The sequence below is a fragment of the Pogoniulus pusillus genome, chromosome 17 (genome assembly GCF_015220805.1).
Source record: "Pogoniulus pusillus isolate bPogPus1 chromosome 17, bPogPus1.pri, whole genome shotgun sequence".
In the NCBI taxonomy this organism is placed as follows: domain Eukaryota; kingdom Metazoa; phylum Chordata; class Aves; order Piciformes; family Lybiidae; genus Pogoniulus; species Pogoniulus pusillus.
In genome coordinates, this window is record NC_087280.1 from 16,982,186 (window position 1) to 17,507,147 (window position 524,962).

Below are 524,962 nucleotides of genomic sequence, written 5' to 3' on the forward strand. Positions count from 1 at the left end.
TGAAAAATCAGTTACACTGAACGTTTGGGTTTTTTTGTTGTTGTTGCACCTCAGCTGTTTTAATTCCTGGTTATATTAATTAGGAGCCCTTGTAAATGATAAGTTTAATATGAATATGCAAGCATTAAAGCAGTATTCAAACTATTTTTGAGCTTTGAGCTAGTTTAATGAGGCTGATTTTCACACTGATGCATTTAAATTGACACAGGCAAGACCCAGGGCACTTAAGTTTATTATTTAATAGATAGGAGTCTTTTTGCCTCCATGAAACTAAATAAATAAATGAATTTATCTCACACCAATCCTAGCACAGATGCTTTTACTTTAGTTTTTCAACAGTAACAGAAAAGGATGGTTTTGGAATGGCTCCTCTGCCCATACTGAAGCATTTTATGTAATGCTATAAAGGAAAAAGAGCACTGGGTAACCTTTACTGCCATTTCTAAAACACTGATAGCATTGCAATCCTGTGTTGACCTGGAAAATGCAAATAGTGGGCACAGTGGTTCCTTGAGTAATTCTTCTAAGAGCAATAATCTGTTGTATTACAACATTAAGGCACAAATAGTGTCATAGAATGGTTTGAGTTGTAAGTGACCTTAAAGGTCGGGGGCAGAGACACCGTCCTCTAGACCAGGTTGTTCAAAGCCCCATCCAACCTGCTTTCAAACATGTTGAGGCTTGAAGCCTCCACAGATTCCCTGGGTGTTTCAATGTCTCACCACCCTCACAGTAAAGGATTTATTTGTTACATCTAACCTAAATCTACCCTCTTCCAACTTAAAACAATCACCCCTTGACGTAACACTACATGCCCTTGTGAAATGTCCCTCTCCTTCTTTCCTGTGGGCCCCTTTTAGCTACTGGGACACTGCAATAAAGTCTCCCTGCAGCCTTCTCAAATCTGCACAACCCAAATTCTCTCAGGCTATCCTCGCAGCAGAGGTGCTCCAGCCCTCAGATCAGATTTGGGGCCTCCTTTGGACACACACCAACGAGACTATGTCCTTCTTATGTTGAGGGCCTCAGAGCTAAACACAGTAGTCCACATGAGATCTCACAAGAGCAGAGTGCAGGAGGAGAATCTCTTTACTCCTATGAAACCACTGTACGTACAGATGTGTAACTGCAAACCTAGTTACACAAACTACAATATGATATTTTCCCTGAAAGAAATTCATCATTTTGAGATGCTTAGTTCCAGGGATGTAGGTCTGGATATTCTTTTGAGAAAATCAGCCTCTACTTGAAAGCTGTGGACCTAAAATCCAGTCACCTTCCTTTCCCCAAAGGCAAGCAGCAACAAGGAAATGCATGAAAAAAAAAAGAGAACAATTGTTGAAAATGAAGATGTGGAAGACTTTATGCAAAGGGCAGATTTGCAGGCAAAAGATGTATCTAATGGATGCAGTGATGGAAATTACCTGAAGCATTGAGGAAAACACCACAAGAAGTAAAAAGATGGATGAGGAAAAGGCGGGGGGGGGGGGGGGTGGGGAAAAAGGAGCCAGGGATTAAACTTGTATGAGTCGGGAATATGGAGGAGGTGAGCACAGTTCTTTAGGTGAGTTCTTGAAATGGGTGCAGTAAATATATTAGAAAACAACCCAATGGTGCTACAACTGGGTAAGGGATTTTTCAGCTGAAATATTTAAAAATAGAGGCCAGAATTTAGAGTTAGACTGTAAGGGGTAGCACAGTAGGAAGCAGGACAGATGAAATGGTTTAACAGGGCTTCATTGTAGCCAAATTAATTCAGTTTAAATAATTTATTCTCTTTTAAATTGACTCTACTCTGCACTCTTGACATTTTGGAAAAGCTGCCTTTGCCTGGCCTTCTGGTAAATGCTTTTACATCTGTTTTCCATTGTTTCCTTCTGGAAAAAAAATTCCTTGTCACTAACAGGAACCATCAGCAGCATGGAACAAATTGACTTGCCAAGGACATTTCCTCCAATCTCAGTATTTATACTGGAAGTATTCTTTTGTGTATTAAGAGTCAGACTATGATATTTATTTATTTTTAATGCTGTATATTAAGATAGTTTTCTACTGCCATTTTCAGTCAAATTTCAACTTGGCAATGCAAATTACTTCCATTGCACCAACATTTAGCCATGCTTTTTTCCAGGAGGTGATCAAGCAGTTTAATTAGTCCACAGTTCTCCCTGCCTACCTCATTATACAGAGAGCTCTTTGCTGTTGCTGCCAAGGGTCTCCCACAGGTATGAATCAGATCAGGCATGCCACTCTCCTTCTTTTGCTTTTAGCACATTGATTTTGAGATTTAAGTGGCTGAGATTTAATGGATCTGTATTATTTGGGTCAGCTTGGGTTAAACAAGTAGGTTTTGTATTTTACTCATAAGTTGCTCACACCCAAACTCACAAGTTTGCACTCACTCTCATCTCCTTTGTCAGTTCCAGGTTGTGGACCAGTCGTTAATAAAGTGTTTACCTCCTCTAAACTTCCCTGTTGAAGTGGCAGTGCTACTGTGGCAAAGGAATACAAACATAAGTTTGAGTTCTGACTGCACAAAGGGTCTCTTGATGCTTGGGACTCCTTCAGGTAAACTGGACCAAATCCTCAGAGAGCTCAGAAAAGGGCAGAAGCTAGATCTGACCTATATTCCCTGGTGACTCACCGGTGAGATTTACTGTTGTTACTTTGTTTTGCCTCTGTTTCTCAGCAGTTAACTCACATTTTGAATGAGTTTGCTCTTACCTAACTGAATCGATAGATGAGTATAATTAGGACTCAATAGAAGAGAGCCAGTATTTGTAATAATAGAAGGGAACATTCCAAAGCAGTCAGAAGAAAAGAATTTCAGATAATTAGGAGAGGAGTTGGCCAGTGATACAGATTTTCAGAGTACCCAAGATAAAATAACAGATACTAAAAATATCTATGTTGAGATGAAATCAGTGCTTGAGCCAACCTCCTTTCTCCAGGAATTAGTGAGGAAATCATCCAAACAGGGCAGACTGTGGTGTAATGCCTTACGCTGGGGCACATACACTTATACTTCAAAGTGTCTTTCACTGAAAAAGGAGAAACACAGGACTGGCATCACAGGGCAGCTGTGTATTTTTTGAGTATATTCTGTAGCTTTTGCTTTTTAAAAACTGGTGGGTTTATTTCTACCTAGAAAACATTCTGATGATGACCACTCCAGATCTAGAATGGCAAAAACCCTGTCTGCAGGGCCTGAGATGAATTCTTTTAGTCCACCAGGACATGTTTCTAAATACACACAACTCTCGATCTAATAGTTGAGGAGTGAAGAATCTGAAAGTACTGGAAGTACTGGAAGTGTTTTGGAAGAAAGAAGTATTCTGAAATGCTGCAGAGCTTCAGAAAAGCAGAGAAGCTGTTATGAGAACATCAGATGTAATCTGGGTCAGATTTGCAGTGCAGATGTGTCAGATGCATTTTCTTGGAAACCCTCCATGGCAGTTAGTGAGAAGAGTGACCCAATGTTTTCTCACTGTACAAAATAACTGTTCTGTTGGGTGATGTCATGTGGATGAGGCACTGCTTATACTTCTAAAGCTGTTTAAGCTTTGTCCTGTTTAAGCTTGTTCACGAGCAGAGATTTTTCTCTCAGAACACTTTCAAGCAGAGAGTGTAAGAAAACCCTTTTGGTACATCTTAGCTGATCTCACTCTGGCTAGTCAGGTTTCTGAATTTAAATTATCTGGGTTTGTTTCCAGATATCTACTATTTATGTAAGTGAGATGCCTTAGAAATAAATACAGAAAATATTCCATAATACTAATTATTATTGTTCAAAAACTTAATATGTTGAAGGCAAATGGTAACATGAATTGCCTTTGAGTTTATCAATTTAGTCATTTTGGTGGTTTGATTTATTTTAACCTGACTTAGATAGGTTGAACATTGTTTCCTGAGCTAAAACATGCTGTGTTATGTGCCTGCATATATATAGAAGGACAAGAAAAATCAAAATGCATCACATAGTGGTAGTAGTAGTAAATGGAAATTCAGAATGTTTTTAATCTAAGAATCATCTAAATTAGTTTTACTTACAGCTTAAGTGTTGTTAGCCATTTACTCAAAAATGAGATAGTTTAAAATTAATTATAATCCTGTGCACTCCTATAGCTGCTTCTCTCGAGCATCTCAATAGTGTTCTACAAACATTAATTAAGCCTAATAGTACTCTTGAGAAGTGGTTAACTGATAGATCTACTTCATTTAACCCATCGTGACATAAGTGATCTCTAGAACAAAATGCAAAAACTTCAAACAGCAGGACTACAGCAGAGTTTAGAGCCTGGGATAAGTGTTGCAGCCAGACATCTCTGGAGAACGTTCAGACACATGGAATGCAATTACTTGGCCTAGGAATGAGTTGAAGGTAAATAAAAGTGCAAGTAATAAGGAACCAATATCTCTAGTGAAAGGAAGTGTTTTACATCTGATGCAAGAGAAGATACCCACCGCAGCACTCTGTCGCGTGGTGTCACTCTGGATGATGAATCGGGCTGATTCAGAGATGACTGCTATTTGCAGGAGTCACCTCCAGATGGGCCAAAGAGCAGGAGTCCATAAGGCTGGTGCACGAAGAACAAACACAGCAGCTGAGTCCTCACTCTCACTCCCAAAGGTGCAGGGACTGCTGAAAATAGCAACAAAAGAGCAGCATCAGTGTGTACATTTACAGACCAAGACTGTTATTTTTGCCAGCAAATCTGCATGCATAATTTCCTTCCTGACATTAGTCCACAAAGAAAAGCTTTTGTTACCTTGCTTTCCTGATGAGAGCAACACTTAGAACAAATCAGTGCTGGAACAGACAACAGGTTGGGTTTGGTACATGCATTAGGACTTGGACCATCCTCAACCCTTGTGCTGTCCTGTTCTCAAAAGACCTGCTGGAAATATTTGCTTCAGAGCTTCCAGTATCTACAGGAAGAGCCATTCCAGAAATATGCTCCAGCTGCACTTACTTAGCTGCCTACTAACAACAGGAGAAGAGGCACGGCATCAGTTGCCTGATAGCCCCACTCACAGCAACACAGCAAAGCACAATGCCAATGTTTTCTCACTGATTAATACCAATGGCCATCCTCTGGCCTCTTAGATTTCACTATTTGATAGCTGCTGCAAAGCCTTGTGGATAGGTTTAGCATTTGCTGAGTTTAAACTCTCAGAAACATGTTCTGAAATCCTGAGGAAGCAAAACAGCACTGCAAAGCAAAATGATGAGTTTGCATCAGATTTATATATGAGTGTATATATATATATATATATATATATATAAATGAATGGGAAACATTTGGGCCTCCTCTTTGAATATATTTTCTTTCTTTTTTGTTTCCCAGCATTTCTGTGCTTCTGGGACTACAAACTCTCCTATAAACATTGGCAATAAACCCTTGCTGAGAAAGTCTACCTGCTGGAGAAAAATCTGCTCATTTTATCCAAGCAGAATGCCTAGACACTGCAGTTGGCTTCTATCCTTCCTCAGGCACAACAGCATTCTTTATTTTCCTTTTGTGAATTGTAATTCATGACATACATGACTCTGACACCTAATGAACCCCCCTGCAGTGCTTCTGCTGGGTTCGGTGGCCTTTGGATCAGGCCGTGTTCGCTTCATTTCCCCATATTTTTAGCTCCTTCAGTAAGTTCTTTATTGAGAGAAGAGTCTGAAACTTCCTTTTTTTTTCTTTTCTTTTTTTTTTTTTTGCATACATGCATGATATTCTATTGCCTCTTTCATAATTTATAATCAGTAGTTTCCCTGGAGTGCAAAAGGCTTTTCAGAAATACTAAAAGCAGTTAGAGGAAGGGTGACTGCACTGTCATACTGCTACATCACAGTATTTAAATACTTTATTACTTCATAATCTGCCCTAGAATTAAATCATTCCAAGCAGGGATGGTGGCTTTATGTCAAAAGGGATGAGTTCCAGATTTTCAGATATGTCTATATAAAAAAACATCATTTTCAGTGTGATTCCAGTTTGCCAAAGGCTCCATTTGATTGCATAACCCTCCGGATATAGATCCATTACCGCACCATAAAGTGGGTTACTGGACAGAGTAAGGCAATTCATCCTCTGAAATGCAGAGTGTTGTTTTGCCTGTTACATGGTTTATAACTATCCATTATCATTATCTGTAGAGTTATTTTTACCTGGGTTACAGATATGCCACGTCTCTTTGAAAGATGTGCTATTGAGTTCTTTTGGAGTCTCATCCTTTCCCCCCTGTAGACGTAAATGAGCAGCACACACAGCACAGCCAAGAGAGTTCAAAAGGAATAAAAATGGTAAGAAAGTGAACAGATCAAGCTCCAAATTGCATAGTTAAGAAACTGAAATTGTTTTGCCTGTGGAAGCCAATCTCTGCCAGGAACTACTATGAATAGTAATAGCTGGGATTTTTTTTTCTTTTCAAGCACTGGTGAAGCCTTAGAAATTATGAGTAGCCAAATCTCACAATCTTGGGACAATGTCTGTTGAAACCATGCCCTGGGCCAGAGAAGTTCTCCTTTCCATTCCTGGCTCTGTCACTGACCATCTGCCACTTGTCCTCCTCCTTGCTTGAGTTTACCCATGTGTAAAATGCACTTAAAATAAGCTAAACTGTACTTTGAAAATTGTTTCAGAGCCACAAGCTAGAAATTTGGGGTTGAGATATGGGAAAAAAAGGGTTCTGTGGTTGCCAGACCATAGAAACCCTGTGTGTCTCCCTGCCTGCACTCTTGGGGAGGCTAAATCTGTCTGACAGTGCTCCACCCTGCACTTGAGAAGCAGCAGAATACCACATTAAGCATGCTTGATCCCTGCCCACCTGCAGCACACACAGTTGTTACCTTGTTTAATTAACTAACTATGCGCAACAAGAATCTGATCCAACACTAACTGGAATTAAAAGAAAGACTTCTGTTGAATTAATGACCTTGGGGTCAGACTCTATATGCATGCAGAGACCACTGCATGGAGATACCTAAAGTCCCCACGAAGGAAGGGGCTTTGTTTGACTGACACACAGGCACATTTCTGTGCAATGAGCCTGCAGGAGGTGGGTACACAGTAAATCTGTCTCTGCCTGTACAGTACCACCATTCACTGATGCTGCTCTTTATTCAGAAATAAATACAGTGCTGTAGTCACTAATTTTCCCTAACACACATGGCTTCAGATAAGCTTTAATGTGGAAAATTGATGACAAGCTATGCTATAAAGCTCTGTGGCTAAATGTAAGCTAGGAAAGGTGACTCGCTAAAGGTGGTGACGAGCTAATAATGAAATGGAGCATTGTAATTAAATGTGCTGGTGGGTAAGAAAATGTGCCACAGCCCTGAGAGCAAGAGAACGAGCAGCAGGTAGGTCATGGAAGGAAAGCAGAGGAGGCTAGATAGAACAGGGTGGGAAGGAGGGGGAGATGTAAGAACAAGAAGGACAGGATGAAGATAAGCACTGTGCAGAAACTATTTTGTCTGGTGTTTGCATCAGGCTTTGCATGGTGAGATCTGCATCCCTGACTGCAATTTGTTGACATGATGCAATGTGTAATTAAATGCAGAGAAGTCCTAGAAGGACAGAGATAGTAGAGGGAAATACATAGGTTGTGCTATAAATAAGCAGCAAATCAAAGATGCCTGCACAAAGTTTTACCTATGACATGAGCTGAAAAGTATGAAAGCTGACACAGAATGTTTAAGAGCTGTGTTTCTGTAAAATTAAAGTTTCCATTAGAAATAGCCAAGAATATTTTTATGGTTATGAACCTGAGTTCATGCATCAGTACAGTGATTTTGCCTTGGTACACACGCAGCTGAAACAATACTCTTAGAAGCAGGAACAGGCCCATTAATCTTGGATGTTAACACTGAAGCCTAAAAAATTATGCTTACATGAAAAATGAGCACAGGCAGAGAGCACAGAGCAGTCTGAATATCAAAATTACTACCAGAAGCCAGAAGATGAACCTCATTATTGCTATTTATTTGAAGAAAAAGCCACATTTCCAGGATTAAAACATACCAGAAACTGTCAAAGGATCTAGAAAAATTTCAAGCAGCACACTAAATAATTTAAGGGCTCACTACAGGATGCAGACCAGCTTGCTGCAATAAATGCTGAGGTTCTGAGCTCTTGCTCTCTCAACTCACTGCATAATGCTGGGAGAGAAAATGCCTTTATGGGTGTGGCTAGAAATGCATTCCATATAGAAATGCAAAGAATGGCCAATGTTGTTCTCATAGTCCCTGTCTGGGACAGAAGTTTGACACATTCCTTATTTTGCTCTCTGTTGAGAAACAAAACAAAAAAAGACTCAGCTCACAGATATCAAAGCTGGCAACACAAAGCTGTGTCTGCATGTTGAGGCTTGCACATGGGTGCTTCTGCCTGGGTAGACTGGCTGGTGTTGGCTGCTCTCTTTCCTACACTGGGGCTAGGAGAAGCATTTCTCCTGCAAACAATGTATGAAACAAAAGCATGCGGAGGAAAAAAAATCAGACCAAAATCAGTTGTATTTTATATTCTACTTGCTCAGATTTTTCAGGAGAAGGTAAACCAGTACAGTAGGTTTGAATATATGTACACATACACATATACAGCCCATGCTCAGAATTTTACATGAATTTAGTTCAACAGAGGGCTGCAAAGATGCTTAGGGGGCTGGAGCATCTCTCTGATAAGGAAAGGCTGAGACACCTGGGGCTGTTTAGCCTGGAAGAAGACTGAGGGGATACAGAGAGAGTGATTTGCCATTGGAATGGGCCTCCTAGGGAGATGGTGAAGTCACCGTCCCTGGAGGTGTTCAGGACTGGATGAGGCACTTAGTGCCATGGTCTAGTTGACTGGCTAGGGCTGGGTGATAGGTTGGACTGGATGATCTTGGAGGCCTCTTCCAACCTGGTTGATTCTATGATTTTAGCAGTGCTTATCAAGGTCAAGAGGATGGGGCTGAGCTCTTTTCAGTGGTGCCCAGTTATATGACAAGGAGCAATGGGTACAAGCTAGAACGCAGAAGTTTCCACCTGAACAGGAGGCAAAAATTTAGTTTGACAGCACCAGAGTACTAAAACAGGCTGTCCACAGAGGTTGTGGAGTCTCCTTCTTCGGAGAGATTCCAAACCCACCTGGACACTGAAGTCTTGGGCAACCTGCTCTAGGAGAATCGGCTTCAGCAGGCAAGTTGGACTAGATGCTGTCCAGAGGTCCCTTCAAACCCTCACCGTGATGGGATCCTGTGTCATTTTCCGTCTCTGTAATGAGCCACATCTAACCCTTCAAGCCAAACATCCAGAACTGAGGCAAGCTCGAATTCAAAGCCAAAATTGTATGGCTAGAGTCTATCCCTAAACATGACTTCAAAAACAGCACTTTGGCACAGAATCCTGCAACCCAGTGCACAAGGTGCCAGGGAAGCAGTGTTTCTGCTCGTGGGTTCAAGCAGGAGGCCTCGGCTTGTTGCACTCAGCAACATCTTGACACGCTGCACTAAGCCGCACAGCTCTTAAAAGATTATTTTTGTCTCGGGTTCTTTTCTAGCCTTTGATGCAACAACCTGGTGCGGGTTACATCAAGCCTGCAGAAAATCCCCAGTTCTCGCTTCCCTTGTTTTCCAGACAGCCGGCACCTCCTCCGGGTCCTGCCGACGGGCGCCGCAGGTGAGCGAAAATCCGGCATATTTGGGCCGGAGATTAATTTCTCTCTCAATTAAAGGTGCTGCCGGCGGGCCGGAGACGCAGTAAAGTGGAGTGAGGGGGAGGCGGAGTCGAGCCCACGGTCGTATTTCAGTCTGTGTTTGAGGGGATTTCATTGAGGGCGTCCCGATCTCCCCCTCACGGTTCAGAGCCGCCGGCGCCTCAGCGCTCCTAACGCGGGAAGGAGGGAGGTGGAGGACGCCGGGCCGAGGTCGCCCGCCGCCGGGCCCGCACTGTCAAGGGGAGCCTTCCGAAGCGGGCTGGGCAGCCGGGCGCGGCAGGGCGGTGGCGGCGGGCCGGCCCGCCTCAGGCGCGGCGGAGCACAAGCGCCCCTGGCCGCGGAGCACCAGGACCCGGCGGGCGCCTTCCCGCGCCCTCCCCGCCGCGATCACGAGTCGGCTCCCGCCTTCCCCCCACCCACCCCCCGTGACAGCCAAGATGGCGGCGAGAGGAGGCGGTGCGGAGGGGAGGGGGGATCCCGCCTGAGACGCCCACACGGCGGGGAGGTGGCGAAGGCGAGTCTGGGCTCCGCTAGGATGAGATAAGGGCGCGGGGACCAAGCGCGCTTTCCCCCCTCCCCTACCCCCCCTTAACCCTCCCGCTCCTCGGCGCCGGGGGCAGAAGGCGCCGGCGGCCGTAGCCCCTGCCCGGGGGAGCGCGGCCCCCGCCTGAGGTGAGGGCTCTGAGGCGGCGAGGGAGCGCACCGGGCTGTCACTGTGGTGGGGCGAAAGACCGGGGGGGTGCTCTCCTAGGAGATATCGCGGGGCGGGCACTATCGCGATAGCCGGCGGGGAAGGGGCGCCCGGCAGCCTGCGGCGCGCTGGGCTGTCAGTGCCGGGCGGGAGGCCGGGAGAGGGGCTGAGCGAGGGGGCGGCGGTAACTTTCCGCTGGGCCGCGGCGGGAAGCAGGAGAACTTTCTGCTTCGCCCCATCGGGCGGACGCTTCCCGCCGGTCCCCCGCCGCGGCCATGGCCCCACCGGAGAAGCGGACCCCCAGCCCGGTTTGTGGGGCCGCGGGTGTAGGCGATGCTCAGGGCGGAGACCTGCCCGAGCCTCGGCCGAGCTGTCCCTGCTGACCTGCCATGTTACAAAGGCACGGCAGGAGCATGCTGGCGGGCTGGGGGAGAAACCGGCCGAGGTGTGTGCGTGCGTTCCCCTGAATAAATGTGCAGTTTTTCCATGCAGCGTGTGCTGCGTCAGCTGGAATTGCCCAGGTAATGTTCAGCCTTGTGCGTATTTAGATTGCGACTTTCCCCTTGGCTCCCACAGCCCGCGGTTACTGTGTACCTGGATTAGTGCAACGCTCAGGACACGCTGGTAAAAATTAGCTCTGACATTTTTATCGTGGTTCCGTCATGGTGTCTGCCTGTAGCATAAGTTGCTGGCCGAGGATGGCAACATTTAATAACTTCCTAGCGATGGTTTGTTATGGTGGAGGGATTCCAAACGGACTGTATTTAAAAATGCCCTGCCTCTGAGAACGTTTATTTGCTAAAAACGGGGTCGTAACTTGGCATTTGGTTCTGAAGTGTAGGGATTTTTTTTTTTTGTTTGAATTAACAGAGTAGAAGTGTGGTGCTCTGGACAGATTTTTTTACTTCATTTCACAATTTTCTCTGGAACTGTTGCTCAACTAGATATTTCCGTCAAGACTGTTACATTGCAGTACGTAATCTTTCACTTTCTGAATGATTAAACACAAGTATTCAATCTTGGCAAGTATATGTGGTGGTTTAGGGAAACTAATTGAGTTAGTCTAGCCAAGGAAGGTCGAGGGGGAGTAAATGGATTGTTTCTGGTTTGTGTGTCTAACAGACAAGCCTTACTTTGTAAGGGTCTCCCATTTCTCTCTGCATTTAAAAAGAAACCCATGTATTTAGAGTATTGGTGGAACTTTACCTCGCCTTTAGAGCCTTGAGGCGTCTGTAAGCTCATTTAAAGTGAATATTGAGATGGAGCTGTGTTTCTAATAAGGGTTATCATGACTTGGCTTTGAAATTGTTCCTTTATCCAAAAAATAGAGTGTTAGAGTCTTTGTGGTTAGCTTTTGGGAAGGGGGTAAATTGCATGGAGCCTTAAAGAACAAAAAAGGAAGCTTCTCTATGACTGTGTGAAGTACTTGTTTTACTTTTTCTGGAAACATTTGAGTCCAGCTTTCCTCAAGTTTGAGGAGTTTCTTCTTCTTTCTGCTTCTCAGCAGTGAATTCACTAGGATGTAGCTCAAAAGAGAAGTTCTTTTTCTGCAGGCAGTAAGCCAAAAGGCACTAGGGCCATCTATTGAAATAAAGAATTACCTTGAAATATTTTTTGTTTGTTTTGTTTTCTTTTGGTATTAAGAATGCTCCTACATGTGAGTTTGTGTATGTTTTGTGGTAGTGTGTTTGCTGGTCTACTCTTTCAGGGAGCACCTCATTCTATACATTATACTTGGCTATAACACTGATGTGGTGCTTAATGGAATTTCTATATGCATTAATGGCTATATTAGCAATTTAGTATTTATGTAGCCAGAGTTAATTATTAGTTAGTAAAATGTAAATATTGACATAGTTGGCACACAGTATAAGGCTCAGGTGAGAGTAGCTGATTCAGGTCAAGCCTTAGGAATGAAGTAAAGAACCTGTTTTTATTTGAGGTAGTGCTTGGAAGGGAGAGTATCAGGGGAGAGAGTAGAGCCAGAATGGTGGTCTAAAGATCAGGAGGTTGTCTCTGGAAGGTGTCTTAACTAATACTTTTGTTCTGTGTCACTCTGACAAAGGAATTGTGGTACCACTGTTCAGAAGCTAGTCTGGCAATTTGTAATCTACAGAATTTTGCACTGAAGTGTTTACAACTTTCTAGGTGAATTCCTGCTGTAGTGTGCGATAGCTGGAGGAAACAGTCTTATGACTCTTCAAAGAGGAAGACAGCATTTAGGCCAGGCAGAATAGTGATAATGGGCTTTGTTAATTGTGAGGTTTTAGAACTGGATAAAGAAATTTGCAGCGTCACTTCAATATTCAACATCCCATTTCGATTTCCATCATGCTTCCCAGCAACTGGAGTTAGTTTTGCAAGTCATAGTAGGCTGAAACGATTTTTTAGGAGTGGCTGTAGAAACAGATGCACTTGTGGTCAAACACCAGCAGGTTGTGGGAAGGGAATAGTGCAATAGGTACTTGATTAAAATTGAGAAAAGTCTTGATGTATCTCCTGAAATGGGGACATGCAGAAGTCTCCTTTCCATGCACTGTTCTTTACTCAACTTGTACCTCAGGTTTTAAATACGGTGTTGGCATGACCAAAACGTTGGAGGCTACATGTTGCATAAGTTATGTTGGACTAAGAAAAACCAAAGTTGATGTAACTTTGTAACCTTGTTCAAACATAATGTTTGAGGTTGTGGTGATTTCCAAGTATCATTATGTCTGACACAGGGTTCCAGTAGCTCAGGTTTTGACATATGAGTAGCTGTAGATTTAAGGTATGTGTTCTGAAGTTTCCTGGAAAGACCTGTAGTTATACTTCTTAAAAGGAGAGGGAAAGGACAAAAAAAACCCCACCAAAATAATTTCTGTCTAAGCTGCCTTAGCAAAACATGATGCAATTTATGTGAATCGGTGTGTTCCCAGTACATGTCTCCTGTTTGTTAAAGTATTTAAATCAGGCTTCTCTGTGATGTATTGAAATGTCAGGGGATTTTATGTTGACTCAACCCCATCCAAACCCCCCAGCATAGGCTTCCTTTCACACCCCTCACCCTCCCAACCAAACCCTTTGAAAATTTAGCACATTTGAAGAAAGTTTAGGTCAAGTTTGCGCAAAAGGCAAGGGTACAGGTGTGGTTTGGAGGGCTGAGTTCTACTTGCCTTACTTGCTCTTTCTGCTGTCACCTTGCTGGGTGGTCTTGGGCAGCAGCACAGAAAAGGCCCTGCATCTATCCCCTTATAGATCAATGCTGTATATAAATAGTATTTGCTTCTGGGAGCACAAATCGTGATAGAAATTTGATGCCATACTAAAAGCAGCAAATCCTTGCAAATCCTCTGCAAGCTAAAGTGATTTATGCCTTGCTTTAATTGAGGATAGCTGACAGATAGGAGATGAGTATGTACACAGAGTGAATGCATCACTGCTGTTCAATTGTTTGTATTGCTCACTGACCAAGTAATTACCTAAAGTGATTCTTTGCTGTGTTGCACAGTAAACCTTAGATTTTTAATTTTTTTTTCATCCTTCAGTCTATGCCTGGTGTATGTTATCCTTAGCTTATGCCTGGTCTGGAAACTTGGGTCGTGACTGATCTGGAAGTACTCTGCTGATGTATATATGCTGACAAAGTGCCTCTCAAACTATGGAGTCATTAAAATGTACAGCAAAGGCTGTGAAGCAGTGATGCTGAGAAGTCTGGTCTATAGCAGTCATTTTAGTAGCAGTCTGTGATGCAGAAGTAGTTACTGGTAGTTCCCCAAAGAGCTCAGAAACAGTGCTAGGAGGAAATTGTGGAGAAGTGGAAGTTGAATACTTCAGAAAGTGTTTAATCTTTGAAATTATATGTTTTTACCTTTCAAAGTGTACTTTTGTGTATGAGATAGAGTTACTGCAGAGGCTGAAATAAAGTGAAATTGAAGTAAGCAGTAATGAGGGGGGAGGGGTTGGGGTGTGAAAAGAGGAACAACTATGGTATAAAAATAGGATGTGAAGAGGAAAGAAGTGTTAGAAGCGAGTTAGCCAATTATATCCTTGCCATTTCATTTTAACTTCAGCTCTTAATTTGGGTCAGAAAGAAATTTTTAATATTAATTAATCAGATTATTTCAGTTTACCCATCTGAAATAAAAGCAGATAAGCAGTAAGTGTGTTGTGTAGGTTGTGTGTACATATATGTGAACGAAAAAGTCCCAAGAGGAAACCCCCAAATTTTTTAGTGTGCAAATGTTACATTATGCAAAGAAAATTGTGGGCTGGATTCTTTGTGGTTTTGCCTTTTCTTGAGTTTCAGAAGAAACTTATGGACTTAAGGAATTATTTTGAGTTGTACAGCCAAGATCAGGATCTGATTCAGCTCCAGTAACTTTCCTGTGTCAGTGTCTCTGATATTTTGACTATAAAATAACAGTGAAAAAGACAATGTTGTCTAGGTCCTGCAAGAGCCAAGACTTTCAGGCTCAGCATAGTACTCTCGTTTAGATCCCAATGCAGGAGCAGTGTTCCAATGAATTGTCCAACTTCATAGTTACCTTGTGTACTGAACAATGAGACTTCATGTAGTGCAATGGGCAAACCCTTCTGGGAGTACTTTTCTTATAATATTTATTACATAAGGTGACTCTCCCTGACCCAGTACACTCCGACCTTTCTTTTAAGGGCATGGTTATTTAATAATTGTGATCCAAAGGATGGAAAAGTTTTAAGATAGGTCTGTTCTGTTACAGAGGTTTTTGAGCTGACTTTAACTCCTGAAGCAGTAGTTGCCTTGGTGTATCAGTGAGCTTCAGCTGATTTTCTCTGATTATCTGGCTGGTACCCTAATGTTGTTTTATCCTGCTTTCATGGCTAACCCATCTAGGAAACTCAAAGCAATCCATGGTAGTGGGTGTATATACTTGTAGGTAGATGATGAAGATTTTGCTAACTGGCTCTAGAGATTTGCTAGACAAGGGAGGTATTAGTCAGTGTTATCTCTCCATTAAACCTCTCCAGTGTGGTGTGGATCATCTGCAAACAGCAGTCTCAGCCCTGCAGTTGCAGTCTGTGCATGTCATCCACTCAGTGTCTATGATTTGCAGTGTGGTTGGGTCCAGTTTTCTTATTTTACAGAACATTTTTGCTGGCCAGAAGGGGAAAAAAGGAATGTCAGATGCTCTAAGTCACCATTAAAATGTATCTTAAAATGTAGCAAAAAAAGTTAGAAACCATTCCCAGCTGTCTTCCCTCTACCATGCTATGAATTGAGAGTTTTGAGTGGAGAGTGGCTTCAAAACTAAATTGAGGTTGCCGTGTGTGTCCAGATGTGACTAGGTGGAAGCAGGTCAATTCTGTCACTCCTGGATGGTGCTCTTGGATATTTTCAGTCACAGATTTTTGGATTTGAAGGTCAATATTGAAAGATTTACTGTTTTCATTTGCCTTTATCTGCTGTGCCAAGGAAAGCAGAACATTCTGTTTGGGGGACTTCTTTTAAAATGTTGCTGTATAATAAGTAGTTGTGCAAAACCCCATGAACTAGCTGCCCTCCTGAACTGTGTTTTGGGTGAAGTAATATTTACATTTTTCAGTGCTTACCTTGAATGCCCTCCCCTTCATGTGCTACAAATTGTATTCTGCATCCCTCATTGCAAACATAGTTGTATTTCAGAAATTATTTCCAGTCTTTGGTTTTGCTTCTTTTGGCCATAAATTCCGCAATCTAGGAAGAACAACAGAAGTTTTAAAACCAGCTGAGATAAGATTTGTCTCTGTCATTAAGATGATAAGATAATTGAAGATTACTTTCTTGAATTATTGCAGTCAGAGTTGAATAATTACAGGATTTTGCTGTGGCGCAACTGTAATGAACACTTAAGTAGCCTGTGCCTCGTTAGAGCCCCCTTAGTAAATGTTTTGTTTTTACTGAGCCTAAAAGCAGCAATGAATAACAAACAAATGGAAGGCTTGGGGAGTGATGGTGAAAAAGTGTAGAAGCTGTGGAAAAGGCCTGTTCTCTCCCTCAGGGTGAAGTCTGTTCCTTCCTGCCTTCTCTCTGCCAGTTATTCTGCTTCCTCCTCTTAAGCTTTGATACTCTAGATGGCTGCAGCAATCCTACTGAATCTAGATTAGCCTCTGAATTTAAGCCTATTTTTTTTTCTATCTTCCTAGACATCGCTGAACAATTCTCCTTGTCCCTCAGTTCTTGGCCCTCGTTCCTATTTTCTGCTCCCAAACTCATAGTCTTGTATTCTGCCCTTGCAGCACTTTTCTGTTTCCCAGGCACAGAGATCCTTAGTTGCCAAGTTTTCTGAGCTCTCTTGATTATCTCCTTAACAGTTTGGATGAGAGCATGCTAACCGTGAGTTGGTGTGGGTGACTGTGAATGGGCCAGCAAAGCACTTGATAGCTGTTCTTGCCCAGGGATGTAGAGACAGAACAACTTTGGGTTGGTGTTTTTTTTCCCTCCTTTTGCTTTGGCTTTCTTTATATGCCAGTATGTTTCTTAGCGTTAATGTTACTATCGATGCAACACCAAAGGAACTTAGTGGAAGGTAGCGGCTTTTTGTTAATACTGCATTGTCTAACATTAATGAGTGCAGATCTATAGGCTAAAAAGTAATGCAATTGATCACTTCAATAGTGTTTGTGTAGCAGCTCTCTCTGGTGCTGTTATTTGTTTAACTGTAAGAGTAGGAAATGCAAAGGAAAAGTATAGGCAATGTCCTACTACAAAGAGAACATGCTATGAGAAGTCTCATTTGTATTACAGGATGGTAGTATGGTGGGACCTCTGGAGATAATCTAGTCCAACGCCCCAGCTAGAGCAGGGTCACCCAGAGCAGATTGCCCAAAATCTAAATGTGCAGGTGGCTTTGGAATCTCTCCATAGCCTCTCTGGGCAACCTGCTGTAAGGCTCCAACACCCTCACAGCAAAGAAGTTTCTCTTCACCTTCAGATGCAACCTTCTGGGTTCCAGATTTTGTCTGTTGCCCATTGTCCTATTGCTGCACACCAGTGAAAGGCTTGCTGCCTTTTAGCTCTTGCTGAGCATTGAGAAGATCCCTTCTCTGCTCTTCTCCAGGCTAAACAGCCTCAGGTCTCAGCATTTTCTCCTCACAGAGATGCTCCAGTCCCCTCAGCATCTTTATACCCCAAGCTTGTGGTTGGGTACTGTAGGTCTTTTGCACCATGTTTCTTGGATAAGTAGAGCTTTTACTTGATAGGTGAAAGAGAACAAACTAATTTTAAGTATGTTCTGAAAGTTGCAAGTCCAATGAAACAGAGCTGCAAGTACACTGGTAGTGGTTCTTGATGCATTCCTTGCAATGCTTTAAAGTCTATTTTTCTTTGCTTTCACTCTCCTCCTTGCCTTTCCAGATAGTTAGGTGGAGGTTTTTTGTTTGGTTGGTTTGGTTTTTTTTGAAGTGTCCATGGAAAAAAATCTTTGTTATAATGCTGCTTAGGCTTTTCTTCAGCTGTGCTTGCAACCTGTGGGTGATCCCTGCTATTGTAATTTCTGGCAGTCCTGGAAACTTTGTATTATGGATCAGATGGTTGGACAAAAATATGCAGTGCTACTACTGCATGCTTTCTTTGTAGCCTGGTGTGAAACTGTTTCAAGTGAGTTACTGGAGAGTAACTGGCTTTAACTGGCACTAGTTTGTAGTGCTGTATGGGTTAGAAAGACTTGCTCCAGGGGCTGATCCCACTCTGGGTTGTCACCTCCTCACTCCTTGCTGTAGGAGTAGTGAATAAAGGTGATGATTGCTTCTGCAGGATCTGAAATAAGTTCTCTTGTAGTTTGGAGTTTTAAACAGAACCTTGATCTTTGCATTCCCAGAGATACAGTTCTGATGAGCTAGTATAGTTGTTTGTTTTTCCACTTCAGGAATTGGAAGCATATCTTTCATGGTTTGCATAGACCCCTCCTGAGCTGTTTCTTCTCAACCTTGCTTATGTTATGCTTTGTCTTCTGAAGTCTTCTCAGACTAATCTTCTAAGAGTGTTCTCCAAGTCTTGGCCTCCTTTAGACACAAGTTTATTTTTGACTACAGCCTTGCTGATGCTAATGAGTCATTCTGGGAGACTGAAGTCTCAGAATGTCTCCAGTGAGGTGTTCTCCTCAGTCCCATGGTGGAAAGCTGTTGCTTCATAATGCTTAAATATAGCACAGGCTTCTTGGCTTGCATATACCTCAGTGTAAAACACCAGCTCAAGATCTCTATGGTCGTACCAATGTTTAAAGTGATCATACTGATATTTGCAAGCTAAATGTACCATATCTGAAGAAAAACAGTGATTTGTGGTGCAAGGAGACTTGACTGCAAGACTGTTGCACTGGAGTAAAGTGGCTGAATGGAAGAGCACGCATATATTGCTGATTGTGTTAATCTGCTTAAGGATCAGAATCTTGCAAAGGGGAATGATGTGTTAGAGTGACTTTGAAAGATTCTGGAGCTGAAGCAGCACTTTCATACCTGGCTAGCACATTCTAAGAACTAGGGAAGGTATTTATTATCAGAAATTCGTGGAAGAGTTGAAGGAGTTGGAAGTGGCTGGCTCAACCATTTCTTTTTTCCTCTTTAGAGCTTTAAATGTATTATGTTGTTTACATTCTTAAAATATCAACACAGCATAAGACAATATTCTTAATTTCTTAAGTTTTAAACTTGGTTTCGTAGACTTTTTCAACAGTTGTGACACGTAACCTTGTTTTAGGGAGTCTTACAACAATTCACCAAGTTCATTTAATGCCTCTAGAGCAGTGGAGTGTGCAGTAGGTTTCAACAAATCTGTACATTGTTTAATTTTTCATTTTATTGTTTCTATAGGGAATGAACCTTTAACAAGAAGTGTATGTTAAAGCCTGGCTAACAACAAGAGAGACAAAGTGTAGAAACAATGCCCTGATGAAAAGGTAGGGAACACATTTGAAGAGTTTTCAAAAGGTTTGTGTTCTGACTTGAATCATAGAATCATAGAATCATAGAATCAACCAGGTTGGAAGAGACCTCAAAGATCATCCAGTCCAACCTATCACCCAGCCCTAGCCAGTCAACTAGACCATGGCACTAAGTGCCTCATCCAGTCTTTTCTTGAAGACCCCCAGGGACGGTGCCTCCACCACCTCCCTGGGCAGCCCATTCCAATGGGAAATCACTCTCTCTGTGAAAAACTTCTTCCTAATATCCAGCCTATACCTACCCTGGCACAACTTGAGACTGTGTCCCCTTGTTCTATTGCTGGTTACCTGGGAGAAGAGGCCAACCCCCACCTGGCTACAATGTCCCTTCAGGTAGTTGTAGACAGTAATAAGATCACCCCTGAGCCTCCTCTTCTCCAGGCTAAACAGGCCCAGTTCTCTCAACCTCTCCTCATAGGATTTGTGTTCCAGGCCCCTCACCAGCTTTGTGAGAAAATTCATGTGATATTTGAGGTGCTTCTGCTTCATTCCCAGGATTGATTGCCTGCTGTGGAGAAAATACTGGGGAGAGGAAAGGCTTGTATGTCACTTTTGTTAGGCAACTTTGGAAGTACAAGGATGGGGTGAAGATTTCTCTTGAGTAACTGCATTGTTTTACGTGTTCTCAGACTGTTGAGCTCTCATGTGATTTGTGCCATGTCATGGCTGAGAAGTGGTTCTGAGTGGCTTTAGCAGGGCTGACGGATCCAGTTAACTTCATTTTGCTCTTGCATGACTAGCTGCTGTGTTTCTGTGTTTTGGCAGCATCTACAGGACGCTGCAGTAGTACAGATAGAAGGCTGGGAACTCTTAGAACTTTACTGGCAATCTTTAAAATTTGGTCACTGTTTTGTCTGTTTGTCTACTCTTTGTATACCTTCAAGAGAATTCTTAGGATTCATATGATTGAGACAGATGCTTTAAGGAAAACAAAACCAAAACCCAACTTTGAACTGTTTTAGGAAAGGTGTGTTGCAGAGCCCTGCACTGCTTTCCAGCCTACACACCAGGAGACATTTGTTCCTTGTTTACAAACAGAACTTCTCTTTGGAATCAAGCTAACCAAGTAAAATGTCACTTGATTTAGTCAGCAAATGCACCTAATAAGGAACTCAAATTAACAAGAGATTTAATATCCTCGAAGGAAAATGCAGGAAGGAATGGGAATGAAGACAATGAGGATTAAAAGATTACAGGGCAGTTGTTTGTGTCTGCCAGAGGTGGAATGGTGAAACCATTCTCATGGAGTTGGATGTTTTCACAGGTCATGCATCTCTTGTACACGAAAACATACAGGTGAACCTTTTTTGCTTTCAGGGAAGGCTGGTTCCTGGAAAAGTAGCTGGTGCTGCTGGAGCAGTTCTGCTCTGCAGACCACTTAGAGGTAACCTCTGCAAAAGTCTGTGGGTAGGAGCAGGTTGTATGAATTACCAAGTCGGTAATTTCCATTCTTGGAAGTGGTTTAGTGCATTTCTAGTAACTCTGTACGTTATGAAACATCATGCCAGTTGCTGCTGCACAGATGGTATAATGGCACATCCACATTAGGTCTGCTCATGTGGTGAGGAAAAAGCTGGTGTGTACTTCCCTCTTGGAGTATTTGAATGAAAAATGGGCTATGTTGAAAAAGCTTGGGCACTTAGATGTTTGATCTGAAAATATGGGAGCTGGTATGAAATCATACCTTTTAGTTTTGCCTTTGTGTATGTGTTACAGCAAACAAGAAAACAAACCCAAAACAAAACAGAAGAACTACCAACCAAACCAAAACTCCAAACCTTTTTTTGTAGCAAAATGCCCTCTGTGCTGCTCTTTCTGAATTCAGTGGTGAGATCAAAGTCCTACCAGTATTCTGTTCAGCACAAAAGGGTCAGCCACATGGAACTCCTGTAAATGTCCTGATCACCTTTTGTGCAAGGGCAGATTGTTTTGCACTTTGCAGCAAACTGGTTCTCTTTAACAGTGGTAGTAGCTCTTAGTGTTAGATCACAAAGTGATTTTTCATATTAATCTCTTTAGCACAGGTTCTAAAATGCCAACAACTGTGAATTACAACAGGAATGACAATGAAAATTATTAGTATTTCCTAAAAGCTTATGACAAAATGGGACAATATTAAGAATTGAATAAACAATTAAACTGAGTTGACTCTTTGTCTTTCAGGACAGTAACTAAGCTAACTGTGGATTTGTGGCAGGATTACCAGAATGTTTTCCCTCTTCTCATATTTTTTGAATGACAAAACCCCCATTTTCTTCCATGTTTCTGCAGTTATGCAAAATTTGTACATGGTTTTAGTATGTTCTTCCAAGTCAGTTTGCTTTTGCAAGGATATTTTATTTCTTGCTTATGTTTATGGCGTTTAATTTAAAGTGGTGCTAATTATATGCAGTACATTAAAAATTGATTGTCATGAGATGGCTCAAAGGCCATATATTGCACTTATTTTCAGGAACTTCTGTAAGGAGTAATGCTTATGATCCCGTGACATTGTCTTCTAAACACAGTCTTTAGTCCCCAGGTGACTGAAGTGTGGAGAAGCAATAGCAGCTGCTTCTGTGGCACTGTTGATGTTGCTTTTCAGCAACTGCTTCAAGCAACACTTTTGTGCAGTGTGACTTCATTTCTGTTATGTTTGGGGTTATTTTCCTGGAGGTTGACTTGCAGCTCTGTTTCATGTATATAATTATAATGTGCTTTGGAATACTTTCACAGTTGAAGTTTCTACTGAAATTACTAAAATTTATCAGTTTATGTGCAATTCTTTTCAGAGAAGAGTTATGTGTCACTGAACTAGCTCACATTTTATGCCTTCTTTCTGAGGTCTGTTAACATAAAGTTGAATAAATCTTCTCTCACAATAAGCAGATGTTGGAAATTTGAGTAGTGCTAGTAAAGTCTAAGTTCACTTGAATAAAATAACACTGAATTGTTTTGATGTCTTTGTATTTTATCCCATTTTTAGCTGCAAGCCTTTGTATCAGAAGCAGAGATCTGAAGGGGGGTTATGCATCATCAGCTAGGCCTTTTTTTTCTCTTTTCCCTTCTGTAAAATCTGCATTAAATTAGGAAAATCTTGCTGACTTGTGTATTACTTGCTATAACCTTAGGAAGCAAATTTGTCTGATCACAGGTGCTTGTATATAGGGGATTCTAATTTTAACTGCCTTGAAATAAGGAGAGCTTGTCCCAGTTTTTCTTGAAAGTGCTTCTGGGAATAAATGTTTGGATTTAAGAGTTTTGGTCTAAACTTTAAATGAAATAATTAATAGTGAGGCTTAAATTGTAGGATAGGTATGATTCCTCAGTATATATAGCTTTATTTGTAATGCTGTCTTGGCTAATTAAACTGGAATAATGTGCTGCTTAGACACTAGAGTTAAAAGACTTAACTTGGTTCAGTTTTGACAGTTTGCATGGTTTTTGATTACTAAAATATTGTTTCTTTTCAACTTAAAAGCCATTGTGAAGCACTTCAGAAATTGGTATGGCTTTGTGAAATAATGCTAATGAGCAGAGGAACCAACCCAAAATATAGTATTTTTCTGTCTCAGAATCTTGAAGCAAAGTTCAGGTTTGTTGTATTTTTGCTGCTTTGTACTAAGCCCATCATTACAGGGCATTTTTTCATGCACAGTAGTGCAAGACTCAACCAGCTTTCAGTCTACCTTCTCTCTTCTCAGGGCTTTCAGTAGGAAAACGTTTTCACTAGAGCTCATGAGGCAGTCACTGTTGAGTTTCAGTTCCTTGGTAGCTCTTACTTAGCCAGCCCTTTACTTCAGCAATTTTCTTCCCTTCTGAGTAGTCTTTGTCTCTGACATTGTGAAGGATTCTTTTTCTTCTTTCTACATTTCTTGATGCATTTTCGAGTTGTATTCTTTAAAAGCAACTGCTTATGCTCTGAGAAATGGAGACTGAGGTGAGACCACCTGGCTCCCTACAACTTTTCCTAAAACGAGCTTGAGAGGAGTTGGTCTTTTCTCTCAAGTAACAACAGAACAAGAGGACATGGTCTCAAGTTGCACTATGGACATGAGAAGAAAGTTCCTCACTGAAAGGGTTCTCAAACACTGGAACAGGCTTCCTAGAGAGGTGGTTGAGTCTCTAGATACATTTAAAGGAGGCAGATGTGTGGTGCTGAGTGACATGTTTTAGCACTGGCCTTGATAGGGAATGGTTGGACTTGATGATTTTAAAGGTCTTTTCCAACTAAAACAGTTCTATGGTTTTTATACGTTTGTCCTGGGTGGACACAGCCTGCTTTTGTAAGATCCCAGCACAGGAGAAAAGGTAACACAAAAATGCCTCCGGATTGAGATGAGGAATTGAGATAAGGAATTTAATGAGATAAGATGCACAATTACCTTAGCCTATTTGCAGAAAAAACATAGCAAAAACCAAAAGCAGCAGCAGAAGTTGGCGACCTCCCCCACCCCCTGCCCACAGCCTGCCCAGCAGGAAAACGCAACATCCCAGAAACCAGAACAGGAAGCCTCTCGTGTTACAATCTGAACTTCAAGCCCCACGATACTTTGCTCCAGCCAGCGCTTTCATTTTGAAGCTGGCATGACAGCAGTGTGGTATTGAATATCATCAAGCAGATTTAACTGAACCCATGACAATACTTCATTTGAACTTAAACACAAATGGCTGCCCAGTGCACTTTAGCTTTAAGCCAGCTTTTATGCCTTCTCCATTGTTTTAGTGTGAGTTGCTGGTCGATAAGAAGTTTTCAAGACAGTTTAAAATGTAGCATGCCATGATTAAGTTTTACAGAGAATTGCTCATGTTTGAAAATGGTAAGAAATTCATATGTTAGCTAAAAGCTGTTTGGTGTCTTTGGTCTTCTGTCAGAGTTTAAAGGTGCTTTATGAAACTTCCTTATCTCACCATGCATTCATTGCTAGTCTGCTCTGGATTTGTTGAAGCCAGATGTACAGTAATGTAATGGGCAGCATATGCAGTGATTGAATTTGTGTCTCTTTGCATATATCACTCAAGGAAAAGTTTGAGTTCATAGTTATTTCTCTCATATACTGCTAATTGAGTAACATGCTCCAGATGTTTTTGAAATAACTGAATTTAGGTTAAGGTTAATTTTGTAATGGCATTTTCTCAGAGAACAAGCTGAACACATTTTACAAACTGCTAATTACTGGGGAACAATCAAAATGTAGCAATTGTGTGTTCCAAAGTGTCCCATATTGCTTATTAACCACATAGAAAGAAATAAAGGTTAGTTTGAGGGTTTTTCTTGGTGTTTTCTTGAATAATTCAAATAATCTTCAAATAAAACCTGTTAGTCCTTTCCTTGCAAGTTCAGCAGCTGGTCAAGTTACTGGCAAAACTCAGTTACCAAGTCAGGAACTATTCAGTTACTCCAGTAAAACAGGAGCAGAAAACTGGAATTATCTTTCTTGCACTGGTGAGTGAGATTTATAGTGGTGATCAGGCACAGGCTGACTTCCTTCTTGAGCAGAGACTGGAACTGGAAATCTGAGGTCAGCTTGGAACAGTTTGACTAAATGCACAGTACTAATGACAGATGTTGACATTTATTTTGCTTGGTTTAATGAAGATTTGTAGGTAAACACCAAGGATCATGATGGTGTGAAGTTTGATATGGCTTAGGACTTTCTACTTAGAGCAAAAATAGAGAGAAAGCAACTGAAATAAAGGTGACATGAAAACTGAACTCTTGTAGCAACTATTCAAACTTCTGAATTCTGAATTTCTGAATGTCACCAAGCTCTTGAAGCTCCTGTGTTGTAACAGTTTCTCTTGAAATAGAATTCTACAGCCAAACAAAATTAATCCAACAAAAGGAAGTCTCGAGTAGCTTGTCTGGTTTAAAAAGTATGGAACTTGATGACAGTAAACTTCCTGAAGCTACTTTAGTGAGGTTCCAGCACATATGTGTGACCTAGATAAACATTTTCAGCCCATTTCTGAATAGTCCAAAAAAGAGTAGAAAGTATTTCCTTTTCTGCACCATCACGCTATTAAATAAGGCATGAGGTTTGAGTGACTTGCAAAGGTCTTAACCCTTGTCAAGAGTCTTTGGTATCAAGAGACCTGAGGTTCCTCCATCTCACAGAATTGTAGAGTTGTTTAGGTCAGAAGAGACCATAAAGACCATCTTGTTCTACCCCTCCTACCATGGCCAGGGATACCCTCTATGGGCTGGGATGCTCATAGTCACATCCATGCTAGCTTTGAATGCTGCTGGGCTTGGAGCCTTCACAACTGCTCTGGGCAATCTTGTCCAGTGCTTCCACCCTCACAGGGAAGAATTTCCTCCTAATATGTGGTTTAAATCAAGGCTTTTCCATTCTGAAGCCATTGTCCCTCATCCTGGCACTCCACACCTTTGTAAAAGTCCTTCTCCAGCTCTTCTGTAGCCCCTGTTTAGATACTCAGACTGCTGTAAGATCTTCAGGTGTTATTTTCAAGGCCATCTTTTCATCTTATAGGTATTTTTCCTGTGCTGAAGTTAATTTGTAGCTTTCGTAACAAACACTGAAATAAAATAATACACAGAAAGAGTTCATAGGTAAAGAATTTTTCTATCAATATGTTCCAGGAAGAAACGATGCAATTTCCCAGCACAGTTTGGCTGGAACAGCAAGAGTGTATTCCTTTTTGTTACAAAAAACTTCATGTTGTCTTGAGTGTTTATGTTTCACAGTGCTCTAGAGACCATTGAAATTGACTTGGTTTTAATGTCTCTTATAAAAGCTGGTATATTGCTGGCTACAGATGAGTTGCATATCAAATCTCTGAGCCCCAAAACACTATAAAATAAAATGATATCAGCTTTTAGCCTGCAAAAGTACTGGCCTTGGTATCTGATGTAAAACCTTGCAGAATGTGATGGCTGCAGATATTATAGTTGTATCTTTAGAATAATCAAGACAGCCTTTGCATTTGTGTTTAATATTCAGGAAGCAAATTAATTGCAGATAATCTCTTAGAAGATCCATTGTCATGGTGAACAGCATGTAGTGATAAACTATATATAAAATCCATAAAACTTCCTTCTGGCTCAGCCACCAAGCTTCAAATAGTAAACTATTTCTTAACTCTACACAGTGCTTTGCTGTTACTATTCCTGTTGGTTCAGCTACTCTAGTGTGTAAGTTAATAAGAAGAAGCCACTTGGGTTTTCCATTCCAAGACTTAACAGCTCACATGATTGTTGCTCAGAATTCTAAATTGGAAAGATTGTGATTGCAAGTGAAAAATGTTATGTGATCTGATTGCAGAATCCTGGCACGGTAGGGTTTGAGATCATCTACTCCAGCCTCCGAGATCAGGTTGCACAGGAACACATCCAGGTGGGCTTGGAATCTTTCCAGAGGAGGAGGCTCCATAACATCTCTGGGCAGCCTGCTCCAGAGCTCCACCACCCTCACAGGAAAGAAGTTTCTCTTTACACTTAGGTGGAACCTCCTTGGTTCCAGTTTGTGCCTGTTGCCTCTTGTCCTGGCTTTTGGCACTGCTGAGAAGAGTCTGGCCTCATCCTCCTGCCCCCTGCTGTTTTAGCTCTTTTTGAGCATTGAGATGATCCTCCCTCAGGCTGCTCTTCTCTAGGCTCAACAGGCCCAGGTCCCTCAGCCACTTCTTGTCAGAGAGATGCTGCAAGCACCCTTCATAGCCTTCTCTGGGTCCTCTGCAGTACTTTCTTGTGTCTCTTGAATTGGGTAGCCTGGAACTGGATGCAGTACTTCAGATGTATCTCTGATGACGGATCTCTGTATTTCTTTTGTATTCCTCTATGGTGTTTCATTTATATTACTGCAATATATAGGTCTTTCTTTAATTTAAAAATACTGATTTTTAATTTTTTTTTTACCAGTTATATTGTGATGGAAGATGGAAGACAAAGGGGCTCGTGTTGCTGACTACTTTGTCGTGGCAGGATTAACAGATATTTCAAAGCCACTGGAGGAAGAAATCCACTTCAACGATGCTTGCCATAAAATCGCCAAACCAAAAGAACCTATTACTGATGTAACAGTACTCAATAAATCTCTGGGGGAGGAAGTTCCTCAAGGGTATAAATGCATAGATGTTACTCCCTCAGGACTGTCTGCAGATCTCAATAATGGAAGTCTTGTAGGACCGCAAATATACCTTTGTTATCGCCGAGGAAGGGATAAGCCCCCTCTTACTGACTTGGGGTAAGTGATTTTCCTGTTTCAGTAGGTGATTTTGGAAGTTTAGTTGGCTAATGAGCAAATAAAGCAGGTTTATTGAAGTGCTGTGCTTGTTAAATACAAGGCAAAACTAAACAGGAAGGTATTGGTTGACTTGAGCATCCTGTAACCCAGCATGGAAGGAAGGATGCGTGCTGAGTAGATTTAATGACAGCTATAGTCCTTTGCATTTTGGACTTTTCAAAGCCATTTATAATTTTCAATGCATATATTTGGGTTGAGATAAGACACTTGACCTATTTAATGCAGATTGAAAAGGGGTGAGTTGTGTGACCTTCTTAGGATCAGGCAATGAATCTTTAATAGAATTGAAAACAACACTATTTTGCAGTAAACAAACCACTTAAAAGCAATTATCTAGAGAATTAATAGAGTTTCATCACAAAGCTTTTCTGTTAGAATTCAGTTTGATATAATGTGACCCGAACTTGTCAGTAAATGTTTTGATCAGAGATGAGACAAGAGCTGCTGTTAAATTAGTGTTATTCAGTTATTTTTGGTATGGTATTAGTATGCAAATGGTTTTTAAAAATTAAATATATGCCTTCTGACTTCTGTTCATCCTGTTTTAACCAGGGTTTTGTATGATGGGAAAGAAAGAGTGAAGCAAGGCTGTGAAATAATCCAAACTACTCCATATGGTCGGCCTGCTAATATCAGTGGCAGTGCCTCGTCGCAGAGGGTGTACATCACTTACCGAAGGGCATCTGAAAACATGACCCAAAACACATTGGCAGTGACAGATATTTGTATAATCATCCCAAGTAAAGGGGAAACCCCACCACATACGTTCTGCAAGGTGGACAAGAATCTTAATAATAGTATGGTAAGATTCCAAATCTGGATTTTGAAGTCGTGGAACTCAGTGATGTTTGTGAAGTGTTTGTGACAGTTCTCACAGTACAAGGTGGAAGATTTGGAGAAGCACTCTCTAAAGATAAATTGAATATTAGAAGAGTTGGAGTGTGATGGTTTGGGGGTTACCCCGCCCCCCCACACTTTTGTCTTTGCCCCAGCTAACTCAGACGGACCCTGGGAATATAGATGAAGCAATTTATTTACAGCTAGCAGAATTTACAAGCAGCTATTTACAATATATACAGTTATATACAATTATATACAGAAATATACAAAGGATAAACAATACAAAAGCACAGCTCCCCTCCCAGAAACCTGAGTCCCCAGGAGGGGCTCTCAAACCACCCCAACACCTCCCCCCGGCCCTCTCAACCTTACCCCAGTTCTCAGGAAGAAAAGAGGTGCAGCCAAGAGGTTAGGGAGCAAGGTTAGTAGGAGCAGGGTTAATGAGATGTGACCAGGTCCAAGGCAAAAGCAAAAGTGAGAAACAAAATGGAGAATGTTTTCTTCTTCTTCCCAGAGTTCTCAGCGTAACTGTGAGAGAAGTAGACACAATTGTTTTCATTTCATTGCCCCTTATCTAGTTCTTCTACCAAAACATTCCAGCTTGCTTCAAACTAGCACAATCCACCCCTGTCTACTTCGCTCAGAGTATCGCTGAGAATTACCCAATCTAATCTAAACCAATATTTACACTAAAACAATATATACAAGTTCAGTTCACACTTCAATCAGATGTAGGTGATTCAAAAGCTCAGAACAAGGACTCCCAGGTGATGTTGGGTTCGTGCTCACGTACTGTAGATTCTATCGTAGATTCTCTCAGTGTTGGGCGCCGATGTTACCTAGAACAGAAAACTCCTAACAGCTTGAATTTAAACTCTCTCAGCTAAGGTCAAATTTCTCTGTGGAATACACTGAATTTCACCATTCTCCTGCATTACCCAGTATGTATGACCAGGACCTTCAGCAGATACCACCCCTCGGACAGGTTTCCCTTCGCCCGAAGGAGAAAATACCCAAACAGTTTTCCCTAACAGATTCTTCTCACGTACAACAGGAACTTTATCACCGTCTACTGTTTGGACCAAATCTGATTGTGCAGGTCCTGCTCTGTTTACTGAACCTCTACTATTTACCAACCAGGTAGCTTGTGCTAAATGTTTGTCCCAGTTTTTCAGAGTTCCACCCCCCATGGCTTTTAGGGTGGTTTTCAGCAAACCATTGTAGCGCTCAATCTTCCCTGAAGCTGGTGCATAGTAGGGTATGTGATAGATCCATTCAATACCATGCTCTTTGGCCCAGTTTTTCACAAGATTGTTCTTGAAATGAGTACCATTGTCTGACTCAATTCTCTCTGGAGTTCCATGTCTCCACAAGATCTGTCTCTCCAAACCAACAATGGTGTTACGTGCAGTAGCATGTGGAACTGGATAGGTTTCCAACCATCCAGTGCTGGCTTCTACCATCGTTAGCACATACTGCTTGCCAGAACGTGATCGAGGTAAAGTGATGTAGTCAATCTGCCAGGCTTCACCATACTTGTACTTTGACCATCTCTCCCCATACCATAAGGGCTTGATTCGCTTAGCCTGCTTAATAGCAGCACAAATGTCACAGTCATGGATGACTTGGGTGATAGCGTCCATGGACAAGTCAATTGACCTATCACGAGCCCATCGGTATGTTCCATCTCTGCCTTGATGTCCAGATGAGTCATGGGCCCACCGAGCTAAGAACAGCTCACCTCGGTGTTTCCAATCAAGGTCAATGTCAAGATCAGAGTTGGTATCAACTTGAGCAATCTTAGCAGCTTGGTCTGCCTGCTGGTTGTGTTGGTGTTCCTCAGTAGCTCTGCTCTTAGGCATGTGTGCATCTACGTGCCGCACCTTCACTGGAGTTTTCTCCAGCCGTGCATCAATGTCCTGCCATAGATCAGCACACCAAATAGGCTTTCCTTTCCTCTGCCAACCATTCTTCTTCCAGTCCTTTAGCCAACCCCATAGAGCATTGGCTACCATCCACGAGTCGGTGTAGAGGTAAAGGATAGGCCAATTTTCACGTTCAGCCACATCAAGAGCAAGTTGAACAGCTTTTACCTCAGCAAACTGACTGGATTCTCCTTCGCCATCTTTCGTTTCGGTAACTCTCCTGGTAGGACTCCAAACCGCCGACTTCCATATTCGCTTGTTCCCAACAAGACGACAGGAACCATCTGTGAACAAAGCATAGTTCTTTTCCTGATCAGAGAGATCACCATAGGGAGGAGCTTCCTCAGCACGAGTTATTTTCTCCTCTGGAGGTTTGGAACAGTCTGTGCCTTCCGGCCAGTTGGTGATCACCTCCACTAAACCAGGTCGGTCAAGATTACCCATTCGTGCTCGTTGGGTTATCAAAGCCATCCATTTAGACCAGGTTGCATCTGTGGCATGATGTGGTGATGAACCTTTGCCCTTGAACATCCAGTTAAGAACTGGCAGTCTAGGAGCTAGAAGCAATTGTGACTCAGTTCCAATCACTTCAGAAGCTGCTTTCACTCCCTCATAGGCTGCTAGAATCTCTTTCTCAGTTGCAGTGTAATTTGTCTCTGAACCTCTGTAACAACGTCCCCAGAAACCAAGTGGACGACCACGTGTCTCATTCGGAGCTCTCTGCCAAAGACTCCAAGTTGGACCATTGTCACTGGCAGCCGTGTACAGAATGTTTTTAATGTCCGGACCAGATCTCACAGGACCCAAGCCCACTGCATGGACTATTTCTCGCTTAATTTGATCAAAGGCTGCTTGTTGTTCAGGTCCCCACTCGAAATTGTTTCTCTTTCGAGTCACATCATGCAGAGGTTTGACAATCTGACTGAAACCAGGAATGTGTAGTCTCCAAAATCCCACCACACCAAGGAAAGAAAGTGTGTCCTTCTTACTGGTGGGAACAGCCATGGTAGAGACTTTGTTAATCACATCCTGAGGAATGTAACGGCGACCATCCTGCCACCGCACTCCCAGAAACTGAATTTCTCTGGCAGGTCCTTTGACCTTGTCTCTCTTAATGGCAAAACCTGCTTGCAACAGAATGTCAATGATTTTGTTACCTTTCTCGAAGACTTCCTCAGCAGTTTGGCCCCACACAATGATGTCGTCAATGTACTGGATGTGCTCTGGAGCTTTACCTTTCTCCAGTGCATTGTGGATGACTGAGTGACAGATGGTTGAGCTGTGTTTCCACCCCTGAGGCAAACGATTGAACTGGTACTGGATTCCTCTCCAGGTGAATGCAAACTGAGGCCTGCACTCCTTTGCTATGGGAATAGAGAAGAAAGCATAAGCAATGTCATGGTAGCTCTGGGGTAGAGTGCTTGCCTGATGTGCAAAAGGTCCCAAGTTCGATTCCTGTCTAGACTCTGTGGCGTTGTTTTGGTTATCCTTATCATTGTTTACGTTAGCGGCGGGAACACTGGCTGCGTTCCCAGCACTTGGAGAAGGAGGGGCAGAGGCTGGCAAGGGGGAAGCCGATGACTGTGTGCCCTTGTTTTGCTGTGAAAGAGACTGCTTCTGAGACACAGAATTTTTCCTAGTCCTTACAGAAACTGGTTTTGAATTTTTCACCAATAATGCCAAAATTAATATGAATATTAAAATCATGAGGCAAATATTAAAAACTGTGAGAAGAAAAACAGTTTTACACGAGCATGTGCCTATGCAAACAGTTGAAATTCCTGTCTTAGGCTGAATAACTCTCATTAGAGCCATATTTAAAGCAGAATTTCCATTGATTGTCACATTATTGACCAGAGCTCCTGTAATGTCCTTGGTAATATTCTCAGAGATATTAAAACCAGCATAACCAAGAATAAAATCACCCCAGCTCCAGAACATATCTGAAACCTTAGCTTTAGCCTTATTATAAGCCAGATCAATAAAATAAGCAACAATTTGAGCTTTTAACCAACTAAATGCCAAGAAAACAAAACCAGACCAGAGCAATGCACCAACCAAATACAATAGCTGCTTGATTAGCTTCATCTTAATTCCCAGAGCTAATTTCCACTCACTGAAATATCTAGCCCCACGTTGGGCGCCAATTAAAATGTGATGGTTTGGGGGTTACCCCGCCCCCCCCACACTTTTGTCTTTGCCCCAGCTAACTCAGACGGACCCTGGGAATATAGATGAAGCAATTTATTTACAGCTAGCAGAATTTACAAGCAGCTATTTACAATATATACAGTTATATACAATTATATACAGAAATATACAAAGGATAAACAATACAAAAGCACAGCTCCCCTCCCAGAAACCTGAGTCCCCAGGAGGGGCTCTCAAACCACCCCAACACCTCCCCCCGGCCCTCTCAACCTTACCCCAGTTCTCAGGAAGAAAAGAGGTGCAGCCAAGAGGTTAGGGAGCAAGGTTAGTAGGAGCAGGGTTAATGAGATGTGACCAGGTCCAAGGCAAAAGCAAAAGTGAGAAACAAAATGGAGAATGTTTTCTTCTTCTTCCCAGAGTTCTCAGCGTAACTGTGAGAGAAGTAGACACAATTGTTTTCATTTCATTGCCCCTTATCTAGTTCTTCTACCAAAACATTCCAGCTTGCTTCAAACTAGCACATGGAGGAATACATTTCTTTGTCATGCTTTGGGTGTCTTGGAGCAAATGATCTGTTTAGTGCTGACCTGGAAATGCTGACTTCAGTAGCTTTGAATTACTCCTTAGGAACCTGTTGTGCCACTATGTCTGTAACTGGAGGTTTTACAGGCATGACTCTTTCTGGTTTTACTGTTGTGATGGGAATTCTTCATCTAACAACTTGCTTCTGTTTTGTTTTAAACCCTCCCATTACCTATGATGCCATTTTATGAATGTCATTCTCCTCAGTAGTTTCACATTCTTCTCTGAAGCAAGTTCCATGCACATGATGGTGGATTCTTTTGACTCTAAGCCTGTTTAAATGCTTAATATGGTTACAAAGCCAGAGCTCTTGAAATATCCAGGTGTTGCAGCACTTTGCTTTGCAGAACTTCAATATTTAGATGCCTCCTGATTGAATGTGCAGCTGTGTGTGTTGGCTTCTGCAAGGTCCTCAAATAATTAGCCTGCCGATGAGGATGCTGACCACGTATGCAGATCGTGTCATGCAGAAAGATCATGGAAATTATCTGCACTGGGTTTTAAATAAATGCCTGCAGCCATTAAGAAATGGATTTTTCAGTTCTACCAGTCCCTGCATTGACTGGGATATGGGAGTGCTGTCTTACTGAAGTTGTGATGCCCTTCTCCCATCTATGAAAGCTTTGCATGCCTTCAAAAGGTGCTAGGCTTTTCCATTCTGTGGCTTTCCATGTTCTTTTTTCTCATGTCCAGAAACTGAGAACTTCAAAAGCACTTAAAACCAGTAACGACATCAGAAAGGAAATTGGCTGTTTAGAAGCTGCAAAAACTATGGCATGCTGTAGTGTTTCAGAGTCTGTGAAACTGCAGATGGACTAAGAAGTTGAGCTTAAAGATTAGTTTAAAGATTAAAATAAAAATCCAGGCATGAAATAAAATTAAGTGTTCAAGTAATATAGAACTTTCCTGACAGACCCATTGCACTGTGTCTGTGTGTATACACAGAAATCTGTGCATGTATATCTGTCTATATACACGTTTGAACCAGAAGTTTAACAAAATGCAGAAAGGTTTAAATATTTATATGGATGGCAGTTGTACTTAAAGTTCTGTAGTTGTGTTAACAAATATCCTAGGGAAGAGTTTATAGATGCCATGCCAGTTCTGTTTTAGAGAGCAGGCTCATGGCTGCCGTGGGTTGGGTAGCTCAGTGCTAACACAGTAGTTTTATTTCAGTTAGATATTTGTCTGAAAGGACAATACAGCAGGCCCCAAACTCCTATATCTTAATGCTCTGGTTTTGTGTGTGGTTTATGGTTCTCTGTAAACAAGGAAGAGGAGCTTTTCCTCCACCCTTACTGTTATATTCTTTTGCTATACTTCATCATGTAATACTGTAATTTCTTTTGGTTTACAGTGGGGTTCAGCAGTATATTTATGCTATAAAAAGTCTGTGGCAAAAACCAACACCATATCATATAAAGCTGGTATGTAACTGCTGTTTAGCTTTTATACCTTCCATTTGGCATGTGCAGGCTTATGTGTAGCATAATCCAGTTCTTTATTGAAGACTTATGTGACAAAGGCACTATCTTGACATTACCCAAGAATGAATCTTTCCCTGAATAGTTTGTTCAAAATAACATCCTTGAATATGCCTTAGAATTATATATTATGACTATTTTGTTTTAAAACTTGCTTTTAATTGTAAGCTCAGTTGTATTCCGATCGCTTTCTACAAACCTTTGTCTCCCACCTCTGATTTAGTTGCTAATAGATGTCTTTTAAGAATTTGAATATATATACAGAAGAAACTACTGCAAAATTTGATGCATTTTTACGATCATTTAAGAAACATTTTGAAGGATATTTCAGACTTCCACACTGCCCTGATGAACGTCAGTGGCATTGAGTTATTTAAGTATTTTTGGGTTGTGTGTCATCTTTATTTCATTGTTTTATTTATAAGACAGAATTAGATTTGCTATTGCTTTGATGAAATGTGTTGGGCTTCCTTTATTTTAAACCCCTAATTTTGTTTGAGTGCGAGTCATGAGCATGATTCAGACTTAAGCTTTAATTCACTTGTACCCATTGGAGATGCTGCTTTCTGTAAACAACAGTCATTTGGGACTAAAATGTGGACAATAAATCTGTAGATAAATAAAAATTTTAAAAGGTGGCACACCTGCTAGTAGCTTGCATGAAATTTTGCTGCTTGGAGGATAACCTCATTGCCTTTCTTGATTACCAGTTTTCATTGCTTATTAATATTTCACTATTGGAAAAGAATTTGCAGTGATGGTGTTCTCCAGTGCAGAGAAGTCTTAAATCCTTTCACACAATATTCAGTCTGTTTGGAGTCTCCTGGGCTAGCAGTAAGAAAGGATGGATTGCTGCAGCCCTATGATGTAACTAAAGACACCTCAAGTTAAGAGAATGCTAAGAGCTTCTACTTCAGAACTTTGTTTTACAGCTATGTGTAAAATGAAGTCTAAACTCTTCAGCACCTTAGTTGAATCCTCAGCTGAGGTGGATCAGCATAATTAGTTGGTTAGAGTCTACTGATATTAAAAAGTTTATCTAATATCTAACATACTATCAGATTTTTCAGGAAACCTTGGGCAAGAATTAATCACTTCCATAACTGAAATGAATCTTAGTACTCAATTATTCAGGTTATTTGTTTAATTATATTTTACGCCTTTACTCATACTTGTGATGAATGAGAGCTGCTATCATAACACCTGAGTTGCGCACAACCTGCAAAAAATTTAGTTATTCATAACTCCTAGAGTAGTAAGACTTCAGTCCAGTGTTTTAGCTCCCTAATTTTCCCTTGGGCCTTGGAAGCATACTGCCCTGTTCCAGCCATTTACCGTGTCAGATTATTTGCAACTTGAGCAATCTTCTGAAGTTAATGTATGTTCATCTACAATTTTTTGGGGTAACTTACGTAATGAATTATTAGAGTTACATTTCTACTATTCCTTAGATAACCTCCTCTTTACAAATTGCCTTTACAGGTTTAATATGCAGGTATCCTGAAGAAGATTATGAATCATTCCCATTACCAGAATCTGTGCCTCTCTTTTGTCTACCTATGGGTGCAACCATTGAATGTTGGCCCTCTAACAGTAAATACCCTCTCCCAGTTTTTTCTACGTTTGTACTAACTGGAGCTTCTGCAGAAAAGGTATTTTGAAAGCTTAACTTAAGTTAAAAAGAATTGGTTGTTTTATCTGTTCAGGGTGATGATACTGAATATTTTTCCAGACAAACTTGATTCTATTCATTTGGGGCTTAGTTCAAAGACTACTTTAAAGAGCCACATACGTTCATTTCACTGCTGGACTGTTGATCATGTAAACCTGCAGTCCTTTTCTTGCCAGTCACGTTAGCCTTTGAAACTAGAGAGCTATAAAAATTCCTGCTGCATATACATGCAAGTATACTGCTTTTATTGCAAGCATGGAAACAACCTTGCATGTATATACTTGTTCTAAAAAGCAAATTGGATGTCAGAATGCTGCTTTGAGGTGCTTATACAGGATTCCTAAAACAGCTTTAAAGGCAGCTGTCAGAGCAGTTGAATGTAGTTGTACTCTGTGTGATCATTTTTTTCTGTCTCTTGAATTGTTTCATAAATTCTCATGTGACGTCAAGGGTTTTAAATAAATGATAGACAGTCTGGATTGCCACAGCCATAAGAATAACCTGGAGTAGATTGGTCCAAAAGGTGATGCTTTAATGTAGCTTTTTGGGAAGTGACAGAGACTTGATTTTTCTTTGTGTGTTTGTGGTTTGATACATTGTTTTGAAGATCAAGGCAGATTTATTGACTTCAAATCCACTGTGTTGTCTGCAGGTATATGGTGCTGCTATTCAGTTTTATGAAGTGTATCCTGAAGAGACTCTCACAGAGAAACAGAAATCTCAACTGGGATTAGCAGCTGCTGCTGAGGGAAAGTCAGACTCATGCAGAACAGTTCAAACAAATAAATGCATCTGTCTGCTCTCTCACTGGCCTTTCTTTGATGCTTTCAAGAAATTTCTTACCTTTCTTTACCGTTACTCCATTTCTGGTCCACATGTCCTACCCATTGAGAAGTAAGTAATCTCAAGAATTCATCAGTCATTTCAGTTGACAAGAGTGTTTTTGGTTGGTTTTTTTGGTACTTCTGAGTTTGCTATAACCTCCCTTTAACTTCAGTCATCAAACATTGAAAGGAGGTTGTAGCCAGGTGGGGATAAGTCTTTTCTCCCAGGCAACCAGTGACAGAATAAGAGGACACAGCCTCAAGCTGCGCCAGGGCAGGTTTAGGCTGGATGTTAAAGAAGTTATTCACAGAGAGAGTGATTGGCATTGGGATGGGCTGCCCAGGGAGGTGGAGTCACCGGCCCTGGAGGTGTTTAAAAGGAGACTGAATGAGACACTTGGTGCTGTGGTTTAGTTAATTAGAAGTATTGGATGACAGGCTGGACTCGAAGATCTTGAAGATCTTTTCCAACCTGTTTAATACTGTGGCTCTGTAATGGTCATGCTAGATTAATCACTTTTCCCCATTGATTAAATGTATCTTCCTGAAAAAAGCCTAGGTTTTATTTGTGATTTAAGTGTCTGCAAAGGTATCTCTGAAAGCCTTTTTTAATTAGCTTTGCAGCCTTTAGCATAGTGATTAGGAAGAACAAGATTATAAATCCTTTCTTAATGTTGTGTACATTGTTAGAAGAATGAAATATGCAGCTTTGCATTTTTTTCAAAAGCCCATTTGTTGTATGATGGGAGGTACTATAGCAGGTTGCATTTTGTTGCTCTAGTAATCCTCCTCTGTGATAAATAAAATTTCCTTCTTACATAAAGGATTTCCTATTTTAAAATGCAGAGGAAATCCTTACATCCAAGAAGTGGTTGATATCTGTAATCAGTATGTAATACTCTTTAACATTTCTAGCCTAACATAACCTTTCAATGCATCACATTTCAAATGCTTTATCTGCTTTTTTGTTTTATTACCATCAGTCTTTTTTTTGTTAAACTTCAATATTGACTTGTAGAAGATTAGCTTTGTGGATTAAGCATTTGTGGTGATCATCCACTTCATTATTCCACCTTCTATCTTCTATACTTGTTATAAAATTCTGATAATGTAAAATTTCCATTAATGAAAAGATTAGATTTTTTAAGATGAGAACTGTTTATTTCTGGATCTGAGTTTCAGGAGCATATAAAATAAGAAAGAAATATAAATACCTTATTAACTTTGCTTTTATATGTTTACTTGCTTGTTATGTTTTCTCAGATTTGTAAATGGGTGAATTTACTGTGGATTACTTAAGTATAGCTGCAGTCTTGCTTGAGTTAATATAGTATCTAGCCCAACTTCTTTGTCTGTTTTAATCGTGATGAAAGTTTTCTGTGCCATACATGGGTATTGGAATGCTTTAATTCAGCCCTGCTTCAAACACCTTTCCCTTAATCATAGAATCACAGAATTGTCTAGCTTGGAAAAGACCTTTTAATATCAGAGTCTGAACATGATGTTTGCTGTATGTTCCATATTTCTGCCCCATCTGCATACACTGGTATTAAAGACAATGCCCCAGATCCATGATCAGCTTAATTCCTTTCCTGTTCTTACTGCCACATGGCTGCCTAGACACTATTGCTGGCACAAGGAAGCACAACTGAGAAGTGGTTAGGAGGAGACACAAGACTGATTCTGGTTAACGCCAGTTATGTGATCATAGAACTGCAAGAGAGTTAAGCTTGACCCAAGTACTCAGAATTAAAACAGTAAAAATGGAGAGTTGGCAGACATCTAATGTCACAGTATACAGTTACATAGAAACCTATGTATGAAATCCATAGCTTGGAATCAAAAACATGTAAAATGAGTCTTCTGTATAAATCAAAGCTTCCTTGTGGGTTTGTCTAAACTTCATTACCATAATAATGGTAAGAATTGCAGAAATCATAGTAAATCATGTGCTGCAGCATGCAGTTTATGATGGAATAACTGTTTCTTCCTGACTGCATGTAGCCTCTTTTAATGTAAAAGCATTATGAAGAATCATAGAATTGTTTTGTTTAGAAGAGCCCTTTAAAGATGATCAAGTCCAACTGTTGCAGAACTCCTACACTTTGAAAACTTTTTGAAGTTTAATAAATTCATAAAACTGGGGAACTTTGACATTTTTTAAAGCATTTTTCTGTGATTTGTATTTTATAAAAAGCTTTTCACACTTTTTTCATCAGAAACTTTACATAACATTTTGTATTTGGAAGTGAAAATGGATGTGAAGAAAATGGATGAACCTAACGACTCTCCTTGATACTCAGCTGTGAATGTTTTTCTGCAAATCAGCAGTTCCGCTCTCTGAGGTGTGGTGCTATTTCAAGCCAGTCTCAGAAGCATGATATGAAAATGCTATAGGGATGGTCAAACGTCAATATTTCTGCTTCACAAATATTACTGTTTTTTTTAATTCTCCTTGTGTGATTTTTATCAGTCTCACAAACCAAACTTGTAGTCTGAAAGTGGCAGGTCAGACCTGCCATTTTGAGTATCACTGGTAGAGAAATAGTTTTTGAAGCTCAGAATATCCCTGTAGGGTGATGATGCTGTTTTTTCTCTCCATCTTCATAAGTGTATGTCACTTTTACCTAATAATTTCTCTTACTGAAAATAATTTTATCTTGAGGTAAAGCAATTCATGTATAATTCTTACTAAATCAGTGTTTTTCTTCTCCTCTAGACACATTTCCCATTTCATGCATAAAGTTCCTTTTCCATCCCCTCAGAGGCCAAGAATCCTAGTTCAGGTAAGTGTACATTTCTTCATAGTAGCTATATCTGAAATGAAGACAAAGCAGATGATGAACAGATTGGTAAATGGAAAATGTCATTCTTATGTTCAAAGGGGGATTTGTTCAGGACTCTTTTCCTAAAATCACACAGATTTCTCACTGTTCTCTTTCCAGTTCTTCTAAGGACTTTAATGAGATATTAGAAGAAACTGTTAAGTGAGCTTACAACTTAATTTTGTTTTTTCAGAGTATATGGAAATTAATGAAAAACTACTGAAAGTCAGCATCTGGTTTGACTTCTACAATAGCTTTTTAACATTTTTCTTCTTGCTACTGTACAAAGGCTGAGTGAAAAGTAATAAATGAATAAAATGAAAGCCAGATGTGAAGCATATATTCACAATTACTGCATTTCCCAATGGGCTTCGTGCTGTCCTCTGCATGGTGGATAGCTCTCACTGAAGGTTCCAAGAGCCATTGACGTGCCACAGAGGCACACTTTACCAAATATGACCCTTATTCTGTCCTGCCTGCAAGACCTAGCACATTTTAGTGAGTGTGAGAAATGGTATAATTGCCAGAATTATGCTACATGCAATTTGAAATTTCACCCACGTCACCGCATTAGTAGGGGAGAGGAAATCCCTGTCTCAGTGACTGTAGAGAAGTGTTATTAAATCTTAATTTTCTTTTCCCTCTTGAGAGCAAAACAGGTAGAGACATGTTAAATTTTTATTGCTAAGAAAAGACAACTCCATTCCAGTTGTAGCTATCCCATCAATCCTGTATTGAACAAATGGTTGCAAAAAGGGCTGTTACTCTCTAGTGCTATTTGTATGAAATAAAACATTGGGGCCCCCATGCAGTTTTCAGTTTTAATACAGCAGCCCTTATAGTAGTAAATACAATCTTGTGTTGTGTCTTCGTAGAATATATTGAATATTAAAGAGCATCCTTAGTGCAGTTGGATGTTCTAAAGAAGTGATATTTATTACTAGCATTGAGAAGAGGTTGAGAGCAGTTGTACTGAAACTGCAACTGATGCTTTTGTCACTTCTGTGATTTCAAAGTTCAAGTCAAGAGGCAGTGTTTTTACACCTTGGGGGTTGTTGTTTTTATATTCACATTCAGTGAAGTATTTGTGCCAGGGCACACTATGTACACACTTTCACGAACAACTCTAAGTGAGTTTAGAGAAAAATGAAATTTTTAGTTGGAATTTTTAGGGAGCTCTGTCAAAGCACACATAAGTGGGTATCCCAGAACAAAGTCTGAGGCCCTAGATGTAGGTGATGTGAAATCGTTTGTGATACTTTGTTTTTCAAAATGCTGTCTGATAAGTTAGTTCAATATTAGTAGCTCCATAGTACAGATGGAGAACACACTGCTTTTAAAGTAGACAGTGGTAGTTGAGGTCTACAAATATGTACTTCCAGCTGCTTTTAGGAAACTTTTAGTTGTGTTGGATACTGTATCTAAGAGGTTTTTCCAAAAATAGTGTGAGGAAATGGTTGTATTCTTGAAAATGACAAGCTTTTAGGATTCCATTTCCAACAAAGAAATAGTAATTTCTCTCTGCAGCTGTTAATTTGGAACATGGTAGTCTTTTGCTGAATAACTAGTATAGCAAACCCTTCTGACTAGGTGTAGAATGTCTCACAAGTGCCTGTATGCTTTCTGAAAATGAGACCTGGGACATTTTAGTAACCCTTTCTTAGAGCCTTGTTAGCCTCTTTTTTCATAAGTGAAGGAGAACATGGCCTGTATCTGACTTTTCAGTATCAAAGAAATTGCAGCCATTGGTAAAGCATTTAGAAGCATTCCTGATGGCCAGTTTCCAGCTCCTACTGTTGATAGGTTGTTTCTGAACTGAGCTCTGCTAGATTCTGTTCCCCATGTCCTACATCCCCTTACTAAACAGATGTTCCTCTTGTAACGAGGAGCACATGGAGTAATAGGCTTCTCCCTCTGAAGAATGGGGACAGTAAGTGCCCCTTGTGCCTAAGGGAGACATTCACTTTGAATAGATGGTTGATTTGGTTTATCTGCTTTTGCTGAAGCACAGAAGTCATAGGACATTAGGCTGATGCTTTCTTTCAGAGGGTAGTTTATGAAGGCTATCTGAAGTTTTAAAAATGAGTCCTGTGATTTTTTTTTTTCACTGAACAAGCCTAATGGTGGTGGTCGTCACAGGGTGACTTTTAAGGCAAATCTAGCATGTAGTGATGTGGCTATCCTCATTTGTCATTGCAGTTGAGTGTAGCATCAGCCTTCACAAGCTGAGTTAAGTTAAATAGCAGGGAAGCTGTACTGCACGGTCACCTCTTAATGTCATACTTTCTGTGTGTCTGCCCAGGCAGAGGGTTAGGTGAAATAGAGCTTCAGCATTTATATCACTAGCTCATCTGATCTGTGGTCCGTGGTCTGGTCATCTGCACTGGGGTCTAAGGTGAAACATGCTCAAAAATGAGATGCTAGTAAAAGTTGCAACTTAGTTGTGCCAGTTACTATGACTCCATGAATTACTACGGCTTCTTGCATGTGTGCTTTTGTACGATAGATAGTGCATGACCACTTAGTAGTTAGCTTAATCCTCTCTGATATCTTGTTACCTTGGGTTTACTGTGTCTGAAGATGTCAGCTGAGCTTTGGTAAATTGTGTGTCTCTCTTCTTATCCTCATTTCTATCTCCTGTTCACACTGAGTGTATGAATGATTTTTCTTGATCTCACATCACTGTAAGAAAGAAAGGTAAATTGTCTTGGATCTTCAACTAATGCAAATTTTAAAGATGCTATCAACCAAGCCATTTCTACCAGCTGATAGCTTAATTCTCATGCCTTCCAAAGAAAATATTAATTTAATTCCAATATGCCATCTTTCCTTAGTGCTGTTTAGCCACCTTTTTCTCCCTATATCCAAAAAGAATAACTACTCTGGCCCCTGAAAGCTGTGCATGAACTAAGTGTCCTCACTTCTCTTAAAATACAGGAGGCTTCATTCTTCAGCAGTTAATATATTCAGGTTTTTGCAGTATTAGCTACTTTAAATTTCTCTTTATGAATATGCAATATATTCTATTCTAAGAAAGAAAGAGTGTACTTGCCTGGTTTTTACCAGAAGACAGGGACATGTAAGGTTCAGCTTAGTTATAATGTTATTTTCAGATGTTCTTTGCTATATCAATATAATTTCTAATAAATATTCCTAGAGTTAGGAATAAAAAAATGTGTTTTTAAATATTTTTCCAGCTATCTCCACACGATAACCTGATTCTTAGCCAGCCTGTGTCATCACCCCTTCCACTGAGGCAAGTAGCAGTATCTTCTGTTTAATCATAACATGGTTTCTGACTTGCATTGTGGAGATGATTTGCTACTTTGAGCTGTGATTGTATAAGTGACCTGACCTTGTCCAGTGCCTTTTGTAGCCAGTGTGTCTGAAGTTTATGTGATTAGACCTGCACCCTGACAAGGACACATACTTAATGAACAATATCTGTGTTGCTTCAAATATTATATTCTGCCTTAAGAAACAATCAATTGTTACATCTAATTTCTAGGAGTTGGTACCTGGGATCCCACAATAGCACAGCTTTTCTGTTGCATTGTAGTTAAGGAGTTGTCTTAATCTTTGTGTTTCCTGTGCAGGAGAATGATTAAACAAATATGTTGTCTCCTTGTAAATTGCTTCTTAAGAAGAAAAATAATCACCCATGTGTCCTAAAATATAGATTGATTAACTGAGGAGTCTCAAGGAATCATGGTTACTCTTGGGAAGTAACCGTTCTTCACAGCGCAGTGAAGTGTGCCCAACAGTCTGCTTCACAGTCTTCTTCATAACAAAGATTTGTAGACTGAAGTCTGTAAAATCCTACCCCAGTGCCTTGCTTCCCAGTTTGTTACTGAACATTTATTTCTTTTTTTATGATCTTTTGTAACTCACCAGTGTGTTTCTATTCTGTAACAGTGGAGGCAAGTTTTCCACACTACTTCAGAATTTAGGACCTGAAAATGCAGTAACTCTACTTGTATTTGCGGTGACAGAACATAAAATTCTCATCCATTCATTGCGGCCTTCTGTCCTTACTAGTGTGACAGAGGCACTAGTCTCTGTAAGTAACATCCTTTTAATCATACACCTCTACATGGAAGAAAGAATGGGGTTTTGATAAAATGTAGTTAGTGCTGTTAGGTTTAAAGGTTGCTTAAAATAGGAATAGCAAATAAAGTATTAGAGAGAAAAATTCATGTCACTAATGGTATCCCATGAAGAGAGAAGGAAAAAAGTTACTGTGATTGATTCTTTGTGTATAAATACTGTAACTGTTTTCCCAGCTAGCACTGTATTCTTCTCATGCAGAAGAATTTTAAAGGTATATTATTTTCCTGCCTGTCGTCAGTAAGCATTGTTTTACTACCTCCACTATTCAGTCATCTATACTGAAGAGCCTTTTTCCCCCTACAAATTAAGCGCATTGAGCTGTAGAGAAATGAGTGCATATCTCATTTAATAATCTGCACCTTGATTTCCACTAACCTTTATCTGCCATGGTAAATGGTCTTGAAGTGGCAGTTAGTGAGGTGTGGTCTATACTTGCACAGACAATGTTACTGTACATGTTTAACCTATGTTTTTGTCTCTGCATATTTTCAAAGATGATATTTCCCTTCCACTGGCCTTGCCCCTATATTCCTCTTTGTCCCTTGGCACTGGCAGATGTGTTGAGTGCTCCATGCCCATTCATAGTGGGAATTGATTCAAGATACTTTGACCTGTATGACCCTCCACCAGATGTTAGCTGTGTTGATCTAGATACCAACACAATATCTCAGTAAGTATTTATTAACTCATCTTTTTTGGTTTTGGGGTTTTTTTTTGCTTTGCTTCCTGTTTTCAAACACAAAAACTAGCTTTATGGCAAAACTTGGAGGGGATTTTGCTTGTTTTAAACCTCTGCAGAGTGGAAATACAATCTGCATGGAATGTTAATGCCTTTTATTGCATTAAAATCATATTGCACACATTAGCACGTTTCCTGGATTAACCATTTTGTGCTTCATTTCATTGTCCATGGAGGAAAATAGTCACTGATGCTTTACATGATCAGCTTTCTTAGTGTTGAAAAATTTCTGGTATCTTCATATGGGCATCTGCTTGAAAATTAAATCATACTCCATACCAATATGAAGTACAAGAACTTCATCTTGAGAATTAGAGATGCAAACTTCTGTGGGTGAAAGAGTCTTAATTAAGACTTAAAATCATGCCATTGTTAACAGAATGAACAGTATTACAATATTTCTCCTTTAAAACTGTGCAGAGTACTACGTTTTCCTGTACTATGAGTTATCTACTGTCTAAAGTAGTGGTAAGAGACACTGGTAAAACAACTGGAAAAGACTCCATATTCTGATATTCAAACCAAAGAGTCATTTCCTGTGATGACATGACACAAAACTAAAAAAAGCTAAGGCTTCTAATTCAGTGTTCTAAACCACACAAAATTAATTGAACTTGTATTTCAGAATTAAGCTTTTGTTTCAGTATAATTAATATGCTGAATAGAAACTTAGTGTAAGTCCTGGTCAGCATTTTTTTTGTATCACCCTCCCATTGGCAGCAGTCTTTCAGCATTGCTATGCCTGACTAAAAAACTTCCTTCCTCCCAAGTTTTCTTTATTTGTGTCTTTATTTTTGCTTCAGCAGTTGTGTGTGTGTGTGCTTAGAGAACATTACCCACATTAATTGTACATAGAAATTTCTGTTAAGGATTTTTTTGCTGATACCAGGTTTGTGTAGTGATTCTGCTCTGAAGTTTCTAGGAGCTAGTTCAAACTGAGCTGAGATAACTTTTTAGGTTTGGTTTAGTTACTTTTCTTGAGGACAGATGTTTGTGCATTTCTTCTGTTATTTGTCTCGTTAGCTACATATTAATGGGAAAAGAACTTATTTCCAGTGTATGTGCTTTCATTCTACTTTTAGCTGATTTTCTGTGCATTTTCATAGAAGAGATTCATTCTTTTTCATTGTATGGAAAGAAAAGTGCACAACAAATGCTTAGTTTTTGCAACTTAGTGACCGGTGAGGCTTGCTGGTGCCCTCTGTTGACAAAGAACGTTGTAACTTTTTTTTCATCGTGATAATCATATGTTTAAGCTCAAATCTATATACCCTAAACACAAAGCAGTTATCATATCAAATTGACTTTGAGTTACTGTGAGCACTCCAGTCGTTATCTCCATCCTGGTTTAAATAATTACAGCTCAGAAGGTGGCATGTGTGGTGGTTGCTTGTTCAGTGGCAGGTGCTTAATGCTATTAATCCATCTTTCATCAGTTCTAAGTGGATTGAATTCAGTGATAAAGTGCAGCTGCATAATCATCCTGAAATATTGGTTGGATGGCTTTGATCAAATCTCCATATAGTAAATCAAATTTTTGGAATGAAGTAGTGAATTGAGATTTTGTTGGTCGGTTTACAATCCTTCTCAGTCCTGTTTTAATGTAGCACATCTTGTGGATGCTACATGAGGATCCCACTCATTTATGTGGGATAGAAAAATACTCTAAAATCCTTTATATACACAAATGCTCCACTGGATACTCATACCTTTTTAATTTTTTTTCCTTCCAGAACTGGAGATAAGAAAGTTATTGCATGGAAGATCCTACCAAAGAAACCTTGTAAAAACCTGATGAACACTTTAAATAATTTATATCAGCAACTGGCAGAATGTGAGTGGGAAAGTACACAGTAAGATTTACATTGGATACAGTGTGCCACGTTAACAGATATAGATAATTAAATATCTTCTTAAACCACTTGATACACTAAATGTAATATTTTCATGCAGAGCAGGAAATTCTGTGTTTTTAAATCCAGAGACTAGAACTCATGCAGGGGCTTTTGGGATGGAGGAGACTTAATGGTGTGTGTATATATATATATGGTAGTGTTATATATATATGTGGTTTGTACATATAGTAGCATATATATATATGGTAGTGTTCAATAGATAGACCTTTGTATTGCTGTTATCCTCATACCACAAAAAATCCCTTCTCATAAAAGCTCTGTTTTGGGAAGTAGGCCAGGACCTAATAAAGACCTGGGGAACACTTGGAAATGAAAGGCACTGTTTAAAAAAAAAAAGTAATAGACATCCTATCTATGTGTTTGTCCCTAAAATATGCTGCTTTAATTTTCACATATTTCAGAAACAGCTTTCTCTGAAATCTTTTCTAAGTTGTGTCCATACTAGTTGTCTCTGTTGCTGTAGTAACTGATGTGCTGAAAAGGTAAATGCGTCCTGCTTTGGGCGTTATCCAGAGACGCAGGAGCTGGGGTTAAGGTCCAGCTGAATCGGTTGTCATCTGTTGTGACTGAATTTAATTGCATACGTTTGGAAGGGATTAAAGTAGAATGGAGCTCAATAATTAGTGAATCTGGTGGGATGATGAGATTTTTTTTTTAACTAATATCATAAAAAAAATGAAACATTTTATTTGAAACTTCATAATGTTGGTTTTGTTCGCAGTGCAACAGAGACCAAGAGAAGATGCATTAATGGAATTAGCAATGAATGACTATGATTTTACTTCTGGGAAGAAACTGCATCTGCTAGATTTGGAGATCCAGGAAGCATTCCTGTGTTTCATGGCCTCAATACTAAAAGGTTACAGGTCTTATCTCAGGCCAATAACAGAGGCACCGTCTGAAACAGCCACAGATGCAAGTTCTCTCTTTGAGCTACAAGGTGAAGAGTCAAACTTGTTTTACGTTTATTATTGTTTAGCCTGGAGAAGAGGAGGCTCAGGGGTGACCTCATTGCTGTCTTACAACTACCTGAGGGGAGGTTGTAGCCAGGTGGGGGGTGGCCTCTTCTCCCAGGCAACCAGCAATAGAACAAGGGGACACAGTCTCAAGTTGTGCCAGGGAAAGTGTAGGCTGGATGTTAGGAGGAAGTTGTTCACAGAGAGAGTGATTTCCCATTGGAATGGGCTGCCCAGGGAGGTGGTGGAGGCACCGTCCCTGGAGGTGTTCAGGAAAAGACTGGATGAGGCACTTAGTGCCATGATCTAGTTGACTGGATAGGGCTGGGTACTAGGTTGGACTGGATGATCTTCAAGGTCTCTTCTAACCTGGTTGATTCTATGATTCTATTCATAGAATTGTCAAATTATTTAGGCAGGAAAATACCTTAAGGGTACTATTTTAGATTCTCTCATCTTTAAAGAATAAAAACATTTGCAGTGCTAGTGTTGTAGAAGAAAATAACATAGCAGTGGCAGAAACTACAGAAAGATTATTGCCTGGTTCTAGAAGGTATACTGCTGTCTAGTGAGGGCTGTTTGGTTTTGGGCATTCTTACATGCTTCTGATTTCACTCTGTAGGTTTCCTCAAAAGTCGAGATCGTTCACATCAGAAGTTCTACACACTGATGACCAAAACTCAGATGTTTATTCGTTTCATTGAGGAGTGTTCTTTTGTCAGTGATAAGGATGCAAGCCTTGCATTCTTTGATGACTGCGTAGATAAAGTAAGAATATCTTTATTTCCATGCTGGTTATTAACTTCTGCTGTTGCTTACATTGCCTGATATAGTATAAGCAGAATATATCTGAAGTGCAAGTTTATCCCTGTTTTTATCTCTTACTTCCTTTTTTTCCAGTCATGGGAGCCTTCCCTTTTTCTTCCTTGTTGGCCTTTGTTTCATTTTCTGCTTCAGCTTCTTGAAAGTGTAAACATAATATTGTGAGAACAAACCCATAGTGCTGATTTTCACATGTATGTAAGCTTTTGAAATACCAAGCCATAGTAAGTGTAGTATTCTGATTGAACTAGCAATTTTGAGCTTCTTAAAACCATAAGAATTTTTGTAGACTGTGTAATACTTCATGCATCCAGAATGGGGTTGATGAGCAGCACACTGAAAGATATAAAGCAACCTCACTATTTTTAAGTCATTATAAATAGAAGGTTCCTTTCATTCATACTGCTGTCAGTTGCTTCCCCTAACTCGAAACTAGTTTGCTGATGCAGATACTTTAAATACAGTGTTGGTGTTGAAACTCCACTTGGATAAGAATATTTTCTAATTACCTTGTTCTCAGATATTGATGGATAGAAATTGTGTGATTTTCTTAAAGCAAGATTTATTGTGGTGTGGCAAATATAGGCATTGCGTAAGCTGACAGCTTTTGTGGGTTCTGTGTCTCTGCTGTCACGTTTGTGTTGCAGTAAAGGAGTACCTTCCTCTCTATGCTATTCTCTTGTTTGCAATAAGGGGGAAAGACAATTCTTAAGGGTTATATGACAAGGTGTGTGAGAGTGCAACATGGTCACGGTTGGTGTTTTTCCTGACAAGAAAGCACAGAACTACTGGGCTGGAGGTCACAGAATGTCTCAGCTCAAAGTGGATTTCTTTTCTCAGTCTTCTGTGGAAGTATCACTCAGATTTGTTAAAGTTTATTTTTTTTAATACAAAGATATTTATAATAAAGGTCCACGTTAGTGTAGTGTTGAGCATTGTGAAGTAGTTTTCTAAAAGTACAGATATATTAGCTTTTGAAAATGCATTTTATTTCCCAGGAGGTTTTACAAAAGTGTTAAGAGGCAACTTGAATTTTTTTTTATATTAGTTTTTGTTTTGAAAACTGAACTAAATCCCACAATCTCTTCTCCCTGTTTGCTTCTACTGCAACATGAAAGCAATCTTTATGCATGTTGAAACAAATTCCACACCTACTTGCCATCTTACTGGCTACCTGTAACACTGTATTTGAGACATTGATGTTTAAGTAATGCAGAGTTGTCTAGGATCTCCTGTAAAGTAGGTCACCTGCTGTTAGTTCCACAGGAATTAATACTGAAGACTATGAAAACTGCTATTTACAGTGACTATTTCTGCTATAAAAATGCAGAAGAGCTAAAATGAGTTGTTTTGAAAACAAGTCTGAAAGCAGTTGAGAGAAATGTGAAAGCATGATCTAACAATATTTAATGCTCTTTATGGCTTCTATTGGTCTCAATATTTTAGTAGCAGTAGTTCTTATAAGTGTGCTTCACAGTTGTACAGCATGAGTTGCCAGTTATTTGTTGCTTGTAAACTGGTTTAATTGCAAACATTACAGAAATGTTCCCTCTATTATCTTATAGTTCAGCTGAAGGACCTTCGACACAGTGCTGGCTTTGTGTGTCAGTGTTCAAAAATGAGGTCTCATGTACATGACTAAGCACTTGTTGAGCAGTAGTTAGGTTCTATTTGACTAATGTTATGTAGCATTTCTATTTAGAATACAGTGACTGTAAGTGTCAAATTCTATCTGTTGTATTGAATTTTGTAGCATGGTCTGTGAGGGTACTGAAGTTGATGCCCTGGCTAAAATTATCTTGCCTGGACTAAACCAGTTCTGAAACAATCATACATAGGTTGGTGGTGCCACCATGAGATGGAGCATGAGCTGTTGGAGCTCTCACCTTGTCTAAGCAGTTAGGTAGCCACTTGTACAGTTGAAGCAGAAATTCATCTCTTCTACTGCTAGTTATTTTACTAGTTGATGCTGTGGGTAGCTTCTTTCCACTATAAAAATTCTCATGAGAGTGCCATGAGAATACACTTGACAGAAAAGGCATCCTCCAGCTTCTCTTTCTATCAGTGAGGATTTAATTCCATTTAATTAATGAGACAACTACTTCAAGGCCAGTGATAATTGTGGGGAAACTGAAGCACTGAAATAACTGTTCAAGATTTGTTATGGCTTTGGAGTTATTTCTGAAACTAGGTTTACATTGTCATGAGGGAGTGGGCTCCCACGTAGGAAGTCTTTGAACAGCGATATATTTGCCTCTGCTTCCCTTTCTTGGCTTCCCTTATTACTGATGCTGTGCTTAACAGCGACATATAAAGTCTAAATATTGAAGTATACCAAAGACTGCTGTCTGAACTAGAACTTGAGCCAACATGATCTCCTTGGACCAGGTAGCAGATTTTGATGATTCCAGCAAAGTGAATAGTAAGATGCTAAGCCAATACCTGAAAGGATGTGCATTGAAAGAGTGATGTCATGGGTTGAAAGATGATACAACACTTTCTTAGAGATAGTTCTAAGCCACTAAGACACATTTTATTTACTGTGAAACTAGTTATCTATGAGATATAATCTGCCTCAAAGAATTTATAAGAACAGTTTAAGGTGATTATGTTATTTTATCCTAGAGTACAGCAACAGAGATTGTGATTGATTACCCATTTTGCCTACTGAAAGATAGGTTGTAGTCGTCCCACAGTATTGGAATTGAATTCATTTTTTTCAGGAATTCAAAAATTATCTCAATTCAATACCTATTTAAGCTGCTGCCTTTATTGTATTTCCCTGGTAAAACTTAGAACTGTGGAAGGTTTTATATCCTTTGAAGTATTTAAATTGCCAAGTGAAATTTCATTTATTTCTACTTTTCAGGAGCCATATGTTCTTGCTACTTGGCTGGTTCATTTTCCTAATACTTTCCATCTGTCTCACACAGTAAAATATGTAATTAAGAGCACCTCTTTGTATGTTTATCAAATTTTAAATATTCAAGAATTCTACTGGTGCTTTAGATGTATTTCCACCTCAATGGAGGGAGAGAACTGTGGATATGCTGGTTTTTTATACATTAATTTTCTGTTGCTAAACTAGAGGCATGAAGAACACGCATCCTTGCCTTCCACAGGTTGCTCATTAGTTTCTTTGAATTAATGTACTGGTTGGCTGTAATTTGGTTTCCATTTGAACCATTTAAATAATTACTATAAATGTAAGCTGTGACAGTGTTTGAGTTGAGCAGTGGAGCTATCAGGATGTGAATGAGATGCATGTTCTGTGCACTTGAGAAGTGAATAGGTTTTGGCAGTATGAACTCATCCTGCAAGCAGAAGCAACACTTAAGAGGTACTGGAAAAGTCACAACTGGTGACAGATGATTAGAGACAAATACAAATACCAAGGATTCACCACAATACAAGAGAGATGTGGAGGTGCTGGAGCAGGTCCAGAGGAGGACAACAAAGCCAGTGAAGGGCCTAGAGAATAAATCTTATGAGGAGAGACTGAGGGAGCTGGGAATGGTTAGTTTGAGGAAAGAAGAGGCTGAGAGGAGACCTCATTGCTGTCTACAACTACCTGAAGAGATGTTGTGGAGAGGCTGCTGCTGGTCTCTTCTCACAGGTAGAGATAGAACAAGGGGAAATGGCCTCAAGCTGAGACTGGGTAGTTTTAGATTGGATGTTAGGAAAAGGTTTCTCATTGAGAGAGTGGTCAGGTGCTGGAATGAGCTGTCTAGGGAGGTGGTGGAGTCACCAATCCCAAATGTGTTCAAGGGTCATTTGGATGTGGTGCTTAAGGATATCGTTTAAGGTGAATCTTGCAGAGTAGGGTTATAGGTTGGACTTGGTAATCCTGAGGGTCTTTTCCAACCTGGATGTCTCTGTGATTCTGTGAAAGGCTTTCATGTTGAACGTAATTCAGGTTACATTCCTGGTGGTTTCTGTAGTGCAAACTGTAGTATTGAGAAGCTTGTAGTCGAGCTAAAGGTCTTGTCTTTTCTTTTTCTCAAAGGGTAAGAGTTCATAGTTTGGCCAAAATCTTGTTTGGGGTGACTGAATTTTGCTTTGGTTCTTCATTTTTGGCTCGAGCAGTGGAGTGAAATTCTCTCAGTAAAAAAAGTTTCAGTAAAATTCTCTCAGTAAAAAAAAAAAGTTTATTAAAACTTGGAAAGTTTCTTTTTTCTCACTTGATCCTGTAGCTTGGTGCTTTGGCATTTGCTTGCAGACTTAGAGTATGTCTCTGTTCCTGGCTTTAAAGCAGGGGCATTAATATGGGAGGTGTAAATTTCTCTTCCTCTCTGCAGCAGCCAAGCTAGTAAAGCCAAGATTTATGGTCAAATTGCCAGTTAGAAAACTGAAAACAAAACAATTGCAGTAGTAGTTTATACATAAATGATAGCACTGTTACAAGTTGCCTTTGTTATCCATGAACTGAATTTCTGTCTTAGCTGTGAGAGGACAGGGCCACACAACATTTGCTATATTTTCACACATACAACTATTGAGTTGTGTGAAAGACAAAAAATCATGAAGCTACACTTCCTCTTTCAGATTACTGGCTTTTAGAAAAACAAAATTACTTCTGTCCCCCTTTAATTGTACTAAGGTCACAGGATTTTGTTCCATTTTCTCTTTGAATGTATGACCTTAATGATTAGCAACTGAAATTGCCAGAGTGCATTATTTGTATAATCTGTATACATCAGAGGGGTGCATAAAACTTGCTACTGGTTAGAGAGGAAAGAATAGCTTTTATTTTCATAATCAGAAATAGATGTCAGGTTCCAGTTGCAAACAATTCCAGAAATGCTTGTATTCAGAAAGATTCACCTCTTTACATGACTGCTGAGAGTGTTTAACTGAAAACAGTCAATTCAGAGCTGCACTGGGGCCAAGTTTACAAAAACAATACAACACTTACTGTTCTCATAACTCTGCAAGGAATCTTTACTTTTAAGATGCAGTTCATAATATTTAATCTGATACAGACTTATTCCTGCTTGACCACATAGCTTTAACAGCAGAAAATTCAATAAAAGTAGTAACTGCTTTTTTTCTTCTACCTAAATTCTCCAGGTAGATATGGACAAAAGTGGGGAAACACGACTTATAGAGCTGGATGAGTCCTACAAGAGTGAGCATACAGTTTTCATAACACCCCCTGAGATCCCACATCTGCCAAATGGAGAAGAGCACCCTCTACAATACAGGTAACCTGAGGACACAGTAGGATGCTAACCAAAAATCCTAACTGCCTAGTTTCTAGACTCTTGTGATAGCAAAAACCTACAGATTATTTTTCTTCTTGTCCCTTTATGTTGTTCAAGTCAAAATGAGTATGTAAAATGCCTCCTGTGCAAGCTCTTCTGAAGTGTTAATGATTTTGTGTGCATGCAGGAGCAATAAAGCTGCCTGTGGGTGCCCATTACGTTGTGCTGGCTGCTGACACCTTTTAAGGGTAAAATTGCAATTAATGGGCCCACTCTGTTGGCCTTCTGCTACTACTGGTGGCAGCACAAGCTGCAGATACTCTTTGGACAGAGAGAGTACATTTCAAAGGATCACTGGAAACTGGTGTTACTTATTTAGTAATTATGGCTAATGAGTTTTTAATTCTGATAAACATTTTTAAATCTAATCCAGTTTAATCTTTTACATAGCATGATATTGTTCATATTGATTTCTATAAACCTCTGTCATGTGATGCTCACGGGGGACTAAGCCACATGGATTACTTATTATTTTTTATTAACTAGAATCAATATTAATGCATTTGACATGTTAATTAAAGAAAATGTTATGAAAGCAAATGTATTCAGCAATTTAAGTTGCTTATACTCAAATAACAGGTTAAGAGACTGTGCAGGCTTATAAAATCATGCAGATGGATTAATAAACCACTTTGTCAGCCATGTCTTTAAAGCTTTACTTTTGTGTTTTGTATTTCCTGTGTAGCTTCTAGTGCAACTGTGTAACTGATGTCGTTTGTAATGTGTTTACTTTGAAGCTGCCTTGCAGCAGTTAAATGATTTTTTTTCTTTTACAGCTATAATGGATTTCCAGTATTAAAACTAGATTTGTTTGAGCGGCCTGAAGGATTTCTTAAAGCACCAAATAACAAACTGTCCTCAAAAGCCAGTAGTCCCAACAGCCCATCACCAATGTTCAGGAGAACTAAACAGGTACATGGAGGTACTTGTGTAGCATGAGGTGCTGCTCAAAGTGTCAGCCCGCTGTCTTCAGCTTCAGTTTGGCCACTGAGACTGATCAGCAGAGGCTGCAGCCTCACAAGTGGTTCTTTGCTGGTACAGTGACTGTGGGGTAGCCATGGTAGTTACTCTTTGGGGCTTCATTTGTGCTTCTTGCCTAGACTGTCACACAAGGCCCTTGTACCCACGTTTGTCATTTATTTCACTGTTTGTGTCTTCCATATTCTTCTTGCTTTTCTTCATGAGCATAAACTGTTGGGCTTCCACATCCACATTTTGATTTCTTTTCACTATTCTGGGCTTTAAGAGGAACTCTACCATTTAAATATTTCTTACAGACCTTGCACATCAAAAACTATAGAAATAAATTTAAAGAAATGGAAGTTTTTAAGAGGGGGGGATATTTCACAGCAACTGTTTCTGGTATCATTAGTGCTGCTTTAATTTTCTTTCCTACTTGGAGTAGGTTGCAGTTTCAGTAGGTATAATGATAGCTGCTTGGTCTTTTGACACACAGTTCTGTAATGTATATGTAAATATACACAAATAATCTTTATGATTTTTTACAGGAAATTAAATCTGCCCATAAAATTGCCAAGAAGTACTCCTCCATCCCACAGATGTGGTCCAGATGTTTGTTACGTCACTGCTACGGCCTTTGGTTTATCTGCCTCCCTGCGTACGTGAAAGTGTGCCACTCAAAAGTCAGGGCTCTGAGAACTGCCTATGATGTGCTACAAAAAATGCACACAAAAAAAATAGATCCACCTGATGAGGTAAAAAGAAGTCAATTCCAAAATTCCAGAAGCAGCCTCTGGGTTTTACTGAATGGAGAATGCGTTTGACTAGAGAAAAGCAAAACTAACCTGCGTGTGTTTTCAGGTGTGCTACCGAGTTCTGATGCAGCTGTGTGGACAGTATGGTCAGCCTGTGCTAGCTGTCAGAGTGCTGTTTGAAATGCAGAAAGCTGGCATTGACCCTAATGCCATAACATATGGTTACTACAATAAGGTAAGTGTTTTAGGAAGAGGAGATGCAAAAAAATAGACTTTTTTTTATGCAGACAAATAGAAGCAAAGAAAATAAGAGAGCAGGTCAGGTGTGATTCTGTCATTTCTAGTAACTGGAAGAAGCAGAAAACAGAATTACTGTGTTGCTTTATTTGGAAGTCTACTTTATTGCTGTAACCTAATTTGAAATATAAGTTAATGATTTCACACCTGACTGTTCCTCAAGATGACTTTATTTGGCTTTTGTATTTCCTAAACAGGCTGTTTTGGAAAGTACCTGGCCTTCCAGCAATCGAGGTGGCTATTTCCTCTGGATGAAGCTACGGAATGTTGTTTTAGGAATAGCACAGTTTAAAAAAGCATTGAAAAAGCCACCAGCAAGCACCTCGCATACAGCCACCCCTGGTAAAGTTCACATCCTTTTCTTCTTTATTTGCAAGCTGATAAAATCATTTCAAAAAGCTTCTCTTGATCTTGGACAGATGCTTACCAAAACGGTATCTAAACTGCACAAGTGTAAACCTCCTACAGGTGCTGTGGGACCAGCAGAGACTTCAGGTTAATTTGGTCAAAGGACAGGGAATATGTGTGACTTCAAGTGCTCACTTAGCACTTATAGTGACCTGCAACTTTACCTGCTTTAATAATTGACTTTATTTTGGTGCTAATGCTTTATAACAACCTGGAAGAAGAATGAGCATGTTAGTACTGAGTAAATTTGGCTGTTGAAATCAATTATTCAGACTTTATACTGTGGGCTGTGTTTTATCTTAGAAATAGAATAGGATCATAGAATCAACCAGGTTGGAAGAGACCTCCAAGATCATCCAGTCCAACCTAGCACCCAGCTCTGTCCAGTCAACTAGACTATGGCACTAAGTGCCTCATCCAGTCTTTTTTTTGAACACTTCCAGGGATGGCAGCTCCACCACCTCCTTGGGCAGCCTATTCCAATGGCAAATTTGCAGCCCTTTTGTAACCTATCTTATGATACATTTTTTCATAGCAGAGAAAAATAATTTTTGCTTAAATAATTTTATTTCACAGTATCACAAATGACCAAACGTGGCTTAAATGTTTGCAAAGTTTATTTGGGTGGTGATTGTTTTTATTTTTGTATATTTCATTTTATTTTTCAAACAAACTTATGGTTACTGCTGCATTTTTTCTTTTTTTTTTCACTCTCTAGAATAAAATCATAAGAATTCCATGCATTAATTCTGAGAAATGTACTACCCTAAAATGAAATCATGTTTAAATGCCTCTTGGAGTTCTTGGAAAGATGATTTTGTTATTTTGGTCAAATAAACCAGGCAACAGAATCAAAGAGAAGCAGTGCTTTAGTATAATATTTGAAAAGAAATGTTGGAAATTACCCCTTTAATTTTGTCCTGTAAAGCATCACTCTAATGTTTATGCTTGTAAAAGTAAGCCAGTTATTTTTGTCACTTTTTTCATGGTGGAATATTCACTGTTAATTGGAATGTATTTGATAAGAGGCCTTTGAATTACCGTGGCCATTCAATTTATTCTGTTTAACAATGTCACGCTCTTCAATACCATAATTGTCTTCATTCTGTCATCACCCTGTTATGATAGGAGGACTTTCAGACTCTGGCAATAACACATCACTCAAAGAAGAAGCCAAGCAAGGGAAAACTTGTCTTCAAGATATACAAGAACAAAAAGAAGACAAGAGAGAGAGTGACTCCAGTTCTTGTATGTATCATGTGAATGCAGATATCTAGTTCATTGAGGATAAATAGGGATTTCAGCAACAGCTAAGTGGGGCAGCTCATTTTGGTTTTCTTACACTGAGTGTATGTGATAATACCATTTTATGCCCATGCCTCAAATTCTTTTCTCTAAATGCAATTTTCTGGGTGTCTAATGGTTTGACTTTTAATATTGCAGTACTCTTTCCCCTCCTCTATTTCAAACAAGTGATAATGGTTATATAATGGCTTAATGATAATTACAGCTTAGTGGTTTTGTCTTTTTTTCAAAAAGTGCTTTATAGACATAATCTACAGCAAAGCCTTTTCTACCAGTCTGTTTTCTTTGTAAATCCCATAAAAAAAGAGCAGCTGAACTTTTGCAGGTCTGTGACAGAAGTCTAAATTATTCAGCTCCCTGGAATTCTCCAAATTTCAGAGATGCATCAAAAATGGGTTGCTGGATTTGCTGTGAACCTCTTTTTTTTTCTCCCTTCCATCTCCTGCTTATGATCCTGCAGTTGTGCAGCATAGATTTTATGCAAGCAAATGTATAGCAGATCGAATTGTGTAGTAGAAGTGTATAAATACTATAAATTCCCATATAAATTAATGGAAAACACTCACAGTATCACCAAGGTTGGAAGAGACTTCATAGGTCAAGTCCAACCCTTTACCACAGAGCTCAAGGCTAGACCATGGCACCAAGTGCCACTCCTCCTAATAAATGTTCTCCTAATAATATTATTATTTGATTTTTTTTCCAGTGTGCTTTCTCCTACTATTTGAGTTTAATATCCCCTTGTAAAGTAGAAGTGGTGTAGGACTGTGAGAAAATACAGAAACAGAGAAGTTACTTCATTACAGTGTTTTCATTACAGCCTTCTAGCATTGGTATTATTTTCCTTCAGTTAGCTTGAAAATTTGTCTGTTACTTACAGTCACAGAATCAGTCAGGGTTGGAAGGGACCACAAGGGTCCTCTAGTTCAAACCACCCTGCCATGGGCAGGGACACCCTACCCAGAGCCTCATCCAGCCTGACCTTAAACACCTCCAGGGATGGGGTCTCAACCACCTCCCTGAGCAACCCATTCCAGGCTCTCACCACTCTCATGCTGAAGAACTTCCTCCTCATGTCCAGTCTCAATCTCCTCACCTTCAGCTTTGCTCCATTCCCTTTAGTCCTGTCACTCCTTGATATCTTAAAAGTCCCTCCCCTGCTTTTTTGTAGGTCCCCTTCAGATACTGGAAGGTCACAATAAGGTCACCTGGGGGCCTCCTCTTCTCCAGACTCAGCAGCCCCAACTCTTTCAGTCAGTCCTCATAGGAAAGGTGCTCCAACCTTCTGATCATCCTCCTAGCCCTTTTCTGGACACACTCCAGCACATCCACATCCCTCTTGTAATAGGGGCTCCAGAACTGGAGTCTCACCAGAGCGGAGTAGAGGGGGAGAATCACCTCCCTCAATCTGCTGGCCACACTTCTCCTGATACAGCCAAGGGTCTGGTTGGCCTTCGGGGCTGCAAGTACACACTGCTGGCTCATGTTGAGCTTCTCGTCCATCAGCACCCCCAGGTCCCTCTCCTCAGAGTTGCTCTCATAGGAACATATCTGTAAGATGCTGGGCAGGCTATTTAGGTTTAACAAAACTTCTGAGGTCTCAGAAAATGTGAAATTTATTGAAATCTTGTATTCATTTTAGCCTTAGTTAAGAGAGTTTTTTTACTTTGTAGTAGTAATACATGTTTTGCACTTCTGAGTACAGGCTTTAAAATATGAAGTTGCTCAAATTCTTTTAGAGAAGTAATTGTCTCATTTGGATAGCCACCTGACAACAGAATTTGTCTTCCCTATCTAGAAGAGATTAATATAAATGCTGCAACCTCTGCTTCATTTTTCTGGTATAGTCATGGGGTAATGGGATTCACAAAGATAGGCTCAATTGCCTCTGAGCTCTTGTAAAGGCAGGAGAGAATGGTCTTATGCCTGTGCTTTGCAAGTGACAAGGGTGGTCTTTGTTTCTACATGACCACCAATTCCTGTATTCAAGTGCTGATTACTAGGACTCACTGTACAGAAGGTTATGGAACTTGGCATTATGAAAGTAATTAAGAGATAATTTTTGAAAACTAAGTCAAAAGGGAACTAAATGCCTGTGTTTCAGTTGCTACAGCTTGAAAAGCTCTGCCCAAGTAAGTACCAGGCTGTGCATCATGAGTTTTGTACAATGTGCTCTCACTTAATCCAGCATAATGTGTCTAATGGGTAATGGAAACTTGAGATTTAAGTTGAGTTGCTTTGATTCTTAAGATCTGTCTATGCTTTTCTGCATAGTGTCTGAAGTGGAGAGTGCAAAAGGGAGTGGTGACTGCCTGCCAAAGCTGAATTATCAGAACTCAAGTGATGCCAAATCCACTTCTAGCATAGTGCGGCTCAATGGTACCGTTGACAGCACCGTAACAGAACCTAGCACAGGTGAGTTGAAGGGAACATACATCTTGATTCTTGTGCACTTTTGTCACTGTATATTCCAGTTCTAATGAGCTATGAGTAGTGTGCCTGGGTTCTTACCTCTACAAAACATAACAGTGTCATGCCATTTATCAGTGTCAATGGCAGCAACTAATGAACTGTGGGAACAGCTTTGGGGGCGAGTTTAGATTAGACTCTGTATATGCTGTGTCAGGGAGATGCATCTGAATATTCTCTATTTTCAGATCGATTTTTCCTTTTTGCTGCTTCTTTTTTCTGTAATTAACATCTGCATATAGAATCCCAGGTCTTGGGTTTTTTCTTTATATCCTCCAGCAACTAATAAATTCCTCCTGAACCTGAAGAGGTTTTGATGTAGTACAACTAAAAGAAACTTTCAGGTGTTTTCACAGTCTTCAGTAATGTTAAATGTGGTTATTAGAATACTGTCATCTGGGCTTCAAGCAATGTAATATCATACTCCAAAATCTCCATTCTTTATGCTCTGGCAAAACAATGGAGATTTCTCTGTCAATAACTCCTTTTATTGGCTCTCTATCCAGTTCATCAGGTTAGATAGTGTTGCTTTTTGTTTGCCATTTCCTGGAAAAGCTTGTTGTCTCCAGATTTCAAGCCTCTCAATAGTGGAATATGTCTTCAAAAGAGGAAACTAACTATGTCTGAAGTTTTTCTTAATGGTGCCTCTTAAAGTTTTCTTGAGCTGTAGAATTTGACTCCATTGCAAATGTTTTATTGTCTGACCCTTCCTAAAAGTTATGAACATAGTTAAACTCTTCTTCAGCCACGGGCACAGTACATAGTGAATTTCAACTCTGTTTGAAAGGGGGAACAAATTTGTATTTTTTTGCATTGTAAAGGACCTTGTTTCATTTGCTTTTCAGAGAGTTCTGTAGGATTGCTGTTTACCTCATCTTTTGAGGATACCAGTGAAGCAGAAGTTACAAAAAATAAATCCTTAAGGAAGAGACATAAAAGTGCAGTAGAACCTGACTTAAGGGAGATACCATGGGAAAGCAGAAACCGTAACCTGAGTGGAGATGGCTTAGTGGGGCTCATGATGAATAGAATAAATCAGGAAGCAAACCCTGGAGAAATTGTTGAAAAACTAGGAGCTGATGCCAAAATCCTATCTAGTGCATTACAGAAAAGCATAAGGCCAAAAACTCTTAACATCAGAGCCTCCTCTTTAGGATCGAAGAGAGAAAGCCTGGAGAAAGAATCTAGTGATGAAGATGCAGCTTTTGATTGCAGTTTTACAGATAAAACAGAGTCTCCTGTTATCTTTGATCTGGAAGACTTGGATGCAGAACCTGAAACACCTACAGCAGTGAAATCTTCCAGTGAAAAATCTAGAAGGCTGCAAAGAAAGAGCAGCTTTCCAGTAAAGCCAGTTGAAAAGACAGATGTTGAAACCGGATTTGATCCACTGTCTCTGCTGGTTGCTGAGACAGAACAACAGAAAGAGGATGAGGAGGAGGATGATGACAGAAGTATTTCTACTCCATCTGCAAGGCGAGACTTAGCAGAAGAAATAGTTATGTACATGAACAATATGAGCAGCCCTTTGTCAAGTCGTGCTCCAAGCATTGAGTTGCAAAAGCCCTATGATGACAGAAATACTACTAAAAAGAGCCCAACAATAATTCAGCCTTGTAGGAGGTCCAGCCTTCCCCCAAACTCCCCAAGGCCAACCAGTCTCACTAAATCCAAGAGTTACCAGGCTAAGCATGAAGAAAGGCCAAGAGACAGGCTTTGGTCCTCGCCAGCTTATTCCCCAAACAGTCCAGCAAAAGAGCAGCCACAGGATACAACTAGTGCATTAACACTTGTGTCTTCACCATCATTCAACCTGGACACACTGTTAACACCTAAACTTGATGTTCTGAAAAGCAGCATGTTTTCTGCTGGAAAAGGGGTTGCAGAGAAAGCTAGCAAGTGGTACTCAAAATTTACAATGTATGCAGCGTCTTCAAAGGTAAACTTCTGTAATTCTTTTTCCCCACAAAACCTAGGTTGCTATAAATTAAGGGAAAAAAGCTTTGTAAAAGTCTAATCACTGACTCCTCTGTGATGAATTCCCCATTTGAATGGCATGCATCATGGTAGACTGTGGGCATTACATTGTTTTAATCATGCTTGAACTGGTAGGACCATGATTTTATTGTCCTAAATCAATCTTGGTCTAGCATAGAATGATAGAATTATTTAGATTGGAAAAGAGTTATAAGATCATGGAATCCAACCATTATCCCAGCACTACCATGTTACCACTAACCGTGCCACTCAGCACCTCATCTACACTACTTTGAAACCCCTTCAGGAATGGGAACTCTACCACTGCCCCGAGCAGCCTTTTAGAGGGTTTGACTGTCCTTTTGGGGAAGAAATTGTTCCTCATGTGCTTAGAACCAATCTGAGACTAATTAACTAAAGTACTAATAATGCCTTACCTATCCTAGTGCTGCTAACTTTTGTAGCAATGAAAATGTTTACATTTAGATGGTTTTCATGGAAGAATTCTTACTGTAGCTGTTTAATTCTGAGTGGAACTTGCCCTGTTTCCCATCAATTCTGAGTACAGCTCTGAGCCAGATGATTTTGCCAAGGACAGAAGTTAATGCCTTCAATGTACTGAAGCAAATAAAGCTTCCTATTTCTTTAAGAAGTATTTTTACTTTCCTTTACTCAGTGCAATTTGTTCTCTTCTCTCAGGATCAAAATTCAGATCGTGCAAGTGTTTCATCACTGGGAGCTCTGGACTCAGAATCTACTTCTCTAACTGATGAAGATGTCTGCAATGATTTTGAAAGTGCTTCTCCTCAGGAGAATACCACATCAGAAATTAAGGGAATTGGCCTCAGCAGGGCAAGCCTAGAAAGCTCAACTTCCCATGATGGCTCATCTAAACAATTTGACCAGTCTGGTAAGAGACAGCTTTTGCATTGTATTCATCAATCTGAACACAAATGTTGCTCTTTTTCTTTCATTACTTTCTATTTGGGATCATCCTGGTCATTAGTCCTTTTTGTGAAGGGAGTAAACCTGTTTTTTTTTCCTGTCTTCAAACTGTAACTCGTCCAGATATGCGTCTACTTATGGGTATTTTAATTTCATTTATTTTGAGTTTTTTATTTCTTTTCAGTATTCTTTCTTGTTGTATAACTTACTTTAACATCCTGTCCCTGGATAAGTTTATGGATCCTACAGCTGTGCAAATGAGACCGTTTTGGTTCTTAATTCATGTAATCATCTTATTTCTGTAAGCTGCAGAGCTCCAGAAAATATCTATAAAAATTCACAAGTAGTAACTTTATTAGTCTGATTTTTTTTTTCCCCTAAAAAATTATTATGGAATCAGAATGGTTTTGGTTAGAAGGGACTTTTAAAGGTCATCTAGTCCAAAATCTCTGCAGTGAACAGGGCTCTGAGCAATCTGCTGTCCCTGTCTTGGGCAACCTAGGTCAGGGTCTCACCACACTCATTGCAAAAACATTCTGTCTTCTCTCTAGTCTGAATCTCCCCCTTATTCTCTCACAACAGGCCCTGCTAAAAAGTCTGTCCCAAACTTTTTCATAGCCCCCTTGAAGTACTGAAAGGCTACAAGCCTTCTCTTCTCTAGCCTGAACAATCCAAACTCTCACAGCTTTTCTTCCTAGAAGAGATGTTGCAGCCCTCTGATCATTTTTGTAGCCTGCTCTGGACCCATTCAATCAGTTTCATGTCTGTCTTGTCTAAGGGCTCCAAAGCTGAGCACAGTAGAAAACATTTTGAAAATTGTTGTCATTTTCTGTAAGCCACTGTTGAAGCTGATTATCAGACTCAGTGTGGGAGTACTTTTTTCCCCCCAGTCTGTGCTGGATAGTTGGTAGTGACTGTTGTATCAATCTCTGTACTGCTGTCATTATGGAGTATGTCATGTTAATCAGAATCAGGATGAAAGGGAAATCTGCCTACTTAAATCCCTCCACTTAACACCTAGAAGAGCAAACAGCAAACCCAATTTGTGAGATGTGGAGTCCGAGGACACTGAGATGAGCCTGACTTGTTTGACATGGCAAAGAGAAGAAGAGTCAAGGATGTCTGCAGTCACAAGAAGCAGTTCTTATCCTTCCTTACGTTTTGTCCAGACAGAAAGTGTTAGTATGATTTACTTAATCTGTAAAACTTGTTTCCAAGCTACCAACTGTTGTAAAAGAAGAGAAGTGAACATATGGAAATTCTATGTTAGTAGATATATTTTGGTCGTTGTTGGTGCTGGGCAGATGGCAGCTTCACACTCCAGCTTCACGTTTCTGTCCAAGTGTGTCTGATCTGTTGCATTTTCCATCACACGTTTTGTAACTGCAGTATTGTCTGACCAGAAAAACAGTTTGCTAAAAATGCATACTCTGAATAACTCATATTTTGGCTTTCTTCTGCTAACAGGTTCTCTTTCAAAGTTCCCTCTACCTGACAAGTCAGAGTTGATATCCTCTTGCAGTACAAGTAGTACCAGTGTGTTTCAGAACTACGCCATGGAGGTACAGGATGATTTATTGATTTTAAGTGATGATGTCTTTAAATATAAATGTTATCTGAACCTCTCTTAAAGATCAAAGCTCAAAACTAATCCTCTGAAAGACAGATAAATACTCGAGACAGCAGGCATCTTTTCAAATCCTCCACTAGAATTATCATTGTTAAAGTTATGGGGTTTGGTCCTTAAAGTTGCAGTTCTCAAGAGTTAGAGAACTGGACGCCATTAAATTCTGGCACCTAAATCCTTTGCACACCTAAATTTGTTTGAAGTGAAAATACCAAGTCTTCAAATAGCACTAGACATTTAAAAATATAGACCAGATAACTAGCTGTTCTTCATGTGCCTTCTAGTAAGATGACTTTCTTTTTCACTATTACACTGGATTTGGCTCACTGGTGTTTTTTCTTCTTCCTTCCAACGCATTTGGATTAATAACTGACCATTCTCACTTTTTATTTCCTCTCATTTGTATTTTGCAGGCAGTCACTACAGAAAAGTATTTAAGTTCTGAGGGTAATTCATGTAGCCACACCAGTATTCCTCTAATGTACAGATTACAAATGATGTGTTATTGTTAATAAACATATTATTGAGTAACTGGCTCGTTTTACTCTGAGAAGCCATAGAAAGATCACCAAACCCACTTAGCTAAAGTGCATTTATCTCATAAGCATAATTGCAGATCTTGCTGGATCAAATGCCTGCATGTAATAAATTTTCTAGACAATGCTCATTTACATACAGTCATTTACTATATCAGCTGTCTGCTAATGCTGTTTGGATTGAAGAGTTAATAGCTGTCCTGAAATATAGAAGTTTAAACCTAAATGTTCCAAGCTAAAGCCTGAGAAAGGGTATGTGGATGACCTTGTATGCCAGTAGTGAGTACTACTCACCCAAGGGCAAAGAATTTTGGCTGGAAGTTCAACTGCTTTGTGAAAAAAAGGTGAGTTTTGAGAGCGTGTTCTAGTGGAGTTCTGTTATCTGCCTTGTGCAGGTCCTCATCTCAAGCTGCTCACGGTGCCGAACGTGCGACTGTTTGGTTCATGATGAAGAAATCATGGCAGGCTGGACAGCAGATGACTCCAATCTCAATACCACTTGTCCTTTCTGTGGCAATTTATTTCTGCCCTTTTTAAGCATAGAAATCAGAGACCTTCGGCGGCCTGGACGGTAACAGCAGTCTTTGAATTTTCCTCCCTTTTGAATGCTAACTATCATAGAACCACAGAATCACGGTTGTGGAGTGGGCTTTATTTGGGGCTTCATTGGATAACATTAAGCTTTTGTTATCCCTACAGTTATTTTCTGAAGTCCAGCCCTTCCACAGAAAACATGCAGATCCCATCGCTTATTTCAAATAAGAGCGGCAAGTCCTGTAATGCTTCAGCTACTGTTGGCCTTACTACATCCCTGATGTCTGTTCAGGAGGATATAAATTCAAACAGGTACATTTCTGCTAAGAAATTACTCACATTCTCTGTGGATATGCATGAATTCCTCACCAACAGAAATCAATTTAATAAGATATTCTTTGAAGAGGAGAAATTGATTTGAGAGAGGATCTCACTTACATCCAAGTCAGCCAAATTGTGTTTTTCAGCACAATGTTTACCATTTCATCCCTAATGTAAAAATCCATGTAGGCATCTGTAATTCTGCAGGTTCCTTGAACTCTTTTCAGGATGCCTCTGTTAATTTCAGTGCATGAGGGCTTAAAACTTGTACTGTAGCATGAAGGAACATAGTGGCTGACAAGGTCGAATTTGAGGTATCAGGTTGATGAATTCCAGTTTATTTCTGTCTGTGTATACCTTTGAGCACTCCAAGTAAGCTGGGGGCAGATGTGACTGGGTTGGAGGGCAGAAGGGCTCTGCAGCAGGATCTTGACCGCCTGGACAGATGGGCAGAGTCCAATGGGATGGGGTTCAATAGCTCCAAGTGCAGGGTGCTGCTCTTTGGCCACAACAACCCCATGCAGTGATACAGGCTGGGGTCGGAGTGGCTGGAGAGCAGCCAAACAGAGAGGGATCTGGGGGTGCTGATAGATACCCACCTGAACATGAGCCAGCAGTGTGCCCAGGTGGCCAGGAGAGCTAATGGCATCCTGGCCTGCATCAGGAATGGTGTGGTCAGCAGGAGCAGGGAGGTCATTCTGCCCCTGTACTCTGCACTGGTTAGACCACACCTTGAGTACTGTGTTCAGTTCTGGGCCCCCCAGTTTAGGAGGGACATTGAGATGCTTGAGCGTGTCCAGAGAAGGGCAACGAGGCTGGTGAGAGGCCTTGAGCACAGCCCTACGAGGAGAGGCTGAGGGAGCTGGGATTGTTTAGCCTGGAGAAGAGGAGGCTCAGGGGAGACCTTATTGCTGTCTACAACTACCTGAGGGGTGGTTGTGGCCAGGAGGAGGTTGCTCTCTTCTCTCAGATGGCCAGCGCCAGAACAAGAGGACACAGCCTCAGGCTGCGCCAGGGGAAATTTAGGCTCGAGGTGAGGAGAAAGTTCTTCACTGAGAGAGTCATTGGACACTGGAATGGGCTGCCTGGGGAGGTGGTGGAGTCGCCATCCCTGGGACTGTTCAAGGCAAGATTGGACGTGGCACTTGGTGCCATGGTCTAGCCTTGAGCTCTGTGGTAAAGGGTTGGACTTGATGATCTATGAGGTCTCTTCCAACCTTGGTGATACTGTGATAAAACAAAAAGATGGATTGAATTATTGTTTTTTTTTTTCCCCTCTTACCTAGTAAATCTAAGCAGCAGGATAATATTTGTGCCAGAAGTATCCAAATCCCCTCGGGAAGAAGACAGAATATCTCTGGGCCAGAATGTACAAGTCACCCTGTAGCAAGGAGTATCAGCACTTTTGGTCCATTGGAAGAAGATGAGAAAGAAAGCCAGAAGATCAGCCGTATCATTCCTACTGGTAGCCTGCCTGCCACATTGCAAGGACCAACAGTGGGTGGTTTTTCTACTATATATGTAATTTGAAGTGTGTCATGGATTAATGTGAAACAACATTAGTGAGGAGAACAGAATTAACCATCCCAAATTATGAGGAATACTGTTTGATTATTGTAATATTAGTTGGAGCTTTTAGATGTTACTGAGTCTCTGAGGGAATCAAGAGATTCAGAAGACTTTGTAAAGATAACATTCCAACTTTGTAAAGTAACATTCCAACTAGTGGCACTTTCTTCTCTTTTTTTACCATAGGATTCCTTGGGTCTAGAATGGCGCTTACCTAGTCCTGATCCTATAACAGTTCCATATCTCAGTCCTCTAGTGGTATGGAAAGAGCTTGAGACCTTACTTGAAAACGAAGGGGATCATGCAATAACAGTGGCAGACTTTGTAGATCATCATCCCATTGTGTTCTGGAATTTGGTGTGGTATTTCAGGCGCTTGGACCTGCCCAGCAACTTACCGGGATTAATACTGTCTTCTGAGCACTGTAATAAAAACTCCAAGGTATGGAATCAGATGGGAAACACATGAGAAATGCTTGTTCTCCCATATAGGAAATCATCAGGGAATTCAGGAGCTCTTAGGCATGTGTCTTAACAATATGCTGGGTTTAGTCCTGAATTGATAAAGAATGCGTGAATTGAAGGAAAGTAGTCGTAACTTCAGAACTGAAGCACTGCTGTGCCCGAGTTGGGTGTTCAGCTCTTACAAGTCACACTGCAATTTGTGATAGCAACACGTTGTTAATGCATGTTACTACTTTGTAACTCTGTTACAAAGAAGGTAAGTTTCCAATTGATTTTATTCTGGTTCCATGACTAGTGTAAGCAGTAGAAAGAGGGGAAATTCATGATGTTAGGGCTGTAGGAAGATACACAAAATACTCATTTGCTGTGTCACTAGCACACTGTTCAGATTCAGTTTTCTCTGTGTTTACAGCAGTTTTAATATTAAAGCTTATAGATCTGGAGAGATATTTGAAATACAGAAGTCTTCTGTCATGACTTGGTAATAAAATCCCTTTATGTATTCATTCTCCTGTTCAGATTCCACGGAATTGTATGTCAGAGGACAGTAAATATGTTCTTATTCAGATGCTGTGGGATAATATGAAACTGCATCAAGATCCAAGGCAGCCTCTGTATATTTTGTGGAACGCTCAGAGTAAGCCTCATTTCTTCTATTTGTCGTTTGGTTGGTTGTTTTTTTTAAAGAAGAATTTTAACTTTGAACAATGAGGAATGTGTTTTGCAAAAAAGGTGTCTCTCTGGCTAGATCACACAAGATACACAACTGACTTTTGATCATGCTGCTTTTTGTCTTGCAGGTCAAAACCGCACTCTTTTGTTTGAGAGTGAGTGTCCAGTTCGGTGTTGCTATTCTGTGCCACTTCTTTTGGAAGGGAGAGAGGGAGGGTGCTTGTATGTTTAGCAGTGAACTGCTTGAACAAGTTTCATTTTCCAGCATATGTCTTTCAAACCACTGATCAGTATCCCCAGTGGCTTTTCCTCCATTGGGAAATGAGGAATAAGAGGGCATGTTTCACTGAACTTACATGGACAGTTCATCCACTTTGTTGCTTTTCTTATTTTTAAAGTTTGCTTCCTGTGAATTTTGTTGCCAGTGTTGGATCACCTGCCTGAAAATTGCTCATGACCCACTGCAGCTGTTGAGTTTTTTTGATGCTCTTCTTTTGTGTTTCCTTGTGTTGATAATTTATTTTGACTTGCTGTTATTGTTCCTTATTCACTACATGTGTCAACATTTTTCAGCTTGTGTACCCTCTCATCTTTTGTTAGCAACTTTCCCCACATTACACAATTAATGTATTTATTCTTACAGCATTTTCAAATGTTTTTCAGCCCAGAAGTACCCAATGGTCCATTTATTACAAAAAGATGATGACTCTTTCAACCAGGAGCTCTTGAGAAGTATGGTAAAAAGCATTAAGATGAATGATGTGTATGGACCAATGAGTCAGATATTGGAGAGGTTGAACAAATGGCCACATATTAAAAGACAGAGGTAAGAATATGAATGAGCCTAGCCTGGAGCAAAGTTGGACAATAAAAAGGCTGTTGTAATATGAATTATATTTTCATAGTATGCTTATTAGAGGAAAAAAAATCACTTCTTCTGGCAATGTTCTCAAGTTTAGCCCTCAATCTAGTAAATATTTTTTCTTTCAGAAACTTAGTTTCTTCTTTTTTTCTTCCTAAAACAATTTTCACTCTTTACCTTTCTCCTTTACAGCCACCTCCTGTGTTTTTTTCCCTTACTTATAAATGATGGAAAATCACATAGGGAGTGTGTATGTGTATTTCATTGTTTAGTATTTTATTTTAAATGTTTTTTAATTTAAAAAAAAATTATTCCCACTCTGCATGAGTGTATTTTTTTTGTCCATTTTTAAGTTTCCAGTAGGGAAAAGAAAGGAAGCTAAGATGAGAGGTTAAATCTCATATTTAGCAGGGCTTTTTTGCCTGAACAGTGGAATTAGTGAAAATTTATTTCCTCTTGAATTTAAACTTCATAATTTTCATAATAAGATACCTAGCAGCCTTTTCAACAGCTAGAGCCTTGGCAAGGTGTTTATTTGCTGCCTACCTGCTTTGTTAAGATGATGTAGAAGTGCAGAAAATCAAGCTCCTTCCCTGCTGTCTGGTGGAATTTTGTTGAGAGCCTTAAGTGCTTGCTTCACTCTGTATGCACTTAAGGCATCCACCGGTGTGCTGGAAGTTGCATCAAGGATCTACCATGAGTGATTTCCATAGGCAGAAATCTCAGGGCATTCTCCAGAGGTCATAAATAACAACATTCTAGAGGTGGCAATCTGGAATTAGGTTCAAAATGCCACTTTACAAAAAATCCTCTTTAAATGCTTCCAATCTATTTTTAGTGTAGATTCTTTTGTGGTAAATTATTGCAGTATATAAACTGACTTTTCTTTTTAAATTTCAGGAGCCTTTACAGAGAAATACTGTTTCTTTCACTTGTTGCCCTTGGGAGAGATAACATTGATATAGGTAAGTTATATAAATTGCTCAAGTAACATAGGTCAGAGAATGGCTTAAGTTGGAAGGGACCTAGCGATCATCTACTCCAACCTCTCCTCCTTGGGCGGAAATGCCTCTCAACTAGTCTCAGCTGCTCGGGGCCTCATCTAGCCTGGCCTTGAATGTGCCCAGGGAGTAGGCATTCACAGCCTATTCCAGAGTCTCACCACCCTTGTACTGAAGAACTTCTTCCTAAAATCCTGTCTAAACCTACTCTCCCTCACCTTCAAACCATTCCCCGTTGTTCTCTTGCTAGACACCCATATGAGAAGTCCCTCTCCAGCCTTCCTGTAGGTTCTCTTCAGGTATTGGAAGGCAACTGTAAGGTCCCCATGGAGTCTTCTCTAAGCCAAACAACCCCAACTCCCTTGGTCTATCCTCATTACAGAGGTTTTCCAGCCCTTGGATCAACCTTGTGGCCCTATTCTGGACTTACTCCAGCAGCTTTGTGTCCTTCTTGTGATGGGGACACCAAAACTGAATGCATGCCAACTAGTTTTACAGGTTCCAAAAAAATGAAGAAATCTGTAGATTAGATGTGTGCCATTGTGTGCTCAGTGCTGAATAAAAAGGGCTTTAGGGTTGTTACCTGCTGCTGAGTGTGCCAGCTGTCACTGCATTTGGGCTGTGGTTTGGACATGGTGTGTAGAAGTTGTTTTTCTCTTCCTGCAGATGCTTTTGACCGAGAGTACAAAATGGCCTATGATCGTCTCACAGCTAATCAAGTGAAGAACACTCACAATTGTGACAGACCACCAAGTACTGGAGTGATGGAGTGCAGAAAGATTTTTGGAGAACCATATCTTTAAATATCCTTAGATAACAAGGTGATATCTCTGATGTGTACCTGTGTAAAATAACCACTTCAGCCACAAGGAACATCTCAAGTCTTCAGTGTGCAACAACGAATGTATTATGGCAGAAGGCCTTGGAAAAATTAGGCCTACCTACAGCTGTGGAAATGGACCGAGTGAAAAATGGGCTAATTACTGTTTCCATTTCCCTTCTCCTTTCTACAAAACAATGTGTAGAAAGGAAGATTCTAAACAAAATCACTGCTTTCACTTGGGGCAACACATTACAGTTCCCTCCTTAAAAAAGTAAATGAAGTACCAGGTGGACAGAAACAATGCACTGAAACTAATGTGAGCGAAGTAAATTCTTCAGAATCTATTGTTTACATAGAATACTCATGATGTTATGAAGAGCATACAAAGTTGTATTATACATATTTTAAATTGTTTATAGTAAGTTGATATTTTTTTAAGTTTTTTAAATTACTGGAGTGAATTTTAAATGGACTTGCTGCATAAGCAATACAATGCTTATTTTTTTTGCAGTACACTGCTATTTATAGTAACTTGTCCAGTTACTTTTTGGAGAGTAATTTGTTTTTAAAGCAGAATAGAAAATGTTAACCTTTACCTAGACAGTTCTCTAGACACAGGATTTCTCTCACAGACACATGGGAAAACTTGTTACCACAGCAATCAGAAGGAAGGTCTGGTAAACTTCTGTCAAATTCTAGTTACAAACATGCTGCTGTCTCTGTACAACATTTGGGTAGAAATCTCCTCCTCTTTCTCTCCTTTTCATTCCCTACTCCCCAGCAAAGTCAAAGCATACTGAAGAGTACTCCAGGACCTGTTCAGAAATCAGTCCATCTCAGCTGTTGACGTTTATTACTGTGATCTCATTACATCTGTAATACAAAGCAAATGGCAGACTGCAGGAAGTTCTTCATAACTGTGCAGTGTTCAGAGTCTTGGTGGATGTGTTTGAAGCACACTCAGTATGACACATAGGTAATGCTAATCTGAAACTTTTAACATACAGCAAACTTGCTACAGGGAATGTTTAGGGAATGTAACTTATTGGGACACAGAGTTAAATTAGCACTTGGAATGTTTGGTCTCTATTTCACAGGCAAAGCAACTTCTTTTTTTTCTGCAAAGAAAAAATGTTGTATCTGTCCTTGTGGTGGAGTCAGGGCTTTTGACTCATGTTTTCCTGTTCTAGAGATCTAAAATAATGTTCTGTGCTCTCAGTCATATAGCAGCTCCTCACCAGAAGGTAGGCTACAGAGAAGTCTTGTATGGGGGTGGGAAAACAGACTTTGAATTGTATAAAACACCCTAAACAAGTAAAACCATGCTTTAACAAATAGCTTTATTTTAAGTAATCTTAATGGTATTCTAATTTCTTTTAGTTGTTGCTGTTATAATGCTTATAAATATTCAGCTGTTGCATTAGACTTTATATTTTGGTCTGACCTACCAACAGGTCTTTTAAAAAATCTATTTCACAAGTGTAATAACACAGCAATATTTAGTTAGGCAGAAAGGAGATAAACCTTAAAGCTCATATTTACTTTATTAAATGAAATAGTGAGCCTTTTAGAGGTTGAAATGAGAAGTACTGCTGCTATGAAGCAAGATGTAACCTCCTCCCAGACCTCTGTAGTGAGAAGATGCTGCCCTAAGGAGAAAGGATTTAACATTTGTAGAGCTGCAGGTATATGCTGGTGGTAATTGCAAGTCACAACCTTGCTGGGTCCAGCTTTCATTGGATAATACCTCTTCTCTAATCTGCTGCTAATTATGTAGCTGCCCTTTTGCAACATATCCCCCCACCCTGAGGTGGAGCTACCATTGCTATACTTAGCAAGGCTCTTCACATTTAATTTATTTTAACAGTTTGTGATGTTTTCCTTTGTACTGCCACGCTTCTGAAGTACTCCTCATGCATGAAATCAGCTGCTTTTGTCACCCAGGTTCATAGTATCAGCACAGGGTGGATACAGACCCCCTTCATTCTTCTGAACTGTGGTGAGAAACACCAGGTGATGTTTTTTCCCCTGAACTTACTGTAAGTACCAGTTAGTTGCATGTGTGCTCTGCTCTGTACAGTAGGAACACTGTATTCACAGAGTCAAAGTTGCAAACAGTAGTTGCTGTGTGTATGAACTCATACCTGTCGGTGCTGTGCAGAAGGTGGTGTTCTCACCTCTTTGCAGTTCTGTTTACCACTTGGGACAGCCACTGTTTTACAAGACCTTTAAGCCATGAAGGAGGGCAAGTGCTTTTTCCAGAGCTGCTGTGGTGTGTTAGAGGTCCTGAGCTATGAAGTGAGCTTCACAATTCCTGTTTCAGTCTGGCAGAAGCCACTGAGCCTGGTCTCTAACCACCTCTTACTAGGACATAACACTGCAAGGGTGTGTGCTAGCACAGGAGTAGACACAATGCTTGTAAATCACAGCCCGCTTTCTCCACTCTAGTCCCAGCCTCGTTGTAAAGTACTCCCAACAGTCTCCAGACTTGGAAAGCCAGCAAGTTTGCCACTTCATTCAGATCTCAACAATCCTGCCAGTATTGCCAGCAGAGTATATACTGCACGAAGAAAAGGATTGTATAGCTATCCTTCAGACAAACAATCCCACTGTGCCCTTGCATCCTCAGTGGCACCCCTAAAGCATTGTCAGTGCTTATGTGGGTGTGCTTTTAAATTTCTGGATCATGCAGTAGTACATCAAGTGAAATCATTATACTTAATGACTTGTCTTCTAAAGTCTGTGACAAGTCAGTCCACTCCAGAAGTACTATAATAGTTGGAGTAGTGATATACCTTAAATGGGAAATTTTCCTCATTCAAGTCATAAGGTTCAAAGTGTAGCTCCTGAGGTGGATTATTTTTAAGCATCCTACAGTTAGTGTTGAAACAGTTTTCAGATCTCACTGTCCTTTATTAGCAAAGCAATTTGAGTATATTTTCCAGAACCACAAAGATGGATAAAGAAAATATTTGAGACTTATTTTCAATTTAAAATTTTGTATGAACCGAATTTTCTCCTTTTGTGTACTAAATAATGCTCATGTCAAAAACCTTAAACTCAAAGGTTTTACATTTGCAGTGCAATATATATTTTGCTTTACTTATGGTTCCACTGGAATAATTATTGGAGATGAAATACTGAAATGTGAATAGAAATTGTGCTGTTTCTCTGACACTGCTGGTTCCCGTCTTGAGAAGATTTACTCATGGTACAGTCACAGCCTGATGAGTTTGACGTCCATTGGTGAATTAAATGATTTGTACCCCAAGAGAGAGAAAATTCTCGCATGTGAAATCTCAGTATAACAAAGGGGAGATGCAAATAGTAATATCAGAGAGGGGTATTTCTGGCTATAAGCTCACTGGGTTTTAAAAATGGTACTTTGTTAGACTGCAAGCAGCACTTTTTAAATGAATGGTTGTAGATTTGTAAATATGTAATGTTTAAATTTTATTTACCAAAAAAAAAACCCAAAAACAAAACAGTGTTGGATGTTTGCTTTGGTTTGTAGTTACTTTTAAAATATGCAAAGTCAGTGTTCACAATGTTAAGTTGTTTTTTTTTTCTGTCTCATCCAAAAAAAAGTTTTACAGTGAGTCAATAAAAAGCTTAAAATCTTTCTGCTTATTTTCATTAACATTTTATTAGATGAAAATGACAGAATGTTTGCAACTCCTGACTACATTGATTGCTTACATGAGGCTTTGTTAATAATAAACCTTCTAGGTTTGGTGATAGGTGATGTCAGTAGCATATCTTTCATGGTGGTTGTGTACTAGCCAGTAGTAGAAGACAGGTTGTGAAGTACCTGGAATTAGTGCTGTAAATTTCAGATTAGTGTCAGAATGAAAACCCACCTCAGGCAGTTCAATTTCTTGTTGTACTGTTTCTGATTCCTGAGCTTTGTTTATTAGTGGTAATGTGGAGTTCTAAACATAGATCTGTGTAGCCTTGTTACAGTTAAGATATAAATCCATACACTGGTTGCTTTTTTTCAGCAGAATAATTGCTACCTCGAACCTCTTGTGATGTTGATGCATGCTTATATACATCCTGAAGTGTCCAAATGTCATACAGATACTGGGCAGGATATTACCTTGTCTTCTAACATCACACTGATGATCAAAAACACGAAGTAGAGGGCAAACATAGTGAGCCCCAGCAGCTTGTTCATTTTCCATCTGCATACAGCAATTGAGATAATCACAAAGAGGAGCATGAGGAAAAGGAGAACAATTGCACAAAACAAACCATTGCTACTGACTGCAACTGAACTGAGTCCATTGAAGACTGAATAAAGGAACCAAGGAACTGGCAAACTGCAAGGAGAGGAAAAGTAATTGAAATAAATGTTTTAAAGCAGTTAATGTTCTGCATCATAACTAACCCATTTTTCCAAACTCTTACAGAAAGGAAATGCATGGTTGCATTTAGAGTTAACTCAGCATAAATCCAAGATTGATGTTGTTCACATATAAAAAATTGCATTTGGATGATATTTGGACTATCATGATGCAATCCAAGGACCTAAAAGGGCTTTTAGAATAACACCTATGAATTAAGGGTCTCAGCATGCTTTTATAGAGGTGAGTCCTCATGCTTTACTGATGGGAGATACAGCACAGATACTGAGCCTTGATGGCAGATGATCTGACCCTCTCTGAGGGCCTAGACACAAGTATCTTGTCTGTAAGTCTTTTACTTAGCCACAGATTTGTTGCATTTTAGTCTTAAAAAAGCAGTAATTTTCTATTGACTCAGCATTAAGTGAATATGGAGAAGACTAGGTTATACAAATACATCTTTCATAGCTAGATTGGATTTTTAAAGCAAAAAACAGTAAGTAACTAGTTGTCCAGCCTCCTTTCATTCAATTATAGCTAAAATGCAATTAATTAAAAGCCTGTTTGGAATAAAACCAGCTTGCTTCATATTTCAGCAGAAATTAATCTCTTAGCATAGAACTAATACTTACCCAACAGTGATGTCAAAGATATTACTGCCTACAGAACTGGAGACAGCCATGTCACCCAGGCCTTTCCGTGCAACAATGACACTGGTGATGAGGTCAGGGATGGATGTTCCTGCTGCCAGTATGGTTAACCCCATAATCTCCTCTGATATCCCAATTGTTTCGCCAACCTAATAAACACAAAGTTGGGAAGGGCTGTTACTTTTGGAATGTGGACTTTGATTGCTCCCTGCAGCTTTAGGTTATGTGCTGTATTTAAGATTATAGAATTAATTGAGTTGGAAGGGACCTTTAGAGGTCACCTAGTCCAACATTCTGATTTCCCTTAAACATGGTAGCAGTTGTCATCTACACAGGATAAAAAGTTAAATTACATAGTGTACATTGACCTCTGATTTGCTCTAGAGCATAAGAGTATCTGAGCAGTGTTAAGAAGACAAAGCAAGGTCATGCCAGTTATAGTGCAACCCTTCTGTCTTATCTACCTCTTCTGGATATCTTCCACCTTTCCCTCTCCAAATTTACCATCTCCTCTGAAAGCTTTGGGAAATGACAGCTTTCAGATTTATGGCTTGATCAGCTGTACTGTGAATGTACAATACATCACTAAACACAAATTGTGGGTCTGGTTTTGCAAGATGCAAGTGCTATTTCCCAGAATACCAGGTGAACATTAAGGCAATGGGAGTTGAGATCATTTAGTAGCTTCCAAAATCAGAACCTGTGTTTTCTGAGAATTTTAATTAGGGAAGGGATAATTATGTTCTGCATGGAAGCATTCATCAATGAAAAGGCGGAATTAAGATAAATCTTGACGGCACTTTGCCTTTCACTGGTGCGCAAATTCCCTTTGAAGCTCTCAAAAAAAGAATGAGTCTTTGTCAAATCAAAAAGAATGAAATTGAAAATTCCCTTTTGGGTCCTAACAAAACAACATTTCTACTGTTTTGATGGATGACTGCAGCTGTAATTCATCAGATAAAAATACCACCATGACACTGTTCTCTCTCTTTCCATCTACTTGTTCTGAAATGGTCTCATCTGCAGAGAAAACAAACCCCTCACCTGGTGAGCCCACCACACCATGAGGTAAGAGAACGCAGCAATCCAGATGATGGAGCCAAAAAACGTGATGACAAAGAACTTTTTGGAGTCCTGTTAGGATCAAGTTTGGAAACAAAAACATGGAGAAGTTTCAGGAAAGGTAACAATCCCCCAAGGAAGATTATTCACCTGGAACACTTCACTGCAATCAATTGCTTTTACATGCACTCTGCTCTCTTTAATTGTACCTATATTTTGTCAGCTTGATTAGATGACCAGTAGTTAGTTTATTAAAGTAAGTCTCTGGAACTGAGTTAAGCTGCAGCTGGGGCTCCCATCCCACTCCCTGCAGCACTTTAAGTGCGCAAGGACTCTAGATGTGGAAAAATGGAACTGGGGACTCTTGCCGAGAGGAAATCTATATTTTAGTTAATGAATGCAGTAGCAGAAGGAAGATGGATTCTTACTGGGTTTCTAACATCAGGCAGAGTGCTCCAGAGAGGGAAGACAATGGGAAAGAGGAAAAGGTAAATTGCTTTTTTTTTCCTGGTTTCTGGCCATTCAAGAGATAAGGGCTCATCGTTTCCATCTTCTGTGCTGTCACTGTCTTCCTCGCTCTCAGAGCTGCTGTCTTCTGAGCTATTGCTGTCTGAAGAGGGCTGCAGGTCAGAGAAAAGACAAAAGACCAATTTGTTTTCTCACTAACAAGGAACTCCACAGCATTTATTTGCTGTGGCCTTGCTCTGGCAGAGGTCACATTTATGACAACGCTGAGGGCAGCCACGGCCCACATCTTGCTGTTGCAGGACAAAGCCCAGGTGTGATCTGTCACAGTGCATGTGTTAACAAATTTCTGTTGCTTAGTTTAGAACTAAGTTTTAGATGAGGTTTTGGCACAAATGAAGCATTTGTTGTCTCTTTGAAAAACCTCACATCAGAACAGCCAAATTACATCACCTGACAGGAAGGATTTGGGAAACAAACAGAAACATGTACTGATAATCACAGGACAGGCAGCTGCTCATATTTTCCCTTGGGTTGGAGTAGTCCTCTGACCTCAGAAGAGTCATCTGAGGAGAAAATGCTACAGGGTATCATCTGCCATAGTTTGCACCTGATTTGTGTTTGTAAGCTGATGTGTCTCAGCTAGCATCTTAATGCATCTCATCAATATCTAAGCAGTTTCTTTATAGTTGTTAGTGATGGGGTGATGAGTTGGGTCCTCTTCCAAAAGCTCCAGAAAGGGAAGAGGGAACATATTCATGAAGTTTGGTCTGGACTGAGTGTTGACTGCCATGATGCTTGTTTCAATACCTGGCCATCCTGTGGTGCATCTGCCTTCTGTCTGCTGGGTTCAGAGCCACTGACAGGAGTTACTTGAACAGGGCTTGGTGCTGCCTTTTCCTCTTCTGCTGAAAGTGAGGAGGAGGAATATGAGTTTCAGTCACATTAGCGTCGGGTGATTGCCTTCCCCTTGATCAGGGAGGTTTGAGTTTCCTACAGAAATGTGTGGCATCTCATGCTAAACCCAGCCTGATTGCTTGGGTTTTGTGTTTGTCCTCTGTGGTTTGTGATTACTAAAACTAGGCAGAATCTGGCCCACCTAATGTGGAATGGTACCTCTAATGCTGCTATAACCCTCCATCTGAAACTGCCGTGAGAGGCACATGGTAACAACAGGGAAATGCTCATTACCTGATCTACAACTGCTGAGTGTTTCTCGCTTTCAGTCTGGATTCTGAACATCTTATTAAAGCTGCCCTTAAAAGACAGAGACGATGTAAAGCTTTGTTTCCCCTTTGTTTTGAGTAGAGCATGGCATTCTCCAGGGAACTGATATTCCTCCATGCTTCTGAGAAATACCTGTTAGGTGCTGCCAGACTGTAATCATCTGGTGGGTATTCAAATGCAAATGGGAAAATGCTGACACACACAAGGAAATAACTGCAGTGTCCTCTGTGCTGTTCCTGTGTTCGCCTGGGTAGCTAAAAGGAATACAGAAATCTCTGTGCAGAGCAGGGTAAGAAGTAAGGATAAGACAGAGCAGAGGTGAGAGGGAGTGCCTGGCTCTCTGCTCACCCTCAGCAGGGGTGATTTTTAGACTGCTTCTGTTTAGAGTGAGGGATCCCCTTCACATGGTCAAGCCTGTCAAATCAGTAGGATCTTGTTATCCCATGAGTTGCACTGGGTAGAAATGTCACGGGTATCTTACTCTCAAGTAGGTGAGTCGATGCTGTGCTGTACCTCTCAGTTGCACTAGGGAGCAAGGCTAGAGGGCAGATTTTCAGAAATGCATGTTTTTAGTGAGTGCCATTTGGGATTTCTGAAACCAGGCTTCAGACTTCACTGCAACACTTTCAGCCCAAAGTGGGAAACTGTGACAGTGCCCATAGAGCGTGCACAGCTGGGTCTGTGCACCAACAAAGCCTGTGGAACCTCTCATGAGGTGAAAATTCCTAATTCAGTGGAAAACACTGAAAATTTACTTGTTTCTTAGTATTTTCAAGTTTTGTTTCATCCACACAGGTAAGGCAGTGTTGGAAGGCCCTTGGGTGCCTGCCATATTGCAGCAGGGTGCTTGTGGAAGTGGGGCCCTCCTTGCAGAATGTTTGCTTGTTTTGCTGTGTCCCCAGCTTCACCCACGGCACAGACCTGTGTTGCAGCTTAGGCTGGCTGCTGCCTCTCAATCAGCTCAACAGCCTGTGTGTTTCTCAGGAGAGATGTGGGGAAAAGCAAAAGCTTCTAAAAGAGAAGATGCACAGATCCTTAGAATTGATGTAGACGAAGTCACTGCGGCTTTTTTCTCTGGAGGAGTCTTTCCAGCCCTCTGCAAGCATGCCAAATTTCCAGGCTAAAATGAAGATACTTTGTTTTAACAAATACCTCATTTGCAGGGTCTACCAAAGAGCGGCAGCAGAGCAGCACCCAGCTGCTGTCTGTAATGGCCTAATTTCTCCTCTCCCACCCTTCTGGTGGCAATTTGCACTACATCCTTGTAGCACTTTCTGTTTGGATGCTGCCTGACTAACCGCTCCCGGGCTCCTGTGGGGATGGCTTTTATTGTCCACTGTTAGCAGACATCGATTGATTTCTGCTGCATTATTATAGCAGCCATCTGTGACCAGTAATAACAGAAAATTTGTGTCAGACCATAGTGTTTCTTTGCCAGCCCTTGGGTATTGAGTGCTGGGAAGGTGAGGGATTGCAGTGCAGAATGAGGCAAACAGCACTGACTCTTGCACTCACCTTCTGGTTTTGACTCTCCTCCAGCCGGCATCTCTGCTTTGGCCTTGGCCATGTTGCTCAGCATGTCAACCCTGTCTTTAAATTTTGCTGTGGAGGAGAAGGGATGCACTCAGCAGCAGCTGTCAGCTATGCAAAGCCCCCCATTCCCTGCCTCCCCTCAACACACCTACACTCCTTTACCCCCTTCTTGCCTGGCTCGCAGTCAGCACTGACTTATGAATGCTCTCTCTGGCTATGGCCCTAGGTTTTGCCAGCTCCTAGCTGATTTGTAGCTCTTATATTTAAATGCTTACTCTTGTGGTAGTTATGGCAGCAATTTGACATGTAACCAATCCTTTCCTATTTAAAAGAGAATCTAGTTGGAAAAGAAATATAGGAGATATCAGTACTTTGTAGTCAGCAAATATAGAAAGGACAGAGAAGGAGTTTTAATGTGGTATCAACTTGTTCCCAAAGGAATGTTGATTTTGTGTAAGCTTAAAAAATGTTACCTCCCTTCTGCAATGTGGCTACAGAAGAGGCTTTCCTGTGTTGCTTGCAGCCTTGTGACCTGATTGTAAGGAGCAATGAAACCCTCCTGTGCTCCAGTGATCCTGATAATGATTGATTTCTCTAAGTATGCATGGATGTTTCCTCTGTTGGAGTTGATCTAAATTCCTGGTATCCAGATTCAACGTGGCCCACAGCTAGGAGATCATTTCCACCAGTGTGGTGTCTGGTATTGCATTTCTGGGACTGCTGAGGACTTCTTCCAATGTAAACCATGCTCAGCTGAGCTGCTTTATTGCTGGTCTACAGTGAAGTATGAAACTCTGTGTATCTCCACAGTTTTAAGTGTTGTGCTCAAATATCTTAACTTCTACTGTCACGGAAAGTGAGCAAGTCGCTGGCTCAAAGAAAAGCCTCATTTTGCTCTGATCTATATCATCTGTCAAGCTGCCTACCCAACAGCTAAGCTGAGGGACACAGGGTTTGCACATGGACAGTAGCCACAAGAAATTGGCCATGCTATGCTTGTGCAGGGCTATAAATTAATTTCCTCTGAAAGTTTTATCACACTGATTTAATCTACTGTACCGTTGACTATGCAACCAGAACATGCTGTTGTCATTTGCCTCAAGGGCAGGGCCTTGCCACTTCCTTCATCACCATGAGACTGAGTTAATAGAAATAGCAGGCCCAAGGCCCTGAGCCGTGTAGGCAAATCTGCTCTGAAGTGAACCTTGTGAAAATCAGTAGACTGATGTATGTCCAGCAACTGAGACTGTCTCAGACGCCAAGGGAACCAGTTCTGGTGAGATTCCTATCACTGACTGAAACATTTTTCACTGGAATGACTGGCCAGAGATGAAATTAAGAGCTCTTCTCCCTTGAGAGGCTGGCTGGGACTGAAAAGCCTGACTCTTCCAAACTCCTTGTCAATACTGAAATCCACCAAAGGGCATGTGAAGCACTTTGTTTTGTTCTCCCTTTGCTGACACTAAGCACCAGCATAGCCACCAGTGCGGGGTGATGAAGAAATGACCTTTTGCTCCTAGTTTCCTCTAACCACTGGGCAATGCATCTCTCTGTTCAGCTCTTCCCAGAAGCTATTGCAAAAGCTGCTGTCAGCAGGGTCAGGGCAGTCAGGCTCAGCCTGAGGAGATTATATAAATTCAAGCTCCTGGCTCTCTGCCCTCATGTAGGCTGCAGGCCATGAGCACTGACCCGAGCACAGCTTGTGAGCATCTCTCTGGCAGGATAAACAGATTTAGGTCCAGGCCACTCTCCAGTTCTCATGAGATCAGCCTCCTTTAAAAAGGTGTTAATTCCCCTGACACACATTTCATGCAAGATGGACTGAGATTGGAGGAGGAGCTGGCTGTAAGCTGGCCAGATCTGCAGGTTAGCATGGGGAGGAAGGATATCATAGAATCAACCAAATTGGAAGAGACCTCCAAAATCATCCAGTCCAACCTAGCACCCAGCCCTAGCCAATCAACCAGACCACGGCACTAAGTGCCCTATCAGTCTGTTCTTGAACACCTCCAGGGACGGCGACTCCACCACCTCCCTGGGCAGCCCATTCCAATGCCAATCACTCTCTCTGTGAAGAATTTCTTCCTCACATCCAGCCTATACCTCCCCCTGCACAGCTTGAGACTGTGTCCCCTTCTTCTGTTGCTGGTTGCCTGGGAGAAGAGACCAATCCCCGCTTGGCTACAACCTCCTAGTTGTAGACAGCAATGAGGTCATTGCTAAGCCTCCTCTTCTGCAGGCTGCACACCTCCAGCTCCTTCAGCCTCTCCTCACAGGGCTGTGCTCCAGGCCCCTCACCAGCTTCATTGCCCTTCTCTGGACATGTTCCAGCATCTCAACATCTCTCTTGAATTGAGGAGCCCAGAACTGGCCAGCAGTTAGCTGAGCAGGGCAGTGTGCTGGCAGCCACTCACTGCTGGTGACTCACACAAGACATATCTGTGACTGATGCTTTTCAGGAAGATTCATGTCCTACAGATTGACAGCATCCAGGCTGGACTTAAGGTGGCAGCTGAGCTTCACCTTGAGTCTGGGCCTTGAGGCCGTTATGTTTAATTAATTCTTTGACTGTAATGTTTAATCTAACAGGAATAACTTCACCATGAACAGCAGGAAAGATTTGTTTCTTTAAAATCTGGCAAGAATCTGGAGAATTTGGAGATTGTGCTGTTTGAAGACAAAGTTAAACCCCCTTATGATTCCTTTTGTCCCTTAGTGTCACGATTCTCTTAAAACAAGTGATTGGATGCTAATGGAGCAAGGAGAAACTGTAGCTGCCTTCAGTCTTCTAGGCTGCAACACTGCCTGCTGCTCTATTCTGGTCTAATTTCCAAAATCAATAGCTTGTTAACTGGGCCATACTGAGGGCAGACAGCTCTGATAACCATGCTACTGGAGCCTTTTCTCTTTGTTCAAAAGTAGAAGCAGGCTTCTGTTGTCATCTTTATGTGATTAGTGTTTAAAGAATAACCTGATGATAAGACTGGAGATTAAGAAATGAGAGGGTTCCCTAGGCTGTTCAAAATTCTTGCTCCTTTTAATCCCCCAACAGTTCCCCCTGCTGTCTAACTGCAAGATCCTGGAAAGATCTCATGTTCTGCTTCTACACTCTTTCAGAGAAAGTGAGGAAAAGACCAAAGCTGCTTGAAATGTCTCATTATAGAAAAAAAAGGTCCTTTGAAAAGAAAAGTTTCTATCAGAAATGTAATTCTAGATGGCCTCTAAATGTTAGAACTTCTAAAGTAAAACACCTGGTCTCCTGCAGACAGATTTAAGCAATGATCCCTTCCTAATGCAAAACAAAGAAACAATATTCTGAACCTAATCCACTGTTCAGATGAGAAATTTTGTTTCACACAAGAGGTGTTGCATTAGGAGCAGTGACACAAAGTTTGTATTTCAGACTTCTGTTGTATTTCTAAGATCTCTGCCTCTGGAAGTTGCTTTTGAAGGGTCTGTGCTAGGAGCCTTTTCCATATTTTGGACCATTGGTGTCCTCAAAGAGTTTCTGTGTTACCCAAGTGCAATGCAACTGCAGCAGAAAGGAAACCCCACAGAGATCTTAATTCCAGTAGGCTAAGTTAGGAACTGCTGAGCAATACTTGGCAACCCTTTCCTTTTGTAGAGTGTTCTTATTGCAGCCTCTAAGTGCTGATGCTACAGGCATTGGCAAGAAGGAACAAGGACCCTAGAGGAAAAATAAATTGCTTTGAGATCATCTTCTATGTTGCAGCCTAATTACAGAAGTGTGTCCTGTACAGGCAGTACTGCACACGCTGCAGAAAGGACTTTTGGGGTGATTGGTGGTAAATAGGCATTCAGCTGTCCTAAGGGTACCAAAGGGCTCTAGTGCTATTAACACAAAGGCTGACCTTGTTGTCTTGATATGCCTTTTGGGTTGAAATCCTTTTTCAGAGTCACCTTTTTGGCCAAGATCCACAAGACATTTGCCTTTCTCAGCCTGTCTTAGTCCATTCAGAATTTTTTCTTTTTATCCATAATCTCATTTGTTCAGTTATGAACTTAGGGTAAGAAGAGTCCACAGGACTTGGGACTCTGGGTCCTTGCTCCTGAGTGCTGTGCTGTTGTAATACGAGTAACTTGCTTTATCAGCATCTTTTCTAAGGAGCTGTTTCTGTCCTAGCAGTGTTGAGTGCAACAGGCACGTACCTGGGGCAGAGGTTTTGCCCTCATCTTAGTGCCATTCTTGCAGTAAAGAGTGTAGGAAATAAAACGTTTTGGAGAGGGTTGCAGCAGATCCTCTCACCCTCTCTGTTGGATTACAGCTGCCTAAGTAGATATGGTCACACTCCCATCTAGTGGCTGCCACATACAGAAACCCGAACTCGTCTGCCCGGCTGAAATCAGAGGGAACATTGTCTTTCAGAGAAGATCCAAGGTGTCCCTCCAGTCCGCTTTATTTAATATTCACAAGTCGTGGTTAATAAGAGCCTCTTTAGCAACTGCTTATAACTGCATCGAAACCCTCCAGCAGCGTACTCTGCGCTGAGCTGGCTGGTGCAGCACTGCAGTACTCTCCTTAGCCTGAGCTGACAACCTCAGGCTCTCACAACTTCTGTGCTCTCAGGATTCCACTGGAGACCAGAAAGCCAAGTGTGTGCTAGTCTGGTGTGGCAGATGCTGCACAAAGACTTTAAGAGGCGCAGGAAGGGTGAGAAGGTGCTGGAAGGCCTCTGAGGGGCAGCAGTCCCTCAGGTCTGGCACTTTCCGATGCTAAAGGCAATGGCAGGTCTCCTTGTAATTTTATTTTTCTGGTTTATCCTTGTGCTGTTGATGTCACCTTATGAGGGGACAGGAGGCAAGGGCTGTAGAGCAAACCCTCCTGAGTTTGGCTCTTAAGCTACCATTAGAAGATGATGGGTGCGTTCACTAAAATCTGTCAAAGGGGAGACTTATCTGTCTTGCTGTCCTTATCAAGACCCTTTCGTTCCTTCAAGCAGTTTGTGCAGCTGGGGTTTTCATCTGAAGAGTCCTTTTTGTAACCTCTGTGATAGACACAAGAGGCGTTGATCTGCTTAGCTTCAATCTGTTTTTGAATGGACAACAGATAATCTCTTTAGAACAAGTAGGGCACAGGAGGGGTGGGGCATGTGCTGGGCTCGGAAAGAAAGCCTACACTTAACGGGTTTTAAACATGCTTGACCATGTCTTGGAAATTAACCTTCACGGTGTGTTTGAAGTAAGGCTGATAGGAAGCAGCACATTCAAAGTTTCTGTACAGAGACTCTGGGTCTCTCTGGAGATGTGGTATCTCTCCACTCTGGGCAGTTTAAAAGAAAATGTCTTAGTCTTGAGCCACGGGGAGCTGCTCCACTGCTTGCAAAGTGCTCTAGTTACAGTTTATCCCAGAAGTGGTGCTACCACAGTGTTGCAGGTGGACTTTTCCAGGTGCTCAGTGCTGGTCTAAATCAAGCACAGATTGGCTTAATCATTATAACTGGAACATGCTGAGTGTTTGAGATCTCAGATGGGATTTTAACCACTGCCAAAATGATTATTCTTCAAGAATTTTAACTTCTTTCTCTTCCTCAGGTTTGAGCCTTGTGAAGGCCTGTGTGCACAGCCAGGGAGGTGCATAGGTAAGAAGCTCTCCCTGTGTTCATTTGTCATTGTAAATGAGGTTGATTGATAGGTTGAGCAGCTTTCTTGAAAATGTCAGCATTGAATGCTGCAGTTTCAAGTTTGGGGTGAGATCTGAGCTAAGAGGCAGGAGGATTTGACATGCTACGAGATGAAAGAAGCTTGTAACTCACATTTGTTGACCCTGCTGTTAGAGAAATAGAACAAGATGAAAGACTGCAGTGACCACCACTGCTTGCAAGGACCTCCTCAACAGCAACCACTCCACATGACCCCACTTCAAGCAGCAGCTGCCACCAGTAACCAGTTTGGCACAAACAAAGTGGGTATAGCAAGGCTGCAATGTAAGATGTGGTCCTTGATAACTATGCCACAGAAGGGGTACAGATCCCACTGTTGCAGAGCTCCCCCCAACTTCTTATCTGTGTTTCAAGAGTGAGCTGCTGATTTGCCAACACCCTGACATGCAGAGGCTGTGCTCTCAGTTAAACTGCTTTGCTTTCAGGGATGCAAACCCAAGTCTCTCAGGTGTGGAGCATTCACTCACCTTCTGTCAGGGGGTCCAGAGTGTGGATTATGAGCTGGAAGATGGTGCTGCGCATTTGAGAGTTGTGCAGGGAGGCTGAATTGCTGACTCTTTGTAGGGCTGGTGCAGGCTATGGAAAGGTACAGTGCAGCAGTCAATAGCAGTCTCCTTCTCAAAACACTTCCGCTGTTGTTTCACCTCTGCCCTGGGGATGCATTTCTGTGGAAGCTGATATCCCCAACCCTAGAAGCAGCCTCAGCATGGATTTTAAACAGCCTCTGCATTCAGGTTCACAGGATGGCTGTCAGGACTGACTGTTCACAGCCAGAGACATGCTCTGGAGATGGCAAGCCAACCTGTACTCAGATTAAAGCAATGGGCTCCCATGGGCTCAGCATCAATACACTGCTGTTATAAATGATAATGATCAGAGCATGGAGTGCTTGCAGACATAAAGTTGTTACTAATTGTGTAGATTAATATGCTGCTACAAGGTAATGCTGTAGTCATGTCAGGTGTCCTGATTTAAACTGGAAAGCTCTGGTGCTCTGTTTTATAGTCAGCACCAGAGTCCTAATGAGCTTCTGACTGAACATTTATTAGTACAGGTAGGTTAAGTGCACAGAGGAACAAGCAGTACCCATATGAGGAAGCCAGCACCCTCTATTTGTGTACATGGCCACTGCATCAGGCAGGCTCTCTAAGCAAAGGCTGGCAAGCCACAGGAAAGAGAAAGGGTCAGCAGTTTAACCAGCAGCAGCTCTTCAGTGTCTACTTTGAGGCAGGACAGATTCTACCAACCTCTATTGGGAAGCCCAGGACGAAAACTGGCCATGAAACCAGATAAGGTAAGTCATGCTCTGAATTTCTCTGTGCCCATTTTAAGTGCAAAGTGAAGAGCACTTTGATAGCCAAATCCAGTTGGGAAGCCTGAGCTGTCCCTTAATGTTCATAAAAATCCCTTTGAGGACACAACTCAGCCACGTGTCTTCTTCAGTAACTGTGGATATTGTACTAAGCACAGCTCATTCTTAGCACAGAGTAGCCTTTCATCCAGATTTCTTGACATAGAACTGAGACCTTTATTCACAACCTGATGTGAGAAGGGGCTTGAAATACAATGACTTTGGATCCCTGTAAAGTTGCTCAGACCTACCTCCAGCTTCTTCTCATCTGCTGGCTGCTTCATTCCATCATCTGCCACTGCCCCAATGCTTTTCTGCACACAAGCAAGAACAAAGACAGTTGAGCACCACTACCACTTCACCTGCTTTTTCAGGGTCTGATGACAGCTCTTCAGGCTGCTGCCTGTGAGAGAGTGGGATAGATAAAGCAAACAGCTGTGCAAAGATGCTACTGAAGGACACAAAGACTTGAGACCTTCAAGAGAGGCAGGATTCTACCTGCAGCTCCTCAGTGAGGATGCAGGTACCTAGAGACTACCTCAAATAGACTCTACCGTCTGACTCCTGTAGATACAGAAGCCCCAGGTTTCACCTCCAAACATCTGCATCCTTAGTAATCTCCTAATAGAGGGAGAGCAAAGGTGCAAAGGGCCATTTTTTAATCTGATCTGCATTAGTTTCCATATAGGCAATTTATTTTTCCCAAGGGTTAGCTCCAGCAGCTCTCTGTCAGGGTACTACATGCTAGTGAAGAATCTGTAAACTTGGAGAATATTTTTTCCTTCAGCCTGAAGGACTGGATTCAGCTTGTGTTAATTGGCAATGTCCAGAGTGCTGTATGTGTGTAGCTGCAGTATCCTGCTTGTGTGTCCCACTGGAATGTAACACATGAGCTTTCAGGACTGCCAGCTGTGAGCACTAGCTGAAAGGCACACCAGGAGGAGAAGGAAAGAAGAGCACTAGGCCATTTCAACTGTCCTCATCCCTCTTCCTTTCTTTTAATTGCTTGGAGTGCCAAGAAGGAGGCAAAGCATGTCTGAGTGGCAGTGACACACATCTGACTAGTAAAGCATGCCAAAGTCAGAGGACAATTTGGAATCTAGTGGTCTCTGCTTTATGGTTGGCAGTAGCACAGGTCAAGTGGAGAAAGAGGTACTAGAACAGTTGGGGAGGGACACTCAAGAAGACAGAGCTCAAAGTTTACTGGATACAACGTCCTTGCTAGATCTGCCCAATATGAAAGTGTGATTGGCGCTTGGAACACCTTCAGTTACTGTCTTTGTATAAGCACTCAACTCTTCCCTCAGAAGACAGTGAGTGAAGGGCCCTGGTCTCGGATCTGGAGCGCATGGTAACAGCCACAAATGTCCCTGTCTGCACACCAGCAGTGTGCAGAATCTTCTCTGGGCACACCCTGCTGTGCTCAGTGCATGGAAATGGGATTTCCTTCTTGTTGCCAAGTGCTGATGGGCAGAGGTGGCAATGGGTGGTTGCCAAAAAGGCTGCCAGATCGTTTTTGAGGCTGTAGATTTATAATGTGGTACCACCAGTGTCCCAGTAACACATCTAGCTGCAAAAGGCGTTAGAGAAAGTTCTTTTCCCTTTTTATCTGTAAGAGGCTTGGTCAGTGCCTTTTACCAGAAGCCTTTTCCCCCCTGTTTAGCACAGAATTGCCCCAGCTTTTCCCAACATTACAACTGTGTTCCTGCAACCGTTTTGGTTTTCAACTCCTTTACAATAACAGAACTAACAAAATCCCACCTGTGTCTTTGAAAGACAAGCAACCACAACTGGTACCTTTGGTACTTGCAAGGGCAGAACTGCCTTTAGCTGTGTTCTCTAATTTCTTAGCATCTCTGCTCTCTAGATTGCATTTCCCTCATTTAATAGCTGTGATTATTGACCAGACCCTGTATCCTGAGCTCTTCTTTGACTGTGCGCTTTGTGAAGGAGTTTCTCTGTGTGGTTTATGCTAGAATAAATTATTTCCAACTTGTCCTCTGAACAGTAAGGACACCAACCTTCTGCACATGCTCTGCTGATGCTGCCTGCACAGCATTTAGCTTCTTGTTCAGCTGCTGCTTCACCCATTGTTCTAGGTACGCATTCTGTTTCATGGCGAGTACGTATGTGGCATAGGCAGTCAGTAAAAGGAGGCTTTCCCACCAATCAATGACACTGTCTAGGAAAAACAGGATGAGCATCAGTAAGCCTACAATGTAGAATGAGATGTCTCTAAATAAGGGCCACCATGTCAGGTGGAGTATTTCCCTTGAGAAGAGGGCACAGGTGCCAATGACAAAGAGGATATTAAACACTGCTGAGCCCACAATGGTACCGATGCCCACATTGCTGTGTGAGATGAAGACACCTATGAGGGAGGTGAAGAGTTCTGGTGCTGATCCACCTGCTGCCATGAAGGTGGCTCCAGCCACATCTTCAGAGATCTGCAACTTCTCTGTGATAACTCCCAAAGCAGGGACAAAATACTCATCACACACTATGGCCAAGGCCACAAAGACATACATCATGCCGAAGATGTGAAGCACAACCCACCCTTGCCTGCGTTCTTCTACACTGAACAGGTCCTGGGGGTATTCTTCTTTGGACTCATGTGGTGGATTTTCATCCGGGTCACTTTCACTGGCATTTTCTGGTTGTGGTGTTTTACCTACTGATGTAATGATGGGCACAGTTGGCTCAGGATCCACATAGATACAGTGCTTTACTGTGGGTGCTGCTGTGACATTGGCAGTCTTATTGCTGGAGAGATCTCTGTGGGTCCCTTTGACAAGGTCCATGGGTTGGGGTGCTGTGTGTGGTGCTGCAAGGACAGAGGGGCTGATCTGGAGCATATAGAGAGAGATGACCAACAGTGTGGCAAGCAACAAAAAGATTCGGTTCCATTGTAGCCGCCTTCTCTGTGGTAAATGCATTTCCTAGAGCATCAAATGTCAGAGCCGTGTCTAGAAGCCACTGAAGACTTCTCTCGGTCAGCAGCTTGCACTTCTCCCCACCACTGAGTTTCTAGCTGATCCTAACCATCAGGAGTGAAACCGTATGACACAAGCTGCAGAATCCTGCAAAAGAAAATCTGGTGTGAAAAAAAAAAAGTGCTGCAAACTTCCACCACCTGGGTAACATTATGTCACTGGGTGCTTTTCTACCTTCCAGTAAGAAGAAATGGACTTAAATAAGTAAAGGCAGAACTAGATTTAGGTTTCAGGCTTTACTTTGTATGACTATAGGCTTTGCTGTTTAGAAATCATAGAGAAGAGTTGGCCAAGACCGTCCAGTGTGAGCTGAATTTCAATTCCACCTAATGCCCACATGCAGGAGCTATTGAAGATTGTGTTTTCACTTTAGTTGTTACCCTGTAATATTAACCATTGGGTCAGGTTAATATCTGCAGGAGGAGAGGATATTGCTAGAAATGATGATGGTGCTCAGAAGACAAGACTGTGCTGTTAAAACCTCCCTCCTAACAGAACAATTACTCACTGAAGTAACCTCAATAGGAGGATGAAAACTGCTCAGCAGCTCCCAGCTACACTGCTCTGTAGATCCCCAGCCTTGCACTCACAGAATCCAAACCAAGGAAGAGTGAGCTTTTACACTGTCAGTCTGAGAAGAGCATGGGAAAGACTTGGTTCTGGTAAAACTGAGGGTGCTGAGCAGCCATTTGTTCCTAGGACTACATCTCTTCAAGCCTTTCTGTAGACATCAAAACTGGCAAAGCGGAGTTGTAATCATATATTCTATTAGGGGATAATTAGCATAGCTTGCATAATTATTTGAATAGCATTTAGAAAGGCAGGGAAATTGTAAGAGCCAGAGTGGTAGAGCCTGCAGCTGTGACTGCATGGAGACAGTGACTTGGGGCTGGACAAAATTTACTCTTCAGCACTACTTGAATGTCTAACGTTGGAATATCACTCTTCATGGATTATCTTTTCCCCCAGAGTGGGGACGTTACACTATTCTTGATCTGGATGCAAATCACAGTTTTGTAAGCCATTTTCTGCTAAGCTCTTTGCAAGTTAGCACACACCTACCCTCTTGCATAACACCCTGTGAAGTAATCAGCCTAAATTTCATGCAAGACAGGCATTATTATCTTCTTTTAAACAGTTGGGAGGATCACTAAGGCAACAGTAATGGGGGAGTGGGAGTACCTAGATAAATAGATGATAGAAGCTTTGCTTTTCCTATGTAAAAAAGAGTATAAACATGCATATGGCAGAATTCCATAATATGTATCATAAATTGTACATTATTAGATAATAACCCTTCCTGACAAAGCTAGCGGGGTAAAAGGAACGACAGAGAGAACAGAAGAGGTGTGCACACACTCCTATTTAAATACTGTTTTCACTCCTTTCCAAACTGAGCTTCTTTAAAGACCTTTTGCAAGCAGAAACATATCCAAAGCCAGGATCAATTTTAAGAGCTCTCCAGCCCATCCATCAGCCTCTCTGTTTCTCTAGTTTGTAAGTTTAGCAACTCTCTTACAGGTCAAATCTTGATCAATTCCTTTTTCACCTATTGGACTATCCCTGTCATAAGAGATGTGAAGCAATCAAGTGAACCTCCACAGCTTACCGTCCAAAGATGCTGTTGAAGAAGGAGTGCCAAAGGTTGAATGTAGTGCTGGAAGCTTCTATGATGCTTAACAGCCAGATGAGAGACGCTATCGCAGAGACAGACAGATGAAAATGATCCCATTTTCCCAATGTCTTTGCTGGCAGAGTTCTAATACAAGAAAGGGTCAAATATGAAGGACATATTACTGGAAGAATAACCAATCCACTTTAATACTTGCAGTCCCTAAGAAGATTAAGTAGTATTGTATAGATTTGGGTCTATCTCTGAAGCAAATGTCTTTGTCTGCTACCACAGGTTATTTTCAGTGTGAAGGCAGGCAATTATCTCCATGACAAACTAGCAGATGAAAGCACCAACTGAGAGATGTGTCCTTCTCACGGCACCTAGAGAGGAGAGCAGTGCAGGTAAATCACAGCACCCCTTTGCATGGAGCAGCGGTCACCTAAATGGGAAGTGGTGGAGTGGCTGTCCCTGGAGGCATTCAAAAAGAGGCTGGATGAGGCACTTAGTGCCATGGTCTAGTTGATTGGACAGGGCAGGGTGAGAGGTTGGACTGGATGAGCTTGGAGGTCTCTTCCAACCTGGTTGATTCTATGATTCTCTGAAATGAGGCAACTGTAGCTTCATTTTGAGGCGGCTCCTATAGCTGTCAGACCACATAAGTAGCTCTGCTGGCCCTTGACACCATTCCCAGTGCAAGAGGGAGGTTTAAACCTTGCTGTCTCCTGGGAAAACCTCTCAGCTCCTGTGCCACAACCACAGAGGCAAAGCGGCACTGTGGGGCCCATGCATAGTCCCTCAATGGCAGTTGGGGATGGTGTCAGCAACTCTTCTGTACCAAGTGGCACTGATACAGAGCAGCTCTACAACAGAAGACACGAAAACATTCCTGAACAAAGATTTCATGGTTATGAAAATTAAGTTAGTGGATTCATGCCTGGGCGTGGGTGGCCATTTGAGCAACCTGGTTTTAATGGAAGGTTTCCTTAGAATCATAGAATCAACCAGGTTGGAAGAGACCTCCAAGATCATCCAGTCCAACCTATCACCCAGCCCCATCCAGTCAACTAGACCATGGCACCAAGTGCCTCATCCAGTCTTTAAGGTGTCCCTGACTATGGCAGAGGAGTTGGAACTAGATGATCTTTAAGGCCCTTCCCAAACCAAACCATTCTATGAATCTATGAAAATAATGGTATGATCATTTTAAAGCAAACTGTTTTCCAAAAGGATGATTTTGCAGGGGTACATCCAAGCTTTGCAATGGAGGTTATTGAACCCTCATCCTTACTCCCACACTTAACAACACTGCGAGGAAAAGGAGGTTGTCTAGCCGGTTGGGATGCTTACGTTTAAGCATTGAAGTCTTAAATAGAAGGGAATCAGAGACTGGTTTGGGTTGGAAGAGACCTTTAAAGCTTATCTAGTCCAATCCCGCTGCAGTCAGCAGGGACATCTGCAACTAGAGCAGGTTGCTCAGAGCCTCCAAGCAACCTGACCTGAATGGCTCTTCCAGGGACGGGCATCTCCCACCTCTCTGGGCACAGCGTCTGGCCGCCCTCGGTGTAAAAGCAGTCTCCCTTCTCTCCAAATCTCCTTTTGCTTTAAACCCATTGCCCCTTGCCCTGCCACAACAAGGCACCGCTAAAAAGTCTGTCCCTAGCTCTCTGCTTTTGCCCCTTTAGGAACTGAAACTTTTTCACCATTCTGGCACCTAGCTGTGCCGCTGCCCCAAACGTGTGCAGTGTTACGGTCTTCTCCTGCTGTCACTGCCGCGGATGTTGCTGTCCCCGCTGCTTGGTGCGGGCCAGGCCGGGGCTGTGTGCGCCCGGCCCCTCCCCACCCCGGCCGCGGCGTGCCGGGGGAGCGCTTTCAGCGGCGGACGTATGGCGGCTCGGCGGGCGGGGAGTGCGTAACAGCATTTCCCTTCCTTCTCTCAGCCCGAAACGCACCGAGCAGCCCCCGGGAGAGGCCCCGCCGAGGAGGCAGGCTTGGAGGGACCGCCGGCTCCCTGCTGGGGGCTCTCCTGGGCCCTCGGAGTGCCAGTGCTGCTTCTGTGCCAGCCTCGGGGCCTAGCCCTGGCTGCGCTCGCGTTTGCGGGCCTTTGCGGGCAGCTGGGTGATGCTGCGTGGAGCTGCGGAGCAGATCCGTGGCCTTGATCCGTGCTAGAGTCCACATTTCCCCAGGGTAACTGTTGCTGTGCCTGCTGCACGGGGGGGCCGGTGTCAGAGGGTGAGATGTGCTGCTCTCTGACTGCTGCTTCGGTAACGATGTGTGGCTTTTTTCTACGCCTCCGTACAGGGGATCACCGTTCTGCGAGAGGGTAGCAGAGGAGCAGCTCATCATGCCGACGGTGGTGGTGATGGACGTGTCTCTCTCCATGACACGGCCGGTGTCAGTGGAGGGCTCCGAGGAGTACCAGAGGAAACACCTGGCAGTGCACGGCCTGACCATGCTGTTCGAGCACATGGCGACCAACTACAAGCTGGAGTTCACGGCCTTGGTGGTGTTCTCCTCGCTCTGGGAGCTGATGGTGCCCTTCACGAGAGATTACAACACGCTCCAGGTAGGAGGGAAGCACAAACACAGGAAGCTGCCAACGCTAAACAAGCAAACAAACAAACCTTGCCTGTTTCTAAATCACAGTGAAGCTGTGTGGTTTCATGCTGAGCACTCTTCAGCTGAGTGGTTTATTCATAGGTTAAGGACACGTGAAATCAATGCTTCTGAAATGTTTTTCTGCTTGACAAATAGTACCTTTGCAAGTAACCACTGGAGTGTGGCTAATTAGGTTAAAAGTGGAGACTGAGGAAAGGGCTGCCTGATGAAGCTCTTTAAGTGGCTCTCTGATGGTCATGGTTTTATCTCTAGTTGCCAGTTTGAAGGATTTTGAGTCAGGGTTGTGGAGTCTCTCTATCTCTGAAGGCATTCAAAACCTGCGTGGACATGATTTGCCATTGGAATGGGCTGCCCAGGGAGGTGGTGGAGGCACTGTCCCTGGAGGTGTTCAAGAAAAGCCTGGATGAGGCACTTAGTGCCATGGTCTGGTTGACTGGATAGGGCTGGGGGATAGGTTGGACTGGATGATCTTGGAGGTCTCTTCCAACCTGGTTGATTCTATGATTTGCTTCTAGGTGATCCTGCTTTAGCAAGGAGCTTTCACTGGATTTTCAGGGGCCCTTTCCAACCCTTACCATTCTGTAATTCTGTAATTTAGCAGAGAGAAGGTGATTTTAAGAGCATGTACCAGTTGAAATGGAGCGAAAATGAGAATGAGTGACTTTCTGCCTCATGAATGTGATGGGAGTTTGGGAGAGAATGGAAAGAAGGAAGTCCAAGAAGTTAATTTCACATGAATGCAATAAGACATTGAAAGTCTGTGAGTTCAGTAAAAATTGTGCCTCTGCACCTAGTTATTATATATAAAAGGGTTGTTACTTGAAAGGGTGAAGAGCTTGTCAAGTCCTGGAACAGGCTGCCCAGGTTTGTGTGTTGTGGGACACACAGATTTAAAAAAATACTTTGTGTTAACTTTGCATTTTAGCAGATGGATGCCAGTGCATTCTCTTTCAATTTTGCTCCTCAAATTCCATTTGAGAAACTTGTGAGAGCCAAGAACTCAGCCAAGCACTTCTCCCATATTAGTTTTGTTCGCGCCCTTGCAATTGATGATATGTTAAGTGCAGAGTTTTCATCATAAAGGCAAAAGCTGGTTTATGGGTGCAGAGGGATGTGGACATGAGTTTTTGATTTTGTCACTCTCTCTAGCAAAGACTTATTGTGAGGCAAGCTCCTTGTTTACTTTTTTGAATTTCTAAGCAGTTAAAACTGCTCTGACACGTGGGAGAATATTTTATAGACTAAAGCTTTCACATCAGACATTGCTTCAGTTTTTGACTTTACTGTTTCTTTGAGGCATGCAAAGGGTTTTTTTTAATCTGTAAGAGCTGTGTTTATAATTCCTTCAAAGTCAGCTGTGGTTGTCATCTCATGATATTGTTCATTATTTCTTTTATGTTACTTTTGATTTTATTTTTTTTAACTTTGCAGGTCATAGAAGACAACACATTACAAAGTAAACAAACTCATCTGCAACAGAACCACAGTGGATTACTTTTCTGTGTTTCCACACAGTGATATTTCACCCAGCAATGACAGTGGTGTTTGTTTTCACAGGAAGCCCTGAGTAACATGGATGATTATGACAAAACCTGTTTAGAGTCAGCACTCCTAGGAGTTTGCAATATTGTCCAGCAGGAATGGGGTGCAGCAATTCCATGTCAGGTATGACTGATTTCACTATTCTTAGCATCCAGTACGTTCTCAGTAATCCCTGGAGATGGAAATGTGGAAATGTAATTTGAAAACATTAAATACTCTCACATGTATTGGTGCTACAGGAAGACAAATAATTAATATTTGGACTGTATCTGGAATCTGAACAGAATACCTTTATTAAAATATTTAGCAGCAAAAATCCAGGCAGCTTCCTGTCCAGTGTGTATTACAATGGATTATGAAATCTGGCTCAAGAGTGCTGTTTTGCAGGTTTGGCTTTTGTTCTGGAAGCAGTCATCTGTTCCAAGAGCCTCAGTTGGTTTGGAAAGGGTATAGTCACACAGAGTAACCTTTCTCCACCAGCACCTGGTCTCTTCCAGGGCTTGTAACAGTTCCAGATCTCAAGCAAAAGCATGGGACTACTGCTGAGTGTGTTTTGACTTGTCTTCTTTCCCTCATGAGTCATGTGTGCATCTGCTCACACAACTCCATTCAGCCCTTGCAGCTCTTACCCTTCTGAATTTGCTTTGCCTCTTACACCAAAGTCTGCTCCTAGCCTTCATTTTTCTGATACTTCAGAGCCTGCTGGATTTTGGGTTAGGCTTGAAGTTCAGTAATTTTGCAGCTCAGTGAGCTGGGAAGATGTCTGCAACAGTATTCCTCCAGGAGAAAAGATAGAGGCTTACTGGTTAGGCAATGCTTCACAATCTAACGAGGATAAATGGTGCCTTGGGAAAGCAGACATCAAAGCAAAGAACTGAAGAGAAGTAAAAACCAAGCATAGATAGATCTCAACAATCTGGTCTTTCATTTGTGCCATGGCTTGTTTTACTGGAGTTTCAGGTGCTGGGCTGGTGAAAGGCAGTGGGGAATGGACTGTGTAGAATCTTGTAATAGTGAAAAATGTTACTGGGGAGCGACAGTTCAGGTGGCAACTGAGGAGACTGCCAAAGAGAGAGATTTGGGATGAAGAGAGAATACAAATCTGGCTTCAGCAGATATGTGCTGGATTTCAACCAGATTTGACAGTCCTTACCTCAGCCAAAAATAATGCCTGCTGTGTTGAAAGAAGAGCTGCTTTACTACTCTGGAAATGACTGGGTCTCAGCTGGCTGTGAAGTGTTTCATTATTCAGCATAACCTATCAGTGCAGCTTTCCACAAGCTTTCAGTTGCATGCTTGGACATGCAGCTGAATGGAAAAAAATGTGGACTTCTGCTGCAAAATGTGAACATGCTGCAGCTGTATTTGCTTGCAAAGAATTCTGGTGATTTATACTACATTTTATATGGCTCCTGTGGCTTGCAGGGGAAGTTGACTCACCCTCCAGACTCTGCAGAAGAAATGAGCTATGTCTTCTGTTTGAAAATCAACCCAAAGTCCTTGAGTCCAGCAGCAGCAGCAGGCTGCCTTTTTAGGTTGTATAATCACCGTTTTTCTGGCGTACACTTCAAAACGGCCAGGTTTATGCACACCATCATGTGTTTCTGTTTATGAAATACAAATTTTAGTGCAATTGCTTAATTGCAACAAAATGTACATACACCACAGACACGGTCTACATTGCAGTGGTTAAATCCTCAGCTTCTCATGTGTGTTGCTTTGTCTGGAGGTTTTACTCACACTCTTTCCCGAGCTCAGTGGAGGAAATCCCCATATGAGCTGGGATTATCTGTACAGAAGTGTATACCAGTAGGGAGGCTACTGAGATGTGTTGGTTTCTAGTTGCCCCCTACAGATAGAAGCTTGCCTTGTCTTGTAAATGCTGATCTGTCCTCTTTCACTCAAGGTTGTCCTTGTCACTGATGGCTGCTTGGGGATCGGCAGAGGCTCCCTACGGCACTCGCTGGCTACTCACAACCAGCGGAGCGAAAGCAACCGGTTTCCACTGCCCTTCCCGTTCCCATCCAAGCTCTATGTCATGTGCATGGCAAATCTCGAAGAGGTGATGTCTTTAACATGTACCTTCTCCTTTCTTGTCTTGGATAGTTGTTTTTCTCCCCTGAACTAATGATCAGGTCAGCACAAAACGTATTTTGAGGTTTTTGTGCTTAGTTTTAAGGTTTCGTTGATGTTCTGGTGGCTTAGTGTTACTTATTTAGGAAAATGTAACTGTAATACCCTTTTAAAAGTTTCTTATTGCACTATTATTGTCTATTACTATTAGTAGATAATAATAATTAGCAGTATCATAATCCTTATTACTCATGTTGGTTTCCCCCTGAGGGATATGGTATAATTTTGATTGTTTGTATTACTAACTTCATTTAATTGCACTGAAGGCTTTGGGGGGCTTTACCTAATCTACAATTAAATTCTTGAACAAATGAGTTCTGTTGCAAAGATGCTCAACACTTGAAACAACAACTGCTTTACATAGGAACGTGAATGAGCAAAACTCTAAAGTCTCCAAACCAACTTTGCTCAGCTTGGAAGGAAAGGTGACTTTTTTCTTTTCCTCGAGGCACCTTTGAAAATCTCTGTAGCTTTAAAAATCTCTGTATGTTTTTAAATCCCCACAGCAGTTTGAATGCTCTTGAACAAAAAACCATTTTAAAAGAAGCCTATATAGACTAAAGATTAGGTTTTATTAATAGCATTGCTTTTGACTCAACACCTATGTCCTTCTGTCCCTCACAGGAGGATTTTCTACTTAGGCATGCAATAGATATTTCAGCTTCAAGGTCTCTATCAAGGGTGATCCTCTTGATTAAGCTGAAGCATTGTTTACACATCAGAATAACTAGAAAAAAAATACAATAAATCTTCATTTACTGATAGATTTGGTTGCTTTCATAAGCATTCTCTAAGTATTTGAAAGAATTATATCTGCATTCCCTCCTAAAAATTACATTATCCTGAAGGAGCTGGAAACTTAACATTGCCAAGAACACGTTAGAGAAGTTAAGGCATTCCTGTGCTCTTGAAGAGTGAGAGCTGCTGGGATTTCAGGTTGCTTGAATGTGGTTTCAAAGCAGAGCCTAACATGATAAAGCAGTGTACAGGGAGTTAGACTGGATGGGTCCTTCCAACTTGAGATGTTCTATGAGGACTTGTCACTAAGCCAGGTGTGGCATCTGGTCTCGTAAATGCAACACAAGGAGCACATTTCCTGGGAGACCAAGAATATTCATTTATTCAGAGAGGAGTGGGATAACAAAAGCCATGATAGCATCCAGTCAGATGATTTTTATTGTGGTCTTTATTTTCTATTAATAAAAGAAGAGTGTAAAATGAAAACAGAAATATTCCACTCCAATTTTTATTCAGCTTCAAAGTACAGACTCCTTGGACTGTCTGGAGCGGCTGATAGATTTAAACAATGGGGAAGGACAAATTTTCACCATTGATGGACCCCTTTGCCTGAAGAATGTGCAGTCAATGTTTGGGTAAGTAGCCTTGTAGATAATACACCTTTGTGTGAGTGTTTCCACTTTGTGTCTGTAAAGGCAGACAAACACAGTAAGAAATCTGATGATGTGAAATGTTGTCGTTAGCCTTTCTTTTCCTTTTTGTTCATGATGATGTATTTTCCTCATGACCTTCACTGGTCAAGATCAATATTAATTTTAATGATTATGTAACCAAATCATAGCATGATTGGCAGAGAGAAGACACCAGTTTGCATAGGAATTGCTCATTTGCCATCACTGTGAAAATGTGTTGTTTTGTAATTTAAGCAATTTTTAAACTATTGAATTAATTGTAATTGTATAAACTAAAGTTTTGGGAGCTGTTAGTGTGTTTTAGACAATCCCTTCTCGTTTCTTATGTCTTATATTTTCTTTAATAATAACTGATTGTGTCCTAGAAAGCTAATAGACCTGGCTTATACACCATTCCATGCTGTTCTCAAGTGTGGACACTTAACATCTGATGTGCAAGTGTTTCCCAGACCAGAACCTTTCGTTATAGATGAAGAAATTGACCCCATTCCTAAAGTAATTAATACAGGTAACAAATCTTCAATGGCTTTTTTACTTCAATCCATTTGAATTCCAGCTTTTCATTACCACTTGTTACACTGTATAGTTACTGTTTCATCCACTTTTTCTCTGTGTCATTTTTGGCATAGATTGCAGCAGGGGATGAGAACGTGGTCCTGTTTCAGCCATGTGTACTTGGTAAAGGGCTGGAGGAGGATAGAGGCACTTTGAAACCTCAGGGTGTAAATTTGTAGGGGGAAAGACTGGATAGCAGGTACAGGATGCTTTCCATGAATACTCCCATAAGATTCATATGGGATTGGAGAAAGGGCTGTATTTGGTGTTAGAATTGCCTTTATCAGATAGACTCTGTCAGGTTAGAGAAACTGGCATCTTTCTGGAGGTTTCTTTAAGGAACCCTCTAGTAGCAGAGTTGAGAAGAATTGATGAGGCAGCACTAGAAAAGACTGAGATTTATGAAATCAATTTTAATTCTGCCATATGCATATGGACCTGTGTCCATAGCTGGAGCACAACATGTGTCACTGTGCTTCATGCAGAATAGAGTTTACAGAGAAGATACTTTCTACATCTCTGCCAGCACACAGCTGGCCAAAGGCTCATCTTAAACCCCACACCAAAACGTTCACATGGAAACATGAACCCACCTCTTGCAGCCAAGAGGTGGGGAGAAAATTGGACAAGGCTGAGCTTGGAGGACATGGCTGACTCAGTCATTTACCACCAAATGCCAAAGCTCTTGTGAGATGGGTAGCTTCAGGGGTGACTGTAAGCAAACTAGATTCAGGTTAGATGTAAGGAGGAAATTCTTCACCATGAGAATCGTGAAATTGTGGAACAAGTTGCCCAGAGATGTGGTGGAGGCCCCATCCCTGGAGACATGCAAGGTCAAACCTGATGGGGCCCTGAGCAACCTGATCTGGTTGATGTCCCTGCTTACTGCAGGGGGTGTTGGACAAGGTGACCTTTGAGTGTCCCTTCCAACCCAGTGCAATCTGTGGGTTTGTGGTGGAGCTGCATTTAAACTTCCAGTAAGTATACACAACTCAAGAACCACAACTCAGTCTTTCTAGCCTTGGGAACATGCCCCACTGGGACTCAACCTCCTAGAGAGCTGATAGGAGTTCTGTGATGTCAGTTCAGTTCAAAACTAGTAAATTTGGTTTACTCTTTTGTTTTTTCTCTTTCTGAATCTGTAAAATGGAAATGGTTTGGATGCAGTGTAAAAAACTATGTGCACAATTCTGTGTTTGTGTAGCAGCACAGATCATGTGCAGCATGTGTGTCATGAAAGTTACATTCTCATCTTAAAAGTGCTGTGGTTATTACATATGAATATCTCTATCTTAATAGAACTTAAGACACCTTGGTCAAGGTTGGGGCTCTTGTGCTCCTTCTAGTCACTGCTGCATGAAACACCGTGGTGTAAGAAGTTACATTGACCATGTTTAAGCTGTTTCAGAATCTGACTTAAACCTGTGGTCTCCCCACAGATCTAGAAATTGTTGGGTTTGTGGATATAGCTGACATTTCTAGCCCTCCTGTCCTGTCCAGACACTTGGTACTGCCCATTGCACTTAACAGAGGTGAGCAAGTTTTGTCTCTTCTAGCAAAAACTGCTTTAAGCTTCACTTGGAATGTCTGTAGTAGTTTAGAATGTGTGTGGTGGTTTAGACTAGAAGGCAGGCTTTGTTTTATCAAAATGCCAGGTGTTTCTAAGGACATATTTGTGTGGTTATGTTAAAATTAAGACCTTGAACATATGCCCTTTCTTTTTTGAATACTGTATTCTTCAGAAAGTTAATAGGTTAGAAGTTAGTAACAGTCTTTATAGCATCATTACTAGTAGAACATGCTGAAAATAGTTATGGACTGTGGAATATGTGATGCAACAGTGCATCAGCCTATGGTAAGAAGAACTTCCCCTTTCCTTTGCCTTGGAGTAAAGAGAAAGTCAGATTTCTCCTGGTGAAGAATGAAAGCTCGAGGCAGGCTTTCACCTCTGTATTAAACACTCTTGTCTTGCTAGGCCTTTCATCATAGAAAATACCATCTGCTCAAACAGCTGTATTCCAGCTGCTGAAATATAGTAAGTTTCTCATAATGACCACAGATTGCATAGGAGAGGAGATCTTGGTCTAGTATGAGGTATCCCTGTCCATGGCAGGGGGGTTGGAACTGGGTGATCTTTGAGGTCACTTTCAACCCTGACATTTCTGTGATCTTTAAATTCAGGCTGCTTTTGGTTCAGAAGCAGACATGTATTTCTTTCAAGACTCTTGGTGTTGTTTCCTTTCACTTGCAGTTTTATTTCAAAGCGGTTTTATTTGCAGTTTTTGGTAACTCTGTTTTGTGAGTAGGATGAGGCAGAGTATTTATATAACATGATAGTGCCACAGGGCCCAGACAGTTCATCTAGCAGCTGTTCTTGTACAGAAGTATTCATTAACTCTTCCATGGCAGAAAATACTTGTCATGGAACCAGGGTGTTTGAATTTATCCTTATGTTGTCTCTTTGTTTGCTTTTATTCTTCCCCAGAAGGTGATGAGGTGGGACCTGGGATCACAGATGACACTGAAGATGAGAATTCAGCTAACCAGATTGCTGGGAAAATCCCCAACTTCTGTGTTTTGTTACATGGCAGCCTGAAAGTGGAAGGCATGGTGGCTGTCGTCCAGTTGGGGTATGGAGCTGGATGTCTGCCTGAAAATTCTTACTCTGCTCTTCTGTGCTTTATTTATAAATGATGCTTATTTAGATCTGTATTCTATACCAGAACTCTACACTGCTAGACAAAGCTGTGGGTTTGTAATGGTGGATCTGCCTCTGCCGCTGTAAATTGCACTGAGCCTCTATACAGTGGGAGGGAGGCAAATTCTAGGTGAAGAGTGGTGGAAAATTTTCATCTGTGGGAATTTGCTCTTTTCAATAGGCCAGAGTGGTATGGAATGCTCTATTCACAAGCTGACAGCAAGAAGAAGTCAAACCTCATGATGTCACTCTTTGAGCCTGGTCCTGAGCCCCTTCCATGGCTAGGGAAGATGGCACAGCTTGGACCCATTTCAGGTACTGGCCACACTCACTTAATTCCTCCACATTGTGTTGTGTGGGTGACCTTGGCCAAATCTCAGCTGTTAAACTCTGTTCATTTTCTTTTTTTCTCTCAGATGCCAAAGAAAATCCATATGGAGAGGATGACAACAAAAGTCCTTTCCCCTTGCAACCCAAGAACAAACGCAGTTACGCACAGAACGTTACCGTGTGGATTAAACCAAGTGGCCTCCAGGTAATGATACAGGGTTTGGACCTGATGCTTTGATGATCAGCAGCCACCTTAGCAGCAAAGTGGAGCCTGTGCACGTCTTAGACGTCTGTTTAATGCAATTGCTTTATTGCTTTTCTTTCATTTATATAAATGCTGCCTCTTTACAGTGCCATGATGAAAATGCAATCAGAAAGCACAGCATGTTTAACGAAAGCTGAATCTTCGGTGTAGCATCTGGCCTACTTTATTGGATTGAGTATAATTACCATTTATGCTGCAGCCTTTGTGAGCTGCAGTCTTGTCAATGATCAGAATAATTTATCAAGTGAATGAGGATTTTTTTTCCTGCAGCTTCCCCAGCAATTGGGGGAAGATTTTATTTGCAGTTGCCAAGATTTTATTTGTTTTTCTTCTCGGCAGACAGATGTACAGAAGATCTTGAGGAATGCAAGGAAGCTTCCTGAAAAAACTCAAACCTTCTATAAAGTGAGTAACATTCCATTTCAGGATGGCCTGTGTGTGATCCATAGTGGTCCTAGGGCATTTGAGAGGGGAACACACACTGTTTGTGTCAGTGGTGTGGTCTGTGCAGGCTTGGAGGGCTTCTCAAACCCCTAAGTGGTTCTGTAATGAAAGGGACATCCAGGGTCTGTTTTACTGACTAGTTATGGTGAGACAAGGGAGTCTGGTTTCTCTGCCACCATGTTCTCTTAGGAGAGTGGCAAATAAGATGCAGAGTTGTGGTGCTGAGGAAGATGATTTAGCACCAGCTTTGGTAGAGTTAGATAATGGCTAGACTTGATCTTAAAGGTCTTTTCCAACATCTAGTTCCAATGCCCCTGCCATGGGCAGGGACACCTTCCACCTGCAGCAGCTGTACCGATCACTCAGCTTCCTGTCCTTGAAGTGGATGAGCTTGCCTTTAAAAAACAAAGAAACAGAGCTGTTGCCTGAAGGCTTATGTTGACTTTAAAAGGTATTTTTTTCCCCTCTTCCCAGGAACTTAATCGGTTACGGAAGGCAGCTCTGGCCTTGGGCTTCTTGGACCTCCTGAAAGGCGTAGCAGACATGCTGGAGAGGGAGTGCACCCTGCTTCCTGACACGGCTCATCCTGACGCAGCCTTCCAGCTCACACACGCTGCTCAGCAGCTCAAAGTGGCAAGTACTGGAGCATCAGAATATGCTGCCTATGATCAGAACATTGCTCCACTGCAGACAGACTTTTCCAGTAGCAGCACTGAAAGAATGTGAAGTCTCCATTTTCAGAGCTGCTGTAGATGAAGACTCCACTGGTTTCAATTTTTGTGTCCTGTTTACTTTCTGAGGCCTGTTTAATTACTACTGGGAGAACTTCCTCTCGAAATGGGGTCCCTTACCTGCCTCAGAGCCCTCCAAATAAATGTGGCTGGTTTTTGGTGGCTTTAGTTAGGCCTGGAAACTGGGAAGTCACTTACTGTGTTGGATGGTGGATGGAAGTTACTTGGTGCATATGAGGAGACAGAAAAAGCCATCACGGGCACCACGCTGCTCCTGGCTTTTGGCCTTCTCAAAATGCAGTCACTACATACCTGATCTCACTGGTAAAAGGATCTTAAAAGGCAGCTATTATCCTTCATAGCCTGACTTGACTAGTCCAAAGAACACCTGCAAGTCACTGTGCAAGATCAGACACACAGCTCACTCCACTGTGTTGTCACTGATTTTCTGCCCAGCAAAAACCAGTCTGTACTGTCCCAATGAGTTATCACTTGCATTGCAGTGCTTATGCTTGTGAAAGTAGACTACTCTGGTCAGACATGGGTTTTATTTGTGTAATATTAATAAAGAGTAATTCTTCATTTTAAGTTGGATTTGTTCCATTTTCATAGCAACTGGGCGAGGTGGCCTAGAACTGACCTGGTGACAGCTTAGCTCCCAGCTGCTTATCACAAGAGTTAAATTACAGAACTTGTTAGAGAAAAAACCAAGTCACTGAACTAAAGCCAAAATTGGATGTAAATCTTTATTAATAGAAACACATTCTTTCTGAAGGACTAAAATTCAGTAGTATTAAGATCCATGACAGCTTGCACTAGGTACCACAATTTCACTGAGAAATACAATGTATGAATACATATGGATTTCATAACAGAAGTTCAAATACCCAGTGAAGAAATTAAAGTATGAAAGTGATCCTTGCTGTTCCATTCCAACATAGGTACAGTGTGTGCTAAGTGAAGTATCATGTGTGTAAATAATGCTCAGCTCTCCTGAGTAAAGCTGCACTCTCCTTTGAGTGGGAGTCCCAGGTATCACTACCGAGAGGTTGCATCATACCTCTCGTTGGCAGAAGAGAGTTTGTGAAATGCAACTTGGAGCTTGTACTAGTTCCTTGTAACATTCTTTCCTTTACAGTACAATCACAGGGTCCATGTCACAGTAAGCTGTTTGGTTTTTTATAAGTAGAAAACAACTTGCTGAGGATTCATATTGTTTTACAGTAGAAAAAGATAAATAGTAGCATGGCACTAAGCTAATCTCAACTTCAGTGCCTGTTGCAGATTACTGGCATTGCAGTGCCCTGGGGGCAGTAGCAGTTGTGAAGCAAGTCCTTCAAAACCACAATACAGTTTGGAGCAAACCTTTAGTATGTTTTCTAAAGTGCTGTAAGTAGGCCACAGGGATCACAAATTAACTATAGGAGGCTAGGTGTAGAGAAGGGCATGTGGAAATTTAGGCATCTGAAACAGGTGACTGAAACATCTCTGCAGGTGAGAGAGTAGATGGCCTGGAATGTGGGGCAAGCTTCTTTTTTGTTGTTGTTATTTAAAGCAAGCACAGAGGAAAAATCTCTCTTCAAAAACCGTGAGGAATCTCACTTACTGAGATTTGATAAAGGAGACCTGAATTGCCTCACTGCTCCATTCCACAAAGTATATACACCAGCTTCCCAGCTGCAGCCCTAAGCCTCAGGAGAAAAGCAATCTTCACTGCCTTTCTGAAGCTACAGCCCAGCTAGGAATGATCAGAGCAGCCCTGTTCACCCCTGACAGTTCCACCTTTTCCCTCTGCGTGGGTGGGACGGAGTTCTACTGGGTTTGTTCGTGTGCTAGGAGAAAGCTGGTACCTGTCCTTGTTCTGTTTCAGTGCTTGCATCACCCATCAGGAAAGTGTTTCTGACCCAGAGTGGCAGCTTCCCTTCCCTAATGCCTGGCTCAGGATGTGTTGCTACAGGAATGCTAGGATCCACACAGCACTCCTATGCTCTTAAGGCTAAACTAGAAACAGACTAAATTGGTAGCATTGAAGTCAGCATTAGCTACTTCCAGCTCTAATTCTGCAGCAGCAGTATGCTGCAAAAAAGGGCTTACTCCAACCATCAATAAGCACCCAAACACTGCTTGCAGTGCTCTCAGACTGTGCTCCTCCTGCCATCAAGATGCACCCTAGGAACAGCTAATAATATATCCCGACATCAGAAGCCCTATCTGCATGCAATATTGAAAGAGCAAATACCCAATTAAAAGATAAACACTATTTCTAGGTAGTGCTGCTCCACTGCTCAGAAGCATATTATATGCAGATAATAGGATTTCTAATTTGGTAGCTGACAGGATACAAGTCTAAATGTCCAGTGGTAAATGCCATGCATAGGTGATTGGAAGGGAAGGAAACACAGGCTGTGGGAATGTTAACTGAACTCACTAGGAAATCATGAAATCAAGTGTGATCAACTGATTTTACAAAATTCTTTACATTGCAATAAGAATTAGAGGCTTATCTTGTCATTGGGAGAAGTTGGATAAGAAAGCATTGCAGTCCTCCTTTACTTCATCTTTCTCTTCTTTGGTCCAAGGTGCTGTTTCCTTTGCTTGTAAAGATGACGGAAGTTTACAAATACCCCTGAAAAAGAAGAGTTTAGATAGGACATCACTGCATCCAAGCACAGGTACAGGCTGGGCAGGGAGTGGCTTGAGTGCAGTGCTGAGAAGGACTTGGGGGTGTGAGGTGACAAAAAACATGAGCCAGTGGTGTGCTGTTGCATCCCAATAGGCAACCATGTGCTGGGCTGCATCAAAAGATGTGTGGCCTGCAGGAGGAGGGAGGTGATTCTGCCCCTCTGCTCTCATGAGACCCCACCTGGAGCACTGTGTCCAGTTCTGGTGCCCCCACCACATGAAGAACACTGAACTGCTGGAGCAGACCCAGAGGAGGCCAAAAGGTTGATCAAAGGGCTGAAGCCTAGCTCCTGAGAGAGCTGAGGCTGTTCAGCCCAGAAAAGGCTCCAGGGAGATCGTACAGTGGCCTTCCAGTACCTGCAGGGGGCCTATGAGAAAGCTGGGAAAGGACTTTTTACAAGGGCTTGCAGTTATAGGACAAGGGGCAATGGCTGCAAGATTTATTCTGGAGATTAGAAATTCTTGGCAGTGAAGGTGGTGAGACACTGGAACAGGTTGCCATAGGAGGTTGTGGATGTCCCCTTCCTGGAGGGGGGGCCCTGTCTGGACAAGACCTTGAGCGATCTGGTCTAGCAGAAGGTGTCCTTGACCATGGTGGAGGGCCTGGAACCCCTCCAACCCAAACTATTTTGTGATTCTATGGTCTTTTTAATACTAGATGGCTATACTGAATTTAAACCCCCAAAAAACCACCACACAATGATTTAATGGGGAGTGTAGCACTGAAAGGTAACACAAATGTTTTCTTGCTGAGTGATGCAAGAGCTGCTGCAGGCTGTTTGGTTGTTTGTCACTTTAAGAAGCTGCAACACTGACTGTGCAAAGCTAGGAAAGGACCCAACAGGTATTTCAAGAGTGAAACTGGATCAGAGGTGTCCTTTAAGGAATGTCTGTGAAAAGAAGAAATCTGCTCCAAGGCCAGTTTAACGTCCTAGTTGTTCAACTCTGTGTTGTGGAGACCCAAACAAACTGGTGTGCACAGTACAAAGTCAACTTAGGCTTAAAAATGTAACACCAGAAATCAAATGCATATCAAGCACCACTCCTCTTTAAATACACTGCTATTTAAAAAGCCTTAATAATGCCCATTAATGTGGCATTAATGACAACAGATTATTTAGTCCGGAGGAGATTGAGGGGAAATCTCAGTGCTCCCCACAACTACCTGAAATGAGGTTGGAGAGAGGTGGGACCTGGTCTCTTCTCCCTAATATCACATGATAGAATGAGATAAAAATGGCCTGAAATTGTGCCAAGGGAGGTTTAGGTTGAGTCTAAGGAAAAATTGGAGTGGTCAGGCATTGGAACAAGCTGCCCAGGGAGGTGGTAGACACCCTGGAGGTATACAGGGACATGCACATTGGGACATGGTTTAATGGCCATGGTGGTGTTAGGTCAATGGTTGGACTCAATGATCTTAGAGATTCTTTCCAAGAGAAGCAACTCTGTGATCCTACAAAGCAGTTTAGTTAAGCATTGCTTTAATTTGAAATGAGATGCAGACTTCCACTAACTCATTTCAAAGCTCACACACCAGGTGAAACTCAGTATTCTGAAGTTACATGCTAAAATCATTCTTTTAACCCAAGTGATCAGCAAACAATGCTAACTTGTTACCAAAACCTCCTCCTTGAGGGGGTTAACCAGTGCTAATTGTAGGTGTGTGCCCTTCCCACTAGTTTACATCAAAAGGAACAAGGATAATGCTTACTCTCAATCAATTTCATATTGCTATGATCCCCAAGATTGTAGGAATTTAATTTTCCTTTGAAAATAGACTTGTTCAGAGGAAATTTGCCTTTTTACATCAACAGTGAAAAATACAATTCAGTATCTTACCTAAAAACAAGGCTATAAGGTATAGTTGAAGCAAAAATGAAAACTGGATTGTGACATTCAGTGGATTTGGCAATCCCAGGCTAAATTTCCCTGTTTCACTGAAGATTGGAATGGACTGAACGATAGCGACGGCTGAAAGCAGAAGACCACCATCATTAGCAAACAGAAAACATACAATTGCCCACTCCACACCAACTTTTTCAGGATATTCCTTTCTCATTTGCTAACTGTCATTAGTTCTATCAGTTTTGAAGCTGTTTTTTGAAACGTGCAGCAGGATGGGGAGCAGCTGGATGAGGCAGCTCTGCTATGAAAACTCTAATCACAGTCAACTCACCTGGTGAGACACTTTTCTCCCACACAACTGAAGCCTGCAGACCTCATGCCAGCAGCATTTACTGTGCAGAAATATCCACAGGCATAATCCTCTATGTGCTTGGTGTTGGGCATTGCCCAGGTGTACTCCTGGCTCACAGAAACACGTTCTGACAGGTACAATTACACCACATTGCTTACAGATAGAAGCTGAGTGGTGATATGCTTCTTAAATAAATGCCTATTAAAAATAATCCAGACCTGCTGACAGAAGAATGCAGTGTAAACCCTCCCAGATGGGTACAGCAAGACTAAGGAGCCTGTTGCTTCCACACAGCACTCCCTGTCCAAGCAGAAGAGGAGCAGAGCCCTGTGTGGCAAGCATCATGCCCATCTCAGAACAGGCTATACTGCTTTCAGAGGAAGAATGAGCCCCTGCCTGTCTTGTGCCATAAGACACCATCAGGATTTCTAAGCTGATGTGAACCCAAGCTCATCTGACCAAGCCACATCCAGCAGATGAAAACAAATACTCTGCTTTGGATCAGCAGGAGGTGAGCATGTTCTTGTGCAATTTGTTCATGTAACCTTTTGCCTTCACTTCCCTCTCCATTGCCCAAAAGAAAGCCTTCTTCTCACATCACAGTGAAAAAAATACTTGATTTCATAAGACAAAAAATTCTTACATTTGGTTCAACTCAAAGCAAAGGTGTACTTAGCTTACTCTATTTGAGTTATTTGCCAAGCCTTAAATTATTTATTAAACTTCTTTGGACATACCTTCTGATAAGCCTCCTAAGGGGTAGAGAGGGATCCAGGCAGTGTAACGGAGCCAGGTTAGTGGCTTCCATTCAATACCAATGCATGACAGCATGTAATATGGATACCTAAAGTGGGAGAAGAAGCAGGCACTGTTTAAAATGGAAGCTACTACTAGAATTAGTCTTTATAGTCAACATAATTCCCAAATGACACAAGAGTATTCAAAAGCTTGTTCCTGCAGATCATGATGGGACACAAATGGATGACTATAACTGCTTGGCTTGCCTAATGAGCCTTTTAAAATACTTCTGAAAGATAAATGGAGCATTTCCACTCAAGAATGGAAATTCAAAGCAACACAGCCCTCAAGGGAAAAAGGAACAGGTTTCCCTAAGATCAGGGCAGGATTGATTCCACATTGTAGCCCTGTCCCAGCTTTTAGCAGATGGAGCAAGCTAGGAAGGCTGTGACAGTCTGTGACTAAAGCAGTATTACCCTCTGGAGCCAACACAGTAGTGTCACTCTTCCAAAAGATACAAAGATCAAAATCTTCTTTCAAGAGTTCTTAGGGAACAACCTCATTGTTCTGTACACACCTGCTAGAAGAAAAATCCCACAAACCTGAACAGCTCGATGATACTCCAGAAATAAAATATGAAGAACACCACAGGTTTGCTCTGCATTTCTTCTAAGGTTCCAAGGATAACAAACAAAACAAAGTTTCTTCCAAATAACTGTTTTAAGAAAAACAAATTGAGGAACAGTCACACAAAAAGAAAGAGCAAGTCCTTGCTGTCAGAAACACATAGGGTTACCTACTCTTCACATAGTCTGAGCACATCATGAGCTCTGCAGCTGAGCTGTGACATGCTTCTTACGAGCTCACATTTTGTGCTGGTTTTAGGTGCAAACCAAGAGAATTCATCTTAAATCACCTATCCGCATTTTCATGCACAACCACTATAACTAGGATGAAAAAGGGCACTGGATCCAAATGAAAAAAAACCACTTACCTTTTGGCAGCTGCATCTTGGTTTTGCTGTCCTGACCTATCTCACCTAGGAGATCAGAGAAGACAGCCTGGCACAGCTAAGACTGGGAAGCACAGATTCCTGCCTCTTGAATAATACATTTTCTAGTGAAAGTACCAGTGAGGTTGCATCACTATTTTAGGAGTGTCAATGCTTGCATAAACCAGATTTGCTTTAAACATGGGGAAGCAAGGAGAAAAATCTTAAAACATTACCTGCAGTACAGCAGGTACCAGCGGTGATTTGACTAGTCCTATTAGTGAATTCATGACCTCCATTAATGCCAGGGTCTGACAGAAGTACATCATGTCAGCAATAGTGTGAAATGTGTCATAGAAGGAATCTGTAAGACACAGGAAACCATTTTAGGGAACAAATTAATTTCCCTAGTGCAGCAGCATAGCTTTTGAGAACAGGATTCTAGTTGCTTTTGGGAAGAAAAATCGGCAATTACGCACAATTATGTAACCTTGTTACAGGCCTTATCTTGAAGTCACAGCAGTTAGGCCAGAAGCACTGCTCAAGTGCTCCATTTCACACACACAAGGATCAAGAGCTATTTCTGTAATTACTTCACACAAAAAGGATTGTGCTCTACCTCAACAGAATGAATCACTCTTGCTCTAAGACCAGAATATTCTGCCCAGCTCACACCACCACCACAGCAAGGTATTCTGCTCCATCTAATTGACTGAGAAATCGTTTTGGTAGAGTGCAAGTAGCACTCATCAGAATACAGTCTAGTGGAGGGTGTCCTTGCCAATGCCAAGGAGGCTGCAACTAGATGATCTTCAAGGTCCCTTCTAACCCAAACTGCTCTATGAATCTATAAATATACAGTTGTGATTTACAAGAGGACAGTATTTTCCTGTCTTTGACACTGGGACAGCTTTTGAGAGGGTTCTGTTGTGCACTTCAGTGATGCATTTAACTTTCTTTCCTAAATAACTCTTCTTTTAGAAGTCGCTGTTTAGGAAGCATTAAAAATAGCACTAAAAAGCCCCCAAAACACCACTCCACCCCACCATGTAAACAACATAGTGCTTATTACTTGCCTTTTCCTAAGATGAAGAGTCGTACTGTCATGTTCACAAAAATCCAAGAGAATCCCAAAAACTGTACAAGGTTATACATGACCAAGTATCCCTTTTTCAGGTGTTTGAAAGCTAGAATCAGGAACAAACACAGCAGGTGAGCAGAGCGCAGTGGTAACCCTGCTGCAAAAAGCAGAGCTGCAAACCAGGCTTTCTGTGAGAATAAATCTCACATGGACAAGGGACACTATTGATTGACAGGCTTGCTGTGTGCACTGGGGATGCAGTCAGATTTAAACTGCTTGGAAGCTGCAGTTCATTTTTATTACATTTCTCAGTAGCTCCCAATACAAAGATCCCCCCCTCCAAGATGTGCTAAGCCAGTCAAAAATTGGCTTGAGGTTGACACACAGAGCAAGTGACAGCAAGTTTCTAAAGGCCACCTTACACAGCACAGAGGTACAGTTACTTACGGTCTTTTGGGACTCTGGATTCTATTTTCATTTTGTTAATCTTTTCTTCTTCCTTAAGATGAAGGATAAGGTTTTAAAGACTGTTACTGTAATTAGCAAGTGATTTGTTAACTATACTACTGCAAAGCTAGCGGGTTTAAAACTCAGCTAAGCAGCCAGTTGCTAGAGGGTTTACATTTTTCACCTGCATAAAACAGTACATTCATCATCCAGTAATTATGGTACAGTAAAAGCTAGAGGGTGTTAACTAGTTATCTTGTCTGCTCTATGCATTTTATCCTAATCATTAGATGCTTTTGCTGAAAAAGCCTGCTGTTTTCTGTGTTATTTCTCAGTTATTACTGTTTCTAAGAGCTGTTGTTCCTTTAAAACATTTTATGACCCACCAATGACCTCAAGGGAACTGAGAATATGCAGCACAGGCTCTCTGCCTGCCCTTCACCGCTGCTTTCGGGCAGGCTTCTGGCATAACACTGGCCCTTTCTCCTCCTGCTCAGCTCAGTGGCTCTGGGGGGAAATAGGGCAGCACTTGTTGTAAAGCAGATTTTCAGAAATGTGCTCTGTTAAGCCTTTTCCAAGACTTGCTTTCACCTCCCTGCTGCAGTATAGGCACTGCAGCTTACCAGATGGTGAAAATGCACCATCAGGGCCAGCCCAGGGACTCAGGGAAGATCCTTGGAAATCCCTCCTTCCCAGACAACAGTGCATGGGACTGACATCTCTGGCCTTTGTACAGCACATTGATATGGTCCTCATATGGATGAGACACAGGGCTGTGAAGCTGCCAGAAGTGTGCCTATGTCTGAACTCCTGCTCACACTCTGAACAGTTTAACCACTTCTCCATGTACATTTCATTTTGTGCAAACCAGCAACAATCATCAGCACACCAGACAACTCCAGGCGAATGAAGAACTCAAGTGCAAGCACAGGAGAGCAGCTACCTCTGCCTCGTAGCTATCAGCACAAGCCACACGTGCCCACTGGACTGACCTTCTCCCTCAGTTCCATTTCGGCATCCGATTCATCTAACCAGCGGTCGAAGTCAGGAGCAAGGAAGAGCGGACGCTTCTCTTGCTTGGTGAGTCTCTCCCACCAGCTGCTCTCTTTTTTCTGCACAGTGATGTTCAGCTGCCTTTGAGTCACTCTGCATACAGGCTGAGGGTAGGCACAGGAGCACACATCAGCAGTAAGTCCAAAGAAACAAACTCTTGAAACTGAATCAAAAGCCAAGCTCTCCTTACCAAGGAGCCAAAGATGGATGGCTGCAGCACAAGTATGTGAGCAAAGGGCAGCCCAGTTCAGATAGCAGCCCTAATGACTGTACAGCTGGATAAGCAGCTTGAAATCCTGCCCATACTAGACAGCACCACTGCATCCCACCACAGACATCTATAGCACAAACCTCCGTGCTGGCCTTCCGAAGCTGAATCCATGATTTTGGATTTTGACCTTCTTGTGTTTAGTACTGTGAGCCACCAACTTCCTCTAGCCAGTGGTAAGAATCACACTGCCATCAGCCACAAGTACATGTCTAAAACAAAGCACCCTGTGTGACATCTGCTACAGCAAGGTAAAGACCTAACAGCCTTAGGAAACACTAGAGACAACAGCGAGCTAGTGAGACCTGATGGTGTGATCACTGTCACCCTACGAGGTCTCTCTACTACAGCCACACTTCATAATGGCAGCCCAGAAGCCCTCGATCCTTACAGCTCACAGGATTGTGACACTGGATGCCCACTCTTACTACCACCTTCGCACCCTAAGCCTAGTCCAGGGTGCCCTGCATGGAATTGTCTCTCAAACCAGCTGAAACTGATGCAGAAGAGCCACGGGCTATGTTCTTAACTAAGCACATCACACTAGCACTGCTCTGTCAAGGCTGTCTGGATCCTCCTAGAACATTTAAAGGCTGTAGCTGTAATTTACAGCTACCAACACCTGGTCCTTGCCTGTCAGAGGCTCCATCTCCCACTGGTGGCTAGCCTGGCACCAGCAATAAGCACTCATGGTACACATCAAAGCTGAAGGAGAAAATCCACAACTACAATACTTTCTGGTCTCAACCATCTGCAATTACAGATTTCAAAGCCTGCTCCCCTCCAGTCCTTCCACAGTGATTCCATCACTAGACTTTTAGAAGGAGGCTGCTCTGCAGAGGCAAGGATTTGCTTTCCCAGCCCTGGCTCCCAGCACAGCCTGTGTCTGCCAGCACTGAGGACAAGCACAGGTGGTGGTGGGCACCTCTCCCCACATCATGGACCAGACAACCACTGCCTTACAGACCAGATGACAAGCTGGTGACCACATGCAGGAATTAAGAGATGTTCACTGTTTGTCAGCACCTGGTAGAAACCACCTAAGAAACCTGCCTGCTGAGAGACCCTAAAAATTCACCCTTTGGTGAGGACAATCCCTGCTGAAGCAGCAGAGGTGAACAGCAGCTCCCAGTCTAACTGCAGCCATCCCTCCAACAGGCAGCCAGGAGTAAGCAGCACAAATCCTGCACTTGGAGCAGAGCCTAGAGTTCTCCTTTGTCCGTAACAACTTTGAGAAGTACAGACAGACTTTACAGCCACCTATGAGTGACGCAAAGAGGCTGCTCTTCCAGCCAAACTCTATCTTATCAGACTGCAACAACAATTACAAGATACTTACAACAGGAGCCACAGCATATCAGTACTGAGAGCCCAGGAAATCTAAACAAGCATGATTCTCATGACTTTATTTTATCAGCCTGCAAAAGAAGCCAGGAAACCTTACACTGAAACTTCACAGCACAGTGTTCCCCTGCTCCCCAATCAAGACTGCACCAGACAATGCACTGCCAGATTCTCTCATAATTTTGCTGCCTTAATCCTTAAAAAAATATACAAGTACTGTTTAACAACTGACACATGCAAGGCCTTGTTTCTATTAAGGCTGACCCACAGAAGCACTAGCTCCAGTGAGGTGATTTGCATTGAGGCAGGATGGTGGCTGAGCACTCGTAGTGAGGACTGAGACAGCTTTTAGTTTGCATCAATTCCAGAGTCACCAGGAAAATCCAAACACCATATTGTGAGCTTTAGGTGTAGCCATTCTCCTTTCAAGGTTTTCCCAAACTACTTACTCTTTACAAGAATTAGAAAAGTAAAAATGCTTACTTTAGGCTCTACTGGTTCTAGGAACTCGATCTCAAATTCGTAGATGTTGTCCCCTTTGGCACCATGACCCTGAGCTGAAAGACAAGAACGATCAGTCAGTGTGAAGGTCCCAGCCAGTTCCACACATCCCACCTGCCAAGGCCATGTTACACGCGGAAAAATCCAGTGGTTATTTACAGTCCTTCCTGCTGCCCTGCTGGGAGGCAAGAGGAAACCAGACCACAGCAGGGAAGACACACACAGCCCAAAGTGCTGCTCACAGGTGCAGTCACTGGAGTCAGGAGCTGAAGTGCTGCAACCTCACACAATACTGGAAAAGGCTCCTTGCTTCAGGGATGACACTGTAGGAGAATCTCTAAAGAGGTGCCCCAGAGTCTGCTCACAGATAACTCGAATCCAGCTGATAATTCCTAGCTTTTGGAGGATCCAGCCCGTGCATCAATAAGCAAACAACCGAAGAGTCTGGTCTCTGGTGGATCTGTAGGAGCACTATATGGAGAGTCCCCTCCCAGCAGCCAGAGGGCTGCTCATCAATCATTTCCACAATCTCTCATTTCCACATACAGTTGGATGAAGCCTTGAGTGACCTGTTCTAGTGGGAGGTGTCCCTGCCTATGGCAGGGGGTTGAAACTGAATGATCTTTGAGGTCACTTCCAACCTAAACCATTCTATGGTCTTGTCCCCAGAAGAGCTCCAGAAAACCTGCATGCTGAGTATAATTTCCACCTTTCCAAGCTGTAAAGTGATCCAGCAGTGAACATGATGCACAACACCACCCTATCAAATGGCCCTAGCTGTGGCTCACCAGGGTGGTGGCATTTCCTAGACAATGCTTACAGAAAAGCACCAAATAAACGAGAAAACCCAACTAAAACCAGCTACAGCATATCCCAAACACTATCCCTGGGCCAGCTAAGCAGTGTGAGTTCCATGTGCTGCAAGGTGCAGCTGCCTGGCTGAGACAAACCCAGCTTCTAGGGAGAGACCTGTTTTACCTTTCAAATCACTCAGCGGCAGAGGTGTGATAATGGAGTCTTTGTGAAAGGGAAGAGTGCTTCAAGTTATCTCCAGGGTTGAGGTGAACACCAACGACACAGGGAAATGTCACTGATATTTAAATGTAGTTTCTATCTTACTTAGATAAGAAACCACCTGCTCTTGCGACCAGCACTGGCACACAACGTTTTGTATGTGGGTGTGTGTCAGGACACATCCCTGCATGCCCAGCACCAAGGGCAGCGATAGGGACCAACACCTCAGGCTCTCCTCTGAGGACCCCGCACGCCGGGGCAGGCCAGGCTCCACTAGCAGCCCCCTGGAGCTGCCGTGTCTTAGCAGGAGCCTCCTCTGCAGGCCGGAGGCCACTACCCTTACCTCTGAAGTGCAGCACGTTGTCGGTGATGGAGATGTCCGGGTGCTGCAGAGGGAGAAGAAGCGTCAGGCGGCGGCGGCGCCTTACGCCCCCACACCGGGGAAACGCGGGGCCTCGACGACCCCAGGTTCCCCCGCGCACAACGCCTCCCCTCCCCGGTGCAATCCCTCCACACGGCGCTGACGTTAACCCTCCCAGCCCAGCGCGCAAGCCCGGCGGGGTCCGCGGATGGGTGGTCCGGTGCAGGGGGTGCCGGGGCCGCCCGCTCCCGCGGTGCCGGTGTCCGCGCCCCGGTGCCGGTGTCTGTGCCCCCGCCCCGGTACCTGCACGTCGCTCAGCTCCACGCGCAGGTACAGCTCGCGGTGCCGCTGCGCCCAGTGCACGTGCGGCCGCAGGCTCGGGCCCGCCATGGCGCGCGCCCCGCCGCGTCCCGGGCGGCAGGGGGCTCCCGCGCGCCTGCGCACTGCGGGGGGGGGGGGGGTGCGCGGATCCCTCCGCGCCTGCGCACTGCGGGGGGGTGCGCGGAGCCCTTCGCGCCTGCGCACTGCAGGGGGGGTGCGCCGAGCCCTTCGCGCCTGCGCGCCGCTCCCTCAGCCCTCACGGGTGGGCCGTTGGTACTGCTCCACGGCCCTCAAGGGGTGAGCTCTGGGTACTGCGCTTGCGTACGGCCCACAGAGGCGCCCCGGGCGGTTCGATGTGGTTTGCTGCTGGCGCTTCAGTTTCCCCTTCGGCCCCTGGGGTTGTTGTGTGTTCCCTCCAGGCCGTGCACAGCCGCTTCTGCGCCCTCCTGTCACTGTATAAGGCAGCTGTACACCCCAGAGATGCCTCCTGTGTTGGTCGCGATGGCAGTGACGCCGGTACTTCGTGAGGACTGTGACACCTTCCAGGCGTCGTTGAGTTTCAGGCTACTTTTGAGTTTTCTCTCAAGTGGGACATGAGAACTGAAGTGTGCTCTAGCCATGTAGCCCACAGGGTGATGGTCCCGGTGCTGATGCCTTCCTCCAGCCTCCCGAGTCACAGATCTTCACTGAGCAGTGGCCTTCTGGAAGGGCACAGCTTTTCAAGCCACATCAGCCATAGCTAAGGAGGGGCTAGTAATCTAGAAGACATCACATCTCTTGTAGCCCTCTGGCCACGTACCCCAAGCTTTTTAAACTCTTGTGCTGTAATTACGTGCCCCAGCACCTCGCCGCTAAGATCTTTTTTAAGGTGTTGGTTTTGGTGACACTTAGAAAAAGGCCACTCTCAAACAAGGGCATCTCACCCATGGCCTTCCACAATGCGCTGTCAGAGCTCATCCTCGCCTCCATCCCAGCCTCAAGATGCTTTCTCCTTCTCCCACTGAGCGTCTTCTGTGCAAACCTCTGTGTTGTGTCAGACAAGTCCCCAGCAACGTGCCTCAGCCTGCCTCTGTGCAGAGGATTCCAAATCTCTGTGTGCCCTTGGGGCTGTGAAGCCACTGCGGAGACGGGTGAGTTGCGGCAATAGTTGTGGGGCTACTTCATGTTGGAACCCAAATCCCACATACCTTTTATGGCTACGAGCCCTGGGGCAGTGCACAGGAGGTGACATCAAGCAGCAGTGCAGGAAAAACAGCCGTCAGGGCTGTGTGTGACCTGGGGCTTGTGATTTTACTCTGCAAAGGGATGATCAAACATACAGAGTTTTAGGGGAATGACTGTCCCTTTGCACTAGGCATTGGTGAGACTGCACCTAAAGTACTGGGTTCAGTTTGAAGCCCTCACTACAAGAAGGATATTGAGTTATCCATGGGACAGCAATGTGCCCTGGTGGACAAGAGGGCCAATGGAATCCTGGGTTGTATTAAGAAGAGTGTATCCAGCAGATCAAAGGAGGTTCTCCTCCCCCTCTACTCTGCCCTGGTGAGACCCCGTCTTGAGTCCTGCATTCAGTTTTGGGTTGAGTGTAGGAGGGACAGGGATCTGATGGAGAGGGTCCAGCAGAGGGTCACAAGGATGATTAGGGGACTGGAGCACTGCCTGATGAGGAGAGGCTGAGGAACCTGGGACTCTTTAGTCTGGAGAAGAGAAGACTGAGAGGAAATTTAATAAATATCTATAAATATCTGAGGGCTGGGGGTCAGGAGCGGGGGGGAACAGGCTCTGGTCACTTGCTCCCTGGGATAGGACAAGGAGCAATGGATGTAAGCTGCAGCACAGAAGGTTCCACCTCAACACAAGGGGGAACTTCTTTACTGTAAGGGTCACAGAGCACTGGAAAAGGTCCCCAGAGAGGCTGTGGAGTCTCCTTCTCTGTAGACTTTCAGGGCCTGTCTGGATGTGTTCCTGTGTGCCTTGAGCTAGATTGTATGGTCCTGCTCTGGCAGGGCGATTGGACTCGATGATCTCTTTGGGTCCCTTCCAGCCCCTGACATCCTGTGATCCTGTGCTGGAGCATGTCCAAAGATGAGCAACAATACTAGAGCACAAATCTCATGAGGACCAGCCGAGCACCACCGTTCTAGTGGGAGGTGTCCCTGCCTATGGCAGGGGGTTGGAACCGGATGATCTTTGAGGTCACTTCCAACCTAAACCATTCTGTGATTCTATGAAACTGGAGTTGTTTTGTCTGGAGAAAATGAGGATGAGAGGAGACCTTCTGGCTCTCCACAACTCCCTTAAAGAAGATTTGAGCTTGGTGGAGGTTGGGCTCTTCTCCCTAGTTACAAGCGAAAGCACAAGAGAGTATGGTCTCAGGTTGCACCAGTGGAGGTTTAGGTTGGACAAAAGGAACAACTTAGTCTCCAAAGAGTTTGTGAAGCACTAAACCAGGCTGCCCGGTGCGGTAGTGGAGTTCCCATCCCTGGAGAGATGTAAAAGCCATGTAAATGTGGTGCTAAGGGACATGATGGTTTGATGGCGTCCTGGCAGTGGTGGGGTAACACCCTAAAAGACTCTGTGATTCTGTGAAAGGTCTGGCTTGGGGGGTACTGTGCTGGAGCTTGTGTGAACAGCAGGCTGAATGTGTGTGCAGAAATGTCGGTGTGGAAATAGTAGCTTTTTTATTGGGAAAAACAAGCAGATTTCTGAAACCGAAGTATCCTGGCGCAGGGGTTTGCATGACCTCACCCACCCACCCTCCCTCGCATTGGGTAGCTGCGTGTGGGTGCCGGAGGTGCCCGTGCAGGGTTGGCAGTGTACATCCCCCTTCTCAGCTCGCCGCGGCCTGGTCCTCCTGGCCGGCAGGCGGCACCTTCGCCTGTCCCTCTCGGCGTTCGGCCATGCTGACGCCGCCTCCTCCTCCCCTCCTGCAGGGGGCGCCGCCCCGGCTGGCGCGGCCCGGCGACCCCTCCTGGCGGAAGCGGAAGCGGCCCGGCGGGGCGGCTCGGCAGCATCGCCGCCGCAGAGCGCCGTGAGTACCGGCGGGGAGGGTGAGCGCCTCCCTGGGGCCCGCGTTTCTCGGGGGAGGTGGCCTTCCAAGAGCAAGGCCGCCGCCACGTCCGTCCTGGAGGGAGCTGCTGGTACCCCGTGGGGTGGGAGGAGGAGAGGGCTTGCCCCGGGGCGGCCTGTCTTTCCGCCCCCGGCCAGGCCTGCCCTCTGTCCCTGGGAGGGGAGGGTCCCTCCTGGGGTCTGCTCGCCTCTTGCGACCTCGGCTGGCAGGGCAGCCACTGTGGCTGTTCACCCCACTCAGGTTCGACCTGCCCATCAGGCGTACCCTGCCGATACGAGACGTCCTGTGGTATTGTGCTGGTGGGTCCCCATAGAGGGTGTGTAGGATGCGGCTATCTCTCTTTGTTGGCTGAAGGGAGGTGCAAATAAAACGCTTAATGTGGCAGAAAGTGGCTGCGGTAGAGGTCCCGCAGTGGTCTCCTGGGAGGCAGATCCTCACGTCACTTGGACTGACATCACTTTGCCATGTGGCAGTTCTCTAGTTTGCTCCTTAAAGTCTACTGCAATTGGTGTTTTATTTCTTTTATTGGGAGGAGAGTGAGAAGTAGGTCGGGTTAAGACATTCCATCAGCATCTGGATGTAGGTGGAGAAAAAGAGATTTGTTTTTCTTTGTTGGAATTCTGCAAATTAGATGAGATTAGATTGATTCAGGTTTGATGTCTCATTCTTAGTTTCTCATGCAGAGCAGAGCACTGTTCTGTGTATGGGTTTGGACTCCCAGTTTTATGGGACTGCTTAACATATGCCATGTTTTTGTATAGCTTGAACAAAAGGAAGACCTGTGTATGTTAATGTTTGTGGTGTCAAAGCTGGAACCATACTTTTAATCCAGAGTTGCCCTGCTTCACTTTTAGCAGTTTGTGCTTAAATGGGTTTGGTCCAAAGTGTAGATTGTCTCTTTTCCACTCATCTGCGACACGATATCTAAGCTGCTGTGGAGAGCAGCAGGAGAGCCAGTCCATCAGGGAACTTCGGCTCAGGCAGCTGTGCTGCCCAAACCCATTCTGTGAGATCTGGTGGCCCTGTAGTGTGTTAGCTCAATAGAATGCTTTATTTAGTCTGGATCACTGGTTTTGGCAGGCTCATGCCACCCAGATCTGCTCTAGCAGTGTGCAGAACAGTTGTGCAGTCTTTCCATTCTATATATAGAAAAACCCCTTCTTTTGAGGGTTGCCAATTCTCACACCTTGGTCTCTTCAGTAACAAACTATGTGGTGGGAGTTTATAGCTCGGATCCTTTTGCAGCTGCCCTCTGATCTGGGATTTAGAGTGGAAGAACTTGTTTTCCTGTTACTATATATCTAGGCTTTTAATTCCAACTCAAGGTATACTTTGTGAAGCACAGCTGAGTGCAGGAGAGATATCTGCTGAATTAGCAGACTCTTCCAGCAGATGAGACCTATACTGTAGATAAATCTATTTGAAAAATGCTTCCCTCATCTTTCTTCTGCTATCACCTGGCTTTTGTGGAAAGGTTTAATCCATACAGTAACTATATCCTTGAGATCATATAACAGTGGTCACAGTCCTTTCTGAGCTTTGTCTGAAAGGAGACATAAGCAAATCCATGAACTTGTAGGAAAATAATAGGATTAAGGCAGTTGCCTAGGCCCCTTGTGTATGGCCTGGTGGTCCCAAATCAACTGCTAGCATTGTTTCTTGTAAGAAACATCTGATGTCCCAGATCTTGCTGCAGTCCTAATTGTCCCTCATTCTGCTATCAGAGTATTGAGATGATACTTGAGCAGTCACGAGGAGGAAGAAGCAGATAGCAGAGAAAAATTTATCCACTTCATGAACTGAAAAAAGTGCTTGGTATGTGTGGGTGTGGGAAAGGCAAACAATAATACATCTGTGTGGCTCTGTGAAGTTCTCAGTCCTTCTCTGAAAGGCTGAGTGATGGCAGCCTGTTTTCCAAAGCAGAAATCTCTTTCCTGTTCCTCTTCATTTTGCTGGTTCCCCATGAACTGGTGATTTTCTTGTAGTGCCCTTGCTGTGATGTGTTTTGCAAGCATGAAGTGGGCTGCTGAGAGGCAGTGCTGAACCTCTGCTATTCTGTTCCTCCAGAAACATGCAACATGGCAGCAGCCATGGAAACTGAACAGCCGGGCCTTGAAATCTTTGAAACAGCAGGCCGTGAGGAGCAGGTCCAGAGAGAGGAGCAGCCAAAACTGGAACCTTTCTACGTAGAAAGGCATTCCTGGAGCCAGCTTCGGAAACTGCTCACAGATACACGGAAGTACCATGGGTACATGATGGCAAAAGCCCCTCATGACTTCACCTTTGTGAAGAAAAATGATCCTGAAGGACCTCATTCTGACAGGATTTACTATCTGGGTAAGCTTACTGTGACAGCCTGCATCTTGACTGAATGATCCCTGCCAAGGCTGTTTGGGTTTGCCTGGTCTTGAGAGCTGGGTGTTTCTGGCAGCTAAATCAGAATGGATTTCAGGCCAGACTGACTGATCAGATGTCATGACTGTGATCTTAATGCCTTATTAAAACTTGTGGTGTAATCTCCCACAGAAATGATGTAGTTGGAGATGACCTATTGGACCTGTTGAAGTTGGAAAACAACTGGGAAGTGACCTTTAGGGCATGTTCCCTAGCTGGAAGGAGGGGTTAAGTGTCTTGAGCCTGTTTTCTCTCACCCCAAGTACAATATCTCCTGTCAAAAGCTGTGTCAGTTTGTTCTCCTTTCTCTTATTTATAGTGTGTAGAAGTTTTTTCTCTTTCAGAATTTCCTTCCAAAACAGAGATTATAAATGTGATTAAGAGAGTCCTTTGTGTCGTGGCTACTGAGGTTTTTCCAGAGATTCTGAAGGGAATAAATGTCAGTGTAGGGCAGAGACAGCTTAAAGACTAAATGTTTTTCTCAACGTTTTTGATCTTGATAATGAGAAACTTAATGTAGTTTATTGTTCTTGGCCTCAGTGCCTCACTCCTGTGTTGTTTCACTAACTAGTGCTTTCTTGATAGATCCACACTTCTGAGTTGCAGCTGTGCTTGAAGTGATTTTGCCTTATAAGTCAGACTGTGAGCAATCTTCTGGGTGACTTTTTGGAGCAGGCCTTGTGATAGAGCAACACTTCTGCCAAAAGCTGCAGCAGCTGAACATAAACCTGTGAAGAGCAGTGTTAGTGGGAGAAATAATGTCCAGAGCAAAGGCCTGGGAGACAGAACTGTGTTCCTGCCCCATTGCTTGTTGCTTAGGCTGGTTGCTTAAGATGTGATTTGTGATTCAGAGTCTTTGCATGTGCTATGCAGTGACATTGTCAGAAAGCTGCTGATCTGTCTCTTTTTTCCCTTGTCAGAAGATGGGGGTCATAATCCTTAAATGATCCTGAGTTCAAGTGTGTTGGGGATGGGTTAAGGCTAACCTCATCTGAGATGAGCTCTGGTTTCCAATATGCCACTTTCTGAGCCGTGATTCAGACTTGACCTATCCCAAGGCACATTTGCCTCCTTCTGGACTGGTCCTGGTTTGTGTTGGCAGGAGCTTTCAGACCTCTGAATAGCACTGAGGGAGAGGAGCAGAAAAGGGATGTTCAAACCTTCCCCAGGATGCATTGTCTTTGAAACATGAGCTGTATCGTGCTGTATTCCAGCCAGGGGAATTAGCATTGATTTTAAAAGCTTGCTAAATGAAGGGGCCCCCAGACTTAAAGAAGACACAGATCTGCTCTGGGTTGTGTGGGGTAAACCTGCCTGTGGTTCCTTCTTCTCTGCCTTCTCCATAACTTGCATTTCTGTGAGGCAGAGAATTCCCAGTGTGAGGCTGCAGTGCAGAGACTCTCAGTACTTTCTCTGGTAGGAAGCAAAACTTCGTGGGTATCTTTTGAGACATTTGGAAAGCTAATATACTTTTTCTTTTTCCTTCTCACTTCCACAACAGCAATGTCTGGGGAGAACAGGGAGAACACGCTCTTCTACTCTGAAATTCCCAAAACCATAAACAAAGCTGCCGTCCTGTTGCTTTCCTGGAAGCCTCTTTTGGATCTTTTTCCGGTGGGTCCTGGTTTCTTGGTGGTGCAGGTACACAAGCTTTGGGGTTGTACCAACAAACCATTGTTAGAATGTCGAGGTTAAGGTTCTCTTTGTACCCAGCTCACTCTGCAGTCATCTCAAAAACAAGTACAGCTTTCTCATCAGTGTTTGGAGTTACAGCCTTTATGCATCATAAAAACTGTGTGCTAGATGATTCCTCCTTTGCCGGCAGAGACTGCAAGTACTAATTAGCATCAAGTTCTCTGCTGTGAGCTCGTGAAGCTTGCTGAAGGAGCCTGTGGGCTCCAGCAATCACTTCTCCCTGTCTTGCAGGGAGAAGTGATGAGTCCCTCGAGGATCAGTCAATGACTCCATGACTCATGCTGGAGCAGAGAATCCCTTTCCCACTCATTGGGATGCATGTCCTGTTTTGACCTCTGCATAGCAAGCGTGCACCAGTTGCACCTCATGCACCACAGCAGCTTGGAGGAGGTGGGACAAACTCCCTGAAACTAGGTGTGTTTGTTCCCATGTTATTTCCTCAGGCTGTCATCCAGACATAAAATCCCTGCTGTGCTCTCCTCCCACCAGACCAGTCACTGTGTATCTTTGCAAAAGTCATCAAAGACTCTCTTGCTTATTGTATAAAGAACAGACCTTCAGTGTGGTCCTTCTTCACCGGTGAATACTGGACTAATACTGGTCATGCTATAGGAGAAGTGGCAGAAGTGGCTCTCAGGTTTACAGTTGTGTAGGATCTGGTCATGACCTGCACCTACAAGTGCTGATGGCAGAGGCAGAAGCAGTAGCAAGCTTCTGGCTGCCAGTGGGATTCTGGAGGAGGAGGATGTCTGCATAGCCATCTGCTCCTGGAAGTTTGGATGCAGAGATGTGCTGCCAGCATAGTAAGACATGGCAGGGATGTTGACTGTGCTTCTCTGCCTCTCTTCAGGCCATCCTGGACTATGGGATGTACTCCCGTGAAGAGGAGCTGCTGCGGGAGAGGAAGCGAATTGGCACCATTGGAATCGCCTCTTACGATTACCACCGAGAAAGTGGCACCTTTCTCTTTCAGGCTGGAAGTGGAATTTACCACGTCAAAGATGGAGGCCCTCATGGATTCACTGTGAGTTTACTCATCTCTCCTGTTCGCTTCCTCTGGCGAGAAACTTGCAGTGAAAGTGTGATCATCAGTTAGTGCTGCATTAGCACTGCAAGTAGCCTTGATAACCCTCGAAACATGGAGAAGTCCTCCAGAGGGTTGCATTTTTGTGGCCACAGAAACTAATGTGGAGATAGAGAATTACAAGAAGTGATAGGAGCCATGGCAGCAAGGCAGGAGATCAGATTTTGTTGATTTTTTTCATGAGTAGCAGTGCCAATAAAAGCAGCACAAAGGCTGGGGAGCTCTCTACTCTTTCATGTAGTCAGAAGTCACATCAGAAACAGCTTTTCACTTGAACTTGAGGAGTAACTTCTTTACTTTGAGGCTGACAGACCATGAAACAGGCTGCTCAAAGAGGTTTTGGAGTCTTTTCTCTGGAGTGATTCCAAACCTGCCTGGACATTGTGGTCCTGGCCAACCTGCTGTGGGTGATCATGCTTTAGCAGTGGGGTTGGACTAAAAGATCTCCAGAGGTCACTTCCAATCCCCATCATTCCATGGTTTTGTTGCCCAGCTGTGGTTTAGAGGTCACCATTCAGCAGTCACTGCTGTATGCATTGCAAGATTTGGCTGTATAACTTGCAGAACAAGCAAACTTTATTCTGCTGGAACTGAAGCTGGACATCAAAGCTGAAAGAATTTTTGTTATTATAACAACGAAAGCATAATGTCTGCCCAACCCTGTTGTCAGAGGGAATTTACTGTACCCTGAGTTGTTTTTGGAGGACAGGATTGTGTGTTCTGCCAGCCTCTTTTTAGGGTGTTTTTTGTAAGAGTGTGCCAGGCTTCTCTAGGCAAGCTGCCTTCTGATCTATGGCTAATCCTCAGCACAGAAAGAGGTCCTGGTGAGAGCTGTGCAACCATGTGAGAAGCACAACTTGCTGTGTAAAATACCTGTACAGTATCTTTCTGTGTTTAAAATGAGGAGATCCCTCTGTTGTAAACCAGTGTATTTGAGTCAGTGTCCTTACTATTGTGCTCTTGGAGACCTTCTGATGATAATCCAGGTTAGTTTCTACAAGTGTCTGTGTTTTTTACTGTACCTTTTTTTCCTTTCAAACAGCAACAGCCTTTAAGACCCATTTTGGTAGAGACCAGTTGCCCAAATATCCGGATGGATCCCAAGCTTTGTCCAGCTGATCCAAATTGGATTGCATTTATCCATAGCAATGACATCTGGATATCTAATATAGAAACTAGAGAAGAAAGGAGGCTGACATTTGTGCACAATGGTAACACATCCTGAGTTAAATCACTTCACCTCCTCTGTACTTATTCTTGCTAGACTGAATTAAGCAGTGGCACCTGGGGTTCTTCTGAAATCTGGGGAAATGGCCACTTCATTCCACCCCCTTTGTCACATTCTGCATGGTTCCTCCAGTGCAGAGATTGTGGGATGGTTCTTTTCCCTGCCCTGTGACTCTGGCAGAATGAGTTATTTGTTGAATACATATGAAAGGACTCTTCTGAAGCACAGCACATTCCTCTTTACTGGAGCAGCCTTTTTTCTGTGGAGGTGCTGTGGGTGGAATAGAGCTGGAGGAAAGTTTCTGTCAGTGAAAGCAGGCTGCAGGGCCTTTCAGAAACAATATAGGCAGTTTCTGAATAGCACTGTGGCTACTGCTGGCCCCTCATAGTAATTTAGGTGCTCACTTCTCTCAGCTCCATCTTTGATATGTAACCTGAAGGAAGGAAAATGGGACATTTTGGCCAAAACACTTAAAAAAAATCAATTATGGTTTGTATTTAAATGACATAATTGAAATGTTGGTTAAATCAAAATTTTTGACACTTTGTAATAATGCTTTAGCTTATTTAAATGTGAAATATTAAAATATTATGTAAGTACTTTAAAAATAAGCTGTAGCAATGACTCCTTCTCAAATGATAATTATTTATGGAGCGCTGCTAAGTTACCTCCAGGGTAACAGGAAAAATACTGAAACCCTATGGATATGTCATTGTGCTGAGGTGTTATGTAAGTCTTTCACTTTGGGGTTTTACAGTGAAGGAAATGCTGATGCTTCATTTTATTTTTTTTTCCAATACTTTCAGTTGTTCAGAAAGATTTGTTGGGTTTTGTTTGGGTTTGTTTTTCTTTGATTTCATAAAAGTTCTGGTTGCAATTCAGTGAGCTCAGGCAGAGCTTCACTAGTACATAGAGACTTGAGAGACTAGTTGGGTAGGAGTAAGGAGGGAGGATGGCTTTCCTTTCCTAAAAGGAGCTGCAGTGTCATGAGAGGGTTAGATCCTCCCTAAATAAATCAACAGCAGAGTGGAAGCAGAAGGCAAACCTGCTGAGAAATCAGATTTATTATCACGTAATTGTTCCTGGAGGGGTGAAGTTGGGTCATGCTTGGGGTAATGCAGAACCACTCTGATTCTGCAGTGCATTACTAACTGTTTTCTTTTGTGTCTTTTTTTAGAACTGGCCAATGTTGAGGAGGATCCAAAATGTGCTGGCGTGGCTACTTTTGTGCTGCAGGAGGAGTTTGACAGATACACAGGCTACTGGTGGAGCCCAACGGCACAGCCAAGTAAGTGTGTGGATCCATCAGTGTGTATGCCTTGCTGTGCTGCCCAGTGCAAAGGTGTTCTTTTCTGTTGCTTGTCTTTATACTCATAGCAACTCTGGAGTTCTTGGCAGCTGTAGGCATGTTAACTGTGGCCATGTGAGCACGTGTTAATGGGGGAAGAGACTTCCCTTCTCTCAACAGTGGTAGGAGTTGTAAGACTCTCAGAGTGTTTTGCTTAATGGAACGTGAATCATTTTGTTAGATTTTTCATCATCTTTCCAACCTGCTTGTGCTCCTGGGAGGATATCAATGCCTGGTAATGAGATCTGTTCTGACCAGGAAATGTTCATTCATTTGCAGCACTGAATGGGGGTAAAGTTCTTCGAATTCTTTATGAAGAAAATGATGAATCAGAGGTGGAAATTATCCATGTCACATCACCCATGCTGGAGACAAGGAGGACAGATTCCTTCCGATACCCCAAAACTGGTAAGACCCTGATACCATTTCTCTCTGTTTCTGGGAAAGACATCTTGTATTCCACATGCCCTGACAGCAGTGACTCTCCTAGCCTGGAGCAGGGGCTTGTTGGAGAGTTGTTGAGTAATTTTGAACTGGTGTCCAGGTGATGGGAATGTTTGGGGAAAGTGCTGTTGTGGAAATCAGATGAGTCACTGGTGGCTGTGCTGATATTCCAGTTATGTGGTTACTAAGAGCTCTGGAGTCTGGGTGTCTCAGGAGCTGGCAGAAACTCTATCTGATTGTCGCTATTTTGGAGTTGCTGTCTCAGATACTGGCATATCTGAGCTGCTGAGGAGCTGATTTTCGTTGCAGCCCTCTGTCTCTAAGGGAATAGCTGCAGATTTATGGCCTTTTGATTTTTCAGGAGGGTTTCTGTTTAGCTGCTGGCAGTGCCTTGGTAGTTCAAGTTCTGAAGGACTCTGTTCTTCACAATTCCTCTTGGACTTTGAACAGCAAACTCAGCATGCTTACAGCCGACCAGGAAAACCTCCTGTTGTCATGTTTTCAAGCAGTAAATGATCTGGAGGCTTCAGGATTAAAGGGGCGAGGGCAGGCGTGACACATACTAACTGCAGTACCATCAGAAGGAGGGAAGTGGGGCTCCAACTGGGGGCTCATTCACTGTCAGGTGTATGAAGCAAGTTTGAACAGTTTGACCCTTGTTCTTCTGGGATTTCTCTGCTGTTAAAACAGAACATGTTGCTCATAGATAACACTGTTTCACTCTCTTTCCTCACTCCTGAAATACACTTTTTTTTGAGAAATGTATTCTTTTTGGCTGACCTTCCCAAGCTACAGAATTTGTTCAGATCTTGCAAATTCTCCAATCCACTGGAGAAAGTTTTCTGCTTATGATCCTGATTTTTGTCTTGTTTCAAGGAGGATGAAAGGAGTCCTTGTAGGTTTTTGGTAGTTTTGGACACCCAGATTTCTGTGGGTATTTTTTCATATCTCTGTTCACTGCTACATTTCAGCAGTTTAGGAAAATGATGCAACCAAATCCCTTTTAAAAATAATCTAGGTTTTTATCTCTGACCTTCCATTTTCATTCTGAGCTGAAGGACAATGTCTCTTTCCTGTGAGTTGTTACAAGGGCAAAGCTTGAGGTAATGGAGAAAATTCTTCACAGGGAGAAGGTGAGAACTTAAACAGGCCAGCACTGTAGCCCAAGGCAAGTTGTTTCATCTCAGTCCATCAGTTTTTGTGTATAGGACAGGTTGATGAAACAGGAATCTTTCACAGCAGCACTGAGAGTGTTCAGAGTATGTGGGATTTGCCACCTTTGACTTGTTGTGGATCAGCTAGCTTTGTAGTCTTTACAGTCCCCTTTTGCTATGGAGCAGGCTGCTGGCACTGCAGGCACAGCAGGATGAGCTGCTGCTTTGCGTGAACAGTTAATTTCAGAATTTCAATGTTCAACACAAATATGTAGCTTTGTTATCTTGACCACATTACTCATGGCAATAGGCTTTTAAGCATGAGTTGCTCTCACTTTTAATGATACTTCTTAGCATTGGATCACTTTTTATACGTGACCTCAAGAATAACAGCCAAACAGTAAAGCAAAGCTTGCTTTCTTTTCCTCATCGCTCCTGAGCATTTACTTCCTACTAGTACCTGCATCCTTTCTCTCCCACAGTCAAGTGATGATAGCATGGCTTTTGATCAGATCTGGTTTGCAGGACTGCGTACACTGAGTCCACCTCTTAATTGTAGTCTCTTTTTTTTCCCTGCCTGGTTCTTTGCTGTCTCTCACCCATAGAAGCAGGCTATCTGATCAAAGAGCAATTTGCTGTCTGCTTTTGCCAGTTCTGTATTAACACCACCACAATAACCCACGGTTCAGGCCTGCCCTCTTGGAAGTGAACACTTGGTGCCTGACCACTCACATCTGTTTTTATAGGTACAGCAAATCCAAAGGTCACTTTCAAGATCTCTGAAGTGACAATCAATGCAGAAGGCAGAGTAAGTTCTATGTTCTGCTTGTTTTCCTGATTCTATCTTTGGTAAAATGCATTTTCCAGTTAAGTACAAATAGACTTTCTTGGTTGTGATAGCTTAATGGCTTCTCTGGAGGCAGTACACTTGCTCATTTCTATGCAGATACATGGTGTCTGTGTGTGCAGCAGCATTTCTCAAGGCTGTGCTTTCCTTCCTTACCACTGGTTTATGAACTCAGCTGCAAAACAGAGTATTTTAGGTATCGATGGTTAGAGCCTCTTGATTGGCTGCAGATATTGGTAAAATTGAATTCCAAAGACAATGCATCACCCTAGAGCAGCAAGAACATATGGGAAGACTTGAACTTTGCTCTTGCCCTGAGATTTTGTAACAGATGCAGAAATTTCCATAATGCAGTCCAAGATCTTTAGACAGTTGGGAAATTATCCTTGCCAAACAGATACACTAACAGCCATACTCGAGTGGGATGCTCTCTATTCTTAAGCTGCTTCAGCCATCAACAGTCATCTGCTGGGATAGTGATACTGATGTCAGTCAGCAACGGCAGGGAAAGCTGTCACAACCTTTTGGGTACCACTGTGGCTTGTCCCCAATCCCAGCAGGGTCAGACTGCAGAATCATGAATCAGAACCAAGTTGGTAAATGGCTCTCATGCAGGATATTCCACATCTACCAATCACTTCCTCTTTACATGGAAAACTGAGTGTGGAAGTGACTTGTCCAAGATGAATGATAGAATTTGTGAGCAGCATTTAGATTTCTCAAGTCCCAGTGCTCTGCACCTCTCCTGCTGTGCTACAGACAGGGTTGAGTCCCCTGTGTTGTAAAGGCTGAACTGTAAGTTGCATGAGATGCTCAGAAAAGCCTTCTGTGCCCATCATGCATGCCCTTCATCGTGCATGAAAACTGGTTGTGGGGGTTCATCTCAGTGTCACTGAATTGCTGCTTTGTCAACAGATTGCAGATGTTGTGGATAAAGAGCTAGTTCAGCCCTTCGAGATCCTCTTCGAAGGAGTAGAGTACATTGCTAGAGCTGGGTGGACGCCAGAAGGAAAATAGTGCGTATGTTAATCCTGTCTCTGCTTAGAGGGTTTGGGGGCAGTGCACTTAGAAGCAGAATAAGGTGATCTCTTGTCTATGCCAAGCTTAAGCCTGCTTTCGTTTTTTCATCGCTACAAACTTGTTTCTGCAAAGGGCACAATTTTTCCAAAGCCAAATCCAAGTTCTCCTTATCTCTTTCTCTGGTACCTGGCCCTACTGGTTTGGATTGGGCACTCACAGCCTGTGATGTATGTGTCCTCTCAGCTTCCCTGTGAGAGAGAGTGCAGTGCTATTGTCCCCATTTTACAGATGGGGAACTGAAGCCCAGAGAGGCTAAATGACTTGCCATGGTCACACAGGAAGTCTGTGGTTGAGGAGAGAATTGAGCCCAGGTCCCCCAGGCCCTAGGCTAGCGCCCTGCACCATCCTTGCTGACCAGACTTACTGATCAGAAAACCTGCTGTAAGTGCTACTTACATTTGCATGTCACTTTTAACCCTGTAGATGATATAGTACAGTGTTTCTAACTCACCAAAGGCTTCTCCAGAGTTGCACTTCTCCCATTCTTGAATCTAAAGATGGCTTTCTACTTCTACATTTTTTTGTTTTCTCCCCCTCACACCCCAAAGGGGGAAGAAATGCAGGGACATGTTTGTTACATTATCTTGCTTTTTGTGGGGTTATTACCAGAGCTACATGCAAAGCCATCAGAAGCATGGCAGGGTCTGCTGCCAGCCCATTTAGGTGCCAATGTTACTATCTGCCAGATATAGATATGAAACATTAGCATTTTTACAAGTATCCTGAAAACTCAATTGAATTTTTTTTTTCTGCTTTATTATTCCCTCTTGATTTTTTTTTGTTTCCCTTCTGTTTCTCCCCTGAAGCACAATTCAAATCTGGGAGGATAGAATTAAACTTTTGAACCTGCAGCGCTTATGCAATATTGAAATGAAGTGAAATAGGTTCTTATATTGTGGAAGAGATTTATTTGTGTGGGTGAAATTTTACATGGCTTTGTGCTTAATATGAAATTGAACAGTCCTGACTCCCTCAAAGTGCCTAGTGCTAATGAGTGTCTGTTGAGATTTTCAGACCTGTCTAATACTCATGCGTGCTTGTTATTTTCTCTAATATCTGTCTCCTCAACAGCATCTGGTCCATCTTACTGGATCGCTCCCAAACTCGACTTCAGATAGTCTTGATTCCTCCTGCATTATTCATTCCCACAGAAGATGATGCAATGGAAAGACAGAAACTTATCGATGCTGTACCAGATTCTATTACACCTTTCATTATTTATGAAGAAACAACAGACATCTGGATAAATGTAAGAATTGGAATTTGGGCCTTCTCTGACAGTTTCCTGTTTAACACCCTAATTGTGGCACTTGGGCAACGTTGGTGTTATTCTACTGCCTGGGAGTATGTTCCCATTGTGCAACTTCTGTGAATATTCTGTGGTCCCTGCTGTTAGAACAAGTATGAAGAAAATGGAGATGTGATGTGAAAGCAGAGCTGCTTTGCTTGAGGCTGCACAGTGGTCTGACACAGCTGGAAGGAGAACCAGGGCTCTGACATTCAGGGTAGCCCCTTGCCTGCACTGACACCCTCCAGATTCTTGATGCCGGTTGTTCACTACCAGCAGTGCCAGCAGATGGACTGTTCTTAAACAAGCAAAGATGTATCTAGATGATGTTGGATGAACTAGTCTTAAAATCTGCTAACAATCACTAAAAGCTGTCCTTAGCTACATAGGGTCTGGTGAAATAAATCTGTGTCTGATACTCTTGAGATATGCCTTAAGGCCTGTGCTTTGAGACTGGACACCGATGTGCTAGGCTGGTGCTGTAAAAATGAGTGCTGTTCACATTCCTTCAGGTACAAATTGATGTCTCTAAAGTGGCATGTCCTTTGAGGTGTGCCAGAGTGCAGGAGGGCCTGGGCACATCATTCACTGGCTGGTAGGTAGTTTGATCTCTCAGCAAGGACCATTTGCACAAATCCTTCCAGTGAACAGTGCCTATGCAGCCAGTGTTCTCTCTGATACCATGTTTTCTCCATAGCATCTCCTTAGCAGTACTGGGCATGGTTTCAGGATGGTGCTGACAGTTGTCCTTTCCCTGTTTTTTTTTACTGGCTGGAGTGTTATTTGGTAGGCAGATCATACTAGGCAGATAAGCACTTGAGTCCCTCAAAAGATTGTCTCTTGAAGCAAAATTGGCATCTTCATGAGTGGGAAGATGATGTCAGCTCATCTTTCTTTAAATAACCTTTCACTTGTGGGCTTCTACACAGCACTGGACAGAGGCAACCACTGAGCTCAGCTTCTCTGGGTGGCTCTCACACACTGTTTATATCTAAAGCTAGAAAAATGGGTGCAGGAAGGCTTGCTTCATTGGTCAGAATTTAGACTTAAAGCAACAAAAAGCTTGGAGCCAGTGCCGCACATGCGGCTACTGTCTGCAGACACTCCTTATTTCATGAGCGTCACTGGTTCACACCTTGCTAGTGTGAATTGTGTGGTCTGTGTCAAGCAATAAGAGAAGCTTACTAATGTGACTTCAGTCCTGCTGATAACAAGGATCCCACTGCTCTGTCTCCACAGATTCATGATATCTTCCACGTTTTCCCTCAAACCCATGAAGATGAGATAGAGTTCATTTTTGCCTCTGAGTGTAAGACAGGATTCCGGCACCTGTACAAAGTCACCTCAGTTCTGAAGGAGAGCAAGTATAAACGGTCGTGTGGAGGCCTCCCTGCTCCAAGTAAGTGAAACGGTTCTTTTCCTTTAATTGGGCATTTGCTGCCAACTAGTGAGGAAAAAAGTGTCCTTCCAGGTGGCGGGAATTACTGTCTTACTGGAAACTCCTGCTGTTGTCAGGAAAGCACTTCACTGTGCTGTCGTTCCTCTTGAAATCATGCAATTACTCTGGGTTCAGCACACCTTCATTCTAACCCTGACTCTTCTTCAAAGACTAGGGGAAAAGTTTCACAAAATGGAATGGAAAACAAGCTGCCTGCAAAAGTGAAATGGACTCAGTTGGCTTTTCTTTGTCCATGCTGGGGCAGTTTGTGTGCTGCCTTTGTCAGAGGTTAATCATTGCAGCACTAACATGGCTACCTCTGGTGGGTCCAATGTACCTAATAGATGCATATTGATTCAGGACTTGATTTTGTGAGTAAAATCAAGATCATCCTTGTCAGGCTTTGCAAGCAGGTTGGTAGCAGAGAGGCTGACAGAGCACAATTGGAACACACTGTGAGAATCACAGAATTTTTTTGGTTGGAAGAAACTTCTAAGATTAATGAAGTCCAGCCATCATCCTAATGTCACCATGGCCTTTAAACAGTGTTCCAAAGTGCCATGTCCACACATTTCTTGAACACCTCCAGGAACAGTGACTCCACCACCTCCCTGGGAAGTCTGTTCCAATGCCTGACCACTCTTTCAGGAAATAATTTTTCACTAATATCCAATCTAAACCTCCCCTGGCACAATTTGAGGCCATTTCTTCTCATTCTATTACTTGATACTAGGGAGAAGAAACCAGCCCCCCTGGAAGGTTCATAGAGGGCCTCCCTGTCTGCATGGTCTCATATGTTAGTCCCTTAAAATGAGTTTGTGTGCCTGGCAGCAGAACCTGGGATATGACAGCTGTTCATAGAATTCCTCTCTGCTCTAAAAAACAATCAGGGTATTGCTTTATAGACAGAGGTGTTAGCAGAAGAAAATTACCAGCAGCTGTTGCAAACTGAAATGTGGGAAGAACCATTTGAAGCAAAAAAAAAATTCAAAGCCTATATGCTTCTTAGCTGCAGTAAAAGTTTGCTCTTGCTCAGATGCATGATACAGTTGGCTGTAGAGCTCCCAGAGTGTTTTTTCCACAGCATGTATTTAATTTACAGTCTCATGCTGTGGTATTTAACTCAGTATCTGCTGAAGGCATGCACAAAAAAATACACCTGTTTTACTGGTGGTCTTAATTTCCTTCTTGGGTAGTGTTTTGTTTTCCAGAAAGCCTCAGGTTGAATCTTGGGAATTCCTTAACATGCATTTCACAGGAAGTTAAATAGAACCAGCAGTCAGATTGTTTCTGGAGAGCTGGCAGAGGTGTGGGTCTTCTGCAAAGGCAGGTCCCTCTTGCATTTAGTCTTGGGACAACAGTCTAGCCTAATAAGAAAAGGAGGAAGTATTATTGTGACTATGTGTTTTGTAAAGTGTGAAAATGTTGAATCTGTTTGTTGGTTGTTTGCAGGTGACTTCAAGTGCCCCATCAAAGAGGAGATAGCAATTACCAGTGGAGAATGGGAAGTGCTTGGCAGACATGGATCCAATGTAAGTTTCTACTCTTACTGCATGGATATTCTGCAAACAACACTCACTGTAGGAAGACAGTCTCTGGGACCTCACAGATCAGTTCATTAGTTACATTAGTGAGGCTCTGTTACCTGAAGAGAGTGGACTCTGCCTCTCCCTGGTGTTGTTTGAGCACATGCATCTTGTTGGGATTTTTTGGTGTTCTTTCTTTCTTTCTTTTCTACTCCTGTCATGCTATTCTGGAGCAGAGGCTGTGATTTTGGCAGTGTGGGAAAGCAGCACAGGCAACATAAGCTGCCTTTTTTCCCCCCTGCATATTCCTGTGTGGATCCTTTTAATAAGTTTTTCCCACCAAATTCAAGGCTTGAAGGGAAGGGAGCAAAAATACTGTGAGGCAGCAGTGAGTAAATTCCACTTTTTCCACGAGCAGCAAGATGTCATGATGGTGTCCAACTGCTGTTTTGGAATGAAGACATACTCCTTGGAGGCATCAGGATAAATGTATTAGCCAGAGTGCACAGTGTTTGTATTCCTGTGAGTCTGCACAAGGAAGGGGGGAATGCTCACCAAACTGCTGCTCCTCTAGCTCTGAGATAAATGAGTTCTTTGCAGTTCAAGAAGAACTCTCTGACTGTTTGGATTTTGTAAAGGTCTTTGAAATCCTTCCTAAATGGTCATTAGAATTGCAGTTAGAAAATGAGGCATGCAAATTGGCCTACACTTGAATCTGTTCTGCTCAGAGAGGAGGGACAGCTGAGGAATATTTGACATGGCAGTAGTTTACAGTCAGCTGCTGCCTTGATTTTCTTCTGGAGTGGTTTATACAATATAGAGAAAGGGTGTGAAGAGTGAGGAGGTAGCAGAGAGTGGGGGACAGAGTTAAACAATAGCAAGCAATAGAGGAGACTCTGAAGAGTAAAGGACCGCATGAGAGAGCTTAGGAACAAGATGTGAAGTGCAAATGCCTGGTTGAGGTGGGGACAATAGGAACAGTCATTTGGTTTGTTCCTTGCAGATTGTGGGACTAAAATTCAGCTGTGTGGAACTGGGACAGTGGAGATTTGGAGGCAGTAGAACCAGATATTGCTTTGATGAGAAACAGTATTGAGGGCTGTGTTGTTTGTTTCTGTTTTGACAGATCTATGTTGATGAAGCCAAAAAGCTGGTGTACTTTCAAGGCACGAAAGACTCCCCTCTAGAGCATCACTTGTATGTTGTTAGCTATGAGACTCCTGGAGAGGTGAAGCGGCTGACAGAACGAGGTTACTCACATGCCTGCTGTGTCAGCCAGGTAACTGCCTGTGGGGCCCTATCCAGCAGGGCTGGGCAGGGTGTGCTGGGGCTTGCCACCATTCTTGTCCTTCACCAGCCAGCAGACAAGGCTGGATTTGGATATAACCAAAGCAGATTCTGTGTTATGTGCTCCTGTGTGTTGTACAGTGCATAAACCCACTTTGGAAACCAGATTTCACCTGACAGTTCAGGTGCTCTTCAGCTCGTCTCAGGCAAAAGGAGCCTGGATGAACTGTTTGTAACTGTTTGAGCCTGGCTCTTTTCAGCAGAGAAGATGAGCCTGTGACAGCATTGGACGGGCTTCCAAGGCAACTGGGATGGTAGCCTGTTCAGCTGGGAGTGCTGTACCCACAAAAAGGGTGTGTGACTGTTGGGTTTGCATGTGTATTTTTGGTTTTGGAGTGTTAATATCCGAGTCTTGCTAAGGACTATAGCTTCTTGGAGTCTGTCTGCTGTTATCAAGATAAGTGCTTAGACTTTCTGTTTTAATTTGGTCCAAAGGCATCTTCAGAAAGATCTAAATGCAGAAAGAAATGATCATTTTTGCTACTGTCTCTGCACTGAGGAGTTCAAGGTAATGTTCTTTTTTTTTCCTTAGGACTGTGACATGTTCATCAGCAAGTACAGTAATCAGAAGAGCCCCCACTGTGTGTCACTTTACCGACTGACAGGACCTGAAGATGGTGCAGCTCACAGGACAAAGGAATTCTGGGCAACCATTTTAGATTCAGCAGGTAACAGTAACAATGAGGAACTGGAGAAGGACAACCTGAATGACAGATATTCCAGAAGATGCTTGTTTGAGATTTATTGTTTTGTGTAACTAAACCTATCTCTGAAACTCATGCATGTGTGAGAAGTTCTTGAAAGTATAGGAGTGATGTTTTAAGCCAGCAACAAATGGGTATGCACTGGTCATGAAGGAATTTCTGCTGCCAGAGCCAGGAGAAACTGTAGACATTGGGAAGGGTTTAAGTGCACTCATTTACTCTGTGCAGTGTGCCTCCTAATGAGCAGTGCTGTTGGGGCAAGGTGTACACTTCTAAAAAGCTGTGTGCTGCTTGAGGCTTTGTGAAACAGCTCTCAGGCTTTTATTTTCCATCGTGTTTCTGTTCCCTTTCATCTCTTCATCCCTAAGGCATATTCCATATCCTATGCTTTCCATGCATTAATGCAGTGAGTCCTAAGTGGGCTTAGGAAGGGATGGGGTACTTGTAATGGCTGTGTCAGGGGAGAGGAGTTACTGCTGTTCACCGGAGAGCAGAGACAGGAATGTGATAGGACTGAGAAAGCTCCCCTAGTGGGGAGTGGGGCATTCCCACTCTCTGCCTGTTCCCAGCCACATCCACTGGAAAGTGTGGGAGAGCTCCACTGGGATTTCAGCAAGATTGGTGTTGAGGCAAGGCTGAAGCAGAGCTGTGCTACTGGTCCATTCACTTTGAAACCAGGCTCTCTGTTCCCTCCTGTGGCAGGTCCTCTTCCTGATTACATTCCCCCAGAAATGTTCTCCTTTGAGAGCTCCACAGGGTTTACACTCTATGGGATGATGTATAAACCTCACAATCTGCAGCCTGGGAAAAAGTACCCCACTGTGCTCTTCATTTATGGAGGGCCTCAGGTGAGTGTGTCATGTTGGTGAGCAGTGGGCTGGGCTGGCCTGGATTACTCTGCTACTCTGTGTGGGCAGTTCCTGCTCCGTGCTGAGGGTAGTGTACAGTGTTTTGCCACTTTGGTGTGTAGGTGCTTGGCCAAAGGTGCTGTAAGTGGTCATCAGCTACTGGAATAATCTCTCTAGGCAAGCGGTGGGTTCCCCAGCATTGGACACTTCTGAGATTCAGCTGGACAGGGTGCTTGGCTATCTTGTCTAGATCGTGATTTTGCCAAGAATGGTAGGACCAGATGATCCTTGAGGTCACTTCCAACCTGGTGTTCTATTATTTGATGATTTCCAGGTGGTAGATCAAGGCACTACCACTTTTCTGAGAACAGATGTGAAGCAGCGCAGCTGGAAATGGGAGAAAAGGGAATGCAGATAGTCCCTGTTCTGTCTCCTAGTACTCCTTAGGAGGTCCTGTTCTTTGTTTCTGCTTCCCCTATGGGTATGTGAGGGAAGCTCTGTTAGTGCTGACCGCTACTAGTGTGTGCTTAGGAGAACTTGCTGTCCAGTCATCCTTCTGCCACTGATGAGTGGAAGGTGAGCCCTTAGGCCTGCTTTGGTTCCCCCAGCTCTGCTGTGCCCTGCTGTGGTCCAAGACAGCTAGAGTAAGTACTGAAGTGAAGAATTTGCTTCTGGAGAGAACAGAGTGGAGAGCAGAGCTGCAGGCTTGGGGCTGGGTTGTGCAGTCACTTGCTGCCTCTCTCGCTTTTTGCCTGTTGGTGCTGTGGTGGACCTCAGTTCAGCTCTTCATGTCTGTGACCCAGAATGGCTTGCTACTGTAGGGAGAGAGTTCATTTCATAGCAGACCACAAGCAGAGAAGGCTTCCTGTAGCAGAGAGGAGGGATCTTAACAACTTCACGTAATAAAAATGTCTCAAACCTTTAAAGGAAGATAAATATAAATAACATCTGAGGTGCCCTCTGGATTCCATTTGTCTGTGGTTGTGTCCTTGCTCTTCTTCCAGGTACAGCTGGTGAACAACCGCTTCAAAGGAATCAAGTATTTCCGTTTGAACACTTTGGCCTCCCTGGGCTATGTCGTTGTTGTCATTGACAACAGAGGCTCCTGTCACCGAGGGCTGAAGTTTGAAGGAGCCTTTAAATACAAAATGGTAAGTGGAGCTCTGAGCCTGGACTCTTTGTTTTCAGCCGAAGGTGGGTTTGAGTCCCAGTGTGACGTAAGCTGAAGCACTGATGTGGCACAGATGCCCAGTGTTGTCTGCGTGGTGCTGTCTGGGTTTGGGGAGGGGAATTGAGGATAGTTGAGCAGCGTGGATTCAACTGATGGAGGAAAGATAATGCCAGAGTTTGAGGTTGTGGACCATCTCCAGCTTGGCCCACATAACGCTTCTTAAGGAGTCTGACTCCCAGAGGACATTCTTTGCTGCTCACACAGAGCAGGACAGTTTCGTTCTCAGTGTGGGTTACTGTTCAGGACAAGTGGTGTGTCAGGCTGGAGAAGTGATTGCATTTGGCCACATGTGCAGACAGGCTCTGCTGGCTTTGCAGTGTGGCGCTCTCTGTTGGGTTGGCATGTTCACCCACTGAGCTGGAATGCAGCTCTGCAAAAGGGGCAAACACTGAAAAATCTTACAGGTCTCCAAGCAAGGAGACATGAAGAAAAGGACAGTTAAGAGATGGGCTAACGTGTTGGAGTCAATGACCTGAAAGGTCTCTTCTGACATAAACAGTTGTGATTCTGTGTTCTTACAGGAGAAAGAGGCCATCATTCTGTACCATGCCTGGCACAGTGGTGTGCTGGTGTATGGTCGAGTGCTGCACAAACTGAGACAACACCCTTTGGAAATTCTGAGAGTGTAACTTTTGTCTGGAACTGACAAAATCGAACTTTTTCTCTCCTTTCCCAGGGACAAATAGAAATTGATGACCAGGTGGAAGGGCTGCAGTACTTAGCATCACAGTATGACTTCATTGATTTGGATCGTGTTGGCATTCATGGCTGGTCCTATGGAGGCTACCTCTCTCTAATGGCTTTAATGCAGAGGTCAGATATCTTCAGGGTATGTTCATACATTGAGTACTTATTCCAGTGGCACAGAAAGATTTTTTTTTTCCTGCTTAATCCTCTAACCTCTTGTGGGTATTCACAACACAAAGACTTTTTTAGGCTTGCTCTGGACAAGTGAGGACGCAGTGCTCTGGCTCTTTTATTCAAGGCTCTTCTAGTTAGCTGACTTCAAAGAGAAGATGATTTTCTAGTAAGCATTTCTTCCATGGTATTTCTAATTAGACTTCAGGCTTTGGTTTATTATTTGATACTTCACAGACAACAGATCTGAAAATCCTTTCACTCTTAAGACCAGTGCCTGCTAACAAGCCACAATATCTTTTAAACTCAGCAATCAGAGCGTTTTGCAAGAGCAGTTAAAAGTTATTTTGTGACCTTGGGTTGTCTAAGCTCTCTCCACTTGTGATTCTGTGTGAAGCACAGAAATGAGATGCTCTTTCCCTGTCAGCCTGTTGTCACTCTTGGGCTCAGAGAGGTGTCTGGGACTGGTACTTGCATCAAGTCTGTACTGGTGTAGCTATGGGGTGCAGTTTTTTGGAGGCAGTCACACCAGCACAGCCCAGTAATTAGTACTGACAGAGATGCCTCCAATCAGAAATTCACTGAATCATAGAATCAGTCAGGGTTGGAAGGGACCACAAGGATCAGCCAGTTCCATCCCCCCTGCCATGAACAGGGACACCCTACCCTAGATCAGGCTGGCCAAAGCTGCATTCAATCTGGCCTTAAACACCTTCAGGAATGGGGCCTCAACCACCTTCCTGGACAACCCATTCCAGGCTCTCACCACTCTCATGTTCAGCAACTTCCTCCTCATGTCCAGTCTCAATCTACCCACCTCCAGCTTTGCTCCATTCCCCTTTGTCCTGTCACTCCCTGATAGCCTAAAAATCCAGCTTTTTTGTAGGCCCCCTTCAGATACTGGAAGGCCACAAGAAGGTCACCTGGGAGCCTCCTCTTCTCCAGACTGAACAGCCCCAACTCTTTCAGTCTGTCCTCATAGCAGAGGTGCTGCAGCCCTCTGAGCATCCTCGTGGCCCTCTCTGGACATGCTCCAGCACATCCATATCCCTCTTGTAATGGGGGCTCCAGAACTGGATGCAGTACTCCAGGTGGGGTCTCACCAGAGCGGAGTAGAGGGGGAGAATCACATCTTCCAACCTGCTGGCCACACTTCTCCTGATGCTACCCAGGATCTTGACTAGACAGAATCTTGCAGCCAGGCAGAATCTTCACCTGATGTCGTGGTGTGATGTTGTCCATGAGACTTCCTGCATTGATACAAGTGAGGTGCTTTTGGACAGAACACACTTGCCAACTCAGAAGCCTTGGCATGTAAGAGGTGTGTGGAGCTACGCAGGCAGGCCAGTTTTACTGGAATATCTGAGAGTATGTTCTCATGAGCTGGGCTGAGAAGGAACAACTGTTCACCCTATTCAGCTGACTACTGAAGGGTATTCCCTCTCTGGAACTGTTTTAAGAGAGCTAAACTGTTGGACTGTTGAGCTTGCAATAACTTCACTGTTCTGATATAGCTACAGCAATATGCTAAATGTACCTTATATAGCCTCAGCTGTTGCTGGCTTTGTGTCAGCCCAATTCTTTGTGCAGTGAACCAACTAAGGGAAATGAGCCTGCTGAATAATGACACCATCTTCTCTTCCTCCACACTTCTTTCCTGCCCCAAGAGAACAGTTTCTTTGCAAACTGATCTATTCCCAGTTCAAATTGCCAATGTGCTTCATAGCATTGTGTTCTGAAGCAGCCAGGAGGGCAACCTGGGTTTGGGGAGAGGAACTGACAAGAGGTTTTGTGATTACATGACTTTAGATCACTACAGTAAAGGGCCAGGCCGCTGTTGGGCAAGTGTCAAAGGTAGACATGTGGTAAGAGCTGGATGTTGCTCCTGGGATGTGTTCTGTTCTTTGTGGCTGCTCTTGCTTTGTGCAAGTCCAGCCTGAAACTCCTGGGAGGTCTCATTACTTAAGACAAGTGCTTAAGGATTATTTTCACTTTCAAAAATACCTGAGTTGCAAGGGGCTTTCTGGTCCTGGGTGGTCTTTTCTGCACAAGCCTCTCAGCAAGCTGACAGTAGCTATGCAAGGTAGTTTGCTGAGTCCTAGGGAACTGTTGACCCCAGCTTCTGTTAGATATTTAAATTAACAAATTTTTGCAAGCTGAAAGCAGAGCACTCTGCATTTTGGACAAAAAGCACCTTTCTAGGCCAGCCTTGCAGGTGACATGCTTAGAGTTGCTTCTGATGTGTCTCTAGCATCTTCCTGGTTTCGGAGCTAAGCTGTGCTGATATCCATGAACTGTGGGAGGAAGAGTGAGGATTGATTTGCTTTTCCAGTGCAGGCTGTGGATTGTAAACTTACCAGCATGTTTGGGGCAACTGGGCTGGAGCTGTGGGAGAGAGGGACATCCCCAGGTGAGATGGGGCTGGTGTTGTCGGTCTGCTGCTGCTGCTTCTGAGAGCCCTGTTGAACTTGCAGGTGGCCATCGCCGGAGCCCCGGTCACGCTGTGGATTTTCTATGACACTGGGTACACAGAGCGCTACATGGGTCACCCTGACCACAACGAGCAGGGCTACTACCTAGGCTCTGTGGCCATGCAAGCTGAGAAGTTTCCTTCTGAGTAAGTTTGGTTCTGACTCTTGCCTTCTACTTTTCCTACCAGGAAAATTCAAGCCTCATGGACTCACTTTTATCTCCCTGTCCTTGGCAACTGAATCCTGGACTCACAAATGCTAGTATTAAATACAAATGCTTTTAAAAATAAAGACCAAAACCCAACAGTAATAAACTTAGTTGCCTTGAATGAGCATTTCCATAATTGCAGAGCATCCTACAAGTTAGTAGACATAGTAAACATACAGTAGTTTATCTTAACTGTAATTAAAGACTAACTTTTGTGTCTAAAGAAATTGCAAATATATCTTCAATGATATGGTTAGCACTTCAGAGCCACGTTAAGCAAGATCAGGATGCTTTCTGCATGCTCTAAGGCTGTACCAGCATTAGTGCAGAGCTGGCCAAGACCATGGGCTGTCTTGAGCCGAAAATCAGCAGTGATTCTGAGCAAGAGTTAAGCTGTTGTGTTGTCCAAGCTGGGAAACAGTTCTGAGAAAAAAGACAGACAGATGAAAGGTCTGACCATGATGTGCACATGCAGGAAGGACTTTTAGAGGAGGAAATAATAGGTCTGGGAGACAGCTCCATGCAGAGCAATTAATAGTAGTGAAACTGCTGTTTTCAATGCAAATATTTTCTTCTGCTGAGTGTTCTTGAAGGAAAGTGTATGAAGTGTGACATGACTGGCAGGTGCTGGGAAGCTGTCTAGAGATGTTTGCCTCTTGCTTTCACAGACCAAACCGTTTGCTGCTGCTACACGGATTCTTGGATGAGAATGTTCACTTTGCACACACTAGCATCTTGCTCAGCTTTTTAGTGAGAGCTGGGAAACCGTACGACTTACAGGTAAGGCCAGATCCAGGCTGTGAGGGTTACATGTTTACCAGGGGTCCAGAATCAGAGCTTGCAACATGACTCTGCTGGGCTTGGGCTTCTAGAATAAAACTGTACTATGTGAGCCTGGTCCACTGGACCAGGGCCTTGAACAACCTGATCTTAATGGAAGGTGTCCCTGTCCATGGTGGTGGGGTCAGAACTAGATGATCTTTGAGGTCCCTTCCAACCTAAACCATTTCATGATTCTAAGTTGTTTTTTTTTTAAGGAAGATTTTATAGAATTCCAGACTGCTTTGGGTTGAAAGGGACCTTTAAAGATCATCTATTCCAACCCCCTCCAGTCAGTAGAGACCTCTTCAACTAGAGCAGGTTGCTCAGAAGCTGGATAACCTGACCTGGAAAGGTTCCAGGGATGTGGCATCCACCACCTTTCTGGACAACCTGGGCCAGAGTTTTCCCACCCTCAGTGTAAAACATTTCTTCCTCCTATTTAGTCTTTCTCCCCTTTTGCAGTTTAAACTCATCACTCCTTGTCCTGTCACAACAGATCCTGCTGAATAGTCTGTCCCCAGCTTTCTCATCAGCCCCTTTAAATACTGGAAAGCCTCTATAAGGTATTCTGGAGCCTTCTCTCCTCCAGGCTGAATAACCCCAACACTTTCAGCCTGTCTTCACAGCAGAGGGCTTCCAGCCCTCGAGTAACAGAAAATCTGTTAGGCAAACAAGCAGTTAAGAGCAGTTTGGGCTGCTCCCAAGGACATGTGCAATTTGTGGACAGGGTTAAGCATTGCATTAAACCTTGCTAGTTCTGTGCAGATGTAAATGCAGGCATCCCACCCCATGCTGCTGAACTGGGAGCACACTGATATATGTGATGGCTCCTGAAGAGGGGAGCCTCTGTTCAGCTCCAGCACAGAACTGTCAGGATGAGAGGATGCAGTGGATTGTCTGGGTTCAGGCTGTGGTGTGTGGGGAGGTGTGAGGTCAAGTTCAGTTAGTACAGGGAGATGAGATGAACACTTCGAATGCAGCTCTGGGGCCTGATCAAAGTGTCGGTGCCCACAACTCTTGTGGGATACTCATACCTATGTTTTGTATTTTAGATCTACCCTCAGGAGAGACACAGTATAAGGGTACCTGAGTCAGGAGAGCACTATGAACTCCATCTGCTCTATTACCTGCAAGAGAATCTGGGCTCTCGTATTGCTGCCCTGAAGGCAATGTAACTGACCTCTGCAGAACTCTGCTCTACTGGCTGCTCTACCCAGCGAGGAGATGGGAAACTAGAGAATGGGATGGAATGTTGCATTTTGGTGCCTGCCACATGTACACACACACCCCCACACCCACAGAGACACTTTTTCAAAGTAAATTTGGTGCCATACAGGAAATTAAAGCACGGTGACCTAATAACTCTAAAGCTTAAGATGTAAATAAAATCAAATGTCTGTAGTATCATGCAGTACCATGGGTGCTCTCTTGGGGGAGGAGCTGAAACTGAAAATAGTGTACTTCTACAGCACCAGATCTTCACTTTTTAAAAGCATTATGACATAACTGATGTCTTTTTACAGTGTGTTCCTTGGTATCTTACTACATAATACCGGGTGATTTACTCACTACACAGCAAGAGTTTACCTGAATGGTTACAACTTGTATTACATTTTAAATGCTATCATATAGCTTTTATGCTTCATGAAAGAGATGTGTCTCACTCATTAGAAGCTGGTCACAAGTTAGACACATCACCTAACTAGAGGTTAATTGTTTTTTTAAGAAGAAAGACTTTTAGGCTGCTTCCTAATGAATTTAAATTTTGGATTCAGTCCAGTTGATGCCAGGTTCTTTTTCAGCGAATTCTTCTCTCTCCAGGATAAACCATGCCCTTTTTCCTTTCAGCAGCTTGAGATCCTATCCTGATTGTACTTGATTTCAGTGAAATTATATTTTACTGTGATACAGGCGTAACAATCTTTGAGATGCAAACTAACGTAAGTCAAAGAGCTGAAGCTCTGTAAAATTTAAAACAAGCTTAAAATGCAGCCCATTTCTTGTTGACATTTTTCCCTGATACTCATTCTGGAGCTGTGTTTGCAGGACTGTTTTTTTACCGTCACAGCAGCATGATAGAGATATATGCATCCTGTTAGGACTTTAAAGTTCAATACTCCATAATTCAAAGGTCTGCAGAGGATTTGGTGAAGTGAGACATTACAAACACTACATGGGAGGCAGTGTGAACTGTTTCATTGAATTTCCTGCTTTATTGGAGGGACAGTTTCCCAGGCTCATACTCTGTTCAGTCCTCCACCCCGGGTCCTTTCTAGCACTGCTGTGTAGCATGATTATGATGCTGTATTTGAGATCTCCCTGTCTCCTGTATAGCTTAAAGTAACCCTGCTAAGCCTCAAGGGTATATAATCCCAGTTGTGTTTTTGCTAGTGAGGTTTTAACTAAGCAGCAAGCTTGGCTGAAAAGCCTAAGCGTGTGAAGTCACTTTAACTTGCAACGGGTTCTTTAGGATAGAAATCCATAGCAAAATTATTGCCTTTAATCCAGGAAATTCTCCCCTTGGGGCTTGCCTCTGAGCCTTCTCTAAGTTTTAATGGTTTTAATGGTTTTCTTAGAAACCTAAGAACTTCCTTTTCTTTCTGTTTTGGTGCTAGAGAGAAGCAGAGCATGATTTCCTTTTCATCTTCTGAAAAATCTGGAATCACTCTCAGTGTTTACGCTCTTAGTACTCCACATGTTGTAACCTTGTATTTTCCTTGCTTTGGTATTGTTCAGCTTGATCCCCAAACTCTGGGATTTAACAGAGCTTGGCTGTTTTGTATCAAACTGCATCGTTTTTCAGTTAGGCTGCTGGGCACAGGCACCAAAGCTTTGGAGCTGGTGCAGTTACATGGTTGTAAAGTCAGTGTGTGAGAACAGGATCTGCTTTTTGGGTTGCACAGGACAGCCAAAGCAAAAAGACTGCAGTAAATGCACATTTCCCTCAGAGTGGGGTTGGTGGTTTGGGCTGCTTTCTGGTTTTCACATCACAGCAAATGTAAGTGGATGAATTAAAATAGCCATTAGCGGGTTAGTAACAGGCTTACAGTTTTATGTTGGGAATTGCATGGCTGGGGGGAAGCTCAGCTCTGGTGAAGTCTTCCCTTGGTGGCAATTTGTGATTTGAAGTGATGGAGCATCCCTGTGGATGTACCGTTGGGATGTATCCCTATAGCCAGGACTGAGAGATGGATTCATGTGTTGAGGCATTGAAACTAGAACCAGAGAGCAGTGAGTGGGGCCAGGTCTAAGCTGTTCCTGCAGAATTCCATTGTTCCTTCTGTGTCTATGCTGTATTATATATACATATATCTATATCTGTTCATATATACATATATGTATAGAATCACACCTGGAGAACATCACCTTTCCCAGGTTGTTTATATTTTGTTCAGTATTAAATTAACTTGCTTTTTGGGGTGTTTTGGTTCTTTTTCTAGAGGTAATTACCCTTGAATGTAAATGTGTCTGATTTTTAAGATGAAATTGATTTTTTTCTTTAGGAAAAAAAAAAAAAAGAACAAAAATGGCCTTCATCAAACAGTGCTTTTTGAGGAAATGAAGAGCTAAATGTTATGCAAGTAAACCAGGCAAGGTTTTCCTTTAGCACAGGCTGTGACTAAAAGTGCTGACATACAACTTTCTAATAATACATCCTTCCATTGTTTTAAATACATATTGAAAAGCTATTGAAGTCCAGCATACTGTAAGTACTCTCTTTTGCCACATAAATTATGTATTTCCTTCTTTCCTACATGTTCTTTTTTTTTCTTTTTTACAGTAGTTAAGCACTTTAAGACCCCATTCTCTCTTATCCTGTGGAAATGCTGGGAGGATTTACCATCAGAGATTTGTAGTTCTTGCAAAAGACTCCTGCGTGTAGGTGAAGGTGTGAGAGAAGCCTTACATGAGGTCTGATCCAGCCCTATGCAGTCAACAACTCTATTCCCAGTGACAAGAAGCACAAAGCCTGTTGCATTTCAGACTGCTGAGGTAGGAAGGTGTCAGTGCTGAAGACTGATGCATCAGTATTTTCAGGCTAGCAGTTTCTGCCACACCTCATGGTGAAATGTTGATCCAGTGGTGGAACATGGTCCAGCAGTCCAGCTGGCATGGAGAGTGGTGGCTTTGCTCTGCTCTCTTCATCTGGAGTTGCCTGCTCCAGGGTGAGGAGATGGTACTGTCACTCAAGAAGAGGTTTCCAGCCCATCTGATATTTGGAATTATGCTTTGACACTTCTTGCATGTTTAAAGTGTCTTGGCTAATGTGAGTTTTAAGCAGAACTAGTAAGGTCCTGAGGGAGTAAATGCAAGGGAGGTTGTGGAGCAAAAATACATGAGGAGGAATCATCCCTGTGGCTCCCATAACAACCGTCTGTATTCCCCTTTAGAAGATCTTCTGCTTTCAGCAGAGGTCTGCTCTGTGCCCAGCAGGATGCCTGCTCTGAGCAGGAGCAGGATGGAGCCTTCATTTCTTGGTGGCTATTAGTTGCACAGGTGTTTTTGAGATTAATGTTTTAAAGTCTTCGATAAAAATGGAATATGAGGATCTGAGCAATGAGTTGTGTTGAGTGTTGATGCCAGCAGTTTGTTCTTGTTTGCAGTGGCTGGGATTGATTGTGCTAGTTTCTGGTGGAATCATGTTCTTTTGCCCTGTTTCAGCATGGCTTCCAGTAATTCCTCTTGAGTGTGAGCCTCAGAGCTGTCAGGTTTTCATCCTCCACACGAGACTTGCACTCCCAATCCCCCCAAACTCTTGTTTTCAAATACAAAGTAGAATTAGTATCTACCCAGAACCCCTTGGTGAAATAATGAGTTTAAAGCAGCAAATGAAGCTTTGAGAATCAACTAACTTCATTATTTAGGCTGGAAAGTGCTTTCCCTGCTATTGGCATTTGGGAACAGGCTATGGAAATACTTTCTAAGCAGGATGGTGTAGTAATGCTGTAACCCTGGAGCATCGTTGTGTCTGAGCCTGGGTGCTGAATCACAGCGAGGCCTAGTGGGGCTCAGCCCATGTTCCCTACCAGGAATCACAGATTCATCGAGTGGTTTGGGTTGAAAGGGACCTTAAAGATCATCTAGTTCCAACCCCCACTCCATGGGCAGGGACATCTTCCCCTAGACCAGGTTGCTGAAGGCCTTGAATGCCTCCAGGGAGAGGACGGCAGGAAGGGTGGGTTGTGTTTCTGCTGTGTGTCTGTGTAAGGCAGGCTGCTTGGCTGCTGCTGTGGTGCTCAGCTTCTGTCCAGGGGATAACAGAGCATAATTAACTGACTCAGCCAGGTGAGGACACTGCCTTGGTTTGCCTGTTTACTCGAGTAGAGACTTTGCATAGTGCCCCTCAGTTCTCTAGGCCGCTCCTTGGGAAGGGGAAGAGAGATCTTTGTGCGTTTTTTACTGGGCTGTTCTGCACAGTAAAGTTCAGGTGTTTAATTTTAGAACATGAAGTGCCTGCTGTTTGCGTTAACAAAATTGCATGTCTCACTCCAGTGGGTTTATTGGTCTCCCTCCCACCCCCCACCTCTCTAGCTACATGGCTTTTAATCATGTAAAGTGGAGACATTAGTTTTGCTGCGTTTTATTACAAAACCTTTGTTGCAATAAAGATGCTGCTAAATAAATTGAATTAAATGGTTCCCCCCCTCCCTCCTATTTTCAGCTGTCTCTCTTCTTGATTTAGTAGAGTTTGTGTGTAATTAAATCTCTTCCTTTGTGCGGTGGAAAGCAGCAGCAATGGAATATGTGTCTAGTTTTGTACATACTGGGTGTTTACAGAATCATGGAATGCTAGGGGCTGGAAGGGACCTCGAAAGATCACCCAGTCCAGAGCAGGATCACCTAGAGTAGGTCACACATAAACACTTCCCAGTGGGTTTCGAATGTCTCCAGAGAAGGAGACTCCACAACCTCTCTAGGCAGCCTGCTCCAGGGCTTCAGCACCCTCACAGTCAAAAAGTTTTTCTTTACGTTCACATGGAGCCTCCTCAGCTCCAGCTTGCTCCCATTGCCTCTTGTCCTGTCATTGGACATCGCTGAGCAGAGCCTGGCTCCATCCTCCTGACGCTTGCCCTTTCCGTATTTATAAACATAAGCGAGGTCTCCTCCTCTCCAAGCTAAAGAGCCCCAGCTCTCTCAGCCTTTCCTCCCGAGGGAGATGTTCCACTCCCATCTTTGTGCTCTGCACTGGACTCTCTCAAGCAGGGCCCAGAACTGAACACAGTACTCCAGACGTGGCCCGACCAGGACAGAGTGGAGGGGAGAGAACCTCTCTCGCCCTACTAAGCACACCCTCTAACAAAAGCGTTTGTCATTTTCTCTGCCCCTTGTAGCCGGATGAATGGATACAAAGAGGAAGATCAGACGTTTGCTCGGTGTGACCGTGAACCTCTCCTGAATGTTTTCCGCCTGTGACTGCTGTCAGCAGCCCTTGGCAGCCAGCAGCTGGAGCTCTCGCACCAGTTATGGCACAGCCGCAGCTTCGCTGGCCAAGGTGCGCCGCGTTCACAGGGCGGGAGGTGGCCCTGGCCCTAAGGCAGAAGGACGGAGAGACCTGAGTGTAGAGAACTGGCTCTGCCAAGAGAAGTCTCTTCATGCAGTCAACTCACGCTTAGCCTCCTGTGTGTCTTTGTGAGCAGCATGGGCTGGGCAGCACCCTGGTTCTGCTTCACGGTCCCCCAGAAGGGCTGTTAAAGTTTATGTTACTCCTGATTTTTTTCACCCACAGGCAAACACTCACCCTCCGTAGGTGGTGGCTTTCAGAAATATGCTGATAACCAACCACGTTTTGATATGCTGCATTGTCTTCTCTGGAGTTTGTGTAGGTCCTACTGTAACAAGTCCAAGCTCATCCAGGAGCTTCCATCAACCCTCGTGCAATGCAGGACAGGACATGAGTGTCGCGCCAGCAATGGGCTGTGGGCTTTCGGGTTGTGGCTGGTGGTGGGACCTGCTGGTGGTGTCTTTGAGCTGATTGCATAGCTGTCTTGGTCACTAGAGGGAGAGGAGTTCTTCCATGTGCTGTTGTGCCTGGAGGGTTTTATTATGGCAAAGCATTTCTGTCCTCTTCCAGGTGCCCACACGATGTCCTACAGTTTAGGGTGGGATAAGCAGGGAGAGCTATAGGCACCCTACAGCCACCCCACAGCCACCCCTTCCACAGTCATCAGAGGCAGAGGAATCAAGGTGAGCTTCCAGCAGTGTCCTTTCACACAAACTCTGGTGGTTCTCTGTGCTGCTGAGGAATATCAGTGGCTCTTATCCTGGAGGTGTTCATATTGTGAACTCATTTTCCACCTGCTGTTGTGCTGTTTATAGAATGTTCCTGGCTCTTGCTGGCTCATGCTGACACACTGGAGATGGGCCAAGCCTGAAGCTCTGTGATTTCACTTGTGGGCTGTGCCAACTGGGAGCAGCTTCAGGACCAAGCAGTCATCCCGTGGAGGAGATGCCTCCTGCTCCTGTGTAAGTGCTGCAGGCTGGGATATGTTCCTCAGGTTAGCCTTGACAAATTAACAGCTTGCTGTGGTTCTGCTTGGTGCTGACAAACGAATGTTCCTGCTGTCCCTCTAATTCTAAATTACTTCAGAAAACAGAGTGGTCTCTTAAGTAACCATTTATCAGTCTGTGTCCACAGAAGAGGAGGAAACCAATTCCATGAGCCATTAGGCAGTCCCACTCTCTGCTTTCCCACATCACATTTCTTAAACTCCAGAGTCTGGCATGGCTTTGCATCATGTGAGATGCCCAGAGCCTTCTGCTGCAGCCCAGTATCCTCATTTGGGTGGCAGTTGTTGCCCAGTTCTGCCAGATGTGGGAGGCTTAGCCCCATGGTGGATGCTCTACACGGGCTGTGCTGGATCCACACAAGGATCTGTTTCAGGAAGGAATTGGGAGAGAGGATCCTGGCCACTATGGCTCTGCCTAACTCCACACAGTTGTTGTCTCTTTTTCTGATCCCTGCAAGCTGAAGGGCAGTAATAAATCCCATTAATCCTCCCAGAAAAGGAAAGTTCCTTTTTGATACTTTCTCAGCAGTGTTCGCTTCTCAGCATGCCTGAGTACTTGGGCAGAGCTGCCTGTGACCTGTTGCTAACCATTCCAGTGGGCTCTGGGTCTTGCTAATGGGTGACAGAGACATTTGGAGCAGCTCAGCTCTGTGTGGGGCAGAGCTGCTGCCGGGACCCAGGCCTTCTCCTTACCTTTCCCGCTGCTTCCCTCCAGGCATGTGAGGAACAAGAAACCGAGCATTCCTGGAGTCCAAAACATCCCAGTCAAGAGAAGCAGGAGCTGAAGCACCCAGCCTCCTTTGCAGCCTCCTTTGTAGCATGTGGTACACAGACATGTGGTAATTGTTTTCTTGTGGTGAGCTATGAGAGAGCTCAGACTCCACATTTACAAAGAAGACTGAATTCTGGTGTGGAACCCAATGCCAGGGTGAGCTTAGCTACTCTTGGGTTGTTTCATCAGGTGGGTTGAACAGCTCCCTCTGAGCTCTGTGTCTCCCTGGCTTACAGGAACAAATACCTCTTGAAATCTTCACACTTTGTTTGGTTTGGGGTGTTTTTTTGGCAGGGAAAGGCTTGTCCTAGCACATGCTCATGCTCTGGCTACAGCAGCAGCAGCCCTGATCTGAACACTAACCTCCAGCATGCCAGCAGAGCCCTTTCCTCACTTTGTTTGCCTCTGAAATGATAGGATTTTTTTCCCTATTTCTTGAAAGAAGAAAGATTTGTTCCACTTCATCCTGGCAGGGTCAGTGCCTAGCGAGGCTGCTGGGGTGCCTCCTCCCTCTGCACCTCCACTCAGACCTGGTCCCAGCCCTGCCTTGACTACTGGGAGAGGAACCACAGAAACCAACAGCCACAGCCTCACAAGTCACCCATCAGCTGCGAGCCTTTGCCACCCCGTTAGGCCTTTTGGTGCCAGTTCCCCCTGTGGCTGGCAAAATGTCAACCGTGGCACCTGCCGAGGCCGCCTGCTGGAGCTGAGCAAGGGCGCAGTTCCCATGGAGACTCGGACCTCCCGCCGCATCGCTACAGCCGCAGCCCTCTTCAGGCTGCTACAAAATATATTGTCCACCGTGTTCTAAAAGGGAGGTGTAGCTGCAGTTGGGTGAGCTGGCAGGCTTGTGTGCTTTCTGTCGCTTGCGGCTGGAGGGAGCCAGAAAACGCCCGGGTGTCAGGGAAAGTGCTCACCTCTGCTCTTCACCGTGATGGTCTCGGGCACAGAGAGGCTTTCCCCACCTGCTCTTCAGCTTCATGTGGCCATGGCACAGTAGCAACCCTGAAATCGCATAGCAGCGGCTATGATTGTGCAATACTCAAAACTGGTTCCTGGTGCAAGAAAGCACCTTCACTTCCTTTGGCTGCTGCAAGTTGGATTCTCCTGCATAAGAGCCTAAAGAGTCCTGGTCTGGGGGTTATGATGTTAACATTTGTTTTGGAAAAGCTGCTCCTCACTGAGTGACTGCTTTCAGCATCACACCCTGTGTGCTCCAGCCCCAGCCTTTCTCCTACCTGAGAATCACAATCTACAGTCCTTAATGCTTGCACTCACAAAGGTTTCTGAGACCCAAGAGGAAGAATTGAAGATTTAGCACAGTCCATTTGAGGCTGAAATTATGGTTTATTTTTCATATTTGGGGTCATAGTGCTGGTCTAGGACAGGGTAAGGGGAAATATCTTTCCTGGAAGAAATTGCAGCCTGGGCAAAATAAACCTTCCCTTCACTTTTGGGGCTAGTGATGAAATTGCAAACAGTAACTGAGACTAAAGGGCTGGATGTTCCTCCCCAGCCTCAAGTCTTCTCTCAAGATGAGCATCCTCCAGGTTGCTTCTGCCTATGAAGAGCCATCACTGTTTAACTCTGTCTTCTGGGTGTAAGGAGTTAAGTTTGTTTTCCCCATGTCTGCATAAACACTGTCCAGAGATGCTTTCACACCATTGTCCCAGGAAGGTAGCTGCTTATCCACGAGACCACAAGCTCTGTGGTTATAGCAGCTGATAACCAGACAAGGCCAGGTTCCTGGTTCAAGAGAGCTGTAATGCAAGCTGGGGCTCACTGTGACAGTTTTCTGGGTCTTTTGATGGAGAAGACCCTCACAGGTGACTGATGTAGCAGCTTAGAGCTAGAAGAGTGTGCAACATACTGTTGGACCAGGTCTGACACAGGTAACCACCCGTGGGACAGTGCTGACACCAGTTGGACATGCTATAACCATGGCAACTGAATGAGGAACTGTGACCAGTGTGAGACTGGAAAAGGTGTAAACCCTCAAAGGTAATAGGGAAGTTTGGAGTCGTGTCCCCCCACAATTGATGCCTTCAGGATCAGCAAGAGGTCGCTTGATCTTCAGTGGCAATTATCTCTGCTTTTGCTATCTTTTGCTTTTGTCCTGTTTTTCCACATTTCTAACTTTTCCCCTGCATGTGTAGGTGAAATGGAATTCAAGTGCTTGTCCCAGGCATCCACTCGGTTCCTTCTTGATTTCATTCGAGGGATCCATAAAAGAAACATCTCTTCCACAGAACTGGATCGAGATATGAGGACAGGTGAGAGCCATCACACATTCACCCCACAAGCTCTCCTTGCTTGCTCCTCATGCAGTGCCAGGCAGTAGATTTCCCAGAGAAGTGCCAGTTTTAGGATTCACTCTCTTAAAAGCAAACAGCAAAGGGCTGCTCCTGCAGGCAGAATCCTCAGAGAGGAAAACTTAAGATGCTGCACTTTGAATTAAGCCTTTTACCCTGGTGTTTGACAGCCGTTCAGTTGAAAATGTAAAGCTTGTTTGCAGTGGGAAGTCAAACTTGCAGGAACAGAGTGGAAACAAAATGATCTGAGCCTCTGGAAGCTTTCTCCGGGATGTCTTCCAGGCAAAATTTTATCTAAATAGTTGTGGTGTTGTGAAACTTGACCTGGGTTACAGTTCAACTCACGAGCAAATTCAGTGTGGTCTGCTGTGGCACAGCCAGCTCTCCCAGCAGAGTCACCTCCACACAGTTCCATCCCAGGACGTGCCATGCTTAGGTTCCAGCTCCTCACAGCAGTACAGCGTCAGTCTCCTGGGAAGGATGGTGTGCAGCTGCCATATGAGCTCTCAGACACATTACTGTCCTCCTGGTGCTTCCTACCAGGTCAATACCATTTCTGGTTACACAGTTTCTGGTATTTTTCCTCTTCCCAGGATTTCTCATGTTTGGAAGTGGCTTTCTCTAAAGGTTGCATTTCTTCAAGGACCTTTACTCAGTGCTGTGTGTCTACAGCAGGATGGAGAACAGGCAGCACCTCTCCACAGTGCCACGCCAGGACTCTTATCCTGCAGGAGCCTCACGTATGTGATTCCTGCCCTCCCTGTAACCCAATCCCACGACCCTCCAAGGGACAAATCCTACCCTCCGCAAGGTTCTGCTGGGGGCTGGTCTACATATATGGGGCCTGGCAGGACACGGCAGAGAGGCTCTGAGTTGCCTGACACATCCTCAGTGAGGGAAAGAGGCCAAAAAAAAACCTTGAAGCAGCATTTTGTGTTGAACTCAGCTTTCATCACTGCCCAGCAGTGTCCCTGTTTTCATCAAGGGCCATTTTATTGCTGTGTCCATAGAAGCCTTTCCAGGAGCTGCCAGGAGCCGTTTATTAACTTCAAGCTGCTTTTTGCTGAAAAACATAGCTTAAAAACCAAACAAAAGCTTGCAGAAACGTGACAGCCAAGGAAGGTGTCCAGCTGGGGCAGGATGCAAAGTGCTGGCAGGGCAGGGAGTCTTCATGCAGCAAACAAAGAACAGCTGTGGTTTAGGATTAGAAAGTGGACTTACGAGGCATCATTTTAAGTGTGCTGTGGGGAGAGAATTTGGGTTATTCTGGGGCAGTTTGGCAGCATCAGGGCTTGCCTGAGGGGCTGTGGCTGACCCTGAGCAGAGTGTTGGAGATGTCACCTTAATGCTACCATGTTGTCCATGGCATAAGATGAGGTGATTTCCAGGGCAAGGGTTGAGCCTAAGGAAATTTCTCCCACATTTGTGGCTGGGCAGGTGTGTGGTGACATGTCTCTGACAGCACCTCCTCTGCAGCTCAGCAGGAACTCCATTTGCTCTGGTCCTGCTATCCTCCCAGCTTTGGGGCAGCCAAAACTCCTTCTTCCTTTGGCCTCTTACCACAGGAAGGACATTGAGGTGCTGGAGTGTGTCCCAAAAAGGGCAGCAAAGTCAGTGAAGGGTATGGAGAACAGGTCTTAAAAGGAGCAGCTGAGGAAACTGGAATTGTTCAGCCTGGAGAAAAGAAGGCTGAGGAGAGACTTTCCCACTCTGCAGCTCCCTGAAAGGAGCTTGGGGCTAGGTGGGAGTCAGTCTTTTTTTCTCATGTAGCAAGCAAGAAGACAACAGGAAACAGCCTCAGGTTGTGTCCCAAGAGAGATTTAGGCTGGACATGAGGACCAATTTCTTCCCTAAAAGACTTGCCAAGCCCTGAAACAGGCTGCCCAGAGCAGTGGTGGTGTCACCATACTTGGAGGGATTTAAAAGCCATGTAGATGTGGTGCTGAAGGACATGGTTTAGTGGTGGACTTGGCAGTGCTGGGTTAACAGTTGGACTTGGTGATTTTAAGGTCTTTTCCAACCACAATGATTCTGTGATTCCTCCAGACTTGCAGACCCCCTCTCATCCTGGTTGGTTTGGTTGGTTTTTTCCCCAGCTTCTTTTCCCATCAACAAGGGTGTGAGTGCCACAGAGCTTGTCTTATATGGAAATCCAACAGCACAAGGACAGGCTGAGGGAGCTGGGGTTGTTCAGCCTGGAGAAGACTCCAGGGAGACCTAATAGCAGCCTTCCAGTGCCTGAAGGTACTTTCAGGAAGGCTGGAGAGGGACTGTTCAGAAAGTGATAGGACATGGGGAAATGGTTTGAAATTAAAGAGTAGATTTAGGTCAGATATTAAGAGGAAGTTCTTTACCATGAAGGTGGTGGAATACTGGAACACATTGCCCAGGGAGGTAGTTGAGGCCCCATCCTTGGAGATGTTCAAGGTCAGACTCAACAGGCTCTGATCTAGTGGAGAATTCCCCTGCTCCCTGCAGGAGGGGTTGGACTAGATGACCTATGGAGGTCCCTTCCAACCCAAACCATTCTATAATTCTCTGATGACAAAAAGCTGTTCTGTTAGGAACATGCAGGAGGGAAGGGCAGTGGTGCAGGGCTGGAGCTTGGGGCTGGGGCAGTTTCCTACTCGCTCAGTGCCACACTGCTTTGTGTTCTGCTTTAGGTCTTCACACCAGGCAAAAAAAAGTCCCTTTTGCTTTTCTAACAAGGATGGTTTTGATGACTTGCTTGCACCTTCCTCCCCCTTCCCTTTTCCCTTTTCATTCTGCTTCAGACTTCATTGGGAATAGATGAGTAAATACCGTGTACATCTGTGTGGGAGCAGTGGTGGCTTGTGGCTTTATGACTTTCCCCCCAGCTGTGATTCATTGCTTTTTACATTTTTTAATCTATTCCCCCACACCCCCCTCCTGCTTCTCCCTTTCTCCTCTGCAGCCCAGCAGCTGTCGTTATCAGTGAAATGACTTGACATTGTTTTGCCATACTTTGTTTCTATTCATTGATTTGTTGAATGAAAACTATTTATCCAGCACTGACACATGAGATTGGAGCCTTTCAAGAAAAGCCAACTCTGCGCTATAATTTTGCTCCAAAATGAGCAGAGTGAGAGCTCTACATTAAAGCAGCCCAGCCAAAACTCCTAAACTCCTGCTCCTGTGATTGTGCAGTAGCAGTGGCTGCAAAGCCTGCAGAAGTGTTTAAAGAAAAAATGTCTTTCCTTTCCTTGCCTGCTCCCCCTCTCCCCCCCGGGCAGCCCTGCTGCAGGCAAATCTAGGGTTTCTCTAGAGGTAGGGAAGCAGGTGCTGGGCAGAAGGTATCTGGGTCCAGGTGAGCTGTTCCCCTTTGCATGGTGAGCACAGTTGTGTCAGAGCAATGCCTGAGCATGCTCCTTGACCTCCATCTACTGTGAGTACTTCCCACTTCATCCAGCAAAAGCGACCCTCAGAATGCCTCCTGGGATTAAATAAGCCTGGAGAGCAGGTTGCACAGCTCCAAAAATAGGTGCCTGTTTCGTCCCCAGGCAGGAGGGATGGATGTCTGTGGGGAGCACATCCTCACCAGCCTGGCTGCTGGGTTTGTGCATTAACACTGAGCATCACTTTGGGTGTTGAGGTTGCAGCATCCACAAGGTTACAACATCTAGGGTTGAGGCTGCAGCTGGCATTGATGTTCATCCTCATGAGGACTGGTAGGATGTGCAGGATAAGGTGCATTGACAGAAGTGGGGGTGGAAAACACATCTGCTTTTCACACTGTTCATACTGTGTTGGCTGCTGTGATTTTAGTTTAAAAAAACACCCAAACGTGGCCACTGTTACTTGAAACAAGAGAAGCTGACAGTGCTGCTCAGAAAAAAGCCACATCTTTGGCTCCGTCGGTACCATACTCACAGCCTGAAGGGCAGGTTTTGCCTCTTACTCGAGGGATTCAGGATCCCTTTTTTTCCCACAGAGCCCCGGATTCTTTCTTCCCGGCACAATCAGCCCTCTTGCCGCTTTTCTTGCTTTTTCTTCCACCGCTTTCCCACATTCTGTTCACACCTTCATGAATATTCAGAGGTCATTGGCCATATGAAGCTATTGAGAGCTCTTGTTAACACTCCTCCTAATGACATGCACCTTCAATGGAAAACAAAAACACAGATAAGAGCTTGTTAGCAGAGACCCTTGTTCCCCACCTAACAAGGTTTCCATTGACTCGGACACTTGTGGTGACACATTGCTTGCTCTCACTGTTGCCTCTTTTGATTTGCGACTGGCTTTTAGGGAGGGGTTTTTCTTTTCTTCTTTTTTTTCCCTTTTCTTCCTTTTTTTTCTTTTTTTCTTTTTTTTTTTTAATTGTGCAGTTTTAAGCTAATTAAGAAAAAGGTCAGGTCTCTTCCAACAATGAGGTACGATGCTACAATGAGCCCAGGGAGCAGCGGGTGCCACAGCCCCAGATCGGTGGGCGCTGAGCTCGCACGCCGCAGCGCGTGGGAAAGTTGTGCCGCCGAGTGGCATCCTCTGCCCGCGCCGGCCGAAACGAGCCCTAGCTGGGGCAAGAGGTGATTAGAGACTGACAAGAGGCACTGACAAGAGGCTCTGACAAGGGGCTTGAAGCCTCCGGCCACGGGTCCCAAAGGTTCCCTGGGTTCCAGTCTGACTGGACATCCCCAGCCCCAAGACCTTGCCACACTTCCGAGATGCCCCTGGTGCTGTTACTCCTGATTTATGGCTGCATAAAGAGAAAAGAGCCTCATATAGCACAGACTTCCTCAGGCCTTTTTCCTGGGACAGAAATTCCATCCGGATTCAGCAACTCTTTCTCCCTCCCTTCTTCCCCCCCCCCCCTCCAATTGTGTTTCTCCTTCCCCCAGCCATCCCTGTTATCTGCCAGGCTTTCATTAGGCTGTGCCCACCCACTCGATACTGTGCGGTGCCTTGCTTGTTGTTGTTGGTTTGTGGGTTTTTTGGCCACACCTCATTATTTCTGCTATTATTAGGCTCTCGCAGCAGTGTTTATCATCTTGTCAAGGCCCTTGAGTTTCTATGGAGACTGCTCCCCGAAGTGGCCACGCTATCAATTAAGACAGCTCCGTGTCTGAACTCTTCCAGAGGACTTTGTGAAGAGCCAGAGATAATTTCCCTGCCATGCTCAGTTCGTTACCCTGCTGCCTTTTCAGTAACGAGGGCTGGGTCAGAGCTCAGCATTAGGGGTTCTAAGCACCTCCAGTCTCAAAGGCAGGTTTGCCTGCAAATACAATTAGAGAGAGAGGGACAGGGGTTAATAATAAACCAGATAATATACATATATATATATTTATGTATGTAAGACTGTAATATATAAGCAATAATGAGATAACCACCATAGTGATGGAAGTAAAAGGTATCAGGAAAAAAAATCCTGCCATGGAATAAAAAAGGTATTTTCTTTATTGTGCCCTTTTGGGACTCTCTGGGAGGAGGAAAAGCCTCTTATTTTTTTTTCTTCCCTCCCCCTCTTTCTTAACTCCCAGTGCAAAGTTGAGAGGATGCTTAGGATTTCTTCGGCAAATGAGACTGCTTGAAAGTTTCCAAATAGAGCAATTAAAACGTATGTACCTCCTGGAAAGCAGCATTAGGAGGCAAAATGAAAGGAATGGCATTTCCAGGGGAGAAACACAGCAGAGGAAGATCATGCTGAGTTTATTGGGGCTCTACCGGGAACAGGTTGAGTACAAGAAGCAGCTTTGCCCATTAGCCAAGCAGCTTCTTGCTCTCCCCTTGATGCTTCTCGCATACCCAACATATTTCCATGGACCAATTTACTTCACCTGCTGAATTTGTTTTGTGGCCCACTTGGTATCTAACATTCCTGTGAGAGACAGCCTTGTCTCTGTGCCTGTTTCAGCTCATTTTAGCTCTCCCTGCACAGGTGAGGAGGATGGGGGCATGTTGCTGAAAGGATGCAAACTGCTGCCTCCAGCACACCCTGTCCTGCCCCTCAGTACTCTGGCAGCTACTTAATTTTTCTATGCCTTTCTACAACTTTAAAATGCAGATACTTAGTGATTTCTCAGAAATACCAAGAGGTTTGCAGCCTTTCTGCTGGACGGCAAGCCTCAGCACTGTTTGCAATTTACCCTCTGGTGAGAATTAGTATCTGGGGGCAGGAGGCAGCAGAGAAAAAGGCTTTGATTTGGATTTGAGTTTTGGCCAATGATTACAATTCTTTATATGCTTCGAACCAGTTTATCTATCCCTAGGTGCATGTGTGCTGCCAGCAGAGCTCTAATATCCATTGAGGGCCGCCCTGAGGTAGGGGGAATAAACTCATAGGTTATTAGCTAATACAGGGAAGTGATTCGATATGGGTCTCAGAAGCTGGAGTAGATAAATAGGATGATAAATGTTGGCATTAGCAGACGTGACTGACTCCTCTGTCTCTGTGATTTGGTGGTGCCCAGTAATTAAATAGTTGGAGTCTAATGTATTTTAAACTAGAGCCGCAGCCTGTAAATCACGGAGATTATGCTCTTCCCCGCTGTGCGCTCGCCGGGTCGGCAGGAATTTCCACTCCCATGCCGCAGCTGTCCGGCTGCGGGATTGCATCAGTCAGGACTGGGAAAGGCATCACCGTCCCCGCTGCTGCTCCCGGCCTATAAATCCATTCCTGGAGCTTTTCTTTCCCAGCAGGGCAGCGTCTCCAGCCCCGGAAGGGACCCAGCCTTGCGTCCTTTCCATCTTGGGTTGTCTCATCTGTTCTGGCCGGAGCAGCTTCATGTGCATGTGCACCTGACATCACTGCAGCCCCTGAAAAACAAGGAGTGAAACATGTCGTGGGCACAATTTTTGTGTCATTGTGAAAGCATCAACCCCTTGGGCTGTCTTTGCTTTCAGATGTGATTTTCATGATTATTGTTTTTTACTGTCCCAATGCCATCACTGTATTTACACTGAAGTTTTTGGATGTGATACTTAGGGATATGGTTTAAGGTGAATCTTGTTGAGTAGAGTTATAGGTTGGACTTGGTGATCTCGAGGGGCTTTTCCAATCTGGAGGTTTCTGTGATTCTGTTTAGTCTTCTTTGCAGCCAAAGTATGATGCTCTACTTAATTTAAATGGGTTGGGTTTTTTTTTTTTTCTAATATAGGCTGTTCAAGAAGGAAAGTCCAAGTGACAGGATGAGAGGAAGTGGCCTCAGGTTGTGCCCCAGGGGAGGCTTAGGCTGGACAGAGAGGCAATTTCTTCCCTGACAGGCTTGTCAAGTCCTGGAACAGGCTGCCCAGGCTAGTGGTGGAGTCGGCATCCCTGGAGGGATTTAAAAGCTGTGTAGATGTGGTGCAGAGGGACTTGGCTTCCTGGTGACCTGAGTAATGGTTGGGCTTGATGATCTTAAAGGCATTTTCCAGTCTAATTCTGTGATTCCGTGAAACCCAACTCCTTTGAATACAGCTCAAAGCTGCACTGAAGTCAAAGCTACTTTCTGTCCTTCTACGCAACTAGCTCTCACTTCTCACCCTTTTATTGTCCAAACCTGATTCTTCTGCCAGAGGCTTGTTGTGTTACACAGAGTTTCTCCACTGACATTTAGCAAAGGACAGATTGAAACATTTCCCTGCCATTCAGCCAATTTACACCTTTTAGCGTCGTCCCTGGATTAGCTCAGGCTTTCATTTGAAAATGACTCTGCCGTAACTGGCCACACATTCAGCAGACCTCACTTTGAAATTCAGAGACCTGCTATAATGACCCTGCCCACATGCAGAAATGCTGCCTGGAATGACTGCTAGAATAAAACCTGTCCCTGTTCTTCCTGGATATAATTATTGGTAATTAAATCTGTTTGTACCTTGAATTCTTTCCTCTTCCAGCTCATGCATTTTTAAATAAAATGAATAATTCTGCCATATTGTTACAAATTATGGCCACTGAGGTCTGCCTGTTGTCTGCACTCAGCAGCCATGAAAACCTTTCCTCCAGCAGGAAGAGTAAAGATGAGTTCTCCTGTTCCAGCTCCAAATTGTCTCTTTTTATTAGCAGAAGCTGGTGATGTTCATTCCACGGCCTGAAGCAACAACTAATACTGCTTGCAGCAAGATAAGCGGCGGGCTAACTGCTGGTGTTGACAGGAATCACTGTAGAGGAGTCTGTGTTTTGGAAAGTATAAGATATAGCCCTCTCCACTGGGCTTTGCAGGGAGTTTGCTCATCTGTAAATCATCCCATGGCTTGTTTTTTCCATAAGCTGTTGCTCTTCTGCCTTTCAGTTTATTTTTAGCCTGCCTATTCCAGGTACTGCTGTGATACGTGACCTGCACACACCCAAGGGACATCACCCTGCATGTTGGCTGCACTTGGGAAGGGAGAAGTTGAAGGACACAAAACCTTCAGACTCTGGCTCTGTGGTAGGCTATGATACAGTTAAGAATCAACCCCCTTTCCCAAGTCCCACGGTAGCCCCCTGCTTTCCACGTTGCTCTGTGCCCCATAGTTTGCAAGAAGGCTCCAAAGCTTTATGGGTAGGACATGAACCAAAGTTCTACAAGCCTATTGCTAATGGTTTGAGTGAAGGAAGATCTGAGCTAATAGCTTTCTCTGGAGATAAGCTTTTGAACCAGAGGGTTTTTTATATGAGCAGGGAGCTACTGAAAAAAAGATGTAGGCAAGTAGTGGTGTAGAGCTGGCAGAGCTGTAGCTGCCCAAAGTGAGCATGGAGAAGTTATTTTTTCCATGATGAAACATCTCTAGAAGGAATTAATTCACTGCCCTGAGTGACCTGCAGTCCTAAGCTTTGAAGAGGAGTGAAAATGCTCAAATGTTGACTCCTTTGTTGATGGAAGATTAGGTTTTCTCCTTTCTGGTCCACTCCTAACCAAAGTCTCCTCTCCTTCAGCTAATGGCACCTTTGGTTGCTAAATGGTTTTCTTCTTTAGCATAAATATAAATTGCTCAGATGAGGGTGGTGTGTGGAAAGCAATAGAAGCCACCTGATCTGATACAAAAAGGATTAGGATGTTTTAGCCAAGTGAGCTGGTAAATGGAAAATGCAGCTGGAAGTAAGCAAATGCAAAATGATAACTGGGGGCAGTGAACAGAGAGAGGGTGTTTGATAGTGGGAGCACACATAACGTGTAGCAGCCAGAGGGGAAGCAAGGGTTGCTGCAAAAAATCTTCAGACGCTGATGTACATCAGCAAAGGTGGCAGTGGGGTCTGCAGAGCTTTCTCCCCGTTAGCAGCCAGCCCACATTTTTGCAGCAGGAGCAGTCAATGAGGTCTTTACCACACCTTTGCTCTGGCACCTCTTTTAGATTAGCTAAGATGGGTCATTTCCCCCAAGCACCAATGTTGCCGAGTTAATTCATCGGTTTTTGTGTGTGTGGAGTGGCAAACAGGAAAGCAAAGGGGTCCAGGTTTGCCCGCAGCCACCTTTTATGGTCCAATCAGCCAATTTTCTGTGTATCTGTAATAAATCACGGCGACAGACACAGAGGATGGTGTTGTCTTTATGTAATTATTCCACAAATCGCCCCATTTTCTCCCCCAGAAAGCCCTCCCATTTCCTTTCCTTTTCTCTCTCGGAGAAGGTTGTTGTTCTGAACACAATACAACAAATGGGTTTGAAGAACTTATTTTGTAAGCAAAGGGTGAAGAGACGGAGCCTGCTCCTTTTCCATCGCGCGGCTGTTTGCTCCGAGGGGGGATTTGCAAAGCGAGGGAAACAATCTTAGAGCCGGGGAAATCGAGCGTGAACTCCGGGGCTGGGGCACAAGCGTGTCTCTGAAAGCCAGGCACCACAGAGCCAGGCTGCCCGCGGCCGCAATGGGTGAGCCGGGCTGGGAGGTGCTGGAGGGCAGTGGCGAGCATCCAGCCTCTCTCTCCCCCCTCCTGTCACCTGGGCTGTGCGACAGAGGCGTCTCCTGTTCGCTCTGTAATGAGCTTCACCGTGGCATTTGGCTTTGCTGCAGACAAACACTCTTCTATTTTTTTCCCCCACCGGTAAATTTTTGAAATCCCACAGCGTGGTGGCAAAGGGAAGCTTCTTCCTCTTTAAGCTGTCCCTCTGCAAGTGACATTTTAGGGCGCTCAGGCTTTCCAGCTGCTGCAGATGGCACCCATCACTCAGCCGGGCAAAGTCACCTTGCTGAGACGCTTTCCACACTAGCCCAGCTCCTGCCTGCAGACCGTGTGCTCTGTCACAGGTCTCCTTCCGAGAAGCTTTTAATTCTTCTCTTCCTCCCTTTCCGTTCCCAACCCCTGGCTAGCTGCTGCTCCAGGCTGCTTAGCAGCAAGCATGCAGACCAGGGCAGGTTCTGCCTGTGAGAATCAGATAAACTATTCTCCTGTGGGCACTTGCAGTTATAAAACCCACACAATTTGTGTACAGCAGGGCTTTGGGGACCTCTTGGCTTGGCTAGTGTTTTGCTAACTGAGTTTGTGTTGTTTCTCCCTCTCCCTGCCCTCTGGATGATACTTTTTAACAACACAACAAGCAGGAAGGTAAAAACTCGAGACCTTTTACCAGCCAGGGTGTAAAACTTCCATCAAATCGTCCATGTCACTAGAGACCCAAAGCTAGTAAGTTGATCTTACATCTGTATAATAAAATCATTTATTAGGTTTTTGTTTTAAGAGTTGGTGGTATTAATTAGATTGATATGGCCCATAAATCACTTGATTTGGCTGAGTCCTCAGATAACTTGTAATTTAAATTAATACAAGTGCAGCTTAATTAATCTGATTAAATCCTGGGATAAGCAAAGTACTGCTTGCAGCATCCATGAATATGTTACAGGGAGAAGGAAGATTTTAAGGCAATGCTGCTTCTTCATCTGAGGGTCACATTGGCTCAGCTGGTGAATTGAGGTGCAACTGCAGAGCTGCAGAAAACGAAGCCCACAAACCAGCATGAGGTGGGAAGCTAGACCTGCAAAGTCAGGCATCTCAGCTACCATAAAGCCTGTCCTCCTGCTGGAACTCAGTGCAAGAGGCAGGTTCATTACAGCAGCTCTGTGGCTTTGCCCTGAGACTTCGCGGCCAGGCGAAGCTCATCAAAGCTTCAAGGCCAGGCAAGGAGCTGAGCTTTACAAACTCACAGCAACCACCCTGGTTTTGCGAGGTCCTGATCTTTTTTCATCCTTTGGCACCAGTGGATGCATTCCCCAAGAGGTGAACTGAAGCTATTAGTGAGCACAGGCCATGGCCTGGTCTGCTTTGCAGTCACTATCTTCATTCTTTTCTCCCTTCAGAGCTGCTGAGACAAGGCTTCTCTCCACGAGTGCAGGAGCATTGAATTGCTTCTTTCTCGCCCAAGGGACCGTGTCCCTGCGACACAAGCTGCCTTGTTCCTCAGGGTGCTGGCAATGAGCAGACCAGGACAAGCAATCAGAGCAGGCTGATGTGGAGGTAGGTCGATGTGCCCCATCTGAAACATACACAATCTACAACTCCCTTCCCATCCAGACTGTTTCTCCTCTGGTGATGTTTCCCGATGGTGATGGTGGTGATTTCCTGGTGGCTTGTCGGTACAGAAGTCCGGATGCCCCCTCCTGGGGGATAAGCGTTGCAGTGTGTGCTCACAGGAGTGCACTCATCTGCTTCCCAGCGTCGGGGGTTACTAAACCTTTGTCAGGCAGATAACACCAGATACTTGACTGGTGTTTCCAGCTAGCTTTTTCCAGAATGCTCTGGGCTGACAGCTCTCAAGATTGATGTTGCCTCTATGTACAGCCCAGACAGCTGCTGGGCAGCCTTCTCCCTACGGTCCTGTTAATTTGCCCTAATCTCAAATTTAAGTGAGCTCCCCTATGAATAAGAGTGGAATTCAGGCCCCGTGGTCCACCCCAGCCTTGATTCCTCTGCTACCTGCAATGGTCCATGTGGGACAATGGCATAAATCTGATATTTATACCACTTCTCCAGAAGATGGATGAAAAAACAAGGAAACTAGAGCACCTTTAGCAGCAAAGCACCAGCCCAAGGCTTCTGCAGCCACAGGTTGTTTCTGTTAGAGTACAGACACCATAAAATATATTTTGTTTCAAAGCAGGAGATAATGCTGTTATAGCAGTTGGATTAATCTAATATTCTCCTTCATCTTCAAAAGAGAATTGCCTAAATAGCCAGAGAGAGACACACACATTTTGTGAGTCCTGCTTAATGACTATCAATCAAACTTTCCAAGAAAGGAGTTGATGCCCTTTTTGCTCACGAGAGGGAAATTGGATTCCCCACGGCTTTGCTTTCAGGCTGCTGTAGCCTTGCAGAGTAATAGCTGCAGCACAAATGCTCTGGACATCCTTTTCTTATCCCGGTCCAGAGAAAATACCCACACGGAGGAAACCTGTGAGAAGAGAGGGAAAACAGCCCAATTAGAAGCAATGATCTCTTAGCTCTCTGCCCTGTCTCCCTCCTGGATGACGTAGATGTAAAACAATAGCTTTATTTGTGAAAATTTTAATTGGATAGTTCAAAGGAAGCAGTGGAATCTCTTTTGATCTCCTGGTGTGTTTGAATGCCACGTTGCAATGGTGCCTGCTGGCCACGGGAGTGACCTCTTGTGTTAATTAGTGTTTATCTGAAATCGAATTAGCTCACGACTGGGAGAAAACAGAGTGAAAATCAGAGGATAATGCCAGATTTGTGTGGTTCTCAATTAGAGGTAAAAGCAGGTCTCTAGCTGCAGAACTTGACATTAAAATAACTCTGAGAACAGTACATTTTTGCTTTGTTTTTCTAATACCCTTCGTCAGAGTGTACTATTTCTCTTACTAATACCCCTTGCTGCCTTCATCTTTGCTGAGTCTGCTGGTCCGTGGTGCTCACTGGAACTTAAACCATAAACCAACACTGAACAATGATGCATTATTTATAGCAGACCGAATGCTCCAAGGTTGACAATAGTGCAAAGCTTCTCTTTCTTGTGGTCAGTAATCCATAAATAAATACATCATCTATTTAGGTTTGCAGAACTGTCTGATGGATGGGAATGGCCTGCATCAAACAACGAGGGCACTCAGGATGCTCTGAAAGCCAGCACCTTCTTTTGGTGCAAACTGTCCAATTCTGAGTACCAGCATTAAAACTCTTTCTGTAGATGAGGCTTGCAGGAGCATGTTACCTTCCTGGTGCTCATCTAGATGACCTTTAAAGGTCCCTTCCAACCCAAAGCACTCTATGATCTGTGGGGCTCTCTGGAAGGTTAAGGGCAATGAAGGTTCTCAGTGCAGGGAGAGCAATGCATAAAGGCATCAGATTCTGTGTCTTGGTGTGAAGTATTAGCAAAGGACAGAATTTCTTGCTAAAACTGTCTCAAGAGGCAGGTAAATAAGTCCAGTTTCTGAATGGAGAACAGCCAGAGACATGAAGTCAAACGTCTGCCCACCATAACCACCTGCAGGCCTTTAGCATGTTGGACCGGAATGAAATCCAATCCTCGATCAGCTCCAGATCCCAAAGTTTCCAAAGTGCAGGAATGGTTTTTATTCCAGGCTGGCTTTTTGCCAGTAAGGTAGCTTCAGCGGATATCGAACTGAAAGGTGAGCCTGGCTGCTTGCATCAGCATGAAGCAGGCACTCTGAAAACAACCTGGTGGCACTTGCACTTCATCCTTGGGCAAACACAGCTCTGTTTTCTGGGCTTAGCCACAAGAGGGTGGCATGATGATGTGCACCAGGCAGCCTCCCTGCTTCTAGCATGGCATTTTCTAGCCAGCTCTGTAGACCCAGTAGAACCTCAGAATGGATCCTTCTTTTTGGCACATGAGCACATTTCCCGCTACAGAGCAGCCTGCCAGGTGTTTCTGAAGGCAGCCCTGACTGTGCAGTGTTCCTTGGTCTCACAGACGTTCTTTATGCCCAAACCCGGCCTTAGTTAGGAAGTACCAGAGCAGCATATAAAATTCAGACTACTTTGGGCTGAAAGCTTCTACTGGTAGTGGGAAAGTGTAGCAAGAAGAAGTCCACAGATGTTGTTTATCATCAAGTATTATTTTTCTCAGTCAGGCAAGCTTACAAGACAGTGATGTTCTTACACAACTGCTTTATAACACATTGGGATGTTTCTAGTGGGACTTTATTTGATTATAGCTGACAGTGAAGAAGTTGGTTAACAAATACACATTAAAAAGACTCACATGACAGCAAAGGACACTAAGCGAAATAAAACATATTAATTTAATCTAAAATCTACCCCAGCCTGGATGGTCTTGGCATGTTTTTCTGAATCAAACCATCAGTAACCCAGCTTGAGGTACTCTGCATCAGGAATGAGCCAATGTGTCTCTGTGTAAGGCAAGTTAGTGTTTGATTTTTCCAAAGCCTCACTTAGATGACAGGTCCCAGTAAGAGTGAGGAACAGGTCACAGGGGATGTCCAAGTAGCAGTAAAAATGGAAAAGACAAGGGAAAAAAACCTCTCAAGAGTCATATGGGCAAAGCTCTATAAACGTTGCTTGAAGACACTATCACGTTACCTTAACAGGACAGCTTTCCCTGGGTAGACAGAGAGGGGTGGTCAGCATTCTGAATACACCTTAGCCTTGCTGTTGTTTCACAGCCTGGCACTCACTGGAATCAAGCTGCCTCATCCTGGATCCATGCAGGTCTCTGCAGGGTGTGAGAGTCTCGGCTCACTCGTGGCTCTGGCTGTGGGGCCAGGGCCCTCATTTGCAGAAATCCCTTTTGCCGTGAACATATTTTAAATGCAAGCTTCCGAATCTCATTACTTGCTGTCTTTTCCTCTTCCATTCATTTTTCACCTAACAATGCACCTGCCAATATCTGCCCCTGAGCCCCATTTTAAGTAGCATTTTCCATAATTAATGTCACACTCCTGCTCCCTATCTATCTTTGGCAACTGTCGACTGCCTGCAGCAGGACCAGAGGAAGAGGGAAAGCCCTCCCTGGGTATAACAATAACACAACACCCATTCCTGGAAGAATGATGAGATAGGCTGTGTAATAAATATTTATAAGAGCAAGCGTAATGAAATGAATGTGTAGTATACTGAGGCTCCCTTAGGGTTTGGTCATTGCATGTTTTTTCCCTCTCTTCTTTCTTCTCTGTTGTACAGAATTGTCCTGATGTCCCCGGGTTGTCGAGCAAATTGCTTATTGTGTTGCTCACTTACACAATGCATGTTATTATGTGCAACCAGCTGCTCCTGTTTGGCATTGCTCACACACACAGAGAACAGGAGGCTAGCCTCACTTCTCTCGTCTGGGAAGTCAGTGTTCCTTCTAGCACTGAAGTTGCTGCCAGACCAGAAGAAGTCTGGCAATGAAGTGAGTCCTGGTGGAAAAGGTCCCTGAGAGACTCCTTTTCTGGGAAGACTGAGGTTGTGGGTTTGCAGTGAGCTTGAGCTGATCCTGCTTTGTACTGCCACTGAAAGCTTCCTCGTGCCCCTGTCTGTGTGTTCCAATTGCTTTCCTGGTGCTGGCACTAACTCTTGGGGTGCTTGCAGGGTTAAGCTGGAGCAGGGGACTGATTTCATTGTTATTGTTGTTGCCTATTAAGTTTTCAGCACCATCCTTTCCTCTGCCCATCTCCAGGCTCATTCAAGCACTAATGCCATCACAAAGGAAAGAACAGCCAACTCTTCTAGTAATTAGAGCAGCTTAAATTCATTAAAAAACCTCAGCCTTGGTGTTGCAGACCTGTCTGGAATTAGAGATCGTCAGAAACCAGAGGAAGTCTGTATCTGAGAGTGGGAGGTTTAATCCTACTTGGGAGAGAAAGAACCTAAACATGGTCCCAAACACGCCTCAGACACTGGCTCCCTGTGAGACGGGGACGAGTCGCAGTGGGTGGCACTTCATACCTGCCAAACTGGGGGGCACCAAACTCTGAGGGAAGCTTTCACTGAGGAGGAAAGTGCTTCTGAACAAGTGCATCTACCAAAGTCCTCTAATTGCAGAGCTATAGGGTTTGTCAGCACAGGGATTTGCATCTGAGCTGCTTTTCCTGATCTGGAGGGGGCAGCGGAGGTGTGGGGGCAGGCTCAATCTGGAGAAAAACTGCTAAATTTAAACAGTCCTCTTCAGTGTGAAGTGGATTAAATTAAGAGACTGTAAACCAGCCTTTGCTTGGAATAAGAACATCCTCATTGTGATTTTTAAAATAGCTGTTCTGCTTTAAACTGCTCTCTACTTTAATTTGGAATTAACTTCCATTTCTTTCATTTGCTTTAACTACTCTGACCCTGGGACATAGCTTTTGGATGCTCTAAACCCCAACCCATGGCATGCAGCTTTTCCCCGTTCTTCGGATTTCTTTAATTGTAAGGGGTCTTTTTTGGCAGCAAGCATTGTTCTTTACCTGCATTTGTTTAGTGTCTTGCACAGCTGGATCCCAGTAGTCTGAATCACACAGCTGCCAGCTGGAAGTGGACACAGGCTGCTTAGTGTGGGCATGGATTCAGAACCTGGACAAGTTCTGGTTCAGATACTCTGTGACACGTGCTGCTGTGCTTTCAGGTCTCTCGCACCTACATCAACCTCTCAAATTACGGATCCTCCCTTGGCTACAGGCTGGCAGCATGGGAAAAGTTCCTGCTGAGCTAGATGAATTTATAGCGGCTCTTCCTGGATTTCCCCAACAAGCTCTTCATTGCTGGGACCATACACACATGCAGATGTGTCCCATATAGTGTCCACATACCCGACTCACCAAGGATTTATTTTCTAGAGCACAAAACAATGTCTTCAGAAGGGGGAACAAAAGCTGAACTACAAACAGCAGCCGCTTGCTGCTGCTACTCTTTGCCATTCACACTTTCTCAGCTCAAAGTATCAGAGGTTTGCAGCTATTGAAAAGTAGAAAAAAACCTCCTAGCTGGCAGGAATGGAAGCACTGGGGAGTCTGCAGCACATAAAAAAGGGCCTTTGGCTTGCCATAAGTATTGGGGCAGAAAGGACATTATCTGCAGAAGGAATGTCCCTTCTGTTGTCACGTCTGCTGTCACTTTGTTCTTTATGGACTTGCAGCCAGGGAGTTATCTGATCCTTCCCAAACCTGCAAAATGGCTCTTTCCAGGCTCTCTTTCCGCTGTAAGCACCCCATGAAATCATTTCATACAGACAGGGCATCTCTGTGGGCAGCTGAAGCAGCTGATGCCTGTCCAGGTGGTACAACCCTCCTTGTAGCCATGGGACCAGCTCCTGTGAACACACATGTCAGCCAGCATTGGCTTCAGTTGTGAGGAGCTGCCCCACAGAATCAATGGTTGTTGTGAGCTCGGTTTGTGATGATGCAGGTGATAGAGGCGGATGGTGGGGACTTGGTGTTACTCTCACGGGTACGTGTGCTGTCGCTTAAAGGAGTTGGTGGTGTGGGTCACATTCACAGTTCAGGGGCTGTTTGCTAAGTCTGCTTTTTGACTTTGCCCAGGGACAGATATTCAGGGATTATACCTGTTGGAAGCTTGAGTGCATCAAAAAGCTGGTTTAATCCCTGTTTCCACTGGCATGCAGTAAGATAGAGGTGTCATGAAGGAACCAAGTAGCACTGTAATACCAGACAGCGAGCAAAGACAGGAGTTAGACTTGGGTCTTCTGCCACTAGCGTCTGCTCCTAACCATGACCTGTTGGCAGGGAGCTGGCTTAGTATGGCCAAGTACTGCTAACCAGAGTGTGCAGAACTTTGCAGACCACTGTCAATTTTGATTATTTATACCACTTCTGCCTGACTTTTAGGCAAAGGTTTCCTTGCTTAAAGGGAAGCTAAAAGTCCAGGATTTGAGGTAAAAAGGACAGGGGTGTGTTTGAAGGAAACCACTGTTAGACGTCAGGAGGAGGCATTCCTGTACTGCCTCATAGCATTTGGACAGCACCTTTAAAACCACCTCAGGCATAAAGGAGCAGGTGGGAAAGGCCCAGAGAGAAAGGAAGGTTTGAGAGGCTTGTTAGCCTTTAGCTCCATGCTGGAGCAGTGCAGAAGGAAGCGTGGCTATTCCTATCCCCTTCCCACAAGATGGTGAGCATATGGATGGTGCAAGTGTAGGATCAGTGGATTTGCCTTACTACTCCCTCCTTCCTTCCTTCTTCTAACCCAGTGCTGGGCAAAACCTCCCTGCATGGCTGTCCAGAGCGGGGGGCTGCTGGATCCCAGGGCTTGTCTGTGCTGAGAGTGCCAAGGACTAACACAGAGCTGCACAACTCATACACGTGGAAAACTTTCTTTCCTCCAAGCAGTCTTTCTGGTTTCATTTAAGTTTTTATAGTTCATTATACAAGCTAATAAATAGGAAGATCTGGATTAAAAAAGCTTCTTTTTTCATATTCTGCATAGCTGGAGCCCTTTCTACATTCCACACTGCTGTAATAGCTGGAGGGCTGGACAGCCTCTTCTCCTTTCAACAGGCCAAAGCAGATCCCTTCCTACCTGCTCTGGATGTGGCTGCCCTTCTGCTTGGCACCAGCCACTGCTGCCAACAGAAGATCTTGGTGTCATTTGCCCTCAGGACTAAACCTGCACCTGCAGCTTTACATGCAGACCTGCAGCATGACTTTGGACCCAGCCAAGCTGGAGAGGTAGCAACCTCGTTCTCCATCTTTCAGCAGCCTTCACATCCGCACCTCTCTTCCACTGCTTGGCTTGGCTGGTGGATGTGTCCTGCCTCTCTCTGCAGCAGTGGGGTGCAGACAGACTCTGCCATGTATCTTATTTACTTTATTTTCAGGAGCAGATGAGAAGCGTAGATTAGACTTAAATGCTTGGAAAGCTCAAGGAATTACACACACTTCAAGGAGCTGTGCTTTGAGATGATCCCCAATGGGACTACAAACTGATGGAACCATAGAATCATTTAAGTTGGAACGGAGCTTTCCGATCATTGAGTCCAACTCGTAACCCACCATGACTAAGTCACCACTTTATGTCTCTCAGCACCACATCTACACATCTTTTAAATCCCTCTGGTGATGGGGACTATACCACTGCCCTGATCAGCCTGTTTCAGGGCTTGGCAACTCCTTTGATGAAGATACTGTTCCTAATGTCTAACCTAAACCTCTCCCGGTAAAATTTGAACCTGTTTCCTCTTGCACTCTGACTTGTTCCTTAGGAGAAGAGACCAATTCCCACCTGGTCCCAGTCTCTTTTCAGGCAGTTGTAGACAGCCAGAAAGTCTCCTCTGAGCCTCCTTTTCTCTAGGCTGAACAACCCCAGGTCCATCAGCTGCTCCTCACAAGAATTCTGCTCTGGACTCTTCCCCAGTTTCATTGCCCTTGTCTGGACACAACCCAGCACCTCAGTATCCTTCTTGTAGTGAGGGTCCCAAAACTGAACCCAGTATTCAAAGTGCAGCCTTACTTGTGCCCAGCACTGGGGGCAGCTGATTCTTGCCCTGGTCCTCCTGGCCACACTGTGGCTGATGCAGGTCAGGAAGCTGCTGGCCTTGGACACCTGAACACACGCTGGTTCATATATAGCTGGCTGCTGACCAACAGCCCCAGGTCCTTTTCTGCTGGACAGTTTCCAGCCATTCTGACCCAAGCTTAGAGTGTTCATGGGGTTTCGTGACCCAAGTGCAGGACTCAGCACTTAGCTGAACTTGTACTGTTTGCTTTGGCCTATTGTTCAGCCTGTCCAGTTTGCGCAGAGCTTCTCTACCCTCAAGCAGATGAACGCTCCTGCCCAACCCGGTGTCAGGATGCCGGCGCTGGTGCGGCTCTGCAGCCTGCCCGGGCTGTGCGGGGTGGCAGCCTCATCTCCTCGCCACAGACACAGCAGGGCCTGCGGGACGGCGGCCAGCAGCCCTCGGCCGTCCACCAGCTCTGGGCTGGCTGTGGCGCCGTGTGCGTGTCCGCCTGTCAGCGGAAAGCAGCGCGCAGACAAGGGTTCTGCTGCCCTGACGGGACAGAGGGGCCGTCGGAGCTCCGTGAGGGGGAAAGCTCCGTCTTGGGAGCAGCGCTGTGTCCTCCGCGCTCACCTGCGGCAAAAAGAATGAAAAGCCTAAAGAGAAGGGGGGCGGTGGGGGCGAATAATTAAAAAGGCACATAAAATGTTTATAAGCCCGCGCTGGCCAGCCCGGGGAGCTGCCGGCCCAGCTGAGCGGCCCCGCACCTGCCGCGCTGCCCGTGCCCCCTGAGGGAACGGGGCCGGCCGCCCCCCCTCGCGGCGGGCTGGCAGCAACCTGTTGGTCCCGCCGCGGCTGGAGGAGGGCGGGAGAAACCCCCCGCGGCTCGGCGGCGAACCCGCTGACAAAGGCGGAGCAGCGGCAGGGCCAGGGCCGCCCCCCGCTCCCCCCTCCGCCCCCGGCAGCGAGGCCCGGCGGCGCCGGCGGGCAGCGCGGGGCTGGGGCCGGGGCGCTCGCACAAGATGGCGGTGGGGCGGCGGGAGAACGTGCTCCCCTCTTAATGCGGCCGCGGCGGCCCCTGCTCCCGGCGCCCGGCGGGGCTTACATGGCGCTGGAGGACCTGCTTTGTCTCTGCTTCTCCGTCGTCCTGGCCGTGCAAGGTGGGAGAGGAAGGAAGAGGTGGGAGGGTGGGAGGGGGTCGGTCGGTTGTCCCCCGAGCCCACGGACGGTTGCGCCTGGCGCCGCGGTGCCACCTGCCCTTAGCGCTGCGCCCAGCTCCGCTGTGGGCAGCGGCCGGCTCCCCGCGGGGATGCGCTTCCCTGCCGGGACCTTTTCCCCTGTCGGGACCTTTTCCCTTGTCGTTTCTCGCCCTCCCGTAGCAGTCCTGAGTGGCCATTACCCCTCCAACAGTCACCTTTTCCTCCTGTCAGTGGCCGCCCCCCGATAGCCATTTCACCCACCGCTCTCCATCCTTCTTTTTCGCGGCTGCTTTTCGTCTCTTGAGTCGGGCCGCAGTCACACGCATGGCCTCTACCCGTGCCTGGACGGTGCCTCTTTTAGGGTCATCTTTTGTGGGTGACACTGGGCATTCTCCACAGAGAGCCTCCCTCAGAGGACCGTGCTGGCGAATGGGACAGGTCCAGCAGCAGCGACCCTCGGGCAACTTTCCTCTGAGGGATGGCTGCTGCCCCAGACTGGCTTGGGGACGAAACACTTGTCTGGCATGGGGCCGGCCCGGAGCAGGCCCGGGTGTCTGGCAGGGCCATGGCAGGGACCTTCATCTCCCCTTGCCCCACACCCAACAGCGCAGGACACCTTGGTGGGCAGATGTCCCGTTGGTCAAGGAAGCGACCCAGGAGTGGCTGTGCTCCTCGCACCCGTGTTTTGCAATGGTTTGGCAAAGGGCTCCGTGCGCGGGCACACGTACGCCTGGATGGCTTTCTGCCTTTGCCGTCGAAGTTCTAATCCAGGGGCCCTGGAGCTGTGGACCTCGGGCTGCGTGATTCACTCCCTGTGCCTGCACAGACCGTCCAAAGCTTTTGTCCTCATCCTCAAGGAGTTGGAAAGATGTAGGCTGGTGGAACTGCACCAAAATATGTGAGCCATGTGTGTGCCCTGGAGTTGCTCTCCTTTAGAAGAGCCTCCTAGACAGGGGGAGTACAGTGGAGGAGCCATCCCTATGTAATTGTACATTTTAATTCCGTTTTATGATGCATTCAGGTCTTGCAGAACATAATAACTGCACAAAGGCTGTTTAGTCTTTATGGCTTCAAAAGTAGCTCTTTGGGGGGAGAATACAGTGTGCTGGACAGCTGCAGGGTTGTTTTGCCGTTCTTTCCTTTTTTCAGACCACTTTGAGTCCCCGTAAGGGATGGGTTATCATTTGATGTCGGTGAAGCAGTAACGGTGGTTGTGTGTAGGAACGAGTAACATGTCAATGGCCCATTTTCAGCAGTGCATGTGGGTGTCTCTAGGTGGATGGCAGTCTGTGACCCCACCAGCAGACATACGGCTAAGCTGAGGTGTGTGGGAGCTGTGTCTCCTGTGTGTTTGAGCAAACAGCTAAGTGGATCCCTGGGCTCGTAATGGAGAATAATGATTTGAAAGAGAAAAGGGGGGTGGTGAAGTGGATGTTGTTTTTCAAACCTACTTCATCCAGAAATCTTCAAATGCTTTGCGGGAATTTGCAGTCTTGGCTTCTCTGATTTATTTGCAAGCAATTAGGCAACTAGTGGAAATTGGTGCTGTTTGTTTTCTGACAATGGGCCACGTATTGTGTAGAGAGGTAGTAAGTGCATCCATGCAGGCTGTGGACGTGCTGCTTGGTACATGTGGATGTGCTTTCCAACAGGTGGGTTTGATTCTGAAAAGAAAAGCGTGGACTTGTTTCAATCTGAAATTAATTTGGCAGAGGGTTGGAATGGTTTTGGGAAAGTCTGCATTTGATCCCGAAGCCCACGTGTTTTGATCCAAAGTTCAAGCCTCACTGGGTATGAGATACGTAAGAGAGAAGTAGACTGGAAAACCTGCCCTGCTCTGTGGACTTGATGGAAACTGTGACAGTTTACACTAGCCGGGGATGTCATACTGTGTTTTGAAAGCCTTCTGCCTGCCCTAATTTGAGCAGTAGCAGGAAAGGATTTAAGAGAAGAAACGAAAAACAAAGCAACCCCCCTTCATCTGGCTCTGGCAAGGGGGTTGTGCTGATTGCTTTCCTTGGGGCTCTCTACAGGGCATGAACTGTTGGTGAGCTTTTCTCCCGAGGAATCAACTGAGGTCCACCTGGCTTTGTGTCATTTGGACTTGTGGTTGAGTCCTCTTGCTGCAGAGCAGATTTTATTTAGTTAACTTTAATTGTGATTTATTTTATCCTTCCTGGTGCCTTTCCCTTGCTTGCTGCGTGCCTGGGGAAGTTGGTGTTGCTCTTGGGGGATCGCGTGTCTGCTGCTGCAGTCACCTGCACTTCGCACGGCGTTGCCTGCGTACAGAAAGCCATTTGTCCTCTTGGCTGTGGTGGCCCAGTGTCACCTGTCCCTGGGCTGGTGACAGGAGGCAGGATGAGTGGTGCAGGGAAAGGGTGTTTCTTACAGCGTCCCAGAAACGAGGGGGCCACAGACAGTGCCAAAGACTCCCGCGCACCACGTTGAGGAGGTTTTGCCGGTGTTGCCTTTCCAGGGGCAGGCTTCTCGCACAGGAACTCGCAGCCGTGGTGCTGTGGCTGTCATGACAGCCAGTCTCTAAGCCCTGACAGCAGGGGCTGCTCCAAAGTGGAGAATGTTTCCGCTGGTGTTTCTCTGTTCTCTTCTGGTGCGTGAGACTGGAGGAGAAACCAGTCAGACTTGGTTCTGGCTTTGTTTTTCCCCAGCTTTTTGCTTCTGTTGTCCGGTTTGTGCCCCCTCCTTCCGGTCTCATGGAAGTCTAAAGTGAAGCAGATACTCAGTAATTTTCTGATGTCTCCCTACTTCCCTACAGCAGACTTCTGGCAGATGTAACAAGTTTGATGTGCTGTGGGGGGCCCCACACGGGGTGGGTCTGTCACTGATGGTGCGTGAGCTACTTTAGAATGGTGCAAGTCATAACTGAAAGCGTTTGGTAATCTGCCTTTCCTTTGGGATTAAGGGCAACGATTCTTTCTGGATGCAGGCTTGCAGGACTTGGAGGCAGCTTCTCTGGCATGGCACAGGTCTCTCTGTGCTGGGAACACCAGAGCCACCTGTGTTTGGGAACTGCAAGAGTGAGTTGGGTGTTGCAGTGACAAGCAGTACATCTTGCCTGAGTGCCCGCTGTGATATTACACAGAATCACAGAATGGCTGGGGTTGGAAGAGACCTCAAAAGACCATCCAGTCCTGCCAGAGCAGGATCACCTGGAGGAGGTCATGCAAGAACATGTCCAGGTAGGTTTTGAGTGTCTCCAACGGAGACTCCACAACCTCTCTGGGCAGCCTGTTCCAGAGTTTTGCCACCCTCACAGTGAAAAACTTTTTCCTTATGTTCACATGGAACCTCCTTTGCTCCAGCTTGCACCCATTGCCCCTTGTCCTATCACTGGATGTCTCTGAGCAGAGCCTGGCTCCATCCTCCTGATACTTGTCCTTCACATATTCATAAACATGAATGAGGTCACCTCTTAGTCTCCTCTAAGCTGAAGAGACTCAACTCCTTCAGCCTTTCCTCATAAGGGAGATATTCCATTCCCTTGATCATCTTTGTGGTGCTGACTTTTTGAAGCTGTTCCATGCCCTTCTTGAACTGAGTGGCTCTGAACTGGACACAGTATTCCAGATGCAGCCTTACCAGGGCAGCTGTGGTCCAGTTGCTTCATCTACTTTGACATCCTCAGGACCCATCTTCATACAAAAGTAGATATATTGTACATTTCTGTGAAATGTGTTGAGAGGACAAAGTCCATCAATGAGGGTAAAATCCATCAATAAGGATGAAATCCATCAATCCATCAGCACATCTACGATCATCACTACAATATACAACTATGCCCAAGGCAGGGTGCTGCACTGTCCCATGTTGGCTCACAAACTTGTGACTCCTGCTGGAGTATTGCTTGCTGGGTGATTTGAGCTCTGCCTCCCAGAGCCTTCCCAATGGCTGGCTGTTCTCACAAGTCACAATCCAGGTGCTCATGAGCCAGTTTGGACATCTGCAGTGTTAGAGATGCTGCTCTCACAATTTACACTCTCTCCCCCTGTTTAAATGGCTGCCTGGCCATTAAAGCCTAGTCATGGTTACATAATTAAGATGAGAATTAATATTTAATCTGATTGTAATTTCTTGCTGGAATCTGTCCCAAACTGTATCTCTGCACAAGGTGAGTGAGTACCTGAGGGAAAACTTATGTTTTCTGGTCTTGCACATAGGGGATTTTCTGCTTGGAAACAGAATTATAAGCCTGCCTTGCTGACAGCAAAAAGCCTAAGCTTCACAAACCTAGTGATCCTAGTCATTTTGTTATCTGTAGGAAGCAAATGTTTGCTTTATAGTCAGCTGTAATGCTGGAGGGGATATGGTAAATCCTTGTTATCAGTATTTGCCAAGTGCGTGTTGGGCCAAAATCAACTCTGGTGCAATTTTGTTACATTCTGGAGAACTGGACCCACTTGTCTTCAGTCTTTTTAGCCTGGTTTTCTACTTAATGTAGTCATGCTGTCTGGTTGTCTGTCCGTCTCCCTTTCCTTTTCCCGGTGGCTCTTGGGCCTGCTGGTCAGTCATATAGACGGTTGAGAGATTTGAAAATAAGTACTCAGGTAGAGAGGACAGAGATGCATTTTCTGCAGGAGCTTAAGGAGAGGCACTCGAAAACCCACCTAGGGGAGGAACCTGAAATGCCTCAGCTGCAGGAAGAGCTTTGCACAGAGCTTGTACATCATTTGGGTAGGAGGGGGTAGTCCAGTCACAAGGCAGAAAGCTGCAGGAAATCACAAACTCGAGTCCTTGTATCCACTGGCTTGTTTTATCTTGGAAGTCTTGCTCTGGTGTTCTGGTTATGCCAGCATTTGTATCGCAGGGCTTGGTAGCTGGTTTGATTTCCTCTCTTCTTGGGAAAGCATATTCCAAACACAAGACTTGGAGCTTGTGTGACATTGGCTCTTTCTCTTGTCTCTGTGTGGGTCGCTTGCCGTCTCTGCCTCAGTTTCCTTTTTGTTCCAACTGGGCAGAAGCTGCTGTTGAATACTGTAAACACAAGAAGAACATTGCCACTCACTCTTTTGGCTTTTATTAAAATTTCATGAGTAAGTGACCTCTAAGTGCTGCTTATTCTTGTCTGATTTAATGACTTTAGGGTGAGAAAATCCGCAGTTGTTAAAACTGCCTCTGCTCTCCAAAAGCAGGGTTGAGCTGTGTTTTCACAAGCCCTTCTAGAGATGCTAAATCTCACACCAGATGTGAGATTTGACTTTTGCTGCTGTGCTGAAGTCATCCTTGAAACACCACTGAATTTTCTTTTTTCTGCAGAGTAACAAATCCTTGGTATTGAGGGGAAGAGATGGTCAGTGTTTACTGCTAGGAAGGCAGATATCTACCAAGTTCTCTGGGAGAACTGAAAGTCGTCTTGTGAGCCTTGTTTGACCATATCTAGCACTTTCCTGTTGGCAGGTGTCAAGACACTTTGCCCCTGAGTGTGTAGGTCGTGGTGCTTCTCCCTTGGATGTGTTTTTGTTCATGTCGTTGGTGCCCTTTGGTGTCTGTCTGAGTCAGATCCTTTCTTGTTCTTAATCCATGGGATCCTGCTGTTGCGATACTGGCCTGCTTTATCTGAGAAGTCCAGCAGATGCAGTGTGTTATCTCTGTGGGTAATAAACATACTTTGTGGTGGTTATGATAAGCACTTTCTGTATTCCACTGAAACTTTCATATCAGACGTTCTGAAGTTACTTAAGAATCCATCTCTGTGTTTTAAATGCAGTTGCCTGTTACTGCCACATTACATTCAGCTGAGCCATTGAACAACCTGCTTTATTCTACACTTTCCTGGGGTTTAATGTTTCAAGTTTTTTTTTCAGGATCTCTTGAATGGATTTCTTGAGGACTGGTCATTAATATTAAATGTATGTTAATGACATTTAAGGGTCGCCAGAGGTTGCTCTCAGCCCAAATTGATGGGAGAATTAAAATCTAATGTGTGAAGCTGTTGCATCTGTGCTCAGTCCACTCTGGTCCTGTCCTATATTTCTCCTGAGTTCACTGCTCCCATTTCCTGCTTGGGTCTTTGAACCACATTCCCTTTGGAGTTGGGAGGACTTAGCACCTTGTTAAGTATAAGAATTTGGTAAATGAAACAATTAAAATGGAATTTCAGAGAAAGGTGCTGGGATCGCAGAACTTGGAGCAGAGGTGGAGCAAACCTGGGTTGCAGAAGTGATAACACTTTCCCGTTGGGAGGAAAGTGACAATGTCCTGCTTTAAGTTTCATGGTCTGTGCTGGGAAATGTGCATCCTTGCTAGTTTCTAAGTAGGCTATTGATCGACTTCACAGGTGCAACCAAACAGGCCATTACTTGAGGGGGTGGATTTCTCGTGCTGTGTTGTGTGAATACATCAGGGTTTTGGCAAAACCTGGCTGTTTGTGCATGCAGAGCTTGGATAAATTTTCTTTACCAAAAGCATCAGCAGTGCTTACAGGTTTTAAAAGTGCCTGAAATTTTGCAGTTGTTCAGACTGTCCTCTCTGTGTCTCCTGGCTGGTTGGATCTGACTTGGGGAGTGGGTGCTTGTATTTTCTGAACAAAAGTGGAATTGTGCCCGATATTAACAGAAAACTAGTCAAGTGTTTACTGATGTGGTGTTGCTGCAGCTCAGAAGGCTTTCGTGTTCCTTTGGAAATCTTTGTCCTCTTTATCTCTTTTTTTGGGATGATGGTCTGGCAAAAAGCTGCAGTGCTGTTAGCTTTCTGGAGATACCATTGCTGCTTACAAGGATGAGCTGTGTAGTCCTTCTCTTAGTCGTGTTGACCCAGAGGAACTGAGCTAGTTGCATCTCGTTTATGCCTTACCAGTCCCACTTGTCTGTTTGACACCTGGCAAAGCCTTGAGAGAGCTTGTGAGAAGGAGATTTGGAGCTTTAGAGAATTAGCAGTTGTTCAGGCTGATGTTTAGGGGGTTTAGCCTGCGATGTTGGGATGGAAGATAAGGCTCACATACGAGATACTGGGGCTCCTTTGAGGTTATCTTCAGCAGAGGGGCAAGAAGTGTGGCATGGAGTAGAGGATCTGGGCTGCTGGCTTGGCTCAATTGTTTCCTGTTTGACAGGTATTTTTTCCCTGCCATGGAGGCTCAAGCAGCTCTGATGTTAGAGAATCCAGGGTGTCACAGGACCGTGTGCTCCACAGGTCTGTATGTTGTGTGAGAAGACATCTTGGCAAAATAGACATAGAAGGGAAAAGAGGAGAAAGAAACCCAGCATCTGATCCAGTCTCATCTCCTTCGCTGGGTTGGCAAAAATTGTTCAGATCTTCCTTCCTAAGAATGATTTTGTAAACGTGATTTTGTACTACTTATTAGCCATGTAAATTACTGTCACTGGCAGCAATCGTGATGGAAAGATAAGTGTCTTGAAACTCCAGTTTGATTTATTCCTCCTGCCCCACATCCCCCACTCCTCCTCTCCCCAGCTTGCTAACCAGCTGTTTATGTCACTGCTGATTGCAGCTTTTGTCAGAAATCAAAATATTGAACAAAATTTTTTAGCTCTGTTTTTCTTAGGTCACAGTAAATGCAACTTCTCTTTCTTTTTCTTTTGTATTTTCCCCTCTGTACTGAAAACAAAGTGAACCTTTCCTGGAGGAGATGAGCTGTACGTTCCTGAAGTCAAATGTCATCCACTTGAAGAGGGTCCTTAGGAGCAGACATCATATCTGGAGGCTTTCCTCAAGAGCCTGTCAGCTGAAAATCTGGCTAGCAGCTCTACCTCAAGTACTATTGTGAGGTTTTCTTTATGTGCAAAGTGGGGAGAGAAGGAAATTTCTCCCAGCTGCTGGCAGAGAATAGCTTCCCATTTACTTAACGCTGGTGGCTGCTGCCAGGATTTTCTGTGTAGCAGCAGAGGGAGTTAAGTGTGAGGTGAAAGGCTTCAGTAACACTTCAGCATCTGGGCACGAGGCTCAGCCCTCAAATAATTCTTCTCGCTCTTTGTTTTTTGTACCAGTCGTGGCACTTGGGTAGTTCTGTAGGTTTAAGGCTAGAGAGGTTATGCTGCCTTCGTGTGTACTGCAGGAAGCTGAGGATGTTTCTTGTTTGGAGTTTCACGATTGTGCTTGGACAAGAGAATCTCCTAAAGAGCAGCACCCACTTCACAGAATCACAGAATGTCAGGGGCTGGAAGGGACCTTAAAAGATCATCCAGTCCAATCCCCTGCCAGAGCAGGATCACCTATACCAGACCTCACAGGAACATGTCCAGGTGGGTTTTGAATACCTCCAGAGAAGGAGACTCCACAACCCCCCTGGGCAGCCTGTTCCAGTGTTCTGTCACCCTCACAGTGAAAAATATCTCGTGTTTACATGAAACTTCCTCAGCTTCTGTGTTAAAAATGTCCTGTGGCTGCCTGTCCATCACAGCCCCTTGGTAAGTTGGTTTGATGTCCCCGCTCAGTGATGTGCACCTGTCTGAGAGCTGTGGTTTATAGGTGTCTACGAAGAGAGGTCCTCTGAAAAGCCTCCTTGTCAGTAGTGTGTGCACAGTGATCAGGTGTTCCGGTGACCTGCCCTTTTGCAGATCCTGGAGGCTCTCAGCTGTTTCCCATCCCTGAATCTCAGCCTTCTGTAGCTAACACTGCTGTAAGCCAAAGCCCTGCTCTTCTCAGCAGTTAGGTATTTTCTCAACAGAGGAAATTTCCTGGTCTGGCTTTTTGGAGCTGAATGCTGTGAGTCTCTGGGGGCACCTGTTCCCCTGCAGCTCAGCGCAGAGCCATCGTGCAGCTCAGCTGATTCTGGATGTGGCTTTCCAGATGTGATGGGATCAGAGCCAAGCAGAGGGAAAAGTGAAGAAACCTCCAGCTCTGAGAGTGCTTCTTTGGTGAGTGGCCAAGCTGTTGTTGAGGCAGATTGTGGGTGTCGTAGCAGGACACACACAGGAAATCAGAGGAAGAATTGATGGGGCAAGGGTGTGCAGCTTCTATAGAGCTCTTAGAGAGGAAGGCTGCTGTCTAAGCTGGAGTTGCACTTGCACAGAAAAATACTGTCCTAGTCTTACAGCAGCTTTCACCAAATAACATCATGTACAGGTGGAGTGTGTGGAGCTTTCCCTTCTCCCACTCAGGAAGATACCTCTGCCCTACACAGCACAGTTTTTATGTTCCTGTGTAAATGTTTCCAGCCCCTGCCCAGCTGTGTCCATGGAGCAGCACTGAGCTTTCAGAAGTAGGAAATCAGTAGTGGGGCTTCCCAGGCTTTAAGATGGAGACATGTGGTTCCCTGCTGCATGACACTTAAGAGTAACTTCAGGAGACCCTTTGTCTGCATCGTAGCTTTTAATTTGTGAAATGAGGTACTGCTGTTCCCGAGGTGCTGAGCATGGACGCATTTGGGCTGGAGGTGTCCAGTGGCTGCAGGGCAGCGTGCTGTAGGTGTGTGCTTCAGTTGTAGAGACCTGGAGAGCTGGGCAGTAGGTGCTGTGCAAAATGCTTCTGGCAGCGTGATTGTGTCTGTCCATAGTGTGTCAGCAGTGGATGTGTGTAGGTGCAGTGGGAACACAGAGATGTGTACATGGGTTATGCAAGCCTGTAAATGAAAATTCCTGATTACTTTGTGCTAAAGTTTGTGAGGTAAAAAAAAGGGCTCTCCTTGTAAGGGATATTTTCCTCTCACCAGAGGCTTGTTAGGCTGGGAATTTCACAGGACTCATTTTTATAGTGTTTCCTAAGGTGAATTAAGTATTTGGAAGGGGGAAGACAAAAATGTGGATGTGTGTGTTTATGTAGATGTCATTAAAAAAATAGGTGACTTGGATTATCTCTCCAGCTAGATGAGAAAAGGGGAGATCTCCGCTGGAAAATGCAGGCGATTATAGGTTGGTGACTAACAAATAATCCTTGGCTAATATGGGGTGGGCTCAATTAACGTTAATCCCTGCTCAGCAGTAGTAAAAGTTGGATAAAGTCAAGGCAATTTTGCAGGGCTGTTACTGACCTGAGTGTGGGAGCAATCACATAGCATTCCCCGAAATTAAACTGGTTCTTTGGAAGCAGCATCATTCTCATCATAGCCCTTCTTATGCTAGAGAAAGAGATATTCAGAGTGGCCCAAAATGGCCTGGTTATGAAGATGCAGTCATTAAAAAGAGGAGCATCAGTCTAGATCAGTGGAATAAATCTAGTTTTAGTAATAAATGAGGTTCTGTTCTTTTGTCTGAAGCAGTCATCATCTGTAGTCCTCATCTATCAGTCTAAATCACACAGGCAAAACCAGTCCTCCTCATGCAGAAAAATGGGTGATTTGGGTGTTTTGGCTGAAATCTCAGTATCTAAGTCCAAGTGTTGTTATGAATGTTTTGGTGAATAAGCAGAAGCCCAGAGACAGTGGGGAGAAACATCACATCCAAACCTGGACCCCTTTGAAACAGGAGGGCCTCAGTGTGGTGTGATGGTCCCCACAGACGTTCTGCTACGCAGATACTATGGTGCTGAAGCATGCCCTTCACCATTTGGAAGCACACCCAGGCCTTTTACTGCGTTGTCCTCAAACTGTCAGGTTTCAGCTGGCTGCAGCTTTGGAAAAAGGGAAGATTTATGTGCTCCAAAGAGAAACTTGGGTGGATAAATGCACTGTAGCTGTTGGAAAGTTAAACAGCCAAGTATGTGTGAGAGAATTTGGAACACAGGCTATGAAATACATTTCCCTCCAGTTCTTGTGATAGAAGCAAGTGTAAATTTGAAAATGGGAGGGCAAATTCTCACCCATTCTGACCCTCAGTGCTAACCTTCTTCCCTGCTCCTTGTTTTCCTCCACCTTCAAGGTCATCCCAGTAGTCATGGATGTAGATTTTATTTTGCTGTTTATCCTAACACAGTCCCTGAGCTGTAAGAGCTCACTTTGCATGTTCAGTGGTAACTGAGTTTCCAGATCACAATCAGATGCTGTTTTCTAAAACTGATCTAGGTGAGAAATTATGCCAGGAGAACACAAAGTCCTGTGAGATAGTCAGGTCCTTGCTAAGATCCTTGTGTTGTCTAGCTGTGGGCACTCCTGTGACCAAATTGTTTGACATCACCTGTTTTATTGTTTTTTGGTGGCTCCTCCTGAGATGTATCTGCTGTTGTCCAGGTAAGGCTGGCTGGCTGTATTGATAATGGACCTGTGTGGGTTAGGTGATAACAAAAAGGAGCAGAGCATGGCTAAAGTCAAGGGTAGTCCACACCCTTGGAGAGATCTGGTTTCTGACATCACAGCCAGGCAGTGGAGCACAGATGGTTTTTGTGACTTCCCAGCAGCTGTGTCATGGATGGTGGCAAAGCTGTGCTTGGACAAAGCTTGATGCTTTGTCTGAAACTGCCTACACTGTCTGTTCTCTGAAAAATTATCTCCTGGTTAAGCCCTTTTTTCTTTCTCTTGTGTGCCCATGCTGCGTGGGTGGCAAGTGTGTTCTGCAGTCCTTGTGGCCACTCGGAGCAGTGAATCCTCTCTCAGGATGATACAGGTGTTTGGTGGCAGTGGGCTGTTAAACCACACTTGCCTGTCAGGTTCTTTGTAGCTGTTCTGAAATGTCTTCTCTTCCCCTGTGTGTTGGCTCATTACTTCTCATTAATTCATGGTTGGTGCAATTACCTGGGAATATAAAAGCACTGGCAGGAGTTTGATGAGCCTGACTTCCCAGTGGCAGGTGATTTTTTAACAATAAAGGCTGGAAGAGTTGGTTCCTTTCTTCTTGGAGGGGCCTGTTACACACCCAAGCCTTGCTTCTGGGTTTCTCTGGAGAGAACTGAAAAGCACAAGGGACAGAGAGAAGGGCTGGGTGTGCAAATCCCTTGGGTGCTTGGAAGGGCTGAAACCAGAGCTGTTCTTAATGTTTTTGGTACGGCACTTTATACCCTGTCCTGAAGAGATGCTTCAGACTTGAATGTGAGCAAACAAAGGAGGCTCTTTACTTAACTTCTGAAAGACCAGGAGCATACAATAAAAAGTTGTAAATACTTGCCAGGGGTTTTGTTTGTTGTGAAAGCTTCCAGCTCAGTCTGAGGGGTGCACACGCCTTGGGATGCATGCTGCCCCTGCAGAAGGGCTCTTAGCCCTTTCTCTTTGCAGGCAGCATTTCATGTAAGAGCAGAGGTGTAATCTGGTTCATTTTTTGCCATGGGAAAGCCAGCACACAGTGAAAGAGAAGGGCTGTCTGTGATTAAAACATCACAGTTTCTCTGCCTCTAGCTTGTGTTTTTATGGCAAGGACCTCTTGATGGAAGCTGGCAGGTGTTTTCACAGTTAGAGCTTAGGCTGTTGGTGAAGAAGGAGCTTTACCTGCCGCCTTCCTCCTTTTTTATTTTCAGGTGAGCTGTAGAATCTCATTACCAAGAGCAGTGGCAGGGCTTTGAAGATTTCTGACCTAATTATCTCATTTGTGCTGAGAAGCAGTGAAATCCATGTGCTGTCAGGCAGACAGCTATTGTGCCAGCTCTACAGGGGGAGAGAAGAAGGCTTCATGAAAGGGCTTGTGTGGAGAGATGGTTTCTGATGGTTCAGGCTTATGTAGGCTGTATGCACATTCTTCAGCTCCACAGGTGCTGCAGGATTTCCTAGGAGACCTGGATGGGGTGAATGAGGTACAAGTGGGAAGCTGCAATTTTCTGGGCTCCTTCTGTGCCTGTGCAAATGCCTTATCTGAGCAATGCTTGGGAAGGTCCAGATTAAAAGGTTAAGTTCTTTGTTCATCAAATCTCTCTTCATCTTATCTGTAGATGCAGATAAACAGTATGTAGGATCTGCCAGTTGGCTGAACATCTTCTGTTGTCCTCGGGGAAGGTTCAGGCCTGTTTTCTAGGGATGTGACTTTTTAATGGCTTCTAACAGGAAAGACTCCTGTTAGAGTCTTGCTCTGTTAGAGCAAGACTCTAACCTTGAGATAGCTCCTTCTGCCACTACCTATGTTTGGAAAATAGTCCATGTAGAATTTGAAGATTCTTTTACCATAGACAGAGGAAATAACTTAGACCTCTGGAAGTAATAACTGGACAGAGCACAGCTGATGGGTTGTGACTGGACAGGCCAAAGATATCCAGGAAGGGAAGAGATGTTTGCTGAGGCTGCATGAAGAAGTTTCACAAACTAGCTTAAGGAACAGAACCAAGATGGATATTCCAAAAGAACACAGCTGTAGAGCTCTTCTTGAATTTGAGGCAAGATCCTGGAGTCGCTGAGATAGGCAACTCCATCCTGTCCTCACTTTGCATATGAATGTGTCTTCTGTGTCAAGATGGGCCAGGGTGAGGTGGCACTGTGGACTGAGCTGTGCCTTGCCCTAAGGCTTTTCCTCTGACTTAGGTAGAAAATGCTAGATGCTTCACAGAGATCTGAAGTGAACACAGGTGCTGCTGCCGTGGTTGATGGATCCTGTTATCTCTCTTCATAGAGAGGCTGTTTGACATGCTGTGATGTATAATTGCAAAGGTTGGTAAGTCAAACGTAGCAAGTTTCAGTGGTGTGGGCACAAGGGCTGTGACAGGGCCACGTATTTGCATATCTTTTCCAAGACTCTGATAGAGACATATCTGTATTTAAGCTCAGATACAAGGAATTTTCTGCTATTTGAGCAAAATGGGTCAAAATATTATTCAATTTAGCTGTTCTCATCCTGAAGCTTCAGCAAAGTGTTCCCACACCTCTTGCAGCAGGGAGCTTCTGAGGGAGATGTGGTCTAACACCAAACTCGATGTAGCACGAAGGCAAGCAAAAGGAGTGCAGGAATATTTGATGCCTTGATTATCAGCTGAGAAAAATCTTAGATGATTAAAATCTTTGATCTTGTAGATGATGAAAAATTAAGAAACAGTAGATTGTATTCCATCCTGGCACACTTCCCTGGGTCTTCTTTGGGTCAGTGTCTCTGTCCTCATGTTTCTTTATGGGAAAAGGTATGATCCAAACAGGCAAGACACAAAAAAGCATCAAGAACAATAGTTTGTTTTTCAGATGATACAGGTGACAGGTCACTGACAGGCCTGTAAGAGCTGTTTTTTCTCCTGGCCTTCTATTCCAGCTGTTTTTGTATGCATTTGGAGTCATCTTCCAAGTTTATGTGCAATTTTGACTGGGTGGAAGGCCATTGATCGAGTCCTGTGGCAAGCTGACCTAGCACAGAACCTTTACAAAATGCTAGTTCCTGTTTGCATGACTCAGGTCTGAGTGAACCCTCACAGTAGTGATTCATAGGTGAAGCTGACCAGTTTCAACAAGGCTATTGCTTACCCTTGATAATGTTCTCCATGGCTTGCACATCCATAGGGATTGCTGAGTAAAACAAGTGTGCAGTAATCCTTGCTCGAGTGTTGCTTTCCCTTTCTCTGGTTCCAGAGAGCAGCTGGGAGAAAGTTGGTTTGGAAAACAAAGCTGTTAGTAACTGTTTGTTTAGATACAAGGCAAAATCAAGCCAGAAGAACATAATCTGTGTGTTCCCCTCAGCCTCCCACCTTCTTTTTGTTTGAAATGTCCACATGCCATTTACTTTCAATAAACAAAAGATGTTTCTTATAGGCTGGTGTTTACTAGTTGGGAAATGTGATTTATGAGAGCACAGAAATCCCTGCTCATGCCTGTGTTTTCACACTGGAGCAAGAGTTCATAATTTTATAGACCTTTCAAGAAGAGATTTCCTAAAGCAAACAGTGAGGAACTGTTAAATTACAGCCATGTAAAACAACGGTGTAGTAGTGTGATTGCTCAGTACTAATGGCTTTATTATTCTGTGCCAAACAGGAGTGGCTGGGGCGAGTGGGAGATAACATGACTTTCCTGAGATAGCTTTGGAGATGATTCAGAGAAGCAGCCAGTTTTAGATTTTTGAGCAACTTCTTTTCCTGCTAAAGAGGGAGATAAAGACTATATGGTTGTGCTCTTACTCCAGCTTTTTTTTGCAAGACCACGCAAAGAGTTCCAGAAAAGCAGCCTGCAGTCTGAGAGCCACTGAAGTCTCATGTTACCTCTGTTTAGACAGGATCTCAGCTTCCTCAGCATTTGCTTGGAGCGTCACTGTAACTTGTTTGATCTTTAGAGGAAATAAAAAGGTAGCTCAGTTCCACCCCAGAATCATGGGTATCAATACGTCTCTTCAGCCCTGTCTGAGCTCACAAGCCTGCAGGACTTCCACAAGTGCAGTGTTCAAGTCAGGGCCTTTGGGACTGAGCTGCACTGGAGGCTGAGTTCTTCAAATGGCTGGACAGGACCAGAAATGACCTCGGAGTGCCTGGCACTGCTACTGAGATCTAGGCTTGTGCCATATCTGCCCACTTTTTTCCACAGTTGCTCACATGGAACTTAAGCAAGTTGAGATGCCAGATGGTTGATCTTACCTCCTTCTTCCTTGTGTCTGTCACCGAGTGCTGGTGTTGTGCTGACCTGGCTGGGAATGAAGCTTTGAAAATAGCAGCCGTTTGAGGAGAGTCTGTGATCCCTTGTGCAGCTCTGCCAGTTGTTACCTGCTTGGCTGTGCTGGGCAATTTGTTGCTGTAGGTAGTGAGAAGCACAAGAGTGCAGGTGGTCTCAGCTTGAGTTCCTGCTTCCTCTGGTCTTGGAGTTAAGCCTGTGTCTGAGGATGCATCCTGGAGCTTGAGTGGCATCTCCATCATCTATGTGCACAATGCCCCAGCTCCAAGTCACGGCAGTGACCTCTGCTGAGACATTGGTGTTGAAAGAGACCTATCTGGTGTAGTTCTTGGTTTCTTTCCCCAGCTTCTCATCTTTGTGATATATTTGGCTTATTTTTGGCTGCCTTACACATGAAAACTTCGTACTAGCTTAGTTGGGTTCTCTCAGCAAAGAGAGCTGTGGCTTATAATGGAATAGCTTTGCAGTGACATAGCTTCAGTGCTGCTGTGTGTCTGTGCTGGCTTTCAGGTTGTTCTGGGCTAAAAATACGGGCCATTAAGACTTCTGGAACAGAGTGTAACCATGTATAAAGATACTTTATTCCTTATGTGTTACTGCTAAGTAATTTAACCGATACTGCGTTTGCAGAGCTACTTTGTAAGAGCACTTTGTCTGAAGTGGGAGTTGAGAAAAGAGCCGTGTGTGTGTGTGTGTGCTTCTGATGGTGAGGACATGGTGCTGCCTTGGAAGGTTGGAACCAGGGAGATATGAGTTGAGAGCTGCCCTGGTATCTTGCACTGACCAATCAGAGCCACTGCACCAGCTATTTCCATTTCTGATCTTTCCTGCCCCCAGATGACAAGAGATTCAGAACTGCATGAAAAAGATTAGCATTAGGAATTTTACCACCTACTTCATTTGAAACTGGATGCGCTTGAGATGTGTTGAACAAATGGACAGTGGCCTTTCTTCTCCCTGAGGACAGCTTTTACATGGTTGGGAAGCTACAGATGGGGCCCAAGGCAGAAATGCAAATGGGCAGGGCTCTGATGGGAAGCGTTTGGCAGCACTGCAGGCTCCAAAGCTGCCTCCCCATGGATGCCTGCTCCTGCGCCCTGGGTCGTGCTGACACAGCTGGTTGTGGGCTGCACTGCGAGCTGTGCGAGTGGAGCTTTGGCCTCAAAACGCTGGGATTAGGGCCTGTGCTGCTGGCACCGTGAAGCTGGCCAAGCTCGGGCCATACCAGTGCTGCTTGTGAGAAGCTCTCAGAGGCGTACTGGCTTCAGAAGGACTGCTGTGATTACAGCTTTGCAGAGAAGTGCGGTAGTGAGCGTGAACAGCTAATGAGTTTTATAACCCTCGTTTGTTTGCCTTTGAAGGCACAGTCCCTGGCTCGCCTGCCTGGCTCCCGCTCGGTGTGGTGACAATGTCAGCGCCGGTGTGTGCAGCTCATGTTACGCGGCAAGAGTTCAGGCAGGTTTGGTTTCAGCACACGTCTTGTCCCTGAGCTGTTCCAGCACTTTCCTGACAGCAGGCCGTCGGTGTCAGAACAGGTTTGGCCCTGGGACTGTGAACAAAACAGTTCTGAGGGGCAGATCTCCCTCGGTAATGAGTTCAGTGGTGGGTTGGCTGGGATTTTGTAGATGAAAAGGTCAGATCTGTTTCCTGTGTTATGTGGAAAGGTTTTGTTCTGGAACAGCTTGCTCCCGATCACCTCCTGTCTCTGCTGAGCTTCCCAGGCACTGATCTGAACAGTGGTTTTTCCTACAATTTTCTCACTGGTGAGTGTTGGAGAGGTCACTTTTTCCTACTTTTTCCTCATCACTGAGTAATGGAGAATCTACTTTTTTAGGTAAGTATGTTGATTTACAGCTGGGAAGCTTTGAATCCAGAGCAGCAACAAATTTAAAACACCCCTGATTTTGAGCCTGCCCTACTTGGAGAATGGTTTTAATCACAACTTTAAACAAATTAAATCTACTGAAAATATTCTCAGTGAAACACCCTCTTCTAATTTTTTTTCTTCAGAAGCTGTTAGCTGTCTTCAAGAAACAATATTTTAATTGAAGCCATGATAAAAGCAGAGTAGCAGTGATTGTTATAAAGCTTAATTTATTAAACAGCTCTTTTTTGTAATGCAAAAAAAAAGCTGTAGAGAAAAAAAAAAAAAGCTGTGCACTTTAAAACTGTCAAAATAAAACCTACAACTTTGAAGTCTTAAAATACTTTGAGAAATGCTGAATGTTTTTGACTGGTTATGTGGAACAGCTGAACTGACTTAACTGGAACAAAATTAGAGGAACAAAGAGGTTTTGTTTCCAGAGTGTATTCTTTGCCCTTTGACGGAGCTGTCTGGCTCACACTCCAAGTTAGATACCCAGAGCAGGTCACTGTTAGCTTACCCTCTTTGGTTAGACTTTCTCCTTACTTTTAAATGAGCAAAAAATAGAGGAAATATTCAGAGGCAAGAGCAGAACCTGAACCTGCTGTTGTGTTGTTTTGATGGAGTCTGAATCTTACATTGCTAGTTCTTCTTCCCCAGTGCCATGTCTTAATACTGATTTGAGGATATCACAGCCTAGCAGGGTTTTTCCTGGCTAGTGGTTGATGTTGCATCTGTGAGGTGGATCTTCTCAACATAAGATACTTGTTTTCCATAGAAGGTGCTCTGAAAGTGCACACTTCCCCTTGCACAATGCAGCTTTCATCAGCTTAGTGCTGAGGTGTTTTTTAGCGCATGGGATGTCCTTGTCATGGGAGCTGGTACACCACCTCTGGGAGCTGTTCATGTTCATCTACAGCCAGGGCAATTTGCATGAAAACAGGCTCTCTGTAAAGTCTGTCTTCTGTTGGGGAAGGAGAGACAGCAGGAGGAGATGAGCAGCTGAGAAAGCGAGCTCTTGTTTCCATGCAAATATCCCAAAGAACAAAAGAGGGTGAGAAGCATGCTCAAAGATGGGGCTCTGCAAGGAGAAAGGCACCGAGTCCTTTTCTGTGAGGCAGTGTCGGGCCCATGTGAAAGTGATTTTTACACTGTTGTGCACCGTGGGTCCCATGGGTGAGTCACAGATGCTGCTTTTGTTTTGAACTTCTCTAGGGTTAAGTCCTCCACTCAGTCTGTGGGAATGTTGCTGCTGACTGCTACACCAGAATTAGAGGTTTTAGGGGTGCTGCCAAAATCCATAGAATCAGGTTGGAATGATGCAAGTTACCTGTTCTTTGCAAATCCCAGCTTCTAGAGGCAGCAGGACGCAAAATAACACAAAACTTGTATCTGCCCTTGTGGTGTACTCACTGTGGCTGGCTCTGAAGATCCTGGGGCATATTTCACTGTCTTTAGGACTGCCCTGTGATTTCTTTCCCAGGGCACTGAATAACTGCTATTTCTCTTCCCTTGGCTCCTGAGGGTGATGGGAAGTTGTCAGAGGATGGGAAGCCCTGCATTGTAGGTGAAACCACCAACAAAACTATGTTGAGAAGAGTAGCCTCATTCGAGTTGCTTTCCTGCAGCACTGCCAGGCTTGGAGATCTGTGAGCAGAGTTGGGACTGGAGATAGAGACAGCCCTGTGGTTTGAGCCAAGTAATGAGGTAGTGGCAAAGAGCTTTTGGGGATGGATTGGCATTCGCTGCAGCAGACAGCTGGGGTGCTCTGACACGTGGCTGCTTGGAGCTGCTTGCCCCTGTGGAAGAGGGTACCAGGCAGAAGAGCAAATGCTTTTCTCTTTCCATCACTGCCTTGAGCAAGATGCAAACCTGTTCTTCAGCATTCACGTCCTTTTGACCTGCAAGTACTGAGTGAGTTACAAGGCAGTTTGGTGCCTGAGCAGATGCACACTTGGTTTAGTAGTTTGCTTAGGAAGAAGTATCATCAAGATGTCAGAAAGGTTAGGCTTATTACTAGATCTCATTAATTCTGTGGAGTACCCTGTAGAGAATAGATTAATATTCTTATTCTGTTGACATATATTAACATATATAATAGTTGTATAATTGTTACTAATGATTATGATAATAAAAAGCTTCTTCCCTTAGACACTAGTCAAAATGGATATTCAAGAAGCCCTGCAGATAGTCTTAAATCACAGTGATGGACAGGAAAGTGCTGGCATGAGCAGCTTTGTGCCTGGGAATAGTGTGAATATGGAGGCCATATTTCACAGGTACAGCTAAATGTGTTTATCTGTGCTGGTTGGTTGGGTGAAGCACTTTGGGTCAGTAAGTTCCTGTGCTTTTAGCTGGAAATTGCAGTTCCTTACCCTGGCATTTGCTGCTCTTCAGCAGAAGTGCAGTGATTTGATGTGTACGTGCTCTGATGCTATTGCAGTGATGCAAAAGTAAGAGGACATTGCTTAAGTCACCTTCAGCCTGAAGTGTCAATTTGGAAACCTGTTCTGCTTTGCCTTGCAGAAAGATCATGGTCAGCGATAGTCTTATCTGGGGCTGTCCTTCCTTGAAGCTCTATAACTCCAGGCTTTCCAGATCACTGCCTTAGATGAGATAAAGCTCTTAGTTGTCTGTGTCCTGTTTGCCTATATAGTTGTTACCCTACTAGGCCAAATCCTGCCACTAGTTACAACAGAAAAACTGGGTTTTCTTTTTGTGGGTGACCTGATTTTTTTGATCATTAAAAGACCTCTAAGACCTCTGGAGTTTAGAAGGTTTTGGATTAAAATGTGTTCTCCTGGTTTCTTAACTATATGCTTGCAATTGCATGGAGACCCACAGCAGTTACAATCTAAGGCTTGGCTCAAAGGGCACAGTTCTTCTTGGTTTATTGTAAAAGAACACTCTGTGACATACTGGAAGCCAGACCCAAAGTGACAAACTGGCATGATTACAGCAAAGAAGAATACTCAGGACTGTCCACACAAAGATGAACTTTTCAGGCCAGCTTTTACTGATGCAAGTTGCCAACCGCTTCATCGCAATAAAGAGTAGAAGTAACTAAATCTGAAGTTCTGTCTGGGAAAGGGAAGTCATTTAAAGTGCTTTATGTTGCAAGATTTTGTGAAAATGGTTTTGAAATGTTCTGCTGCATTTACCTTGCAGCAAGGCCAGCTCTGCCGGCTGGCAGGTGCTCTCGGCAGTGCATCGTCCTGGAGATGTTCAGGGTGGAGCGGTGCGCTAGAACGTCCCGTTCATCTCACTGGGGTCAAAACAGGATTGTTCCCAGGGGTGCCTTTTGTTTGGAAAGAAATATATTTTAAAAAGGCTTTATCCAGTGCAGGTGTAAAAGTTTACACCTTAGTTTTCAGTCTTTCTTATTTATTTATCTTGGGCAACAGTTCCAAACCACTACCTTCCCTGGCAGGGTGATGGCTCACTAAATATGTCTTGAGGTTCCTGGTCTATAGAGTCAGTGCATTCAGTGAACATTTCTTCCATTAAGTTCACATTATATGATATAAAAGGCATTTTTTTCCTTCCTAGTGGGATCCTGTTGCTATATGTTGTACCTCTTGGTGATGCCCAGTAACACGACAAGAGGCAATGGGTGCAGTTTGAGACATAGGAAGTTCCATGTAAACATGAAGAGAAGTGTTTTCATTATGAGGGTGACAGAACACTGGGACAGGTTGCCCAGGGGGGTTGTGGAGTCTCCATCTCTGGAGGGTGTTTCTGTGTGATCCTGTATAGCTCTGGCAGGGGGGTTGGACCCAATGATCTTTCCAGGTCCCTTCCAGCCCCTAACATTCTGTGATTTCCTTGCATCTGGTGTCCAATGTTTGAGCTCCTGTTGCCTTTATGTATTGTTCTCTCTGCTGCTTTAATTGTTGTTCTTACCTGCATTAGGTTTTTTTTTTTTGGGGGGGGGGGGGGTGTGTTGTGGTGTTTTGGGTATTTTGTGGTGTGTTTGGTTTGGATTTTTTTGTTGCTTGTTTGTGGTGTTTGGTTGGTTGGGGTTTGTTTGGTTGGTTTTTTTGTTTAGCACCCTGCATTAAAGTTGTGTGCCCTCTGCAGCAACCATCTTGGCCTGGATTTTTATGTTCACAAGAAACATACAGTGCAGTTTGGCCTTGATCTTCAAGCAAGCCCACCACAAGGAAAGCAATGCAGTCTGCAATCCTTATTCTGCTTTAGCTCGGAGGTTCTGATTTCCAGGGTTTTTGCCAAGACCCTGCTGGGCCAGGTCCAAAAGGTGGATTCAGACACCACCCACCTTCTCTAGAACTTTGTTTCCAGCTTCAATCCTTGCATCCTCTCCCTTTAGTCTAATTAAAACCTGCTGTAACAAATGCTGTGAAGCCAGCTGCCGTGCTTTGGCAGGTAGCAAGCGCAGGGCAGCGAAGCCTCCAGCTAATCCATCCATGCTATGAAGTCATAAGAATCTTGTTAATTTTTAAAAAGCCCTTGATGCCCACTAATCCAAATCAATTTTCATTTCTTTCATAAAGTCGTGCTTCCATTTAGGCTTCAGCTAAGAATTACAGCTAATTTGTTCGATTTTATAACAGTATAATTGAAAAAGTGATTTTAATGTCCTGGCAACCATATTCCCTTTCTTTGGTTGTTAATGAAAGAATCCATTAAAGTTAAATGATTTGGGCACAGATTCAAGTTGAATCGCCTAAATATTCTAGGGGAGTGTTTCTGACCATCTGCTGCTCTGTCATTGGTGTTTTGTATTGTAAATGGGGCCGAGAGAAGGGCTTCACAGGTCTTGGTCAAACCATTAAGCATAAAAGATCATTTTAATTTTCTGATCTTGGTGTAAATAGTGGGAACACTTGGGAGAGTTGGGACTATTGTCATCTGTGGTGTCCTGTGCTTATATGTGTGACTGCTGAGCTGTACTTCCACACCCTTTTCCAAGCTCTCAGGTCTGTTTGTGTTGATTACAGTATATTGCTCAGTGGTGTGTGTTGCAAGTTCCTTTTAGTGACAGGCAAGTGGAGGCTGTGAAGGGGAGAATGTGTGGATGGAGAATTGTTTCTCCTGCTGCCTTGAGTCCTGCTCAGCCTTTTCATCTGCAAACGGAGCAGTGCTGGTGAGTGTGCGCAGAGACAACCGTTGCATTAGAGCAGCTGTTGTCATCGCCTTCCTCCTTTGCATAGTGCCCTGGTGGGTGACTTAGGGCTGCTGGGCCAGGCTGAGGCTTGGGACCCAAGCCTTGTGTACTCAAGCAAAGTCTGAGTCCAACAACTTCAGCTCTCGTTTCCCTGTAATAGGCTCTTGCTCTTTCACAGCAGCAGAACATCCTTTTTGTTGAAAAGGCCTTTAAGATCAGTGAGTCCAACCATCGATGCAATGCTCTCAAGTCCATCACTAAATAATGTCCTTTGCTGCTGAGTTTTCTGCAGTCCTTAGTGGCACATGGTGTGGCTGACCTGCTGGCAAGCAAAATGGACAACACATGAGGGCATGAGATCCACTGGGGCTGACTCTGGCTCTCACTGAGTTTGAACTCATGCCTTGGAGGTGGCTGAGTCTCTACATCCTCTGTTAGAGCTGGAAGCATGTCTGTCTTGTCAAAGGTAGTTCCCAGCCCCATGTTATGACCTTAGGCTGCTTATCACAGGATTAATATTTGTCCACTCAGCTAGAGTGGTCCTCCATCTCCCCTTAAGTAGCCCTGCAGTGTGACATGAATGAAACCAAACCAAAATAAAACTACAGGTGGGATTACAAAGTGTGTAGCCCAATTTTCTGGAGGCCTTTAAAATGAGGGAGAGGCAGGACATGCTCTGTCAGTATGCTCCAGAACTTTGCACTGCTTTTTGCATCTGAGTTGCGAAGGCTGAGGAATTGTCTGGCAGAGAGAATGGGATTTATCTGCTGTGAAGTTTGGCTGCTGGCTTCAGAGCTGCAGTGGGGACACTGTTTCATTCCTCTGTGCTCTGACTTTTCCCAGAGGTTGGAAACTGAGATGCTTTTTTTTTTTTTTTTTTTTTTTTTTTTTTTTTTTTTTTTTAAATTTCATTTTCTCTGCACAGTGATGAGAAATATTCACTGTTGGAGCTGAACATTCTTCATTTTAACGTGTTTGTGTCTTAGTCTCTACAAACCCACTGAGGGAGGGGGAAAGAGCTACAAAATAGATTTCAGAGTTTTAACTGTAACCCACAGGTGAAGGATCTTTGTGCGTTTTATTTGGTAATAGTTTCTGGTTGAATGACTGTTCTCAAGAGACATGATAGCAAAGCTTGTATCATGTTGCATACTTCTGCCTTTCTCAGGCATGAAAGGATGATGAAAGTGTATCCTAATAATATGCTCAACTTAAATATTTCCAGTGCCAGAACAGGTAAGGTTGTAACAGGAGACGTTGTTTCAGGCTCCCCTGTGATGTTTGCTGATCAAACATTTGTATCCAATGCGTGAAATAAACCCAGGAACTTCTGCAGCTCCCGAAAGCAAGATTCTTGTGCTTCCTTTCCAGCAGCAGTGAGAAATGCAGGAAGTGGTTATGTGTTTAAATGTTGTCCCTGAAATCATGCAAATCTACACCAGTCATTTGAGCACGATGTGGTCCTTTTAAAATGGCAAATATCAAGCTTATTCAGCAGCAAAATTACAGTCACCACAGCAAATGGGCCTTCTAATGTTAACACTAGCAGCTAACAAAACCAGCATTTAATAACTTTCATTAGAGTTAGTGTTTCTAGGGCTTTGGGGCTTTGCTCTTTCAAATAATTTACATAAATTGCAGGTACAAGCTGCTGTGCCAGACTGTCCATCTGATTCTCTCTCTGATCAGAGTGTATTAATGCACTTGTTTGATGGTCTGTTACCAATAATTACCTTGGATTACATTAGGAGCTTTTCCAACATTGCAGCTGGTCTGTATTTTTCACTAAGTATGTTTCAGGGCCCAATTACAGGACTCTAATGTGTTATTGTTCCAGTGCGCTTGTTCAAGCTTGTCATTTTAATGTGCCTCTCCACTGCAAGTTGGTGAATACAAGCCCAGGGCTCTGTCCTGAGCTCCCCATGCATCCCATAACTTCTGCAGAGATTGTCTCAACTGTCCTCGTTGGCTTTTGAAGAAAGGAGATAGCAGCTAGGAGCTGGAGGCTTCCTCAGGGAGGTTTACAGAGTGAAGCCTGAAGTTGTGTGCCTCCTGCTTGGGGTGGGGCAGGTAGGAAAGGGACAGAAACAGCTCAGCCTTCCTTGGGCTGGGCAGTGTGGGGAATTACAAAGAGACTGTGAGCCATGATATGTTCATCACGTTGATACTTTCAATAAGCATCCTTCACTGCAAGGGATGCTAGTGCTCGTATTCCTGCACATAGGGACAGCTCTCACTGTTCTGCTTCCAGCTCAAGACACCATACGGAGAAGATCTGAACAGGACCAGGTTTAATCAGTCTGGATTTTGGCCTATTCTAGACTGCAGCTCCTGTTTCAGAAACCTTTCTGGAGTTAGGAGAAAATATGAAGGCTTAACCTTTGTGATGGCCATGGTGATGTTGGGTTGATGGTTAGACTTGATGATCTTGGAGGTCTCTTCTAACCCAAACAATTCTGTGATTCTGTGAAGGAGTCTAGGGCTTTACTGTTATGGTTGTCATTGATAACTCAACTCAATGAATTAGTTAATACTGCTATTGATTTGTTTCATCTTTTTGCAGGGGATACCTGAGAATAACACCCATCTCAATGAAACTGAACTCAGTCTTGAGACCTGCTTTTGTGTTTGTCCTTGTCTGCTAGGCATCATCTGGAATACAGATAAAAGCTTTGAGAAAACTTCATGCTTCTGTAGAAGCATGAGATCATTTAGTCCTTCCTAGAAATTAGTGGACATTTTACTGGGTCAGAGTCTCCATGGTTACATGAGCCATTGGTAGCTCCAGTGGTCTTGGGTGGCTCAAAGGAGCAGCTGCAGTTGTCCGGCATTATGAGCATCAAAAGTGTCTTTAAAGTTTCTTAGATGAGGACCTTTTCAGCTGTTTTATTTCCTTGGTGCCTGGTGTATTATATTTATACACAAAGATTAATTTACTCAGGGCTTTGGCAGCCTTTGCTTTTATCTGAGTCCAGTCATTAACCTATTTACTGTAATGACAGCTTTGGAGGCCTATAAATGCTCGTGTGGCACGGCTTGTGTTGTAGGTAATGTTTCTCTCAAACCATCCGTTTTGCTCTTCTGTTTTCACAAAGACAAGAAGCTCTTGCCCAGCATCATTCTTCAGGGAGAGCTGCATTTGGAACATGCTGCAACAGATCAATAAGTTATAATTAATTTAACTTTTCCGTGGAAGGGCTTTGTATACATGAGAAAATAAAATAATGGACCACCCTGAAGTGAATGGGTTGGATCGATGTGCCCAAGCCACAAAGCCTTGTAATGATCTGGTAGATGCAAAGATCTTTATAATTAAGTGAAGCTGAGCCGTAGGAAGAAAATGTCTGTGTGTACTCCCTCCACTGGTCTGGTTGCAGTGACTGGGCTCCCTTTTGATCTTTCCAGGGATGCACAGCTCACCTGGTTGGACAGAGGCAGTTGATAGTGCTCCAACATGTAACACTTTGCCTAGAAAGATGTTTGGCCCATGACCCTCCTAAAGCTTTAAAGCCATGCATGTCACCCTGAGAACACATTACAAAGTGTTTCTGTGTAAAATGCAGCTCTAGAGCTGTCAGTAGCTGTTGAGACTGACCTAGTCTGTGGGATGGACAAGCCTCTGCTCAGCAGCCAGCTCCAGGATGTTTCCATTTGACTGTGTGTAGACACCACTGAGCTTGCCCTGCCAGTGCTCATTCTAAGCCCTGATGTGTACCAGGGCATGAAGAACACTACCATGATCCCAGGCTCAGCCTGGGGAGTGACCATGGCCCTTCACTGGATCTGTGCAGCGTGTGAGGGGAGCTCCTGGCATGACCTTGTACCCTAGCGCTTGATGTGGGCACACTGTGACAGTATCTGAGCACAGTTTCTTGTTGCACACAGTGCCAGTCTGGCACCCAGCTGCTCATGAAAGGCTGGGATCTGCTCAGTGACAGGTTATGATCTGAGAGTCCATGCTACCAGCTGGATAAATATTCCTGCAGCAGTGGGAGATGCTGCATTATTAAATAAACCATTGAGCTTGCTTGTATGCAGAATTAGGCTGAAGCTTGCTTCCCACTGCTGAGCTCTGTTCAGTTCTGGAACCACTCTGCTGTGTGTGATACCAAGTGTTAATAAAATGATTGTTCCAGCAGCCCTGGAGATAGTTTTAGGAGCCTTCTGCTCCAGAAAGGTTAAATGGAGGGTGAAGGTGTAGTTTTCCTTCTTTAGCTTGTTTGTGTTACCATTACAAGGTGGAAAGTTCCAGTAACATCTGGTAACTGGGAAAGGAACATAGAGATCTTGATCCTTACATCTCACAGGCCTCGTTACAGCTGAGCAGAAGAATGTTTTCTGCTTTATTGTGCAATAGGGAACCTGGAGACCTGATGCAGAAAGGGATTTAGGTGTCCAACTCCTCTTTAAGCTTCCTGTCTTTGCTCCAACCCCAGAGCTCCTCCAGTTCTGCTTTCAGCACTGCTGTTGCTGAGCACCCAGAATGCAAACTTCGTCAGAGACCTCCATCCAGATTTCTTTCTGGGTCACCACTTGCCAAGTGCAGTTGCCCTAAAAACAGGCTGAGACCAAGCTATTGACTTTTAATTGTCAGTGCATGAAGTTTCCAAGAAGAAAGAGGGCTTTGTTGTGCTTTAATGGGGACACACTGAAGTGTAGTCACTCTTTGGATTAGACAATGAAAATGTAAAGATTTTCTACAGCTCCAAGAGCATCTGAAGAGCATTGGCAAAAGGTTACACTGAGCAGAACAATGGCACAGTAGTTGGCTTGCTGAGAGGTAGGAAAACCCTTTGGAAGTGGTAACTCCACTTTTCTTCAGCACTGTTCGCTCCCGATTAAATGAGATTAATTGTGCTGTTGAGTTCCACGAGCTCAGCATCCAAAATAAATACATAAATTAAGCCAGGCGACAGTGCAGAGGCTCAGCTGCAGTTTGAATTCCTGCCACCTCTTGTGGGATGTGGAGCAGAGAGAGGAGCCCTTTCCTCTTTCCTCCTGATATCCCACAGAACACACACGACGACCCAGCCCTCTGCTTGCCTTGCCTGTGCCGCTTTCCTTGCTCCTGGGAAGATTTTCTTTGGCTGGAGCTCTGCAAGGTGCACAAGCCAGTTCCAAAGTGCCAGATGTGTGTGGAGTAGGAAACATGCTGGCCAGGCTCCAGGCTGTGGGACCTGCAGCACAACATCAGCTCCCCAGGAAAATGTCTGGCTGCCAAGAGCTAGAAGTGATGTCAGCTCTGGAAGTGTGTCAGATTAGAAACCCTTGTACTTTGCTCTCTGTGAAGTATTAATCTCCCAAGGCCTGTGCTGTAATGGGTCCTGTCTGCCTCAGAGCAACTTTATTTGTTTTGGGCTGGAAGTGTTTGAGGGGTTTTTGCATGAAGGCACTGGAAGCTGTCAGTGGTTTAGCTGCTTTGGGTTGGGTCCTGTCCTTGAATTGATCATGGGGCCTCATTCAGCTATGCCAAAGATGGGCCTCCCCTGCCTTGAAGTGAAAGTCTAAGCCTTGTAATTGCCAGTCTGGGCTTTGTAGGAATGATTGTGCCTTGGGTGTCTTGTGTGCCTAAATCTTTTTGACTTCGCTCAGCCGAATCGCTTTGTCGGTTTCATGCATCACCCCAAACAGATAGTACCTTTCCATCTGCCTTTGGGACAGCCCCTTCGGGTGCTGGCTTGGTTGCTGACAGTGTTGTGACCATGATGAAGAGCCATTTGGGCTGTCCTCACACGAATAAGAGGAGAGCCTGAGCTGTGCTGTGTTACTGGGATGGGTTTATCTGCTGAGTTTATGGCAGGTGCTGCATTTGGAGCTGGGGCACATGCTGGCTGCCTGAACCAGCATGACAGTGCTGTGTGGCCTCGTGGTGGTGTGCCATTTTGGAGCTGGCAGCAAGCTTTGCCACGGACCTCACTCAGGGATTGTGGGACCAGCTGGTTTCTGCTGTGCTGAGTGTTGTACTAAAAACAAAGGCAGTGTGGATGCACCAGTGCACAGAAAGACATCCCTTTGGGTTGGTGCCCCTACATTTTGCTTGTAAAAGTAATTACTAAACCACAACTTGTCCTCCTTCAAACAAAGCCAATTATCTCCTGTTGAACAGTAACCTTTGTTTTTGCTATGTGCGACCCTGCTCAAGGTCATGTTTACTGTCCCTAGTCAAAATTTCACCAGAAGAAGCATTTCCCTTATCTTTTCTCCTTGATTTAAGTAGTTAAATGCCAGGGAAAGGAAATAACCCCATGTAGAAGGAGACAACTGGGGTGTCATGCTGGTCTTAGCCATGGAGTGCAAGGTCCCACCAGATCTCTGGGAGAATTGCATGTCTTGGATGTGAAATCACTGCTCTAAGGGGTTCGCCTCTGACCAAGTAATTGCAGTGTCAGGACTGTGTCAGACCTCGCTGTGTTCCCACCTCAGACTTCACCTGGTTATTTATAGTTTTGAAATGACAAACCTAAGAGAATTCTTTCTTGTTCCCCTTTGCTCAGTGGTAAGTTCCACTGTTCCTGCCTCTGTTAGGTTTTGGGGAGAGGAGTGGGCTTTCATTAGACAGTTTAACACAGATTTTCAGATCCTTGCTTTGGATCTGGATTCAGGCCTGCTGCTGGCAGGGGCTGTGCTGCCATGGAGGGCAGAGGACAGCTTTGTGCCTTGAAGATTTTACAACCTTTGTTCATCCAAAACGCCCTGGTTTTTATGCCACTCAACAGGAGACTTTTTAATTTACTTCACTGGGCCTGGACAATGGAAGTAGATGGATGGCTGATGGAGGTGAGGAAATAAATGGGAGAAAAAGAACATTTTTTTCCTGGGCTGTTTTTGTGTGTAATATAGCCTAGAGGTTAGCAACACAGGGGAGAGTAAAAAGCCCCTGCAGAGCCACGGTCAGAAAATGTGATTTTTGTGGGAACAAAATGCTTTTAACTGGCTGCACTAACAACTGTCCATTTCAGGGCCTGCTTTACATTTGAGTACATCTGCATTGCTCCAGGAGCCTGTGCCTGTGAATTCACAGGGATGTGGTCTATATCTACCTGTATGTCTGTAATTGCATATACATTTATCATCTCAGAGCTGCTACTGTTTGCCTTAGAATAGCTGAGCAGCTGGCTGGGCTTAGTGTGGTTTAGTAGGAGCTCTGCTGGTTACCTGGGACTGGATGGGCACAGACTGTGCTATTCCTATCTCCCTGCAGCTCACCACTCTGCTTTTGGTCACTTTCCTTGCAGAGAAGTGTTTTGAGATGTTCTCAGTTGTGTTCTGCTCTTGATGATCTCAGAGGTCTGTTCCAGACTCAATAATTCAGTGATAATTCTATGCTGGGTCATTTCTAGGTGTTTTTGTGTGCTGTGATGTAAACCCCTATTTTCAATGTATGTGTGATATTGCCCACTGTACAGGATTCCTGGTCTCAATTTAGAGATCCATGAGCTGAAAGTTTCTGGTTGTCTGAGTTTGATACTTGAAACTACATCTAGGAGAAGCCAAAGGCAAAACCCAGTTTGGCTCCAAAGCACAAATCTGTAGGTGAAACACCAGCCTTGAAGTGACACATGTAAAGATCTTCTGGCTTCTGACTCAGAAGCCTACTTCTATGTTGTTATTGATGTCTGTAGGAATAGCTGCATTTGCTGTGTGAAGCAAGTAGCTGTTCTGGGTAGTCCTCACTACATCCATGACAGGGATGAGGGGAGGGTGAGCAGAAGGCTGCCCGAGCTTGTGACTGTGTGTTCAAATAGCATCGTGTCCACTTCTGTCACTGTATGGTGAAGAATGGAGGTTGGAAATAGCAGCTTCTGTAAGCACTTAACATTCCTGGTTTCATTTGTCTTTGATCTCACTTGGAGTAATTTTACTCTCTTCTGATCCTTTCCCTTGAAGGGGCTTTTATCTCATTGTCAGGCTTGCTAATTTAGTGCAGTGTTTTGAACCAGACCTCCTCCTATGTTTCCAGAGCCTAGAAGGTATTTTTTTCCTTGATCAAGGAGAGTTTATACAATTCTTTGTACATCTCAGGACAAGAGTTATAGGAGGGCTTTTTGCAGTGCCATATCTGAGTTCTAGGCACATGAACATGGCCTCTGCCCAAAACCTGCAGTATTTGGGGGCCTGAAGGGCAGGAAGAGAGGACTGCCTGATTCAGGACAGGTTAGAACAGTCTGATGTTGGCTGAAGGCTTCATTTGTTCAGATGGAAGAGAGCCACAGATTGTCGCATGTTTCACCTTGTCATGGTCTTCTGTCAAGTGCTCAGTTTGAGCCCTGAAGGTTGTGAGTGCATCTGGGTTTTCACATAGCTTCTTGGTCTATAAACATTTTTGGTGCTCCCAGATTAAAGAACAGTGGTTTCAATGTGGTCATTAGCTCCCTCACTCTCATGTGGAGCCTGCATTGCTTGGTGATGCAGTAGGCACTTGCATATAAAAGCACGCTGATAGTTTGGAGGTTGGTTACACGGAGATTGTGCTGGTACTGGGTGGGTTATGTGGTTGGGGCAGATTTCCAGCACGAGAGTGCCTACTGCTCTTTAAATATGTTGCATGTACTGGTGTGAGGGTGTGAAAGAAGGCAGCCTTCTCCTGATGATAGCCACTGAGATGGTATGGTCATGACCAGCTCACCAAGTGCACCAGATATTGATGACAGACCAATCTGGTTGCTGGTTGAGGATCCTTTGCTCCTGGAGCTATGTGCCTTGGCGACTGTGCTCCTAGGCTGTGGCCACCTGTGAGGTCTAGGCTTCAGATACATTTGTCTCCAATGGTTGTTTTCTCTTCTCCTGGTATAGCAGAGAGAGACCTGAACCAGGCTGCTGGGTTTGGTGTGGGTGAGCTCTGCAGTCTGGTGCCAAGTTTTGTACCTGGCCCTTTTTCCTCTAACATACCAACCAGAAGCTTGGATCCAGGTGGGTTTTGAGTTTGGGGAAAAGGCCTGGATGAGATTTAGGGGTATAGAAACTCGTTTTCAAAAAGCAAATGCTTCTGCTGGGGTCCAAAGTATGGAGCTGTCTGTTCTTATTCCACTGCAAGCAGGCTGAGTTGATTTTTAAGGGATTGAAGTTTGAGAGGCTGATAATTGCTTCTCAGTGACCTGTGCTGGCGTGGGAAGCTGCACTGCAGAGCTCTGCTCTATTCCTGGCTGTCTGAGCCAGCCAGCTGTCCCCTCGTGCTTCACCTTTGGAGGAGGAGGAGTATTTTCAGCAAAATGCCATTTTAATTGCTGTCTGGAGAAAATAGAAAATAGGACAGAGATATGGGCTGCTTCCCCAAGTGATGAACAGGAGCACCTGGCATAGAATAGGACTGATGGAGATCATGGAGGCAGGAGGAACGCCTGTGTGTGTGGAAGCAAAGGAGAGGACATGTGGGATGCCCAGGATGCATAGTGAACTGATGCCACATGGCCATGCCCACTCAGCCCTGCAGCATGAAAGGGTAGGGGTTGATGTTGAAGGAGGGGAGACTTAGACTGGATATTAGGAAGAAATTCTTGACAGTAAGGGTGGTGAGACACTGGAAGAGGTTACACTGGGGAGGTTGTGGATGTCCCCTCTCTGGAGGTGTTTGAGGCCAGGCTGGATGGGTCCCTGTGAGCAATCTGGTCTAGTGGAAGGTGTCCCTGCCCGTGGGAATCTTTAAGATCATTTTTAACTCAAACCATTCTGTGATTCTATGGTAAGAGTTTAGCACAGGCAGCATTGTTGCCCGTGGTGAGTTTAGCACAGGCAGCATTGTTGCTCGTGGTGCTGCTGATGCACAGATGTGCAAGATGCATCAATATGTCACTGCTAACAGTGACATATAAAGGAGTCTAGGAAAAAAATGCAGAGTCCAGGGAAAAGAGCTGGAGCTGTGGGCTAGGGGGACTGGCTTGTGACCTGACTCCTCAGTCTCTACTTGTGCTTCTAAAGATGACACATTTAAGGAAAGGCAGAAATTGAGGCTTCAGCCACCAAAGTTTCAACATCTTTTGAAGTGAGCTCTGCACCAGATGCCTCAGCCTTTGCTGTAGCAGCCCTGCCTCCCTGGAGCTGGGCCGTCCACTGGGCTGGCTGAGCCCTGTGTGACTTGCTGCCAGGAGCTACAGGCACATCCCTTCATAGAAGTGTCTGGGTTGCTGCTCCTCTGTGGATGCGGATTCTCAGTGTGTACCTCCTGTTGGTATCTCAGAAGAGTTTTCCTCTGACTGTTAACCCTTTCCTGTGTTTGGCTATGTCACCTTCTGCATGACGGTAACTTGCCTGGTGCTTAAGTCCTCCCTGTTTCACATAGCTTTTTGTGCTGGCTCTCTTGGATTGAAGGCTTCCAGTGTCAGTGTCATTACAAACATATGGGGCAGCCTTTCAGCTTCATGTTCCCCTGCTTCTAGCTTCTTGTGGAGCCAGTGAGTTTTGTCTCCTGAGGAGACATGAATAGACAGAGTTGTCCTTACAGGAGGGCATTTGATGCCAGTCCCTGTGTCGTGGCATTCCTCAGCTCGCTTCCTGGCCTGAGAGGGACGGGCAGCAAGGAGCCTGCTTGAACTGTGCTGATTGACAGATCCACGCATTACACTGGTGTGTTCATGCTGGGAGCACAGAGGGTTCTGCTGCTTCTCACTGTGCCTTCTCTCTGCAGAGGGCGAGTTAGCAGCACAGTGGAGACATCCACGTGGGAAAACCCTAAATCCAGGGACATGCAGGCAGCTCTGTGTTGGCAGTAGCTGCCCCTTTGTTGTGGAGTGTAGTGCTTGGTTCTTACGCTGGCTGTGTAGCATGGTATGAAGTGGGCATCTCTGTCTCCTGCTGGGTTTGGCTTTGGGCACTGGGAGATTGTCCCCTCTACATCCTAGTGAAGATGACAATGCTTGGGGCAGGGTCTGTTCTGTCCTATGAGAATGGCTATGAACAGGCAGCAGATGACTGGGTTCTTGTGTAGTCTCCTCATCATTGCTGGCCAACATCAGGTTGTCTGTGGTTGTTCTGCAACCAGCAGTGCCAGCAAACTTGACAAGTTCCCAGTCCCGTGGTCTTGAGTGAGCACTGAATCAACCCCATGCGTGGGCAGGGTTAGGCTATTCCTTTCAGGGGCACCTGGAGTTTCTCTGGCACACACCTCAAGATAATTCCATCTCCCTGCACGTGTAATTTTGCGTGTCATTGCCCCTAATTGCATGCTTAACACACGCACTTTTAGGAGGCAGCCCTTTTATCAGCAGTAGGTAGTAGCAGGTTTAATAGGGTGTTTGAATTCCTATAAAATTAATCTGTAGCCTTCTGCGATAGGAGATGGGCAGGGAGCCATGTGGTTCATATCCAGTGTTGATAAACTTGTTATAGAGGCAGGAAACATTTCTGATTGGAGCAGTGACAAAATAATTTGGAGCGGAGCCATAAAAAGAGTGGATGGTGATGGTTTGAGCACAGCAGAGATTGAAATTGCTGGTGTGTGGAAGCAGCGCTGCCAGCTAACATTGACTTAGTGTCTCTGGAGAACTCTAACAGCAAATGCATTTTATTAATGGCAATATTCTTTTAGGAAATGCTCAGCCTTGTTTCAGAGGTGGAGCTCTCCTGTGAGTGCATAGGTTTGGAAATCAGCCAGACCAAGACCTGTTCAGCTTTGCTTGCTGCTGGTTGCTGCTCTGGCCTCTGGCTGCAGCAGGCAGGTTGCCTAAGGGCATGTTTGGGATACTCTCTGCTTGCAGCTGGGATATTCCTTTTTTGGTGGGGATTCATTCTGGATTCACCTAAAAGGGATAAAGCACTCAGAGACATCAGGCCATGTTTTTAGCCATTCTTTCAGAGGATCACAAAATGATATGGGCTGGAAGGGACCTCTGGAGATCATCTAATTCACGCTCTCTGCTAAAGCAGGTTTCCCAGGGTCACATCCAGGTGGGTTTGGGATCTCTTCAGAGAAGCAGACTCCACAACTTCTCTGGGCAGCCTATTCCAGTGTTCTGACGCTGTAAAAGGAAATAACTTTTCCCCCTTATGTTCATATGGAACCTTCCGTGGTTTAGGTTGTGCCTGTTGCGTCTTGTCCTGTCACTGGGCACTACTGAAAAGTAGTTCAGCCCTAGGGACGTGTGATGGAGAATGTAGTGCACTGGTGTCATGGGAGGTGCTGGTCACCTAACAGGGCTGAATTTCACCTGTCATCTCCAACCACACTCATGGAGAACCATGCTTCCTTCTCTGTGTAAAATAGGATGGGAATAATCACAACAGGCAACTCACACTGCAATGCTGTCTTTTCTTTGCAGGGAGGCTCTTGGAAGGTGACTCACTGGAGCTGAGCTGTAGTGCTGGTCCTGCAAAGGTGATACTGGAGCCAAATCAAGATGTGGTTTTGGATTGTAACCTGGCCCCTGGTGAGCAGGTGATCAATATCACATGGAAGAAGAATGGGTTGCCGTTAGTGGAGCAGGAACATCTGCACCTGCTTCCAAATGGATCACTCCTCATCTCATCCCAGGCTGTGGCAAAGGACAGTGCATACCCGGAGAGGGCTGATGCTGAGGGTAATTACTCCTGCGTGTCTCACAGCTCCCTAGGAGCTGTCACCAGTCAAACGGCTGCTGTCAGATTTTCAAGTAAGTGTTGGAGGGTTTTTGCTGATTTTTGGGTTGTCCCCCTCCTGGTGTCTACACAGACCATCTGCCTCCCAGAGAACTTGAGATGGTGGCCATGAAGTGAAATTCTATTAACGATGTGTAGGTGGGATTTGAGATCATCCACAAAGCAGCAGTGGTGTCTTCCACTGTTAACATCCTGTGTGGCTCTCCCAGGTTTAAAAACCAAGACCCTCCTCACTCTCAACGCTTCACACCTTTGCCAGGTGTCGGGGGGGGGGGGGCTCTCCATCAGGAGAGTTGTTGCTCGGTGACATAGGTAAGGAGCAGTGACCTGTATCTGTAAACACTGAAGCTGAAGGGCCAGATGCTGTGAAAGCAGTTGGGAGAAAGTTGTGTTGGGATGGAGTTGCTTGCACTGGTGTGTTGTGTGCTCTGTGCTCCCAGCTCAACTGTGCTATGCTTCTTATCCTATCCACACCGCAGAGGTGGCAGTGGGTGGCCTTCAACTCTGTCCAGATCAGACAGATACACCCTGAGAAAGAGTGTGGATACACTGGTAAAAAGAGTTAATCACAGAGAGACCATCAAATGGATGGGGGTGGTTGCTTGAGGGGCAAAAAAGCACTGGAAATGAGCCAGGCTGTGCTCAGGTGGTCCAAGGTCCCCTTTGTCCCTGCTTTCAGTAGCTGGCTTAGATCCTAACAGGCTTCTAGGGGTACTTACTGCTGTCTCTGTTTAGAACTTGTGGTGACTTTGACAGCCTTAGTGCGTCTGAATGTGATCTTATGAAAATGATAAAGACTTTGGGAACCAATGCACCAAGGGAGGCTTGGGATCTTTCATCTTCTGCTCTGCGATATCCCTATGGACAGGATGTTGGATGCCTCCCTTTCTGATGGCTTTTGTTTGTGAAAGCTTAGCTATGCCTTGAGCCCAGTGAGTAGGAGATTAGCAGGGTCTTAATCTTTGGCAAAGTAATTTATCTGCTGAGAGTCCAGACTGATGACCATAGTGAGCACAGGAGTGTTGAGACTCTCTATGTGCCTGCTGGAGCTGAGGAAGGTACAGTTAACTCTGCTTTAAGATGACATGTGTGGGAACTGAAATTCACAGTGCTACTGATTTCAGGTGTGGGAGGAGAGCAGGTAAGCCAAAACAGTTTTAAAAGGCTTTGGTGCTAGTGAGCATGTCACACTATAGAAGGATGTATCCAGGACCTTGCTTTTCAACTGAAGTGTGCAGTGGGAGAGAGCAGTGTGCTTGGGTCTTCTGGATAAAGAAATCTTTGTGCATCGCTGTAGTCTGAACTGCCTATGATGAGAATCTCCCTTCATACAGAGGCCAAACTAGACTATGGGCTTGGACTTGTGCTCCCAGGCAGCCTTCTGCCATCATCTCTTTCTGTCTCTGACAAATCACATGCATAGGCAAGACCCAGAGCTCCTGGCCCCATGGCTGCCTCTCCTCTACCTCTCCTCTCCTGCAGGGTACTGTGCTGTTCTTGTCCTTGACTTTCTGATGGTGTATCTGAGTGGTGTTTGCAATCTCAGAAGTGCAAAAGGGAAGTTTGAACTGAAATAGGTAGGCAGATCAGGGTAACCTTTTCTGACACCTTTTTGCTAATCTGAAGGTTCTCCTCCTGCAGTTCCTGGTGCTGGGCCTGAAGAGCTGAGCACAATGCAAAGGAGGAGCTGATCCAATACCTTCCATCCTGTCCTGCTGTGAGAAGGTGGTGGTCTGATCACATAAGGCCTTGGAAAACCTCTTCTGTAAGGAACTGAGAACAAGTTCAACTGCAGAACTGCAGAAAGGTCACTGTCCTGAGCAGAGAGAATGGCAGTGCTGGGAACATGCTCTAGATCTCACACACTGGATTTGGCCATGCATATCAGCTTGGCTGCCTCCGGGTCACCATTGATCTATTCTGGCTTTCCTGGTGAACAATCAGCATAGTTTGGGACGAGGGTGGAGGGGACTGAGAAGTTTACTGCTGAGTAAGGAATGTTGAGATCAGGACAGAGCCAAGCAGCTGTAGTTCCCTAGTAGGTGCCACTGGGTTTGCTCAGATGTTCCCATCTGGCAGAATAAATCTCTGAACGCTGGGAGAAACTCCAGTCAGTGGAGAGCAGTGTGGAGACTGAGACAAAGGGCTGTCTGCATGACAGAGAGTCTGCATCTTTACTTGGTGTCAGGACTGTTTTGTGAGGTGACTCTTTCTTTATAAGGGAAGAGATGAAAGAGAGAGGGCTCTTCAGGCTGCTTTTCAGTTTGATCTCTGAGAAGGGTACTCCAAGACCTGAACTGCTGCATCTTTGCAAAGCATTCAAGAATGAAATTCCTTTGTATTCAGGAATGGCTTCTGGAGCTATTTTAAGTGTGTGAGTGACAGTAAATGAGTCCTTGACCTACCAAAGAGGTGAGGTTAGAAAATAATGCAAATACAGTAACACTTCTCTCTAGTCACTGACTTATGCAAATGCTGATGAGTGCAGCTGAACAGCACAGTGCATTGCCCTTCTCAGAGCTGTGGTAGGTGAAGATACAGAGTGGTTGCCCGAACACTCACTTCACAACAAGGTGTATTTAACTTCTGACAGGGCAGTCCAGGTTTGGCCAAGTGTGTCTTTCAGCCTGTGAGCACTCCTGTAGAAACCAGAACACCTGATGGCAGATGAAGCTTTTGCCAGATCAGGGGAAAATCTTTCACCTTTGCAACACATCCTCCTTTTCTGCTCAGAAAATGTTTAGCATGCAGCACCTACAGACTGCTGGTCACCCATCCCTCCCATTGCCTCCCTGCAGTGATTTGTAGTGCCAGATAAATAGCTGGTCCCAGTATTTCATTAAGTGAAGAGACCCCTGAGGGCTGTGAAGATGGAGTCACAGATCCCACATGCAGATACTGTCTGGGAATGTGGGAGACCTGGAGTAGAAAAGGCTTCATTAATACAAGAGGATATATTTGGCTGCCCCTGCTCCAGTCCCAGCCACCCCTGAATTAATTAGGATATATTCCCTTTTAGAGGTGACTTGTGTTGAGATTTGCATCGTGCCTCTTGCCTGGTAACAATGATTTGTGCCTCTGTTCCAGACCTGGGTTTGTTGTTTGATGTCTCGCAAGTGAGAGCTGTGGAGACATCTCAAAACCAGGAGGACAACTTAAATTGCCTTTGCCTCTCTCTGGATTTTCCCAGAGGAGCCTATGTAGGTGGCATATCTCTCCGTCCCATTCTGAGTTTTCTCCAGAAGCAAGGAATTTCAGGTGAACCCTCTCTGCAGGCACGCTCATGTCTCCTTTTATTACCATCTGCACAGGGGAAGCACTGCTGCTGTGGCACACACAGGCACCTGGCATAACAGATTCAGTTCTGAGCGGGGAGCAGCGAGGGAATTGATTAATGAAATGCATCTCTGGCTTCGATTTGTTTTGTGGCTTGGGCAGAAGCACTCTTTGCATCAGCATTCAGCTGGTGCAAAGAGGGATTGTAAAAGCTTGGGTTTTATTCCTGCCATCACTGAATGCAGAAGTCTTTCTAAAGCTGTCTACATGTAGACAGAATTATTCTTTGTGCTGCTTGGCCTGGGCACTGCTGGTCAGTATGGAGCAGTAGAAGAAAACCTGTTCAGCAGTTGAGATTTATTATCACAGAGTCATCATAGGACCATCTAATGGTTTGGGTTGAAAGTGACATTAAAGATCATCTAGTTCTCACCTCCCTGCCGTGGGAAGGGACACTTTCCACTAGACCAAGATGCTCAAGGCCCCATCCAACCAGGCCATGAACGCTTCCAGAGAGAGAAGAGAGGGATTCCCTGGGCAAGCTCTTCTGGTGTCTCACCACCTTCACTGTAATGCTTACCTCGTCCAGCTTAAAGCCATTCTCCCTTGTTCTATTGCTACAAGCCCTCCCCAGCTTTCCTGTAGGCCTCCTTCAGGTACTGGAGAACTACCGTAAAGTCTTTCCAAAGCTTTGTCTTCTTCAGACTGAACATCCCTGCCACCAGCTTGTACTTCTGATCTGCAGTGTGTTTCCTTCCCCAGGTCCATGGTCAGTCATCCACACCTGGCTGTGGCTAATGGAGAGGAGCAAATCTGTGAGGGCTCTTGGTGTGAGCGTGCCTGCGCAGTGCACAGCTGCTCAGGCTGCTGGATTAGGTCTGGGGGGGGCGTTTCTCCAAGCCCTGTGCACTCCCACGTGGGAATACCAGGGGCGTTATTTCAGCTGTGGGAAGGTGTCGTTTTCTACCTGTTAATAACTACATTGGGGAAGATTTGTTAAAGCTGTTCATTTAGCTTAAACATTTTGTGCGAGGGAGGTTCTGGAAAATTACAGTAATTGTGACTGTCAGATGAAGATGTTTGCTGTGCCTGGAGGGAACAGGCCTGCCGTGTGCGGCTGCTGGCAGCCTGTGCAGGAGAAGTTTGGTGCCTTACTGCACCTGGGCGTGATGCACATGGGCTGGCGTCATGCACTCTCCACAGGGAGAATCTCTTCTCCGTGATGTATGATGAGTCTAGGATCTGAGGAAAGGCAGCTTGGGATCTACTTCATTTTAAGGATTTATTTCATGGATTGTATGCTATTTGTTTTGTGGATTAGGCGTATAGATGAGGGAAGGCTGTAAGCAGAACCAGGCTGGGCAGGAAAACCTCCAGCAAATGGATGCACAGGTTCTGGACCATCCACAGATGTGACTTTCAAAAGCTGGCTCAAGTAGGTGTGTGAAGAGACAGGAGCAAGCCATGTATGGACTGTCTGAGCACTACAGGTCCTGTGCTGCCATAGGGCTCTGCAGCCCCAGTGTTGTTCTGGCTCAGCCTATCCTGTGCTGCAGGGCCGTGGCAAATCGCTGCTGTGATTTTCTGTCTGTTTGCCTTCTACCCTATGGCCTGTTCAGAGGTAAGCTCTTCAGAGACAGTGGGGGCTGAAGCTACCCTCGTCTCAGAATAAATACCTACTAAAAATTAGAAGAGGTACAAAGAGGACAAGCACATGGAGAGTCTGGGGACAAAACGCTGTGGGAGAGAGCAGCAAGCCCGTTTCAGAAGGCTAAATTCTTTGCATAGACTGCATTTTCTGCCTGGGGTGTAGTGTTGCTAGCTGGCAGTCTTTCCAAGCTCACGGCCTCCTGCACCGATCAGGCTGCTGGGAGAGGGGGAGGGTGCTGGGTTTCACCATGTTGCAGTCACCCCTGGGTTTGGGGCTAAAAGCCTTGGCACACACGGCTTGGCTCCAGCTGGGTTTAGCGTGTCAGCGAGGAGGGAGTTGCGTGCTCCATTCCTGAAGACAGAGCCTAGAGCTTTGGCGTGTTGCTCAGGGCAATTTGCTGTAATGCTCTTCACCTTCTCACCTGCAGTGGGTGATTTTCACTGAGTGGCCTATTAAGGTGTTCAGGGTAATCAGTGCAACAGGGCTGGGAGGTGTTTTGTGGCTTGAGATGGCTTTGCAAGCTAAACTCTAGCTGAGGAGCTGAAAATAATGATGAGTACCTATCTGTGGTCTTTATTTCCCCTTTTCCCTCAAGCATCTCCTTTCCCTGCCTTCCTACATGAAAACCTCTTCTGCATCAATCCTTTCCTTCAGAATGTGTGTCTGGAGAAGAACAGCCCCTCCTAAGGATCCCTGTGGCCCTAGGGTGAGCAGTGTGTTGAAGCCTGTCTTGCTCTTGCTGTGACCTGCACGCACATCTGTGTGTCAGATTGGCAGGACCTGCTTCCACAGCAGGCTTCTCTTGCTTTGGTTGATTCTCTTCTTTCCTCCCAGCACTAGCTCTGAGCCTGAGTTGGGTCACACTGTAGGTGTTGCTTCCTTCATTTCACCTTGAGATGAGAGAAGAGACACAACAGATCACAGTATGCTGTGGTCTTGGCCCCAGGCTGATGCAGAGGATGCTGGTGGAGCAGTGATGAGCCTGGCTAGGAAGTCTGTCTCTTCCTGAGCCTTGCCAGTGCTGAGATCCAGGGTTCTTATTCAGTCCTGCATCAAATTAACTTTTTCACCAATCTTACCTTGCTTTAGTTTTGCTTTCTGTGCACAAAAGATCATGTTCACACTCCCTGTCTTCTCCTTCACTGTGGAGCTGCAGGCTGCTTCTTTCAGAGCTTGCAGAAGTGACTTGATTTTCAGCAACGATCCCACCCCAAGAGTTATCATGAGAAGGCACTAATAGACAAACCTTTGTTAGCTCTGTGCTGCCAGAGTTGAACCTCTGGCACCCACTGAGCTCTTGGCCTTTGCTGGCTGTGCTGAGGAACTGGGCAGTGCTCGGGAAGCCTGGCAGCTCCTGCTTGCAGAGAGAGGGACGCTGCACTCCCTAATCAGGGTCCCTCTTTAGTCATGCTCCTCCACATCCTAATGAGAAATCTGTCACGGGTGCATTTCTTGGCTCTTTGCTTTTAAAGAGCCATTCTGGAGCCCAGCACAGCAAGCAGATGGGACGGGATGGAGGTGAAGGGCAGAATCCAGTTCTCAGCAGGCATTTCAAGCTTGCACACACAGGTCTGGCAGGTGATGGGGAGGAATAATGAGGAGCCCCTTGTTTTGGGACAGGTTGTTTTCTGGGTGACCTTGAGGAGCCCGGGAGACACTGTCACCTTTTGTGTGCCAAATTGTGCAGAGTTCAGCCTAAATATCTTGCATCTCTTACCGACCTGTACAAAATACATATGCATGCAGCTGTAACGGAGAATGAAGAGGGCAGGGAGCTGCCTGCTGGGATTTGTGGGAACTTTTCACCCTTGCTGGGGACAGAGACATTGCTGTTCATGTAGACTGTGTCCTACCTAGGCTGTCCAGTCTCAGGAGACTGCTCTAAAACTGATGTAAACTTTGGGATCTTAGGTGATGCCACTTAATAATGAGCAGAAGAGTCACAGGTGACCTGACACCAAGTGAAGGGAAAAGATTTCATCTTTTTAGAAGATTTCCTGCCTCCCATCATGACCTTCCTGCGTGTATAGAGACCTTCAGAGCCTGAGAGAGTATTCTCATTTAGCCTTGTAGGATGAAAAGAGGGTAACAGGAAAGAGCAGTAAGGATATCTGCTGCCAGGAAGAGGTTGTTTTGATGGTGCCATCCTGAACATGCAGTGGCACTGAGTGGATATCTTTTAAATTCTTGGTCAGCAAGTTTAATTAGCACGAGCTTGGAAGATACTGTAATCAGTGTTAAAGTGGCCTGCAGCATGTATTTGCAAATACCAAAGCAGTTGGCTGAATTGGGACCTTCCATATTAATGTCTTTTTCAGAGTTTTCCAGGAAAACATTTCCCATTGCCATTTGTATGGAGCTGAAAAACTAGACTTGGCAGACAGCTGGTGAGAGAGCTCAGTCTGTAGCTGCTGAGGAGAGCAATGAGTTGCTTTAAACATGTGAGAACTATTTAAATTAAAGAAAAACACTAATGACAGCTGAGAATATGCTGAGGTTAAAATGGGTCATGTAAAAGCATTTCATTTTCAGAACTGTACCTACTCTCTCAAGCTAGCACTGCAGTAAAGTGTGTATGGTTGTGCTTGTGTACAATGCAAAGAGAACTTCAGCTTTGGTGCCCTGTAAATTCCAAAGCAATGATGGATGTTCTTGGGAAGTGGTGGTGGGACAAGCACAGAATTGTGCTGGAGGACCAGAAGGTCACTGGGGGTCCTCCTAAGCAAAGTGCTGTGCTTGGCCCAGCAGTCAGGCCTGTTTTCTGGCTGAAATGTGTGTTTATTGTGCCACATTCAAGACTTCTGGCACTTGTGTTAGATGGATGAATTTGTCTGACAGGGTGAGTTTAGCGGCAAAGGCAGTTTAACAGAGAAGCAGGAACCAATTCTTCTGGTGGAGAAGAATAGAAGCTTTCTGCTCCCATCAAGGAGCCTGCATGCATATTCAAAACTCCACTGAGTGACTGAGATGCCTTCGGGTTATGCTGCTGATAGGACAGATGCTGACAGCCCCAGGAGGAGGATTTCAGCTCTGCTGAAGTCAGCAGGGTTTTGCTGTCAGCGTGGAAAAGGAGGAAGATGAGGCAGCTGCATATGAATGATGGGAAGGGTGTGGTCCAGAAGCAATCACAAATGTTAGTGCTGTGTTTCCAAAGCAACCTCTAGCCTCTCTAGTATAGACAGAACCATATAGACAGGGATGACACTTGCAGAACAAACAAGTATCCTGGCATGAAATCCACCTCGTCCTAGCAAGGTGCTGTGTCTGTATTCCCTTGGCTGTATCTCATCTGCTGGAGTAGGATGGACTTGGTTTCTGCAGGCAAAGCTATTCACCATGGAGGAAGAGGGTCATAACCTTTATGGTCTCTTCTCTAACCTCCAGCATTGCCAGCCTGTGGACAGTTGATTTGCTTAAGTAACTTGACATCTGGCCTTGTTCTTCCTCTGGCCTTGTTTTAATTTCCTGTGGCTGCAGGAATGCTACAAAGCAAGGAGAAACTCTTGTCTCTTGGGCTTGTGGCATTTCCATTTTCTCATTCTGTGTGTCCTTCCCAAATGGAGCGAGTGAACAGACAAGGAAGTAACTTAGGAAGGTATCTGCTGAACCCAGCTGATTGCCTGTTTTCCCTCTCATGCTGTTGCCTTCAAGCAGAAAATGAGATAAGAAGCAAATTTGCCCATTGAAACCTTTCAGCTACTGTTGTTAGGACTGCTGGGGGTCTATAGGGCAGGGGAAAGGCAGGAATTACATTTCAGGCTGTCTTTAGGAGAGAAAAGCCTTCCTCTCGACTTCTACATCATAGCAGGTTTGCCTTTCTCAGCAGAACCAGGGAGTTGTTAACTTCCCTTCCTTTCTTCTTTCCCCAGCATTATCACACTTTTCCCAGCAGCCGGAGTCGCAGGCAGTGGAAGAAAATGGCATGGCCCGCTTCGAGTGCCGCATCGAAGGGCTGCCCTCCCCTCTCATCACCTGGGAGAAGGACCATGAAGCTGTTCCAGCGGAACCCAGGTGATTCCCTGATGGCTTGCAATAAAGCAGACCAAACCCTGACCATTTAGGATGTAAAAAGGTAGAATGAAGAGAGAGATTATAGACTGCATTTGGACCTGATAGTTAAGTGATTAGAGAGGAGGTGTGCAAAGGGCCCCTGCAAACAGGTCCACAAAACACCTAAATGGAATTAACTTTCCCCCAAGGCCCAGCTCACCAAACAGAAAAAAAAAGAAAAAGAACCAAGCATTATATTACTGATCTCTCGTTCTGGAACCTTTGCCAGGATGGACCAAGTCCTCAATCTAGAAAAGATATTTTCAAGGTACTTAAATGAGCTGGAAATTGGCTAATAAAGTAATTAAGACTCCAGCCACAGTTCTCCCATGGCCTGGAAGGTCTGTATGCAGAGATGCATGATTTCAGCACAGTTCGTGTCAGATGCTTTCTCCCCATCCAGGGCATTGAAGGCAAATCATGAAGAGTAAGCAGAGGGACAGACTGCAGCACAAAAGAGAACAGAGAGCCTTGAAATAGTGCCAGCTCTCACAGCACATAACCTGCACCCTACAGAGGCCTGTTTGTATGGAACAGGGCACAGCAAGCTGTGGCATGGCTGCCTTTGGCTTGTCCTCTTGTGAGCAGCAAACCGAGACATTTGGGCCTGGTGTGTAGCATATTTCTCCACCTGACTGTGGGGTTACAGTGCTGGAGGTACTGAATGTACCCAGGTGAAGTCCGTGATGTGGTTTTTCTCTCATTTTGGTTGTGGTTTTAGGGTCAGTTGTTTTCTTTGCTGTTTGAACCTGGAGATTTGTCCTGGGATTAATGATTCCTCTGGAGCACTGTGTGTGCTCAGTAACCTGGGAGATCTTTCCATTTGTTCTGTTCTAATGTCTAGAGGTTATCTAGTAAAAGACCTTCAGTTTTCTTTTCTGGGAGAAAAGATAAGAGTCTTGCAGCATGATAACTTTTCCTTAATGGAAGTCATATACAGGCACAAGAAGAGGATAAACCATTAGTTGGCTGTTAGTTGGTCTGTAAACATCACTCCTGCAAGAGATCAGTGACTGCAGTGTCCTTTAATTCTTAAAAAGTCATTTTCTGTTCCGCAGAAAGAGCTGTTTCACTTCCAGGGAAGTTAAGCCAGGAGGCAGGAGGCGAGGAAGGAAAGAAGGGTGGGGTGAGGTTTAGGAATAGTTTTGCAGCAGTGACTGTTTCTGTAATAATAGCTGCTTATATCCCAGAGTCTGAAGGTTTTGAGGCTGTTGCTTTGTAATGAGAAGAAAATTAATTAATATAAAAAGGAGGGGAAAAAAAAACCCAAACCAAAACCCAGATCCAAACACACACACACACACACACACAGAAAGGATTGCAGAGGGAAGTGTGCCATAAATAGGGCAATGGCTTTTTAATGAGACAGCTCGATGGATGTTGTGAAATTACTTGCTCAGAGACTGCTTTCAACACGGGCAGCCTGAAAATTGTTTTCCTTGTAAAACCCAGCCCATAATCTCTGCCTGCAGATCTTGCTTTTTAAATCATGTTTCAGCTAATATGCTTTTTCAGAAGGCTTTTCTTTGTGTTGTTGTTGTTGTCTAGTGGTTGTTGGATTTAATATAACCAGCTTTCGAAGGAATTAAGTGAGTTCCAGGAAACGTTGGCTGCCAACCAGCGCTCTCTGTTATCCTTACCGCATCACGCCTCAGGACTGGATTGCAGGCCAGCCTGGTTACTGTGGGCTCCCTCCTGTGCACACTTCTGATGAGCCTGGAAAGATGCAGTCATTTGGATAGGTAGGCGTCAGGATGACGATTTCATCTTCCAGAATAGCTTGGTTAGGTGTATGTACAAAATCAGGCTCTGGGTCTGTAGGTACAAGCCCTGAGAAAATGCTACTACATCAATGTTTATCATCTCTTTTAAGAGAGATGGAATAATCATGGGCAGCTGACATTGCTGTTTTTTTCTTCTTTTCTAAGTGTTGATCTTACCTTTGGGCACTCTCCTCAACCTTTGCCCTTGGGTGCAGGTTCTAGCATGGTGCCAACCTGAAGGTTCTACAGGCTGAGCTTAAGAAAGACAACTCAAAGGGTAGTGAAGTGCTTACTGATATTTTCAGTGTAGTCTTCTTGCCCTGATGAAGTCCAGGACAAAATCTTAACTCTCATATATGAGTAAGGGACAGAAGTATTTTGCAGTTGTGGCTCTGAGGTGCTTTTAAAAAACATATCTTAAATCTGCAGCAGGTGCTGAGAAGTGGCTTGCAGGTTCTCCCTGGGTTGTACTTGCTTTGGGATGTGTGCTGCTTCCCTTGCTGTAATCTCCTCTCTGGTTTAGGTGCTGGCTAGATTTCACACCAGCCTCCAAACTGCTGTTTATTTTTCCCTAGAGCTAAGATGAGTACTTGCTAGGAACTGAAGGTCTTTGGAGGTCAGCACATAAACACATACCCTACAGATCACATGTCTGCAATCACAGTATCTTCTTCCATGTTTTGGCTAAATGAGAGTTTTGCTGTGTAGGGAGTTCAATTCTGTCATGTGTCAGGAGTGCCTTAGTATGGCTGACATTCATGAACAGGGCTTGACTTGCAACCTTTGAGCCTATGTCAAAGCTGCAGGTTCCTGACTTGTCCTCAGGACTGCTGCTTGAGTCTATTTAAAAGGCTGTGCCAAAAACTTACTGAGGAGAAAGAGCGGGAGTTAGACTGTTAATGCCAGAATATTCTCTGCTATACATACAGTTCAGTCAGCACTGAGGAGGTGAACAGCTGTTGGCTCCTCTCTGCTCTCTCCTCTGCCCCCACTCTTGTGTAGAATCTGCTCAGGGAGGAGCAGAGCAGGGCACAGCTACTTGTTTGTGCCCTGTTGTGCTGGCACTCGATGGTAGGTGGACCCTGGTCTGAATGTGCTGCCCTTTAACCAGCTACCTGCTGCAAGTAGGGCACTTGCCTTCTGTGAGTCTCCTGTGAGATTCTGGCACTAGAACTGTCAAACTCCTTGGGCTGCAAAGGTGCCAGAACATTTGCTTCTCTCTCTCTCTCTGTCCTTTGGGGTTTTTTTTCTACTTAATGCATTGTGAACCAGACATGAAGCCCTTTGTGTGGAAGGAAAGGTAACACCAAGTATCTGCTCTGAATCACCAGGCAAACTTATTTTGCTTGCAGAGAGCCTGGGCAGGGAGCAGAATGCCCTTGCAGGCTGCCTGAAGGCTTCTAGTCCAGGGCTGCTGGGAGCCTGAAGAGCTGGAGGCTTTGTGAGCAGGCAGGAGGAATTGTGGATAGAGAAATCCTGCCTTGCTTCCCTTCTTGCTTCCCTGGGAGAGCAGAGCTCAACCTCTGCTGTGCTTTCCTAACTGGATGTGCTGCATTAAGTAGATCTCTCTACTGCTTGCCTCACTGAAGGAGCCAGCTTGAGCTATGTGTTGACTGAATCTCTACTACTTGCCTCAAGCTCCTGCTCCCTGTAGAAGCACAGTAGCTGGGTTTCTGCTGTCAAGAGAAGTTAGGCATGTTGGCTGTGCATGACCCTGGATGCGGTTCTAAGCAACCTGGACTAGCCCACCCTGCTTTGAGAGGGTAAAGACCATAGACAACTTTCAGAGGTCCTTCTCTGCCTCAGTGAGTCTGTTCTACATAACTGGAGTGTCTTTCTGTGGCTGGGAGATGCCTTGCCTAGTGTTTGAAATATGTTGCTATTAATTACAGACTCAAATAGCAGATGCACGACAAAAATAAATATTATCGCAGTGGGAGGCTTTCCCTCACAGAGCTGAGAGGATGCAAATATTTGTCTCCTTTCTCCTGTGTCCTGATGAGGCATCTTGATGAGGGATTTCTGGGCACCACCTCCTCTGAGGTCTCTGGAGATTGATCCTGAGAAAAGCCTTTCTGTAAGTAATGGGAGCGTGGCTTTAGGGATCGTGGGAAGCTTCAGCAAGTCTATGTCCGTGAATCAGGCTGTAGGATCGTGCCAGTAGAAACAGTCTGGTCACTGGAGGAACTCTTCTAGCTCTTCTGTTTCTTCATCAGCTGTCAAGATGACAAGAAGTGATGAACTCAGATTGCCACTGAGGTTCAGGATAGACACTAGATTTGCAGAGGGGGTATTTATCTCTGAAACAGACTGCTTAGGGCAAGGGAGGTATTTGTGTGACAGGAGAGTTAGGAGAAATGTTTGCAGGAGGAGGTGTGCTATGGGGGTCATGGCTTGAACACAGGATGAATGATCTCTTAGTGTCCTCCTGGTTCTATGATCCTCCCTCATGGCACTCCAGTTGCCTCAGCACCTGGACAACCAGTTTACTTGGAGGGTTTACTTATTGTGATCTTGGTGGATGGAAGGACTGGTGTTCATGCTTCTGGCTTGTCTTTATGCTATTCCCATGGAACAGCTTCTGTCCCTCCCCCTTAGCAATTGCCTTTGAACATGTCCTCTTCATGAAGACTGATAACCCAGAGCTGCCTGTCAAAGCTCAGCAGCTCTGTTTATAGAAGCTTGCAATTAAAAATGGATCTCATATATAATTAAAAAGGATCACACAGGCTTTGTGCCTTGCATTCAAGAATAAAGAGGCTGCCATCTAGGAATCCAGGCAGAAAATGGAGATGCTGACAGCCAGCTCCTACTTTTATGCTAATTGCTAATCATCTGCTTTGTTCAGTGTAATGCAGCAAGGATTGTCTTCAGACTATGAGCCATGTAGCTACTTCACTCCGTGGAAGTGTTGCCCAGTAGCTTCCCATGGGCAAATGCAGGGGGTACTGAATGCTCAGCTCTGTGTCTATCAGTTTGTGAAAGCCAGAAACTCATGGAGAGGAATCAACCCAGGAATGGTGCAGCTTCACTTGGCTGTCCTGACAGTTTTGGGCCATGAAGGTGCAGCTGTGTGTCAGTTGGTACTCACCATGGGAGGTTTAAATTGGACACTAGGAAAATGCCTTCCCTGAAAGGACTGTCAGGCCCCAGAACAGGTTGCCCAGGGCAGTGGTGGAGTCTCCATCCCTGAAGGGATTTAAAAGCCATGTAGATGCAGTGCTGAGGGACATGGTTCCATGGTGACCTAGCAGTACTGGGTTAACAGTTGGACCCCGTGATCTTAAAGGTCTTTTCCACCCACAACAATTCTATGTACTTCAGGTGCAGCAGGGGAGAGATCATGTTCAGACTTCTTGGCAATGTATTTTTTTCCTCTGTCTGCCAAACCTTTGTGAAAAGCAAGTGATGAAACTGGCTGTAGTGTGGGCACTTGAAGTCATCTACAAACCTGTGTGTAGAATGTGCCTGTGTGGTTGTTCCATACTGTACATCTGCTTTGCATGTACAAAGCTCTTAAAAGCAGATCCTATTTTGTCAGGACTCCAGGCCAACAGATAGGTCTGTATCTGCTGCTTTTTAACAACCACCAGCTGGGTTGCTCAAAGCTTTCTTGGTCCCATTTTCCTGTGACTATCAGAATCACAGAACCTGTCCACAATCTATTTGCAGGAAGAAAGGAAGGGATAAAATGGCTTTGAGTTGATGAATAGCTCAAGCAAGGCATAGCCTGGCTCACATTCTTCCTTTTGATTGCTCAGGTTTATAACTCTTCCAAATGGTGTCCTCCAAATCGTGGATGTGCAGGAGAGCGATGCTGGGGCTTACCACTGCGTGGCAACCAACGCCGCCCAGAAGCGCTACAGCAACGATGCAGTCCTCAGTGTCCTGAAAGGTAAGGAGCAGACATGAGCTTGGTGGGCTGGGCACACCTGCCAGACAGCCACTGCCTAGGGAGTCAAGCTGAGCTGAAGCACCACTGATGAGCTCTCCTGCTGGTGTGGCTCTGCACAGGGCAGGCTTTGGTTAAAACTTGAAGAGAAGGCATTTTAGTGCAGATTTCTCTTTCTTCTGATGGGATAAGCAGGCCGAGTGGGAGGTGGTTGCCACCTCTGCCCTGCCACAAGACTAGGGGTTGTTTCTCTGTGCCCAGGGACTTTCTTTGGCATCTGTATTTTAAGAGCTCCAGAGCCCTGTTTTTGCTCTGGGTCGATCACCCTGCTTGTGCCTTGGGGAAGTGCTGTGTTGTAATCTTATCTCCAGTGGCCTTGGATGGCAAGACAAGAGAAGGCTGGCATGGACAGAAGAAGATGCTTGCCCAAGCTAGCAAGAAAAATCGTTGGAGGCTGGAGTAGACAGCAGGGCCGTGTCTACCCCAGGTTGCCTATCAGGGTCTGGAAGAGGTTAAACACAGTGACATCTGACTTGCATTTTCTGTCCATATTGCTGCCTTTTTGCTGAGCTCTTGGGTTGGTTCCAGAGATCTTCGTGTGGTATTTGGACAGAGGCTCAGCTGGGATTTCTTCTGGTGACACAGACGGTTGGAGCAAGGCTTTGGGTGTGAGCTATCCTTTGCATCCCAACTGGGGCCTCAGTCTCTGACTGCATTTTTCTTTGTAAACCAAGAGTGCAGCGGGCAAGTCTGGACATGAGAAGGTAGCTGAGAGCAGAAGTGCAGTGGGGGTCTGCAGACTCCAGCATTCTTCCCAGCAGGCCTGGCTACCTCTCCAGTATTGTATAATCCCCATCCTGTGCGTGGACCAGCCCAAAGGATCGGGCTGAGCTGTGCCTTCTCTCGGGACAGTGCCCCCCACCACTGTTCCCAGTTCCTGCTGAACCTTGTACATTTTGTAGGCAGCTTTAACCTTGAAAGCTCTGCGATCCTTCACAGCCTCTCCTGTCTTTGTTTGGGGTTTCATTGCTTGGCATTCTGCTACCAGCCGATTTTCACGGAGATGGCTTTGCTGTTCATCCATCAGCAGGGAATGTAATTAACTGTGGAGCCCGAGAACACACCTCTGATCAATGGATTGTGTTGTGGAGGTAATCTGTGTGGAATCTGCAGAGAATTTGTGAGCAGTTGAATGCTCTGTATCTAATTGCCAGCCCCTGCCAGATCCTCTGTGTGCCTAATGAAGTGGAGGCAAGGGGAACGCTGGCTGTGGGCAGTTCTGCACTCAGCGGCAGCTCCCATCTTGGGTCTGGTATGCTACTAATAAGTAATATTGATCAAGCTACGAAGGGGACTGTGCCATCCTTGGCATCGTAACTCGTTCAGCATAATTGTATCTTGTAACTCTGCAATGTTTTATCTGCTTTGCAAATGGAGGCAGTGGAGGAGGTTAAATGGGAAACGTTCCTTCTGGAGCACCAGCCGGCCCCAGCAGATTTCTGCCTGCAGTTCTCACCCAAATCTCATTTCTGCAGCACCACACCACCCGCTGGCTGCAACAACAAATATGTGAGGTTGAGTTTTTCACCAGATTGAGCAGATAGTGATGAAAAACATGCCTGTTAAATCTCTGGGCTTTTTTATAATTGGAGAGGAGTATCTCCGAGACAGATGGGGAACTGCAGTGACCTGTGCAGGCTGCAAACTCCTCCATGAGTGATGGGCAGGGTATTGATCCTTTTTTGTTTCAGCCCTTTACCATCAGAGGTGTTTTTTGGATGCCTGGACTGGCTTCAGGAGTCTTCCTCCCTGTTCGTAAGCAGCTTATAGTACTTTGTGTGAACTGGTGAGGCAGAAATACTTTGCCAGTTGCAAAAACTAAACACAAACTAAACTAAAGCAAACAAAAAAATTCAGGAAAAAACTCAAACCAAAACAACGACAAAACCCAAACAAAAGACCAGTGGGTGGCCTGAAATAGCTGGCATTGCTTGAGCTGCTTATCTGGAGATTTTGGGGACCAGACTCCTATGTATGTGCAGGCAGGAGCAACCAAACTATTTCTTCCCTCCCTGCTGATGGCTCCTGAGTAATTTGTGTTGCATTTGACAAGATTCTGGTCTTTTGGCCTCGTTGCATTGCCAAGGATCCTGGGAGGGGTCTGTGCAGTGGGACTCAGTGTCTGCTTACCAACTTTGCCTGCAGCTTCGGTGTCCCACTGACAGCACAGGGCAGTGCTGTGTGCTCATGATGGATTTTGGGGCCATACTGCTTATGATCCAAGCACCTCCAACTTGCACTAGGTTGCCATCCCTCTGTCCTGGGAACATCTCATGTTCTGCCTCTTCCCCTGCCAGACAGTGCGAGATATGAACGGGCTGTGCATGGCAAAAGAATCTGTTTCCCCACAACTCTTCTGCCCAGTTGTCCTTTTCCTCCCCCTTCTCTCCCTTTTTCCCAGTACAATGCCTGGGAATTGTTCCGGCTCCCTTATTAAAGGCCTTTCCCCAGGAAAGGCAGCAATTAGCACGACCCCCTTCTGTCATATTTACATGGCCTGAACCCCCCCCCCCAGAGGTGGCTTCCCCTGACAGTGTGACTTCCCCATCACATGGAGAAGGCTGGATTGTGTGTCAGTGGCTAAACACACACTGGCCTTACCCGGGCACGGCAGAGAGCTGTGCTCAGTGCTGCTGGAAGTGCTGCAGATGTTTTGGCGGTGCAGACTTCATGGTGCAAATTTCCAGACGTTCCCTGGGGAAGCAGAGTTCTGAGCTGGAAGGGAAGAGAGCAGGCTGGAGAGCGGGGTAAAGTCACGCAGCCCTGAAACAGCCTGCTGTCCAAATAGGGATAACTTGTTTTGTCCCCTTGGATCTCCACTGCTCCCTGGTGGATGGAGCACCAAACACATCTGGCAGCTCTCCATCCCTTCACCCCTCGCCTGGATGCGTGGATGCTGCAGCCATGCTGCCAAGAAGAGCATTAGGTGCTGGCTGCAGGATGCTTTTCCCAGGCACTCTGTCAATGCCTGCTGCCTTCCCCCCCTCTACTCTGCCCAAGTGAGGCCACATCTGGAGTACTGTGTCCAGTTCTGCATTCTCCAGTTCAAGAGAGACGAGGAACTACTGGAGAGAATCCAGTGGAGGCTACAGAGATGTTGAGGGGACTGGAGAGGAGGAAAGGCTGTGAAAAACCTGGGGCTGTTTAGCCTGGAAAATAGCAGCATGAGAGGGGATCTTCTCAATACTGAGCAATAGCTAAAGGGTGGTGGGAAAGAGGATGTGGCCAGAATCTTTTCAGTAGTGCTCAGTGACAGGACAAGGGGCAGCAGCCACAAAGTGGAACCCAGGAGGTTCCACCTGAAGATGAGATGAAACTGCTTTCCTGTGAGAGTGCTGGAGCCCAGGAGCAGGCTGCCCAGAGAGGTTGTGGAGTCTCCTTCTCTGGAGAGATTCCAAACCCACTAGGACATTGTGATCCTAAGCAACCTGCTGTGGATGACCCTGCTTTAGAAAGGGGCTGGACTAGAGGATCTTCAGAGGTGTCTTCCAGCTCCCACCACACTGTGATTCTCTGCTCAGAGTCAGTTCTCAGAAGGGCTGTATCTTGTTTCTGTAGATGCTTTTTCTGGAAGCAGGCTCTGGAGCCCTACACTGAAGCTGTGCATAGTTAGTTCTCAGTGTGTCCTGCTTGTTAGTTCCATGTGTGTCCTGCCTGTGTTCCCAAGTCCTTGATACACACATGGAAGTGCTGCCATGCCTCATGAAACAACTCTTAAAGAAGCGTGGCAGAATGGCTTGAGGAACACGACATTGTGTGGTCTCAGCAGTTCACTTTGCCTGTCACTTACTGCACTTTTCCCCTACTTGTTATGCATATTTTCTCTTTGTGGATTTTCTTGAGGACAGGGACTACCTCCTGCTCAGTGCTGGCCCCACTGCAGCACAACCAGGCCACACAAGAACACATCCAAATTGGTCTTGAAAGTCTTTGGACTGCCTCTGTAGGCAGCCTATTCCAGTGCTCTGTCACCCTCACAGTAAAGAACTTTTTCTTCAAGTTGAGGTGGAACTTCCTGGGTACTGCTTTGCATCCATTACCCCTTGTCCCATCACAGGACACCATTGAAGAGACTGTCCTAATTTGCCTTGGACCTAGGCTGGCAAGAACCAGAATGTGTAATAGCTTTCCCCTGACACTAACAAAACTTCTGCACAGTGGTGTTTGTGTGGTGGTCTCAAAGGGGTTGCTCCGTGTGCTCCTCTGCCTGTGCTGCAAGAAATGCAGGATGAGGGAGGGCAGATGGGGGTTCAGCAGGGCCGAGGTCTGGGCTGAGCATGCTGCTGAAGAGCCTTCCAGCAGATGAGCACATCCCCCGTGAGCTGGGATTTAGTAGTGTGTTATTAGAGATGACACTGTGAGATTGCCCTTGGCAGAACATCATTTACGCTGACAGCTGTAGCAGCTTGCTGCAGCAGTGTCCCAGGAAATGTATTTTTCAGCCAAATATTTGTATGAAATGTGGTAACAGGGACAGAGCTCGGAGGCAGCTGAAACACCTTCGTGTTCCTTGTTCTTTTGGTGTTTGTATTGCAGTGGTTTGCAGGTACCAAGGGAGAGACAGACTCTAGGTGCTGGGATCTGAGTGGTTCCTGCTCCAAAAGGCTGCTATTGAATGGGATGAGCACTGGGGATGGAGGGGAAGGTGGTGATGAAGTGAGCAGCACTTGCAGTTGGCCACCACCTCCCAGAAACAGACATGCTGTTAGCACAAGTGGAGTTGCAGTCCCTGCATGTGTGAATGACACTCTGGCTGCTGGCTTGGCACTCAGCCTCAGCCCTGAGGACGTGTGCTGGGTGCCACTCACAGCTCAGCATGGGCACCGTGCAGTCCAGGGACAGGAAAGTTCACATCTGGGTCAGTGCTGCTTTGCTCTGACCTCTCTGACCACAACTGGACGTTGATCTCATTGTGCGTGCTGCTGCCGATGGCAAAGGGCAGCACTGATTGGAGCAGGGTGAAGGTCCTCTGTGGTCAGGGATGGTCCTCCTCTAGCAGAAACCCATGTGGCAGAGGCAGCCAGGCCTTGTGATGTTATGTAGCAGAGCTGTTGCAGGGAGAGTTTCCATGGCTGTGTGTCTGGGCTCAAGAGGCTGCTAAAGGCGGTGATGGGAGGCAAGAGGGCCTTGGAAATGTGCAGGGGGAAAAAACATGGCAGCACAATTTTTGCTGAGAGGTGTTGATTGAATCAGCAAATGATGCTTCACCTCTGGAAAAGGAGACGTACCAGGTCCAGCCTGCAACTGCTGTGTCCCTGTTGCTTGTGCCTCTTCTGCTGGGCACAGACCTGTGTTACTTTTCCCTCTCTTTTAGCATCCTGTTCTCTTTGCCCTCGGTTCGCTCTCTTCACTAACAGTTAGGTAGGGAACTGCTCTCCACCTGATATCCCCAAAGCTCAGCTGAGAGGACTCTGTGGTGTTTCCAAGCCCCAGTTTCCTGGGTGGCAGGTGTCTGAAGCTGTTTGCATAATGCATCTGCTGGCTTGTGAAAAATGCTCCTCATACTCCTCTGTGGCAGAGGATGCTAAATGAGCCAGGGTAAGTGTGAATTCAGAGAGTGGCAAGATGAAGGACAGCACATCTAGCTTAATAAATAGATCTTTAAAGCTAGGAGTGACCTTCTGCCTACACGAGCTGCAGACTTCCACTTCATCTCCCTCTCACTGAGCCTAGCAGTGTTAGTGATTTCAAGCATGCACAGAACAGGACTGAGACCACAGATTTTGGGTGAAAGTTGTGAAGGGCTGGTGCAGATACACATCAGGCACCCACCCAAACACACAGCTCTCTGCTTGGCTGGAGTTCAAGCAGGGCCAGCAGGCATCACAGCGCTCGCAGTGCTGAGGGAGAGCTTCTCCAGCTCCAGTGTCAGCAGACTGCTCCCGGGAGCCGAAGGGGGAGTTGCAGTTCAGCTGTCTGTGAAGTTTGGTGGGGCTATGATATGCCACGCTCCTGACAGCTCTAGCAGCCTGCGGTGACAGAGGGTTTGATACAAAATTCAGAGCCCTCACCTCCCATTAAGCAGAACAGCTAAACCCAGAGTTGGCACCGAAGTGAGTGGCAGCAGAGGTGTCAAGGATAATAGAGCAGAACAAGGGATGTACAGCTGGGAACAGGTGAACTGTTTCCAGGTCCTGAGGGGAAACTGGTCTTTTCCACACGCAGTGCTGGCTGTGTGTGGTGTTTGGAGCTGTCAGATAGGGCCAGGCTCGTGTGTTACAAGCAGCTCTGCTTCTGACTTCTGAAAACCAGGAATGGCTGGGCTCAGAGTTATTTGTGATCCTTCAGCGTTCTCCACTCATATCTGTTATTAATCAGATCTGCTGCACTTTTGAGGCTTTCTGAAATAAGAGCTGATGTTTGTTAAGTCTCTAACTGAAGCAGGTTTTAAGCATCAGGTTTCATTCAGCTCTCTTCTGAGAACCTTCTGGTGGTGGCATAACCCTGTGATGCATCAGCACATCTTCACTGCAGGGGGTCACACCTGGCCCCTCCTGGAGGATGTTGAAAAGGCTGTGCCTGTATGGTGAGGCTGGACAGGAGCTAAGAATAGAGACCATAATTAGGTCAGCAGCTGGCAGTGGGCTGTGGGACAGGAAGGTTGACGTGGTTGAGTTCCTGATGGCACTTGTTAATTATTAATCATCTGTCTTAGTGCAGTGCCTCAGAAGCCCTGTGAGGTCCAGGGCTGGCAGTGCCCTGTGGCACTTACAGCGTCTGAACAGCTGGAGTGAACAGTTGCAGGTGTCCAGAGGCGTAGCAAAGCTCACAGTCCTATGGCTTTAGATAGGTGACAGGCATATGGAGCAGGCTTCTCTGTCTCAGAGGCCTCTATCAGTGTCTACAGGCCTGGTGGTGCTAACGAACAAAAATGGAGTGAGTTGACCCAGCTCACAGTGAAGGCTGACCCAGGAGCTGAGCCATGCTGCTCTGAGCCCTCACCTGAGTATCTTGGGTGTCAGGAGTTGCTTGGAACACAGTTAGGAATTTGACTTCAGTAACTGAGGAGTTCCCATTGCACTGCAGTTGAGGAGCAATGCCACATGGATTGTGAATGAGGGCAAGAAGCAGGAAAAGAGGAGTGGGATAAGGAGGGGCAGGTGGCATTGCTGAGCACTGGCTTCAGGCACAGCCTTAAAGAGCTCAAGGCTTTCAGCAAATATCCAGATGAAGGGCTTTGACAGAATCTGTGGGTATCACAAATGATTTTTCCCCATGGAAAGTCAGCTTTCCTTCCAGACTCTCCCTAGAAAAACAGATTTGCATTGTCCTGAGTCAATGCAGATGCATCCATCTGCTTTTAGTTCTTCCTTCCAAGTTGGCAGTCCTCATTTGCTGCCAGGCTGTGTTACTATAGGCTCCCAGTATGTTGTGTGTTCAAAATATAGCTTGTAGGAAGCATTCTGTGTACCTGGCATCAGGGAGACCACACTACGAGGTGGCTTCCATAATGTTTCTCTTTTCCAAGCTGTGCATGACAGTAATGGGAACTTCCATTGCTGGCAGACAGAACAGGGCCTGGTTGCAAGGAGAGCAGGTTGTATCCTGCACAGCCCAGGGTCCAGCCAGTTCCCTCTATGCTGTCACTGGGTGTATGTGAATTGCAAATAGATTTGGTACTGCAAATAAATCTGAATTGCAAATAGATCTGATGAAATAGGTGTCAGCCCCTGGGAAACAGCAGCCTCTGAGCAAAAGGAAGAAGCTCCTGGAGTGAAATGGCTCCAGTCACTGAGACAAGGTGAGGTGACTGAGTAAAAGGAGTTTTGGGCTTGTGACCTGTGAGTCAGAAGGGTCTTTTGTTCACCACGTCTCGGATTTCTGTGTGAGAGATAGCAGTTATCTTTACCTGCCTTACAGCTTTTTTCTTGGAGTTTTCTCCTGCACATCCTGGAAGGTGGTGTGCTGGCCTAGGAAAATGACAAGGAGACCTGGTGGTGTGATGGTTACAGAAGCATGGGAACATTCCCACTGAATCCCAGAGGCTGACAAAAATGGCCAGTGCCATTTGGTGTTTACTGATTTGGAGGCGGGAGCGTGTAGATGCTTAAATTTCTGATACTGTGGGTTTTGTTAAGGATCTTCTGATAGTTTCTGGTTGTTACTTGTGCACCTTCACTTATGTAAATTGGCTGTGTTATGTACTAGGAGCTGTGCCACAGCAGCACAGTGGGATAGAGGCAGAGACCATGGGAAACTCTTGCTCTTTCGAAGGACTAGACCAGAGCCTGGCAAGCTGGGATGGCTGTTCAGGGCTGAGACACTGTGCTGGAGCTGTGTGAAGGATTGTTGCCTACATCAGCCGGGCTAGTTCAAGGACTGGACTGGAGCAGCACAGGTCCCATCAAAGGCAAGATCTGGCTGTATGTTTGTGCAGCTGAGGACAGTGTGTTGGAGCAGCACCAGCGTTGTCAGCCACAGGACTTCCCTGGTGAAGTGTCGTGGCTCCTTCTGTGGTGGTAACTTTGCAAAGCATCCCCTCTCAGCCCTTGTCTGTGTTTCTGGCAGCTGCTGAGGAATGTCTGAGGCTTGCAGTGCTGTGAGGGCTCAGTCTGAGTAATGTAAGCTGTCTGAGTCTTAAAGTTAGGGCAGAGAGACTGCTCTGCTGTTCCCCAAACTGCTTCAGAGGCACTGAGGTACCTCTGCTCCTTTCTTCACTACTTTATTGGACTCTTCTCTGACCTAGAGGCTCAATTCCTGTATAGTGAGGGACCTTGTTCTAAGGAGTTTGTTTGCATTAAGATCTGTGAAAATGTGCCAGGGATGGTTAAAAGCTTCTTAATGAATAGTTATTTTCTAGAAATGGTGACATTATCGATACTGCCCCAAAGCAGTCCTTCTGGACCCACAGTCTTCAGGTTTCCTATTGCCTCTGCCACCTTGCAGCTTTTACCCTGCTGCTTCTGCCTCCAGGATATCTTCAGGCTTCTGCGGATGCATTGCCTGAGGTCTCCAACCCCTCGGCTTGCCTGAGCCTGCGGCAGAAAGCCGCCGGAGGCCTCTCTCTTGTGGGAAGCAGCGTTAGCCCCTGTGCGGTGGGCTGCAGGGCTGCGTGACCGCGGCGGCCGGCGCGGCCCCTCCTCTCGGTTTTGCCTGGCTCCCGCTCGCAGCCCTGCCAGTGTGAGCGCTTCCAGGCGCTGCTGGGGACGCGAGCAGGAATTCCTCCTGCAGGCTGCTGGCTCCCGGCCCTCTTGGCGGGATGAGGAGCAGCTCCAAATGCGTGCACGCAAACAGAGAGCCAACGTTGACAGCTTTATAGTGGGCAAAGCACACTGACACTACTTTGCAGCAGAGCTCAATGTGCCCTGGACTTGTAAAACTCCTGAAGGATCAAGGGTTTGGGAGTACAGGAAGAGTCCCCTAAAATCCAAGGCAGTTCCTGGAACCTTGCCCACTGCTCAGCCTTTTTCTGGCTTTCTGGTTACATCTAGTTTAAGGCGTGAACTTGTGGCTGAGCTGGTACATTAAAGGACATCATGTCTGGGCTGGAAGCTGTCAGCTGTATAGAGAAGTTGAGGGCAATGAAAGAGGACTGCCTGTCTGGGCTGGGATGCCTGTGCTCCCCAGGCTTCCAGAGACAGGACACAGAGCTGGGAAAAATGTTGAACAGGCTGTTTTTCAAGCCAAGTGAAAAGCAGATTCTAGAGCAGCTCCTCTGCCACACTCAGCATGTGACAAGTTCTGTGGAGAGACCCCAGAAGCTGTGGCAGGTATGAGGAGTGTGCTCAGGTTCCTCATCCAATCTCATCAATCTCTCTCCTTTTTTAAGGAACTGACTGAACTTGTGTTTTGATCTTTTATGTATGTTTCTGTGTATGCTGCTTTAGAGGTGACAGATGATGTGTAGCTGCTTTGCTACAGCACCAACTCAGTAAATGGGACAACAGACTCTGTTCCCATTCCAAAATGTGGAAATATTCTTCCCTGTCCAACTTTCCAATTAGCTGTTTATGTTTACAGAGGCATGACTGCTTACAAAGTATTTTGAGGATGAGAGGCAAAAGGGCAACACAAAGCAGATTTACTGAGCTCAGGGGCAGAAAAATCCCATTTCACCACTGCAGTGTTACCTGTGCAATAAAGGCTGGGTTTCTTTCCTGCCTCATGTGCTGACCCAGGCATGCTGCAGCTTCATGAAAAGGAGGAAGGAGCATTTCTAGTGATGGAAACTACAGGCACTGATGCTGCCAGATTGCACTGTGGCAACTTGTGCAGTCCCAGTACCCAAGCATTGTCAGTGCTGGAGCTTCTGCTGAGGCCCACAGCACGGTGTGATCTCAAAGATCCTGCAGGGCTTGGGAACCAAAGCCTGATGCTCTGTGGAGGAGGAGTTTGCAAGGCTGAGAACCATCAAAGAAACACCAAATGTTTGATGAAGTGAGTTCATAATCTTGAAACCAAAAGTCATCCCTCCCCGACTTTAGCGACGGAGGAAAACAGAACTTGGATCCAGACTGCCACAGAGTATAGCACAAGTGGAAGAAAAGCCCGAAAAAGCAAATGGTAATTTTTGGCAAGGGTATGTGTTTGTGAGAGCTGCATTTGGAGAGAAGAGGAGGCAGTGTTAGACTTGTGATACTTTGTAGGTGTTGGAAGGGAAGCAGTCATCATCTCTATCCACTTCTGAAAGAAAAATCACCGATACCAGTCCAGCAACGAAGCTGGTAAAGGGCCTAGAGCACAAATCTGATGAGAACTGGAATCATTTTGCCTGGAGAAAAGGAGGCTGTGGGGAGACCCTCTCACTCTCTGCAACTTCCTGAAAGGAGGTTGGAGCCAGGTAGGGATCGTAATAAGTGACAGAACCAGAGGAAACAGCCTCAAGTTGCACAGGGAAGGTTTACGTTGGACATGTGGAACAATTTTTTCCCCAAAAGGGCTGTCAAGGCCTGGAAAAGGCTGCCCAGGGCAGTGGTGGAGTCACCATCCCTGGAGGGGTTTAAAAGCTGTGTAGATGTGGTGCTGAGGGACATGGTTTAGTGGTGGGTTTGGCAGTGCTGGGTTAACAGCTGGACTCAAGGAACTTTGAACCAAAGTGCTTCTGTGATTCTGTTCTGTGGTTCTTGGCTGCTTTCCTGTTTGCAGAGCTGTGCATTGCTGTGTCCAGATGAGAACTGTTATAAATACTTGTTGCTAAGTGTGCTCAGGTTTGAGATCCAGTGTTGTTTATATTTCCCCCAAAGCAGATGTGCTGAAGAATATGTAATGAGACAAGAAATTTCTTCATTGAAAGGGTTCTCAAACAGTGGAACAGGCTCCCCAGGAGGAGGTTGAATCCCCATTCCCTGGATGTGTATAAAAATTGAGTTGCTGAGGGACATGGTTTAGCACCAGACTTGTTAGAGTTAGAGAATGTCTGGACTCTTGAAGGTATTCTGCAACCAAACCATTTCCATGAATCTGTAAGTGTCCTGCCCGGAGATGTTACATCCTATCTATCTGCTGTCCTGTCTAGCCCAGACACGGACATAACTTGTAGGTAGATTTCCAGGACAGTGTGAAGGAAGGAGGAGGGCAGGTGTGGAGAATGTTTTTTGTCCTCTATCGTTTTAGTCAGCTTTCTCCTTGAACAGTCATCCAGGAGGTCTGTGAGTTGTCATGAGCAAAGGGAGGGAGCTGGGGAGCAGGAGGGGGACATGCTCTGCAAACACAGTGCCTGCATTTTTGAAGGTGTGTGCTTTGCAATGGGTAATTTACTCCTTTATTGTCTGCAGAATAACAGCAGTGACAGCATTGACTTTCCCTAATGAACAGCTGCTCAGTGCTAGAATCTATTCCCAGAGGAGGCTCACAGGGATGAATAAGGTTTCATGCTCCTCCTCTGGAGAGGGTGAGAAAGTTCGCAGAACAGAAGATTGTTGCTTGATTGTTGGATATCTGCAGATCTTGAACTGCTGACAGCCGAGAGCCGAGCCTGTCACCATTGCAGGTCGTGTTTAACCTTCCAGCACCTTCGCCCGGGCAGGGTGTTTATGGAGGCAGGAGAGAAGTGTTAGTTCCCATCCGAGGAGTCATCCTCTTGTCACTGCAAACAACCGTTGCAAATTGGCGGAACAAAACCCGGTTTTCCTCCTGTTGCGCTGCCTGAATTCTGCGCTGATAGTCGGCACTAACAAGAGCAGGGAGGCGGGAGAAGGTGGCTGATGAATTATGGATGTGCTGGGGGCAGACCCGAGTTGTAAACTCGTGGAGTTTCAAATCGCTTGTGTATGGTATAACTCAAGCTGTAACTTCAAATACATAGTTGGAGCTTTGCCTGCAGCAGCTCCCCGTGGTGCTTCCCTTCACATTCCTGCTCACAGTTCCCCTTCACTTAGAAACAAGGCAGGTTGGCTTTTCAGAGCCTGTGTGCCGAGACCTGTCTGGCACATTCACCTGCTGGCACAAGGCTCCCTGTGCTCCCCTCCCCACCTCCTCTGGGGTTTATACTACACCTAACATTACTGGTTTGTTGTTTTATCTATCCCTGCCCAACCACCTTGCCTTGGCACCCAGCTCCAGATGCTGAGAGATGGCCGTGAGAGCAGCAGTATAAGGAGGTGGAGCCTGACTTTCCTGTCTTGTGATGGGGAAGTGTTAAAAAAATGAACAGAATATCTGCTGTAGTGAGTTATTTGTGAGCAATAAAAACAAGGTGAATGCTTGGCAATATTTCTGCAGGTTATCAGTAAGCCTTTCCCCCTGGTCTGTCATGGCACCATTGCTGTCTCCCTGTGCAAACACAACCACATGTGGCAAACTGTGCAGGAAAAGGGCCTTACTCTCTTACTCTTTCAAGCCCAGAGGATTTCCTTCAGTCCTAGTGCACTCCTCCAAGCCATCCCACAGCCACATTTGGCACCCTATAGGGTTGAGGGTTTGGGTTTTTTTGTAAGAGAGAGTAAAATTGATCCATCTGATTCAGATGGGCAAGAAGTCCACAAAGGCCATCACTAACATTGAGTTCTGATATCTTTCTGTGGGTTTGTGCCTTGGGCTGTGCATAGCTTTTGCCTAGAGCAGCTTTGCTGCTTGGAGAGGCAAAACAAAACTGTAGGGGGGAAGAAGTCTCAAAAGCCAGGTTTTAAATAGCAGCACTGTGAAAGTGCAGAAGGAACAGCATGGCACAGGTGCATTCAGAGGCCCGTTTTGTTCAGGCACTGAAAGATGTCTTGGAAACTGCAGCTCTTTTTCCCTTTGGTTCTAATATTCCCTCTTGACCTGAAATTATCTTAACAGCAGTGGAGACAAAAAGCTAACATTGGGTTCACTCTTTGATGTGTGTTGGAGTCTCCTGTGTGGAGGTTTTCTGCTTACTGTGGTTCTTGGGAACTCTTCAAACCATTTGAAACCCAGTTTGTAGCAGCTAACCTGTGATCTGCCCTGTCCAGCCAGCCTATTGAGATAGCAAATGAGAAACGTGCTCCCAGGGGCTCAGTTTAAAGAGGAGCTTGACTTGTAGCCCTGCTCTGAGAGACCCACGGTGAAATACAGAGCTGGAAAGAGAAGCAGTTTGTGTGTGCAAGCTGTGCATGGGGCATTCATCCCCGCACACACCCAGGAATGCACTGGGAAAGCAAGCAGAACTGTTTGGTTTTGTAACACGATTTCAATAACAATCAGAGATGAACAGACCTGGGGGATGGGGTGATGTGTTTTTCCAATAGTTTTTCAAGGGGAGAAGGAAGCTGAAATGGCTGTTTGAGCTACAGGTCCCTGTGGCTGCTGTTACGCTTTTGGTTGTCAGAGAGACTTTGAGTCTGGCTGTCAGGAAGCCCTGATACCAGCTCTCTTTCTGCCTTCTGCAGGGTAAGTATGGAGCTGATAAGAAGCTAGTCACCAGCCCTTCTGGGTCACCAGTCCTGGCTTCTGTTGTCTGCTTACCTGGCCATCAGCAAGCTCCTTGCTCTTTGCCTTCCAGAGTACCCAAGGTACAGGATGGGCAGCCCCAGAGGGAAGGGCAGCACATGGTGCTTCTGTGGGACTGTTCAGAATGAGGAGAGTGAAGCTTTTTGTTGGTCCTTGCCTAGCCAGGAGAGATGTGAACCCCCAAGGAAAGGTGAAGCTACAGACTGTACCTTCACAGCAATGCTTCATGGCAGCTCTGCGGAGCCAGGAGACTGCAGAGTTGGGCTGGTGGCCCCTGAGGCTGTTTCAGAGGGAGGGATTGTGCAGCTTGTAAATTCCCTCTTCTAGTGACTGGCGGCTCTACAAGGCCTTGGTCTAGGAACCAAGTGATGTCAGGCAAGTGCCTTCTCATGAAGTTTCTATAACCTGTGAGGTGCCTTCACCAGCTGGCACCTGGGGCCATGCACCTGAATGCACCAGATGAGTGTTTAAATCAGTTTTGAGGAGCTTTCTCTCCTCCTCTGCCCTAAGCTTGCTAGAGAAAGCTGCTTGGAAGTCTGGCAGGAAATGTATTGCCATCTGGCTGGTGATACTTTTTTAACTTTAGATCTATATTTTCCCCAGAACTATAGAAAAGGACAGATTTTTGTGCACAGACATGTTTCAGCTACAGCCTGGCCAGCAGGTACTTGGGCAGCTGGTGGTGTTGAGTATAGAGCCTAATTCCTGTGGTAGCCTGGCAGTCTGTCTGTTTATACTTCTGCTCCCAGGACCTTGGATGTAGGTTTCTGCCCTGTTTCTTTTCATCAAAAACTGTCTTGGCCCCACAATGGGTAATAGGTCTCCAGGGTGGGCAGATGAGGCTCACTGAACCTGGTGCAGGCTGAGATGGGCCTGAAACCTGTGGTTGGTGAAGGTATGTGACCACACCTAGCCATACTGCCAGCCCCTCAGCAGAGAGCAGCTCCTCCCATGGCTCCTTTGCATCTCTTTACCCAGATCCCTCTTAAAACCAACCTTGTCATAACTGGCTGGGTTCTCCAGTGTCTTCCTAGCACTGTGGCCTTCTCTGTAATGCCTGCTATAAAACTCTTTTCCTTTGCTTCTGGTGCTTTCTCCCGGTGTTACCTTTTCAAATCCTGGCTCTAAAGCTTCTTCTTCTTCTTCTTTCTCTTATATTGTCTCATCCCTCTCTGCTGTGTGGAGTAGAGAAAGGGTAGAAATGTGCTGAGCAGCCTCACCCATCCAGCCTGGTTTCTCTGGAGTCCCTGTGCTCAGTTGCTTTGCAGGGCTCATGGATTTTAGTGCTTTGTTGGACTGGCGCTCAGAGAAAGCTGCTGCTCTAGAGAGCCTTGCACTTCTCTGATCCTTCAGCATATGTGCCTGTTGTGGAAGCTGTCCTGCCTGCCCATTTTCTGTCTCTGTAAGCTCTCAAGCCCAGCCTTGGCACTGCAGTTCAGAGTGGCCAGGACTTTGATCTCTGTGTCAGTGAGGCTCTGATTCGATAGCCTGATGTTGTTTCTTCTTGTCACTGTTCTGTCCCCCACGTTCTGCTGCAGCTGCATAGCAGCAAGTGTCTGTGGGCATGAAGAATGTGAGCAGCCACTGTATGTGAATGCAGCGAGCCTTGGCCAGCCCACCCTGTGCTGTAGGCGCTGAAGATGACACATGCCTCTGCACACCAGGCTCTCTGTGTAGTGTGCTGCTGGGTCCACTGGAGGAGGGTGGCTGGCTTGGCTTTGCTGTGGTGCCCCTTGGCAGCTCTTACTGCTGCTTTGCCCAGGGCTGTGGGTGCAGTTTAGCACGGTCCAGCCGTTGCCCCAGGTAGGGGACGACAGCTGCTCCTTGGTCTCTGCTTCCACCTGCTGGACAAACGCTGGTTCCTGCTCTCTCCCACCTCCCCTCAGTGCCTCGGGGATGTTACTAGCTCCTTTTAAACTGTGTGCCCGTAATGCTACAGATGGGAATCCCTTTCACATGTGTGGACTGCAAGAACATTGCAGTGTTGAGACAGCTCCCCCCGACAGACTTGTTCTAGAGTAAATGGCAACGAGCCTGGAGATGTGCTGAACACAGTGCATGTGGTATAGCCTCCTGCCACACAGGCAGGCCAGTGTGCTGAGACCAAAGCTTCTCTGGTCTAGATCCACAAGAAAGTGATCTATAAAATCATAGAATTATTTCAGCTGGAAGGCCTCCAAGATCTTTAAGTCCAACTGTCAACCTAACACCACCATGGCCATTAAATGAGTGTCAAGGGAGTGTTCCCTGGGCACCACGTAAGTGATTAGTGGGAGTCAGGTCAGAGGTCCAGTTGTTGCAGTGCCATCTACAAAAGTGATCACAGCAGATGCTAGAGAAAAACATGTAAAAAAGTGGGCAGGGAGAACGTGGTGATTTCCTTGGATGTCTCCTCGGCTTATGACAGTCAGGGATGTGGGAACATGAGCCAGCAGTGTGCCCAGGTGGCCAGGAAAGCCAATGGCATCCTGGCCTGGATCAGGAACAGTGTGGACAGTAGGACAAGGGAGGTTATTCTTCCCCTGTACTCAGCACTGCTCAGGCCACACCTTGAGTACTGTGTCCAGTTCTGGGATCCTCAACTCAAGAGAGATGTTGAGATACTGAAACGTGTCCACGGAAGGGCGATGAAGCTGGTGAGGGGCCTGGAACACAGCCCTGTGAGGAGAGGCTGAAGGAGCTGGGGTTGTTTAGCCTGGAGAAGAGGAGGCTCAGGGGTGACCTCATTGCTGTGTACAACTACCTGAAGGGAGGTTGTGGCCAGGGGGCGTTGGTCTCTTCTGCCAGGCAACCAGCAACAGAACAAGAGGACACAGTCTCAAGTTGTGCCAGGGGAGGTCTAGGTTTGATATATAGGAGGAAGTTGTTGCCAGGGAGAGTGATTTGCATTGGAATGGGCTGCCCAGGGAGGTGGTGGAGTTGCCTTCCCTGGAGGTGTTCAAGTGCCTGGATGAGGCACTTAGTGCCATGGTCCGATTGATTGGCTAGGGCTGGGTGTTAGGTTGGACTGGATGAACTTGGAGGTCTCTTCCAACCTGGTTGATTCTGTGATTCTGTGAGCTTGCACTGGGAGCAGCAGTGGGTCCTTTGTGTTTAACAGTCCTGGTAAGAGTGTCCTTCATGAGCTTGTCTGAACCTCGTGCTTTAGAGGTCTGAGGCATCCTGAGGCAGTGAGTTTAACTGTGTGCTGTGCAAAAAGCTCCTGCTTTTATTTGTTTGAGACCTGCTGCCAAGAACTTGCTCTGCTAGGTTGTGGGAGCACCTGGAGCAGGCCTAAGAATGACTTGCATTACACGACTCCTCTGACATTGTTTTTCCCTTCATGAAGACAACAACAAAAGTGTCCCTCAGAGCCAGACATATTTGTGAGATCTGGAAGAAGAGGGTTGCTGCTGTCAAGGGTCGTGAACAGTCTGGTCTGCTCAAGAGTGTTCAGGTTGTTTTCATCTGACAACAGAAATTTGGCTGCTGCAAAGGCATTTCCTTAACCTTCCCTTAACCTCTGCTCAGCAGTGAGCAGAGAGGCAGAAGGTTGTTTTCACACAAAGAATCCACATCCCATTCTCAAGACATTGTGTGGTGCAGCCTATAGATCTCCCCATAAACACTGCTTGGTGTAGGTGTTGGCTGCTCATCTGTGCTCGTCGGAGCTGAGCAGCACACTGCCATCCAGGTGTGGATGACTGATGGAGTCTCTCTGCCATCAGCTGAAGGGCTAGACACAGAGGCTTGATCTCTCTTTTTTCCAGTTCACAGTTCACCACCTGGATGTTAGAATGTTTTCAACCAAGCTGTTAGATTCCTTCTGAACTGCTCCAGTTCCTTGTGTAGCTGCTACTCCATTTGACAGGGTTGTCTTTCTTCTTTCATCTAGTTAACAAACATCCACTCAGCAGTTGAGGAAGGTGCTGGGTTGAAACTGTTTATTTTCCATGTGAATTTCCTGATACTCGTTTTTGCTGAGGCCAAGCTGATTAGACAAAACTGCAGGGCAACCCCTTGTTCATTTCTTTAGCAAAAATATTGTAGCTGTGTACAAAGCAAAACCTTCTTTTCTCCTGACATGGGCAGGAAGCTGGTGAAGGGTCTGACGAACAGGTCTTATGAGGAGCAGCTGAGGGAACTGGTCTTCTTTAGTCTGGAGAAAAGGAGGCCAAGGGGAGAACTCCTTGCTCTCTACAACTCCCCAACAGGAGGTTGTAACTAGATGGGCATCAGTCTCTTCTCCCCGGCAACAGGACTCAAGTTGCACCAGGGTGTTTGATACTAGAAGAAACTTCTTCACTGAAAGGCTTCTCAAACACTGGAAGAGGTTCCCCAGGGAGGTGGTTCAATCCCCATCCCTGGAGTTGTTTAAAAGAGGCAGAAATGTGGTGCTGAGGGACATGGTTTAGTGCCAGACTTGGTCGAGGTACATAATGGTTGGACTTGATTCTCTTAAAGGTCTTCTCCAACCAAAGCAATTCTGTGATTCTGTGAGCCATTAGTACACATAGGGCTACCTGGGCAAGCACGGCCCAGGCCTCTGGGCTCTATGTTCTGTGTTTTTCTGTGCAACTTGAAGGGCTTGACTTTGCTTTTTATTTTTGACACCAGGTTCCCAGCCATCAGGAGGAGATGTCACCATCATTGCAGCTCCGGAGAACACCACGGTGGTGGCTGGGGAGAGCGTGGTGTTGGAGTGCATGGCAGCTGCTGATCCCACCCCCTTTGTCTCCTGGATACGGCAGGGTGAGCGTGAGGCACAGAACTCGGCTTTTGTTGTCAAGAGGAACCTGTGGATACTCTTTACAAATCGGTGGGACAGGAGGGGTGCTTCTTAGATTGGTACCTAACAGTGCAGATGGTGTCAGTGTCAGGTGTCCTCATTACACTGGCATCACTAATTCAGTCTGGAAGGATGCAAAGTGTGCAATTCACCTCACATCTCTTTGGCCCCTGAAGTGTCTGATGTTCTACTGCCAGGACAACTGTTGATCTAAATTAGTCATTGTGTGAGCTTGAACAACGAAGGTCATGAGGTGGGGTCAGGTCTATGCCACTCCTCCAGGGCCTCAGAGGTTAGTGGGGATTCTGTGGCATCTGCCATTGTACTGAAGAAATCACTTGGATTCTCTCACAGGACTACAAACCACAGTGAGATCTGGTGGTCTTTATGGAGTGGCTGCATGCCTCACAGGGAAGTTCTGCTCAACATTCTTACTGCAGTCAAATTGGCAATGGAAGGGTCTCATCAGAGCTGTATGAATGAGCCAGACTGACAAACATTACCCAGGGCTAAGAGCCTAAGTCACAAGTAGGATGTCAGTGTCACTTTACCAAGTGTCATATGCATCAGATGTGTTTCAGAGGCTCTCACTGAAGACATTCTCAGCTCAGGAAGTGATTCCGGAAAAGGCTCTTAGTCATTTTCATAAATCCAGGTCACAATTTATGACTCCTCTCCCCTGTAACCATTTATTGTGGTTGGTCTGCAGCCCAGACTTGTCCACAGGCAGCACTTTCAGTGTGTATAAATATTTCCTCTTACCCACAAAAAAGGAGCAAAAAAATCTCAGAGGATACAACTTTGGAAATCAAATGAGCAAAAATGAAATACTCTGGCAGAAATGTTTCTGCTTTTAGCCTGTGCACTTCACAAGTACCAAACCTCAGCTTTCCCATCCTAGATCACTGTGTTACTGAGAGCTCTTGATGTCCAGAGCGGAGTAGATCTTACTAACTTTGGATGAGGGAAGAGGAAGAGGGGAATGGCTGGTGAAATAGTTCCTTCTGTCCTTTATTTTAAAGGGCTTGCTTGGTCTCCCTCTGCTTCCAAGTGTGGACTCTTCAATTAGAGAAGATTGATTAAGAGTTGTATCAACTCTATGTTTTACAGCCTGTTTCTGCCCAAGGCTTCATTAAGGAGCAGGCTGGGTTACTGGACCATTAGTCATGTAGGTAGCATCGAGGATTGTACCTCCATGTCTCCAGTTTGGCTCTTGCCAGCCTTGGTGGTGTCAGCTAATTGCTACCATCTGGAGTTAGGTTTTCAAGCCACTTGAGCGCAGATGGGCTGCCCAGATTTTTCCTCCTCTGACTGGGCAGCCACTGTTCTGTGAGGCCTTTGAAAGACCCCTAAAATGGCTGGAATGGGCAGAGGAGCTGATCTCAGCTGCATCCCCTGCTGATGGTGCTAAGTAGGTGCAGCTGCTCACAGTGGAGGTGCAGGGCTTGCTTTTGTCTAGAGATCCAGGCTCAGTGGAATCTGTGAGAGGTGAGTTTTTGCTATCTGAAAGACATCAGTGCTTCTGAAGCAGCCGCAGAGGAGCGAAGTCTGGTGTTGCATGGGTACTGCTCAAACTGGCTGGCTCTCTCCATCTGCCAGCTCTGCCAGAGCTGGCCTTAGGCTCCTAATCTCCCATTCAAGTCTTTCCTCAGCCAAACTGTGCTTGCCCATACTTTGTCCCCAGCTCTTGGCTTTTCCAAAGTCATCCAGAGGTACCAACACCTTGTTCCTCATGTTTCTCACACGGCAGCAGTGGCCAGCACTGGCCTACTGCCTCATCCATAAGATGTTAAAGAGCCTTAGGGCTCCTGAATTTGTTGAAGAACAGTTTAGGTTCTGGCCAGGGAGCACGAGCCACATCTTCCTTCTTCCCTACTCAGCAGCACTGAGCATCTAGACAGGAGAATGGGGAGAGGGCAGCTCATGGCCCAGGTCTCTGACCCAAGCAGTAGAGCCCCAAGAAGAAACAAGTGTGTTCCTGATCTCTTGCAGATTAGAAGCCAAGATAGGGCAAAGAATATATTTGGGGCCCAGGAAATTTGGGTTCACATCCAGGACCCAGAGGAAGAAATAATGCCATATCAATTAGAGATCTGGTGCTTTTGCTGACATTTACATTGAAGTGTGAGGGGAGGAGATGTGTGTGTTTGTACGTGGAGGTCACCAAGCAGATCCAGCAGCTTTTCCAACCGTATTAGAATAGCCTTCCCTTGTATGTGTTATTCCTGGGGAGTCTCTTTGCAGGCACACCCAAGGCATCAGAGACTCTTGATCCAAACCAGAACTCCTTCAGTTATTACAGGCCAAACTAAACTTTGGGCCAAAGTTGGCTTGGTCTGGCTGATGCTTGGTGAAGTACTGAGAAGTGTCCCAGCAGAAATCCTCCTCTGGGTGGGGTTTGGGATTTGGGGGTCTTTGCATTCCCCAGCTGTGATCCTGGCTCTAGCAGATATGTTGTTTACAAGCCTTCATAAAGGGCAGCTTGAGGCTCCCTGCCACCTTTGTGCACATTTTTCCCTGCAGATGGAAAGCCTGTTTCCACAGATGTGATTGTGCTGGGCCGCACAAACCTGCTGATTCCTTCCAGCCAGCCCCATCACTCAGGGGTGTACGTCTGCCGTGCTAACAAACCCCAGACCCGGCAGTTTGTTACGGCCGCGGCTGAGCTCCGCGTCCTTGGTGAGTAGAGAGCAGGATAAATGCTCCAGGTAGCTGGAGATTGCCTGGACTGACATCCAGATGCTCCCCAAGAAGTTGCACTTGTGGCCTGTGTTGGATAAGAAAAGGAGGCAGGTTAGAGCCAGAAGGCCCTGGATTGGGATAGGTCTCTGTGGGAGAGTCACTTCTTTAATTTGGGGTTTAGTTCCTTGTATTTGCTGAGCTGTTTTATGCCTTATTCTTGTTCTCCAGGGTTCCCCCATGGAAATCTGTATCACCAATTAACTTCTAGTATCGTGGAAGCCAGCAGGGAGAAGAGCCTAGGATCAGGGAACGCAGCCCATGATTGATACAGAATTTATTTTTCCTTTTGGCCAGAGTCTAAATTAAGCCTCTAGAGTCTGCCTGGCAAATCCTATCTTGTAAGCAAAGCTGCTACTGAATAAAACATAGCACTGAGTGGGGAGGAGAAGGGATTTGCTCTGCAATCTTTTCCTCCTCCTTCCTGCATTAATTTGTCCTCTCTCCTCGCAGCCACACCCAGCATCTCCCAAGCTCCTGAAACCATCTCCCGCACCCGAGCCAGCACAGCCCGGTTTGTCTGCAAGGCGGAGGGTGAGCCAGCTCCGGCCATCCACTGGCTGAAGAATGGTGAAGCCATCCTCTCCAACGGGAGGGTGAAGGTGCAGAGCAGCGGGAGCCTTGTCATCAACCAGATCGGCTTGGAGGATGCTGGCTACTACCAGTGCGTGGCCGAGAACAGCCTGGGCATGGCTTGTGCCACTGCCAAGCTCTCGGTGATCGTGCGGGAGGGTCTGCCCAGTGCTCCCAAGGAGGTGTCAGCCGTGTCCCTCTCCAGCACCAGCGTCCTTGTGTCCTGGGAGCGACCAGAGTACAACAGTGAGCAGATCATCGGCTTCTCGTTGCATTACCAGCGGGCTATGGGTAGGTGTTACCTGCCTGTACAGCACAGCTCTGCTGCAGGTATAAGTCATGAGACACAAGTTAACTTTCTTTCCCAGCTAGTGACATGTGTGAGGAATTCCAGTTAGCTTCACCCTTTTCCTTTGCAGGTAAAGGAATTTCCTCCTGGGGGTCAGAACCAGCCCATGACAGTGCCTGTGGATTGGCCAGCACACACTTGACTTTAGACTGGCAGCAGCATGCCCATGTAGCTGAGTTCTCTGGATTCCAGTGGGACCAGGCACTTGGGGAAATTTATTTCATTTATTTACTTTTTCTTCCAACACATGAATTTCATATGCAAATAGTGTCATGATTCCTGTTGATATTAAACAGCTACGTTGTGTTCAAGTAGTTGCTACATTTTTCACACTCAGAATCTGAAGTGAGGCACTTGAGTCTCTTGGGATCTGTCTTCCCAAGCAGCCAGCAAGCCAATACTCTTGCTGAACTGCTGCCAGAGCTCCTCTGAACATTAAGCTGGTAACTTCAGCTGCCATAACATGGATTAAGGAGCTTGTGTCAAAATGAAGATGTTCGCACTGAGACACTGAATTTTCTGCCCAAAGAATTCACGTAAGGGATGGGGTTTGTGCAGGTAGTGGGGAAGTTAGAGAAGACTTGGTGACTTTTAAGGTGGATTTACAGCAGACACCTTGAGACTTAAATGGTTTTTCAAGGAGTGTCTTGGCAGTTCACTGACCTTCTGATCAGTGTTTCCTTGGCTCTAGGAACAGATAACGTGGAATACCAGTTTGCTGTCAATAATGACACCACTGAGTTGCAAGTCAAGGACCTGGAGCCCAATACCAACTACGTCTTCTATGTGGTTGCGTATTCCCAGCTCGGAGCCAGCCGGACATCCTCTTCCATCATTGTTCAGACCCTGGAGGACGGTGCGTTGAGTTAGTTGGGTGCTAAAGAATGTTCTCGGCCTGTTGCATGGTGAGCCCTGAATGTGCTCTGCAGAATAGCATCAGCTCCTAGAAGCTGACCCCTGCTTGCTACTCCTTCAGCAGCAAGCTTCTTGTCAGAAGCACTTTAGAAAGAAAACCGAACAACAAACCAACTGAAGCCAAAGTGCTCTGCTCTGATGATCATCAGCTTGGGTGATGAAGAGCATGAGAATGACCTTGCTGACACTGGGGCCCATGGGAATCCAGTGGTAACTACAGTCAGCTTCTCTGGGTTTTAATTCAGCTAATGTGATATTACTCTAAGCCTGACTCTGAGCCAGACTCAGAAGACAGACATCTATTGCAGTTTGTAGGGGTGGGAGCAGCCTCGGGATCGAGCCCCTCAAGAACCGGTAGTTTGTGTTGATTGTACCATTTATCATGTAGCGCTTTGCGAGCGGTAGGGGCAGAGTGCCAGGAGGACAGCTGCCCGACGGGAGAGGAGGTGTACAGCTTTCAGCAGGCTGCAGGACAGAGGCAAGAAGTGATGGTTTTGGCAGACCTCGTGCAAGGCCCTGCTGCAGGGTGCATTATGTGCTTTTCATGCTCCTGACAGCAAACTGCATGGCCCAACGTGGGTGTGTCTGAAGCCTGAAAAGTGGAGCTGAAAGTGTGAGAACGGCTTGCAGCATGGAGCTGTGGTTCTCAAGGGAATGGGGATTCCCAGAATGAAGTCTGGAACCATCAGCCATTTCCTTTAGCATCTCTTCTGTGTTCCACAGCACAGGCTGGTTAGCTGGTCTGTCCTAACCTGTCCAGTTTGCAGTGGGCATGGAGTTCTGAGGAAGCTGTGTGGTATGGCCAGCACGCCTGTTGAAGCTGAGCAGCCCACCATCTCCCCTGCCCAGACATCCCACCAGTCCTCTGAGCTATTGGAGAACTGTGGGGTATTGGTTGCCCTCCAGGACAGCCAGCCTGTCACCAGTGGCTGTGTCAGAGCCAAGACTGGTAGTAGCCTCCAGCCAACTCGGAGAGCTGACAGAAATGTTTTGAGGTCTTGTCCTGGTCTTTGCTGACTTCTTGTTGTTTTTTTCACCCAGTTCCTAGTGCTGCCCCTCAGCTGTCCCTGTCGAGCATGACTCCTGGTGACATCCGTGTGACATGGCTGCCACCTCCTCCAGAGCTGAGTAATGGCAAGATAACAAAGTATAAGATTGACTACTGCACCCTCAAGGAAGGTGAGAGAGATGCCATTTTGGGAGAGATTGTGTCTTCTGCTCCAGCAGTGTTAACAGCACATCCTGTTGAGGGGAGGAGGTGCAGTGCTGAAAACAGGACCACTTTTTATCCAAGGGAGAAGAGCAGCCCCCTCTTAGCCTGATTTTGCTGGTGGTGGTCGCGGCAGTGCTGGGGTGCAGTACTACCTCTGTGACTGTGGAGCAGCCTGTGTCCCCAGGGGAATGGCCTGACACCTGCGTGTTTGTGCTGCTCATGAACGTCTGCATGAGCCACCCTTTGGTGCCATCTGCATTGCATATTTTGGGGGAAGAGCTTTGTGCTGATTGGGGAAGAAGGGTATTCCTTTGTATTCCTTTAAAATGGAGTCTCATCAAAGTGATCCTTGTGGAAGGAAGTATCCTGGCTAGGTTGTATTGCTCTGTTGTTGAGTTTTATCCAGTTTTATTGATGTTGTCAGACACTCTAAGAAACCTCCAGCAGGGCTGGTAACATTTACCTATGCTGTATGGGGCTGTTCCAGTTCCACATGTGCTTGCTTTGCAAATCCTTCTGGGTATTTGCTCTTAAAACTGTCGAAGCTCTGCAGCTTCTCACTTTCCGGGGTCATGATTCTTACTGAGGGAAGGATGGGGAGCATGATGAAGTGCTGGACACGTCCCCACGTGTTTGATCTGGATTAACAGTCTGCACTGTGACTCCTGGCTCTTGGTTTTTTGCCCTGAGCCTGCACATGGCTCTGTGGCGTTGTTAAAGCTTGGAAAGGTTTGCAGTCTGAGGAAGGTGCTCAGCAGTGCATGGTTACATAGCAGGGACAGTGCTCCCAGCTGAGTTTACACCAGATGAAGCTGAAAAGAAGACCTCTGCATTCAGCAAACAGGCAATTTGAATCTTCAGCAAGGCCAAATAGTTGTTACAATGAAAATCCCAAGCTGTTCTCAGTTCAGATTTCCCATTACCCTCCTTATGAACTTGGTGGGCTGAAGAGGGAGCGATAAATCCTCAGTCTGGCATGAGTCAAGGTGTGAATTTTGCAGAAAGCAGGGCTGCTGGACACTTCTGGGTCAAATGAAGGTGAGGATTTAAATACAGCAATGAGAAGCACTAGAATGTACTATCAGCTGCCATTGGCTTGTGCTCAGCAGGAGTGAGGTTTCTAAGAGCTCCCTTCCAGGCAGGTTCAGTGGTGCTGAAGACAAGCTGCACTTTGGAATGTGAAGAAGGGGCTTGTCACTCAGGATATCAGTTCTGCCCAGTCTTTAGTTCTGATTTCTGCTGATGGTGTGAGACTGTGCTGGGCAAATCCAAGCCAGCTCAGGCCCTGTAAACCATGTAGGGGTAGCTGGGCTCTGGAGTTGCTTAGCTGTGTTTGCCTTTGACTGGAAAAAACATGTTGTCGATGGTACCTCCTTGTTTCCAGCAGATCAGGTAACCTCCATTGAGGTGGGTGGAAACGAGACACAAATCACCCTCTACTCGCTCCACCCCAACAAAGTCTACAAAGTTCGCATCGCCGCCAGCACCAGCGTGGGCTATGGAGCACCTTCTGAGTGGACTCAGCACCGCACCCCTGACAGAGACAACCAGACACATGGTAGGAGGCTGGGTCATGCCTGGCATTTAGGGACAGGGGTGCAGGGCATTGGGGGACTTGAGGCATGAAGATATTTGTCTTCATTGTCGTCTTCAGCCGGGAGAAGGCTTTGAGGACTGAAAGGGTCCTACAGGAGGGCTGGGGAGGGACTATTTACAAGGTCTTGTAATGACAGGGTGAGGGGTAATGGGTTTAAGTTGGAAGAGGGGAGATTTAAACTAGATGTTAAGAAGAAGTTCTTTCCAGTGAGGGTGGCAAAACACTGAAACAGGTTGTCTAGGGAGGTTGTGGCTGCTCCCTCCCTGGAGGTGTTCAAGGCCAGGTTGGATGAGGCTTTGAGCAACCTGTTCTAGTGGGAGGTGTCCCTGCCAGGGGTTGGAACTGGATGATCTTTGAGGTCCCTTCCAACCTAAACCATTCTATGATTAAGAAATTATAACCTTTGGGTTTAGTTAGACCCACCTTTGTCTTTCTGTTGAGCAGTGCCTGAATGTCTTGCTGCTTGTCTGGGAGGTGAATAATTCCTCCCTCCATGTGAAGCTGTGAAAATTCTTCCAAAATTAAGAAAGAAGAAAGAAACAAAATCCTCAGACCTCAACTTTATGGTATTTGGGAGTGGATAGACAAATCTGCTGAAGAGAGCTGAGCCAAGCCAGACTCCAGCAGTGGTTAAAGATGGTGCTATCTCAGAATACATTGAGATAACTCCCGTAGTGGCTTTGTGATGCTGGTTTTCCCATCTGGTAAAGTCAGCAATAGAGTGTAACTCCACTGCTGTCCTCTGTCAGACAGTGGAGACATCCCACTCACAGGACATCCTTTCACCCTTCATTCACTGCCAGGGACAGAGCAGATGTAGTAGATCAGGAAATGGAGACAAGTGGCTGAGCATTTTTCTCTTGTGGTGTTGTTCTTCCAGTTCCTTTTGCCCCGACAGAATTAAAAGTGCGAGCGAAGATGGAGTCTCTGCTGATAACGTGGCAGCCCCCAGCCAACCATGCCCAGATATCTGGCTACAAGCTCTACTACCGAGAAGTGGACCCAGAGGAATCCAGTGACAAAAGCCCTGTGGATGGTGCTGAAGATGAGAGCTGGGATGTAGGACCCATAAAACTAAAGAAGAAAGTGAAGCAGTACGAGCTGACTCGACTAGGTTAGATGGTTTCATCTTCTTAGCAGTTGGTGTGAAAACCCAAAGTCTGCCTCTTGCACTCCAACATGCTTCCAGGAGGCTTCACTTACCTGCTTGGCAACACATATGTAAGACCAGGACCATGTCAGCTTTTCTAAGAGCATTCACAGTCATATCTGGAGTGAGGCTCTTGGGGCTTGTTCTAAGCAGAGTTGAAACCACAGACATTTATGATGCCAGTGGAGCAGGGATTGTATTTTTAACCAAGAACTACTAATACACTTGGTATATGCTAATAAGTGGATCTGAATTAATTAGTGGATTTTATTATGTCACTGTGGTGCTTACATTAAACTCTCCAGGCAGGACAGTGATCTTCCCTCTCTGTTTCTAAGAAGCTCTGTAATTGCAGGCAATTGGAAGTCTCTCTGTATTAAAAAGCAGAGAAATTGGTTGGTTCAGAGTGTGCTAATTTTGGGTCAGTGTTCTTCTTCAACTTCCAAGGGAAAAGGATAGAAGAGTGTCCACAGCTGGATAATAAGTCTGCAGCCACAGTCAGATCTGCCTGCCTGGATAACTGCAGGTGGTGTTTCCTGTAAGGAGTTAAGGTTTTAACATCTGATCATATTAAACAGGTGATTTGCCCACTGATGCAGAATGGAGAAAGGGGAGAGAATCATGGAAGATGCATCCTTGAAATGGGTTGCTAAGAGTTCTTCCATCCTCCACATCATGTTTCATCCCTCTTATCCCACCCCTGAGGCAGCAGGATGAGGATTTCTTGTGCTAGCTTAACTTACACACCTAACACATATACTATGCATGGTGTAAAGGCCAGGCTGCATCACCTGCAAAGACAGTTTGTGTCATTACTAAGCAGGTTTCCAGCTATGTTGCAACCATCCTACCATGGAGAGGGTGTAAACAGTCATGAGTTTTGCTGAAGAATTTAGATCTATAAGTCTAGGGGAAACCACATGTGAACATCATCACAGGCTGCTCTAACCACTGGCAAGTCAGTTAGCAGAGGGATTCAGGAGTGGGATGAATTGGTTCCAAATGCTCTGGCATGATGATGCTGAGAAGGCTGCTTGTTCTACTGTAATTACTTCCTTAAAGCTGGGCATCTGTCAAGCCCTAATGATTTCCTTATGATTTGGTGGTTGCATATCAACTATCAGTGTGTCAGGAAGAGAGTTTCGGGTTTCCCCCAGACATGGATGTTCTCTTTTTTCCCCCTTGCACTGTTGAATGACGTGCTCTTGCATGTGTACTGCAGAAAAAGGGCTGGGAATCAGGCTGTGCTGAAAAAAGGCAGGGGGCCTGGACATGGGACAAGAAGGAGGAGGACTGGTTGGGATTTAGAAGGTTTTAGTTTTGTAGCAGAGAATTAGCCTGCATGAGTGGTCTTGCAGGCAGAGTGCGTAGCCTGGAAAGGTTGGCAGCCCTAATGTGATCTGTTGGCTGAGGAAGAGTCATCTCGGGGGTATTTCCCAGCTCACAGATGTCTGCCTGGAAAGCATGGGATGGAGTAAACCTCTCCTAAGATCCCTCTGTGAAAAGCAATCAGAATACCCACTTATGTCTCTTGGAAGTATTTCCTGATGTCAGGGTAAAGGGGCTGCATTTGGTGGATGGTGCTGTGTGTTGCAGAGAGACTCACCCAGGCTGGCTCATGTTAGATGGCAGTTGATGAGGTGTCATGGTTGACACTACACACTGGGTCAAGAACTTGAAGTAGGAATGGGATAGAACATTCTTTGTTCACACAGAATAGAGTATTTCAGTTGGAAGGGATCATCTACAGTATTCATCTAGTCCAACTGCCTGACCACTTCATGGTTGATCAAAAGTTCAAGCACATTCTTAAGGGCATTATCCATATGCCTCTTAAGCACTGACAGGCTTGGGGCATCAGTCACCTCTCTAGAAAGCCTGTCCCAGGGTTTGAAATGGTGTCAGGGAATCCCAGGGTTAGACACTGGGAATGTGAGGCTGTAGCTCAGATGTGGTTGCACACTATGTCAGTGCAAATGAGGTTCACCTTCCCCACTGGAGGCTGTGTGCTGCTATACATCTATACCCTTGGCTTCACATCCCTGCAGTGTCACTGAAGCCTATGCTCTGCTCCTTGTCTTGGTTTAGAGCATGGCCTGACACAAAATTCCTGCCCCTCTGCTTAGTCCTTCATAGTTCCATGTTCATTTCCTGATTTTCCTTGGAATTTTGCAGCACAGCAGGGCAAGAGAGCAAGAACTTTCTGGGGAGACAAGTTCCTTTCAAGGCATGGCTCAGACTGAGGTGGTGTGCAGAAAGTTCTTTGAACAGAGCTTCCTGAGCACAGTTACTCTTTGCTCACAGAGGCAGCACAAGTACTACATAACAAAGAGCCCTGCCCACCTTTCCCTTCCCTAGTCTCCTGTAACACTAGGCTGTGTTTTAGGCTGCAGTAATGCTATTTGTGCTGTTGCAGCACAAGATTCTTGTCTTCTCTGGCACTACCTGGTCCTGATTCTGAAATGGTGCCAGCTTTGTCCACCCCTTGTCCTCTATGCTGTAGACTTCTTCATCTTTTGCTTTACCCCCAACATCTGGCTTCTTGATTTTTCTTTTGGTAATGACTCAGCTCTCTCCATCTGAGTTGTCTGAAGTAAGGGAAGACTTTTATCCTGTGCTCATGTTAGCCTGTGGAGCAAATAATGTCTCCTTGGAGCAGTATCACTAATGACACACCTTGTATCTTGTCAGAGAGGTATGTGCTGAAATCCTGAGAGACAGGTGGGCAGCTGTTCAAAGGCAATTTCATGAGCCCACAAAATCAAAAGGTATCTTCTCTGAGTTACTGGAAGGGCTTTTCCATGAGAAATTCTTACTGATTTCCATCTATGTTCTACCAGTTAAGCTCTGCAATGGTTTGTAACTGTCAGCGCCATAATCTCCATGCAAAACAAATGGTGAGGATCTGGTCCTGTCTTCCACAGTCCTCTGAAGAAAGCCTGTGTTCTTCTGGGAGTGACTACCAGGAGATCAGGGTATTTTCTCACTTCCAGAAAGGTATGGCATCTGGCCAGTATGAACACCTTGGAAAATGGAGTGAAACAACATATTTAGCATATTGGATATATTATGCAGTCATCCAGGTTAGTGATTTGAAATGATCTGGACTAGATTATTCAGCTTATATTTAATGTATGATGGAATGCAGTGAAATACATCTGTTTTCATGCTGCCTACTAGCTTCTTGACAGCTTGATAGAGCTTTATGTCTGTGTGTTCTAAGAGCTTGAACATCTGGGCCTGCATATAAAAATTGAAGCCAAGCCTCTGACTGAGAAGCCCAAACTACCCCATTCTCAGAATGCCAATTGCTTGATCTTGCACTAAAGCTCCCCTGGCTTCACGTCTGAGTGGCTGCTGTATTGATCCTACCCAGGGATGGAGAGGGAGGATTTGTCCTTTCCTTCACTTCGTTCTCTACCAGCTGCATCACATCTGTGACCTCTTCCTCATTGTTTTGGATCACATCAGCTGTGATGAGCTTGTGTCCCAGTGAAGCCCAGCCAGACAGGAGGGGTGTGTGTGCTGGTGACAGACAGGTTGTGGGCTTCTTTGTTCCACCAAGCCCGTGGTCCCAGCCGTTTGGAATTTGAGTGCCCTTTGGTCTCATCCCCCTTGTGTGGGTTTGAAATGTTTTCCTATGGCTGGTGAGTGTGGAAATGCAGATCAGGCTGCCTTGGAGGCAGACAAAACTCTGTTTGCTTTTGGGATTCTTTTGGGGAGAAAAATGTGGCTGAGCTGTTTTTCTATTCTGAGCGCAAACATGTGTTGTGGAGCAGAGAAAGCCTTTGGTAATTGGTACCATTAGCCTCTGGGAGCGTAATCAGTGCAGTAATAATAAAATTGGCATCAATGAGAAAGGTTTTATTCTGCTTACGTTGTCTGGCAAAGAGAGTGGTTATCTGTCAGGGCAGGGAATGAACAGGCATGTCCCAAATGAACGAACTTCATCAACTGGCTGCAGCCAAGGCAACCAAAGGCAGCCTGTGCTGTTCTCACTGAGCTTCTCAATGGGCTGAAGGGAGAAGCTGGCAAGTGTCTTACTGGAGAACTTTGTGTCTCCCAAATTGTGTCCTTGATTAAACATCTCCATTAGAAAATACAGCACAGTTAGTGGTTCAACTGATGAAAGGCTGGAGGATAGAGAAGTGAATTTTGGATCAAGGTAGCACTGCTTGGAGACAGAGCACTCTGTCCTGTAGCTCACTTGGGGTCCAAGCGTGAGGTCCCCACAGACTACATGGCTGCCTGATGGGAATTCCAAGCGTGAGGTCCCCACAGACTACATGGCTGTCTGATGGGAATAACGTAATGGAGACCCCCAGGTTTTGGTGTGAGTTTTTTGTGTGCTGTTGCTTTTCTAATTGCTATTCTGCAAAGACAAAATAGTCACTCTACAACAAAAGCTGCCAGTGACTTCACAGGGCATGTGAGGACTTGCTGGAGTGAAGATCTGCACAGCAGTCAATAAATCAGAAAGGGAGGTGTGTTTTGGAGAGGAGAGGATGTCCTCACTCCTTGGGAGCAAACAGTGCAATGCTTCTGCTTCCACAAGGGAGAGAGTGGAGTCGCTGTGCACAGGTTTCTTCAGCGGTTTGCAAAGGAGAAAGATCAGGAGATCGTGAGCTGATGTGCCACAGGTCATGACGTTGGTTGACCCCTGGCAGCTGGGGCTACTAATAATTTCTGTAACAAGTGAGGGGAGAACTAGAGGGAAGCTGTGATGTCCACCAGCTGTGACAATGTTTGCCTGTGGAAATGGAAGGGAGGTTCTACCCTGCTGTACTTTTAGCAAATACAGCTCTGTTGAAGCTGCTTTCTTGGATGGTGTGAAAAGCTGGTGAGATAAAGAAAATGTGGCTGGCTGGGGAGGTTTGGTAACAAAAATAACCCCAGGAAAATCTTGATTGATTTTTCCAGCTCCTGGGAAGCTCTATGAGGTGAAGCTGGTGGCATTCAATAAGCATGAAGATGGTTATGCGGCGGTTTGGAAGGGCAAAACAGAAAAAGCACCTGCAACAGCAGTAGGTGAGGAATGCCCTTCATTTGCTGTCTGTCTCTTCTCGACATCTTCCTTCAGAGGAAGGGTAGAGGGAAAGCTGCAGAAGATGAACTTGGAGAAGGGCAATAAGAAGATAGGGGAGGTCCCAGTATAAGGAAATTCCCTTCAACAGTCATTGTTAATTGCATTGGAGGAATTATCTTGCGAGTGAGAGAAAGGAGGAAAAATCCTCCTTCTCACTAGGGTTGTTTTTGACTGGCTGTGGATGACCTTCACTGTGTCCTCTCTAGTCCTGTTACTGGCTGAGGGATGGTCTTCGAAATGCCAACTAACCTGGAGTTCATCTCTTGCATTACACAGGTTCAAGAGCGCAAATTAGCAGCATGCCAGGCTTTTTGCAGTGTAACAAAGAATGAAAGCTGTGAAGGCTTAAGCTCCATTCTCAGCTCTCTGTTGTGGGATGGTGAACAGTTTGGGCTTCTCCTTACCCTAGTGTGGGGCTGTCAGTTGAGCAGCTTTGAAGCTGACCTCCTGCGCTTCACCACCACCACCTTGTTGTGTGGTTCCTTGTTGTGATCTTTCACACACGTGAGGAAGAGTGTGAATTGCTGCATGCCCAGAAGGGCTGTGATGGGCATTTAGGCTCACGCTGGAGGCCACCATGTTGGTGCAGGTGTCACAGTCAAGGCCACGTTCCGTGTTTTCTGTCTGTGATGGCTATCTCTTGCCTCACTGTTACGTACAGCTCCACATCTCTTCTTGTTTTGTCTTGCGCCATAGATCCTCCTGTGCAGAAGGGTCCTCCACTGCCTCCAGTCCAAGTCTATGCAGAGTCCAACAGCTCAACTTCCATCTGGCTCAGGTGGAAAAAACCTGACTTCACCACAGTCAAAATTGTCAACTACACTGTACGCTTCAGCCCTTGGGGCCTGAAAAATGCCTCTCTTGTTACATACTACACAAGGTAAAGAGGGATGCTGGGGGTCTGTCTGCCACGTGTTGCTCATGTCAGGAATAAACACACAGGGCAGGAAGAACCTGCATGGAAGTTTTAGTGCTGACCAAAATCCTCCATGTTTCATGTGCTGAATGTATCTGTGACCATGGCAGAAGTGTGGGACTGGAAATTGTCTATGATGTGAATACCAGGGGGTCATTAATTGGCTGATTTCTGTATCTTTTCTGCTCTGATAGGACCTTACATGCTTGTTTCTGTGTTAAAGATACAGCCAGGGACAGTTATGGCCAAAGTATTCATGATTTGTGAGTTGATCCTCATGAGTTTGGTTTGAAAACTACTGGAGTGTAAGCAGTTATGATAATTTGGGGATGTATTTTGTATCTAGAGTCCTGTGCAGATTTTCAGCCTATAATCAGGCTGTTTTTAAGCTTTTCTCTACATCAGAGATGGTCTTGGAGGCTTGAAAACCTGCTTTGCTCTGTGTCTAGTTGCTGAGTGCTGTTGCAGGAGATGAAGCTGTAGGTGAAAAAACAAATACTGTACAAGTTAGGATAATCTCCTGCAGTGTTCCTGGGAAGGTATCAAGGTGGCAGTGAGTGAGAGAACATCTAGTTTCATGGCCTTGCAAAAAGTGTCCTCTCTTGGCAGCTCGGATGAGGACATTCTCATCAGTGGGTTGAAGCCCTACACCAGGTATGAGTTTGCTGTGCAGTCCAATGGCGTTGGCATCGATGGGCCCTTCGGCAGTGTGGTGGAGCGATTCACCCTTCCTGACCGTGAGTGTTGAAGGGAATGGTATCCTGATTTCTCCTGGCTTTCCTGAATCTATCAAATCCCTCCTAATGTGTTCCTGAGAAATCTCTCTGGAAGATGGAGGAGACACACACAAGGTGGGAGGGTGTGCTGGGAATATTCTCTCAAATATGAGCAATGTTACACAGCCTCAAGCTGAGCTATGTGGTTTCATCAGGGCTGTTTTATTTCCTCTGACTGGTTGACCATGGTGCACAAGGCCTACCCTGTGGTAAGCACAGCAGCCTGCTCTCTCTGCTCTCCATAGCCTGTTTGGAGAGATGTGCAGCCACCCAGGTTGCCCTTCGTTTCATGCTTGCAAACACAGCTGCAGCACTGAGAAGGATTTGGAGAAGGCACAGCAGTTGCCATACCCTGCAGGTTGAATGTTCTCTCTGCTGTTCATGCTGGCTCTCTTCTTGTCTGTGGCAGGTCCCTCAACTCCTCCATCTGACCTGCGGCTGCACCCACTCAACCCCTATGCTGTGCAGGTGCATTGGTGCCCTCCTGCTGAGCCAAATGGCATCATTGTGGAGTACCTCATCCTCTACAATGCCAACAACACGCAGCCTGATGACATGTGGACCTTGCTGACACGAGAAGGTGAGCCTCCTTGAGGTACTGTAATACTCACACCATTTTCCTCTCCTTGCCTTCTTCCCTGACAGGGAGCTCTGGTTGGTTGAAGTCTCATTTCAAGAACATACAAACAAACATTCAAGAGGTCCTGCTACCATCAACTCATGCTCCATTCTTGGAGCATATGCTGGGCTTTGCTCCTGGTCATACACAACTTCTGAGAGACAGGAGGTGTATGAATTACCTCTTAGAGAAAATGACACAAAGTCCATCACTTCTCAGAGTCCAGCAGAATTCTACTGCTGCTTTGCTGCAACCTCTGAATGCTCTTAAACTGCACATTTTAAATGTCTTTTGACTTTCTTGTGATCAGGAAATATCTTCAGCACTGAAGTGCATGGTCTGGAAAGTGATACCAGATACTTCTTCAAGATGGGAGCAAAGACAGTTGTGGGATCTGGTCCCTATTCAAACGTTAAGGATGTGCACACCCTCCGGGAAAAGCTGTCTGGTAAGAATTTCCCCTGTGTCCTGGTGCAGGAAGTGAGTTGTGTCACTGAAGACCACCATTTGTCAGCAATGATGTTTCTGTTTGCCAGCAGAGTCCTCAAATGTGAAGCTCCACAGGGCTCAGGCAGCTCCAGAACCCATCCCACAGCTGAACTTCATCTCCCTTCTCCCTCCCAGCCCCTATGCAGGGCACATGCAACTTGCATCCTGCTGCCTTTCTGTTAGGCCTGCACAGCATGGAACTGCTGTATGTTCAGAGCTGGCAGTTTGCTTTGGGCTGCTCTGAGTTGTCACTGCCGAGTGATCCCCATCCTTGGTGTGTCTGGGGGCACCACCTACTGCTTTTAGTGAAGCTGTTGCTGCTCTGAGTGTAAAACACCGTGTACCTTCTTCCTGCTAGTGGCTGAAAGTTCTCTCTCTCCTTCCCCTGCAGATGTTCTGGATATCCACTCTGTCACAGGAATCATCGTGGGAGTCTGCCTGGGGCTGCTCTGCATCCTCTTCTGCATGTGTGCCAGCTTCCGCAACAGCAAGCACAGGTTGGTGTTGCCTGCCCTTGCAGGTGCGGAGCAGAGCAAGTACACTGTGAAGTGCTTCTCACGGTGGGATCATGGAATCATTTAGCTTGGAAAAGACTTTGAAGATCCTTGAGTCCAGCTGTTAACCCAGCACTACCATATCCCTCAGCACCACACCTACACAGATTTGAAAGCCCTCCAGGGATGGGGATTTTGCCACTACCATGGGCAGCCTAGTCCAGGGTTTGCAACCCTTTTGGGGAAGAAGCTTTTCCTCATATCCAACCTAAACCTTCTCTGGTACAACTTGAGGCTGTTTTCTTTCATCCTATCACTGAGAAGAGACTGACCTCCAACCTCACTACAATCTCCTTTCAGGGAACTGCAGAGAGTGAGAAGGTCTCCCCTCAGCCTACTTTTCTCCGGGCTGAACTGGAGCAGGGCTGTTTGGGATGCAGTGTATGACATCAGTTAATACAGGGATTGAGTCTTGACAGTGCTAGCTGGCTAAGGAATGTGGTATGGTCCTGTCACTGACTCATTTTCAAAGTTGTTTTTCTTTAATTTACTTTGTTAGACGAGTAGGAGGTTTGGGTTGTTTTTTTTTTCAGAGGAAGGGAAAATAAACCAGGAAAAGGGAAATGGCAGCATTTGCTGCTGGGTGTCTGTCACCTGTGTCTGTCAGTGTGAACAGTGTTTTCCTTCTGAGGTTGGACAGCTCTAAGGATGTTTGGAAAGGGTTTGTTAACTTCCAGTTGGCAAAATGATGAAAGAATTCCCAGTGAGTGACTGACAGGTTTAAGGAGGGTTGGATTCAGCCCAAAGCCCACTGCCTTCCCAGGGGTCTGAATCCATCCACAAGCATTTAGAAAGCTTGTTCAGCCTTCAGAAGGCTTAGAGGAGACCTTATTACCACATACCAGTACAGAAAGGATGGCAACCAGGAGGATGGAGACTCCCTTTTTACAAGGAGTCCTATGGAAAAGACAGGGGGTAATGGGTACAAATTACTGCTGAGGGGATTCCCATTGGATTCCAGAAGGAAATGTTTCCCCATGAGAACAGTTAGACATTGGAGTCATCTCACAGGAAGTGGTGCATTCCCCTACAATGGGCAGCTTGAAGACAGCCTGGCAAGGAGCTTATGGCAGCTACACCTAGAAAGGTTGGACCAGATGGTCCATAGGGTCCCTTCCAGCCTGGCACTGTGATTCTGTGAAAGCCTATAATCAGAAAACAGCTTCGCTGTTGAGAAGAGCTTTGACTTGCTGGCAGATCTCAGGACTAGGAGCTAACAACTTCTGAAACCTTATCTTAATGTGGCCACCAAACTTTTCTTCCTGTTGCATTCCTTATCTGTAAAGCAGAGGTGACAGACAGTGACACGGCTCCCCATGGGCAGAAGCCAGTGAGTGCTTTTTCTTGTGCTGGGACTCATGTTGTCTGCTGCCCTTGTGATGCACTGGTGCTGAAGAGGTGCTTCGGGGAAGAGGCTGCTGCAGCAGTAGGATGTGGATAGAGAATTTCCTTCCTCAGGAGTGGCAGGGCAGCACTTCCACAAGGACAGTCTGAGTGGCTTGGAGGGGATCACTTTGTTTGGCAGTCCATGGCTGTTTGGGACAGGAGAAAGTTGCTCAGGAGTGATGTCGACTCTTGTTTATTTTTCCTTAGGGAGGCCCTGCCAGGCCTGGATTCCCAGGCAGCTGGCAACCACACTTACTACCACCGCAGCAGGCAAGGGGTGGCAGCTCCCAGTGCCACCTTGGACTCACATGAGCTAGAGTCTCTGATGTCCCCACTCCCGGAGGATGCACCCATGCCCCTGGGGGACATCACAGAACTGACAGAAGTGCACAGCCTCGTGCATACAAGCCTCCCTGAGGACACCATCCATGTGAAGAGGAAGGTAAGGAAGGATCTATGCATGTGGTGACTCCTGCTAGACACCTGTGTATTTATCTCTCTGCAAAACTGACTGGCTTGGTCTTGGCTGTCAGATCCAAGTGTGTGATCCCTGTGCCATCTAACACCTTGTCTTTTCATCTCCTGGGACAGTAGCCCTCATTCCTAGAGAGGAGCTGCCAAACTTCCTGCTTCAGAAAGCTTCACTGGTCTGCTGCTCTGGCATGTAGATGGGGTGAGAAAGTGTGATGTCTAGAGTAGATGCTCTGCCTTCCAGGATACTCTTTTGCTTAGGAGCTTTGTCCATAAATATTGTGTTCATTGGAATACCCCTGAAGATATCATAGAACCATAGACTGGTTTGGGTTGGAAGGGACCTTTGAAGGTCACCTAGTCCAGCCCCTCTACTGTAAGCATCTGCAAAGCATCCTCAGACAACCTGACCTGGAATGGTTCCAGGGATACAGCATCCACCACCTCCTTGGACAACCTGGGCCAGTATCTCACCACGCTCAAGAGATGAAATAAGATTTCATTTATGAACCTTTATTTTCTGAAGTAGTCTTTCCTTGCCCTGCTTGGTCTGCCTGACATTGCATTGTCTTTCATTCCTCTCTGCCCATTTCCTCTCTCAAGCTTGCCTGAAACGTTTCATTCCATTAGGGAAGCTTTAATTGGCCTAATTTAGTTAATCTGTTTATGTCTCTCTTTGTAGCCCAGGGAGAGCATGTAAAGTAATTAGGAGGTTCAGTAAAACAAATGCGCAGTGAGCACAGGGACTGCACGTTGGCATTGGCGAGGCGCTCGTGTGCCGCTGTCGGGAAGGTGTGGGCAGGGTACCTGGCTGACAGTGAGACTGCCCGTCCTGCTAGTGGCAGGCTTGGTCTTTGGAAACATGCTGTCTTCTGCTGGCTTCAGTAGTCCTGTGAGCTGAAGCCATGCTCCTGGCCGTCCCCAGGTCCTGTGGCTCAGCTGAAGGAGGCAATTTGCTGCTAAGCTGCATCTATGGATTTTGGTGGAATGTAGCTGCCTACCTGGACCCAGGCCAAAGAGAGTGAGGAATTTCCTATGGCTCTTCTGTTAAATAAGGGACAAATGTTTTCAGTGATGATGACCTCCCTCGCCCTGACCTGTTCTCAGGGTGAGTTCCCTCCCCTGGGAGGCCTTCTTGAGGGCAGCAGAGCCAGGTCATAGAACCATTAACGTTGGGAAAATTAAGATGATCGAGTCCAGTCATAACCCAGCTGCTATGACCACTAAACTAGATCCTTGAGCACCACTTCTATGTATTTCTGGAACACCTCCAGGGGTGATGATTCCACCACCTCCCTTGGCAGCCTGTTCCAACCACTGTTTTTTCAGCATAGATCAGATCTCTCTTCCAAAGCAGCAATCTTGTCCGCAGATGTTGACACAAAAATTTGGAGGTGCACAGAGCAGGGTCTGGAGGAGACAGTGCCAAGGCCTGAGAGCCTAGGCTGTCACAGAGGCTGGCAGTGTCCAGCAGCAGAGTGATGTTCAGGGAGAGATGATTCCAGTTGTAGTCTCTGCCTCTGTAATTGGATGGGAAGAAGCCATTGAGAGTTAAATTCCCTGCAGATTTTTGCCGGCAGACTAAAGAGCTCGGGTTTTTTGATGGATGTGTGTAGGGAAGCAAGGATCACTGCGGAGTGGCCATACGTAGCCACCCGGAGAGCGGTGTTGACACCCGTGCCGACCGGCAAGGATAACCTGGCAGGAGGAGAGCTCGGCCGGGGGCCGGCAGCAACAGGCTGTTGTTGCTGGCAGTGGGCACTGGAGGGAGATGTGCTCCCACGCAGGAGGGCCTGCGCCCTCCGCTGCCCAGTCCCCTCTGCAGGTGCCACCGGAGCCGGCCCTGAGCGCTGTTGCATCCTCTCCGTACTGCGAGGTGTATTATTGAAGGGAAAAGGCTCAGGCCCAGACCATCTGTATGTTGCAGTTGCCGAGAGGCCGCATGTCTGCGTGGTGCTGTGGTTTTACTTGGCCAAGTAGCCCAGGAGTTGAGCAGGTCTCAAGAGCATGGCTGGACAGGTGCACACATGCCTGGTTCCTGTAACAGAGTCTGGTGCTCTTGTGAGTGTGCATTTCCTTGTACATGTAGACAAAATGCTGCTAGCCAAGGCCCAGCAGTGAGTCCTGGATTCCTTGGGCTGTCTTCTGTGCTGCAAATATCACCTTCTTCCAGCAGCCAATTAAGCTGGGCTGACAGAACACCCTGGGGACCCTACCTGGAACAGAGCATAGCCTGGAGCTTTGTACTCTACAGCAACCAGCTGCCTTCCTTGCCTTCTCTTTTCTTCTCTCACACTGTGAGTGGCTGGGACTTTGAAAACCCATGGCAAGGAATATGGTAGAGCCACAGGGAGGAGAAAATCCTTGTGGATTATGTTCCAGCCTAGCAAGGAGAAGCTTCCAGGGGTGCTTTAGGTCAGATGCTATGACTTAGGTCAGATAATATCCTGGTCAGTAAAGAAAAGGGAGTGAGTAATGTCCCAAGGATACCTTTCATTTAACAGCATACCAAGTCACCCCAAGGTGTGCCTGGGACAGACTCTTTAGTCTGCTGCTGCTGCTAATGTTGGGCAGCTTTGTGTAGCTGTTATGACAAGGAACTGGCAGCTCCAGGCTTGTGTGACCTTCTCCAATTGCCTGCTTGCCTCTCCATCCTCAAATTACACTTCTGAAACCTGTTTTGTGTTGGCTGGGTGGCCTTTGCCATTAGCAGTGGCAGTGCTAGCTGCCCCCTGCTTGCAGGCTTTCCTCACACTGGCTCATTACCAATCACAGAGTATTCTTCACTGGTTTTATTCTTGTGGCAACCCAAGGTTCCAGTGGAGATTGAAGAGAGGCTCTGTATTGTTAGCAGATGCACAGACACAAAGAAGGGACTGTCCTCATGCCATAATGTCACTTTGCTGGAGTGAGGACTGGAGCCCAAGGGCAGAAGACTTTAGCAAAGCTGAGGTTTGAGCTGACTCCTGCAAAGAATGGCAGGGAAGGGTTTTGAGAAGTCCCCTTGGTCATTGTCAAGTCAGGGCCAGCAGTTGCTTTGAGCAGAGGGCTGCGATTCCTCTTGAGTTGCTACAAGCAGTGCTGGTGCAGGAAGTGCGAGTGGAAGGTGGACATCCCCCTGGAGCCACCTGGCCACGCTGCCCCTGCTTACAGGGCAGAAAGGTGCCACTGCAGCCAAGCCCTCAGCTCAGGGCTGCTCTGGACGGCTGACAGCTCCATTAGGCAGGAGCGCACTCGCCCATTTAGCAGCCCCTTTTCGGTCCTTGCTGCGTGTTTCCCAGTGGTCACATGGGGGAGGATCTGTATGACAAGTGATTTTCCTCGTACTCTCTTCCCTTTTGGGTGACCCCAGGCTGGTGCCCTCAGTAGCCTGTGTTATAAATGACACCGAAATGCACAGGCCGCAGTGATGCAGTTCTGCTTCGCCTGACAGATGGACTGAGGATGATGAAATGGCTCTGCTTCAGACATCTCTGTCACTGCCGCTTTTGGGCCAAGCAATGTAGGGGGTGGGGGAGAATGTTAAAAAGCATCTGCTTTCCATGGAAGGCTTCAGCTTTTCATTGAATGAAGCCAAACCCAAGTGTTTTGGCTTGGAAATGTTTGACGTCCTGCTTCTTGTGAGCTGGAACCTTCCTTGCTTGCTGCCCCACTCCTTCCTTGAAGCCTCCTCCCCATGGGGACTGCATCCTGTGAAGCCCCCCAGGAACTTGAGAGCAAAAGCTGGAATGCATCAGGAAACTTGGATCTCCCCAAGTCATTTGTCATTTTCCTGTTGAAATCTTTCATCTCTCTGCATGGAAAAAAGTCCCAAGCCCCAGTGTTTTCTGGAAAAGTCTTAGATGAGAGCTGCGTTCCCATGGAGAGTCAGCAGAGGCTCTCCTTTAACTGGTAGGGGAGAGATCTGTGTTATGTTGCATCTTTTGTGGAAGCACAGCTAAGGACCTGGATGCTTCTGTGTTTGCATGACGTGGAGCTTCCACAGGTTTGCAGATTGCATTGGGCTGGAAGGGACCTTCAAAGGTCAGCTTGCCCTGCTGCAGTGAGCAGGGACACCTCCATCTGGATCAGGCTGACCAGGGTTCCACTGAGTCTGATCTTGAATGTATCCAGGGATGGGGCCTCAACCATAATTTTGGGCAGCCTGTTCCAGTATTTCACCACCCTTATTGTGCAGAATTTCCTCCTCACGTCCAACCTAAATCTCCCCTGCTCCAGTTTCAAACCATTGCCCCATATCCTATCACCACAGACCCTTCTAAAGAGTCCCTCCCCAGCCTTCCTGTAGATCCCCTTTAGATATCAAAATGTAGTTATAAAGTCTTCCCAGAGCCTTCTCTTCTCCAGGCTGAACAGCCCCAGTCCTTTCAGCCTGTCTTTATAGGAGAGGTGCTCCAGGCCTCTGATCATCCTTGCGGCTCTCCTCTGGACTCTCTCCAACAGGTCCACGTCTCTTGTGTCGGGGACACCAGAGCTGGACATGGTACTGCAGGTGAGGTTTCACCAGAGCAGAGGGGCAGAACCACCCCTCTCAATCTGCTGGTCACGCTTCTTTTGACGCAGCTCAGGATGTGATTGGCCTTTTGGGCTGCACGTGCACATTTCTGGCTCACGTCCAGCTTCTTATCCACCAGCTTCCCCCACATCCTTTTCTTCAGGGCTGCTCTCAATTTCATCATCCCCCAGCCTGTATTGATATCCAGGATTGCCCTGACCTAGGTGCAGGACCTTGCACTTTCCCACTCACTGCTGCGTTGCCATTCAGCAACGACTCCTTTCTGTCTGCTGTGACACCCTTAAAAGCTGGGTGCATCTGAAATGTTCCCAGCCTTGTTTTGGACAGGATTGCAAGCTACTTCAAATAACTATCCTCTTACAACAGGGAAGGTTTCAAGATCAACATTTCCTATGTGTTCTTTCTCAGCTCATCTATTTGCATGAAATCATTACTTGTCACAGGAGAGGTAACACGATCGAGGCACATTTTTACCAGTTGGAGTTTCCATACAAAGGGTGAAATGAAAAGGCTTGTTTGCTTTGATAAGGATTTAGTTGTAATGGAAACACCTTCTACTGGAAGATGTTTTTATTAGTTCTCATTCTCTTGTTTGCAGTGAACTGACAAAGGGATTTTTCCCTCTTCAAATTAGTATTAGACTGACACTTCTTGCCTTTGTTATTCTGTCGTAGGAGAACATTTTCTTGTCTTCCTTCAGACATTCATAGATTCATAGAATAGTTTGGCTTGAAAGGGACTGTGAAGATTATCCATTCCAATCCCCTGGCATTGGCAGGAACACCTTCCACTAAACCAGATTGCTCAAGATCTCATCCAGCCTGGCCTCAAACATCCCCAAGGAGGTGGCCTCCACAGCATCCCTGGGCAACCTGTTCCAGTGTCTCACCACCCTCACTGTAACAATTTCTTCCTAATACTCAGTCTAAATCTTCCCTCCTCAAGCTTTAATCCATTCCCCCTCATTCTATCACTACAAGCCCTTGTGAAAAGTCCCTCCCCAGCTTTCTTTTAGGTCCCTTTCAGGTACTGCAAGGTGCCCCCAGAGCCTTCTCCAGGTTGAACAGCCCCAGCTCTCTCAGCCTGTTCCCATAGGGGAGGTGCTTCAGCCCTTTGATCATCTTTGTGGCCCTTCTGGACCTGTTCTATCAATTCAGTGTCATTCTTATGCTGAGGGCACCAGAACTGTATGCAGTACTTCAGGTGGGATCTCCCGAGAGCAGAGCAGAGGGGCAGAATCACTTCTCTTGTCCTTTTGATGCAGCTCAGGACACAGCTGCCTTTTGGGCTGCAAGCACACATTGCTGGCTCGTGTTGAGTTTTTCACCAACTGACACCCCCAAGACCTTTTGCTCATCACTGCTCTCTTTGCCCAGCCTGTGTTTGTGCTTGCCCCCACCTCGAGTAGCAAGAACTAAGATCATTTATTAGACACTGCTTAAAAAAGCAGAGGAACTTAAAGGCACATCAGACCTTCTTCAAGTCTGTGATGGTAACAAACCTGAAGTTAATTGCTGCTGCCCAGCATTTAAAGTCTGAGCCCCAAGAGGGTTTGTTGGTATTTTTTTCCCCTCTCTAACATAATGTGCTTGAACAACTTGTGGGATCTAGGCCATGTTGTGTGGCTGATGGCTTTTTTTCTGTTTGTTGAAAGTTGCAAACTGGTACAAAACAAGTTTGTTCTTAGTTGCAGCCAATTTCAGCCAGAGTTGAACAGGCTGTTCCCAGAGTCATCAAAACCTATGTAAACATGGCAGATTGACGTTTCTGCTAACAGATGGTCCGTGGGGATTGCAGCAGAGCTGCCTCTTTCTTTCCATGTTTCTTGGTATTCACGAGACGCCGGCAAGAAGGTTTTCAAGTTTGCTCTGTGTGTGCGTACGATGCTCAGCCACGGAAGCATCTCTAACAGGACACACATTTGTGTGCATGTTTGTGTGGGCCCAGGGCTGGGGTTTCCAGGCAGTATTTGCTCAGTAACGTATGTTCCGTGGTGAAGGCCCAGAAGCCATCAGTCAGCGACGTCGCTGCAGAAAGCCTCTCAGATGGTGGCAGGGTGCTGTCATATCAGTGCAGCCCTTCACTACGTGTTGGATCCTGAGGCAGAAGCAAAGCTCCCGTGACATACAGGAGGGCTTCTGTGCGCCTCCTGCAGCACCCGCAGCACGAGGCAGCACTTGCTTCTCGCTGAGTAGCTGCCTTAGGAATGCCTCCCTCACACACATCTGCTCGTGCATTTCTACCTCATTTCCAACCAGATGGACCGAGGCAGGAGGAGGTCAAATGACTCATGCAAGGTCAGGCTGATGTCAGAAATCCCCTTGCCATCTTGGCTGGACTCATGCTACACTGACTGCTGTTGGAGTAGCTCTGGACTCAGTAGTGGCCACATATGCAGAGCAGAACCTTGAGTTTCTCCTGTTACCTGGGAGAAGAGACTGGCCCTCACCTCACTGTAACCTGCTTTCAGAAAGTTGTGGAGAGTGAGGTGGTCTCCTCTCACTCTCATCTTCTCCAGGCTGAACAACCTCACCTCGCTCAGCCACTCTTCACAGGACCTGTGTTCAAGACCCCTCACCAACTTTGTTGTCCTTCTCTGGACATGCTCCAGCACCCCAATGTCGTTCTGGCAGTGAGGGGCCCAAAACTGACCCCAGTATCTGATTTGAGGTGCAGCCTCACCAGTGGTGAGCACAGGGGCACTATCACTTCTCTGGTCCTGCTGGCCACACTATGGCTGATGCAGGCCAGGATGCTGTCAGCCTTCTTGGCCACCTGAGCACACACTGGCTCACGTTCAGTCAGCTGTTGACCAGTACCCCCAAATTGTGCACATGAACGCTGACAGTTGGGTCAGGTCTGGGTTTTCTCTTTGTTTCAGCCTTGTCTTGTCCTCTCACTTCAATCTAGACTGCAGGTAACATATGTGGGACAACACCAGAGATAACCAGCTGATGCGGTCCTTGGGATGCATATGTATGTGACTCAGTAGCAGGACCAAGCTCAGGTATACGCAGGACAGCCCAATAAAATCAAAACCTGAAAAGAAAATACTTTTGTGCCTGTGAACTAATAGTTTGAGCTGTTAAATAACTTCAGCCCTTAAAGGCACACGTTTCCCATGCACAGAATTGTGCATTCAACAGTTTATTGCAAGGGGAAGCTGAGAGAACCCAGAACAAATTGTCCTCAGCCCATATAATTTAATTAGATCTACAAACAAGGTAACACTGGTTGCCCAGGGGATTTAAAGCTGAGCTAAGAATTGCTTGGTGGTCTGTGGCAAAAAAAACCCACAACACCCCTAATTTTGTGCCTCTGTTGATGGAGAATAGCAGAGTGTTTACCCAAGCTCCACCTCAGACAAAGAAATCTGTGCAGTGTAGCATGGTCTTCAGCTCTGGCTGGAGCACACATGCCAGTGCACACAGGTGAGGGTCCTCACCCATGTAAGACCCCACAGTAGGACAAGGGAGGTTATTCTTTCCCTGTACTGAGCACTGCTCAGGCCACACCTTGAGTCCTGTGTCCAGTTCTGGGCTCCTCAGTTCAAGAGAGATGTTGAGATACTGGAATGTGTCCAGAGAAGGGCAACAAAGCTGGTGAGGGGCCTGGAGCACAGCCCTGTGAGGAGAGGCTGAGGGAGCTGGAGGTGTGCAGCCTGGAGGAGGCTTAGGGGTGACCTCATTGCTGTCTACAACTACCTGTAGCCAGGTGGGGGTTGGTCTCTTCTGCCAGGCAACCAGGAACAGAACAAGGGGATGTTACAGTCTCAAGTTGTGCTGGGGGAGGTATAGGCTGGATGTTAGGAGGAAGTTCTTCACAGAGAGAGTGATTGGCATTGGAATGGGCTGCCCTGGGAGGTGCTGGAGTTGCCATCCCTGCAGGTGTTCAAGAAAAGCCTGGATGAGGCACTTAGTGCCATGGTCTAGTTGATTGGATAGGGTTGGGTGCTAGGTTAGACTGGATGAGCTTGGTGGTCTCTTCCAACCTGGTTGATTCTATCATTCTATGATTCCTCCATGCTGCAAGGCATCACCTGTGCTGAAGCAAATGCTGTCATCACTCAGTTCTAGCTTTCCACCATCCCTGTTTAATTCCAGCATCGCAGCATTTCTCAGCAGGTTCATACCTCTCTGTGTCATTTGTGGCTTTCGAAGGAGTTGATTTTGATGAACTTTTAGATGAGGTCTTGTGTTGTGATGTCATTGGCCTGATTTTGAGACTGTGGAAAGCCCCTTAGAAGAGCAGCTATGAACCATTTGGCAGCTTGCATACACTTGGCTGTGCATCAGGTAACAGAACCATAGAGCCTGTGGTGGTGAGGTGCCTGTGCCAGGCTGTTGCAGGGAGCACTTTTAATTTGATGCCACCAGAAGCATTCTCCACGTTTAACTCTCAATTTCTAACACCACATTTCCCATCCTGCGCATCCCTTTTCCAATCTGCTTCTCATTTCAGGTTGATGAGGATAAGAATCTGTCTCTGTGTTAATTGGATCTTTTCTCCTTTCTGCAGTCTTCATGGAATAAATCAGCCAGCCAGCCCTGGACAAACAGCATCACCAGATACGGGGACACAATCACAAAAGAGCCTCTCTCTGCTGTCAATGGCTCGCTGAAGCTCCCTTCCAGCGCGGGACAGAAGCTTTTGTTGCAAGCCCTGGTTTATGATGCTGTCATGGTGGGTGTCTTTGAGGCTTTAGTGACTTGTGGATTCTGATGTGCCTTTTCCCATTCATTCTCCCCATCTCCCTTTCCCTTGTTTTGTGGCACAGCAGAAAATGTTCCCTTCTCAAGCCAGCTTTAGTTGGCTGTATGTTTTTACCCTGGTAAAGGAGTGTATGCCAGTGTGACTGATGGGATTTCAGTAAAAGCTGTTTGTTTTTCCAAGCATTACTCAGAGTCTCAACACCCGCCCCCAAATCTGTCTTGTCTCCAACCAGCCTTTGAGGGCCTGTGCTGTGGGCTCGTTCCGATGGTGGTGGTCAAGTGGGGCCAGACAGCTTGGTTGTCAGCAATCCCAGTTCCTGGGGACCTGGAGCAGGCACCAGCAGTCTGCTTTTGGGTGTTTGCCGCGGCCATGCAGCAGGCAGCCTGCTGAATGAGGTAGGAGCGGCAGTGCTCAGCACAGTCAGTAAGATCTACAGCGTGCTGGCTTGAAGGAGGGATTGCATTTTTGCCTGTGAAAGGAGTCAAAGATCAAGCATTGATTTAAACTCCTTCTCCAGAGAGGGTAGAACAATTTCTACTGCACTTGTCTTCTGCATGTGGGTGCAGAGGGTGGAAGGGAATCCTGTTTCTGATGTTTCTTTGCTGGACAAAGGGTTTGCTTTTGTATCTGGGGGGATTTGTACAATGTTTGTGCTGCAGCCTCAGCACAGCAAGCTGACACCTTGACCCAACTGACTCTGTACCAGATTTCTTGGGTTGCTGTTTTAAAAAGTTCTCCCCCCACTCTCAGCAAATGCTTCAGAGCAACTACATACATTTCCTTCCTAGATAGTGGTGTGAAAACCAATTATACACAGGATGCAATTAACATCGTAGACAATGTTTTACGACCCAATTACAGGGCACTGCTTACAGCAGAGCTCACTCATCAGTTGCTCAACAAAAGGGGAACAGTGTTAAAAAATGTAAAAGATGCAGAAAGTAGACTTGAACAGAAAGTGTGAATGACACATGGGATGTCACTTCTTCCAGACTTTAATTCATCTTCTTGCTCCTAGATCACACTCAGCACAGAATCTGAGCACTGGTTGCCCAGAGAGCACTTTGTGAGCTTCCAGAATTATTTGTCTGTTAGATTATTGAATGATAATCTGGAGTTCCCAACACAAGAAGCACATCAGACTGTTGAAGCAGGTCTAGAGGAGGCCATGAAGATGATCACAGGGCTAGAGCAGCTCTCCTGTGGGAACAGGCTGAGAGAGTTGGGGCTGTCCAGCTTGGAGAAGAGAAGGCTCCTGGGAGACCTTATAGTGGCCTTCCTGAAAGGGACCTACAAGAAAGCTGGAGAGGGCCTTTTTACATGTGCTTGTCATGAGTAGGGTGAGGGGGAATGGATTTAAGCTGGAAGAGGGGAGATTTGGACTGGGTACTATGAAGATATTCTCTACAATGAAGGTGGTGAGACACTGGAACAGGTTGCAGAGAGAGGTTGTGGATGTCCCCTCTCTGGCAGTGTTTAAGGCTGGGTTGGATGGGGACTTGAGCCACCTGTTCTAGCGGAAGGTGTCCCTGACCATGGCAGGGGGGCTGGAACTAGGTGATCATTAAGGTCCCTTGCCACCCAAACCATTCTGTGATTCGATGACAGTCTTGTTAGCTAGATTCTTGGAGACCTGGAGGCTGAAGTCTGCTCAAGCCCCACAGAGGAGGACTGTTTGTTTTCTTTCTGAGTCCTTCTGCAAGCTGTGACCAAGGCTCCGGTGAACAAACCTTTTGTGATATGTAGCCAAAATTAAACCAGGAGAGTGAAGGGAGCCCTGGTACCTAGTTGTGGGTCTGGATCATGAGCTGCCTCAGAAGCCAGATTCCTAAAATGTTGCCCACTCCCACTCTAGAATTCTGGCCCTTAGTATGGAAATGGAGTGGTGAGTTTTGAATATTGTGGACTTTGACAGAGGCTTGGAAGAGCCTGCCAAGAAACTCTGGGCAAATCACTTCACTCCCCTGGGACTTGATCTCCCCAACCTAAAATGGGAATTATGATCCTGAGATGATTTGAGATGCTTCTTAAGACTTCAGCTCTGAGAAACATATCAAGATAATGCTCAGTAGAGGCACATGGACATCGTATTGCACTCTGTGGGATTAGAGAGAAATACATTCCAGTGTTTGGTTGGGTCACAGCCTCAATTATCTGAATTTCATTTCCTTTACTATCACCTTTTTTCTTTTTTTTTTTTTCTTTTTAATTTCCCCCCTGTCTGATAACAGAATGAAGCAAAGAAAAGCCACTCACCAGCCAACCTCCACCAAGTGGAAGCAGAGGTCATTGTCCATTCTGATTTTTCAGCCTCTGATAGAGACTACGACTCCCAGCTGCACACCCTGGAGAGCGAAGAGACAGAAACTGAGGACCAGGAGCCCAAAGAGCTCCCGTCTGGAGAGCTGCCTCTTTCTGGCTTTCCCAGCACCCAGCAGGACACTAGCCAAGTGTTGGTGGACTGCACAGGCAATGCTGAGGTTCAGGCCCAGGATGAGCCATTGTGTCCCAACAGACAGACTAACAACACAGAGGCCATTGGCACCCGTGTGCTCACCAATGGCTTCCACAGCCATGGAGAGAGTCTGGATTTGGTGGAGAGCGGAGATTCAGACTCCATCCAGGAAGGCAGGGAGAGTGTACAGCCCCTCAAGTGCCAGTCACTTTCCCCAGCCCCTGAAGAGGGCCCCCTCTGTAGTAACTCTGGTTTAACCAGTTCATCCTCAGCATCTGAGAACACGGCATGTGTCCACAGTCATTGAAGAGTGACCCAATCTGATTTTGACCATGGGAGAGCTTGAAGTGCTAGGAGGGGCCTGTCCCTACGAGGTTCTGCATGCCCTTGACTCAGCCCAGCAGCAGCCAAGAAGGTGCAACATCTCACCAGAGCAGGATTTGGACCTGGCAGCTCTAGGGTACTGCATTCAGGAGACCAGTAGGTAGATGGGTAACCACCCATCTTCTTCCTGCTGAAGCTGATGAGTAACTTCATGTGTGTGGGAGCAGAACTGAGCCATCTGCCAAAGCCTGATGCGAAACCACAGCTAGAACAGAGCCTTCTGCATCAGACCGGGGCTGTCACAGGTGACTGGCAAAGGCTCTTGTGAGGCTGGGCAGAGGCGGAGCACACCGAGCCACGCTGCTCAGCTGTCTCTTCACCAGGCAGCCTCTTGGCGCTCCCAGCCTCGAGATGAATTTTGTCAGAGGAGTCCCACAAGGGGGTGGAAGCCAACACAAACAGACTCGACGGGCTGTAACCACCAGGCTTTTCTGCCCTCCCGTGGTTAAAAGGATGATAAGGCTCTCTCTGTGTGCTACCGCAGTAACTCTCGCTAGCAGGCTGATGTAGTGGCCTTTTATTACACACTCTACGAGTGCCTCTAACAACTTGTACTATATAGAACCTTCTTCAGTGTCTGGGTCATTCCACCAACCTGGACTTCATTTTATGTAGGTTGTTGTACCTAATATTTTAGGTACACATCTGTCCTCTTAATGTACAACATGTATTTTTATTTCCCCCCAAACATCTTTATATTATTTAATTTTATAAAGTGGAGTAGTGTGTGGTGTAGAGTAGCATTTTTACTACTTCTCTCTTTCTTTTTTTTTTCCTCTTCCCTAACAACACAACTACCTCATGTCTGTTGGAGAAAAGAAGCAGTAGACCTACTCCTTTGTTATAGTCCATTGTAGGTTTTAACTTATTCTTATACTGCCTTTTTCTAAAGAATATGTTTGCACTGGTTGTTGACTCTTTTTTAATGTGTAGTGCTCCAGAGCTGATGTCTCACTTGCTGTGCTCCTAAGTGTTGCTGTAGGGCACTCTCCCTATGGCTGCAGAGTTGGGTTGTGTTTCTCTGTAGGGTTTTGCAGGAGCTGGCCAAAGGAGACCGCTTCAGCTGGCAGGACATTGATCCGTCGTTCCCTAACCAGCTCACACTAGCAAAGAGAAAAAAGAACCAACAGCTGCAAAAGTAATTAGTGATCTTGGAGGCGTCTGTTTCTCCTTTTGTGCCCATCTGGAGGCATCTCAGATGATTTTGATTTCCAGAGAGCAACACTCAACCTCCTGCAAGCAGTGGAACTGCTGAAGGCTTTGGATGGACACGTGAAATTTCCCAGTTGTTTCTGAGAGTCCTGGCCAAAGAGCTTTGGAGGTTTGCCTTTTTTTTTTTTTGAGAGTAGATCACCCCCAGAGCTTTAAAGTTAAAATCAAATCTTTGGTCTTGTACCAGTCCATCTGGTTAGAAAATCATCCAGTGACTCTTCTTTACTGACACCTGCTGCTGACATGTCCTTCAGCCTGGCCTTCTGGTGAACATTCCTCTACCATCTCTCTAGCCTGACTCTGCCCTGTTCCAGGCTTGCACAGCCACAGACCAGAGCAGCTCTTTGGACACAGCAGGCTGTTTGGTAAAGGTTCTGCCATCCTGGAGATCTGGCCATTTGTTTAAAAAATGAGGGACAAGATACCCAGCTCCCTCTTCTCTTAAGAAAATTCATCTGAAGCTGTGCAGGGAGCTGTGTGCTGACTGAAGATCCTGAAAGAGACTTCACATGTTGTCTTTTGTGGTGAAACCTGGTCTGAGGTACCACTGCTTGCAGCAAGGAGAACACCACCAGCACACTCTGCCTGCTTCTGTTGTGAAGAGCCATGGCACATTGTGTTTGGAGCTGAGCTAGACCAGCCTGTGTCCTTATGATCCTACATCAAACTCCATTAGCTTCAGCCCTTCAGTAGAGAAGTACCTCCAAGTCTCCATGTACCCTGTTGGGAAGGACAGTGGAGCTTCCACCTCTCCTTATCCTACAGCATCTCCTCCCACCATGAGGTTCTGGTAAATGGCTGCATTTCCAGTTGTTGCACTTGCTCTCTTGCTCCAGCTGCTGCTGGGTATCCTGGGGACTCTTAGAAATGCCTGAAGTGCCACGACTCCAGAGGACTCTGGCACAAAGACTTGAAATCAGTGCCAGTGAGTAGGCTGGGTAGGAGCTAGTGTGCATGCACTACCAGAGCAAAGAGGCTGGAGAAGGCAAGAAATCAGAGGAAGTGTGCCTGATGAACTGAGTGCCACCAGACTTTGAAGCTGATGACTCGGCAGGGTTAGCAGTAAGGTGGTGTTTCTGCAGGCAGTGAGGGCAGTTCACAGCTGTGTGGCAGAGGTACCAACACTCCAGCTGGGGGAGTGCCAGCTGCTAGTTGCAGAGGATGAGGGAGGGTCCTGCAGCTGGACCTCGGTTTGCAACTAACTTCATGGAAGAGACCTTGACCTTCCCCAGTGTCAGGACAGACTCTGTACAAGCCATGTTGCCACCACTGATGTGCAGAAAGGGAGAAGGACCCTACTCCAGGGGAACCCCTGGTGACTTCCTTTCACCTCCAAACCAACTTATCCACCTGCAGTCATGACAGTATGGTGAAGGACTGCTCCTGCTGAGTTGAGGCCAGCACTGGGAGGAGTTTGGCCAACAGTAGGTATGACCAGGACACCTGAGTTCTGTCTCCCTGTTGTGACACTGTATCTGGCACAGGTCATGTACCAGCTCTCAGCTTTCCATCCAGGGGCCTGTGGGGATGGAGGCTCAGTCCTGTGGCTGGCCCCAGTTTCTGGGGCATTCCTTTGTCTGTGCACCCTCTGCTTTGTCTGCACCGATTTTAGCAGTCCTCTAGCCATAGGGTGAGTGTTGCTGATCTGCCTGTCACCAAAGCCCACACAAGCAAGCAGTGTGGCACCGTTCCCCTGGATCACCTTGGGCTGCTCACAAAACCACCAGGTTAGTCACGTGCTCCAAGAGCTTTGGAAGAAATGCAGCAGAGTGCAAGCACTTTCATTTATGCATCACAAAAATACTTTATCTCCTCGTGCTGAGGCTCCTTCTGATGTCACAGTATCACAGTATCATCAGGGTTGGAAGAGACCTCACAGATCATCAAGTCCAACCCTTTACCACAGAGCTCAAGGCTAGACCATGGCACCAAGTGCCACGTCGAACCTTGCCTTGCCACGTCCAACCTTCCAATGCCAATCACTCTCTCTGTGAAGAACTTCCTCCTCACATCCAGCCTAGACCTCCCCCAGCACGTGGGGTCGTTACACCCCACCAAATGGTACCAGCGCGTGAAACTGGCAGCGTGTGGAGGTCCCACCACGCCAGTGGCCCAGGGCTGCTGCACCGGACCTCAGCTACAGGAATAACCCAGGAGATCACCACTGACCGGCAGCAGCAAAGTTGCTCTGTATGAAGGTGTGTCCACACAGAATGTGGGGGGATCCCCTAACTCAGCTGTGCCCAGGTCCCTTCTGTCCTGAGCACACGTGGGGCTTCTCTGTTCACTGCCTCGGTCCCTGCTGTACTGAACGCGGGGGAGCTCTGTTCTCGGCTAGAAATCAGCAGAAGGCAGGTGACACACATTTCCCCATGTACAGCTGAGGCAACCAGTGCATCTATTTTTGTACCATGAACCAAGTCCCTTTCTTGCAGATTTCTCACAGACACACAAACTGTTGATACCTTTAATTGCCCATCATGCTTCATATATGTCCCTAGGCATCAGGCTCCTTTCTGCCTTTCCTTCCTTTCAGTAACACTAAAGATTATTGCTGTCCAACTTTTTGCTGGCATATATTGTTTTTACGTTGTTAACATGCCAGGGTTGTCTCACTGGCATCATTTTGTAGTATTAATGTTACCGTTTGGCTGCACAACTGCATATTCCCCACGCTGCCGGGAGAGTCACAGCCCTCATCCTTTTCTTTCTTTTAATCCCTTGCTACGTGAAACACATGGCTTGGATAAAAATCTCTTTCAGCTTTTTTGTTGGTTTGATTTCTTATTTAATGGACAACAGAGTTCTGGTTTAAATAGCTGAGATGAGAGAATCTATAATCTAGGTTGTGAGAAGCTTTTACATTACTAGCTAACAATCCTGGGATCAGCCCAGGAAATAATGCCGTGTGAGAAAACAACTGCTTTATTAGAGCACTAAATATGGTTTTGATCTCATTAGAAATAGATGTTTCGAGGGGATCACCATGGCTTTTCTAATCAATGCTTTTGTTAGGAAAGAGGTGTTTAGTCCAGCAGCAATCTACTATCTAGTTCTGTTCTTGTATTCCCTTGCTTGTCTTTTACAATTAAATTCCATTTCACTTTCTGCACAGTGCATAAGGGGGCTGTAACCAGAACTTGATCTCGTTGGAAGATTGTGTCTGTGTTTGGTTCCATGCTGTACCTAATTATAACTTTCTTCAGAGACTGTTCTTACTCCACAAATACTCTTTAGTGTTAAAGTGTAAGAAGACATTGTCCTTATATTCCTTAACTAATGAGTTATTAATAAAATATTTTGAAAAAAACAGGGTGGGCTTTGTCTCATGATTCAATCTTTTGCAGCTCTCATTCCTCTCAGCTCAAATCCAGCTTCGTGCTTACCTGAGGAACTCGCTTCTGGATGGATTCAAACCAGACCCTGCAGGTTGGTGGAGCACCTTCCACAGCCAGCTGGGAAGCAGCAGTGGGAGTAGGACGCAGGATTCATGTTCATGCCAGTTCAGTGCCTGAGCTCCCAGCTGCAGAGGTGGGAAATGTGGGGTGGTGGTGGGTGCCTGATTCCTTAGGGATTCTGATGGGATTTCAGGTATGGGCAAAGTTTGGATTCCTTAGGCATTACTTGAGGCTTACTCCTCTCTGTTTTGAACTGATTTCTAGGAGATAAAGGGAAAACATTTGTCCAGTTTGGTGCTTCATCTTGCAGGGGAATTTTTAATGGGAAAAATAAGCAGAAGCATCTAGCAGATGCTAGGTGAGACTTCCCCTAGCTGCTGCACTGGGCTGAACACTCAGTGGCTTGCACCCAGTGAGTGTCGAGAGGGTATTGGGCTGTGCCTGAGGACATGCTATTAACCTGCCCTGCATCTCCGTTTTTTCCTAGGATGCATTCCTTACTTTAGTAGATAGTTTTCGTTACTACTTTATGCTGCCAGAACTACAGAGCCATAAAATCTCATTTTATCTGCATTACAGAGGTAATAAATTTGCACTTGCCATAGTGTTCCCTGATAGTGCTTAAAGGGGAACACTGTAAGGCTGCATAACAGATGAGTTTTACTCCTAATGACAGGTAGCCTCACAAATGAGCAAGGGGCATGATAGGTGACTGCAAATCCCACTTCCAGCTGTCAGGCTGCAGCGAGAGAGGACAGTGGAGGGGCATGAGGGAGCAGTGAGATGGATGGACACAGCAGTTATAGGGGAGCTGGAACCATGCAGCAGCAAAGACAGGAGTGAGTTTCTTTCTATGCCCAGTCTCTTATCACCCCAGTACACGATGTTGTGATGCAGGTGGCAGCATTATCACTGTGGCTAGGGTCTCATGTGTTGGGTAACTCAGGAAGTTACAGGAACCCAGTGCATTGTGTTGGCCAGCTCAACCCTCTGAGGAAAAATGCTGTGTATGATGGCAGCCAGGATGCTTCTCAGACCCTCAGCAGACACCCATGGTGGAAACTGCCTCTCAGAGGCTCTCCTCCAACCTCCTCTCTGCCAGCAGGGCACTGGTTACACCCATCTTGTCAGACCTCTCTGAGTTGCATGTCAGGTGCAATCATGTGGGTTTCATTCTTCGTGCTGGCTCCTCACAGTCCTTGCCACTGATGGCAAAACTGCTGGATTGGTGGTACCGTTGTTCTTGGTTAATGGAGGAAACAGCTTCTCAGCAGCTAGGCAGCAAAGTGCCAGGAGGCACCCCTTGGTGAGGTGACAACCACTAGCCACTGCCACCACTCTGTCCTTAGACAACCAAAAGGGGCTGAACAAGGGTTTTTGCTGTGGGGAAAGCGGCTTCCAGGAGCACATCCTCTGGCTGTCCACTGCTGAGGCAACTCTCATCTCAGTGCCTTGAGATCAGTGCCGTCATTTCAGCTCTGCTCCCTTCCCTGTTGCTCACTGACCATGAAACAGTTGCTGAAACCCCAAGTGTTTGTACAGACATGAAAAGTTCCTGGGCTGTTCGCAGACAGGGATACCACAGTTACACACAGAATAATAAATGGAGTGAATTCAGACGAGTTAATCTCCCACTTCATCCACTGAAACTACTAATGGTGTCTCGGGGACCTGTTTGCAGTTAATTGGTGTAAATCAGGAGCACTCTTGGAGTTGATAGAAATTCACTGTGCAAGGGGTGAGCAACATCCTCTGAGGCCAGTTCTTGTGGAGGATAACATTGTGGAAGGAGAGGACAGATAGACCCTGGAGGAAAGACAGAGGGATGGACTCCAGAAAAAGAAAAAAACAGGAATGCTCCACGTTCCTGCTGTTAGGTGGCTCAAAGAGCCCCAAACCTGCCTTTTTCTTTAAAAATCTTCTATGGCTTTGCCATTTTTAATGTGACACTAGCAATGTCACCAGTGCTATCTGCAAGATTCAGGGCTGAACTTGGTGATATCCTCAACTTGCAGTTACCTGCAATGGGCTCTTGTGTCCTGCCACTGAACATGGGAGCAAAACACTCCAAATCGTAGGGGAAAACAAGCCTTGAAAAGCACGTGGTGCTTCCTTTCCCCTGGAATTATGAATTCCCTCAAGCTGTCCTCAGTGCTGGCAGCACCCTGGGAGCTGCCACCAGCCCATGATAACCGGGAGGGTTACAGAAACGCCGGTGGGGCCCCATGGTGGGAGCCGGGGAGACGGCTGGGGAAGAGGCGCAGGGCTGGTGCCGAAAGGTCAGGGACAGTGCACAAATTCAGATGTTAGTGAGAGGCTGATGGAGCCAGAGCAAATTCTTCCCTGGCTGAAAGTAGCCTCATACAGTTCAGCCCTCTGCTAAACGAGGCAAGCTTTAATGTGGAGCAGATGTAGTGACGTCTTCTTCCCTTGTTAGCCAGCTCCAGCACACTTGGGGTGCACTGTCCAGGGGAGCCACACACTGCTTATCTACACAAAGGCGTTTTCACTGAGTTTCTGAGCATGGTTACAAATCTGGTAACCTGGTTCATCAAGTTCTGGTTTTATCCTGGGGAAAAAACAAACAAACAAACAAATTACTTAGGATCCACTTTTATTTCTTTTCATTTGTTTCATTTTGACAAGCAAACTCCATGCAAGACATTGAGCTGTGGTTGCAGAGATTACTTCTGCTGCTGGTGGTGATGACAGGGGTTGTGTTTGTGGAGAATGTGAGCCCTGAAACTGGGCAGGATCAGCTGGAATCGTCAACGTACCGAGTGGCTGCTAGAGTTGTGTAGGGCTACAGTATCCTCATTTCATGCCAGGAGGGTGGATGGGTTATCTGGAAGGCTGTGGCAGTGGTTAGGAGCAGACCTTACTGGGTCCACTTGTGCCTTTTCAAGCATGAGCTGCCTGGTCTGTGTGGCTGACCTGGGTAAGTCACCTTAGGACCTTGTTTAAATAAAGGACCGTTGAGGGGCGATAAGCCAAGCTCGCTGCAGCCATTGCTCTGCGATCCCACTAGCTGGCTTCCTGCAGATACCAGGTACCCCCAGTTACTGCCCACAACCTTAGGGGGTGGTTCGGTTCTTCAGAGCCGCAGCCTGAAACGCTTGGCGGAACAGTTGCGACTCATGCTATCTCATCAGTGTTTTCCCTTGTTTTAAGGGTAGGTATTTGGCTCCAGTCCCTAAGGGCAGACAAGAGGCAGCTCCTCAGCTGAGGGCACAGCTGCAGGTGCTTGAGGACGGGACATTGCCCTCACCTGCTGCAGCAGGTGAAAACCTCATTGCTGAAACGGCATTGCTTTGAGCAGCCGCGGGGTTCTGGATCTTTCTATTATCGTTCCAAGCTCAGGAAGGAAGGCTTGGTGCTGGCTGTCGTCGCTTGGGCATAGCAGGGCCTGGTAGAACCGGGCAGTCCAGGTTGCACTCCTGGAGGGATCCCCGGCTTTAAGGAGTGGGACATGTTCTCAGGCAGGCCATGACAAGGCACTGGAGAGAGGAGACCTGTGAGGGATCTTTGAAGAGGCTCCAGTGAGATGACACCCCATGATGAGGCAGCTCCAGTGAGGGGAGATCCTGTGATGAGGTATCCCAGTGAGAGGAGTGAAGGGGACCCCAGCAAGTGAAACCGACAAGAGGACTCCAGTGAGAGGAGACGCAATATGGTGCCGTACTGAGAGAGCTCTACCGAGCCCCGAGGCTGCCCTGGTTGAGGGGAGGCATGTGAATGCAGACCCGTGGAACGCCTCTCATGAGAAGGCTGCATTAAAGGTAAGTCCATGAGAGGAGCCTCATGAGGCAGGTGATGGGAGCCCCATGAAGCGGACCCAGTGACGGGGACTCTGAGGAGAGCTTTCCGTTGAGGGGAGTCCCGAGAAGTGGAACTGGTGCGGGGAGCCCCGCGAGCGGGCTGCGGTGCCAAGGCTCCCGCGAGGGGAGCCCCGCGAGCGGGCTGCGGTGCCAGGGCTCCCGCGAGGGGAGCCCCGCGAGCGGGCTGCGGTGCCAAGGCTCCCGCGAGGGGAGCCCCGCGAGCGGGCTGCGGTGCCAGGGCTCCCGCGAGGGGAGCCCCGCGAGCGGGCTGCGGTGCCAGGGCTCCCGCGAGGGGAGCCCCGCGAGCGGGCTGCGGTGCCAGGGCTCCCGCGAGGGGAGCCCCGCGAGCGGGCTGCGGTGCCAGGGCTCCCGCGAGGGGAGCCCCGCGAGCGGGCTGCGGTGCCAGGGCTCCCGCGAGGGGAGCCCCGCGAGCGGGCTGCGGTGCCAAGGCTCCCGCGAGGGGAGCCCCGCGAGCGGGCTGCGGCGGCAGGGCTCCCGCGAGGGGAGCCCCGCGAGCGGGCTGCGGTGCCAGGGCTCCCGCGAGGGGAGCCCCGCGAGCGGGCTGCGGTGCCAGGGCTCCCGCGAGGGGAGCCCCGCGAGCGGGCTGCGGTGCCAGGGCTCCCGCGAGGGGAGCCCCGCGAGCGGGCTGCGGTGCCAAGGCTCCCGCGAGGGGAGCCCCGCGAGCGGGCTGCGGCGGCAGGGCTCCCGCGAGGGGAGCCCCGGTGGGGGTCCGCGCGCAGGTCCCGCGGCTCTCGGGAGCTGTGGGGCCCCGCACAGGGACCGGCTCCGCCGCGCCGCTGCCAGCGCCCTGGCCGATGCGCAAGATGGCGCAAGGCGCTGCCCGCCCGCCCCCGCCCGCCGGCGGCCCCGCTCCCTCAGCGCCGCCCCCCCGCCCGCCCGCCCGGCGTGGCGGCGTGTTCGCGCGGAGGGGAGCGCGGCTGAAAGCCGCTTTTCTCCCTTTTTTGCCTTTCTTGTTTTCTCTCTGCCCCCCGCCTTCCCAACCGGGGGGTGGTTCTCGCTTCGTCTCCCTCCTTCCCTCCCTCTTGCACGGGCTGCTCCCTCCCCGTGGGGCGCAGGGAGGCAAGCCCGCCCGCCCGGGATGCCATGGCTCCGCCGGGCTCCGCGCTGCCCGCCTGTCTGCTGGGGCTGCTGCTTCTCGGCTGCCGTGGAGGTAAGAGCCGGGCCGGGTTTGGGGAGCGGGCCGGGGGACGGGACCTGCCGCAGCTGGCACCGGCTCTGCTCCTCGCCGCCCTCGGTCAGTGCGTCGTTCGGTCAGTGGGTCTCGTCCCCGGTGCTTGCCGCACTTCGCGTCCTCTTATCTCCCGGTTCCCCATGTTCCTCCGCAGCCCCGCGCTCGCCCACAGCCGGTCAGTACCCCTCACGCTTGCCCGTTCACTCCCAGCCCCGCGCTCAGCCCGTCCCCGTGGAGGCTGAACGGAGCCGAGCGGCTCCGAGCGCGGCTCCGACACGCGTGTGTCCGCCTGTGCGGTGTGGATGTACGGGGCCGCGGCTGTTCGTGTCACCACCCTTCTGAGGATCCGGGGGGCTCGTCTCGCTGGGAAGGAGACCCCGCTGGGGTCGTGGCTTTCGGTTGTAGACTTCTGCGTCAGCCTTTCCAACACCCTCAACCTGCCTGAAGCATGTTCCCGGAGCTATGTTTTCAGTTGGGAACTCCACGCGTGTGGAGAGCTCCAGGGAGGGGACCGTGATATTTGTGGAGCCCTTGTCCTCATGGGCAGCTTTGGGGTGGGATGAGGGTGCTGCTGTGGCAGTGGCGCTGGGCATCGGTGGCGCTCAGGGACCGGTCCCGAAATCATCAGCGGTGATGTGAGCGGGAGACAGAGCCTGAGCTAGCGACTCGTGTTTGTTGGCAAAGGCGTGTTTGGTAGCTAGAAGAGAGATGCTGGGCAGCAAGTTGAGAGGCTGACGGCAAGCTACTTTAAACCTCCGCGTATTGTGCTCTCCTGTAATGAGTGGCTCTGCGCACACAGCCACGGCCGGTATCACCACCCACTGGATCAGGGCCGAACTACAAAAACATCAAAGGGATTTTTCCCTGGACCTACTGTCCTGCTGAGAAATCGCAGTCTTTTCCTTCTGCTGGTGATGCTGCTTGAGCACGGAGCTAATCTGAGAAGGGTGCTGTTCTGCAGTGGAACAGTCGTGTGCCTCCTGCTCCCTCTTTGCAGCCTCAAAGACAAGTAGGAATTGTTTTTAAAACCGTGCTACCAGCCCAGCATGGCCAGAGGGTGAAAAGTGAGTGTTAGATGAATCAGAGATTATCTGCTGGGGCTTTTAGGAAGCCAGGCTGTGGTCTCTGCCCATAGTAAATCTCGCCACGTGGTTCGTAGCAGCCGCGGCGAGGAGAAGCCAGAGTAATGCGCGGAAAATCCAAGTTGTCTCTGAAGTGAATGCACAGAAGCAGGTCTCCTTACTCTGTTGGGATTTCTGGGTATGCAGGATGGTTGGAAAAAAAAATTACTTTAAAGGGAGGAAAGGACAAGAAGTGAATTTTGAAAGCAAAACTTGAGTTCGCATCTAGTTTATTGCCTGCTGCTGTCCAAATCTCCCTGCGTGTTTGTTTATGCTGCAGCTTGGTGGGTCAGTGACTCCTGACTTTAGAGTGTGTTTTGCTGGCCCCTCTGAAGAGTGCTTGGCTGCACTTTAAAAGTTTTTCTCTTCTGAGGGCACCCCTCCCGCCCTTTCCCTTGATGGGTTTATATGCTCAGGACACGGTGAACAGCAAGGTAACTGCTTCTGTGCTCTGCTGAATTTAATAAACCCTCCCATATCTGTGTCAATCAGCGCCGGAGCAGCAAGCCTCGCCGCGGGGACGGTTGCTGCACGGGATGGGATGCTCTGCTCCCACCCCTGAGGGTTCCTAACTCCCCAAAACGCCAGCCTGGCGGTTGTAAACCAGGCGTTGGGAGCTGCTGGTCAGCACGCTGGAGTGGGCTCCCCCCCCCCCCCCCCCCTTTCTTTAATTTCCTGGAGCTCTTTGTTCTGGGTGGTGGACAGCTTTTGTCTCTGACTGCTGAGCCCGGCAGTCAAAGGCAGGCATAGGATACGCGAGGCTCCCCGGCTCTGCTCACTAACAGCCTCGGAATTAAACATTGTCATTTATATTTAAGTAGGCTTAACTTCTAAATTATTGAAGCTATAAGCTTTCGCTAATTCCTGCTCCGTGTGGCTTCATTGGTTTTGATGCAAAACAAAAGATTGCTTTCTCCTAAATTGGTGTCATATCCCGACTTTTTTCTTAATATACAGAGAGAGTATCAGGTATCATCTCCCCAGCAACACTCGGGGATGACCTGTGAAATTCAAGCCCATGTTTGGGCTTCGTCTCTCTGAGGGGTTCAACAGGAGTATCTCGGGATGTGGTTTTCCCGCGTGGTGGATGCAGCAGGCAGCCCATAAAAGGGGTGGTCGCCTCACAACTGTATCCTTGTGCACCATGGTTGGAGTTTGTGCTGGGTGTGAAGGTCACTCGGGTGCAAATGTGCAGCCAACCATGCCAGTGGCAGCCAAAGTGGCAAAACTAAACTTTTCATTGAAAGCATTTAAAAAGCCAGTCGAGAGAGAGGGGAGTAGGGCAAGATGTTCCTCTTCTGATCTGTCCTCCTGCCCCTCACATAAGGGGTTAAAAATTGTGTAGTCTAATTGCTCCTTTTCTTATTACTTGTCTTGCTCTGGACCTTGCACAGCACAAGCTCTTGTGCTCACTTATGTGCTGGCAGAGGGTCCCAGCTCCAAGGTTACAGCCTCGTTGCCTGCTCTTCTCCTTCCTGCCTAGTTTCGGTCCACGTACCCTGGTTCAATCAGACCAGTGTGGAGCAGCTGAGGAGCACTGCTGCCTGGTGGAGAGCTGCAGAACTGCCCTCATTTTCTGTCTGCAGTGAGGAAGCCTTGCGCCTTCTTTTCTGTGTGAACTTCTTTCTTTGATTTCCTCATTTCTGGAGAGTCCCATGTCACAGCCTGTGACATGGATCCAGCGATCCAGCACAGTGCCAGCCTCTTGCTTCAGAAACCCTCGGGGTGCTGCTCCCTCACCACTCACTTCCCCATTCTGCTGTCTTGAGACATCTTTCTCTGCTGTGCTGGGATGGCCAGACCTGGCTTGCTCACCTCACCACAGCATTAGGATCCAGCAGGAATGGGCTGAAGCCCTGATGTGGAGCTGTGGCATGAGGTGCAGCATGTGGCAGACCTGGTGTGAAGCTGCTGCTAGCACCCAACTTCCCCCTCCAAAGCAGTGAGCATTCAAGCAGACCATGCATTTCATTTTGCAGCCTGTGACAGATCTGGGACTGAAGATGCCTTTTTCCATACTCCCTTTCTCACCCTATATTTCCTCCTTTGCTCTCCTGGGCTTCTAACACCGGATATTGTCCTTTTATTTGCTCTAACTAAACAACACAGGAGCCCCTCCATCTGCAGATTAAGAAATCCCCTTTAAACCACCTGAATAACATTGGGCAGGAACAAGAATAGTCTGTTGGAAATTACTTTGAAATCACAATCTTATTGGAACTTTACTGGAGCTTTTAGTTTTACAGAGTTTAGAAACCAATAAATTATGTAGCAGGGCTCATGAAAACCTACCCAGGTCCATATATCCTGAAAGAATATGTAACATTTTGGGTTTGCAAGAGAATAAAAATAATTGTTTACACATGTTCCAGAGTCATTGGCAGGCATATAAAACCCACGGTTAAGGAGGAGAACAGGTCAATAATTGCACTTTAAGAGAAGAGAAAGGCAGAGAGGCAACTGAGCGCAGAAAAGTTCTCTGTGAACCTGAGGAAGAATTTTTTCACCATGAGGGTGACAGAGCACTGAAACAGGCTGCCCAGGGAGGTTGTGGAGTCTTCCTCTCTGGAGATATTCAAGAACTGTCTGGATGTGTTCCAGTGTGATCTGCTCTAGGTGATCCTGCTCTGGCAGGGGGCCTGGACCAGATGATCTTTCAAGGTCCCTTCCAGCCCCTGACACTCTGTGATTGTGATTCTATGAAAGCACCCTGCACACTGAGCTGGCCTTGATGTTGCATCGAATGTCACTGTTGGATCGTGCCCTCCACTCAAAAGGAACCCAGTCACTTAACAGCCCACACCCGCTCCCTTGTCCATAATTGAAACCCAGAGTTTCGGAGCAGAGTCGAGGATTCACTGCCCGGTTTTCTGTTTGTCTCATAGAATCATAGAATCATAGAATCAACCAGGTTGGAAGAGACCTCCAAGATCATTGAGTCCAACCTATCACCCAGCCCTAACCAATCAACTAGACCATGGCACTGAGTGCCTCATCCAGTCTTTTCTTGAAGACCCCCAGGGACGGTGCCTCCACCACCTCCCTGGGCAGCCCATTCCAATGGGAAATCACTCTCTCTGTGAAGAACTTCTTCCTAACATCCAGCCTATACCTACCCTGGCACAACTTGAGACTGTGTCCCCTTGTTTTATTGCTGGTTACCTGGGAGAAGAGGCCAACCCCCACCTGGCTACAATGCCCCTTCAGGTAGTTGTAGACAGTAATAAGATCACCCCTGAGCCTCCTCTTCTCCAGGCTAAACAGGCCCAGTTCCCTCAACCTCTCCTCATAGGATTTGTGTTCCAGGCCCCTCACCAGCTTCGTTGCCCTTCTCTGGACATGTTCCAGCACCTCAACATCTTTCTTGAATTGAGGGGCCCAGAACTGGACACAGTACTCAAGGTGTGGCCTGACCAGTGCGGAGTACAGGGGAAGAATAACCTCCCTTGTCCTACTGGCCACACTGTTCCTGATGCAGGCCAGGATGCCATTGGCTCTCTTGGCCACCTGGGCACACTGCTGGCTCATCTTCAGCTTACTATCTATCAGTACCCCCAGGTCCCTTTCCTCCTGGCTGCTCTCCAGCCACTCAGTCCCCAGCCTGTAGCACTGCTTGGGGTTATTGTGGCCGAAGTGCAGAACCCTGCACTTGGCCTTGTTAAATCTCATCCCATTGGCCTCTGCCCACCCATCCAGCCTGTCCAGGTCCCTCTGCAGGGCTCTCCTACCTTCCAACAGATCAACACCTGCTCCTAGCTTGGTGTCATCTGCAAACTTACTGATGCTGGACTCAATGCCCTCGTCCAGATCATCAATAAAGATATTGAACAGGACTGGGCCCAGCACTGATCCTTGGGGAACACCACTTGTGACTGGCTGCCAACTGGATGTGGCACCATTCACCACCACTCTCTGAGCTCTGCCATCCAGCCAGTTCTTGATCCAGCACAGAGTGAATCTGTCCAAACCATGAGCTGCCAGCTTGGCTAGGAGCTTCTTGTGGCAGACAGTGTCAAAGGCTTTGCTGAAGTCCAAGTAGACTACATCCACAGCCTTCCCCACATTCACCACGTGGGTTGGTGGTGATGAAGCTAATGGCAAGTCAGGAGGACGTAGGTTGCGGTGGGTGGTTCTGCTGAGCAGGGAAGGCTCTTTTGCAAAGGGGTCTTTGCCGCTGAAACCTGACAGTTCATGGAAAGGGAGAGAAGTGCTGGAGTTTTGTTGAAACAGCTCTGCTTTGGGGTGAGCAGGATCAGTGCAGTGCTCGGCTCCCTCAGAGGGGCGTTGTGATGCTTTCCTCCAGCCTGAATTGTAGGGTGGGAGGTAATAAGACAGAAGGGCTGGCAGGGAGGAGAGAGTGTTGTGTTTGCTTTGAATTCCCTGGGTGCTGTGAAGACTTTCAGAGGTTTTCACATACACATCAACTACTTTTCCTCCAGAAGGGCCTTGCCTTGCCTTTCCTTGCAGGCTGTCCCACCTGCTGGCCAGTACTCCAGCTGAGTTTCAGGGGCTGGCCAGTGGGACTGTACTGGCCACTGGTTTTGGCACCATCATACTAGGTGGCTCCCTTGGCAGCCTCGTGTTATCACATTCCTCCGAGCCGCTTCTCTGATCCGCAAGCTTCGTTACCCACCATGTGGCCTGTCCATTCTTTGCTGGGTCTGGCCACGGGGACAGCCACTTCCCTGTTGCTTTCTTGCAGGATTGGGGTCTGAAACTGAGAACCTCAGCTGTTGCCCCCTTCTGCACTACAGCAGTTTTGGGGGCTGAATCCTGGAGGGAACCCTGCTCTGGGCACAGCTTTTGCCATCTTGGCCGCTGCCTTTGCTGTCTTCTGTGGTTGTTTCCTGCTCCTTATTTGTATCGCTGATGCCCTCTGCAGTAGGACTGTGATCTGGTCAGGGCTGGGAGACACGTGGGGAATGCAAATAACAACACTCCTGGCTCTCTGGGCTTGCTGCCATACTCTCTGGGTGCATCACTGTGGATGGAGCTACCGAGGGCAATTAACTCAGAAAAGGTCTCTGCCCTTTCCCAGCTATACCAACAGGTTTTACCCTGCTTTCTTCAGAGCTGGGGGAGTCTACGAGGACTCGGAGTTCATCCTGGAAAGGGTCTTTGTGCTCTGAATGCTTCAAGCTTCCACACCGTGTTTAACAAGTGACCTCCTGGGATTTGCCCAGACTGGCCTTAAACATCTGAAAATTATTTGGGGCCACTTCTCTGGTTCTTTGGGCTATGTTTGCCTTTCTTGGCTGAAATTTGCCTCCCTACTGAGGGCAGTGATGCTGGGCACGTCTCTAGGCTCTGCATCAGGTGGTTGAGAAGTCGCCTTATCCTCAGTAGAGACTTCCTGCGCTCGCTTAATGAATGGATGTGGTTTATGTGTCCTGATGGAAAAATCACTTCATGCAACCTCCTGTCCAAAAGGAAAACGAATAAAAAATCCTGAGCTAGTAAACTTTACTGCCAGCAAGATGTTGGGCTTGTTACAGCTGATTCTCCTATTCTTTAAATGTAGATTTTTCTGGCTGCCCTGAAGAGCCAATTTGCACTTTACTGCAGCGCAGCGCTTAGGGTCTGGGTCAGCCTCAAGGACATCTGAGGAGGCAGCGGCTGGATTTTTTTTAGGCTGCCAATTTCATCAACCTGAAACCTGTTTTAATCTGCTGGAGAACATCTTTCAGGTCCAGATCTCCCTTCATTCCACAGCTTACCATTTCCAGAAGGATTTTAAATAACAAGAAGACCTCACTGAACAAAAGCAGAATGCCATTTTTTTTTGTAGGGCTGTCCCAAACAGGTTTTTAGTCCTAATAGTTTTTTTCATCCCACAATAAAAAAAAACCCTGGTCCTGCACTTGCAGGACTGCAGGGGCACTTTCTTCTGGCTTTATTGAAGCAGGACTGGTGTGACTATCCTTGGTGGTGGTAAGGCTCCACTGGTGGGTCACTGCTGATTTATGCTGTTAAGCAGGAAACAAACAGGGTAAATCGGACAGGGCAGATTTCTACTCATGAGAGGCAATTTGTGAGTGGGTGTTGTGCTGTTGGTGTGATGGGTTTGGAGCTGGGATCACCTCTTCCTCCCCAGCAGTGTTCCTGGTGATGCTGTGCAATATCTTGCCTTGCCATGAGCTCAGAGCGGGCTCTTGGCAGGTCGTTTCATGTCTCTGTGATTAATGTTCCCTGTCTAGAAGGGGAGTAATAATACTGGCTTCATCTGTCGGGACCATGTGCTCCTGGGGCAGGGATGACTCTGCTGGCTGTGGAGCTGGACAGGCTCCAGGAGGATGAGCAGTGATGTGACTGAGGTCCTCGGCGGCGGATGTCACCGCTAATTAAAGTGGTGAGATTAGCTGCTGTGTTTTTCAGCAGCACAGGAGGGAAAGCCAAAATCGGGTTTCCCCAATGGAAAAGGACAATGCTAGGGTATGAGCGAGTTCTTTTGAAGCTTTGAACATGAATCACAGTGTCAAGTAAAAAAATAATTAAACTTTTAAAAAAAAATTTAAATGTACTTCAAAGTGTCTTTTAAGCTTCCCATTAATTCGGAGTTCTTTCTCTCAGCACTAAATAAATCTCTCGGTTCAAAAGCACAAGTGCTAATTGGTTTCTCTGAGTGCGCCTGTCCGCTTGATCAATAGGGAGAGGAGTTGTTGTTAAATATTTGCACATACAGTCAGATATTGTATTGCTCAGGCAGATGGTAAATGTTGCTCAAAAGGAGACTGGTGGAATGAGGATTGCAATCATTTTCTTGTGGCCTTTATGTCAGAGCTAATAACGCTTCCTCCCTCCGTCCTTTTGCAGAGAGCAAAGCGATCTCTCCCTTGCGCTCTCCCTGGTGCAGGCTGCCTGTGCCGAGCCGAGCCTGCCTAACACTCCTGCCTCTAACTACAAACTCGGGCTGCCCTGAGCGGCTTTGCAGTTCTGCCTCAAGCAGAGAGCGGCTGTGAGCCAGGCGGCTTCGCAGTCCCTTTCAGGAGGTACCCAGAGCGCTGTGTGGGATGGGCTGGGTCTTGGATACACAGCTGTTGGAGTGGGATGGGCTTTCAGTCGCCGAGTGAATGCACACAGCCTTGGCCGTTTCCTCTCTGTCTCTCTCAATTAATTGCACCTTTACTGTTTCCATGTGCCTTCAGAGTGCCGTTTACCTCCAGCTTTGCAGCTTTTCTGTGCCTTTCTGGAAACTTCAGCCAGTTACTTATGCTAGCAGAATTTGGTCCCCTCTGTCCCTCGTTACCCTTGTTACCCTCTGTTGCTTCCTCTGGCCCATCGAAGCTGGCCTCTAGAGCACACACGGGGAGCTTGCTTTTCCCACCATGGAGATTCCTCTGTGAGTATCGCTGTCCCTTTTGTCTCATCCTGAGCATCCCAGGGATTCCTCCTTCAGGGTCCATCTTCAAGACCTGGAGCCGCACAGTTGCCAGTCTTGGAAGGCCACATCCAAACATTCCTATTTGAAACTCGGTCTTTGAAAACCACTTTTAATGCAAATAATCTCTGGTTTCAGCCAAATGAATGCAGGAGGCTCTTTAGAAGGGGATGAGAAGGTGTAAAGCACCCACTCTCTGTTGTGTCTTGCACCCTTTTCGCTTCAGTGGCTGTACATCAACCATGTGCATCTTAGCTTGGACTATTTATGGGCTGCTTTCTCATATCTGTTTTTGATGGTGTGCAGCATCCCAGGGCCTCATTCTTCATTGAGAAAATTTCCAGGAGCATTACAGACTTGAAAAGGGTGTCCTCACCAAGCTTGCTCTGTGCACTCAAATCATGCCATGAGGCTGAGTGCTGTAGGGAATGGGACTGGTTTCAAGGTGGCCTTTGTCTGGAGAAGAGCCAGTGGTCGCTTCCTCAGAGATTTTGGCATAATGAAGGTCTGCTGAGCTGCAGGAAGATGCTCAGATCAGCTTGACAGTGATCAAGTCACACCAGTGACTTACCTACCTCATGAAAGACAACGCCTGTGGTTTTTGCAGAGTAGAATACTGAGGCTCCTGAAGACCAAAGCTCAGTTTCTAAAGGCAGTTTCAGATCTCTTTAACAATGCAGGTAGCATTAGGGTGTCTAATGTGTCTGTGATGCCAAGGAAAGGTTTGGGGACTTTGAGTGGCAGCAGATACCTCTCTGCATCTTTCAGTACCTAAGTATCTCCAGAGAAGAGAGGCTTTTGGCTGAGTTTGCATGGAAACCCCATTTTGGGATGAAAAAAGAGTTTGACATCTCCCAGTTCCCCGGATGTGCTGGGCTTACTTCTCCCCATGTGTCCAGTTGGTTGATCATGTGGTCCTGAAGCCACCAGGAAAGTGTCAGTGGCATTTCTTCCAAGTCAGAAAAGCATCCTGTGAGAAAAGCACCCATTGAGGAAGAATTTGGGTGCTTCTGGGCACCTTGAGGTGTCTGCAGGTTATAAACCAGCTGCACCACGTCACACCTTGAGGCACAGTCCTGCTCTCGCCTACAGCCCACGGGTTAGGGGAAGCTCAGGGGAGACTTTATTGCTCTCTGCAGCAACCTAAAGGGAGGTTGTAGCCAGGCAGAGCTTGGTCTCTTCTACCAGGCACCCAGTGACAGGATAAGAGGACACAGCCTCAAGCTGTGCCAGGGCAGATTTATGCTGGATGTTAGGAAGAAGTTCTTCACAGCAAGAGTGATTGGCATTGGGATGGGCTGCCTAGGGAGGTGATGGAGTTACCATCCCTGAAGGTGTTTAAAAAGAGCCTGTATGAGGCATTTACTGCCATGATTTAGTTCATTAGAAGGTGTTGGGTGATGGGTTGGAGTTGATGATCTCAAAGGTCTTTTCCAGTCTGGTTAATTCTGTGACTCTGTGAAACCTTAGGACCAGGCAGCACTGTCCCCACCCCAGCTTGTGTCTGAGGGTACTGGTCCTAATTAGGAGCATCATCACTTCTGCTGCTCGTGCAGCCTGGAGTTAGGATGAGACCGACAGTTTATGGAGGTAAACATGATTATCTCCAATCACAGGCCTTAATGATGGTTGTTATAATGACAGCTATTGTGGGGAGGGCCTGTAATTATGTTGATTCTTCTTTTTATTGTACATCTAATAATAAGCTGCTTTTTCCAAGAGTGGAGGGAAGAGATAGGGCATTTATTTCATTAGGGATTTTTTTCTGATTGCTTGTTAAGCTAAATCCCAAAATCTTGTTCAGTCTTTCTGGAATCAGAAGTCCTCCTTGGCTCAGTGCAGGACATGAGGCTCCTGATCCTACCGAAATCCCAGGAGCACCCACACATGGAACAGGGCCTCAGCATGGTAGGTGCTGTTGAGACTCTGGCCACTGTGCAGAAAAATGTGGAACATTCATCTAATTCCTTAATTTTCACAACAGAAAAAAAAAAGGGGGGGGGAGGGAAGTAATTGATGGTTTTGTGCTGGCTGTGGTCTGACTTGCTTGAGAGGACCCCAGGGCTATCTCATAAAAAAGAAGTCACAGTGAGTGATAGATCACTGAGATGGCTGGAGCTAGCCTGACATTTTAAAACTTAATGGGTTAATAAAGTCTGTGTTTTAGGTGTCTGTCACTAAGTAGAGTTTGTCCATTCCCTGCACACACTCATACCTTGACTGCTGTACCTTTGACCTGCTATGCGCTACCCCTGCCTTCTTTGTCTGCTCCGTCCATCTGCCTCGGCTCAGGTTGCACTCAATGTTTATCCCCCGTAATCCAATTTAAGTTGCTGTAGAAAGCAGTGGGGATTTGCAGGAAGAAAGGAAAAAATCTCACTGGGTTTGCAAAGCAGAAAAGACAGATTTTTCCCCTCTGCTTTTTCTGCAGGGTAACTGCTGCTTCTCCTCGCTTTTATTTTTGCTCTGCATTAACGTTCTGCTATCCACTCTGGTTTGGAGCCTTGAGCAGTGGGATCCTATCTTTGGTGGGATCTGTGTTAGGTAGAGGCATTACAAAGATTCTACTGTGGCTCTGGTCAAGAGAGATTGCCTCTCTGCGTCCCAGTTCTGTGAGCTGCTCTGGAGTCACTTCCCCTGAGCCCATGAAAGAGGGGAGAAGCTCTACTGCAGGTTTGAGCAGCTGGAAACCTCCACCTATTGAGGAGCTGTTGCACAAGAGAACTGCTGGAAAGGTCTTTCCCATTTGCAGATGAAATTGTAGTCTTCTTACTCTGTTGGAACTTCTTCTCCACTGCTCTTTCAAAAAACATAATTCACCTTTATCCCTGCCTTTCACACCCTTCAAATACTCATATAGAATTGTTTCTGTTGGAAAAGACCTCTGAGATCCCTGAGTCCAACTGTCAACCTAACACCACCATGGCCATTAAACCATATCCCCAAGAGCCATGCCCATATGTTTCTTGAACACCTCCAGGGATGGTGATGACTCCACCTCCCTGGGCAGCCTGTTCCAGTCCCTAACCACTCTCCAATGAAAGAATTTTCTTCCTGATATCCAATCTAAGTCTCCCCTGGCACAATTCCAGGCCATTTTCCCTCATTCTGTCACCTGATTCTAGGGAGAAAAGACCAACCCCCACCTTGCTCCAACCTCCTTTCAAGGGATTTTAGAGAGCAATGAGGTCTCCCCTCAGCCTCCTGTTCCCGAGGATGAACAATCCCGGTTTCCTCAGTAGTGTCTTGTTCTCTAGACCCTTCACCAGCTTTGTTGCCCTTCTCTGGACATGCTCCAGCACCTCAATGTCTTTCTTGTAGTGAGAGGCCCAAAACTGAACCCAATATTTGAGCTGTGGCCTCCCCAATGTCAAATACAGGGGCACAATCACCACCCTTGTCCTGCTAACCACACTGTTCCAAATAATGCCTAGGATGCTGTGGGTCTTCTTGGCTACCTGAGCATGCTGCTGGCTCCTGTTTCTCACTTGCTGCTTGTCTTTCATGTCAGAATGTGCTTTGGCCTAATCTTTGAGCTCTATTTCCGTCCTCTTCTGCAGAGTCTCGTGAGCAAATTATACCCTAAAAAGGTGTGCTGGGCCACGTGAGGTGTAACATGCTAAAGACATAGCCTGTAAACATTTTGTTGGCCAAGGAGTAAAGTAGGATGTGTCTGTATGAGGGGGATGTATGATGTATGTCTGGCTGTTGCTGGTCCAGGTTCTGCAGTAACTTATCTTTGGTGGATGTTGCTTAGTGTAATTGCTGTTGCAATCTTTTGTGTCTCTGAGCCAGAACACTGAGCATTTGTATTTCAGTGCTTAACTTGCTCTTCATTAAGGGCTGAGTAGCACCATCCTTTGCCTGTTATAGCGTGAGAGAGAGCAGAGCCCCAGAAGGGCGCCGTGTTAGGCACGAGAGGCAAACAGCCTCCTGCTCTGCCAAGCAGGGAAGTGTCGCGGAGACGCCGGTGACAATATGGTCTGGATCGGGAGCTGCCGATCCCTGTCTTCACCTCCGCCGGCTGTGCTGCCAAGGGGTCTGGGGCACATCACAACCCCCTCCCTGCCTGCTTATGAGGGAGGGGAACATGAAGGAGTGGGGTGGAAGATGGGGGAGAGAAGTGGAAGATGGGAAAGAGTAGAACACGGGGGGAGAGAGGTGGAAGATGGTGGAAAGGAGTAGAAGATGGCAGAGAGGAGTGCAGCTTGGGGAAGAGGAGTGGAACATGGAGAGGGGAGTGGTTTTCTTGAACTGGTGTAAACTTCTGCTCCTGGGGTGGCAATAGCTGATGTGAAGGAAGTGATGCCACACCCCTGCAAAGGGATGTGAAGAGGCAATCTGCAAGGGGGTATGAAGTGGAGCCAGGATTTGGCAAGCCACTGTGGGGGTATTGCGTGCCCATCCCCATCACTGGAGGAAACTTTGAAGGTCTACAGCTGTGTTTGTGTTTTGGAACCTGGTCACAAAGCCTTGGAAGTCAACCCATGCCCAAGGGTCTTCTGTTTCTCCAAAGCACTTGCACCCTGCAGTCCTGTTGCAGCCCACTCTAACTCAAAGGCTCTGGACAACCTGATCTAGTTGAGGATGCTCCTGCTTACTGCAGTGAGGACTGGACTGGATGACCTTTGGAGGTTCCTTCCAGCCCAGACTATTCTGTGATCCTCTTTCTGCTTCAGGTGGACACATGTCTGACTCTGTCCTCTCTTCCATTTAGATTTTGGCCATTCCTCCGAGCTGGCGTTTGTTGTGGAGCCTAGCGATGACATAGCTGTGCAGGAGCAACCTTTGATCCTCTACTGCCAGGTGGAGGGCATCCAGCCCATCACCATCACGTGGCGGAAGAATGGAGTGACGCTCATGGACAGCGAGAACGCCTTTATGTTGGCCAACGGCTCGCTCTACGTCTCCCGCTTCCAGAGGCTGCGGGCAGACGGCTCCTCAGACGAAGGCGAGTACGACTGCGTGGCGCAGAACCACTACGGGCTGGTCGTGAGCCGCAAGGCCAAGATTCAGGCAGCGAGTAAGTATGGTCATTGTGCCACCCACGCCTCCTGGGGCGGTCCCACAAGGAGCTCTGGCTTGGTTGGGAAGCGGGAGGGTAGCGTGGTGAGTGCTGGGTGTTTGGGGAGGGAGGATAAAAGCGAGGGAAGAGAAAAAAGAACCTGGAGCTAGTGTGGGCACCTGGCTGGCATCTAAACCTCTTAGCTGTCCAGAGCTAATCAGCCTTTCGGGGCCGGGGGAAGCTAAAAGCCACCTTCTAGCAATAAATTGCCTGCGGTGGGGGGGGGTAAGTTGCATTAAAGTCGTGCGGCGAAGAAGTCTGTGATTTGTGTATCTTCTGCAGTGGGTTTGGAAGCTCCTTTGCCGTGCAGCGTGGCTGGGCTCTGTTGGCAGGCAGTGCTTTCCAAACCATAGACAAAGACCTTCTGAAGGTCATGGTTTCCTTCGTTTTGTTATTTAAGGCAGGCAGTGTGGAGGCAGCAAGGTCTTATTTACTACCCAGCGTGGCAGTGCCTTTGGGGGCAAGGCTAACAACACCAGACAGATTGTCTGCTGGGGGAGCCTCGAGGAGAAGAGAGATGAAAATGTCAGAAGGGAATGAAATTTAAAAGTGGGGGAGGAAGAATTACAGGGCAGGCTGTGACTCCAGCCCTGCACAGTACCCAGCTTAGTCTACTATATCACCATGGCCAAAGCAGTTGGTCTTGTGGGGTCTCCTAGAGCACAAGTCTTCTGAGGAGCAGCTGAGGGAACTGGGGTTGTTCAGCTTAGCAAAGAGAAAGGTGAGGGGAGACCTTCTGGCTCTCTACAACTCCCTGAAAGGAGGCTGGAACCAGGTAGAGGTCAGTGTCTTCTTCCAGGGAATAAAGAGGAAACAGCTCAATCTGTATCAAGGGAGGTTTAGCTTGGATATTAGGAGCAGTTTCTTCTCCCAGAGGGTACTTAAGCCCTGAAACAGGCTTCCCAGGGAAGCAGTGGAGTCGCTGTCCCTGGAGAGATTTAAAAGCTATGTAATGTGGTGCTGGGGGACATGGTTTAGTGGTGACCTGGCGGTTCTGGGTTAATGGTTGGACCTCATGATCTTAAAAATCTTCCCTGACCAAAGGCATACTATGAGTTTTAAGATTTCCACCACACAGGCTGCTAGGTTGCCCCTTACTGGCTCTGGATGTTGGTTTGTATTTGTCCTGGACTGATGGCAAAGCTAAGTTATGATGGTGGGTTCTGTCCCTATTGTGCTGGTGACCGGCTTTTCTCACCCCTGTGGGCTCCAGGGGTGCAGCTGCTGATATTTGTTTGCATTCAAAGGTCACTGCTGGGTGTAATTTATACACACATGTGAGGACAGGTGTTGAGCATAGTTCTGAGACCTGGCCAAATGCTGGTTTCATAGATAAGTTCTACTGAAGGATTCTCGTCTGGGAGGCGGCTACTACTCTTCTTTCTGTGTAAGCCACTTACTGCTGCTTCTGTTGCGTTTGTAAATTGCAAACTGTTGCAAAGCAGGAAAAGTCTGTGACAAAGTACGGGGCTGAGGTCCCCTGCCTGCACTCCCCAAACTGGGAGGGCCTTTCTGAGCGCTGCCACCCGCTCCCTGCAGCACCAGGGCCGGCTGGCAGCCCACCAAGGGAACACTCCAGCCCTTGTGTATAACAATTCCTGAGTGCATGAAGTGGCCATCTGCAAACCTAGCTTTTCAGTAGTGTAAGAAGTGACATTGTCCAGGAGCCAAGGGCTTTGGGTCTGTGCCAGAGTAGCAGCTGGATCTCAAACTTGTCAGTCTTGTGGTGCTAAACCTTGGAGCACTTTTGGTGAACAGCTCTGGCATTTATGAGCTGGGAGCTGGCTGAGGCACAAGCACTGTATCAAACTTCTTTGACCTGTAAACAGGAGCCGTAAGAGCTGGAGGAACTGCCTTTGGGATAGCAGGTTGTTAACAAACACTGTTATCTCTGCCCCTTCATCAGTATGGATGTGATGTGCTGGGTGTCCCTGCATGGCAGTCTCCTTTGGTAGCCCTAGTTTTGTGTGAATCAAAACGAAAAAGGGATTGTGTTGAAAAAGCTCTGGGCTCTATTCAGGCTTGGTTCCTTGTGAGCGCTGAGAGAAGCCAGCTTGATGCCACAGGTGTCTGCAAATAAGGGGAATATAATGGGATGTTGTGTGCCCTGCTACTTGGAGCAAGCCGCCTTGTGCCTGAACTGCAGGAACATGCACTTGCACTTAGGACTAGGTGTAAACTGAACTCTATTCTGACTCCAGGCTTAGTTCCTTGTGAGCGCTGAGAGAAGCCAGCTTGATGCCACAGGTGTCTGCAAATAAGGGGAATAAAATGGGATGTTGTGTGCCCTGCTACTTGGAGCAAGCCGCCTTGTGCCTGAACTGCAGGAACATGCACTTGCACTTAGGACTAGGTGTAAACTGAACTCTATTCTGACTCCAGGCTTAGTTCCTTGTGAGCTCTGAGAGAAGCCAGCTTGATGCCACAGGTGTCTGCAAATAAGGGGAATAAAATGGGATGTTGTGTGCCCTGCTACTTGGAGCAAGCTGCTTTGTGCCTGAACCGCAGGAGCATGCACTTGCGCTTAGGACTAGGCTTAAACTTAGATGAAATCTCCTAAGAGTGAGTAACACTTGAACCTTCAAGCCCGCATGTCTTAAGGTGGTTACAGGCAAGTAATTGTGATTTTCCTTGCCCCAAGTCACTGCAAGCAAGGCAAACAAAGGAGGAGGTAATTATCCCCATTTTAGAGATGACAGGACCATCACAGTGACGAAATGGGTGCTAGCTGCCTGGGAGGGAAAAAAAACCAAGCACTAAGCAGACCTCTTCGGAGCTGAGTAAATACTGCCGGTGGGTAAAACCTCATCCCAACGCTGATCTCTTCTTCCCTCTGAGCCTGACATCTGAACACAAAAGCAAAGGAGAAATAAAAACCTTTCACAAACAAAAATCTTGAAAGTTGATCAAGGCCATGCTACTGAGGAATAAAAGGGATCTGACAGACCGGAGCCCCTTGAGAGCTCTGCTGCACTTTTCGCTGTCTTCAAAGGCAGGCTGTTAGTCTCGTATCACCGTTACAGACCCTGGCTTTGTACTAGTGCTCGGAATATAATCTTCTTGGCTGGGAGGAATGTACATATTTGCATTCAGGAAATGTGGGCTGGATATCATATTTTTATGTTTTGAATTTACTCCAACACTTGGCGCTGAGTAAAATCCAACTGGAAGGATCAGCCTCTCTCAGCCGCCGCGCGTGCGGCCCGGATGGCCTCGAGGTGCGTTCGGTTTCCCTGTGGAGTGGGGACTCCTTAAAACCTTCCTCCTAAAAATTGACTCATTAAATGTGTTTACCTAAAATTCAGGGGAATTTCTCTATGTTCTCTTCATCATTTTGTTCTCTTGCATATCTTTATCAGTGCTCTGGATGAGGGGATTGAAAGCACACTCAGTCCCTTTGCAGATGACACCAAGTTGGGTGGCAGTGTTGATCTGCTGGAGACTAGGAAGGCTCTACAGAGGGACTGGACAGGCTGAAAGATGGTGTGAGATTGAACAGAGGCAAGTGTCAGGCCCAGAACTTGGGTCACAATAATCCTATGAAAGCTTCAGGCTTGAGGCAGAGTGTCTGGAAAGTGGCCATCAGAGAAGGATGTGAGGGTGGTGATTGACAGCTGGCTAAGCATGAGCCAGTGTGTGCCTGGGTGGCTAAGAAGGCTAACAGCATCCTGGCCTGCATCAGGAATAGTGTGACTAGCAGAACTACAGAGGTGATTGCCCCCCATGTACTCAGCGCAGGTGAGGCCACACCTCAAATACTGTGCTCAGTTTGGGCCCCTCACTACAAGAAGGACATCCAGGTGCTGGAGTGGGTCCACAGAAGGGCAAGGAAGCTGGCAAGGGGCAAAATCTTGTGAGGAGCATCTGAGGGACCTGGGGTTGTTCAACCTGAAGAATAGGAGGCTAAAGAGAGACCTTCTGGCTCTTTGTAACTCCTCAAAAGGATGTTGGAGACAGGTGGGTGTTGGTCCCCTTTTCCCAAGGAAGTTGCACCAAGGGAAGTTTAGGTAGGACATGAGGAACAGTCTCATCCCCCAAAGGCTTGTCAAGCCCCGGAACAGGCTCCCCAGATCAGTGGTAGAGTCCATATCTCTGGAGGGATTTCAAAGCCGTGTAGATGTGATGCTGAGTGGTGTGGTTTAGTGGTGAACCTGGCAGTGCTGGGTCAGCAGCTGGACTCGATCTGAAAGGTCTTTCCCAGCCTAAACAGTTCTGTGATTCTTTTCTATGGTTGTTAACCGCAGGTACTTGGTGGAGGGAAGTGGACTTTGCCTGGTCTGTGGAAGGGCAGCTCAGATGCTACACACACTGACCGTGTTGTTGTAGTGTAACCTTCTTTTTGAGCCAGTCCAAGTGTGCAAGGAGCCTGCACATGACTGAGTTGGGTGGAGGCCCTTGTCCTTTCCACCCTCTGCCGAGCCCATCGGTCGGAATGTATTCGGTTGCCGTTCCTGTGTCTGTTCAGACCCTGGTGTATTAGCTTAGAAGGTTGTGGAATGCAACATGTTTTCATAATCTGATCAGGTTATTGAATACAGACCTCTCTTCTTTTTCTTTTGCCCTTCTCCTAATGGCAGTTTCATAATTTCGCATGACTCTGAGCTGCCTTAATTAAAAGCAGTTTTGTAGGCAGAGTGTTCTCAGGAGGTGCTGTCTGTGTCTTTGCAGCTCTCTTGGAGGAGCTGCTTCCCTTGTACATGACAGAACCTGATGAATCATAGAATCAGCCAGGTTGGAAGAGACCTCCAAGATCATCCAGGCCAACCTAGCATCCAGCCCTGTTCAGTCAACTAGACCATGGCACTAAGTGCCTCAGCCAGTCTTTTCTTCAACACCTCCAAGGACGGTGACTCCACCACCTCCCTGGGCAGCCCATTCCAATGCCAATCACTCTCTCTGCCAACAACTTCCTCCTAACATCCAGCCTATACCCACCTGGGAGAAGAGACCAACCCCACCTGGCTACAACCTCCCTTCAGGTAGCTGTAGACAGCAATGAGCTCTGCCCTGAGCCTCCTCTTCTGCAGGCTGCACACCCCCAGCTCCCTCAGCCTCTCCTCACAGGCTCCAGGCCCTTCACCAGCTTCGTCACCCTCCTCTGGACACATTTTAGTATCTCAACATCTCTCTTGAATTGAGGAGCCCAGAACTGGACACAGCACTCAAGGTGTGGCCTGAGCAGTGCTGAGTACAGGGGCAGAATAACCTCCCTTGTCCTGCTGGCCACACTGTTCCTGGTCCAGGCCAGGATGCCGTTGACTCTGCTGGCTCATGTTCAGCTACTATCTACCAGTACCCCCAGGTCCCTCTCTGCCTGGCTGCACTCAGCCCCTCTGTCCCCAGCCTGTAGCACTGCTTGGGGTTGTTGTGGCCAAAGTGTAAAATCCTGCACTTGTTAAATCTCATCCCATTGGCCTCTGCCCACCCATCCAGCATGACTGGGTCCCTCTGTAGGGCTCTCCTACCCTCCAACAGATGGACCCCTGCTCCTAGCTTGGTGTCATCTGTAAACTTACTAAAGCTGCACTCAATCCCCTGGTCCAGATTGTCAATAAAGATATTGAAGATCTTGAATGCCTTTGGTGTCTCAGGATGGAGATACACTCTGAGCAACAGTCATGGCTAGAGTCCACTCCTCTGGAAGTGAGCTTTCTCCTTATCATCACCCTCTGCTTAACTTGGCCTTATTTGACTGTGATCATCTTGTCTTGTGGCATTTCCAGCCCTTTTTGCCGTTGTTGTAATTTGATGGAGCTGACTCCACATCACCATAAATCACAGCCTGGCTGGTGGAGTAAGGCCCATTGATTATATCACTCAATAACAAGCAGTTACCACTAATTGGAAATCACCATCAAACTGGGTATTGGCTCAGGCTCTGCATGCATCCAACCTGAGAGCAGCAATTTTCCCTGTTTGATCTGGTGCTAGGAAAAAAAAAAACAACAACAAAAGGAAAGAAGGAAAGAAAGTCAATTGTGCAACTTAAGGCCAAAAAGGCTTCTTGAAGTTGGGTGAAATGGACCTGCCCACTGTTTGAAGTACTGTGGGACCTGAGAATGGCTCTGGAGAGATCTGGGCTTGTAAAGATGCTTTCTTCATTGTGTCTTGCTGCAGGGGGACTGTTCTGTAGCCGAGCAGATCAGCACACATCTCTGTACCCTCCTCTGCTTCCATAACCCCTTCCTTCTGCAACCTGCCCTGAATCCCACTCTTCCATGCCACCGTGTCTGGCCATCTACAGCACTTACTCTGCCAGCAGAAAGGCAGGACAGATAGTCCAGGCAAGACAGATGTCAGGTCTGGTCTCTTCACTGATCCCAGCAGCAGCTCTTCTCACCCAGCCTGCGGCCAAGCATCCTCTCCTCAAAAACAACCTTCAGGCCAAGGGTCTCAAGGTCATCTGCCAAACATAAAAAGAGAAGAGATCTGGTGCATTTGCATTCCTGCCAGGCTGCCAGGAGGTTGGGAATTGCGGGTTTTTTTAAAGCAGCAAAGATCTTCCCATCATTTCAGCTCCTCTGCACAGAATATATTCAGGGTTTAACCTGCAGCCCCTTTTCCAGGCTCTGGGGTGGTGGGAAGAGCTGCTGAGCCCAAATAATGGCAGCATTTATAAGAGTGTAGAGACAAGAAGGAAGTCTAAAAGGATTAAGGAGAGACAAAAGGGGCTGATTATTTTATGGGTCACAATACAAGGCATTAGAGTGAGATCACAAAGGGATGTAATTACAAAAGAAGGCCATACTGGGGGGGATCAAACCAGGATTAGAGTGGGAAATGTTTTTACACAGTTTTGTTCCACTCATTATGAAGTTAGCATTTTAAATTAAGGTTTAAATAAGGTGGCACCGAAGTTGTCACCAAGGTATTTCCTGGGCAGTGCCACTGTTTGGATGCAGATTGTGAGTCTCGGCTCAAAACACCAAGGCAAACCTTAAACACATGGGTCTGCTGTTGGTTTTTTTTTCTCTCTTGTACATTATCCGTGCTGTCAGCAGAGCCCTACCTGTAGCCTGTGCTTAGGTCAAGTGAAGCTGGTTGTGCAGCTGGAAGCAGGATACTTTTGTGATGACACGGTTCTGTGGTGTGAAACAGACAGGAGGTGAAGGTATATGCTTTTAAAGCAGCTGCTCTCCTGTCAGTTTGCAGCTCAGGAGATGCTGGTCATGGCACTCCCAGGAACTTTCAGCTAATGGTTGCTTGCACTTTATTGTGCTTTAACCCCTGAGGTTGCATGCCAAGTTTCCTCTATCACAAATAAGGTCATTCTTTCCCCCTCCAGTTGCAGCTCTGCTTGTGCTTAATGCCCTTTCTTCTCAAATGCTGAAGGACTCAGTCCTGATGCCAGTGATGTTTCTTAAGAAAAAATTAAAGAGAAGCTTCTTTCCTGTGAGAGTGCTGGAGCTGTGGAGCAGGCTGCCCAGAGAGGTTGTGGAGTCTCCTTCTCTGAAGAGATTCCAAACCATAGATCCTGGGCAAGGTGCTGTGGGTGACCTTGCTTTAGGAGGGGGTTGGACTGGATGATCTCCAGAGGTCCCTTCCAACCCCCTGCCATGCTGGGGATTCTGTGTTTCTGTATTTCTTTATTGGCTGTGCTTTGAATGCTGATTGCTCTTGGTAAGCTCGGAGCAAAACAAACTGGGAAGGAGACAGAAATTAAGTGAAGCAAAAATAAACTGTGAAAGGTTTCCAGGGGATGGCTGTGATGGGCGAGTGGGTTATTTCCCTCCATCAGCTCTTTTGGCTGCCTCTAGGACATGCTGGCTCATGTGATGCTGCCTCTCACATCTGTACTATTGCAGTATTTGGCCCTGTATGCTGCAAAACAAGTGTGCAAATATAGGAGTCATTGAGGGGGGTGAAGGGGAGGAGATCAGCAAGATCTGACTGGGAATTTTAGTAGATTTGCAGGATTAAAAGAATTTGTCACTTTCCACCCACTGCATTTCAGTGTCTGCCTGTAGCAGCCAGGATTCATCCTGAGACTTGAGCACATTATAAGACCATATTTCTTTTGGCTGCTCATTTTGTAGCAGTGTGATAGTTATTTAAATATCATCTTGCAGTTCTGCGCAGGGCTTCCAACGTGGATGCGCCAACCCCAGCTCTGGCAATGTTCTCTCTCATATAGGGGTTTGCACTGCAGGCAGTAATGTCACTTAGTCATTTCTAGAAAGCTCAAGGGAAATATATCTGAAGAATTTCATTAATGGTAGCACTGTTGAGTTATTTGTCTCAATTAACTCTTGGAGCACAGCTGAGGAAGTTCTGACATCTCCGCAGCCTGCACCTGCAGCGAGAGGCTGCTCCCCAGTCCTCTGCCTGCTTTTCTCACACGAGGTGATGCTCTGCTAGTACCTGTGTGGGAAGCTCTGTGGAGACAGCTCAGTGCCTAGCCTCATGTGCTTTTGCAGTGCTTGCCCCTCTGCCTGCTGCTTTCTTCTTGAAGTGTGGGACCATCCACCTCTGTTGTTTTATTCAGGGGGTCAGGTCTCTGCCACTTTAGTCATCTGCTTGCAGCCAGCAACCTGGGCTCTCTTCAGTGCTGTCACCTAGAGCAGCTCTTTACCTTCTTAGTCTTCTCTCAGCTTAATGATTTGTAGTGCCACTAGTAATACAGTTGTTTTTCCAGTGGAGTGACGATAGTGTGATGGTTATATATCAGTTTTGCTCTCATTCTGCCCTTCAAGAGCCCCAGCTGGCCAAGACGTGGCCAGTAACAGCCATGCATCAGTTTCCCCTCTTTGAACCAGGAGTGGGTCAGCTGTCAATACTGTCAATCCCTTTAGCTGGGGCAGAATCTCAGGCCAGCTGTGGACTGCAGGTCGTTAGCAGTTTGGAGTCAACAAGGGCAGCTGATCTGAGTTTGCCACAGGTGTATCCCAGACCAGAAACATCATGCTCAGTATAAAGAGGGAGTTTACTGAGGAGAGGGGAGTTTGTTGCTGATCCTGCTCCTCTTCTCTCTCCTGCTCTTGAGAACTGCCTTCCCGATTACTGTGAGTGCTGTATGTTTGCTGGGCTGAGTATGACTTTACATGCTTTATATTGGCATTGGGATCAGTTTGGTTGTTTCATTAAATCCATTTTCATTTCAACTCACAGATCTTTTTTGTTATTTCTGATCCCTTTCTGGCTGGGTCATGAGGTTATAGAGCAGCTGCTAGAGTTTAGCCCCAGATGTGGGCTAAATGTAGACAACTGTGAGCACCTTGTGGAGGATCAGGTTGCTATTTTATGATTCTTGGGGACCCATCTTAGCTGGGGATGGTGTTTCATCTGTACTGTCCCTTCCCTGTAAGCCTACCAAGAGGCAAAGAGTACACAGTGCCCACCCAGGTGAGAGAGGAGCTATTTTTCTGCTTCTGCTCATTGGTACAGCTGTGAGCAGGAATCAATTTCAGGGGCATTTGACCAGAGCAGTCAATGGTCTTGATCTAGTGAATAACCAGTGAGTGAAAGGAAAGCATTGTGGCATTTCCCACAAAGCTCTGATCATGGTTGTAGCCCACAGATACTGAAAACAGCAAAATATGGAGATAAATAAAAGGACACAGAAGCTGTAGAGGAAGATCCCTGGTTTTTTTCGTCTTCTGTGCTGATCTCTGCCCACAGTAGCCTTCCTGCTGTGAGGCTGGGATCTGAGGACCCTGCCTGGAATGTTTGGAACATTTTGGATGCAGTAGTGATAGAACCAAGGGCAGACCTGACAAATCCCCCGTTATGGGGCCAAAGCTGGTTTCCCAGGACTAGCAAGATGAGATCTGGAAGAGCTATTGGCTGGAGCTCCCTGACACCAAGGGATGCTGGATCCCCATTTCATGCACTGCCTCAGTTTTGGCTCTACCCACCATTGCAGTCCTGTTGCTGAGAAGGGAGTCTGGTCCCACTCCTCCTAGGCACAGCATATGGTTTTCAGAGAGGTTCTTGCTTTAAACCCAATTTTACAGTTGGGTTGACTGAGGCAAAAGGAGGTCAAACGATTCGCCTGAGGTCACTCAATAAGTGGCTCAGATTAAATCTCAACCCACTACGCTGCCCGTTCCCAGCGCTGGCTGTGCCGGCCAGACCAGATGGCCTTCTGAATGCAGCGTCAAGATCCTTAGCTTTTTCTCTACCTTATTGTTCCCCATTGTGGTCTTCTGAATGCAGGATCTTGAAAGTGAAAGTCATTTGGATTTGTTGAGTCCGAGTTGTTCTGTTTAATGACATGGAGTTACAGGAGAGGAGGTTGCTGCAGAGGTTTGAGCTGTGCACAAGAGGTTTACCTCTCGGCTTTGTGATGTTAAAACTCTCTTTTTGCTCCCACCGGCTAAAATTGGTCCCCTCCTCTTTCAGCTGCAGGGCTGCTCTGATTTCGTACCTGTGCAGGTACCTGGGGGTAATTCCCTGAGGGATTTTGCTGCAGCTTCCACATGGCTCTGGTGTCAGCGCAGTTTGTGCCTTCACCCTTAGTGCGGTGCTGGGGTCGCACAAGGGTGTCAGTGCTGCTGGCTTTATGATGTCATGTGTTTGGATCTGGGAACCTGAAGACCTCTTGTGTTAGCTCTGGAAACACAGATGGAGAGGCTGACTTCTCTTTCCTGATCTGGTGTTGTCTCTCACACGTCGCTGCTGATAGGGCAGGGGCTATGGATGCGGCTAAAGCAGTGCCAAGAGACAGGCTTGGTCTCTGCCTGGAAAAACGCGGCTCCATAACGTCTTTGGGGAAGCCGGTGGGTAGATCCTCAGGACACACAGAACACATCAGCCTTGGGAGCAGTGATGTTGGGATAGCTGTTCTGAGGCAGTGAGTTCTCATGCACCCACACATCCCTCTGCATCCAGCCAGCCTGCACTTGGGACCAGCACCACTCGCATGCCTCAGTAAGTTGGCACCTCTTGAGCATGCCTTGATTAATGGTGTTTTTTTGTCAGCCCTAAGAGGCCCCCATTATGTCCCTTTGATGCTGCATTTCGCACTTACCACTGTCACTGAGCTCAATGACTCGTTTTCACAGGTCACGGGAGAGGGACAATGGATCAGGCCACACTTAGAAGAAACAAATGAAATTTTCCTGCAACTGAGAGCACTAATTAAGAGCGAGGATCAATTTGGGTGTACAAAAGAGATAGTTTTAGGCTGCTGGTGTGCAAATGCGGCTGTGTTGCAGTAGAAGAAGAGGCTCTGTGTGCGTACTTCAGCTGCAGCATTGTGCTCCGCTGCATTTGATTGATCCTTCGGTGCTCATTCACTGAAGAAAATCCAAACAGTTTCCTGCCTGTTGTGCTCGGGAAGGGCAGGGATAGCAAAAATGCAGCATCGAATCATGGTTGATCCCTGTGAGATGTTTTTGACCAGGAGCTTAGTTCTTTAATCGTGTTGCTAATCTTGGAGCATAGCACGGCAAATTGGCTGGTGGCTTTTGAGCGCAGTGTGTTGTGTTCCCTCCCCATCAGTGTGGGCAGGATGATGCCCATTCTCATCTCAAGGCATGGTTCACCTATGCAGGGATTGCCCTGCTTTGCTGGGACTGCAGAGGAGTGCTCATTTGGAGAAGGTATCAAAGAGGGAAGGAGGATAGCTAACTCTCATCAAGGAGTGTCACAAATGCAGCTGGAGGGATAAGGAAGAGCCAAGGTTGTGTACGATGGGTTCATGGCTGCACTGACCATTGAAGAAACCTAATTCAGCTTGCCCAGATCTTCACACACAACGAAACCAAAGTCAGAACTAATGTGTATTTGAGATAAGCAGGTTGCAAATGCCCAGGACCTCAGGCTATATCATTCCAGTCAATTTGAAAATAATTTTGACAATAGAAACACATCATCTCTATTTTTGGTTGGATTTCTTAGGGCAGAAAGGTAGGAATATTGACTGGAGCATCCTTTTACCTACTCTAAGGCCAGTGGGATTTCCATGAAGCAAAGGTAAATGCATTTGAATCCAAACAGATTTACAGCACTGAGGATCTCCAGAACAGTCAGAGTGAAGCGTTAGTCCCCTGTTTCCCCTTGCTCCTTGGTGTGGTTTGCCCAGTTCCACTTTTATTCCCTGCAGCTCAGCATCTTCCCCACAGGGCAGTGGGATCGTCAACCTCAGTCCAGGGGTTTGCTTTCATCCTGAGCTCTACAGTGACATTTCCCAGAATGACCAAACAATGTGGCTGTGTCCCTTTGGTCCCCAGTGTGGCAGCTCTGAGGTGAAGATGCTTGCTGAGGCACTTTGTTTGCTTGGAGCAGCAGCCACGTCCAGCTCACCATGGTTTCCCACGGCAATGTGTAAAAAGGGGAGGGAGGGAAAGTCCTGACTGTGTCTTTCATTAGTGATCCTAATGCTCAGGGGGAGAGGAGAGGCAGGGGCCCAAAGGGGTCAGTTCAAACTCTGTTATAAAAAAGCAAGGTGAGAGAGAAGAAAAAGTCTTTGGATACTGGACTGGCCGTTTGAAAGATGATAATGGAAATAGTCTTTGGGGTTTATGGCAGCCAAAGAAAACAGCTTCCTTGTCCCTTGGGACACCTGTGGGTGCTCTATACCATCACAACACCCCAAGCTTTGCAGGCCACCAGCATCCCTAAAGGGCAGGGAATGGTCAATATCCTCAATAGAGAGCCTGGGAGCTACATTAAGGACCCAGATTCGACCACTTTGACCAAAGCAGCATGGTGCTGTATGCCTTATCCTGTATGCTGAAGCCTGTCTCTGCTGCTGCTGTCCTGTCTGACTTTGGGAAACTCTCAATGCCCCTACATCTCCAGGAATGAGAGACAGGATTTGGTACTCCTGAACTCCTCCCAGTCCCTTTGGGTTTGGGACCCCGTTGCCTACAGACTGCCTGTGCTGAGGTGCTGCAGGGGGCCCTGACCCCGCTTGAAGCTGTCAGAGCTTGTTACCAGCACAGGCAGCTCGTTCCCACCACAGGGGGTTTGGGGAGACCACTTCCCTCTGGGCATGCTCCTTGGCACTGACTGCTCTGTGTCAGTCGAGGTTGAGTTGTGCGGACCTCGCATCCCTGCTGGCTGTCGATTTTGATGAGGGCCATGGGTCTGAGGCGTTTGAGCTTGTATCCAACCACCCGAGAAACAGCCAGAAGTTATTTTAGGGGAAGATGGAGGTCCCTGCAGCATATTTTTATATGCAGAAGCCTCTAAAGGCAATGAGGTTTAGAATCCAGCGTGGGTATAGGTGCACAGCAGGTGCTGGTGTTTCTGTGCGGGGGGAACACGTCCAAAAGTTGTGTTCTGCAGCGTGGTTTGCATCCCTTTGAAGTCCCTCTGTGATTCAGACTGCTGCGTCTCACGGGGACAGCAGGATTTGTTCACTCTCTGCCCAAGAGGAGCCTGCTTAATTTTTCTTTTACTAACTAGGTTCCCCCAAGAATGAGAGATTACCTGATCTTCCAAAAGCACTGGCAATGTGCAGAGAAGTCTGGATGACTCACAACTTTTAATTAGCTCTCCTAACCGAGGCAAAGATCCCTCTCTTCCTCCCTCCCTCCCTCCCTCCCTGGCAGAGAGGTGGTGATTAGAATTACAATGAAGATAATCCAAACTGTATGTGTAGGGGTTTCTGTAAGCGGAGAACAAAGCAGGACATCCATCTGGTGAGTGTGAGCCCATAATACCTTTCTGCTCATTTCTCCAGTGCAACAGGAGCTGCTTGGGACGGAAGCAGGCTCATTATTTTGGAAAGGCTTGCTGACACACAGAGCAGGGCTGCCTTGTAATCTCCAAAGCACTGAAACCGCTGCTCAGGAAGGAGCATTGCTTTTAGTTTTAAGTCTACCTTTGTATTTTCCCTTGTTAAAATCTGCTGCGGTGAGGGGTACCAACCTCTTCTGAGCCTGCTGTTAATTGGTGTGAGTGAGAGATACTTGTTTTAGCAAGGGTAATCAAAGCTGTAAGGGAGTTCTGAAAGGCACTAACTGGGAGCTGAACTGAGGCTGTCCTGTGATAAACATCCCAGCGGCAGTGAGGAAATGCTGTAGCTGGAGACAGCCTCCTTTAGGAGTGATGCTATTTCCCCTCACTTGGTCCTCTTCTCTGGCCAGAGCTCATGCCTCATAGCTTTGGCATCTCCTGATGCCCTGGCTTTGCAGCGGGAGGGTTTGCCATATGCCACGGGGATGTGCTCTGCAGCAGAGAAATGCTGTGTTGGGCCCTCGGCCACGGTGCTGCCTGTGCTTTAGGGCCAGCTGGATGTTGCCAGGCTGCTCCAGCGTGGTGAGAGGATGGGCGCATTGTGGCGGGGCCGCCTCGGTGAGAAAGAACAACAAAAAGCTGTTGTGGAGGAGCAGCCGGCGCTCCGTGCTGCCGCTCGCTGCCGTGCCAGCAGCACAACGCGTGCTTTGGCTCCTGCCATGGCAACAAGTTCATCCTTAGGCCAGGACCATGCTTGGTCTGGTCACAACGTGGCAAGGTGGCCAGGAGATGGTCCGGCCGTGCAGCATCGTCAGAAGGGCCCGGGGGGCAGGAGGGAGGGGGAAAGGCTTCGTGGTTGCGGGATGCTCTGCCGCTGCTTTCTGACCCAAAAAGGACAGGCGAGGCACTGGCTGATCCTTCTGGGATTCTCAGCTGGGCAGCACTGATGTGCAAAGTCGTGATAGCTCTTGCTCTCCAATGCCTTAGCTCAGAAAGGAAGATGGAGAGTCGAGATCCAAGGAAACGTTGGTCAACCACAAGGAATCTGTTCCTCTTGTTAGCAATTCGAGCACTGGAACAGTCCTCCCAGCTATCAGAGCTTGGTGCAGCCTTTGATTTGAAGGAAATGTTTTCAAGCCCGGATCCCAGTTGCTGAACTTGCTCCTGGCAGCCCTGCACAAACCAGTGGGGTGCAGCTGGTGCAGCTCAAAGGGAAACTCTGATCAGCTGTTGAATGACAGCGATTTGAGATGTCAAGCCAAGGCTTCACGTTTCGATCTTTGCAGCGCATGCTGTGAAATTCATAGGTAGAATATTCCTAAGGAGCTGTAGGAAGAGAGCAGGGGAAGTGGAAAATAAAGTGTTGCATTGACAGCTTCCAGCATTAAAAATCTGCTGGAGCTTCTCTCACCTCCCAGAATCAGAACACTACTGCTGAGGTTTTTATATTTAAAATATCCCACGATCAACACATTAATTATTAGTTCCTTTGGGTCATCTGTTGACTTTTGTCTGTCATGATGCACTCAAGTCACATTTCTAGCATTTATGAGGAGGGGGGGTGGGGGGGAGAAAGGCTTGAACATGTCTCTCTTAACATAACGACAGTCAAGGTTGACAGAACCGCGAAACGCTGAAAGTTGGGGGCTTCACGGCGCTGCCAGACATCACAAGGTCCTTGATGACATGATGAGAGCTGGGAAAGCAGAATAAACTGATGAGCTTCTTCCATTCTGGTCCCTTGTCATGTAAATAGGCTTCAATCTGCATGTCAGATCCCTTGGGTAAGACAGTGTAATAACATTTAAAATAAGGCAGCAGAAACCCCAAGGTGGGTGTGTGTGTTAGTAATCTTTAAACAGGCAAAAAACCTGCTTAGAGGGCTTTGGGTGGGGTGAGAGGGCTCCTCCTTCCTGCTCTGCTTCTAATGCAAGAAGGTAACTGCTGTGGCTTTAAAGAAAGTACTTCAATGCTACATAAATATAATTGCTTCCATGAAACGTCTTTAGCCTCCTGAGGGAAGTTTGTAGTCTGGGAAGCCTTTAGATATGAATGGATGGCTCTGTAATTGCTATTGTTTCTGAGACACATTAGGAGGGCCGGATGCTGATCGCTCCTGGCATGCTGTGGGAGCAGTGTGATGGTGGAAGCAGTGTGATGATGGCAGCCCCACGCAGCGTGCCAGGGAGAGGGCATTAGTGTGTGTTTTGCAGGATGAAAATCTGACAAATGCTTCAGGACTGGAAGTTGTGGGGAGGGTTGCTCTTTGGTTGGTCGTTTTTCCCGTTAATCAGATTGTGGGCTTGTGAGTTTGATCTGATTTGGGTGTTCGGTTTCTCACACACGCACCCCGCCCCTCGTTTTCCTGCTGGTGTGCAGAGTGAAGGTATCTAATTTGTTGCAATTTAGGCTTTGGATAATGAGCTGGAAGACAACATCTCGGAGGAGTGTGGAATTGATGGGTTAGTGCATCAGCTCTGGTTAATGCAGTCTCCTGGCTCTGAGAGGGTCCAAACCAGCTGGTTCAGAGAAAAGGGCAAGACAGGGCTGGTGAGAACAAGTATTTGTTATTATTTTTATACTGATTAGTATAAAACATGGAATGTTGTGATACTTGGGATGTACTTACATCTTTGGATGGGGAGCAACTGTGCTTAAAGATCAGAATCCAGGCTTAAGAGATCATTCTTAAGACATGCTGGATTGTCTCCTGGTTTTGAGTGCTGTAGGTGTCTCATGTTTTCTTCATGGCACAGGGGCCAGAAAGGCTGGCAGACATCTCTGGCATGGTGAGCAACTAGCCAGGAGCTGTAAGACCTTACTCCATCCTGGGGAATATCCAGAGGTGGCTGGAAGAATTAAGGCTAGCACTGAAGCTGAGCATGGCAGGCTACTGAGTCGTATCACACCAGTACTCACTCCTTCCAGATTAAAGCCTGCCCATGCCTGGCTGGTCTGCATGATTAGTCCAGCCCCTGTATCCCGTTGGCAGTGGCATTACTCACCAGCTTTGCCATCATTTGCTGTGCTTTTTGCTATTGATGTGCCTTATGTCCATGGCTCTCCTTCCAGAGGTATTGTTGCTCAGACTGATCATGGCTCACTGATCCCTTGTTGGGAGCCTGGCTGAGCAAAAGCTGTGAGATTGCCCATTTTAGCTCTGTGTGGTGACGTGGACTTTGGCCATGCCAATGAGTGTGTGCACAGCCTGGCTGTTGGATATTTCTTCTTTCTGTCTATAGCTCATATGTTTTATCATCAGTGCTCAGAGCTGCACATCTCTCTTTTCCACCTTTGATAGCACTGACTGCTGTTTAGTGGTGGTATCAATTTGTGGCTATTTTGTTGCTTGGTCCTGCAAGGATATTTATCAGGTAGTAAGTCCAAAAGGAGATGAATTACTGCACTTGGACTACATGAGTGTGTTCTCTGAAATGCTGCTCCTCCTCTCGCCATCACGCAGAATCATAGAATGGTTTAGATTGGAAGGGACCTCAAAGATCAACTGGGTCCAAGCCCCCACCATAGGCAGGGACACCTCTCACTAGAACAGGTTGCTCAAGGCCTCATCCAGCCTGGCCTTGAACACCTCCAGGGAGGGAGCATCCACAGCCTCCCTGGGCAACCTGTGCCAGTGTCTCACCACCCTCACAGTAAAGAACTTCCTGACGTTGTAACATCATTCCTAATGTCCTCACTGGAAAGAGCTTCTTCCTAACTCTGTAACACATCATTCCTAATGTCCTCACTAAAGAGCTTCTTCCTAACCCTGTAACATCATTCCTAATGTCCTCACTAAAGAGCTTCTTCCTAACCCTGTGACACATCATTCCTAATGTCCTCACTAAAGAGCTTCTTCCTAACCCTGTGACACATCATTCCTAATGTCCTCACTGGAAAGAGCTTCTTCCTAACCCTGTGACATCATTCCTAATGTCCTCACTAAAGAGCTTCTTCCTAACCCTGTGACACAGCATTCCTAATGTCCTCACTGTAAAGAGCTTCTTCCTAACATGTGCAGCTCTAGCTTGTCTGCTCAAGAGAAGTCCCAAAATATTTGAGAGCCGCTATTTGAAAGACCTGGAGAGAGCCTGGAAAGAGCTTTTTTGAGGATAAAGGAGGAGAAAAAAAAAAAGATGGAGTTAGGTCCTTTATCATTGCCCTGTTACAGTGCAGGGAGTGATGCAAATGCATCCCTCATCTCTGCTGCACCATTAGCATCCTATCGCAGAACGAAAAGTAATAACTTACTGATGCTTTCCCTTGAACATTTAGCCTCAAGTGGTAAATCTCAGTCTCACTTGGAATTTATTTTCATTCTGGAAGATTTTTACTGCCTTCAGAAACTTCACTGAGAAGAGCAGGATTTTTATGACTCTAAACCATTTGGTTTTTTGAAAGACTTTTTTTCTCTCTCTCTTTCCCCTGTAGGCTTTCTTTCATTTGGAGGGAAACGAGAGGAACCCTGTCATCCTTGACATACAATAGATTGTCTCAGATTAATAACACATTATTTTTTTTTTCCCTGTGAATGCCATCCTGGCTCGCTGTAATTTACTCTCCATCCTGGCATGCTGTTAATTAGGGTGAACGCCTATGTGAAAACTCCACATATAGCCAGGGCCAGATTCTATAAGAAGTTACATCCCCCCCCCCCCCCCAAAAAAAAAATTTAAAAAGTGAGGAATGAAGGGTAGTGAGTCAATGAAAATCCTGACATAAATTGACTTTTTGTGTCCTGGCAGTGCTTGGCTGAAAGCCAAACACAATAAGAGCTCAGCGTGCCAGAATTCACAGGCAAATAACACTTTTCCACTACAGCATCCTTAGGAGACACCCTCCCAGCAGCCGTCCTTCCTTCCTGCCACTCATTCCCTTGTGTCCAAGGAGGCTGTCGAAGAAGGGGGGGAGGGGGGAAATGTCTCGGTGTTGTGACGAGGTGCAATGAAAACATGAGTGACAGAGTGACATTTTGACAGCTTGACTTCAGGTTCCTACTGCAAATGTAAATACGTTCATTTGAATCCAATTTACACAAGCAGGGGGTTTTAATGGGGTATAAATGGAGGGCTGCTGAAAGGTGACTTTTGGGGGTTTATTATGTAATCCAGGCTTTTCTTTTTTTATCCTTTTAACGGGTTCAGCCACGAATTTTCTGTGGTGTTGTGGAGGTCGAAGTGGTCTCCATCTCACTTGGCTCCAATTGTGGGGTTTTTCCCATCAAATTGCTTTGTTTTCTCTCAGTTTAATGCTAATCCCCATCTGAGTCGAGAGACCGCCAGCAATGTAGTTCATTAAATGTACCTATTGAGCAGCTGATAAAATTGAACTGCAATCCCATCCTCCTCAAATCAAGGGCTCTTAAACAGCCAATAGTCCATTTTTATCTTATTCCTAAGGGGTCTAATCTGTTGCTCTTTCTCACTTGGAGACTTGCTCTATTTTCACTGGAGAAAAGTCGCTGAGTGTCTCGTCAGGTGGGAACAGGAACAGGCTGAATTGCGCTTCCAAGTGTGATTTATTGAGACAATCTCAGCAGCTCCAGGATTTCTTGTTCCTTGTTATTGCTCCTTGTAGTAATTCCTTCTGGAGATTTGGGTGAGTACTGCTGGAAGATGCAAGCTCTGATTCACATCCCCATCATAGGTGCAGTACAGCTCAGTAGAAGGTGACTTGAGGTGACCCTCTGCATGACAATGTGGGGACCTACCTTCAACACAGAGATCTTGGCCTTGTGGGATCTGATTGCAGCACTGCTCTGGTGCCTGCCTTCCAGGGTCCTTTTCCTTATGGTTTTCTCAAAGAGCTACTTTTGACTCTTCTCCTCTTCCTTAGAGAAGCTGTGTGGCTCTCAATGGCCACATTATTTTGAGTAAAGCAACTGGGTCAACCAGGCTACGGGGACAAGATGGACTATGGCCAGATATGGCAAAAGTACAGGAAACCAAAATTCACCTGAGGCTGGACTCTCATCATGATGTCTGTCACAGCAGAGCAAGATGTGGTACCTGCTGACCCACACAAATGTAGGCAAACAGGCTGGATCCAGTGCCAGTTCCTGAAGTGCCCATTAAACTCTCACTATGGACAAAATGATGCCTGAAAAAAAAGATCTCTTCACTGGAAGGGATTTCAAGTCCTGAAACAGGCTGTTCAGGGCCGTGGTGGAGTCACCATCACTGGAGGGATCTAAAAGACATGTAAATGTGGTGCTGATGGACATGGTTTAGTGGTGTTCTTGCCCTGGATTGGTCTTGATGATCTTAATGGTCTTTCACAGCCTAATTGATTCTATGTTTTTCCTGACTGCTGCAAAAGGGTAGAACACAGGGGTGTGAACAGGGGACACAGATTTTACATGTGGTTGAGTCCTTGGACCAAGCTGGAAGAAGTACAGACTGCTTCCCTCTGGTTTTCTTCTAGCAGAGAGTCCCCCTACAGGGGAAAGGACCAGGGAAAGCTCATGGTTAAATCCAACTTGTCCTGGTCAGGCTGAAAAAAGATTGGAGCTTTCCACTAGTTGCATATAGAAGTTTATTATTTGGGTCCTGTAAATTATATCTGAGTCACCTTGTAGCTGTTGGCCTTCAAATGAGTGGCTTTAACCCTAGGTATTAAAAAAACAGGTCTGGATTTGGGGGCTGGTTGGTTTGGTTGTCTCTCTTAAGTTTTTGGTGGTTTTTTAGTGAGTTTTGTGGTTACTCTTGGTGGGCTTTTTTCTTGTGGGTTTTTTTTTTTTTGGTTGGTTGGGTTTGTGTTTGGTCTTTGTCTCTTTCTTTGTTTCTTCCTGAACTCTTTCAGTGTTTCTTGGTCCAGAAGATTTTCAGTCCATGGCAGGAAAGTCTCAAGCGCTACCAAAGAAAGTGCTCTGCAGTGCAGCCAATTTAGCTCCTTCACCACCCAGCCTCTCCCCAGCTAATGATGGGAGATTGTGTACACCTGTGCATGAGGTTTTTGCCCATACAGTGCTTCATTCCTGGGTGTGTAACTGGTGTGGACAAGTTACCTTGGCTAAGAGCTGAAGAATCTTTAAACTTAGCCACAGCTACAGAGGTCACCTACAGAGCTGTAGGTCTTTGACTTGGGCATCCAGCTACCTTGAGACCTGGAGGTGGTAGATGGACTCCTAACAAATTCCTGGTTTCAGTCCTGGAGTTCTGTCCCTCCAAGGACCTCAGCAGTGTGCATTGCTGTGAGTGGATGGAGGATGTTATGTAGGATCTCTAAGAAGTGGCAGATAGCTTGCTCCTTACACCGAGACCTGTGAGCACCCATGAGAGATGCTCATTAAGCACCTGCTTCCACTTCAGTTTGAAGCGAAAGGGTGGCAAAGTGACAGTCAAACCTCATTTATCTTAATAAGAAGGGTCAGGAGTGTAATGGAGTTTTGCTTGGTGAGGGTGTTTCAGCCTCCCCTGTGTTCTTTTGAGAGACATCTTCGCATTTGGGGGTCCATGGTGCTTTTTAACTTGGGTGGTGTGGCTACCTGGGATTTCATGCTGATGTCTTCTGAAGTCTTTCAGAGCGAGAGAGGCTTTAGAAGAAATCCAGGAGAGTTTCTAGTTTATCTGTTGAGGTTCAGTAAATGATTTGGGTAAGGACCCAGTGACTATTGCAGGTGTTTTTTCCCTGGCTGGCATGGTGCATGAGGCTGTTGCATACCTCTCTGAGATGGTGCTGGTTTAAGGGTTGGTTGTTTTGAAGCTCTTTCCTGTAAATTTAGATATTTAGCCAAGGTACTTAGCAGATAGAAGCAAAACCACCAAGAGGTAGTTTTTACATTCCAGGCCCTCACCTTGTACTTACCACTTCTGAGGTTTGTTTGACAGGAGGCTGATGTATTTACAGTGTAGCCTTACTGTATATAGGTGGAGTAAGCAGCCAGTCACTCAGGGCTGCTTCTACTAGGCAGGAGTGAAGCTCTTCTTGCTAGCTCATGTGCAGCACCATGCTGTGTGCATAACCTCATTTCTCAAGCTTGTTTCCTATGTATTGAACATAGACCTAAGCAACACCTACCCCTTAATGGGACAGACCTCCAGCTGGCCTGTTTCAGCACAGCTCCAGCAGAGAACAGCTCTCCATCTACAAAGGACTATGCCAAGATTAGCAAGGGAATTCTTGCAGAGCCAGCAAAGCAAGTGAGCACTATCACTGTCGTTTTTCAGTGGGGACATGAAGGAATAGGAAAGGTAGAATGATGCTGAGACACTCCAGAGCTCTGTTGCAGAGCTGATGTGGAGCATGAAATCCTTCAGTTGCTTGTTGGGGCTGTGTGCCCTGCCTAGAGAGGAATTCAGACCTGCTCTGCTGGAGTCATTCGTACTCGTTCAAAGCCAACATCAAAGGGTTCCATTCTAATTCAATGCTTTTTAACACACAAATGGTGGTAAGATCATTAATTATTGCACTAAACCAACCTCGGTGATTAAATGCTCTGCGTTTGAGTGTCAAGAGCTGGCAAAGTCTTTCTGGTGCTGTAAGTGAAGAGCAGGGGGTTTGTCTGCTGGCAAGGCTGGATGGTGCTGCAAGCACACAAGAGCTGCCTGCTCTCCAAAGAGGCACTTCTGTGCTGATGTATAAGCTCTGTTTGGCCCAGAACGTTTTCACATCATGCTTGATGGCCTTCACATGCCCTCTGCTCCTGCCTTGCTGTTCAGGTGGGCAGGCAGGCAGGTTGATGTCTTTTGAAAGAGGGAAGCAGCAATGGGAGTGTTTCATGTTGTGTGTGTGGAGCACTTTGTCTCATCAAGACAAATGTCTCTGAAGTCCTCTGCGAATTAAACCTCTCTTGGCTTCCTGTTTTCTGAGATATTCAGCAGCTCTAATGATGTTGTTTTTTCTCCACCAAGCACAATGTTGTGGTGCTGGAGTAAGGGCTGTTTCTTGGGGAGGTCCCTCTCCACCTTGGGAGGGGTTGGTTTGAAGCAGAGTTGCCTTAGCCTGAGCTCTTCCCAAGATGAGGAGTTCTGCAGGCAGCTTGCAGCTTTTTTTGCAGAGCATGGCTGGTGGGCAGCTAGAAAGCCAGGTGGTTGTTTTCCATCTAGCCCACTGCTGGTCACCTACTGCTACCCATAGGGAGAGAATTTTTCCCTCTTTGTCCAGAGTGTGAGACCTCATTGTTCCTAGCACCTGAGGCATGCAAAATCCTCTAGCTGTCCCAGAGGAAGGGTCCAAGGCTAACCGTGACCGATTAGAGAGCTCTGAGCAAAACATAGGCCAAAAAATCCAGGCACATTACTGTGCACAGAGAAAAAGTGGACCCTGAACCTCAGTGGCTGCAACAACCTCACTCCTGTGGGCTGCAACTGCTCAGTGGGGCTACAGTGTTTGTCCCTCAGTGGCTTTTGGCTTGGACCTGGGGTAATTGTGCTCTCCAGCTTGGTTTGTGTTCAGCGTGGTGGGGACAACACACCCCTGGCTCCACTAATGAGACTGGGGGTATGTGACGTTTTTATGACTCCTTCCCAGGCCATTTCCTCCATGTTTTTAGTGTTGAATTGAATTCCTTACCTCAGCCCCCTGTGTTGTTGGAAAAGCCATCTGCAGACAGAAGAGCAGTACAGAGATAACCCTCCTGGGGGTGAGTTTGGCTTGACTCTGTGGCTCATACCTCTTTCCCTTAGGGTTTATCTGGCTTTTTGTCAGGCATAGATGCCTGGCACGTTATGGACACCATTCACCCCGCAGACCTCCCAGGGCTTTGTTGCAAGAGGTGTGTTGGAGCAGATGTCCCAGATGGATGTTTCCCAAGTCTCTCTCCACTAGGGATGTTCTCAAGAGAAACACGCTTAGGTTTTATAATGTAGATGAGCCTCTCTTTCCTTTTTTTCCCCCCCTCTTCCCCTCCAGTTTTCAGCCCCAAAAGTAGGCAGTGAATTCTGAGGCTGGAGGGAAGCAACCACACAAAAGCACATTACAATCCAGTGGCACTGAGCAAGGTGGGGATTTGCAGTTTTAAGCAGAGGGAGAGGGAACCATCACGATAATTACATATCATACCTAAAGTACCTATAAATACAGGCGTGCATTTCCCTACAGCTTCTCCCAGCACACGAGTTCCCTGTCTGGCCGAGGTTGCCAGACCACCCTGTCCTGCACAAACAAATGAGTTAGAAAGTCCGAAATTCCATCCCTGCCTTTCGGGGCTTGTCTGGGGAATTCCTGAGTAATGGAGGTTGAATTGGGTCACAAGGGCAGTGGGGAATAAATCTTCAAAGGTTAGCTCTGGCATGAAGTCTCCTTTTTTAGGCATGTCAGGGATTCTTTTGTTTTGCTTTGTTTTCCGAAGCCCCCCCCGGATGGGGAACAATACCTCGCTGGGGCCAAGCCTGGCCAGGCACAGCCCCGCAGCATTGTCCAGGGGGCCGGGGAGGGGGGTGGGGGGAGAAATGACATCTTAAAGAATGGTGCTTCTTCTTATGGACACTTAGTAGATCAGTGTGCATTCAATTAACCCTATAAACCGTGCAAGGTCCAGGGAAAGAGCCTTTCAGGCATTATGGATTGAAAGTATTAAAGAGGGGGGTGGTGGGGGAAGAGCTGTTGGCGAGTCCTGTTTAAATACAGCCTGTTAGGCAGGAGCAGGGCAGTGGGGGTGGAAAAAGAGGGTGGGTTTCTTCTGAAAATTAATTTCAAGTGCAGTCTCGTGTGCTGCCTCAGATTTTCTTTATAAGTAGAGTTAGAAACCATTGCTCATCTCAGGCTGAGTGCCTCGGTCCAGCTGACTTTGGGTCTCCTGGCCAAGGGGCAAAGGGATCCTATAGACTGTCTTGGGTGGAAAAAAAAAACATTTGACATGAATATTTTCTTCTCTCTCAAATTTCTGCTCAGCCCTGGTGTGTCCTAAGGCCTCAGCTGTAATGGCCTGTGGGACATCCCTGACCATCCTGAGTGCATGTTTGATGGTCCCCTGGGTGTGGATACATCTAAATGCTTCTGTGAAGGACCAAATCACCTTGATTTTCTCAGTCGTGTGACTGACATCTTGCAGGGACACTCCAAGATGCTGTCACATTTGGAAAAGGCAATATTTATTCCTACTAATATGTGGAGGACAGTCAAATTGGGAAACTTGCACCCCCACCATCCTTCCAGCTCCCCCCCCCCCCCCCCCCCCCAGTGCTAGTCAGGGCTGAGTAGCCCCTCCAGGACAAGAACAATATTGTGAGCAGAGAGATAGGAGCAGCCAAATTTCTTTCTCCTGCATATGGCTAATATTCACCTGGAGAAATCCACCCCATTTGTAGATATTAAACTAGACACAGTAATAAGTTCACTATGTATTTCAATTTACTTTGCTGCAGATAGATTTAATTTACCAACTGCAGAGTTTAAGATGGAGCTGCCTGTATTCCTGCCATTTTATGCTATCTTCTGAATCCATTATATGTAAAGTTGTGGATTAATAGGCCTGTTTCTGATTTGTTGCACGCATGACAGGGATGTGCAAGTAAATTAACAGTGAAGTCTTAGTGTTGCAGAGTTTAATTATGTTTGCAGATGAATTAGCATCTAATTCCTCTATCACTTCCTTAGTGTGAACTACACTGGAAATGTTTGGTGGTTGTGGTTTTTTTTTTCCCCTAGAGATATCAGTATTTTTGGTATTGTTTTGAGAGGACATTTGTGAGATCTGCTGCATTTCCAACTTGTCTTGGAGCTGCTGTTTGAATTCACAGTGCAACCCACTCTACATACAGCTATGCCTATCAACCATTGAGTGATAAGTAGCATTTCTGGCCCTGCTGGTGCTTTCTGCACGTGGTATCATCAAGAGTCCCACAGTGCTGGAAAAGCAATGTGTGTCCATGGGACTTGGCAGCCCAGGCTGGTTCCTAGCAGATTGCTGTGGTCATGGAGAGCTGGTGGGCTTCTCCTTGGCTACAAGTGCAGGATCACAACAACAGAGTAAAAGTAGCTAACCAGAGAAATGGCCTTGGCTTTGGGGAGGAAGGAAATGAAGTAGCTGGGAGCTGTGTGAGTGGTTTGATCTGTCAGCTCTTCAACTGGGAGAGGCCCACAGTGAAATGAAGATAATGTCTTTGCTATGATTATTTTTCTTGAACCAAGGTGTGGGCTGAAGACCTTTTGAAACCAAGCTGTTACTTGGCTATTCCAAGGTGGAATGTTTCCTGAATTGGGCTTGGATCAGGCTGTATTAATTCACTCTTGTGAGCTAACACCCAATTGCTGCAGGCACCATATAAAATGTTCAGAACATAGCATAGAATGGCAGGAATATTTGTGATCTGTTCCTGAAAACATAAAACCAGCAGCAATTTACTCTGCTGTCCTTCATAGGCTCCAATCCAACCTCCTTGGAGTTTGGCTTTGCAAAGGGTTACAGTACCCATCTCTGTGGGGTCTCCTAGTTTGCTTTGCTTGGATCTGGACCACGAAGTCCATACTCAGTGGCATTACTCTCAGCTGTAACTCGTGTAGGTACTTTTAAGCTCTGCTGGATTGAAGACTCTTTGCACACCACCTTTGAAAGCTGCCTTCATCCTTGACATGTTCATAGCATCTGTTGACCTTTTTTGAGTAGCAGGGATGAGGTGACAGTGTCTTGCTTTATTAGCTCTTTTAAAAATCATTCTGACAAAATATTATTCTGACAGGTTTCTTTCTCCCTCTGTTGTGCTGATTAACCTTTTACATAGCACTGCACCCTTCCCTTCATTTAAAAGCAGCTCCTGAGTCAGTTGCAGAGCAGACTGCATCCTAGCTGTAGGTGCTGCCACTAAGTTGGCTGCAGAGCAGATCACATCCTAGGAGTAAATACTTTTTAATTCCCGAGCAAATACAGGAATAGTCAGCAAGTATGAAGCACCCTTTTCCCCTGCTCTCACAAGAAGGCTGATTTCTGTCTGCTCAAGGGTGTGTTTTACCAGGAGCACATTTGGGATATAAAGTGGGAAAGGTTCTCAATAGCTTTTACTTGGAGTTGTTGCTTTCGACAAGGCTGCACTAATTTCCAGTGGCTTCAAAGCTATCAGGGAGTGAGGAAGGCTGGTGAAACCCGAGCTCCATCCATAGACGGTTGCGGGTTTGCTGTTGGTTCAAAGGGATGTGGTGTGATGCTGCTGCACTGTGGGAAGAGGGAGAAATCATAGAATCATTTCGGTTGGAAAAGACATTCAAACTCATTGAATCCAACCATTACTTAACTACCAAGTCTGGTGCTAAACCATATTCGGTTTTCAACCCACGCATTTCTGATCCACACACCAGGGCTGTGTGTATGAACCGGAACTGAAATTTGTCACTGCCTAAAAAAAGAAGTCTGGGCCATGATGGGAGTTTGTAAGGGGAAACCAAGCTATTCCCACCAGAACTGCTTTCCTAAGCCATGCCTGGTTGCCAGTGGCTTCCTGTCTGTTGTTAGTTTTTCTTTCTGAGTACAATTTAGTTTCTGCAGGCCAGTGGCTTTTAATGATTTCCTTTGAGTCCATGCATCCTCTGGAGCAGCCCTCCTCTCCCTTGACATGTGATGTGGGAATGTGTACATCAGTATTGTTACTTAAACAATACCCTTCAGGCACCGATGCTGGGCCCTCAGATAAATCACAGATTAAAATGAAGCACAATTGCTTGATAAAAAGTCTGCGGTGTTCTGGCATGCAGGGAGCAAACTGCACTGAGCCCAGGTACTGGGAAATTGTGTGTGTTATCTGAAGACCCATGTAATTAATGAACAAGAAACCTGTTTACCCTGAAAATAAATGGCAGAGTTACTCTAATGCCTTTCTGCTTTGAATGCTGAATGAGTATCTCTGGAGGAATAAAAGCCCTGGGAGCTCAAAGTCGCATCTCAACCAGAAAGGCAAGCGCTGAGAATCGGGGCTGTTTGGCTTTTTATGAGGAGCAGGAAAGCAGCCTGTCCTCTAATAAACACCTCCTTCATTTTCTCTTGGCTCCTCAGCCAGCTCGCTTGCAGCGGCGCGGACGGAACAATTAGCGCATGCCACTGCCGGGCAGGAAACAAGCACGCCGGGCATGAGCTGCATCAATCTTACTCTCAGCCATGTGCAAGGCTCTGGCACTCCAGAGAGCCTTGCAAACAGCCTGTTCTTCTGTTTTCCCCCTTGCTTTCCACCCTCATCATCCCGACACTCCATTCATGTGTGTTGTACCGAGCTCCTCGCAGCTGCTGGAATGCCCATGGCTTGGTAGGCTTTTATTTCATCCCAGCTTTTCTCTGCCACGAGTGGAAAGATGTGGCTGGGCTGGGAAGGGGAGAGCTGTCCCTTTAACGTGCAGAGCATGTGGCTGGTTTTAGTTAGCGCTCTTTTAGCAAGTTGTCTCAGCACATCAGGGCCCCACTTTCATCATGCCTGGCTTCTTTTTTTTCCCCTTCTCTTTGAGTCCTAGAAGTCAGAGGCCACGGGGGGGGGGGTGACAGAAAGCAGTGACCTCTGCATAAGCGGGGGGACCAGATGGCCACTCCTCTTCCTCTGAGCCTTTCTCCCCTGGCCCCAGGGCACAGATCTGTGACCTTCGCTTTAACTGAATGCCCAGACTGTGTGACTGGGGCTTTGACATGCTCTTTAATAGGCATACATTATCCCTCCGTTGCTAAAAGCCCACAGAACTGGGTTCATTTAGATGGAATTTAACTCAAACTGTTTGGATTGGTCTTGCTATCCCCTAGCTGCCTCCTGCTAAATTGTTGATCTTAGTGCTAATGAAGGGAAGTGCACTCAGGGATGGGCTGGGAAGTGTTTTATTTTTCAAAGCTGTCTAAAGTCAGTGTTTTCTGACCGATGAGGTGTGTGCTTATGGTGTGAGCCTGCTTCTCTGCCCACCCATGGCACAAGTGATGTCCTGGTACACAGGCCTCATGTCCAGCCCTTGCCCCCTGCTGCAGGACTGAGCTCAGTTTTGCTCCGAAGTCTGTTAAAGAAAACTTCTGATGTTGAACAGTGGCAGAACTTTCAGTTTGTAGCCTCTCACAGAGTTTGCAGGCACAAGGGGGAGATGTAATCACTAATACTTCAGTTATTCTCAGTTCCAGTTGTAGTTGCTGGCCTGATTTCCAAGCTAGAGCATTGCAATGCGGTAGCACCCCACGGTACTGAGCACAGAATCAGTGAGAATGGGCAAAAATTCTCCGTGAGGAAAAGGACAAGAACCAGAACAGCTGAAAACAGAGAAAATTCTTTTTTCTCTGTGCTTTAGAATCCACTGTGGGTTTACTCCAGTACCCTCGTAACAGAGAAGTTAATCTGATACTTCTGCCTGCTCCGATAGCTGTTATTAGAGGAGGCCAGGTTCTCCTTAAAGCAATTTGCCTAATGGTAGCTGTTCTCTTCAGGAATGTCCTCAGGAGAGGCTGGAAATGCTCTCTTTTTCCAGCAGAATGGAAAGGTGGAGGTGTGTTTTTCTGCTAATGACCAGCAAACATCTCTGCCGGTCAGCCGCAGATGACCTCCAACCTCTGCCAGGCAGGCGGATGCTGAGGAGGGGCTTTATTAATGCCTACCATTTCCGAAGAGTTAAGCACATGAAAGTTATTCCAGGAATTTCCTTTCCAGGGCAGACCTAGGGAGGTAGGTATAAGCAAAGGCCACTTCGGCCTTGCTGAAAGTGATGGATGCCATTCCCTTTGAAGTTCCTGGGAGCTGTGCTTCCTCGCTGCGTGGCTGAATTGAATCCAGAGATCTTCAGCCGTGAATCTGTAGCTACAAAACACCATCCTGTGACATCTACTGTGGTTCACCAGCTACTGAAGGTGGGAAGGGGAGAGCAAAACAAACTGCTAGGGACGCTGGTGTGGATGATGCTGGAGGTTTTGGCTGCTTGCAGCTCGTGTGTTCCTGTTTTCAATTAAATTAGAAAGTATTTGTGGATGAAGTGACCCATTAGTTGGGTAATAACACCACCTTATCACGCCTGCTTATCAGTATTAGTTATGCACTATAAAACCCACACCAAAGCCCTTGGGGGAATCAATTAAACTGGAGCGGGCAGCAATGTGTGCGCTGTGCAGCCGGCACGGAACGCGTGGCACATTTGTGCACCAAACTGTTGCAGCTTTGGGGCAGTGGGTATTTGTGAGCTTGCACACCGGCCCTGCCTGTGAGCTGTCACCATCACACATCTTGCCTCTCTCGTTTCCTCGCTGAGCAGGAGAAACAGGCCATAAATTTGCTGATTATGTGCATTTAGGCAGACTAGCTCCCTTAATGGCCTTTACGACAGTTGCAGTCACCAGCGCTGGAGTTCTTGCATCCCCAGCTTCTCACCGTAGACACTTGCTTATTCATGCTGTACCTCCTGTTAAATAAATCTGAGCTGGTGGTAGCTGCTTGCTGATATTAAACTGCAGAGGGAGAGATTAAAAATATTTTCCCTGTCTGCTCGGAAGGACTTTGTTCAAGTGTTGTGGTGGTTTGTTTTTCCAAGTGGAGAAGGGAAACGCGTTAAGGACTAGAGTCTTGTCTGCCTTTGCCAGTGTCTGAGCTGAGGAGCAGGTAAGGGGAACTTGATTTAATGACATCTCAAGTAGAGAGTGAGATGAGCGATATCTCATCTGATACCCCTCTCTGAAACACCGCTGAGGGGAGATCAGTGCCTCATCTGCAGCAATAATTAGACCTTATAAAGTATTTAGATTCTGGTGGCACAGGGAGCTGTGGTGGCTGATCATCTGAACAGAGTTTGATTTCCAGGCAAAAACTCCTAGTTTAGTGATTGAATCTGTTCAAGTTTCAACTGACAAAACTGAGCCAACGAGAAGCAGCCTTCTCCTGAGCCTTTCTGGGCTGCAGTGCAAGGGAAAACGTGGTGATGGTGGTTTGCAGCCTCCATTAGTGCTGTTGCCCCAAGGGCTGTAAAATGACTGGTTTCCTCTCATCCAGGCATCAAGGAGGGGTCAGAGGGGAGAGCTGAAGCTTGGAGCAATATGGGGCTCCTGAACATGGCCCCTTAGACCCCCCCACCCCCCTCCTTTTTTCCCCCACTCATGGCTGGGGCTTAGCTCTGAGCATCCTCTTTCTGCTTTGAACCTGAGAAGCCATCACACCTTAAGGTCAGGCTAGGGGCCCCGTTAGTGGGCAGAGGGAGGTGGAGGGAGCAGGATGTCATTTTGTCATTAGCCAGGCTTCAAAGGCAGGCTAGGCCTTGGGGAAGGGAGTAGAGGAGCTGTAGGGTCACAGAGGGCTGTGAGCCTCTTGCCCAGCCTCCCCATGGGCAGCTCACCTGGTGCACAGCTGCTCTGGAAGGTTGGAGCCCAAGGAAAGCAAAAGGATGGAGTGTGCGGAAAGCCACGTTGCTGATGCCCTTTACCCTGTAGCCTGCCAAACTGGGTGTGCAGGTTGTAAGCTGTGAGTACAACCTCTAGTAGTGCTGGGCTGATGGTGTGGAGTGTTGCCTGTGGGTTAGGGCAGCTGTTAACAGTGTAGCCCCCTTGGAATGGTGCTGCCTAAACTGATTTAATGGGGTCCTCTACGGCTCTGGGAGACTTGGGAGCATGATTTTGTCTTGTTGGAGATGCTCTTGTTGGAGCTTGGTCACAAGGCTCTGTGCTCTGTTCATAGGTCCTGCTCTGGATAGCTTTCCTCAATCATGTCCAACCTCAAAAAGATCAAACTACAAGATTGCTGAGGGAGAAGGAGTTTTTCCTCATGTTTAGGTTCTATGAATTTGTACTCTTGGCCTTAAGGATACTTTGGGGGTCCCCTGTTAAAACTTTCCTCTGGATTCACTGGGGCTGAGTTTGTTTATTCCAATCCAAGCTAAGATCCTTCTGCAGATGCCCTCAGGCAGGGTCAGGGAGGAACAGCAGCCGCTGAGAGGCTGGAGATCAAAGCACATGTTTTGGCAATACCAGGAGGCTTCTGGGATCAGATGCTTTTTGACCTGCCCCTACCAAAGAAAGCTGAGGGCCCCAACACACGTTGAAAGATGATGAAGGAGCTGGGTGATGAGTTGGGGGGGAGGCAGCCCGTGGTGTTTGGTGTAACCCAGCAGCTCTTGCTTCACAAGTTCCCCCATCCTGCGGCCCAGCCAGGCTTGCGTGCTGGTAATTAGGATGTTTGCTGTCACTTCTCTGGGCATGACAATGCATATTCATCAAATATGTAAATGAACAGATTAAGCTATTTGCATAAATCTTCTGCCTCGGAGAGGTTGATGGAGATGGATTGCTGTGAGAGCAGCTCTGTAAACGGTTCCCTGATAGGCAACTTGTGCTGGGGTCCTGCTTGCTCGCTGTGGGTGCTCTGGTGAGGCAGAGCAGGAACTCATTTGGGCTAATTAGTACAGCGAGTCCTAGGCAGCATTACCTGGGGAGCAGGATTGCAGCTGCATTTGCACAGACAGCTCTCAGGTGGCCTCTCCTCCTGGGGAAGGATGGTGTGGAGGGGTGGGCAGGCAGGTGAAGAGTTGGCCATGGCTAGAACAAAGCTGCCCCCGCGCTAGATGTGCCACTCCCAGATTCACTTGGGCTTGCACTGAGCCCCAGAGACTGAACGAGAAGACGCAGAGAGGACACAGCCTCAAGCTGTGCCAGGAGAGGTTTAGGCTGGACGTTAGGGAAAAAAAAATCTTCCCAGAAAGAATGGGAATGGGCTGCCCAGGGAGGTGGTGGAGACACTGTCCCTGGAAACATTTAAAGTGCCACTGGATGTGGCGCTTAGTGCCGTGGTTTGGTTGATTAGATGGTGTTGGGTAGTAGGTTGGGCTCAGGTCTTTTCCAGCCTGGTTAATTTGGTGATTCTGAGCACCAAGCTTCACAACGAGCCCCTGGCACAGCCGCCTCCTCCAACACATCTGGTACTTCCAAAAGGCAAATACATAAGACCTGTAACCCTTGCCTGCAGTAGCTTAACAATCCCTCTGAGTATAGCTTCAAATACATATAATAAGTCTGAGCTAATAAAGCAAGGAGTTTACGAGCTTCTTAAAGATTTTACTAGATAAATGCAGGGCCTAATAACGTGATTCGATTTCTTAATATAAACAGCACATTTGCTGGGGCCTCTTAAAATATTCCAAACTTTTAAGTGCAGAAAATCCAGGGCATGATTTATGTTCCTGGCTGCTGGAAGCTCTGGCTTTCATTATCTGTCTATGCCACAAATCCAATTATGTAATATCGTTGAGATAAGGCATGTAATGTTTCACGTCTAATTGTTCTAACATGCAAATGTTGAGCAAAGCTGTTGGGATGAAAGGCAGGCAGGGGCTGTGTTTTGTGGGTGTAGGTTATGGGGCTGGAATTAAGCACTCTGCAGGCAGTTGGGTGCCTCAAGCTCTTTTTTTTTTTCTAACTGGGTGCATTGTGCTGCAGGGTATCTGTGAGGAGCTCTGTAGGGTGTCTGAGAAGCTCTGCAGGAATTGTAAGGTGACGCTAAGGAGGGTGCTGGGATCTGGGTGGGTAAAGTGCTGGTTAAAACATAGAATTATAGAGTTGTTTCATTTGGAAAAGACTGCCAAGATCATTGAGTCCAACTGCCAAGTGAAGACCACCATGGTCATGGTTTCAGCAGACAGGCTGGAGGGAAGGGATGCCATCCAGAGGGACCTGGACAGGCTGGAGAGGTGGGCACAAGCCAACCTCATGAGGTTCAGCAAGACTAAGTGCAAGGTCCTGTATCTGGGTCGAGGCAATCTCAAGCACAAATACAGGGTGGGCAGTGACTGGCTGGAGAACAGCCCTGAGGAGAGGAACTTGGGAGTGCTAGTGGACAAGCAGCTCAGCAGGAGCCAGCAGTGTGCACTTGCAGCCTGGAGGGCTAAACAGATCCTGGGCTGCATCAGGAGAAGTGTGGCCAGCAGGTCAAGGGAGTTGATTCTCCTCCTCTACTCTGCTCTGGTGAGACCCCACCTGGAGTACTGCATCCAATTCTGGAGCTCCTATTACAAAAAGGATGTGGAGATGCTGGAGTGTGTCCAGAGAAGGGCCACAAAGGATGATCAGAGGGCTGGAGCACCTCTTCTATGAGGACAGACTGAAAGAGTTTGGGCTGTTCAGTCTGGAGAAGAGGAGGCTCCCAGGTGACCTTCTTGTGGCCTTCCAGTGCCTGAAGGGTGCCTACAAAAGAAATGGATTTTTAGGCTATCAGGTAGTGACAGTACTAGGGGACTGGAGCAAAGCTGGAGGTGGGGAGATTGAGACTGGATGTGAGGAGGAAGTTGTCAAGCATGAGAGTGGTGAGAGGCTGGAATGGGTTGCCCAGGGAGGTGGTTGAGGCCCCATGCCTGGAGGTGTTTAAGGCCAGGCTGGATGAGGCTGTGTGCAGCCTGATCTAAGGTAGGGTGTCCCCTAGGTAGGTTGGAACTAGATGACCCTTGTGGATCTAGGTAGGTTGGAACTTGATGATCCTTGTGGTCCCTTCCAACCCTGACTGATTCTATGATTCTAAACCATGTCCTAGAGTCATAGAACATGTCCTAGAGTCATAGAAAGGCTTAGGTTGGAAGGGACCTTAGAGATCATCTAACCCCAACCTCCCCACTGTAGGCAGAGATGCCTCTCCATTAGACTCAGCTGCTCAAAGCCTTATCCAACCTGGCCTTGAAGACCCCCAGGGAGGAGGCATTCACAACCTCTGTGCAGCATATTTTAGGGTCCCACCACCCTTGTACTAAAGAACTTCTTCCTAAGATCCAGTCTAAACCTAATCTCCCTCAGCTTGAAACCGTTCCCTCATGTTCTACTGCTAGACACCTGTACGAAAAATCCCTCTGCAGCCTTCCCGTAGGCTCCCTTCAGGTACTGGAAGGCAGCTGTAAGGCCTCCTGAAGCCTTCTCTTCTCTAGGCTGAGCAACCCCAGCTCCACACATTTCTTGCACACCTCCTTAGGCAGCCTGTTCCAGTGTGTGACCACTCTTTCGACTTTTTTTTTCCCCTAAGATCCAAGCTCAGCTTCCCCAGACCCAATTTCAGGCCATTTCCCCTCATTCTATCACCTGATAGTATGGAGAATAGGCTGACCCCCACCCCAGTGTAGAAGTGCAGGCAGGGCTTGCTTTCTCCCTGTCACCCTCTCAGCCTTTTCTCTTCCTTTTGGCCATGCACAATGTCCCTGGTGGGTTTCAGTGCTGCCTTAGTGCTGGTAACACCATCTAGACAGTGGTTCTGGTCCCAGTATTTGGCTCTTGGGAGGAAGTTTCCTACTACCTGTCTTACAGTTACTAGCCATTATGCTCTGCCTGTGGATGGGTCCCTGGGTCCCCTTCAGCCTTCTTTTAGTCATCATCAGCAAAGCATGAAATTAGGCTGGAAATACTAATAGATTTCCTCACAACTTAGTGTCTACTTGGGCAAAACAGTTACTTGTTGACTAATTAGTAAGTTAATTGTTTTGTACCTCGTTGAGGTCAGGTTGCTGTTTTAATGTAGAGGGAGGTGGTGTGCGCTCTGCTAAACAAGACTCTGCTTTAAGGAGCAGTTGGGCTAAAGAAGCATAGAGAAGGGGTAATAGTATCTCTAAAAGGAGTTTTGCCCTACCTGTTTGTCATGGCTGAGAAAACTTAAGGTCCAGGCTAAGTACAAAATACACCAATGTTGATGTGTACCCTTGAAATGGTCTGCAGCTTTCATCAGGTGAGGTGTGCCCAGCCGGACCTATACTCAGGTACTTGCTCTTGGAGCTCTCAGCAATATCAAGGCACATGTGGAAAGCTCTAGCCTGGAGCAGCAGTGGTGGGTGCAAGGCCTGTTTGGGATCAGTCTCAAGTTGTGCCAGGGTAAGTATAGGCTGGATGTTAGGAGGAAGTTCTTCACAGAGAGAGTGATTGGCATTGGAATGGGCTGCCCAGGGAGGTGGTGGAGGCACCGTCCCTGGAGGTGTTCAAGAAAAGACTGGATGAGGCACTTGGTGCCATGGTCTAGTTGATTGGATAGGGCTGGGGGATAGGTTGGACTGGATAATCTTCGAGGTCTCTTCCAACCTGGTTGATTCTGTGATTCTGTGTTTGTGCTGACCTCTGCAAACCTTTCTGGTGGGAAAAGGAGGAAAGGGCTGGTGTTGCTCAGAGCTGTGTCTGGGTTTTGCTGTGGAGCTTGGGTCTCCCAAGAAATGATGAGAGCCTCTGGAAACCTGACCATCTCATGATGTTAGCACCTACCCTGCGCTCCCTTCTCCTGCCCACTCTCCAATTTGGAGCCAGAGGGGTGAGCTGTCCCTGGAAACCAGGACAAATCCTGCTGGGGTGCTGAACTTCCTCTGAGACCATTAGTGGGACAGGCTCCTCAGCTCCTAGAGCTGCTCACAAGCTTCGGGCATGCTAATTAAAACCATTCCTGACATAAAAAAAGCACTTTGCAGAAAGAAAGGAAAGACCTCTCCTTCCTGAGGTTTATGATTGAATCTATGAGTAACCTGGCCTGGGGATTCTGGGGCATGAAATATTTCCCTGACTTGATTTATGTGATTTAAAAAAAAAAAAGTTTCCTGCTCTTCTCAGTAGCTTTCTTCCCCCTCCTGACCCTCTGCTTGTGGCCAGAAGAAGATTCCTGAACTTAGAAACAGCCTTAGAGGATAACCATGTGTCAATGGAGGCTGTAGTTGACCACTGGGAAAGGCTCTTCCATGGTGGTGAAGCTACATTACTTTGGATGTTTGGTTTATTTCCTCTTCCATGTTCTTCCTCTTCATCCTCTTAATTAGGGCTTTGTAGTAATTCCCTGTCTTGGCCAGCCCTGTCCTATCAGGCAGACAGTGCCAGAGCTGCGATGTTAGTCAGTAGGTTGGTTTGTGCCTCTTCTTGCTGGGCTGGTCTCCCATGTAGGGAAGGGTCATTATAAAGTGCTGTGTTGGGCAGCATCCCAGGGAAGAGCAAGAAATGTTATTGTTGGCAGACAGCCTGTTTTGTGCTGATTCTTTCTCCTTCCAACTGGAAATGTGGTGTGGAAAGGACTGATACCTGTTTAGTTTAGTTCCTGTGCTGATGACCACATGCTTCTTGGAAGACTTGCTGTCATCTTCTGCCTCTAGGTAGCCACAACCTATTCTCTGATCTCAACACTTTTGCCCACACACCTACACTGGTGTGGCAATCCTGGAAATGTAGAGATAGGGGTCAAAAGAGCTCTGTTCCTGCTGTGACATAGTCTGTCCAGTAACCAGAGCTGTTTGTCCTGCCAGCAGCGCCAGCATGGCAGTGCCACTGTGGACTGCTCTGAGACTTGTGGTACTAGAGTGATGTGAAGGTAGACTTCTCCATCTCATAGCCAAATTTGCCTGGTTTTCCTCTGTCCCCCTAATGTAAAATCAAACTGGAAATGGCAGGATGGCTCCCAGGAAATATAATCTAGTGCCAGACTGAGGGGAAAAAAAAAAACACAACTCAAACCAAGAAAGGACTCAACTCAGCCAAGAAGCCCCTTCTCAGTTGCCTTTGTTTTTTTAATTTGCCTTTATTTATTTTCTCTTGGGGTGCCCAGATAGCTTTCAGATGCTGCCAGTGGGATGTTTGCTGTGCTGTGCCCCATAAAGCCACCTGCATGCACTGACTGGCAAACCCAGTCCCTGGGCAGCTGGTGAAGGGGAATGTTTTTGCAGCCTGCATTCAAGTGTGCCACCTGAGCTGGGGAGGGCTGTGCATGCAGATCCTGCCGCTCCCTTCCATGCTTATCCCAGGCTTCTTGTTGAGAAAAGGGCCCTTTCTTGGGGGCTGTCAGGGAATGAGGTTATAAAAGTTTTATTAGTGAAGCAGAAAGATGTTTCCAGCCTTAGTGTACCTTGGGAAATAAGAGAAGAGGAGATGGATAATATTTTGCCTCTTTATTAGGTTGGGAAATCATCTATAAAGCCAAAGTGTACTTGAAACCAAGCCCCTGTGTCTCTTGAGTCAGCAGCATGCAGCTGGTCAGATGGAACATATGCATCATGGGGGGCTTCAAAGGGAAGCAGGAAGGGTGCTAGAGAGCTCTGGAGAAGCTAGATGTTAGGAGATCAGAGCCACCAGCCTGGGTGTTCCTGCACTCAACCACTAGCAGAAACTTGCAGGATTCATAGAGTCACAGAATTGCTGCACTTGGAAAAGACCTCTAAGATCCAACTATCAGCCTAAGACCACCATGTCCATAAACCATGTCCTGAAGACTCATGTCTACATGTTTCTTAAACACCTCCAGGGACAGTGACTCTACCACCTCCCCAGGCAACCTATTCCAGTGGCTGACCAGTCAAGCACTAATATTGAGCTGCAGCAATCTTCAGGCTGGAAAAACTCAGCCTTGGGAGAACCTACCTGCCTGGTGGAGAGATGAGAGCTTGTGCCTGCTCAGGGGTTGTTGGTAGGACACTGAGGGATTGCAGTGAACTGTAAAACGTCCTTAAAAGCAGCAGGTCCAAGTAAAGCTATTGAGGCTTAAAATGTTTTATCACGTCGTATGCCAGGGCTATTAGTCGCCTTCTGTGCTTCTGTCAGGCAGTGTGGCAGCCAGCAGTGAAGTTTTATCAGATATTAAAACCTGCTTTTGAAATTTCTCCTGAAGCAGAATGCTAAATCAACCTCTTCACAGTGTTGGTTGGGTTGGGGTTTTTTTGTGCTGTTTCTTGCCTGCCAGCTTTACCTCGACTTCCATTTCTCTCTCTTCATTTTCCATCAGCTCTATCTGTAACCATTTTGTGTTTTATTGAGCATGAATGAATGGTGATGCCTTTTAGATGAGTGATATTTTCATCTGAAGATGTTTGTTTAATGTGAGCCTCTGCTCAGCTCTTATCCCAATGGTGCTTTGTGTTTACCAACAGATTATTTCAACTAGCTTGAATTTGGAGTCAAATTAATTGCATGGAGAGATTTTCACCCATTTTCCTAGCCCAGTCGAGATGCTGCTTCTTCTCTGGTGGGGCACTATGGACCTGGAATGGAATTCAGAGATGATGTGAGCTGTGTAAGAGCTAGAGCATGACTCCTGGGGCTGAGTGTAACCTACGTGTGCCATATGCTACCACCCTCTCTTTAGGTAAAACAAGGCTGTTTCCACCTCCCTGCAAATGATAGCAGCTCCGCAGAGCAGAGACTGTAATCACTCAAGCTGCCAATGGCATCCTGGCCTGTATCAGGACTAGTGTGGCCAGCTGGACCAGGGAAGTCATTCTGCCCCTGTACTCAGCACTGGTTAGGCCACACCTTGAGTACTGTGCCCAGTTCTGGACCTCTCCATTTAAGAAAGATGTTAAGGTGCTTGAATGTGTCCAGAGGAGGGCAACAAGGCTGGTGAGGGGGCTGGAGCACAGCCCCACAAGGAGAGGCTGAGGGAGCTGGGGGTGTTCAGTCTGGAGAGGAGGAGGCTCAGGGCAGACCTTATGTCTCTCTACAACTACCTGAAAGGAGGTTGTAGCCAGGAAGGGCTTGGTCTCTTCTCCCAGGAAACCAGTGACAGAGCAAGATGACACAGCCTCAAACTCTGCCAGGGCAGGTTTAGGCTGGATGTTGGGAAGAAGTTCTCCCCAGAGAGAGTGATTGGCATTGGAATGGGCTGCCCGGGGAGGTGGTGGAGTTGCCGTCCCTGGAGGTGTTCAAGCAAGGCCTGGATGAGGCACTTAGTGCTGTGGTTTAGTTAATTGGAAGGCTTAGGTGATAGGTTAGACTTGATGATCTCAGAAGTCTTTTTCAGCCTGGTTAATTCTGTGACTCTTTTGCTGTGGGGGTCTCTGTGCATTTGGGAATAAAATGTTCTATCTGTGGGGATAGGTTATGAATCTGAAGTCATCAGAAAGGGCTCAGCTGCCAGTGACAGTGATGGATCCCCAAATACCTGCTTGTTGCAAGGCATTGCTGCCAGCCCAAGAGGTTGCACAACAGCAGCTGTAGGTGGGGATGCCAAAATGTGCTTCAGTTGTAAAATGTTTGGGCTTTGGCCAAGGATTTGTCACAGCTATTCCCTAGAGGTCTGTGCTGGTTGAGTTCACCCTGGGGGAGTATATGGCTAATTTTTGGCACCATTGATAAGCAGGCTGCTGCTTACAGCCATGGTAAAGGCAGGCAAAAAACAGGGAGGGCATCATTTGCTGCTCTTGTGGTGGAGTGTGAGGCAGCCTGCATAGGGCTGGCTGCAGGCAGGCAGTGCTGCTGTCCTGCTACTCCCCTGGGAAGCTTCTTCGATCCTCCCAGGCTCTTCTTCATCTGTGTCTGAATTAACCTCTCTGTCTCTGATCCCTGGCTCAGGCCACTGCAGAGCTGACTTCCCATCAGTTCTCTAAATCTGGTGATGGAGGAGAGAAGCAAAATCCCTTCCTGAAAAATGACCTTTCTGTTTGTGTCCAGATGGAGAGGGCAGGTCTTTTTTTGTGTTCCAACTATAGCAAAGTCTCTTCAGAGAGCTTCAACAGTCCCAGTCATCCCCAGGGTAGCATCCCTGGGAGCTTTCAGAGGCACATATCTCTGCATTGGCCCCAAAGCCCACTGCAGGGGAGGGATTGGTATCCAGTGTCTCCAGGGGTTGGAGATACATCTCTCCAATATGCATTTCCATGCTTAGGGACTGTTGCACATCCTTAATCTCCTGTGGCTTGTTTTCTTACTCCTCATGCAGCAGCTGGCAAGGGAAGGGACTGGAGCTGGATAGTGTATCCTTGACAAGACTCCCGACCAACGCTTTGCTACACCAGGACAGCACTGAATTCTCCATCGGGATTCAGTGCCATAGTGCTTAGGGAAATCTCATTGCAGCAAATGTTCTGTTGGGGCAAGGAGTTCTCTAGGACTGCCCGAATCAGCAGAGTCGCTCCTGGTGGAGAAGCACTGCTGTTGAACCTAGCCTGTAAGAGAAGTGCGGCCAGCAGGTAAAGGGGAGTTCTTCTCCCTCTTTACTCTGCCTTAGTGAGACCACATCTGGAGTTCTGTGTCTGGTTCTGGGATCTCCAGTTCAAGAGACACAAGGAATTACTAGAGAGAGTTCAGTAGAAGCTACCAAGGTACTGAGGAGACTGTAGCATCTGTGTGAGGAGGAAAGGCTGAGAGACCTGGGGCTGTTTAACCTGGAGAAGAGCAGCCTGAGAGAGGATCTTCTCAATGCTTACTAGTATCTAAAGGTCAGGGGGCAAAAGAATGGAGCTGGGCTCTTGTCAGTGGTGCCCAGTGACAGGACAAGAGGCACTGGGCACAAACTGGAACCCAGGAGGTTCCATCTGGACATACTTGGTGTGAGGGTGCTGGAGCCCTGGAGCAGGCTGTCTGGGGAGGTTGTGGAGTCTCCTTCTCTGGAGAGATTCCAAACCCACCTGACCATTGTGATCCTGGGCAACCTGCTCTGGGTGACCCTGCTTTAGCAGGAAGGGTTGGACTGGATGATCCCCAGGGGTCCCTTCCAACCCTCACCACACTGCAAATCTGTGACTCTGTGAGCACTCACATCAACGTCTTCATCCCCTTGCCTGTGTAAACCCCAGGCACAGTAATTTCCTGGTCGATCTGTTCCATTAGGGCATTGCAGGGCCATCAGTTAATGAGGCTGGTTTCAGGCAGGCTGCTGCTCATCGGAGGTGTCCCCGCTGCTGCAAAATCTACATCTGGCCACTGTTGTGCATCTCGCAGCCGAGCTGCAAGTGCTTGGCGACAAGGCCTGCGCTTCTGCATCCCCTCACCGACAATTCCTCTTGCAAACGAGCTGGGGCAGCCCAGGCCCACCCCAGCCCCGCGGTGCCTGGGCTCCGCGGCACGCTGCGGCCGGCTCACGCCGCTCTCTTTGCCGCCCTTCACCGGACAAATTTCTCGCGAGCAGGCCACGCATCTGCATTAATTTAGATGGCTTAATGCGGGGAGCTCATCAGCTTGATTTCCCCCGTGGCTCCAGGAGTCAGCTGGGGCGCCGGGGCCTCCCATTAGCGGTGCAGCCCGGTGGCAGATGGCGGGTGATGGCTTGCGGAGCCTGCGGAGCTGACGTGCCCCATTGTGCGAGAGCACAAAAGCGAGCTGCGCTGGATGGCTTTTTCCCTCTCTTCCCCCCTCCCTTCTGCTTTCATTTGCCTTCAGTGCTGTCACCCTCACAGCTAATTCCTGCAGCTCTCTTTATTTATTTACTCGGTTTCGCGGTGGGGAGGGCTGCGAAGTCACTGGTGCTGTTTTCCACTCTGATGCTCCTGCCCTGTCCCACGCCAGCGTCTTGCGGACTTCGCCGTTTCCCACCTTCAGTTCCCCACCTGGCTGTGCAGGTGGGGTGTGTGCGCCCGTGTGCGTGCACACCGAAGCTCTTCTTGGACGATTCGGTCACATAAACAAGTCATTAGGGTGTGATGGTGGGGCTCCTGAGGGGTCGTTATGTGCCAGGAGGTTTTGTTAGGGTGGACTTAATTTTTGTGCTGGTTATTTTGGTGCCCAGCAGTTTTTCAGGTCTCTCAACTGCCTGTGCTGCAATTATTCATTTGTTACTGAGTTTTCATTGCTTTTGTTAGCACCAGGGAGGTGCCGGCTTTGGGGTGCAAGGATTTTTTGTCTGCTGCAGATGCACATTTCAGGAGAGAGAGGGCTGATTCCCCAGGCTCAGTGCAGGAGGGGCTGAACATCCCTTTGGAGGCCCCTTGAAGATCAAGCTTATGGGTTTGGCTCTGATTTCCCCAGTGTACTACAAACACCGGGGCAAAGCTCAAGCTGAAAGCTCAAAGTCAGGAAGAATGTCCTCCCTGCAACCCCACCGTTGAAGAGCAGTGTTTGACTTCTGCCTGCTCTCTAAAGCCCACATTGCTTTTGCAGTGCCACCATTGCATGTTATTTAGCACTGCTCCAACCCAGGCAGGCTTCCACACTCCTGTGCATCCCAAACCCTTAACAAACCTTAATTAAAATGAAATTTCATGGCAACAGGGAGCTTAGGTGACTAAACGTTGTTAACCCTGGCATCTGGAGTGGGAACGTGGTTGGAAAGTGAATGGGGACAGCAAATGCATGAGCAGGGATGGAGATGGGGAAGTCCCAGGTGCACAGGGTGAGATCACTCTCTCCCATGGGTGCAGTCAGCCAGCAAAGCCAGGGAGCGTTTGCAGAAGGGATGCAGCCACATCCCTCCTCTGTGTTGTCATTTGTATGGCTCTCCCATCACTAAGAGCCTTTGAAGACAGACATTGATGTTTAAATTTGGATTGTGTGTTGAGTATCCAACCTTTCTTCTAGCTCTTCTTCTTTCAGCTAGAGCTGTGGTGCTGAGTCCTTCTCCAGGCTGGGCATTGGGCTCTGAGGTTTCTTTTCAGGATTTCCTCCTGTCTTTTGTCCATGACAGTAAATTTTGCTGCAGAGGTTGTTTGGAAGAATGGATGCGGAGCAATGGAGGGCCTATGGCCTTAGTACCTTTGCAGAGGGCTTTGCTGATGGTAGGCACAAGCCTGCAGGAGAATCTGTGTGTTCTAGTTAGGGGATCCCTGCTTGGGCTGCTTGGCAGCCTGCCCACACACACAGAAAGCACAAACTTTTGGGTAAAATATTTGCAAATCCCACAGCAGAAAATAACTCAGGCACTTCCCAACCCTTCTCCTCCTGGGAGATTGACAGAGCCTATCTTTGCATCCCCTTCAGCTAACAGTTATCCCTTTCAGGAGCACCCCTTGGGAATTACCAATTTAAAGGCTTCTTGACCCTCACCATCCTCACTTCATGTTACCTAGAGCTTCTCACTGTATCCTGTTCTCACAAAGAGCACCAAAGATCTTTGAGGAGAGAGGCACTACCTGAGGTTACTCATGTTTGTCTAATGTATGACTGAAAAAAAAAAGAGTATCTGAAGTATTTACCTGAATGCCTTAGGAAGGTGTTCAGAGATGAAATTCTCTTTGTTTCCCAGTGTGGTGTGATGGGGGGTTGGAAGGGACATATGGAGGTCATCCAGTTCAACTCCCCCTGATAAAGCAGAGTCACTTAGAGCAGGCTGCCAAGGATCACAATGTCCAGGCAGGTTTTATTATCTCTCCAGAGGAGGAGACTCCACAATCTCTTCTAGCAGTCTGCTTGAGTGCTCCAGAACCCTCACAGCAAAGAAGTTTCTCATGTTCAGGTGGAACCTTCTGGGTTCTGATTTGTGCCCAGTGCTCCTTGTCCTGTCACTGGGCATCACTGACAAGAGCCCATCCCCACTCTCTTGCCCCTTGCCCTTTAGTATTGATCAGCATTGAGAAGATCCCCTTAAGGCTGCTCTTCTCCATGCTGAAGAGCCCCAGATCTCTCAGCCTTTCCTCCTCATAGAGTTGCTCCAGGCCTCTCAGCGTCTTTGTAGCCTCCACTGGACTCTCTCCATTACTTCATTGTCTCTCTTGAACCAACAAGTCTAGAACTGGACACACAACTCCAGATTTGTCCTACAGCTCCCTGAAAGGAGGCTGCAGCCAGGTGGGGGTCTCTCTTCTCCCAAGTAATAAAAGTGACAAGATGAGAGAAAATGGCCTCAAGTTGCACCAGGGGAGGTTGAGATTGGATAGTTAGAAGAAACTTCTTCACTGAAAGGCTTCTCGAACACTGAAACAGGCTGCTCAGAGAGGTGGTTGATTCCCCATCCCTGCAGGGATTTAAAAGCCATGTAGATGGTGGAGTTACCATCCCTGGAGATGTTTAAAGGAGGCTGGACGAGGCACTTAGTGCCATGGCTTATTTAATTAGAAGGGTTAGGTGATAGGTTGGACTCGATCTCAGAGGTCTTTTCCAACCTAGTTAATTCTGTGGTTCTGTGACATGGTGCTAAGGGACATGGTTTAACAGCAGATTTCGTCAAGTTTGATAATGGTTGGACTTGATGATCTTAAAGGTCTTCTCCAACCAAAATGATTCTATGAATCCATGCACACACGTACGCTACCCTGCAGAGGCTGACAGGCGATGCCGGGCTGCAGCCCCCAGTGCAAGCAGCCCAGCAGAGGCGCAGGCAAGGAGTTAACACCCGCTGGCTCCTGCACAGAAACACAATCCCCATCCTCTCCGAGCTCCTGGAGAGAAATCAGTGCAAACATCAAACCGCACGTCCTGTACAGCGGGGCCGATACGGCGGAGCTATGAACTTTCCCTTTGAGGTGGTAATAGTTTGGCTGGCGGCCAGGAGCGGCAGCCCCGAGCGGAAAGGGGACTTCCAGAGATAAGCTATTTTCAGCCCGCGGAGCTCCTCGCCGCCCGAGGAACGGGGGAAGAAAGGGACGAGCTCTGCGGCTGCGGTCGTGTGTCCTGCTTTCGTGGATTTGGCCTATTTTCTGAAGAATGGCTGTAATTCAGCTTGAATTTCCCCTGGCTGGCTGCCAGCAGAATAGGAAGCTGTTGCTATTGCCGAGGAGCGAACAGGAATGTAGATATGTAACTCGGCCACGGGGACGAGATGACAGCTCGGGGCTTAGCCGCTGCGAGGAGGAACAGCAGACCTCGGGGGAAGCTGGGCGCTCCCAGGGTCACGGAGGTTCTGTCCTTTCCACATCTGGGACGTCTCAGGATCACGAAGGTTCTGTCCTTGCCACGTCTGGGATGTCTCGGTGTGACACAACACGGTCACCTCTGAGGGGTGGGAGCAGAGGAACGTGCACTATTTGGAAAACCACCTATCCTGGAGTGGGTACCAAGGCTGGTGAGGGGGCTGGAGCACAGCCCCACAAGGAGAGGCTGAGGGAGCTGGGGGTGTTCAGCCTGGAGAAGAGGAGGCTCAGGGCAGACCTTATCTCTCCACAGCTACCTGAAAGGAGGTTGTAGCCAGGAAGGGTTTGGTCTCTTCTCCCAGGAAACCAGTGACAGAGCAAGATGACACAGCCTCAAACTCTGCCAGGGCAGGTTTAGGCTGGATGTTGGGAAGAAGTTCTCCCCAGAGAGAGTGATTGGCATTGGAATGGGCTGCCCGGGGAGGTGGTGGAGTTGCCGTCCCTGGAGGTGTTCAAGCAAGGCCTGGATGAGGCACTTAGTGCTGTGGTTTAGTTAATTGGAAGGCTTAGGTGATAGGTTAGACTTGATGATCTCAGAAGTCTTTTTCAGCCTGGTTAATTCTGTGATTCTGTGAAATTTAGAGTAAAAATGAAGAGAAAGGAGCTCAACCTGAAAGGGTCTTGTGGAGAGGTTGGTGCTGGTCTCTTCTCACAGGTAATTAGAATCAGAATCAACCAGGTTGAAAGAGACCTCCAAGAACCTTCCCGGTTCCTCATTCCAGCCCTTCTTGTGGATGGGCATCATGTTGGCCAGCTTCCAGTCTCTGGACCCCTCTCCAGTGAGCCAGGACTGTTGACAAATGATGGAAAGTGGCTTGGCCAGCTCATCTGCCAACTCTCTCAACACCCTAGGATGGATTCCATCTAGCAATAGAACAAGAGGGAATGGCCTCAAGCTGCAACAGGGTAGGATTAGACTGGACATTAGAAAAAAACTTTTCATGGAAAGAGTGGTCAGGCATTGGAATAGGCTGCCCAGGTTGTTGGTGGAGTCACCAGCCCTGGCGGTGTTTAAAGGTTGTTTAGATGTGGTGTGTGGAGATATGGTTTAGGGGTGAACTTTGTAGAGTAGGGTTCTTGGTTGAACTTGATGATCCCAAGGGTCTTTTCCAACCTGAATGATTCTGTGATTTAGAGCAGTCCTCTGTAATGCTAGCTCCATGTCCACCTTGTTCTGTGTCTGCTCTGGCCTCTCCTCTGTCCTCCCCATGTGCACAGGAGACACTGTGTGTTTCCCTTGCGCTGGTGTGAGGTGACTCCTCTGCCTCAAGCAGCCTCTTCTGACTGTTGCCCTATGTGAGTAACATCTTTAGTCAATGTGTGCACCATTTCCACCTCTATTTCATTCCTTAGAATGAAAGAAGGGGGCAGTTTATCATGCTCAGCAGAGAGCATGGCTGTGGTGAAAGACATAGTGTTCTGGAGGATTTAAAGTTAATTTCCGTTGGACAGAGAGGCTCTTGTTTGGGTTCCTGCCTCTGGAAGGCTGGGCAATTGCCTTTCTCCGGTGCTCTGCCTGCCTTGGGTCTGCTGGGAGTCTTTACCTTGTGTCTTTGTGCGGTTCTTCCCCTCAGCCAGATGCTGTGCTGCTGGAAAGTTTGCAGATCTCTTGTGTTTTAGAGTCTGAGGACTCAAAAGCTGCCATCTAGCCTGTGCTGTGCAGTGGGATGTGGGAGAAAGGTATGTAGATACCACACAGTTTGTCATATTTGACTGCCTGGTCTGCAGTGACAGCCTCAGTGTCTCTCTGTGCTGGGCTGGGGTTTTTGCTGTGTGCTAAGAGATGCTTCATTGTATGCACCACACCACCGAGGACCACTAGATTTGACAGAAAGGTGCAGGGCATCGTCTTGGAGGCAGCCCCACCTCTTCTAGGCACTCAGCCAGCTGCTGCCCAAGGGAGTATCCCAGTCTGTGCAGCGAGCCCACTCTGCCTGTGTGTAGCACAAGTTTCTCTGGTCATCCCAGCTATGCAGGGGCATCCTAACAGCCATGGCTTGGCAGCACCGAGCTCCTTCACCCAGGCAAAACCCCCACTGCAGCGGGGCTGACCCTGCAGCAGCAGGAATGAAAACGAAGAGTGAATTACCAGCCCTGCTGTTTGCTGTTGGCCTGATAAAAATGGCACATCGTCTGAGCCTTCTGTAAATCACAGGTTCCACTCGGAAAGGAGTTTTCTGTGGTAATTAATGAGCCAGTATAAAGACGTTAAATGGAGAATGTGTGGTGATAGAAAGGCTTGTCATTCACTGAGCCATCTTCCCCCATGTGAATAACCACGAGGGAACAAAGGCCAAACTCCTTATAGACTGAAGTGCACTATCTCTGATAGCTGGGAATGAAGTAATTCTCCGCAAATAACAAAGGCGCAGTGAAATACATTAGTAAACTAATTACAAGAGAGCTGGTAAAAACAGATGCTGGGAATTTAAAGCTATTATTGGAATGATTGCTGGCAGAAAAATGGGGGCCGACAACAAAAAAAATTAAAAAACTGCATCTCATTTAAAATTCATTAGCTTGTAAATCAGGACAGCTCCCTGGCTGAGAGCAGGGCTGGTGGCATTTCCGTAGGCTGTCGTGATGAAAAGCTTCCTTTCCTTCACCTTTCTGGATTCCGCCGCCTCCGGAGGTGCTGAAACGAAGCGGGCGAGCACAGAACCCCAGGGATGGCTGCTGGCTTTGCGGAGCAGGAGGTCTGAGCAGGGATGCTTCCACCCGGAGGTGCTGCAAGGGCCGCGGCGGGGCGGGTAAGGCCGTGTGCTCTTGGGGCTCGCTGCCTTTGCCGCCTGAGAGAAGGCAGGATTGCTCGGCTGCGCTCGGCATCGGAAGCAGCTGGCTGTGAACAAAGTGGGCCAGGGCCAAAAATGGCTGTGCAGGAGCTTCCTCTTATACCATCTCCGTCAATATTTGGGAGAGGGATGGAAAACATTGTGATTATGCAACAAATCAAAATGGTAACTATGTAATTTGTCTTAATTGTGTGTGTCGGAGGAGTTAAAACACGAGGAGCTCCGGATGGGAATCTGGCAGGAAAGATCTGCCTACTGGCAGCGTGCTGCATGCTTTGCTTTGCTCTTGCTGAGCCAGCCTCTCTCAGAGGCTTGCAGGCCTGCTTGCCCTTCATTTCTCATAATTTCAGGGTTCTCCAGGGGCACTTGTATTGGGTAAACCATAGATATTTTGCAAAGAACAAATGTGTTCTTTGGAGGAAAGCCTGGGAGTTAGTGAAGTCCCGAGGAAGCCATTGCCCAAAGCAGAGTGAGCAGTGCATGCAACAGGAGGGAGCATCTTCTTGTGGTCAGGCGTTGGAATAGGCTGCCCAGGGAGGTGGTTGAGTCACCAACCCTGGATGTGTTTAAATGTCTCCTGGATGTGGTGCTTGGGGATATGGTTTAGGGTGAACCTTGTAGAGTAGGGTTCTCAGTTGGACTTGGTGATCCTGAGGGGCTTTTCCAGCCAGAATGTTTCTGTGATTCTTGCATCACTGGAGGAGGGGCCTGTTTGAGATGGAGGAGCTTTGTGTGATGCTGTGAAAGGAGTCACCCTGCAGAAACCCAGGAGCCCTTTGGGGTGACTTGTACTACTGGGCAGGTATCACAGCGGCCAGTGTTGCCTGGGCAGCACCACCCATGGTGCCGGAGCACTGAGATGATGACAGATAACCTCCTCCTGCACTGCAGAATAGCTAAGCCCATATGCAGTCCACCCAAGCAAATTAAGAGTTGTTTATGACATTTAATACTCCCTCTTCCCTCGAGCAGCAGGGCAGCAGGACCACAGGTTTGGCTTCACAAATGGTCGCCTCAGGATACACTAAACGTTGTCATGAGCCAGAGAGCAATTTCGGCTTGAAAAATTACTGCAATAGCTCTCTGTGATAAAGGTCTTGCCCAGCAGTGCCTCCCTCTCCACCAGAAACTTCTTCTCTCCCTGAAACCAATTTGAAAGTGCTAAAGGGGCTCTTTATTAGTTGATTCCCCTGCAAAACAAGAGGGTGCTGGAAGATGAATAACCACCCCGGGCTATCTGCTGCACTGTTCCCTGTAGCAGGTAACAGGGATGTGTTGTGGATTTGGCTCAGCTTCCAGCTGAAACCTGGACATGATGGGATGCTTCCATGTGCTCTGAACAGAGGAAAGGAAGAAACTTGGTCTGTGGGACTGCCAAGGTACATCTTTTCAAGTGATTTATAAGCAGCTTTGCCTTGTAAGTAGCATGGTTCTCAAGGGATGAGGCTGGATTTAAGTTGTGACTGTGGGCGTTGCATCCCATGTGCCTTTCTCTAAACCTATAGGTTTAGAGGAAAGCTTTGAGGATGCTCAGACAGCTCTGATTACTCACTGGTCTTCAGCGAGGGTGTTTGTGCTGCTGCACTGAGACTCATTGCCTGGCAGAAAGTTACATGGGGGTATTGAAGCCAGCAGTGTGCCCAGCTGGGCAAAAGGCCAACAGCATTCTGGCTTAGGTCAGCATTAGCGTGGCCAACAGGACTAGGGGAGTGATTGTCCCCCTGTTCTTCATGCTAGCAGGACTGCACCTCAAATATTGGGTTCAGTTTAGGGCCTCTTACTCCAAGGACATTGTGGTGCTGGAGCATGTCCAGAGAAGGACAATGAGGCTGGTGGAGAGCAGAGAGCACAAGTCTCCTAGTGTTGTTGAGCCTGGAGAAAAGGAGGCTAAGGGGAGACCTCACCCTACAACTCTCTGAAAGGAGGTTGGAGCTAGGTGGGGAGTTGATTTCTTCTCCCAAGTAACAATTGATAGGACAAGAGGAAAGAGCTTGAAGTTGCAGGGGAGGTTTAAGTTGGACATGAGTAACAATTTCTTCCCCAAAAGGGTTGTCAAGCCGTGGAGCAGGCTGCCCAAGGCAATGGTGGAGTCCCCATCCCTGGAAGAATTTAAAAGCTGTGTGGAGGTGGTGCTGAGAGGCATGATTTAGTGGTGACTTAACAGTGCTGAGTTAATGGTGGGACTCAATGGTGTTAAAGATCTTTTTCAACCAAAATGATTCTGTGATGCCCTGTTTCCAGGCTGAGATGATTTCAGACTGCAGCTGCACTACAGGCGATTTTGGGTCTGAGTAGGCAGCATTTGGGCAGCACCGCTGCGCAAGGGAGAGCATGGCAAAGGCCAACTGCTTTCAGAGCTTTCCTCTGGCAGTAGCAGCTCTCCTGGTGTTTTCTGTTCTCTCAGGTCAAGACAACAAGGGTGGTGGGGTGTTGGATGTTGGGAATGCTCCCTGGCATGCTGTACTGGGACAGAGTGGGCACAGCCTCTCTCTGGATGTACAGCACTTTGTCAGCTTTATGGAAATGGTGAGGTGCTTCAGTATAAAACAGCCCTTGGGATGTGCGGGCACAAATCGCTTCCACTCGTGGGAGAGCAGCCCTGCATTGATGACTGATGGGGCTGTAGTTATTTTTCCAATAAGTGAGCTATAATCAATACCATAAATACACTGAACGTTCTCTAGGACTGGGAGCCAGGCTTGGAGGTGTGCCTGGTCGTGCGGGAGAGGCCGAGTGTGCTGGTGATGGGAAGCACATTCAAGGGAGCCTCAGGAAGAGGAGTGGAGCTGCTTTGCAGGCATTTGCAAGGTTTTCCTGGTGCCATGACAAAGTCCCTGCAGGGACCCTTTGCAGGAACAACTCTCCCTCCTCCTCCTCCTCCCCCCAGCCCTGGTCCTTCTCTAATGCAGCGTTGGCAGAGCAACCAGGGACCCCTGTGCATTTTCTCTCCAACCACTTGTCTGCACTCAGTGGAGGTGTGTCCATCACTTTTGCACGACATTTATCACCCCTACACAGAAGCAGCCTCTGCAGGGCTGTGTGCTTTTTCACACTCACCTCTCAGAGCACCAAAGCAAACAGTAAATCACGGGTGGGTCGAATCCATCAGCACTGTTTGTAGTGATGCGGTGGGGAGGTGACCTGAGCTGGATTTGCCTCACAGTCATTTCACATGTTATGCAAAAAAATGAGAAGTCATAGTCTCAGGTCAGGCAACAATTGCCTCCTGGTGGACTTGAGTCATAAAGCACTGGATTTTCATTTTTCCCTTCCTTTTCTAAAATATCTGTTGCATGTTCCCTCCCGTGGGCAGCTGCTGTGTCCCACTGTGAGGCATTAGCTCGTTTGTCTGCCTTTCATCCCCGTCCCAGGGGCTTAGGGCGGGGGGAAAAAGAAACAGGCCAGGTGGAGACTTTGTGCCTCAGCCGGAGAAGTCCGTCTGACGGGCGTCTTCTCAGCCTTGTCTGAGTGATTTCGCTCAGCTTTGATTGAGTGTTACGAGACAGGAGGATGCAAAACGCAGAGAGGGCAGGCAGCCTGGACCGTGCTCCACCCCTGCTCTCAGCAGTTGTGCCAGCTCTGAGAGGTAGGAAACAACAGGGATAAGCATTTGTTTGCAAACAGAAAGCCTGCAGGGCTGCCTCTCTGTCACGCTACGTCTGCCCAGCACAGAGCAAGATGAGGCTTCCTCCTTCTCTCATCTGGCTGAATATTTTGGTTCCTCTTCAACGAGCTACCTTCCCCCAAAACGTCTTCCTTGCTTCAAACTCTCCTCAGTCTTGCCGCCCGCTTTCTTTGGAGCTCAGCACGGACAAGAGAGATTTGGGATTTTCACCCGTGGCGAGTGTGCAGGTTTTCCTCTGTTCCGGAGAGAGGCACGGCTGCTCTTTGGCATTTCCCTCCCCTTTGCAAAGCTGGGAGCAAGGCGATTTTTCTTCCCTTGGGCCGGGAGCGAAGCCCCCCGCGCCTGCTCCTCCCGGCGCATTAAAGAGCTGAGGGGGCGGCGCTGTCGTTCACGCTTCGCTATGCACAAAGCGGCTCCCATTCACGGCCGGGCTCGGGGCACTTCAGCAACAGCCGGGCACAAAAGCAGCATTAGACACGCAGGGCCGGCTCGCAGCCGCGGAGGCTGCTCTGCAGCTGGAGTAGCCACCAGGCTGGTGTGGAGATTTTGTTTCTTTTTTTTTAAAGTTTGATAAAAATGCATCTGAAAGAAAAAAACACAACCAACAAAACGATATAGAGGAAGAGGATGCAGTGGTTTTTTTTTTGTTGGCTTTGGTGTTTTTTGTTTCCCTTGGGACTTGGGGATGCATCCCTGTTTGAAAGTAGGGGGAAGAAATGGGAGATTTGTGGTGCCCATACGCCCCCCATCTTCTGTACTGGCTTTTCTTGTAGGGTTATCCTCTGTTTCCAGAGTACAGAAGGGAGCAAATTCATAGATTGATGAATTCATAGAATGGCTTCAGTTCACAGCATCATAGGATGTCAGAGGTTGGAAGGGACCCAAAGAGATCATCGAGTCCAGCCCCTCTGCCAGAGCAGAACTGAAGGTTGAAAGGGACTTTAAAGATCACCTGGCTCCAACCCCTTGTCAGGGGCAGGGACTTTCCACTAGACCAGATTGCTCAGGGTCTTATCCAGCCCACCCTTGAACACCTCCAGGGAGAGGGCTTCCCTGACGGCTTCCCTGACCTTGGATGTTCCAGTATCTCATCACCCTTACTGTAAAGAATTTCTTTCTAATAGCCAGCCTAAATCTGCCCTCCTCAAGCTTCAGTCCATTCCCTCTCATCCTGTCACTATGAGACCTGTGTCTGCTAAGCCTTCACCTGATGTCCTCCTTGAAGATATTCCCTGGCAGGTTGCTTACTTAATGGTGAAGATCTCCTAAACTTGAAGCAAATGGAAGAGTATCATAGAATGCATCAGATTGGAAGGGACCTTCAAAGGTGATCTTGTCCAACTCTCCTGCAGTTAGTGGGGATGTCTTCAGCTAGATTTGGATGTCACCTTTCTGCTTGCTTTGTGGCATGGAATGCATTTGTGAAGGAGTTGTGATGCCAAGGGGAATGGGTGCTTAATGACTACCAAGGGTTGGTTCTGCTGGAGCTGTCAGCCTGATTTGAGAGTGGTTTAGGTCTAAATTTAATTAGCATGATGGTCATTGTGTTTTAAAAACAACCCTGACTTCTGCTGACCTGAGAGGAAATTAATTTTTGTAGTAAGTTGGAAAATTCAGTATGAAAATCAGCAGCTGGAGTCAGTTCTGCCCATGGCTTATTCTGCCACACCAGGCAGGGGCATCTAAAAACACAGGTACTTGAGTCATAGAATCAACCAGGTTGGAAGAGACTTCCAAGCTCATCCACTCCAACCCAGCCCTATCCAATCAACTAAACCATGGCACTAAGTGCCTCATCCAGTCTTTTCTTGAACACCTCCAGGCATGGCAACTCCACCACCTCCCTGGGCAGCCCATTCTAATCCCAATCACTCTCTCTGGCACCAAATTTCTCCTAACATCCAGCCTAGACTTCCCTTGGCACAACCTGAGACTGTATCCCCTTGTTCTGTTGCTGATTGCCTGGGAGAAGAGACTGACCCCCACCTGGCTACAGCCTCCCTTGAGGTAGTTGTAGACAGCAATGAGATCACCCCTGAGCCTCCTCTTCTCCAGGCTAAACAACCCCAAATGACTTGGAGATATCTCTCAGTTAAACTCTTGCTCCTTGCACTGTGTCAACTTTGAAGTATTTTAACCACATGCCTGCCTCAAAAGAGGTCTGAATGAAGAGGTTGGTGACAGACATGGAGAAAGGATCTTCACTTGTGGACCATTACTTGTGGGCTGCCTCGTGGAAGTGGCAGTGGCAGTGAGGATGCTCAGCTCTCCTAGCATCCCCTTGTGCCAGAGCCAACCTGAGTGCCTCTTTCCCCATAAGTAATTTAAAAGCAAAAAGCAATGTGATTGCAGAACTTAGCTGAGCTTCCCAAATACCCTGCTAACATCAGGCTGGGCACTGAACCTTTCAACTCTTCTTCCTCCCCTTGTGCCTGCAGTTGATAATAATGTTTGGGTTTTAATGATCCTGACAGACCTGGGATTTGTTTTGACACACCAAGTTTATGTTTTCTTTTTCTATATCAAATCTAGGTCAATCTCTGGCTTAGCACTAATGCTGTACTGAGCAAAAAAAGGATTGACCACTAATGGTTTCAATTTAGTTTTTCATGGAGTAAAGAAAATTTCACTCAATAGCTGTTTTCATTTTTATTCCATTGGCCTTTCCATGGGACCTGTTAGGATGCAGGGTGTTTGTGCTTCGATTAGAGGAGACCCTGCAAATTCATTTCAGCTGAACAAATCCTCTGTGAATATGGATGAGGATAAGAGATTCTGCTTACCTGTGCTGTGCCCCATAGGACATGCCTTTGGTTAGGTGATGTGAGAACCTGAGTGTGGGGTTCTCTTTAGGGAAGAGCCTCACTTGTGGTACAGCCTTATCCTAGTTGAGGTTCTCCATGATACAGGAGGAAGAAGAAAGAATATTTACTCTCCCTTGTGCTTTAGTATGGCTGTAAACTCAGATTGACTCTAGTCTAGTGTCTTGGTGAGAAGGTTCACCCATGGCTGCAGTGTGGAAGGGCCGCTAGGACCATTCCCCATCTGTTGTGAGCCTGTTTGACTTTGTATTTCCCTGCCCTGTGCTGGTCTATGTGTACCATGACCAAAATCCAAGTGTGATGGTAGCAGAAGCTGTGGGACACTGCACCTTGGAGCACCAACGTGGAGGAGTGAGTGTGTGCATGATTTAGGTTGATTTTATGACTACTTCATGCTCACTCTGTGTGTGGATGGCACCATGCTACACATGGAGATGTTTAATGGGAACAGAATGGCTCTTACCTCATCTATGACAGTGAAAGGAACCTGGGGCAGCACCAGTCCCTCTGTTGGCACACTGCTGCTGCATTGCTGGATGGTGGAGCCCGCAGGCAGATGGATTAGAGGGTGCCTCCTCTCTTAGGAGCTCATGGGTGAATATTGTGATTGCATCTATTTATTTTAAAAATTATTATGGCCATTAGCATAGAAATGAGATGCAGCTCCCTGGCTCCTGGCCAACCCCACCCAGTCTGGTGTGCAGCTCTTCCCTGTGGCAGCTGAAACAACAGTGCCCAGCTGATAACAGGGGTCTTGATGTTTGGTGCTGAAAGACAAGTGAAAAACAGGAGCAAGCACTCTGCTGGAGGAGTCTGTTTCAGTCGGTGGGGATGTGTGTAGAACCTCATGGGTCAGCAGAGATTCAGCCCCTTCAAGCAACACCCTGTAGAGCAGTTGCACTCCAGTCTCTCTCCTCTCCTTATGGCCAGTGACCAGTGCTGTGACCAGCACTTCTCAGAGTGAGGCGATTCTTCCCCTCTACTCTGCTCCCATGAGACCCCACCTGGAGTACTGCATCCAGTTCTGAGACCTCCAACAGAAGAAGGACTTTGGACTGCTGGAGCAGGTCCAAAGGAGGCCACGAAGATGATCAGAGAGTTGGAGAATATCCTCTATGGGGATAGGCTGAGAGAGCCGGGACTGTTCAGCCTGGAGAAGAGAAGGTTGTGGGGAGGTTTTATGGCAGCTCTCCAGTACCTGAAGTGGGCTACAGGAAAGATAAGAAGAAACTTTTTACAAGGGCTTGTAGTGGTAGGATGAGGGGGAATGGCTTTGAGCTGGAATAGAGGAGATTTAGACTGGATATTAGGAAGAAATTCTTGACAGTGAGGGTGGTGAGACACTGGAACAGGTTGCCCAGACAGGTCATGGAAGACCCTCCCTGGAGGTGTTCAAGGCCAGTGTGGATGGGGGCTTGAGCAACCTAGCCTGCTGGAAGGTGTCCCTGCCCATGGCAGGGGGATTGGAACTGGATGATCTTTGAGGTGCTTTCCAGAAGAAACCATTCTATGATTCTTCTATGGTTTAATCCCAGGCTGAGAGCAGCATCCCAGGTACTCACTCATGTGCAAGCTTTGTTGCTGCTTTCCAGGAGATGCTACAAAACCTTTTGTCTCCACAACTGTAAATAAACTGGTAAATCTGTTTTAAAAATAGCATTTTGTAGCTCAGCACATGAATTTTTAATGCATCTTCTGCAAACCAGCTGGTCTTGGCAAGGGTCACAGTGTTTCCTAGGCATTTAACATAAAACTGTGCTTCAAAGCCACGTTATAGGGTCGTTGAAGAGTAATGTTTTACTTAACATCCTCATAACTGAATTATTTATAACTTCCCATGTTTTATTCATGATAAATATTAATACTAGTGTCTTTAAGAGTAGAGGTTATTGCTGCAGTTTTACCTATAAGAGGTGATATTATTGAAATAAAGGAACGGCAATGAATTCTGTAACCAGCAGAGCGAAGTCTGTGCCGGGGCTGTTCTCATTCACACCTCCCTCTTCTTATCAACCCTGTCAGCCACCCAAAACCCTCAGCACTGAGCATCTGTACGTTTGAAAGGAGTTTTCCTGCAGGCATCTGAAGCTGGTGTTACTTTTCCTCTCTTTTCTTTGTGCCGTTCTCATTAATTCTTGGATTTTTCTTTCCTGGGAAGAGTTCATTAACTTTGGTTGCAAGATGCTTGCCCTGCTCTGGATTGCCAAATAGCAGTCCTGAAATATTCTTCCTTCAGCTGACCTCCTGCAGGCACCCCCAGACCCCTCACTTTTTGAAGCATCCCTTGCCTCTTCTGAAGGAGAATTGCCTAGTGCAGGAGACACACACACACACACACACACACACACACACCCGGCCCCAGCAGCCTTCCCATATGTCTGAGTGCTTGGGGCCATAAGCAGTCTCATTTCTAGGCTGAATCTGGGTGAGTTGGGTAAATTACCATTCCACTGTTGGGCTCCATGAGAGAGAATATTTGCATTAGTTTTCGAAATGGAAGTAGAACCATAGAATGATTTGGATTGGAAAGGGCCTTTAAATGTCCTCTAATCCAGCCCCGCTGTGATAAGGAGGGACATCTTCAACTAGAGCAGGCTGTTCAGTGTCCTGTCCAACCTGGCCTGGAGTAGTTCCAGGGATGAGTAATCTACCATCTCTCTAAGCAACCTAGGCCAGTGTCATCACCCTCAGCATAAAAAGTTTCTTCCTTCTCTCCAATCTATATCTTCCTCTTCTAGTTTAAACCCATCACCCTTTGTCCTGTCACAACAGGCCCTGCTCAAAACTCTGTCTCCACCTTTCTTATGAGCCCTTTTAAGTACTGAGAGGCCAACAGAATATCTTTCTGGAGTCTTCTCTTCTCCAGAATGAACAACCCCAGCTCTCTCAGCCAGGCCTAACAACAGAGGGACTTTCAGCTCTCCCATCATTGCTGTGGCCTCATACAAACGGGTCCATGTGTGTCCTGTGCTGAGGCCTCCAGAGCTGGACCCGACTCTGTAGGTGAGGTCTTAGCAGAGTGGAGCAGAGGGACAGGATCCCCTCTCTCAACTTACTGTCCAAAGCATACTTTTACTAACTCTTCTTCCCACCTGGCTGGAGCATTGCCCAGACACCTCCCAGTCCCGTTCCCGTGAGTGCATCCCAAGGTGAGGCTGGCTGCTCATCCCACCTTCAGGGCTCCAAAACCTTCCCAACCCTACATCTGCGTGGGGCTGGTGCTTTGCTCCCTGATACTCCATCAGCTTAACAAATCTGCAGTCGGCGGGTTGAGAGCGGTGGCCGCGGGAGCAGCGCGGGTTAATGCAACACATATTTAATGTATGATTGCTAATGGCCATCTCCCATCTGCCCGCGCCCAACTGGAGTTTGCAGATGAATGATTAAGCTGCCCTGACACAGGCGCAGGCTGTTGGTAGCAGAGGAACATTCATTACACTCAGCGCACGTGGAAGCGGCCGAGGCTTTCTTGCTGGGGAGAGGGGAATTAGCGGGCTGGGGGCGCAGAGCAGGGGGCTCTCGGGGTTTATTCTGTATGGTAATGTGAGTGATCTTCCCACGGATGCAGTGCTAGAAATGAATCATGAGCTAAATAACCACCGGGATGTTTATTAGCTGCAGATACGTTTATTGCAGAGTCAACAGGCAGCACCTTCCAATTAATTAATAGTAATAATTACTGTATTATTTATGTCGCTCTAACAGCACGCCAGAGTCTTGCCACACAACAGCTACAGCTGTGGCTGTGCCGAAGTGGGATGGGCTGTGTTCATCCTGCGTGGGCATGCTGAGCTTTGTCATTTGCTGTCGGGTGGTCTCAACCCCAAAAGCCTCCATTTGAGGAGCTGCTGAGCTCTTGGCAGCTGTTCCTTCTATCCACTGAAGCCTGTTGCTCCACAGCATGTGGATGGGATCGTTCCTTCCACAGCACTGGAAGGCAGAGTATGCAATGGGCTTGAGCACCTGCCAAATGGAGGTGGGAAGCAACAGTTGCAGGTTTTACCAGTTATCTGGGAGCTATTTTGGTCAAGGTATTTAAGCAAAAGGGATTTTTTAAGTCAAACTGCACATCAGAAAGGATTTTTCCAGCAGATAAGAAACTGGCAGCAACAGGAAGGAGAGACATCTCTTTTCTGATACAAGCTTGGATGCAAAGCCTGCTGAAGCTGAGAGTGACCTCCCATACGTGACAGTGCAGTGTTTGCCTCACTGCCTCCATAGACCTTGCTGTGGAGCATGTGGGTCGTAGAGCACCATCTCCTGTCTTGGTTGAGTCAGTCAGTTCAATGTACAGAGGCAGACACACAGCAAGACCTTACCACAGACATACAACAAGACTTTGCCATTTGTATTGTTACTCAGTGCAGGAGATAGGCTGCAAATCAGCCTCCTGTTCTTGCATTGCAGCCCCAGCCAGCTGAGGTGTTTCTAGGGTATGTGAAGTTATTGACAATGGATTTCTCTTCACATGTGAATGTTTTTGTCTCTCTTTTTGTCTTCCAGCGATGTCTGACTTCCACATCCACCCTCAGAATGCAGTGGTGGAGGAAGGTGGCGTGGCAAGATTCCAGTGCCAGATCCATGGCTTGCCTGAGCCAGTCATCCTCTGGCAAAAGAACAGCATGCCAGTCAATACAGACAACGAAAGGTAGGACACCTCCAAGCCATGTGCTATTTTCCTTTCTCCAAAAGGTGACCAGGCGTGCTATTGCTCTCACAGCTGTGCTAGGACATGGCTAAATTGGGCTGGGGGTTGCCCAGGGAGGTGGTGGATTTGCTGTCCCTGGAGGTGTTCCAAGAAAAGCCTGGATGAGGCACTTAGTGCCATAGACTGGTGCATTGGCCAGGGCTGGGTGATAGATTGGACTGGATGAGCTTGGAGGTCTCTTCCAACCTAGCTGATTGTGTGATTCTATGACCAGCATTACTGCCATGGAATGTTCTTTCAGTTAATGTTGTGGATTGTCTGGGCTCCTGCTGGCCAGACACTGTGGGAATTCTGCCTCTCCCAAGACAGCTAGATGAACCTTGCTGGCTGAATTTGGAGGGAGCAACCTCCTCTGTCAGGATCAGCCCTCCTCCCTTGGGCTCTGTGGTAAAGGGTTGGACTTGATGATCTGTGAGGTCTCTTCCAGCCTTGGTGATACTCTGTGTGTGTATGTGTGTGTGTGTGTGACTTTCAAGCACAAAGAGCCTATCTAGCAACCCTGGCAGGGCTGAGGTATCTTTGGCATTCATCATCCCTCTGTGGTTCCATTTTGTGCAGCTCTTTCCAAGTCAGGTCCATGATTTAGGATCTTCCATGTGGGTCTGGTACTCCTGCAAACACTGAATTATACCGTGGCCAACAGACTTGCCTTCCCGAGTGGACTCTCCTGTATGTGGTGACAGGGAAGCTCTACAGAGCTGCCGTTTCCCATTCCCCTCCTGAAGAGAAGTTGCAGCTGCCTCTCATCCCCAGCCTAGACCTGGGCCGGCACGTCCTCGCTTCCTGTGTTTGACAGGCTGCTCTCCTCGTGTCGGAAACATCCTTCATCACGGTTTGATCCTCCAAGCAGTGGTGGGGCCTGGCAGAGGACAGGTGGCAGGAAACATGTGCTCTGTGCCAGCAGCCTCCAGCAGTCCCAGCTGTGGCCCAGGAGCCGCACAGCCGATGCGGGAGACAATCGGTCAGAGCACACCTCGCTGGCGCGCTGACGTCTGTGCGTGGGGAGCAGGCGAAACCAGGAAGCTGTAAATATTCTCCTGAAAGTCTCTATTCTTAAAAATGTCAGTTCAGCAGCAGAATGTGCTTGGGCTCTTCGGAGGCAGGAGAAAACATGAGGGCTGGAACAATGCTTGACCTTTTCAGCGTTACGGTGAACTTACGGTAGAAGGACCCAGGAGGCCCAACCGTGCTGCGGGAAACTGCAACTGTCAGGTTTTGTTTTTCCTCACGTTTTTCATCTGAGCTTTTTTTTTTAGCTCAGCACAGGGATGATTTGTTAAGCTTGATCTCTTCTGAAGGCTCCTTATTCACACAAGTGCTAAACTGGGGATATTGTAGAGCAGGATGACTGGTCCAAGGTGGTATCACAGAATGATAGAGGTTGGAAAGGACCTGTGGAGATAATCTGGTCCAACTCCCCTGCTGGAGCAGATTCACCTACAGCAGGTTGCACAGGATGGCATCCAGGTGACTTCTGAATGACTCCAGAGATGGAGACTCCCATTACTTGTCTGAGCAGCTTGTTCCAGTGCTCTGCCACCCTCAAAGTAAAGTTCCTCTTTGTGTTTAGATGGAACTTCCAGTGTTCAAGTTTGTGCCAGGTACCTCTTATCCTGCTGCTGGGCACCACTAAAAAAAGGCTGGCCCTGTCAGCAAAAGTAAGGGGTGCAGAAGTGGGCCTGATGTCTTATGTGCATCCTGATGAGATCTTGCAGGGCAGGTGAAATTCTCCTGAAGTCCCTCATGCATTACTGCCCCTTTCCATTTGAGCTTGGCTCACACATGTGGAGATGGTTAGAGATGTGGTTGAGTGTCACCGTTCAGAACTTGTGGCTGAGATGCTCTAAGACTGCCTCAAGCCACACTCATCCCTACTGTTTCTCCACTGGTGCAGGGAGCTTGGCCAAGTCTTGGAGATTCACAGAATCACAGAAGTGTTTTGGTTGGAAAAGATGTTTACGATCCTTGAGTCCAACCATTAACCCAGCACTGCCAGGCCATCGCTAAACCATGTCCCTCAGCACCACATCTATACAGTTTTTCAGTCCCTGCAGTGATACTGACTCCACTGCTTCTCTGTGCAGCCAGTTCCAGGCCCTCGACAGCCCTTTTGGGGAAGAAACTGAAGACCATGGGCTAGGAGCAGTTTTGCCTATGTTCGGTGCCCTGATTTTGAACAGATCTGGCATTTTATACAATCATAGAATGGTTTAGGTTGGAAAGAACCTCAAAGATCATCCAGTTCCAACCCCCTGCTATAGGCAGGGACACCTCTCAATAGAACAAGTCACTCAAGGCCTCATCCAACCTGGCCTTGAACACCTCCAGGGAGGGAGCAGCCACAACCTGCCTGGGCAACCTGTGCCAGTGTCTCACCACCCTCACTGGAAAGAACTTTTTCCTAACATCTAGTTTAAATCTCCCCTCTGCCAGTTTAAACCCATTACTCCTCATCCAGTCACTAAAGAACCTTGCAAATAGTCCCTCCCCAGCCTTCCTGTAGGTCCCCTTCAGATACTGGAAGGCTACTACAAGGTCTCCTTGAAGCCTTCTCTTCTCCAGGCTGAAGAGCCCCAACTCCAGTAGCCTGTCCTCAGAGGAGAGGTGCTGCAGCCCTCTGATTGTGATCTCCTCTGGACTTGCTCCAACAGTTTGATGTCCTTCTTTTGCAGGAGTAAAGTTAGCAGGGAAGGTTTTTGTTGTCAGCTGTGTGGATTAATCTCTGACAGCAAGAGTCCTGGGTGATGCAGGTTGCTTCTCCCCCTGGATTGGATCTCCACATTCATCACGCCGGGTGCATTTCTGCCTATAAAGTGTCTATAAATTTGTATGCCGAGCCTGGCGCTCGCAGCCTTTGAAGGCAGAATAATAGCTTTGGAATTGATTCTTTTAATGCTGTGGGCAGATTGTTAACAAAAATGAAGGCTGCTTCTCCTGGTATATAATTCATCCAAAACAATGGGCATTCGAAAGTCCCAGAGAGATTGCAATCAACTTGGGGACGTGCAGAAACTGATTGCTGTCACGCTGCAGCCGCCGCCGAGCCACACGCTCGGAAGCCAGCGCGGGGAGTGGGCTATAGGCACTTAAGCATATGCTGATAGGGGGAAGAGATATTCTTCATCTTCCAGAAGGAAATGGATTATTAACTCATCACAGAGTAATGACTTGCAGCCAGCCAACTTAAACAGGGGGTTGCTGAGCAACCCCTAATGTATGTATACAAATATGTGTGCGTGCAGGCCCAGTTTAAATGGCTTTAAATGTACCTGTGTCTTAAACACAGGGAATGTTTGTCGGCATTTATGCAGGCTCCCACTCACCCTCTGTTTTAAACACACCTCTCATACAGTCACAGAACTGATTTGGTTGAAAAAGACCTTTAAGAGTATAACCATTAACCCAGCACTTCCAGGTCACTACTCAGCTGTGTCCCTCAGCACCGCAACTACACAGCTCTGAAACCTCTCCAGGTATGAGGATTCCACCTCTGCCCTGGGCAGCCTGTTCTAGGACTTGGAAACCCTTTCTGGGGGGAAAAATGGTATTGATATCCAACCTAAACCTGCCCTGGTGCAACGTGAGGCCATTTGCTCTTGTCCTCTCACTTGTTTATTGGGAGAAGCAGCCTACTCCCAGCCTGCTCCAGCCTCCTTTCCAGGGAGTTGTAGAGAGCAAGGTCTGCCCATAGCCTTCTTTCCTCTAGACTCAACAACTTCCATTTCCTCAGATGCTCCTCAGGAGACTTGTGCTCTAGACCTTTCATCATTGCCCTTCTTTGGACATGCTCCAGCACCTCAGTGTCTTTCTTGTAGCGAGAGGCTCCAAACTGAATACAGTGTTTGTGATGCAATCCCACTAGTGCCAAGTACAGGGGGCCTATCACTGCATTAGTGCTGCTGGCCACACAGTTGCTGATATGGGCCAGCTGGTCTTCTTGGTCACTTGGGCACATGCTGGCTCATAATCAGGTGGCTGTTGACCAACACCTTTAGGTCTTTTTGCACTGGGCAACTTTCCAGCCCCTCTGCCCCACTATTCCCCACATTTGAGGTTTTAAGCTCATATGAGTGAAAGTCCTTGATCAGGGAACATGGAGCAGATACTTCTTCTGATGCTTGTCCATGGTCACTGTGCTTCAGTTAATGAGTGGTAACTCCCACATCTCCTGTGTTCACATGCAAATGCACTGCCAAAGCTTTTCCACAGGTTAAATATAAAGCATCCACTTCGTAGCCTTCTGCATCCTTTCTCAAAGGATTCATCAGAATCATAGAATCAACCAGGTTGGAAGAGACCTCCAAGCTCATCCAGTCCAACCTATCCCCCAGCCCCAGCTAGTCAACTAGACCATGGCGCTAAGTGCCTCATCCAGTCTTTTCTTGAACACCTCCAGGGACGCTGCCTCCACCACCTCCCTGGGCAGCCCATTCCAATGCCAATCACTCTCTCTGCCAACAACTTCCTCCTGACATCCAGCCTATACTTTCCCCAGCACAACTTGAGACTGTGTCCTCTTGTTCTGTTGCTGGTTGCCATGATCCCCTGCAAAGGAAGACCAGAGGATCAGTCATCCAAAAAAACAAAGAACTGTTGCAGTGGTGAGCATGAGCTCAGTGTGTCAGGGTCTACATCAGTGGGGTGGCATTGGTGCCTCTGCAGTGGGGTGTGGGGAGCCAGCCTCTTTTCTCATCATGTCCCACTTTGCAAGTTCTTGTTTCTGCATTTCTGCTCCCACAGGTACACACTGCTTCCAAAGGGAGTCCTGCAGATCACGGGACTGAGGGCAGAAGACAGTGGGATTTTTCACTGCGTTGCCACCAATATTGCTAACGTGAAGTTCAGCCGGGAGGCCAGACTCACCGTGTCAGGTTAGTACCAGCAAACTCTGTCCTGACTGTCCTCCTGTCTCCTTCCTGCTGCTGTTCCTGACCAGGACAGTTGAAGAGAGCTTCCAGATAACTGCACTGAGAAGTGTTCCTCTGTCCAGCCATCACACCTTTCTTCTTCTGGATTGTTATTAGTTCCTGCCAGATCAGACCACTTGATAGCAGATGAATCTGTCTCTTTGTCTGTAAATTAACACCAGTCTCTGGGCAGAGGGAGGACAGTGAGAAAATGAGTTACAGCAGCTTTATATTGAATGAATTCTTTTGGAAATGGGGAAGATTCATCATTTCCTTATGAGACTGCCCACTCTGGAAGTAACTGCAGCACGTGGGGTGATCAGTTATTTATCTAATGGGGCAGTTGTCTTCTCTAGGCTGTTAGCATTGCATTGAGACTGAAGGGGGCTAACCTTTCTTTGGAAGACAACAAGGAGAAGCCCTGAGCATCCCAGGCTGAATTTTGACTTGGTTCACCATCCACGTTTGAAGTCAATAGCTGAAAGAGGTATTTACCTCTGAGAGCTTTGTTTGAAGAAATTATGGTGCCTTATGGTCTCCTCCACCATAATGAAAAAAGACCCAAATCTGGTTTCATGCTGCTTGATTTCATGCTCCCAGAGGTAGCTGGTGAAGCTGTGGTGAAACTTTAAAGGCAAAACAAAGCAAGCCACTTCCACACTTTGCATGTGCATGTGTTTGGCCTCTTTGTGAACACACACAAAGTGGCATGTGGAAGTGATGACCTTGGGCAGTGTGAAGCTTCCATAGGGTGCAAATATGCTACCACAGGTCCATAGCCATGCTGCCTTCCACTGACCTGCCCATTGCCCATCCTCTGTTAGCTGTCCATGTGGGACCCAAGCTGATCTCTTGGAGCCCCTTGGAGCAGTAACTCACCAGTTTCAAAACCTGATGGCAGATTGTCATCTTCTAGGTAGGCTTTCATTGTCAGTCTTTTTAATTTAAAACACTTTCAGCTTCAGAAGTCTCCCCTGATGATTCAGCTGCTCCTAGCATGAAGGAAGTGGGAAGTATTAAGTCAAATCATACAACTCAGCCTGATCAAGCAGCCAGGAGTGAATAACACCTTGGTGCTTTCTCTGTAGAAAAGTCTTAGATATGCACAACTCCATGTGTGGAAACAGGAGAGCATTTTTCTCCTGAAGTTGAGAGCATTTGTGGGTTACCTTCAGAAAAGATCAGAGTGCTAAAGAGGTGCTCACCTGCAAATTGTGAATACATCCATCTGGCAGGGGAGCCTCTGAGATATGGGACTCCGTACAGGTCAAAACCCTTCTGAGATGGTGGATAGCCACTGTGGTCCCCTGTCATAGCAGTGGTAATGGATCTATAGCTCCGAATTCCCTGTGGAAATGGAGATTACAGCTGTGGAGACCAGAGGCAAGGGATACCTGCACAGGGCCAGCTGGGTGTGTGATTCTCTCTGAGCTTTTCTGTATGCAGCAGAAGGCCTTTACCCTGTGAGCTGTGATCCTCCTGTCCATTGTATAGTTGTTGGTACTTGGTGGTGGGAGGCTTGCCAGTGTACATTGGTATGCCACATCCTGTCTTCCTCCCCCAGGATCGCTGCCTGGCCACTGCTTCTGGAGTAGAAGACTCCACACCTGTATCAAGTGTCAGATTAGCCTCTGGTGCCTCTCAATAAAGCAGCAGGTCTGAAATTGGGTGAAGCTGAGGGAAGAGTGATGTTGTGTTTATCAACTCTGATGGGGAAAGCAAGCAGGTTAACTGGTTCTGAGGGACCTGAGAGCCTTTGATGCCTGTCACACTTCTGTTTTCTTGATCTATGTGAACAGTAGCCGCATGGAGGGGAAAAAGAACAGTAAATTGTCGAGGTGGTGAAGTTCTTTGTGTCAGTGTATCCGTCTGAGTTGCTATTGCTCTCAGGGCAGAAAGTGCTAGCTGTTCTCATCTGCCCATCTCTCATTTCAGATGGATATTTTCCAGGCTTCCTGCCTGTGAAGGGTTTGTGGTTTCTCTCTTCCTTAAAGCAGCTGGATGATGAATACAGGCACCGTGTGCAAGTGTCTGTTGAAGGGCTTGGACTGTGCTTTGGTGACTATGTGTCAGCAGAGCTGCCGCCATGGGATGTTTCCATGCTCTTAGCCCATGGAAAAGCCATTGCACTGGGTAAAACCTTGGAAAAAGATTTATTCTCTGTGATATTAACCAAAATCACACAAATACCTGTTGGATCAGGACAGTGGGTACGTGCCCAGGCTTTGGCACACCAGCAGAGACTGTGGTGTGCCACAGAGGTAGCACAGGAACGTTGCTTCGCTGGTGTGTGTGTTGTGTCAGTCAATACTGGCGTAACCTGAGGGAGCTGTGCACATGTCAACAGGCACGAAGCAGTGATCTTGCAAATCTTCCCATTTCCTCCCTCTTATGGTGAGGGATAAAGGGAGTGTTGCTTCACTGCTTTTTGTTGTGGCAGGAGAGCTCACTCTCTTCTTAGCAGGACAGCGGCTTCAACCATTGCTTCACCCACAGAGCAGCACTGTGACTGCCTCACCAAGGTTTCCAAAGTGAGCCCTGGTAGGGAGAAGATGAAGATGAACTCTGGGAACCCCTGTCCTGCAGGACAATGCCACAGCCCGGTTGGAGAGGAAGAGGAGGGTGGCTGCCTGTGGGGATGAAGGAGCCCACTCACAGCACTTTCCTTCCTCTCCCTGGCAGCGAGCAGCAGGGATATGTCTTCCAGCCCTCCCGATTGATTATTTTCAAGTGCCTGCTTAGCAGAGATGCTCCCGAGGGGCTGCCTCCCTCTCTGTACTGACACCTTTCCAGCATGAGCTGCAGCTCTCTCTGCTGCTGTCCTTTTGATCAAGATCTAACAGCCTGGGCCAGCCATGCTGCTAGAGTGCCTGTCACTGCTGGTGGTGCCAGAGACCTCCCTGTTCTCACCATGACTGCTACTGGCAGGGTCTCTGGGGACCATGTGCATCATTAGAGCCTTTTTCTCTTTCAAAATACATCCCCTCCTGCATTGCCCTGAACCCTGTTGTTCTCCAGCAGCATTTGCCTGCTGCATGTCCCTCATTTTGTCACTCCTTCCTTCCTGATTCTGCATAAAAGAGCTCTTCTGGTCGAAGAGGGAAACCGCCTCCTTGATGGTCAGGCACAACCAGCCTCTTTGCGGGGTGCCGGTGCCTAATGACCGTGTCTATGCTGGGTCAGCATCCTTTCTGGCTCTGGAGCTGGCACTGCAGTGGGCACTGGGCTCAGTGGGAAAACTGTGGGACCATTATGTGGCCTTTGGAGTCTCCCTGTCTGGAGATATTCTGGATGAGATTCTGTGTGATCTGATATAGATGATTTTGCAGTGGCAGGGGCCGGTTGGAATGGACGAGCTTTTGAGGTCCCTTCCAGCCCCTAACCTTCTGTGAGTCTGTGAAGGTGATGCCCAGCAGTGGAAATGCCACTTCCAGAGATGAGCAGGTTTTGGCCATACTCAGAGAGCTAAGCCAAACTCAAAAACCTGAGTATCTATTCAGGACTCAGAGTTTAAATCAAAGGAGTGTGATACTGTAAATGTTTTTTTGGTCTGAACAGTATGTATTATAAATTCTACTTTGTTCTCAGCTCCCATTTACTGATACTCTTGGGTGACCTTGGGCAAGTCATTTCATTTCTCTGTGTTTTGAAATATTGAAACCACTATATAATATGATGATAATGTGGTATTATTCTAAGCGTGAACATTTAGTATTGTGACTTAGAACAATAAATCCACATGGGTTTTAAAGTCACTTGGAGGTACTGAGGGGGGGAAGGGATTGTTTTTCAGATCTCTGGGGGTTAACCAGCCGGTCATATGAATTTATTGTGCATTCTGGTTCTCATCAAAAAAAATCTGCATTTTATGGCTTGCAGTGAAAGGCATTCAGTGAGAAAGTCAGCTCTTAAGTCACACTGACATGGTGATTTTTCTTGGATTTTGGCCATTTAGACACAACCTCACGGTCGCTTTATCACTCCCCACTTAGCCCCTGCAGGAGCGATTACCAAACGAGCTGCTCTGATCTGTGCTTGCCCTTGGACCGCTGTGAAATCCCTCTGCTAACGCTCTGACTTCAGCCCCTGAGCTGCTGTGAAAGGGTAGCACTAAAAACTGCAGGAAGGAAAGACATTTGTCTCTTGGAGCAGAGCCCTTGCAGATGTGGATTTGCAGTGGCTCACTTCTCTTTAACAAGCTTCTTGGACATCGGAAAGTCTACACACAGGAGTCAGTGTGAGATGGTCCCTGCAGCAAAGCCCAGACTATGACAGAGCACAGCTCTCCCTCTGACCCTCTCCTGCCTGGGGGGCAGGTAACCAGCCCAAGTATTTCTCTCCACAGGTATACAGAGCATTTTTGCCAGCAGCAGCTGTCAGATTGTTGAAATTCCTTAAACACTGCTCGACCCTGGCATTTCTGGAGCGTAACCCAGCTCTCGTCCAAAATGGGGAGAAGACTAATGCAGAGATTACCACTGCTCCTGTTTGCTGATGGGCATCTGAGAGTATTTCCTCCTTTGCCTTCTCTCCTGCTCCAAACAAATGGGAGCGAAGACTGAAGGGACCTTTGGCCCAGGGATAAGGCACTTTTGGGGGACTCAGGAGATGCAGGTTCAGCTGTGATGTACCTGACACAGCATGGTGGTTTTGTCCCACGCTCTCCTCCTGTTTGCTGAAATGTGGTTTCTTTTGCTTGTCCTGTGCCTGTCTGGCATCCAGAGTCCTTATGCCAGGGCTCTATGTTATTATGAGTCTGTCCATCATCTTCTATGGTGGGTTTCATTCATGGTTGCTGCCACTTGGTGCTACTGTAGTGCAAATAAATGATTCATGATTGCATCGTGAGCAATGATCGTAACATGATTCTATCAGACCAATAGGATGCATCCTCTCCCTGCACCCAGTTACACCAGAGTGGGCCAGAACAGGGGTGCTATAAAAGGCAGGGAAATGACCACCCTGTGGGCTGCAGTCACCAGAGGAGATTCCTTGGATTGCCTTTCACAATAATCCCCATCAGAAGTCAGAGACTGGCATCTCCATCACTCTGTGTCTCAGTACAGGGCTTCTGGGGCAAATGACACCAGCAGCAAGAGAGGATGCTTGTAGAGAGGTGCATTTAGACATTGCAGACTGCATGGCTTACTCTATGGCTTGAGATGCTGCAAGCAGCTCCTTTGTTTATTTGCCTTCCTGTCCTGCAGCTTGCATCCTCCCTACGTGCCATGTTTTTCCTGCACATTTGCTCGCTGCACCTCATGGTGTGGTTCCTTCTTTGTGCTGCCTGCGTCCAGGTGTTAACAGGGTTGCTTATGGCTGGGCTGGCTGGCTGAGGAGTTTTTCTCAGGAGCATCACTGCACAAACTGAAAACACGTTCAGACGACGTGGCTGTCACGCAAACATCGTGCTCCTTGTGCTTCATAGACATCTCAGATTTACTGAGGATTGCATCAGCCACATCGCTGATATGTAGAGAATGCATGAAGGCCTTGGTGTTTCCACTCAACAAGAGAGGTTCCCATGCCCTCTGACACTGATTCTGTCCTTGTAGGCTCCCACTCCACCGTTTACAAGGACCCCATGATTCTCGTCGGTCCAGAGAACCTCACGCTCACCGTGCACCAGACAGCTGTGCTGGAGTGCATTGCAACAGGCAACCCCCGGCCCATCGTCTCCTGGAGCCGCCTAGGTAAGCCCTGGCTGGTGACTGGGATTTCTTCCTTCCTTCCATTGTCATTTCCTTCTCCTCTCCACTGACATTTCCTTCTCTCCATTGCCATCCTGCAGGAAATCAGGTGCCACTGACAATTTGATGTAACAAGTGATCCAGGCTTTCCCTTCCTGCTGAAGTTTATTGTAGGCTTGAAGCACTTTTTAGCCTCATGTCTACTGATAATACTGTGATACTTTGTTTTATTTCCCTTCTGTTTTCATCTGTTAGAGAAGTGGGTTGGTTAAGCCTGCAGATGTTCCATGGAAGGTGGTAATTTTATCTTTCCTTGAGAGACAGCATCAGCTCCATCATCAACATACCACTCTTGGCCCAGAGAAGCAGAATCATACACAGATATATCGTTCATGTAAGACAGACTCGAGAGAAGTTCACTGCCTGTTCAGGGAGTCTGGGGTGGGGGGGGAACAACAAAACAAAAGACTGAGGTGAAGAGAGTGTTTAAAGTAGCTTGTTGGAAGCTGTGGAAGAGCAGCTGCTTGCTGCTGGGGTCTGTGGTATTTGTTTTAATTGGTGTAGAAACCAAAGGTAGTGTCTGATGTCATCATCTGAGTGAAGAAGAGCAAAGCTCTGTCTTTGTCCCAGTCTGAAAGCAAAGAGTGGCTTAGGTTCTAACTTTAACTCAGAAACTGTCTTGCTCGGAGCAACGCTTCCATGGCCACACAAAAGTCTTTGCTGAGCAAAGAGTCGATGGCTTTTAACTTGTAACTTCACGTCTGCATGCTGTGGGGTTGGGTTCAGTTAGTATTTCCCAAGCCCTTGTGGTCTGTGAGGTCACATAATTTTGGGATGCTAATCCCTGCTGAGTCCTCCAAGGTGGCTGTGAAGCACAAACAGGGATAATCCTGTCTTGTGCTGCTCTGCTGGATGTGGGACTTCACCCCTGTAGCGGTCTGAGGGTCAGGGTCCAGCTCATGGGAAGGGAGACTTCTCACTCCAAAGCTGTCTGCCATGGGATGAGGACATGGATCCAGCATCGATCACTCAGTTTCTCCATGTTTGCCTTCCTACTCACATCCTCTGGTGGCTTGTAAAATCAGCTTGTGTCTGCCCCTAGCTGTTTTATCTCCAGAGCCATAACCATCAGATTGATGCTGCTTTTAAAATTCCCCAGGTAGGCTGTATCACTGTTTTGGTTCTCTTGGACACAAGGCAGCACTATGTTAGTGATCAGCTATAATAAACTACTTTATAATTGCCTTAATTATAAGTGCTTATTACCTTCTTCAAAACACTTGTCTCTATAGAGGAGTGCAATAATGAAGATGTAATAGCTTGGCATGATGTTTGTCTGGATGGTCTGAGCTCAGTGTTACCTTCCACCAAAAATAAATACCCTCTCCATGCTGCATTGTAGCACAGCAGCAGAGCTGGAGCTAGTGAATGGGAAAGAGATCCTGTTATTTCCCCTCCCTTTCAGCAGGAGTGTTTCCTGGCCAGAGCATCACAGGATCTTGTTTAGGATTACACGATCTTGACAGTGATGTGGTGTGCAGGCTCTTGGATGAGTTGGGGGGTTTGTCATCTCTTTGTGGTGTGCAGGCTCTTGGATAAGTTGGGGAGTTTGTCATCTCTTTGTAGCCACTTTGGAAGCACTTTCTTGTCTGTGTCAGTGGGATCAGAAGGAGGGAGAGGGGTCCATGCTGGATGGGGAGGTCCTCTGAGCATCTGTCATCTGTGCATGTGGCCTCCTCTTGTGTGAAGGCTTTCTTCCTGAAGTTCCTTGGACAGAGCTGGTGTAGCTTAACCAGTTAACTTACAGAATCATGGAGCTGTTTGGGTTGGAAAAGACCTCTAAGATCATCAAGTCCAACCATCAACCTGAGACCACTTTGACCATTAAACAGTGTCCCAAAGTACGATGCCCATACATTTCTTGGACACATCCAGGGACAGTGACTCCACCAGCTCCCTGGGCAGCCTGTTCCAGTGCCTGACTACTCTTTCAGGAAAGCAGTTTTTCCTCATATCCAATCTAAACCTCCCTTAGCACAATTACAGGCCATTTCCTCTCAATCTACCACCTGATACTAGGGAGAAGAGACCAACGCCCACCTCACTCCAGCCTCTTTTCAGGCAGTTGTAGAGAGCAGTGAGGTCTCCCTTAGCTTCCTTTTCTTCAGGCTAAACAAACTCAGTTCCCTCAGCCACTCCTCATAAGACCTGTTCTCTAGATCTTTCATCAGCTTTATTGCCCAAAATTTACTCAACTTGCAAAAAAACCTCTTTCAATCCACTGCCAGAAACAAAACAATCCATGCCCCCAAAGTCTTGGAGAGCGCAGCTGATGTAGCAACAAGAAGAAGTCAGTTGTAGGCGAACACCTTTCTTGCCTGTTCCAAGGAAGGAGTTTTCATGGCCTTGTCGTTGTGTCAGGTCCTTGCTGCCGTTTTTGCTGTCTCTCTGGACCCCATTGCTCAGAGGTTCGATGGTGTGGCCTTTCTTCTGTCAGAAAGGAGCGAAAGGGCAGTTTTGCTCTCACGGCTTTCTGGCACAGGGGAAAGCAAGCCATAAAAGCAAGGCTGGCACAGTTTGCTTTGGCTGTGCCGGTTTGCAGGGGCAAAGGCTTGGAGGAAATCATTCACATTCCGGGCCAGGTTTTGAGCGCCACGCAATCAATTTTGAATTTAATTTCCTTGGGAATATGTCATAGCCCCCTGACCACAAGCAGAATTCCTGTGTCTCACCCTGCATGAAATGTCAACATTCATTAGAGAGCAGGCTCTGAGAGAAATGTAAAATCATTAAGGGTTTGTTCAGGGGAGATAGGGCTGTTCCTTTCAGAGCTACGCGCTTCAGCCTCGGACCCGTATGCGCGCACAAATGAATATCCTGGGCACTTACTGCAAAGCCTTTTGAGTGAATGACCATTTTAATGTATCCTTACCCTTTAAGTGACAGGCCACTGAGCTGGCCTCCATAAAAGGTACCAAGGCAGAATAATAAACTATTTAGAGAGATAGAGAAAAGTGAGGCAAGAGAGAAAAGACAGCGATTATCTGATAGCGTTATACAGAAGTTGTCAGAAAGGGTTGCACAATGGGAAGGAAATTACTAAAGAGGGGGCCATTCAAGAAGTAAACTATACAACAATTGTAGGAGCCAATTAATTGGTAACTTATTGGACACAGAAGCTTGCAATAGATGGCTGACTGGTTGACAGGAGCACCGTTCCTGTAAGTGTTTAGAAATAATAGAGTAAATTTCACCACTTCACATACTGAATAGTCAACTGTTGCAATGTACTCTAAATATGCTAATCCACAGCGCCTGGTGTCGGCCAGAGCAGGAGACCCATGTGTCTAAAAAGTGGAAGGCTACTATGGCACAATACAAAGAATTCACAAAAGACCTAAATGATCAACATTAGAAAGTTGTTACTTTCTTTCTACTTGCTACTTATGAAAGAAAGGCGGCCGTGTTGTTGCATATTCATATCGCCTGGCACGTTTTAACGGGCCTCTGTAATTGGTGCCGGTGTGCCAATCACTCCCTTAGCAGGCAGAGAAAGGACTCCAGAAAGCATCACATAACACCTTGGAGAAATAAATAATCCAGCTTCCAAAGCGCCGGCGGCTTTCATCCCAGCTTCACCCCACTGGGGAGCCTGGAAGCCTCTGGTTACCCATAGCTGGACCATCTTTTGGCAGCGCCACTCACTATTAATTGGTTGTTCCACCGCTATTGGTGACTAGCTGAACCTTCCCCTTCTTCCCTCTCCAATCAAGAATCAAGAGAGAGAATCTGTCATGTGTTTCCACCCTGACTGGGGTGTTTTCAGCCCTTAAATTTTTTGCTTTTGACTTCATAAAAAGAAGCAGAAGGTCATGTTAAATCATCTTCTGGCGAGGTGCTAGAGCAGGTCGCCCAAAGAAGCTGTGGAGGCTCCAAACTAGAGAGCATTTACAGCCAGGTTGGATGGGGCCTTGGCAACTTGGTCTAGCAGGAGGTGTCCCTGCCCATGGCAGGGCGTTGGAACTAGATGATATTTAAGGTTCCTTCCAACTCAGACTATTCCATGATTCTATGATGTTTCCAGCCTGCATTGGTCCTGAGAGCTTTGGAAACTTGAGAAACAGTTTAGCTTTTGCAATCTTTCAGATCTCCTCCATGGTGAGATCATAGAATCAATCATAGAATGGTTTGGGTTGGAAGGGATCTCCAAAGGTCATCTAGTGCAACCCCTTTTGCAGTAAGCAGGGACATCCTTGGTGATGGCAAGTGACACTAGGAAGCTGGAGTTTCAGGCTTTGTATCCCTTGATCCAAGCCACTCTTCAGGTCTCTATGTAAGGCAAACAGGATTAAGTAGATAGGAGCCTTGGCAAAGCAGGTGTGAGGTGTCAGTCCCTCTGCACAGCACTTCTGCAAAGTGCTGAGCTTTAAGGATGTGAGGAATTTCTTGTGTAAACACTGTGTTATTTATATGTGTTGTCAGTGTTAATAAGTTGGAGTTGATATTAGCGGAAGACCTTCTAATTGGTGACAGGGCTGCTCAGATTGAGTGAGGCACAGCAGAGAAGGAAGGATGGAGCAGGCTAGGAAAGTAAAGATATTGGGGATCTGGGCTGATGAAAAGCTCAACATGAGGCAGCAACGTGCATGCACAGCCCAGACAGCCAACTGTGTCCTGGGCAGCAGCAAGAGAAATGTGGCCAGCAGGAGGGCAAGGGAGGTGATTCTCCCCCTTTACTCTGCTCTTGTGTGACCCCACCTGGAGTACTGTGTGAAGTTCTGGAATCCCCTACACAGGAAGGACACCAAACTGTTGGAGCGAGTCCAGAGGAGGGTCATGATGATGCTCAGAGGGCTGCATCAGCTGTACTATGAGGACAGGCTACAAGAGTTGGGGCTTTTCAGCCTGGAGAAGAGAAGGCTTCAAGGAGACCTTGTAGTGGCCTTCCAGTATCTGAAGGGGACCTACAGGAAAGCTGGAGAGGGACTATTTACAAGGTTCTTTAATGGCTGGATGAGTGTAATGGGTTTAAACTGGCAGAGGGGAGATTTAAACTAGATGTTAGGAAGAAGTTCTTTCCAGTGAGGGTGGTGAGACAATGGTACAGGTTGCCTAGGGAGGTTGTGGATGGTTAGATGGGGCCTTGAGCAACCTGTTCTAGTGGGAGATGTCCTTAGCCATGGTGGGGAGTTGGAACTGGATGATCTTTGAGGTCGCTTCCAGCCTAAACCATTCTATGATTCTGTGAGTCTATGATTTCTTTAGAAGCCCTTTTCAGAGCTTTTGGAAGGGAGGAGTTGAGTAAGAGTCACCTGGGATGATCTAGCACCACGGTCTTTGCTGGCTGTTAGATGTCATTGCATTCTTGGATTCAAATGGCAGATCCCCCAAGGTTTCTGAGTTTGGAAAGCTTTGTTCTTCAGGAAAATGAGAACTGCTTGGTTGACAGGAGATGTTTCTTTAGACCACCACACCTTTAATTAGTAGCTGGAACCAGAGAGATAACCGAGAGTGTATCAATGCTGGTATTCAGACTGTGTGGAGTATCTGCTGCAGGCTGGGTCCTTGCATGCTTAAATTATGTAGCAGGTTATAAATAATACAGTAAAACTCCTGACATTCAAGTCACGATTCTGTGGTATTTCTTAAGGCAATGATGTGATGAAGCATCCAGGTATGACCGCTTTGCATCTTTCACTGGTCTGGTCCCTCCCTCGAGAGAGAGAGAGATTTGATTTTTACGCCTGTTGTAAAGATGGACTTCCAAAAGGTCTAATTTAAAAGATGAAATCAAGTTCAATTTGAATTTAATTCAGACCTTTTTACACTTCGGTTCAAATGATGTTTGAAGGGAATGGTTCATTCTTATTGCTCATTAAATGTGGGACAGGTCATGTTTTACTGTCCTTTTTATGACTGAGCCGTTTACTGCTGCGGTGGCTTGGCCAGCTTGTGATCATTTAATCATTTAATGATGTTGTTTTGCTCTCTCTAAAAGACCTGAGCATTTTTCTTTGCAATGCAAATAATGACGTGGTCTGGCATTGCCTGCCTAATGAAGGAAGAAAAGCTTTCAGATTAAAATTTTCCTTTTACTGCCCACAACTTTGAGGCACAAGGCATAGAGCTCTTCTGCTCTTTTGGAGGACTCATGGGGGTGGTCAGGTGGGGAGATCACTGAGGTTGCTTCTTGCTTCTCTCTTGTCTGTAGGTTCTTTAACGTCCTCCATGAGCAAGAGAGGAACTAGATTTCTCTGTGCTCCCTTTAACTGCTCCTGCCCTGCCTTATCCCTCTGCTCAGACATCTTGATGCACGTTAGGGCTGACCTAGAGCTGCCTTTGGCAGACAAGTGTCTTAAAACACAAACCAATGAGACCATAAAAAGCAATAGCCTGATACTAATGTACACACTGTAATTAGAGATGGATGGGAATTTTGCAGTGAAAACTGGCTTTGTGGAGAAAAGGTGAATTCCTGGATACTTAAGCTATTTGATTTTGAAGACCTTTTGCAGAAACACAGATCTGTTTTTCAGGAACATCACTGCTCTCCTGCCAGCATATCTCAGACCTAGCACCAAGGATGAAGACAGCCCCTTTCCGATTGCCCTCCCAAGTCACAGCAGCTAGGCAGATCTAATCACCAGCTCAGAGCCTGGCTCCTTGGCCTTGAACTATTGTGTGTTCAGGAGCTAAGAAATTGAAAATCCAGTGTTCACATAGTTTCCTAAGCCATAAAATACAAGGGTTAGCAAGCAGAAAGACATGACTTCTGGCTCAGGAAATCCCCAAATCATAAATTACTGGCAGCTGGGAGAGTGTATCCAGAAACTAAAGCTAATTTTGTTCCCCGAGCATCTCTGTGTGGAGCAGTCTTTGAGTTGGTTGGATCTCTGATCAGTCTCACTTGGTTTAACTGTTCAGCTGAAAAGTGTCCTGGGCACGTCATCTTGATCTGAACGTGTGGCTGAAAGCTTTCACATTTCCTGTGATGGTACCTTGGTTTTCCAAGCAGCACGAAGTGTGGTTTTGGGCACACACCTGAAAGTCTTGGATTTCTCCAGAAGGCATTTCTGCTAAGAAGATCAAGCTAAAACACACTGACTTTACTTGGCAAATCCCAGTCATAGCACGTGGCACCGCTCCAGAAGTACTTGGATGGACCTTACTGAGGACTGTGCCCTGGAGAACCTGACTCAAGGGTCCAGTATGTGACTCTTACCTTTCTCCTTCTCCTTTCAGATGGTCGCCCCATTGGTGTGGAGGGGATCCAGGTGCTGGGGACAGGAAATCTGATGATCTCAGACCTCACCGTGCAGCATTCTGGCATCTACGTGTGCGCCGCCAACAAGCCTGGAACTCGCGTGCGAAGAACTGCGCAGGGCAGGCTCGTTGTGCAAGGTGAGCAAACGTGGGCCCTGGGGAGTGCTGATGCCCTCTGCACAGGCATTGAGTATTGCCTGAGAACTGTGATGGGTTAGACAGGTTCTGACTTTGCTTCTCTGATGACACCAAAGAACTTCTTTCCTCCACACGTGGTTTTCCTGGTGGGTGTGTGTCTCTCTGTCTCACATAGATCAGTGACAACCAAGCATCATTCAACTGAGGCCTTAGTTGTATGGGTTGCAGTGGTTTCCCACTCCATCACAGGCATCTGTTTGGGTTAACAGACACTACTTGTGGTCATACACGGGTACTGTTCTCATATTGGACCCCTCTGTGTGATAGGTACCAGTCCCAAAGTGATACTCAGGAGTAAGAATCACTCACAAGCTATTGCTGTCCATCTGAAATGGCATCAGTAAGCCTAAAACCATTACCAAAGCATCAGCAAGACTGTTTTCTTTGCAGTCAACTCTGTTTCTGAGCCTCTTGCTGCCATATGAGTAAAGCACCCTTTGGGGACCATGCCCAGGAGATGCAGGTCACTCCTCTTCCCTGTAGCAGCTGTCCTGAAATGCCACTTATGAAGGGTGATTCAGCCCAGAGCAGAAATCAGCACTCAAGAAAGCAAACAAATCCCCTCCACATGCTCCATGCAACCAGTCTCCATGGTGAGGGGAACCAGGCAAGTATTTCAGCAGGCAAACCCAGCTGGCAGTGTGCTCTGAATGGCAGTAATCCGCCCCTGATTACAGGCACTCACCTCCTCTTCAAGCTAGTCCACTTAAAGCATCTCGCACTCTCATCAGTTCACTCATTAACTATTGACTGATGATATCCTGAATCTAAAATTACACACCTCCTGCCGGAGCCAGCTAATTGAACCTTTCATGATGGGGATGGGGAAAGTGCCCTGCTCCAGCCCTGATGCTCACCTGACAGGTCCCAGGAGTCACTGGCGGTGATCTGGCACTGCACTGCTTGTGCAGCAGATGTGGTCCCTGAGTGAGGGCATCCCTCTTCCACTGTGCCTTGGGAGCAGCAGGGAGCAATGTAGAAAAGTACTTTACAGGGCTGCTGATGCCTCCTGACTCCTGTGGGCAGATATGAGAGGAGGTGAAGCAGCAATGGTTGCTCTTTGAGAAGGGCAACAAAGCTGGTGAAGGGTCTGGAGAACAGCCCTTGTGAGGAGTGGTTGAGGGAACTGGGGTTGTTTAGTCTGGAGAAGAGGAGGCTGAGTCAGGGAGGCTTTCTTGCTCTCTACAACTACTTGAAAGAGGGTTCGAGTAAGGCTGATATTGTCTTCTACTCCCTATTAACAAGTGTTAGAATGAGAGGAAATATCTTCAAGTTGCATCGGGGAGGTTTAGGTCGGATGTTGGGAGAAATGACTTCACCAGAAGGGTTCTGGAACACTGGAACAGGCTTCCTAGAGAGATGGTTGAATCTCCATTCCTGGAGGTGTTTAAAAAGCCACAGAGATGTGGTGCTGAGACACATGGTTTAGCACCAGACTTGGCAGAGTTAGGTAATGGTTGGAATCCATGATCTTAAAGGTCTTTTCCAACTGAAATGGTTCTGTGTTTCTATGAAAACTCACCATTTCTTTTGCTGTTGGTTCAGGCGAGCAGTGCAACAAGGGAACCTCCCAGCTGCTTGGGGTTAGGCACACCTATGAGTTCTCTTGTTGTGAAGCAACCTTGCTGTAATGATAGAAATCCACTAGAGCTGCTGCAGGACAGCTCTGCACATGGTCCACGTAGCAGAGGTCTGCTAAATCCAAATGCCAAGCTGATATCCATGAGGCAGGCAGGCAGAGCCAAGATAAGTTACTTGGAAAACCCATGAAGTTGTGAAAATACAGCTCTTGGACACTGTTGACTGCTCCTTTTGGCAACTGAGTAAGGGGTAGGGGTAAGGTAGAGCAACTTCTCATTGCTACAGATCAGCAGTTTTCAGTTTCTTTGGAGATTGGAACATCAGCTCCTGGGCAGCTGGGCTAGTGCTGGAGTTCATCTGGGGTGGAATCACTGTGGATTTTCATCTGGTGGACCAAGATGAGAATTTGTCCCTCAAGTGGTAATCAGAGAGCCAGTGGAGACCAGCCTCACTGTGGACAGGGGTTGGTTGCTCCTGTGTTCAGCATTGCTATCTACAACTACCTGAATGGACGTTGTGGAGAGGCTGGTGCTGGTCTCTTCTCACAGGTAATTGGAGACAGACCAAGGGGGAATGGCCTCAAGCTGAGACTAGGGAGGTTTAGATTGGGCATTAGGAAAAAGTTTTTCATGGAGAGAGTGGTCAGGCACTGGAATGAGCTGCCCAAGGAGGTGGTTGAGTCACCAATCCTGGCTGTGTTTAAGGGTGGTTTGGATGTGGTTTAAGGTGAATCTGGTAGAGTAGGGTTATAGTTTGGACTCAGTGATCCAGAGGGTCTTTTCCAACCTGCATGATTCTGTGATTAGCAGGAAGCTGGCAGTGATATGGACAAGTGTGGCCAGTGCATCATTGAAGTCTTTAGGCATGAGCTGCAGTGTCCAGGACTCCAGCTTGTGTTCCTCACTCGTAAAATGGTTCATATTTTTCAGGGGGCTGTCGTTCCCTAGGGAAGGCCCTTTCCAGGCAGCTGGGCTCATCCCAGGTTTGCTCAATCTCCCGCTGGAAGCAGCTTTTCCTTCCTCTGAATCTCATTTTTTGCCTGAATTTTCCAGCTGAGAGATGCATATGATTGCTGTTCAGGTTTGTCTGGAAAGAAAACAGCCATAATGACTGACATGGGAGACCGTGGGTTTTATCTTTGTCGAGATGTCAGCAATGCAAATTACATCCGCAAGGAGAATAAAAGCAAAGAGAGGGCTATCAAAAGCCTGGCTGGAGAGGAAGTTAGCGCAGGGCTGGGACAATGCAGCGTCCTCAAAGCACGCCAGGCCAGGTACTTGCTGCCTTTGTACAGGGGCCCTTGAAGTGCCCGGAGGCGCAAATTAACTTGCCCCTCATCGTTTGAAGGAGGCAAGTTTTATAGGTGGGAAACTGGAGGAGAAAGAGCGATGTTTCCTGTTGTAAGGCAAGGAGTTAGCGGGAGGCTGGGACCGAGACCACGTCCTCACTCCTGCTGCCAGTGGCGATCCTCGTCCCCATCACCGCCGCCGCCAGGGCAGAGGCATTCCAGCGCAGGGCTCTACTCTTGCTTCAGCAAGCGATGTCCTTCCCCATTGCAGCCTCTCCTTCAGATCGTCTGATTATCTTCCTGGGAATTCCTCCTCCCTTCGGAGGAGAAGGCGTCGATCCCCCGCTCCCTCCCTCCCTGCCCTCCCCTGGCCATTTAGGCTCCTTTGATCTCTTTTGTAAGGTTCTCACAGAAGAAAGTTTCCATTTTCCCTTCAGATCCTGGCGCAGGCATTTGAATATCGCTTTGTGCCGGGCTGCCAATGCGAGTCTCCCGGGGGGCGCTGTGGAAGGGCCGGACGAATGCGCTGCCGGCCGCAGCAGAGACTGTGCGTGCGTGTGGTGCAAGGGAAGAGCAGGCTGCAGGAGAAGGCGAAAGGGGAAAAAATATATCAAAGCACTTTCTCTCTACCTCCTGTGCAATCTTTTGTGCTTTATTATGTGTTTGGTGTCATAACAAACTGATGGGCTGTGAATGGCCAGATGGTCACCAGTGTTCTCCACTCCACGCTTCATTTCCTCCCGAAAGCTATGGAGAAAAATGAGATCCCATCTCATAAATGAGCACCCATCTTAAGGACATGTTTTTGGAGGCTCTGCTGACAATGACTGCCTTGTTCACCTTGCTTTCTGCTGGCAGAACCGGGCAGCGCTGCTTGGTCCAGCAAATCCAGCCACTGCTGCGTTTCCTGATGTTCCTTCCATCCTTCTTGCTTGCTGGCATTGCCTGCAGGGTTGAATTTTCACCGTGAGAGTTGTCAGACCCTGGAAGGGGTTGCCCAGGGAGGTGGTTGAGGCCCCGTCCCTGGAGGTGTTTAAGGCCAGGCTGTATGGGGCTTTGGCCAGCCTGATCTAGGGCAGGGTGTTCCTGCCCATGGCAGGGGGGGTTGGAACTAGATGATCATAGAATCATGATCCTTGTGGTCCCTTCCAACCCTGACTGATTCTATGATTCTAATCAGCAGATGTATTCCAGTTGCTGTGTTTTAGGCTTGGCTCTGTGATAGTTGTTTTGTCCTCGTATTTAGCCATAAATTTAGGTTGCAAAACCAGCTTCGGTAGCTGCTGCATGGATCAGTGTGCCCGATGGAACACTCCTTCCTGCCCACTTTTTCCTTGCCTTCTCAAGGAAAGCCCCCATTCAGGGACAAACGGAAAGTGAGATCTAATCTGTTGGGTTGCTGGAGTGAAGTGGGGTGCCTGAGCCCTTGGGAGCATCCTCCACAAGTGTGCTGGTAGGTGGCATGGGAGCACTGCTGCAGAGCTCCAGCCTGCACCTAAAGAGGTGGAGCCCATCCAAGTATCCTGTTACAATCTACTGTTGTGATGCATCTTCATGTTCTCACAGTTTGCTGAACACAGTAATAGCTGTTGAAGCACTTCGTTAACGATTCGGGGGGGTGGGGGGGTGGTGTTGTAACTGCTTTTTGATACCAATGTCATGCCTTTAAATATTCATTAAAACTGCATGGTCTCCTCCCTCCCATTAAGTCCTGAATAATCAATTCTCTGATTTCTTCATACTTCATAAGCTAGGGCTGGATCCTGCCCACTCCTCCTTGCCAGCTTTGAGTCCTCTGCTCTTAACAGCAATTTTCATTAACATCTTTGTTAAGATCTTCATGGAGGGCTAAAAAGTGTTTCTTCATGCCACCCTTGATGGCCTCTTGGCATGTAGTGTGGAAGAGGGAGAGGCCACTGAAATGAGCACTGACAAGATGCTCTATTCATTATGAAAGATGAGTGTGGTGGAAGGCTTGGCTGAAGGCAGGGCTTGGCCGAAAGCAGGGCTTTGCTTCCACTCCTCTCCTGCTAACCCAGGGCCAGAGGTGGAAAACTCTCAGTTCCTGTTAAAATCATTTGAAAGGGCAGGGAGAGGACCTTGGAAGAGAACAGATGTTCTTCTGTCCAGGAAATGTGCAAACTGTTTGCCCCTGGACCACACACCAGCAGCCACCTCAGAGCACTCTGCCTGAGAACACTGGTATGAACATTGGGTTGGGTGCACCCTGGTCTGGGTTAGCAGAGGGACATGTTCTTGCAGCAGTGTCTGGACTTTAATGGTTGGACTCAATGATCTTAAAGGCCTTTTCCAACCAAGATGACTCTTATTGTGTGTTGCTCTGTTAAGACCCTGGTGATGCTGCACCTCATCCTTTCTCTCATGTTAGACAAGGATGTGGAAAGGTGATGTGGACAAGAAGCCTTCTAACTCCGTGGATTTCTGCTGAGGCCTGGGCCCTTATGCTGTTGCAGTTCCACACTGTGGGTCCTTCTGCCTCAAACGGAGCAGGGTGAGGCCCGAGTGGGGCAGAGCAATGTGTAGAGAAAGCCAGGAGGAGCGGGAACAGTGGAAGAGCATCCCGCGATTTGCAGCAAGGGGTGCCATCGAGCAAGGGCACCTTGGCACAGCAGAGTTTGAAGGAGTGGCTGCCTGCTCCCTGGAGAGTTTAAGCAAGTTAACCAGGGGCTGGTTTTCTGATCTGGTTGTGTTTAGGAGGGACAGCAGAGGGGAGCAGGAACCCGAGGGGCCGCGGTCCTGAATAGCATCGCTGGCAGTGAGCCAGCGGCCGCAGCTGCACGTTGGCTGCCCCGAGTCACACGCGACACCGCTCCAATTACTCCCTCTTGACACGGGCTAATAAGGGAGGATAAGGGGAGCTGGCGGCTCCAGAGGGCTCACGCCGGGTGCCTCTTTCCATATTTAAACTTTGCTTCTGCTGGAACAAGCGGCGGGTTTGAGATTTGGCAAAGCGGGGAAGGGAGGCAGAGCGCCAAGCAGCAGGATCTCTAAGGAAGCTCGGGAGATGGCTGCGCCCTTCCTTGGCAGTGCCCTTCCTTGGCAGTGCCCTTCCTTGGCAGTGCGGGTTTGCACCTGCGAGGGGCGCGGGCGCAGTTCGGGAGCCCAGATGAAAGCAGGGAGGTGCACAGCCACTTGCAAACTAATTGCTCCTGCAAAGTAGCCAGCACAAAGCAGGAGGCGGGAAGTTAAGGAAGTCTTGAAAATCAAATCTCTAATGCTCTCATTGCACACCACAAAGGGACCATTCACTGCAGGGATGGGGGGGTGGTGGTGGTGGTGGGGTGTTCCCCTCTGTTTCTCTGTGCTTCCAACTTTTATTGAACCCATCCTGAATTTTATTTGAATTTATAAGTCTAGAGAGAGAGAACTGGATGAGGGAAATAAAAGGACAAGGGATCGATTGGCACCCGGGGAAGTTTAGCAGGAGGTTCTGGAGATACGTGCCCATTAGGTTGTTGAGATCAGGTTCGTTAGTAGACCTGAGCGGTGGCAGAAGTGGCCTGCCAGTAAACTCTGCTGGCGAACACCCCCCACTGCTAACATAAGTCAGATCTGCTATGCTCTGCTTCCCTTTGATTATTGAAAACAAAAGAGGGGGCTCCTTGGAGGCAGCAGGGCTCATCAGTGGATTCCTGTGTCTTTCTGCTTGCAGGACTTTGCTCTCACACACGTACACCTTGTCCTCTGCTTTGGCCTTCTGGCAGTAGCAGCATTGCTCTTCCTTTGCACAGAGGCAATAGAGTAAGAGCTTTGTCACCCTCCTAGGAAGAACTTTATCCTGTAGCAATCTCTGAGGGTTTTTTTCTCTCATTTTTGGCCATGAACCACACAGCTCTGCTCTGGCAACTTAAGGAAAAACTTTATTGTGAGAGTGCTGCAGTACTGGATAAGGCTTACCAAACAAGTTGTGGAGTCTCCTTTGCTGGAGACTTTTAAACCCTCACATGGACATGATCCTGTGCAACCTGCCTTAGGTGGCCCTGCTTTAGCAGGACGATTGAACTAGATGATCTCCAAAGGTCCTTTACAGCATTCTGTACTCCCACCTGCTCCCTGACCATTCCTCATCACATTTTGCTGGATCACTTTGCTCCCTTCTCCCATCTGAGCATCTCTGCCAAGGGCAGAGCCCACCAACCCCAGGCTTGGGAGGTGGCAGTGAGTGGCACTGAGCGTGTCTCCCTAGGAAGGATTTGACATCAGCCATCCATTAGGTGACACTGGTGGGTAAATTCATTATGGGCCTGTGTCTCTTACCTGTTTGCTGCTGGTTCCATCTGATTTTAGGTTTCAGCAGCATCGTGGAGTATATTTATCACCTCGCCCTTTGAAGCGTAACCACTTGAATAAACTCACCAGTGTCTCTCAGGCCCTGCTTTCTGTAGCCTCATATGCTGGTTTATTCTGATAAATGATCTCAAATCCATTTTGAGTTGCTGGAAGGAGGGAAATCACTTTCCATTAAAAAATGTTGTTAAAGGTGAAAACATGTGGTTACAGAGCCAGCAGCAGTTTATAGGCATGGTGGAGTCTTCTGCCAGGCTTGGCAGGACCCCGAGGGTGAAAAAGTCCTCCCAGTCTGTTGCTACCAGGAGAGTCTGTAGCAAATGTGGTACTTATATTGTGATTGCCCTGCATGGTGCCATGCACTCTGAAGGGTTATGAACATGCTTTCCATTCTGCATGTGTGCAGGTGACCTCCCAGCCTGCTCCCTTAACAGGCAGGATGCAGTTTTCAGTAACCTTTGTCAGATATGGAATATTTTGCAGCATTTGGGTTTCTTTCAGTAGGAGACTGGGGAGGGGTGAGGGAGCTTACATCTTGATGCTATTTACCTGAACCCTGCAGAGCTTGCTTTGCTCTCCATAAAGTGCTGAGCTGACCTTCAGGTGCCTTTTGTGAAGCAGTAGCTGCCGGGATGGATGACCAATTAATTACAGGCACAGCACCCAGACCACAGTTACCTGCTGCCTGTGCTGTGGGCTGGCCAAGTATCTTGTGTTCCCAAGCAGAGGAAGCTTACTGAAGCCCAAGCTATGATCACACGTGGGACCATCATGACTTTTCTCACCCTTCTTCTCCTTCCTCCTTTCAGCCCCTGCAGAGTTTGTGCAGCATCCCCAGTCCATTTCCAGGCCTGTGGGGACTACTGCTATCTTCACTTGTGTGGCTCAAGGGGAACCACCCCCACAGATCACCTGGCTGAGGAATGGGCAGATCTTGGAAACCAGCGACCACATTAAGCTGAAGAATAACAACAGGTAAGTCAAGTTGTGCTGGCTGCTGGCACTGCAGCAGGGGGTGGAGACTTTCATCTGGGTCGTGCCATTCCCAAGCATCCATCTGGAGTACCATACATGGAGGACTGACATCACCTACCTGATGGTCCAAAAATAGCTGTCCCTACAGGCCTCGTTCCTGGGCAGAGAGCAAGCTGGCTCACACAGGCTTCAGCTTTTGTGCCCACGGCAGATCTGGGGCAGAAGTGTGCTGCAGTACCTCATTTTGGACTGCTTGGTGAAGGCTAGCAGAGAGCAGTGGGTGCTGCAGCATGTCCTGAGAAGCTGTGCAAGCCCTGTTTTTGCCACAGCCCTGTTGTGCTGGGCAATGGGCAATGTGGCTTCAGCAGGCAAAGTGGGGTGAATTTAAAAGCCTTTTTTTTAACAAAAGAAGTCCAGTAGTAGTCTGTAGTCTAGTAGGAATGTAGTCCAGTAGAAAAGATAAGTGGGAGAGATGTTGGCTTGCTTTCTGCATTAGCAAAGAGCTAATGTGAAGATGGCAATGTCCAGAAGCAGGTCTGGATTCATCTTGGCCTTTGATATACTAAAGTACTACTCCAGTCCAACCAGCTGTGCTTTGTAGGCTTACATTTTGGTGCTTTGTGCTTTATTGTATCAGGACATCAGTGTGGGACTTAGCCCAATGGTGCAGGAACCTAGCAGAAGTTTGTCTTCAGTCTGGTCATCATCAGGGTATTTCTGAAAGGACCAAATGCTGTCCCTGGAACTGGCAGGGACCACACTCGCTGCACAGCAGAGAAACCATGCTTTAACCCCTGAATGTTAACCTGAGTGGGTGTGCAAATGCAAATACATTGGAAATAATATTTGCATGGAAGCTGAATTTCACTAAACTTCAGCCTTTTATCTCACCAGGGGAGAACATTTTCTCTTGAGTACTAAATAACTGCATTTTCATGCAAGGGGATGGGGATGTTTGCACTAAGGAAATGGTGCAGTGGGATGCACTTAGTGTGGAAATTACAAGTTGACAACATAGTTTCTATGGAAATAGCATGGAACAATATGCTGAAAAATAATAGTACCTGTGCTGGAAACCTCAATTATTGGTGGAGATTGCTGCTCAATGGTGTCATATAGCTGCTGTGTGAAGAAATGCATCTTGTGATGTGTGACCCTTGCTGAAAGGTCTGGACTTTTGGTTTAGGCTGCTGGAAAGTGCTGTGTGGGTACCATGGCTTGTTCCTGAAATAGAAACTGAGTTTTTGTTTTTCTAAATTTCTCTTTGAGGCTCTTTTAAAGCTTTACTACGTTGAGGAAGGAAGGGTTTGTGTTGCAAGAAGGACACAGTGTTGATAGGGGGTTCATCTTGGCTGGAAGTTTTTAGAGCTTCAGAGAGGTTCAGGCTGGACATTAGGAAGAAGTTCTTCACAGAAAGTGTGATTGCCCATTGGAATGGGCTGCCTGGGAAGGTGTGGAGTCGCTATCCTTGGAGGTGTTTAAAAGGAAGGTGCATGAGGTGCTTAGTGCCATGGTGTAGTTAATTAGAAGGGTTAGGTGATAGGTTGGACTCAATGGTCCTAGAGGTCTTTTCCAACCTGGTTAATTCTGTGTGTTCACAAACAGATGACACTCAATCACAAACTCATAGAACCATAGAAGTATTTCTGTTGGAAAAGACCTCTAAGATCATCAAAGTCCAACTGTCAACCTAACACCACCATGGCCATTAAAACATGTCCCAGAGAGCCATGTCCATATGTTTCTTGAACACCTCCAGGGATGGTGACTCCACCACTTCCCTGGGCAGCCTGTTCCAGTGCCTGAACACTCTTGCAGGAAAGAATTTTTTCCTAAGATCCAGTCTAAGCTTCAGGCTTTTTTCCTACGATCCAGTCTAATCCTCAGGTAATTTCCTCTCATTCTATCGTCTGATACCATGGAGAAGAGAATGACCCCCACCTCACTTCAGCCTCCTTTCAGGCAGTTGTAGAGAACACTGAGGTCTCCTCTCAGCCTCTTCTTCTCTAGACTGAACAATCCCAGTTCTCTCAGTTGCTTCTCACAAGTCTTATTCTCTAGACCCTTCACCAGCTTTGTTGTCCTTCTCTGGGCATACTCCAGTACCTCAGTGTTCTTGGAGTGAGAGGCCCAGTATTCAGACTGTGGCTTCACCAGTTCTGAATATAATCAGGCCAATGGTCTAGATCATTGCATGGGCTTCTGAGGTATGTCTGCCCTTAGGATATGAACAGTGCAGAAGCAGGAGAAAGGAAATTAATGCATCTGCCGAAGGAGCAGTCAGAAATGACTGAAGAGTGTGCAAGCAGCCATTAAATCCATGACAAAACTCGCACTGAGTCCAGCTTTGCATCTCACCCGGACATCTTACCTGGGAAATCATTCCTCTTCCCTGATGGAGGGAGGTGAACAGAGTACCTTTGGTCACGGTCGTGTCTGCTGGAGCTGCGCTACACATACACGAGCTGCGACTTGGTGAACATCGCTGTAATCATTTTCTTATGGGAATCACTTAATGCAATTTAGCATCAGCCTTTTCCTCTGCAAGCTCAGTGATCAGATTACATCGCATCTGGCACAGGCTGGGGGAGCTCCGCCAGTTACTGGGGCTCAGCTGACACGTGGCATCTTCTCAAGCTATAGTAACGCGATTGTAAAGCTGAGCCCTGAGGCCATCGTCCTCCACGATGCTGAACTTTCAGCTTCTTTCGCACTAGGCTTGGTCTACTCTGACCCCCAGCTTCAGGCAAGTGGCCATGTCTGGTGGTTTCCAGAGCTGTCAGCCTGAAAAATGCCCTCGCTGGTACAGCAGAGCTGGGTGCTCTGTGTAAGTTAGAGGAAACAGATCAATGGCTGGGGGATTTTTCTGAGCTTTCTCATGTTGTCCTTTGTTTCATTCTCATGGGCATGACTAAGTGCTGTAACCCACTTAGTTCCAGGCAGAATCAGTTTGTGATTATGCCTTGGATTTATCAGTCTGTTGCACTTGGAAAATATTTGCCCCTGTAACGATGGATCTTGAATCTACTCATAATGAAGCCACTAAACTGCACTATGAGCTTTTTAATTAGATTACATGCTTTCCTAGAAAATTCATTTTGGATTAAAACTCTGCTTAATATGGCAATAAAGGTCTGAATGCCCCCAAAGGGATATTTTAGTCAAAAAGGAGTAAATCATCCCAAATCATATCATGTGCTAATTGATTGCAAACTCTGGCATTACGAGCAACTTCATTCCCGTAAATAAGCACAGCTAGAAGTGAGGTCCAGACCTGCAGAAGATCATAATTATGGAATGGTTTAGGTTGGAAGGGAAGTCAAAGATCATCCAGTTCCAACCCCCTGCCATAGGCAGGGACACCTCCCACTAGAACAGGTCGCTCAAGGCCTCATCCAGTCTGGCCTTGAACATCTCCAGGGAGGGAGCAGCCACAACCTCCCTGGGCAACCTGTGCCAGTGTCTCACCACCCTCGCTGGAAAAAACTTTGTCCTAACATCTAGTCTAAATCACCCCTCTGCCAGTTTAATCCCGTTACTCCTCATCCTGTCGTTACAAGACCTTGTAAATAGTCCCTCCCCAGCCTTCCTACAGTCCCCCTTCAGATACTCAAAGGTTACTACAAGGTCTCCTCTGCTCCTGCAAGCTTGAGGCATGGCTGCTGTAGCATGCCTGCACAAACCACAGCCCATGGGAAGGTCTGTCCACCAAACTGTTGCAGCACAAAGTTGAGAAGGGTCCTCTGGCATCTCTGTCAACCTGTGCTGCCTCTCAAATGGCAAACCCAAGGGGAGCAAACACTCCAAGTCAGGGGATTCAGAGGATTCCAGAACCCAGTCATTGTCGAGACGAGAGACAGCAGCTTCAGGCTTGGATTCGTGACAGATTGGTTGTGGCTGCTGGTATGACATCAGACGATCACTTGCGAAGCAACTTCCAGCCTTTGAGCACAGTAAAATAAGCCTCGTGGGCTGCGTCCAACAAATACCTCTTCTCTTGTGGTCCCTCCAGTGTGAATTCTCATCACCTGATGTGTTGACAGTTTCTGGTCACATTAGCATTAAAGATCAGCCTTCTGCTGTGCCCTCTCCAGAGGTGGTTGTTATGTTTTGAAAATGCCAGCTGCGTGGGAACAAAATATCCAATCGATGATTAGCAAAAATCAGAAGCAGTTCTGGGATGGCAGATAATTGTTAATGAAAAATGCATGAAGGCTCAGGCACGGGGGATTGTGGGCCTTGCCATTAAAAGCTGTGAATAAAAATCACTGAAGGAGCTGACGCTGGGGCCGCCTTGCCACACGGGTTGATGGAGCTGTGGCTGTCAGGGTGATGCCACACTCAGCCATGCTGTTGGGTGGAGAAGCTGATGGAGGCTTTATGACTTGGGTGGGATGCTTCCTGTGTCCAGCAGCCACAGAATCTGTCCCTCTCTGATCAGAGATGCTGTTTTGCCTATGTTGTGGGGTGCTGATCAATACTCGCCTGAACATGAGCCAGCAGTGTGCCCAGGTGGCCAAGAGCCAGTGGCATCCTGGCCTGCATCAGGAATGGTGTGGTCAGCAGGAGCAGGGAGGTCATTCTGCCCCTGTACTCTGCACTGGTTAGACCACACCTTGAGTACTGTGTTCAGTTCTGGGCCCCCCAGTTTAGGAAGGACACTGAGATGCTTGAGTGTGTCCAGAGAAGGGCGACGAGGCTGGGGAGAGACCTCGAGCACAGCCCTACGAGGAGAGGCTGAGGGAGCTGGGATTGGTTAGCCTGGAGAAGAGGAGGCTCAGGGGTGACCTTATTGCTGTCTACAACTACCTGAAGGGTGATTGTGGCCAGGAGGAGGTTGCTTTCTTCTCTCAGGTGGCCAGCACCAGAACGAGAGGACACAGCCTCAAGCTACACCAGGGGAGATTTAGGCTGGAGGTGAGGAGAAAGTTCTTCACTGAGAGAGTCATTGGACACTGGAATGGGCTGCCCGGGGAGGTGGTGGAGTCGCCGTCCCTGGGGCTGTTCAAGGCAGGATTGGACGTGGCACTTGGTGCCATGGTCTAGCCTTGATCTCTGTGGTAAAGGGTTGGACTTGATGATCTGTGAGGTCTCTTCCAACCTTGTTGATACTGTGATACTGTGAAGTGACTGGGATCAATCGTGGTCCAAATGCCTGAGAGGCATAATGGGCATTTCCAGCACAATTCCCGTTTGGCATGACCAGTTTGGCCCAAAAGCAGATGTCTTACTGCAGGAGGAAAGAGTGGCCCAGTCTGATTGTGGGCTTGTCTAAACTCATGCTTTCTAGGTTGTTACTACTTCAAAATTTACAAGGAAGCATGAAATAGTACCCAAATTGCTACCCTGAGAGCTTTATTGCTTTTCTTCCCTTGACCCAGTGAGGTTCAGGGGGTAATTTTCAGCCAGAAGTATATCACACTGTGGGGTTTATATTGCTGCAATAGCAAGGAACAAAGGCCACCATCTTCAGAGGAGGCAGGCTCTAAATATTGATTTTCCAAGGAGATTTTATTTACAAAATGGTAATTAAGGGACTTCATTTGTTCCCCTGGAAAAAGGCCTCGGTACAACCTGGGCTCAGGTGGCGTTTGCTCTCCTCCCTGACCTTTGCTTATCAACTGTCTCCTTTTCAGAGTCTTCCTCCCTGGCTTGCGCTGGTTTCAGTGCTCTGCAAATGGCTCATTTCAAGGGGCACAAATGTACAGTGTTCATCAGGGAAATTATTCCTCCCTAGATAAACTTCAGGACAGCTTTGCTTGCCTTGCACTTGTTGTGCTGCTTAAAGCTAGGACAGACATGGAAATCATCAACCACAAGCATCCAAGCAGCTGGGACCAGACAGCACTCTTGGTACCCAGGCCAGTGAAGCTTGAGCCTGCCAGTCACAAGGTGGTTGCCTTTCTTCCCTTCCCTTCTCTGGGAACAGCACACTCTTATCTCATGGTTCCTGGGGCAGTTGGCTGGCAGGGAACTGAGCCACTGAGGCCTTGTAGGCCCCAGCTGGGGAGGGTGGCTTTGGTCTACCCTCAGACCCACTGAGGGTGGAAGATTCTAGAAGGCCAGTTTGGGCTTAATAGGTTTTTGTACTTGTTCTATCTGATTGCCTTATGTCTATATGCTTTTGTAAATAGGACTTCTCTTTAAACTTCCAATCAGTGAGCAGTATCCTCATTCTTACTCCTGGGAAGGGCCATGAAGATGCTCAGAGGGCTGCAGCAGCTCTGCTATGAGCGTAGGCTACAAGAGCTGGGGCTCTTCAGCCTGTAGAAGAGAAGGCTTCAAGGAGACCTTGTAGTAGCCTTTGAGTATCTGAAGGGGGCCCGCAGGGAGGCTGGGGAGGGACTACTTACAAGGTCTTGCAATGACAGGATGAGGAGTAATGGGTTTAAACTGGCAGAGGGTTCATTTAGACTAGATGTTAGGACGAAGTTCTTTCCAGTGAGGGTGGTGAGACACTGGCACAGGTTGCCCAGGCAGGTTGTGGCTGCTCCCTCCCTGGAGGTGTTCAAGGCCAGGCTGGATGAGGCCTTGAGCGACCTGTTCTAGCAGGAGGTGTCCCTGCCTATGGCAGGGGGTTGGAACTGGATGGTCTTCGAGGTTCCTTCCAACCTAAACCATTCTATGATTCAATGAAAGGAGTAAGAGTCATTTCTGTCCTCCAGTCCCAGGTATGTTCATGTCCCCAGACTGGGACACTTGTCCAGGACAGTGGGAGAGTCCCCACCCCTAGAGGTATTTTAAGAGGTGTGTAGACCTAGTGCTTAGGGGTGTGGTTTAGTCATGAGGTTAACATCTGGACTCGATGATCTTAAAGGTCTTTTCCAGTACAGGCAATGCTGTGATTCTGTAGCTGATGGCACTGAGAGTGCTCTTCTCCCGCCAGCCACAGCCAGCTCTCTGCACTAATTTCATCACACTCCCTCTTTTGTGCGCCCGCCTGCGTGCGCATGCTGATGTCCTTCCAGATGGGCCCCTCTTCTTTGTGCTGCTCAATCGATGAAGAGGCTTCCTTCAGTTCTCAGACTTTTCAGAGGAGCCTTTGGAAAGCTGATCTCCGGTCACCGGCCCGGACCCCTGACCCCAGCCAGATCAGTCATCCTGATTGCCTGTGAGCTGGGAAGACAGCTTGGGAATAGCAGGGCTTTCGAGCAGCCTCTCCTTTCGGCTCAGCCGGGTGTGAATCTGCAGCAGCTCCTCTCCCCATTTCCATCAATGCCTGTCAGGGCATTGTGCAGGGATGTGATGGAGCCCTCTGCTCACCGAGCGGCTTTGGTGACCAGCAGAAAGCCTTCTGGCATCTCGCCTCGTCTGACGTGCTCACGGCACTGCCAGTCTGGCACTCACAGGAAAGTTTTCTAACAGCAGATGTCCCAAAGTGACAGATTATACTTTTTTCCCTGTTGATGGGAAGAAATAAAAGGACACTGCATATTTCAGATGGTTGACGTGCAGAGACGCTCTGTGCCTCCTCACACAGCAACTCCATCTTCCCCTTTTGTTTGAGCTTCCTGAAGAAAAAGACAAAAAGCAGCAAAACCTGGGAAAGCTGCTGGACTGAAGCTGGCTGCGCCATGCCCACATCCTCCACGTCCCAGGAGTAATGCAGTGGGTGAGGGCAGGAAGAATTTGTCGTTAATTAATGTGAAAATGGATGCCCAGCAGAGGTATCAGCTGGGATGATGCTGGGCGGCAGCTAGCTCACTGCCAGCTTCTGCTCTTCTCATCACAGCTGCCAGCATGCTCAGGGCTCACACAGGGGAGCTTGCAGGGAGGTCAGCAGCCTTGTTGGTAGGTCTGCTTGAGTGTGTTAGAGGGACTGACAGGGAGGGAAACCTCTTATTCTCATGATGCTGGGGTTTAGGTGCTGGGCATTCTGCTCACCAACTTCTCCATGCTTGGTTCCTGCTCCTTACCCAGCTTTAGAGGCATCGCCAAACCTCCATTTGTTCACTGACCCTGTTGCCTGCTCATTGTTTCAGAGTCCTATAGGTGATGGGTGGCTGAGGCTCTGACTGCATGGTGCACCCAAATGCAGCTGTAGCTCAAGGAAAATGAACTTCTCAAAGCCTGAAGCAAGTTCCCAGCTACCTGCCATGCCCATTTTGCAGAAGTTTGGTTTATTTATTTATTTTGGCCTGACTGCCTGACAGCATTACCAAGCTGCCCTGCGACCTCTGCAGAGAGGCACCTGGGGTGTCTGAGGTTCTGTCCAGCTTCAGATCCCGGTGCTCAAGTGCTCTTCATCTGTCTAAGAGGGGAGCATGGCTCACTCTGCAATCCTTCCAAGAGAGAGATGCCTTTGGCCTCAGCATGATGCTCTTGCCATCAGGTTCCTCACACCCACCTTTGCACTGCTTTCCAACCAGACTTCCTTCTCCTATCTTTTACAGCTTTTGCTCTCTTCAGTTAAATCAAGTAAATAGAATTCTTTGGGTTGCCATCCCCCTCCTCTCTGGGCAACCTGGGCCAGTGTCTCACTACCTTCATTGTAAAAAATACCTTCCTTCTGTCTAGGCTGAATCTCTCTGTTTTAGTTTAAGCCCATCATTCCTTGTCCTGTCACAACAGGCCCTGCTCAGAAGTTTGTCCCCAGCTTTCTTATCAGCCCCTTTAAGTAGTGAAAAGCCAACAGAAGTTCTTCCTGAAACCTTCTCTTCTCCAAGCTGAACAACCCAGCTCTCTCAGCCTGTCCTCATAGCAGAGGATAGGGTTTCCAGCCTTCACACCATTGCTGTAGCCTCCTCTGGCCCTGCTTCAGCAGGTCCACATTCACTGCTGTGATGAGGATTCCAGAGCTGGACACACCACTGCAGGTAGGGTCTCACCAGGGTGGAGGAGAGGCAGACAGTCCCTTCCTACTACACTTCAAATTGTCGGAGTCTAAATGCTCCTCATTGTTCCTGCGCTGCTTATGCTTGGTAAGCCTAATGCCATTCTGGCCTTGCGTGCCAGCCTACCCTGGCTGCTCCTGGGTGCCCAGATGCGCAGCGGCCGCCTGGAAATAATCCCTACATTGAGGGGGCAGAAGGAAGCTCTGCTGCTCCTTCCACACATCTGCTTAGCGCAGAGCTGCAAGTCCAGCTTTTGGATGGCGTAATCCTGCCTTCTGCCATCTGTCCTCACAAGAATCAGCTCTTGTTGACACAGTTGAGCCACACATCGGGGTCCTTCCTCCCTATGCCCCCTCCCAGCCCTGCCTTTCTCCTTCCATTTAATCAGATATGTTGAGCCTGTGGCTATCAGAGGAGCTTAGGGCTGATTCTCTAAAATCACCGTATCAGCTGAAACCATCACATTTGATATTCCATTTACAATGTTTCCAAGGAAACAAAGGCACAGGACATAAATAGATGGCTGTTAAACATTTGCTCACTCACCGTGGTCCCGATAATTTGCAAGGCAGAAATCAGAATGTTAAATCAGCAGCAATAGGAGATTTTAATATGGGAAGGCCAATATTTTGCTGCAATTAGAAGCAGGAAGGCAGGGGAAGGTTATTTATTGTTTCCACTTCCCATGTACAGGTTTTCATTTACACAAAAAGGCAGCTTCAGTTATGACCCCCAAAAAGGTGTGAGGTGCCCTTTGCATCAGCAGGGGTGCTTGGGGTTTACTCATGTGCAGTCAAGTCCTAATTCCACCTAGAATTCACTGCAGGAGAAGAAAATAGTTTATTTCTCCCTAGAAGCAGGCAGTAGATGTGGATTTTATAAGGTTTGAATCATTGCTTACAGAAAAACAGCAACCAAAAAGCTCAAAGTTGGTGTAAACCAACAAGGTGATGCTGAAGCTTGGAGTGGTTGTGGTCTCCTGAGCATTCACGCGAAGCCAGAAGCAAACCACAGTTCAAACTAACTGGGAAGGACTGGAAAAACAGATGCACAAATAGGGGTTAATGCAGAGTGGTGCATGTGTGGGGGATGCTGTGAAATAGAAGTAGTGGCAGTGGTGAGCAGGATTTTCTCCACTCAAATCGAATCATGTCATTCCAGGCTTGGTTTCTGAGGAAGGCAGCAAGCCCTGGAGAGAGCAGGGCTTTCGTTGATGGGTCCCTGTTTGTGACCAAGACAGAGCTTCTTTACTGCACAGCTACTTCAGAGTCAGTGTTTGCTGGTGGTGTAAATATATTGAGCAGTGCAGTCCTTTGGCTGGCCATGAACTTGCTCTGGTTGTACACAACCATTACTGGAGGGCTGTGCAGTGCTGAAAGGGCCAAATGTACAAGGACTCTGTCTGTCCTTGTGTTCAATAAGCCACCTGGAGAAGGTGCAGAGATGGGTACCGTGCTGGGAAACACTCTCCTTTGGGAAGCTTTTCTCTCTCCTTTAGAGATGTTCTTCACCAGGGCACCCAGTGCCTGTCTTTCTCTTAGAGGCTGAAACCAGCACCTAATCATGGTGTAGAGGTCCCTGAGACCAGCCTGGAGGAACTGTCCTGGTTGCTGCCCTGGGAGAGTGAACTTTGATGCGTCAGCATCAAAAAGATGCTAAGAAGTTTTCCAAGGAAAACCTGTGACTTGCTTGCAAGCTTTGGCTTTTGGCTCATGGTGATCTTTCTGAGAATACAGAAGCAGAAGCTGAGGCTGTCACCCTGCTGGATAAGTTAGCTAATCCCAGTGCTACCCTAAGACTGCTCTAATGTGCTATAATGCAATTAGACCATCACCAGAGGGCTTTCTGGCTGTGCTTGATTAGACTTGGCTTAGCAACTGTGTGCTGTGCCTGTATGGGTCTCACTGGAGTGTACTGGAACTAAGCCAGTTAAAGCTGATTTGGGTGTATGGATGCTCTTGTCACAGAGCTGTCTCTGCATTGTGGCTGGGATCTTCCTGCACTCAGAGCTTTACATCCTGACCTTCCCCATCCCACCCTGTGTCCCCATCTGAACCACAGACCTCATCAGTTGAGATAATCTGCCCAGTCTTAGAATCATAGAATGAATCATAGCATGGTTTAGGTTGGAAGGGACCTCAAAGATCGTCCAGTTCCAGCCCTCCACCATAGGCAGGGACACCTCCCACTTCAATGGGGTGCTCAAGGCTTCGTTATGGGATCTGGGAACAAAGCATCCATCTCCTGGACTTTTCCTTCCCCAAAAGCACCATCCCAAAAAAACTTCCTGGAAGCTTTATGTGGAAATAGAGTGATATAGGATGCACAGGAGCCATGGCATGGCTGGAGGGGAGGGAATCATACAGCCAGAGAATTGCTTTGGTTGGAAAAGACCTTTAAGATCATTGAGTCCAGCCATTGCTGGGATGTCAACTGCAGAGCACTCGGTGAGACACTTGTCCTCCTTGTGTCCCCACACAGCACTCTATCCATCTATGGGATCAACCAGACAGATGAAGCCATCTACCAGTGCATCGCCGAGAATAGCGCCGGCTCCACGCAAGCCAGCGCTCGCCTGACTGTCCTGTGGGCAGATGGGCTGCCAGGTCCCCCGCAGAGCGTGAAGGCTGAGACAGTCTCTGCCACCACCATCCAAGTGTCTTGGAGAGAGCCTCTGCAGAACACCAAGGAGATCATCGGCTACGTGCTGCACATTCGGAAGGCTGCAGGTAGGGTGCTCTATCCACTGCCCAGCAGCATGACCCCTTGGGTAAAACAGGTCTGCACCGCAGTGGGCAGCACTGCCACCCATGTTCTCCATCACCTTCCTCTTTCTGAAAGACAGATGAGGCAGTAATGCTGATGTGAGCACCGAAAGGGTGGAGAGGGTGAGGCTGCATGGTCAGGTTCTGCTGCCCACTCAGGTGTCTGACAGAGAGCATGGAAAGCAGCAGATAATGTGGGCAGGTACACGTGCACCTTAGGGATCACAGTTACCACTTGCAACATCTGTTTAGTCTCTTTACCTCATGCAAAGCCTAACACTGCCCTGTTCTCTCCTTGCACTTCAGATCCTGTAGAGATGGAGTATCAGGAGGCAGTCAGCAAGAGCACCTTCCAGCAGCTAGTGACTGATTTAGAGCCCTCGACCAGCTATAGCTTCTATATAAAGGCTTACACCTCCCGGGGTGCCAGCAAAGCCTCAGAAGTCACAGTGGTGAGCACGCTGGGAGAAGGTAAGGAACGCTTTGCGCTTGGACCCTCAGCTGCTGAAGCCCACAGTGCGTAGCAGCAGCAGCAGCACTCACCCCTACGCCCGCTCTGGAGCGCTTTGGCACATTGCCCGTGGTCTTGATGCTCCTTGTTCCTGCTCCTCCTCATCCTCTGTGACACGGTGTGAGCCTCACTTGTATTGGGGTGGGGAGTCAGCTACTGGCCTTACAGCATTGCCTGGCACAGCTGACATGTTGGCAGTGGGGGGAGTGCAAGCCTGGCTGGTCTCTGCATTGCAGCTGCTCTGGGCTTTTCCTACACTGCTTGCTAAGTGCAGATTTCCTGCTCGAGCAGCGTCTCAGCATCCTCCAGCAGCTCTGGTACTCACAACTCTTAACTCGAGCAGTGCCACACTTCTGTAAATCTGATTTTTCTCTGCTCTACTCTGGAGAAGTCACACTAGAGCTGAGCTGTCCTGATCTACAAATCCCTGCCTTGGAGCAGCCTTCTGTTTCAGTGGGAAGTTAGGGTCATCTCTAAGGCTGTTTTCCTGACTTGGCCTCCCAGTTTGGGCCACCAGGTAACTTCCCCAGTAAGAAAGTGGATGCTTTAATGCAGAACCCTTGCACACAGACGCCAGATGGCAGCCACAGCCCCAGCATGATCTGTCAGCATTTTAGGAACGTTTTTCTAGAGACCTCCTCAGCACCTCTGAATCCTGGCTCCTTTCACACAGAGAAATGAATTCCTTAGGAGCACTGAATCACTCTCACGAACACTCAGTAGTTATGAGTTTGCAGCAGAGAGGGCCTTGGGTGTGGGGATGCTGTTTAGGATCAGATGAATGGGTGTGTTGAATTACAGGGAAAGGATCCAGTTCTCATTCTCTTTTCATCCCATGCAGATGTTTACTGCAGCATTTAAGCAACGACGCCGATAAATCCTCATCCTGCTGGGTCGTTGCTCTGCACATTTATTTTCCTTGGTACTCTGCAGGGCATTGGTCACTCTTTGTGTTTGTTTTTCCTTCCAATTTAGAGACAGAAGGATGAACTAAGGCAAAACTTGAAACTCCTTGACCCAGTGTGCTGAGTTCAGCTACTGGAGCTAGAAGCCAGCCATGCTTCACAGAGCCTGGGGTTTCTGCAGAAGTCTGGGTCAAGTTGCAGAGGACTTTTTGTCATTGTTGCCTTCAGTCATGACACCAAGTTAGGCATCCAGTAATGGGCTCATAAATTCCCTGGCTCTCTGAAGTTTCAAGGCATCAGTGTCCTGTTCTGCTATCCTCTAAAACAGGCTTGCCCTGTGTAACGAGGCTTCAGCAATTAGCCTCATGTTCAGGATGGACAAGCTGACCTGGTGGCAATCACTCAATGCCTGCTTGCATTTGTCTTGTAGGAGGATAAAAAGAGATTTAAAAGGCCCTCTTCTGTCTTGGTTTGTTTGCTTTGCTTCACTTGGATGCTTGTTGCTTTCTGCTCACAGAAGAGAGAACAGGTCAGAGAGACAGGATTCGGTGGCTTTTGTCACCACATTAAGGTTTTGCTGCAGGTTTGCCTCTTCTCACAGCTAAGCCATCTCACCTCATGCCTTCCTGAGGTGCCCCAGGGAGCTGTGACTCCCATGAGCTCAGACAGCCCCCAGATCTGTGGCAGCAGCCTTGGACAGGGAAGCAATTCCTTGACATGCTGTGTCTTGGCTTTGCCATCCCATCTCAGCCTGATGCCCATGAGATGTGCACAGAGATGTGTGTGAAGCCCTTTGCTGGCAGGGCCCTTCATGCTGCCACACTGCTGTGTCCTGCCTTACATGGAAAGGACAAGGAGCCTGAATCTGGCATGCTTGGTGGAATTTGGGCAGCACTTACTGGAGTGGTCAGCAGAGACTCTGCCAGCTGGAGACTGGTCTGAGTGCAAAAGTTATGTTGGTATTATCTGGAGCAGGAATATGGTGAAAGTACTGAGACTCAGGGCTGCTTTCAACTTGTCAGAGCTGTGAAAGTGCTGAGAGAGTGCATGGCTGAAGACTGCAATGCTTTCTAGAAGCACAGCGCTTCTTCCTTTGCGCCAGTGATAGTTTGGGATGGAAAGTAGAAGGGATGATGCCACAGGGAAACTACACAAGTGAACCCTGCTCTCCACAAACCTCTCTTGCATCCTCTTTTCCCTGTCATTCTCCTTTACGCCGTGGTATTTTGAATCTCAGCCTCTCTCTGCTTCACCAAGCAGCACACACTCCTTCTCCTTGTCTTTTAATGCTTTTTAGGATTTTCTCCAGGACCTTTTGACATGTCTCTGGGGTGAAGACTGTTCCTTTAGTCATCTTCGGCTAAAGACACCTTCAAGAAGAAAGTCGAAATGACCTGGGGAAAATTCCAAACAGCACGGAAGAGGAAAACAAGTACCCCAGCCCTTAGCATGAGGGAGATGCCTCACTTATAGTAGATACTATGTCTTATGTATACTTCTGTGAAGCACCTACAGACTGCTGTGTGCACTTATATTTACACACACATGCAGATATGCTCCACCTGTATACACTTATTTGTGTAATGACATGAACAGCACCTGCATTCTGCCAGTGCATCCATTTTATCTATATTATACATATATATATATACATACTCAAACCTTGAATAAATACTATATATTCCATACATCAAAGGAGAGAGATTCTTGTGGTTTTTATTAATTGTGAGGCTTTGCACCCATAAAATAAAGCCAACTTGTCACAAATCAGGATGGCCCACATCAGCATTTCTCTGTACCCTGGCACAGTGCTGTTTCCATTTCTGTGGCATTTTCACCCATCCTTGGGAAAGTGATGCTTTAAGCAAGAGTCCAGCTTCTCAGAGCAGGGAATCCAGGCAGTTCCTGATTCTGCTCTGAAGGGAAAGGGGAGAATTTCTTTTTTAAAAGAGAGTGTTTGATTGAATTGCAAAAGCACACAGACTTGGGAGGAATGGTTCCTTCTGGTATCAATAGAATTGACTCTGGTTTGCACCCAGAAGACGTACAGCACAGCTTTCCCATCCACATCAGAATACTTCCTAGACACAAAATGTGCTTCAGCTCACGTTTGTTCCACTCTAGTAGGAGGAATCTCATAGCCTCATTGAGGATAGGTGCTCTCAGTCTTTCCTCCCAAATGCTCACAAGTCAGCAGAGACTTGTTCCTCCCTTATTACTTATTCGCAGGTCATCAGGCAAAGCCCCTGAAACCTGAAGGTGGGCATCACTTTGGGAAGAGGCAGCGTAGCCCAAGTCCTCCTCCTCCCTAGGAGAGAAGTCTTTCCTTTCCCAAAGTCTCCTTGTGGGAAAGCTTGAGCTCTCAGTGCCTGGGAAAAGGCAAGCTGCAGTGCTGTGTGCTTTGGCTTTTCCCATTAACTAGAGGAAATGCCCTTTTTAGCTCTTGTCAGTCTTACCCTGACACGGCCACGTTTCATCTGCCTCTCCCAATCACTCTCTAAGTGGCTGTGCTGAACTCTCTGCCAGAGGCCAGGTTTGCACTGCTCAGCCTTTAGAGACCCTTTGGGGAAAACAAAACAAAACAAAAAGCAGCAGCAGCAGCTCAGTGCAAGCCCATCAGTCCTTGTATTGGGAAACTTCTGAGCTTGGAATCAGGTGGGATTGGAAAAAGAGCTCTGCCTCCAAGCCTGGAGGCTGACAGAGAAGCAGAGCTGTTGTTTTGCTGGATAATTTTGCTGTAGGGTGTATCCAAGCTCACTGCATGGTAGAGCAGTGCCCAAAACCATGGGCACTGCTCTACCTCCTGGACCTCTGGGCAGGGCAGACCCCGCAGCACCTGGTGCTCTGCACCTTCTGAATGGTGCCAATGGCTTGGGAAGAGATGGAAACATTTGGCTTGAGGATGTTTTGCAGAAATGTGGTGGGGAAAAAAATCATCATCCTGCTGAGACACATCTCTGTGTTGGTGTGATCAGTGTAGGAGAAAGGGAGGGAAAGGGGAAGGAAGAGCCTTGGGGGAAATGTGGTCTTGTGTGTCCCAGCTTTGCTAGGTCTGGGGCAGAACCAGCTTTGGAAAACCTGAATGTCTGCTTCACAAGAATCAGAGAATCAGAGACAGGTTTGGATTGGAAGGGACCTTTTAAAGACCATGTACTCTAACCCTCCTGCAGTCAGCAGGGACATCTGTAGTTAGAGCAGGTTGCTCAAAGCCCCAAACAACCTGACCTGGAATGGTCCCCAGGATGGAGCATCTACCACCGCTTTAGGCAACCTGGGTCCATCATTGTAAAAAAATCTCTTCCTTCTATGCAGTCTGAATCAACCTCTTTTAGTTTAAAACATTGTTGAAAAATTTGGCTTTGGCTTACAAATGTTTGCCTCTCAGCCCAGGCTGATGGGAGAGGATGGGGCCAGGCAGCTTTCTGGGGACCTGGAGAGGCAATGGCTGTGATCACCCCTCTGCAGCACACCCTGAGAACAAAGACAGGGTTTGGGGCATTGACTGGAGCAAAAGGTGTCCTGGTGAGCCTTGATTCCAGCCTCGGTAACACTGGGCAGCAGCAGGGACATCTTCCCAGCTGGACCCATGCACCCCTAAGGCCAGGTAAGTGCCTGCCTTCCAAAGCAAGCCAGCCACAGCTCTGCAGGGGTCTCCAGCTGCTCAGGGATCTAGGACTGCTAATGAAGATGGCCCTGATCCCTCCTAAGTCCCCAGCACAGACTAACAAATATCCCTCCTAAAGCTGATGGGCAGAGCGAGCTCCCACGCACCCTGCAAGCCAGTGCAGGTACCCAGCATGCTTTTAGAGATTCTCCAGCTCCATCTTTTCTGGTTCCTTCCTTCCTGGGGGATTAATCACTCTGAAAGGTCCTCACTGCCCTCCGGGAAAGGGCAAGAAAGTGAAATTTGGGAATGCTGTTGCCAAAGTTCCTGTTCTGAGCTGAGGGGGGTGAGCATCAGATTGCAGCTGGAGTGTCAAAGTAGCCTCTTTCCTTGCAAAGGAAACCTTTGGAAGTTGCTCCAGCTCCTTAAACCAGGATCTGGTCTGATGTGATTTTTCTCAACTAGGACCTTCTTTGGTGCGGTGAACCCAGGGAAAGGCTGCTGAGGGATTTCTCATGGTGCAGGCTCAAAAAGCAGGTGCAAGCCACTGTCTTTTTCTCTCTCTTTCAGTCCCAGCCATGCCATCCCTCTTTATTAAAGTCATTAACAGCACTGCCGTCCTGGCTACCTGGGAGCCCTCCATCAAACTGGGCCAGCACGAAGGCTTCAAGCTGTACTACCGCAAGGTCCACCTCTCCCAGTACACGGGTCCAGTGCTGCTGCCCAGCAACGTCACAGCATACAACATTACCCACCTAGGTGAGTACAGTGGCAGCCTGATCCAGGTCCTCTGCTGATGCTGGTAGGCTCTGTGGTGATGGGAGAGCTCGGGTGTGTTTGTGCAGCTGCTAAGCAGGAGATGCTGCAGCTCTGCTCCAGGGCTCCCCGTGGCTTTCCCAGCAGCAGGTACTTGTTTGCAGCATCTCGTGTGTGAAATGTGTGTCCTAAATTAGCATCACTCCTGGAGGGAATGCTGAAGACTAAACCTGAAATGCTCTTCTTGTGCCTCCTTCAAAACAGACGCGTCGGTGGTGTATGAAGTCAAGCTCCTGGCCTATAACCAGCACGGGGATGGAAATTCAACTGTCCGCTTCGTGTCCTTGAGGGAAACTGTGGAGAGGACAGGTGAGGTGGGACACTGGGATTGGAGGTGGTTTATGAAAACTTTCCTGGTGGCAAGGCCAGACACATCCCCCAGACACCCATGGCTCTGCTGCATCTCACCTTTGGCCACTTGTTCGTTTGCAGCATCACAAGTAAAGGTGAAGCAAACCTTGGCAGGGCTGGGACTGCTTAGTGCTGGTAGGGTTAACTTCTCTGCCATGTGGCTTGCACCATCCCCATTGGCCAGTCCCACCTGATGGCTTTTTTACCAAGGGAACAAGGACTAACCCAATGTCCCTGTAATTGCCAGTGTTGTCCCCTAAGCCTGAGCCAGAGGTAAAGCTGTGGGCATGAACAACCCTCATACAAAAGCCAGGAGCTGCCATCCTTGGGTGAGATGTGGTGTGCTGAGCATCTCCACTCTCCTGGATACTTTAACCTTCAGTGGTGCTGGGAAAGGAGAAAGGCTGCAGAGCATGAGCACTACATTACGTGGCAGAAAGGAAGAAATCTCTGGAGGGAATCTTTAACTGATCACACCTTTCAGATTCACCTATGTGTAAAAAACATCCTGCTGCTCTTGGAAGCATTTTAAGCCTTCCAGTGGGAATATCTGCATGAAACAGTTATTACTCTTCTGTCTGTTTGGAGTAAATACTAATCTCGTTGGCATCTTCCTACTCAGACCCTCCAGTCCTATGCCTGCTGTGGTTGCCTTCCTGGGGTACCAGAAGCAGGGCAGTTGCTCTGGCAGCTGGGGTGGGGGCACTTCCACATCCTGCTTTCTTCTTCCCCAAACGTGGCTCCCAGTACTGCTCAGGCTCTAACTTTTGCTCTGGGCTCCCCAAAAGCTGAAGGAGCAGCAGTCAAATAGCACCTCTGACCCCCCTCTCCCCCTTTCTTCTGGCAGTGCTGAATCCTCCTTGCGACTGCATGAAGGACGAGCAGAACAATAAAACCTCTGCCACTGGCATCATCATTGGGATCCACATCGGCGTCACCTGCATCATATTCTGTGTCCTTTTCCTCATGTTTGGGTACAGAGGCAGGTAGGGATTGCTCACACCACTGCTCACAGGAGCTGATGGTGCCTAATGGCATGTGGGTGTTGCTGCAGGGGTCTCGCACCCACAGTGTGATCACAGAATCAACCATGTCCCTCAGCGCCACATCTACATGGCTTTTCAATCCCTCCAGGAATGGGGGCAACTCCACCACTGCTCTGGGCAAGCCTGTTCCAGAGCTTCACAACCCTTTCAGAGAAGAAATTGTTCCTCATGTCTGACCTAAACCTCCCCTGATACAACCTGAGGCCACTTCCTCTCCTTCTGTCCCTTGATACTACAGTATTCAGGCTGTTGTAGAGAGGCAGCTCTCTTCTCAGCCTCCTTTTCTGCAGGCTGAAACACCCCAGCTCCCTCAGCTGCTCCTCAGGAGACTTTTTAGACCTTCCACTAGCTTTGTTGCTCTCTGGACCTGCTGCAGCACCTGTGTTGTGGCAGGGATTCTGTGCTTTCTGTGTGCGTCTTGGGACATCCATGATGCAGTGTGCCACTGCACAGCCCAGCTCCTGCAAAGGCCATGTGCTGCTTGCAGCATGGCTCCTGCCTCCCCCCAAAGTGGGCTTCTCCAAATATACCCCATCGTCCCTGGCTGCCCTCAAGGAGCCTGGTGCTTCCCAGGACCATCACTATTTCTGCTCTGGCAAACCTTGACCCTGCTTGTAAAGCAGAATCCCTCTCTTGGCAAGGGCAAGAGAGGTGACTGTAGGAGGGGTTTAAGGTGTAAAGGAACATAGCACAGGAATGAAGCAGACCCAGCCCTGGGGGAAGGAACAGGGAAGAGGCAGCAGCTTTGCTCAGCCTCAGACTCTGTGTCTCTTTGTCAGGCTGCTGATGTGCAAAAACGTGCAGGAGCAGCTGTCAACCCCACAGATCCCCAGGAACCAGCGGAGCTCCGCTGGCCTCGTCCTGAACGGAGCCACTCGCAGGGACAGGGACGACCGGAACCTGAACGGAAAGCAGCTGGATATGAATGAGCTGGAGAGGTTATTCCCAGCATCCCCATCGCAGGAACAGCAGGAGAAGGGAATAACGGTAAGTGCAGCGGGTGGGAGCCCACCTGGGAATGCAGACACGGCTGCATGTCTAAGAGCACCAGTGCCCTGCTGCCGTCACCGCACTGTCCCCCTCTGTCTCTTCAGTCAGCTCACAGCTCGACAGCCACCCACAACGATACTCAGCTCACCACACTCCCTCTGGATGAGTTCAGCTTCATGGAGGAGCAGCCAGGCCCCCTCCCGAAAAGCCCCTGCAGTGGCAGCCCAACTGCTCCAGCTCCCAACCAAGGTCCCACCAATGAAGGATAAAACTGCCAAGACTCGAAGCCTCTTGTAGGAGTTACCAGAAACCAAACCCACGGCTGGTGACGTCTTTACGAGGAGTCGTCAATCTCAGGTCAATTGAAGATTTCTAAGGTCTGATTGTTATTTTTTTGTTTTGCTTTATTTTTTTATATATATATAAAATATATATATATATATATATATATAGATGTACACAGGCTTTTGGAAACTCTTGTGAAGTTTTATCTTTCTGACCTCTCTTGGGCCTCTTCCAACGATGGTTTTATGGAGACTGGTCACGATGGATTTTCCCCTGCGGCTGCTAAGCGAAAGACTCCTTGGCAGAGTTTGGCAAACTCTGCTGCCTCTGACAAACTGGGGACGGGGTTGAGCCTCCTTCTCTTGCGCATCCCAGACTTGGTCGTTTGTTGTTTTTTTTTTTCTCCCCTGATCAGCAGCTTTAGGACTACTTTTGGGATCTATGTTTTATTTCCAGAAGAGTGGATTTGGAGAAATCCTTTCTCACTTGACTCCAGAAGTGGCAGCCTGGGAAAGGGGCGCGTCTCCCTGGATTCCATGAGTCTGTACACTTTCGCTATTTCTCAGGATACCTTTTTTTGCTGATTGACTAAAAAATATCCAAAAAAAAAAAAAAAGAAAAAAAAAAGGAAAAAAAGAGAAGAAAAGAGGAAAAAAAAAAAAGGTGTGTGTGTGTATGTCAAAAGGATGCCTGCCTGAGGGCTACTGAAAGACTTGGACAGACAACTCGAGTGAACTCAGAACCTACCTCAACCGGAATGAATGTCTTCTGGGAAGCAGAAATACCTGCGTCTTCCTTCGACTTCAGAACACAAGTAGCATAGCACTTGGTCAGTACAAGCTTGGTCCTACCTCAGCAGTCACGCTCTGTACCTGCCACCTTGGTGGCTTTGTTGTCGTCGTTCCCATGTAAAGCACTTCCAAACCTTTGAAAGCAATGTTCTACCTCAAGCGTGATAGAAGCTCGTGTGTGTGTGTGTGTGTGCGTGCGTGTGAGAGCCTGCGTGCCCTCTTCTCTCCCCCAATTCCTGCCTCTCCCACCCAGCCCTGCAGGAAGCAGGTGCTTCACTAGTGTTATGAGCTTTACTTTAAGGTGGGGTTCTGGGGCCATGTTGTGTGGTGGAGATTTGTGTCATGGTTTTTTACTTTCAAGATTTTGGGAGCCATCACAGACATGCAGCTCCATGCCCTGTGGTTTGCTGGCACTGTTGGCTCTTGCAGGGCTGTGATGAGGGTGCTGGTGGTGGCTGCCTCTGTCCACCCTGGGTGTTTTTGGGAGTGGGGTATGCTCAGATGCCAGCGCTGAGGCCAGAGTGCCCTCCAGCCCTCTCAGTGCGCTGCTCCCAAAGGCTGATTCCTAGTAGGATGGTTTATGGCATGTGCCAGCATGAACAGCACAACACAGCTCTGGGAGGTGGGAATCTGGACATCACTGTCTTGTCCCTTCAAAGCCCACCCTGCCATCAGGAGCACCTACAAGGAAACTCTGATACAGCACTTCCAAACTCCCTTGAGATGCTACTGAGCAGCTCCCAGCTCCTCCAGCCTATTGCAGCTAGCAAATCATCCAAAGGATGAGCCGAGCTGAAAAGGTCTCACTTCCCTGGGACATATGAAGGAGGAAGACTCCTTGGTGGTGATGCAGAATGAGACCCTGCACTGAAGGATGCTGGGAGCTGCTGGCAGCCACCCCTTCCCCATGCCCAGGGTTGGCAGAGAAGCTCCTGACACCAAAGAGAGGGTTTGTGCATGACCCTCATTCCAGGGACCAACCACCAACCTGTCACCGTAGTTTTTGGCTTGTCCTAGCACGGTACAGCCGTGTGACCAGCATCCTCCATAGGGTGAGGTGGGGGCACACACAGGGGACTGGGACATTGGCCAGCCAGTGCCCAAGTCCTTTACTTGCCACATGCACTGGTGAAAGCCAGTGAATGTGAAGATTTGAACTCATATAGGCAGTGGTAAGCCAGACCCACTCCCCTGTGTGCAAGGACAAGTGATAGGAATCAGGAAAGGAAACGAGTTGAAGTTTAAGCAAGGTCGGAATTGTGTTGTTTTAAATGGTACCAGTGGGAGAGAGAGTTCCTCGTGTCAGAACTGTCCCTGTCACCTCCCCGTTTGGCAGCAGTTGTGCTACTCATAACTGTGTCAGCAATGCAGCATACAAGAGGAGGAGGCAAAGGCCAACATCTCTTCCCCTGTGCTGTGCCCTGGGCTGGGTGAGCTGTGAGCAGGACTTGTGTCTTTCCAGATCAAATCATTCAGGCTGTCCCAAGCAGATGTAATGACACTGACCTCGAGAGCAAGGAGCTCTTGAGGTTCTGTGTTTGAAGCCTCCTCCCCTTCTGCTGCGGCAGAAGGGGTAAAAATCTGTATTAAACCCTGCAAAGAGCCTCTCCCCACCCCACTAAAGAGGCTAAATGGGTCATCAGACTGATTCCTGTTCGCACCTACCATGGGGTGCTGCTCCTGCCCCACAATATTGGACCTGGAGATGGCCTGGGAAGGGACTGTGAGGAGGATGATGCCATGGCACCATCCAAGACCGGCAGCCGAACCCATCTTGGGAGCTGACCGTTGCTGGGTCTTGAAAAGGGCAGTGTGGAGGAGGAGATGCCAACCAGCTCAAATTATCAACTCACATCAAAGAAGTCCCAATCTCCTCCTGCCATCCCAGCCCATCCTGCTCCAGCCCAGCTTTTCTTTCCGCTGGGTTCCTTGTCGTGTGTGTCACGCCCACGTTCACGTTGAATTAAGTCCTGTTGCCAAAGTGAACACAGAATTTAGATTAGCTTTCAGCTCAGACTTCCTGCAGCTGTGAACATGCTATTAATTTAATATCATATTATTGTGATATTGTAATAGTAACAAGTATTTGTCACTACTTCCTTTTATTAAAGGGAAATGCTGTGCCATTTGACTAGTTGACATACGCTAGTAGGTCAAGAGTAGAGCTTTTGCTTTTGGTTAGTGTTTTGTTCTTTTAATTATGCAGAAATGTGGTGGCTCAAACCAATGCAGACTGGGTGTTGGTTTGAGGCAGCTGGAGGTGGCTGTAAATCTTTAAAGACTATTTTTTAGGTGTGTAGCTTTTCCTCTTTTTGGTTTTATTTTTTTTTTTGGGGGGGGGGGGCGGTGTTGGATGTGTGTTTCTTTTCTGCTCTTCTCAATCCATACTGTTGGGACCTAACGTAAATGGTTGCAGCAGGTCAGTCCCCAAAGGGATGAGGCTGAAGTCTGGAGATCCATCAGGACAACACAGTCTTCCCTGAATTATCAGAGTCTCCCAAGTCCATGAAAATAGGGGAAAAAACCCACAACCCTCCTTGAAATGGCTGTGGAGTACCTGTAGCTGCCACTTTACTGGAGAAGCAACATGTAACAGCCCCTCTTGCTGCTGGAGCAGGGCCAATGGCAAAGTTGTGCCAACCAAAACCTTTGGAAGTCTTCACCTGGAGTCCGTCTGGTCTTTAATCTGTCAAAGAAGAAAGAGAACAAAAAACAAGAGCTTGTGTTTGGTTTCAGCACGGGGCTCAGCTTCCAAGTCCTTGGTTCATCCAAACTGTCCTGGGGTAGACCTGTTGTGCTCAGGTAGCCATGGTGTCCTTGGGCAGACATGTTGTGCTCAGGTAGCCATGGTGTCCTGGGGTAGACCTGTTGTGCTCAGGTAGCCATGGTGTCTTTGGGCAGACCTGTTGTGCTCATGTAGCCATGGTGTCTTTGGGCAGACCTGTTGTGCTCAGGTAGCCATGGTGTCTTTGGGCAGACCTGTTGTGCTCAGGTAGCCATGGTGTCTTTGGGCAGACCTGTTGTGCTCAGGTAGCCATGGTGTCTTTGGGCAGACCTGTTGTGCTCAGGTAGCCATGGTGTCTTTGGGCAGACCTGTTGTGCTCAGGTAGCTGTGGTGTCCTTGGGTAGACCTATTGTGCTCAGGTAGCCGTGGTGTCCTTGGGTAGACCTGTTGTGCTCAGGTAGCTATGGTGTCCTGGGGTAGGACTGGAGGTCCCCATGTGTTGACAGTGGTTTGGATGCAGTTTTACAGGTCTCAGAACTGCACCTCTCAGGTCATCCATGAGCCTCTACCTGTTTTCATGGAATTAGAGACGTGTTCAGAGGCATCAGCTGCAGGCTTGGGCCAGGCTGTTAGTTGACCAGGAACACTGCTGGTCTGGGAGTGTCTCCCCATGCTGTTGGCAGTTGCTGTGGCAGCATCCCAGGATGAGCAAGCCCTCCTGAGCCTCAAGCCTGCAAACCCATTGGCCACCAAACCCACCACCTTGGGCCAGCAAAGGCACATGGTGTGCAGGAATGGGGCTGTGCCACAGCAAAGGGCTCTGGGTGTCATTTTATGTACCCAAAGCACAGGGCAGAAAGAGCCCACACTGTGGCAGGGGTCATCACCAGCGCCTTGCACCTGTGCTTGCCTGCCTGCCAGAGATCAACTAATGGCAGGCACTCCCTGCACCCTAAAACTGGTTCAGACATCTCAAACATTTGAGCAGCAGCTTTTCTTCACCTCTGTTCTTGATGAATCAGAGTTTTACCCAGAGATAAAGCCACTGGATATTGGGCAGGTGGTGGCTCCAGCACAGAGTGTTTGGGGCAGAAATCTCATCCTCTAGCATTTTTCCAGGCAGGTAATTCCACTCATCCAATTCACTGCCCTTTTTTTTGGGCAGAGCCAACAGAAAAAAAACCCAAACAACCAAACCCTCTTGCTTTTCTGGCTGTGGTGAGCTGAAATTATACAGGCATAAAGTATCCAGAAGATGATTTGTTGGTTTTTTTTGGTAACCCATAAAGGGCACAACCTGTTCTCAGAGCTCTCGTGCTTACCAGAGATGGCTGCTACCTCAGGGATAGTATCCACATCATCTTTAGTTGGACAGGGAATAGTCTGCTGCTGTGACAGGGTATTTTCACGCTGTTGGATTCAGGTATTTGTTTGTCAGCTGTATCTTTCTTCCTCAGTTTGTTAAAATGCTGATAGATGCAAGTGCTGGACCAGTTTGGGACTTTTAAAGCTTCCACCCACAATGTTACCAAGGTGGTAACAGTACACCAGTTTAGGTTGGCAAGAAAAGAGGAGAGAAGCTACAAAGCTTGATGCACCTGGAAGGGAGTGGATTTTGCTGCCTCCTCCAGGATAACCATCCCATGGCATTCCAGCAGGATTGTTCAGAGAAGTTGTAGCTGCTCCCTCCCTGGAGGTGTTCAAGGCCAGGTTGGATGAGGCCTTGAGCAACCTGTTCTAGTGGGAGGTGTCCCTGCCTATGGCATGGGTTTGGAACTGGATGAGCTCTGAGGACCCTTCCAACCCAAACCATTCTGTGCTTGTGGCTCGGTGCTGTGGCTGAGGCCTCTCTGAACTGACTGACAGCACTTAGGCATGGAAAGATCCATTAAAGAAGAAAAAGGAAATTAAAAGCTCATGAAAACGAATAGCAGCAGTGCAGAGCGTGGGGGGGGGGCTACTTAGTGACTTCATCTGTGCAAACAGTGCTTGGAAATCTATCCCTCCCCACGCTGCACACGCCAGCGCCGCTGGAAGAGCCTAACTAGCAACTCGATGCCTGCTCATTTATTTCCCTCAGCCACCAAACTGAAAAATAACCAAAACAAAAAAGGGAGTGAAAGGGAAGGTGCCTGGGCTGGAGCTGTGTGTGGGGAGAGGGTTAGGTGTGCAGCACCAGCACCCCCAGCCAACAGGAGGGGATGGCAGTAGCACTGAAACCCACAGCGAGGCTGGAAATCAGTGACAGGGCCCCAGGTTTGCTCCGAGAGCAGAGGCTGAGTTCAGCATCAGGCACCAAGAAGAGCCTGTGCACAGCACAGCCAGTCAGGGAAAAGCCTGATTTCATGGGGCCTTGCCTCAGGCTCTTACTTACAAAGCAAAGAGGGCTTTTTACTTTGATCGTATTTCCATCCTGTAGGCTTGCAACATCTTGAGGTTGTTAATAAAGTAGTAACAGAGGAGATGCTGAACCTTTGTCCCAGTCCTCTTTGGGAACCAACCAGTAAGAATAATGGTAAAACCCCAAATTACAAAGCACTTTTCTGCTGCTTATCTTCTACTTTCCTTATGTTCAACTGTCTTGATACCTGCAGTCCCACTGATCCCACCATTGTGAGCTCTGTATAAACAACAGAACAATAAAACCTTTTTGTTTGTTTGTTTGGGGCTTTTTTTTTTTTGGTTGTTGTTGTTGTTTGGGGTTTTGGTTTTGTTTTGTAGTTTGCTCTGTTTAGATTTTAGCCTGTGGCTACTTGTACAAGAAAAATAAAGCTAGAATAAGCGAGCCCGAGCGGTTCAGCCTGAGTGGTTCTTTCTTCGTGCTACTGGCAACCTGTCTCACCATGCTCAGTGTCAAAAATGTTCTCTCTCTAGTCTGAATCTCCCCACTTTTAGCTTAAAATTGTCACCCCTTGTCATGTCACAGCAGGCTCTGCTAAAAAGTCTCTCTGCAGCTTTCTTATCAGACCCTGTAAGTACTCAAAAGCTTCCAGAAGGTCAATCTGGAGCTTTCTCTTCTCCCATCTCTCTCAGCCTGGCCTGACAGCAGAGGCCTTCCAACCCTTACATTGCTGTGGCCTCCTCTGGGCTTGCTCTAGTAGGTCTGTCTGTCCTGTGCTGAGCACTCCTGAGCTGGACCCAGCACTGCAGGTGGAGTCTCAATGGAGGAGAAGAATCCCTGCCCTTTACCTGCTGCCCATGCAGCTGAGGATCATCCCAGGACGTGGCTGGGTCTGGGATGAGCACATGGTGTCAGCTCACATCCAGCTTTTCACCCAGCACCCCAAAGTCCTTCTCCACAGAGCTGCTCTCCAGCTCTTCATCCCCCAGTCTGGATTGGTATTGACTGCCCCAATCTATGCACATAACCCTCCACTCACCTTTTGTGGACCTCATGAGGTTCACAAGGGCCCACTTCTCAAGCTTGTCCAAGTCCCTCTGGACAGGTTCTGTCCCTCAGGTGAGTCATCTGCACCATTTAGCTCAGTATCATCTGCAGTCTTTCTTCAAAAAGTGAAGAAGTGCCTTGCATGCAAGGATAACTCATAGGATGGATTGTACTCGATGCTCTCAGAGGTATTTACCAACCTGGTTGATTCTGTGACTCCTGTCACAGAGGGACCAGTGTCTCCCGGTGTTAGTGGCAAAGCTCCTCCCCAGCAGCCCCAAGACAGGCAGCTTTGTGAAAACATCGATCAGCAAGCTGGCTGGAGGACCAGTCCTGTCTTCTCCTCCTGCTGCTGCTCTGGATGCCAAAGGACAGTCAAAGCAAAGGGCTGCGGGGAATAAACGAGGAAGCCTGAGCCCACCAGCACTTTCTGAGGGGGTTTTCAGTAAGCAGGTTAGCAAAGAGTCACTTCAAACAACTCCCCAAACTCTTGAAACTGCTAAATGGCAGCATGGATTGTCTAATAGACACTTAGCAATAAATACAAGCATCAAAACAGAGTCTATTTCCCAGTGGCAAGGCAAGAGGTGCAAAAGGAGATCAGAGCTCGCTCGCCCAGGAGAGATTTTTGTGTAAGTTCAGTGGAACACAGCACTTCAGACAGCAGCTGTGAAGGCAAGGTATTGTATAAAGCTTGTGGCTTGCATTAGAAAAGGACTTTTCTTGCCTTGGTGGCAACAAAAAGGAAGGCCTGACAATATTAATCTGACATCTCAGAAACGAAAGAAATAAACCCGAGCCATGCATTTCAATCACTTTGATTTGGGGGCTGCTGGAAGTATTAGCAGGCTCAGAACCCACCTTCCTGCGTGGTCAAGCCTCAGAGCTAATGAAAGAAATCTCCTTCTGCTTGTGCACATTCAAATTTCTGCTGGGAGCAGCTCACAGCAACTCTTCAGCTCCAGAGATACTAAAAAAAAAAAGGAGTATTTTCATCTCTGACTGCCTCAGGTATCGCTGGAGAAGATCTTACTGCTAATGTCCCACTTATAATCCTGTCAGCCCAGGGAGAATTTATCATAGCCCATAAAGCCCTAACTATCCAAAAGGTCATTTAGAGCTAGTGCCACTCGGGCAGCACCAGCTCGTTTGGTGCCACTCTTAGGAAGCCAAGCTAAATGCCAGCAGGGCTGCTGCTGTAAAACCTTCACTGCCACTTCCAAAAAGCAGCTTTAGCAGTCATGAGCTGGAACAGCTCCATCAGCAGCTGCAGGAAGCCCCAGAGCGCTGTGCTTGCTCTCACAGTGTGAGGCTGGAGCTGGGCTCTTCTCCTGAATTACTAATGATAGGACAAGAGGAAATGGCCTCAAGTTGCATCAGGGAGGCTTAGGTTGGGTGTTGGGAGGAAGTTCTTTACTGAGCAGGTGGTCAGGCACTGGGACAGGCTGCCCAGGGAGGTGGTGGAGTCACCATCCCTGGAGGTGTTTAAAAGGAGAGTGGGTGTGGCACTTAAGGCTATGGTCTAGGGATGATGGATACTGGGAGGAACTGGATTGGATGATCCTTGTGGTCCTTTCCAACCACAGCAATTCCTAGTGATGAGATGATGTGCTGAGGGATTTGGTTTAGTCAAGGACTTAGTGTGAAACTACTGATTGGACCCAAGGATCTTGAAGGTCTTTTCCAATCTAAGAAATTCTGTGATGTTGTGATCCCATGGACCTCCCAAACACCCCAAAATGGAGTCTGGGCACCTCAAACCACTGCAGAGCTGGTCCAGGGCGAGTTCAACCCTCAAATCTATGTCTCCAACCCCATTAGTCCCAGTTCTACCAGAGCCCACCAACACCCACTTGGCTGAACCAGAAGCCTTCTAATTTCCTGCAGGCCTATCTGACCCTGCTCTTGCCCAGAAAGCTGCTTCCTTAGTGCCAAAATAGCTAAATTAGTCTTGCTCGGCGGCGTGAAGGAGCTTGTCTTGTTTATTGAGCGATAAATATAAAGGTACAGTAACTAAATTCATCAGCCCCTAAACACAGCCGCTGGGAATGGCCATTTCCACCATCCAATCTACCATCACATGAATATTTCAGAGTCCTCTCTCCCCTGGGTCCTTGCCTTATCTCTGGAGCCTGGATATTATTTTCTGCTTTTCAGCTTTTCGGATGTATTGGAGGAAATGTCATTATTTGGACCTGGGTGGATTACAGTTGACTTTCCTAAGCCAATTTATATTGGCAAGCTGCTGTTTTTAAAAACCCCTATAAATCACTCCCATGAATTTTAATAATATAATGTAGCTTCAAACATGCTCCCTTAATACCTGACACACTCTTAACAGCCAGCAATAGCTCCTCGGGTCACGAACTCCCTTTTACCGTCACCTTCAGCCAGCACCGCAGGGGGACGAGCGATGCCTCGGCCCCGGTTTATGGAAAGAGCTGCTCCTGCCCCAAACATCTCATTGTGGGGCTTGAAGGTGAATGCTGGGCAGAAATAAAAATGCCCCTCTGCTCACACCACCCCACTGTGCTGATGGTCTCTGCCTACCCCAAGTGTAAAAGGCAAAATGAAATCTTAATTGCAGGAAGCAAGGCTTCACCGGAGTCTTTGAATGATAGAATTGTAGAATGGTAAGGGCTGGAAGAGGTCATCAAGACCAACTCCCCCTGCCAAACCAGGATCACCTAGGACAGGACACACAGGGTCTTGAAAGTCTCCACAGAGGGAGACTCCATAACCTCTCCGAGCAGCCTGTTCCAGTGCTCCAGGATCCCTACAGTAAAGAAGCTTTTCCTGGTGTTGAGGTAGAACTTCCTGTGTTCCAGTGTGCATTCAGTGCTCCTCGTCCCATCACAGGACAGCAGTGAAAAGAGACTGAGCCCTTCTTCTTGACACTCACCCTTCAGATATTTACAGACATTAGTAAGATCCCCTCTCAGGCTTCTCTTCTTCAGAATAAACACTCTCAGGTCTCTCAGCCTCACTCTGAGGTAGTGATAGGACTAGGGGGAGTGGAACAAAGCTAGAAATGGGTAGATTCAGACTGGATGTTAGGAAGTTCTTACCATGAGGGTGGTGAGACCCTGGAACAGGTTGCCCAGGGAGATGGCTGAATCCCTGTCCCTGAAGGTGCTTAAGGCCAGGCGGGATAAGGCTCTAGACAGCCTGATCTAATATGAGGTGTCCCTGCCCATGGCAGGGGAGTTGGAACTAGATGATCCTTGTGGTCCTTTCCAAGCCTGACTGATTCTACAATTCTGGTTGGAAAAGACCATTGAAGTCATCAAATCTAACCAGTACCTAACTCTACCAAGTCTAGAAGCACCAGAGGACAGGAATAGGGGTGCTGGATTCAGGCCTGTGCTGAGCATGTGCGAATCCAACATAGCTGCCAACCCATCACGAAGGCATGTCCCTTTGCAGATGGGTCTGAAGCTGTGTATCTCTGGCTTGCATCTGGAATAGTGTGGCCAGGTCTAGAGCAAGGATTGTCCCCCTGTACTCAGCACTGGTGAGGTCACACCCCCATTACTGCATTCAGCTTTGGGCCACTCACTACTTCTTGTAGTGGCACTGAGGTGCTGGAGCAGGTCCAGAGAAGGGCAAAGCAGCTGGTGAAAGGTCTAAAGCACAAGTCTTGTGAGGAGTGGCTGAGGGACCTGGGCTTGTTCAGCCTGGAGAAAAGGATCAAATCCATCCTCCCCAGGGAAGATACTCCACAGGTGCTCTCCTGGCCCTGCATCACCCCATGAGCCCCAAACACATCTTGAGACAGCCCCCATCCTCTGCAGGGTGTCAGGTACCAGTCACAACAGGGCCACTGCTGGCAGTAATACATTCAGGGCCATTTCATTAATTCCTTTACCTGAAACTTTGTTTGGAAGATCAGGAATTTCCTCCATCCTTGCCAAGACCTTGTCCCCGAGGCAGCGGTGGGATCCAGCATTTGGGGTGAGACCTTGAAAGATGGCAGTGCAGAAATTGCTGGGATTAGGACTATTTTCTGATAGCTTTCTTAATAAAGAGTGGGGTGTGAGCCCAAGCCAGGATTCAGGGCTAAGGCATCCAGAAACTCCCCCTGGCACAGATCATAGAATCACAGAATCAACCAGGTTGGAAGAGACCTCCAAGCTCATCCAGTCCAACCTAGCACCCAGCCCTAGCCAATCAACTAGATCATGGCACTAAGTGCCTCATGCAGGCTCTTCTTGAACACCACCAGGGATGGTGGCACTACCTCCCTGGGCAGCCCATTCCAAGGGCAAATAACTCTCTCTGGGAAGAACTTCCTAACATCCAGCTTAGACCTCCCTTAGCACAACTTGAGACTGTGTTCCCTTGCTCTGTTGCTGGTTGCCTGGCAGAAGAGACCAATCCCCACGTGGCTACAGCCTCCCCTCAGGTAGTTGTAGACAGCAACGAGGTCACCCCTAATCACCTACGGACTTACTCTGATGAGCTCTGTGCTCCTCTTATGCAAATTACATCCATTTTCTTCACGTCCCTGCCGCAGTGACTCTAAGGTGTCTGCCGGCTACCGGCAGGTGTCCACCTATCACGGAGAGAGGTCTCCTGGTGTGACAACAAAGGCTTAAGAGAGATGGGGAATAAAAACCAGGACAGAAAGGAGATCATGGGAGACTTTCTTCAAGGAACCAGATTATGGAGCATCTCCCACTGTTCCTCTGGAGGAGCTGATGATAGGATTTGATGTCCTAATGATGGCATTGGTGATGAGGTTTGATGTCCCAGTGATGGCACTGGTGATGTCCCCACTGGAGGGTAGACTTTGCTTGTCCAAGTTGTCTGGAAATATAACAAAACAATATGCACATCTACAAGAAAGAGGATCATTGAGGGATGGATTAATTGCAGGCAGGGAAACAAAATAATGAACCGGACTTAATGGTTCTGGCTTCTGAAGGCACCGAGGGCTCCCCAGAAGCAGGGTGGGGGCAGAGAGGAGCAGGCACCTTCCCAGACCTTCCTACTGCTTGCTCGGCTGCAGCCAGCACTGCCAAGCCTAGAAGCAATCCCTGGTTTAACGCTGTTAGGAGTCGAGGACGAAAATGCAGTTAGTGCAAGGAGCAGAGGAGCTTTTGCAAGGCTTTGGCTGGGATGATTTACCCTGCCCAGGTTGTCACGTTCATCATTAATCCATTTTCCCTCTTTTCTGCAACTTAACCTGCGCCAAGCCGATGTGGTAAGTGCAGTAAGTGCCTGGCTTTGCAAGAATAAATTGCGGCTTCAGAAATGCTATTTTGCTCCCCTGCTCCATTTGCAAGTGAAATGATGCCAATTGCTTTGTTCAAAAGGGTTTGGGTTGGGTTGTGGTTTTTTTGTCTGAATCCAGGGGGAACAATGCCATCCTCCAGATCGGTGGGGCTGGGTTGCTGAGGCGGGGTGTGTGTGTGTGTGTGTGTGTGTGTGTGTGTGTGTGTGTGTGTTAACCCTCTAGTTATTTTCCTACCCGATGTAACAGGGATACATGGAAAAGCACATAACAGCCCTGGATGTTTCTGCATTATCAACTAACCACCAGCAGATACAAGGCCGCGTGTGCCTATAAACACCACGCCACACTCACTGCCCCACGTCGATCTAGAGATAAGTCACACACAGAGCCACCCACTTCCCAGCCACAAAATAATCCTTTAGCTCAGAAATACATACACTTGCCACACGTTGGTTTAGAGAGTGCCCCAAGTGACTTTCTACATGCATGATTTATGAGCTGGGGTTGGGAAATCAGCCCCCTCAGCCTTCCTCAAGGACCCTTTTAGGTTGGATGTTGGGAGGAAGTTCTTTACTGAGACCAAATCTCTCAGCACATCTCATCACTATGAATTGCTATGGTGGGAAAGGACCACCAGGATCATCCAGTCCAGTTCCTCCCAGCATCCTTCATCACTAGACCATAGCCTCAAGCACATTCACTCTCCTTTTAAACACCTCCAAGGATGGTGACTTCACCACCTCCTTGGGCAGCTCATTCCAACACCAATCACTCTCTCTGTGAAGAACTCCCTCCTAACATCCAGCCTAGACCTCTCCTGGCACAACTTGAGACTGTGTCCCCTTGTTCTGTTGCTGGTTGCCTGGCAAAAGAGACCAACTCCCACCTGGCTACAGCCTCCCTTCAGGTAGTAGTAGACAGCAACGAGATCTCCCCTCAGCCTCCTCTTCTCCAGGCTAAACAACCCCAGCTCCCTCAGCCTCTCCTCATAGGGTTTGTGTTCCAGGTCTTTCACCAGCTTTGTCACCCTTCTCTCACTGTACTCTTTTGGTGTTAAGACAAACAGTTGATGTAAACGCTTATCATGCAAGCCATGGCAAGTATTTGTGGTGCTTGTGCTCACCGATATATGAAGACGACTTCATGAAGAACCTGGAGCTTCATCTCCAGTCTTTAACCTGAGCCACCTCATTGGAGCTGGCTGGCTCCTGGCTGTCCAGCTGTTGATAAACCACTTAACCTAAATCACTGAGATCTGAAGCTGCGTGACTCCAGTTCTGTGGGCTACATGTTCAGGGAGAGGCAACACTCACATTCCCAACAGAGAAACTGAGGCACAGAGAAAACATTTGTCTTCCCCTTCAGAGAATGCATTCATCCACATACCTCCTTTCCTTCCCACCCTTGGCCCCTCACTCAGGATCTCAGGAAAGACTTCCCCTTTTCCCTCTGAAGATGAATGTTTTAAACCAGAGCCAGTCCCTAAGGGGCTTTGTTTTTTTCCTAGTGCTGAACAAAGATGCATTTTTGACTGTAAACTTCACCACGAAACAGAACTGACACTTCTTAACTGACCCCAAGAGGCAACACCAAAATCCCAAAGAAATAAAATGTCCACAGCCAGGCAAAGTGTAAACTGAAAGGAGGGAAAAGTGGGTTTGTGCAATCCCAGCATTAATTTATCCTGCCTGGCTTTGGAGGGGCAGACATCAGAGTATCCACAGTGAAACCTTCAACCCCAAGCACTGGGGCTGCCCAGCACCCCTGCTAAGGACATGCTGGATCCTTACTGCTGTGCAAAGAGGAAAATACGGTTATAAAGTAAGTTCAAAATCACGGAGAGGCTGCTCACTGCAGGTACCAGGAGCGAGGGCTCCCTCCCGACACCCTCTGCCCTTGAGCTCTGCGCTACTAAGGGAGCCATAGGGGCAGCGGCTGCTAATGGCCTTAAGTGGCTAATTGATCGGTGCACTCACTGTAATTGCGGCCCGGCCCTGGCGGTGAAGCTCTGGCAGAGCATGAACCGCTGTGGGAGGAGAAATCCAAATCACGGCTTCATTGATCTTCGGCCAGCTGGCACTGCCCCGTCCTCCATCGCTGAGGATTTTCCATGGTGCCTGGAAAAAAAGGGGAGGTTTTCTGTGGGAAGATGCTGACTTCAGGAACACAAGATGGGGGGGGGGGAGTGGCCACTTTGCTCTTTTCATCTCTTTCTTCGCATGCTGCTGCCAAACCCAGGCTGAGCCATGGCACATCCCCCTGCCTCTGCCCACGCTGCACTGGATCACCACAGCAGTCCCCGTCCAAAGCTGCCCAGCAGAGAGCACTGAGTATCTTTGCCATTAATTACACCTAACGACGACCCCCAGCACCATCGGCGCTCGCAGCCACAAGCCACCATGAGCAACAGGGAGCTGCTCTAGTCCTTCTTCCCAGCAAAGCTCATGTAATTATCCTAATTAAAGCACACATTGATAGGTACTGCTGATGGTGAGGGGCTCTGTGGGGCTAAGGGGCAGAGGGCTCAGCCCTCAACCATGGGCTCCCAGCAAGGGCCAGAGAGAGGACGGAAAGGAGGACAGCAGAGCAAGGTGGAGTTTGGTTGGGGGACAGCACTTGAAGTGACAAAGTGTGGAAGCCGACACCGTTTCTCAGTAACCTCCCACCCTCTGTTAATGTCGCTGTCACAGCGCAGATGTGCTGCCTTAATTAAAACGAATGGGACATGGCAGAGGGAGGAGGCACAATAATGGCACTATTTCCCCATGCTTGCTTCTCCTTGAGCAGCAGGGCCTCGGGGTGCTGGCACCCATCCTGCCGGGACCCGTGGGCTCCGGGCAGCTGAAGGTCCCTGAGTTTCACAAGCAAGAAGGATGCTCAGAGCTCCGAAGCTGCTCATCGCCTCCACTACAGCAAAGCCTCGGCGGCCATGAGGGTGTGTGTGCCACATCCTTGCAGGGGCACACCAAGGGCAGGGAGGCTCCTGGGGCTGGGGAAAGCATCCAGCAGAGGCAAAAAGCTTTCTCGCCCACAATTAGCAGCCACAAGCCCAGACAGGGACTGACCGACAGCAAACCCGAGGTTCGCTAAAATGCCTCATGCAGAGGCTGTTCCTCCCCCTCCTGCACCTCTCCCTGCCTCCGTCCAACAGCATTCCCAAAAGAATAAACACCTTTGGTTTCCATGGCAGCCTGATTTTCAATGAGCATCCTTCAAGTCCTAACCGGAAAGAGAGTTTCATTAATGCATACAGGACACACTGGCATCTCCCTGGGGCGACAGCATCCTCCCCCCCAGAACTAGCACCTTCTGCCCATGGCTTTTGTGTTTCAGCGGACTGATGGGAGCCGGCAGCCTTCACTCCCAGCGGAGCAGAGCTGCTGCTCGCTCCCGGGCATGCAGTTTGCAGAGATGGATAGGCCAGGAGAGGGAATTGGTGAGCGTCAGGAGGCAGCACGTGGAGGACCTCCTCCAGCACATCAGGCTGGGGGCAGTGACGCCTCCCCATCTGTCCTCTCCCAGGTGGTCCTGGGATACAAATGGGTTATTATCCAGGTTCTGCTTCTTGCCCTCTTTTTAACACAAGCTTGGTGGTTTGCACACTTCAGGTGTACCATTTCTTTCAGGTCTGACCACATTTAAGTGGCTCTGCTGGGCAGGAGGTGCTTGGAGCCAGTTAATGCAGAGATTTGAAGCCTGGAACTTCAGTCCCACAGGATTTCATCAGAAAGTGTCCATCTAAGAGTCAGAGGACCTTCCCCACCAGCCTACACATGTCCAGGGTAGGGTAAAATATTGTTTGCTGTGCGATCATAACATCAAAGAAAGGTTTGGGTTGGAAGGGACCTTAAAGATCATCTAGTTCCACGAGCGGGACACCTCCTACCAGACCAGGTTGCTCAAAGCCCCATCCAACCTTACACACTCCCCATAGCTGGGGCATCCACAACTTCTCTGAGCCTCCTGTTCCAGTGCCTCACCACCCTGACAGTGCAGAAGTTCTGCTTAATATCTAAGCCAACTCTCATTCAGTTTAAAACCATTGCCCCTTGTACTATCATGACATGTCCTTGGAAAAAAATCCCTCTCCAGCTTTCTTGCTGGACCCTTTGAGTATTGAAAGGGCAGGAGAAAGTCTCCCCAGGGCCTTCCCTTCTCCAGGCTGAACAACCTCATCTCTCTCAGCCAGTCCTCACAGGGGATGTGCTCCAGCCTCCTGACCACCTGTGTCCAAATAAAGTAACCATTAAGCAGAACCAGGGACACTGTTTTGTGCAGGGTGCCTGGAAAAGGATGCAGAGGACATGCTGATGCAGAGTAACCCAGTCCTTCACCAGCCTGGGACCCTTCAAAGATAGTTTAAGAGACTCCAGGTCATGGAGCAGCCTTGGCTTTTCCCAGTCCAGGGGACAATTGCTGTCCAGCCGTGACCTACCCTTTTGCTGACCCTGTCAAGGTCCCAGCCACTCTCCAGGATGTGGCAAGGACAGATATATGGCTGGAACTCGGGGAGGTGCTGAAAACAGGTCACACCAAAACAATAAAGCTTTGTTGGAGGCAAAGAGGGAAAGAAGAAAGCCCTGAATGCTGCCACAGGATTTACTGCCCACAGATGGGCTGGAGCAGCCTGGGCAATGGGCAGCTGGCAAAACCTCCCCTCAGCCAGGACACTTGGTTTGGTTTTCTGCCTGCATGTGCAGCAACACACAACCACAGAACCACAGACTGGTTTAGCTTGAGAGGGGCCTTTAAGAGCCATCTAGTTCAACTGTTCCTGCAGCCAGCAGGGACATCTGCAACTACAGCATGTTGCATAGAACTCCTACCCAGCCTGACCTGTAATGATTCCAGGATGAAGCATCTAACACCTCTCAGGGTAACCTGTGCTAGGGTTTCACCACCTTCATGGCGAAAACTCCTTCAACCTAGTCTAAACATGCAGCACAGGAGGTTCCACCTCAACACAAGGGGGAACTTCTTTACTGTAAGGGTCACAGAGCACTGGAACAAGCTCCCCAGAGAGGCTGTGGAGTCTCCGTCTCTGGAGACTTTGAAGGCCCATCTGGATGTGTTCCTCTGTAACCTGAGCTAGATTGTATGGTCCTGCTCTGGCAGAGGGTTGGATTCAATGATCTCTTTGGATCACTTCCAACCCCTAACATTCTGTGATCCTGTGATTCCTTGTCCTGTCACAAGCAGCCCTGCTTTAGCTGCAGCAGAGACTCCTCTCCAGAGACCAGAATGTGGGGTCTCAAGTGGGAAGGAATGGGTTCAACATTCATCTGAGGTTCCCTGCTTGGACTCACCCCCCCTCCCACTAGGGTGTGTGTATATCTGGAGCTAGCAGACATGAGATAACCCCACACACACAGGGAGGTTTGCTCTACCTCATCACATAGTCTGACCATGAGGTGAGCTTGGCTGTGCAGATGCCAGGGCTCCAAAGGGACCCAGAAGCACATCCTTATCAGATGTATTTATCTGGAGCCACGGGGACATGATAAAGAGCTTGTCCATGCACCAAGGGGCAGGTCAAAGAGCATCAAAGGTAAATCTAGATAAAGATGCTACACAGGGAACAGCTGAGATAAAAGCTGTTAAGTTTTAGAAGATTGTCTAATGCAAGTTAATTTTAGGATGTAATGGATGTCTGCCTCAGCAGCGTCTGCAGCACCTTCCTGCTCTGGAGAGGACACACAGTTCTTCACCAGGAATCAAAGACTTCAGCACCACAAAAACTCCAACACATTCTCACTGACCCGGTGCCAACAGCGCATCTGCACTGCGTGTGGCCTTTTAAGAGGGGAGAGAGAACTTCCCTAATCCTTCTGCAACAACACTGCACGTTCCATAGCCAAATGAGGAGGCTGAGGGGAGACCTCATTGCTGTCTTACCTGATAGCAGGCTGGAGTTACGTGGGGGTCAGTCTCTTCTCCCCAGGATCGGATGACAGAATGACAAGAAATGGCCTCAAGTTGCACCAGGGAAGGTTTGGGTTTGGTATTGGGAAAAAATTCTGTCTGAAAAGAGTGGTCAGGCATTGGAGCAGGCTGCCCAGGGTGGTGAAAAGTCACTGTCCCTGGAGGTGTTCATGACATGTGTGGACATGGCACACGTTCAGAACATGGTTTAACAGTCACGGTGGCAGGTTGATTGTTGGACTTGACAATCTTAGAGGTCTTTTCCAACTGAAGCAATCCTATGATGCCATGAAATTTCAGCCCAGCCTTAGAGTTTTCACCTCAGCCTTGCTCCACTAGCCTGGATGCATTTCTACAGCTCAAGGTAGCAGAGGAGCATTTGCAGCAAAACCTGCAGCCCTCGTTCTGCCAGCACAGAAAATCCATTAGAGCTCCCAAGAGCAGAAACAGACTGGGAGCTGGCAACGTCATGAAATGAACATGCATAAATTATTTTGCTCCACAAACAATATTAACATCACACTTCCCACCTTCAAAAGCCCACGGCAGGCATGGATTCATTAAGAGCCCAGGCTTGCAGGAACAACTGCTGGCAGGCTTTGGGTTAAACTCAGGGACTTTATTAAACACCAGCAATATATTTATTTTAATAGAGTACAAAGCCTGGATTTGGCCACCCTAAAACAGCACTTGGAGCACCGAATCTCTGAATAACCTGATCAAACAAAGCTAATGTGTGCAATATATCTTGGGTGAGTAATATACAGCCACATTTCCTGCTCCATTTACCCAGTTTTAACTACACCTGACCTACTCTTATCCTAATAGAAAACGGCTGCTCTTCTCATTGCCCCCTCCTCCACACATGTTTTTCTGATAATGGCCCAAACTAAATCACTTCCCTTTCTCCTAAGCACTGGGCACCAGCTGCCTTGTGACATTTAACTACAAGAAGTCCTTTTGTAGGACCTCCAGGTTAGTTCCCGGGGCTCTGGACCTCCATCCCTGTGTCCCATCTCCATCCTGCATCCGGGCATCAGATCTAAAGCATTAAGCCAAGTGTTTGGTCCTGTACTTGGCATCCTGGCCTGGATCAGGAACAGTGTGGCCAGTAGGACAAGGGAGGTTATTCTTCCCCTGCACTCAACACTGGTCAGGCCACACCTTGAGTACTGTGTCCAGTTCTGGGCTCCTCAATTCAAGAGAGATTTTGAGGTGCTGGAAGGTGTCCAGAGAAGGGCAATGAAGCTGGTGAGGGGCCTGGAGCACAGCCCTGTGAGAAGAGGCTGAGGGAGCTGGGGGTGTGCAGCCTGCAGAAGAGGAGGCTCAGGGGTCACCTCATTGCTATCTACAACTACCTGAAGGGAGGTTGTGGCCAGGTGGGGTTGGTCTCTTCTGCCAGGCAACCAGCAACAGAACAAGAGGACACAGTCTCAAGTTGTGCCAGGGGAGGTCTAAGTTTGATATATAGGAGGAAGTTGTTGCCAGGGAGAGTGATTTGCATTGGAATGGGCTGCCCAGGGAGGTGGTGGAGCTGCCATCCCTGGAGGTGTTCAAGAAAAGCCTGGATGAGGCACTTAGTGCCATGGTCTAGATGACTGAATAGGGCTGGGTGCTAGGTTGGACTGGATGAGCTTGGAGGTCTCTTCCAACCTGGTTGATTCTATGATTCACAACAACCCCATGAATGCCACAGCCTTGGGGCAGAGTGGCTGGAAAACTGCTCAGTGGAAAAGAACCTGGGGTGTTGGTTGACAGCTGAATATGAGGCAGTGTGTGCCTGGGTGCTCAAGAAGGCCAATAGCATTCAGGCTTATGTCAGCAATAGTGTGGCCAGCAGGACTGGGGCAGTGATTGTCCTCCTGTACTCAGTAATGAGGAGACTGCACCTAAAACACTCAGTTTAGTCTGGGGCCTCTCGCTTCAAAAAGGACATCAGGGTGCTGGAGTGGGTCCAAAAAAAGGGCAGCAAAGCTGGTGAAAGGTCTAGAACACAAGTCTGATGAGGAGTGACTGAGCGACTGGGGTTGTTCAGCCTGGAGAAAAGAAAGCAGAGAGGAAACCTTCTTTCTCTCTATGACTCCCCAAAAGGAGGCTGGAGCCAGGTGGGGATCAGTCTCTTCACCCTCACAACAAGTGACAGGACAAGAGGAGACGGCCTGAAGTTGCACCAGTGGAGGTTTAAATTGGGCATGAAGAACAATTTCTTCCCTGAAAGAGTTATCAAGCCCTGGAACAGGCTGCTCAGGGAAGCTGCGGAGTCCCTGTCCCTGGATGGATTTAATAGATATGATGGTAAGGGACATGGTTCACTGGTGACCTGGGGGTGCTGGGGTAATGGCTGAACTCAATCTTGGATGTTTTTTTTTTCCAACTTAAATGATTCTACAATCCTACCCCTGTGGATTTCCCTGCTTAGGAAAATACCAGGAGGTCCATGGGAAAACTTGGGAAATGACCCAGGTTGGCTTTGCAAGCCAACATCTCACCGCATCAGTAAGGATGCTGCTGCAAGTGTGCACACCAGGGTGAGAGAGGACATCCCAAATCTGAGAGCACCACTTCACAGTGCTGGTTCCATTTTGGTAGTGAGCAAAACAGAGGGGAAAATAAATTCTGCTTCCAGCAGTGCTTTCTTCCCCTCCTGGAGCTTAGCTGTTAGTGATCCATGGAGGTGGATTTAAGGCTTCCTGAGCAGCATGTTTAAATGGCCAATTTGACCAGAAAATGTGTGTGACGCACAAGCGCTGCCTGCCCTTCTCCAGCGCCAAGGAATCACAGCTACATTTCATTATTGTTACTAATTGCTATAAAGTATGATGGGGAAGTGATGGCACAGGCAAGAAGAAATATAAAACCATTTGCAGGATATTGACCCTGCAGAAAATTCCCCAGGCTTGCTTCGGGGTGCAGAGATCCGTGCTCGGTGCAAATAAACTAGGAAAAGCATTCTCCAAAGGAATTAGCACATGGCACGAGCAAATTGCAGCAATTGTCTCCCTCCTTTCTAAGTGCTGAATTGCCTCCATAATTCCCCATCATTTAGCTGCATAAATCTTGCACAAATAAACCAGCAATTTGCATATGCACAGAAAAGAAATTATAGAAACACGAGGAAAGAAGTTACATTTCTTTTCCTGCTCGAGCTGGAAATCAATATGCATTGCTTACTGCCTCAGTTGTGTTTGGCCCAGCTTGGAAATAAAGATTTAAGGAACCCTTTAATTTTCCATAATAAATACATATCAGAGGATGAAATAAAATAATTTGTGGCATACACAAGCCCATAGCTTCTGAGTTTTCGCATCAAGAAGTGCGATGGCTGCGGCGATGGAGCCGTGCACCAAGAAGAGGCAGTGTTGTGGGAGGTGCTGGTGGCCTTCAGAGAAGCAGAGAATCAGAGAATGGGCTGATTTGGAAGGGACTTTCAAAGGTTATATAGTCCAATGTCCCCTGCAGTCAGCAGGGACATCCTCCACTAGATCAGGCTGCCCAGAGCCCTGTCGAGCCTTACCTTGAATATCTCCAGCTAAGGGCCCCCAAACACCTCCCTGGGCAACCTGTTCCAGTGTTCCAAGAAGTTCACAGTAAAGAACCTGCTCCTAATATCCAATCTAAATTTGCTCTTCTCTACTTTGAAGCCACTGCCCCTCACCCTGTCTGTGCAGGCCTTTGTAAACAGTCTCTCTCCATCCTTATGGCACCCTTCAGGTACTGGCAGGATGCTATTAGGTCTTCCCAGAGCCTCTGCTTTTCCAAACTGAACACCCCCAGCTCTCTCAGCCTGTCCTCATAGCAGAGGTGCTCCAACTCTCTGATCATTTTCATGGCCCTCCTCTGGACCCACCCCACCAGGTCTATGTCCTTCCTATATTGTGGGCTCCAGAGCTGGATGCAGTACTCCAGAGCAGAATCACCTCTGTAGATCTGCTGGTACAAGGCTGTGCAAGGGCTAGCAGAGCCCCAAGGCTAATGGGAAGAGTGATGCTGTGGATCACAGATGGTTTCACAGTATCACAGCATCACCAAGGTTGGAAGAGACCTCACAGATCATCAAGTCCAACCCTTTACCACAGTGCCCAAGGCTAGACCATGGCACCAAGTGCCACATCCAACCTTGCCTTGAACTGCCCCAGGGACGATGACTCCACCACCTCCCCAGGCAGCCCATTCCAGTGCCCAATGACTCTCTCAGCCCTTGCTGAAACAAAAGAAGCTTTTTGGGTAGGCAAATGTCTTTTGAAGGCAACACCTCCTCATGAATCATCTCAGGTTTTGGTCCATGAAATGTCTATTCATAGCAATTTCTACAGACTCTGCTGATACAAAACTGTTAACAGTGTCAGGGTGTGCTGCTATTCAGTGAGAACTGGACAGGCTGCAGAGTTGGGTGGAGGAGAACCTCAGGAAGCTCAACAAGGATAGGTGTATAGTCCTGCCCTTAGACAGGAATAACCCCCAGAAGCAGCACAGGTGAGGGTTTGACCTGCTGGAAAGCAGCTCTACAAAGAAGGACCAGAGTGTGCTGCTGGGCAAGTTCATCATGAGCCAGAACTGTGCCCTTGTGGGCAATGGTCATCTGGGGTGCATGAACAAGAGCGTGGACAGCAGACTGAGGGAAGTTCTCCTCCCCTTTTTTATTCTGCCCTAGTGAGGCTACATCTGGAGTACTGGGTCCAGCTCTGGGCTCCCCAGTTCAAGAGAGACAGGAAACTACTGCAGAGAGTCCAACAGTGGGTTAGAAAGACAATGAGGGACCTGGAGCATCTCTGTGAGGAAGAAAGACTGAGAACCCTGGAACTGTTGAGCCTGCAGAAGAGAAGCCTGAGAGGGAATCTCCTCCATGCTCAGCAAGAAATAAAAGGCAAGAGAACGGGGCCAGACTCTTCTCAGAGGTGCCTCATGACAGAACAAGGGGCAATGGGCACAAACTGGAAGCCAGGAGGTTCCACATAAACATGAGGGAAATATTCTTTGCTGTGAGGATGCTGGAGCCCTGGAGGAGGCTGCCCAGGAAAGTTATCTCCTTCTCTGGACATTGTGATTCTAAGTAACCCTCTGTGGGTGACTGTCCCTTAGCAGGGGAGGTTGGACTGGGTGATCAAAGAATGGTTTAGGTTGGAAGGGACCTCAAAGATCATCCACTTCCAACCCCCTGCTATAGGCAGGGACATCTCCCACTAGAACAGGTCGCTCAAGACCTCATCCAATCTGGCCTTGAAGACCTCCAGGGAGGGAGCAGCCACAACCTCCCTGGGCAACCTGTGCCAGTGTCTCACCACCCTCACTGGAAAGAACTTCTTCCTAACATCTAGTTTAACTCTCCCCTCCACCAGTTTAAACCCATTGCTCTTCATCCTGTCATTACAAGACCTTGTGAATAATCCCTCCCCAGAGGTGACTTCAACCTCCACCACTTTGAGTCTGTGATTCGATCTTCACTACTACAAGAAGTGCAGAGTTAGGGCCAGGAGTAATTAAATTATCTCTTTATATTATTAAGCCATAAGGCACTGACCCTGTGAATGGAAGAAGGCACCGGTGGGCAACAGGCAGTGGGAGCAACTCCAGCAGTCCAACTGTTTGCCATGGTTCTGGAGACTTCCCAAAGGAGCAAAATAGCTGTTTCTGAGTAACTCCCCGTGTGACTGATCTCATTCTGGAATAAGAAGGTGTTATTCCAAAACATCCTAATCCTTTTCCAAATGACTTAATCACATTTGGGATAATGTGCTTTTCTTCCAAAACATTCATATGGGGGGGGGGGGGGGCGCTAAATCAATCAGAAACAGCCCTTTGGAATAACATCTCCTGCAGAAGAGCTCTCCATGGGGATGTGCAGCACCATGCTGGTTTACAAAGATTTCATAAATCACTGTTTGCAGTAACTTCTGCAGGCCGGAAGAGTGTGGCCAGGAGGCACACAGCATCTTCTCCTTCCTGGCTTCATCTCCAAAGTGATTCCACTATCAGTGTTTTCTTGCACTGGTGCTTCAAGCATCCACCCTTATCCATCACGCTCTCTATGGGCCCTGTAATTGTGGCACCACTCCGTGCCAGGTAGCTGGAGGGTTGCCACGAATTTGCTGCTCAGGTGATCATAGAATCAATCAGGTTGGAAGAGACCTCCAAAATCATCCAGTCCAACCTAGCACCCAGTCCTAGCCAATCAACCAGACCATGGCACTAAGTGCCTCATCCAGTCTTTGCTTGAACACCTCCAGGGATGGTGACTCCACCACCTCCCTGGGCAGCCCATTCCAATGGCAAATCACTCTCTCTGTGAAGAACTTGATGTTGGAAAGCTAAAAGAAAGTGCTATGAAGGTTGTGAATTTTGCTTCTTTAAAGTAAAAGATTTTTGGAGAGTGGGAGAGAGAGGGAAAGGCCAACTTAAACCAGTAGATCTTTGCCAAAGCCACTGAATAGTGGCACCAATGCTGCATGCAGAATAAACATTCCATTAAACTCCTTGTTTGGACCTGCACTGCTGGAGTAGTATTTGTTGTTCTGCTCAGAATGTGGTGATGATAGGTTTGGCCAGAGTCTGAACTGCAGATGAAAGAGTTGTCTAAGCTCCAGGGCACTGGTGGAAACCTGAAGGAAGATCTTATTTCATCAGTGGGCCTGCATCATCTGCTGCACCAAGTCCTCTTGGTTTCACCACCATGGACCAAAGCAGTGCTTCATTACCCTTCCTTCTCCCCAAAATCCAGTTACCAGCTGTGGCAGTGGCACACTGGAAGACCCAGACTATGCACACAGGAGAAGGTACCACCAGCACCCACTGACTCCCACAGCCTATCTCTCACTCTCAAGGCAGGAAGAGCCTCGCAAGGGAGGAGAAGCAGAGGCTGGGGATGAAAGCACAAGCTCTCACACCTCTCACCCAGTCACTAATCATTCCTCCTGCACGACACACACGTCGATTCATCATCCGTGATCAATACCTTCCTTGAGGCCCCCAGATGATGAACGTCTCTGCTGATATTCAAAAGACCTTGAGCGAAGAGGGGCAGCTCCCCCAGGCACAGGTCAAAGAGCCAAGACTGAAGTGCTGTGTGATCCCAAGACCTCTCCACAAGGCACAGAGAAATATTTTTGCCAAGAAAGCTCCTCCAGCAACACAAGATGATTTTAGATCATGCAGAGGCTGGAAGCTGATGCTGGACCAAGAGGACCTAGATTTTGTGTACCAGGCTGGAGTAAAAGGCTGTGACATCTGCCTGTAAAAGAGAAATGTGGTTTCTCTTGCTCTGATCTTAGGGTTCTCTCACAATATAGGTTTGGGCACAGTTAGAGATGGAGTCTGAGGCTGTGATCTCCATTCTGAGTGTGTCCACACAGATGATGAGCCTCATGTGCTCCTGCATGGCTACTCTCTGGGTAGAAGCTCGCCCTGCCCAAGGCTGTATGATGAATCTGTGGCAGGGTAAGGAACAGGTTTCAGCCTCTCCAAATCACCATCTAACATTCCTTTCACCAACCCAGCAGGATGCAGAGGCTGCCCTCCTCCTGCGTGAGGAATCTTTGGCTTCAGCCACATCTTTCCTTTGCCCATTTGCAGCACTGTCAGCAGGAAAATGAATCCTAGTCCCATTCCATATGCGATGCAAATAAGGCTCAGCACTGCAGGCTGCCCAGGGACTCTGGTTCATGGGGCTTACTTATCTCAGAGAAAGAAAAAGAAAGATAAAGCAAGCAGCATCTCCACCTTCAGACTCTAGAGGAAGCGAAAACCAAGCCTTTAAGGCTGTTGTTTGTCCTGCAAAGCTCTACATTTTGCCTCCCCCAAAACGATTAATTACAAGAACTGCTGAGAACCAGGAAAGCTCTTACAGGAGTTGTTTGCGTGCTTTAGGTTACAAATAATTGCTGTCCAGGCTTCCCTGCCTGACACAAGTAATTAGATAAGGGAGTACTTATAGGCTGTCATTTCCTATGAGCGTATTTTAACGTGGCCTTTATAATGTGACCTTTAGATCTGCAGAGGCTTCAGCCGCTCCCTGCTCCTGTGATGGATGTATTTTTGAAGCTCGGACACATGCTTGCCAGTCCCCAGGCAAGGCTGCTGCACAGGAGACATGTCACAGACCTGGCAGCCTCTGCAGCGAGGGGGAGAGATCCTGCTCCCAGCTGCTCCTGGCACATGTGCCAGAGCAGGACTCTGCTGCAGATCCATCAAAACTAATCCGCAGGGTTACAGTTATTGTTTGCACCAGGAGCGGTTCCTGACAGGAACTAGGAAATCACAGAATCACAGAATTGCTTAGATTGGAAAAGGCCTTCGAGATCCTTGAGTCCAATCAGTAGTTTCACACTGACAAGTCCTTGATTAGACCAAATCCCCCAGCACATCTCATCACTATGAATTGCTATGGTTGGAAAGGACCACCAGGATCATGCAGTCCAGTTCGTCCCAGCATCCTTGATAACTAGACCAGTGCCTCAAGCACCACACCCACTCTCCTTTTAAACACCTCCAGGGATGGTGACTCCACCACCTCCCTGGGCAGCCTGTCCCAGGGCCTGACCATCTGCTCAGTAAAGAACTTCCTCCCAACATTCAACCTAAACCTCCCCTGACACAACTTGAGGGCAATGTTGGGTGTTGTACAACTGGTGAGACATGGCAGCACACCACTGGCAGGCAGTGTGCCTTATTATAAGAGATACATTCATACAAGTCATATATTGACACTTTCCCCAAATAAATGTTCCTATTTTTCTCCTAAAAACCAGAGAAGCCTGAAGATCCAAACCATTATGTGATTCTATGATCCCTTCCTGCACAAAGAATCATAGAATCAACCAGGTTGGAAAAGATCTCCAAGCTCATCCACTCCCATCTATCCCCCAGCCCTATCCAATCAACTAGGCCATGGCACTAAGTGCCTCATTCAGTCTTTTCTTGAACACCTCCAGGGATGGTGACTCCACCACCCCCCTGGGCAGCCCATTCCAATGGCAAATCACTCTCTCTGTGAAGAGCTTCCTCCTAACATCCAGCCTATCCAGATGTGCTTCTCCGCTCGCATGGGAGCCACCTCCCTCCTATCCAATGCCCTGAGGAGGCTAAAAGCAAAATGCCATGAAGGAAAAGGACCCAAGAGATTTAAATCACCATCAGTATTTTCAGACATGAAAGCAGCTACAGGGAGACACTGATGCCTGTGCACAACAACCCCTACAGAAGCACAGCAGGGACTGGAGTCCTTCACGGCTGAGTGGCTCTGAGTAAATAAAAATCCCTCCAAAAGTCTCAGACAGCACTGACTACTTTCTTTCCCTTTTCTATGAATCCCAGGCTTGGGTAGTTCCCTCTTCCCATCAATATCCCTTGAGAAGCAATTTGATTTCACTGAAGTTGTCACATTTCTAAAAGAAGAGGTTTCATTTTCACACCTCACTCAATATTTTTTATCAAATCTTCCTTCCTTCCAAAAAAAACATTTTCAAACTCCCCTCATGACTGATGGATTTGTTTCTCTTTTATTGTCATAGCTTCCTTAATGACATAAAGGTCCCACATTTGAAGAGCTTGCTAAAAAGAGTTCCTATTTATTGCAGTGGTGTCTGAGAGGATGCTGCTAAGACAATATTGCTTTGTATCTTAAAAATCTACATGTGGACCAAGAGGCATGAACTTGCTATGGGAAACTACAGAAGGGGCTGATTTGGAAGGGACCTCCAAAGGTCATCTAGTCCAATGTCCCCTGCAGTCAGCAGGGACATCCTCCACTAGATCAGGCTGCCCAGAGCCCTGTGGAGCCTCATTGAGCTGGAGTATCTCCAGCTATGGGGCCCCAACCACTTCCCTGGGCAACTTGTTCCAGGGTTCTAACACCTTCCTCGTAAAGAACCTGCTCCTAACATCCAATCTAAATACGCTCTGCTCTACTTTGAAGCCATTGCCTCTCATCCTGTATGTGCAGGACTTTGTAAACAGTCTCCCTCCATCCTTCCTGTAGGTACTGGAAGGCTGCAATTAGGTCTCTCTGGAGCTTCATCTTTCCCATTCTGAATACCCCCAGTTCCCTCAGCCTGTCCTGGAGCAGAGGTGCTCCAACTCCCTGATGATTTTTATGGCCCTTCTGTGGACCCATCCCATCAGGTCCATGTCCTTCCTATACTGAAGGCTCCAGAGCTGGATGTAGTACTTCCAATGAGGTCTCACTGGAGCAGAATCACCTCTCTGGATCTGCTGGCAACGCATCTTTTGATGCAGCCCAGGATGTGATTTGCCCTCTGGGCAGCAAGCACACAATCTGTTCATGTTCAGCTTTTTGCCCATCAGCACCCTCAAGTCCTTCTCCACAAGGCTGCTTTCTAACACCACAACCAGCCAATGTATTGCAGCTTTGGTACTCAAAAATACACTTCTCTGCTTATTTGTTGTGTTACTAGGAAGAGGCACAAAAAGGTTAAAACAAGTCCCTTCACTACTGAAGAGCAAACCACAGCAGAAATCTTGGCTAAAACTCACATCACAACCATGCAAAGGGCTCCAGGGCTGAGGAACTGTTGTAATGCAAAGAAAAGTTATTAACAACAAACTCCTGACTGGAGCAGGGTACAAAGCTGCTCATCAAGGAAATGTGGATCCTAAGAACCTTTTCTGGTCCCCTGGAGCCTGCTCTCCACTGTGTATTATTAAGGTTCCTCTCTGCAAGGCTCCACTTTAATCCCAGGCACAGGCAGATCTGGGTATCTTTAAAGACAGAGGCAGGTTTTATCTGAGTCAGAGATGGTTGTTACCAGTTTTATTTATTCAGAGGAAATCAGCAGCTCTGATTCCTCTATGAGAAAAAAGAAAGCAAAAGCAACATGTTCTCAACCCAAGAACAAGAAGGTCACCAGGTACCTATCAATGCAGTGATCCTTTTTCCTCACAAACCAAGAAGTCAAGCAAAGGATGACAATGTTTGGGCAAGCAGGTTTTGATGGCTGATGATGTTGTACCCAAAAATGTGACAGGCATCAAGTAGCCTTGTCCCAGCTGTCCTCGGCCTCTCCACACAGTCTCAGCTACATGTGATTTGTGTCAGGCTCCTCTAATGGGAGCTCACCTCCCTCCAAAGTTGACCTTCCAGTTTGGTCACTGAGATGCTTTTCATGGGGTTTGCCAGGGCATCCCCAGGTATCATAGAATCAACCAGGCTGGAAGAGACCTCCAAGATCATCCAGTCCAACCTAGCACCCAGCCCTATCCAGTCAACTAGACCATGGCACTAAGTGCCTTATCCAGTCTTCCCTTGAAGACCTCCAGGGACGGTGCCTCCACCACCTCCCCGGGCAGCCCATTCCAATGGCAATCACTCTCTCTGTGAAGAACTTCCTCCTAACATCCAGCCTAGACCTACCCCGGCACAACTTGAGACTGTCTCAATTTCACCTAAAGCAGTTGTGGATGCCCCATTCCTGGAAGTGTTTAAGGACAGGTTGGATAAGGCCTCAAGCAACCTGGTCTAGTGGAAGGTGGCCCTGCCCCATGGCTATGGGGTGAAACTAGATCTTTAAGGTCCTTTCCAAATCAAACCATTCTATGATAAGCAGCAATTATTGCCTCTATAGCCTCTTTGCCAAAGCAGCTTCCCAGGGTGATATAAACCTTTGGGTCTTAGAGTGGTTTTAATGTTTGCAGAGCCATCATGACTCTCCAGGCATGGAAATTTTACTCCTGCAATCTGAGAGCTTTAGAGAGCTCTGTCCCTCTCTGTCTTTATACAGGTTGAGTCAGAGACTGGGGTCAGAATTATTTGGAGAGAAGCACTAAGATGGGCTCTCTGTTAGGGCTCCAGGCTGAAAATCCTGGAAGCTGCCAACCATGTATTCTTCCTGCTGAGACTTCCCAAATTCCAAAGCAGGACACTACAGCTGAACCTGGTCCCCAGATAGCAATGGTGGGAGCTCTCCACACCTTTGGAGTATGTGAAAAACTCAATTCTTCCCTTGACATGTATAGGACCTACCTTTGATCATGAGGGTGCTATATGAGCCTCTCCATCAAGTGCTGCCTCCCCACAGCATCTTGAGCAAGCTTCTAATACATTTGCCATGGTTGCCTGCTGGTAGCTGCAGGTGGATCTGATGAGCTGAGAAGGACCAGCAGCCCCATATAAAAGAAAGCCAGGGCTGTGTTAGATCTTCAATTGCTTTCAGAAGTGGTAGAGATGGAAACAGCTGCTGCAGAACTGAGCTGTTTCCCATCAGGTGGACAAAGCTAAGGGTCTCTTTTGAGTTTGCAGGAGTTTGTTTCATCTGCGAGTTTGTCTCTTTTCAGGGGAGGAAGAATAGCTCTTAATAGGATTTCAGAACCAGTTTATCTCTCAAGGACAAAATCCCACAATAAGACAACATCATGGAGAGATTATCCTGTGTTCTCTGAAGGACAGATCACAAGATTATCCCCAGTCGAGGCTTGTTTATGTTGAGCTAATGACAGATAATTGGTAACCCCCTTTGCATAGCTGAGTGACCCAGCCAGTGCTCAGAAAGTAGCAGAGCAGCAGCACTTCCAAAGGGAAGGAATCCAAGGTTCCATGTGAGGACTCAATCTAAAAGAAAAACTTCTGGAAAGGACCAGGGCAAGGCCATGAATTTATGAAGTAGTCGTTCAGCTGACTCTAATTTTTAAAGCATTATTATCCTTTTAGCAGGCTGTCAGGTAGATGGAAGCCAGAGCTGGTGTGATAAGAGCAGCTAAAGAGTGATTTGCAGCAATTCCTGCCTTCCACACACTTTTTTTTTTCCCTTTCCTTTCCTTTCCTTTCCTTTCCTTTCCTTTCCTTTCCTTTCCTTTCCTTTCCTTTCCTTTCCTTTCCTTTCCTTTCCTTTCCTTTCCTTTCCTTTCCTTTCCTTTCCTTTCCTTTCCTTTCCTTTCCTTTCCTTTCCTTTCCTTTCCTTTCCTTTCCATTCCTTTCCTTTCTTTTCTTTTCCTTTCCTTTCCTTTCCCAAGCAGTGAGCCAAGATGCTTGTAAGCAGCTTACCATAGCCCAAACTGCTGTGAAAATGGACTTGTGAGGAACGAAGAGAGAGAATAAAGGCTGGGTGTTAGGAGGAAGTTCTTCACAGAGAGAGTGATTTGCCATTGGAATGGGCTGCCCAGGGAGGTGCTGGAGTCACTGTCCCTGGAGGTGTTCAAGAAAAGACTGGATGAGGCACTTAGTGCCATGGTCTGGTTGATTGGCTAGGGCTGGGTGCTAGGTTGGACTGGATGAGCTTGGAGGAGTCTTCCAACCTGGTTGATTCTATGATTCTAAGTTCTGAGATCCAGCAGCTTCTGAAAGCCCAAAGACAGAAGGCAGATGATGGAAACATTTGCTCCCAAATGGGGCAAACCAAAGAGCCTTTTCTGCAGGTTCAGGTGTGTGCCCTTGCAGCAAATCCTTGCCTGGCTCACAGCAGGAGCATGTGCATTTCTCCTGCACTGTGGATGTGCAAAAGCAGCTCACTCAGATGCTGCATCTCTCTAATGTTCTAGGAGCTCAGATGCCACCTTCCAAGTAATGCAATCAAAACAATCCAGCTAAAAGCATTTCATCTGGCCTAGACTGACACGAATTGTTTCTAATAAAACTAAAGCTCTGTGGGACAACTAATGGGTGCTTATTAGTACAGGCAATGGACTATTCAATCAACCATATAGGGAAGCTAATGGGGATTGATGGCCAAAATACAAGACGAGGACTTCCCTCTTTAAATAAATAGCTGATGGGCTGGTGATCAGATTAATCTTGGGTTTCCATGGGGAAAGTTTATACCTAGCTAATAAAGAGAAAAACAAAATGTGTGCAAAATAGCATCAGCAGGGCCCTGGAGGTTTTAATGCCATTGCCTTTGGCAGCAGGTGGGCTTCCAGAGGCACCCATCTTGCCAACGACTTCTGGTTTGGGAGAGGGTTAGCAGTTGCTCTCACCCAGATAATGCAAGAACACAGCTGCAAGACCTCTCTTAGTTCTTTTAAGTCTCGGGCCATTCTTTCCATCTTCTCTTGCAAAGGTCCTGGGAGTCACTACCACAACCTCTGCATGAGAATCAGGAGCAGCAGACTCTGGAGAGGTGCTGGCACAGAGCCTTCTGTAAGGGTAGCCTGGGGAGGGCAAGCTGTAAGCTTGCTTCATGCCAGGAGTCAAAGCCTGATGTGAGCGGTACGGGAGTGGGGTGCTTTTAATTTGCTTTAAGTAGTTTGCACCAGACCTCACAGCTTTGTCAATTCCCTTCAACTCAGACACCTCACACCTAACCTGGGAAGTCCCTGAACACCACGGAGGCTGCAGAGCACACCAGGAACACCCTGCAAGACTCTCCACTGCTTATTCTTCTCCAAGCATCACCCTCAGCTTCTTCTCAAGCAAGGGTTCAGGTCCGGATGAACCATACTCAATATGGCCTTTTGGTTTTTAATCATCTCACAGACAATCCTGCCTTTTCCTGCTTCAACTCACAGTATCACAGTATCACCAAGGTTGGAAGAGACCTCACAGATCATCAAGTCCAACCCTTTACCACAGAGCTCAAGGCTAGACCATGGCACCAAGTGCCACCTCCAATCCTGCCTTGAACAGCTCCAGGGACGGCGACTCCACCACCTCCCCGGGCAGCCCATTCCAGTGTCCAATGACTCTCTCAGTGAAGAACTTTCTCCTCACCTCCAGCCTAAATCTCCCCTGGCGTAGCTTGAGGCTGTGTCCTCTCGTTCTGGTGCTGGCCAACTCCTCCCTAGAGTAAAGCCCCTCCACAATTTTTCAAAACCCCATGGTGTTTCTGCCTTTCTCCTCGACCTGATGGAAGAATGGAGTGATTTGCAGAGCTGAAGCAAAAGTACTTGCACCTCCGGGGCTTCCAAGTCACTCTTTTCCTGCAGCAAACCATTCCTTGATCTCCACCCTCCCATTTCCTCCCCTTTGAAAGGCCTCTGACCGGATCACAGATGGCAATTCCTGTGTGACAGATCCTAATGTCATTATTGACAACAGACCAGATGTCCAGGGAGGCATATTGCTCCTTTTAATCCAAAATTCATCAAGAGCCTCACCTTTGTAGTTTAGAGTGAGTGTAAAGGTATCTTCATGGGAAGGGGGGAGGGTCACACATTTTTTTTCCCTCCTCTTGCCTCATTTTTCCTTTTCCTTTGAGGAGGGGGCAGCTTTGCACAGCATGGCTGGGAGCGACAAAATCTGACACCAAAGGGGTCCTGCTCTGAACAGCAGCATCATTAAAATGCTACCAAAATCTCTTTTGAACTTTGCAAGGGCATGGGAAGGGATATGCTCTATGTGGGGGGGGATGTATGAACCTCCAGCCATTAACAGCATGCTGTCCCTGCTCATTGCTGCATCTTAGGTACCCAATTCTTACTCCAGAGAAAGAAATCATTCCTATTTTGGGTCACAGAGCAATCCTGACACCTAATGTAGGTTTGCCTCCTAGAACTCAGCAACACCTGACCACTCCCATCCGGATGTAAATCAGATCTAACCCTCACTCACACTGATCGTGCCAATGAAAAACTGCTCAGAGAGGCTCAGTCTACCATCCCCAGCATGGTTTTTCCTTCTGTAAATCACTCAAATGCAGTTGTTGGTGTGGAGGTGCAGACTACTGGCCTGGCTGGTTTTGTGTTTGCCTGACAGTAAAGTCTGGTGTGTCTTCCCTGTAGAAGGAAGTGCCTGCTACAGGGCATGGCAGCTGGATAAAAGGGAAACTCCATGGGATCAACCACAAGCAAGAGATGCGGTGTGGACCGCAGCTAGTCAGCAGCAGGTAAAACACCATCAGTGACTTGTTCCCACTCATATTTTAAGGCAAGAGCTCTGAGGCTCGTTATCCTTCTTGGAGACAGGGGTGAAAAAAATTCCAGTAGCCTTTGTGGTAGTGAAGACAAAGCTTTGCTTGGTGGGAGATGTCCTATATGGCATAATGTATGCTGGGAGCAATCCCGTTGTTTTATGGGCCCAGTTAGTGGGAAGTGCAAAACAGGCTTGGGGCTGAAGCTGCATTATTCATGGGGGAGCTTAAATATTTCAGTGTAAGGCTGGGGTGGGGAACCACATAACAATAGCTTATTCTTCTCTTTCTTCCCCCAAAATCATTGTATGTGTTTAAGAAGGCGAGAGGGGAATATTTGTCTCCTTTACATGCAATGCCATGGGCTGACACATCCCTCTGAAGGAGAGAGAACCACCCCATTGACTCCTGGGTCCCAAGGAAATATCAGTCCTGGCTTTAGAAGAGGAACAGCTCAGCACCTGGCATTTATTTTTGGAGGTGATTAATTGGTTCTGCTGTGCTTGAAGAGGACAAATCAGCAGGTGGGTTACAGACAAGGAAAGTTTCTTGCAGTTTTCCCCCTCTGAAGCAGCAGATTTATTTCCATGCCACTCTCTGATAACTCTCCTGTGTGTGACTTATTTGATCAGAAGCAATGGCCAGCTCACAGCAGGGCAGCCTTATAACCCAGAGCTGCCATACCGGGGGTAACGAGCAACAAAGGGAGGAGGCAGGAGGGCAGGCAGAGCCGCCTGCCCCAGCCTCTGCCTGCCTGCCCCAGCTCGATCTCCCTGTGTAGATGCACTGCTGCCATCAGCTGGCAAATGGAAACCAGCACAAGGCACAATCTGGTACGAGGAGAGCTAAAGCGAGCGCAAGGCACTTGCCCTTTGCTGTTCTCACTTGGAAGAGAGCTGCTTTGGCAGAGAAAACGAGCAAAGGAGCAGGTGGGATGCTCAGCTGCGTGGGGAGGCTGGACGTCTCCAAGCTAATCGTTATCCTCTCCAACGGCCATCCTTCTCCATGCAGCTGAGAATCGTAGAAGCTAGTGGGCATTGGGAGGGTACGGACAGGTCTCTCTGGGTCCCAGATGGAGCATTTCAGAGCTCAGCAGAAGTGTGGTTGCTCAGGTAGCTTCCCACATGGTGTTCATGAAATGGTGAAGTTGTATCAGAGCTACACACTCCATTTGATACAGCCAGAGAATCACAGCCGGGGTTGGGTTGGAAGGGACCTTTGTAGCTCATCTTGTCCAATCCCCCCACAGTCATCAGGGACATCTGCAACTACAGCAGGCTGCTCAGAGCCTCAGACAACCTGATCTGGAACAGTTCCAGGGATGAGACTTCTACCAACCTGGGCCAGCATCTCACCACCCTCAGCATCCAAGAATTTCCTCATTCTCTCTAGTCTGAATCTCCCTCTTCTAGTTTAAAACCATTGCCCCTTGTCCTGTCACAAGAGGCCCTGCTAACAAATCTGTCCCCACCTCTCCTATAGGTGCCATTAAATATTGAAAGGTCACAAGAAGTTCTCTCTGGAGCTTTTGCTCCTCCAGAATGAACCCCAACTCTCTCAGCCTGTCCTCCTGGCAGGAGGGCTCCAGCCCTTGGACCATTTTTGTGGCCTTCACCTGAGAAGCAAGAAGGTTCATCTTGAATCATCAGCTCGTGGATCTTTCCTTTAGATTACTTTTTTCCACACCCCTGGCTTTCTGATTCCCAGTTCCCCTCCTCTGCCTCCTCCTTCTGTGACCCCAGGACCCGCTGCCCTCAGGAACTGGCAGAACTGAGCTGCCACTTGCAGTGCCTCACAGCATGTGAAATTGTGTCTATGCAGCCATTCCCTCACCTCCTGGCAGGCGGATCGCTGCCCATCTCACAGCCCACTGCCTGACAACAACTCCAGAGCAAAAGGCTTGTGGCCTTCCTGCAGTACACATCTGTCATGTGCTGGTTTGAATCACCACAAACTGTATGACAGAGGGTGACAGGAGTGTAAAGGGAAGTAAAAACTGACTGCAAAATTGCCAGAGGCTCAATGCTTCCTGAGCTAGAGCCCAGTCACTGGAAGGCAGTGCTGTGCAACCAGCTCCACCTCCACGTCCCACTCTGTGCCCAAGGGAGGCTCTGGGCACACTCAGGTGCAGAGGGGAGGACTGAGGGCTTGAGCCCAGCCACCTGTTGTGCTACCCCACTGCCAGCAAAAGGGCCCATCAATAACTGAGACCACTAGGTCCAAGTAGAGGCAGTACAGATTACTCTTCTGGGCTCAAAACATGATTTTCAAGGTGTGCAGGCCCCTAGCAGACAGCCTGGCTCTACAGCTCTAGGCTGGCATTGAGAGAATTGTGTGGAGTGTGATTTGCCCCCACTTCAGATGACCAGTTGTTTCAGAGAACATGGCCTTGCCCAGAGCCACTGGAGATTCCACACCTTGCTCACTTCTCTTTCCCTTCCTGCAAAGCACCCCTCAAAGATAAATCTTGGCAGCTACCTCTGCTCAGGCCACACCTTGAGTACTGCATGCAGCTCTGGGCTCCTCAATTCAAGAGAGATGTTGCAATACTGGAACGTGCCCAGAGAAGGGCAACAAAGCTGGTGGGGGACCTGGAACACAGCCCTGTGAGGAGAGGCTGAGGGAGCTGGAGGTGTGCAGCCTGGGGAAGAGGCGGCTCAGGGAAGAGCTCATTGCTGTCTGTAATTACCTGAAGGGAGGCTGTAGCCAGGTGGGGTTGGTCTCTTTTCCCAGGCAACCAGCAACAGAACAAGAGGACACATTCTCAACTTGCGCCTGGGGTGGTATAGGATTGATATTAGGAGGAATTTCTTGGCAGAGAGAGTGATTGGCATTGGAATGGGCTGCCCAGGGAGGTGCTGGAGTCACAGCCCCTGGAGGTGTTCAAGAAAAGACTTGATGAGGCACTGGATGGTCTTAGTTGCTCCAGAAAAAGCTTTGTTTGGATATTAGGAATAATTTCTTCCCTGTAAAGGTTGTCAAGCCCTGTAAGAGGCCACCCAGGGCAGTGGTGGAGTCCCCATCCCTGGACAGATTTAAAAGCTATGCAGAGGTCCCTTCTAAGTCCTCGCATCCTGTGACTCAGTAGGACATGGGCACCTGGTTGTCTCTGCAGATCTGTGCCCTCCCTGTGCTCACCATGCAGGTGCGGTTCAGATTGTGCTGCTGCTGCTACTGCCTCCAGGTCTTGCAGAAGCTGACCCAGGGGCTCACTTCTGACCCACCTTGGACTGTAGCCTGTGACCTGGGGGTGAACTTCTCTATATCCTATATCCAGTCTCCCACTGAGTTTATTTTCTAGTGGGGCAGATCAAAGGCTGCTGTAAGGAGCAAATCTATCAAAGGCTCAGCACCTTAAGATAGATCCAGCTCACTTTTATGTTTAAACAGGCACACTGCTTCCCATTGTTCAGTAATTGCTTTGAAGCAGATAACTACCCCATTTCCTATTAATGGAGAGAATCACAGATCTTAAAGTGTGCTGCTGTCTGCACACTGCATGTATCACATTAGGGGAAAAACCAATCTGTGGAGCATGTCTGGTTTTCACTTCAAGTTGGAAGAGACCTCCAAGATCATCCAGTCCAACCTAGCACCCAGCCCTATCCAGTCAAGTAGACCATGGCACCAAGTGCCTCATCCAGTCTTTTCTTGAAGACTACCAGGGACAGTGCCTCCACCACCTCCCTGGGCAGCCCATTCCAATGGGAAATCACACTCTCTGTGAACAACTTCCTCCTAACATCCAGCCTATACTTCCCCTGGCACAACTTGAGACTGTGTCCCCTTGTTCTATTGCTGGTTGCCTGGGAGAAGAGGCCACCCCCCACCTGGCTACAATGTCCCTTCAGGTAGTTGTAGACAGCAATGAGGTCACTCCTGAGCCTCCTCTTCTCCAGGCTAAACAGCCCCAGCTCCCTCAGCCTCTCCTCATAGGGTTTGTGTTACAGAATCAGTAGGAGATCCCCTCTGCTTCCCAGCCAGGCCACCAGCCCTGCTCTTCCCACTGCTTCTCCAGAGGTGCTGCACAACCCCAGTGCTGGCCTCGCATATCACAGCCTGCGACAGCTCAAACAGGGAGAACCTGTACACCCGAAACAACAAAAGCATCTCCTTCTCTTTCAACACCGTCCTAAGCCCAGCTTACCTCACCTCACATGCTGGTTTCTAGTCAAAATTGCACTTGCTTTAATTGAGTTGTTCCTGAATTCCACTGAAAAAAAAGGAAAAGGGCTTCTCTGGCTGTCTGACCATAGGCATGAACCATCAGAAAGCCCTGGAGGATTGTCATTTAAGTAGGAATTAACTGACAGCCCTTTGTGTCCTCTAATGTGTATGGAAGAAGTGAAAGTTTCTTTCATTTCTCCTATACAGTGACCCACACAAAACTGAACATGGCTCAGGTGATCGGTGGACATGCCACCCTGCAACTCCTGGTATCTTCCTTACTGCACAAAGAGCAAAACGTAAGGAAACATGGGCCAAAAGGTAAGCCTTGGCCTTGTGGTTAAAGCTGCAGACTGGGATTCAGGAAATTCAGGGTGAGATTCTGGCCCTCTTCCCCAGAAAGTGGGGGAAACAACTACAACCTTGAGGATCTAGACATGCTGGAACGTGTCCAGAGAAGGGCCATGCGGATGATCAGAGGGCTGGAGCACTTCTCCTGTAAAGAAAGGCTAAGAGAGCTGAGGCTGTTCAGCCTGGAGACAGCTCCGAGAAGACCTTACTGTGGCCCTACAGTATCTGAAGGGTGCCTCCAGGAAAGCTGGTGAGGGACTTTTTAGGGTGTCAGGCAGTGATAGGACTGGGGGGAATGGAGCAAAACTAGAAGTGGGTAAATTCAGATTGGATGTTATGAGTAGTTCTTCACCATGAGAGTGGTGAGACACTGGAACAGGCTGCCCAGGGAGGTGGTGGAAGCCTCATCCCTGGAGGTCTTTAAGGCCAGGCTGGATGAGGCTCTGAGCAACGTGATCTAGTGTGAGGTGTCCCTGCCCATGGCAGGGGGGTTGGAAATAGATGATCCTTGTGGTCCATTCCAGCCCTGACTATTCTATGATTCTGTGATTCTATGACTCATCTAAACTTTGTTACAGATGATGAGTGGCTTTGGGTAAATTGCTTAACCAACCTCACTTGCCGCTCCCCATCCTAGCTGGGATACTCATGTCTGTTTTGCTGGGATGTTGCATGGATTATCTAGTACTTGGAAAGCTCTTAATCAAACATCTTCCTGCTTTTCAATGAGAACTCCAGAGCAGAGCACATTTTGTTTTGATTTTCTGGCATGAACTCTCTGAGACAAGTGACAGAGAAATATTCACCATCTTCATATGACTATTTCCAAAACAGTTCTTACTTTTATCTGAGCAACTGGAAAAACCTTAAAGGCAAAAGACTATTTCACCCAGCTGACTTAAGGTTGCTTTATATCCACATTTCTGCTTTCAATAAATATTTCAGCACCAAAACATCCCCTGCAGCATACACAAGCAAAGGACAAAAAGGCGTTAAGTGCCTAATGGTGCGGTGGGGGGAGGCAGGGGAAGAGACAAATAGTTTACTTCTATTATCTTTCCCATATGTTCTATTCCAACTGGATACACACAAACAGCATGTAATCTTCAAGCTCAGCTTTAGACTCTTTGAAGTGACCTGCCCATACTACTGATTTATTTCTGACTAACCTTTCTCTTTGAACCCTGGGTCAAGGTTAATTCTATAATAAAACATACCTCATACAGCTGGCGTTTCCAGCGGTGCTAGCGAGTAACGAACCCCTCAGCCATAAGCATTTGTTTCACTGACTGCAGTATTGTATTTCTATTTTCCCTTCCATGTATTAATTTCCTTCACAGGCTCTAGTTAAGGAGGAGGGGAGGGGGAGAAAAAAAGAAATCTCTTTTCCGGTGCCTGAGATCAATTTTAACTACAGTGGTATTAAATGAAGACATTTAAGCCACATTTCTCAGCTGAAACACATCTGCCAACACCAGAAACTATTTTTATTGCGGTTTATGTTAAATAATCAGATCTTCAGTTTCATAAGGAGCCACACAGCTACGTTATTCAAACTCCTCCACTGGCAACCACCCTGCCAGAACCCTCTTAAGAAGCCATCTCTGCACTGAATCACAGCAAAGCACCAAGGCTGGCTGTTCTATCCAGGAAAACAAAACTGGGAAAGGGAGATATATTTGAACAGAGAGAGTGATTTGCCATTGGAATGGGCTGCCCAGGGAGGTGGAGTCACCATCCCTGGAGGTGTTCAAGAAAAGACTGGATGAGGCACTTAGTGCCATGGTCTGGTTGGTTGGATAGGGCTGGGTGACAGGTTGGCCTGGATGATCTTGGAGGTCTCTTCCAACCTGGTTGATTCTATGAATCTAAGGGCACTTATCCAAAGAAAATAAGAGAGCTTCTTGCAAGTGTCCCATGCTAGTCTCACTTGCCTGAAGGTATTGGAGGGTAGGACTCAAGCAAGGATGGAAAGTGCATGAGCCACCTCAGCAGTGTGGTGTGATGCAGTTGTCAGGAGATGCTGAGGTGCACACCACAGTGTTCAAAAGGTTGCTTTTAAGAGCACTGGAAAGATGCTTTTGAATCTCAACTTTCAGTCCACAACACATACTTGCAGCACTTAATTGCAAAGCAGCAACACAAAAGCTAAACCATCAGCTGCTCTGTGCTGCTTCTGACCCCAGAGCCTTGCCAAAGCTGAGCTGCTGGGAGAAGGATGAGATCTGAGACTGAGGCCTCCATGAGGCTCAAGCTGGAAGAACCTACATGCTATAACTAACACCAGGGGGTAGCTGGGCTTCCCCTCCAGTTGAATAACCACAGAATCATAGAATTGTTTTGGGTGGAACAAACCTTTACGATCACTGAGTCCAACCATTAGCCCCACACTTACCAAGTCCACTGCTAAGCCACCTTTCAGCACCATATCTACACAGCTTTTAAATCTCTGCAGAGATGAAAATACAACTACTATCCTGGGCAGCCTGTGCCAGGTCTTGACAACTCTTTTGAGGAAGAATTTTTCCCTGATATCCAACCTCAGCCCCTCCTGGTGCAACTTGAATCTGTTGCCTCTCATCCTGTCACTTCCTACTTGTGAGCACAGATGGACACCCACCTTGCTCCAGCCTCCTCTTTGATGACTTTATCCTGGCTGATCCTCACATGCTTTGCAGGCCTGAGTCTACAGCAAGTAGATGCCCAGCATCACCAGCACACAAAACCAGGACCAAAAGTTTTCAGCACTTCACCTCTGGCTTAGGGGCCCCTTTGTAAACAGGATTTTAGCCTAGCGTTAGATGAGTTTGAGCAGACAGCACTCATGGACGACATCAATACAGCAAACTTGTTATCTCATCAATACCTGTCATTGCCTAACTCAGCTGAGCTGAGCCATAACGGAAGCACCATCCATTTGAAATCCCAAAGGCAGGCATTCGCTTTGGATCAATGCTTTCAGAACCTCCATTAACTGCTACGATGCCAGAGATGTGTTAGATCTATTTGGGGTTCATTTATTCATGCCACAAGAAGTCACCACAAGGCCTTTACTTGTTTGAGAGACTCTATTATGATAAGAGTGGTGGCATGGTGACACCAGAACTGATGTGGTTCCAAGGAAATCCTTTTCCTTTCATCTCTCCATTTCTCCACCCTCTCCTTTTCTTCTAGCTTCCTCTCAGGGACTACTGCTTGTCTCCACTCCTTAATCATGTGCCAAAAGCTCCCCGCAGCAGAGCTCCAGACAACAGCGCTCTAAGCGTCCTGCCCACTGCCTCAAAACCACAGCCCCAGGCAGTGAGATGAAAGCTGCTGCCTGTCACCTAAAGTCCTGAGTGGGAGAACACCACATTTTCTGCTGCATGAAGTGTCTCCTGTCCATCCCAGGGACATGAGGAGCAGTACTCTTCCTTTCTTCTCTAACATATTAAGTGGCATTTTACCATATTAAGTAGTATTTTAAACAAGGGCACTGGAATTACACTAACTCAGGAGCTGAAAGTTCTGCCCAGAGGCATTGAAAGAGACATCTCTGCTATTTTCTAATAGCATTCTTTAACAGGCACCAAAAATTATTACATCTAATGACTTATTAGTGGGTGAAATCAGCCAATTAGACAGTCAACAACTGATTTTCAAAGGGATGGCACAGAACAATTTCATATAATGCAAGATAATAAACAAGTCCTGAGCTGAATCACTGAATGATGTTGCTAACAGCCTGTCAGAGATATCAGATATTTACAGCAGAATAAGACACCACATCAGATAAAGTAAAATACATCCTCTCAAGGATATAGAAATATGGAGTCTCTTTCTGGCTGCATTTCAAGTCTAGGTAATTTCAATAACGCTTGAGCAAAAGCTTTGTGTGGTGGCAGACCTGTTCTTAAGCTGCTCATCTATGCTGCTGGTGTGTGAGAGACCCTCTGGGCCAAGCACAGGGTGGCTGCTCCCAGCTCTAAGAAAGCCAAAAGTGCAAAATACAGCGGGGAATTGGAGATGTGCTGGTTGTGACATTCAGACAAACCTCTATCTGTGTGAGAAGTTCTGCAAAGAGCAGACAAAATCCAGATTTCAAGGTTTCATCCAAAACCTGCACAGTAATAACCCACTACTAATATACCAAGAAGGAAAAAAATGGCTTGGATCCCACAGGCTGGATAATGTTTTAAAGATAAAAACATATGCAGAAATCTGGTAAATTGAGGAATCTAAACTAAAAATACCTTTAAAATTATCCTGTCTACTTAAATACATCAGACCCAAGCAAGTACTTGTGCTGTCCCAGAACTGATGGCTTCATATTGCAGGCTTGTTCACACAGCTCTTCCTGAAAGATGCACTTGTGATAAAATGGTACAGCACAAGTAAACAAACCTGCAACTCATGGCCACCACTGTGAAATCATTTTCACTTTTCATGTCCCTGTGCACAGCCTGTGGTCTATCTGGTTCTATCCAGAACTATGAAACCTCCTTGTGCTCCCAATGGCTTAATCACCAAGCCATTCAGCTGGGTGATTAAGAAGACGAACTCTGCACCTGGGAATAAAGTTCAGGCTTTGTTTGCTACGGGGCCAGTCTGACAGCACCTCAGACAGTATTTAACACAGCTGTGCTCCTGTTCACTGCAAGGAAGGCTGCACACTGTAGCTTCAGAACATTCTGGAGATCTAGTTGTGAGGGGTGAGCCCAGGAACACGTATCCATGACTGACCTTAAGGTTTTTCCAATGCTCTACACCTGCAGTGCCTGTATCAGTTACACCATGTGCAATACCCCTCCTAAATGGAAAAGCTGAGAAAGGTGTTTGAAGACATCTAATGCTGGCTGTGCATTTCCAAAACTTGCACTCAGGAGACCAACAGTGTTTGGCTTGAGACCTCCACCCAGCCGGTGGTGACTTCTCACACATCTTGGAACTGGAGCGATGCTTCACAACACTGACACTGTGCCACTATTTCAGAGATGGAAGACTGAGCCCCAGTCTCTGGCAACTCAGTGAATGCAACCCTGTGAAGCCACTGGTACACATTAGATCCCTCTGCCTTAACCGTGCAACACCAGCCTGTGGGAGATGACTCAAACAAACCTGGATTCACTCTCCGAGGTCACAAACGACTGCTAAGCCACAGGGGAACCGCTAAGGAGCAACAGCATCTACATACCTTTCACTTGTTGTCACGCAAGTCTGTTAACGTTAGAGCCGCACAACCCCAAATGTTACAGCAAGCGCAGCCTCCCTGGATGACCTCTCTGGCTAATTGCACGAAGGCAATAGCTGACCCGGGAGCCTGCGTGCGCCATGCCCCAGCGGCCAAGGCCGAGGCGCAGGCTGCCCGACAGGGCCGCGGCGCAGCTCGCACCACAGCCTGCGCCACGATCCGGCCCGCGGGCGGGCAGCCGCTGCCCCCCGCCCCGGGATCACGACTTGCCGGCGTGGCTGGCTCTCCACTCATGTGCCCCCGCCCCATGGAACATGGACACCTCCAGCTGCCTGACGGAGGGGAGGCACCATTTTCCCCTTACACCTGTCTTCAGGTCTCTCTGCCCGAGAGAAGGCACCGTCTCCCCACAACATAGCCCTTAGTGCCATTCGCCCCCCTGTACCCTCGGCAGTCTCTACCTGAAGAGAAGGAGCCATTTACCCCCTGTACTCCATGCTGGTCTGTACCCGAGGGGAAGGCTCCGCTCCCCGGGGCCTCCTCCTGGCCATGGCCGGGGAGCTGCCGCAGCCGCGGCCCCGCAGGCGCAGCGCGGGCAGGAGCGGCGCGGGGCGGGCGCAGGCGGCCGGCGGCGGGGCGGAGCGCAGCGCGGGGCCGAGCGCAGCGGCAGCGGCAGCGACAGGCCGCGGCCGCGGGGGCAAGGCGGAGGGCGAGGAGACGCGGCCTGGGGGCGAAGCTGTCGCCTTCTCAGAGCGACAGCCCCTCGCCGGGCGTCTATCCGCCCGGCCCTGGTCCCGGCGAGGCGGTGGCCCACGTCAGGGAGGCGGCGGACAGGGACCCGCTGGCCGCCGACCTGCGCTGCAGCCTCTTCGCCGCCGCGCTGAGGAGCTACAAGCGCGACTCGGTGCTCAGGCCCTTCCCGGCTCGCTACGCCAGCGGCGACACCAAGGACTTCGCGGGGCTGGTGAGTGCCGGTGCCCCCGGGCCGGGGGAGCGGGGCTATATCCGAACCGGGAATGCCGCGTTCTGACTCGGGAAGCAGCCGTTTGAGGGCGGGCGGGCTGGGGCAGCGCAGGCCGAGCCTGCCGGGGCCGCTCTGGGCCAGAAACGGCAAACGTGCCCTCGGAGAGGAGGGCAGCAGAGCCTCAGGGTTAGGGATAATGCAGAATTAATTCCTTATCTGGCCCAGGAACCGAGGTTCTAAAGTACATTTGGGATTCTGACCTGGAAACCCACCCATGCACGGAAGCTTACAAGCCCTGTGCTGGGACGCGAAGCGTTTCAAGAGCTTGCCCTCCGTGAAGCTGACATTGATGTTTGAAGGGGTTGTTTGCCATGACCCGAACACCTCCTGTGCCTGTCCCTGCTCGGGTACTACACTGTGATGGGCTGTTTTCTTTCAGGAGCTTGTGCGAGGATTCCTGTCTGTACCTTACAGACTTTGCTGGTAAACGCAAATGCTTTCTGACTTGCCTGGTATTTGTTTTTAAGGAGAAGTGAGAAACTTTCCCACAGACTTTAGCTCTCAGAGTAGAAACTGCTCTTCATTTTACAACCTTTTAGGGTGAAATATTGTTTTGTTTTCACTAGAGGTCTCTCTTTAGTCGTAATGAAAAGGAGCTTGTCCTAAATGCCTGTCTCGTTAGCTTGCAGATACCAACGCTCTCCCAAGCTTGAAAGAACTGGAGTCTGTTCCAAACACAGAGAAAAGGACCTGGGATTTGTTTAGTTGGATTTTATCATCGAAGGTCTTCGTGATACAAAGTGCTAAGAAACAAGAGGTAAGTTTTGAATTCTGAGAGTCTTGATGAGAATTTGTCTTTTAAAGCAAGCTTAGGCTTCAGAGAGCATTCCCTCCTGCCAGAAGTTACTTGGTTGTTGAGAGAGCTCCACAGGTCAGCGTGGATGAAGCTTTTCTCTGTATCTAGAGAGGGTTGTTTGCTTTGTTTTCTAAATACAGTTTTCAGGAAGAGCAGTTGGAAGAAGTCGTTATCACTGCCAGTAGGTGATAATAGGCAGTGATTGGAGTTGGATACTCCAATTAACACAACATGTACAGGCACGTCTAGACCAAGATAGCCCAGCTCTAGTATCATAGAGTTGGATCCTGCTTCTCACTGAGAAAGGCAACTTTATACTTCTGCAGGTCGCCCCAAAAATGGGAAGATTGAGAGCCACTGAGGTACTTCTGTAACAGGGATCAAAATAGTTGCAGAGATTAGCAGTAAGATGAAAAGAACTTTGCTTTTCACTTTTGTTCCTCTTCCAAGATCAGCTGATGAATATATTGCCTTAGTAGCCAAAGTAGAATTGTGATATTGTCCTTTCATCAGTTGACTTCCAATCATGACTGGTTTTTTTTTTTTCTGGAAAAGAGAATTAGGTTTTAGCTTTGATAGCAAGAAACTGTCACAATTTTTACTGTCTGCTTACTCCTGACAATGTTGAATTCTAACACAGAAAGCATAATCAAACCATATAAAGCTGTATGAAAGAGTAAGGGGCAGGAAGCAGAATTTCCAGTGAGTAATCTAACCCTATAAACCCACACTCATCATATTCCTCCTGTTTTTAAGTACAAGAAGATCCAGGAACTCACAGGGCTGTCTGGGGCTGCGGTTCCTGCTCCAGACTACCTCTTTGAGATCGTGTATTGCGATGAGATGAATACCAAGTTTGCTGAGACCAAGGGGGAGAGGGACCTCATCTATGCCTTCCATGGGAGCCGCCTGGAGAACTTCCATTCCATACTTCACAATGGCCTACACTGCCATTTGAACAGGGTGAGGCTTCCTGTATTTGCACCGTCTTCTGTTGGTCACTTGCAGCTAGTGACACTTCTTAAAAATAGGCCCAAACTCCTTTAGGGGCATGAAATGTGCTGATGGTCTTTTACTGCTGTTTTTGCTTCAGTGTAGGCCTTTGTGGATGGTTGTGTTGAATTTTCCAGGTTTTGCCCTCAGGCTGCACTAGAAATGGTGTGAAACCCCTTTTTTTCCCAGCATGACAAATTATCTTTTGCTTCTTTGTGAGGAAGTTTAATGCCTCTGAAAATGCTAACAGCCTGCAGCTGCAAAGTGTCTCTGCAGGGTAGTGATCCAGGCTGTGCGGAGATTCTCTCTGCTTCACCTCAACTTCAAGTCAGCTGAGGTTTAAGTGTAGTGCAAATGGAACCTTCTTTAGATAGCCTGGTCAAGGGTGACATCCTGTAGGATTTGTGCCTCTTCCAGTTTCAACAGAAAGGCAGCTGGGACTCCTGGACTCTTGTATCGTCTGTAAAGCAGCTTTGACAGAGCAGCTACTTAACCTTTCAGTCAACCTGGACTATGTTGTTCCTCCTACGTTCTTTATGAGTAATGGCATAGCAGATACAGTGGACTTAATCACTTTGTACAGCTACCTGAAAGGAGATTGGAGCAAGGGTGGGACCAGTCTCCTCCCCAAGAACAAGGAAATTATGAGAGGAAATGGTGAATTTAGGTTGGACATTAGGAATAACTGAGGAAATAGAGGTTCAGGTTGGACATTAGGAACAATTCCTTCCCTGAAAAAGTTGTCAAGGCCTGGCCTGAGCCTGTCCAGGGCAGTGGTGGTGTCACCATCCCTGGATGGTGATGTGATTTAGAAGGACATGGTATAGTGGTGCCCTGGCAGTGCTGGGTTAATGGTTGGACTTGATCTTAAAGGTCTTTTTCAGCTAAAGCAATTCTGTGGTCCTACTGGATGAATAATTTCATCTGAATCCTCAGATTCAAAATTATCAAAAGTTACATTTGAAAGGAACTCACAATTGAAAAGTCCTTCCCTCTTTTCTAGCAGAGCAGGGATTTAAGCATGAGTAGAACCTTGCCTTGTTTGTGGAGACAGTGGAGTGGTGGCAGCCTCAATAAATCAGTGAAATGCCTCCAACAGCAGTGCAGTCATGGTGATATAAAATCCTTAAGCTGGCAAACTCAGTTCGACTCCGGGAAAGCATGAATCTGTCCACACCAAAGGCTGTGCCAAGCAGCTAATTTGAGGGATGGGAGAGGGCAGCTGCCCCGCCCTGAGGAAGTTGTGCCAGGACAAAAAACAGTGCATGGACCAGTCCCAACACAGGTCAGGAAAGCCTTTCTTAGTTTACCTTCAGAAGCAGAGCTGCCAGTCTGGAAGTGAAAAACACTTGTACATTGTTCGTGGTTTAAACCAGAGGATTTGGGGATGTATTTCTGCTCCTTTTCAGACATCCCTGTTTGGTGAAGGTACCTATCTTACCAGTGACCTGAGCCTGGCTCTCCTTTATAGTCCTTATGGCCTTGGCTGGCAGAGAAGTGCACTGGGCTCTGTCCTGAGCTGTGTAGCTGTTTGCGAGATCATCGACCACCCAGATGTAAAGTACCAGGTGAAAAAGAAAGGTGAGAATTGCAGTAATATCCAGGTGCAGTTCATGTCTCAGCACTTCTTCTCTTTCAGCTTAGTGAATTATCTATCTTACTGATTGGATCTGATGTCATCTTAAAGGTCTTTTCTAGTCTAGGCAGTTCTGTGATTCCGTATAACCAGTGCAGTACGTGGAGTGTGGATACTGGGTGCAGACTCCTTTTCCACCCGACCCCTCAAAAGCACAACAGCCTCCTCTGTAAAGCTTCTCTTAAAATAGCATATTTAAGAGGTAGAAAATATTTTGGTGGCATCATTTGCTTTCCCTAGTTTCTGTAGAAAGATAAAAGCATGTTCCATAACATTTGACTGTTTCACCTGTGGTGGTGGAACAGTAGCATCACAAACATATCAATAAACTTTATTAGATGTCTGGGAAGCCTCTGCTCAAATTTTCCTTCTGCTCACAGGACTCTTGGGTGTCGTTTTCTTTCCCTGTTAACATGAGCAGCTCCTCAGATGCTCTGTGGGTGACACGCCTTCTTATCACCCTGATCCGGACCATGCTGCCACCCATACCAGGCATGACTGGGAGTGGTATAGCCTCAAGCAAACTTTTCAGTCTATTCTTGGATGCTTAGGGATTCAGGGGAATACCAAGTCTAGGTCTTTGGTTGTCTCATTCCCACTCTTGTGGGTGTGTTTGGGATGGGGGGGTGTTGGTTTAATTTTTTGCAGTTATTTGAAGTCAGTGCATCTTTTTTTTGCCTTTCTGTTCCCCCAAAGGACTTTTCTTTTCTTTTCTTTTCCCATTCAGACTCAGAAGAAATAGACAGAAAAAGAGCGAGAGTAAGAAACAGCGAAGGGGGTGATGTACCACAGAAGTACTTTGTTGTCACAAACAATCAGCTTTTAAGAGTTAAATACTTGCTGGTGTATTCCCAGAAACAGCATAGGAGGTAAGAGTTCAGCTGTCTAGAGTGATGAGTGTGCTGTAACAGCCAGACAAATACATCCCACTTTTGAAAAACAGAAAACAAGCAAAGAAGACACTGCCAGACATTGTTTTTTTTAGCCTGTTTCCCATGGAAATAAGGCTTAGACCAAAATGCTGCCTCTGTCTCACCCTGACATTCCCAGGCTCAGCTAAATCTGCCTTTCACCAGAACCTGATAGTATTTAATATCTTCAGGAGCTCAAATAATCTGTTTGTGGCAGGAAACAGTGAAACTCTGATGAGTGCAGCTCTTAAAACCAGGGCAGTTTTAGCTCAGCCCTTATCTCTCCTAAGTTGCAGCACTCACCCAGCTAATCAACACGTGTGCAAGCCAGGCAGTTACAGCTCCAAACCACAGAGAAAGGTGTGAACATGGGGAGAAAGAACAGGATTGTGCACAGAGACTTAAGGAAGAAGGATTTGAAGTCAGGCTTTGTTAGTTACAGGGACTATGGAGCAGCTTTCTGCTTTTATTGTTAACCAAGGGCCACAAGAATGATCAGAGAACTGTCAGAAAGGGTGAGAGAGTGGGTTTGTTCAGCCTTGAGAAGAGAAAGCTTAGGGCACACCTTATTACCATGTACTAGTGCATGAAGGGTGGCTACCAGTATAATGGAGGCTCCCTTTTTACAAGGAGTCATGGAAAAGTCAAGGGGTAATGGGTACAAGCTACTGCTGAGGGGATTCCCTTTGGACTCCAAAAGAATATGTTTCCCCCTGAGAACAGTTAGAGACATTGGAGTCATCTCCCAGAGGGAGTGGTGGATTCCCCTACATTGGACAGTTTTAATATTCAGCTTGACCAGATGCTAGACCAGCTCATTTCAACCACAGCATCACCTAGAAAGGTTGGACCCTCGTGGTCCCTTCCAGCCTAGCATTCTGACATTTAAAGTAACAAAACCTAGGACACTCTTTGCTCAGGCATTTCTGCATCCAACAGAATTCCCTATTCCTTTTTCAGGCCTTCCAGTCAACCCTCCTGGTTTTCCACCCACCGTTTTGCCATCATGATGCTGCTGTACCTGCTGCTGCTGATAATGATAGGGGCCAGCAACTCGCCAACCGTCATCTACTACTGGCACAGAATGTTTGACTCGGAGAGATGAGCTGCCCAGTTTCATCAGCTCTTCACCACGTGCCTTAATAACAGCCACTTTGCAATGCACTGCATCTCCTCCAGAGCTCTGGAAATAAAGGTGCCTGGAGCTTTCCAGTTCTGTCACCAATATATTCTCCTCGTGGCATCTTTCCATTTATTCTTATTCCGGTATTCCTGTGATTCTTGAGTGAGGATGCCCAGATGAGAAGGATCACAATGGTGCAGCTTAGCATGAGCCAGTTGTAAAGGGTCCATGGGAGAAAGTCATTTAAGATGAATGAAAACTGAGCATGGAAGCACTCAGGTGCAACTATTTTCTGTCCAACTGAGGTATGTTTGCAAAAGTTGCAAAAGAAGATTTTTCTTTACATCAGGCAAGCAACCTGTAGGGAGTCTGAGCAGTTTGATTTCAGAAGCTAAACTCAGTGATGTTTATCATGTACCAGTGCAGATGGGATCACTTTTAGAACTAACTTTGACTTTGGCCAGGAATTTTTATATTTGAGCATAATGATTGTAGGAAAATAACAAGAAGTAAAGCAATAAACAAAACACAAGAAGTTAAATGGATTTTAGTATGGATTCTTTCCCCTCTATCTACAAGGTTTGTGCACTCACCTGTGAATTCTGTTGTCTGCAGTTACTGTGCAGATTAGGCATACTCCAGCCCTTTAACATCAATACTAAGTAGGGATTATTCCTATCAAACTTGTGTTTTCTGCACCAAGAAGAGGGAGGGTGAAGTTTTTCTCCTGTGCTGCCACCTGACAGGCTTTTGGGATTTTGGGATCTGGTTCAGCATTTTTGCTGGTATTGATTGTTTTCAGCCTTCCTTTACTGAAGCAAATGGACTAACCAGCAATTATGTGCCAAATATCTCATGAAACACTTGGAAAATGGAGTAAAATGGCAGCAGAGCCAGTAGGGTTGTATTGTATGTCTGTGAAGTTGTAGTACACTTCACATGGACCTCCATATGACAACCTGTGCCCTTTTACTCTGACCTAATGAGGCCATGTTTGTGTCCATTTCTGGGATTCCCTGTTCAAGAGAGATAAGGAACTACTGGAGAGGGTCAACAGAGGCTACAAAGATGCTGAGGGGCCTGGAGCATCTTTGTGAGATGGAAAGGCTGAGACCTGGGGCTGTGCAGCATGGAGAAGAGAAGCCTGAGAGGGGATCTTCTCAATGCTCAGCAAGAGGTAAGGGGTGGAGGTTAAGAGGGTGGGTGCTCAGCAAGAGCTAAGGGGTGGAGGTTAAGAGGGTGGGTGCCCAGCAAGAGGACAAGGGACAACAGGCACAAACTGTTAATACAGAAAGTTTCACCTAAACATAAAGTAAAAACTTTGATAGGAGAGTGCTGGAGCCCTGGAGCAGGCTGCCCAGGGAGGTTGTGGAGTCTCCTTCTCTGGAGAGATTCCAAACCTGCCTGGACATTGTGATCCTGGACAAGCTGCTTTGGGTGACCCTGCTTTAGCAGGGAGGTTGGAGAGGATGATCCCCAGAGGTCCCTTCCAACCTCCACCATGGTGGGATTCTATGATTACAGCAGTTCCACTGCTTGTGAAGTGCTTTGGCTTAATACTGCTGTGGAAAACTTCAATATCTCTCCAATCCATCATTTCTAATCTTGAAGAAGGATGTTTTGGGGGTATGTTGGGAGACACACATACAGGTTTGTGCAACATAAACAGGTGAACTCTCACCTTCCTGTTGAAGTCCTTTGCGTTTGCTGTTGTTACAAACAACCTGCAACTACCTGAGACCAAAGAAGGAGTAAAGAGTTGTGTGATTGTTGACCAGGCATGGGATAAGCCTGTCCCAGCCTTTTCCCTCTCAAATGTTCTGTCATATAGATGGAAAACAAGATTCAGTGCAGTCATTCTCTTACTCTTTTCCAGCTTCATGTTGCCATAAACACTTCTGAAAACCACAGGAATGACACTGGGGGCAACTGAACCAACTTCATCAATGATGAACAATTGGACTCTATGATCTTAAAGATGTCCTCCAACCAAAACAATTCCATGAGGCAGAGCCTAGGGATTCCAGGCAAAGAAAAGCTAGCTGTGTGCCACCACTCAGGCTTGCTGTGTAACTGGTAGTAGCAGCCTTGATAAAGACAGAGTTTTATTGCAGAGGGAATCCTACCCACAAAGAAACAGAAATCTCATCACGTATTTCCAGTGAATGAGTCTGCAATTAACTATTTTACTCATTAAAGATTTCAAAGAAAAGAGTTTTTTCTTTCCTCCTCTGATGTTGTTCTGGTACCTAACTGCCAGAAATAATGACCTGGTAATCAGTTTCTCTAACTCAAGACTGAGAAGAAGTTGGTTTAGAGCAGCCCCTCTTGGTGGATGCAGCTAGAGGCATTTATTGCAGTTAATTCTGCTGCCAGAACAAGTTTATGCATTCAGCCTACAGCTTGCAAAACAAGAGCATTATGATCCCATTCCCCATTGCCTTTTACAGTCCGTTAATAATGCTCACTCCCAGGAAGCCCACACATATCTCAGCCCAAGAAATGTATGTGCTAATGATGGTGTTGATTGGCAATTAGAATCTACATAAACTAACCATTTGTTGCACAGCAGATTTGACTACTTCATAGTAGTTTGCTTCTTGGTAATCCAATGCAGGAACTTGGGGTCTGAGATCTGTGTGGGCTTCCTGGGAGTGTTTGTCCATTTTTGGTCCACCTCAGCAACTGAAAAGTGGTTGTAGAGAGGTGGGAATGGGTCTCTTCTCCCTTGTAGCAAGTGACAGGATGAGAATAAATGGCCTCGAGGCACACCAGGGGAGGTTTAGGTTGGATACTGGAAGAAAATTCTTCGCTGAAGGGGTTCTTGAACACTGAAACTGGCTCCCCAAGGAGGTGGTTGAATGCCCACTCCTGGAGCTGTTTGAAAGAGGAAGAGGTGTGATGCTGAGGGACATGGTTTAGCACTGGACTTGGTAGAGTTAGAGAATGGTTGGACCTGATGATCTTAGAGTTCTTTTCCAGCCAAAAAGATCCTATGAGTCAATACACGATGTTGTGCCACACATGTCAGCTTAGGATAGAACCACCTAGAAAACTTAGAGGTATTTGACGCTGTCAAAAGGATATTGTGTTGTTGAAAAGCTTGTGCATCTGAAAACATCTTCTGGGAGCTGTGGGGGAAGGAGGATGTCAGACAGCACTTGTGGGATGTCTGTTCACACCACGGGGAAAGGCACAAACCTAGGATCTGCTAGTGGAAAGGAGAGGATAGGGAAGAAGGCAGCAGGGATTTGAGGCTCTCCTCTCAGTTTCTTTGCACAGAAAGGTTTCTGAAGAGTAAGCAAAAGGAATGGATGCAAGATGCAGCCAGCAGATATCTCCTGATACCTGTCTGGGTGTTTATTTGGCTCTAAGCCATTCAGCTGAGCTCTCTTCCCACAGCGTGAGGCAACAGCATCCGTTTAGGGAGCAGGTTCCCAGACTGATCTTGTGCACCAGCTGCTCCAGAGAGAAAAGCATGGCAGGGGCCCTCGTGGCAGATGCACGCAGTCCAGCACTGCAACTGAATCAGCAGGTATCAAAGGGGGGAAAGCAGCTTTTCTGTTTTGAATGGTCTAAATAAACCCACAAGAAAGAGCTGGCTGCAGGTAGGGGCTGAGTCTCGACGGACATGACTCAAATGCTGCTTGCAGGGCTTGTGGCCCTGTCCCTCATCCTCCCAGACCTGTTGGAATGCTGGGCACAGCCTCCTGAGAGCTTCAGGTCCACATCTGTGCAGCGAGGCAACGCTGCCTTCAAAGGCAATGAGAAAATAAATGCATTTAAGGTGCTCACATCCTGCCTTAGCAGGCCAGCAAAATAACTTCACATCCTGCTGGCAGGCTTGTTTGCCCTGCTCCCTGCTGCTTTCAGCATGTGCTGCCCAACGTGGCCAGAGGCGGCCGGCCGAGTTAATGCTAGCATTGTGCTGAGTAACTAACAATATTATGAATTAACCCCAGGTTCACGTTAACCTCTGCAGCCACTTCTGTGCCTCTCCGAACGCGCGCAGGGCTATAAGAATGCTAATGGGGGAATGAAGCTGAATTCCCTCCCCACGCCCCCACCCCTGCTCCAACAAAGGCCTGCTGTGTGTGAAGCAGGCAGCCCAGGGCGAGGGCAAGGAGTTGTAAGATATAGAGCTACCTGTGCTTATTAAGATGTTTGTTACCATCGGTGTGGTGAATTCCAAGGAACTGCTCCTGAGCCAGACAAAGCTGATCCTGCTGTGGCTGTGGCTGTGGCTGGTGTTTCCCAAGTGGATTTTTGGGGAAGGGAGAGAATTTTCCTCCCGTAAAGGGAAATAGAATCGTAGAATGGCTTGGGTTGGAAGGGGCATTTAAAGGTCATCTAATGCAGCCCCCACCCCAGGCACTGAGCTGGGACATCTGCAGCTAGGGCCCCAAACAACCTGGCCTGGAGTGGTTCCAGGGATGGGGCATTTCCCACCTCTCTGGGCAAACTGAGTCTCACCACCCTCAACATATTAAAAATATTCTTCCTTCTCCCTAGTCTAAATCTTCCTCTTTTAGTTTCAAACCACCACCCCTTGGCCTGTCACAACAGGCCCTGCTCAAAAGTCTGTCCCAAGATTTCTGAACAGTCCCTCTAGGCACTGAAAGGCCACCAAAAGGTCTCCCTGGAGCGTTCTCCAGACTAAGTCCAACTCTCACAGCCTCCTCTGGACCTGATCCAATAGGTGCATGCTGTGGGGCTACCAGAATACAAGGGAGTGACCATAAATACCCCCAAACGTTTTTCACCCTGAGTACAAGCAGAAGACACACTCCAAGTTGCTGGACAGAGGCCCTCATCCACTAAAGTTAGGTGACAAACCTCCTCATGACAGTCTCCAGAATGATTCTTCGGGACAAAGCAGCCCCCAAAGCTGTGTCTCCCATCTTCTTCTGGGTACATCTCTTCAGCAAACTGTGTTGACTGTTGTACCATTGGAACCCCCTGATGCCACCCCACCATTTACAGCACCATCTTTGATGTTCTTCCATGAGACTGAGACAGGTTTGTGCTTCTTGTGCCTGGTAATGGCAGTTTCAATGCCCCTGAGGCACAGCTGCAGGTCCTCCCGAAAGGAGGGGGTGTACAGCCCATAAATGATGGGGTCAGTGCATGTGTGCAGCAAGCCAAAGAGAAAGAAGCTGTGATTGATGTACTCTGGCATCTTCTGGATCATGGCTGGATGGAACCAGTACCACAAGCCCAGGAGGTAGTATGGGGTCCAGCAGATGATGAAGGTGGCAACAATCACTATGGTCATCTTCAGAGTCTTCATGCGTGCCTTGGAGATGTGGTCATTTTGAGTTGTTATCAAACCTGCCAGAGAGAGTCAAAAGGACAGTTGAACATGGGAGAAAACCAGAACACAACCATTCATGGCTGGGCTTCTGCTAGAAATGGGAGGCCATCTCAGGGTCTGGTTTGTAGCCCACTGGAAGCAAAGAGAAGAGTCAAGAAGCCAGTGTCAAACCCTTCGTTTGGATTACCCATCAAAGGATATTGGCAGAGATCCAGCAATGCTCCAGGCTGGAGCAGGATCAATCATAGAGTCATGGAGGACACGAAAGGGCTGGGACCTGCTTACCTTTGTTGACCTTTAGCTGCTTACTGATCTCCCAGATGATTCGGATGTAGCAAATAATCATGACGCTGAGGGGGGTGATGTAGAGGGTGGTGAAGGTGAACATGTTGTAGATGGTTTCCTCCCAGTGTGCTCGGAAGCTCCCGTGAGTAACGCACTGGGTGAAGTTCCCTCCTGGGACTGTGTGCAGGTGGAACAGGAAAAGCTGAAATGGACAACCAAATAATAATTCAGAGAGGCTTTGGAACAGGACACTGTGTTCTGTAGATGTTCCTGTGCATGGAGAGCACTTCCCTGCCACTGCTGGACTGGGAGATGTGCTTGGGGCACCTAATTCAGGGATATAGCCAGGTTAATGGGATCTACTGTGAAATCTGGACATACCACATGTAATTTTGATCAGGAACTGCTTGGGTTTGTCGTGGTCAGCTCCAGCATGGTGCAGTGATGCAGTGTTGCATATTTAAGAGAGGATAACTGAGTGCATGAGGAGCAAACAATAACAGACACCATTTTCCCCCAGCCCTTAGTGTAATGCCTTGGTGGTGCTGCAGTGAAGGTGTTGAGAACCAAACACGGCAACCACATTGCTTTGCTTAGCAAAGCCAGGCCAGTGGTGATAGAGACCATGGATTGGGATGCACTTGTCAGGACTGTCAGGATGGTGAGGACCTTAGAATGATTCTATGAATCAATCAGGTTGGAAGAGACCTCCAAGCTCATCCAGTCTAACCTAGCACCCAGCCCTAGCCAATCAACTAGACCATGGCACTAAGTGTCCCATCCAGGCTTTTCTTGAACTCCTCCAGGCACGGTGACTCCACCACCTCCTTGGGCAGCCCAATCCAATGCCAATCACTCTCTCTGTGAAGAACTTCCTCCTAACATCCAGCCTAGACCTCCTCGGCACAACTTGAGACTGTGTCCCCTTGTTCTGTTGCTGGTTGCCTGGAAGAAGAGACCAACCCCACCTGGCTACAACCTCCCTTCAGGTAGTTGAAGACAGCTATGAGGTCAGCCCTGAGCTTCCTCACAGGGCTGTGCTCCAGGCCCCTCACCAGCTTCATCGCTCTTCTCTAGACACATTCCAGTACTTCAACATCTCTCTTGAATTGAGGAGCCCAGAACTGGACACAGCACTCAAGGTGTGGCCTGACCAGTGCTGAGTACAGGGGCAGAATAACCTCCCTTGCCCTGCTGGCCACACTGTTCCTGCTACAGGCCTTTTCCCAGACCACGCCAGCCTAGACAGGCCACAGTGGGAAGACACCGAGCCCTACCTGGGGCAAAGCCAGGAGCACGCTGCCAACCCAAGCGGCACGGAGCAGCAGCCCGTTGCGGCGGCGCGCGCGGGAGAAGGGACGGAGGACAGCCGCGTGCCGGTCCAGGCTGATGACCACCAGCACCAGCGCGGCCGCGTACATGGCGAAGAGCTTGAGGAAGTTGAGAAGCTTGCAGGAGAGATCCCCACCATACCACTGCACCGTCACGTTCCACACTGCATCCAGGGGCATCACCGCCACCGTCACCAGCAGGTCGGCCAGTGCCAGGCTGAGGATCAGCGGCCGCACGTGGGATTTGCTCCTCTTCCTCAGCAGGCTGCCCAGCACTGCCGCGTTGCTGCCTGCTGCCAGCAAGAAGAAGATGGCCGTGACGACCACGCGCACCAGCGCTGCTCGCGTGAACTGCGGCTCCACCCAGTGCTCAGGGCAGCCAGAGACCGAGATGTTGGTGTCTCCTTCCATGGTGGGGCAGCAGGAAGATGCGGGGAGCTGCTCGTCACTCATCCCCTGCCAAAATGCAAGCAGCAAAGTGAACCCCCGTGTAGAGGCTGTGTCATGTGCTGCAGCTTCAGCATAAGGAGAAGTGGTGAGATCTGCACTGGAGGCACCAGCAGCAACCTGCCAGATGTGGCCTGTCCCTGCCCGTCCCCTCCATGTTACCCATTTTGTTGAGCTGCTGCAGCTCCTAGTTTTGGCGCCACTGCCCAGCTGCCCTCTTTGGCTAACCCCTGCTGTAGCTGCAGCAATTGCTCACACTGATGTATTTTTAGCTCTTTGTGAGGTGGTTGAGCAGCTGGGAAGCAGGAGCAGTGGCCAGGACCACAGAGCAAGCTGCTGCCCACCAGTGCCTGGCCAGGGATGGTCACAGAGAGCTGGCTGAGCGTGTGCCAGAGCAGCTGTGCTTGGTTCACAGAATCACAGAATGCATCGGCTTGGAAGGGCCTCTCAAAGGTCATCCTGTCCAACCCCACTGTAGTCAGCAGTGGCATCTCCAACTAAATCAGGTTGCTCAGGACCTCATCAAGTTTGACCTTGAATGGCTCCAGGAATGGGGCCTCAACCACATCTTTGGGCAACCTGTTCCAGTATTTCACCACTTTCCATTATGCAGAACTTCCTCCTTATGTCCAACCTAAATCTCCCCTCTCCAGTTTCAAACCATTGCACCTCATCCTATCCACACAGACCTTTCTAAACAGTCCCTCCTCAGCCTTCCTGTAGGTCCCCCTCAGATATTGAAATGCTGCTGTAAGGCCTTATTGGAGCTTTTTCTTCTTCAGCCACAACTCTCTCAGCCTGTCTTTGTAGAAGAGGTGCTCCAGCCCTTTGTGGCCCTCCTCTAGATCTGCTCCAGCAGGTCCATGTACTTCTTGTGCTGGGGGCTCCAAAGGTGAATACAGTACTCCAGATGAGGTCTCACCAGAGCAGAGTGGCAGCAGAGTAGAGTGGCAAAGGACTCGTCCTTCCAAAGGGGCTTTATGAGCAGGTCTCACCCTTTTAGACCCCCACAGCACTTGCTGTGGTTCACCTAAACCTTAATGGTCCACCTCCCTCTCCAGTACTGGATCTGGGGCCATGCATGGAAGCACCTGGGGGTGACCAGGAGGGGAGAAGGATGTTCTCACACTGTCCAAAGACTGACCAGCAGCTCTAGGGAGAAGATCACAGTGGCTTTTAGGAGATCTGGCCTGTCTAGGACCAGCATCAGCTTAACACCTCTATCCCTTTGCCTTCAGGAGGGTAAGCAGGAGGAGGTGAAGGTAGAAACACAACTACCAGGGGGGTGGTTAGAGGCTGATGAGCAGCATGATTGTCCCCCCATAGCTTGATCTAATTGTTCTTTTTGCCTGACCACAGCCAGGCTGGGGAGAATTCAAACTTCAAGGGCAAAGACTTCCAGCTCTGCAGACATCAGCTGTAGCCAGTCCCAGCTGCAGGTAGGGTACTTCTCTTACTGTTTGAAGCCCCTTCTGGTTTGACGATCCCAAACTAAAGCATTCCACAACTAATAGGAGCAGCAGAGATCAAATCTGCCCACCCAGCTCTGCAGGATGGAAATGCTGACACCTTGCAGCAAACCACCTTCCTCCAGCCTCACTCCCTGCCCCCCCCAGCCCCTGAGAATGAGCCCCACCTTGCTGTCTTCACCTCCCTCCCAAAGGAGCAACCCAACAAACAAGCATCGAAAAGGAAAAGCAGTTTAAAAGTACCGAGCTGTTTGCTGGCCATCTGGGCGGAACAAGCCTCTCCTCCAGGTCTGGATTTGTCCCAGCCGATGGGAAGGTACCTGGCATACGCATGCCCTGACGCAGAGAAGATGCTCCTTGTCTTTCCTCACAGGTCTCCCGCCGCCGCGGTGCCGCCTCAGGATGCTTCAGCTCCTCTGTGCATCGTATCCCTGCAACAAAACCAGCAGCAGAATTTTGCCTTGCTGGCAGCCGAGCCGGGAGCTACGTTGCTTTTAGCCCGGGCATCTGCAGGCATCTGGAGATGCCAGCGCTGCAGCCAACGTCCGCTGTGCCGGCCAAGCAGGAGCAGGGCACACAGAAGTGAGCATCCACGGACAGCCCGGCTCGGGGAGCTGCTGGTAGTTCACCTCCAGGCTCCTCTGCCCTTGCTTTCTTAACAAGCTGCCTGCTATCGGGCTTAATGATCAGGCAGCAGGGATGACAAAGCTGCTGTACTGCAAGAAACAGCCAGCATTCAAGATGTTGTAGGCAAAATTGGCCCCGTCAGGGATAAGTGCCAACAGTCCCTACATTGGATTGCTATAAATACAGGAAAAGGAGTTAATTATCCCTGGAGTTGGTGATGAACATCCTCGTTGCTCAGACAACCAGGAGACTCACAGCACACCCCCACACCCCCAGCAACACTCCTGGACCAGACAAGTCCATGAGAGCATCACAGGTACATGTCTAGGCTGGAATTGCTGTAAGGAGGGAATTAATAAGGAGGAATTTGGGTCATTTTGCCATTTTAATGATTTTTTTTTTTTTCTTTTAAACCTGCCTTCTTTCAGGTCCCACCTTGTTCTTTCTGGATTTCTTTCAGTATAATGCAGTAAGCACTCAAAATCCTAAGACTGACAAAATGCTCGCAGGGGCTTAAAAATTATGTGTGATACAAGACCAGAGAGGGAAAGTGAGGATACCCTGCTCCTCCTGCCAGCAGAAGTAGCAGAGGGGTTGGGGGTGACAGAGAGCCACCCCAAGCCCCACTGGGGCCAGCACACATTTCCAGGAGCATCATGAGGACTTTAATTACATGCAAGTAGTCCTTCACATCTCCAGGTTTATTAAATTAAGAAGTGCATGGTGCTCAGGGGACCTCAGGACCCAGGCTAGTGGCAGTGGCTCTGTGTTGTTCCCCAAAAGCAGGTGTTTCTGAGACAGGAGAGTTTACGCTCTTAAGACTATTCCCACTTATTTTGGGGGGGGAAATATCCAAGCTCCAAGGGCAGGTTGCACCACCTCTGAGGCTACTCTGCTTGCAAAGTCAAAAAGGAGATTTTTTATATAGAATCAACCAGGTTGGAAGAGACCTCCAAGCTCATCCAGTCCAACCTAGCACCCAGCCCTAGCCAGTCAACCAGACCATGGCACTAAGTGCCTCACCCAGTCTTTTCTTAAACACCTTCAGGGACAGTGACTCCACCACCTCCCTGGGCAGCCCATTCCAATGCCAATCACTCTCTCTGGAAAGAACTTCCTCCTAACATCCAGCCTAGACCTCCCCTGGCACAAATTGAGACTGTGTCCCTTTGTTCTGTTGCTGGTTGCCTGGGAGAAGAGACCAACCCCCACCTGGCCACAGCCTTCCTTCAGGTAGCTTTCTACCCTTTTGTGTGTTTAAAAGTCAAATTATGTTAGAGACTGAATCCTGAGGCCCAGGAGATGATGCAGCTGCTGGACCACATCAGCCCTCAAGGTATCACTATCCATCAGAGTCCCCTGCACCTTCTATCATACCTATTGAACCACTGAAAGGCACCAGGCTGGAAGCTCTGCTCAGAGCTGCAGTGGGCAGTTTATGCATTCTCCAAAGGGAAAGAGCAAAACAGTGGACAGAACAGGAGTGCAGGCACCCAGTGAACACCAACCACTCCGGCTGCACAGCAGGGAACCATCCCCATCACCTCCTTACCTGGTCAGAGCATCACAGGAATGAGCCTGGTCCATGCAGGGGCCAAAAAAACCCAACAACAATGAAAACAAAACAAAACCCAGAAACCATAAAGAAGGTGAGTGGGAGCCCACTTATTACAGCAGCTTCCTCCTTGCATTAGGCTGCTGGTTAAAGATGAAATTAATTCAGCCCCACACACTCATCCTTAATTTTCCTTTCATTGAGTATTTTGCACCTGCACCAAAGCAATTCAGCAGGGAGTCAGGAATGCAGCCCCTGTTTGTCCTCCTTCCCAGCTGGCTGCCTTTTAGTCTACAAATGTCCTCCTGGTCCCCGACTGCATGATGCAAGAGAGGGACAGGATTTTTCTCCAGAACTGTAAGCCTGCACTCATGCCACAACAAAGCCTTTGGTCCCTGTTCAGAGAGGATTTTTTTAGCATGCCATCACACAGAAATGTCCTGGGCATGCATGAGCAATAAGTCTTCTTCAAAGGGTGGGGCCCCTTAGTGAAAATGATTATTTTTCTCTGCCTTTTGCACAGTAACCCTCTTGTGTTTTCTCTCCTTATTTTTTTTGGTTGTCTCCTCAAAGGTCAGCTTGGATGCTGTCTGCTCAGCAGCCTTCAGCTGGAGCTCGGAACGCTGGTTTAACAATCAGAGGTTTTTGGTCCCCGGGATTAGGAAACAGAGCTGGCAGGCAGGGCTCCTTTCCACACACCGCGGCTCGGCTCTTTCCGAAATTCCCTCCTTCTGGGACGCTGCCCCGGTACAAGCCTGGAGCTGCAGCCCAGCACTGGGCTGCAGCGAGCCAGAACATCTCCAGGCATCCCCAAATAGAAGTTTTCTCCCCGAATCCATACGGATCACCCTGGGATGCTGGAGAAGGCAGCACCCAGACGCCGGGTAGCACAGCCTCAGGGGCAGTTTTTGCACGAGCAGACCTTAAAGAAGAAGTCGAGGGCTGTGTTTTTCCATCGGCCTGCCTGTACGAACGCTGATCTCATGCAGGGACAGCGGCACGGGATGTATTTTCCACTCGTGGAATGCAAACATGGGGCAGGGAACCTGCTGCTATTTATCCCAGTAAATCACCCCCAGGGTCTTGGCTTCACAAAAGAGAGAAAACCCTCATCTTTTCCTCTGCTGCTGAGTGTGGTGGAGGGGGGTAATGATTGCTCTTCTCTGAGCGGGGCCATCACACAGTGGCAGCCATCACCTGCACCCTCACCCCCAGCATCCTCATCCCAGGCAGGTGCCTCTGCCAAGTTGGCTGTCCAAAATTTCCTCTTCCACTCAGAAAAACCTCATGATTTCAGAGTTTTTAATACCAGTTGGGGTTTTTTTTTCCCCTCTAATTCTTCTCCTCCTCCTCCAAGCCTTGAATTGTCTCAGGAGCAGCTCATCCAAGGAAATTTTTGTCTCATACTGGACTTGAAACAGAAAGTCTAGTCAGGGACATCTGACATGCAATGTTTTTGTGAGTAAATACCAGCGTCCATGAAGTCATTTCCCGGGGTTAGAAATGAGCTCACCTCTGGAACAGCTTCTCTTCTTACCCAAAGTTCACAAGTCAAGCAGTTGTGAAGCTCCCCATTTTCATCCTGCTCATTAAAAATCAGCAGTGGAGCTGCCTGCAGCATGATGCCACCTCAAGCTGTATGCTACAGACCTGTCTCTAGCAGGGCATCACTCTAAAGTCTCAAAAATCCTCACAGCAAAAGGCAGAGGAGCAAAGCTCAGTGGTCACCAGGAATAAACCAGCAGCTCATTCTGTCTGCTCGCTCAGCCCTGGTTGATCTGCTGAGCCTGCCAGGAGGGACAATAATTTGCTGTCCCTTGTGGGGATAATCTGGGTCATTCCATCCCTGGCCAAAAAGTCCTTTTTGAAAGCAGAGAGAAGGATCTGTCCTGCCCACTGGGCTTGATGTCTTGGTAAGCTGTGTCTTTGGACTGATTCTTGGTGTAACAATATGCTGTTTCTGCTTTGGCTTCATACAGTGAAGCCTCGCTGGAGACTTCACCAGTCAAAGCCTTTCTCCAGGGAGTATCATGCCATCAGGCCACAGTGCTGAGAAAAAACACACTCTTGATGCTCAGATTCACTGCAATTCCCATCTTTTAATGCCCTGGATGCTGCTCCTAGTGTTGAATATCATGCTGGGCATCCAAGCCACAGACCTAGCCAGGATGGATAAAGGACAAGGACTCCACTGGCAGGGGAGTTTGGATGTTCAGAGCATCATTCATGGAGGTTCCCCAAATTTACATTTTGCCACATGGAGCAGCAGCTCTCAGGGTCTTTTCCTCCATCTTTTACCAGGGCATCTTGGGCAGAGCAAAATCTGCCTTTCACATCTCTGAACTATACAAAAGAGAAAGGTGAGTTTATCAGCCTAGGCCAAATCCTGAGGTCAAGCTCCAGAAAACATGGTGGGCTGTGATGCCAAGCCCCAGATGTTCACCATCAAGTGATACAACCAAGATGCAAGTGTGCTTCCCACCCAAAGTTCACCTTTCCCACAGCAGCTTTGCTTCCTTGCCTAGGCTGGAAACCACAGCTGAGGGGATTTACATGGGAAGTCTCACCTGGCACCCCAGCCTCCCGATGCTCCTGTCCTCAATAAACCAGGAAGATTCCCTCCATTGTTTCTCTTCAGCTCCAGCATGCACTGACCCAGGCAGGGCTTTCGCTGCCCTGACCAGGTACTTTGCTTGAGCTGGAAGAAATGATGAAATCCCAATGTTTTCACTGTGACTAACCCACAGAAGTGAACAATTTTGCCCTTGTTTTCAGGTGGGTTGTAGTTGCTCTCCTTGCCTTTGCCTTTTATGCCCTTTTTATCCTCTGTTGTTTTTTTACTCCCTGTGGGATCTGTTCCAAACATCAAGTATTCTCCTTTCTCTGTGTCCCCAGATTGGATTGTGTGTCCCAAAGCCATGTTTCAGCATTCCCTTTGAATCCTCCTTCCCAAACACAGCTCAGACTTAAGGGCTGGTTTCTTTCATTTCACTGTGGGAGAGGTGAGATGTAGGGAGAGCTGAAAGCTCCATGGGACCCTCAGCAGCATTACCTGGGGCTTTCAGGAGTGAGAAGCATGGAACACCTCCCCAGCATCTCTTTACCTTGCACTTCCTATCTCCAAGAAGTTTTGAAGGCTTAAAAACACCTTTGGATGGGTTTTGTGTGGGGATATATCCCCTCAACTTCATAGCTGATCCCTGGAAGTGCTCAAGGCCAGGCTGGATGAGGCTTTGAGCATCCTGGTCTAGTGGAGGATGTCCTTGCTTATGGCAGGGGGGTTGGAACCAGATGATCTTTAAGATCCCTTCCTACCCAAACCATTTAATGACACAACTGCTTTAAGGAAAGGATCAGTGGCTCAGTGTCATTAGGACTTAAACACTGAAGGTAGATTCAGATTAGATGTAAGGAAGACATTGTTAATGCGGAGGGTGGTGAGACACTGGCACAGGTTGTCCAGAAAGGTGGTAGATGTCCCATCCTGGGAACCACCCCAGGTCAGGTTGTTTGGGACTCTGAGCAACCTGCTCTAGCTGCAGATGTCCCTGCTGACTGTAGGGAGGTTGGACTAGGTGACCTTTAAAGATCCCTTCCAACCCAAACCAGTGATTCTATGATTCCACAATGCTGTGCTGCTGCATGTACAAGCAAACCAAGTGTCCCAGCTGTGGGGAGACATGGCCCTCAGCAAACACCTCCACAAACACCTACCCTCTGGAGAAAGCTGATATGGCCACCAATGCCCCAGGGGGAATCCCAGCAGTGCCAATATTAGCTTGGCAGAGAGCAGCTTTTCCAAGCACGCCCTCGGCATGCTGCACGAGGTCAGGAGACATTTTACATCTCTAGTCACTCCATAACCAGAGGAGCTGCAGGAAGGGGAGGTGTTTCCATGTCCCCTTGTACCAGTGCAGATGCCTTGTCATGGGTATGAGCCTCTCCTGGGGAGATTCCAATTGGACTCCAGAAGATGCTTCACCATGAGAAGACTTAGATATTGGAATCATCTCCCATGGGAAGCAGAGGGTTATCCCACATTAGACAGTTTTAAGACTCAGCTCAACAGAGTGCTGGGCCACCTCATTTCAGCCATACTATTACCTAGAAAAGCTGGACCAGATGATCCTTGGGGTCTCTTCCAATCTAGCACTCTGTGAAACCTTTGGGAGACAAAACTTGGGTTAGCCCAAATTCCCACAGCCCAGGCACCGCTCCACATTTCCACTGCAATAATTAATATGATGTAAATTCATGCATGGTTCAGTGAAGGAGTCTTCACCACCTGCCCTGCTCCATCCCTTGCAAGTTTTCTGCCCATCCCAAGTAGAGGCTCATCCACACTCTAAGAAGCAGCTTTCAACCTGATGCTTCACTTTCATTGCCATCCCCTCTGACCCAGCTTCTGCAGCGTACACCTCTCCCATGTACTGCTGGTGTCATCCCTGGAAAACAGGACAGCGACAAACCATGGTGTGCTGGGAGGTCCAAGCCCTCCCCTGCACACTCTCATGCAGGGTTTTGATGGTGCTTAGGAAAAGCTGGCTGATGCTTTTCTGGTGTAAATCAGCTGCCAACCTGTCTGCCTCCACCTGGTTTGTAGATAGAAAATGGAGAAGGAAAAGGTCTAGATGAGACCAAGAACAACCATCCCACAGGTGGGAGGCTGCCCACGGGTGCAGAGCATGGAGAGCATCTCCTCCCAAAGCTAATGTCATAAATAAGAGTCATAAATTAAGGATTTCTTCAGGAGCAATTAATTACCAAAAGCAAGATGTGTTTTGACACAGGATGGTCTTTGTCCACCAAACCCTGTCCAGAGGTAAAGCAAACAGCTGTTGGGCTGTGGGTTGGAGCCCTGTTCCTGCTCGCCCTCCATGGTTTAAATGTCCCCATTGAGGTGCTGCCCTGGCTCGGACCTCACCATGTTCCCATCGAACATGCTCACATCCTGTAACCGCATTTCCGTCACTGATCCGAGGTTGTGCAATAGCTCAGGCCCTGCCACCAGCCCCACACCTGCCAGCAGGATGTTCCCACCAAAGACTGGTGTTTTACCAGCACGTAGCACCCTGCTGCTGCCCTGCAAGTGTGCCCAAGAAGGTGATGCTCCAAGTGAGGTGCTGGGAGAGGCTGAAGTGTAAAGGCTCCAAAATCAAGGCCTTCCTCACCTTGCAGAGTTTCTAAATGATTCAGAAAACTTAATTTCCCCAGTTCAGCAAGGTAATTAAAAAGGGGTTAGCTCTTGAGACACTTCTGGTGCTCTCACAGCAGCTCCTGCCTGCTCTTCTGAGCTGTAGTAAGGATGGACAACAGTGTCCAGCAAGTAAACCCCAGCAGGGTCCTTTGATGGGCTGGGACATCACAGTGAACAGCAAACCCCCCTACAGGTGGCAGGAATCACAGAATATCAGGGGCTGGAAGGGACCTCAAAAGCTCATCGAGTCCAACCCCCTGCCAGGGCAGGACCACCCAGAGCAGATCACACAGGAACACATCAAGTAGATTTTGAATAGCTTCAGAAAGGGAGACTCCACAACCTCCCTGGGCAGCCTGTTCCAGTGTTCTGTCACCTTCACAGGGAAAAAATTCCTCCCCATAGGTCTGGATGCAGGGCTGCATACATGCAGCAGCAATGCAGATAACAGTCCCTGAGCACTCAAATACAGCCATGCCCTGCCTGAGCCCCAGGAAGAGCACTTTTCCATGACAGAGCAAGGCACAGCCCCCATTTTTCCTGCATTGTGCTGGTGCCAGCAGACATTAAGGGACCCATCCCATGGGCAGACCCTATGAGCAGTGTGGCTGTAGCCACCTGCTCTCCCCCATCTCCTGGCTCTTTCACTGCTCCAAACAAAACCTTCTCAGCTTCCAGAGCTCAAAACAGTCTTTCATGGTGTCCCCACTTAGTGGTGCTTTTTCCATCTGTTTCATAAACAATATACATGGATCTGAGCACCACAGCCAAGGTTTTAACTCCTAAACAGATCCTGCCAGGGGGCAAAGGTCTGCTCACTTCTTTTCTCCCAGCCACAGCCTGTAAATCCTCATCCACACAATAAAAACAAACTCCAGTAGTTCACTTTTTGGGCTCTTTTCCAAAGCTTTTAGGCAGCTGGAGTGCAATTTTGTGCTGATGAAGCGGTGGAGGAGGGCTTAAGTGAAACAATATTATGGTGGCTGAGAGGTTTGCTGGTGGTGCAGAGCTCAGAGTGAACCCCGGGGACCTGCCACATCTCCAAGTGCTCCTACAAACCATGGAAATCGCCAGTGCAGCTCCTTGGGTAGCCAAACAGGATTTAAAAAACAACATTAGCCACCCCTGGAGCATGGCTGGAGAAGTGCTGCCAGCCAAGTGCTTAATGAAATCCCAGCTCCCAGTTCTCCCCCTCCTAAACCACGCAAACTTCCCCAAAGTGTTTGGGATGGAACAAAGTCATCAATCAGTTATTTTAACTCCCATCTCCGTAAACAGGAGCGAGCCCAGAAACACACAGCAGGGGAAAATCACCGTCAGCTCCCGTCGGTGGAGGGAAGAGGGTGAGGGCAGGGAGGACAGGGGCAGCCAGAGGGGAGCTGAGCATGGCCTCAGCCCCCAGGGCATTTCACGGACCCTACAGAACATTTCCTGGAACTTACAGGATGTTTCACGGAGGCCACAGGACATTTCACACACCGCCAGGCTGTAGCTCCCACACAGAGCCCCGAGAGCAGCCTCGCCATCCCTGCTGCCCTCCCGGCACGACGCAGATGGCTTTTGGTGACACCCTGACAATGCTGTGTTGGAAAGGGCCGAGGGTACAAACAGCCAGGATGGGCATCACTGGCCAGTTTCCCCCTGGATTTATTAGAGGGAGATGAAAAGCAGTGGAGACAAGCAGGGAGGCGTGTGGAGAAGGAGGTGCTGTCCCACCACGCACTAGCACACTCCGCTCACACTGCCCCAGCCTCAGCACAGCCAAGGGGAAGGCATTAAGCATTCACATAAATACTTCATGGCTTTGTAATTGCACATCAGTGATGAAACCATGGAAAAATCCTATGAAAGCCAGACTGAGCGCCCAGGGTTAATCCAGGAGGGGATTGAGTCCAAGGGACTGTGGCTCTGCTGCACCACTGCTTTGATTGGGAAACACCAGCCTTGGGCAGCTGAACCCACAGGTGATGGCCAGAGAGATAAGAGCACTGTGGTTTGGGATGCATCCTTCTCCAACTGGTCAAGGGTGCTCCAGCCCTGCAAACCAAGTGCCCTGGATGTGGGGCAGCACCTCACTTGTCCCCTCCACCCCGTGGGTCAGGGCTTTGTCCACCTCAGGTGGATGGAAAGCAGCTGAGCATCTCCCAGAGATGTGGTGCAGCTGGTGATGCTCAGCATCCCAGGCCCTGCTCATTCTGCTCCAGCTCATGATGAAGCTGCAGTGAGGGACAGCCAAGCCAGGAGAGGTTGCACAACAACCAGACTTTTCTAGAGACTTGGTTTTTACATGAACTCACATGTCCCAGACCTGCTCCTGAAGCCACACACATGTCTGCTGAGCTTGTCTTGTAGAAGCCATGCTGGAAGGAAGATACCCATGCTAGGGAGGCTGCAAAATCCTAGGCCAAAACACCTGCAGCTATGCTGGGCTAGAGCTGTCACCTGGTTTCCATAACATAGAGAACATTGCTTCTTCTGCAGAAGGGCACATTGCCTCACCCTGCAGTGCAGCCCGTGGGCATTGATGCCAGCATGCTTTGAGCAGCCTGCGAGGCATCGCTGCTGTGCTAGGGATGGGCCAGCCATGGCAGGAGGTAGCTGCCATCCAGGGAAGATGAGTTCCTTGCTCTCAATGCCAGCAGCTTTCCCACATCTTGTCCTCATCACAGTGGGGAAATGCAGCTGAATCCTGTGTTTATCTCTCAGGTTTGGGACCTCCACCTCACCAGGCACTCCTTGCCCACCAAATAAACATTCTGCCATTCTTTGGCACATCCCAGGTGTTTTTTCCCTTGTAAACGTAAATGGGAGCTGGCGCAGGCCACTGTCAATTACTTTTGGTGTGACACCTTGATCTATGTTCCTTCTGCTGGCACTGGGGCTGACAACAGTTACAAAGAGGCCACCCAAGGCACCACTGGCACAATCTGCCTCAACACAGAATCACAGAACCTTAGAGGCTGGAAGGGACCTCCAGAGATCATCAAGTCCAACCCGAAGGGACCCCCAGAGATCATCAAGTCCAATCCCTCCTACCACCCCCAGCCTTCAAGGATGGTTCCTGCCTTGTAAAGCTCATGGTTTCACACCAGACTTATGCAGCAAACAGGCAGCATGGCCCCCCAGAGCACAGGCCTGCATGCATGGGTGGTACTCACTTGCATGTGGCCACACACTTCATGCAATGCCCAGGAACACCAAGTCACACAGGAAAAATGTGGCTGCAGAAGGACCTGAGGGGGTTGAAACCAGCTTGGGGAAGGCAGGGAGTTTTCATTAAGGTCACTGTTAGATTCCTCCATAGCTTGAGTAAGAAGTGGTAATGTTTATTTGTAAGGATAGTCCTGCCCTTGCGGCTCTGTTCTACCTCAGGTGCCCAAACCTATTCATCTGGTTTGTCCCACAGCCTCACGTCCCTGAGGCATCCTCATTTAGCCCCTGCCAGAGCCAGTGTAGGGGCAGAGGCAAGTGGGCATCATGGGGAAAGCTGCCCAGCCTAGTCCTCCCCAGCACCTACAAAACAAGGGAACCCCAGGAGCAATACCAAGTTTGTCCCAGGCTGCGTGAGATGCTGCCCAGAGAAATGGCAGAGCCACCATCCTTGGGGGTGTTTAAAGACGCTTGGATGAGGAGGGAAATGGTCTAAGAGTTGTGTACAGGGGGATGCTAGGTTATGGCTGAATTCAGTGATCTTAAGGTCCTTTCCAACCAGGCAATTCTCAGAGACAAAGAAACACCCCCAAAACTCATTTCACCCTGTTCATGCACACTGTATCTTCACCTCCAAAGCTCAGCAGCATCTAGTTTGGAACCGGACCCAGGGTGAACCCCTAAGTGACGGTGCTGAGCCGAGACACGGTGCCCCACCGGGACACGGTTACCTACACCATGCCCTGCCCTGCCACCAGCAGCACCCTGCCATGCCGCGGCATTGCCGCCAGCCCTGGCAGCTGCTGTTTGACGGAGGGTTTGTGTTTACCATCACCTTGTTAAGGGATTATTCAGCCTGTGGTTTCCTCGCTCGTCCGATCTGTTTTCGCTCGGCGGCCGGTGGCTCGCTGCCATCCCCTAAGCTACACGCCGGGCTATATAAGCGACCTCGTTGCCTCGGCGGCAGGGAGGCTCCTGTGCAGCCCGGCTCGGCGGAGGTGCGCGGAAGTTTTGGTAAGCTGCAGCTCTTTTTCTTCTTCCCAACCCTCTCCTCTTCCCAACCAGCTGCAAATCCTTTTAACCCACGCCCGACAAGACCTCGCTTCACCCTCCCCGGACAGCAGCTCGACTGACAGCGCCGTGGTGAGAGGGCGAAACTCTCCCCAGTTGGGGTTTTTATGGGGTCTGTAAGTAGGAGGGAAAAGAACAAAAAAACCCAGCCAAACAAAGCAATCCAACCCTGCTAAGTTTTTCCCCTTCATTGCAGCTGGTGGTTATATAATTTTGCTGTCTTATTAAGGTGGCATAATTAAGAGCGGCTGTGATTGAGGGCGAGGTGGAACTTAATTGATGGGTAGAGGAAGGCACAGAGGCTGTGAGCTGGAAAACATTGATGAGGATGTAGTTCCCACCTCCCACTTCTCCCTTCCTTGTCCCAGCTAACGGCTCTGGAGCAGGGTTACAGGAACAGTGGAGAAAGGGATTTGGGGAAGTTGATGTTTGCGCACTGTGGGATGTTTTATCTCCCTTGGCTCTGTCACTTGCCAGCTCCCCCACCCCAAGACGGGGTACAAGCGATGTTAGACCCTTCCCACCACCAAGATCCAGCTGCTTGAACCCCCCTTTCCCAGCTTTTTGTGTCCCGGGAACAGTGGGATGTATCCCACCCTAAACCCAGAGCTGAACCCTTATGGCCCGCTCCCAAAATAGCCAGCGAGTGGGAACCAACTTTTTCAGCCTGGATTAATTTTTCCTGGTTACTGTCTGGCTGCGAGTTCACGACCCCACCGTAAGCCCACAAAACACTGCTCATGTGTTGCTTGTTATTTTTGCTTGACTGGGATTTGCTGAGCCATAATCAAAGTATTTCCTAGTCCCACATTCCCCGGTCTCGGAGGGGATGGTTAATGCCTTTTACAAACAACTGGGTGTTCTTGCCTCTGGCTGCTCTTTGTCAGCTCCTTTGTGTGGGTAAACTGAGGCACTGAAAGGCTGAGACAACCTTTTCCCCTCTAAGTTCACGAATTTTGGGTGTATAAAATACAGCATGGGGAATTCCAGCTGGTGTCTCTTGGGATAACACCAACTCCGTGGAGACCTGCAGAAATTAAATACCCAAATGCTTGAGGCTGTGGGGCTAAGGGACTTAAAATCTGAAGTTGCTGAGCTGGGGAGGAGCAACACAAAGCCTCAGTCCCTCATCGCTGCATGCAGAAAAAAGGGAAATAGTTGGCTTCTTGCTCACATCTGCAGCAAAGGCTTGGCTTGTGCATGGGGTTTTCCACTTACAGAGGCACTCAGGAGTCTTTCCCCTCCCCAGGCTCCTGGGATGAGGTTCTACCCTCGCACTAAGCCCAGTTTTCAGGCAGAAGGATGGAAGCATGCAGATGTCCCTGTTCGTGCTAGGGACAGCGTGAGGTACAAGGGGGCCCACAGAGCTGCGTGGGCTGCAGAATCATCCCTGCAGAAGTATTTAAGCTGTTCAAAGGCACTTTCAGGAGATGTCATTACAAAGCAGAGTTCTGCAGAATAGATTTGGGTTCGGATGTGACAGTGAGAAGCAGAGCAGATACCAGCATAGACCCAGAGTGTCTGCTCCTCTCCTTTTTGGGAGCCTGCTGAGAGTCGGTGGGCAGGGGGTACAAATGGCCCCATGGTGTGTTTTGGACTGGTTCGGCCTGGGAGAAGCACTCTGAAAGCAGCAGGACCTTGGGTAAGCATTGACATGGGCAGGCTTTTCTCCACAGGTCTGAGGAAGGCGTGAGACAGCTGCAGACACTCCAAGAAACTCTTGGTCACTTCTGGAGACAACGATGGTCACCGCAAAAGGATGGATCCTCCTCTTACTGCTGGGAGCCACGTCCGTTCTAGGTGAAGGTCAAACGTCCTTATTCCCATCGCTGTGCTGTCCCCTGCCTGCGGGCATGACAGCACGACAGCATGTCTGTCAGCAGCCGCTGAGCCAGCAGACATGGGCCCAGCATCAATGCCAGGAGCTGCTCTGGGTCAGCCTGGTGTTTGCCCAGTCTAATGACTTCCAGACAAGGGCTGGCACCCATCCAGACCCACCGAGCATGGGTGAAGTCTGTCTGCCAGTCAGTCAGCCTCTGGATGACCAGGGATGAGCCTCCCTGATGACTGGTCTTGCTGGGACCATCCCTGCCTGCCACCACAGAGGCTCCACAGTGTACAGCTCACACCCTGGCTCCCCTTTCCTCTGCACAGGCTCACCCTGACCAGTGCCTTATCCATCACTTGAGCCTGAACCAACCCTGGCCTGTGATCCAAGCCCTTGGGAAGTAGTGATGTGGCTCTCTTCTAGGAGAAGAGGATCAAGAGCAGCAGGATCTGTCCACTGCTGGCTCTTAGTGGGTTGTATATACCAAATTGTTGAGCAGTAAGCAATTTGCCCTTCTATCCTGGCAGGTCTCCCAGAGAAAGCCTGTTTGTAGGCTCCCTGGATTTCTTTTCCAAGGCTATAGAGGAATGTTTTCTTCCTGAAGTGCTCTGCCCAGACACCTGAGAATAAAACCTAGGCGAGTCCATTTGTCACTTGGGATATGCCCAGAAGCCCTGCTGAGTCCTCGGGAGCTGGGTGCAGGCGAAAGCTAGTGCAGGGCAGCTTCAAGCTTGGGTCTCCAGTCTAAATGGGACTGGTACCAGAGAGCACTTCAGGAATTAGCCAGAGACACCAGCTCCCCTAGGTCGCACAGGTGGCCAGCAAGTGCAGAAACCACTCCACGTCCAATAGCAACCACTAACCTCATCCATCTCAGGCTTATTTATCCCCACACAAGCTGAGGCAGAAAATATTTTATATCTCCACCTATGCAAAGATTTTTTTACCTGAGTGGCTGTAACATAGAAAGCATAAAGATGTTTTCCTTGGGTGACAAGAGAAATGGCAAACTTGCATCATACCTGAGCCACAATGATGCTGTGAGACACCTCCATCACACCCTTCTCTTGGCATCTCCCACACAACATTCTGCAGGAGGCCCTAACCAGCCACAACCTGCATGGAAATCTGAACAACTGAGCCTAAGAATGTCCAATCTCTTGAATATAACCAATTATTACTCTAATTTAACCTCCAAATTATTGTCCCTTAGGTCAAAGACTTCTGAAACCAGCCCTCAGCAGGATCCAGATAGAACATAAAACCTTCAGCCCACTGGTAACGCTCAACGTGGAGAGTAAGTTCTTCCCCAGCTCAGGCAGCTTTCCCTCACCAGCACACTGGGGTTTTGCACGCCTGTGACTGTTTTCAGCCTTCATTTACAACCTAACAATATTATTTGAGTAGCTGAAGACATTGAGGCAATGGAATAAATGCGACCTCCTGTAGGGTTTGGGCTATTGCTGACATACACTGTTGGCTCCTCTCCTGGAACAGTGAAGGTCAAGCGTGTGACCACAGCCCCAACTCCTGCAGGCTGGGAGGGTGAGGAGAGCCCAGGGATGGGCAAGCACATTCTCCAACCTGCCTTTTCCCTGTCCCCACGCCCAGAGCAGTCTGTGACACCATTGCTTTAGAATTAAAGCCCATGGGGCATTAATTACCGTTGGAGCCTACTCTGCTCTTTCATCTCAAGGAGATACCCTGACCTCTTAAGCTTTACTGGCAAGTGCTTTGAATTTAAATTCCAGTGGGTGCTGAAAGGGCTGGGCATGCTGATGCCATAGCTGAGGGATGCCACAGCTGAGGAATTAGGGGACTTTCCCAGTCTCCCATCCCATTCCCAGCAACTCTCTTATCCACTGGGAAGAATCAAAGTGCTGAAAACACGAACACTCAAAGAGAGGTCCCCACCACCTGCTGAGAGGTACTATAGTTTTCCCAAGAAAATTGTTATTCCCTCAAAACATGTGGCACAAGGTAGTGTTGCTGGGGCTCTAGGAGCTGGGGCTGACTCCTGCTTCTCTAGGAGGGAATCAAGCAAAATCTCCAGGCTTTGACCAATCCAGTTAGAAACTAAAGCATCTGCCTGTGGTAGCAGTGAGCTTCAGAATCAGTTTTGGCCTCCAGTAGAAGGTTTTCTAGACCTGCTCAGGTTGAGCAGTTGTTCCTGGTGCCTTCCAAACCCTACCTGAACTACCCCACATGTCTTCTGCCCACAGATACGAGGAGAAGCTCTCACAGGGGAGACCCAATCTTCGCCTACGCCAGACGCAGTATGTTCCTGACAGCTCGTGCCATGGCATAGCACTGTCCCTCCTTGCATCCCTACCAGCCCTCAAGCCCCTCAGCTTCTCCCCTGTCCTCTGCTCTCTGCTTTTTCTGTTGTTGAGATACTACCCAGAGCCATTTTCCCCCACAGGACTCCTCCTTTCTTGTCATCACCAGCCCTATAGCCGACCCCAAACAAGCTTAGGAGAGAGACCCCACTTTAATCTGTCACACATCACATTTTCTCTTGGGGTGAATGTGGATGGGTGCTCATCTGTGTGCTGATGGGGATGGGACTGTGTCCCCCAGCCCACCTCCTCCTGCATTCCCCCAGTTGCTAAATAAGGTCTATGGATGCTCCACTCAGGATGCTGGAGTTGACAGGCAAATGACAGGACGCTGGATGCTGACAGGCAAACAGACTAAAAACTCACCCATCTAAGCCAAGTGCTTGCTCCAAGTCAAACCTGTGGCTGCTTTCATTTAAGTGTTTTCTTTTCCAGCCACCTGGTTTTGTAAGCCAGGGGTTAATTTCTGACCATCACTACCGGAACAGCCGCAGCCCTGTGCCTGTCTGCCTTTTTAGGAAATAACCAACCTGGTTTGTTACAGACCCAGTGGAAGAGTAGATGTGGGAGATGACAAGGCTCACGTCTCCAAGGAAGCTCATTTTTAGAACCTTTAGTCATAAGCTCATCCTCGTAAACATTAGTAGAACATTGTCATTTAAAACCAAACCCAAACCGCAGATTTGGAGTGGATCTCATCCATTCAGAGCAGCTTAAATTAATACCATCTAGTAGCTTGGTTAAAGAAATGCCTTTAAAACCCTAACCACTTATTAAACTCTCAATAAACCCTCTTTGTGTTCTACGAAATCAGCTGGCCCCTAACATGCTCAGCCTGCTCAGTAGCATCTTAGGCTTCCGTTTTGCATGCAGTAAAGCCGGTGCTGGCAATAGGACACAGGTTTTCCCTATGGAGAACAGCTGTTGAACTATGGTTGGTGACATTCAACATGATCATACCAATAATTTTACCCTTTTGTTTTGGTGGTTTTCTTCTTTATTTAACCACTTTTGAAACGCAAGGAAGTGGTGCCCCTGAGACAGCATTTAAATGACAATGTGGGTTTGATTTCCTTTAAGCCAAAGTTATTCACCACTAAGTGTGAGCTGCTTGCACTTTGCTCCCTTCGAGTTTATCTTAATCATCCTGAATTTGGTAGCCTGCAGGGAATTAGGTCAGAAGTTTTCAGACGCCTTCTCCTGCTTTATTCCCCAGCTCTCTGAACGTGCTTTGAGTTTGTTTAATCCATGGGGTGCCTAATAGCCAAATGCGTGGTCTGAGGTATATAGAAGCTGTTGTATAAAGGGTGCTAAGAAAACAACTGCCTGGTTTGGGGCAGCTGTACATGTAATGTGCATCTCAGTAACACACCACTGATGTTATTCAAGGTCCACTGGTGCAAGATTCAAAAAGGTTTTTGTCTCCATGGTCGAAATGGAGCGAGTGCTCAGCCAAGTGTGGCCAAACCGGTGTGCAGAAGCGTACCAGATCCTGCCTAGCTGAGCGCCTCTGGGGCGTGCACTGTAATGAAGCAACTGAGGAAGGGCGGCTCTGCATTGGACATGTTTGCTCAGGTGCTCCTCTAACCTCACTTATGGGCAGGGGATGATGTCCTGATCTCACCACCGCGTAGGTGTTGTGCTGCCTTTGCTTTCATTTCACCAGCTCTCTCTCCCTCACCAGAATTTCATGATGCAGGTGCCTTCCCTAACAGGGCTGGAGAGTACAAAGGGAGTTTACAGCCAAACAGCAAGAGAAAAGGGGAGATTCAGATATAGGAAATCATCAGGGACCTATAAAGATGCTGGGGATATTGGAAAGATCTCATTAATCTTCTTACAATAGCAGCTCTGAAGGTGGAGTCAGTGATTGCAAGCAGCTGCCTCCATCCAGTCTCCAGTTGGGAATGCGGAATAGCCACAGCCCCCACTGAAGGGGCTTGTAATTAATGATCTTATTCATATAATCTCCATTTTAAACAAATTGTCCTGAAAATAGTCTGTGTTTTTCTCCTAGAAAGCTGCCTCAGGATTTCCCTGATTTCTTCTCTTTATTTCCAGCTACAAAACAATTCTAGGTAGCTGCTGTGCAAAGATGCTCTGTGGTGGTAAAAGGAATGACCTGAGCCCTTTCCTTGGGAAGAGACAGACTATTACTTAGGATTAATCACTATAGGTAATTGAAATACTTCAGAAAGCTTTTCAGAAACACTATTTGGGAGAGCAGTTATTAAACCCATCAGGTCTCCTTCTCTGGAGACTTTCAAGGCCCATCTGGATGCACTCCTCTGTGACCTGAGCTAGATTACAGTCCTGCTCTGGCTAGGGCGTTAGACTCGATGATCTCTTTGGACCCCTTCCAACCCCTGACATCCTGTGGTCCTCTGAGGTAGTGCTCGTTTGGCAATTCAGGTGTGTCCTGCCCAAGCCAGGATACCGTTGAACAAAGGCATACCGCTTTCAAGATAGACCAAAGTCATTTCTTTTGGACACGAATTGGTAACAGAAGCCTAAAAAGTTTAAGGCATTTGGACTTGCAATTTTGCCAGAGTTGAGCTAAGACCTGGATTCCAATTTCCCTGAAATCCAGCCCTTTGGGGAAGGCAAATAACAGTTCCTAGCTGTAATTACATCCACGTGGCTGCTTTCTACTAATTGTCAGGTTCCAAACGACATGGTCTGGGTGTTGCTAACGCGCAGCTGTTGATGATCACCAGAAGTATGTTTTGGATAGCATTGACTCCTCATGCAGTGTGTGCCTTATTGCATCTAAGTTAAGGGCAGCCGTAAGCCTGTGCTGTGAGCGTAGCAGGGACTCAGGGCTGCTGTCTTACCTGCCTGCCTCCTCTCCAGGCTGCAACATCACCTGCCCCATGGGCCGTGTCAACGCCGACTGCGACGCCTGCATGTGCGAGGATGCGACCCTGCACGGGAAGGTCTCTCTTGAGGATGGGTCACCTGCTGCTGACGCCCGTGTCTACCTGCAAGCCAAGAAACTCAAGCTGTTGACCATGGCTGATAACAGGGGCATGTTTAGGATTCCAGGGGTTTGCCCAGATGGCAAAAACACCCTTAAAATAAAGAAAGCCAAATATGCCACAGCGACTGTCACTGTGCCAGAGAGCAACAGAAGAAATCTGGGGATCCAAGTGCATCTGCAACGATCAGGTAGCCCCAGAGAGAGGACACATGCAGGAGGCTTTAGACAGGAATCAGAAATATACCATGGTTTTAGGAGGATAAGAGTAAAGAGACAGCCTTTTCCTGAGGTGATGAAGGGCTTTGAACAACAGCCTTATGAGGAATGGCTGAAGGAACTGGGGTTGTTTTGTCTTCAGAAGAGGAGGCTGAAGAGAGACCTCATCACCCTCTACAACTACCTCAGGAGGGGTTGGAGCTAGGTGGGGGGGTTGGTCTCTTCTCACATGCAACAAGTAACAAGACAAGAGGAAATGGCCTCAAGTTGTATCAAAGGAGGTTCAGGTTGGATAACAGGAAATTTTCTTCCCTGAAAGGGTTCTCAGGCACTGTAACAGGCTGCCTGGGGAGGTGTGGAGTCACCACCCCCAGAGAGATTTAAAAGAGGCATGGATGTGGTGCTGAAGGATGTGGTTTAGTGGTAGTGGCTTAGCAGTAGTGGTGGGATTGTGAGTTCTAGGTGAGTGGATAGAGTTCATGACCTCAAAGGCCTCTTCTAGCCATAACAGCTCTATGATACTGTGATTCCTCTTGCAGGCAAACCTTACATTACCAGGAGTCCTGAGGACAAAGCCAGGAGAGTGGGACAGAGTGTGTCCCTCTGCTGCGATGCCGTTGGGAGCCCAACCCCTGACCGCTACCTCTGGTAAGGAACTCAAGCTTGATTGGACAAAACTCTCACCTGTCCCACAGGTGCTATTTTTCTCTCCTTAAAGGTGGTTTTGAAGCTATAAACCAGCTAAATATGACAAGATCTGATTGCTAGAAATTGGTTTCCCCATGATGTGCAGAGCTGCCATTTCTCACAGGTGCAGTAAAGCTCTCTGCTGAGAGCCTTGCTGGAAAAACATATAAAGAAGAGCTTGAAAAACCTCAGCAGGCACAACTGGCAGCTCTGTCTTCCAGCCATGTCTTAGTACTGCCAGGGGAAGGGGAATAACACTTTGCTGCTACCTAGCCAGACTACAAATGGGGAAACTAAGGCAAGAGGTCTGGCAAGACTGAGACCTGTGGGGCTGTTTAACTTGGAGAAGAGCAGACCAAGAAGTGATCTGCTCAATGCTTGTCAACAGCTAAATGTCAGGGAGCAAGAAGATAGGGCCAGACTCTTTCCAGTGGTGCCCAGTGATGGAACAAGGGGCAATGGGCACAAACTGGAACATAAGACCTATCACCTAAACATAAGGGAAATAAGGGAATAAGGGAAAATTTCCCTGTGAGGCTGCTGGAGCCCTGGAGCAGGCTGCCCAGAGAGGTTGTGGAGTTTCCTTCTCTGAATAGATTCCAAACCTGCCTGGACATTGTGATCCTGGGCAAGCTGCTCTGGGGAACCCTGCTTTAACAGGGAGGTTGGACTGAGCAATCACCACAGGTCCCTTCCAAACCCTACCATGCTGAGATTCTGTGAAAATCCACACTGTGGGATGCAGGATTAGGCCACTGCTCTGCAGAAGTCAGCCTCTGTCCCTCTAACTGCCTGCCTCTTCCCGCAGGTACCACAATGGCTCCCTGCTGGATCCCTCCTTATACAAATATAAAAACAACCTGATTCTGAAGAACTTGAACAGAGACCAGTCTGGAGAGTATTTCTGCAAGGCCAGCAGTGCCGGGGGGTCAGCAAAGTCCCAACCTGCCAAGCTCGATGTCATAGGTAAGTATTCGTGATGCCCTCTAAGCAGCTGGGAAGGTGGTGGTGTACAGAAACCATAAACTGTGATAAGTGTGGGGAAGAGAAGTTGCAGGAGGAGTATTTGGGCTTTATTTCATGCACCTGTTAGCAGATAAGCTTGTGTGATCTGGCTGTGAACCAGGTGCTCTCTACAAACCCTGGATGGTAGGTAACCTGCCAAGCTGAGTCTGCTGGTTTCAGCAGATTTCTGACTGTACTTGCTGGCTGACAATGCATATTCCTGTTTGCTTAGGGCTTTGTTTGGTTTCTTTTTTAAAGCTTGGGACACATTTTAGTCCATCCATAGGCAAAAAGCCAGGCAGATGTTGAAGGTCTAGCTGAGATGGGTTAGATAGCAGTGGTGGGTAAGCAGGAGCTAGGAACCTTCAGCAAACAGCTGAATTAAGCTGCTCTTAATTGGGTACCAAGTTAAAGCTGAACACCTGTTTCACCAAAACTGAGGCTGGATGAGTTCAGCCAACCCAAATCCTGGAAATACCTGGTTTGTGGCTCTGAAAACCTCACTGTTACTAGAAGCAGTGTTTGGCTCTGAGGGCTTCAGACCACATAATGATGACTGTATTTTGTGCTGCTCATTAAGAAATCCTATTTAACAGGGAGACAAGAGGCAGCCTGCAACTCCCAACCTCAAAGCCACCTCATCCGTCTTCCTCACGACTGCTTCCAAAAGGCAACCAACTCCTTCTACTATGATGTGGGCAGGTGCCCAGCAAAGACCTGTGCTGGGAAGCTGGATAAGGGACTCCGGTGTAAGGACAACGTTGCCTACTGCTGTGGAGTGTCCAAGATGGAAACCAGAGACATCTCCTGCGATGGCTACACACTCCCCACTAAAGTCATTGTAGAATGTGGCTGCAAAAAGTGCACCGAGACCAAAATAACTGTTCGAGGCAGAGCCACGGCAGCAGATAATGGTGAGCCACTGAGGTTTGGCCACATCTACATGGGGAACAAGAGAGTGAGTATGACTGGCTACAAGGGAACCTTCTCCATCCAAGTCCCAGCAGACACAGAGAGACTGGTTCTAACCTTTGTGGACCGGCTGCAGAAGTTTGTGAACACAACAAAAGTTCTTCCCTTCAAGGAAAACGGAGGTGCTGTGTTTCATGAGATCAAGCTGCTGAGGAAGAAAGCCCCTGTCGTGCTGGAATCCACCGAAACCAACGTGATCTCTTTGGGAGAAATGGAAGAGGATGATCCAATAGCTGAATTAGAAATCCCTCCCAACGCCTTCTACAGGAAAAATGGAGAAGCCTACAGAGGCAAAGTGAAAGCCAGTGTGACCTTTCTGGACCCAAGAAACATGTCAACAGCCCCTGTGACACCAAGTGACCTGAACTTTGTAGATGAGGAAGGAGATATATTTCCCCTCCGCACATACGGCATGTTTTCCATGGACTTCACTGATGAGAAGGGCACTGAGTCTCTCAATGCAGAAGAGGTGAAGGTTCATTTGGATGCTTCTCAGGTGAAGATGCCAGAGCACCTGCAAGAGATGAAGCTTTGGTCCCTGAACCCGGAGACAGGATTATGGGAGGAAGAAGGAGACTTCAACCTCGAGAAAAGCAGGCGGCGCAAAAGGGAGGAGAGAACTTTTTTGGTTGGGAACATGGAGATCAAAGAGAGGAGGCTTTTTAACCTGGACGTCCCCGAGAGCAGACGCTGCTACGTCAAAGTCCGAGCCTACCGAAGCGAGCGATTCCTGCAAAGCGAGCAGATCCAAGGGGTGGTGATCTCTGTTATAAACACGGAGCCAGAACCAGGGTTCTCCTCCAACCCCAGAGCGTGGGGCCGTTTCGACAGCGTGGTCACTGGTCCCAATGGTGCCTGCGTGCCTGCCTTCTGCGATGAGCAAAACCCCGAGGCCTACGCAGCTTATATCTTGGCTAGCATGGGGGGTGAAGAGCTCGAAGCTGTCTCCTCTGCTCCCAAACTCAACCCTAACGCTATTGGGGTCCCACAGCCGTATCTCAACAAGCTCAACTACAGGAGGACAGACCACGAAGACCCCAACACTAAGAAAACAGCATTCAGCATTAACATGGCCAAGCCAAGCCCTAATTCCCCAGAAGAGAACAACGGCCCCATTTACGCCTACGAAAACCTAAAGCAATGCGAGGAAGCTCCACAGAGTGCTGCTCACTTCAGGTTTTACAGGATCGAGGGAGACCGGTACGACTACAACACCGTTCCCTTCAGCGAGGATGACCTCATGAGCTGGACTGACGATTACCTGGCATGGTGGCCCAAGCCCATGGAGTTTAGAGCCTGCTACATTAAAGTGAAAATCAACGGCCGCCAAGAGGTGAACGTAAGGTCTCGCAACATGGGTGGGACGCACCCACGTACCATTGGGAAGCTCTACGGCATCAGGGATGTCCGCAGCATTCGTGACCCGGAGCGGCCGGACGTGTCAGCAGCCTGCCTGGAGTTCAAATGCAGCGGCATGCTCTTTGACCAGGACCGCGTGGACCGTACGCTCGTCAAAGTCGTGCCGCAGGGCAGCTGCCGCCGGGAGAGCGTCAACAGCATGCTCCATGAGTACCTGGTGAACCACCTCCCCATGGCCACGAACAACGACTCCAGTGAGTACACCATGCTGGCTCCTCTTGACCCACTGGGACACAACTACGGCATCTACACCGTCACCGACCAAGACCCGAGGATTGCCAAGGAAATCGCCCTAGGCAGGTGTTTTGATGGAACATCTGATGGCACCTCCAGAACCATGAAGAGCAACGTCGGTGTTGCGTTGACTTTCACCTGTTCAGAGAGGAGCACAACAGAGCAAAGCATCTTCCAGTCTCAGAGGAACTCAGGCCAGCAATCCATACTAGGTCAACAAGGGCAAAGCCCCACATACCGAAGGCCACCAGCAAGCCGCCGACCCACCCAAAGCAGGATCCCCATGAGAGGTCAACGGCCTCTCAACTACTAACGCTGTAGAGAAGCCTCAGTGAAGTTGCTGACACTCAATGAAATGCAATTTGAAAGTAACATCCATCTGCTAATACCCTAAGTTGGAGCTGGTGGGTGTCAGTAGTTTTGAGATGTAATTAAGGTGCACTTTTTTTTCTTCTCCTTTTCTTTTGTTTTTGGGGTTTTTTTTCCACCAGAAAGGAAGGACATGGGGCAAAAGCTGGGGCTCAGCAGCAGTAGTGAGCTTGTGTCTTATTAAATGCATCCATAAAAAAAAAAAAGCCAACCACCTTCTTTTTGTCTGGCATTAAACAGCTTCAAACCATAGCCTAAAGGGAAGACTAAACACATGTTTAAAGTCATGTACATACAACTCTTTCTGTTCTGCACTTGCAGACTTTGCCAGCCCAAGTACCTGCACAGTAGTTGGTAACGTGAGAAAGAAAAATCAGATTTCCTCATACTGAATTCAACTGCAAGGTTTTGTACTTGAAATATAAGTATTTTATTTATTTCTAGCTTGGTTTAGAAGGACTGGTTTAGAATGCTTGGTTTAGAGTTCAAGCTCAACTACTGGCAACTGCATGGAAAAGCCATGTGGATTTGTAGGCTCCACGTGGATAAAACTGAAGTTTCCTCTTGCTTCTTGCATTATTTGACAAGAAAATCCATGCTCTGGTAGGGTAGGTTAATAAAAAGTGCCCTTTTGTAACTTCCACAATGTTGTCTTGCCTCTGTGTTTGAAACTCCCAAGTAAATGAAGCAGTCATGGAGCTGAGCAAAGAGGAACCTGTCAAACTTCACCTTTCTGTTCCCCAACAGGTCACAGGCTTTATCAGTGTGAGCCCGATTCTGGATATGAGCAAGGGGTTTGGTGGGTAGTCTGTGCTCTTCCAGTGCCCAGGCCTTGGCCAGAGCATGCTATGGTCACAGAATCTGCCCCCAGCTTGAGAAGTGGAGAGTCAGCGGCAGTGCTGCGAGAAGTGAAGCCACAGGGCTGGGCAAGGGATGAACTAAGGAGGCAGCAGTGTAGCCCAAGTGGGACAAGACAGTGTGCAAAGAGGGCTGGAATCCATTCTCCAAGGCATGGAGAGCACAGCTGGGAGGTGCAGAGAAAGCAAGACAGGGTTCCGCACACACGCAGCAGCAGCAAGCAGCCCACTGATGGGCTAAAAGCTGCTTTAAGTGCAAATGGCCACAGAAAGAGTCAGACAAGACAGTGATCCATCTTCAGGCAACCTGTCAAATTGCCCTGTGAAGCCCCCACTACTTCTGCAGTGGAATTGAGGACCTCACCAGCACAGAAGACACCCTGTGTTTACACACAAACACTGGCAGCAAACATTTAGGGGTACAGACATGTCAGCAAGCCTCCACCATTGACATTTCCACCCAAAGAGATCACAAAAGGGTGAGTGGTGCTACTGGATGACAACTGGAAACCCAACATGCTGACACATGGATTTCCCTCTCCTACCTGATCCCCTCCTATGAGTGTCAAGGCAGTTCTGTGTTTTAAACTGAATGAAGGTAGACTTAGATTAGACAGTAGGAAGAAACTCTTTACTATGAGGGTGGTGAAACACTGGATCGGGTTGCTCAGAGAGGTTGTGGATGCCTCAGCCCTGGAAGTGCTCAAAGCTAGGTTAGATGAGTCTTCAAGCAACCTGGTACAGAGGAAGAAGAGGTCTCTGCCCACAGCAGGGGGGTGGGAACTAGATGATTTTTTAAGCTCCTTTCCAACCCATTCTACATTATCTTTTACCTATAGCCCATTAAGGGCATGGAGAATCTTGCAGTAGCATTCAGCAAGCTTTAGAAGAGGTTCTCAGGCCTGACAAAGGCATTCAACACAGAGCTGTGCAGGACTCTGTGTCTGTGCAGCCTGAATTACGCTTTAAAAGGTTAAAAAAACCCCAACAACTTTAATAATCCATGTTTTCATGCAAATTGACAGTTATCAAAGAGAAGCAGAAAAGGAAGAGCAGTGGAATACTCTGGCATATCCCCTTCATACCAATGAATTTAGACTCTGTGTGTTTTCTTTTGTGTTTAGTCTGCTGGAAGGGCTTGGCGTGAGCTGGGGCCAAGGCAGCCAGTGGGGAGCATTAGCTTGGACCTTCCCACAGAGCTTTTGGCTTGTACTCCAGGCTCACAGAGAAATGTCTCTTCCCTTTTCTCCTCTCCTCCTCTGCAGCCAGCCAAGTCTTGGACTTAGTCTCATCTCTTGAAGGGTGAAGTAACAGAAATTACTTCTACAGACCCATCCAGGAGGTACATGGATGAAAGCAGGCACAGGATTTGGTACCTGTGCTGCATGGGGGCTTGCCAGAGCCAAACACAGCAGGGTACAGGTGAGAAATGTCTGTTCCTGTTGGGGAGAAATGTCTGTTTTACATGAATGAAATAGTCACAGCCCTGCAGCTTGAAGTTCTGCCTATCCGTGAAAGAACAAGGAGCTCTCCAAGTTTCCCCAATCTGTCCCCCACTGCAGCTTAACTCTGACTTGGAGGAACAGCCTAATCTCTTCGCTCACTGAGTCCCTAAGCTCTCAGAGGAGCCTGCTGGCAGAGTACATTGGACACAGAGAAGCACAGAAAGGTTTCAGACACGGGTGCTTAAGCACTATCACCAGAAAACAACCTTGGCCCAACAACCAGCACTCAATGCTAACACTTTGCCATTACTGATGAGCCCCCATGGCAAATACCTTAAGGAAGTTTAGAGAGGAGAAAAGCTACAGCAGGTCCTGGCAGCTACCAATCACACAAGTTTTCTGCTGTAGGTCAGTCGGTTCTGACTTCTCAAGCGTGGTCAGTGTATGGTAGTGTCCTTTCTGCAACCTGACACCTAACCCACACCCCCACGTATCAAAGAAGAGCATAAGCCGGAGGAACGTGGAAGGCTTTGACTCAGCTTCTCCCTTGGCCTTAGCCTTTGGACCACCAACCTTGAGAAATAGGCTGAAGCAGAAGACCTGGCATCTAAACATCAGCAGGTTTGAGGCTAATGGCAAAAGCATCTTCCATTAAGGACATTTATTTTCCAACCCTCAGATAAATTTGGTGACCTATCCCTCCTCCTGTTTTTAAGAAAGGGAAAATATTACTTCCCATCAGCAGCTAGGACAAATAAAAGGAGAGATCTTCTTGTCCAGTCTCGACCCTCACATTATGCAGGGATTTTACAACCAACTTTTAAAGGAGCTTCGCTACTCTTGTGCTTAGTCACTTATACTTTTTATTTGCAGTTTGCTCAGCAGAAAACAGGAATAAAGAAGTTTCCTAGAAGCAGGAGGAGCAATAAGGTTTCAGATCAGGAAACAGATGCAGCTAACTGCAAGTCACCAGCATCCTAGGAAATATCACTCTAACATCTATTTGAGATCCATGATGAAATCATCCTATTCAACACCAGAGCCCTTCTGGTGCCCACTTTACAGCTCTACCAGTAATTTGGCTTCAGTGATCTTAACCTCAGTTACAGCAGATGCTGGCTCTATCAATGCCTGTTACTTTCCCTTGCTTGCCTGAGAGGAGGACACTTGGTTTATTTTGCTGATATCACTTTCCCATTGCTAGAAAGGCTGTACTCAACTTCAGCAGTGGTACAGGGGATTAAATCACCACATCTATGTTCCAGAGGCAACCCTGACATGCTATTCCACACCTCATCAGAAAATGCCCCACTTTTGTTGTGTCTGTTCTGCAGAAATAATCAGATTTTCATTGCCTACTGAGTTAAATCCCCACAGAGCTAGGTGAAGGCAAAGTTTCCAAAGAAACATTTTGGCTAACAGCTGCCTGGGGAACACAAATACCTTTTAAAGCTTCACTGCCATGCCCAAAATAGTACACCAAAGATTTCCTCCATAAAAATGTAATTATCCTTACCCTCTTTCCCTCCATAAAACAACTGGGGTAAAGTCATGCTGGTTCCAAGCTAGGACATTAACTGTTAAGCAATACACAACCTCTTGAATAGAAGCAACTGTGAGAAACCTTAAAGCAAATTCTGCACAGATCGAAAGATTAGGTTACATGTCTAAGTATCCTGCTTACAATATGTTTTTGACATTATTTGGTATTAAACAACTAACTGAAGACATTCTGTACCAGATTTTCACCACCTCCTGGGTCCAGCTGACCTTGCTTTCCACCTAAAAGAGATGTGGTGAGCACCATCTACAGGGTATCTGAGCACACGTCAACTCTAACTTCCCCAAAGGCACAGGGAAACTCTTCCCTGATGCTTTATGCTTTGAACTGAAATCACCACCTGCCAGCAATGACTGATCTCACACGAGGCACAATCTAAAACTATCAGTAAGATAGTGCCCTGCATATTGTCTCTGGTGCTAACATCTCACCCAGACACTGCTGGCTGGAAGCTGATACCTCAATCAGCAGCATAGCAATAGCATTGCTGTTCTCTGGAGATAAAAGGACAGATAGTTCTTCTTTGGTATCAGCTTGCATCATGAAGGGCATGAGTCTGTCAGAGTGGGATCAGAGGAGGCAACAACAATGATGGGAGGGCTAGAAGCCCTCTGCTGTGAGGACAGGCTGAGAGAGTTGGGGTTGCTAAGCCTTGAGAAGGCTCCAGGGAGGTCTTCTGTTGGCCCTTCACTACTTAAAGGGGCTGACAAGAAACCTAAGCATAGACTTTTGAGGAGGGCCTGTTGTGACAGGACGAGTAGTGATGGTTTGAACTAAGAGGGAGATTTAGACTAGAGAGAAAGAAATAACTCTTTACACTGTAGTGAGACACTGATCCAGGCTGCTCAAAAAAGTGGTAGATTCCTCATCCCTGAAACCATTCCAGGTCAGGTTGTTCAGGGCTCTGAGCAACCTGCTCTAGTTGCAGACATCCCTACTCAGTGCCGGGTGGGGGTGGACTAGATGGTTTTTAAGGGTCCATTCCAACCCAAACCACTCTGATTCTATGATTTCATGTCACAGCAGGTCCAAAACCAAACAAAAATCTCCCAAACAAACAAAAACACCCAGAGGAGTTAAAAGAACTTTGAGGGACTTTTTTCATCATTCCTAGGACCAAAGCTGTGATTTAAATTTGGTCATCAAAAAACTTTTAACCTTACACCACCTGAACTTTCAATAGTACATTTTTCCTGCCAAGGTCACATCTCACTACTCATTTTGCTCAGGTCCTAATGAAGCAGAAACTTGCCAGTCTTCTAACTTCTGCAGCACAGATCACACCCTTGAGGCTGCAATAAAAGACAAAAGGAATTCTCCACACAAGCCTGACTTCCACCTTGCTGGTTTTGACTTTGATTCATAGGCTTGGATTTTGTGGAGGAGGAACTGTTTGGCCAATGGCAATTAAAGAAAAATGCAGCAGCATCTGCTTGAACAGATGCTTCTTCAAAAACATTTTAGTCCACATGCTATGTTTTTCTACGTGTTTTTGCTTTGAGTCACATTTAAGAACAACAAGATATCAGTTACCTTGGTCTAAGTCCCATGAATTCTCACCTGACTTGAACCTGAAGTTCCAGACAGGCATGCTTGAAAAGGCATGAACAGGTTGAAATCTGAAGAGCCAAAAGGACATGTGGAAGTACATGTGCTGGCATTAAATGATAAGCAGGAGGAAAACAGAAACACTAAGACCATGCCTACCCAACTTCTGCATTTTTTTTCCTTTGGAGGCTTCCAAAATGTGAAAATATGAAGCTAATAAGTCTAAAGAGCTCCAAAGGCTCTGTTTTTACTGCAGTAAGATCAAGAAAAAGTAGGGATAAGTTGAGCAAGTAACACCAGATCAGCTCCTAATATGCAGCTAGTCTTTGTTATGCTGTTATCTTTGAAGTAATGTATTACTGGGAGAAAAAGAAAGTATAAGAGTCATCAGATTTGGGATTTTTCACATGAAATGACCCTTCTTATTCCATGCCATTAAGCAAAAGTAGGTTGGGTAAAAGCTTGGATTAGATTCAGAACTCCTCACCAGGTAAAAACTTCTCTCAGAGAGGATGACTGACAGTAGAATATGAATATTCCTGGTGGATGTCACAGATACTAAGGGGAATACAATAGGAAAGGTAAGAAACTCATCAGAAAAGCTGAAGGTATTAAATCAGGCAACAGTGAGCAACAAGACAGTCCCATGAGAACTGGATTAAATCTCAGATTAGAATAGATTAGGAATGTGCTGTTTATCCCTTTTCTAAATCAAAGATTCACTGAAACCGAATTCCAGGAAATAGGCACCTGTAGAGTGAGACCACAAAAGAATAAGCAAGACCCAAGTAATTAAGTAGTTGGCAATAATTGCCCAGGTTAACAAGATGGAATGTTGGAGTGCTAAGAAAATCTCACCTAGCAAATAACTCCAACAAAACTATCACAGACAAGAAAAGAATCTATAAATGCCCTCAGTTAAGGCTTAAATTATTGATCTCCATATGGGGCAGCAAAAGTAGTTGAAGGCTCCACAAGAAAAAAATCAAACTAGATAATGCAAGAGACTCAGTGAGCATTAAACTCTGAAGCATGGGATTTTAGTGTTTACATAGTAAAATAATTGTGCACAACTTGAAGAACCTTTTATCAACAGACCCTAAAAAGAAACTGAAACCATTGTATGAAAATAAATTTATTACAGTGAAAGCAGGGATTTATTCACCATCTTCAGCATTCAGAGAGGTTCTTTTCCTTGATGGGGAAAAAGAAATGATTAACTTAGAATAAAAACATGCAGATGACAGTAAGATCAAACACTTCATGAGCAGAAACCCCTCAAACTGAGTTGAATGTTGAGGTGGGCATTGAAATATTTTCTATTATTAGTAACAGATGTCTTCTGTCACACTTTAAAATACATCTATTGTTTTATATCCTGTTGCAGTTTCTCCCTCTGTTTTAGAGTCTTTTTTGCTATGCTAAGTTCAAGTGTTTGAAATCTGCATTGCTCATGAACTGATCTGGAGTTCTGCTGGAACAAAGAGTGCATATATCCATTGTAGAAGTCAACTGCTGTAAGCCGCTTCTTTAATACGACTCCTTTGATTCCAACCCAGCCTACCTAAAAGTAAGAACAGAAAAGACCCAAGTTTCTTCCATGTTGTAAAATTACCTTCAGCTCTCACTAGGCTGGCTGAGAGGATACAACTTATGTAATGTCATCAAGTGCCAGGTCCTGCACCTAGGTCACAATAACCCCACAGTAAGCTACAGACCTGGGGATGTGTGTCCAGAAAGCTGCAACTTGGAGAAGAAACTGGGGGTCCTGGGTGATAGTCAACTGAACGTGAGCCAGCAGTATGCTCAGGTGGCCAAGAAAGACATTGACATCCTGGTTTGTATTGAAACACTGTGGTCAGCAGCAACAGGAGGTGATTGTACCCCTGTACTCAACACTAGTGAGGCCATACCTCAAGTTGTGTGTTCAGTTCTGGGCCACTCACTATAGGAAGGACATTGAGGCACTGGAATGTGTCCAGAGAAGGACAACAAGGCTTGTGAAGGAGCTGGAGCACATGGCCTGTGAGGAACATCTGAGAGAGGTGGGGTCGTTCAGTATGGAGAAGAGAAGGCTCAGGGAAGACCTCATCACTCTCTACAACTGCCTGAAGGAAGGCTGGAGTGAGGAGGAGGCAGCCTCTTCTCTTTGGTGTCAAGCAACAGGACTAGTGGAAATGGTTTCAAGCTGCACAAGGGAAGGATCAGACTGGATGCTAGGACATATTTATTCACTGAAAGGGTTCTCAAATATTGGAATGGTGTGCCCAGGGCAGTGGTGCAGTCACCATCCCTGGGGGTGCTCAAGCACCATGTGAACCTGGTGCTTAGGGATGTGGTTTAGTGTTGATCCTTCAGTGCTGGGTCGAGGGTTGGACTGGAAGATCTTTAAGATCTCTGGAAGACCTCCAAGGTCTCTTTCAACCAGAGATATTCTGTGATTCCATTTACACTGCAAATCAAACACTCACTTTGCAAGTGAAAAGCCTGTGAGCAGAAATTAAGTTCTTCAACTTACCAAATAAGAAAAGACTGATGCTAATTTGAATTAGTTCAATGAATCATGATGGACAATTAAAAGTTATGGAAGACAGAAATACTAAAAGCCTCATCTTAAGGACAGCAAATGTAAAATAGGTGGGAAAAAACTTACCCTGCAACGAGCTATCAGCATTTGTGATGCTTTATGGTACAGTAGTGAACCAGGAGCAGCTCCACAGTCACTTAATACTTGATCTAAAAGCAAACCAAGATTTCCTTGCATTTTTATGTCAATATATACAAAAAGGGTTGAAACATATTTCTTTAAAGTACAACAATCACCTTCAGCCACTCTTCTGTTCAAAAATATTTTATTTTGTGTTTTATGATAGCCTAATGAGCAGGGAAGAAGCAGACCAGTCACTCTCTGGCACTGCTCCCTACGTGATCCATGAAGAGCCATTAGCCCTGTGTGCTTTGTCACACCACTCAGCTCACAAGGCTTTCATACTCACAGACTGTGATAGAAAATAGTCTGAGCATAGCAGACTGGGACAGCTTTCATTGTGAGAGATCCCCAGACAAAGGCAATAGAAAAGGATCTTCTAAAGGATTAAAATCTTCTAGTCTCAGCATTCACTGCTGCTCTCAACATTATCAGAGAAGGAACATCCATAAACCCATTTCATCCTCATCTTTGGGCGCAGAAACTTGCATGCACATGACTTAGTGTTACTGGGGTATCAGGAAGCACTGCTTTAAGATACTATGTATGATCTTGAAGTTGACACTGGAAAAGGCAGGAAAATTAAACTTCAGACTAATTTAAAAGAAAATACCTGAAAACCCAGGAATATTATCCACTTCCACCAAATCCAGAAGCTTAACAGTAGTACCCTTCCAGAGGGTCTGCAAAGGGAACTGGAAACAGAAGCAGATGACACATTCAGAATAGTTCCAGGCAGTGATCTATATTTTTTTCTTATGCAAGATATCTGTGATAGTAACATTAGGAGGAAAAAATCAGCTATGCCCAGATAAGAGAGTTTCCTTATTATATCAAGTTTCCCTTGGTTTTCTTCACCTCATTGACAAGTAATTAGTTAGCATATGCAGAGAGGAGTTAAGCTGCCATCTGTCAGCTATCATGCAAAGTTGTAATCATAGTTTTTTGAAACCCCCTCAAATACATCAGAGGAAACCTTGGAGCTAAACAACACAAAACCACTGAGCTGATTTCAAACTTGGCATCAAATTAATTACAATTCTCCTCCACACTAATTCCACCTTTACTGCTGGAGTTCTAAAACACATGCTAGGTTCTAGAGGCTAAAATAATTAAAACTTGAGATTTAGTCATGAATAAAACAAATTATCTACACCCAACTCAGACATGCTAGAGGGACAGAAAGGGGTTAAAAAAAATCCCACTGTCTTACCATACTTCCTATTGCACGATGCAGTTGTATTATTTGTGCAGCTGTTTGCTCTTCCCATTTTATACAGCTCTCAGCTATAGAGATTTTAGGAGCTAAGAAGAAAAAGAGAAGTGACTTTATGGTTTGTTTTGCATCTTTTTGCCAACAAATATCTGTAGCATTTTATCCTATTTTAAACAGACCAAGAGCAGGTTCACCATCTAGCCACAAGTACCTTAGCAATAGGAGAAAAGATTTTGCCAAAATTAGCTCTATTTGGATCATTTCTTCTTTATTCCAGTTGTCCTCTTACTTACCCACTGCACTGCAAAGGGATCACACATTTACAAGCACAGCTGTAACACTGTTGTCTGAGTTACAATCACTCAGATTTTGCAACAGCTTGATTTTGATACTGCATGGCAGATCTATTACCACTAACGTAGTAAGTCTGAAGAAGAATTCTGAAGCATTTTTTCCCCTCTGTGTGATGTATTTAAACCAGAGAGAGCAGTGAAGAGACCATACTGACAAAGGTATCTAAAACTCCAAAATATAACCCAGCACGCAGGAGAAAATTAAGTTTTCCATCTGATTAAAAAATCAAATCAAATAATTAAATAAGTTGTGTACCTACCAAAGGTTACTCCTTCTTTTGGTTGTTCTCTTTTATTTTGTAAGCTTTCAGGCAAGTTTTTCAAGACTGATATCAGCTGCAAAAATAAAGTTTGGACAATGTATTAGCAAGACTAAGTAGAGTCTGTTTAAATCCGAGACATAAATGCAGAGAACTTCATTTTTCATCAGGGAAATTTTCTTGGGAGCTTTTAGAAAACTGGGTCAGTAGAAGACTTGTACTATACACACTAAAGCATTCTTCCCACATCAAGAGAGACAGGGAATTTCTGGAGAGAGTCCAGTAGAGGTTACAAAGATGTTAAGGGGACTGAAGCATCTCTGTGAGGAGGAAAGGCTGAGAGATCTGAAGCTGTTTAGCCCAGAGAAGAGCAGACTGAGAGGATCTCCTCAATGCTCAGCAAGAGCAAAAGAATCAGAGGCAAAAGGATGGAGCTGGGCTCTTTTCAGTGGTGCCCAGTGACAGGACAAAGGAAAAGAGACACAAACTGGAACCCAGGAGGCTCCACCTAAATATAAGGAAAATCTTTCCTGTGACAGTGCCAGAGCCCTGGTGCAGGCTGCTCAGAGAGATTGTGAAGTCTCCATCTCTGGAGAGACTCCCAACCTGCCTGGACATTGTGATCCTAGGCAACCTGTGGGTGACCCTGCTTTAGCAGGGAGTTGGTCTAGGTATCTCTAGAGGTCCCTTCCAAACCCCATCATGCTGCAATTCTGCATATCACAATTAAACTCTCCAAATATTCTTCTGCAGAACCTTTCCTCTCTGATACTAGTCTTGTAATAGGACAGAAGCTGATTATTAAGTAGGGATTCACTTCAATGGAAGAATAAAGCACACTGTTTCCATGAAAAGCACTTGAGTTCCTAACTGAACGGGAATAGAACAGCAACACAGAAGACCAACACTGGCAGCTCATCAGACATCACTTGGCTTCCTTCTCAGTGAGGCAAAGTGCTCACAAACAGAAGTTTCAGACCACTCTCCTCTTACCAGCTGCAGTCAGCTCAGATCAAGATTAAAAAGAAGTCTGTTCACATGAGGCTAATCTGTTCACATGTTCACTAATCAGAAGCAACACTAGTTCTGTATGACCTTACCAGGTTTGCACCCATCTTTGCTAACGTCACTTCCAGGTCCTTCGCAGTACAGCAAGGAGGAACAACAAACTCTTCTTGCTTAATAATTGGACCTACATCAAACCTGCAAGGCAGAAAACACACAGGCTTACTAGAGGAGAGCCTACAACTCAATTAGCAGTATTTTTCAGCACATTAGCCAATAAAGTTTGGCTCTCAAGACAACATAGGGAATCTGTAACACAATGATGGGCCACAAAGACCATCACAGGGCTGGAGCACCAGTCCTACAAGGACAGACTCAGAGAGTTGGGATTGTTCAGCCTGGAGATGAGAAAGCTCTAGTGAGACCTTACAGCAGCTTTCTAGAACCTGAGGGGGGCCTACAAGAAAGCTGAGGAGGGACACCCAGTGACAGAACAAGAGGACAGAGCCTCAAACTGTGACAGGGCAGGTTTAGGCTGGACATTAGAAAGAATGTCTTCACAGAAGAAGTGATGGACATTGAAACTGGGAAGTGGTGGAGTCACCATCCCTGGAGGTGTTTAAAAGGAGGCTGGATGAGGCACTTATTGCCATGGTTTAGTTAATTAGAAGGGCTAGATGATAGGTTGGACTCAGTGATCCTGGAGGTCTTTTCCAACCTGGTTAATTCTGTGATTCTGTGACATTTTACAAGGGCTCATCACAGTAGGACAAGGGACAACAGACTAGAGCAGAGCAGATTTAGATTGGACATTAGGAAGTTCTTTACTATGAAGGTGGAGGAACACTGGAACTGGCTGCCAAAGGACGTGGTAGTTGCCTCAACCCTGAAGACATTCAAGGTCAGGGTTGCTGGGTCTCTGAGCAAAGTGATCTAGCTGGAGCCGTCCCTGCCTACTGCAGAACTAGATGACCTCTAGAGGTCTCCAGTGCATTCTAGGACTCTAAATCTCTCTCATTCCTAGACAGACAATTGCTTGTTCTCTGTTTCACTTACAGGAGGTTACAGGGGTCTCTGAAACCCTAAAAACAGATCTTTGTCACATCACAGCAAGCCTCTCCATCTGTGCGACTATTCGCTGTCTGCCCCTTGTAACGCTAAAAATCACAGAGGAAGCAGAGTCTAGGGAGCAAATTTCACAGTGACTAAAATCCTGTGTTTAATCTGACAGTATGAAACTTAGAAAGTTTCTAAGTGTTTCAAAAGGTGTTAAAGTATTTAAAGGACACAGGGATATAGTGGATGTGGTTTAGTTGGAGTAGCTTAAGCAGTAGCGATGGGATTGCGAGCTCTAGGCAAGCAGTCAGCCTTAGCTGCAAGGTCTCTTCCAACCTCAGCAGTGATTCTATGAAGTGTCAACACAGTGATTACACAGAATGATGTAAATGATGACTTCAGTGCTGATGGTTTAAGAAGCCACAGAAGCAGTGAGTAGTTTTGGGGAAGCACATCTAACCTACCTTTTTGGTCTTATTTCCATAATTGTCACCCCAGTCACTTTATCTCCATGAAGCACTGTGTGGACTATCGGTGCAGGGCCACGCCATCGTGGGAGGCAGCTGGGATGGATGTTCAGCACACCACTGAATTGAAAGGTTTTCAAGTTAATAGTAGGAACAGTAGCAGAAGCTGAAACCATGTATACATAGGTGTGTGTGATGGTTTGGGTGTTCCCCGCCCCCCCCCCCCACTTTAGAAGTTACCCGGACTAGACTCAGCTGGCTCTGGGAATATAAATGAAGCTATTTATTTACAGCTAGCACAATATACAAGCAGATATTTACAGTATATACAGTTATAGACAGAAATATACAAGGTAAAAGGTGACACAGAAGCACAACTCCCTTCCCAGAAACCTGAGTTGCCAGGAGGGGCTCTCAACCACCCCTGCACCTTCCCCCTGCCCTTCTCAACCTTACCCCAGTCCCAAGGAAAGATAGAGGTTCAGCCAAGAGGTTAAGAAGCAAAGGTGAGTGGAGGGTGTGTTAGAGAGATGCAGCTCAGTCAGAAGCCCATGGCAGAGTGTGACAAAATGGCAAGAGTGGTATCTAATGTTTTCGTTTCTTCTTCAGCAAGACTCTGAGGGGAGCAGACATCACCACTGTTTTCCTTTCACAGCCTCTGATCTAGTTCTTCTCACCAAAACATTCTGCCCTGCTTCAAACTAGCACAGTGTGCAATATTAATCATACTGAACCTCAGAATCAACTCTGCAGACTTTCTGAAGTACTGCTGGTTTAAATACAGATTTAAAGGGGAATTCATGCTATACTTCCTTCATTTTCTCAGTGAATACAGAAAGGGAGATAAGAGGAATAAAAGCAAACACGTTATGATGAATATTTGCATAGATCTACATTAGCATGCTAAAGAACAACAGTCAACCTCACAATGACAGGGGTAGGGCTCAGATTAAGCAGGTGTACCCAGAGAAGTTCACTTCATCTGCTCCAGGTCAAGTGCTGACTCAGAAACAGTCCTGCTATGCTAATGAAGCAGCAATAGATGTCCTGTCAATTCACTTACTATGGGAACTGCAGAATAAGCTCCTCGCTTAGGAGACGTCCAAATGATGCCACCACACCCACATCAAACTGTCCCGCGGGTCCAGTGTGTGGCCACTCGTGAACAGGCAGCTGGAGCTCCTGGGCACAGCTCCTCACAGGCAGCTGTCCAGGCAGGCGGGAGGGCAGGGTCACTACCTCCAGGCTGGACACAAGCGAGTTCTCGCTGTGCTCCCTGGGGTGGACAAGGCACTGAAGGTCTCACGCACACAGAGCAAGGGAGGCAAACGGTGGTGCACCTCCACTCCTCGCTGTTCCCCTGTACCCTTCCATATCACCTGTCCCTCCAACTCCCATCCCCTATCTGATTCCCAGCCTGTACCGTCCTCAGCCTCTTAACCCCTATTGAGCCCTACGGTCTCTATCCACTCTCCCGGCTCTGACTCCCTCTAGGACCCCACTCCATGGCCCCTGTTCCACTCTGCGCTCCCTTGCCCTTCTCGCTTCCCTAAGAACCTTTGTTCAACCCACGGTTCTTGTCCCATTGATGCCAGCTCAAACCCTAATGCCATCACTGTCTCCCACCTTCCACCCCTCAGTCCCCAGCCATCCCTCACCGTATCCAGCCTCTCCCTCAGCAGTCCCTGCTGTCCACCGCCAAGCACCCGGATTCCTCAGTTCCATCTCCTGAGCCCCCTCTCACGGCCCCGGCCCCCTGGCCCGGCAGCAGGCGGTACCTGGCGGCCTGCAGGGCTCGCAAGGCGGTGACGGCGAAGCGGTCGGTGCCGAAGAAGAGCACCCGCCACGGCGGCGCCCCCCTCACGCCCTCCCGCCACGGCGGCGCCCCCCTCACGCCCTGCCGCCAGGCGCACAGCAACCTGCCCCGCATCGCGCCCTGCCGGCGCGCGCCGATGACGCCACCCGCGCGCGGAGCCCGCCTCGGGGCGGGGCGAGGGGCGCACGCGCCCACCCCTCAGGCGGAGGCGGAGCCACAACCCGGGGGCGGGGCGGCAGGGAGCAGTGGGCGGGGCGGCAGGGAGCAGTGGGCGGGGCTGTCCCGCAGGAGTGGGCGGGGCTGGGCCGGCGCCCGCGGGCTGCGGGGCGGGGTGCGTCTGCGGGCTGCGCCTTGCCCTGCGTGGCGCTTCACGGCCGCAGCGGGGTGGGCGAGTGGCGGTCGCAGCCTTAGCCGCGGTCTCGCCAGCGCACCCTAGGCGCGGCTTCCAGCCCTACCTTCTGTCTCCCCACGGCGGGCGCGCTGCCCTGGCAAGTGTCTCCCATGGTGTTGAATCCGTAACCCTAGCCCTCATGACCGTAGTGTGGCCGCTCTGCCTCAGCGCGAAGATAAGGCGGCATAAAATGACAGCGGCAGAGGGGTGTTGACACCGCGGGCACTGATTTTCCGCCGACTCCAGTCTGCCTCTGTGGACTGCTTTGTTTTAAGAGTGATTAAACTTTGGAGAATGTTTTCCTGTAAACGATGGGGTCAGAATAACTCAAATCGCTTACTTCTCCCATAACATAAGAACTAAAATATTTGATCCTTCTAGCACTCTCTCTGCCGTGGAAAGAAGGTTTGCTTGTGTCGTTTTTAATGTAAATTACACACGCAGATTCCCCACACATCTAAACCAACAGTAAATCCTACAGGCTTTGACACTCTTGAGGATTCCTCACATGGAATGTGAGAATTGGGGCATCTCCTGTATGCCAGTGAAAACGTGTCAATTACTGGGAAACAGGATGGCAGACTTTGTGCCGGGTGGGGATACAGGAGGAGACGGTCCTTAGGAGAAGTGAAATATTATGCCTCACTCTCACTTTCATATCTATTTTGCCCATCATTAGGGCTTTCACAGAGAGAGTGATTGGCATTGGAATGGGCTGCCCAGGGAGGTGGTGGAGTCGCCGTCCCTGGAGGTGTTCAAGAAAATACTGTGTGAGGCACTTAGTGCCATGGTCTGGTTGACTGGAGAGGGCTGGGTGATAGGTCGGACTGGATGATCTTCCAACCTGGTTGATTCTATGATTCTTTTTGCAGGCACTGCAGATGCCTCTGTTTCCAGTGATCAAAACAAGGAAAACTAATGAAAAAAAAAAAAGGCTGGTTGAAGCTTAAAAAAGAAGAGTCAGGCTCATGCTAACTCAGGTGCCTTTATTCTTGCAAGCTGAGAAACAGAAAATATGCTACTAAATAATAAGGTAGTCTGCTATCTGAGAATCTGTAGTTAGAAGTCAGTTGATCCCAAAAACTTTATTAGGTGGGGAACCCCATGAAAGTCCTTGATTTAGTCACATGCAGTTCACTGATAAATTGCAGCTGTATCGCATCGTAGATAAGGTTATATGGCAAAAAAAAAAAGAGAAAAAGATAAAACAAGAGGGTAGCAAGAGTGAAGGAATGGCCTCTGCTTGAGAAGGGATGAAAGCAACCCGTGTAGCTCATCAAGGAAAGCAGATGTGGGGAGAAGGGCATGCAAGCAGTCTGATAAATAGTATAGAGCTGGTAAACGAGGAACAATTAGTTGTTGCACAATAACTAAGTGATTACAGGCACTTATGGCTATCAGGCCCCAAAAGAGAGGAAGCAATGTTCCACACTGTGTGTAATTCAACTGCTTATCTCAAAAGCTGGGAAAAAGAAGTTGACCACATAATATCTCAGCTAGTGAAAAATACTCATGGTTTCTAGAAGCAGCCAGCAGAGCTGATGGAAAATGTCCGGTGTTGTGCCGGTGAATACCAGCTCTCTGAGGTCAGCAACAGCCCAAAAGATGCCTTCAAGACACCCAAAAGCTGGGGATTTGAATCCAGTGCTCGTTTCCATCAGATCCTGGCACGGGATCAGTAGGACACCGGCACTGTGTGCAGAGCTTCACCTGCTGCTCCTTAGAGAACCTAAACCCTGGAGATGGATTCTCCATTCTGGCAGTAATTCAGGCTCCTGAAAACACTGAAAGTCTTTTTTTTTGTGTGTGTGGTGGACAGACTTCTGCATGCAGTAATTAATGTTTCATTTGCAGTGAGTTCTTGAAGTGGACTTAAACTCACTCCAGCATCCTTGCTCCCAAGTAACTCGTCCTCATCGGTGATACAACTGCACAGTTCAAACAGATTACAGCCATGATTTAGTACTATGCCTTGGACACAGCATGCATGAATGTGAGCTGAAGATTTATTTTGATGTCATTTTTTTCCAGCAGAATTAAAGCAACAATCTGATTGTTACACACACACACACAAGCTCTCAAATCTTGCATTTGAGCTCTGCTTTTGTACATGATTAAAAGAAGAAAGAAAGAAAGAAAGAAAGAAAGAAAGAAAGAAAGAAAGAAAGAAAGAAAGAAAGAAAGAGGAAGGAAGGAAGGAAGGAAGGAAGGAAGGAAGGAAGAAAGAAAGAAAGAAAGAAAGAAAGAAAGAAAGAAAGAAAGAAAGAAAGAAAGAAAGAAAGAAAGAAAGAAAGAAAGAAAGAAAGAGGAAGGAAGGAAGGAAGGAAGGAAGGAAGGAAGGAAGGAAGGAAGGAAGGAAGGAAGGAAGGAAGGAAGGAAGGAAGGAAGGAAGGAAGGAAGGAAGGGAGGGAGGGAGAAAGAGAGAGAGAGAGAGAGAAAGAGAGAAAGAGAGAAAGAGAGAAAGAGAGAAAGAGAGAAAGAGAGAAAGAAAGAAAGACAGAAAGAAAGAAAGAAAGAAAGAAAGAAAGAAAGAAAGAAAGAAAGAAAGAAAGAAAGAAAGAAAGAAAGAAAGAAAGAAAGAAAGAAAGAAAGAAAGAAAGAAAGAAAGAAAGAAAGAAAGAAAGAAAGAAAGAAAGGAAGGAAGGAAGGAAGGGAGGCAACCCTGAATGTTTAGTTACTCTGTAACCAGGCATTTCAGGTCAAAGACACAGAAGGGATCAAAAAAGATAAGCAAAATTAAAATGCCAAGGTCAGACAAGTTCTTCCTATGAGTAGTGAAGACAAGTCCAAGAAGGAGGCAGAACACAAATTAGAGTCCTCTCTCCGCTTTGCTTCCCAGCCAAAGGCATTGAAAGTGTCTCCAAGAAGTAAAAAGATATCTCCTGTTAGAGAGTGCCAGTGCTGGCAGGGGAAATATGAAATAAAACACTGACAGACACTGCTGGAGAGGTTCCTCTTGAGCAATCGTGGTCGTCTGCAGGAGGAGAGGACTGCTGGCTGCAAGGGCCAGTGCCCAGCAGGGGGAAATGGAGTTTATTTGCATGTGCCTCGCACTGAGTCGTAGAATTACAGAATCATTTTGGTTGGAAAAGATCCTTAAGATCAAACCCAACCATTAACCCAGCACTGCCAGGGCACCACTAAACCATGTGCCTCAGCACCACACCTACATGGCTTTTAAACCCCTCCAAGTATAGGCTGGATGTTAGGAGGAAGTTCTTCATAGAGAGAGTGATTGGCATTGGAATGGGCTGCCCAGGGAGGTGGTGGAGTTGCCATCCCTGGTGGTGTTCAAGAGTAGACTGGATGAGGCATTTAGTGCCATGGTCTAGTTGACTGGATAGGGCTGGAGATCTCTTCCAACCTGGTTGATTCCATGATTCTGTGATTCTATGACTCCACCACTGCCCAGGGCAGCCTGTTCCAGGTCTTCACAACTGTTTTGGGAAGTAAATTGTTCCTCATGTCCAACCTAAACCTAAACCTCCTCTGGTGCAACTTGAGGCTGTTCCCTCTTGTCCTATCACTTGTCCTTGCGGAGAAGAGACCAAACCTCACTTGGATCCAACCTCCTTTCAGGAGGCTGTAGAGAGACAGAAGTTCTGCCCTGAGTCTCCCTTTCTCTAGACTAAAAACCCTCAGTTCCTTCAGCTGCTTTTCATAATAAGATTTGTGGACTAGACCCTCCATCAGCTTTGCTCCTTTTCTTTGGACCTGCTCCAGCACCTCAATGTCCTTCTTGTAGCAAGAGGCCCACAACTGACCCCCCTATTTGAGGTGTGGCCTCTCCAGTGCTGAGCAGAGGGGCGATAGTAGAGGGACGATTGCTGCCCTGGCCACCATGGCACTGCAGAGCTGCCCATGAACCTCTGAGGGGCTGAAGGCACTCTGGCTTCTCTGGTCAATTTTCTTCACCTTCTTTCAGAGGCTTCAGCTGAGGGAAATATGGGTCATACCATCACACCCAGCTTCCAAGCAGCTGCTGGGGAAATTATTTTACTATGTAAGATTCTGAGATGAAAAGATACTTTCTGGGGCTTGGGAGTCACCCTCCTCCTGTCACAGCTGCATCTTCAACATGGCTGGCATCTTCACCCCTCTGCTCAGAGGGGACAGGTATTTTCTTTGTGCTCTTCCCAGAGGATCTGGTGATGTAGCTTGTGAGCCTGCTTGCTGGCCTGCCGCTGTACCCCCACCCTGGTGATGGAAAGGTCACATGGATGCTGTAGAAAAACCTTCTCTAGTGTGATGGCACTTTCAAAATGATCCAACTGGAAATGAGGGGGATGTTGTGATGGCCCAGCTTGACCTGCCTCCCCCAGAAAAGAGGAGCTTGTTTCCTAGAGGATGCTTTTCGGAGTGAGAGCTCCCATTCCATTACTGCCAGACTGACCCCAAACTGTGAAACATCTCTGCTTGGGCGTGAGCTGGTCTGCTGGGTGAAACCTCACCAGGGCAACCAGGAAGCTCTCAAGCAGATGATCCAGGATTCAAAGGATTCATCATGCTGGAACATGGCTTCAGTGCCAAGGACACTTTTTTCCAAGCTGGAAAACACCATTAAGCTTAAGCTAACTACTGCTAGCTGTGTGCCCCAAGCCCATAACTGAGATGTGTCTAGATTGCATTCTGGTGTGCAGGTCCATCCATGGATCAGCTGTGTATCCCAAGCCCATTACTGAGAGGTATCTAGCTTGCTTTCTGGTGTGCAAGTCCATCCATGGATCAGCTGTGTGCCCCAAGCCCATTACTGAGATGTGTCTAGATTGCTTTCTGGTGTGCAGGTCCATCCATGGATCAGCTGTGTGCCCCAAGCCCATAACTGAGATGTGTCTAGCTTGCATTCTGGTGTGCAGGTCCATCCATGGATCAGCTATGTGCCCCAAGCCCATTACTGAGAGGTATCTAGCTTGCATTCTGGTGTGCAGGTCCATCCATGGATCAGCTGTGTATCCCAAGCCCATAACTGAGAGGTATGTAGCTTGCTTTCTGGTATGCAAGTCTATCCATGGATCAGCTGTGTGCCCCAAGCCCATTACTGAGATGTGTGTAGCTTGCATTCTGGTGTGCAGGTCCATCCATGGATCAGGCAGGAGGAGGAATCTTCCTTTCTCATTGTGGCTGGCACAAAAAGACAGCAGACCGTCCTGGTGATGAAGCCTCTTAGCAGCCTGTTGACTTAGGCACCTGTTGCCAATCCCTGTGAAGCAGGGCTGGCAGCATCTCAGGTGGGTGCTTTGTCTGCAAGATCAGGCTCTCTCATAAAAGGCTCTGAGAGCCTCGAAGTGCTCATTCACTGAGACAAAAGAAAAGGTTACTAGCTGCTTTATCAGGACATGCTTCCTTTCTGCAGCGAGGGCTGAGCCAAGCAGAGTGAAAGTTGTCATTCATGTTAACCCTCGAGTAACTTATTGCTGAGTCTCATTCCACCCTGCCTGCTGTTAATCCCGATGTGCCAAGAGCTTGAGCAAATAAGCTGGACGTTCCCCCGGTTCGTTCTCTGGGAACAGGTCGTTCACCCGGTGCTGTAAACGGGGCCACGAAAGAGGTGTGTGCTTTCCCAGGGGCTGGAGTGAACCTCACCTTGTTGCACTGGCCTTCACACATGACTCAGGAGCAGAATGAATCACAGCTCGCAGCCTACCGAGGGCAGGAGGAGAGGAGAGCTGAGCTGAGCTGGTCGCTGATGCAGGCTCCGAGGAGACCTCTTCAGATGGCAGGGCTCTGAGAAGAAATGAAGCTTCCTCTTGCTGGTGAGTTGGTGGGGATGAACCGGCATCCCTGCTGGGCTGGCTGCTGGCTTCATTTGTAGCTGTCTCTGAAGAAAGCCTTGCTTGTTTGTTTATCCTTGGAAATCTCAAGCAAAGGCTGTGTGACTGATGTTTAGGGAGAGACTGAACAGCAAGTGAGAAGCAGGCTGGGATAACTCCCGCTGAGAAACAGCCTGAAAAGTAGTCAGCAGGGAAATACTCAGTGTAACTCAGATCTGCTCTTTAACTTTTGACTTTACAAAGGTTACTAAGTAGCCCAGGCTACCTTCTTGCTTTAGTGCTTGAAATACAAACATTGTTCTTGTCTTTTTTAATTGAACTTGCTCATTGATGTACCTTTATAAACCATCTTACCCGTTTCTGTCTCCATGGTGTGCCATTGTATATTCTCCAGGAATCCCAAAATCAGGGTATCCTAGAATGCTTTTGGAATAACTGACACAGTTAACACAAGCAGGACACCGTCCCTGGACGTGCTCAAGAAAAGCCTGGATGAGGCATTTAGTGCCATGGTCTAGATGATTGGATAGGGCTGGGTGCTAGGTTGGACTGGGTGATCTTGGAGGTCTCTTCCAACCTGGTTGATTCTATGATTCTATGACAGATAAGATAACCACCAGAGAGAGAGTCTGGATGGCAAGAAGAGGTCATTTTACAAAGGCTGGGATGTTACCACTGTGTTGTCCCATGCTGTGTAGTGAGTGTTTAGTAGAAGTCCAGAAGGACATTGCCACCTTGTCAGGAGATGGTCTCTCCAGATGACTCCTCATTTGCAGAGCGAGGACAATGTGTGGGTTGGTAAGTAGCCTCAAGTAGTAGATCTGATAAAACCCAACCTGCAGAGCACGTGGTGGTTTCCCAGCACCATGTGCTGTGCTCTAGCTGGAAGGAGCCCATGTGCAGCTGGGGACTTGCACATTCCTGTACAAGACAGCCTTGTCTCTCGGTTATGCCAGCTTTTAAATCCTCAGCTCTGCCTTCTGCATGTGGTGGGTCTCAGATCTCCAAGGGTTTCCATCATGAGGGAGAATTTTACCATTTAAGCCCTGGGATGAAAGTGTAGAGCAAAAAGCAGCCACCTGCCACTTGCCTTGTAGTTTCTTGAGATTTCATAGGATGCCACCAACGTCCACAGATCCTGGCTTACAGCAGGAGGATTTGGGACAGCATTGCTGAGTAGCTCTTTGGTCCTGAAGTACACACAGCACACTCATTTTGCAGCTTTTGATATGAAAATCCCATTTGGGAAAAAAAAAAAAAAAAGAAGGAAGGAAATCACAGAATTGTTCAAGTTTACATTTAGACCCAAAATATCAGAGTAAAATGTTTCTTTGAGGGATGTTGTCCTCTTTGTTCTTTCTACCTTCTATACAAGCATAAAATGCTTTCTCTCATCTGAGCCTCCCTTGTTGGCTCTTGGATGTCTTCAGAGCTGAGAGTTGTCTAAGGCCTGGATCTAAGGTCTTATCCTCAGCCAAGAGCAGCCAGAGTGCCTGCTGAGATGTGTGGGCAGGGGAGCAGTGGAGAAGACATCTCCCAAGCTCTCTCAGCTTGTTTGGTGGAGCAGTGCTCTCTCACACTGGGATGTGGGCAGCAGGGCAGAACAGCTGTGCAGGGGAATCTGAAGGAGATGGCTTTGAAATCTCTCTTTCAGCCTCCAAACTCTCTTAAGGGCATGTCCAGTTCAATTGTGGGACTCACTGTTTCCTTACTGGGGAGACTGGTGGTACAGGCAGTGTTCTGGATCCTGCTGGGGTAGGTACTGGCCTGAGAAGGTTTCATATCTCTGATGAGTGAAGCATCCAAACTGGTTTGGTCAGTTTGATGTAAAAGATCTCTAAAATAATGGGTGGGAGGGGGATTTCCATAAAGTCTTTCACCTGAATTTCCTCTTAATGCACAATAAATATCCATTCTGCTACCACACTGCACCTCCTCCCATGGCTGAGGGGGATTTGGTGGTATTGAAGACTTTATGAAGTAGCAAAGTACTTTTAGCAGCTTCCTAGCATCCCTGCCAGGCACAGAAGCTTTAGGGCAGACAGCAGGAGGTGGCCCACAAGTTATGAAACACCTTAGGAGAAAATCAGCAACATGCATGCCAAATATTCCTGTCCAAGCAAACAATTAGACAAAAGCCTTGCACAGCAAGATTTCACACATTCAAGGGGCACTTGTTATTAGGGTGTGGGAGACTTGTTACTTGATTTCCCTGGCACCAGGACTTTATTTCCTCCTTTCTGAGAGGTGGATAAGCTCCAGCTTACCTGGGTGTAAGGTAATTTGGATCTCTAGCTGCAGGGAGCAGCTTTCCCCCCCCTCCCCAGTTTCTGAAATGCAGAGTTGAAGTGGACCATGTGTGTTTGAGATTCTTGTCCTCAAAGAATTGCTAGCAGGTGATTTTCTGGCAGCAGGGAGCAAGCCTGCACGCCTGGGTGGCTATCAAATGTGAACTTTGAATTGTGAAGGCATTGAGAAAGGGGGGAAATAGTAGCAATCATTAGGTCTATAACCGACAGGACAAATGCTTCCCTGAGGAGTCAGCAGCAATGCTGTTGACACGCCTGGCATGGTGGAATGTGCTCCTGAGTGGTTTCCAGGGAGCAGTTTCAGACAGTGCCAGGCCACACTGTAAAGGAGGTAGAAGTTGAGAGTGGCATAAAAGTCTGAGTCTTCACAGAGTAATTAGTGGTCTATGGGGCCACTGTGTCTGAGGGGCTTGTGTGTTGTGGTGTCACCCACCTGTGGGTGGATGAGCAGCAGTGGAGCAGAGGGCTGAGGAGAGCCATCTGAACGTCTCAGATGAACTCAAAGTGGACCAGTGGGAGCCCTCTGCTCTGGTCAGGTCCCTCCAAGGGAGGATGAAGAACTGAAAGGGGCAATCAGCCATAAAAGCTGGATTGATGCCACTGATGAATGAGGGACTAAAGGTCAAAGAGAAGCTTTCTGCTCTCCAGAGGGACATACCTTTGCCTCAATGGCAAGCCAGCTATTCCTCCACTTGAAGCTGAGGCCTCCCTTTCCTCATCTCCACACCCTCATTCTACCATCCATAGACCAGCAGCACACAGTCACTGTCCAAGGATGGTGACAGGGCAGCAAGAAGGGAAACAGTGAAGTTAGCTGAGGAGAGACTGTCTCTCAGCAGCAGAGCTCCCATCTGCACAGGGTCATCTAGGCAGGGGCTCCAACCCCTGTGCCAGACTGGCTGCTTTTCACCCACATCTGGGGCTAACCTGTAGCAGTTTCCCTGTCACCCCACAACACCTCCCCAGCAGAGAAGAGAGGCTCAGGAAGGGGATGGAAGACCCGTGGGTCAAAATGAAAATGGATGTAATGAAACAGCCATCCTGATCCCTCTGCCAGCATCAAGTATATTTATTCTCAGCCTAGGGAACGCAGAGTGGTCGCACTACATGGGAAGGCAGTCATCAAGGGCAGAAGAAGGAAGAAGAACAAGGTCAGGAGAAACCCAAGCAGGAGATCCCCTCCTTAGCAAACTTCCCCCCTTATACTGAGCAGGATCTCAATATATCCCATCTGGTCTGGGATATGCCTGTGGCAAACTCAGCTCAGCTGCCCTGGCTGACTCCAAACTGCTCATGTCCTGCAGCTCATGGTTGCCCTGGGATTCTGTCCCAGCTAAAGTAGGACATAGACTCACTTCTGCTGTCACCTCAATGGCTGCCAGGATCTGCACCCTGTCCTGGCAGCTCAGGCTCGTGTCTGCAGAAGAAAACAGATGCCACAGCTGTGAGGTTATTCCTCTCCTCCCTCTTTGTCTTTCCCAGGTGTCTGCACATTGAAGAAACACCAGTGAAGGTGTGATCCACCCCAGCTGCACATACAAACATGAAGTGCTTCTGGATAATCTCATTTTTCCTGCTGCAAGGTAAAGTCTTGGCTTGGAAAATAATGGTGTGGGTGAAGTAGGTCACACGTGCCGAAGCTGTGTCTCTTCAGAGGCTCTCACCCACGCCAGGCTCAGCAGGGGTTACAAGAAGACATTGTCTGCAGGCCACGTTCATGGGAGGTAGATGTACACGTGCAAGAGTTTCCAGCACTGTTGTGTGGCTCTGTGAATGCCTCACAGGCTGAGGCAAGCACCTATAGATAGTATATGGCAAAGACACACACTACAGACCTTAACTTTCTGCAGGCAGGGCTTTTTCTTCCCTCTGTGGGCTAATTTATCTCAGTGTACACCAGCAGCAGCCTGGCTCAGCCATGGGGCTAAGCACTCCGAGCCTGTGCTTCGAGCACTTGCAATCTCTTTAACACCAAGGAAGACACCCACCTGATGGACATCTGATATTCTTTAAACAAAATACCAGTGTCTGTTGGGGCTTTCTGCACCTCTGCTATGCAGAAGGGTGTTACAGCAGACACTTTAAGATTAGACAGTTAAACTGCAAAGATCTGAGCCTCAGACCCTTCTCTTCTCCCTTTGTTCCCCAGAAACAGAGACATTAGAGGCAGTTTGCCCAGTTGGATCAGGACATCAGGGTGTCAGGGAAGCCAGCAGTGAGGTTTACTAAAGGGCTCAAGCCTAGGAGATGAGCTTATCATCATCTCTTCTCTGGGAAACAACAGTTTGCCTTTGGAATGCCTTTCTCCCTACGCTGATTTCCCAGCTCAGAATCAGATGTCATTCCCATCTGCCCTGTGCACTCTGTGCATCCTGTGGCCACACTCACATGCTGATTTCTTTGCAGACACTGGAGCTTTCCTGATGAAAAATGCTAAAGTCAAGCTGTGTTTACAAGCCAGCCCAACGAGTGGGAATGTATTGCTGGAGGACTGTAACCCAGAGTCACATTTCCAGGACTGGTCTTGGCAAGGTGATTCTCTGATGAATCGAGGCACAAAGAGCTGCCTCGCTATGGTGGGGGCCAACAGCCTGCAGACAAGGCTCTGTAGCAGCATGGGCTACACCAGCTGGGCCTGCTCAGATTCGCTGCTGTCTCCTCTGGGCAGCAGCCAGGGCTACCTGGTGGCCAGCAGGAAAGGAATTGCTCTCAGTGATGTGCGAGGCCTCAAGGCCCAGTGGCAAGATGTTGAAGACAGGAGCGTGTGTGAGAAGAAAGCAGGTGAGTACTGCACACCTGAGGGGACACACACACACTGCTGGGGAACGTGGAGAGGCACAAGCAGTGTCCTGGGCTCTTCCCAACCCTGAGTGCCCCACTGTAACGGGGTCTGGAGTGTGATCCAGAAATGCCCTCCACTTCTGAGTGCATTCTGCCTGGCTGGGGAGGCATGCTGGAGAGACGCTCCCCTGAGAGCCAAGGGGACAGCTGCTTCCCACCTCAAGCACAGCAGTGAGCAACCATTGTGTCTTTCTGCTTGTTCCCTCCACAGCCAGGGCAGAGCAAGACCTGTACTTCCTTGCAGCCCTCACCAGTACCCAGGTGTATGAGCACGCAACGGGCGCCCAGCAGGGGCTGGGGATGGATCAGAAGGAGCTGGAGGGGCTGCTCTGGTTCTTCCGCACAGAGGACCGTAAGTGCCCCCTGGGTTGAGAGTTGAAAGAGAGATGCACACTCCGTGGCTGTTCACCCTCCTGCACAGTGAAAGTGCCTGAAAGAATTACCTGAGGAGGTGATATGGAAACCCTCAGTTTCACCTCCAGAAGCAGCAGGCCATGAGCAAAGACAGGCACAAGACTTTGCTAAGATAGTCTCCTCCCAGAGAGGGGGTCCAGCCTCTTTCCAGGCACAACCTACCAAGAGAGCAAAGGTCTGGATGGTGATCAGTGATTTTGGCAGGGTGGAGGGAGCAGATTGATACGGGCAGGTCAGTGCCCTGAGGATCAAAGCCACAAAAATGAAGGACAGGGCACCTGCTGCCATCCACGCTGCACATCCCAGCTGGTGTTCGAAGGGAAAACCTCCCTGCCTGAGTGTGGCAGCAGACAGAAAGTCAGCAGAGTGGAGGGTCCCCCCAAGCTGTGTTGGTGGTGGGATGTTGCAACTCGCAGTCTTGCTCCCACCCTCGGGCAGGGCCACTCCCTGCACCAGGGCGGTGAGAAAAGCCACACACGGCTGCGGTGTGAGACAGAGCCCCAGATGGGAGGCTGTGAGTGGCAGAGTGCAGTTGTCTAAGTCTTCTGCCCAGGGATGAGTTGCCTGAGGTTATCCCCAAAAATGTGACCTGAGTGCTCTGCTCTGGGTGCTGAGCTGGACACCAGCACCTCTGCCCTCATCCTGCAGCCAAGCCATGGCACTCCGAGCTTGGCTGTCCTCACACAACACTGGGCTGGGCACTGTGTGTGCTAACACTGCCTCTTTGTGCTTCCCTCAGCATCATCATGGAATTACTCCATCCTTGCACTTTCTTCCATGGCCATGATTTTGGGTCTTGCCCTCCTCACCATTAACATTTCACGAAACAGGTGAGTCAGGGGACCTGAGAGTGTTCTGGTGTGTGCTGGTACACTGAACCCCCCCCCACACACACACAGACAGGCATGTGGATTTGGCAGGGCACGGCTGCTGAGGCACAGGGCAGAAACAAGCCTGGAGTGATGTGGAGGAGAGCAAAGACAAAGTCTCTGATCTGTGCTTTGCTGTAAAACCTTCCCTGGCTCCCTGGTCTTATTCAGGGTCATTGTAACGAGCTGCTTCACTCCTCCAGGCTGTGCCTCCTCCCTGGTAAAGCATCTGCACCCTCTGCCCAGCCCAACAGGGCTGTTGGAAGAGAAATGTGGTGTAAGGTGTTCTCCCATGAGTACCAGGCCTCTGGAGTAGGACTCTTGAGACCTTTCCTCACCTGTGATGTTTCCCTGAGCCCCCCGGCTGGCTTGGGTGCCTGACATCCAGCAAGGGGAGCCCAAGAAGGAGGATCATCAATCACTGATCAAATACGGAGGCACAGCTGAGGAGCTGCAGCCGAGGAGCAATTCACTGTTTTGTACAGCAGGAAAAGTTACACCCAGGTCAAAGCTTTCACCTTAAGATGGGAGAAAAAGAGCTAATGCTCTAAATCTGCCCTGCTGTCCTTTAAGTGATGCTTTGCTGGGTGTCACTGCCTCTCTCTGGGCAATGTGGTGAGTTCTGAGTGCAAGCTCCTCAGCTCTGTGTACTCTGTGCATTCAAACACTTCAGAGCACTTACATGACACAGTGCAGCTGGCTGAGTTTGCCCAAAAGCAGCTAACGTGTTCCTAGGGCCTTGGGATGTAACCAAGTAGATCCTCACCCCTAGATGTGGGCTGGATTTGCTGCTTTACGCCGTGTTTCGTTTTGTGCCTCGCCTGCAGGAAGAGGAAGCTCCTCACGTATCAAGTAGCACAAACGGCGCCGCAGGCTGAGCTGGAAGCCAAGCAAGCCCTGATGCCTGTGCAGCAGGAAAACAGCCCAGCTGAGCTGAAGAAACAGGAGTCAGTGCTTCAGGATCAGAGATCAGGAGATGTGGTGGTGCAGTGGAAGGACGGGACCGTTACGTCTCTGTACACAGAGGGGCTTGAGGATGCCATATAACGCAGCTGGAGCCAAACCTGAGGAGTGGCTCAGAACGTCTCAGATCACAGTGATGGAAGTAGCCTGGGAAGCAAAAAAGCAAGGGGCAGAGCCGCTCCCACAAACGTGGCCCTGGACTCCAGGCCGAGCAGTGCCTCCCTCATTTCAGCTCCTGGCTTGCAGGTCATTGCCCTCTGGGCTCAGCTGTCTCCAGCCCTCTCCTGTGCCAGCTTCACCCCTTCCCTCAGATGCTGCCTCACTGCAATTGAGTGGGAGCTGAGCTGAGGCAGAAGGTGGGAGGTGAAGGAGGGGGGGTGGATTGCTGTGGCCAGCCAGGGAACACAGTGTCCTGTCCCAGCAGAAGAGCCATGCTGAAGCTGAAGCACTTCTTTTCAGAAATCAGCTTTATTAAAATATTTTCCAAAGTGGTTGATTGAAATCCCACAGTGAAGCTCTCTCTGCATCAGTAAAGTCATGTATGTACACATCTATCTTTATGTATATCTGCACAAGTGTGCACCTGGATGTTTGACTCTGCAGCTCCAGGGAGAAGCAGAACATTTAACCTGATAGAGCAAACGGAACTGAAGGCACAGCCCTTGGCACGAGTAGAGCCTGATCTGCCTTGGGAATCACCTCACACCCTCCACTGGGTGCATGTAGAAGCCATGAAGTAACTTAAGCTGTTTTTGGAAACAGATCAGTCTTTTAAACACAGGCTTTGCAGAGCACCTCTCCTTGCAAAGCCTTTGGAAAGGAGCACTGCAGCATACAACCCCCCCCAGCTCTTTTGGTGTGATGTATTTCAATGCAGGGGAATCGGTTTCAGGACCCCTGAGGCCTTTAGTTGGCTGAAACAAAGTCTGCACCGTCCTCCTTTGGATTAAAAAAGAAACAAACAAGAAAAAATCCTTCTGCTTATTGCTTGGTCAGGGGGCTTGTGAGACAGAGGAGATGGGTGCCTCTGTGATTGATTAAGGATTGATTATCCCCCTTCCTGCTCTCCCATTGCTGGCTGCCAGGCTCCCAAGCTGACTGAGAGGCCCTGGGTTCAGCCCTCATCCTTCCTGCAGCTCCAGCTGCTCCGGGAACTGCCTGGATCCACGTGGAAAGCTGAGCTGGACTCACCGGGTGTGAACACAGCAGCAGGGGGTGGGAGCCAGGGCAAGGGCAGGCAGAGTGATGCTACAGCACATTTTGGGCTCTCAGCACCATGTCTGCTCACCAAGTTGCCACTGCAGGCTTTATCCCAGGGCAGAGGTGGGTGCCACCATCCACCATGGTGCCTGCAAGTCCACTGTGGGTGGGCTCAGCCCCAGAGATGGGGCAACAGGGGGTTCTCTCCTCCTCCTCCACAGCCCACAAGGACATAAGCTAGAATATCTTGAAGCCTTTCAGCAAGGTGAGCGTGGGAGCTTTCCTCTTGCTCTGAGCTCGCGAGGACTTGACAGTGACCAGCTTGGCCTGGGCCACCGAGGGGATCTCCTTGTAGTTGACAGTAGAGAGGGTGTTGAAGGTGCAGCTGGCCAAGCCGTGGCGAGTCGGCAGGGCCACCGTGGTGGCCAGCGGCGGGCAGGGCTGCTCCTCGGTGATGTAGAGTGGCCGGACGGGCTGGCTCCGCTCCGCCTGGCGCCGCACCTCCCGCACGGCTTCGTGGAAGACCTGCTGCACCCCCGCGAAGTCCTGACACGCCGACACCTCGTAGAAGAGGCACCCGAGCCTGCTCGCCAGCGACATCCCTTCAGCAGCAGGCACCTGCCTGGCGACAGCAGAGGGAGTAGGTGCAGCAGCCCTCAGGGTGCTGCAACCACCCGAAGAGCAGAGCAAGGGGTACGGGAGGGGAGTACCCCGCACCCCAAGTCTCCTGCCCAGGGCAGCGCCTGCTTGTCCTCCTCCCTGCGACAAACAGGGGACGTGGTTCCAAAAAGGATTTGCCTCTCCCATTGTTATGGGCTGCACGGGTCCCTGGGAAGCCCTGCAACCTCCCGAGCTGGGTGAGCCTGGCAGGGACCAGTGCCAGGGACACAGGGGGCTGGAAGCAATGGCATCATGCTGGGAAGCAGGGAGGAGATGGGACAGTTCCTCACCATGGGGAGGAGGAAGCCTCCCACCAGAATCCGTGCTGAAAGCATGAAGGGTTTCAGCATGGGGGGAGGGGGTTCGGTAACGGATGTGACTCAAGGACCCGTGGGACCAACACTCAGCACAGCCTCAGGGCTGCACAAAAGGCCAGAAAAACTCATGGGGACATCCAGTCCTCGCAGCAGAACGGGAGAGAATGGGCTCCAGGGACAGGGCACGTCCAAAAGGGAGTGAGGAGCTGGAGGGGGCTCAAGCCCTGCCCACTGCCTCACCATGCAGCCCAAAGGCATCCCAGTGAAAATACCAGTGGGCTCAAAATAAGCACATTCCCAGCCCAGGCAGGAGAGCAGGGTGCTGGGAGATGGGGGAGGATGTGGCAGATACTGATGGGGGTGGAAATAACCAGAGGAAATATCACATTTGGGTTTTCCATCTCAGCTAGATGGATGATGGGGATCCATGAGCTCTCCTCCACCAGGAGAAGGCAGCCTCACTCTGCTCCATTACCTGTACTGCTCCATGTCCAGCTTGTTGCCCAGCAGGAGCACAGGGCTGCGACGCTGGCAGCCCCTTGTGTGCAGGGCAAGGACCTCCAGGTACCGCTGGCAGCCCTCGAAGCTCTTCCTGTCATCGATGCTGTAGACAACAAGGAAGGCGCTGGCCCAGCGCAGGTAACGCTCACAGTTCTCAGGGCCATCCTGGGGACAAGAGGAGGAGCTGAGCCATGATCCACCTGTGCTCCAAGCCATCTCGAGCTGGGCCTTTACCACCAGTGGTGCCCTGATGCCTCACCTGGTCAGCAGTGTCCATCACCTTCATCAGCACGGGCTGCTGGTCCACCAGCTCCTCCGAGGTGTAGGTGTCCTCTGCAAGGAGAAGGGTGGTTGTAAGGATAGGCTAAGGTGTTTTATCTCCAGAGCCAGGCAAAATCTTGGATGCTCAGGACACCATGGAAAACATTCTGATGAGAAACACCCTCTGCCAATGCCTCCCACCTTGCTCCCTCTGAAGACAATGTTATTTTGGGGGGGCTGGCAGTGATGCCACTGGGCAAGCTCAGCTGGGAGTAGTTATTTCCCACCACGTGCTGCAAGCATGGGCTCCCACGGGAGAAAGAGAGAAGGGGGAAGAGCCCAGCTGGTGATCACTGCACCCTGAGGTCAGCCTTATCTAAGTGCCACGACCTGTCATGATAGAGCCAGCTAAGGGTTGAGGTTGGGGCTGCTTCCCTATAAATCTGCCAAAAGGAGTACCCGTTCCTTCAGGAGGAGGGCAGGCAGGGAGAGCTGCTGAGCTGTTCCCCTGGGAGAAAGATGTCTTCTCCCAGCTGAGTCCTAATGGATGCCTTTTGGAAAGGTTTTGACATGGGAAGATGAAGCCATATTCCCAAAAAAGAGCCAAAGAGGAAAAGATTTATCCTGCTTTCTAAAGAGCCAATGAGTTATTAGGGGATGAAGCCAGTTCCTGGACATGATCCATATCACCCTAATGTCCCTGATAAATCATTTATGGTTCTTCCTTGTGCCCTGGAGTCAGGCCCAGAAAAATAGTTACTAATTACTCAGACTGAGTGGGGAAAAAAAAACGTTCAAAACTGCTTGCAGCAAAGCACAGCCCCAAGTCCACCCACTTGTCCCCTGCTCCCAGCCCTTCCCCTGCCCAGCACCCCCAAGGAGCTCCCTAAGGACCCCCAGGTAGTTTATCATTCAGTCTCTTTGCGGTGATGCAAGGAGCCAGGGCCCCCCCCTGTGGGGTATGCCCATGGGGAGAGGGCTGCTCGCACCTCTGTTTTTACAGGCGGGCTTGGGTCAAATCCAGCCCTTCCGTTGTTTTCCTTGCAATTTTGGGTGGCTGTTGGTTTTCTTTCCCCTTAAATGCCATGTTCGTGGGAAAGCTGGGAGGTGGGAAGGATGCTCTGTGGGAGTTCATGGAGAACAACCCAGGGAAAAACCCTTAGGGAAGGCATCTTACCGAGGTTGGGATCATACTCGCTTATGAATCTCTTGGTTAGAAACTTCACGGTCAGGGCTGCGGGAGGCAAAAGAGATGGGTGAGGTGGATGTCCCCTCCATGGCATTACCACCAGGGCACATCCCCCCCGCCCCTCCCTCTCTCCCCCGCAACGCCTGGCCATTGCTGTGGCACCTGAGCACCTATCTCACCTGATTTGCCGGCCCCTCGGCACCCCAGGATGGCCACGTTGCACTCGGTGAGGGGGCTCTGTGGTGGCCGCTCGCCGCCGGCTCGGGGTTTGCCGAACATCGAGGACATCCTCGGTCCTACAGGAGAGAGAGGAGGGGACGTGGGACACCCGCTAGCATGCCCCATGAGGACCTCCTCGCTGCTTCTCGTCCATGGAGTGCCTCAGCCTGGGGGGCTCAGTAGCACCGGGGAGGGGGCGGATCTGCTGCCTCCATCTGCATCTTGGAGCCAGAGTGGCCGGCATCACCATCCCGCACTAGCTCCATCCAAGCGAAGACAGGGACCCCCATCTCAGCCCTCCCTTCGCAGCCCAGAAAGAGAAGACAAATGCAGCCTCCCACCTTCAGCCCCGCTGCTGGAGAAGCCGTGCGGCTGGCCGCGCTCCGGAGCAGCAGCAGCCCCTCCGCCGCCGGGCTGCCGATGAATGAGACAGGCGGAGGCCAAGGCGGCCTCGGGCCCCAGCCAGATTCCTTGTAAGGAAAGTGCTGCGCCAGCGCCGGGCTGGACACGCTGCCCGGACAGCGCGGGGACATCACACACCGGTGCCCCGAGCTCCCGGGGCTTCCAGCCTGGACCCCGCGGGCTGGGACCCACCATGTCTCCAGCTTGGTGGCCACCTCACCTTTCGCTCGTACTTTGGTGTGTCTCAGCACCTTACTGAGCACCCCCAGCACCTTACTGAGCATCCCCAGCACCTCACCGTGTCCCCAGCAAACAGAAGCCTGGTCTCGCTCCCCTGGCTGAGGCTGGTGCACTCATTGCACCTCCCGCAGCAGACGCAGCTCCCGGGGTCGATGCCGCCTGCACAACCTCCTGCCCACCACTCGCTCGGCTCTTTCGGATGCACTGAGGCACAAACACCTTCAGCTGCCGGCGCAGAGCGGGAAAAAGCCCTTTTTTCCACTCGCGAGTGGGATCCCGAGGGACAGGGGCGCACGGGGAGTACTCACCGCTGCCCGCACCGAGCCATCAGCTGGCACCCAGCCGCCTCCGAGCCCGGGGAGGTGGCGGAGGCTGAAGTCAGCGTTGTCATGGCAATCGCAGCCATTCGGGATGGGACTCAGCGCCCGGGACCGCAGGATACGGCCCCCTGGGCTGGCCTCGAGGGGTGTCTATGGGGGGAGCACAGTCAGGGCTGGGGGGCTGGAGGCTGCTCTGTAGTCGTGCCGCTGGGATTGTTGCCCCTTAATGCAGGCAGGGTATTTTTAAACTCGCCCGAAATAGTCTGGGAGTGTGGAAGTCCCTGTAAGCCCCGGGGATGGAGAAAGTACGGAGCATGGGGAGCAATGTGAGGATGGAGATCCTGCGGGAAACAGAAGCCTTCGGGAAACAGAAGCCTTTGGGAACCCCTGGAACGCAGACCCCCCAGCTTCGAGTGCAGATCAAGGATGCTTTAAAGCCACTGGAGCTAAATGTGGTGTTGTTTCAGCTGGGTACCCATGAACATCTAAGACAGTAACACAAGCACAAAGCTCTCACCTTCTCCCCTAAACTCAGGTTTTGGGAGGGAGCCTGCCAAACACCACACACACGTGCATTTGGGGCCACAATCCTGGGCTTTGCTGTCCTGCTGTGCCCCAGAAGCTCCTGGCTGCTGGAATGAGAGGCTAAGGAAGGAGATAAATAATCACCTTCCACAGGTGGGTGGGGTGCTTAGGCTCAATAATGCATCAAAACAAAGCAGCAGTTGGAGGTTGTGACAGGCACAGTCCGGGAGCAGGACCTCTGTTGCTGACTCCTCTCAGCACTCCAGGGCAGAGGCGAGTTGGAATGCGGTTTCCAGCCATGAAAAGCTGTGACTAGCCCACAAACCAGTGATGTGCCACGACAAACACTTTTCACTAACAACTTCTACTTGAGTCGCAGTGGGGCTGTCTTGCCTGCAGCCAGGTGTTACAGGGAGAGGGATGAGCCCTGCAGATGGAGGGGACTTTTCTTTGGTGAGAAGGGGTTGCTGCACTTCTTTTTCCTCACTATGGGATGCCCAGATGAAGCACAGACTGTTTTATGGCTCCTTGGACGGATATTGCTCAAGTTGCTGGTTACCAGCAGGGGAGGGTGGCAAAGGGAATGGCTCCATAGAGGTCTCTCCTTGCCTGTGGCCGTGCTTGGGGTGAGTAGCAAAGCCCCTTTCCTACAGCGAGGCTTAATGGCACCAACATTCACTGACATCAGTTGCCTCCCTGCAGCCATAAATCCCATTTTTAAGGGGAAATATAATAATAACAACAACAACAACGCAGCAACACCATCTTCCCAGCCCTGAAAAGGTGCTGCCTTCCCTGGAGTGGGGACCATCCCTTTAGAGCATTGCAAGGAGAGTGACTGAGAGCGAGGGAGCAAACCTGAAGCGGCTGAGCATCCTCTGTGGGACAAGCCACGACAAAGCGGGACGTCGTCACCATGACCCATGCTGACCGGCGACACCGGGGCCCTGACGGTGCTTTGGGTGGGCAGCTGAGCCCGGCGGATGCCTTCGGAAGGCCCTGGTCACGAGCTCGGCTATCTTTAGCCCAAGGTATTTATGTTACACGGCAGCGGCGTGGCAGCCGCCGGGCACCACGGCAAAGGCATCAAAGGGCGGCGGAGGCAGGAGGGGCTGCACGGGGACGCGGCATGGAGGGGCAGCAGGTGCTGACTCCCAGCCCCCGAGAGCTGCTGAGCCCCGCGGTGAGGATGGCTCCGGAGGAAGAAGGCTCCCGGGCAGGGGCCCCGGAGCGGGTACGTATCTGGGTGGAGGAGCAGTCGTTCTGGGTGGAGAAGAGCTTGCTGGTGGAGAGCAGCGAGTACTTCCGCGCCCTTTTCCGCTCGGGCATGAGGGAGAGCACGCAGCAGGAGCTGGGGCTGGGGGAGCTGAGCGCTGCCGGCTTCCTCGCCATGCTGCGGGTGCTGGCAGGCGAGAGGCCCGTCCTCGACAGCGAGGAGACCTTCCAAGCGGTCGAGTGTGCTGCCTTCCTGCAGGTGAAGCCCTTGGCCAAGTACCTGATCAACTCCATCAACTCTGACAACTGCATCTTGCTCTATCAAGCTGCTGCCATATTTGGTCTCCTGGACCTCTTCCACTCCGCTGCACTCTACATCAGAGACAGCTATGCTGAGCTGCAGGAGTACTTGGACTGCCTCTCCAATGACCTGCTGGCTTATGTGGAGACCCTGTTGCCCAGCACCTTTGTGGCAGTAGGAGCCCACACACCCACCTTCGAGTTCCTGGAGGACCTCTCCAGGACCATCTGTTACCTGGATGAGGACACCAATACATGGAGGACCCTCTCCTGCCTGCCACTGAGTGCCAGCACGTTCCTAGCCGGCATGGCAACCATGGATAATAAGATCTACATTGTAGGTGGTGTCTACGGGGCCAGCAAGCAGGTTGTGGAGAGCAGCTTCTGCTACGATGCCAACACCGATACCTGGAGCGAGTTCCCCAGCCCTCACCAGCTGCGCTATGACGTCAGGCTGGTGGGCCATGAGGGCTACCTCTATGCTATCGGTGGGGAGTACGAGAAGATCTCACTGAAGTCTGTGGAGAGGTATGATGTGGCCTCCAACACCTGGATGTTTGTCTCTGACCTGCCGCAGCCGAGCACGGCCGCACCGTGTGCCCAAGCCATGGGGCAGATCTTCGTTTGCCTGTGGAAGCCACTAGACACCACTGTCATTTATGAGTATGAAACCCAGCAAGACGAGTGGCTCCCTGTCACTGAGCTCAAGCGGCACCAGAGCTACGGGCACTGCATGGTGGCCCATCGTGACAACCTTTACATCATGCGCAATGGCCCCTCAGATGACTTCCTGCGTTGTGCCATTGACTGCTTCAACCTGACCTCACGGCAGTGGACAGCTCTGCCTGGGCAGTTCCTGAACAGCAAAGGAGCCCTCTTCACCGCTGTCATCAGGGGTGACACTGTCTACACTGTCAACAAGATGCTGACACTTCTCTACTCCGTGGAAGAGGAGACCTGGAGGTTCAAGAAGGAGCGGGCAGGCTTCCCACGCAGTGGCTCACTGCAGACCTTCCTCCTGCGGCTGCCGAGGCGTGACCATGACATCGCAACCTAGGTGTCCCCCATCCCGTGCTGGGATGTTCTCCTCGCATCTCTCTGCATCTGCCACTCCCCTGAGCCCCTTTACCTCCTCTATGGAGCTGTGCTCAGGTGCAGGGATGTGACATTAGACCCTGGCAGAGGGAAAGGGGCTGCAGGCAGCTGCTGCCTGCCTCTGTCTGCCCTTCATGGGCTGTGTGCAATGTCCTACTATATGTCAACTCACGAGACAGCTGCATGCAAGGCTTGGTGCCTTCTGCAGAGGACAGGTGCCAGAGAGACACAAACATGGGCTTTGGACTTTGTTTACCGTGACTGCACTCTGAAGGTGTGCAGCACTGCACCTCCTCTCTGCTCTGCTGGGAAATTGTTTGCTATGGCCTGGAATTAAAGGGAAAGCTATAAAACCCCTGTGGGTTTCATTACTCTTAGGTTTGGAGTGGCTTTTTCCTCTTCTCCTGAAGGAAAATCCCTCCTAACAGGGATCCACATCAAGGCTCAATCCTGCCCACTGAATGCTTGTTCAGCTGTGTCTCTGTTTCAGAGTTGTACGTGGGCACGCAGTTCCCACGCAGCCCCACGCTCCCCAGGGAGATCTCCATGGATGCTCTTGGCTGCAGTGGAGTTCTCGGAGGAGAGGAGATGGGGGCGGGGTTGAAGGAAAGCATCTCCTGGGCATCAAGTATTTAATGCACTGAGGGGAGTGCTGGGACCTGGGAACCATTTGTCATGTGCCCAGGTTTCTCCTCCAGGCTTGCCTGCCAAGCCTCAGCACAGTCCCAAAGGGCTGGCAAGTGCTGGCACTTACCAGAGGTTCATTTGAGCCAAGACAGGGTCTTTCAGGACATGGCAAACCTTGGAAACACAGAGGGTTCAAAAAGGGAAGAGATGACATGCCACCATTGCATGGTGATTCCAGGCTCGCAGAGGTCTTCTCCATCAGCAGAGCTCCATAGTCAGATGAGCTGTTCTTATGAGGTACCAGCCATGGCATCAAGGTTGATAGCCCTCAACACCAACTCTGGGGATGGCTGGAGAACACAGAGTTCCCCTTGCAACAGCAGCACTGCTGGGACACCTAGGGGGACTAGAACGGCAGCACACCCAGACTATGGCTCAGCAGGTTCCCCTCCATGGGGCAGGCTCTGGGCTGCCTGTGCCGGAGGGGAAGGGAATACCATCTGGGATGCCTCAAATGCCTCTGCTGCCAGCCCTCGCCAAGTCCTCAGCGTTTTCAAAACAGTTCCTGCAGTTGAGAAAGAGCCCCACACAACACAACCACAGACCAAAACAAACAACAAAACCTCAGCTAGTGTCCACATCCAGATTGAAACCCATCTGATGCACCTTGTCCCCATCTGCCCTCTGCCACTGGGCCAAGCCACCACTTCACTGCCCCTGGCCAGGGATGGGGGCAGCAGGTAGTGGAGGTGCAGGTCTGATGGCAGCATGGTGGAGGCCAAGGACACTGGTGGGCCTCATGCAGCACTAGAGCATGGTGCAGCACTAGTTGAGTGGCGTAACTGTCATCTGGAGGGCCATCAGGAGAAAGACTCTTGAGTCAAATCCTTCCCTTCCTAGACAAGCCTAATGAAGATCCCCCCCTGTCTTCTCCTAACTAAAGGCAGCAGATGGAAGCACATTGCTTTAAAACCACTTTAAGATGAACAAACAGCTTAAATTCTCCATTAAAGTTAAAATAATTCTACTACTAAAACATTTATGAGGAGCTTCTGTGGGTAACCCTCAACAGCTGAACTTGGCAGGCTCTGCCCTTCCATCCATCTCAGACACCACCAAGAGATAAATCATCTCACCTTCACACACGGCTTTTTTTTTGACAGTTCTTAGTCTTGCAAAGATAATTTGCTAGCATAATGGAAAGGTTTTAAGCTTTTTTGGGAGAAAGCAGCAGGCACTGCTGAGTGTGGCATGGATGCTTCCAAGAGAAGAGTTTCATGTTGCATCCATCAACTCAGACTGTGATACAGAAAGCAACATGAGAGAATTTTAGGTGCACAGGGTGAAAAAAGACACCGCTCTTACCTCTGCAAGCAGGAGGAAGAGATGATGAGCCAAGACCAAGCAAATCTCTACTGAAAGTGAGAGGCTGCTGAGCCCTTGCACGGTGAGTGGGCAGAGTGCTGCAGACGTGCTTTGCTCCAGCAGCATTTAGCCCTCAGCACTGGGATCGCCGGCACCAGCGCAGCACCGCGATCTTCCCCCTGCAATCTGCACGGTGTGTGCCCCGCCAAGGATCACAGCAATCCATCTAACCACAGTTTAACCTCTTGTGAGTTTCTTTTTTAAGGTGACATCATCTTGGCAAGGACAAATGTAACCAAAAGCTGCCTGTAGAATGGACTTGCCTTATAAGGGCCGTATCAAAAATAAAAGCTTGTATAACTGAGGGAAAGCGGGAGGAGAAACAGGGCTGGGAGCTCCCAGAGCAGCCTGGCAGCTCCCCTCGGCCATACAAGCTGCCTTATCTTCCTTTTCAACGCTGTTAAAAGAGCAGGTGTAGAGCATCCTTGGCTATGGACAAGTCAAGTCCCCCAAAACCTGGATGCTAAGTATCCTTGTGGCATGCAGGTGAGGGCAAAGGCAGGCATGGAGGGTTTTACCCTCTTGATGGGGTTTGTCACTTGCCTAGGGACACTGGGAAAAGGGACATGGTGTACCTAAAA

At 47.2% G+C, this 524,962-nt stretch overlaps 14 protein-coding genes and 1 long non-coding RNA gene across 28 annotated transcripts; 9 read left to right on the forward strand and 6 right to left on the reverse strand.

Moving 5' to 3' along the window:
* The first annotated feature begins 27,188 nt into the window (after positions 1-27,188).
* Positions 27,189-74,822, forward strand: DENND4A (DENN domain containing 4A). The gene is made up of 30 exons (XM_064157948.1): positions 27,189-27,505; positions 28,118-28,367; positions 34,421-34,490; positions 36,030-36,199; positions 36,872-37,113; positions 39,763-39,829; positions 43,066-43,124; positions 43,784-43,928; positions 44,473-44,648; positions 46,451-46,551; positions 47,355-47,573; positions 48,212-48,357; positions 53,482-53,615; positions 54,452-54,587; positions 55,184-55,390; positions 55,497-55,625; positions 55,885-56,029; positions 57,224-57,343; positions 59,675-59,815; positions 60,715-61,808; positions 62,546-62,756; positions 64,259-64,353; positions 65,350-65,525; positions 65,654-65,800; positions 67,096-67,306; positions 67,565-67,819; positions 68,362-68,479; positions 69,178-69,340; positions 70,277-70,341; positions 71,044-74,822. The coding sequence occupies exons 1-30, from the start codon at positions 27,198-27,200 to the stop codon at positions 71,178-71,180; spliced, it is 5,637 nt and encodes a 1,878-aa protein (XP_064014018.1). The 5' UTR covers positions 27,189-27,197; the 3' UTR covers positions 71,181-74,822.
* Positions 74,823-75,216: 394 nt separating this feature from the next.
* On the reverse strand, positions 75,217-92,288 carry SLC24A1 (solute carrier family 24 member 1). Its single transcript, XM_064157945.1, has 10 exons — positions 92,118-92,288; positions 89,537-90,595; positions 87,767-87,829; positions 86,632-86,740; positions 80,466-80,552; positions 78,534-78,628; positions 77,687-77,878; positions 77,241-77,330; positions 76,179-76,345; positions 75,217-75,522 (listed from the first exon to the last, which is right to left on the reverse strand). The coding sequence occupies exons 2-10, from the start codon at positions 90,449-90,451 to the stop codon at positions 75,273-75,275; spliced, it is 1,968 nt and encodes a 655-aa protein (XP_064014015.1). The 5' UTR covers positions 90,452-90,595; positions 92,118-92,288; the 3' UTR covers positions 75,217-75,272.
* A 1,722-nt stretch (positions 92,289-94,010) lies between these two features.
* Positions 94,011-105,455, forward strand: INTS14 (integrator complex subunit 14). The gene is made up of 12 exons (XM_064157946.1): positions 94,011-94,307; positions 94,422-94,686; positions 96,297-96,404; positions 98,188-98,343; positions 99,669-99,787; positions 100,210-100,352; positions 101,839-101,931; positions 102,885-103,029; positions 103,279-103,412; positions 103,514-103,632; positions 104,032-104,097; positions 104,611-105,455. Exons 2-12 carry the CDS (start codon positions 94,465-94,467, stop codon positions 104,860-104,862), a joined length of 1,557 nt encoding a protein of 518 aa, XP_064014016.1. The 5' UTR covers positions 94,011-94,307; positions 94,422-94,464; the 3' UTR covers positions 104,863-105,455.
* A 144-nt stretch (positions 105,456-105,599) lies between these two features.
* On the reverse strand, positions 105,600-117,974 carry HACD3 (3-hydroxyacyl-CoA dehydratase 3). Its single transcript, XM_064157947.1, has 11 exons — positions 117,848-117,974; positions 117,527-117,569; positions 116,152-116,225; positions 113,996-114,160; positions 113,004-113,055; positions 112,552-112,662; positions 111,712-111,839; positions 111,087-111,199; positions 110,484-110,590; positions 109,389-109,520; positions 105,600-107,493 (listed from the first exon to the last, which is right to left on the reverse strand). Exons 1-11 carry the CDS (start codon positions 117,932-117,934, stop codon positions 107,417-107,419), a joined length of 1,089 nt encoding a protein of 362 aa, XP_064014017.1. The 5' UTR covers positions 117,935-117,974; the 3' UTR covers positions 105,600-107,416.
* A 2,862-nt stretch (positions 117,975-120,836) lies between these two features.
* On the forward strand, positions 120,837-150,605 carry DPP8 (dipeptidyl peptidase 8). Of its 3 annotated transcripts, none has more exons than XM_064157949.1 (20): positions 120,837-120,896; positions 123,003-123,272; positions 124,831-124,943; positions 125,875-126,048; positions 127,151-127,319; positions 128,514-128,624; positions 128,964-129,092; positions 131,029-131,090; positions 132,045-132,145; positions 133,281-133,458; positions 134,737-134,896; positions 136,388-136,467; positions 137,588-137,740; positions 138,341-138,476; positions 139,215-139,360; positions 140,365-140,511; positions 141,268-141,420; positions 143,924-144,066; positions 144,797-144,908; positions 146,003-150,605. In XM_064157949.1, the coding sequence occupies exons 2-20, from the start codon at positions 123,014-123,016 to the stop codon at positions 146,123-146,125; spliced, it is 2,649 nt and encodes an 882-aa protein (XP_064014019.1). In that variant the 5' UTR covers positions 120,837-120,896; positions 123,003-123,013; the 3' UTR covers positions 146,126-150,605. The 3 variants fall into 3 exon arrangements, with proteins under 3 accessions (XP_064014019.1, XP_064014020.1, XP_064014021.1); XM_064157950.1 differs by having other exon boundaries at positions 120,894-120,915; XM_064157951.1 differs by lacking the exon at positions 120,837-120,896 and adding an exon at positions 121,154-121,234.
* A 24,966-nt stretch (positions 150,606-175,571) lies between these two features.
* On the forward strand, positions 175,572-278,149 carry IGDCC4 (immunoglobulin superfamily DCC subclass member 4). 2 transcript variants are annotated; one of them, XM_064157954.1, is made up of 20 exons: positions 175,572-175,958; positions 210,581-210,910; positions 219,693-219,834; positions 225,398-225,531; positions 244,033-244,167; positions 246,728-246,883; positions 247,397-247,807; positions 248,557-248,721; positions 249,822-249,959; positions 251,381-251,551; positions 252,471-252,704; positions 257,661-257,768; positions 258,523-258,706; positions 259,352-259,479; positions 259,928-260,098; positions 260,448-260,585; positions 261,018-261,123; positions 262,774-263,008; positions 272,072-272,236; positions 274,498-278,149. In XM_064157954.1, exons 1-20 carry the CDS (start codon positions 175,859-175,861, stop codon positions 275,026-275,028), a joined length of 3,882 nt encoding a protein of 1,293 aa, XP_064014024.1. In that variant the 5' UTR covers positions 175,572-175,858; the 3' UTR covers positions 275,029-278,149. The 2 variants fall into 2 exon arrangements, with proteins under 2 accessions (XP_064014024.1, XP_064014023.1); XM_064157953.1 differs by having other exon boundaries at positions 175,585-175,958; positions 251,378-251,551.
* A 4,870-nt stretch (positions 278,150-283,019) lies between these two features.
* On the forward strand, positions 283,020-404,478 carry IGDCC3 (immunoglobulin superfamily DCC subclass member 3). 2 transcript variants are annotated; one of them, XM_064157958.1, is made up of 14 exons: positions 283,020-283,494; positions 297,942-298,247; positions 356,996-357,140; positions 361,941-362,071; positions 367,663-367,800; positions 375,040-375,198; positions 383,245-383,410; positions 394,726-394,973; positions 395,316-395,480; positions 400,600-400,788; positions 401,050-401,154; positions 402,044-402,182; positions 403,022-403,229; positions 403,337-404,478. In XM_064157958.1, exons 2-14 carry the CDS (start codon positions 298,085-298,087, stop codon positions 403,499-403,501), a joined length of 2,121 nt encoding a protein of 706 aa, XP_064014028.1. In that variant the 5' UTR covers positions 283,020-283,494; positions 297,942-298,084; the 3' UTR covers positions 403,502-404,478. The 2 variants fall into 2 exon arrangements, with proteins under 2 accessions (XP_064014028.1, XP_064014027.1); XM_064157957.1 differs by lacking the exon at positions 283,020-283,494 and adding an exon at positions 284,472-284,704.
* Positions 401,055-447,672, reverse strand: LOC135183114 (uncharacterized). 5 transcript variants are annotated; one of them, XR_010305410.1, is made up of 9 exons: positions 447,520-447,671; positions 417,637-417,777; positions 414,875-415,230; positions 414,290-414,382; positions 411,283-411,391; positions 410,622-410,809; positions 406,866-406,994; positions 406,162-406,278; positions 401,055-401,139 (listed from the first exon to the last, which is right to left on the reverse strand). It is a non-coding gene; the product is annotated as an uncharacterized LOC135183114 (long non-coding RNA). The 5 variants fall into 5 exon arrangements; XR_010305411.1 differs by lacking the exon at positions 401,055-401,139 and adding an exon at positions 404,017-404,105 and having other exon boundaries at positions 447,542-447,671; XR_010305408.1 differs by lacking the exon at positions 401,055-401,139 and adding an exon at positions 404,017-404,105.
* A 5-nt stretch (positions 447,673-447,677) lies between these two features.
* PARP16 (poly(ADP-ribose) polymerase family member 16) lies at positions 447,678-454,082 on the forward strand (the record flags this gene model as incomplete). The annotated part of the gene is made up of 6 exons (XM_064157078.1): positions 447,678-448,022; positions 448,705-448,839; positions 449,635-449,841; positions 451,281-451,452; positions 452,235-452,376; positions 453,379-454,082. Coding segments are annotated over 6 exons (1,146 nt in total), but the record flags the coding sequence as incomplete, so codon positions are not given.
* On the reverse strand, positions 454,080-468,710 carry LOC135183113 (gonadotropin-releasing hormone II receptor-like). 2 transcript variants are annotated; one of them, XR_010305407.1, is made up of 7 exons: positions 468,674-468,710; positions 467,137-467,267; positions 462,631-462,818; positions 460,418-460,927; positions 459,141-459,342; positions 458,378-458,872; positions 454,080-457,064 (listed from the first exon to the last, which is right to left on the reverse strand). XR_010305407.1 is itself a non-coding variant. In XM_064157959.1 (6 exons), exons 3-6 carry the CDS (start codon positions 462,718-462,720, stop codon positions 458,463-458,465), a joined length of 1,212 nt encoding a protein of 403 aa, XP_064014029.1. In that variant the 5' UTR covers positions 462,721-462,818; positions 467,137-467,267; positions 468,674-468,710; the 3' UTR covers positions 457,779-458,462. The 2 variants fall into 2 exon arrangements, 1 of the variants encoding a protein (XP_064014029.1); XM_064157959.1 differs by lacking the exon at positions 454,080-457,064 and having other exon boundaries at positions 457,779-458,872.
* A 6,958-nt stretch (positions 468,711-475,668) lies between these two features.
* On the forward strand, positions 475,669-486,962 carry CILP (cartilage intermediate layer protein). Of its 2 annotated transcripts, XM_064157955.1 has the most exons (8): positions 475,669-475,787; positions 477,029-477,112; positions 478,038-478,091; positions 479,544-479,729; positions 481,008-481,322; positions 481,890-481,998; positions 482,846-483,003; positions 483,639-486,962. In XM_064157955.1, the coding sequence occupies exons 1-8, from the start codon at positions 475,730-475,732 to the stop codon at positions 485,978-485,980; spliced, it is 3,306 nt and encodes a 1,101-aa protein (XP_064014025.1). In that variant the 5' UTR covers positions 475,669-475,729; the 3' UTR covers positions 485,981-486,962. The 2 variants fall into 2 exon arrangements, with proteins under 2 accessions (XP_064014025.1, XP_064014026.1); XM_064157956.1 differs by lacking the exons at positions 475,669-475,787; positions 477,029-477,112; positions 478,038-478,091; positions 479,544-479,729 and adding an exon at positions 480,183-480,330.
* A 5,604-nt stretch (positions 486,963-492,566) lies between these two features.
* MTFMT (mitochondrial methionyl-tRNA formyltransferase) lies at positions 492,567-500,480 on the reverse strand. Its single transcript, XM_064157115.1, has 9 exons — positions 500,290-500,480; positions 499,575-499,787; positions 498,509-498,631; positions 497,084-497,186; positions 495,984-496,059; positions 495,368-495,459; positions 494,768-494,849; positions 494,101-494,183; positions 492,567-493,011 (listed from the first exon to the last, which is right to left on the reverse strand). Exons 1-9 carry the CDS (start codon positions 500,439-500,441, stop codon positions 492,811-492,813), a joined length of 1,125 nt encoding a protein of 374 aa, XP_064013185.1. The 5' UTR covers positions 500,442-500,480; the 3' UTR covers positions 492,567-492,810.
* Positions 500,481-506,025: 5,545 nt separating this feature from the next.
* Positions 506,026-514,373, forward strand: SLC51B (SLC51 subunit beta). The gene is made up of 6 exons (XM_064157965.1): positions 506,026-506,471; positions 510,281-510,381; positions 511,205-511,579; positions 511,851-511,991; positions 512,793-512,883; positions 513,750-514,373. The coding sequence occupies exons 2-6, from the start codon at positions 510,342-510,344 to the stop codon at positions 513,967-513,969; spliced, it is 867 nt and encodes a 288-aa protein (XP_064014035.1). The 5' UTR covers positions 506,026-506,471; positions 510,281-510,341; the 3' UTR covers positions 513,970-514,373.
* RASL12 (RAS like family 12) lies at positions 514,335-519,442 on the reverse strand. 4 transcript variants are annotated; one of them, XM_064157963.1, is made up of 6 exons: positions 519,183-519,442; positions 518,193-518,309; positions 518,002-518,058; positions 516,823-516,896; positions 516,538-516,728; positions 514,335-515,707 (listed from the first exon to the last, which is right to left on the reverse strand). In XM_064157963.1, the coding sequence occupies exons 2-6, from the start codon at positions 518,299-518,301 to the stop codon at positions 515,323-515,325; spliced, it is 816 nt and encodes a 271-aa protein (XP_064014033.1). In that variant the 5' UTR covers positions 518,302-518,309; positions 519,183-519,442; the 3' UTR covers positions 514,335-515,322. The 4 variants fall into 4 exon arrangements, with proteins under 4 accessions (XP_064014033.1, XP_064014031.1, XP_064014034.1 ...); XM_064157961.1 differs by lacking the exon at positions 519,183-519,442 and adding an exon at positions 518,574-519,154 and having other exon boundaries at positions 514,335-515,703; XM_064157964.1 differs by lacking the exon at positions 519,183-519,442 and adding an exon at positions 518,933-519,152.
* Positions 519,443-520,877: 1,435 nt separating this feature from the next.
* KBTBD13 (kelch repeat and BTB domain containing 13) lies at positions 520,878-522,614 on the forward strand. The gene has a single exon (XM_064157116.1). The coding sequence runs from the start codon at positions 520,909-520,911 to the stop codon at positions 522,289-522,291; it is 1,383 nt and encodes a 460-aa protein (XP_064013186.1). The 5' UTR covers positions 520,878-520,908; the 3' UTR covers positions 522,292-522,614.
* The last annotated feature ends 2,348 nt before the right edge of the window (positions 522,615-524,962 follow it).

Excerpts from the sequence above, each read along its gene's own strand:
- CILP (XM_064157955.1), top strand. The coding sequence starts at position 475,730 with ATGGTCACCGCAAAAGGATGGATCCTCCTCTTACTGCTGGGAGCCACG. Across the intron at positions 479,730-481,007 it reads CATTGGACATGTTTGCTCAG|GCTGCAACATCACCTGCCCC; the intron begins GTGCTCCTCTAA and ends CCTCCTCTCCAG. Across the intron at positions 481,999-482,845 it reads ACCCCTGACCGCTACCTCTG|GTACCACAATGGCTCCCTGC; the intron begins GTAAGGAACTCA and ends CTCTTCCCGCAG.
- SLC51B (XM_064157965.1), top strand. The coding sequence starts at position 510,342 with ATGAAGTGCTTCTGGATAATCTCATTTTTCCTGCTGCAAG. Across the intron at positions 510,382-511,204 it reads CTCATTTTTCCTGCTGCAAG|ACACTGGAGCTTTCCTGATG; the intron begins GTAAAGTCTTGG and ends ATTTCTTTGCAG. Across the intron at positions 511,580-511,850 it reads CGTGTGTGAGAAGAAAGCAG|CCAGGGCAGAGCAAGACCTG; the intron begins GTGAGTACTGCA and ends TTCCCTCCACAG.
- IGDCC3 (XM_064157957.1), top strand. The coding sequence starts at position 284,638 with ATGGCTCCGCCGGGCTCCGCGCTGCCCGCCTGTCTGCTGGGGCTGCTG. Across the intron at positions 362,072-367,662 it reads GGCCAGACTCACCGTGTCAG|GCTCCCACTCCACCGTTTAC; the intron begins GTTAGTACCAGC and ends CTGTCCTTGTAG. Across the intron at positions 403,230-403,336 it reads AGCAGGAGAAGGGAATAACG|TCAGCTCACAGCTCGACAGC; the intron begins GTAAGTGCAGCG and ends CTGTCTCTTCAG.
- INTS14 (XM_064157946.1), top strand. The coding sequence starts at position 94,465 with ATGCCGACGGTGGTGGTGATGGACGTGTCTCTCTCCATGACACGGCCG. Across the intron at positions 94,687-96,296 it reads GAGATTACAACACGCTCCAG|GAAGCCCTGAGTAACATGGA; the intron begins GTAGGAGGGAAG and ends TTGTTTTCACAG. Across the intron at positions 98,344-99,668 it reads GCATGGCAAATCTCGAAGAG|CTTCAAAGTACAGACTCCTT; the intron begins GTGATGTCTTTA and ends ATTTTTATTCAG.
- MTFMT (XM_064157115.1), bottom strand. The coding sequence starts at position 500,441 with ATGCGGGGCAGGTTGCTGTGCGCCTGGCGGCAGGGCGTGAGGGGGGCG. Across the intron at positions 498,632-499,574 it reads CTTATTCTGCAGTTCCCATA|TGGTGTGCTGAACATCCATC; the intron begins GTAAGTGAATTG and ends CTTTCAATTCAG. Across the intron at positions 493,012-494,100 it reads TGCTGATAGCTCGTTGCAGG|GTAGGCTGGGTTGGAATCAA; the intron begins GTAAGTTTTTTC and ends TCTTACTTTTAG.
- LOC135183113 (XM_064157959.1), bottom strand. The coding sequence starts at position 462,720 with ATGCGTATGCCAGGTACCTTCCCATCGGCTGGGACAAATCCAGACCTG. Across the intron at positions 460,928-462,630 it reads GATGGCCAGCAAACAGCTCG|GGGATGAGTGACGAGCAGCT; the intron begins GTACTTTTAAAC and ends GCATTTTGGCAG. Across the intron at positions 459,343-460,417 it reads TGCTCCTGGCTTTGCCCCAG|CTTTTCCTGTTCCACCTGCA; the intron begins GTAGGGCTCGGT and ends TGTCCATTTCAG.
- DPP8 (XM_064157949.1), top strand. The coding sequence starts at position 123,014 with ATGGCAGCAGCCATGGAAACTGAACAGCCGGGCCTTGAAATCTTTGAA. Across the intron at positions 134,897-136,387 it reads TGGAGGCCTCCCTGCTCCAA|GTGACTTCAAGTGCCCCATC; the intron begins GTAAGTGAAACG and ends GGTTGTTTGCAG. Across the intron at positions 141,421-143,923 it reads AGAGGTCAGATATCTTCAGG|GTGGCCATCGCCGGAGCCCC; the intron begins GTATGTTCATAC and ends TTGAACTTGCAG.
- KBTBD13 (XM_064157116.1), top strand. The coding sequence starts at position 520,909 with ATGGCTCCGGAGGAAGAAGGCTCCCGGGCAGGGGCCCCGGAGCGGGTA.
- HACD3 (XM_064157947.1), bottom strand. The coding sequence starts at position 117,934 with ATGGCGGGCCCGAGCCTGCGGCCGCACGTGCACTGGGCGCAGCGGCAC. Across the intron at positions 113,056-113,995 it reads AAATGGAACTGAGGGAGAAG|GAAGAAGAAAAGATTAACAA; the intron begins GTCAGTCCAGTG and ends CTTCATCTTAAG. Across the intron at positions 111,840-112,551 it reads ACTCTTCATCTTAGGAAAAG|ATTCCTTCTATGACACATTT; the intron begins GCAAGTAATAAG and ends TGTGTCTTACAG.
- SLC24A1 (XM_064157945.1), bottom strand. The coding sequence starts at position 90,451 with ATGCATTTACCACAGAGAAGGCGGCTACAATGGAACCGAATCTTTTTG. Across the intron at positions 77,879-78,533 it reads ATGCACCACAGGATGGCCAG|CCCTCTTCAGACAGCAATAG; the intron begins GTATTGAAACAA and ends TCTGACCTGCAG. Across the intron at positions 75,523-76,178 it reads ATCTTTGACATCACTGTTGG|TTTGCCAGTTCCTTGGTTCC; the intron begins GTAAGTATTAGT and ends CTCTCCTTGCAG.
- IGDCC4 (XM_064157953.1), top strand. The coding sequence starts at position 175,859 with ATGCGGCCGCGGCGGCCCCTGCTCCCGGCGCCCGGCGGGGCTTACATG. Across the intron at positions 247,808-248,556 it reads GCATTACCAGCGGGCTATGG|GAACAGATAACGTGGAATAC; the intron begins GTAGGTGTTACC and ends CCTTGGCTCTAG. Across the intron at positions 249,960-251,377 it reads CTACTGCACCCTCAAGGAAG|CAGATCAGGTAACCTCCATT; the intron begins GTGAGAGAGATG and ends CCTTGTTTCCAG.
- RASL12 (XM_064157960.1), bottom strand. The coding sequence starts at position 518,829 with ATGGTGGGTCCCAGCCCGCGGGGTCCAGGCTGGAAGCCCCGGGAGCTC. Across the intron at positions 516,897-518,001 it reads CGAGTATGATCCCAACCTCG|AGGACACCTACACCTCGGAG; the intron begins GTAAGATGCCTT and ends TTCTCCTTGCAG. Across the intron at positions 516,729-516,822 it reads TGATGGACACTGCTGACCAG|GATGGCCCTGAGAACTGTGA; the intron begins GTGAGGCATCAG and ends TCTTGTCCCCAG.
- DENND4A (XM_064157948.1), top strand. The coding sequence starts at position 27,198 with ATGGAAGACAAAGGGGCTCGTGTTGCTGACTACTTTGTCGTGGCAGGA. Across the intron at positions 36,200-36,871 it reads CTGGAGCTTCTGCAGAAAAG|GTATATGGTGCTGCTATTCA; the intron begins GTATTTTGAAAG and ends TGTTGTCTGCAG. Across the intron at positions 57,344-59,674 it reads AGAGAGTGACTCCAGTTCTT|TGTCTGAAGTGGAGAGTGCA; the intron begins GTATGTATCATG and ends TTTTCTGCATAG.